At 40.1% G+C, this 545,394-nt stretch overlaps 3 protein-coding genes, 2 long non-coding RNA genes and 3 pseudogenes across 18 annotated transcripts; 4 read left to right on the forward strand and 4 right to left on the reverse strand.

Annotated features, from left to right (window-relative positions):
* The first annotated feature begins 104,880 nt into the window (after positions 1-104,880).
* Positions 104,881-416,008, forward strand: FNDC3B (fibronectin type III domain containing 3B). 6 transcript variants are annotated; one of them, XM_084874153.1, is made up of 27 exons: positions 105,938-106,048; positions 174,090-174,228; positions 194,290-194,365; positions 266,743-266,819; positions 283,117-283,357; positions 286,289-286,579; positions 320,076-320,134; positions 327,992-328,143; positions 331,198-331,257; positions 340,255-340,393; positions 343,791-343,844; positions 358,974-359,098; positions 360,283-360,457; positions 362,468-362,554; positions 363,803-363,941; positions 365,781-365,852; positions 367,995-368,113; positions 370,950-371,055; positions 371,903-372,075; positions 374,336-374,449; positions 374,776-374,925; positions 377,411-377,691; positions 387,548-387,760; positions 403,451-403,617; positions 404,087-404,214; positions 412,471-412,803; positions 415,486-416,008. In XM_084874153.1, exons 2-26 carry the CDS (start codon positions 174,118-174,120, stop codon positions 412,780-412,782), a joined length of 3,621 nt encoding a protein of 1,206 aa, XP_084730279.1. In that variant the 5' UTR covers positions 105,938-106,048; positions 174,090-174,117; the 3' UTR covers positions 412,783-412,803; positions 415,486-416,008. The 6 variants fall into 6 exon arrangements, with proteins under 6 accessions (XP_084730283.1, XP_084730279.1, XP_084730278.1 ...); XM_084874157.1 differs by lacking the exons at positions 105,938-106,048; positions 415,486-416,008 and adding an exon at positions 104,881-105,099 and having other exon boundaries at positions 412,471-414,780; XM_084874152.1 differs by lacking the exon at positions 415,486-416,008 and having other exon boundaries at positions 412,471-414,780.
* Positions 387,793-390,478, forward strand: LOC311617636. Its single transcript, XR_014794141.1, has 2 exons — positions 387,793-389,448; positions 389,492-390,478. It is a non-coding gene; the product is annotated as an uncharacterized lncRNA (long non-coding RNA).
* A 10,553-nt stretch (positions 416,009-426,561) lies between the features above and the next one.
* Positions 426,562-437,507, forward strand: LOC311617508 (DAZ-associated protein 1-like; annotated as a pseudogene). Its single transcript has 3 exons — positions 426,562-426,583; positions 436,112-437,009; positions 437,321-437,507. The product of its transcript is annotated as a DAZ-associated protein 1-like (transcript).
* Positions 437,508-446,974: 9,467 nt separating this feature from the next.
* GHSR (growth hormone secretagogue receptor) lies at positions 446,975-450,687 on the reverse strand (the record flags this gene model as incomplete). The annotated part of the gene is made up of 2 exons (XM_084871934.1): positions 449,871-450,687; positions 446,975-447,360 (listed from the first exon to the last, which is right to left on the reverse strand). Exons 1-2 carry the CDS (start codon positions 450,670-450,672, stop codon positions 446,975-446,977), a joined length of 1,188 nt encoding a protein of 395 aa, XP_084728060.1. The 5' UTR covers positions 450,673-450,687.
* A 15,574-nt stretch (positions 450,688-466,261) lies between these two features.
* Positions 466,262-478,888, reverse strand: LOC311617635. The gene is made up of 2 exons (XR_014794140.1): positions 470,635-478,888; positions 466,262-466,398 (listed from the first exon to the last, which is right to left on the reverse strand). It is a non-coding gene; the product is annotated as an uncharacterized lncRNA (long non-coding RNA).
* Positions 478,889-478,963: 75 nt separating this feature from the next.
* Positions 478,964-528,514, reverse strand: TNFSF10 (TNF superfamily member 10). 6 transcript variants are annotated; one of them, XM_084874177.1, is made up of 6 exons: positions 528,430-528,514; positions 492,911-493,087; positions 489,909-490,043; positions 487,721-487,763; positions 483,844-483,948; positions 478,964-482,188 (listed from the first exon to the last, which is right to left on the reverse strand). In XM_084874177.1, exons 2-6 carry the CDS (start codon positions 493,040-493,042, stop codon positions 481,749-481,751), a joined length of 855 nt encoding a protein of 284 aa, XP_084730303.1. In that variant the 5' UTR covers positions 493,043-493,087; positions 528,430-528,514; the 3' UTR covers positions 478,964-481,748. The 6 variants fall into 6 exon arrangements, with proteins under 6 accessions (XP_084730303.1, XP_084730302.1, XP_084730298.1 ...); XM_084874176.1 differs by lacking the exon at positions 528,430-528,514 and adding an exon at positions 497,006-497,076; XM_084874172.1 differs by lacking the exon at positions 528,430-528,514 and adding an exon at positions 496,815-497,037.
* LOC311616436 (nascent polypeptide-associated complex subunit alpha-like) lies at positions 508,219-509,092 on the reverse strand (annotated as a pseudogene). The gene has a single exon. The product of its transcript is annotated as a nascent polypeptide-associated complex subunit alpha-like (transcript).
* On the forward strand, positions 523,969-524,438 carry LOC311618296 (nuclear transport factor 2-like; annotated as a pseudogene). Its single transcript has one exon. The product of its transcript is annotated as a nuclear transport factor 2-like (transcript).
* Positions 528,515-545,394: the final 16,880 nt, after the last annotated feature.

Genomic DNA, 545,394 nt, shown 5'->3' on the forward strand with positions numbered 1-545,394 from the left:
CATGAAAATTATAAAATCTTGTTGTTCTTTTAGCCAACAAAGTGGTCTTGAAAAACATGCTATTTTCTCAACTGTTTAACTAATCAATTAACAAACAGTGATTGACCACCTACTGTAGTGAAAGCTCTGTGCTCAGTTCCCATGCAGGATACGATTTAAAAACAAAAATCCAAAAACAAAAGATAGCAGCTCTTGCTCTTAAAAGCTCTGAATCTAATTGGACAGATAAGACATATGCACGGGACAAGATAAGTGGCACCACCAGGCTGTCATAGATATGGGCCAAATGGCTAGTTCAAATAGTAAGTGAGAGACCAAGGGGCACACTGCCCTGGGCCTGGCTGCTCAGGGAAGGAAGGCCTCTAAGGACAAGTAGGCTAAGCACTGGATCTCGTTGTTTGGAGGTTGGGGGTTGGGGGGTGGGGGGAAGTTAGGGAGAACTAATTTAAAGATGACTGTGTGAAGTACAGGAAATGAAGATTAAAATAACAAGCCAATTATCCCCATTATCTTCTCCTTGCCTCTCTTCCTCCTCCCCTTCCTCCTCCCCTCTCCCCTCTGACACAGGTACGTGCACACACACACACACACACACACACAACACATGCGCACATGCACATAAAGCATAAAGGGAGAAAGTACTCAGAGGTAAGTATGCCATACTTTCTGACCTTTAAATATTTTTAAATATTTCTGTTGCCCTTGTTTTTCTTGCCCTCTTTCCTTCCTCCCTCCCCTTTGTCCCTGCCTACTTCTATCCCTTCCTTCTTTCTTAGAACGCTAATCTGTTTAGAAATCAGAGTACTGGTCATTTTGAACTGTCCTGGGGCACTGTGAAAAATGCAGAAATCCTGTGGCTGCTTCTGAGGAATTCCAAGCCTTCCAGTTCTCAGAATCACAGAATTCTATCAACAGAGAAGCTCAAAAAGGCACTTGGTTTGTGCCCCCTTAAATCAGGCCTGACACTGATCCTTACAACTAGCACTGAGTTTCTGGGCCACTCCTAACACTGTTTTGATGCTGTTAGAAGAAATACTTCTGGGGTCCTTCAATTTATTCTGTTCAGAAATTAGACTTGAGTCTTTCAGATTGTGATCCTTTTTTTTATTTTTATTTTATTTTATTTTTTGCCATTCATTGTTTGTATTAAATGAGTTATTACACATCATTAAAGTATTTTGGTAAAATGCTAATAGCACACATCTGAAGATATAATTTCTTTTAAAAATATTTTTATTGAGGAGAAAAACCAAGATGGCAGCATAGGGTAGACACCCGAATGCAGCCTACCACAACAAAGTTGAATTTAGAACTGGAAAACAGGGGAAGCATCACCCTGAAGCGCCGGACGGCTGGCTGAGAGGAGGCTCTACCATCTGGGAAGGAGAGAGAAGGCACTCTGAACCTCAGGAACTGTGAAGGTGCGGAGAACTGTGGGTGAAAAGGTGGCCGCCAGACTTCGCTGCTGGCTTGCTTGCAGAGCGCAGAGAGGGTGGGCCGAGTTCGCTGCTGGCTTACTCCCTGTGCTCGGAGCGGATGGACAGCTAATGCGTGGCGGCTAGCTTTCCTGTTCGGGAGGAAAACAGACCCACTCTTATTGCTCTGATAGACAGTCCCAGACAGGGAGAGGCCAGACTGTCAGACAGTGGGCAGAGATCTCTTGGAGGTGTGTGAAGCCAGCGACCATTACTGCGGGACTCAGAAACCAGATCCTTGTAGGTAGGGGCTGACCAAAGCTTGTCTGCACCACCCAAGACTCTGCCCCATCCAAGCGTAGCACAGAAGCCCTTCCAGTGGCTAGCTTTCTCTTTGGCCGAGAATCCAAAGCTTGCCTGCACCTATACCAAAAAGGTACACACACCTGCAACCAATCTTTCGGGATTCACCAAAGCTTGGCTGTGCCACCCCGAGACCCCGCTCCATCCAAGCTGAATATAGAAACCCTCCTAGCTGAAACACTTCTGAACTTCATAGCCAATTGGCTTGGAGATAAAAGCTTCCCAGTGATACCAACATCAAGCAAGGCTTAACAACAAGACTGCACACAAAGCCCACAAAGGGCTACACCAAGACTGTCCACCTCAGGTAACTGGGAGGCTGACCCACTTATAGGACACCTTAGCATACAAAGCCACCCTACCAACTCAGGGAAGCTATGAAAATGCCAAGACAAGGAAACAGATCACAAACAAAAGAAATGAAGGACAAGAAGCGACTGGATATAGAGTTCAAAACCACGCTTATAAGGTTTTTCAAGAATTTCCTAGAAAAGATCGATAAAATAAAAGAGACCTATGAGGATATGAAAAGGGATCAACTAGAAATAAAGAATACATTGTCTGAAATAAAAAAATATTATAGAGTCCTAAAAACAGAATGGAAGATCGCAAGAAACAAGTCAAAGATTTGGAACACAAAGACCCAGAGGACACTCCTCCACAGAAGCAAGGAGATAAGAGAATCCAGAAAGTTGAAGATAGTGTAAGAAACCTCTGGGACAATTTCAAATGAACCAACATCAGAATTATGGGGGTCCCAGAAGAAGAGAAAGAGCAAGATACTGAAAGGATACTGGAAGAAATAGTAACAGAAAACTTCCCCCACCTGGGGAGAGAAATAGACTTACAAGTTCAGGAAGCGAAGCGCACAGAACCTCAAACAAAAGGAATCCAAAGAGGACCACACCAAGACACATCATAATTAAAATTCCAAGAGCAAAAGACAAAGAGAGAATATTAAAAGCAGCAAGAGCAAAGCAGGTAGTTACCTATAAAGGAGCACCTATACGATTGTCAGCTGATTTCTCAACAGAAACCATGCAGGCCAGACAGGAATGGCAAGAAATATTCAAGGTGATGAATATCAAGAAACTACAGCCAAAAATACTCTACCCAGCGAAGCTATCACTCAGAATCGTAGGCCAGATAAAGAGCTTCACAAATAAAAAAAAGCTAAAGGAGTTCATCACTGCCAAACCAGAATTATATGAATTGCTGAAAGGGGTTCTTTAGGAAGAGGAAGAAGATATAGATAAAAATTATGATCAACAAATACATAACTATCAACAAGTGAAACTAAAAGCCAAGGGAATTAAAAAACCGGATGAACAATATTAACTGGTGAATATAATAGAATCCGAGGTATGGAAGGGGAGTGAACTGACAATTCTTGGGGAAAAGAAGAATGGGGGGTGCGGGAAGAGCCTGAACAAAAACTATGCACCTATGGATGAGGACAGTGGGGGGTGGGGAAAGGTCATAGGGTGGGGTGGGAACCTGGTGGAGGGGAGCAATGGAGGGGGAAAAAATGAGGAACATTTATAATAATATGGACAATAAAGATTTATTTAAAAATAAAAAATATATATTTTTATTGATTTCAAAGAGAAAGGGAGAGGGAGAGTTAGATAGAAACATCAATAATGAGAAAGAATCATTGATCGGCTGGCTGCCTCTTACACACCCCACACTGGGGATAGAGCCCACAACCTTGGCATGTGCCCTGACCAGGAATCAAATCGTGACCTCCATAGGTTAACACTCAACCACTGAGCCACACTAATGGGGCAAATCAGCTAACTGCATCCATTATAGTGTCTCCCCCGAGTCTGTCCAGTGGACAGCAGGGAAGAACAGGAGAGAAGGGTGAAAGGCAAGAGGAAAAACTTTTAATTTCCCGACCTAGGGTTCCTCTAGGTCCAGAAATTATAATACCCAAGAAGTAAGTTGAGGTGCCAAAGAGTCCATGGCAAAAATTTAGATCTATGGCATGTTATACTTACAAATGGCAACAGAGTACTTGCTGGGCTTCTGAATTAGGGGAGCAGTAAGACAGATTTAACTGTCTCTCAAGTTCTCAAGTTGTAATGTGCTCTTTTTATTTCAAATAAAACAAATTACTTAAACTTGATTGACCATATCAAATTTTGTCTAACCATTTCCCCTGCCCCATAAACACACACATAAGAAGAGAGAGAGAGAGAGAGAGAGAGAGAGAGAGAGAGAGAGAGAGAGAGAGAGAGAGAGGAGGTATTGAAGACCCACCACCACCACACATTATATGTATGGGAGATTCTAATTTAGAAAATGAAGAAACAGACTTATTCTTAGAATAATAGAAAACTAAAATCCACTAAACAATAGATAAGTCATTTTTTATAATCATTCTGTTATAATAATTGTATTCTTTAAAGTGAGAGTTTTTCATAAGAGATATTCTTAAGCAAGGCATTTCAATCCTCAAAGGGGATTTGTGGGTCTTTATGGCTTTAAGGACAATTTACAAACTGGCATAGCCCTGAAGAAAAGTTTGAGAAAAAACTCAGTGATGTACAGAAGCCTTTAAAATTTAATTTTAGCCATTTGGATTTAGGTCATTTGAAAAAAAACAAAACAGTCTATTAAAAGCTATAATTAAGCTAGGTCATTTCCATAACCTTCGGCAAAAACTAAGGACACTATTGTATATTATTGTTTCTAACTATTGATTTACTGGAATAAGCAGGTTTTATTTTTTTAGAAAAATTCAACACATGAAACTAAAATTAAAAATCAAGGGATTGCTGCCTTAGATCAAGCAGTACTTTTTTATTTTAAAAGCCTGGTCAAATAATTTATTTTGAAGGATTTTCATTATTATGTTACTGCTAAAGAATAAAAACAGTCAACATTTCAGTTTGGTGTCGGTCTTTCTATCAATTTGTTTATTTGCCTGAATATACTCATTATATTACTGAAAATGATTGAGATTCTCCATACATTCCACAGATTTTGTAAAATTGTCTTTTCTTTTCCTTTTTCTTTTTTTCTCACCCCCCCCCCCCCATCCCCCTCTCTGTCCTTTTCTCTCCGGGCAAATCTCCTGAAATGCCTAAAGCCAAAGGGGGTTATTGATGTCTCCCAGGACTCTAATGGTAAGTACAGCTTTATCTCCTAGGCAGACAGACACTACACAAATGTTTGGTTTACTCCGTATCGCTAGTTAACGAAGTTCTTACAGTTTCAAGGAAAACTGATTGTATAAGACTTTGGAGGACTCAGTATTCCATTGGCTTGGGGGGGGGGGGGCGGCGGGGGAGACACGGACATGGGGGTGAGGGGGGCAGGCTGAACAGATAAGTTTGAAGAGACTGGAGACTGAAACTCTCAAACAACTTCAAAGGTAAAGAATAGAGTGGGGATTTTTAGAAAGAATGAAAAGGGCAAAGGAAAGAGGTTTTGTTTTTGGATTTCCATCCTAAGAAAATGGCCTATGCATTGTAATCACCGTTCTTTCTGACCTAACAATCCAACCTTATTATTCCAAATTGTTCCCACTCTAGGAGAACCTGATGAAAATAGCTTTCTCTTCTAACTTGCGTATTTCAGGTAAATGCTAAGTATATCCTTTCAACTAAGCTTTAAAAACCTAGTTCATCTGTAAGCTGTGCAGGCTCTTTTCTGAACTCTGTCCTCCCGGGGCCACCAGCAAAAGAAGGTAATGAAGTGTCTTAACATGCTCATCAGGAGCAAACATCACGCCTGCTTTGACTTACCAACCGGCTCTGTTTGCTGAGAACTTATGGCTCTCCAGGCAAGTGAGAGCGAAAAGGGGAGATTCTGAATCTTAAAGCTGTTTAGCAGCTGCTGAGAAAGCTCTGCTTCGGGCACCACGGTCCGTACAAAATCCGAAGGTATTCTAGCCATCCCTTCTCCCTTTCTCACGTCAAGCTGCAAAGCACAAAAGCAGCACAATAGCCGATAGATTGCCAACGTAAATGGAGGCATGAGGAAGAAATTACATGTACTGCTGTGAGAAAAGGAGTCTGGAAAGACAAGTCCTTTGCTCAGATCCCACGAGTTAAATTGCTTAAAAGCAGACCTTGTGGTTATGGTTCCTTGCCATGTGCTGGCCGCTGCGTTCTCAGTGCATATCCTAAACACTTAAGCCGACAGGCTTTAGGAAGCCTTTAGAGGCCATCATTTGGAGAAAACAACTTTATCTTTGTGGGAGACGTGGGACACATACAAATGTTTGTTGGATTCCTTCTCTCTTTTTTGACAGGGAGCTTATCAACCCGTCCTCATGCAAACTGTTACGAAAGTGAGTGATTTCATGGAGAATAACGCTTGTGGTTTAGAAGTCTAAGGCTCTGGGCTTGAGTCAGGTGATGCTCGAGGTTTACAGGGAATTGCAGGCAAGTCGGAACACAGCTCATCAAAAGTCAAGAAGGGTCAGGTCACACACCTTGCATGGGACTTGCAGGGAGAGGCCCAGCCATGGCAGATGTGGGTATAGAACAACAGCAGGGAGGCAAACTTTCCAGCACGTGGGAGAGAGGTGGAGGAAAGGGGTTTTCTAGCCTTAGCCGGTTCGGCTGAGTACATAGAGTGTCAGCCTGCAGACTGAAGGGCCTCGGGTTTGATTCCTGTCAAAGGCATGTACCTCGGTTGGCCCTGGTTGGGGCATGTGCAGGAGGCAACCAATCGATGTGTTTCTATCACATTGATATTTCTCTGTCCTTCCCTCTCTCTTCTACTCTCTCTAAAAATCAATGGAAAAATATCCTCAGGTGAGGATTAAAAAAAAGGGGGGGGGAGGGGGTGTTCCCTAATCCAAGGACTATTCTTCAGATTGGAGAATTTTTTTATTCTATCAAAGGGATTACATGGGCCATAAGTACCTGAAGGGGACAGTCCAAACAGTAGAATTTCAAATGGACAGGAATGTAGAAATATTCATATACCATACATGGATCATTTCATCTCTGCTTAAAATTCTCCAGGGCTTCCCACAACTCTTCAAATGAACTCACAGCTGGCCGTCTGGTGTCTGCACGTTCTGCAGCATCGCCCCACCCCCACCCCCACCCTGGGGTCAGCGTCTCCCACCGCACCGCCCTCTACTGGCCCCAGCATCCTCTCTGCCCCCAGTGTGCGTGCTCAGCCATCCCAAAGCCTCAGGATCTCCCTCTGGTCATCAAGCTGCTTCAGCCTCAATGCTCTTTTTCACCTATCTGTTGGATTCACTGTCATTTGAAACTTTTTGTTAGCAGTTTGTTTTTGTCCACTTCCCTTACACAATAAGCATCATAAAATCCAAAACTATGGCTTTCTTGTAACACATTTTATCACCAGGGATTTAGCAGGCTACCTGGCTGATAGGCACTATGTAAAAACGAAGGAAGGCACTGATGTAATTTCCCAAAGCTCTCTCAAATTATTAATAGCAGAACTGTGCTAGTCACTCAGGCTTCCTTAGAAATTCTGGTTTCTAACAGTCGCTGGAATACTCTCAGGTAAGAGTTGGCATTGACATTTATGTAGGAGTTGTGTCCTCAGTTGACATTTACGTTTTTGGAGAGTCACTCAAGAGAAAAAGCTTTGAGGGTGAGACTTAGAGGAGGGTGAGCTGGGTGATATATTCACTTACCCTTTTTTCTTAACCACGTTCCACACCTCTCTCTTCTCTCAGTGCTACTCCTCAAATGCTGGGTTTTCTTCTCTTCTTATTTCAGACGCATGCGCTGCTCTGCACTTTGGAATGTCCTATCTTTGAACCACCGCCATTGCTTTGAGGTGGAATTTCAGCTTTCAGTTTCCAGTGCTTATTTGAGGTGGGGGTAGGGGAAGCAAGATGGAAGGAAGGGGCAGGATGGTTAAATAGCCTAGGTGGGAAGCCAGCCATTTATCAGATTTTATCTTATGCCCGAAAGAAAAAGATCTTATCTATGGTAGGAGGATGAAGATACTGCATTTATTTACTTTTTTGTTAATATTTTAAAGGAAATCTCAATCCTGATTTTGTAACTCCCCAGAGAACCTTCAGTAGCACAAAGTCTAAAGTCTCAAGAAACTAAATCACTTAAACTAATAAACATGTCACACAATACTTTGTGGGGCCTGGGGAAAGGTGATATGAAATCAAGCAGTGATCAGCTTTTAAAATTCCCCCAAGGAGGGTCATCACAGGCTAAGTGATTTGTTGGTGGTACTAATTTTCTTTAATCTCTCCTTTCCTCCCTAATCATCTTGTTTATGCTCACAGACCCTCTGACAGACAATAATACTAATAATACCTGCCATTTACTGAATTCCTATTATGCGTCAGGCACTCAACATTATCTTCAATCCTTTTAACAACCTTAACAGGTAGGTATGGTTATCAATATTTCCAATGAGAGCTGAAACCGGTTTGGCTCAGTGGATAGAGCGTCGGCCTGCAGACTGAAAGGTCCCAGGTTCGATTCCGGTCAAGGGCATGTACCTTGGTTTCAGGCAACACCCCAATAGGAAGTGTACAAGAGTCAGCTAATCGATGATTCTCTCTCATCGATGTTTCTAACTCTCTATCCCTCTCTCTTCCCCGCTGTAAAAAATCAATAAAATATATATTTTAAAAAATATTTCCAATGAGAAAATTAGCATGTTGAGAAGTTAAGTGTACTGTTCAAGATCATGGAACAAATACCCCAGGTCTGTACCTAATACAAGTGGTTGTGCCCTAGTGGGGCTGGGAGTGGGAGGTGGACTTTAATCCTGCCCCACTCAGCCAATCTCCACCAGCCCAAATACACACATAAGAGAGAAAAGTTTTGTGTTTGCTATGCAAACTTGGCTTCAGAAAAATTTGCTTGATCCCCTTCCCTTCCCTCCTGCTCCCCCATCCGCTGCCAACAAGTTTGCTACCTGTGAGGTCCATTCTATATAGAAATTCTAGAATGACAGTGCTTTGCATTATGTCATGTTATATTCAAACAGAATTAAGTGTCATGAAAAGTTGAACTTGAACCATTGGATTCAAAGTCTAGTGCTCTAGATACTGCATTATGGCCAGATAACTAAATATTTTAAAAAACACACTGAGTCTTTTTGTTACCTCCCAGCTTTCTGTGTATCCAGATTGCTTCTATTTCATGCTACCCATCTGATTGTGAACTGTATTAGAATACAGGGAACACATTTGGTCTTTCAGAAAGAATTAGGCTCTTGAGGGAGCACATAACTGTAGACCTTTGTTCAATATAAACAGGAATCAAAATCTAAATAAAACATGTCTAATTTATGTTCATATTTCTCAAGTATTATTCCTAGCATCAATAAGAAGCTGCTGAGGATCCAAAAGTCATCTTGGATACAGAGCCAACCCCAGTACAGCTCACTCAACTGCCTTACAAGCAAGAGAACACAGCAAATCCCATTCCTCATGGAATTTAAGCAATATGTTAGGTATTCAGAATTATAATTTTGAACACTGTGTAATAATATTTGGTCTGCTTATGGTCAATAAAAAAAAAAAGCAGAAAAAAATGTTATCCATGCTATTGTGTCAGGAGAGTGTTTTTGAAATATAACAATTCCCCCCAGTATTTCTTTTTCTGCCTTGACCCTGCCCCTCTGTTCAAACACCAGGCTAGACCTTCTTTGTCCCAGAAAAGGTTAGGATAGCATCAAGCAGAGAAGATTAGTCTTTTCAGATGTCCAAGTCCAGTTCCTTGGGAGAAAAGAAAGAACCTAGACTAGAAAAACACTAGGAAAGGAGAGTTGGATAAGCCCAGAGAGCAGAGATACTGTCAGGCATCAGAGAGGAGCCTACACTTCACTCCACAGGCTGAGCTCTGAAGAGGAGACAAGACCCTGGGGAAGGAATGGTGACATGGGAAATGGCTGAGAGCCCCCCAGCCCTGTCATGGTTTTAGAGATTAACAATGAGCCCTCCACACTTAAACTGGCACAGAGGGGACCCTGAAGTCAGACAGAACCACATAGATTGTTACAATGATGCTCTCTTCAGCAGCTGGCATGAAACAGGGCTCAAGGGACAATCAGGGTGACCTGCATCTCAGCCAATGCCAGTGTGGCTAGATGACATTGAGAATCCAACGTAAGCCCCTTAGGACACAGATGCAACTCAGGGAAGGGGGAGAGAGGTATGAAAGATTGAAGAAGTTTCCTCCACAACCAGGAGAATGGAATGTGAAGCAGAAATTAATATATTGAGTCAGAGAAAAGTAAAGAAAGTTAGGTATTTTGCTCTTCCGAATTTAAGGACTAAATTTCATACCTTCTAACCTGTGATTAAACTCGTAAGTGAGATCTGTGAAGTTACATTTAAAAAGTGAAGAAACTTGTCATGGATTCTCTGAACTTTTAATTCTCCTTCGAAGGGGGATGATAAAAATGCCTGTGACTTAGAACTAGTTGCATGTAAAGAAATAATTACTATTAAATGATACTAAAGTAAGTTATGTGTTGGGATGATTGGATTGTGAATCTTTCTTTTCTTTCGTTTTTATTTTCCATGTTTATGGGGTTTGATGCTTTGGTTACTATTGTTTTAAGAAATAAAGATGGCCAAAACCGGTTTGGCTCAGTGGATAAAGTGTCAGCTGGCCTGCGGCCTGAGGGTTCCAGGTTCGATTCCGGTAAATGGCATGTACCTTGGTTGTGGGCATATCCCCGGTGGGAGGTGTGCAGGAGGCAGCTGATAGATGTTTCTCTTTCATTGATGTTTCTAGCTCTCTATCCTTCTCCCTTTCTCTCTGTAAAAAAAAAAATAAAAAAATATATATATATATATATATATATATATATATATATATATATATTTTTTTTTTTTTTTTAAAGAGAAATAAAATGAAAAGATGAGAATGAGAAGAGAGAGCCAAAAGGAAGTAAAGAAAAAAGTATAAAGAAAAGAAGGACTTTTAAGTAATATGTAGCTTGAACATGGAGCCAGGTTAAAGGATGAAGTGGGAAATGAGGATAGGGAGAAATTTTAGAGGGTCTTAAACCTCAGACTAAGACAATTTAGATTGTATCCTGTAATCAGTGAAGAGCCACAAGAGGTTTAAAATATGGGAGTGACATGGTCAAATCCATTTAAAAACACCACTCTGCTGATTTGAGAGTGGGATTTCTAAGACCAGAGATAGGGATGTCAATCAGTTCCCAGGCTATCGCAGAAATGTAGGCATAAAACCATGGCGCAGTGCAGGCAGTGGTCCTAGAAATGGAGAAGCAGGGATGATGAGAGCAAGGGTGGTAACAATGTGGTGAACGGCTGGTTCTGGGACCAAAAAAAGTCATCCCTGAGAATACACTGAGATACCAAATCTCTAATCTCCTCTTAAAGGAGTGGCGCAGCATGAGTGTCCTTTTGAAACTGGGCAGAACTGAAGACTGCTATGAAATGCTGGTCACTTATTAGCAACTGCCAAGTTGCAACGTGAGACCAGAGCGACAGACGGACTCTCCTAGGGTTCGTGGCCTCCTACTCCCCCATTGCTCCAAGCTGCTTGGCAGCTGATGGGAAATGCCTGCAAACCTGAGCAAAAACAAAGCACTGAAGCCTCCAGATCCTCACTGGGGGGACAGGCTCCCTGACTGGGAAAGGAAAAGAGGAGTGGAGTGCTCCCTGCTTCATTCCTGAAAGATCCATCTTCATCTTGTGTTTCTCCTTGTGCTACATTCTAGCCCGGGGAGCATGGCTCTCCCCGAGGATGGCCACAGCAAGCAGAAACAAGGCCAGTGTGTTTGAATAAGGCTTGGGGATTCAAAAAGTAAATATATTCAGAGAACGACATGAATCCCCATATTCACAAGGTACAGGATACTCTCCAAGATCCCACAGCCCGGCTCCTCCTCATGAGTCCCCCCCAAAAGCAGGAGTCCCCTGTACCCTTCATCCTTGGCCTCAATACCTACCTCTTGGTAGATGCCATCACTAACTCCCATCACCCCAGAGTCAGGGGATCCGTATGAATGATTTGTATCCTGGATTTATTGCTTTATTCATAGCTATCATCAGTCTCCCAAAATCCTGGGGGGGGGGGGGAATTATGTCATTTTTATTATAAGTTTTTTTTAAAACACATATTTTTATTGATTTCAGAGAGGAAGGGAGCAGGAGAGAGATAGGAACATCAATGATGAGAGAGAATCATGGATCTGCTGCCTCTTGAACACTCCATAACACTCCATACTGGGGATGGAGCCCTCAACCCAGGCATGTGCCCTGACCAGAAATTGAACCATGACCTCCTGGTTCATAGGTCATTGCACAACCACTGAGCCACAAAGGCCAGACTATTATAAATTTTGAAGTAATAAAACAACCTTGAAGAAAACTTAAATTTAGGGGGGGTAGGGGAGAGGTTAAAATGCTCATACATTAAAAAACAACAACAACAACAAATAAATTAGCTATTGTTTTTATATAACTTTTAGTGTTTATATATATTTATATACAGTAGTCAAATTGTATATAAATCTACTTGCTTTTTGTTATATTTACTATACCAGAATCATGCTTTCATATTGATTTTTATACCTTTTATCTTATCTGTTTAATAATTCCTTAAGTTTCATAATTATATTATCATTTTTATAACTGGGACTATTAGGTTGCTTCCATGATAAGATTATTTGTAACTAATCTCCTTTCTGATTATATAAGTATATGAATTGCAGAAAGTTTAGAATATAAAGTAAGTATAAATCACCTTTTACATGAAATTGTGATCTATAGATATACAGATTTGATTTTAACTTTTTCTTTTACTTTAGCCTTATATGGTTGTAATGGCTTATATGGTTATAAGGATTCAACCTTAAATGGCTATTTCTCATACAAGCAATATCTTCTAAAGTTACTGTAGGTCATTTGATCCCTTTGAGGCTCTCGGCTCAGCACAAAGTCCCAGGCTCTCCTCCACTTTGAAGCCAGCTCAAATCTCAGTTTCTAGATGGTACTCCGGCCCCCAGCAGCCACTCTGTGGCTGCCCTGTCCTCCCATGGCCAGCTCTTCCAAACCACAGCTCTTTTCCCTCACCTCCCCCCCATTTATCTTTCTTTCTTTGGAAGAAACAGGTTCCTGTAGACTTCCGCCCCTCTCGTGAGACCCACACAATCTCCAAAAAATGCGTCCTCTCTGGGGCTGCATATTCTGTGTTGAGAACTTGCTTAGAAGCTCCCAGTCTGCAGCAACCATATACTCAAAGCAGAACTGTCAGATTTCTTAACAGCAACGGTCTGAAGTGTGGAGAACAGACTGATGAACAAACCTTTGTACATCACTTTTTTTTTTTTTTTTTTTTAGCATTGCTTAAGTGTTTTATAATTGCTTTACTCAGCAAGCCTGGGAAATATGTAAGCAGTCATCAGTTTTGCAGATGTGGGAATTAAGGTTCAGCAAGGTTAAATGACTTGCCTTAAATAGTCACAAAATTATATCATTAAAGAGTCAAATGAGAGCTCTCTTTATCAGAATTACACTCTTCTCAGAGTAAAGGTAAATGGTACTATAATAAAGAATGTATATGTGTTGGCCTAATGAGAGTGGGCAAGACAGCAGAGAGAACGAGGTAAATGGAGAATAAAAGAGCACAGAAAGATCCAACAAAAACAAAAGTTTGTAGGAAAAACAATTATTTTGTAGACCTAATGGCTTTAAAATGCTAATTTGTGTGTGTGTGTGTGTGTGTGTGTGTGTGTGTGTGTTTGTGTTGGGGGGAAGGGCATTGTGGTTCCTGATTTAACCTACACATTTGCCAATTGGCTCACCTCTATTCTTTTACATTGATCAGCTGCCTCCTGCATGTCCCCTTCCAGGGATTGAGCCTGAACCCAGACAAGTGCCCTGACCAGGAATCAAACTGGTAACTTTTTGGTGCATGGAATGATGCCCAACCAATGGAGCCACACCAGCAGAGCTCATCCCTATTCTTATAAAAATAGGATGGAACCTTTCCCCTGACCCTCTCTTTCAAGGGTCAGTTTTCAGTTATATTTTTGGAGACATGGAGTTTTAGCTTCACATCAGATTATTGCCAGGGCACACTGCACCCTGTGCCTCTGCTTCTTCACTAGACTTTCTTTGTTTTGTTAATCCTCACCAGAGGATATATGTTGATTTTAATTAATTAATTAATTAATTAATTAATTAATTAATTTATTTTTAGAGAGAGAGTGGAAGGGAGCAGGGTGAGGGAGGAAGGGAGAGAGAAAGAGAAACATCGTGTGAGAGAGACATATTGATTGCCTCCCACAAGGCACCAACCCAGGCTGGGGGAGTGAACCTGAAATCCAGGTACTTGCCCTTGACTGGGAATCTATTGTAACCCAAGGCCCTCTGGTAGAAGGCTGATACTCTAATTGCTGAGCAACACTGGCCAGGGTTCTTAGTGGCTCCTCCAAGTCATGCTATGGTCTTCTGCTCCATGCTATCTCAAACTCCTAGACAACTATCTATCCCAACCAAAACCCAAATTATTCTGCCACTACCAAACTGGCCTGAGAGGAGGGGATGAACTGGAAAGGCAACAATTCAAACAGCCTGTGAAGAAGCTCTCTGACATTGATGTGGCCAAAGTAAACGCCCTGGTCAGACCCGATAGAGAGAAGACATATGTTTGACTGGCTCCCAACTATGATGCTTTGGATGTTGCCAACAAAACTGGAATCATCTAAATTGAGTCCAGCTGACTAATTCTAAATATAAAAATTTTATATGGTTAAAATAAATAGTAAATAAATAAATAAGTAAATTAGTTTTTTTCAAGTTTACATAACATATCATGTAAAGAAAAAGAAAAAAATAAATAAACCCCAAACCCCAAATCATGGTCACTAGAGGCTTTCTCTTGTGTTATAAAAGACTAGAGAAAAACCAAGCAAAGCTTAGAGAAATGGAGTTACACAGCTTTATTATACTGGCAGACTCAGAGGAGGTTACCTCTCAAATTCTAAGCAAACCAATATGGTGGAAGCCCCCCTTTTATCCAGACCTTTCGCAGGCTTTGCAAAAAGCCCAGGTGTTGGGGGTCTTGAGACCATACCTAAAGGGCCTGAACTGGTACCAGCGCTAATAACCCCTCTTTGGGGACTTTGTCATGGTTTATAGTCTCTATAAAATCTGAGCATTTAGGTAACTTGTCTTGCAAGACTAGTATGTGAAGAAATGATCAATGACTTAATTATAGGTTATCAAGAATGTACACTGGGCTTGCTGGCACAGGTCCAGATTGCCAGCCTTCCCTCCCTCCTCCCCCGGCCCCCCATCCCCAGAATCAGGGTTACATTGGAACTAGCCTTTTAGCCTTCTCATTCTCCTCTCCCCCTTGTTCCATAAGCTTTTTTTAACCTTGTGGTACAACGACTATGGGATGTTACGATGAACAGAGTCAACAACAGCTCTTAGCTGCTTCCTGTTGATAAGGGGTGATGACCAAGGTGTTAGCATCCCATTTCTTTCTCTTGGAGGGGTTTGTAGGGAATTCTTCTGACTTGTAGGACCATCTGAAATTTAAAGGCATTTAGGTGAGATGAGATAAAGTGAGTTAAGAAATTTAGAAGACATGGTCTTAACATTGAGTAGCATTAAAGTGGTCCTGCCAATGGGAGAAGCCACTTCCAGACTCCTCCCCACTCCCCAACCAAAACAGCCTAGGACTCGGATAGCTCCTGTCTTCTTTTTTGTTGCTTTTTCAATTAGATCCTTCGCCTTATCCCTGACAATGCCTGATTGGTTGGCGTAAAAGCAGCACTCTCCTCTTAAGGAGAGGTAGATTCCAACTTTCTCTGCTGTTAGTAAGTCTAATCCTTTTCTATTCTGTAGTACTGCTGTGGCTAAGGAATCAACAACTTGATCCTGTAAGGCAATTAAAGTCTCAGCTACTCTCCCTATGTCCTCTGAAAATTCTTGGGTCAAGAGAAATGGAGTTACATAGCTTTATTATGCTGGTGGACTCAGAGGAGATTGCCTCTCAAATTCTGAGCAAACCAATATGGTGGAAGCTCCTCTTTTATCCCCTTTTGGTATGTTTGTTCCCCAAATATGGATTATACTTCTGGACCTTTTTTGGGCTTTGCAAAGAGCCTTAGGTGTTGGGGGGTCTTGAGACCATACCTAAGGGCCTGGCCTGGCACCAGCACTGATAACCCCCCTCCAGAGGCTGTGTTATGGTTTATGGCCTCTGTAAAGTGTGAGCATTTAGGTAACAGGTCTTGCAGGACCAGTTTGTGGGGAAAAGGGCAATGACTTAATTATAGATTATTAAGAATGTACACTGGGCTTGCTGGCACAGGTTCTGATTGCTAGCTGCCTACCCCTCTACCCCCCCACCAGTATCAGTGTTATATTGGAATTAGCCTTTTAGCTTGCTCACTAAGAACCCCATTCCACTTGCAAGATAGAGTTGGTGTCATAGAAATCCCTACCTTAAAATTCAAGGTGGCCCAAGTATAAATCTGTGAATTCAAAGTGTCAGCCATTTTAAAAAAATAATTCTTTATTGTTGAAAGTACTACATATGTCCCCCTTCTCCCCCATGGATCCCCTCCAGCCAGGCTCCCACACCCTGTGCCCCAGGCCTTCAGCATCCTATTGTCTGTGTCCATGGGCTATGCATGTATGCATACAAGGTATTTTGTTTATTACCTCCCACCCACCTACCCTCCCCCACCTTTCCTCTCAGCTATTTTTTTTTTTTCATGTTAAGGATAAAGACAGGAGTGAATGGGTCTTTGTTTGAGCAGTACTTATGATGGCAGTGTCTTTCAAACCCTTGGGCCACTGGAATTAGAAAGTTGAGGAAGAAAAAGAATGATGGAACTATTGATGGACACCTAAGTTGCTTCCATGTCTTGGCTATGGTAAATTCCGCTTCAATAAACATAGGGTTGCATATATCTTTACAAGTTAGTGTTTTCAGATTTTTTGGGTAAACGCCCAGAAGAACTGCTGGATTACACAATGTAGTTTATTCTTAATTTTTTAAGAAATCTTCTTACTGTTTTCTAAAGTGGCTGCACCAATTTATATTTCCATAAGCATTGTATGAGGGTTTTCTTTTCTCCACATTCTCTCCAACATTTATTTCTTGTCTTATTGAGAATAGCCATCTGAACAGGTGTGATGTAATATCTCATTCTGGTTTTTATTTGCATTTCCCTAATAACTATTGATGCTGAACATATTTTCATATGACTATTAGCTACCTCTATGTCTTCCTTGGGAAAAAAAAAAGTCTATTCAGGTCATCCTCTGCCCATTTTTTAAAATCAAATTGTTTTTATGCTGTTCAGTTGTATGAGTTTTTAATATATTTCAGATAATCACCCTTATAGGAAGTATTATTTGCAAATACCTCCTTCCATTTGATTGCTAGGTTTTTAATTTTGTTAATGGTTTCTTTTGCTATGAGAAGCTTTTTAGTTGGGCTCTACATAATTTTATTGAATGCCAAATATATGCAAAGCACCCATGTTATATACCATAATTTTACTTACATAACATCCATCTTTGACTCCTGACTTTCTCCTGTAGAGACTAAAAAACTAATACTCTAAATCCCAGCTTCCCTCATTGCTAGGGGTAGCTATGTATTCTGGGTAAGAAAAGTAAATGGGAGTCTGATAAGAGGAGAAGAATACAAAAGCCCTTGCTCTATCTCCCTTTTTCCAACCTGAAACAAGATTTCTGATGTTAGCCATTTTATATTCATGAGACAAAAAGCATAAGGATCAAAGCCCATATGCTAAAGATGACAGTATAAAAACTGGAAGGACTGGTTCTTTATGGCATCGTGGAGCAGCTGAACCAACACTAGCAATGCCTCCTCTGAATGTATATGAGAAGGAAGAAAACCCCTCTGGTTTCTTGGCCATTGTCAGTCAGCTTAACACATTCTTAACTGATATGGAGTTATATTAAGTAGTACAATGATACAAATAGAAATGATACCCAAAAAAATCAATCTACTCTCATGACCTTATGATGCTCACTGTGTAAGGAGATAAGTAATCTATATAAAGCACTAAGATATAAAGAAAAAAGTTCAAGTGCCAGAAGAGTTACCTTGATGGTATGGTCTGGGACTCAGAAGTAGTTCATGTCCAATTCGGAAGAACCAGGTAGTCCTTTCAAAGGATGTGGCACCTGAGCTGACTGGTTAAGCACTTGATGGAAGGGAACCAGGTTCTAGGTGAGGGAAAGGAAATGAGCAAATAAATGAAGGAAACCCGACGCCTATAGGGGACCAGCATGCCATCCTTTTGCCTGAGGTTACAGTAAGCAAAGTTGAGTAAAAATAAACTGGGAAAATAAAATTAGCACTAAAACATGTTTTTTAAAAACTAGAACAAAGGACATTTTTATTTTGAAAAGCATTTTGTGGTAACAATTTAAACAATATAGAAGTTTATGAAGTAAAAGTGACCCTTGTCCCCTATAACTTTACAGCCTAGTGTGGATATTCCCTTAAGGGTTCCTTTATCTATACAAATAAATACAAATGTGTTCACATATACAAGGCTTTGTTGAAAAATGGATAATAGATATATAAAATAAAAATTATTAATAACATGGATAAATGCTCATAGTACAATAAAAAGCTTTATAAGAAATATATAAAGTTTGATATACAGGAAAATCTTAATTACATTTCAAAAAGAACCTAGAAAAAAGGCTGAAGTAAAATACATAATACGCAAATGTGTAAATAAACGACTATTGAATCCTAATTGCTGTTATTAATAAATAAAGTTTATTATTAATGTAAATAATATTTTCTCCTAGAAGGGAAAGAGTTTTTCCACAATCCCTACAAGGTTGAAAGTAAAAAATAAAAATCTTATTATATTCCAGGGAAACTATGGGGAGGCTGAGGACACATATTTGAATCATCTGCTTCCCAGTCCCATGCAAAATGACCTAGAAAATTTAAAAATATGTAAAACCCTAAATCAGCACTGGAAGCTAGGGAAGGAAACCATACAAATGCCAGACACTTCAAAGAACTGCTTCTAAATCCTATGCTTTTGGGATCAGACTTTCAAAGGACATCCAGGTCCCATTTGCCAATCACCAAAGAAGCAGCTTGCCCTGGAGGCTGACAGCAAACCCCCATCAGTGATTCTTTTGGCTCTGGAAAACTGTGTGAGTCTGAGGTAGCAGAGGTGGCAAGTGTATCAAGCAGAAAAACCATGCATGGTGGCAACAGTTTTGTTATTGGAAAGATTCCCCAAGCTTTGGGGATCTTCACTGTCTCTGTAGAGCTGGCAATAAAGGCAAGGCCGACATGGCTCGCCCAGCAGCAGGCTGTCACTGGCAGCAGCTTCTTTTATGGTGCAGTGGGCACCTAGACCTTGGCTCAGGAGCTAGCATCAGGGCAGCTTTATCACACACACACCAGCAGCAAACTTGGGGTTCCAATGGAAACTCACCACAAAATCTGTCAAACAGCACAGCCCTTTCACCAAATACAAAGAAGGAACTTTATAAGTTGAAGTTTAGATAAAAGTTTGAACTCACCTTGTATGCATATATGCATGGCCCATGGACACAGACAATAGGGTGGTGTGGGCCTGGGGTGGGAGGAGGGGGAGGGGGAGGAGGGAAGTGGGGGCGGGGAAGAGGAACATATGTAATACTTCAGCAATAAAGTTATTTTTTAAATGTGAATAAAATAATAATAAATGGCCTCTATTGGCCTTGAAAATAAATAAATGAATGAATGAATAAATAAATAAATAAATAAATAAAAGTTTGGCCTCACTCTCCCACAATACATATGAATTAATTTAAGATAGATCATCGATATAAATGTGAAAAGTAAACCGATATGAAGCTTCTAGAGGAAAGCATAATGTCTTCAAGACCTCTGTTCGGGCAAAATTTCTTAAATAGGACACCCAAAGCATTCATTAGGCAGGAAATGAAAGATTGGAAAAAATGAACTTTATCAAAATGAAGAATTCATCTTTGTCAATAAACAATATAGGAGAATGATAAGGCAAGCCACAGACTGAGGAAAGGTGTTTGTAATAGATACAACTGGCAAAGAACAATATAAAGAGTGTCCACAGATCAACAGGAATAAAACTGAAAAACAAACTAAAATGGGTAAATTACTTAACAGTTGCTTTAGAACAGTAGGATGTTAAAAGACCAATAAGTATGAACATTATTAGTCACAGGGAAAGGCAAATAGCTAACAATACCAAGTGTTGGTAAAGATACAGAGCAATTGGCAAGCTCATAAATTAATGCTTGGAGTGTAAACTGATTTTTAAAAATCACTTTAGGGTTCCTGCTAAAATTGGACCATAAACTTGGTATGGGAATAAAAAATACAATCAGAGGCAATAGATAGCAGATTGACTGCCATAGAAAATACAATTAATGAATAAGAATATACATAAGAAATTCACACTGACATCACAAAGATAAAGTGATAAGATAACGAGGGAAATTATGAAGGAGAGGGCCAGGAAATCAAATCAACATGTCCTAAGAATCTTAAAAAGAAAAAATTAACTGGATATGTAGACGCCATATTTGAAGGGATAATTGGGGGAAATTGCTGAGTTTATAGAATTATAAACCATGCAGTAATGAAGAGACATGAGCACCTAGACATATTCTATTGAATGACTCAAGATTCAAGAAGAAAAACCCCTCTACAATCATGCAGCCAAGAAATGTCAGCTTATTTCCTAAGTAGTGGTTCTCAACCCAGCTATGCATTTAAAATTATTGGGTTAGCCTTTCAAAAATGCTAGTGTCTGGGCTTCATCTTTAGACATTGTGATTTAATTATTCTCTGATGGGCATTGACACTTTTAAAAATCCCCCCAGTGATTTAAATGTGCAGCCAGGGTTGAGAACCACGGTCCCAAGGGAAGATAAACCTCCAGAGAACCAAACAGCAGTCCTAAGTGAACACTGACTTCCAAACTGAGGAGGAAAAAACTAATGTACTCAGGCAAGAGGTCATTTGTAGGAAAGAACCGTATTCTCCAGAAACTACTGCTTTCACAGTTTATGGATAAAATCTAGCCAACCTAGGGATGGATCAAGATAAAGAATTCAAGACTGAGGACTCTATAATAAACAGAGGTGGTAGAAAGTAAATTATATATTTAAACCTTGAGTAATGTTTTTAAAGCTGTCATTAGCATGTATGATTACAGGACAAAACAAATTTCAAAAATAAGTCTCCAAAGAAAAGTTAAGATAAAATAACACTAATAATTTAGGTCTAAATTTCAGATTACATCAATCAAAATTGTGAAAAGGCTGAACATTTTCTCATTTTACCCAGGTGATTGTTAATAGGTATAGTTACGCTCTTAACCTCGATAAGCAGAGATAAAAAAACAAAACAAAAAAAAAAACTTTTAATAACTAAAAGATAATCACTAATAGAAAAAATGTAATTATACCTTTCAAATGACTCAGAAATAAGGGCTAAAAAAAAAAAAAATACTACTACGCTGCTGTAAAAAAGAAGGAATTTTTACCATTTGCAGCAGCATGGATGGAACTGAAGAACATTATGCTAAGTGAAATAAGCCAGTCAGTGAAAGAAAAATATCTCATGATCTCACTCATTTATGAATAATAAAGAACCTAATTAACTGATGAACAAAAATAGGTACAGAGGCAGAGAAGCATCAAACAGACTGTCAAACTACAGCAGGAATGCTGGGATGGTTGAGGGTGGGGGGAGGTAAGAGATCAACCAAAGGACTTGTATGCATGCATATAAGCATAACCAATGGACACAAGACACTGGGGAAGCAGGGTGAGGGCATGTGTGGAGGGTTGCGGGGGTAGAGGGAGCAGGGGGAAAGTCAGTTGAGGGTTAAAAGGAGACATATGTACTACTATTTGTAATACTTTAAACAATAAAATAAAATTTAAAATAATTGGTGAAAATATAACAGGATATAAAAACCATTATATGATATTTTAATCTTATTTTATTATATGTATATGGAATATGTATAAAAAATAGAAAAAGTGGCTGTCTCCAACAGGTTGGATTACGGTGTTTACGGGTTTTTTTCTTATTAATGTATTTCAACTTTTTCTAAATATTCTACAATTAGAACACTATTTTTTGTAATTCAAAAATTAATAAACATTAAGATTTTCAATTAATATTCACTACTGTTTTTATATTCTATGCATTTCCATGGTGCTTATTTATTACAAAGAATAAAAGTTAGGTTCCTTAATGTGCTAATTTTAGCAATTATAGGATTTTAAAAAATCCTATCACACATAATTATAAAGACTAAACACCTATGAATACTACAAAGGTGTTTCTATTAACATTTCTTACTAAGTCACTTTCTAGAAGTAACATGTTTGTGCAAAATCTTGCCAAAACTAAGAATATTAAAATGTGTTCTGCATTAAGAAGGAATCCACATCATAAAAGTTAACAGGATTTGGGAGTAAAAAAACATGAAACCAGAAGAACTCAGGAAAATGTGTTTGCAACTATAAATTCTGTAATTAATTTGCTTTACAAGTTTTTTGGAGATGCTAGGTCATCAGCTGATATCTTGGATTTGTTTTTTATTCAATCAAAACATACAAAAGCATATATTACTTGTGGTTGGGTTGTGATCTAAATATATTTTCCATCCAACTATCCAGTTTTGATATAAAGAAAAGTACACAAAATCATGTTGTTCTTTAATTTCACTTAAAAATATTTCTTATTTCTGTCCCAGTACAGAACTTGGGATTTTATTTAATTCATGCTTCTCCAGGCTTCTATAGCTTGAGAGCACTAAGGAACTCACATTAATGATCAAAACCCACATTCCATGGGCCCTTACCCCACCTTCCACGGGCACCTTTTGCAGGTGCTCCTAGAGACGCCTGCCTCTGCTGGCTGCATTTCCTGTGTGTCATCACCCACTGGGCAACCACAGCATGACACCATGGCCATGGGTCCTACGGTCTTCTGCTATAGTGGAGGCAACAAAGCCCATTTTTATCAAAGCCTTAAAGCTTCAAGTGCTGTGTTGGGAAGTAGGCAGGAATGTTTCATTACTCTCTTGCCATAGTGCAGCCAGCCAGTTCTGCTCCTGTATCAGTGCCATGTTTTTAATAAAGCTGCTATTGTTGTTGTTGTTTGTTTTTTGTTTTTTGTTTTTGTTTTTGTTTTGTTTTTCCCTGATAGCACAGCTCTCTTTCTGTGGGGCTCAGGTATAATTTCAGTAGGGTTTGGGCTTGGAGTTAAATCAGAATGACAACCAACCAGCTGAACTCAGAATGTTCCCACCCTTCCAAAGTCTAAAGTTTCTTACTGCGAAGTTCCTGCCTTCTCTTAAATTGAGGTCTCTCCCAGGATGCTTCTCAGTCCACATCCAAGTAGATTGCTGATAGGACCTTTGCACAAGTTGACCAGATGTTCCTACTTAGACTCAAGCTGGGACTCCTGTTGGACTCAAATGCCAAAGGGGATACACACTCCATACAAAGACATGTTTAATGATCTTGATGTTGGCTTAAGTTTATTTTAATGAATTTGTTATGAATAAAGAGAAATGTGGCCTTTTTAACACAGTATACCATTAAACTATTGACTCAGTCATTACCAGTCTGAAGAGGGTAAGTGGAATCGACTGAGGTGGCTGAGATCACCATAGACCTCTTTTGCATTAGAGTAATTCAGGAGAACTTCCCATTGAGAATCAAAGAGAAAAAGTTATTATTGAGGAACAAGCTTGAAAACTATCTCAGAAAGATGCACAGTGGGAACAATTATTTAAAATAAAAATCACAGAATTTGAGGGAGAAATAGGTTTCTCATAAAAAGTTTTACTTCAGAAGGAGACAAGAAAAACATTCGCTGTCAAGGAGCTAAAGGAATAAATAAGAATGAACACTCAAGACCTTGTGAGGCTGGGGATGGAAATAGGGGATACTGTGAATCTGTACAGTAGTGAGTGATGATGTCCTATTAATATCTTAATACGGAAAGATCATGGGGATTTTCATTAATTAGGAGACAAATGACAAAGAATGTGTTTAAGAGATAATAGAACCAATTTAAAAAAAAATCCACATTCTTCACAGTACTTTGGTTAAGGTATTTGAGGACCCAAATCTACCCTCTCACCCTTTCCAGTTTTTGTTTGTTTCCATGTTTTCGCAATGCAGCTATTTATACTGATAATAAAAACTACCTAACTATCAAGGTTACTAAAATGCATTTGCACCCCAATGAGACTTTATCCCCTACTATGTTGGTCTTTCAGTTCTAGACCAAGTAGCAATCTTCTTGAAAATGAAAGCCAACAGAAATTGGAGTTCACCAAAAGGAAGATAAACAACCTAATCAAAAAAATGTGCAATGAACCTAAATAGATACTTTTCAAAAGAGGACATAAAGGAAAGCAAAGAGACATATGAAAATATGTTCAAAGTCACTAACCATCTGAGAGAGGCAAATCAGAAAGACAATGTGGTACCACCTCATACCTTCCAGAATGGCTATCATCAACAAATCAACAAATGACAAGTGCTGGAGAGGATGCAGAGAAAAAGGAACTCGTGTGCACTGTTGGTGGGAATAAAGACTGGTACAGCCACAGTGGAGAACAGTATGGAGTTTCCTCAAAAAACTAAAAGTGGAACTCCCATTTGACCCAGTGATCCCACTTCTAGGAATATATCCCAATAAACTAGAAAGACCAATCTGAAAGGATATATGCACCCCTGTGTTCATAGCAGCCCAATTTACCATAGCTAAGATTTGGAAACAGCCTAAGTGCCCATCAACAGATGAGTGGATAAAAAACTGTGGTACATCTACACAATGGAATACTATGCTGCTATAAAAAGGAAGGAATTCTTACCATTTGCAACAGCATGTATGGAAGTGGAGAGCATTATGCTAAGTGAAATAAGCCAGTAAGAGAAAGATAAATATCACACAATCTCACTCATTTGTGGAATATAATGAACAATATAAACTGATGAACAAAAACAGATCCAGAGACAGAGAAGCATTGATCTGACCATCAAACCTCAGAGGGAAGGTAGGAGAAGGCAGGGGTAAGGGGGAGAGATCAACCAAAAGACTTGTATGCATGCATATAAGCCTAACCAATATACAAAAACACCAGGAAGGTGAAGGCATGAGTATGTGGGGGGGGGGGGGGGAGCAATGGGGGAATAAGGACACAAATTTAATAACTTAATCAACAAGGAAAAAAAGGAAGGTGGGGAAAGAAACTGAAATTCAGAAAAGAAACTACAAACAGCTCCCAAGAATGGTAAAGGAGTATATTGTGATAACCATAATGGGATATCACCTCATACCCAATACAATGGCTATTATAAAAAAAAACAAGAGGTAACAAATGCTGGCAAAGATGTGAATAGACGGAATCCCCAATACATTAATGACAGGAATGTAAATTGGTGCAACCACTATGAAAAACAGTATGAAGATTCCTCAAAAAATTAAAAATAGAACTTCCATATGATCCAACAATTCCACTCCTGGCTATATATCAAAAGGACAGAGAGATATCTGTACTCCCATGTTCATTGCAGCAAGATATAGAAACAACCTAAGCATCCATCAATGGATATATGGCTCAATAAAAAATATATATGAAATGAATATTATTCAGCCGATAAAAAAAAAGGAAATCCTGCTATTTGCAACAACATGAGTAGACTTTGAAGCCATTATGCTAAGTGAAATAAGTCAGATAGACTTATTTGTGATCTCACGTATGTAGAACCTAAAAAAGTCAAACTTAGAAACAGGAGTGGAATGGTGGTTGCCAGAGGCTGGAAGTTAGGGGAAATGGGGAGATACTGATCAAAGAGTACAAACTTTCAATTGTAGGATGAATAAGTTCTGAGGATCTAATGTACATTGTGGTGACTATAGTTAACAGTATTGTATTGTATACTTGAAATTTGTTAAGAGGGTAGATCTTAAATATTTTCAGAAAAACAATAATGCTAAGTATGTGGGGTGACAGATGTGTTATTTTGGTAATCATTTCACAATATATAGATATATTATAACATCACATTGTATACCTGAAATTTATACAATATTATATAGCAATTATATCTCAATCAAGTTGAAAAATAAAGAATATTTTACTATAGTTCCTAGGATAAATGCTCTCTAAGTTATAAGACCTCTTTAGTTTTCAGAGTGAAATACCAAAGAAAGTAAAATTTTTAAATTATGTTTACTCATTCAAATACTTACTAACACCTATTAATTTTATGGCATCAAGCTAGACCCTGTGGACATAGTAAAGTCTGAGATACTGCCCAAGGACTAGGGAGCTCTCAGTCTATTGGTGGTTCATGATGTAATCCAGGGAGGATGGCCTCTTTCCTTCCTCCAGCATGCCTAGCTCATTCCCACTTTGGGGACACATGATCCATCCCCAGTTCTGTGCATAGCTTTCCTCTCATCATGCTTTTGGAATCCATTCAAATACCATCCCCTCTAGAGGGTCCTTTTCTGATTCCCACCCTCTCACATACCCTCAACACTATCTAATTGATTTATTTCCTTCCAAGATTTGCACCACATTTTTACTGGAAAAGAAATTAGTTTATATATTTCTTATTTGTCTCCTTCCACAAGAATGCAAACTCCACTAGAGTAGAATTTTTTCCTGGCTTATGAAGGAAGACATGTATCTCTAGCATCAAGAAGAGTGCCTGGTAAGCACACTATAACAGCATTGAATAAGGGAATGGGTAAACAAAAGTTGGATTTAATGCAACTAGCTTATTACAATGCAATACAATTATGGTGTGGTGGAGAAAAATCTGGGTGCTTCCTTGTACCTAACAAATGGGGGAGTAGTGAGCCATCCTAGGAGACAAGGATTACTTTCTAGGGGACACAAACACATGGACTTGAGAGAAGGACCTAACCTAGAACTTCATGTTGCTGGGAATGTCTGGGAATAAAAGGAAGTGGGGAGTAAAGGGAGGAGTTGGAGAAGGAAAAAAATGGACAGAAAGCAGGAATCCGCTCTGAAAGGCTTCATGAACCCAATTAGGAAATTCAGCCTTTTTCCAGAAGGCAATAGGGAACAGATAGACCCTGAGCAATGGCAGTTGGAGAAGGGGAGGGCAGGGAATGGAAACAGATCTACCTTGAAAATGCTGGCTCCTGCTGACCTCAGAAGCACTATGGAGAATGGGATGGATGGGATGGAAGAAACCAGTAAGCATGGCAACTCAGTAATTCAGGCAAGAAATGATGAGGAATTTGAACTAAAGCCCCGGTTATGAGAACAACAGAGGGAAGGGCCTGGGGAGACGATCTGGAAGTAAAATCAGTAGCAGAAGGAGAAGTCGAGTTCAATTCTTCCAGTAGCTATAGTTCCTGAGCTGAATTCTCCTTTTTCTATAAAGTCATCCCAATGGCTGCAGCCATGTTCTTTGGAGACTAGACTGAGGTTGGGGGCACATCTTCCAGGTCATGTGGTCTAGAAGGACAGCCTGAGGGATCAACCACTCCTGTGGGAGGCAGAAAATACTGGCCAGGCCTCTTTGTTGGGGCCCATAGGTCAGCTTTAAGATTGGCCACTTATATTCTAATACATACAATAGATTGGAATATAAGATGCTTCTGCCTCCTTGCTCATCAAAATGTTTCAGATAAGGATATCTATTCATATCTATACTTATCATCACAATTATTTGGTGAAGGCTTATGATATGCTGGGTTCTGGGAACCAAGCAGTCTGTCAAACAACCTATAATTTAGTGAAAGAAAGAAACAAACAAAAAGACAATTAAAATGCACTGTGATAAACACTAGAAGTACTTACACACACACACACACACACACACACACACACACACACACACACCACAAAGCCCAGACCTCTAAGCCAAAGACCAGCTCAGGAGTACAGTTGGGGGGAGGGATCTTAGATCAGTCTGAGAGAGGAATGGTCCTCAAAAATAACAACTTTTAACTAAAGGAAGATAAATACCCATTAAAAAGTTGATGCCAGTTCAGGTATAAATAAACACAAGTGCATCAGAGAAAACATCCACAGTTAATAATAGTGATATTTATTGGATGCATGAAACGTGCAGGCCCTCTAAGTCTTATATGTTTTTTCCTCGTTTTCATCTTTATACCAACCCTAGGGGGTAGTAACAATTGTCTCATTTTACAGATAAGAGAGCTAAAGTTCAGAAAGGGTAAGGACTTGGCCCCACCCACGTCACATAATAGTAGCAGAACTGGGACTTATACCTGGACAATCTGAATGCAGTGCTTGTCCTCCACAGTGAGAGGCATGGTCTACCCATCAGTTCTCCGCAGTGTTTAGGAGCTTTGCCCCAGGTCCCACGGGGTTGGAGTGGGGAATTGAATCCAAGGGCCAGGCTCCCAAGTTTCTGCTCTTTCCACAGTCAAGCCTTCAGGCTAAATATATAGGCTCCATTGAGAAAAAGAACGAGGAAATGCACTAGTAGGAAAGTCACTTTCCCCTCATTTTCTTCTTTGTTTCGGTTCTCTAAAGGGTAAGCTGAGCCCTGCCTCCTGACCAGTGAGATCAGTAGCAGAAGGAGGAGTGGAGTTTAATTCTCAGTGCCTCAGTTCCACAGTGGACTTTGTCAGAAGTTAGAAGCCTTGGGACTGGAGAGAGTGGGCCGGTGAGGCTAACTCACCCCACACACAACTTACACAAGTGCCCAGAGTGTGTTGAGAAAGCTGGCCTCCCCGATGACCCTTCATTCTCAATGAATATTTGCCTGTAACTGCTGTATTATTTGGACAAATGAATACTATTTTTCAAAAACAATAATTGGAAATGTGTAAGTATTACATTGTTAATGAAAAACTGGAAGGTCAGCCAAAATGTATGTTGAGAGTCTTCAATATTCAGCATCCCAAGAGCCAGCTAATCATGGCATGGTTAGAAGGACCATGGGGCCATAATACCATTGACGTCACCCCTCCTGTACAATTGTAAGATCTAGGTCGTTTCCCTGCCTAAAGCTGGCACCCAGTCATACCTGTGGGAGTCTGGGGGACTCACATGCCTTCCTGCAGTTCTTTCCCTCTCAGGCTTTCAGAATTAAGAGCCACCCCTTGGCCCCCTGGTGACAGCTGCTCTCATGCCCTGCCTGCCGCTCTCCTCAAAGGCTCACGTGAACTGGTTTCCCTTTAAAGCTCCCTCTGCAAGAAGAAGGTGCCTTTCTCCACATCTCTCCTTCACACCTTCCCAGCTGGCCCTGGACTTGCAGGGATTGTGTTATGAGTCTCAAGAAGTCAGTTGTGGAAACAAGGTCTTCAACATTGGCTCCTAGCCTTTTCTCCATGGAGCTGAGGCTGAGAAGAGACCCCAGGATTCCTTCCCCAGCCTCCTCCTCCTCGCCTCCCTCCCAGTCACCTGCACTAAGGAGACTCTTTAGCCCTCGTGCCTATCAATGAGCCCAAAGAGGCCTCGCTCTAAGTGGGAACCCAGCCCATCTGCTCATACCACCCAAACTAAACACTAGCCTTGGCCCAGGGGCTACCTTCTCTAATAAACACAGCTGACTGTGTTTATTAAGGCATGTGAGTCCCCCAGACTCCCACAAGTATGACTGGGTGCCAGCTTTAGGCAGGGAAACGACCTAGATCGTACAGGAAGGGTGACGTCAAATGATTGGGGAGATAGTGCATTGTCTTCAGTAAAAATAAGGCTGTTATGCAATGAGAAAAACAAGTAAGATAATATTTAAAATATATGCAGGGTGCCCTAAAAAAATGTATGCATACTTTGATTATAAGGTCAGTGTTCATTAATAGACAGTTCATTTTCAAAATTTGAAAGAATCTACAGAAATGAATATTTTTTTATGCCTGTTTTCAAACTGATGACCTTGCTGGTCCAGGCACTGCTGCTAAAGCGAGGCAATGGAATCAAGAATCGTTTTATTCTGTATTTGTGTGCCCTCAATTTGTCGACTGTTGCCAGTTTTGTGCTATAAACTTTATCTTTTATGTATCCCCATTAAAAAAAAAAAGTCTAGGATAAATTTTCTTTGTCCGGTTTTACCCATTATTTTAAATCAGTTAAATCTGAAAAGGAGTGAAAAATTAAGTGAGTTATCAGCTGTTAAAGTGTGTAGACATTTTTGGGGGGCACACCCTACATGTAAAAATAGTAAATATTTGCAAACTTGCTTAAGAGTTGCTCTTTCTTACAGAAAATGGAGTCCAGAGAGAAACTTTCTCCTCTATCCTATTGGAGCTTCCCTGAGAAGCCTGGGTAGACTGATGTAGAGAAGATACTACAGCCCAAATGGTCGCAGAGCCTGCAGTGTTGATGGTGAGAGCCCAAGGTGTGGAACAGGGAGACATGAACCCATCCATTACCCTGCAATCTGAACAAGCCTGATATTTGGTTTTATGCTAAAATGGGGATAATCATACCATCTTAACAGGGTTGTTTGGGTTCAACATAATGCTCTGTATTTTTCATAAATGGCAAGTGCCAAAAAGTATTAGTTGTTATAATATTGCTTGCAAGAAAGAATTAGAGCAGTTCTGGGATGTGTCTGGGGTAGCGGGCCTGTGTGCCCTGCAGGGCAGGTCAGGGGAGGTGCCACAGGAAAAAGGAAGAATTCCCGGGAGACAAGAGAAGAGTGAAGGAGATGAAAGGGCCTAAGACACTCTTTGTCTAGACTTGGATTTCCTTAAGAGTCCTAGATACTCTTTTGAATGTTCTACCGCCATCTCAGGCCTCGCACATTGCAGACACCTGGGTTCAGGTCTGCCCCTCCCCACCAGCACCCCTTGCCAATCTCAAGCTGAACAGTGAACACTGACTCCGCCAGAAGTATGATTCAGTGCAGGGGGCGAGGAAGAAGACATGTGTGTATAACCGTCTCATATGTATATAGGTCTCCACCTCAAGTCTGAGCTGGGCCAATCTGACAAAGCCAGCTGAGCCAAACTGATAAAGCAAGGATTCTCCAATTCACCTCTAACTTCTGAGCTTTTTAAAGTATTCTTGGGTTAATACTAAAAAAAATTAAAATAAAAAAAAATAAAATATTTCTTAAAGGGCCATTGTGACCCTGGCAAGAGACCCAGGTTAATTATCTGAGGAGATGGCCATTAAGCCTGGTAATGAATACAAATTGTTTTGAAGAGATGGTTATAATTATGTATTGGTAGAAATGGAATATTCAAGGTAACAGGTTTAATGAATTATAATAATGTTTCTTTAAGATAATTCAATAAAGGCTTCTATTGAGGTTTCTGAGCCTCACCTCAGGAAACATTTAAGGGTATAAAGTACTTTAATTCTGTGAGTTGTAAGAAGATGCATATAAAACATGCAGAGTGATTGAACTGCTTTCAAATCCCTGGTGCAACTCTGTCCTCAACTGATAAGGCAGCAGTTGATATCTGGAAGCCCCCCCGTACAAGAAGTGATTTTACACCAAAACTGGGGAAAACCATTTTGGCAGTCTTGAATTTCAGCCCTAGGTGGAGGTCTAGGAATTCCAGGTGAGCCCACCCTCCCAGTCCGAAAGCAGACAGCACAGAGAACGAACTGTCAAACCTCCATTCTTCCCTTTCTATCTCATCTGGAGAGCAATTTACTTTGTGTTGAGTAAAAATATTTCATACCCTCTTTAAGGAAAAAAAATAGGAAGAGTGGGTAGCAGCAATCAAGAGTGTGCTGGCTTCAATGTCATCCTTTCTACTTTGAATCTTTACTTCAGGAGTTCCTGTGTGTAGGATCAGACCTCATGTTTTCATACAAAAGAGCCTTGCATGAAACTCTACAACACCTCCATCCCCTGGAGTGACTGAACGTGGTTTTCTTTATTTAAAGAAACTTCCTGGTGAGTACCATTCTGACTTAAAAGAAAGTGTTAATAATGGTTGACTTTTAGGCACCCAGACAGGCAGTCTGAGAAAGTTTGGATTTCCCCAACTCCTTTCACACCGCAGGCAACTGCCTGACGCACAGACCGGCCTCTGTGCATATGTGTCTGGTGTGCAGCGGGAAGTTTGATTTGGCTGGGGCTGGAGGGATCCATCTGTCTAGGGAGGTCTGGTCAACCAGGGAAGGCACTGCCTCCCTTGCCATCTGAGCAGCTTGAAGAGGGTGTAGCATTTTTCTCTGAGGCCAAGGTTGGCACAGAGAACTTCCTTACTGAAATTTTCTGCCAGACTGAGTTGATTTTTCTTGCATAATCCCACCCCCTACGTCAAACCAACCCCCTTAGCCTTTGGTCAAGTTTCTGGGATTTTGGCACGTGTTTGTGGGGCTGTATCTATTCCTTCCTGATGCGGTAAGTGCAGAGATTTGTTCTCTCTTGGGTGAAATTTACAAGCACGTTTTCTTCCTTGACAGGAACAAAGAGCCACAAATATTTCCTAAGAGGAGAAAAAAGTTTCCAGATGCATGACTCCAAAGGCGAGGGTTTCTTTTTCCCTTTGGCATCTTTTTAAGTTTAATAATTACACTGGACATGTTTATCCTGAAGAAGGCCCACAGTTTTCATCCTAATAGGGACTTGACTAAACTCTCCAAGTCACAAATGCATCTGCATCTCTGTTGCCCTTTTCCTGAAGCGCTCACCACGGAGATCTTGAATTTCAACGCCGTCTAGAGCCTGAAGAAGATAGGATTTCCTCTCATTTTCCTTAGCTACGGTGGCACAGCCTGCAGAATAATAAAAGGAAAAAGAAAACCACTTCCCACTCTTGAACTGTGAGCGAACTACTTTTGTTTCCAGTTAAAGGGCTACAGAGAAGCATAAATGCCAGGAAGACCTCTCAACAAGTGTCTACAACTCACAGCATATTTTATATTTTTTAAAAGTAATTAAAACATTTGAATTGGTATCATTTTCTACTTTAGAAGAGTATTTTTCAGGATTAAAAAACTTGAAGCTTACAAGACATATAATCTAAAAAATTTCCCCCATCATGATCAGAATAATTTTGGGAGGTACTTAGTTCACATGTGGAAAATCACTATTACCCACAATAAGAAAAAAAAAGTTTTGAAGAACTAAGCTACTTATATTTGATTAGAAAAATATTTCTCTTGGAAGTATTGGCAAAGAATAGAGTACATCCCAAAAAATCTTTTTTATATATATTTTTTATTGATTTCAGAGAGAAAGGTAGAGGGGAGAGAGATAGAAACATGAATGATGACAGAGAATCATTAATCAACTTCCTCCTGCACCTCCCACACTAAGGATTGAGCCCACAACCTGGGCATGTGCCCTGACCATGACCTCATGGTTCATAGGTCGACACTCAACTGCTGAGCTACATCAGCTGGCCCAAAAATATGTTTTTAAAAATAAAATAAAAATGAACAGCTGAAGGGACATCCTATATAATAAAGAGGTGATATGCAAATTAACCCTCACACCATCACAAGAATGGCTTTGCCCACAGAGGAGGTGGGGTTCCCATAAAGAGCCATTAGCAGGGACCTGAGGCTGTGCCTCCCACCCAGTGGGGCTTGACTGGGGACCTCAAGGAATGCCCCCCACCCCAGCACCGGCCTGTCCTTCACCCCAGGCTGGGGGACCTAAGGGTGCACCTGGGGACCTGAGGCTGCAGCCCCCCCCCCCCCCCCCCGCCGCTGGACATGTGCCAAAGACCTAAGGTTGCACCCCAACAGGACTTGATGAGGGCGTAAGGCTGCGCCCCTTGCCTGGCACCAAGCCAGGGGACCTGAGGCTGAGTCTCCTGCCCAGCAGGGCTTGATGGGGGCTGGGGCCAGGGCCAGCTGGGTCTGGGTCTCTTGCAATTTCGAGGCACACATGTGGGGACTTGACTCTGAGTCCCATGGCATGCCCCAGACTTCTGACAGGAAGAAGGTTTTCATATGCATTTTACTAATTTTCTTTCATCTCCGACACTTCTATTATAGAGAAAAGGCAAATAGCAATAATAAATTATTTCCTCTAATTAATTACATTTTAATGTGCACAAATTTTGTGCACTGGGTCACTAATATATAATACTTGTAACAATAAAGATTTAAAAAGTAATAAAGATAAATGAATTTTAAAAATAAAAAGAACAGCAGGTCATCCAGAGACAGCCAAGCAAAAGACATAGTCGCTGAGGTAGCCCACACTATAGGGGCCTTCTTGGTCACATCGTGAACCTAGGATGCCAACTATGATTGATAACAAGGAGAATGGAAGTGATGAGCATGTTGGTTGTGACCGTGGACAGGACTGTGGTTGTGGCAGTGGTTAATGCAGCTTTTGTGCTCAGAACTTCATCATGGGAACACAAAACTTATTTAAGTCACTTCCTACATTCCAGTTGAGGTCCTAACAAGGAGATTGGCCCTAGCTCTGCCACTTGCCAATGTCTTGTTTAACAGTCTGCCTTCATTACCCAACACTGTCCAGATTCCCTTTTTGGAGTCAAAGTGGAGAGATATCTGTCTATCGAATCCACTGGTGAGTACATCATGCTGCTCTGTAGGGAGAGAGGATCCTGGTTTCAATGATCTCTGCTTTAATGTCAAGCAGGATCTTTTTGAGCTCTTCCATTGTATTTCAGGGTGTCTCTTTGTTGACCCCAGGCCGGTGTGGCATTCTCCTGAACACTGATGAGTTTGATCTTCTCACTACAGCAGGTATAATAAAGGAATGTGTGTGCTTTCATTTACCTTGCCTTGAATTTTATACCATGGTTGATCCCTAGGAGTGACAATGAATTTATAGCCAAGAGAGATAGCACAGCGTGGAGCAGAGGGTTCCCTTAGCATAGGGGTGTCGAACTCAATCAGAGAAGGGGCCAAAATCTAAAATCCAGCCTAAATCGCGGGCCGAATGGTTTACTGAACAGTCATAAACTGACAATGTCATAAACTGACAGCGGAGTGCAGTGATGACAGCGCGGTGCGGGCCACATTGCAAGGCCTGGCGGGCTGGATTTGGCCCGCGGGCCTTGTGTTTGACACATGTGCCTTAGCAGAAGCAAGAGCAAGGAAACGGGGTTGATCCTTACAGACCGCTTCATCTCCACCTCCAGGTCTTGAGGTTATCCACACCACGGGTGGTGAGAGCAGGGCTGGGGGGGTGGGGGGGGCAGGGAATTGAGGAGCCAAATCCTGTGAGGGCAGCACAGGAGCCCCGTCCCCGTGGATCGGTGCTCTGGCAAAATCCGAATCTGAAATTGCTCCAGCTCTAGCATCTTTACTGGGTTTCTTTCCTTCATTCAGTTCTTACTCAAGGACAAAATTCAGCTGATTAAAAAGGATCACAAAATCCAGTTTTCAGCCCAGAATGCAGAAACTACTGCCACCTCCAAAGCAGCAACCTCAAAAACTCAAGATTCTGTCCCCTCCACGTTCCTCACTGAATTTATTTAATGTTAGTTATTCCAGGTTTCTCAAATATTCTGCAGTGGTTGCTTCCTAAATTCCACTAGGCATAGAGTCCATATCTCTATGCCTAAGGACAAAGAGATACTTATTTCAAATAAATAAAAGAAAAACAACAATTCTTCTTTTTCTTTATTTTTGTTTTTAGAAAAATCACAACAAGGCCAAATAGTTCATTAACACCACCCACTAAAATACTGGAAGTTTTTTTAGTATAAAGAAATTTTATGACTAGCATAAAAAACAAACAAACAAAACAAAACAAAACGTGTTACAGAATATATGAAATGCTCAAAGTCACTAATCATCCGAGAGATGCAAATCAAAATGACAATGAGGTATTATCTCACACCTGTCAGAAGGGCTATCATAAACAAATCAACAAAGGAAAAGTTATGAGGATTCAGAGAAAAAGAAACTCTCGTGCACGGCTGGTGGGAATGCAGACTGGTGCCGCCACTGTGGAGAACAGTATGGAGTTTCCTCAAAAAATTAAAAATGGAACTCCCATTTGACCCAATAATCCCACTTCTAGGACTATATCCCAAGAAATTAGAAATACCAATCAGAAAGGATATAGGCACCCCTATGTTCATAGCAGCACAATTGACCATAGCTAAGGTCTGGAAACAGCCTAAGTGCCCATCAGCAGATGAGTGGATTAAAAAATAGTAGTACATCTACACAATGGAATACCACATTGTTGTAAAAAAGAAAGAACTCTTACCATTTGTAATAGCATAGATGGACATGGAGAGCATTATGCTAAGTGAGATTAGCCAGTCAGAGAAAGGTAAATACATGATCTCACTCATTTGTGAAATATAATGAACAACATAAACTGGTGAACAAAAATAGATCCAGAGACAGAGAAGCATAGAACAGACCATCAAACTTCAGAGGGAAGGCAGGAGAGGGGGAGGAGAGGGAAGGAGTACAAAATCAACCAAAGGATTTGTATGCATGGATATAAGCATAACCAATGACACAGACAGGGGGGAGTCAGGGAGAGGTCAATGGGGGAAAAAGGAAACATGTAATACTATATGTAATCCCTTAAACAATAAAGAATTTTTTAAAAAGTAACTATGTCCGGTGATAAAAACAAACAAACATATTACACATAAAAACCTGCCTTGATAATGCAGAATTAGAAACTTTTAAAAGGTGAGAAATAAAACTCCTGGCCTTTAATTTGGATTCCCTCTGGAGCAAAAATAGATAAATCAAGTTTGAAGAAGATTACATATTTTTGTATTGGATGTTTACTTATGTTGAGGAAAATAACACTCAATTTCTAGCCACTGCCTTGTTTGTAAGAATGAATGTTCAGATGATGTTGTAATGCTATCTTGATGATGCTTTCTTTACAACTGACTTGATCAACAAACAGCACAGTGGTTTATAAATGTGAGATAAAATAGGACAATATATCTATGAATGGCTTAAGAACAGCTGCTTGGCTAAAGGTTTTATAGAATTCACTGAATTCCACTAAATGGAAAGCATTGTTTTAATTTTGTTTATCATGGCCAAACCAGTCATCTAGTGCTGCTAAGGCAGCTGCCATGGTCTGTTGGCCAGAAGTCTATCCCCTATCTGTGAAAGAGGACACTAGATTGATCATTTTCAGCTCATTGGCAGTAAGCAACTACTCAGACCAAAAAAAAAAAAAAAAAAAAAAAAAGAGGATACTTCTATATTGGTGTATTTAAACTCTGAGTTGCAAACCATTAATGATCACAGCAATCAACTGAGTGGATTACATCCAGCATTTTTTTAAAAACTAAAATAGATTTTTAAAAAAATATTAGAAATACAGTAAACCAGTTAGCATAGTTTGTGAAATTTTTACATTTTATTTATATATATATATATATATATATATATATATATATATACTCATTATATATAAAAGTAATCATGGTTACTTTTTTATTGATGAGAGAGAGAGAGAGAGAGAAATATCAATTTGTTGTTCTACTTATTTACGCACTCATTGGTTGATTCTTGTATGTGCCCCGATCAGGGATCGAACCCACCATCTTGGGGTATTAGAACAATGCTCTAAGCAACTAAGTACCCAGCCAGAGCCAAAAACCTTGGTTACTTTGAAGAATGTATTTCTTATTGTATGTCACAATCAAAATAATTTAAAAGTCATTTCTGTAATGGTAGTTGGGAAAACCATCAGATTTTCCTAATCAATGGAAAGCATTTTAAAGAAATACCAACTATTCCTTTTGTTCAGCCTCAGATTGCCTTCCCAATATGTTATTTTCTCAACAGGCCATGAAAATCACATAAGGGAACTTCCATCTGCAAAACTGTGATGCCAACATCCCCAAAAGCAACATGTCTCAACTCGTCTACCCCTAGAACACACAATAAAAATGATGTTCACTTAAATCTGAACCACACAACCCTTTGGTGGTACCTAGAATTCAGGGCTGTTGCAGAGGTAAGGCCTTAGTAATGTGAAGGTACTCTCTGTACCTTCATCTCTTTATCTCATTCAAGAGAGCACAAGGAGAGAGAAATTAGTGCCAATGGTAAGGATTATCAGCGTAAGAAACATCCAAACCAGTGGGGAAATTTTATATTTATTTTAAACAAACTGATGACCTGTGCTGGGGAGCAAGATTTCAAATGCTCCAGAGAGCAACAGTTTAGCAATTTATTTTATACATTTGAAATGAAGGAGGGAGCATTAGGAAGCTTGCATGGATGTAGGAGGAAGCAATGCAGGGATTGCATTCCAGGATAGTTAACAGGATCAACTTGAGGTATTATTTCGGGTATTTCAAAAGTGTGTTAACCTAGAAGTATAAGAATAATGACAGGGCTTGCTTAAGGCAAAGATAAACCTTTGTAAGGTAGTTATATGCCTAGGATATGACTCCCACCATGACCTGCCCAGTTAGGAAGTTATGGTCAGATCACCCTGTGAAGTAATTTTCCATAAAACCCCCTTTTTTTTCTCTCTAGAGAATAAACTTGGATCCACTCATTTGCAAGTGTCAATTTATTATAACTCTTATTAATAACAAAGATTTGAGACATACCTAACAACTATGTCATTGAGACAATGTAGTTAGAATGCTGTAGAGCACATGTGTCAAACACAAGGCCCGCGGGCCAAATCCAGCCTGCCAGGCCTTGCAATGTGGCCCGCACCGCTCTGTCATCACTGCACTCCGCTGTCAGTTTATGACATTGTCAGTTTATGACTGTTCAGTAAACCATTCGGCCCGCGATTTAGGCTGGATTTTAGATTTTGGCCCCTTCTCTGATTGAGTTCGACACCCCTACTGTAGAGAGTTGAGAATATATTCATATAACTCTCTCTCTACTTTCCGGAACTGCACACAGTTTTCCATACAAATGGCCAATTCAGTGTCCTTTGCAAAGTACAGCCAGGTGCCAAACTGAAGGCAGTGTGCCCAGTGGTACCGAAGAGATGCCAGGACAGGGAATGATCAGGATTAAAAAAAAAAAAAAAAAAAAAAAAATGCTCCTAAAATTCATCAGCGTGAATGACTTTTCCTTCTTTTGGGGATTAAGATTAGATATGAAATATGCGTGTCTCCCTGCCTGTTTTTCCCCTTCTTTATATTTATGACTTTGGATAAAGAGCACCTTTGGGGTTTGAAGGTTGGGAGGTGATAGAAATGCAAAGAGCAGATCAGGACAGCCGACAAATTCCCATATTTCAGAACTCCAACTTCATCTGTCTCTGATGCGAAGTGGAAATTCAGGGAGTTGAAGGGACTTGCCAAAAGTCACGAGGCTCACCAGTGGCAGAGGCAGAGGCAGAGGCAGCCTCCGGGCGCTGAGATTTCCCTCGCTGTAGTAGCATTTCCCCAGGGATGGATTCTGTTCCAGCCTGTGTGGCTTATTAGCAACTCTTCCCACTGAGAGTCATTATGCCTTTCAGGGTGAGGAGTGTCAACACTCCTGGCTACATTTGGGGAAGACATAACAAAAGGGAAAAATGTCGAGTCACTAAGAAAGTGCTCCTTAATTTATTCATTTGATTAAGCATCATTTAGGTTACAGGCACACGGGATACAAGGATGGGCAAGACCAATCCTGCTCTCCTAAAGTGTATACTGTAGCACAAAGATCATACATACAATGATGATACAATATTGGGAGGTTACAATGGGGGAATAAACCAGTGCCACAGTGAAGGAGAAATGGTGATTGTTTTTGCCTGGGGCTTGAGCTGGTACAGGAGTGTGGGGATATGTGTGAGTTGGGGGCTCATCCAGGAACCAAATCAGGGGTGAAGATGACCACTTATGTTAGCAATCTGTTTGAGATGAGGAAAAGAGACTTAAAATTTAAAGGGGTGGAGCCTGAGATTCTGCATTTCTAACGAGGTCCAGGTGATTCCCTTGCAACAGACCATACTGTGATGAGCAGAGGTGTAGTAAAATGAACTAGGATTTCACATCAGAGAGGTCAGTTTTACTCCAAGCTCTATCATTTGAAGCTGGTGGTCTTTGGGTAAATTATTGAGTCTCATATTATTTATCTGTAAAAATGGCCATAACGATATGTATATTTCACAGCTTGAATGAGAATGTAATCACAATGCAAAAAATAAACAGCTCAATTAAAATTAGTTTTTTTCCCCCCTATCTATTTTGAATAAATGATTTTACAAATTGCTTTAGAAATAAATTTGGCTCCAAAGAACAATATTTACTTAGGAAGCCTCTCATCTGAATCCATTCAAAGCCTCATGACCTCCTTTCAAAGTAAATATCCCTGATATGTATTTGTTTTTATAGAAAATTAAGACATTACAATTTTCCCTGAGGCAATAACAAAACAATGTCCAAGTCAGATAAGAATACAGGAAGTATTATGCCGAGCGCCATAACTTAACCACTAATTCACTTATCCTTGTCCTTAATTAAGTAATGTAATTGATGGGTGAAACATGGGAAAGTTTGGAACTTCCCAATATAACCAAGGGAAAAAGACCTGCAATAATGTGGTTTCATAAATCTGAGCTTTCGTTCATGTGCTTGGGAAAAAATAATCTAAAATAAACAGTAACCATATTTGCATGGGGTTTTACTGCTTCTTTTTCCCATACATCAAGCCTGTTGGAAGATCTGGCAGAAAGGTTGCGATATTTTTCACATGTTTTACAAATAAGGAAACTGAGGCCCGTGACTGCCTTACTCCAGTTGTTAAGTACGGAAAAGACCTGGCCAGATGGCTTGCCTCCAAGTAATCTATGAACTGTCTTGTTTTGCCAGAAGTGGAAGGTAAGGTGAGGGTGGGGAGAGAAGTAGGAGTGAGGGGCTAAAGATTGGTGGTGGGGGAAGTCAGTGGGCAGCAAGGGATCCTGAGAGTAAAAATGCTTCTTTTGCCACCCAACCAACTGTGGTTTCAAAGATTTAGTGCTTGGGTTGTCAGCAAGACTCATTGGGTTAAGTAAATCACACTGAAGGGGGAACAAATTCTCACATGAGATCTTACAATGTTTTGGCAAATTCACAAGTAGTGTTTTTTGGGATTCACCCAATTTTTTTTATTGATTTCAATAAGCCTATCTTTTGGCTTCAGTTTTCTCTCTTTTTTTTTTTTCTGATAACATTCCAATTTAAGGAACTTAACAAATTATTAAAGCACATCTCCAAATGTAGATTTCTTTTTTGTATATATTTTAATATTTATTAATATCTGGGAAGTGTACAGTTATTTTAATGAAGAATATTTAAGTAATGGCATCAACACTTTATATTTTAAGTAGAATTATTGTTTTTACACTGACAAATCATTTTGATTGGCCTATTTTTCAGATGAAATTGAAAGTGTCCTACTGAATTGGAAAGCTGAACTAAGTTGAAAAAGAATATAAATAATAATTTAGAAAACTTAATAGCATACACCACTGGAAGAAGAACTGGTTTATTTGACATCCTATTATCTTGGGACCTTTACTTATTATTTTTAAACTCCATGATCAGAGACGCTTATAATAATGACTCAAAGGTCCTCAAATTCATAACCTATTCAAAATTATTTTTAAAAGGCTCTGTACTTCAATAATTAAACCTCACTAGATCTTTTGGTATATAATTACTAAAATAAAATTATTTAAAAAGGAAAAAATTGACTGAAATGGACAAGATATATTCAACAAATATTATTTTTAAAACATACATATTTTTTTATTGATTTCAGAGAGGAAGAAAGAGGGAGAGAGGGAGATAAGAGCCAGAAACATCAATGATGAGAATCATTGATTGGCTGCCTCCTGCACGCCCCCTTTTGGAGATTGAGCCCAGAATCCAGGCATTGGGTTGTGCCCTGACCAGGAATTGAACTGTGACCTTCTGGTTCATGGGTCAATGCTCAACCACTGAGCCACCCATGGGCTCAACAAATACTTTTGATAAATATTCACTGGGCACAGTCTAAAACTTGATAAAGAAGGCCTTACTCTTAAGGAACTGACATTCCAGTTCTTTCTCAAATATTTTCTTTTCTTGGAATAGTCTGTTCATATCTTTGGAGCTGAATATTTTATTGTATTTGTTTTTTAAATTTAAATTAGCAACTGATTCTAACATGGTAAATGTCTACCTTTCACTCTGTATTAAATTTCTTGAAGGCAGAAACTAGATCTCAGCCACCATTTCATGTTTCTGTAATGACCAGCAGAATGCTTTGCTTATAATAGACATCCAATAAATATTTGTGAACTTAAATTATGGATGGAATTATTCAGAGAAATTGGTGAACTGACTGAATTAAGTAGAAGAATTTATTAAATAAACATATTTTTCATTCTAAAATCTGTTGCTTTGCAGGATGAAACATGAGACTGAAATGAATAGCCAATCCATCTCTTTGAAAGCTTATGAATAGTCCTCTCATAGCTTTAAAGAGGCAAGAAAAAAATTATTTGAAGAGGTCTTTCTTATCATAATTCTGACCCTAGTCAATAGTTCCTGAAGGTTACAAAGCAATAAAACCTGGTAAAACCCAGAAAGTGGCTCAGTTGGTTAGAGTGTCATCCTGTACACCAAAAGGTTGCAGGTTGGATTCCTGATCAGGGCACTTACCTAGGTTACAGGTTCAATCTCTGATTGGGATGTGTTTGGTTGGGATGTGTTCAGGAGGTCACAGATCAATGTTTCACTCTCACATCGGTGCAAATAGGTTATAAGTGTCATTTGGTTAAATTTACATAGATAATGACATTTTGGAATTCCCTGAAATCACAAGTATTACCTACTGGTAGAGTGAGTGCTTTAAATTTGCCTGAGTGAGTGTTTTAAATTTGCCTCTCTGAAGAGCATCAAATAGCCAGATAATGGGAGAGTTTATACTTTCTCTGATAAAAACAATTCTCCGTGGAAGTTTGTTTTCTATTTCTATTCTAAATATGAAGACTGAAACCCAATACTTGCTTCAGTTACTAGTCTATTTCTTCTAGAAACTATAAGGACCTAACAAGTAATATGATATCTTTTTTAAAAAATATATTGTTTTATTGATTTGAGAGAAGGTAGAGGGAGAGAGAGAAACATCAATGATGGAGAGAGAATCATTGATTGGCTGCCTCTTGCACACCCTATACTGGGATTCGAGCCTGCAACCTGGGAATGTACCCCGAACTTGAGACACTTCAGTCCACAGGCCAATGCTCTATCTACTGAGCCAAACCAGCTAGGGCAAGTGATATGATTTCTTAAAGCAAGTGTTGTTTGGGTCATACTGACACTATAACCTTTATGTTCTTTTCAAGTTAACATATTCCCCCATCTATTTTGCCACCACTGCCCAAATAACTTAAAAATTAAAGTGCATTAGCTGGATCCCGATAAAATATAATTAACCAAATAAACTTTGTAGCCTCACCAGTTGTCTGAGCACTCCCTGACCAGCTGTAACAATCTACACTTCTTAGCAGGGAAAGAGCCCCAGGTGGTGGCAATTGAATCTGAGACCATCCAGGATATCTAAAGAATCTGATGTAATTCGTGGTGTGCTGGTAAATGTTTAACAGCCAAATTTCTGAAAAGGAAAAAACAGCCCTGATGCATAGTGTTTGTTGATTTTATGGCATAAATATTTCCACCAAGGGCATCTGACAACAGGAAGTCACTAAAAGGAGGGTTGGGAAGAGATGCCACCGTTGGCTCTTGAGACTCAGTGGGAGATGGCTCCAGTGCACTACTCAGTATAAATGCACAAAATAGAATCGCCTTTTCACAAAATGCTAAAATATGCTTCCAGGTCTGGTCTGATGTAATGATTGACATTCAGAAGAAAGGCATTCCAAGACATGTCTAAATATATAAAGCCCCTATAGATTAATAGGGACGACATTTCACACACTGCTTTTGGGAAAATAAAAAGTTCTAGACATCAGCTTTGGTAAATGTTATCACTATTTTCCTCTTTCAAGACATTATCATCTAGTGTTGTATGATCTTGATGGATCCAACTTCACCAGAAATATAAAGAAATAAAAAGTTATTGTCAGGGAATAAGTACATTACAGAAGCAATGTTTTTTAATAGCTAAAGTTTATCCCTCTACTCAAACATACTTAAATATTGTTTTAATAATATTGAATTAAAATTGGGGGGTAAAGAAGGTGAAGGGGTTAGCTAAAGAACATAAATGCACACCCCATGGACATGAACAATAGTATGGAGAAAGCCAAGGGGTGGGTACAGATGAGCAAAGCGGGGAGTGGGGGTAGAGGGAAACCTGTAAGAATGTCGGGGGATGGGGGTAAGGGGAAGAGATCAACCAAAGGACTTGTGTGCATACATATGGGCCTAGCCAGTGGCCATGGACAAGGGGGGGGGGGGGGGAGGGTAATATCTAGGGAGGGGTTTGGGATGGGAATGGGGGAATAAGGACAATTATGTGAGACCATAATCAATTAAAAAAAAAAGAATGTCAACATTAAAATTTTTCAATTAAAAATAAAAGAAAAAAGAAAATTTGGGGGAAACTATAGCAATTCTCTGACTTCCTAGAAAATGTATAATGGATGCCATTACATTCCTGGTTCTTCTTTCAGGGCGTTAGAAAAGACTCCAGGCTGATTGATAAAACACTCCAGTGCACTCAGGAGTTATTTAAATAAATTGAGCTGCGGGGGTCCCCAGCTTACTGTTGTATGCTTGAGTATTTAGGTTGGCTTTTTATATTTCTTCCTTCGTTTCATCCTTCCTGCCTGCTGTGAGCTGTCACTTGCTGTCTGAGTGACGGCCTCTGGCAATTTCACTGCCTCCCCTCCATTTCTAATTTGCTGCTTCTAACCTGCTGAGCACTAGGAAACAGAGCAGCTAGCCCACCTTCTTTGCCTTATGAACAAAATAGACTCCGAAAGAAGGCCTGGGGGGAGTTAAAGGGCAACGATTTTAATCTATCATTTTTGACATCTAGTTTCCCTAGGAGGACTTAATCTATACATTTCCTAAAACAAGGAAAAAAGACACCACTATGGCCATCATCCTCTACAATTGAAGTTGGGGCTGAGATCTATATTGTCCACAAATTGACTAAGATATTACCATTGTCTCTCTTCTTACAACTCCTTGAAATGAGTGACTTTTCCTCCCTCAGGGCATCTCAAAGAATAGACCTGTCGGACTAATCAGAGTCGGATTCCTAACACTAAATCTGTTGCCTTTGCCTCCTATTCAGAATTCTCTACTGCTTCTAAACTGACATTTGTAGTCATACCGAGAAAGCCAATTCTATTTACAATTTGCGATTTATTTTCTAGGCTTTCTCTTCCTACCTTAGGTAAAGTTTATAGATAGAAATGCATAAATCTTGATTGTAAAATACAATGAATTTTGGTCCACGTGCATGCCTAAATATCCAGAACCCCAATCACAATATAATTGTGATAGTCACGTCATGCTCCTTCCAATTAATTCCCACCCCTCTCAGGCAATCTTGGTTCTGGTTGACTGCTCAACATACAGCTTGGGGATTTTGCCATCTTGGATCTATCAGTGGTTCATTTCTTTTTATTACTTCCGTGTATAAATGTGCCACAATTTGCACAACCATATTCTTGTTGATGGACACCTATGTGTCTCCAGTTTGAATATATTATGAATAATACTGCTGTAATTATCCTATATAATAAAAGCAAATTATCCTATATAATATATGCAAATAGACCGAACAGCAGAACAACCAATCTCTATGATGCACACTGACCAGGAGGGGACAGGTGCTCAATACAATAGCTGCCTCAGTCCACAGGCCCTGACTGGTGGTGGGAGGGGGTAGTAGGGTTGAAGAGCGGGTGGCACCGGGCCAGCCAAGGTGGGTTCCAGCAGGGGCCCCCAAAATCATCCTGCCGGTTGTCCCACAGATCAGCCCTGATCGCCAGCCAGGCCTAGGGACCCTACCCATGCATGAATTTCATGCACTGGGCCTCTAATTATTTTATAAGTCTGTGTGTGGACATATATTGCATGTGTTTTAGTTAAATACCTAGGAGTGATACTGCTGGGTCATAGGGTAGGTGTATATTTAACTTTGTGTGTGTGTTTTCTCAACATTTTTAATGAAATTTTCAAACACAGAGAAAAGAGAGTTATACAATAAACAACCTCTTTCCAAATACATACCACCTAAATTCTACAAGTAGCATTTTGCTAATTTGCTTCTATAACATACATATTCCTCTGTTTATTTATATCAATCCATCATATATATATATTTCCTCATCCAAGGATATTTTTATTGATTTTAGAGAAAGGAAGGGAGAGATAAAGAAAAGAGAGAAAGAAAAACATTGATGTGAGAAAGAGACATTGTTCAGTTGCCTTCCACATGTGTCCCAACTAGAGATTGAACCTGGAACCTAGGTATGCACCCTGACCAGAGTTGAACCTGCAACCTTTTGGTGTATGAGATGATGCTTCAACCAACTGAGCCACCCAGCCCAGACCCATCATATTTTGTAATGCATTTCAAAGTAAGTTGCAGACAGCAATACATGTGACTCCTAAACACTTCAAAATGCATACCACTAATTAGAGTTCTGTTTGTTTATAGATTTTTAGGCAACATTTATATATAGAGACATGGACAAATATTAAGTGTATTTTTGATGAATATGAGTGAATGTAACCCAAACTCCTACCAAAATATAGAACATTTCCATCATGTCAGAAAGTTCCCTCAAGTTTCTTCCCAGCCAATGCCTACTCCCTACTCACCATACATAACAACTATTATAAATTTTTTATTACCATAAATTACTTCTATCTGTTCTAGAACTCAGATTTTTCTTTTTCTTTTTTCTGACTTATCACTAAATGGAAGCATAGTATGTATTCTTTGGGGTAATGATGCTTGAGCATATTTCTTACACTGACCCATGTTGTTGCATATATAAATAGTTTATGACATTTTTGCTGAGAGGTATTTGATTAAAGGGATTGGCCACAATTGTTTAGTTATTCTCTTATTCATAAATACCTGGGCTCTTTTCAGTTTTTGGTTCTTATGAATAAGGCTGTTGTAAATATTCATATATAAATATTTTTTTCTAATTTTTTCATTGATTGATTTTAGAGACAGAAGAAGGAAAGAGAAAGAGATAAAGATATGGAGAGAGAGAGAGAGAGAGAGAGAGAGAGAGAGAGAGAGGGAGAGAGAGAGAGGGGGAAAAACATAGTTTAATGTTCAAGTTATTTATGCATCATTGGTTGTTTTTTGTATGTACCTTGACCAGGGATCAAACCCCCAATCTTGGCATATTGGGATGAAGTTCTAAGCAACCGAGGTGGACACTCTTGGTGCACCCCTTTATGGGCTGTGTGCACTGTCTTGTTGTAGTTAAGCCTTGATTGTTGTTGGTATCACTGGGAGGAATTGAACTCCAGGTCAATTGGCTGTGAGATTCAGCTGTGTCTACAATGGGAGAACTTCTGTGCTGGAGACACCCTTATGATGGAAGACTTGCTTCAGTGGGGCTTTGATGTTCACTGAGTCTTCCCTCTGAGTATGTCCCTTATGGATCTGAGGAGTTGTAATCTGGATGGTCCTAGTCTGACCACTGGGTACACTGGCTCTTGGGTCTCTAAGAAGGTGCTAATTTAGCCTCTGCCTGAGGTCACCCAGCAGGAGCTATGGAGAAATCTGCAGAATCCTCTTCTTTGTTTGGGGTTTGGAAGTGCCCAGATGAGGCCCAGCTATGAAGCAATGCAAGCTGCTGTGGGGCCTTGGGCCTTCTTTTGGATGTTCTGGGTCTCTCTGACCCAGTTGCAGTTTGTTAGGCAAAAGTCTCTGTGCACAGCTTGGTGGGACGGGCTTTCAGGGAATCAACAGGGCAAACAGCTATGGCTGATCCTCAGCCCTGTGCTAAGAGGCCCCAGGTCTCAGTGACCCACAGTAATCGCTGCAAGCACCTGTGAGAGAAAGCCACCCTCAAGTTCCACCCGATGCCAAAAAGTCCAGTTTTCTCCCCACGTGAGTCTGGGTCCCCAGAGTCTCACCCAGAACTGGAGTTCAGAGAAGGTGGGAGCTTGTGTCTCCCTCCCAACTGAATAAGACAACCACATTCTCAGTTGCCAGCCCTTTCTGCACGTGTGCCTCATTACCTCTGCACTTTACTTCCACATCTCCTCTGAGCCTTAGTGTGCTTTTCTCTTTCCTTCTAGTTGTAGAATTTCCACTCAGCCAGCCTTCCTGTGGTTCTGGATGATGTCCGTTTTGTCTTTTAGTTGTAGTTTTGAAATGGTTGTGTGAGGCAGCAATTTCATGTGCTGCCATCTTGGTTTCCTGTACATAACTTTTGCCCATTTAAAAAAATGAGTTGTATTTTTATTGTTGGATTATATGAGTTCTTTATATATTCTATGAAACATAGATAGTTACATATTTTCTTCCAGTCTATGACTTGCTTTGTCTTTTCTTAATAGTGTCTTTTGATAAGCAGACTTTTCATTTTTATAAAGTCCCAATTTATTCATTTTTTATGATTGATGCTTTCTGTTTTGTTTTATTATGAAACATTTCCAAGGTAAAAAAGATATTCCATGTTTCCTTGTGAAAGTATTATAGTTTTAACCTTTACATTTAGCACTGTGGTTTTAAAAGCATTTTCTGAAGTTCTAAAAACTCTGCTAATATATACATTGTTAATATACAAAATGAGAACCAACAGCTAACTTCTTAATTTTAAATCTTCTGTCTTGAACTATTTGTTTATATTTCTTAACTTACTCAAACTTTTGTTGTTGTAAATGATGAAAAAGAATTTGTTTCTCCTTATTCCAAACACCATGAGAAAATCCATTTTGTAGTATTGTCTATCTGTTGAATGAATGTTTACTGGCTTGTGAACTGATAGACAACAGGAGTCCTCTCCGGATTGGCCACAGAGCCCAGGGCCATGTGCAGTACACACAGAAGCAGGACTGGTTCAGACACAGGGCTATCAAAATGTATGACTGGTTTGCTTACTTTGAGTGACAGAATCTTGACTAAAATTGTACTTTAAGACTCTTGGATCAGCTGTGTACCCTTAACAATATTGCCTTAAAATTCATAACTTCATGAAGTTTTACTAACTGAGAATGATGACAGTACAGTATACTATGGAATGTGTTTAGTAAATTGTGTGTGTGTGTGTGTGTGTGTGTGTGTGTGTTCACAGTAAAATACACAAAATGTTTCCTCAGCAAGGTCTCCAGCCTTCCCGCTGACAAACCAAACTGTGAAAGACCCTGGAGGGTCTCCGCGAATTCTCTGTCTCTCTTAGGCAGAGTTTTCCTTTCCCATCACACAGCTCCTGCACTGTCTTTTGAGCCTTTTCTCAGGATCATGCAGTAGTTGGTGCAGGAACAATTGCTTCCTTGTGTTGGGTCATTTAACACCAATTGCAGAGAGGGTTCTGGCTTTTCGTGTACAGGTGCTCAAAGCTCAGGTTTTTCATTTTTTTTTTTTTTCTGACTCTTCACAAACCTCTTTCCCATCACTCTAGCTAACCTTGTACTAATCTTATAGAGCGAAAGGAGTTTCCCTGTGCCTCCAGAATGCTCCATGCAAATGCTGACAGATTGGTTTATTTATTTATTTTTAAAATATATTTTATTGATTTTTCAGAGAGGAAAGGAGAGGAAATAGAGAGCTAGAAACATCAAGGAGAGAGAAGCATCGACTAGCTGCTTCTCACACACACACACACACACACCGGGGATGTGCCCGCAACCAATGTACATGCCCTTGACCAGAATTGAACCCGGGACCCCTCAGTCTGCAGACTGATGCTCCATCCACTGAGCCAAACCAGTTTCGGCGGATTGGTTTATTTTTTGGTGTGTGTTGTGTGTGTGTGTGTGTGTGTGTGTGTGTGTGTGTGTGTGTTTTGGCCCCCAGTACAACAGGTAGGTTCTTAAGCTGTTCTGTAGCTTTCTGTTCATTGCCCTAAAGTATGGCTGAGGGAAGGGTTATGTGTCTCACTATGGCCTTTGATAGAAGGCAGTTTCTAGATATTCAGGATTAAATGTAGTTGGAGAAAGTGCCTGTGTCAATTTTAATGCCCCCTTGATTCCAGTAGCTATGCCCTTCATTGTACTCCAGTTAATTTCCTGAGTACACAACCTGTGTAGACTAGTATGATTTGCCTAAAATCAGATAAAATTTTAATTAAAAATATATTTCCATAGTTTTAGGAAACATAATTGATATGATGTAAAATAATCAGCTGAATAAGATTGTTCACTTTTTAACAGTTGTTTTGGCTTCTTACCAACACAGCCTTTGTTGAAATGCTCACCACTTCAATTTATGCAAGTTGCTAATTCTCATTCCACAACTGGTTTACTCTGGAAATACGGGCATTTAATTATGCCAAAGTTAGTAAATACAATAGATTATTTTCATGAGAATTCCTGAGGAAATCATTTGAACCATATAAAATATCATTATTTTAAAAACTAATTAGACTAAATGAGATTTGGGAAATTTCTACCCTAAAGAGAAATCGGTCATATTTTTCTTAACTTGTTCATGCATGTCACCATGGAGACAGTGAAGTCAAAACACACCGCAGTACATTGTTCAGCTTTCCACTTCCTACTATAGATTTGATTAAGTAAATCTGGCCTACTCATTTTGAGAATTTGAGAATATAGCATTGTTTCTTTAGTAAAAATATGGTCAGCATTCAGACATGATCAAAAAGGAAATAAAATAGATCTTGTCATCTTTGCTCTTTCTAATGTCATAAAATAAGAAATAAGTACATCGCTTCCTTCAGTGAGTTATTTTTGTGGTAAATGTAATGCCTCTGATTCATTCCTCAGAGCAGTGGGGCTTGATCTCATAAAAAGGCTGAAAATAAACTGTTTATTTGGTGAATGAGGCAGGTGTCCTTTCTGACTAAAGCACCAAATAAGGTGATTTGGAGGCTCATTTCCTTTGCAGATGCCTTTAATATTATTCTCCACCTTCCTGCCCTACAGAATACTGAGTCTGAACAATAGAAAATGAACCTCTTTTTCAATGAGGTGTATTTGCAGGTTTGTAATTTTAGCCTTTATAAGACCCATACATGATGTTTTCTCTCATAAGAATGTTGCTGCTATCCCCACTGGAGTTCATCTAGAAAGTCAATATGGTTATTATTTCTATATTCTGGCATGTGTGTTTGCTCTGAAGACTGACAAACAAACGAACAATTAAAACCATCCCTAAATGCTTTAATTTAATCTATTTCAAGAAGGACGAATGTCATCAGTGACTGGGAAAAGTAGATTCTGCGAATGTGAGAGTTCCTTTCCTCCCTCCCCCCCTGCACTTCAGGAGTTCATGGAAAGAGAAATGTATTAGATTTGTTTTGTTTTGCTTTTCAAAAGAATTGTCAGAATCCAGAGAATAGTCAGAGACCATTCCATTTGCCCTCTACCCATGTCCTGCCAAATAAAAGTGAGCCTTTTTAGGGAGACTCCCATTTCTTTGTACCCAAACACTCCCGTGGAATTTTGAAGCTGACCAATCTCAGCAAGTTGGCTTCCTAGCAAGGGTTTTACTCAGTATGGTCAAATCACTCAGGCAGCTGAGTAATTTCAGTTATTGTATAAAAATGTTCCTGCTGCAGCCAACAATGAAATTATTTCATTGCAAGGACAGAGAAGACTAACTCTTTAGGTTTTCCCACTTGACTCTCTATGGAAACTATTTCAATAACTGTCCATTATGTATTTATTTCCAATAATTAAACTATGGACATTTAACCATGTAATTACATTTCACCTCAGTAGAGAGATTGGGTGTATAATTTCTGCACTGATGCTTAGAGTAGAGGACATGCTTTGCAACCTCAGAGAAGCGATATCTTGCACACCACACTGCTGCCCTCGGAGGTAGACCAGCTGTCTACGGCGTACACCAAGGCCCTGATCTATAAATACCACCTTTTGAGTGTGAGCTACTGGGAAAGAAACTACCCTTTGAATCTGCCCAATAAAACGATCTGCTGGGGAGCCCAGCGCTGGAACGGGCCTGTTTTTGTTGGTTTGGAGGTGAAGGTCGGGGGACTATTTCTCTGCCTTAGGGGCAGCCCAGCCCTCCCCTCCAGAGAGAGCCGGGACAGATGGGCAGTGTATTTGACAAGGAACCCCTGCATCCTTGCTCCAACGTCCTTCTACTCTACTTTAAAAAGCAGCACTGTGTTTTTTAAGTGTTGGGGTTGGCAGCTCCCCCGGTCACTGGCGACCCTGAACAATCCCCCATTCAAACGGAGCAGCCCGAACCCAGCTTCGGTGGAAAGCAGGTCCGAAGCACACAGAGGCGGCCTCTCTGCCTTCCACCGGGCGGAGGGTGAGGTTATGTCAGGCGCCCCGAAGGTTCCAGAGGGGAGGATTCAGCAGGCTTCGTATACAGCATCCATTATACCCGTCTCACAAGGAGGATTTACGAACTGGGGGGCGAAAAAACGTTTACCTTAGTTGGCTTCCTTTTGCTGGTGCCACCAGGGGCTGAGGCTTTCCCCAAATCTCCTCCAAGCAGGAGGCCTCGGTCTCTCTCCTCCACTCGCAGGCCTCTTCGGCCACAGCCAAGTCTGTAGTACGTACTAGCATTTCTAAGTAAACATCAGGATAAAATGCTCCTTTTCAAGGAGCCAATGCCGGGCTGGAGAGAGGAGGTGAGGGAGGGCTTGTGAGTGGCCACCACAAGTCAAGAAAAGAAAGAGGAGTGAAGAGGGGAGATAAAGCTCTGGGTTAGGGTAGTAGAATAAACAGGGGTAGGCCTGCCTTCTCTAGCACCCTGAGATGTGGAGAGAGAGGCACCAGGGAGGAATGGAGCCTTCATCCCTTGAAGACTCACTGTGCGCCAGGCCTGTGCCAGGCACCTTTACAATCGTCTTGTGTCTAAAGAGCTGGCTCGCTGAAGTCCTTTACCAGTGCCCTTTCCTCAAACCCCTCTTAGGGTTTTTGCCCTGTAGGAGTCTATGGATATTCCCTAGAAAATAACATTACCTAATCCAAATTCTTAATTTAATTTTATTTTTTTAATTTTTTTTTTATTTTTAGAGAGAGAGAGTAGAAGGGAGAGGGAGAGACAGAGAGAAACACCCATGTGAGAAAGACACTTTGATTGGTTGCCTTCCACATGACCTGAACCAGGGCAGGGAGCCTGCAAGGGAGACTACAACAGAGGTATGTGCCCTTGACTGGAATCCAACCTGGGACTCTTCAGTCCCAGGCCATCCTCTGAGCCAAACCAGTGAGGGCCCAAATTCTTTAATTTTATAGATGAAGAAACTTACAGTCAGAGAGATCAACTAATGTCTCCAAAGATGCACAACTAGTCAGTATCTCAGCTACAGTCTAATTGTATGGATTCCCACTCCAGGAGGTTTTGCTTCCGTGTTGCCTTCTTATTTGACTTGACTTATTTTTGTAGAGCAAATAAATTGCACCTTAGTTAACTTCTAGCCTTTGATAAATTCCACATTAGTTAACTCAGCCTTAGGAGGAGATGAAATTCTGAGCAGAGCAGATAGGAGGGCGGACAGATCCTGCCTGGATCCCTTCCTGTGCTCCTGCCACGCCTTACTTGCCACATGACCAGAATATAGTATGTAGGTCTTACACCAAATTAACTCCGCCTTGCCTGGACCTGTGTGGAAGATGGGGATTCAGAGAGTAATTGATACAGCCCTTTCTTCAAGGAGTTAAAAGTCTCATGGAGTCTGGAGATATCAATATAAGAAATTAATCCTACTCTAATAAAATAAGCACCACAATGGTGATTTTCCCCCCCAAAACTTTGGGAGGCAGATTGGTGACTGCTGGCAGTAGAATGGTCCCCAGGCTGAGTTCCCCAGGGATTCTCTGGGACAAGGTGGTCCAGGAGGTGAGTCTGCACCATGGCATCCACTGTCCTGGAGAACAGCAGTGCTTGGTGGCAGCTACCAAGCAAGAGTCTTGTAGCAAAGGAGTCCAAGAAAGGAGAAAGGAAAGGTAGGCTGGAGCCAGTTTTTTAAGATTCTTGGGTGTTCTATTCTATAATTTAGACTTTGCCCATGGGTATTAAAGAGCCAAAGTGGGTTTTAAAGCAGGAGGATGGTGACAATCGAATTGCCTTCTGAGGAGACAGAGAGAAGTGGCTGGGACAGGGAACACTTGCAAGCACCAAGCCTCCCTTCCCTCATCAATGCCTATCATCAGCCCAGGGCCTTGAGCCAAAAGTCAAGGACATAGGACATCAGGAGACACTCCAATTCCCCACTGGGTTTCAGATGGCACCCTAGGGCAGGGGTCTTCAAACTTTTTAAAGTGGGGGCCAGATCACGGTCCCTCAGAGAGCTGGAGGGCCGGACTATATGAACTACTAATCCCTACTGTAACACCTTGGCTGCGCTCACTGCCCAAAAAACCTGGCGGGCAGGATCAGACTCCCCTGGGGGCTGCATGTGGCCCGCGGGCCGTAGTTTGAAGACCCCTGCCCTAGGGCATTCTAGAAAAGCAGCAGCACCTAGTGAGTATTGAATAGTCAATGCACCTGTGGGAAAATCCAGTACCTCAGAGAAAAGTCCCCTCCTCCCCCAAGGCAGTGTCAGCAGCAGGGAGTCCCTGACATTTCAGAAATCCCTTTCCCCTCTCTTTGTCCTTCTCAGTCTGTGTCATTAATTTCCAGGCTGTCTCCATAGCAGAGTCCAAAGAGCACCTCGGTATGTGTGTGGGAGTGTTATCTGGCGGAGCCTGTCTGTTAGAGCCATAGGTATGTTTTGAGTTTGCTACCCAAGTAAACTCTGAGTGGTCGATAAAGCCGCTTTCCCCAAAGGTTAACCGTAATAAGACTTTCTTTGTGCCTTTGTGGTCTGACTTTTCACAGGCTATTATGAAGGGGGAGAGGGGTATCCATATAATTTGCATGTCAATGTTTATTCTAAAAATATTCTCTGAGAAAGGAAAAAACACACTTTAAAATATGCTTCCAGGGAACAACATTTCAATTCTTACACGCCAAGTGCCTAGCAGTTAGGAAAAAAGACATCAGCTCATTTCAAATTAATTTTATTTATTACAGTTTTTTTATATTAATAGTTGAACTTGGAGTTTCGGTAAACATCATATTCATAAGCTTATTAAACTCAGATGAAGGAAGTTCAAGAGATGCTCTCAAAATTTTCCATTCTTCTCCTCCCCTTTTCAACAAACAAGTTCAACCATTTGCCCTGAGCCCCAGACTGTGCTAGATACTGGAGCTCCTCAACTCACAGCACCCCAACATCTTATCAGGAGCAGAAATTATGTGGGGAAAACAGAGAACTCATCTTAGGGTCAATAGCATGGGCAACCAGGATGTGGCCTCTCTCCTCTGAAACATGCTTGACAGGCTGAGCCTCTTGGGCTTTTCTGCAGGGTGGCTTGAGAGAGCTGCTGTTACCTGCTGAATCACCCTCCCACATCCTGGCCCCCCTGCCTGCTCCCTGGGGGGTGTCTGTCCTTCCAGTTATGGCCACACTTGCTCCGAGAAGGATGAGATCACCATCTGCATTCATTTCATGGATGGCCAGAGAATGGCCTCCTCAGATGAACTGGGTCCACCCTCAGGAGGTGGGGAGACCACCCTTTCCTGTGTACTTCACCTAGCCTTTTGGGCAAACCATGACTCGGAGGTTCTTCCCAGGTTTCTTCACAATTTCCATTCCCTTAATGTCTTGCAAAAAAGAGAACTTTTCATCTCTGTCTCTCTAAAACTTTGAGGGGGTGGGGAAAGCACTGTTAACACATTGAAGCATTAACAATAAAAAATACAGTGAAAGTGAAAACTAGGGGGAGACATTAGTCCGGAGCTCTGGATTCTGGGTTTAGTTTTCCCCTTTCTGTGTGATCTGAGCAGTATCAACTGAGCTCTCCCTCATGGGGATGGCTCATTAATCCACAGGGACATGTGTGGCTGATGCATGTAATGAAAGGAGAAAGGTGACTTAAACTTCTTTTTTATACCAAATACAGAAATGAACTTGGGGAAAAGCAGAGGTTGTATTCAGAAGAAGACTATAGACAATCAAAGGAACTGTCAGCATAGAACCAATGGTAGGAAGCCCGAAACGATTTTGCCTCAGCTTTAATCAAAACCATTTTCTCCTGCTGCAGAATCAAATCATGAGAAGAAAACAAAAAATATTTTGGCTAGAAATGAATTAAGAGAGAGAGAGAAAAAAAGTACAGTACCCAGCAGGATAGCTCAATAGCATCTTTTTGAAGCCATAATGATACATGCTCACTCAAATCAGTTGACTTTTCCATCTAGGCAGATTCACACTGATCCATAGTCCACACCAACCCATAGGTCCCCTTTAACTAAAGATGTTTACGTATGTTGGATTTTCATCCCAAGAAGCACCAAGAAGAGATGAGCTTACTTTTCTTCTTCCCTGTTTCAGAGAATCGTACATTGCAGTTATCTGGAGTTCTGAATGATGTGCATATGTCAAACACAACAGTGACAGATATTCAAATCAATAAATATTCATTGGGCACCTTTTAGGCATCACTCAGCAATACAGAGAAAAATATGAAACAAGGCCCTGCCTTCTTATATTTGTGATAAATGCGCAAATAAATAAATTATGACACAGCATCCTAAATGCAAAGACTCACTACAGCCAGGGCAGGAAGGAGGAGGAAGTGATTAACTCCTTCAGAGAAGGCTTCCTGGGGGTTGCAAAAGTGGGGGGAGAGGAGATTGTATTATACAGACTCTTGAATTATTTATAAAAGTGTTGTTGTTGTTGTTGTTGTTGTTGTTTAAAGGTAGGGAGGGTTTAATGAGCTCACTCATGGCAAGCGCTTAGCAGAGTACCTGACACCCACAAAGACTCAAAAATTTTACAATAGAATTACTGTACTATATTCTTCCGAAGACAGAGAGGAGAAACGAGTTTATTCTCTTTTTGGGAGGAGAAAGGAAGATGAATTCACAGAAGAAAAATATTTATGATACCCATTACGATGGCTATAATTTTTTTTAAAGAAAAGCAAGGTGTTGACAAGACTGCCGAGAAATTGGACCCCTCATATACATTACTGGGGGAAATGTAAAATGGTGTAGTCACTTTGGAAAATAGTTTGGCAGTTCCTCAGAAAGTTAAACACAGAGGTACCATATGACCCAGCAATTCCACTTTAAGGTATATACCCAAGAGAAATGAAAACATATATCTACAATAAAGCTAGCATACATTACTAGCAGTATTGTTCAGAACAGCCCCAAAGTGGAAACAACCCAAATGTCCATTAGTTGACAAAAGTACAAACAAAATGTGGTAGGTATACCCATACAATGGAGTATTATTTGACCATAAAAAGGAATAAAGAACTGATATAGGCTACAACATGGATGCACTTTGCAAACATTACATTAAAAAAGACAGTCACAAAAGGCTACATGTCATGATTCCATTAATATGAAACATCCAGAATAGAGAAATCCATAGAGACAGAAAATAGTGGTTGTCAGAGGATTGGGGCAAGGGGATATAGGAGTGACTGCTAATGGGCCTGGGGTTTCTTTTTTTTTTTCTTTCTTTCTTTTTTTTTTTTTTTTTTTTTTTTTTTTGGTGACAGGAATGTTCTAGAATTAGATAGTGGTGAAAGTTGTACAGCATTGTAGAGATATTAAAAACCACTGAATTTTATACATAAAAATGATGAACATTATGTTATGTGAATTATTCTCAGTTTTAAAAAGTTTAAGAGGGGCTTTAAAGGTAAATAGGGATAAGCCGGGCAAAGTTAAGGGAACAAAGGCACCCAGCTGAGGGAACACCTAGGGTCAAAGGTCTAAGACAGTACCAAGATTTGTTAAAAAAAAACAAAAAAACAATAAGAATCTGGTGAGGATATGGCCTATGGCTGGGCTACTCAAAGTGTGGTCTGTGGACTGTGGATTGTTTGTTCCATTCTGTGACTATATAAGGACAGGAATGGAGAGTACACTGTAGAAAGTTAGCAGCTTGATGTTGCATGGTCTTTAACCTCTTTTTCTTGGACAAGATCTAGACCAGGTGTGGTCAAGCTGGTGTGGTGGGTGGCATGTCCCCCACGCTGCACACTAGGCCTGCACAGTAGGACCACATATCTGACCTTGACACAAAGGAAATGAAAACAGCTGGTTCTTCATTTAGTATAGTTTGAGGAACACTATCATATGGGATACATTATGAGGAGTAAAAGGCTGGAGAAATTGATTGGAAACAGTGTATAAAGGGTCTTATAAGTAAAATAGTCTGGGATCACCCCTTTGTCCAAAATGGTCTCCCCATTATCGTGTCTCGTTATGCACCATTATCGTGACATTGCGACACTTCTAAGAAATGATTATCTCTTAGGAGTAGAGAAAATAGACTAATCAGGCAATTGCAGGGGAAAGAAAATCTTTAATAACAAAACAAAAACCCTTGGGAAACAAATAAGAGCATATCCATACCACCTTGGAGGCACTAAAAGAAGATAGAATAATGAAATCAGGTTAAAAGCAGCACATAGCATACTAATCAGCATGCAAAGTTTTGCTTATATTTATTGGATGAGAGAAACCAGAACAAGCCATCTGAGGAAGAGCAACTGAATTAAGAGCTAGGTTGGTGGTGGAGAGACAAATGAGGCAGGCAGGGGAGCCGTAGGAAATCTCAGAGCTCACACTCTCCCGCAAGGGGAAAGAGCAAAGCCAGCCAACTCCATGTGTAGGAAAACACTCAACCTTTCAAAAGAGGAGCTCTCTATTGATTCCAGACATTGTTATTCCTGCAAGCAGGGGGAACCAAAAAAAAAAAAAAAAAAAAAAAAAAAAAAAAAAAAAAAAAAAGAGGAAAGGAAACCAAGGTATTGACAGGAAAACCAGCTTCTACTTTCTCAAATGTCTTGGATATCACTGAAGCAACCAGGAGACTTCCCCTGTTGTCACATGTTGACTCATTCTTCCCAGAGCCAAGGCCATTTATTTAATGTCTAGCTTCACTAAGGTCGATGAGCTTTTGTTTCGGAATCCAAGGCAGCGCTAATGTAAACGCTTGTTTGTCCGGGTTGTGCAGAATGAAGGAAGTTCATGCTCTGCACAAGTAAAGCAATGTGTCATGTCATATTGCCAAAAGGTTGCATCATTTCTAAACTTTCCGGAAGACTAGATGGATGAGAGGTCATCTATGTTTATTTTGTGAAGTTTGGCCTACCAGGAAATGTGTGGGTACAAGAGATATTTTAGGCCCATGAAACTCTCACTTTAGGCGCTTAATCCAGCAGCATGTGCTATAGCTTCAGTCTCTAACTAAAGCTTTGAAAAAAGTGGCAAGTTGTGAAGTACACAAGGTTTTCTGGCTGAACTTACAGAGCCACGTATAAAATCCTCTTGCCAAACAAGACTAGAACCAGATGACAAACATTGAAAACACACGCCATGTATTGACTTTCTCTATCAAATACGCATTACAACCTAATCCAGTAATATTTCTAAGAAAATTGCCCAAGAACTCACCAATCCATACTAATTAAGGTTTTAAATTCTCCCTGAAAGACTAGTTTTAAACAGAATTTTTCATGTCAGATTTCCTTAAGAATATATTGGAATAAATTCAACAAGGAAGAAAAGATGTTTTAAGGAAGTAACTTTTAGCATACAATGGAACAGATGTGATAATTAATGACCCTTCAACAACCTCACCTAAACCTGTTCAAAGAAAAAACTGCTTTTCTCTACTTTTTTTTTTTTTATGTGGTGCTGGGGGCTGCCAAGGAAATTATCACTGACACAAAGTACAGGAGAAACCCAGAAATAGGAACTAATGATGCTAACACAGAGAGAAAAGCAATGGCAAGAGATGGAGGCAAAGGCCAACTTTATCCCTGGAATGCATAGGAATGAGTCAATATATCACCTCTATTGTTTAAGCTATGTGAGATGAGTTTCTGTTACTTGCAACCACAAGAATTCTAGTAATCTAAACACAAGATATTCATCTCCCTCGTAGACAGCACTGCTCATTACAGTATTCTGGGATTGGGAAGGGGCAGTCTGGGATAATGCAGTGGAGAATATTGTCTAGGTGACTGGAGTAGTGTCTATGTGATTGTTACCTCCTGGAGCACAACCCCATTTATATAAGCTACCAAGAGTGGTGCCCACTGGAATTGTGCAATGTAATATATGAAGGATCATAAACTCTCCTGGCTGTACCCATCAGCAGCATCAATTTCTCCATGCATCTAGCACTGCTTAAGCTTGGGTAAGCCTGCTTCTTCTAGAACTTCCTGCCTAGCAGTGTGATTCCTACCACCGCCACGCCCGATTGTAATGAATCCGGAAGGTTGCTCCACTGGGTTCTTTCCATGAACCCTCACAGTGCAGATATTACCTTCTCAACAAAGAAGCTTTTAGGCAGGTGGGGACCAAGTCTTTCTATTATACCTAATTCCAAACTCCACAATCCTTGCCTCTAAAACACTTGTATTCCCCACTTTCCCAGATGCTACTGATTCACTTCTCAAATATCAACCTCAAGTCACACATTCTTCAAACTTTTCCAATTCGCTGATGTAGTTCCTATTTTTTTTTAACCTACCCTCTCCTTCCATATCAGATTTGAAAATCCATCTTTCCTCTCTGATTTTAATGTAATAGTAACTCAGAAAATGTACTGCCTCTTTAAAAAAAATATATTTTAAGTCTTGGAAGCAATATTTATTAAAACTAGAGAGTTTCTTTACGGGTAGGAATTTGCAGCCAACCAAGCCCTTGATTCTTTCTTACTGATTACAGAAAAACCATTAATAAAATAATGCAAGGCAAATTTCATTGCCAAACCTTTGACTAAAAAATAAAGTAAAACAAAACAGCAAATAGGCAATGACAACAACAACAAAAAGATTCATTGTTAAGAGTCATTTCTTAAAGGCCCACAGCGTAAGTGCAAAAGGAGCTATAGATACGTGAGAAACCAGTCCATCTGAGTGTTAAATATTCTTCTGGGACCAAGCTGGAAACTCTTCTCGCACCATCTCAGTGCTTCTGCCTTCCACCTGTTCTGCATCAGTGGTTTGTCAAGTCTTATCAGTTCTATTTCCACACTAGCCATTCGTTCATTCAACACATGTTTATGGAGTCCCTGCCTTGTGCCAGGAACCACCGTAGGCACTAGAGGGGGGCGGGGTGCAGCAAAGAAGGGAAAACCAAGAGCTCTGCTCGTGTGGAATTTAAAATCTTATGAGGGAGAAAGAGCACAACCACGTGATCACATGAGCACAGTAATTTCAAATTGTGACAGGTGCACAAAGACAGTAAAGCAGGATCATAAGATATCTTGATCCAACCTTTTCTAAATTACCCTACTTATGACGCTCATTCCTTCTTAGCTGGCTAATTATACTAGTAATCACTTCCCACTGGTCCTCCCATTTCCTGCCTGCTGTCTGATGCATAGCCAAGTCTTATTATTTTTCTTCTCAAAAAAATCTCAAAATGTGCCACAGTGCCAGCCGCATTGTAATACCGCCTAGCAGTGCTAGGTGTGTGCTATTGAAGATGCTTATGTTGTGATCACAAACCCCATGCTAGGGCAGGGCCATATCCCACCATGCCCCTTGCACATTCAGTGTTTTAGCCTCAGACCCTTGGCAGGCTTTCCTGGCTCCCCCCCTATCCCACAAACAGTTCAGTTCTGTACAGCTCATTCAGAGGTCATCTGTGTCTTGAAGCACTTCCTGATTCTCTTCTTCCTCCCCATCCCTCCAGATGCAAATACAGCTTTTCCTTCCTTGGGTCCCCAAAACACTTTATTTGTATTTGTCTGTTGGACTTTATCATGCACTACCCTATTTCAAAGGTGTTGCCACCCTATCTGATCACTCCTGAGAGCATTCACCATGGCTTCATAATTTCTGGATTCCTATTGCCTGTCACTGTACTTGATACATAGTAACTTCTGGATAATGTTTATTGCGAAAATTATTTAGACTGAATTGAGTGACTAACAGTAACTTCTGATGATATGAATTATTCTATCATGGCTGCACCAAAGTCCCTCTGGATTGAAGTTAAGGGATGCATTTTGCTAAAAGTGAGCCTTACAACACTTATTTTTAAAAAAATATATTTTATTGATTTTTTACAGAGAGGAAGAGAGAGGGATAGAGAGTCAGAAACATTGATCAGCTGCCTCCTGCACACCCCCTATTGGGGATGTGCCTGCAACCTACGTACATGCCCTTGACTGGAATCGAACCCGGGACCTTTCAGTCGGCAGGCCGATGCTCTATCCACTGAGCCAAACCAGTTTCGGCTACAACACTTATTCTTTTTTTTTCTTTTTTTTAATTTATTTTTTACTGATTTTGTACAGAGAGGAAGGGAGAGAGATAGAGAGTTAGAAACATCGATGAGAGAGAGTCATCGATCAGCTGCCTCTTGCACACCCCCTACTGGGGATATGCCCGCAACCAAGGTACATGCCCTTGACCGGAATCGAATCCGGGACCCTTCAGTCCCCAAGCCGACGCTCTATCCATTGAGCCAAACCGGTTTCGGCAACACTTATTCTTGATGAGCCAAAATACTTTCATTTGTTTTGTAGTTCAAGCTAGGAAAAGAACAGGAACTAATATTACTGAGCAACTACTTCGTGTCAGATACTATGCCAGACACTGCATATACCCCATCTGTCATCCAAGCAAGGAGACCACCTGCTTAGCAAAAACAAGCATCTCAGTGTATACATTCATCTTTCAAAATTGAAGACAATTTCACCTAAAAAAAAAAAAAAAAACACGTACTATTTATTTGTTTATTTTTTTTATATTGTCCATCTTCCCCTTTTCTAGCTAGAACACTGTCACACTCAAAAAATATTCAATAATCAGACCTTAATTTTTTTCATATCTCTGCAAAATTCTATCCTAGCAGGTCTTGCAGTTGATCCCTGAGAACAAAATGACCCTTTTGAACATTTGCATGTGAAGATCACATTCTCCTCTGCTGTAAATAAAACTCAAGCATTTCTCCCAAGTGACCGAGCTTCACAGGTGTACATCCTGAGAACCAGAAACATCTGGGTGAAGAGGGAGGGGGGAGACATGCAGTGTTCCAACCCCACAAAATGCCTTTTAAAAGACAAAATGAGGGAAAGCCGTAGGAACAGCCAGAGCCTTTTGCAAAAAGAACTCCCTTATGGAATGATGGAAAAATTTGGAACAAAGGTTTCCCTGGGGCGGGAAGTGTTGCTGGCCTCAAGGATCATCTGGACCAACAGTACGGCTTGAGTGAATGTGGGTTCCAAGCTCAGCGCCTGCCAAATCCGGGATTTCTCCTCCCCAGTACTGAAGACAAACCAGAGGGAAATTAAATCTGTTGGAGATCTGAGGTGCAAAGGAAAGTACATGTGGCTGCAACTAAGAGGAGTCATTTCTATTTATTTTTTTAATACCAGGCTGTTCTTTAGTTAGTGTTCCTTAGATTCTTGCATAACAGTGTTTCATTTACTTATGTGTGGGTGTTGCTAGCAACTGCACAGTCTCTTCAATCAATAAGGCATGTGGGATATTGTCAGAAAATATATTGATTTGTCTTTTTTTAAAACTTTCAGGACAGACAAATAATAAGCCTGTTTATTTCAAGATACCCACCGAAAAAAAAAAAACATTAAAAATTCTAAACTGTAAATATTTCTTAAACTTTAGTCTAGGAAACTGCTGCAATTTTTTTTTTTTAGTATTTTCTCCTCTTCCATTGAGTCTGTACTTCTTTTCCACCTGAACTGTAGAAAGAAATAAAAAAAAAAATCCCACACAATTATTTCTCTCATCCTGGCCCATCCTTCACTTCTAATATCAGCTTTGAAACAGCAACACTGGGCCAGCAGTGGCTTCTCTAAGTGACAGATGCTTTCCCTTTGCCAAGGAAGATAAAGGGTGAGGATAAAGGAACATCTGGCTCTCTGGCCCCAACACATGATGCAAGGAGGAAAGTCTCTTTGATTTTTTATCCCTATAAAATTCATCTCTTATCTCCCTAATATTCCCCTCATCTAAAGTTAAAATTTAACTAATATTTATAACTGTGCATCATATGCCATCCAGGTGGTACATGTTAGTAGAAAAATATATTCCTTTAACAACCCTTTATTGAACTCCTAATATGCACCATGCACTGTCTAGACTCTAGGGTTAAAACCACAAAGAAGAAAGGTATTTTCCCCCAAGTCTAGGCTGATGGACAACTAAAACGGGATTGGCATTACGACAGAGGCAAGCACAGGGCAACATGATAAAAGAAAAAAGGAAGGAACATCTAACTGTTACAAGAAGGCCATAGAAGGCATCAAGAAAAAGGTCATGAACAGGAGTTAACCCCAACAAGGGGAAGAACATGGAAATGTCTGGCAAAAATCCAGCGGCAAAAGGCGCAGCAAGCAACCTTATAGAACTCTGCATAATTCAGTATAGCTGAAGGGTAAGTTAGAGATGGCAGTGGTAAGACAGGTCGGAGTTAATGAAGAATTTTAAGCAGGGCTGAAAAAAGGGACACAATTAAATATTCAGAAAGATCACTGTGGGTTCTTGTGTAGATTGGAAACCAAGAGACCAGTTGGGAGGCTCTGGTCTTAATTCAAAGAGACAAGGTTAACCAAGCTTAGCTAGTGTCAGTGCAAGTGGAGGTGAGCCCTGAGAACTGAGAACTATTTAGGGGAGGTAGAATGTTCAGGATCTGTCTACCAATTTGGAGGTAGAGGTCAGGGAGAGGGAAGAATCAAGGATGATGCCCAGAAGATGGAGCAGGTTTTAAAAGGGAGATGAAGAGGAGCTGAATTCTGATCTGATTGAGAGGAGGTACCTAGGACAGCCCAGTGTCAACATCCAGAATATCTTTTGCAAGTATAAGTCTGAAGCTCAGACAAACCCTCTGGGCCACTGGCATGGTTTCCAGGGTTATTAGCATGTAAATATACATTATAGCTACAACAATGGATGAGATCACTTAGAGTTGTAGCAGGTGAGGGAAGAGAACCAAGAGATCTGAAGATACATAGAGAATGGCAGAAGAAAATGTATCAAAAAGGAGACAGAGAGGGAAGTCAGAGATATAGGAGGAAAACTAGGAGAACATGGTTTAATAGGAAGAGAGAAAGAAGTAGTGGACAGTGTCAAGGCTGAGAGGTCAAGTCAGATAAGAAATGAGAATGTCTGTGAGATTTATAAATAGGGAGGTGGTTTGTGCCTTGCGTGGGAACAGTTTCTGAGGAGAAATATAGGCAGAAGCAGGCTGCAAACAATTGAAAGGAAAGGGAGATGAGGAAGCTACAGAGAACATGAACAGTTACTTCAAGAATGTGGGCTGTAAAGGGGAAGTGAGGAGTAGGGAGGGAAAAGAAGAGTTAGAAGGAGGATTTCGCTTTTAAGATAAAAGAGATTGAGGATATTTAATGAAAAGGATTCAGTGAAAATGTTGATGTTGAAATATAGAAGAGCGATAATAACTGTTGAAGGGAAGTGCCTGAGGAGGCCCAAGGTGATGAGAGCTTAGTTTCAGGTAGAAAGGTTAGTTTTGGGGGAAGGTGGACACAGGTATAGGAACAATTGAGGTAGTCCTTCAATTTCTAAAGAGAAAGGGGAAGCAGGAGGGTTTGCAGGAAATTGTGAGCATTCTCATCAATGGGTTCTGTTCTTTTGTGAAGTAACAGACAAGGTCATCTGAAGGTCAGGGTAAGGTACAAGTATCTAGGAGCAAGCTAGAAGATTTGAGGTGATAGAAGAAATGGTTTACAATAGACGCTGTGGAGGCTGAAGGAACAAAGTTGACCATGGAAGCAGGAGTTCCAGGGAAGTGTTGTTGGCCTAGGGGATATGGGAGTGAATTTGGAGAAAATCACCCATCTCGATTTTCTCCAGCAGTGCTCTTCAGCCCAGAGCACAAAGAGGTTAGGAAGCTGTCAATGGAAGAGTTTTGCCTAAAATTTTTATGGAAAGACAACTTAAGAATGCTGAAGGGAAAACACGAAGTTCATGAGTGAGCCAGGATTCCAGAAAGTAGAGGCAGTTCAGGAAGAAATGAAGGGTGGAGGTGATTACTTTCCAAAAGGATAATGGAAACACTCAGGACAAGAGGAGCAATGGGGTTCGAGTCAGGAAAAGGAAACCCAGATCAGAGGAGTGAAATGGGAGAAAATAATTTTCCTGAGAGAGTTGCACTTTGGCAGGTGATCAGGGAAGGCAATAAGGTAGAATGGTAGGCTGAGCTGACAACCAAGTGTCTCCCCAAAATAAAACCCAGCAGTCATCTTGTAGCAAGAAAAAGTTCAGGCCTCTGGGAAGGAGGAAAGCCAAGCTTGCATTGATGTTCCTGGCCCATTCCATTGGCCTCTGGTGATTAGCTTGCTCCTGTGACTCTCCAGTTGGAAACCACAGCAGCCTCTAGGGACTGGGACGGTCTAGTGTCCTCTGTGGTTCAAGGTTATCTTGTTCTCCTTATTTATTTAGCTTTCAACCTGTGAAGCAAGTATCATTGTCTCCCATTCACAGAGGAGGCTTAGAGAGTTTAATCATTTGCTCCAAGTCCTTGACTAACAAATGATAGAAGTGGGATTAAGGGTACATTTGCTTTCTCCAAGTTCAGTGTCTTTCAAACTACAGTTCTCAGTGTTACAGGACTATCAATCCCTCAGCCATATCAAACCATACAGAGAGATACAAAGTGCTGCTGGCATTTAGGGTTTCTAAATGTTCATAATGCCTGGGACAGTCCTACCCAACCAAGAACTGTCTTACCTCACATGGCAAGTATGCTCCCAGTGAGGAACACGGGCAGAACATTAGCCAGCCTCCAAGATGGCCCCCGTGGATCGCTATTTCCTGGTACTCACACCCTTGTCTTATCCCTCCCACATCGTACTAGGGTTGCTCTGATTGACAAATACAATGTGGCAGAGTGATAGTATGTCAATCCTGAGATTAGATTTCCAAAGATTGCAGCTCCTGCTTTGATCACTCTCCCACTTGGATCACTCACTATGGGGGAGGCCATGTCAATAGCAGCTCTATTGAAAAGCCCTTCGGAGAGCTGTTACCTCCTTCCAGAACCACGTGAGTAAGCTTGGGAACACCCTCCAGTTCCAATCAATTCTTCAGAGACTATAATCTGGGCCATCCAGCTTGAGTGCAACCCACCAAACTAAGCTACTTCTCAATTCCCGATTCTCAGATACTGTGTGCTAGGTGAGATTATAAACATTTGTTGTTTTAAGTTGTTAAGTTTGGTGGGGGGGTAGGGGGGTGATTTTGTTCACAGCAAGACTAGACTTGTTAGCCAGACTTGGTAGGCTCAATCCACAGAGCTCTAACATGAGCCAGGCCAAAGGTCACTCAGGATATGGCATAAAAACATTCCTGCCTACCTAAAGAGAAAGGGGAAGCAGGAGCTCTTTGGAGAGGAGATGAGAAAATAAGAAAAGGAGAAGAAAAAGAAGCATTCAGATATTTGGGTCCCAGCGTCCAGGGACACTGTAAGAAGTTGGGCAGTTTGTTCTCTGCACATGGTACCTAGCCCAAGGAGCCAAGTAGGGATGACTATCCAGGCCTTGTTCCTCTCACCAGGCTTTGCAGCCTGGCTCAAGAGTATATCTACCTGAAAGGCTTCATTTTCTAAATTCCACAAAGGATCACGTTGGGATCAAAGTAATGAAAAGTGGGGAGGTAGAGACAATTAGATGTGTTCAGAGGCTTCTCAGAGCAAGGGGCCTTTTACTAACTTTTCTGGATACACACTGTGCCAATTTCAAGCCCCTAGCAGGGGTCCTCAAACTTTTTAAAGTGGGGGCCAGATCACGGTCCCTCAGAGAGCTGGAGGGCCGGACTATATGAACTACTAATCCCTACTGTAACACCTTGGCTGCACTCACTGCCCAAAAAACCTGGCGGGCAGGATCAGACTCCCCTGGGGGCTGCATGTGGCCGCGGGCCGTAGTTTGAAGACCCCTGCCCTAGAGGAACCCAGCTTTAACATGGAACGGTCCACGCTGATTAGAAATGGCTGTGACACAAGTCCAGGTGGATAGAAGACCAGGGAAGTGCTCCCCCCAAAGATTTCTGCTTCCACGTTGGAGCAGAAAGGATTCTGAAGTTCCCAGATGACCCTTGCTGGAGGTGGCTGAGTAGAGAGCCAGGGAGCCTGCCACAAGATGGCTAAGGCATGGGGTAAGAATGAACTTTCCCAATCATTTTGGCTCTGGCTGCAACTAGAGAATCTACAACCAGAGAATCTGCAACCAGAGAATCTACAATACCAGCAACAGTCTTGGCTGAATCAAGAGATTCAGTGTCAATTTCACAATCACAGTTTCAACAGCAGACCCAGCAGGGTTTCCTATAACCAGGAGAGATAAGGGGCATCATCCTGGAGGCCTATTAAGGACCTATTTTCATCCAACAACTCCAGGATAGTTCAAGAATCAGCAGCCTCTCCCAGCCTCCCTCTCTCCCTCCCCCTCCAGATCATTAAGAAGAGACCTGGGTAGGGGGAAGATACTGAGAAACACTAAATATTTACCCCAAATTCATGATTACCCATAAAGTCTTTTAAACTGAAAGGTGTTAAAATCTGATTAACTGACAAGTTTATGTCCAATCCTAGCTGCTGCTCATCAAGTAGACTACGGAGTTACAGAAAATAGTTTATAGAGAGATTTGTTTATATGTTTGGTTTTATATTTTCCAATTTGTAATTGATTACATTTTTGCCCCCACTAAACCATTATGCAGTAAGTATAGCAATTGCCTGTTTTCCCCCCATTCCCACCCACGAAATAAAAAAAGAGACTAAATGCAAATACACCATTCATTTTCCTTTAAATCAAATCCCCAATGCATTCAGTTACTTCAAAATAGATTATCTAATGGTAAGATAGCAATATTATATATTCTAGATTTCAAATAACTTGACTAAGGTGGATCACTAGAAAAATTATTAATTAAAAAATATGGAACTGATCTCAAAGATTAATAAATGTACATAATCTGGTAGGAGTCAAGTGTCTATGTGCCTCCAAAACTGTCTTCCTTTCCATAGCAGAATGCAAAATAAGGAGGAGAAAAAGGAAAACTGGGAAGGAGAATAATCCAACTCTTAGCATTCATTATTTTAATTTTGCCTCCTCGTTCTCCATTTCTGTATTATATTCTCCCACTTTATCTTAAAGCCCAGAAATATTCTTTTTCAAGTTGAAGTCAACAGATTATTAAGACTTTCAAGTTGCTCTTGCTAACTCTTTAGAGAAGGGGAGTGGCATTGTACAACCAAAGAAAAATAAATGTATGAATGGATAGGGCCCTAGAAAGACCCTCACAAGATGAAAAGTCCATCTTCCTACTAGACCTGAAGACCCAGATGCACTCTTTACTTCCTTTTGAACCTCATAGGAGTTCTTGAAGTTCTTTGAATCTCAGCTTTCTCATCCATAAGATGAATATTAACACATTAATATTACCTGCATCACTGAGTTGCTATGAGAATTTCATGAGATGACATAGATGAGATTCACACTGGTATGTCCCAAACCAACATTGATATCACCCAAAATGTACTATAGTACTATGCAGCTCACATATGAAGCAAGAAATAATTCTTTTTGCCTCCTCCCCCACCGCCTACCTACCCAGCAAAGCAAAGCAAACTGAAACTTCAGAGAACTCAGTGGTTGAACCAGCATCCAAATGGTGCACAAATGAGCAGCCAGCAGCTGTTCCCAAGTGAACAAGTCGATATTAAGGACCCCATGCCATCAGAAACAAGTTCCTGTAGCAAACATAGACACCTCAGGACAGACCAGATAACAGGACAGAATGCAGGCCAGACCACACTAGCTGAGGCTTATCAACAGTTCCTTAATGAGATGAAACTGAAGGGTGATAGCAAAAGTTTTGTTACCAAATCCTATTAGACCCTTGCTGCTCAAAGTGTGATCCATGGACCAGCCACAGCTGCATCCCTGGGGAGCTTACTGGAAATGAAGCATCTTGAGTTCTGCCTCAAGCACATTGAACCAGAATCTGCATTTTAACAAGAACGTTGGCTGAATCTGTTGCATGGTACAGTTTGAGAAGCGCTATTTTGAAGTTCATTGAACAGAAGCCTGTAAAATAACAGATATGTAGTTCTCAACCTGTGTTCTGAGTGTCCATAAGATTTCTGATTTCAAAAACCTTCTAGACATTGTTACACACAGAAATCTCATCCAGGTGAACTCAACCTGGCAATTGCTGTCGAGATTCTGATACACAGATGAGCAAAAATGAAGAACCAGAACCCTTTGGAGATTTATGTGGTGTTTTTTTTAAAGTATATTTTTATTGATTTCAGAGAGAGAGGAGAGGGCGATAGAAACATCAATGATGAGAGGTAATCATTGATTTGCTGCCTCCCACATGCCCCACACTGGGGATCGAGCCTGCAACCCTGACATGTGCCCGACCCAGAATCCTAGTGAAATCTCCTGGTTCATTGGTGAACGCCCAACCACTGAGATTTATGTTTTAATGAATGCCTATCTGTGTCTGGAGGGTGCTGCATGCCACAGGAGCACCCATTAAGTACCCAAGTAAGACTGCAGAATATGTATATTGAGCAGTCATTCAAGTATTACTCATTAGACATGCTTGATGTGTATAGCTCTACTGGAAAAATAAAATATGCACATGAAATATACTTTCCCATAAGTTTACATGAACAACCAAGGATCAGGGAAGGAAGAAGCAGGGAGGCTGGAGGAAAGCAGATGAAGGTTCAGATGGTGGGAAAGGAACAGAAGAGAGAAGGAGAGTGAGGCAGACATGGGTGCAATTTTGTGTAGGTTGTTTGTCAAGTTAGAGCTGCTTCTGCCACACCTCATGTTTGTTTGAGTTTTTGGTAAAATTCTGTAGCATTTCAAATTTTGGCACTTTACCTGTTCTTATCAAATATTGTTGGCTCTAAAATTGAGGAACCGTAGCTGCCCTTTTGTCCTTAGAGGTACTTAAGCATCACCTCCAGTTGTAAGAGGAGGTTTAATTATCAACAAAAATAATTGGTGGAGTTCTAATATTTCTAAATATTTAGGCAATGTTTAAATATTCATAATATTTATTGTTCTCTGAAAAAAAAAATCAGCTGTAAGGACCTTGCTATCTAACTGTTAGTCAATCATTAAAACAATGATATAATTAAACTGGATCTGGCCCTGGCTGGGTGACTCAGTTGGTTTGAGCATTGTCCCGATACACCAAGATCACAGGTTCGAATATCAGTCAGGGCACATACGAGAATCAACCAAGAAAGGCATAAATAAGTGGAACAACAAATCTCTCTCTCTCTCAAATCAATAAATAAAAATTTAGGGGAAAAAAAACTGGATCTGTACCCTACAATACCAGGGCTAGTAGTCATCTATTCTTTAAAAAATAAAAAAATACCCAGGAATAGAAGTGATAACTCAGTAAATTAATATTAAATTGGCAGTTAATATACATTCATCAAAAATTTTAAATTTTCCACAAACGGTTTGACTCAGTGGATAGAATGTCAGCCTGCGGACTGAAAGGACCAGGGTTCAGTTCCAGTCAAGGGCACATCTCCCTCCCCCTCAGGGGTGGAGTGCAGGAGGCAACCAATCGATGATTCTCTTTCATCATTGATGTTTCAATATCCTTCTCCCTTCCTCTCTGAAACAATAAAAATATAATTTTAAAAAATATATATATTTCATTGATTTTTTACAGAGAGGAAGAGAGAGGGATAGAGAATTAGAAACATCAATGAGAGAGAATCATCAATCAGTTGCCTCTTGCACACCCCCCACTGGGGATGTGCCTGCAACCAAAGTACATGCCCTTGACCGGAATCAAACCTGGGACCTTTCAGTCCGCAGGCCGACACTCCATCCACTGAGCCAAACCGGTTTTGGAAAAAATATAATTTTTTTTAAATAAAAAATATATTTTTATAGAGGACCTCATCAAGCTGTCTCAAATGAAGGATAGTGGGATCCAATTGTTTCATTGCCCCATGAGCTTAAAACACTCTTGCTTTTTTTTCACGTTTGAGGTAGAAATTTTTATGAGCTAGAATCTTCTAAAGACTTGCATCTAGCATGAATATCACACAGAAGAGAGGTACATAAACTCGGTTAGACCCAGCTTACATGTCATGCATTGCAAACAGTAATGTAAAAGAAAGCAAAGAAACCAGCAAATTCATAAATATAGAGCAATTCATGATTTCCCATACAAGTTATTTTAGAAATGCCAAGTATCTTATGAACAAACCAAGAATCGACAAGTCGGTTGTCATGTTCACTACCACACAGAAAACACAGGCTGACAGTTTTTCACATTTCAAATAAACAGAGCGGGGAACGGCATTTATCTTGCTGAAGTTCCATACAGCAAAAATATTTAGTTGGTTGTGAATGGACATCAAATATGCTGTAGAAAGCAGAAAACATACTTTTAGGGAAATAGACTGCTTGTTAAAAGATGAACCTGTAATCCCACAACAATAACGTAAAAGCTGAAGTGTTACTTCCTAGTCCTCATTACATTTTTAGCTGTCACTTAAGCGAAAGTAATGGAAAAGTTACATTTGCATGTCTGAAAGGACTAAAAATTATCCACTCATTACAAAACATTTTCCCCCTTATCTATTTACTAGATACAATTATAGCCTTGCTGCCCAGCATTTTAGAAAACAGGATATTGGTTAATAAAAACCCGTTAAGTGTTCATTTGCTCTGAGTTTGTCTATCTCTTATTTTGTCCCTTATTTTTTCCTCTTAAACTGGGGAGGGGAGAAATTATGTGTTCCAGTGATCTAACTTCTTTCCAAAAATTAGCAGAAACAATAAATGACTCTCAAAGTTTCCACTGTTTTTATAGTCCTCTGACATTGTCATTCAGTAAAAAACTTTGTATGGTGGACTATCAGATGTGCTGAATCTAGATAGATTAGAAAAATACTAGATAACAGTTCGCCTGTGATAACACTTTAAAACAATGTAGTATATACATACATATTCTGTCCATGTGCATAATAGTTACTAGATTATAAACTCTGTGAGGGTAGAGAATGAGTCTAACTTGTTCGCTTCTGTATATAGAATATAACATATTAATAGTTTCTAGCATACAGTAAGCATGTGACTCATTTATTTACTCATTGACTAATCTTTATTGAGCACCTACTATGTTCTAGGCCCTGTTTCTTTTTTTAAAATATATATTTTTATTGATTTTTTACAGAGAGGAAGAGAGAGGGATAGAGAGTCAGAAACATCGATGAGAGAGAATCATTGATCAGCTGCCTCCTGCACACCTCTTACTGGGGATGTGCCAGCAACCAAGGTACATTCCCTGACCGGAATCGAACCTGGGACCTTTCAGTCCGCAGGCTGATATTCTATCCATTGAGCCAAACCGGTTTCGGCGGCCCTGTTTCTTAAAGAAGAAAGATGAGTTTCTGCTGTCATGATGTTTTATTCTAGTAGGGAATAATAAAAATACAAATAAGTAAAACACACAGGATATACTTTGAAGGGGAAAAAAGGCTGCATAAGGTTGGAAAGTGATGAGTATGAGATGCAACCAGCTATGGGGTGGTTATAGTAGAAGCTGTGTCATCCAGGTCCCCCTTCAGGATGAGGTGCTCATTCCCACCCCTGCCATGAATGTTGGCTGTTGAGGGCTCACAACCAAGTCCTCTCTAGGATCTGCTCTTGGTAGAAGGAAGCTGCCTTGTCCAATGTTAAGCCCTCTCTGGGCTCAGTCTGCATCCAATAACTGGGTCACCAGGGTGCAGATGTCTCTTACCTTAACTGGAGCAAGTCCGCCCCCACTCCAGCACTCCCTGTAGGATCAGAGACCACTTTTCCATGCTGCTTCCTATATCCTCGTCAATTACAGATGTTAGTCCAAATATTCTCCCCAGTAAATCTCATGTAAATCTCAGTCTTGGAGTGAGCAAGGGAGAGAATCACATCTGGATTGTATTCCAAGTAGAGCTATCATATGGGCCCTGATTCTGGAGCTCAGAGGAGAGTGGAGCTGGGGATAGGAATTTGGGAGTCGCCAGGGGTAATTAAAGCTTTAGGACTAGATAAAAAGTCACCCAGGGTTTAAGTGTAAATAGAGAATAAAAAAGATCCAAAGGTGGATTTTGGAGTCCTTTGACATTTAGAAATCAGGAGAAATGGAAAGAATCAGCAAATAAAATGGAAAAGAAATGTCCCTTGTGGTAGCAGAACTGTGGAATGGTATCCTGATAACTTAGGGTCAAATGTTTCAAGAAGGATTCATCAGCTGGGTCAAATACTATGAACAGCTCATGTTGATGAAACTGAATTAATGTTAAGATTTGGCAACAGAGAAGTCATTGATGACAAGAGTAGCTTCAGTAGAATGATGGGAAAAGAGTATAATTTACTGAATGTGTGAAGCATATCTTATGAGTCAAGATTTAGTAAATTCCTGTTATGTTAACGGGGTATGTCTGTATTTCTCCATATTTGAGGAGGTATGCAATGTGTTCTCAGTGCCTACAATACCTGGCAGATGGTATGTCTCTATGCATATTTTTTCAATGAATGAATTACATGGTACCATGTTTGTAAATACATAAGCATCACGGACCTAATAGTATAGAATTTTAAATTGGAAGAAATGATGATCTTCCCTTCTAATTCAGCTGCATTTCTTTTCTTTTTTTACAGTTCAGCAAACCATGACCTAGGGAGATTGTGACATGGCCAAGTTGAGACCAGATTTCAAACTTCCAAAGTTGAGTTCTATTTTACCTACTATAACATCTGGTATAACTCTGCAACCCAAACGTCAATTCAGTTCAAAGTAAAAAAAAAAAAAAAAAAAAAAAAAAAAATCAAAGATTTTTTCCATGGTGTTAAAATAGTTCTTCACCTAATCCCTCAATGAGATCTCTTAATGCTTCTAAATACATTAAATTATAAGAAATTTTCTTTTTTTAAAAAAATATATTTTATTGATTTTTGTACAGAGAGGAAGGGAGAGAGATAGAGAGTCAGAAACATCGATGAGAGAGAGTCATCGATCAGCTGCCTCTTGCACACCCCCCACTGGGGACATGCCCGCAACCAAGGCACATGCCCCTGACCGGAATCGAACCCGGGACCCCCCAGTCTCCAAGCCGACGCTCTATCCATTAAGCCAAACCGGTCTCGGCAGAAATTTTCTTTTAATTCTTTAAAGTAAATTAAAATTTTACTTTTTAAAAATACGTTTTCACTGAAAACACATTAAGGAGTCTAGATCACGGTAAGAGTTGCCATATTACTTAGAGAGCAACTCAGAACTATAATAGCATGGAATTTAGGTTCTTATTCTCCTAACCCCATGCAAAAAGTTTTCTTGATTTTTTTCAGTTAAGTTTTTATCAGAGCAATAAAACATAAGCTCTACCATTTGAGCAAACTTTAAAGCTCTTTTATGCACATGGTGATTCTCTTGACAAATGATTTTAGATGATGCAATTTGAACTGGGATAAATTTACATGGTGCTAGTCTTGTACTAAAAAGAATCTACTTTATTTTCAAAGAATCTCAGTATTTAACATCAAAAACGAGACAGTAAAAAATGTGGTATTATGAAATTTCCCAGCTTATTTTGTAGAGACAGATTTTGAATGTCATACTCAGAAAAATACAACTTGTGAGTAATACCACTCTACAAGCCTTTGGCAAAAACTTCAAAAAGCAACAGTTAACTGTAGAAAAATAGAGACTAGATTTAAAAAAACTTTAGTCTGGTAGGTTTTGCTAATCAATACTGCTGATGCAGATGCCAAATCAAAAGTATATTTTACTTGTCTCATTGGCTAATATGTTATAATTTTTTTTTCCCTGAGTCAAAGAGAGGAAATAGAATGCCGGCTGTATCCCATTTGGTCATGGAGACAATGAGCAAGCATGAAGTAAGCCCATTTATTTCAGGTCTACACAGGCCAAGTCAGAAAGAAAACCATTATGTAGATCATTCGGCCTTCAAAACCTACTGTGAAACAAAAACAGGGTTTTAAAAATGATTCGATGTACTTTAATAAAGTTTATTTTAAATAATAAAAGAAGGTTAATTTGTAACCCCCCAAAGCAATAATTCATTTAGGCGAGGCTGCAAAATCCATTACATGAAAGGTAGCTGGGGAACAGGATATTTTTGTCTGGCTTCAAGGAAGCATCTCACATAGTATTTATTAATTAAAATGAGAAATGGTACTGTTTTTAATGGAAAGATGCAGTACACACAATTTATTCACATATATGTATAAACATAATTTAAAAATTTACACACATTTCTGCAATTTACTTTTCTTTTTTATTGCTGTATAATTGACATTTAACGTTGTTAGAGTTCCTGAGAGTGATCATACTATTGCAATAAATCTACCTCATCAAATGGATTATTATTAGATATTCTTTTATTGGATTTTGATATTAAAATTCTCCTGACTTCATCAGATAAATTGGGGTGTTTTCTATTTTTTTCTAAGATCTGGAACAGTTTAGATAATCCTGCAATTATTTACTTTAAAGTTTTGCTTTAGAATTCAGATATGAAAACAATTCATTTCATGGCCTTTTTAAATGCTAGATCTTAAATCCCTAGGAAAAAAAAATTTCTATAGGTTTCAGGTGCCCAATTCTACAACACATCATCTGGACACTGCATTGTGTGATCACCACCCCAAGTCAAGTCTTTTTCCATCACCGTTTATCCCTCCTAAATCCTCCTCCATCTCCCTCCACCCCTCCCTTACCCTTTCCCACAATCACCACATTGTTGTCTGTGTCCATGAGTTTTTTTTCTTTTTTGCTCTTTCAGTGTCACCCCAATAAATTCAATAAAAAGTAAAGAAAAGAAAAAATAAAAATAAAGGAAAAATAAAAAAACTTTTCTATAGTAATTTGTTTATTCGAGTTTCCTGTCTTTATTTAGGGTATTGTTATATTGTTTAGGTTTCAAATTTATTATAGAGTTGTATATAATATTTTCTTTTTTTTCGCTTTGGTGTTTGTCTTTATGTGCCTTTTCTCATTCACAATCTTGAATATGTTTTGCTTTCCCTGTGTTCATTAATTTCAAATAAAAAAGGTTTCTCTTTTTATATGCCATTCAAATAATCTGATTTTGAATTCTTTATTCTTTCTACTACTTTTGTTTCTTCTTTCTTTCTTTTTTTCTTTCTTTCTTTCTTTCTTTCTTTCTTTCTTTCTTTCTTTCTTTCTTTCTTTCTTTCTTTCTTTCTTTTTGTTAATCCTCACCCAAGAATAATTTTTCCATTAAGTTTTAGAGAGAGTGAAAGAGAGGGGGAGAGACAGAGACAGAGAAACATCAATGTGAGAGAAACACATTAATTGGTTGCCTCCTGCAAGCACCCTAGCCAGGGCCCAGGTGGAAAGATACATACCCTTGATAGGAATCAAACCCAGGATTCTTTATTCCACAGTCCAATGCTCTATCCACTGAGCCAAACCAACCAGGGCAGACAACACTTTAGCTTGTGCTTGAGAGTCATTAAAAAAAAAAAAAAAATACCACCCAGCCAGCATGGCTCAGTGGTTGAGCATCAACCTATGAACCAGGAGGGCAGGGTTTGACTCCTGGTCAGGAGTGGGTCGTGCAGGAGGCAGCTGATCAATGATTCTCTCTCATCATTGATGTTTCAATCTCTCTCCCTTTCCATTCCTCTCTGAAATCAATAAAAATATATTTTAAAATATTTTTTAAAAAATGCCTACAAAAATGACAAATGTGAAAAATATGGCACTAGACTTAAAAAAAATGTACTTTTTTATAGTATGAGTGTTAAAAGAAGAAGGGGGAGTGTCACCTTGTTTTTTTACCGCAGCTGGAACAAAACATTAATGTGAGAGAAATGCATGGATGGTTGCCTTCCCCACACACCCCACCAGGCTGGAGACTGAGCCTAAAACCCAGGTACATGCCCTTAACCAGGAATCAAACCCATTACCATTGAGTACTCAGGGCCGACACTGAGTCACACTGGCCAGGGCAGTAACATACATTTTTCACTGTTTTACATGTCTCTGAAAGACTGCAACTGTACTACTAGTATTGATCTGGGGGTAACAATTACATTTAATTGAGTGATAACTCACAAATAAATATGGAATCCACAAATAACAAGGATGACTGTATCCATACAAAGTAAGCTTCATGATTGTATTATTTAATTTCTCTATGTTTTTGTCTATGTACCTATCTTTATTTGTCCACTAGACGTCTGGTGCACAAAATTTGTGCATTGAAGGGGGGTTGGTGTTCCTCAGCCCAGCCCTCACCCTCTCCAATCTGGGACCCTTCAGGGGATGTCCAACTGCCAGTTTAGGCCCGATCCCACAGCTGGATATTCCTATCACAGTCCGGGACTTCTGGCTCCTAACCACTCACCTGCCTGGCTGACTGATTGCCCCTACACTCTGCCTGCCATCTTGATAGCCCCCTAACTGCTGCCCTGCCAGCCTGATTGACACCTAACTGCTCCCCTTCTGGTTCAAGCACACTCCCAACAGCCCTCCCCTGCAGGCCCAGTCCCCCACCCCCAACCCCTCCCGCCAACTGCCCTCTCCTGCAGGTCTGGTCCCCGCAACTGCCCTCCCCTGCAGACCTGGTCACTCCCAATTGCCCTCCCCTGCCAGCCTGATCATCTCTAACTGCTCTCCCCTGTCAGCCTGATCTTGCCTCTAACTGACCTCCCCTGCCGGCCTAATTGTCCTTAACAACCTGCCAGCCTGATCTCCTCCCCACAACTGCCCTCCCCTGCCAGCTTGATCACCCCTAACTGCTTCTGCCTAAGTCCACCACCATGGCTTTGCCCAGAAGGAAGTCGCCATCTGGAAGATGGCTGGTTGACCTGGTCTAATTAGCATATTATCCTTTTATTAGTATAGATAGATTATATAGGATAGGATTGCTTAAGTAGGGGTGGAAAGCCTTTTTCATTAGGAGGAGATGCACTTGGCAGACAAAAATACATAATACCAATATCTGGACTGATAGCCAGCCATATGCACTATACTACCAAACCAGTTATTTAAAAAATGGTCATTACACCTTACACCAAACTGCTGTTGCCCTTAAAACCCCTCCTCAGCCCCCACCTTAAATTCTGCCTTCACAGTTCACCCAGATTAGGTCCTGATTGCTCGGTTTCTATGCCAGTCAGTGTCTCTGGGCCTATCTCCACAGCAGCTGCTAATCAGGCCTTGCCTCTCTCTCACTCCAGGCCTCACCAGCAACCGAGGTGGTTGCAGATCAGGCCTTGCCTCTCTCTCTGGGCCTCTCTCTGGGCCTGATCTGCATCCATCATGGCAGTGGCAGTGGAGAGGTCATTAGGCTTCCAGCCCAGCTTCAGGCCAGAGGCCAAAGACCTTGCCATACTTGCCTTAGCCCACCCATGCCCCCACCGCCCACGGACCACCAGCCTTGCAGTGATAGGAGCCTGTGGATCACAGGGAAAGGACTGAGTGGTGCTCCATGCACTTCCTGGTGACCTGCCATCCATCAGGTTGTTTAGTTGGTGATGGCCCGTGGCCTTTTATAATGTAGATAGTGTTACTACTTTTTTTTTCTGCTTAGAAATTTGAAATTTAAATTCAGTGTTCTGTGATGTTAACATTAACACAATTGTTTTGAGATTTTACTCTTTTTTACATTTTATAATTGTTACCTGCCCTTTCACAGCTCTCATATATAATCAAACAGATATTTCCCCTAATGTTATATGAAAAGAAGACACCAAATATCCCCCAATTGTGTTCCATTACTCCATTGTCCCTCTCTACCCATGATAAACAACTTGAAGAAGACTATTACAACTTCTCCCTTGTTCTCCTCCCAAGTGATGAAACCTTCAAAATATTTTTGCTACCTTCCTTCTCATGCCTTCCTCACCATGATTCTTCAGTTTTGTTGAAGTGGTTTAGTTTTTTTAAATTCCAGATTATTATTAGAAGTTTCCTTTTTGGTATACTTCTCTATTTGTATGATCTTCATTTAGTACTTACATTACACGTTCCCAGTCTATCACTGTCCACTTATTTTTAAATTAAGTATTACAAGGTCATTTGCTCACAATGACTTTCTCTTCTCTGCTCTATTTGTTGTTGATTTTTTTTTTCTATTTTATTAATAGTCTTTTTCTAGTGTGTTTTCCCAGGTAAATAATGAGATATGTGAGTTCTCTGAATTCTCACATATCTGCAAATATCTTTCTTGTACCATAACAGGTAAAATATATTTTTAAGTAAAAAATGTATTCCACTTTTAATTATTTTTTCAGGATATGTATAGCCATATATATTTGTATACTCACAGGAAGATAGATGATAGATAGACACATACATACATACATATATGTATGATAAAAATGAATCCTATCTAATAAAAGAGTAATATGCAAATTGACCATCATTCCAAGACACAAGATGGCCACCCCTATGTGGTCAAAGATGGCTGCCTTCATGTGGACACAAGATGACCACCACAAGATGGCCTGCAAGGTAGGGCAGTTGTAGGAAGTTAGGAGTGACCAGGCCAGCAGAGGAGGGCAGTTGGGGGTTATTAGGCCAGCAAGGGAGGGCAGTTGGGAAGGACTCAGGCCTGCAAGGGAGGGCAGTTGTGGGTGATCAAGCAAGCAGGGAGGGCAGTTAGGGGTAGCCAGGACAGCTGAGGAGGGCAGTTGGGGGCAACAAGGCAGGCAGGGGAGGGCAGTTAGGGGTGACCAGGCCAGCATGGGAGGGCAGTTAGGGGTGACTGGTCTAGTAGGGGATGGCAGTTGGGGGTGACTAGACCAGCAGGGGAGGACATTTAGGGGTGACCAGGCTGGCAGGGGAGGGCAATTAGGGGCAATCGGGCCAGCCAAGGAGCAGTTAGGCATCGATCAGGCTGGCAAGGGAGTGGTTAGGGGATGATCAGGCTGGCAGGCAGAAGTGGTTAAGGGCAATCAGGCAGAGGCAGGCAAGCAGTTGGGAGCCAGCAGTCCTAGATTGTGAGAAGGATGTCCAACCACCCATTTAGGCCCTATCCCAGTGAAATTGAGCCTAAATAGGCGGTTGGACATTCCTCAAGGGGTCCCAGATTGGAGAGGATGCAGGCTGGGCTGAGGGACACACACACACCCTGCACGAATTTTGTGCACAGGGCCTCTACCTCTAGCATCTATATAAACATATCTATCTATCCTTTCTCATCATTTCTGCCTAAAACTTTATATTCTTTCTTCATTCCAGAAAAATCTAATTTTGCTTGAATGTTTCATTGTGTTTTAGGATATATATATATATATATATATATATATATATATATATATATATATATATATTTCAGAGAGGAAAAGAGAGGGAGATAAAGAGAAACATCAATGATGAGAGAGAATCATTGATTGGCCACCTCTTACATGCCCTGCATAGGATCAAGCCCAGAACCGGACATGTGCCTTAACCAGGAATTAAACTGTGACCTCCTGGTTCATAGGTCGATGTTCTACCATTGAGCCATGCCAACTGGGTCATTCTGTTTTGTTTAAGCATGTCCTTCCCTGCCTGTGGATTATTTTCTTCTTCTGGAGCTCCACTTATTGTCATGTCAGTTTTCTTAACTCTCTCTCTCATCTCTACTCATGACTTCCTTTTTTCTTCTTCTTCTCTGAGTTTTTGAATATTTCTTGCATCCAGTATCCAAGCTACTAATTGGATTTCAACAGTAACTATTTTCTTCACTAGTGAATTTTAAATTTAAAAATAATGTTTTATTTTATCTTTTTCCTTTTTTCTTTTTTAAGTCCAGAGCATCTCTATTGTGATCTCTTGTACCTCCTTGGGTATTTCCACTTTCTTTTCTGTCCAAGTTTAAGCTATGCTCTCTGTACTGCAGCAATTTTAAATCCTAGGGAGCCTGTTCTGAAGATTCAGTTTGTTCTTCCTTTTGCTCGCTGCTTAGTCTTGAGTGATCTGCTCATCAGGGCTGAGCTCCAGCTGCTGGGATGTGTCAAGCATTGACAGGTCATGAATGGTGGCTTGCCTGGAAGTCTCTGCCCTGAGGACCCACATGGTGACATCTGGCAGCCTGTCAGTGCCCCGTTAGGACAGTGGGAGGAAGTCTGTCTGTGCCCCATCTCGTCATGCTCCCCCCCAGGAAAGGGATGACTCAGTCTACTGGTCCAGCCCCTCCTGGGGGCCAGGAAGGACAGGCACAGTCAGATGGGGTGAAGGCAATCTCTCATGCCTACCTTCATCCATTTTATTATTTTGCTCATGTGTATTTTCTTATTTTTCTAACATTTTCTTGTATATTTCTTGGAAAAAAACAACAACAACAATTTAATCTGAAATGCAATCACCCTTTTCTTTCTGCTTCTAAGCACTCTTCTTCCTTAAGAAAAGACTATCCTAGAATTGCTCAGTTACAAATTTGCACTTAGTAAAATTAAGGAGGGAAGAAAGGGTTCCTGGAAGAGGAGCAGTTTCCATTTGATATGAGTGGGTATCACTTAATAATTAAGAAATAATTCATGCAAGAAACTATTTTTAGAGGAAAACATGAAAATGGTCATTGCCATATTTACAAGTCTTATCTTTAACATGTGAATTACCTTTTTAAGTTAGCTATTGGAAAAAATAAAGCAGATCTAGATTGTTTTGCTAGATTGGGATCCTACCCATAGTTCTGTTAACATCAAGTTCCATAGCCTCTAAAAGTACTGGGCACTTATTGTGTTTTATTGTGTTGTTGTTTTTTTAACTTGAAATTTTTTTATTGAAGTGAAATTCAAATAACATAATATTATTTTAATTGAACAGTACGGTGGCATTAAGTACATTCACAGTGTTTACTTCCATCTAGTCCCAAATATTTGTATCACTGAAAATAAAACCCTTTATCCATTAAGCAATCATTCCCTGTTCTCTCCTTCCTCAGCCCTTGGCAACTACCAATCTGCTTTCTGACTCACAAATATACCACTTCTGGATACCTCACTTAAATAGAATCATACAATATGTGACTTTTGTGTCTGGTTTCTTTCACTTAACACATTTTTTAAGATTCATCTATGTTCGAGCATGTGTCAAGTACTTCATTTCTTTTCATGGCTGACTAATATCCTATTTTCTGTATAGATCACAATTTGTATATCCATTCATCCACTGCTAGACTTTAGATTATTTCCTTCTTTGGGTTTTGGAAAATAGTGCTGCTTTGAAAATTTGTGTACAAGAATTGGTTTGAGTACCTGTTTTCAATATTTTCCAGCATCTAAAAATGAGTTCTGGGTCATGTGGGAATCCTGTGTCTGACTTTTTGAGGAACTCTATTTGGTTTTAATTTTGCTTAACTACTATATGGCACTTTCTGTTAGATCTGTGAACTAACAATTAGTAGTGTAGGATTATTAGGAAAATAATTATACACATTCCTCACCAGAGTTCAGCTCTTGGAACATTTTCTCTTTCCTTACTTTCACTATAGCTGCCTATTAAAAGGACTAAAGAGCCCAAGAAACCCTGCTGTCCCAAAGTTTACATTAGAAGCCAGATCTTCCCATACAGAGAACTGAGAAACTTGCTAATAATCAACAGGGGACTGACAAACATGCAAGCTACAAATTCCAGCATTGTATTAATTATCAAATAACCTCAAGTCGGGGGAGGAGAGGGAAACAGATAGAATAAATGCAACAAGTCACATGAAATGTTAAAAATTTAACCCTTCAAGTCCAGATAGTGGTAGTTTATCTTAAATCCACATACTTGAAAATCAAAACACAAGCAGGAGAACCTTCAGGAGCACAATTTTTCAGGAGAACATACTTTTTTTTTTTTTTTTAAGTTTTTAACCCCTTTTCAATGTTTTTGAGAAGTACACACACACACACACACACACATACACACACACACACACACATACACACACACACATCCTTTGGCTATTTTTTCTATTTAAGAGAGGGCCAACAGTCATAAGACAATTTGGCTTATTTTAGAGGCATTGCTATTTTAAATTCCATTTCAATTTCCCTTTTTCTCTAACCTCTCTCTCTCTCTCTCTCTCTCTCTCTCTCTCTCTCTCTCTCTCTCTCTCTCTCTCTCCCCCAACCCTCATCCTTTTGGTTGTTTGAATGACATGGAAAAAGAAAAATCAAGAGTTGTGTAAAGAACTCAAGGGATATAACCACCTAATTATGAATTTCCTGAATGTGCAACTCGATCAGCAGCAACTGGACGTGATTAATACAGTGAGCCTCATCACCAGCTGTTCTACAAAAACAAATCAGTGAAGGATTTCCAAGGCACATTTTCCTTTGGACCAGTTTTAAGTTCTAACAAAGAAGACAGTGCAGTGTTGCACTTTTTTTTTTTTTTTTTTTTTTAAATAGGTGACAGATTGAAAAGAAACAAGAGTTTTCTATCACAAAAGAACTAACCCGTGGAGTATATACTTCTGCTTGAGGTGAATGTGTTTGAATCTGTGTAAGAACATAAAAGCTGCAAATCTGTCTCCTGATATGTGGAACCAAAGCCGGAAATGTGTGCTCTAGAGGCAACTGTAAAATCTTATTTCACTCCGGCATATGGGCCAATGAATGTGTTGTATGAGTAATGCATCTATGTAATCCATGTGGTAAGCTTCGTGGACTGAGGAAAAAAAGTCAGTGTTATTCACTGAGGCTTGGCAAGCAGGAACCATTTATTTAGAAACATTTATTTGGGCTGAAACAATGTGAAAAATGTACTGTCCAGTTCGTCAGCTTGTGAACATTGCAAAAACCACAGCACTTCCATCAGCATAAAGACTGGGGATGGGGTGGGGAATCTCTACTTGCTGTTTTCTAGTTTATACTTACAGACGAATAATTCCCCTTGTACAATAAGGGAATTAATGCTTAATGCTTACTCTCTTTTACCAAATCAAGAAGCCCAAATGGATAATTGTGGAACCAGAGATCCAAAAAATTTGGCAACATGATTCACTGATGAGAAAGTAAAAAAATCTTCATAGATTCTATTGTCATTGTGTTCAGATCAATTTTTAATAGCTTGGGACTATGGGATTTTGAGTTTCAATGTCATTAAATAGCTTTACTAAGTGCATAGTAGCATAGGTCTATAGGATGTACAGTTCTATAGAATTAAAAATGAAGACAAACAAACTTGGAGAAGCACATTAACCTTTGTGAATAGTGAAATGTTATTTACATATCACAAACTTTAAAATCCATGGGCATAAAACAAAAACAAAAACAGCACTTGAAGCTATAAAGGGCCTCAGAAGTGATTTGGAGAAGACAGGGAAGGCAGCCTGGGAACTGGTGAGTGAGAGTGGATGGTACTCAGTTTGACATCCGTCTCTAACTGTCTCACAAACTGACCTCTGTCTCATCTTTCACAGTGCTTCCCTAGTGTCTTTTCATCAGTCTTAGCTGCCATGTCAATTTAATGGCTTTACATTTTTAAAATATATTTTATTGATTTTTAACAGAGAGGAAGAGAGAGGGATAGAGAATTAGAAACATCGATGAGAGAGAAACATTGATCAGCTGCCTCCTGCATACTCTTTATTGAGGATGTTCCCATAAACATGCCCTTGACAAGAATCCAACCTGGTATCCTTCAGTCTGCAGGCCGATGCTCTATCCACTGAGCCAAACCGGTTTCGGCGGCTTTACATTTTTTGAGAGGGGAATTTCCATGTCTACCTCTGTAGGATTAACTGCCACAGGAATGCCTTTCTACCATAAACAACTAGAAAATCAGGCAAAACATGACTTGGAAATTTCCAGACATTAAGCATCAGGTAGTGTAGAACTGGATCCCTAAAAGAGTCCCTATGGTTATCCGAGATTATCCCTATGATTATCCCAGATTACTGCCTAGAGTCAAAAGTTTCCAAGGTACAGCACAGGAAAAGTGAAGCTGCATCTTAGATCCCTCAAATAATAGAAAAATAAGGAAATATTATAAACAACTTCATACCAATAAATTTGACAATTTTAGATAAATTGGGAAAATTCATAGAAAAAAACCTACCAAAATTTATTCAAGAAGAAATAGATAATCTGTAACTATTCAAGAAATTGAGTTTGTAATTCAAAACCTCCCACAAAGAAATTCCAGAATTAAATGGCCTTACTGGTGAATTCCACTAAACATGTAAAGAAGAAATAATACATATCTAATAAAATTGTTTTTATGAAGATAGTCTATGCTGCAGTTAAAACCTATTACAAGAAAAGGCTGCATATATAACAAAAATTTGGTATATCAAATCCAGCAACATAAAAATGGTAACACATCTCAGAAATTTAAAGTTGGTTTATTTTGTTTTATTATTTTTAATTGAGATTTAATTCACATACCATAAAATTCACCCATTTAAAGTATATAGTGCCATGGTGGTTACTAATTTAATATGTACACAAGATTATGTAACCATCACTAATATCTAACTCCAGAACATTTTTATCACCCTAAAAAGAAACCCTATTGGTAGTCACTAACTAATTTTCTCTCCATTGTTCCTACAAACTACTAATCTGCTTTTTGTCTCTATGAATTTGCTCATTTGGAGGATTTTATATCAATGGAATATACAGCATGTGGCCTTTTGTGACTGGCTTCTTTCAGTTACCATAATGCTTTGAAACTCATGCAGGTTGTAGCATATATCCATTCTTAAATCCTTTTTACAGCTAAATATTATTCTACTAGAGGGCCAGTGCACAAAGATTCATGCATGGAGGGTGGGTCCCTCAGCCCGACCTGCACCCTCTTCAATCTGGGAGCCCTCAGGGGAGCCTTCTCCAATTTGGGAGTTTCTGTTTGTCTTTGCAATCATATGAACAAATTGTCTGAGACCCCAACCCAATTTGGTTTGTGGCTCACAGAATAATAGAGGCTTTTTTCCCCCTTTGCTTCACTGGTGGAGATTTCCTGGAAGTTTTAGGATATCTTCTCTTTAATTTTTCCTAGACACTCTGATTTTACTTATGTTTCTCACCTTTGCTTTCCCTCCATCCCCCACTGCAACAGTAACTTGCTCCAGGCCCACTTTGCTCTAGTGTCTAGGAGATCCATCTGCCACGAGAACTATGATTCCCAGCATTCCTGGTGCTCCCTGTGCTCTGGGCTTCCACTTCTGGTCCGGGGGCTGCCACCAGAACCACTATTCCCAGAATTTCTGGTGCTCCCCACAGTCTTGGTTTTCCCTTCCTGCTCTCTCTCCATCCCATGGCCTCCCTCTCTGCCAAGTCCTCCAAACCACCAGTTCTCCCTCTCTGCTCCCCGTCTGGTGGTTTGGGGAACCAAGTTCTCAAGCCACTCCACTCTCTACTAGTTCTCCCACTCTTCTCTCTGCCTGGTGCTGGTGTATGCAAATTAGCCTACCATCTTAGTTGGGTTAATTTGCATACTCACTCCTGATTGGCTGGTGAGCATAGCAGAAGTATGGTCAATTTACATGTTTCTCTTTTATTATATAGGATTGTATAGATATACCATTTTGCTTATCTATTCACCATTAATGGACATTTACATTGTTTCAACTTCTTTTATTATTATGAATAATGGTGCTAAGAACATTCAAGTATAAGTTTTTATGTGGACATATATTTTCATTTCTTTTGAGTATATACCTAGGAGTGAAATTGATGGGTCATATGGTAACTCTATGTTTAACTTTCTTAGGAACTTCCAAAATAACCGTACCATTTTACATTTCCCTCACAATGCATGAGGGTTCCACCTTCTCCACATCCTCCCTGACACTTGTTATTGTTTGTCTTTGATTTAAAAATAATTGATAATAAGATTGGCTTAATATTTGAAAATAAATCTTATTAAAGACTTAAAAAGAAACATGTAATCATCTCAATAGATGCAGGAAATTCATTGACAAAATTCAATATCCATTCTTTACAAATTAGCAAAACTAAAACTCTCAGCAAACTACAAATAGAAACTTCTACAATTTGATAAAGAGGGTCCCTATAGCTGACATCACACTTAATGGTGAAAGACTGAATGTTTTTCCCTCAAGATTTTGGTAAAAAGCATTTCTATTCAACATTGTTCTGGGAGTCTTAGTAAAGTAAGAAAAAGAAATAAAAGGCATACAAATCATAAAAGAAGAAGTAACACTGTATTTGTTCACAGAGAACCTGATCATGTAAATAAAAGGTTAAGAAATTTCCAGAAACACTACTAGATCTAATTAAAATGAAAGGAAACAAGGTCAGTACACAAAAATCAATTGTTATACTAGCATCAAACAATTAGAAATTTGACATTTTAAAATACCATTTACAACAGCATTAAAAGCATAATGCATTTAAAGAAAACTTTAAAAAACAAAAGTGCTAGACTTGTATACTGAAAACTGCAAAAGATACTGAGAAAATGTAAAGAAGACTTCCATAATTGGAGAGATATACTATGTTCAATATTTTTCATCAATATTAAGATGTCAACCTCCACAAAATGTACCTATCGATTCTATACAATGTTGATAAAAACTCTAGATGACTTTTGATTAGACATTGACAAGCTGATTATAAATTTTATATAGAAATGCAAAAAATCTAAAATAGGAAATACAATTTTGAAAAAGAAGAACAAAGTTGGGAAGAAACACCAAATGTTTCAAGATTTATTGTAAAGCTGAATTATTTCTGATTATGATGTCGGTGTAAAAGGCATAGAGATCAATAGAACAACATAAAGAGTTAAAAGATAGACCCACATGTAAAGGATGATTTTATTTTTTTAAAAAATTTTTGTCATTAACAATATAACAGTTGTCCCCAAGGATCATTTACTGTTGCCAAAAATATACCACGGTAATTCAACAATAAAATAATTGTATTTTCAACAATTAATGGAACAATTGTATTTCCAATTATAAAAACATAAACTTTGACCCCCTATCTTACACCATTTTCAAAAATTACCTTTAAATGGATTTAGACCTAAATGTAAGAGCTAAAATAATACTTCTAAAAGAAAATCTTTGTCACCTTCAGTTAGACAAAGGTCTTGTTTGTTGTTGTTTTTTAGATAGAATGCAAACAGAGAAAGAACTTAAATTGAACTTCATCAAGATTAAAAACATTTTCTCTTAAAATAATACTGTTAAAAAAATTAAATTCAATCCATGGATTTTCATAAAATATTTGCAAAACATAATCCCAATAAAGGACTTCTATCCAGAAAATTGAATGTTACAAATAATAAATAACTCGTAAAAAATGAATAAAATATTTGAACAGACACTTCACTAAAGCAGCTATATGATCACAAATAAGCACATAAAAAAAATGCTCAACATCCAAAATCATTAGTCATTAGGGAAGTATAAATGAAAACAATGGTGATATACCTATGAGAAGACTTCCAGTTCAAAGCTTCCAATACAAAATATTGCCACGGGTGTGGAGAAACTGGAAATCTTATGGACTGCTATAGAAATATAAACTAACACAGCCATTTTGTCAAAGAGCTTGGAAATTGCTTTGAAAGTTGAATACCCACTGACCTCTTAATCTAGCAAGTTCATGCCTATACCTAAGTCTTTATAGGAGAGAAATAAAAACAGATGTTCCAACAACATTTGTATATAAATGGTCATAGTAGATTCAAGATAACAAAAAATTTGGACAAAAAGACCAAATGTCCACCAACAAATGAATGGGCAAACAAATTTAGTATATCTATTCAATAGATTACTATTGAGCAGTAAACAGAAATTAATAATTGAAACATGCTATAACAGGGATGAATCTCAAAAAGATCGTATTGAGCAAAGAAGCCAGACATAAAATGTATGATTATATTAAGTTCTAGAAAAGGCAAGTGTAATCTAGATTTCATCCCCAAAATCAGATTAGTGATGTGAGGGTGGTGGTGGATGACTGGCATGGAGAAAATGGCACTTGGTGGGGGTGATAGAAGTGCTGTATCTTGATTAAAGTAGTTACATGGGTGTCCTCATTTGTCAAAATTCATGAAAAGGCACATTTAAAATAGATGCATGTTATTGTATTTAAACTATACTTTAAGGAAGTTGATATTTTTAAAGAACAGTACAGGTGACTGGATAAAGAAGGTGGAGGGATTAGCTTAAAAACACATATGAATACCCCATGGACATGGACAATAGTTTGGTGAAGGCCAAGGGATGTAGGGATGGAGGGAGGGAGGCAAAAGGAGGGGCAGAAGGGGGACACCTGCAATAATGACAACACACACACACAAAAAAAAAAAAAATTAATAAAAAAGAAAAGACAGAAAGAAGTGCACAGAGGCAATCATTTTGGAGAAGGTGATTGGAGTTGTCCCACCCTCCCCTCTGTAACCCCTTGGCTTTATCTTTCTCCCTGGATTTCTCCTTTCCCACACCCAAGCTCAGCTTCTGCTCTTAAACCACAGCCTTCTTTCATTTGCCGCTCTTCAAATATTTGGCGAGGTCTTCATCAATGGTTTCCTTCACCCACCCATCCCCTCCACAGTCGCCTCTCCTCCGGGTTAAACATTGCCAGTTCTTCAGCCATTCCCATTTGATGTCGTTTCTACTCCTGATAAAAGAAGGGCTGGGAAAACTGTGTGTCCTGCGCAGGAAGGCAAGATCTGGAAAGGTCGTGAATTCCTCAAACATAGGGAGGGGATTCAAAGGGCTGGGCAACCAAAACAAAGCAAACAAAAATGTGAGCACTGACAGTGGAGAGCTAGCTGTACAGGGGCCCAAGGCATGCCAGGCCATGTAAGCCTCCGTCAAGATTTTGTTTCCTCCTGGGTAAGTTTTAGGAGGGAAGCGATATGATCTACTCTCCCTATATTGGGCTCAGAACATTTCTTTCCATCAGTTTCCTCCTTTGCTCACTTCAGGGTTTCCACTAACTCAGTAGCTCTATCATCCATGACACAATTTCTCTTTTCGGATGCCCTGCAATCTGTGAAGCACGGTGGCTTTAAAACGGCTTTCACATTTCATCTCCTGGGCTCCCCTCTCTTACCCAGCTGTTCCGGATGCTATTTAATGTGAGCACCTTGTTTATCTTCTCCCTTTTTTTCTCACCTGTAAAAGGAGGATAGCAATTGTAATAGTTCCAGAGTGTTGCTGGGGAGGATTAAGTATACTAATATATGTGAAATGCTTTGCATACTTCCTGGCACATAGTAAGCACTCTTTACGAATTTTCTGTTATTTACCCAAGGATAAAAGGAAAAAATCTTACAAGCTTCCAGACAGAATGAATATGTTATCTGTAAAGGTGGGTGGGGGTAAAGAAACAGGCCGGCAGTGAAATGCTACTTTGCAACGTTAGAAGGTAGAGAGTAGTGGAATGCACTTTCAAATTTAAAATCCTATGACCAGTTGCTATGAATTTCACATGCCAGAATAAAAGGCATGATTACATACATGTGAAATATACTCCCTGTCACGTAGTAAGCATTCTGCACGTGTTTTTTTGTGTGTTTTTTTGCCATTGCATAGGGGCAGGATCTGAGACGTCCAATCTCTCATCCTAGATTGTAACTATCTTCCACTTGCATTCCACACGTGCCATCCACACACTCCTTCTTTCTGGCTCATCCCCTCCTTTGTACTTGCCAACTTACATTACCATTATTCCCTCCCCAGGAAGCCAGGACCCGTCTCAGATTCTGCCTAAATGAATGGATTTTGCCAGGTTTGTGTTAAATAGCCACAGATTTCTATTTAGGAGAGCAGGAAAAAAGAATATACGTAGCTAAGTCAAAACTTAAGGGAATGTAAGAGTCCTGGAAAATTCCCAAATGAGAAAAGATTTATCTGCTTTATGAGGAAATCTCCTGGCTTCTATTTAATTTTTAGACTCCTAACAGCATCAAAAAGGATCTCATACAATTGAAGAGTTCATTATTTTGTGATTTGAATTATTTTTCTAGTAGTTCCCCGTTCATTGATTTGATTGGCATTATTCCTTCAAAAACAAAATTATCTCACTATTGCTAAATTTGAGATTATTTACAAAAACAACAACTGAAAAATTCTGAAATTTAGGCTTTTTTTTTTTTCAGAAGAGGAGAAAAGGGTCAAAAATTTATCTAAAGCACATTTATCAAGAAATTAATGTTTGAATGTTTTTTTGGTTTTTTGTTCTTACATAAGAATTTAAGGGCCACAACTGGTTTGGCTTAGTGGATAGTCAGCCTGTAGACTGAACGGTCCCAGGTTCGATTCAGGTCAAGGGCATGTACCTTGGTTATGGGCACATCCCCAGTGGGAGGTGTGCAGGAGGCATCTGATGTTTCTTTCTCATTGATGTTTCTAACTCTCTATCCCTCTCCCTTCCTCTCTGTAAAAAAATCAATAATATATATATATATATATTTTTAATATATAAGGGAAAAAGTAATTCTTATGTTTTTGATTCATTTATGCTTGAACCATTATTGCCTTTTGATGTTCCACTAGCTTTCTTTTAAATCTTTTAATGTCTCTCTTTTCCTTCATTCAAGACTTTTTGCTCTTTTTGTTGGTTTTGTCAATTGACTATATGCCTGATACTTAACCCTTATTTATCAAATTGAGCTACTGCTTGAAAAGGCCTATTCTTACCTCAGGGTCCTTGTACTAATGCTTTTCTCTGCCTGGAACACTCCTTAGATATCTTTAAGGTTTGCTTCTTTGTTTCCTTTATCTAAAAGTCACCTTTTCAATGAGGCCTAGCTGACCACCCTGTTTAAAATTAGAAAAGTGAAACTTAATCTGTGGCAATGTTACCATTGTTAAGTAGCTGGTTATGAATATTAATAATAGGAAAGGAGCAAAGGGAAGGCCAGACATTATAAGCATGATCATCTGGGCAACTTCATCAGGAAGCTGCAACTTTATATTCCCCAGGGAACCACCTGCCCATTTCCTGCAGAACATTGGGGGGGGGGGCGGTATAGGAGGAGCCCAAGAAAGGACAGGGTAGGCATATGCCCAGTGAAGTCAGGTGACATAGGGAAGGCACTTGTCTGTCAGTCTAAGCTGAAAACAAAGACCATTGGCTAGGAGGGTGGACTCCAATGCAAGCCCACAAAAATTTAGGAATACATAATCCTGAGACAAAGAAATTCTCTCTTTCTTGTTCACAATTCTAGCTTTGCTTCTGCTTCCTTGCACTTGCCCATGCTTTCTCCATATGACCCCTATGACCCTAGATTAAGGACAAATTGTTAAAAATCAGGATTGTCCCGCCAAAAGTGGGACATCTGGTCACCTTACTCTAGAAGCCACATGGCCCATGGGCCAGCTAGACCCCACATGCAATGGACTGCAGTTGGGAACACCAGCTAAGTGAGCTGACCTGTATTGTGTTTTAGCATGGAACAGAGTCTCTGGACAGTGGCTTTAATCCCAGCTCTGCTGAAGACAAAATGGGACTTTTTCTTGGTGGGATGGAGGGAGATGGGATCTTGGAAACACAAGCGTTTAATTTCACATAAATAAAACTTTCCACATTATCCCATCCTCCCAAGGGGGCATCCATAAATTCTTATTTCAGTGTCACACCAAGAAGCCCACTTCCACTGGCAACTAGTGGGGACACAGGATACCCCACCTGATAACAACAACACACACAAGTAATTGTGTAAATCAGCACAAAAGCAGCTTAGTCAAGTAAAACTTAAACTAAAATAAGAAATGTTAGAGCAAGCATGTCAAACTTGAGGCCTGCGGGCCACATGCCTCATTTATTTGACCCATGCTAGCTAGCCTTTGAGTTTGATAAGCTTATGTTCGAAGGACCTTGAAGTTCTTCTAGTTCTAATTTCTCATTTTATGGATGAAGCCGGTGAGGTTAAGTAGCTTTCCTCAGATCAGACAACCAGTTAAATTCAGAAAGAGTTGTATCTAACAGACATCTCACACTCAACAGGCCTCAAACTCCTATTGTTCCTTTAATCCTGCATTTCCCACAGCCATTTCTGTCTCACTGATGACAACATCATCCTTCCAGTTGCTCAAGCCATACACCTTGAAATCACTGTAATACCTCCCTTTCTTTTATACCTGCATACCTCACCTGTCATTAAATCCTGTTTGATCTTCAAAATGGATACAAAATCTTAGCACATTCTATCACCTCTACATCTACCACCCTAGCCCAAGCTGCAGTCATCTGTCTTCTAGGTTATTGCAATACTCTCCTAACATGTTCCCTGCTGCTGTTCTTGCCTCTTGTGGTCTATTTTCAAGCTGAGCAACCCGTTTAAACCTCAGTCAGTTCATTTTATTTTTTATGCTCTGCTCCAAAACCTGTAATAGCTTCCCATCTCACTCAGGTAGGACCTACAGAACCCTCCACTGATCTCCCAGTTCCCCCAACCTTACCTTCTACTTCTCTAACCTGTTTGCCTCACTGTAAATATAGTGATAGCCTTAGTATTCTCTGAACCAGCCAGGCATGTTCCCACGTTATGGTCTTTCACTAACTTTCTCCTCTGTCTGCAATGCTTTTTCTCTTGATAGTCTCAGGATTCACCTCACCTTTTTTATTCAAAAGAAAGTCTTCTCAATGAGACTATATCAACTTTGTTGAAAATTGCATACTGTCCTTTTCTATTCCAGTAACAACTGTGTGTGTGTGTGTGTGTGTGTGTGTGTGTGCGCGCGTGCATGTGTGTTTGTTTTACCTTGTTCTAGTTTTCTTCTTCTTTTGGAATGTATCACCTTCTAATATAGTATACTAGAGGCCCATTGCATGAAGAGACTTGTGCAATAGGCCTTCCTTCCCTTGACTTCCAGCACTGGTTTTCCACCCACACCCAGGACCCAGGCCTTCACTCATGCCAGAGTCTGCCTTCTTCATCTTTGCTGCAGACTCAGGCTGGAATCTACAGTCTTCGTCCTCCTGTAGATCCTTCCCCCTGCTCTCCCTCTCATAGCAGGCGTCCTACTCTGCCTGGCCACTCCGCACCTGAAGCACCTGGGCAGCCACCATCTTTGTCCTTCTGATTTGTGTACTCCCTCCTGATTGGCTGGTGGGCATAACGGAATGATGGTCAATTTGCATGTTTCTCTTTGATTAGTGTAGATTATTTTCTTATTCATTATGTTTATCAAGTATTGTCTGCCTTCTCCCTCTTATAATGTAAGCTCCACAAGGCAAGGATCTTTGTTTGTTATATCATCATATCCCTGGCATCTAGAATGATGCCTGGCACAAAGTAAACTTTCAATTAAGCAATAAATATTTATTGCAAAAAAGGAAGAGAGAGCGAGTCCATAGATCTGTTCTCTAGATGTATGGTTATTGAAGTACCTTATGTTGCCTACCCCGAGCAGACACAACTAACTTCACTGAAACAAATCTTAGTGAGTTGAAAACAAGGTAGACCTTAGGAAAAAGCAGGAGTTAAGTAATAATTGTTCTTTATATCCCCTTTTCTATGTCTCTTCTTAATAAGGCAAAACTCCAACTCTATATCTCTTATTCCATTTGGAATTTTTCTGGCATAGCTCTTTATTTACCTGAAATCATACAAATGTTCTTAAGTACTACACATCTGTAGGTTATTTGTGTTTTAAGAGAAAACAGTAAAAAGAGGGCAATACTTAGCCTGAAGCAGTGAGTCCTTATTGGTGAAATTCCAGGCAGGATGGTATGTGGATGATGAGAGAAGTCTCAGTTGTTCAAAATAATTGTCTATTTACTCTGGGTAAAATGAGACCATTAGTATATATTTGCCAAAATATTTTTTAAGTAGATGTAAACTAAATTGAAGAAAAATTACAGAATAATTGCAAAATGAAAATTTCTTCTGAACCCAGATATGGCAAGAATAATGATCTGGTTTAGAAGGATATACTTGGTAAAAAAGTTTGCGAAATATAATAAAATATGTTTTTAAATATACTTCTAATATGACAAAAGATAAAATTACATAAAAGAACTGGAGATGTGAATAATGAGGGAGAAGGGGTTGAAGCAAAGTATAGATATATAAAGAGACAAAAGCTAAGACCACAAAAATTAAATCAATTTTTCATATTTTTAAAGCAAAATAATATCTATTGTGTTCTTTAAAGAGGATAGTGATGCTGATTCTGTCATTTTTATCTTTACTGTTGAAAGTATTACAGATATTCCCCCTCCCCCACTCCATTAACCCCCTACATCCTGTTTCCTTCTCACCTGTACATTGTAAAACATCATGAAAGACAAGGTCAACCTAGTAATCCTATCTAATAAAGAGGAAATATGCACACTGACAGTCACACCATCACAAAGATGGTGGCACCCACACAGCAGAGGCGGGGTTTCCTAAACACAAGATGATTGCACCCACAGTGGAGGCAGAGTTCCCCTAATGAGCCTTATGGGGCAATCAGCAGGGACCTGAGGCTGTGTGGTGCTGGGCTGGGGAAGGGGACCTCAACCTGTGCCCCTCACCTAGCAGGACTTGACCGGGGACCTCAAGGTCCAGTGCTGGGCTGGGGCACCTCAAGGCATGCTCCCCCGCCCCAGTGCTGGACCACAGAACCTCCAACAGTGCCGTCTGATCTGACTCTGAGCCGAGGGACCTGAGGCAGCGCCCCCTACCCAGTAGGGCTTGACAAGGGTGGGACCAGCAGGGTCTAGATCTTGCCCAATGGGGATGGGCCCTGCTGGGTCTATTCTCGAGCAATTTTGAGGTGCCAGGGCTGGCACATCCCAGATTCTGACAGGAGAAAAATTTTCATATACATTTTACTAATTTTCTTTCATCTCTGACACTTCTGTTATAGAGAAAGGGCAAATAGAAAAATTAAAATATTTCCTCTAATTAATCCCCTCTTAGTGTGCACTAATTTTGTGCACTGGGCCAAGAGTACTTAATAATTATGAACAGTATTCCCCTTAATTATATAACTTTTAATACTGAATTTAAAATTTACATTTAAATTGAGTACAATATACACAATGTAAAATGAATAAGTGCTAACAATCCTTAGAATGGTACACAGATTCAACTCATTTTCATTTCTTTAATGACTCTAAACCAAGATGATAGAAAGGCATTTGTTTTTTGTTTACACAGGGTAGAAAAGCTGGAAAACATGTAGCGTTAGACCCCGAGGTCAAGGCAGGAGAGTTTGGAGAAGCAGGTTGTAGATGGATGCAGCAAATGTAGGGGTTTCATACCCCATAATACAGTATGAAAGTATTAATTTGTTCAATGTATATATGATATCCCACGATTTTTGCAACCTGTGTTTTTATTCGTCTTTTTTTTTTTTTTTTTTTTGTATATCCAGATCCTCGGCAGATGAAAACACTCCCACAATTATCTAGGTTTCACCATCAGATGGTACATGTCTGAGAGAAGTCTGAACTAAGTTGCATCACTCATTAGCTAGTGGGGGAATCACTGCATTAAAAGGTCCCCCATCCTGACTCTCTTTTCATCATTTGGTCATGATCTGAGCACCACTGTAAAAATAACGAACACACTGGCTTTCCTTTCACACTGCCTCTACTGAGAACTTTCATTGAAGGATGTTGCCACTTGGTGAGAAGGTTTTTAGGGGGTGACCCACTGTTCCTGCTCCCTTGTGGCTTGAACCTCTTGACCTTTGAGAGGCCTTGATTGGGAGTCAGAAACCATTTATTTCTGTGGAGTGCTGAAAGGAGTCTGATTGCAGTAAATTGAGGATGAGGAATTATTGTGATCCGAGAGACTGTGGTTCTGAAGTACATTCTTTGGTCTAAGAACAAAATATATTCTCTTTAGAAAAAGAAAAAAAAATAATCAGAAAAAACTTTAGTTTGGCTCTTTACATGGAAAATGTTTCTGTATTGTAATAATAAAAGATTTATTGCATGCCCCTTTTTTTAACATTCTCTCTATCATGCTCTCTTCACAGTTTTCCTTTGCTTATCTATTACTGGAACACTGTCCCCATCCTCTCTAGTTAACTAATGTCCATTGCTACCTACCATCCATTCCTCTGCTTCTGGGAATATTTCACCAAATGTCATCTGAGAAGCTTCCTCCTCTGTTGTTTGTCACTCGTTTGGGTGGGATTGACTTTACTCTGAGCTCTAAGGTAGACCCAGATTGGTTTCCCTTTGCCTGGGTCACCACGATTGGTTTGGGGATTGACACATTCCAAATCAGAGCCAGTGAGATGCTAGGATACATTTATTAGGATTAATATCCTAAAAAGTGTAAGAAACTCATACAACTCAATAGCAAAATACAAAAAACAAACAAACAAACAAACAAAAAACACACAAATAATTTGAAAAACGGGTACAGGAACTGAATAGATATTTTCCCAAAAAATACATACAGATAGGCAACAGGTAAATGAATAGGTGCTCAACATCACTAATCATCAGGGAAATGTAAATTAAAACCATAATGAACCCTGGCTGGTGTGGCTCCATTGGTTGGATTTGTCATCCTGTGCAATGGAAGGTTAGCAGTTCAATTCCCGCTCAGTGCACATACCTAGGTTGTGAGTTTGATCTCTGGTTGGGGTGTGTACAGGAGGCAAACAATAAAGAAATATCACCTCACACCTGTTAGAATGTTTTTTATGAGAGAGAGAGAGAGAGAGAGAGAGAGAGAGAGAGAGAGAGAGAGAGAGGAGAGAGAGAGAGAGAGAGAGAGAGAGAGAGAGAGAGAGAGAGAGAGAGAGAGAGAGAGAAGTGCTGTTGAGGATATGGAGAAAAGAGAACCCTTGGGGGGAATGTAAATTGGTAGAATCACTGTGGAAAACAGTACTGAGTTTCCTCAGAAAATTAAAAATAGAACTACCTTATGATCCAGCAATCCCACTTTTGGGTATATAGTATATCCAAAAGAAACAAAATCAAGATCTTTGCACTTCCATTTTTGCAATCACCAAAATATGGAAACAATCTAAATAAGTGGCTGTCTACAGATGAATGGATACAAAAATGTGTGACATACACACATGAAATATTATTAAGCCATGAAAAAAAAATGAAATTTGGCAATTTTTGACAATGTGGATGGACCTTTAGGGCATTATGTTATGATAAATGAAATAAGCCAAATAGGGAAAGACAAATATTGTATGACTAGAGGCCCAGTGCATGAAATTAGTGCATGGGGAGGGTCCCCTCAGCCCAGCCTGCACCCTCTCCAGTACAGAACCTCTAACCTGGCAGTCAGACATCCCTTTCACAATCCTGGACTGCTGGCTCCTAATCACTCACCTGTCTGCCTACTGGTCACCCCTAACTGCCCCCCCCCCCCCTACTTGCTGGCCTGGTTACCCCTTTCTGCTCTCCCTGAGAGCTTGGTCACCCCCAACTATTCCCCTCTTCCAGCATGGTTGCCTCTAACTGTTCCTGCTGGCCTGGTCGCTCCCAACTGTCTCCCCCCCCCGCCCCCCCCACAGCCAGCCTGCACTCCCCCCGCCAGCCTGGTCACCCCTAACTGCCCCCCTTGCTGGCCTGGTTGCCCCACACAGCCTGCTGTTCAGTCATTTGATCATTCCTCACTAACCCCCCTAACTGCCTCCCCTTTAGCCTAATTGCCCCCAATTGTTCCCCCTGCCAGCCTTGTTGCCCCCAACTGCACCCCCCTCCCCCTGCCAGCCTGGTTGCCTCTAACTGCCCCCTCCTCTGCCAGCCTTGTCACCTCTTACTGTCTCTCCTGACAGCCTGGTTGCCACCAACTGCCCCTCCTGCTGGCCAGGTCACCCCTCATGGCCCATCCACCAGCCTGGTTGCCCCACGCAGCCTGCTTGTTCAGTTGTTTGGTCATCTCTCACTAACCCCCTGCCAGCCTGGTTGTAGGCAGCCATCTTTGTGAGTGCATGGTGGTCAATTTGCATATTACCTCTTTATTATAAAGGACATCACTTGTATGTGGATCTAAAAAAACCAAATTCATAGAAACAGTGTATGATTTAAAAACCATAAGATACTGGGAGCCAAGGACCCTCTATTTGATGATCAATAGAACAGTTTGTCCAGAGAGAGGGAGAAATGAGTCTGTCCAAGGTGGTGCTGGCCTTATGAGGTGGCTGGGCTGGGCTCAGCACAGATGAAGATGCCATATTAGCTGCTCTGCCTGGGTCAAGGAGTTACTGAAGCAAGCTGAAAAAACTTGCTCCTAAACCCTAAAAATAACTGGGAAAAGTACTAGGGGAATGAAACATCATTAATGATGGCTCCTAGATTCAGAGAAATGTTAATGTGATCAAAATTTAACCCCCTGGCTACTGATACTCACAAATTACATGTGAAATACCAAAAAATATGTTTTTGGGAACTAAAAGAAATAATGTGGTAATTACACAAAAGATGAGAAACAATTTCAAGTATAACATTGAACCCTTCAGAAGCTGAATAGACCCAATTGCCTCTGTAGTAAATTTACTTTTTTTTTTTTATTTTTATTTTTTTTTTATTCATTGCTCTCTGGTCAAGTCTCAGAATCTTTTCTTGACTAAAATGGCTTATATCTGAGGTATATAGCTGGAGCTAAATACATTCTTTACTTTATTTCTCTGTGAAGAACACACACTCCCCACTTCACATACACACATATGTATGTCTTTTTATCCAGGGACAATTTTAAATTTGTTTTAGGAAGGCAATATTTTAACACATGTGCTGTGAAGAGACCCAGAAATAATACTGAGTTTGATTCATAGGAAGGAAAAATGTCCATAGGAGTTTATCAGGTATGAGAGTCAGCAAGAGTGGTAACAATGAGTATCTAGAATGTCAGACCCAACCTGCTTCCTTATAGTTGTATGGTCCAGGGAAAATCAGGTGATGAACAGATTTATAACTTTTGAAATAACTTTGCCACAAACTTTCCTTCAATTGGAGAAAGGTTACTAGTGGTAGTACTTGGCCTTGTGTTGTTTTATCAGTGACTTGGATGGCAATATGAGAAGCATGCTTATTATACTTACCAATATTACAAAACGGGAAAGGTTGTTTGATGATAGACTCAATGTCCAAAAGTTCTAGGTAGAATGAAATGTGATAATGAAACTTTAAATAAAATTTAATAAAATTAAATATTCAATCAGTAAATGTTAAAGTCAATTAAAATGAAGTCAAGTGCATTCCTAATGTTATCCCAGCATAACAACTTTTCATGGAAGAAGCATGAATTGACAGGATGAGGAGGCTGATAAAAAAACTATTAAACTGAATAGCTCAAGCCTTTTGTCCAAATTGAAGCAGGAAGGAGTATTAACTACACTGTGTGGCTGTATTCTGATCATACCTGAAATATTGTTGAATAAGTAAGCCCCAAAGGTGGTGGAAGAAAAGGATGGAAAGAGTCAAAACCGGTTTGGCTCAATGGATAGAGCATTGGTCTGCGGACTGACAGGTCTCAGGTTCGATTCCGGTCAAGGGCATGTACATTGGTTGCAGTTGATTGATGTTTCTCTTTCATGGATATCTCCAGCTCTCTATCCCTCTCTCTTTCTCTCTACAAAAAAATCAATAAAATATATTTAAAAGAAAGAAAGAAAGAAAGAAGGAAAAGGATGGAGAGAGATCTAAAAACCATGTGAGTAGATGAAGAGCTCAACATGTTAGAGACTTTTCCCAGGAAAAGAGAGACATTTTGCAGGGAAAGAGAATCTTGAGGGAGCATATGACAAGTCTGGTCAATTCATTGGAAGGGGTGTCATATAGAAGGTGACTGTTGTTCTTTTGTCTGCCTCCAGAGGGCAAAAACAGAACCAGTGGGGTTAAGATGCAAGGTGGTGCATTTCAGAGGACTTGGCTTAGAGTTGCTGAGAAGAGGTTGTCTTGGCCAGATGCTTTTAGATATTGCTGGTGGTGTTTAGGCTGGGGCTGGGTGTTTAGCAGTCAGAGACATGGGAGCAAAGGTTTTGCTTTGGGAGGGAGAGCAGGCTGAAAACCTTTAGTTCTCTACCAACCCTGTGCTTTTATTAGCCCTGACAGCCGTTCACCTCCTACCTGAATATTCTGATAAATGTGGCACAGATATTCTTGTTTAAAATGACTTAAAAATTGAGCTGCAATTTGCCGTTGTCTTGCTTTGAATGGTAGGAAAAAAAAGGTGAAACTACAGCTTTGAGTGGTTTAATTGTTCTGGAGAAATGTGTTTAACTGAAGTTGCAGTGTTGCTGTTAGATCATATTATTGACTGAGATGGCTGTCCTTTACTCTAGTTTATACTCCAGTAAATTCTGAGCACTCTTCAAAAACAGGATTAATTGGATTTTTGTCAATGTTCATTTTGAAGGCCGTATCAGATCTGGCTCAGGACTTTGGAACAAAAAGTAGATGCAAAGAGTTAATGCCCTCTATCTAAGGTTAAGATTGGGTTTCAAGATTAGAGGCAAGACTGAGCCTGCCTTTGAGAATCTAGCAACTCCAGCAATAGGCAGAGGACGGATACTGAGACTGAGAACCTAGCTGGGTCTTCTACTTATTACATAGCACTAGTCACAGTGATCTTTGAGAAAGAGGTTTAAATTGAAAATGTTTAGACTTATATAAGTATTCAGAGGTTTAATGGTTTGAGACCTTTACAATGCTACTTTAAAAATTTATGATTTCCAATGTGTTAAAGTTGCATTTTTGTTGTTGTTGTAATGCAAGTTATTTGAGATCCAGAAGTATGACTTCAAATCTTTTTTTTTAAAAAATATATATACACAATTCAGTTTACATTGTATAGGCAATGAAAGGGTTTAATATGTGTATATTTTGTTTTAGACCTTAACTTTCAAGCATCTTCATTTGGATGATAATTTGTGTATTTGAGCAAATCCTAAACTGCTTTTGAAACAAAGTATATGTTATGACTATGGATCAATAATTTGGGACTTAGGGTAACAGGTGACTTATTATCAAAACTAGATAATAATACTCATTGCCTTGGTTTGAGGCTCCTCTTCCCATTTCCAGGACAATCATTTTGGTCTAAGTCTTCTCGTTTTTTCCCATGACCCTCTGACATACTTTGTTCTACATATGGCTGCTAGAATACGTAATCAGTTTTGAAACCTATTTCAAACTCTTGATGCCTCTGTAACACCTGCCCCTTGTATCTCCCCCATTCCACCCCACGTTTTCTCACTGTATTATCTGTCCTATTACTACCCTCCAAGAAATACATCATTCATTCATTCACTCAAGAAGAAACCAATATTTATTTATTGAAAAGCAGGTGCTGGAAATTTTTAATCCTCACAACAACATTAGTAGAAAGGCAATGTCAGCATTTAATAAATAAGAACACCCAAGCTCAGAAAACGTCAATGCTTGCCCAACATCACTGGCTTTTGTCTGATTGTAATATCCAAGCTCTTTCTATTACACCATACTTCCTCTCATTTTGCCAACTTCTATATTGGGTTTTTATTCTGTGCCAAAGCTGGTGTTAGGTGGTAGGATAAAAAAGACAAATGAAAACAGTGATGTATATGAACCTTTAAAATTTAAATTTTTGAGGCATGTTGAATATATGGATTCTTAATTAGAACAAATTCAGTAGGGAAAGACATAGGCAGATATAATTTTGTTTTCTGAATTTCTCTTGCCTACTTTTATCTCCTTTGCCAAGCCTATCATTCAGCACTTGAATTCAACCTTCCATACTCTAAAGTTTGCCCATTTTATCTCGTCATTCAGATACTTCCACATACTTTACAATTAATGTATTCAACAAACATTTGTATGAGGTACTATATCCAAAGTACAATGCTAGGTTGATATAAAAATGGACAAGACCCAGTCAAATGGAAGAAATAAACAATAACTTCAGAACATGTGAGAAGAACTAAAAAGAATTATGAGGTTGTGGGGAAAAAAGCTATGAGACTGAGGGAGGAAGTTATTTTAGTTGGAGCTCAAAGATGAATAAACGATCTTAAAATAGGGTAGAGGAAAAATATGCTCTGGCAGAGTGAAACCATGTACAAAGGGATGAAGGTGTGCTTGAAAGTCACACCAATTCAGCTGGGGGGCATGGCTCAGGGGTTCGGGAACCACTGTTTTTTTTTCTTCTTCTTTCTTTCTTATGCAAGACTATGACTTAGGCTTGGAACCATGTTTTAGAAAGATGGCTTCAAGAGCCCCTTTGGGTACATTTGGAAAAAGAAGTCATTTAGGAGGGAGAGTATCATTTACCTGGATTCGTCATTATCCTCCACGTTTCAAAAAAAAAAAAAAGAAAGAATTGCAAATTCCACAAGGAAAATAACTATTTCTCCATATTCTTGTATGTTCTTGGGGCTTTAATATGGTACTATGTATTATAATTTTATCTTATAAATGGTTATTTATTTTTTTTTGGGCAATGAAAGTAATACATTGCCTCTCGTAGTGAATACTGCTTTGGAGCTTAATAGTTGAGGCTGAACGTTATGATTCAGAAAGCCTTGGAGAAGTAAGGGGCCTCTTTGGGACAAGTTTTGTCTTATTTCCTGGAAAATCTGAGGGGAGAAATGGGATGCAGTCGATTAAGCATTTTGAGACTGTACCATAGGATCCATTATGTTTGATTACATTAATATAAACGTGGTAGTTTTCTAATGAGTCCTATTGCGGCCTATGCATTATGCTACGTTTCATAATACTGAACTAAATAAAGATAGGAGTAAGGAACAGTTTCTGCCCTTGTGAGTGCAAACTGGTTCCTGGAAAGAGGAAATAAGACATGTTAGCTATGATATAATAAAATGTTTTTTTTATGCTGCTAGCCTGTGAACCAAGTGCTGTGGGAAATAGAGAAGGGAGTGACATCATAGCTCACAAAATTTTTGTCGGGATGTAAGGAAAATCAATCTACGTGTAAACATGTCATAGTCTTAGCTCCAACGAGTACTCAGCCAACACTACCTTCACATTGGCATTTGGGCGATTTTTTAAATTAAAAAAAAATTTTTTTTTTTTGCAGAACGTGCAGCCCTCACCTTTAAGGGGTTGCTAGTTCCCCTAAGCCTCAGACTTCTGTTGACTGGCTGAACCCAGGTGGGTTTTTGGATTTCCTGCAAGCCTAGGACATGTCCAAGACTTGGAGGCTCCCACAAGTCCAGCAGCGCCTGTGAGATCGCGGTGGCGGCTCTACTCGGTAGTTTACGGTCGTGGGCGGGGCCCGCCCCCCCATGTGGTCCCGACATCATTTGACATGGCGGAATCCCTCCTCAAACCCTCCTGGTAGTTATTGGAGCGGCGGCGGCGGCCGGAGCCGGAGGAGGAGGAGAGGGAGGAGGAGAGCGGCGGCGGCGGCGGGAGTGGAGAAGGGGGCGGCAGCGATCCTCGGGGCTGCCTGCTGGGAAGGCGTGGGCGGACCGGTGTCTGGCGCGCCCGGAGCCCCGCTTTTCAGCCCGAGGGAAGAAGGTAAGGCGTGCGGGCGCGGGAGGCTGGAGGGGGGACCCGCACCCCGCAACCCCCTGCCGCCGCCGCCGGTGCCCGCGCGCTGGAAAGCCCCCGCCGGACGCCCTGTCCGCCAAAGTGCATTCCTGTCGGCGAGCGCGCGGGGCGCGCCGGGCTTCCCGGCGAAAACTTGGCGCCGCGGCGCGGGGCGCCCCGCGCCCGCCCGGACGCCCAGGGAACTCGGTCGGGGTCGCGGGAGGGTCGGCCTCCGCTGGGGGCCGCGTATGGTTCATCGCCCGTCCCAGGGGCTTGGAGGGAGGAGGAAAGCAACGGGTAGATTCTTCTGGATGGAAAAAGAAGGAAAAAAAATAAAATAAATCTGGGCAGTGGCTCCGGGCGCTCCCTCCTCCTCCCCCCCCACCCCCCCCAGCCTCCCGGCAGATTTTGTCCGAGGAATCCGCTCCCCCTCCCGGAATCTCCGCGGCAGGAACGCGGCCCGGAGGGAGGGGGAGGGCGGCGGGGAGGCCGAGGAATCTTCGACGTGTCACTTTCCGAGGCTGTAGATTTCCATATGGTGGAGGGAGGGGGCCGGGGGGCGGGCGTGCGAACCGGGCTGCGCGCCGGGCGGGGCGGGCCGGGGGCGGGCCGGGCCCGGGACCCGCGGCTGCGGGCGGGGAGGGTCCCGAGCCCGCGCCGGCCGGCCCCCCGCCTCCCCCCGGCCCGGCCTCCTCCTCCTCCTCCTCCTCCGGGACACTCCCCGCCCCGCAGCTGGCCACCTCCGGGCGCGCCACGTCCTCCCTCCTGTCCTGCTCCCCCGGACTCCCCCCCGGGCTGGGGGCGGGAACCGGCGGGCGGCCGCGGCGGGACTCGGCGAGCCAGGCGGCTGCAAAGCTCGGGGCCGAGGAGCGGGGCGCGGCGGCGGCGGGAAGGCAGGAGCGGGCGACCCGGTGTGTGTGGGGCCAGCGCAGCTCCGGTCAGTCGGTCCCCCCGAGGGGCGCCTTGTTGATGGATGGGGATGGGGATGGGGATGGGGATGGGGATGGGGATGGGGATGGGGATGGGGCTGGGCGGGAGGAGTCCGCACCCCGAGGCGGCCGGGAGGGGCCGCGCGGACTGTCGGGGGGACCGGCGGCGGGGCGGGGGCCTGTCACTCGGGGGTCCTCGGCGATGGGGGTGGTGGGGGGGGGGGTCCCCGGGCCGTGTCGGCGAACTTTTGACAAAGGTCAGGTCCCGGCGTCCCGTGGGAGCCCGGGCGCCCGGACCGCTGTCCCGGGAGGGAGACGGGGCAGGGCCGCCCGCGGCGCCGTTGGCCGGGCGCCTTCCCGGGCGGGCGCGCTGCTGCCGGAGTCGGTGCTTTTGGAAACCTACAGCCCTGCCTGCCATCCCCGACGGAGGAGGCGAGCGGTGGCATTTTTTTTTATCCCCGGACTTCCTTAAAAGTTACAACTTTTTTTCTTTTTCTCTTCAGCCCAGCGTTTTCTTCTTGAAACAAAACTTGGAAGGTGGCCAGGATGGGCCGGCCCCGGGGCCCTAAACTCACACATCTATCTCTCCTCCATCCTTGTGGGTTTTTCTAGCCCTGCCTCCCCTTCTTCCACCCCGGCTCAATCATTTTTTTTTTTTTTTTGGAACGGGGAGTCGTCTTTTGTTGGGTGGGCATCCCCTGATGGCTTGTCTGTTTATTTTTTTAATGTGCGGTTCATTTGATTCCAATTTCCCCAGTTTTCCAAGCCCTGCTAGGGAAAGCAAGAGGAGAGGGAATAAGCCACTATTTGCCCTTCTCTCTCTCTCTCTCTCTCTCTCTCTCTCTCTCTCTCTCTCTCTCTCTCTTTCTCTCTCTCTCTCTCTTTTTTTTTTTTTTAAAGTATGGAGAAAGGTGGGGAGGCACGGTGGTTATGGGCAGAGAGTCAGAGGGAGCAGACAGACCCGGAAGAAAAGGAATCTGTTCTGGAATAACACTTATTTTGGAGGCCTCAAGCCTTGGGCAAAAAACACACCGCCTCTGCTCTGATGATTCCTGCTGCCAGAGATACTCTTCAACTTTTAGGCTAAGGCCAGACAACGCAGGGGGAAGAGGTCTGCAGCCATAGAGGCCTGTGACCCTGGTTTTGTGCCTTGCGCGGGTGGGTGGGTCTGTGGTTTCCCCCTCTTTGGAGGCTTGGCTTTGTGGACCTAGCATTCGGTGGATTTCCTGGCTCCCTGGGAGCAGCTGTTAGTAAGGGTAAAATCTCTGGGCATGTTTCGGTCCCTGCAAGAGGACTTCACCCATGAGGCTGTTGTAATTCTCACTTTGTTTAGAGACACTAGAAGGGTCACCCACAAGCTGGCTATGAATGAGTCATAGCTAGTTTTACAAAGTTATTAAAATTTGTGCTTCAACTTTTGTATGTGCTTTGAAAAAGTGTCTCGGTTTACATGCTCTTAAGAGAGAAAAAAAACTCATCTGTAAAGATAGTGTTCATTTAGGAGAGATGTTAAAACTGCAAGATATCATCACGGAATAGGGGGTTGTAGCTTCTAATTACAGTATATACAATTTCAGAAGGATATTCCGGTAACCTTTTAAGACAGACTTTATAAATAGCTCACATCAGACCGTGGCTATATTGCAGAGCACTGGCAATTCTGGGGTTTTGGGAAGAATGCTTGGGATCAGTTAGGAAGCTCTAGGAACCTAGGTAGTAGTTTACTCAGTAGGAGTTTTGGCCCCTTTTGCTTAACACTTCATTTTAACGTGGAGGAATTGGATAGCATCCTTAGAAGTGAACCAGAAGAACTTTCCCAAAGTTTTCAGTTTTAGGAAAACGAGGGCCAGGGAAGGGGACGTGACTTGTTCAGGGTTACCTTATTAAAGTCCAATATAGGGTTGTAATAATAGCTACTCTTTCTTGGATATCTAATGTGTATTATCAGTAAGCACTGTGTGTTGTGCTTTAGGTGCTATCTCACTAAACTTCTAATAACATTCTTTCAATTTAGATGGTGTAATGGACATTTGATAGACAAAAGCATTGAGGTTCATAGAAATTAAATAACTTGCATAAGATCAACAGAGCTACCAATGGCATAATAGAGTTTCCTCGATGATGGAAATAGTTCTATATCTGTGCTATCCAATACGACACGTGAAGCTACTGGGTATTGGAATGTGGCTAGTGGGGACTGAGGAGTAGAAATAGGAGACAATATGAAAAATCACTAATCGGGAGTTGAAAAAAAAAAATGACCCATTGTTTACTTGTTCATTTGGCATTTCTTTTCAAATGACTTCATAAGTGTCAGATAAATAATATAGCCAAGCCATCATTCAATTTTTGTTATGTAGCTGCACAATGAAAGATTAAAATCATTGTTTTACTATCAAGGTCTAAATCCAAATATAAAGCACTACAGTAGTCCACCAATTGGGAAGAATATGCTTAAGATGAAAACAGCAGGAAAGATACTTTTGGTGGCAAATGGTAAAATAGTTTTCTGATTAGAGGATTTATTTTAAATCAAATGCATTTTAGAATTCATTTGGCAAAAGAATTTTCAACAACTTCCTAATGTTGTGGTGTATTGAAAAGTGTTTGGTAAAGCCTTCCGAAATAGTGAAAATTCCAGTCACTGTTAAAGTAGGCTATTCCTTTATCTGGATTCCATCAATAAATATCCAATAACCCAATACCTTTTAATTTTTTTTTGCTGTTACTTAAAGGAAAACACAAGTGATTAATACATACATATATATATATATATATATATATATATATATATAATTTATTTATTTATTTTATTATTTTTTTTTATTTCAGAGAGGAAGAGATAGAAACATCCATGTTAAAAGAGAACCATGGATTGGCTGCTTCCTGCATGCCCCCTACTGGGGATAGAGCCTGAAACCTTGGCATGTGCTCTGACCAGGAATCAAACCTGTGACCTCCTGGTTCGCAGGTTGATGCTCAACTACTGAGTCACCCTGGCCGGGCATGATTAATATTTTTTATTAGGATTTTTAAAGCAGTAACTTTCAGGTTCACTGAATCTGCTATCCTTTACATAGTTATTGTACTGCCAAGGGATAATTGAGTTTCATAAGCCTGACCCTAGTATTATGATCCTGAGGATCTGCACTAGAAAGTCAGCTTCCAGTGTTCTGTATTTTAGTGTTATGTGAATTGTGTGGTTCCAGCTCTTTGAAATTTATAAATTCAACTATAGGTAAGAAGCCATCCACCAACGAGACTGTTCAGATAGCTGAAACAGCCTGTTCGTATCCATTGCTGACGATAGGGAGCATGGTTATTTTCGAGGAACGAGGATGGGAGAAACAAGTTATAAATAGGATTATAGTGTTCTCATGAGTGTGAGAAATATAGGAAACTTGATTTAACTCCTGATGTATTGTTCCACTTGTAGAACACAAGGTGCGAATACAAATGAGAGATAGTAAATCTTAAAAAATAAAGATGTTGAAGTGGGCAAAGATTGGAAATCATACCTCTCCTAAGGGCCACATTTGAGCATCAGTTGGAAATCAGACTGTCTAGTCTGTCAAAGCCTTTACTTTTTAGCTGTGTGTCCTTGACAAACGTCTGAACCACCCTTAGTCTGAGTTTTCTTATTTTAATGTAAGGAGAAAACATTTTGCATACAGTTTCTCTGATGGGTGTCACAATGGGTTAATGAGTCAGTGTATTGAAAAGTGTTTGGTAAAGCCTTAAACAAACTCCATGGTTCATTATACTATAAAGTTTAAAGCTGAGCTGTTCCCAGTATTACTTGGTGTTTTCAGAGACCTCCAAATTGCGGCGTTTGGACAGTTTGAAAACTCATTCCCCCCCCCCCCCCCCCGCCCCCCCCTTTGTGATGAGTAAATAAAGCTTCAAGTTTTAGATTGCTAAGTTTCATTTTCTCTGCATTCCTAATGGAATAGTTGATTTGTGACTCTCAAAAGCCGTGTTGTACGTAAATTGTCCTAGCTTCACTGTTTTGGGAATTTTTTTTCTTTAGATGTAGCTTGTAGCTGGCTAGCATTGCTGAAGTGGACAGGGCAGCCTGCTTGACTCAGGTCATGTGTGAGGTGAAGGGGGGAAAGTACAGGGTCTTAGAGGAAATGCCAGTTTTAAATGATAGAGGCATAAGCTTTAGTCCTCGTATATTAGCCTGTTATTTGAGCTTTCAATAATTATAGCTGGGAATGGGGGAAAAGAATCATTTTCAATGTAGGAAATCTTTGCAACCTACCTGTTTCCACTTTAGAAATTACAATTGTCTTTCTTCACATTAATGAGGTTAATCCATGAAATGAGAATTTTTGTGGTAAGACATTCTTTTCAAGTAAACCTTAACTCTCCTTACAGCTGCTGGGAATGTACTTAGGTGGTTGGGGAGAAGTTTTATTTTTCATTTTACTCTGAATGCTTTTGAATGTAGGAAAATATTCATAAGCATATATATATATATATATATATATATATATATATATATATATATATATATTGTCTTAAACTATAAGTAGGGTATTATGTATTTTAAAAAGGCAGAGAATGACCTGGCTGGTGTGGCTCAGTGGTTGAGCATCAACCTCTGAGCCAGAAGGTCACAGTTCAATTCCTGGCCATGGCACGTGGCTGGGTTGTGGGCATCACATCTCATCATTGATGTTTCTCTCTCCCTCTGTCTGAAGTCAATAAAAACATATTAAAGTAAAATAAATACAAAGGCAGAGAATGCTTGAATCATTGTATCTAGACAGAGGCAGGGTTTTGTAGAAGCCAAACACAGACTCATGTGGGAGGGTTGACTTAATGGTTGGTACCTGAGCTTGTTGCAAGGTACAACCAATGAGAGGTCAGTCCATAGTCATAAGCTTATCCAGATGGGAGCTGTTTATGGTGTAGGTTTAGTGTTAAGTAAGGATCAGCCTTTGGTGACCAAAGGTATGTGGTGTGGGGTGGAGACAAGCAGTGATAGGTTTTTAAACCACTAGGTATAATAAATCAGGTTAGATTGTGATTAGCCATTGCAGGTAGGGATATTTCTCAATTTAAAATTGGAAAAAGCCCTAATGAAAGCATAATATCCAAATTGACTGAATGGCAGAATGACAGGTTGCTATGAAATATACTGACCACCAGGGGGCAGACGCTCAACACAGAAGCTGGGCTCACGGCTAGCGAGAGTAGCAGTTGTGGGAGGAGCCTTTCCTGCCTTCACTGCAGGTGGGTGGTAAGGAGTGGGGGGGTCCCAGACTGCCAGAGCCCCAGACTGCCAGAGGGATGTCTGACTGCCAGCTTAGGCCCGGGACCGGTCCCGGGCCTAAACTGGCCGGTGGACATTCCCTGAGGGGTCTTGGACTACAAGAGGGTGCAGGCTAGGCTAAGGGACTCCTCCAGTGCACGAATCTTGTGTACTGGGCCTCTAGTAATAATAATATTGGATCAGTCTTTGAGTCTTTTTCTCTTGTTTGTTCCTATTGTAGTTGAGATGTGCAAGTTTAGTATTCTGTAACTCTGGGGTTATAATTCAATACCCTTGGGTGATGAGATTCCTTAGGTCAATACTCAAGTCAATTTTGGCACTAGCTTTAATATGTTTTGTCTCTATAATATTACAGTTGTTGTTAGTATTTTAAAAACTTGGAGAAGATTTTAGTCAGATGATGTTGAGCCAAAGTTAGATTTGAGATTATGTAAGTATCAGTGTTTAAAATGTCACTTGTATTAAATTATTACATTTGAGTTTAAAATGCAATTTTACTTCATTAATTTATTTATTGACTCAGGACATTTATTGAGTTTTAGACTAGTTTCTTTGTTAATGGAATATTTTATTATGTTCTGACTTTATTTTTTGACAAATGGAAGGCATTTTTGTTTACTTACAAAGGTATTTTTGCTCATATTTTTTGGAATGTTGTATAGAGAACTGTGTACGACCAACTCCTAGGCCAAGATGGTGGCAACTTTAATTCTTTGCTCTTTTCTGAAATTTGAGAAATGTTAAAATTGAAGCACCTACAGGCTATGTTAAAAAGTAAAATTTTGCCCAGCTGATGTGGCTCCTCTGAACCAGGAGGTCCATGGTTCAATTCCTGGTCTGGGCACATACATGCACAGGTTGTGGGCTCTATCCCCAGTAGAGGGCTTGCAGGAGGCAGCCAGATCGATGATTCTCTCCGGTCACTGATGTTTCTATATATCTCTTCCTCTCTCTTTCTCTTCTCTGACAACAATAAAAACCCCACTATGCTTATATTAGAAGTTAAGGCTTCTGATACATTCCTGTTTTGACTCTGGGAGATAAAGATTTTAATAAAGGCAACCAATCAGAAAAGTTTAAACTAAGTTGATATAATACTAACACAGTATTATAAAATTATAAACAGTTCTCTGTTGGAATTATTGTCTAGAAAATTGTCTTTATACACGAGCAACTGCAGAATGTTTGAGAAATAATTGAAGATTCTAAAATCCCAGGAAATAACATAATTTAATTTATTCTTAAGGGACACAGATTCTCCACAGCTGATGAAAGAGGGGTCTCTTAAAGGTAACTCCATTGTTCTGGATATAACTAATTAGGGATTTGCAATTAATCCAGGCAAGTCTAGCATAAAGTTTGGCTTCCTATTCTATATGAAAAGGTTTTACTGTACCAAAAGTTTAAATAGATCATAAGTGGGATAGTTACCTAATTAGGAGAATAAACCACTTTGGAAAAAATCAATTGACTTAAAAGCTGTGTAAAACTGCGGTATGGGTTGAAGCTAGTTCTACTGCTGGACTTTTTATAGAGATGCAGGGCCCTTGGAAGTTGTTTGACCACCATGAAGTAAATGCTGAATTACTACTCAATGTTATCACATGAACTAGGAACAGTTTACCAGCAAAAGTTCTTTATTTTTGTATGCAAAATAAATAACAACAAGCAAATATCCACCTTCTCCATTTCACCCCATCCGCACTGATAGACTTCATCTATGCTTATGGATTGTTTGGGGGTTTTTCTGTTGACATTTTTTTGACAGTTTGTTAATTTCACCTGTAAGCACTTAATGGCAAATTGGTGAGAGCAGGTGTTAAACATTTAAACACCTCTATCTCTTTTCTGCCTCAGGGTTTGGGCCAAGTTGTGGAAAGTCTGTGAGGAGTATTTAGATAAGCTCTTTAGGCTATCTCCTCCTCCACTTTTTCTAAAGGATGGCCTTCCTGGGCAGGTTAGCTCCAGGTACTGTGTGAACTGACAGAAGAGTAAATTAAAAAAAAAATATTTTAGGATATTTACATCCAGTTACTCAGACATGTGACTTTTTAGGGGTTAGATTGACCAGGTCTTACGTGCAAATTATATGGGTAGGATACTTAATATATTTTTAGGATATGCTCCCTTTTCTCTTGTATTTTAAAGTAGTTTTTTCAACATGTTCTAAATCTCTTATTGTTTACATTGTTTAAGAATAAAATACTAAAAGACCTTAGATATTGCTGTTTCTGATATTTCTGTTGTGGTTTTTCTTAGGAAAAATCACTCTGATTTAGAGTAATGGAGGTAAACAATCTGAATTAATGAATCAGAAGATGCTAAAAGTATCATGAATTGGAACCCTTGTGTATTGGTGTTGGAAATGTAAAAAGATACTGCTATAGTGAAGTTTTGCTGTTCCTCAAAATGTTAAACATAGAATTCCCTGGCAATTCCATTCCTAAGTTTACACCCAAAATAATTGAAAGCAGAGACTCAAATACTTGTACACCAGTGCTTATAGCAGCCTTATTTAGAATATCCAAGGTGGGGAAACAACTCAAGTGTCCATTCACAGATGAGTGGATAAACAAAGTGTGTTATATACATGCAATGGAATATTATTCAACTCTAAAGAGAAATAAAATGCTGACCCATGCCACAATGTGGATGATACTTGAAAATATTATCTAAGTGAAATGAGCCAACACAAAAGGATAAATATTGTAATGTTCCCACTTATCTGAGGTACTTAGAATAGGTAAATTCATAGAGGCAGAAAGTAGAACAGAGATTACCCAGGAGTATGGGGAATAGAAATTATTGCTTAATGGGTACCGTGTTTCTGTGTGGGATGATGAAAAAGTTCTGGAAATGGGTAGTAAGTGTTATTTGCACAACATTGTGAATATACTTAATGCTATTGAATTGCACACTTAAAATTGTCAAAATGTTAAATGTTTGGTTATGTATACTGTACCGTAATAAATAAATGAAAAAATATTGAAGGGGATTTATTCCACATGATTTGTTTGCCTCTGTTTGCACCGCCTTGATCTCCATGCCAATGTGCAGATAGCTCCCTCCCCCCCCCCCCCCCCCCAATCTCCTATTGCATTGTAAAGGGAGATTTCCCCCAGGCCATTTTTGGAGATCAGTTTCTTGATTTTACTGATTTAAATTTAAGAGGAGACTATTTAAAGAAGTAGGTCTCTGGAGGGGAAAAAATACATTTTAATATTTAGATGAACCATATAATTTTATCCATAGATCATATAGGCACATGCAGATAAACATAATCTATCCTGAATTTCCAGGTGTTATTTAAAAACTAGGGAGTACAATTAGAGCTGTTATATGTTCTACCCTTTAAAGATTAAATTTTGTCATTTTTAGTACTTTAGGAAAAACTTTAATTTTTACTTATGGAAGTAGTCCAAGTCATCTCAGCTAGTACTCATGTAGGAAATGCATTGTGGTAACATTCTTCTTCCTTAAAACAAATTGGAAGGGCATAGAGTGAAAGAAAGAAGCATGTGTTATTCTGTTTTATTCATCAGAACTTGTCTCTAGCATCCAATAATTTCATAGAAGTTACTGCTTTCTGAGTTTTGTTGTTTTGTTTTTGAGATATTGGTGTTGAGTTTGGGTAGATCACTTAAGAAAAGATGGGACAGGATTTTAAAGTAATTGGATATAAAGCTTAAACATCAGTTGTAAAGTGCATGTTAGGAATACTGAAAATAGACAAAAATTCAAATGAAAAAATTTAAGAATATATACAAATAACCAGTTATGGGAAAAATTACATATTGAGCACTGTGCAGTATTTGCCACCCATAATAGTTTATTAACTTCTGAATTCCTAGAAAACAGTAGGAAGTTACAAGAGTATGATGCTAATGTGTATGCCTGCTTTGCTTTCCATATGAGTATATTATCTTTGCTTTCCATATGAGTATATTATCTTTGCTGTGTATGTAAATGGCTTTCACACCGTAGTGAGCCATTTTTGTGGTCTCCTAATTACTCTGGAGGAAGAATAATTAGCAACCGACATCAAAAGCTACTGAGTCACAGTCTCTTCATCTCTAGTAGAGATATGGAGAATTATAACATGTCCACAGCAGTCTTCATTGATTTTTGGCCCACTCACAAGAAGTGTCACATTTCATTTTGCATATCCTCATTATATTCTAGAATCATCATTTAAGTAATTTATCTTTTTTTTAAAATTCCTGCACTTTATACTTTTTCAGAACACTTGTCTTTTTCAGTGTTGTCTGGTTGTCTCTTTGGCACCCTTGAATGCAGAGATGATTACTGATTTAACTTAGCATCTTTCATGGTGAATTCCTGGGGTGGATGGATGGATAGATGGGTGTGCCATTCTATTTAATGAATGTGCCATTAAACTTAGTACCTCTCACCAGGCACTTCTACTTAACTTGATCTTTTTGAAGCATTGGCCATGTTGTAGACCTTTTTGTGTTTCCATCGTTTCTCTGATTTTCTTTTTCCTTCATGGTAGGGATGTAATAAATATTAAATTAAAACAAAGGCACGAGTCACCTTCAGTGCAAGCCTAGCTTTTCATTTATTGTTCTTTTAAAGAATGTTCTGCAGAGAATACATGAGCCTTTTTCATGTCTATACCAGATTGTTAATTGGTTTTGAAAATTTGAACAAATAACTTTTATTTCTATTCCATAAGAATGTGGCCCTTGCTTTTGTATATATTTCCTTGTCTATTGGAGTCAGTCAGGAATTATAAATTAAGAAAATTATATCCCTACCATGAAGGAAAAAGAAACGATGGAAACACAAAAAGGTCTACAACATGGCCTGTGCTTCAGAAAGATCAAGTTAAGAATTATAAATTAAGAAAATTATTTTTTCGAAAAGATAACTTTTCAGAGATTTGTGGTAATTTAAAATGACCCTCTTGTAGGCAAATCCTAGAAGGGAGACATTAAGGGGCAGGGAAGAAAAACAAACAGAATGTGCCTTGCTGTGAGACCTTGGGTGCCCACTGAGAGAGCTGATCCTGATAGACTATTGGTCAGAGTCTTCAGTGCCAAACTAAGCCTTGGGGAAGGGTCAAAGAGCATGCCATGGGAACCTGAGGAGAATGGCCTCAGCTACTCGAGGTGAGTCTGAGGATGCCTGAGAAGAGAAGAATCTCTTAGAGCATTACAGGGGTGTTCAGGGCAGGTACAGAGGGCTCCCATTTATTGTCTGGGGGGAATCTGGACATTTTTACCCAGGTTTCAGGTGAATGAGATGATCAGGCAAGATAACCAGGAAACCCAGGGAAATTGGTCCTTTAACCTGACCTTTTAACTTTTGACCCAGTGGTTGGAAGGAAGTGAGGTGAAAGGAGTACTTAGGAGACCAAAAGACTCTAGTTAGGAACTAGGGAAGAATTGAAGGGCTCTTAGAAGATTTTAGAATCATCTTCTTTTGAGTAAAATGATAACCAGTTCTTGGCAGTTTTATATAGAAATGAAGACACTTGTCATTTGTACACTAAACTTCCAAACACTGACCACAGTCAGATGTAAGATGTAGTAGTGACCAGCAGTTGTCGAGTGCCAGTCTCCCTCCCTCCCTCCCTCCCCCTCCCTCCCTCCCTCCCTCTCTCTCTCTCTCTCTCTCTCTCTCTCTCTCTCTCTCTCTCTCTCTCTCGTCATTAAACTGACTCTGAAAGGTAGATATTACTTCTCTTTTCCTGTGTGTGTTTCTAGTATCTGCAGCAGAAGCTGGTGCTTATCATGTGTCCTATAAATGTTTGACTGGGATTAGAAGACATGCTCAAAAAGCTCTAAAAGGTTCCAAAGACACCGTGGACTGATTGCAGAACCTTTTCCAGCTGTATCACACTGCTTCTCAGTAGTTCACATTAAAAAATCTTATTTGTTCCCAATTAAAATATATATATTATTTGTTCCTCCAGACTTGGAACAGTGTCTTTGTGTTTCCAGGTAGCTGAATGTTAAGTGTCAGCTGAGTGCCTTTCATGTATTCCACCTGTCAATTGCCCAGAAACCCAAACTTTATCTTTGAAATAATAATAATATTCCTGACATCTCCCAGGAGGGAGGTTTCTCTAGATTGTTTTCTGTAATAGCAATTTAACTTTCGAATGAGAGAAACCAGAGAATAAAAGTATACTTCATAGAAAGTCATATATAAGAAGTTCACTATAGTGAGTGGGAAAAAGCTAGAGCATTTGGTTAAGAACTGGTAGTAGTGTCTTTTTTCAGACATCTGAAAACCTATGAAAGAAAGTCCTTTTCATTCAGTGGCAACAGTTTTGCCCATCTTGTGTCCCTCCCCTCAGTGCCTTTCACTGAAGTTGATTTATATGATGATCGTGTACTTATGATTTGCACCTGGACAAGCAAGTCCTCCTGTTGCTCATGCTGACACTTTCTCTTCTGTGAGGTTCACAGTTTGTGGCTTTTGGGTAGCACCAAAGGCAGCCTCAGGGATGGGCAGCACAGAACCAACTAGATCTGCCTCGTTTCTGTGAGCTCAAAGCACAGCCCGTGTGGTTAATAAAAGGTGACCTCAGGATTCAGAGGAGCCCTGTGCTTTCCCAGATGGCCCAGGCTAAACCTGGGGAGCTGGCAACCCTAAATGCTTCCTTTGTTAGAAATCATGTAGCTCTCGACTCCATCTTTAGAAAGTGAGTTCACCGGAGGTGAGTTAAGGACAAGGCTCTGAAGTGGGACCTGACTTGCTTTCTTTGCTTGTGTTTGTGTGGGTCGTGCGGGTGAAGAGACCAATGAAGATGCAGCCCTGAGGCTGTGTTACCGAAAAACCATTTGTGCTGCCTCGCAGAAATGCTTCTCATGGTCCAGACGGAGCTCTCCGTGCTTCTCTGGGGAATGGCGAGGACTGTTAGAACCACCTTCTCTTGTTTCTCCAAACTTCTGTTCAGGAGAGAGGCTTTAAATGCTAACACTCCGCAAGAGAGGGCGGCACCCCAGAAAAGTGATCCTCAGTGCTGGGCTGACCATGTCCCAGAGGCCTCTGCCTTATCTCCCTTTCAGGGCTTAATTTTTAAACATCTATTTTATACCCAAAGATGTAAAGGAAGCAGTTTTAAACATCTATAAACAAAGGAATATGTTTTAATTTTAGGATTAGGGCATATAATTGCTTATATTTTAAATTGCTTTGACCCTCTTCTGTGTAACCCTTCATAGCCTTTTACCACTTTTGGCTAAAAGGGGAGCTTTACTTGTAATTTTGGATAAGGGGCACTAAAACTCTCCCATGTGTGTGTATTTATATTCCAGGATGTTATAAAATCAGCAGCTTTGAGCTTCTTAGGAAGGAAGTCCAATTTTAAAAATGCTGTCTTTTTTTTTTAAAAAGAGAGCTACTGGAGGAGGGAAAAGGAATGGATAACACTTTTTAAAAAAATTAGTGACACTATAACAGTTGCCCCTATTTCCCCCATTTGCCTCCCTTACCTAGCCCTCGCCCCCAGCCCAACTCCTGGCCTTCGCCACATTATTATCTGTGTCCATGGACCATGCATATATGTACACATGTTCTTTGCTAATCTCCTCCACACTCCTCCTCTCTGAGCTCTGCCAGTCTGTTCCTTGTGTCCATGTCTCTGCTCCTATTTTGTTTGTCAGTTTTTTTGTTCATTAGATTTCACATATAGATGAGATCATATGGTATTTGTCTTTATCTGACTGGCTTATTTCACTTAGAATAATAATCTCTAGGTGCCCCTATACTGTCAAAACTGGTAAGATTTTCTTCTTTTTGCAAAGGGTAGGACTCCCCTCCCCCCCCTTTTTTTTAATAGCTGAGTAGTACTCCATTGTGTAAATGTACCACAGCTTTCTTATCCATTCATCTACTGATGGGCACTTGGACAGTTTCCAGATCTTGGCTATAGTATAACACTGCTTAGAACATAGGGGTGCATATATTCTTTCCGGTTGGTATTTCAGGGTGGCTTTAATTAACAACAGATAACTTAATTGACCTTTAAATCTCTTTATTAATGAAGAAGTGTAGTTATTTCTAGGTTTATTTGATTGAGATATTTTAATCCTGCTATGTGATTTCTGTGCTGTAGTATTAACTGCATCTTAATGATACCTCTGACAATCTGAATTATTTTGAAATGTAGCCTTTTAGATTTTTGCCATTTACTGGTTATATTAAATTCAAACATGGAAACAGTGTTACTTCCTATTTATGTTTCACTTTCCGATTCTCTTAAATTATTTCGGTGTTCTCAGGAGTTTGTTCAAACCTACCAGGGCATAGCAACTGGCTAAAAAGAAAAAGGATTGAGGATTCAAATAAGTTTCTCTACCTAATGCTTCAATTCACTTGGGGTATGTTTGGCTCCCAAGTGTCTGCCATTAACTTTTGAGTTTTGCAAGTTTTCCTCCCTTTCTTTTGTGATGGCAGGGACTGTAGAAGTGAGTAGAGGAGGCTGGGGCAGGCCTGGAAAGGATGTAGCAGCCATGAAGGTGAGCGAGTTTGTTCCTATTTTGTTTCTCGTGGGATAAGTTTTCCAAATTCTAGTTTCCACTGAGTCATCGGTGAGTTCAGTAGAGGGACAATTGTATTCTGCCATCAGATGTTCTGCTTGGCAGATTAATGAAGAGCCAGCCTTTAAAAAAAAAACCAAAGCGTTAAAAAAACACTTTAAATACAGATCCCTGTGTTTGTATATCTTCAGTAACTTTTAATTTTAGCCAATAAATAACTTCCATAACATTTTTTTTCATTAAAAAGCATAGAATGATTTTCTAGAAAGTTGAATTCTTAGATTAGAGAAACCATTCTTCTTGGGAATTCTTTAGTTCTTGTCTCTATATAATAGCAGCTTTTCACATATGGCAAGGGAAGCTACTCACTTAACTTGGAATTAATATTTTTGGTAAGAAGGTAAATCCTTAATCATCATTTATAATGGGATGACTAAGCCCATGGGCTCTGGAACTGAGACCTGAATTTGAGACCCCACTGGGCAGATTTCTAACTCTGACTTTGGTTAAGTTTTTCAATCTCAGTGGCTTTGTCTGTTGAAAGGAGTTGTTGTTAGGACTATTGGGCTCGGCAAGTGCTTTGAACAAACTACTATCTTATTCTTTTGTCCACTGACTATAGACAGATTGAGTTGTTGGACATACTTCTTAATGGGATAATGGTGATTTAAAACTATTTCCCAGTTACTTTAAAAGTGTATAGGAATGCTAGCATTTATTTGTTTTGTTTTGCCAAGACTCCCTGAGTGTTCCTGGTTCAAGTGACAGTTTTGTGACTCATTGCTAAAGTCTTAATTGAGCTGTTTACCTCAGTAATATAAGGTAGTGTGGGCATAAAATGAAAGAATATGTGTAGGCAGCACTTTTTTGGGGGCGGGGGGAAGCATGTCTGAAAAGTAAGTGATGCTTCTACCAATATTTTTCTTCTTCCCTGCCCCCTCAAGAGAGGTGGTCCCTCTTTAAGTAGATATATGACAACTCTGCTTCCTCTCCTAAGTCTAGGATCAAAGGAAAGTTGTAATAAAGGAGAGTCACTCCCTCCCATTCCCTTGCCCCTTTTTTTGTGGATGTTGTTCTAACTGTGTTTAAGAGAGATCAGGCCTTGACATTAGTGGGTGAAACCACGGGGCTCCCAAGAGACCTGCCTTTCATCTCTGGGTCACCACCTCGGACTGTGTTCTTCAGCTCTATAATGGCATAAAGATGGCACTGCCGGGGACAGTGCACTGCAGGTTAAGACCTGGCAGTATTTCTAGAATCTGTAGCCACTTTTGCTGTTTATTATTCGGATGCTCATTTCTTTAGAATGACATCGAATGTTCTGCAGAGGTGTCAATGACTAAAATAGTTTGCTTTGGCAGTGCCCAGATCTCACCAACTTCTTGTAAATTAGAAGCCCAACTCCAAAAGAGTAAGAGAAGAAAAATAAAACTGAATTTTAGCTGGTTGTTTACTGGCAGGGTTGTTCCAGACATAAACACAGTTGAATGGAAAGGATAATAGGAATTGGAGCCTGTCTTGCTCTGAGAGTGAATGAGGCAGTGTTAGACCTTAATGCTGGAGAGGGGAAAAATAACATTCACCTTTTAAAAAAACAAAACAAAACAAAAAGCCGGCAGTCAGTGCAGTCTTACTGATGAAAATGAAAGGTCAATTTCTTCAGTGCCCCACCTCAGTGCATGCCTTGGGCCACGTTAATAATGACAATCCTATTATTTTCTTGCAGTAGGCAGGAAATGCTGTCTACACCCATTAGACTTGTTTGAGTGGCCCCTGGCTGGAAATGAAGAAAATTTAATTTTCTAACTTGCAGGAGGGAGAGAAAGAATCATACAGTGCTGCACAGAGGTTGGTTCTTGGGCTGGATGGAATAAAACCAGTGTCATTTAAAAATACTTGATGCTCTTAATCACAGAGACTTTTGGCCCTTATCCACACTGAAATCATGAATGGACGTAAATGTAAATTGGATGTGTAGTAAACCTGTCTGGATATTGTCAGAACTGGCTCAGTTCTGGACTTTTTACCACCTTTGCAAACTGCCCAGGTTTCTCACATGGCCTACCTTTGGCTGGATACATGCTTGAAGGAAGGCTTTGTCACAGTTTTGTCTCAGAAGATAAATTTGCTTTTCAAAAGCAACATTCATGTTGAAAAGTCTCCTTATTCATTAGGCCAATCAATTACTTTGTGGTTTCAGTAACAAGAAAAAAGTTGGTATTAGTTAATGTTACAGAGAAAATATATGAGCTTGTTCTTATATACCGTCATCAGTATCTTTCAGAGTTACATTCCCTAATCTCACGGCTCACTTGGATTCCACTACTTTTGTGTCCTTTGTTTAAGAATGAGATCTTAAAAAAAAAATTTTTTTTAAAAGAGTTTGGTATCCCTCCTGTATCTTATCTCTACATTTTCTAATAAGGCAAAGATTTATTTTTTTAAAGTAACATATTTTGCTTAATAGCTTTTATTTTATTTTATTTTTATATATCTTTATTGATTTCAGAGAGGAAGGGAGAGGGAGAGATAGAAACATCAATGATGAGAGACAATTATTGATTGTCTGCCTTCTGATGCCTCCCTACTGGGGATTAAGCCTGCAACCTGGGCATGTGCCCTTGTTTGGAATCTAACTTGGGACCCTTCAGTCTGCAGCCAAACCAACTAGGGCAAAGCAAAGATTTTTATTGCTATTTTGAGATTTGATTTATTGGTTTGTTCTATTACAGATTTTCAGTTGGCATATAATTCATTCTTCTAAAAACACTCAGTACCTATCAGATAACACTCAGTACCCATCAGATCTTAAGTTGAAGGGACTTGCTGGGAATTATAGGAACAGCCAGAACTAAAAGAAGCAGGTTTTTCAGTCTTTATGTTCAGCGGAGGTAAAAGACGAAATCATCCTATTTTAATGGACCTGTAGTTGACATCGTATAGAAACATATGGTGTTAGCACCATAACTACAGGTCATTGTATTCATTTTGCATTGGCTAACCATGTAGAGATTTCTTTTTTTCTTTTTAAAATTTTTTTCTTTATTGATTAAGGTATTACATATGTGTCCTTATCACCCCAGTGACCCCTCCCTACCCCCCCCCCCCCCCCCCCGACACACACACACACACTCATGCCCTCACCCCCCTGGTGTCTGTGTCCCATTGGTTAGGCTTATATGCATGCATGCAAGTCTTGGTTGATCAAGGTTTCTCTTCTTGAAATGATATATTGGAAAGGAGTTTCTAACAGCTTCATAGGGAAGAAGAGTAAACCAAAGGAGTTTTTATGAACACAGTCTTTTATTTTAGTCTTAATTCCTAAAATTGTTGGCAGTTTACCTTAAGTGGTGACCATTTTTTCCTGACATCTTGCTTCTGGTTGCCATTAATATGAACAGAATTCAAAATGTTTATTCTCCTCATTTATTTGTCACTATAGTACTTACCAAAAAAAAAAAAAAAAAAAGCAAAGTAAAGCATGAGATTCTTGACTGTTTCAGTATCTATAGTATTATGAACATATATGCATAGTACGCATCTGGGAGGATATTTTAAAATCCAAACTTATATTTTCATTTTAAAAAGAAATGAGGCTTTCTGGTAGCCTTTTCCATAGTAAGCATCCCAGTGGTTGTATTTTTGTTGACACCTTTGAGATTAGTTCTTCTCAAGGACTCGTGACACTATTTGCACCCCATTGCGTGGGAAGTTTCTAACTTATGTATAAAAAGAGTTAAAAGACTTTGAAACATTTTACTTCATATTAGAGTGTTTGGGAGTCAGATGTTTTGATTTGACAAAATTATTGGAAATAATCGATTGGAAATTTAGATTTGTAATGGTTGTATGGATTATTAACCTAGCTGAAATCTGTTATAGATTGTCTAACCTATTTACTTGAAATATATGTGGTGTATTTAAATTTGGCAAGAAATCAGATCAAAGATACAAGTTAGGTGTCATTATTTATCTTTCTAAGTCCTAACGCAATTCATGTTTTGCCATGGAAAAGAAATCATTGACGGCATTACACCGAGAGTCTATATAAACTTTCTTAACCTTTAGCATAATGATATTTTTTTTTCCAGGATGCTGACTGGATGATTGTGTACAAGGAAGTTCATCTAGAGTCCACTGAATTGACGCTTGTAGACAAATAGAGGGTTTGTGTGCCATTTATTCCTAGCGCTGCTCTTTTGAATGATTTGGTTAGTGAGAGCCTTCACTTTGAAATGTTTCAAACCAACTGGGCATCTTTTGACCTAAATGTTTCAGCTTTAGGGAATATATATTTGGATTTGCAAGAATGTGAAGATTTAGCCAGGTAGTCAGTTTATATTAGTTGTAATAGGCCTTAAACCTTAACTGACTGATGCTTATTAAATACCTGTTTTTTACAAAAAGTGTTTCCATCATGAAGAGAAGAGTCACATAGTGAACAGTGAACCTTTATATTGAACCAGTTGGCACTCTGTTATGTTCTCTCTCAGTATTTCCAGGACTCAGTCTTGTAGTGAACCTCTGAATAGGTACAGGTAATGAAATGAAAGATGGTGGATTTTAATTTGAAGTAGCAGATTCTTCTTTTAGATTTCAGTCATTCCCATTGCTCTGGGGTGGGTGGTGTTAGTGGTATGATCACAGTTGTAGATGGTTTTCAGAAGAGAATGGTGAAGGACAGCCTGAAGATAAGGCACATTTTTTATATTTTTAATATGGTTTTTATTGATTTTTAGAGAGAGAGAAAGGGAGAGGATAAAGAGAGAGAAATGTTGATAAGAGAGAAACATCATTGATTGGCTGCCCCCTATTAGGGATTGAGCCAGCAACCGAGCATGTGCCCTGACTGGGACTTGAACCCTGACTTCTTGGTTCCTGGATCTACTAAGGTCAACCAGTGAGCCACACCAGCTGGGCAAGGCACATTTATGAATTGGGTTCATACTCAGGCTTTTTCCTGTGTTTCTCAGTCATGAGGCTGATTACTCACTCTGATGATAGAAAACCCTAGTGGTATACTCCACACTTTTTATTTCCCCTTTAAATGTAGAAGATTGTGGGAACCAGTGCGCTATATGAGCCATCCATTACCTAATGCTTAGGGAGGCTGAGCTTAATCGGAATTAGTATGTGTTGATTCTGACTATAAAGATGTAGCAAGGAAAGGAACAAGGGGATTGCTAACTGTTCTATGTCTCTTCCACTAAAATAGAAATTTCTTTAACACAGGGACCATGTCTTTCCTTTTCCTTTTTTATACAGTGCCTGGCAAACTATGTACTCAGTAAATTTTTAACTTAAGTAATTGACTTAATTAATAAATTACTTAATGATGGAGCAAGGCATAATGTTTTGACATTGAGATATCGCGTGTTTGAACCAGGAGAAAACTTGTTTGATTTTAATTTTAAAGTTATGTTCTAATTCCAATTCTTGAAAGTGTTTGAAAATTTTAATTTAAAATAATTGAAATACCTGAAAATGTGAAGATTCAAAAGATTTTTGGTGTTCAGTAATAGTGAAGAATTATTTGCCTTGCAAATAACAGAGACCTTCTCAACGTAGGTTAAGTTATGTTGGATTCTTTGGACAGAAAGCTAGGGCAGTGTCCCTGGACCTCGTGAGGGTTTGGAGCCTTGGGAAGTCATTGGTAGCCAAAGTTGCTTTTTTCCTCTTTCCTTTTCTCCTTCCTTTTTTCTTTGACAGTTACTTCATATTAATGTTGGATACTTCTACTAAACTCATAAAATTTTATCATTTTTTATTTTTCACATGTTACTTTTAGTAATGAATTGAAGGTATGGATTTTAGATATATTTTCTTAGAGGCATTTGGAAAAAATACTTCCAAAGTTATGTAAAGGAAGAATGATTGCTGTTCAACAAAGTAACAATAATCTATACTTTCTTGTCTGTTTCTTTAAGATGAATGGCAGTGAGGCATGGTCAGGTTGATGTCTTCCCTTAAATCATTTCAAATTGCCCAGTCCATTAATTGCTTTGTTCAGTGGGCAGGAAATGGTTATGTTTGTACAAGTTACACAATCTTCACTAAGTCAGAGCAAGGAACCCATGAAGTCTCAGATCTTTTTCCCCCATATTAACCATTTGGTTCCACAAACTTATGCACGATGCATGAACCAGATTACTGGGGGACACGTACCAAAAGTCATAGTTTATTTTACTTATCAGAATGTTTAGGGATACCGAGGAAAGTGGTGCATGAGATGATCATACTGGTACTGAAGTTAAGTTTGAGCAGTTTTACTTCCTTAAGTTTCTTACGCATGTGGTGAAGGATGGCAATACCATGAAGCATCAATCCCCACTTGCTTCCTCCTCCACCTTCCTTACAGGCCGTTTATAAATATATTCTTTTCTGAGGTTGGCAAGTTGTCTTCTTCTCCCCACCCCCCACTCCTATGCCTGTTACGTATCTCTAGAACCCCAATCATCTACTTTTCTCCTTCCTAAAAGTGGAATTTTTCTGTTGACCACTATTTGACAATTCAGTCATTTGACAATTTCTTTAACACAGGGACCATGTCAATTCAGTCATTTGACAATTTCAGTCATTCCCATTGCTCTGGGGTGGGTGGTGTTAGTGGTATGATCACAGTTGTAGATGGTTTAAAAAATTTTTAAAAATATATATATTATTGATTTGTTACAGAAAGGAAGGGAGAAGAATAGAGAGTTAGAAACATCGATCAGCTGCCTCCAACACACTCCCTACTGGGTATGTGCCCGCAACCAAGGTACATGCCCTTGACTGGAATCGAATATGGGACCCTTCAGCCCGCAGGTGGATGCTCTATCCACTGAGCCAAACTGGTTAGGGTTATTTGATGATTCTTTAAGGATTGTGATGGGCATTTTGCAATTTGAGCAGAGCTGATTTTATATATAGTATTTCTCAGTACTTTTTTGACTCTGCCTAATTGTTCATTCATGCATTCATCCTCTTATTTTGACTTCTATTATTTCCTGAAACCCCTGGATCACTGAAAGAAAATATAATCTTAAGTAAATAATGAACAGAGGTCACAATGATAAAATATGAATGAAAAAAATGAAGTGAATTTAGTGGAGTCAGAAAATAGTGTTCCTCTTTAAAACATTAGCTATCTGTGACTCCTTTGAAAGGTGGAATTGCTATGAGCTACTGCCCCAAAATCATGTTTATTAAGATTTCTTTTGAATTATCCATTGCTATTCCTTCCTTGTATATTTTGCTTCTTTTATAACTTGTTAAATATTTACAAAACAAGTCTTGATTTTTATATATTTCCCCAGTTTTCTTCAACTGTTCCATAGTTCCTTAAAATTACATAGCATTCTTGGCCTTTTCTTACAGTCTATTTTTTTTTTTTTTGCCATTTACCAGATCATCCCCTTCACCTCAAAACATCTCCACCAAGTCCTGCTTTTCCTTATATGTCTTACTTCCTCGGAATTTTACAGTTGTTGGTGCCCTCTCCTCCTACTCCATTCTTCCCTGCACTTTCCTTTGATGGTGATACTTGCCTTGGAATTTCCACTAGAGCCTGTTAAACCCTTTGGGAGAGGCAATTCTGTCAGCATTCAGTTCTCTTTGTCTTCCATTCCTAAAGATGAAGGACAAAGAATCCTCCCGGTGCATTCCTGTGCCAGGAATCTGCTCTAAGGTTTCTGCTCTCATTTTCTTACCAGGCTCTGAATTCTCCGCAGATGATGCCTGATAAGATTGCCCAGCTCTTCCCAGTTCTCAGAGTAGAACACAAGGGTTCCATTTCTGTAATGATTACAGGATGCTTTGAAGGCAAGCAAGCAAGCAAGCAAACAAACAAAATAGCTTCTCTAAGAGGTGAGCTGGGGTAAATCAGGGTCAGATGATCTCTAATGACTTCCAGCTCTCTTATTCTGAATCTGTTAATTTATCTTCAAGGAAGAGTTTGTTCATCAGAAGGGGAAACCCTTTCTTGCCTAGTTTATATTTTTAAAATTTGTAATCTATCTTCAGTTAAATTTTGCAATCAGTGGTTAGCTTCTTTTTACTCGTCTGTAAAATTCCTTACAACTCATCTTTGTAAGAAACAGTCTGCTACCAGATAAAATTTCAGATTGTTCCGTTTTAAAGTGTTTTACTAGAAAAGATAAGATAATAGAAAGTGTGCCTTCAGAGATAGCTTTCATGTCTTTGAAATCTGGACCAAAAAATTCTTGCAAGAAGTCTATAGCCAATGCTGGCTCACATTTTTCTACTCAGTATGCTGAGGGGAAGATTATCAAATTTAAGCCTCTGAGCTTTCTAGTTGCTCTTATTATCAGTGACATATTACATGAAATTGTCTTTGAACTTTTCAGATTTACATTTTTAGCAGAGCTGTTGAAAACTTTGATTTTCATTCACCATCACTGTATGTAGCTGGTTCATAGTAGGTTCTCTTGGTTTATTGGATGAAGAAGTTGGTCCTGTTGGTCAGTGGGGTTTAGAAAGAAATCTTATCCAACTTCAGAGATCACCATTGATCACCTCTTTTTTCCTGTATATTATATGATTCCATGTTTATTGCAACCTAAATGTATAAGGTTGCAATAAACATGGAGTCACATATATGCTTCATTCTAGTTTAGATATGACTCCTTTTAGTGAAACTTGACAGAAGGTCCTACTTTCTCCCTGTGAAATAGGGTAATAGGATCACACCTGAAAAAATCCTGCCTTGTCAGAAGTGACATGATCTCTATTCAGTTTGAGTATTGAGAAATGGGCAGATTTATTTGGAGGCACTTTGCTTATACTACATGTATCAAACTCCAGGGAGCACTGAATAGGATACGAGGTGCTCCTTTTGGCTATGCATTAGCAACGTGGCAGTTACTGATCTGTCATTTACTTTGAAAAGGAATTACAAAGTTTTGGCCTTATGCCTACAGTAGCTCCAGATGGTCAGAAGAGATTTTTGTACTAAAGTCAAAGAGTTTATTGCAGTGATAGAATTGGGCATGGCATGTTTATACTAGTATTAGCACATTGACTTCCCACTTTATTCCTCTGCAACATTTTTCTTTTCGTTCCTTTTTCCCCTGAAGGAGTGGAGTAAGGGGTAGAAAATGTCCCTTTAGAGTTATGGAATCTAATATTTGGCATTACCTTTGTTCCTGGTGGTAATGATGAAGAGGTATGATGTGTGGTCCATAGAGTTCCTTTGTACCTCTGATATTAACTATTTACAAAGGATTCATGAAGAATTGCCAAGATCATTCTAGCTGATTTGGAAATGGGGGTTACATGTGTTTATCTGATAAATTGACTGTTAGCCCACAACTGTTAGTGGCTTTCCTTAGTTATTTGGCCCATCTCTAATGGAGCTAGGTGCTACTGCAACTCTCGTGTTTCCCTATGATTCTGTGGTCAGTAGGTTAGTGATGAAGTATAGGTGTCCTGTGTAGGTGGGAGGTGGGACCTGGGGAAACGAGCAGTGAGGAGGTCATGGTATTTGCCAACATTGCCAGCCTTTGCTTTTCTGGGCACCACAGTTTAAGTTCCACACATGACCGTATGAACGTTCATGTCAATCTGGAAGGGGAATGATGTGATTCCTATTTTTCTAGATCAGAAAACAGATTCAGAATAACAGTAATCTGCCCGAGATAATAACTAGGTAATTCTTGCTGTCTGTTCACATACAATTTTGGAGGAATGTATTACAAGTTTCCTGCCCCCTCAGGTTAGAGGTATCTTCAGCTTCAGGAAATAAAGCTTTATTTTCCTCTGGGAAATTTGGGGCTTGCCTGCGGATTTTGTAATCAAAGAAAACACGATAATTTCAAGAGAAACACCGAAAGTGCTTTATTCAAAGTATTGTCCATCACTAGCTACACACTTCCCCCATCTTTCAGGTAATTTGTGGAGGCCTTTTAGTAAAGCTCGGTCACAAGGTAAAGATTAAGGGTCTAACACTACCAGCTGCGCCTCCCACACTGCTTTCAGTTACTCTTGTGGTTATTGAGTAACTTGGTGAGTTTGAAGAACATTAACAGCCTTTATGTCTTCGAAGAAAATGCTGCACAAGAGGAAGTGACATTAAGTTGTATACCACAAAAAAGAATTTTTTATCTATTTTCAGATTTTGGCATATAAATGAAAAACAATGAAAAGATACATGATTTTGATTATTGTATTCTTGATGGATGGCCAGGTATTTGACACAATAGCTTTTGAAGCACTTTCAGTGAAAAGCGTAGATTGATGTCCTTCAGTAAGCACACATCCAGTAAGTATTCCTTTACGGTGGGCTTCAGGGTGTGTGCCAGCATGCCCTTTCTCAGACTGTAGCTCCTCCGGAGTCCCTGCTTTGGATGGGAAAGTTTCTAAATGGTTGCTTCCCTGTGCAGACCTAAGACTTGCTCACCAGTCTCTTGCCCCAACTATGTCTCTTAAGAGCTACCAGAATCATCCCTAGGCTGTTATTCTACTTCCTAGTTTTTGTTTTAGATCTACTGTTTAGATATTGTTCAGACAGCATTATTTTTCTATATATGGCATAGCACTGTAATTAGTGCAAGAGTTCTTTGGGATTGTGTCCTAAACTGCGGGAACACCATGTGCTGGTTGACGTGGTTTTTGAAGTTATGCTGCCTTTTGATGAAGAGGATCAAAGTGGAGTGGAGGTGAGTTATGGGGCTAATGTAAATCTTGATCTCTGAGGCTTTTCCACATTTACAAAGGCACCAGATTGGGTCTCTGCTTTTTGTTGTTGTTACTTTATTACAGTTATGAACGAAACATTAATGCTATTATTTTATAAAGATCATAAAATAAAGGTACATTTTCTTAGTTTTCACATGTTAAAATAAAAAAAACAACCACCGTGAACCATGAAGCTACAATTACCTCCAGAGACTCTTATATGAAAGAGTCTCTTATATGAAAGAGTAGGCTTTTGGTGTAGTCTTTGCCACCTGTAACAGGAGAGTGAAATGTCATCACGGTGGAAAAATATAACTTAAGGGTCTTATTATGAGACAGTGAAGTTTGTATCTTGTTAGGGACTTGTTCAGGAGTAGTTAGAATTATAGAACAGGGTCTTTCAAAGACCTTGGAATATCAGTAATTTTCCCTGCTATTTACCCTCATGACTTATTTAACACAATTTAGAGGTTTCCCTCTCCTGTTTCTGTTGAAGAGACTTCCTCTGGGAGTTCATGGTAGAACACGCATTTAAAGGGACCCCTCATACAGAGGGTGGGGTGTTGTCACTGTGTCCAGTTGCCCACTGTGGCATTGCCCAAAGGCTCCTGAGAGCAGAGAATGTTCGAGGCAGTGTCTCCCACTGCCGCTGCTCAGGCAATGTGCCTACTTCTGTTCCTATTGCCCGGCGCTACCCACTCTTCCTCTGCCCCTTAGTCATAGGGCAACTGCCTTAAATTTAATTCTACATCCCCGGCACTCAGGCTCTTTCTAGTGGAACTCATCTTACCATAGGCCTTTCCAGGTGCTGCTGTTTTGTCTTTATACTCGTGTCATTAGCTATCTGTCTGTTGTCCCACCAGGCTCAGATGCTGGACTCTACTGGAGGGATTGTAGGTTCACCTTTGATATTTGCAGTATCAGCTGATGCTGTACCAACTGAGTGAGGAAGCACATGGAATAGGAAAATAATAAACTAGTGATGTGCTGGCCACAACATGGCTTCCACACTCTCACTATGCATTCCTTCTGTGTCCTTAAACATTTTACTTGAATTAGTATGTGCTTCTCTCCTTCCGAACCACTGATCCAATATTTGGGTCACAATGTTTTTTGAGGAGGACTCACTTATTATGGCAAGACTAAAAATGTAAGGAAATTTAGCAATAATAATAATAATAATAATAATAATAATGATAATAGTAATAATAAAAAATTGAGAACTTGCTTGTGCCAGACACTGTTTTTAGTGCTTTATGTGCATTTTTCATTTACTCCTCACAGCTTTATGAGGTCAGTATTTTATCATCTCCATTTTGTAATTGAACAAACTGAGGTATTTACTAGGTGTACTGCTTAATAATGGCTGATTTTGTAATCAAAGAAAACACGATAATTTCAAGAGAAACATCAAAAGTGCTTTATTCAAAGTATTGTCCATCACTCGCTACACACTTCCCCCATCTTTCAGGTAATTTGTGGATACCGTCCCAATAGAACTTTTCTTGTTTTGAGGCAAACCATTCAGAGACCCAATTTTTCACTTCTTTGTATGTTTTGAAGTGCTGCTCAGAAAGTGCATGTGCCATTGATCTGAACAAGTGGTAATCTGAAGGAGCAAGGTCTGGTGAATACAACGGGTGGGTTAATAGTTCCCAGGCAGGATCTTTTAATGTGTCTTTCACTGGTTTTGAAGTATGTGATGGTGCGTCATCATGAAGCAAAATTACTTTGCTGTGTCTTCTGGCACATTCTGGTCACTTCATGATCAAAGTGTGGTTCAAATAGATTATTTGTTGTCGGTAGTGATCAGTATTAATAGTTTCACTTGGTTTTAGCTCATAATACACCATACCTTCCTGATCCCACTAAACACAGAGCATTGTCTTCTTTCCAAAGCAATTTGGCCTTCAAGTCGATATTGGTGGTTGACCTGGATCAACCCATGATTTTGTGCATTTGGAATTCTCAGAATCTACTTTTCATCGCCAGTCACAATTTGATGCCAAAAAGATTTTCTTTTGTGCCATTGAAGCAGCATTTTATTGATGACTTTTGGGTTTTCCATTTGTCTTTCATTCAGTTGATGTAGCACCCATTTTTCTTCCTTTAAAATATTTTCCATTGCTTGTAAGTGATCAGAAATTGTTTGCTGAGCAATGTTTAATCTTTCTGCAAGTTGTTTTTGAGATTAATACGCATCTTCATGGAATAATGCTTGTAATTGTTGGTCTTCAAACTTTTTCAGTTGACCTGGAGGTCCTTTGTCTTTCACATTGAAATCATCACTTTTAAAGCCTTTAAACCAGCGTTCACAAGTATCTTGAGATGGAGCACGTTCAGCATAAGCTTCCCAAAGTATATGATAATTTTTTCTTCAAAATAATTAAAACTTCCCGCAAATGCTCCTTTTTTGACACAAAATTCGACATTTTTAAGCGTAAAAATACCTATTATCTTAACACCTTCAGCAAATTTGACATGAAGTTTTGAAGCTTGCTGTCAATACAACAGAATTGCATACATATCAAATCGCATATATATCAACATATGTGTAATCACCTATTGAAAAAAATCCATGTTATTAACCCGTACACCTAGTAGAGGGCAAGCAACTTGCTTGAGGTTAAAAGTTAGTAAGTTGTTGAGTCAAGATTTGAACCCAGGCAGTTGTGGTCTTGAGGTAAATTGTGTAGGATAGGAGAGGGCAAAATAATAACATCTCCATGAAACTGCATGTTGCTCTGTAAATCTTTTCTGTGTTACACATTATATTGTCCTCGTATAGTTTTTTGCGTCAACCTCTTGTGCTTTTGTTGAGTAATGTCTCTGTCAACTTCCTTGACCTGGTAACTAGCTGCCTTTTGAGATTTGTCATATGGGAGGGTAGCAACATTTAAGCAACACATGTCAGGAGATGGCCTTGCTGTTGGCTGCTCCTTCCATGGGAAGAAGACAATTTTGTATATCTGAGTGACATCAAGTCAGAGTTTCCTTGGTATGTATTTATTCAGTTTACTTTGCTAAATAAATGTTTTATAAAATTTTTGCTGGCTTTTGTATGGCTAGACTCGCAAATATAGGGTTAACACTTCAAATAACCATTAGTGACTTAATAAGTCATTGTACAATATATATACACTGAGTGGCCAGATTATTATGATCTCTGAACGTATAATAATCTGGCCACTCAGTGTGTGTGTGTGTGTGTGTGTGTGTGTGTGTGTGTGTGTGTATTTGAGGCCTAGTGCATGAATTCGTGGATGGGTGGGATCCGGCAGCCTGGCCAGGGGGAGCGGACATGGGCAGTTGGCTAGCCTGCCTGCTGGTTGAACTCCTGGTCGAGAGGACAATTTACATATTAATCTTTTATTATACAGGATATACACTGAGGGGCCAGATTATTAGGCATTCAGAGATTATAATAATCTGGTCACTCAGTGTATATATCTTTGATCTGATGGACCTGCCTTTGTTTCTGAAATCTTCAGAATCACTTTTTAGATTACCTTGGAGGCCTAACCCAGTTGTGCCTCCATGGCTCAGAGAATGGTGTGGAATCTGGCTGATAACTCCATTTAGTCCTCTTCATTGATTCTTTCTCCCTTTCCTATTCTAAGTGGGGGAATAGCCTGAAACCATTTTTAGAGGGGCTACTAAAGCAGTTTACCAGCTGATGCTTTTTAAAAAAGTTAACACATTCTTTTCCAAGCAGTTTTCTGTATATTGTCTATTGCAACATTTTCACAGAACTCATGGAAATAAAGTATTTATTATCCTAGTCTACAAATAAGAAAACCTAACCTGAGTGTGCCTTTTCTCAGCAAATAAAAAGGTAAAAATCAGGCAACAATTCCAATTCCAATCTTCTGATTCCAAATCCTCTTTTCCCTTTTCTTTCTATTGCACTAAGTTGTCTCAAAATTGGCTAACAGCTACAGAAACTGTGCAGGTGAATATCTCCTGTACTTTCAGTGATATGAACATAAAAATATTTTCATCATGCTAACAATTCCCAGACTGTTATTAAATTATTTTGACATTCATTTTTATAAATGGACAATTGAGTTCAAAATCACTCAAGTTACCATAATTGTGTAATTATAGATGTTCTAGTACTAAACTGGGATCCATCAACATAATGCATCCTCTTGATAGCCTAAAAAAAGAAGGCACATCTTGGAGTCGAGAATTATGACATTAAAAAAAGACCTTTGGCAATTTTCTGGAGGGTGTTAGCTAATCTACTTTGTGGTTTTCTTTCTGTGGAATTGGTGAAGAAAGAGACAAACAAAATCCAAAACCAAGTCACATGAGAGAATTAACGCTGAGCATACAGTTGTTTGGGATAATCATGAATTCTGCCTCTAGTGGTTGGTGGGAGAGGCGTGACTAGCAGAATGGTAGCACTTTTGACTTTGCCTGGTGACTATGAAACTATGCACATTGTTATGACGCTTACCTTTTACTTTAAGCAAAAATCAAAAGCAAACTAAAAACCCCACAAACCTTATATTTTTCTTAGGTTAGATTTTTCTTTAATTTGCAACTATGAAAAATTTTAAACATACCCAAAAGTAGAGAATAGTAAGTAGGTCCCCATGTTCTTGCTAACTAGGCCCAACAACCATCTAATCTTGGTGAGTCTCCTTTCACTTTACTCCAGACCAGGGGTCTTCAAACTACGGCCCGCGGGCCACATGCGGCCTGCAGAGGAGTCTGATCCGGCCCGCCAGGTTTTTTGGGCAGTGAGCGCAGCCGAGGTGTTACAGTAGGAATTAGTAGTTCATATAGTCCGGCCCTCCAGCTCTCTGAGGGACCGTGATCTGGCCCCCACTTTAAAAAGTTTGAGGACCCCTGCTCCAGACCATCCTCACTTGCTGCTGTAATATTGAAAGCAAATCCTCTACCTCTTATCATTTAATCTCTAAATGTTTCAGTAGTTTTTCAAGTCAGGTCTTTCAGAAGTGTATTTTCTAATTTCAAAAGATTTTCCAAATGAAATAGTGGGTTGTTTCTTTTGTTATATAAATAACAAAAGAAATTATGCAGAGTCTAACTAATAAGCACTTTTCAAGTTGAATTTTGTTTTAGCTGACAAACTTTTTTTTTTTTTTTTTCCTGAAATGGGATGGGATGGGGAGGTGGGGGGCAGTTATCCGCAGTTAATAAACAAATGGTGTATTTTGGTAATGCTAAAAATTTGCTTATTTTTCAGAATTAATTTTTTTCAGTAAAAATAAAAAAGATGTTTCACAAACTTTTCAACTGTTGTGTACGACCATAGTGTTCTTCAGCTTTGTTTTAATGTTTTTAATCTTTACATTTTCCAGCTACTTCAAATAGGTTAAACAAGAGTGTACCTTAAGTTTAGGCAGTCATTAATATAGACTCCACTGATTTGGGATTTTCAGTAAGTTGGATATAACTTTAATAGCATGTTTTCATTCAAGAAATGTATTTGCTATAATTGTCCATGGTTATTTGAATTCTCAAAGTTTTATAGAATTAGAAAATGGATTTATGTGCTCTATTTATTTATATGCATACAGTTAAAATATATTTATATCTCTGACTTGGAAGACTAACCTACTTTATATATTTAATTAATTGATTCATTAAGACTTAAATTTTATTATAATCAGAGTTAATCTTTATTCTGTCAGGGTGAAGAGACTACCTTGTGAAAGATGGTGACATTTATTTATTTATTTTTTAATATTTTATTGATTTTTACAGAGAGGAAGGGAGAGGACAGAGAGCTAGAAACGTCGATGAGAGAGAAACATCGACCAGCTGCCTCTTGCACAGCCCCTACTGGGGATGTGCCCGCAACCAACGTACATGCCCCTGACCAGAATCGAACCCGGGACCTTTCAGTCCGCAGACCGACGCTCTACCACTGAGCCAAACCGGTTTCGGCAGATGGTGACATTTAAAAGGCAGCTTTTGGCTAGAATCTTACCTTTTCTCTTAAATGTCCCAAGATAACATGGAGACTGGTTGTTACAGGCAGTCACACATACTAAAAGAAATAAAATACTCATTAACTATATAAGACTGTGAGCATTTTTAAGGCTCTGAAGCATACTATAGGGCTTAATAATAATAACAGCAAATATTTATTTAGTGCTTGATGTTCTGAGCACTTAACTCATTTAATTCTTACCACAGTCCTGTGAGGATAGGTGCTGTAATTACGCTTGTTTTACAGATAGGAAACTGAAGCACATAGACTCTTAGTAACTGGTCCCATCCCCAGCGCCAGTAAGGGGGTGGTTACAGTTCAGCAGTTGGGCTTCAGGGTGCCTGGCTCCTAACAACTCTGCTAGAGAGCTTCACTTGGTTTGTGAGGTAAAATATATGCTCAAAAATCGTCCCTTGCATTTTCATCAGTGAGAATATGGTATTTTAGAGCAGTGCTTTGTCCAATAGAATTTTCTGAATTGATGGAAATATTCTATCTGCATTATCCAATAGGATAACCTCTAATCACATTGGGTGCTTGAAATGTGGCTTCTGTGCCTGATGAACAAAATTTTAAATTTTATTTAATTTTCATTAACTTATATAGCCATATGTTTTTTATAGTGGCTTTAAGTATCAGACATTGAAATTTAAGAGACCTGGGAAAATATACAGTTTGCATTTTCCTGGGTAATGACAACATCTTGACATTTTATGACTGTCAGTATCTAATCTCCCACGGGTAGTCAGTGGTTAATCATTAAATAGTAATGACTTTAATGAGTGAAAATGTTTTTACCAATCAGATAATTTAATGCTTAGAACCATAATGCCTAACAGCAAAATCCTGTTTGATTGCCGACACAAGAGATAGCCTCCACATCTGAAGGCATCCCCTTGTTAATTCCTCTGTAGCCGAGGAAAAGTTGCTTTAACAATCCCTTAAGCTTTTCAGCCTTGGAGAGGAGTTCTTGCTTTGTGAAGAGTCCAGTTCCTTGATTGGTCAAGCTTAACATCAAGGGATGATGACAATATAGCAAAATGGACTTTGTGGGCCAAAAGTAGCCCTTAAGAAGCAAGCAGTTAGCTTTTGATCTTCCTCATACAGCCTGCCTCAGTAGAATTGTGTTGACAGAGCTCCCATCTACGAAAATACAGCAAGAAAACTCGGTGCTAATGAAGCCAGGTTTCACTTCAGATGAGACCACATAAACTGTAGTATTGATGCCTCCTATAATGTGCTTTCATCTAAGCCTTTATAAGGCACTTAAACTTAATTATTTTAATCTTTTCTTTATGTTAATGAAAAAGGCCAGAGTGGCTCTTTCCATCCACCACAGTCGGGATCTGAAATGCAGGCAAGCAAAGCCTCCAGATGGTGGCGGGGTTTGGACCTTAGCCACTCAGCAGATATAATTAAATATGTCTGCATCCCACATTTAGCTGTTCTAAAACAGACATTCTCTTTGTTTACGTGATTGAACTGTTATCATCAGCGTTTGAGCTAAGGGCTAGAAGTACTATAGCCAGGTGCTATAATTCAGCTACTGTGTTCAGTGCAGGGTCTGGAACTCTGCTTTAAAAAGTTAGTGTGAAGAGAAGTTTTTGTCAAAACATTGAGACTTAGCATAGCTTTGGTGTGTTTTCAACAGGTCCTGTTTGCTCAGTCCCTATTAGTAATTCTCAAATGTAGCCACATTAGAATGTAGAGAGCCTGGACTGGATGTGAAAGTGGGTTGGGATTTTAAGGCAAAAAGTATTGAATAGTAGATGAAACATACCCTATTCCTGGCCCCAGTATCAGCTTTTAAATAACTGTTTAAAGGTGGACAAATCATTTAGTTATTGTGGACTTTGACTTTTCCTCTTGGTTAAACTTCTTTTGGGATGGGAAACCACCTATCACTGGAAAGTGATTTGACTTCTTAAAGAGAGTGATGGTAGTATAGCTATGACGAGTGAGTCTCTATGTCTATACTGACTGCTTCATTGTCAGTCAACTCTTCATTTATACTTAAAAATTTTTTATTGATTTTTAGAGAGAACATAAGGGAGAGGGAGAGGGAAACATCCATGTGAGAGCAGAACATCAATAGGCTGCCTATTGCACACCCCCTATTGGGGATGGAGACCACAACCCAAGCATGTGCCCTAACCACGAATCTAACTGGTAATCTTTGGATGCATGAGATTACACCCTACCAACTGAGCCACACAGGCCAGTGCTCTATTTACACTTTTAATGATGATTTAATTTAGCAGGTGACCATTATTTAAAGGCATTGGTGATGAAATTTTCTCATGAAGTCACTATAGAGTATGTTCTGTAGTTACCTTTTCACTGAGTTAGCTTTGTGATGGATCAGTAGCTTATGTAAGACATGTTTTATGTCTTCCTCTTCATGAGAAACTGTCATTATTTTAGCCAGAGAAAGAAATCACCACCCTGGCTGGTTTCCTTACCACATGGCCCTTAAGAACTGTTCTCTTTTTGAAAACCAGCCTTCCATCATGAGTTTAGGACAGTGTTGTGCTGCATCTTCAAGCAAGGGTTGTATCACAGGACGATAATTCTGGAGGAGCACTTTATCTAGTTACTAGAGGCCCGGTGCACCAAGATTCGTGCAAGAATGGGCCTTTCTTCTCCTGGCTGCTGGCATTGCCTTTGAGCCAGCCCAGAGCTGCCTTTCCACCTTCCCACGCTTCTGAGGCCTGGAGGGGCGGGGACAGAGCAGAACACCTGCGTCTTGACGCCTGTGTATGCAAATTAACCTGCCATCTTCGTTGTGTTAAGGACTGGAAAAATAAGGCAATTTAAGTCTGTTTTGAAATACACAGAAAGGAAGTTATTTTGTGACTATTGGGCACGTGAAACTTGGCAGGACCCATATCCATTAGTGGCCACAGTTACATGATTGATTACCAGTTGGGGAGCTTATTCCAGACTTAACATCTGACATAATTGATGTTGTCATCAGTGTCAAACTACTCACCCTGTCCTGCCAGCTTCCTTCCAATAACAAAAATTTCTTGTCTTGCATGTGTGAATGTTTGACTGTATGTATGTGTAGGAATTAGAGTTTTAACCATGATCCAGTCACAACTCTTTGAACTTATTGGTTTTAATGAAACATTAGAAAAATGGAAGATTCCATCACTTATCCACTGTCTCTATTTGAGAAACCTGTAGGTTTCTTCTCACCAAATTTAGAGGCAGAGCGAGAGAATTGTCCTAAACCCGTGGTCGGCAAACTGCGGCTTACAAGCCACAATGCGGCTCTTTGGCCCCTTGAGTGTGGCTCTTCCACAAAATACCATGGCCTGGGAGAGTCTATTTTGAAGAAATGGCATTAGAAGAAGTTTAAGTTTAAAAAATTTGGCTCTCAAAAGAAATTTCAATCGTTGTACTATTGATATTTGGCTCTGTTGACCACTTCACTTCCTTAAACCATGTAATCTTGTGCTTAGGGCCTAAAAGAAACATAGAGATAGACAGGCCCCCAAAACTGGGACAGTGACTTAAAAACCTCAAGTAATATAACTCTTAAAATTTTGCCTCTGATTCTTCATGGAAGTTCATGTTTTCCTGAGGAGTCATTTTCTCTTATGAAAGGAGGTTGAGGGTCATGAAAATGTGGGTGGGACTGGACTGGTAGGCAATGGTGTGAGCAGGTCTTATTAATGCTTCCTTTCTACTTTGCTACAGATACTTACGGATTAGGTGTTAACTTCTCTTTATGGGGGGAAACATGCAAGAGGTGTTCCTATTTCAAAGACTTAAGTTCTGCCTACTATCCCAAGGTGGACTTTCTTCCTCTTAGTTAGGGTTTTATGTCAAAAGGATGTTATTCGTTATCTTTATGTCTTACAAAACTTTGAATGATGAGGTCTTTATTTTAGTTTTCCTTAATGGCTTTTATCATGTTCAAGATCCTGAGCTCTATAAATAATGACCTATATGTAAATGAAATCCCTATTATCTTTTTTATCCTGAAAATTTATAAATCTGATCATCAAAAGACAAGTACAATACTTTGTCATAGTTTCGCATCAAATAATTTTAATCTATAGACATCAGAGAGGCCATTGTACTTAGTGCCAAGACTCCCTCTATGACATCTTGACATGGTCACCAGCCTGTGCTAGAGTCACTGTGACCCTCTGACAACTAGTTGGACTGGTTGTCGAAACCAGCTTCCAGTCCTGGTTCTGCCCCTAATTACCAGTTTGGTTTTAGATATATTCACCCTTATGATTAATGAAATGAAGGAAGTAAGTCAGGTGGTAACTAAGATTTCTTTCAGTTCTTAGTCTGTATTAATATCCACTGGCAAAGGACTTCAACGTTAAGAAGTAATCAGCCCTGGCTGGTGTAGCATAATTGGTTGAGTGTTGTTCTATGCACCAAAAAGTCACTGGTTTGATTGCAGAAGGCAACCAATTGATGTTTCTCTCATATTTGATATTTCTCTCTCTCCCTCACCCTTCCTCTCCCATTCTTCCTCTCTTAAAAAAAAAAAAAAAAAAAAAAGCTGCACTAGGAATCTGTCACAAGTTGACCAGCTTTATCCAGTACCATATGGAAAAGGCTAGCCCAATTTGTCTAGCTTAACTATTAAAAAATAGAAAGTAATGAGTTAATCTTTTTGACATCTCTAATTTTTATATTTAGCTCAAATTGCCATGGTTAAAGATAGACTTTCTATAGCACTGCTATTTCATGTGTTTTGACTGGGACACACATTGAGACATGTTTCACCTTGCATCCCAGTAAACACACATGCACAAAAATATTGTATTTATATACATAAAACTGAATCAAAAGTTTTATCAATCAATACTTACCTTTATTCTTTGTGATACAATTCTATTCTATTTAAAAGAATGCCAGTCACTGACCCACTAAATTGATTATGTGACCCAAGAATGGGTATTGACCTGTAGTTCAAAAAACACTACTCCATAGCAACCTAGAGCAAGTTTGCTTCTTCCTTCACATGTCAGCTCCTTAAATTCAACTAGCTAGCATGTTTGCCTTTATACCTTCTGTTCTATAGTCTTAAGATCCCCCAGTTTTAAAGCTTTTCCTGTAGGATTTGATAATTTGACTCACCATCATTCTGGTCAACTGTCCCTGGATACTTAAAGTTTGTGTCCCTCTTAAAGTAATTGTGGCTAGGAGAAATATAATCTTAAAATAAATTCAACTAGTGCCAGGCCTTTATTCCACCAACTTTCCTACGAATGTCTACTATGTGTTGTATATTTTTTCTACAAATATTTATTCCACACATATTAACTCAGCACTGCTCTGTGTTAGGACTGTTCTTGGTGTTTGGGAATATAGCAGTGAACAAAGTAAAAAAATCTCTGCTTTTAGAGTGTGTTGTAGAGGATTATGCTAGCTGCTAAGGGTATGATGATGAATCATGACCAGGCCCTTGCCCATAGGGCTCTCGTTCAGCGCTGACTTGCACATGGTCTTTTATGGCTCAGTGTTGTACGCTTGTTAGGCATTTCCCCTCTTGAATTGTGAGTTCTTCCTGCCTTTCCACTTGAGTGCATGCCTCAGCAAAGATGCAATGTCAACATCTAGGAAGAGTGTGTGTACGTTTTCTTTTAATTCTTTAAAAATATTGAGTGGGAATTAGAGTTAAAATTATCAAAGTACAAACATACTAAGTTATTTTTCCTGAGTTTTAGAGTGGTTAAGAGAAGGTGGGAAGTTTCCATTACATGCGATGAAAGCCTGTGAATTCTGTTTAGGTCACAAGGGCATCAAGAGGGATCTTTGAGTATTTGGGACAGTGAAGTAAACTTACAAAATTAAATAATTTCTAGAGTGATTTTGGCATGGGTAATGTTAATAGTGTGAGAGATCAAATTAACTTTTAAAAAAATCTGTTGTATATAAAGTAATATATAGGGGGGAAGAGGTTTGAGGGAACAAAATAAATAAAGATGTGATCCCTGTCTTCAAAGTTTGCATTCAAATTAGAAAATAAAATCTACCTATATGAAATTACATTGACCAGAGATCAAGCCACATAGTACAACTTGAATATGATTATAGAAAGTAGAATTAATCAAGAAAGAACCACTGGAAACCTAGCATTTGAAGTATAGATGGAATGGGCTGGTGAGAAAGATCATATCTGTTCTAAAATGGAGTGTAATTTAAGAAATCTGAAGCATTTAAGCATTGGTGAGGTTGCAATTTATTTGCCTTTTAAAAAAATAGCCAGAATTCCTTCTTTCTATTGGAAAAATTAGCAAATTAGGAATTTTCCTAGAAGATGTAAATATTTCTAACACGAGAAACTAATGTTTAGAATGAAAAAGCATGGGAAGCAAGCCTTAAACATGACATTATTCAGTAAGAATGGGATTGTATTGATCCAGGGGTGTGAAAATCTTTATGGGGTGGCATTTTCACACAGGCCTCTTCTTTTCCTTTATTCTGAACTACATAAACATCAATTAAAGTTTTTTAGTACAAGTTAACAGATGGTGATTTATGCTGGACTTATAAACAAAGCCCTAAAACATTACTACACTTAATTGATGAATGCTCTCGTCCTTCCCTGAACAAAGATTTTGGCCTTCAGTGTGGTTGCCTGAGAGAGAATTAATGAATTCTTTTCTGTGATCTCATGTAGAAAAGCTCCCACTATAGAAATATTTGATTTTTTTTTCTTCCCCTAGAAAAAAACTTGAATACTTTTAAGTTGCCTAGTAATTTAAGTTCACAAAGGTAGACTGGAAAAGTACTTGGGCAAATAGTATTAAAGTAACCTTAAAAAAAAAAAAAAAGTCAAATTTTGTCTTCATACTAGAATGATACCTCAAAAACAAAAATAGTAACCGAATAAAATGCACATAAAGGAGAACATGCCTAGTTATATGATATCAGACAAATATCCGATTTAGATATCATATTTTAAATTCTTTCTGTGAGCTTCCACTTGCCATTCTTTGAAGTGAGATGACACTTTATACTGATTCTTAAAAATTCACCCCCATTTAAAAATATATGAAAATAGCTATTTCCTAATATTGTCATGTAAATTAAATCTTAGAGTTTGGGAGGGCGAGCACAGGTGTCCACGTCCAAAGGAATGCCATTTGACCAATAGGACAATGTATGTAGAAAGCATTCATTTTCATTTGTTTGGAAATGGTAAATTTCAGATTGTAAAGAAGTATACCTTGTCTTTGTGTCCTAGCTTCTTTGAAATGAGCAATAAATGTTTGAACATACTGAAACATTTAGATCATGGAAGATGAAAACACTGACCTCTTTGGTTGAGGGCAGTCTGTACAAAATGCTTTTGACTTTGAGGAGAGCTTTTTGCCTGTTCCCAGGCCAGGTGTCTTTTGTGTGCTTATTGGCTTGAGGGGCATTTCCTTAATGTAAGGGAGACAAATCAGATACGTTTTGGACGTTTCCTGCCCAAGGCAGCCTTTCACAGGAAATTCTGGTGATTAGTGTCACATGATTGCCATGGGAATGTGTTTACTTGACTCTCAGTTGCTATTTGGTACAGGACATGGCCCACTGACCTCTTTTTTTTTTTTTTTTTTTTTTTTTAACTAAGGTGTGACATAGGTATTTTAGCTACCCTTGAGATAATAGAACTCACACCATACAGAAATTGTGAGTTGTAGGGCCTTGACAGGGATTGACATCTGTATACATCAGCATCTTCCCAGATATAGGAAGACATGACATTATACTAAGTACTATAAATGTCAAACCGTTAAACTATACAGTTAGTGTAGACACTGAGATGAGGCCTCAGTGCCCTTTCATCCTGTGCTAATTGGGGTAAATGTATAAATCTGTGTTGAGTTGCAGGCATCTTGTGCCTGTTAAATCCAGAGTGAGTCTCTGCCTTCCTGCAAAGCAGCTGTTTGCCTTTGGTGGGATTTTGTCCTGGGAGTTATAAACAACTCCAAGTGCTAGATCAATAGGAGGAGAGACCAGCAAGAACAAACTGGCAAATGCATTGGGCAGATATTGACATGAAAGATAATGGAAAGAAATTTTGTAGTCAGAACATTTTTATCACCAAAGCAGAGGTATTTTGGGATTATTCCTTTGCTACTATTGTTGAGCTCTTACTTTAGCACTCAGTTCTGTACACATTGAAATTTGTGGAGATGACAAATAGTACCTCAATAACTACAAACTTGGACATTGTCAATATCCTTTAAGATGATGAGATTCAATTTCTATAAGGGAAGATAGGACATAGTTATTTAAAGTGAGGTGTTGGGTGAGATGAGGGAGCCAAGGGTGAGTTGTTTTTTGGGCCTCTGCTTGCCAGAGAGAAGTTATTGTTCCTGGAAATGAAAAGCATGGAAGCAGAAAATTTGTTTTTTGGTTCTTTGTTTTTCTTTTAAGACAGAGTGGGTGGGTGGATTTGTGTGCTGCTGGACTTGCTGTTGATTTGCGGACTTGGTAACTAAAATAAATCCTGCCTATGTGGCTATGCAAAATTTCAAATGATAGGTTTCAAATTTGAAACCTCAGATTTGAAAAGAATGACTTTAAATAATAGAGGGGAGAGAGAAAGAAAGATTGATAAGAAAGACCAGTTGTTATTGTTTTTTAAATACGAATTAAGGGTTTATTTAAACTCCTAAATTCAGAAAACAAATATGGAAAAACTCAGAACAGAAAAATAAGTTTTATCTTATAAAAAAGTTCATACTTCACTCTTAGGCCCTTGCTAATGACATTCAATTACCTGAAAGAATTATAAAAAGGGGGGAGGGCACACTTATTTCACTTATTGCCTAACACCCAGGGCTTTGGAAGGTGATTGGCATATATTGATTATTGAAGTGGAGTGTGGTCCAGCTCATGCCTTATTCTGAGAGTTCTCACCCTCCAGGTTGAAGACATTGTTTTGAATCTTAGAATTTTTGACAGTACCCTTGAAGGGATGGAACCTGCCATTTGCCGGTTCACTTTGGTATAAAGCCAGAAGGCCCCACTCTCACTTGTAATTTGATGGTGGTGGTCACTGATATGCCCATCAGGAGTTCATAGTTGACATTTACTTAGGAAAAGCCTTACCCCGAGTCTCCCGTTGATTGTATTTATTAAGGACAGCCTATGATTGCACATAGAATGTATGTATCTGTCCATTTGATTCTCTAAATCTGTTAAGTTTTTTGAACTGCTAACTTATTTTCTATGTAATAACTTCCTTAGGAATGAGAATCAATTAAGAACTTCAGTTGCATAAATTTGTTTACCAGTGTTTGGAAATAGTTGGTTAATGCTCTTTTAAACATTCATTAACTGATCAACAGGGTGTCATTTTAGTTTAAAATTTTATATATAAACATTGAAAATTGTGATTTATTAACTCTTTTTCTAAAGATTCATCTATTAAGTCAGCTTTGTAATCACCTGTATTCCTTTCATAATTGGTTCAAAAACACTGATTGTTACTTGGAGTTTTCAATAAGTATTAGGAAATGTGATCAGATTGCCTTGTGGATTCTTCTATTCAGAACCATGGAAATTTGCTTCTGTCTTGACCTCTTCAGTCATCGCTCTTTCCTCCATCAATCAGAAATGTAATCCTGGTTTCTGTGGTACTTCTTTTGTTTCTGTGGCTCTCTGATCTTTGTTCACATTGTTTTTTCTTTACACGGCATAAACAGTACTGACTTGAGTCTGGAATTTTGAGATAAGGGTAAACATGCTAATGGGTATTGTGATTTTCCATATTTGTGTTTTATATGTAAAGTGACTATTTTAAGTTTTACATTTTAAGTTTCACATTTTAATCTTAGGATCTTATTCCATGCATACATTTCAATCTAAGGGCATTGACTTGATGTAGTAATTATTTTCTTTCTCTCTCCGAAGTTTATACTATATTGAATACATTTTTTAAGACTTTATGTTTTATTAGATCAGTTTTAGGTTCACAACAAAATTGAGGGGAAGGTATAGAGATTTCCCGTATACCCATCTGCCTCCATAACATGTACAGCCTCTTCCATTATCAACATTCCCCAGCAGAGTGGTAATTTTTTTTTATAATTGCACCTCATTATCACTCAGAGTCTGACTACATTTTTAAATGTGTAAAATGAAATTGTGGACAGTATTGTAAATGAGAAGATTGAGTGGCTGTATTGGTAATGTTAGTAATAGGTGACAGATTTTGTATTCATACCTGTTTGCCATTAGTCACGCCTTTTGTCAGTTATTCCTTAGAGCAGTTAGATTAGCACATTAAGGTTTTGGGTTTAAGAAATGTTCTTCAAAGTGTAAGGTAGTTAATACTTACCTAATTGGCTAAGAAGAGCTTTTCTTTTTAGGAAAATAATTTCCTCTTGTTTCATATTATCCAACACTGGTTGAGTGAAATTAATTGTTAACTTGAAACACATTTATTTTCTATGGAGGTGAATATTCCCAGAGTACATTTGACACCTTAATACTTAATTGTGGATTAGGTTCATGGTTCTATGTTGACATGCAAGTCAGGGGAGCCTGTTACATTTACGAAAGTTCAATAACAATAAACTCATCATTAACTAGGATGGCAGGAAATAAGGAAATGGTGTTTTGGAATTTGAGGTGTTTTATGTGTGGGAATCTTTTTCTGTATCAGTCTTGTAAATTAGTATGGAAGTTTGACATATATATATATATATATATGGAAGTTTGACATATATATATATATATATATATATATATATATATATATGTATGTATTTTCTTTATAAACATTTCTCCAAAATGATTTAAGTAAAGTCAGCTTTATTCCTGTCTGCTGTAGTCATTTACTTTATATGGATAAATAGTATTCCTTGTTATTTGCAAGGTTGATGTAACAACATAGCTGTTATATGCTTGGCATTTCTGCTTCTGGTGTAATGCTCTTTGCGCAGATTTATCTGATCCAGATGTGTGACCAGCAAGCTATATTTCTAATTATAAGGCTAGCCAAATTCCATTATAAGCACAATCATGGGATTATAGGGCCATGAGGCATCTTGAGAGAACATCTATTTCATCCTCCAACTTTTCAGCAGGACTACATTTCATAAACCACTCCAACGCTGAACAAAGCATCAAGGAATGTCCCACCCATGTATAGGCTGAATGTAGAGTCATCAGAATTATAATTGGAAAAAAATATGCGTCCCTCCACTCCAGCCCGCTAGCTTTATGGGTAAACAAGTTCAGGCTCACAGAAGTTTGACTAATCTGGATTTTTAGGATTCTGCTTAAAACTTTCTCTGCTTTCTTCTTAAGTGGCCCGTGCTGAGGGACAGAGGTGGAAGACTTGATTGAAAATGCTGGGTTCAGAGCCTGACATAGCACTCTAGTTTCTTCATTTAGAAGTAAGAGGTAATGAATTAGTGACAGCTGGATTCCATTGGAATTTATTAACTATTTCTGAGACCTATACAGAATGAGATATTCTATGATAGTATGTGTTTATGTTTGTGTGGGTATGTTAATAATCAAATTGAATATGAGATATTCCATGATAGTATGTGTTTATGTTTGTGTGGGTAGGCTAGTGATCAAGTTGAATATGGGGTTTGATTCCACCCTAAGCTAATAGTTAGTTACCTGTTATTTTATGAAAAAGGAAATTGAGGCATACGGAAGTTAATTTGCATTGTTATTTTTGCCATGGTAGGCTTTTTAACTACTTAGAAAAGATTTTGGCCCCAAATAAAACTTTGCAAGACATAAGACTAAGTATGTAGTAGTATTCTTAATTCCACTTCTCTTCTTTGTTTTTTAACATGAAGTGCACACTGCATAGCTTGATTATTACTCTGTTCATTGTTTGTTTTCCCTTACTAGAATGTAAACTCCAGGAGAATACTAAGGGTTTTTGTATTTTTCCCTTGTACATCAGTCAATTCCCAATGTCTGAAACAACATCTAACCCTTAGTAGCTACTCAGTAAATTTAATGATTAAATGAATTCATAATACATGGTGTTATAAATTGATGAGAGTCAGTTTCTTGATTATGTTTCCAGCTTTGGCCAAATGATGAGACATCTTTAGGCTCATGATTTGATGAAATTGAATTTGTTAGGTGGGCTAGAGATGTGGCCTACAGATTTTGTTTTCTGCTTTGCATAGTGTTTTTTTAAATTGGAAGCAACATTGAAAAAAATAAAGGATTTCACATAAAAAGAGATGTCTGGTTTTCCTTGAAGTCTTGCAGCATGGCCTTACATTCTGTATGGGAGTGAAAGTCTTGAGCTCACTGAGTTTTATATGTATACTAGAGTCCCAGTGCACAGATTTGTGCACATTGAAAGGAAATTAATTAGAAGGTGGCTGGCAGGACGGGACTGGGCAAGATGAGTTGGACAGCCAGCTACACCTGGGGTGGTGTTGGGGCTTGCAGGGTGTCAGTGGAATGAGCAGGGTCCCTCTGGCAGATGGGATCTCTTTCCCTGGCCTATGGGGATTGAGCCAAAACCGGGAGTCCAACATCCCCTAAAGTGTCCTGGAGTGCGAGAAGGTACTCTGCAAAGTTGCTGTCGATTGGCAGCTCTTGTGTTGAGTATCTGCCTCCTGGTGGTCATTGCACCTCATAACTACCGGTTGGATGGTTGAATGGAGGATGGTCGCTTAGGCTTTTATATATATATAGATAGATAGATAGATAGATAGATAGATAGATATGTTATACATATGTATTTTATTGATTCAGAGAGAGGAAGGAAGAGGGGGAGAAAGAAACACCAGTAATTAGAGAGAATGATCAATCAACTGCCTCCTGCACAACCCCTACTGGGGATCAAGCCCACAACCCTTGACCTCCTGGTTCATGGGTCAATGCTCAAACTCTGAGCCACACTGGCCAGGCAAGCTCACTGAGTTTAGAAGGGGCATATGCTGTCCAGTTAGCAGTAGTCCCTGCTGGTCTCTGTTGACTCCATCCTACTGAAATTATCAGTTGTTTTTTGCCCCTTGTGCATTCTTTAAATTTTAAACGTGAAGAAATCTTTCTCTGTAGCCGTCTTTTCCAAAAGAGGAAAAGAGAAAAGGCAGACCATGTCACTTGTCCACATTACAGTATGTCCTTGGCTCTTGTAGGCATTTGAACATGATGTGATGATTATCTAAGACCTCTATGTGTTTTAGGTCTGTAGTTTTTATAATTGTAGTTACAGGAATGAACTTCAGTGCTTTGACAGGAAGTGGTAACTTGGAAGTGGAGTTTGGGAAAAAATGTTTTCTTTGTTAAATTATCCTAATATATAAAACCCATGGTCCATAACAACTGAAGGCTTGACGGAACACTGTAAGTCAGTCCTGCAGTCAGTGCTGGCTTGCCGTGGTGACACTGCACCAACTGTCGCTGCTGCAGGTGTGGTGACCCAGCACTGACTACTGAGGGGCCTGTGGATCAGGCCCGGAGAGAGGCTCAGAGAGAGAGAGGCAGGGTCTGACCCACAGCCTCCGTGGCAGTTGTTGATCAGCCCTTGCTTCTCTCTTTCTCTCCGGGCTTTGCCAGCGGCCTCTCCTCTCTCTCTGGGCCTCCCTGGGGGCTGCTGATCAGCCCCACCTCTCTGATCTGGTTCAGAGATAGGCCTAGAGATGTTGACTGGCATAGAAATTGACCAATCATAACCAAATCTGAGTGAACTGCGAGGAGCCAATGGCTGCCTAGGAGGTGGAACTTTTGATGCTGACTGGCATAGAAATCGACTAATCAGAACCTAATCTGGGTGAACTGCAAAGGCAGAAGCTAAGGTGGGAGCTGAGGAGGGGTTTTAAGGGAAACAGCTGTTTGGTGTAAGTTATAAGCAGTTGGTTTAATTTTTTAAAGACCAGTTTGGCAGTATAGTGCATATGGCTGGCTATCAGTCCAGATATAGGGATTATGTTTTTTTGTCTGCCAAGAGCATGGCCTCCTACTGAAAAAGGTCCCCCCTCAACCAATTAAGCAATCCTATCTTATATAATCTATCCATACTTATAAAAGGGTAATATGCTAATTAGTCCTGGTCGACCAGCCATCTTCCAGATCTCTGACTTCCTTCCGGACAAAGCCATTATGGTGGGGGCAGAGGCAGTTAGGGGCAACCAGGCTGGCAGGGAGGCCATTGGAGGCAAGATCAGGCCAGCAGGGGAGGGCAGTTGGGGGCAACCAGGATGGCAGGGGAGGACAGTTGGGGGCAAGATCAGGCTGGCAGGGGAGGGCATTTAGGGGTGAGATCAGGCCAGCAGGGAGGGCCATTGGGGACGAGATCAGGTTGGCAGGGGAGGGCAATTGTGGGTGAGATCAGGCTGGCAGGGGTAAGCAGTTGGGGGTGAGATCTGGCCAGCAGGGGAGAACTGTTTGGGGCAAGATCAGGCTGGCAAGGGGAGGGCAATTAGAGGCGATCAGGCAGGCAGGCAGAATAGGTTAGGGACAATAAGGCAGACAGGCAGAGGGATTAGGGGCAATAAGGCAGGCAGGCAGGCAGAGGCAGTTAGGAATGATCAGGTAGGCATGCACATGAGTTAGAACCAGTGGTCCAGATTGCGAGAGGGATGTCTGACTGCTGGTTTAGGTCGATCCCAGGGATGGGGCCTGAACCGGTAGTTGGACATCCCCCAAGAGGTCCCCAATTGTAGAGGGTGCAGCCTGGGCTGAGGGAAGCCCCCCCCCCCCCCCCCCCCCAGCACAGATTTTGTGCACCAGGCCACTAGTGAATATATAATTGGTTTAGATGTTGAAAGTGTGTGTCCTCATTGCCTAGTGGTCAGGTACAACATTAGAAGGGATAGGTATATATTCTCTATTTGTACTACCCTGTTTCCCCGAAAATAAGACAGTGTCTTATATTAATTTTTTCTCCCAAAGCTGCACTAGGTCTTATTTTCAGGGGATGTCTTATCTTTCCATGTGCTAGGTCTTATTTTCGAAGGATGTCTTATTTTCGGGGAAACACGGTATTTGTCTACTTGAGAGATTTATTTATTTTTTTCTATTTGAAATGATGGCAGGAAATGCAAAAGATTAAGAAAACATTTCATTGTTTGGAAAAAGTGATGCTCTGTACTTTATCCAGAAAAAGTGAATGTTTTTGATTTGTTGTTGCCTTAAAGACTTGAAAAATTAAGCTTTGGATCCCCTTTTACAGAAAGAACAAATGGCATACTATTCCTTGGGGAAATTTGAATAACTTGACAATTTCAGGCCATGTTTAATGTGGAAATGTTTCTTATATTTTGTTGTTATATGGGTGGATAAGATTGTGCAATCAGTCCTTTAGAGCCATGAATTACTTATTTGATTATGGAGTGAATCAGTAGAACCTATTTTCTTTGACTCTTTACCTAAAATGGCCTAAGTTCTTATGTGAAAAAACTGAGCGAAGTGCTAATAACATTTTATACCATTAGATAATCTCTAGGAAATAAAGATTTCACATAATTTTATTGGGAGAGTTGAAAATAATTAAGTAGCTAGAGCATTATTTGGTAAACACTAGCTCTTGAGAAAAGATTGTGTGTTTAAACACAGTTGATTCTGGAGAGATTCTCAGTGGATTTTTAGTTTTTTAAGTCCAGCATTAAAGAACCTCTACTGTTCAACCCAACGTTTTTAAGCTTGATAGTAGAATTTCTTTTTTCACATAAGACTTATTAGCATGAAACAGAATATTTGTTCTGTGGCATATACTTTGAAAATTCTCACCTGGATAGATTTAGAAAAAAACAAGCATACCACATATACTCATTTCCTATTTCCCTATGGGTTTATCTGTTTTCCTCAACTTATTTACTTGGGTTTGCAGTTACATTTCTTCCAGGACACTCTTAGGGATATCAGGCAGTGGTTAAAATTTAGTGTAGCATCTAGATGGAATGTAAAGGATAATTTTGTGCCTTTTTTTTTTTTCTTTCTAATTTCACCCAAAGTTATGTTTTTATTGATTTTAGAGTGAGAGTGAGAGGAAGAATGAGAGAGGGAGAAAAATATCAATGAGTGAGAGAAACATCCATCCATTGCCTCCCACCTGTGATTACATAGATAATGCTTGTTTTCTCTGAGAGCCTCAGTAGTTGCCAGGTTTGGGACTTTGCAGATAGAAGCTGGTGGACTGGGGAAAAGGCAGTGGGATAATTAGCATTCAGGAAATTGATAAGAATGGGTGTATGTGTTTGGGTGTTATAAAGTGCTTACAATCTGGTTAGGTTTTCTTTATGAATTTAGGTAGAAAATACATTCAGAAATCAGAAGTCTGAGGCAAGAGACCGTTAACCTTCCGGTAATCAGTGATATGAACCCTCAAAAGTAGGAATGTATTAGATAACCTTCAAAGTGCTTCTTGTTTAAGAAAAAAAGAATACTTAAAATAATTCTGTTGCAAATTTTAAATGCTGAAGTTCTATTTTTGAAATTAATGTAGGTTGTAACATGCAGGAAGGGAATTCAAACCCTCATGATGGAAAAGTTAATGCTGAGATGAAAATACGAGTTGGAATCTTTTGAATTTGCCAGGGGCTACAAGAATTCAGTGGTTTTTCATTTGTGATCTTATACTACATGGTGGCTTGGAGGGGAATTTGACAGCCCTATAGGTTTTCCTCATTCAGAAATCCTTAGGACACAGTCCACATTAGCAAGAAATGATAGTGCAGTATGTACTGCCTTTGTCTTTGGATCTTGAAGTTTTTACCATTCATCACCTTAGACATTCACATTTCAAAGTAATGAAAAGGTTAGAACCAGAGAAGTGCTTGCCACATCTTGTTCCTGGAAAAGCTGGCAGCCTCGAAATGCTTATCATTCAAGGTGTGACTTGAATGGGTGTTGTATAGCCATTGTAATTTTTCTTTAAGGATCTGTGGCTAATACCTTGTTTAGGTATTAACTTTCTAGGGAAAATTTCTTCAAACTTGACCTTTATTTATGATTCTGATCAGAAGGGAATTTGTAGGTAATGCAGTCCAACCAGTTTATGTTGCAGATAAATATAGACTCTGAGAAACCTAAGTCACACAGCTGGTATATATAATGGAATTTAAATTAAACCCAAATCTCCGATTGCCACTGAGATCCTCTTTCCTCTTATCATATAGATTTCAGGCATGTGTCCAGTGCTAGAATTCCTTGTAAAATATTTTTTAAAATTGAAATATTATTTGCATACAGCAAACCACACATTTTTCCATCTTCATAAATATATCTTAAGATATAATTTCTTATAAATGTTTTTAAACTAAATTCTACAAAAGGTAGCTACTCTGAGAGTTGAATCTCATTATTTGTGTTAATAGCATTCTCATAAAAATACGTGATACATAAAATGATTAGCCTGTATAGAAGCCATTTAAAAAAACAATGGTATTTTTACTTATCCAGCAGTAGACTTTTAAGATGTATAGACAATGGCCAAATAATATTCAGGGTTCTGCTTCAAGTGATAGGGAAATTAGCCTTCTTAGGGACATAAATGGCATTGAGAGAGAACTGACTTGTCATGGTGTCACATTTCACAGAATTAACTTTGAATAAATAGGATTTTCAACATGCTATGAGCTTTTAAAACTCACAGTGAGTAACACCTATAGGACTTTGCAAAGTAAACATTAGTTCACAACAATTTTTTTTTATTAGTAAGATTTTACTAACTATAAGAATTAAGAACCTACGGAAACTCTTTTAGAATGTGTGTTGTAGGAGTACAATACAAAATTAGAGGCAATTGAGGATTTTCTTAAACCCTGGAATAAGACAGTAAGAATTCATTAGTGGTGAGGAAATTTCCTTAGTGACTGTAGGAAACAGGATGTGATGTGGCACAGCTCTCTGCAGAGGTTTAGAGGATTTCCCTGAGACAGCCAGTACTGAGTCATCAGTTGATTGAAGGTAAAGGGTAGGTGGCCACATATACCACACACAAGTTGAATGTCAGATTTATTAAGCCCTCAGCAGAATGATGATTTTATGTCATAATTTCATTCATAGAAATATATTATTATCTTTGAGGGAACGATCTTGGAGCATTAAAAAAATAATAAAAAAGATTACAATAAGGTTGTTTTGTAAAGATTAATGACATGGAAGTTTGAAAATCTCCCTCTCCATTCAGTATTTAAAGGTCTTTTGAAATCTTAGCTCAATTATTTCAAAGTTAGCTGAATATGCAAAACTGGATTTCCAGTGTCTGCACAGTGCAGGCACATAAGGTACCCAGTTAATGGTTGAATAACGGATGGAATAAATGTTCAATTTAACTTTTCGTCACTTCAATCACATATGATTTCTACATGTATTATTCATTTGTAGTAGTGCTGTGGTTGTTATATCTGTCAGATGTGATGTTTGTTTAATGACTTGAGTAGGCGTGCTTAATCCTTATACTTGGTTAAATTTGTTTAATATCTTTTTTCATTAGTTAATTTTGAATTCTCTGATATTAATATTGTCTATGAAATGCTGAATTAGAGGTGCAGGCTTTGTCCCTACCATCTGTCCAGCATGAAATGTACCTCCTCTTTTCTGCTACTACAGATCTTGATTGACTGAGAATCCTTAAGTGAGAGGATCCTTGGTGCTCTTTCTAACCAGTAGATTGTAAATACGTGACATGGATCTACTTGCTCCTGAATCTCATGACCCCAGCAGTCATTTCTAATTATCAGTGAACAAGGGCAGTGAATCTTTCTCAACACTGCACTCTAGGTAGGCACTGAATTGATTGGAGCCGGCATGTGAGGAAAAAACATAAGGTCAGTAAAATGCCAGACCACTCCAGGTAATCATACTGGAAGCAACACAGTTTAGAAAATTGTTCTTCAGTGACTACACTTGTCAAGATTAATAATACAAATTCCACATGAAAATGTGTGTTAAAAGGTATTTCCACATCTCTTATGAGTACTTCTCTGGGCTCTGCTTGAAGGATCACTTGTTAGTGAAGGAATGAGTAGTGGCTTAACGGAAGTGACATTCCAGAAATGGCCTGAATGTGCAGGTTACCATGGACAGAAGTGAGAGGGCAGGCAGGGTATGTTGGTTTCAGATGTTTCCAGAATCTAGAAGTGATTTGAATTAATTCCTTAACTAAGGTGCTGCTGCTGGTGACAGTAATGGAAAGGAAGGGTCAGAGTTAACAGATTTTATGAAAGGAAGAATCCTTTCAATAGCGGTGTTTTAAAAATATTCAACAATTTGTAATTTTCACTGACTCAGACACAGTTATGTCTAATTCTGACCATATTTATTCATACCATCCTGTTATTCTAAATAAATGTATTTTTACTGACAGAGGATATCCTGAGATAACTATCTGAAGGATATAGTATAATAAAATAAAATGCTGGGTTATGATATTTTGAAGCCTTTCGCATATTAGGGATGTTTAGATATTGTACAAGTCTGAGTCATAACTGAATTTTTCAAGGTTCCTTTTTAGATTTCGGATCCTATGATGTTACTTTGAAACTGAAATAGCTTCTAGGTGGTAGAGGTTCATAGTCTTCACCATCCCTGCTAGTGAGTCCAGCTGTGTAGCATGAAGGGAAACCACACCTGTGAGCTGTTGCAGAGAGGTGGGGTTGTCACAATCAGGGAGCCATATCAGGAAGTCATAAAGGTGTTCTATATAATAGAATTGTCATTGGCCAGATGTCTATTATTTGTTTCTCATTTTTCCATTAGATTATTTGACAACTATCATGGTTGCCCTTAATATGCTCTGTGTTCTATATACCCTTTTCCCCTCAAAGAAAAGCATCATAAGAAAAATTAGAATGTGTTGATAAAAAATTCTTCATTTTACCTTCCTCATCATAATCAGTTACTGTGAATTGTGTCTGTTCTGATTTGTTCTACGTGAAAAATAAACATATTGTTAGTTTTGCACAAATAAGACCACAGTGCAGACCTGTTATTCCCTCCTCTACCCCCCCCCCATTGTTATTTCCCAGTTTATAGATTAAACAGATTGCTAGCAGATTGATTTCTACAGCATTTAAAATGGGCTGCATAGTCTTCCATGGAATGGATGAGATAGCTGCCAACTCTTCACTATTTTTTTCTGTGATGTATGTCTTCATACATCATACTAAGACATTTTAAGTCACATCATACACTTTGCCAGCCTGATTGTCTGTTAATCGTTTTACTGGCAACAATAAACCTATATGCTCAGGGTTAAGTTTTTCATGACAAAGAGCCATGATTTTGGTATATATGTTCTGTTGAGAGAATAGGGTATGTTTACAGTTGTGAAGAAAGTGTGAAGACTAGTTAACATATCTTATAGCTCTTAGGAAGTAGGGAATAAAACTTTACTTTTTAAGAATGTATAAACAAATATTTGAATTAACAATAATTTGTAGGGACCATCCTATCTAATAAAGAGGGAATATGCTAATTGAGTTCCCTGCCCTCAAAGATGGCAGCACCCACAGCCAATAAGGAGGGAATATACTAATTGACTGCCATGCCCTCAAAGATGGTGGCACCCACAGCCACAAGATGGCAGCGCCCAGTCCCCTCAGCCCCCCCGGGGCGGCAGGTGCATGGAAGCCCGGCCCTTCTGTACGCCTGCCATAGTCTTCTAGTCCCCTCAGCTCCCCAGCCGCCCAGCACTGTCCCAAGGTGCAGGCAAGCTTCGGATGGCGGCTGCCTCGCTGCCCAAGGCTGCCTGAGGCTCAGGTAACCAGGGCCGGCTGAGGCTGGTGCTGCTGGCAGTGGCAGCAGCAGAGGTGTGATGGGGCATCGCCTTCCTCTGATTTTCGGGTTGCCTCCTGCCCCTGAGGGCTCCCAGACTGTGAGAAGGGGCAGGCTGGGCTGAGGGGACACTCTCCCTCCCCCTCCCCAACCTCCAGTGCATTAATTTTTAGGCACTGGGCCTTTAGTAAAAAAAAAAAAAAAAAAAAAAGACAGAAATCTGTACTGTGTGAACTGCAATCCTCTAACTTTATAGATGTCATGTGGGTAGAAAAAAAATGAAATGAAACACGTCACTATTTTAAGTGGATGCTTTTGGGTGATGTGATTGTGAATAATTGAACCTTTCTTCCTGCTTTTTTGTATTTCCAGATTCCTAGAGTGGACGTGTATTGTACGCTATAATATATGGGGGTGTGGAATTAAAACATGGGACAGATATTTTTAGAAGGCTTTGGTAGAGGGAGAGTGGGGTAGAGAGACCCTGGAAGATAAGTGCCTAGTAACTTTTCTGGTGAGAATGTGGCCTGCCAACCCTGAGGGAACTTGATGACCCCACCCTGTTCTTTTCATAGCTCCCTCATAGCTAGCGTTTTGTTTTTTTTTGAGGGCCTTTGTGCTAGTTAGGGACTCGCCTAGTTAGCACAGCTAAGTAAGTATGTAACAGATTTCTATTATTAGTTTATCTTTACTGAGTCTCGTTTGATTGACAGGGAATTCTCCACCCCGAAGGTTTGATTTATTTTGGCAGTTGGAAGAGGATTTTTTGGAGTGCTTGTTATCTAAAAAAAGTAAGACTGGGGAACCTGCTTTTCCCCTCCTTCCTTTTAAAAAAACTGTTTGGGTTGGTCTGTGTGAGTGTGCCTAATCTGGGGATGACTCAGCTAGCATGACCTGAGGGCTGGTTTTCTTAATGTTACTCAGTCCATTACCTAACCACAGATGTTCTTCCTTTGTTGTGTCCCCGAGGCAGGGCTGAATGGTGGAGACTAGTTCTGAGAGCTGAATAAACCCATATTCCCTGGGTCTTTCCATTGTACAGTGGTTTGAAAGTATTTCATCCTCAAAATTTAAACAATTATATGGTGCACAGTAAATCGAATTATATGGTTTTTTTTAAAAGCTAACTTTTATCGTTAAAAATTATAGATGCTCATTGTAGGATACTTTAAAAGTATACTAAGTACAGAGGAAAGCTATAACTTGCTCATCATTTCATAATCCATAGGTTAACCATTGTTAATGTGCTGGCTCTATTTCATTTTAGTCTTTTAAACAATTATATACAAAATACGGTATGCATATATACTCTGAATACATTTCACTAAACACTGTGTTGTGAGCCTTTCCTTTTTGGTTAAACTTTTCTCTAGTGCAGAAGTGACTTCCTAAAGCCAGTAAGTGGTATTATTTATGGTTGGAATGGCTACAGATACCTTTTATTTTATGGTAGCTGCCTTAAGTATTAGACTTCCAATAAACCCTCAAGATGTATGTGTTAATTGTGATATTCTTTGTTGCTATACCCAAATAGATTATTAGAGCTGGCAGCGACTTTTATCATGGAGTCCAGTTCTTTAATTAGAGAAATGAAAAAGAATAAGTCAGAGAAGTTACCCTTTGCCTAATATCATTACATTATTTAATGGCCTAAAAATATTACTGTAGGAAGCAGCTGTGACCTCTCTTTTTTGGGGTTGAGAACTAAATCACATTTTTGAAAGAACCAGGTTGTGCATTTCTAACAGGCTCAGGTAGCCGGGAGGGAAAATCAAACCAGTTGTTTGGTACTGAATTGACAAGATCAATTTATTTTATTGCATTTTTCAACCACTAGTTGATTGATTTGATGGCCTGTGTAAGTGGTCCCCATTATCTTTATTTCCTCAGATATTTGTGCAGAAGTCATTATTGATATATGCTGATGATGCCCCCTTTTTACTTGCAGAATTAAAGGAATTATTTTTCTTTGCTTTGCAGTTAAACAAAATGGTCAATATTTAAGGGACCAGAGTTTCCAGTGGAGATAATGAAGTGATCTTTGAAGTTTTGATTTTTTTAAATTGCATATTCAATATTAATACCATTTATTTGGCTTGAAAGCAATAGCTTATTCAGAGTATTTTTAATTTCTTTCAGTAAACAATGTCATACATGACTGTAATTTTTTTTTTTTTTTTTTTAACAAATTGATGCCCTGAGAGATTAGCTAGGAAAATGAAATGACATGCTGACAGTTTCCCTTTCACCTTGGGAAGCACTTGGGGGGATGGTTGAGGACAACAGCAGCTTTGTTGACTCTGAAGTGCAGGCAGTTATGGCTTGTGAACGAGGCTTTACAGAGGTTCACCAGCCCGCTGCCTTGGAAAGTTCTCTCTGGAGCAGCCAGAGGTGCTGAGTCTCAGCAAGGCCTGCTTCCTGTGTGAGTACCTATTGTGGAGCCCTGCACTGAATGGGAGGTTTGTGAGAAGTGGTTTCCCACCAGCACACAATGCTGCCTCTTGGCAATGTAAATACACATTCCACTCAGGGTCAGGCTAACAGTGACTGGCCAGAACGCCCTTGCAAAGAAAGGGGTTTTTGGAGTTCCATTTATTTATAGTGGCCAGTGGAAAATTAATATGCCTGTTAAATCTATTTTTAAAATGAAAGGAAAGTCTCTAATCCAACAGTGTTTGCTGAATGTAAATCAATTAGTTGTGGCATATTTTGATTTTGCTAATTCGTTGCTATAGGAAATGAATTTCAACCATCATACTAATTATTCTGTCTATATTTGATACTTGCGGTTCTCACTTGAAGAGCTCTCCTTATGCCTCAGAAAACTCTTTGGGTTTTTTAATGAAAGACTAATAGGCTGAGGCAAAAAAAAAATAAATTAGTGACCCTAGAAAATACTGGATCAAGTCTTTTGCGGACTTAGAATGGGCTCATTGAACAGTAAATGAAGGTCTGGAGATCAGAGCAGATAAGATTCTTACTTGGGAATGGCAATACAAAATTATTTGTTTTTATTTCTTTGGTTGATCATTTGCTTTGAATCCAGGGGGTAAGTCTGATTACAGGTGAGACTGACCATCTGATGGGCCTGGATTTATTGGGGTCAGGTCCCTCCCTGTCCTGGAGTTCTCTGACAGTCCCAGCAAGGGAGTGCTTGGCCCTCTAGCCTGCTGCTTATTTCCCCCAAGATTTTACCAAATGAATATGTTTCACCAAAGTGCTTCATAGAGTGTAACAAAATCCTAGCGAGAGAAATCCATGCTAGAATTTGGATACCTCTTCATTTGGATCAATTTGTTCTTCATTCAAAGACTGTCAGGTGAATTGCGATGTACAGAGCTTAAGGGAGAGACAACAATCTTTGTATACAGAGAGTGAATTTAAAATGTTCTGTTTTTACATTTAAGCTGTTTGGTGTGTGGTGCTGTGATTCTCAAAGTGTGGTGTGGGGGGCCCTTGGATATTTCTGAGACACTTTTTGTGGGGTTTGTGAGTTCATAACTATTAATAACCCTAATTTAATCCTCATGTTTCTGAGTTCTTCATTAACAGTAACTGAAGTATATGTTTTGTGTCTTTTGTGCTTTCACATAAGAAGAAATGGGAAAATTGAATTGGAGAACATGTATTTTGTAGCAGTTGCAATTTGAAATTGTTTTTTTTTTTTTGAAAGATTCTAAAGCCTGTTAATAGAATTCTTAAATTTAGAACTTGTATGATTTTAGCACAAAAGAGTGTGTTTTGCACAGAGCAGAACCTAAATAAGTATTATTTAAATAAATGAAGGCAGTCCCCTTACATTTTCTTAACTTATATTAGTGTCATTAATGATGTCATCAATACTCATAGGGAATGTTTAGAATATAGGCAAGCACCATATTTTCAAGCATTAGATTCATTCATTTACTTATAAACCATGAATACACCAATTATCATTTTCATCTAAGACTGATTTTTTTTTTCCTTGAAAGAAAAAAATTTTTTTTCCTAAAGAATTTTACAGTTTTGTGTTTTTATGAATGTCTGAATTAGTAATGTGGGTGCATACATATCTCATATTAAAATGTTATTGTAATGGGCTCATATGAAACAGTAAATAGATGTGCCCTTACATGATGTGCCTTTGCACCTGCTAATTTGTTTCTTTATGAGTGTTGTCATCTCCTGTGAATTTTCTGTTTCAGTGCCTTTGAAGCTCTAAGGAACACCTGGTATTTACTTTGTGTTCAGTCACAGTAAATGAAATACAGAGCTGCTTATGAGAATGTCATCAGTTGTCATGATTCTTCAAGAAATAACTTGTTATAAAAAACATGCTTATAAACTGAAATTCGGTGTGTCATATACTATTTCCATTTATCCTTCCCCAATAGAGATGTAGGAAAGAATCAGATATTTTGTTTTGAAAAATATTTGAGTCAACATCCAAAATTAGTAACTACATGTCCGAAGTCTTTGAAATACATATTTTAATGTACATTGGATAAAACATCAGTGATGTTTAATGATACAGATTGTTTCCTTACGAGTGTTTTATAATGCCTAGTCAATGAAACAAAACCCAGTTTATAAAATATATGATTGAATTTTATAGGAGCTGATTAAAGAAACAATTCTAGTATCCTACTGGCTCATCAGAAATAAAGATTGAGGCAGGGGTATGTTTGGAAGACAAATTTATCTTCTGGGACACTTAAGCTAGAAAAGAGGCCACAGCTGGGAACCCAAATTTAGACATTGGGGCTTATCTCAGATGAAGGGTTTCATAGAACATGGAGTCTGTTGACTTTGTGTGGTTTTGTCAGAAGTGTCCAGCGTGGATTCTGTTTTAGTTGTTGAGTGTAGTATTTTACTGTAGTGTTGCCTAACCCCATGCCTTTATTTCTGAAATCTTAGAATGCTAGTACAGTGTCTGGCACATAGTGGATGCTTGATAAATATTGGTTAAAAACAATGCATGATTATCTTTGCTCAGGTCTTTGTTTGATACTATTTTAGTTAAGTGCTTTCAGCTAAGTCCTTTTTTGAGATATCAAAAAATATTAGAATCTTGAAACCCTTTGTATCCAGAGAGACCTTGTTATAATAGTCTTCTCATCAATAACTTGCTAAGCTGCCCTCCTTTGTGGAGCAATTTTGATTTTGTGTTTAAGCATGACACACCTCATTAAAAAATCACCATGGGGGGATAGGACTGTAGTTATTTATAATTTGTATTTTTGCTGTTTTTTTTTCTCTCACTTGACTTTAAAAAATATATATTTTATTGATTTTTTACAGAGAGGAAGGAGAGAAATAGAGAGTTAGAAACATCGATGAGAGAGAAAATTGAGCAGCTGCCTCCTACACACCCTGTTGGGGATGTGCCCGCAACCAAGGTACATGCCCTTGACGGGAATTGAACCTGTGGCCCTTCAGTCTGCAGTCCAATGCTCTATACACTGAGGCAAACCGGTTAGCGCTCTCTCACTAACTTTTAACCATCTGGACTACATGATAATATGTGATAACCTTCTTTAAACTACTTTAAAAAATGTTTTAGAAATCATTAATTCTGTATATTGGTAAGGATACGTCCAAAACTCACAGCTGTTGCTTTTGTATGAGAGAACTGGAGACTGGATAGTAGGGAGAATTTACTTTCATTGATTGTCCAGGTGCTTCACACAGTGCCTTTGCTGAAGGAAAGGCTTCGGAGCTCTTCCTCCACACCTTTCCCGGGAAGCAGAAAGTTGTTTGATGCTTGCAACACACTTTTTCTCCAAAAAGGGTGTTGTGTGTGGCTGTTAGGTACCCAAGTGGTTGCACATAGAGGGATTTAATTCATAACCTGTCTCTAAAAGCAGAGTAATAAAAATACATTTCAGGTTTTATTGAAGAGGAACCTAGAAGTCATGTTAAAGCATCCTATTACAGCAGCAGAAACTAAGACAGGGATACCTTGAACCACATCCCTGACACGCAGTGGGACCTTCTGTTCTGTGGGCTCCAGGCAGGTGGAGTGCCAGCGGAAGGCGAGCATGTCTCCTGACTTCCCATCTCACCTCTTTCTACCTCCCCATGCAGCTTGGAGGTAGATTGGTAGGAAGGTGGGAAGTCCCAGACCTGGAGGGGGCTTAGAAGAGACTATTTCAGACTACAGCTTTCAAGACATTTTTTTTTTTTTAACATGGTATAGAAAAAGATATAAAGAAACAGCCGAACAATTCCACAGTTCATTGAAAATACAGATTTTCAGTTATTGTCATCCTTAGATAAAGTATGTGGCAAAGTTAGCCTGGGTATGTTTGAAAATAAAGGCTCATAGCTTTGGAATGTTTTCTTGTAGATGCTAGACTTTCATCATTGGGCGTCAGTGAGATTTATTGTGCTGAGTATACCTGGAGTCTAGTCGTAAAAAAAAAAAAAATCTAATCACGTCTGCAAACTTCTTAAACATCATTTTAAAACAGTGAACAAAGCAAATGAACTTTGGTAAACTTCTTTTGTAGTTGGACCCCCCTTTTCCTTGTAGTTAATAATATTTGCAAAATGGAGCTATTATGTGTGGGTGTAGATCTGAAGTCTAAAGATTGTGAATAGTATAGTGATGTCATTTTTTCCTTTTAGTTTTATGTTTCCTTAAAAATTTGGGGGATGTTATGGGGCCATGGAAGCAAACTGTATATTTATGGAGAATTATGAATGTAACTGTAGATTACATATATTATTTACATGTAACTCTTAGATATGTAGATTTGCCCCATCCCTCAGAAAATAGTGCCTTCCTAATATAGTAATTTTGAGCTCAAACATTACATGCTTTACCATTTAAGGAAAGTCAAATTGCAGCATAGGGAATAGAGTCACTAATATTGTAATAACTATGTAGGGTGCCAGATGGGTACTAGACTTAACAGGGTGATCACTTCGTAGGGTATATAACTGTCTAATCACTGTGTTGTACACCTGAAACTAATATAATAGTGTATGTCAGCTGTGATTGAATAAAAAAGCATTATGGATTCTTGAAGGCAGGGCCGTATACATTAGATCATGGCATTCTTCTCTGCTCTCTGGAGCACAGCCAACAACTCTGTTTTTATTTGTTGCTTTACCGTTGCTTGTTATTTATGTTACTCTAGAGTGGTGTGGGTGTGTTTTTAATCTAAAAATCTCGATTTTACAGTATTTATCTGGATTTAAATGTTGCCACTTTAAGTCTCCTGTGTTTGTAATTGGGTGCAAAAAGCAAGAATGCTTTTAAGGTCAAGAAATTTTGCAGACAACTGTGATTTAACTTCACTAAAGAACCCATATCAGACAGGAAGACGAATTCCAGACTATTTGTGCCTCAACCAACCAGCTGGGTGCATACCTCCAGGTACTGCTCATGTCTCAAGAGGTTTTTCTGCACGAACAGCTATCACCACTCTGTCTTTCATTCAAGTGGCAAGCCATGGCAAGAGTCTTCCAGCTGTATAGAACTCAGCTGTAAAATTAGATTTCATTGGCATGAAAACACGGTGATTACCGGCACTATTTGCTCAATATCTTCTTTTTTCAACGTTTTACTTACATCCTCCCTCTCTGATGCTGAAGACTCAGGTTATATTCATATAAGTAAGAGAAAGTAACAAATAGGTTTTAGAATTTGCATAAACCTCTTTAAAAAGAGTTTAAGTTTTAGTTTAATTTGTGTTAAGTAGCATAATAGGCAGTGCTGTTTGAAACAGTCTAATAATAACAGATAGGAACCTTAAAGGCCAATCTATAATTTTGTGATTTTATAAAAGAAGAAATTAATAGCTCAAGTTTAGAGCTAATTATTGGCAGATCTCCAATTAAAGCTCAGATTTTCCAAACTCAGTCTTGGGGTCTCTCTACTTGTGCTTTAAAACAAACAAACAAACAGACAAACAAACCATAACACATTGGTCCTTTTGAGCTGTTTTTTAGCAGAGGGGCTGTGAAAAATTCTAATTAAAATCCTACTCCCACTCCATATCCTTTTTTTTTTTTTTTTTTTTTTTGTATACTTATTTTCAAAAAAGCAAAGGCTGGTGTTTGTACTAAGCACCTTTCCTCATGGTTACCCAAAGTGTATGGAGACGGATGAGTAGAGGGAAAACATGGAAACCATCCCAGCTTTCTCCTGCCCAGTGGCAGTGCCCCGCATTGGGTTCAGGCTAATTCCACATGGTCAGAGCCAGGGTCAGGGCCACAGGCACTGGCTTAGTGTTACAGGGAAGGGAAATAAAAACTACTTCCACAGAAGCAGGAGGTGACAGAACAGTCAGGAGTGTGTTGATGAATGAGCAGGTTTTTCTCCATTTCAGAGATAAAGATGATGCACGGTGTTTCTATTTTGTCTTAATTTCTTTTTCTATTGATATGGTTGTTGTTTCCACAGTTATTATGGGAAAGCTGTTTATAGTTTGCTCAGAAGGCTGGATGACAATAGTTGAGTTTCTAGATCTTGAACTATTAATCAAGTTGTTTACTTTTCAAAACCAACATGAAACAGTAGATAATCTGATGAGGACAATAAAACAGTAAATGATACTTTGACCTCCTCTTAGTTGTAGGAATGTGTACAACTTTTTTCTTGTTGTTCTCTCTCCTCCCCTCTCTTTATGTCTCTCTCTTTCCCTTCCTCTTTATCTTTTTGAATGTTGCGTAATAGAGCTTAGAAATGAAGAAAACACATTGGGAAGTTCTCAGTCCTGTGACTCATGACATAAATACAAAGGCCACGTGTATGAGGGGAGATTCATGAAAGCAGGTTCTCTTTCATTTCTCATGCTATATGAGTCTCTGTCAAATTTTGACTTTTCTACATTCCTCTCTCTCTCTCTCTCTCTCTCTCTCTCTCTCTCAAAAAAAAAGTGTAAATCAGTTTCACAATGTTTGTCATAATAAATTCAGTTTTATTAGGCTTAGGTTTTGTATTGGAAGCCATTTAGAAACTTGTATCACTCATAAAGCATTAGTTATCTGGCAGTTAAAAAAGGAATGTAGTAATTTCTTAGTAACCTCTCAAACTTTGTCTTAAACACAACACAGCAAAACAAACCTGTTTTCAGTGTTTCAATATGTTTGTTAGATTGTAATTTTGACTGCTGGTGAGGATTTTCTTGCCTTATTGAATCAGGAAAAAAGTTTTCTTATTGTATACAAATGTCAAGAACTTTTCTCTGGTATGTTTGTAACACTTTTCTGAAACCTGGCCCACAATAGATCTTCACTATTAGAAGTCCATTGGTATTTTTAATAGAGAAATATATTTTCTTGAGGTATGAATCAAGCTATGATTTTGCTAATGTGCTCATGACAATATTTTTTTTCTCAGGCTACAGAACTAACATATAGCAAGCAAAAATTTTAGATGCTGTTTAGATTAAGTGAAGGTGATTGGTTAATCTATATTTTATTGTAAAAGATACAAGCCTCATGGAACTACAGTTAACTTTAGTGTTATAAATTCTGAAGATGATTTATTTATTAATATTTATTAGGTTTTTAAATTTAGTTAATTGTTAGTAGGTCTCCGTAGTTGATGGTTTTCCATCCATTTCTCATACATAAAGGAAACAAACCCCTTTGTTTTTTGCAAATGCATTTGGAATTACAGAATGGAAGCAGAAGTTCAAACTGATCATATGCATTCTTCTGATTGGTTCCCTTACCACATTTACCTTTTAAACATTCCATGTAGTTTGGAAGTCAGTAAAAGCCACATAAGGATGTAGGTGAAGCAGCGAGCTTGGGAGCCTGTGCCTCAGTGCTGACCTGAGATTTAGTTCAGGGAGTCATCCTCTCCTGTGCATCCTGCTGGGTCAGCTCCTTTAGTTCTCATGGTTGTACTTTGTTCCTTGTAGCGTTGTTAAGTTTCTGTTTCTTTTTCTCTTGTCATCTGAAACTAATTTGTGTGCTGTACTTCTAGCCCACATCTCCAGTTAAGGTAAGGAAATTTGGGTCATCGGCCCATGGAGTGAGGACCAGGACATTTTGTTACTAATTTGAAGGCCAGGTTCACAGACTTAAAACCCTCCCAGCAGTGATTAGGCCTTTGGTGTGTTTTTTCAAGTTAGAAATTCTTCCTAGTATATAATTGCTTTTTCTGGCCTTTGGAAATGGATCTGCAGTTCTCTCCTGAGAATCAGGTTTTTCATGAAGTTGGCCAGTTGTTTCTTAGTGTAGGCTGGGGCCAAAATACCATGGAAAACCTTTTCAGAATTGGAGTGGGGGGAAGGAAAGTAAGAGGAAAAAGTAATAAGCCACTTGCCTAGAGTAATGTAAAAACTGAAGACCCTTTGTAATATTCTCTTAAAGTAAGGCGTTCTTTAAAAGCTTTGGGGGCATATTTGGATGAAATTGAATGTCTTACACTGAGGATCTGTTCGTTTTGGGTTTCAGAGTGCCCCGCCCCCACCCTGCCATTAGTGCAGGGGTTCATTTAGTAATGCTGGGTCTTGCTCACAGGTAATGAAGATAACAACTTGCTCTCTTAGGAAGGAGGGAAGTTAACCACAGCACTCATGTGGCATCCTTCCCCTGTCAATCAAAAGAACAGAGCTGGCCAGGCATGAAGCAGTTGTGGTTTTAGTGTTGGGATGTGTGGTTAGAGGGAAAGGTGGTGAGGGCCTGTGGTTGTTTCAGATTCTTTGAAATGGCAGTATGGGTAAGAACAAAATAAAGAATAGGAATGAAATCTTTGAACTTTGGGTGATAAAAGAAAAAAAAAAAGAGGAATAGGAAAAGGCATTGTATATTTGTTCTGATTGGTTTCATAGCACATTTATTCTTTATTTGTGAAGTGCAGTGGTTTAAAGAATGGATTCATTCATTATAAGAACTCTATTGTGTGTGAGGAGGACAGTTGTGGATGTGGTATATAGCCTGAATAAAATGCATGAGTTCTGGGTAGGTTTGGCCAGATGTATATCTGGATATATCTGTCCAGGGCAGAAGGAACCCAGACCAGGAAAATGAGTCTTTTGTCAGGCTGGTTTTTCCTGAGACTTTCTTACTGAAATGAGAAACGGTTTCAGCTCAGAGATCACACTTCCCCACTCAGTTTCCCTCAGAGCTGATAATCAGCAGGGGGTCCAGGGCAGTGGTGTAAGGCACAGGGAGAATTTCAGAGACCCCAGAGAGACGGATCCTCTCTGTGTGTGCACAGAATTAACAAACTGGCTTCCGAGCCCAGTGAATATGTAAAACAGCAAATTTAGGATATGGCCCTCAGATATGAGGGGGGTATGGATTGTGATGCTGCCTAATGAGGAAGAGAGAATAAAACATACAAATTAAACATAACTCAAATTAGGGATGAATTTCTCTGGACATGTTAGGTCAAAATGCTTCAAAACCCCTCTAGTACCACATCCTGGGGCTGAAACGCACTATTGTAAACAATGATCCTCCATCCCTGAGAAAACACAATGAAGTAGGAAATTCATGATTTCCATCCATAATCATTACAGACCAAGTTAGTTTGGTTCTTAGAGTTAAGTATTTGGATAGTAGACCTTCCACATTTGTAACTTTACCTTTAAATTTCATTTTGAAAGCTTTGTTAGCTTTTTCAGGCATGTACCATTCTCTAAGCATTGGGGCTGAGGCACACCTGTTGCAGTTGAGTACACCTGTAGTTTTTGTCTGGATTACCGGTCAAAACAGAGCAGACTCACTTTTTGGGGAGCTTTCATTGAGTGATTGATGCATGGTAAGCCTCCCCAAGTCTCCTGGCTCAACCTAACCTTTTATTGTTAACCTGTTAACCGGGGAGTTCCCTTTTTAATGATGCATCCTGTAATGGGCGCGTACTCTTTCACTAGGACGTGTCAGTACATCACGCCCGGAGGACGTAATTTCATATTTTTTAAATTTATACTTAATGAAAAGAGATGAAATATATATATTTTCATTTATTTATATATGTAAAGCACAAAGGAAAATACAAAATTACAAAAAAAATAGAAAAGAATACCAACAAAAAAAAATGGACACGTCAAATTAAAAAATTATAAATTTTACAAACAATGATAAAGATTACAAAAAATAGCCGAAACCAATTTGGCTCAGTGGATAGAGCGTCGGCCTTCGGACCTAAAGGTCCTGGGTTCGATTCCTGTCAAGGGCATGTACCTTGGTTGCGGGCACATCCCCAGTGGGGGGTGTGCAAGAGGCAGCTGATCGATGTTTCTCTCTCATCTCATCGGTATTTCTCTCTATCCCTCCCCTTTCCTTCCTCTCTGTAAAAAATCAATAAAATATTTAAAAAAAAAAGATTACAAAAAATATATACCGTCCCTCTCGGGGCGCAACATATATTTCAAGGACGTATTCATACGTCCTACCCGTTCCTGATATTGTTTACGTTTGACGTATTTATAGGTCCCGCTCGGTTAACATTAATGTGAAGGACAGGTGGTTTTCCCAATTTACAACTTGAAGTTTGACTTTCGGTTTTTATTTGGAAAATCAATTACTTTTTCTCCATCATTAAGGAATAACTAAAAAGATACTACTGTGTATCTTAAGTTTTATATTTTGTATCTTTTATAATCCTTCCTGCCTTTCCCCTTGTCCTTTCTATAGTCCATGGCACTACATCGTTTCTGTTCCATGATAATTTAAGGACAGGTGGGCAGGCAGTATCTTGTTAATAGCTGGGCATTATCTTGCCTAGAGATAATTTATTGCTTTTTCTATTTGCGTTCCAGGCAAATGAAAGTTTCCTCTGCATGTGCATGGAGTGCAGAAATGGGCATTTAAACATTGTTGACTGTGTAAACTACCCCTTCTATATGAACCTCTTATAACTGTATTCCTGTCAGGATAGTCTGGTTTCCCTTTGGTGGAACTCTTAGGGCTTAGAAAACAGGCCCTGTATTCTAGCAAGCTGGTAGCCTAGGGAAAATCGGATCAACAAATTTGGTTATAAGAAGTGAAACTCATGCAGGGTTCACAGTGGCTTACATTAACTTAATTCACTTTTTCATTTTTCTCCTTAAAGGTGTAGTCATTGGGTGTCTGAGTTGAGGCATTAAAAGTTCCCACTGTAAACTAAGGAGTGATTGTGCATGCAATGATTGTGATTTTAAAAAAAATAAAATAAAGTATAGTTCTCCCTGTCTTCTCCTCCCCTGGTCCAATAATCTGTAATAATCTGTGTACATTTATGAGGTAGACCTTGGGGGGGGGGGGGGGGGCGTAGGATCCAGGCATTATTTATTTATTTATTTATTTATTTATTTTTTATTTTTTATTTTTATGGCACAGCTGTATTACCTAAAGTTGCCTATATAGCTTTCAAAAGCAAATACAATTTTCTATTTGTGCCAGTGGACTTGATTTCTTTGTGTTTTTTGTTTTTTTTCAGCTTTGTGTGGGTCCCCATACTCTTCCATCCCATATATATATATATACTAGATGCCCAGTGCATGGGGTTTATGCACTGTGAGGGGCATAGCTTGTAGGGATTGGCCCACTGTGGACCCGCCCTCTAAGCAGCCACTCATTCCAGTCAGCTGAGTGGTGCTCCCACTGTGGGAGTGCACTGACCACCAGGGCTCAGCTCCTGTGTTGAGCATCGTCTGGATGGGCTTTTATTACATAGGTTGAGACATTGGTGGGTCTAGTGGCCTATACCCTATGCTACCTTGCACAACCTGGAATTTAACTTCCCAACTTGAACTTGATACCTGTGCTTAAGAGTGCCACCTACAGGGGTTAGATGGTACAGCTTGTTAATAGCAAGTCCCATTGTTTTAACAGGATGCCAACTAGAAGGTTTCTTAAATTGAAATTGTCGGTGTGAGACATAATGTTGGTGTTGAGACATTCTTTGATATTAGGGGCAGGGGACCAGGAATGCCTGGATTTTACATCAGATCAAAATTATCTCTTCCTACCCAGTTCCTGTGGTCCCTGCCCAAGAAACAATGAGTAATAGGAACAAAATAGCATTGTTAATTTAATTTGAATCTCAATCCCTAATATTGAAAACTTCAGTTAGCTAGGTTGGACCAATTGGAGCATAAGTAGCTTCATCTCAAAGCAGATTCTGATTAAGGACTTCCATTCCACCTGCCCAACCCTAAACTTGCATCATTATTTCCTGTCCTCTGGCCCTAATGTAAGGACCTAGGGGCTGAAAGGACCTAGGGGAAGCCCCTGAAGTCACTTTACTCCTGCTTCTTTATTGGGTGCAAAAAGAGAGAGCAGGTTTCACCATTATGCTTCTCTGTGAGATGACCAGGACTGTCTCAAGTGGATGAGGGCTTTGGCCTGTAACAGAGAAAGGAGAGAAGACAGAGCCATAATCTAATCAGCAAATGCCTAAGGGCTCTTCCTTGGGGAGAAGTGAGGAAAAGGTAAAAGTGATCATGAAGAACTTCTTCACCCCTACATGCTTTATCCTCAGACCACTAATTTAAATTACTGCCCTGCTTATCCAACCTGCAGTTTTGAAGAACGTTAATTAAAACATTACACTTAAGAAATAGGCCTGTGTACTATCATCAATCTGAAGAAAAGCAGCCATTCTTTCTTTATGCACTAGTAGTGTAAGATATGTTAGAAAAGAAATTGAAATGGACCTCAATACTCTATCATTTGACCTATTCAAAATCAAGCAATGATGTCATAATAGTGTCAATGGAATTGTCTTAGTTAATTTTATTGTGGAAGGATCTGTTTCCTACATCAGCTTTTGTAATTTTATTTGCTTAGGAACTGAATAATTGCCTCATAAAACAGCATGATGGTACTATTAACACTGGATTATAAGACCTGTTATTATAGAATGTGCTTCTCTGGTTGGGACAAGACTTCACTGTTTGGTACTTAAAGTAATTAGTTTCTCTAAATGGGGTTATAATGAATAGTGTAAAATTTTACCTATTTAAAATAAAAAGTTTACAATCGGGTGGCTTTTATGCATCATTTGATATTTTCAGGGAAGGAGTTTCTTTTCAGTGGGATTTGGGGCAGGATATTTAATGTTTAGAATGGAGGTTGTTCAAAATGAGGAGAAATATTTTATTTCTATCACATCTGTCTAAGACAAATGTGAGGCTGCTATTAAAGGATTTGCCTCACTGCTGTGCCTGATTTGAATATCGAGTATTAATGGACCATGGAATTTGAAATTTTGGGGGACTTTATTATGAATGATAAAAAATATCTAACTGAACAATATGACAGTGTGTTTTTTATTTTATTTTATTTTATTTTATTTTTTTAAAAATATATTTTATTGATTTTTCACAGAGAGGAGGAGAGAGGGATAGAGAGCTAGAAACGTCGATGAGAGAGAAACATCGACCAGCTGCCTCTTGCATACTCCCTACCGGGGATGTGCCTGCAACCAGTGTACATGCCCTTGACCGGAATCGAACCTGGGACCTTTCAGTCTGCAGACTGACGCTCTACCACTGAGCCAAACCAGTTTTGGCAGACAGTGTGTTTTTTAATTAACTTAAAATAGTACACATGTGTTTATTCATTTATTGTTTTTTGTCAGTGCTGTTAAACATTTTTGGGCCGCCATAACTTTTAGCCATAAGTGAAGAATATGTAAATACTTTTGAAAGAATAATAATAATTATTTAAATATTTTATAATTCAAAATAAGGATTTATTATTTTCCTACTATTGTATTGAACAGCTAAATATTGGTGGCAAGTACCATTATGAAATAAAAGTGGGACTTGTATTGTTTTCGATACTTGTGTGAAAATTGTTTATTCTGTTGAAACAATGGAATCTTCCTTTCAGCTCCATTCTGCACAAGGTGCCGTGGGTAATCTGAGATACAGGAAAGTTCAAGATGTACACAAGTGATAAAGATGTAAATATACAACAGGCTAAATTCAATGTAAGGAAATGATGGGAGAGAGATAATTAGGAGAATGATTAATTACCAAATTAATGGCAAGGTCAGAAATTTAATAATTGCATTTTAGGTGGTTAACCTTTGTTACTTCGCTTGAATTAACGGATTATGTTCAGTATTTTGATCTAAATAAAAAGGAAAAACTGCCCTTACAGGTCAGTTGACCTTTTTTTTCTATGATTACCTTACATCTAATGATACCATCACTTTTTGTTAGACACTTGCCTTTTGAAAACATCCTCTCATTCTATCCTGGGAAAGATCCCTGGAGTAGGGTAGTTACTATTCTTCATATATTTTTAAAATGTATAAATAAATGACAATGTTGAGGCATAGAAGGCTGCATTCACATGGCTGCTTGGAGACTCATCTGTGGTCTCTTAGTTCAGACTCTTCCATGTACTTTAACCCTCCTTGGGCCTGACAGAAATATAATCCTATCTAATAAAGAGGGATATGCTAATTGACTGTCACACCCTCAAAGATGGTGCCGCCTTCAGCCAAAAAATGGCAATGTCCAGTCCCCTCAGCCCGGCTGGGGCGGCAGGCACACGGCAAGGCCGGGCCCGCCCCATGCGCCTGCCTCCAGAGCTCCCCAGTCCTCCCCTCAGCCTCCCAGCCGCCCAGGGCTGGCCCAAGGCACAGGCAAGACTCGGATGGCGACTGTCCAGTTGCCCAGGGCTGGCCCGAGGTGCAGGTAAGCCTTAGATGGCGGCTGCCTAGCTGCCCAGGGCCAGCCAAGGCTTGCGCTGTGGGCAGTGGCAACAGCAGAGGTGTGATGGGGTGTCTCCTTCCCCTGATCGCCGGGTTGCCTCCCACCTCGAGGGCTCCCCAACTTTGAGAGGGGGCAGGCCAAGCTGAGGGACTCCCCTCCCCTCCCCGCCAGTGCATGAATTTTCATGCACCGGGCCTCTAGTACTCTATGATAGAATAATCTGAGTTTTGCTGACATCAAGACAGAACACTTAAATTGTTGTTACAGGTGACTTTTTGTGGTCCTGAGTCCGTTTTTAAAAAAATGGTGTTTCTTTTGCAGGGAGCCAGCTGAGTGAAGTTCTCCATGAATGTACGTCACAATGATGATGACCGACCAAATCCCTCTGGAATTGCCACCATTGCTGAACGGAGAGGTAGCCATGATGCCTCACTTGGTGAATGGAGATGCAGCTCAGCAGGTTAGTGTAATAAGAGGGACATTTAAGACAAGTTATCTTAGGAGAAAACATTAGCCCAGTAATTGTTTTGAGATGGGAAAATCTATGATTTTGAACATGAGTAGTTTTAGAAGTGTTTTTGTTTAGAATTATTATGTGATTTTTTAAAACATGAGAAACTGTTGTTTTTGAGAACAGCAAATCTTACCTCATCCAGTTAATATTCTCGAATATAAAAAAGTCTCATTTTTGAAATGAATCATTTTGAAAATATGCACACGTCTTTGGAATGAAATGTTACTCATGTCATATATTGTGCTCTTGACTGGTTTGCCTGGTTGGCCAGAGCAGGCCACTGAGAGTGTGGGTCAGCTTTTGACCTTACACAGGGGGTGACTGGCCTTGACAAGATGCAGAGGTTCCTGTGAATCCACCGTGGCTCCCAGAGCAGGCCTTCCAAGTATAGAGCTTGTTACTCAGCATTACAGAATAGACACATTATTTTTGAACTCATCCATGTAGCATTGGGGGAAAATTTAAACAGAAAGTAAAACTTTTGTAAATGATTAGAGACTGGACTATTCTGATAACACTCATTTTTTCTTATTGGTTACAAAAACTGGGTTTGCTTAGTCTTATACTAATTAAATATCATTTTGTCTTTGTGCAGGTCTTTTAGAATCATGAAAATAAAAGTCTTTGTTCTATGAAAAGTAGAATTGGAAACAATTGCTTAAAAATATTTACCTAAATATATTAATAATTCAAATAAGTTAATCAATTATTTTTGACATCAGTATGTGCCCCTCACCCCATCTATCATAGCAGAATAACACCCTTTATACATTAATACTTTGTGTGTGTGTGTATATATATATATATATATATATATATATATATACTTGGTATATTTCTCTATTAGATCTCATTTTGCTGCTTAATAATATGTATTTTTTTCTGCATTAGCCTGTGAACCTCTTAAGAACAAGGAACATCTAATAGGTGCTTCATGAACATCTCTCCGTTGAATACATTTCATCCCTTCTTACTAGTGATGCAGACATTTCCCTTTTGAATCTTCACTTTCCCTTTCTCTCTCTCTCTGCTGGATCATTTTCATCAACATATTATAATATCTTTTATCTTAAACACATGAACCACTACACCTCTCCCCACCCACAACACAACCCCCCCCACCCCCCCCAATTCCACATCACCTTATCACCTTACATCTCTACTCCTCTTACAACAGAACCTCTGTTTCCTCATATCCACTGTCTTTCAACTCAAGAGTCCATACCTGGGTCTTCTCACCTTTGCCTACCAGTCTATTGGCTTTATCTCAGGATCATTTCTGAAACCATACCTTGCCATGTCTACCTTATTTCCATCACCACTGCTGGACTCTAGGTCAACATCTCCCACCAGGTTAGGACAGTCCTTCTCATGAGACTCTCTGGTTTTATTTTCCTTTTGCTCCACTGGAAAGTATTTGCCACATAGCAGTCTTTAGAGTGATCTAAAATCATACATTGTGTCATGTCTCTCCTGGTACACCAGGAGTAAAATCCAAGAGTGTACCCTGGCCTGCCAGCCTTACATGTTTAGTCTTTGCAACCCCCCCCCCCTCCCCTATTTATTTCAATAGACTGCCTCCTACATGCGCCCTAACTAGCAGTCGAACCTGCAATTTGGGTATGTGCCTTGACCAGGAATCGAACCAACCACCCTTTGGTGTGCAGGACAATGCTCCAACCGACTGAGCCACACTGGCCAGGGCCCTTTCCTTTCTCTTCATCCTTCTTCCACTGCTGTGTCCAGCCACTTATGGTACTCAAAAGTACCATGAATGGTTTCAACATGCAATATTTGGTCTCCCGTCTTTTCACCAATTAAAAGAATAAAAAAAGACTTAAAAAGTATTTTTTGTCTCCCAGATGTAGTCACCTGATTCCTGTTTGCATATGTACCTAGGCACCTGAGGCCCCCTATCCATGTTATTGTGTAGCATTTTAGCATTCTGATTATTTCTTCCTCATTTCTGTAATTCAGTTTGCACAGAACAGCCTTTTATAGATTATGAGCCAGCATACAGAACCCTTAGTTACAGAATTATTCAAATCAGTAATCTCCTTTGCACCTAGAAATGACCAATGATGGATTTCCTCAGAAGGCCTTGTGGCATTCCCCTACTCTGTGTATCTACCTAATTAGAAGCTGCTTAATAACTTTGGTTTATAAAATCACATTTTTTAATTCATCTGGGTCTTTTTCCATAAAGATAAGAAAGGGAAAATCTATCTATTCTATAAACAGTCAAATACCAAGCTTTCTCAAACAGGGGCTACACTTATTCTAAAAAAATCTCACCAGGAGGAAGTGTTTCAGTCTTTCTAATTAGTAAATATGTTTGTGCTAGAAGTATCAAAATGTATAGGTTATGTGGACCAAGCTATGTGGGCATTAATCCTAAATTTCTCATAATAGGTCATAATTGTTAAGTGGGCAGAGTGTGTTTGGAACATCTCTCAGCAGGACCAACCTAAGGGTTATCACAGGTTGAGGTTGCCTCTGTTGCCACTATGGCTCAGCTTGGGCAGTGGGCATGTGCCTGACAGTTTTCTTCCTCTTTCTGACCCAGAGTCCCCACCCTGTATCTCCCTTATTTCCTCAAGCCTCCTAACATTGACCTTTGGCCTAGTTAAGTGTGGCCAAGTCCTCTGGGCCTGTGTGTGAAGGCACAGGGGAAAACTGACCCAAGGAGCAAGCAAAATCAATGATGGAGAAATGCCAGACAGGAGGGAAAGAAAGAAGAAAGGGATAGCGGTCACCAAAGGGCAAGGGCCAAAGGTGAGGACCCAAGGATCCAAGAGTCTTGGACTGTGTGGGTTCTGAGTGCTGGCCTGGGGTATCTGTGGGTCTTTGCTGCCTGCTCCTAGGAGCCTGCGTGGTGTGCTGCTCAGGGCCTCTGTGCTCAGGATCAGGGCACAGGACACATCAGAGAGAATGACCTGTTCTCATGTTTTCAGAGGCTTTTACTGTGCTGTGCCTCTGAGGCAACACCTTTTCATCTTAACAAGGACCTCTGGAGGCGCAGGGTATGGCTTCAGTGAAGGACGTTGCAGGCATTGTCCAACAGATCCTTGGGGGAGGGGTGACATTTTAAGGAAGGCAGCACTTGAGCCACCTCTCAAAGTAGATTGTTATAAAGAGCCACCCACTGGCTGTGGGGCTCTGCCTCTGCATTTCTGTTAGGTTAGGAGTCTGTATGGTGAAGCTTACCTTGTCTGTGTTTACAGCATTTTTTTTTTAAATATATATTTTATTGATTTTGTACAGAGAGGAGGGGAGAGAGATAGAGAGTTAGAAACATCGATGAGAGAGAGTCATCGATCAGCTGCCTCTTGCACACCGCCTACTGGAGATATGCCCGCAACCAAGGTACATGCCCTTGACAGGAATCGAACCCGGGACCTTTCAGTCCCCAAGCCGATGCTCTATCCATTGAGCCAAACTGGTTTCGGCTGTTTACAGCATTCTTAATACTTTGCAGCTGTGCAGAGGACATTCTAGTTTCTGTGTATGCAAAAGAACCACCACAGTTATGAGAAAGCTCTTCCGTCCCCACAGCCACCCTCCTGATCTCTGCCCTGTTGGTTAGAATTTAATTAGTATGAGTTCTTGGCAGGCTTCTCTGCTCTGTTCTGGCTCTCTAAATAAGAGACTGGTAATTTTCATTGATCCAAGTCATGTGAAGTTTGAATCCTTGGTTTGTCATTTTGTATAGGTATCAGGAAAAGGAGGGTTCTTCTCTTAAAATGAAAAGCCATCCTTGTTATGAATGAAGATTTAAAAAATATATATTACCAACTAAATAATGAGCAACAGCAGCAATAACAAGCATAATATGGACATAGAGCAATTTAACAGCTTTACTTACTTAATGGCTTTATGGAGATGTATCCGCATGCTATGTAATTCACTTATGTAAAGTATACAATTCAGTGGAATTTACTCTGTTCACATAATTGTGCAACCACAACTACAATTAATTTTAGAACATTTTAATCAAACTAAAAAGAAATCCTGTAGCAGTCTCCATTTCCTTCTCTTCCCAATTCCTACACAACCACTAATGTTCTCTGTCTCTGTAGATAATTTGCCTACTCTGGACAGTTTATATAAACGAAATCATTCCATGAAATAAGATTGTAGCATGTATGAGTAGTTCAGACTTTATTTTTGCCAAAAAACATTCCATTGGATAGATATACCACACACGTTTTATTTATCCACTTATCAATTGATGGACATTTGGGGTGTCTCACTCTTCGGCTATTAATGCTGCTGTGAGCTTTGTATGCATGTTTTCATTTCTCTTGGATAGGTACCTAGGAGAGAAATTGAAATTTTGATCTGTTGTTTTCTAAATAAAACACTTCTGCTTCTCAATATAATTTCTTCTACTTTGAATAGATAACAGCTAAATAAAATTTGTTTCTCTTACTATGCTAACTATATTATTCTTGAATTATGAAAAAAATCAGGTTTTGACCAGAGTGTGGCAATATAAATATAGTGCATGCCCTTTGGTAATTAGAATATCAGAGCCTATGTTGACATTTTCAGAACCTAATAGTATATTAATTAAACTGTCTTTGACTTTTAGCACATCTTGGAGATTTAAAAATGTAGCAGCTAATTTTGAGCATTAAAGAGTAGACATCAGTCCAATTTTCAACTTTTTTATTGGTTTTAGTAATCTCTGAGGAATAATTATAGCAGCCACTAGTTAAATAAGGAAATTATTAGGTTCAGAACAGAAGTGTTAACATAGCGTTTCCTGATTTGCTAATTTAATCTGTGACATTTATAACCTTCAGGAGGGTGGTATGCGACTTTATATTAGTTTTCTTTCTTTTCTTCTTTTTTTGTTAACCTGCACCGAGGATATTTTTTTTCATTGATATTTAGAGAGTGGGAGGGGAGAGGGAGAGACAGAGAGAAACATTGATGTGAGAGAAATGCATCGATTGGTTGCCTCCCACACTGGCTCTGACCAGGGGTGGGGATCAAACCCAAGCCTGGAATGGAGGTAGGTGCTCTTGACCAGAATCGAACCTGAGACCCTTCAGTTGATGGCCTAACGCTCTAACCACTGAGCAAAACCTGCTAGGGCAATATTCTTATATTCTTAGTGATTCTTCTCATGCATGTATTGATTAGGGGCTAAGGAATGGGGATAGAATTAGATGCCTCTTGATCCTGACTAGCTAGCATTTAGGACATCTTAGAGGGCACGTAGCACTTGTTTTGTTTGTCATACTTAAGTCTTTTTTTTCCCTTTTAAACGTGCAGAATATTGATTGCTAATGAGTGTTCCTTATGCTTCTTCAGGAAGTAACTCTCCTTAAATATAAACAGAAAGCTTGTCTCTTTTGCCATCTCAGGATGGCATGTTAACAAGCTTGCCCTGGAAGACAGGAGGTTAAAGTTGCCTCAGCCATGTGCAATTCTCTTGACTTTGCCTATTCCTGTTGCTCAGCACTTAGCATGTCATTTTATTGAGAGTGAGGTCCTCACCCCCTTTTTTTGTTTCTTCTTTTTGAAAGTCTTTGTTTCCCCTGGACAGAATACAACCAGACTTTTCCTGGAGTATTCTTTGGACTACGCATTTCCAGACAGCATATTAAACATATTAAAACTTTCCACGTTCCGATGGTGTTCGTCATTGGCGTGTCTTTTACATCAACTGTACTTCTCCTACTAATCCAGTGACCTTTTCTGTTCTGGTTGATATCTTCTTAATAACTCTTCCCCTGACAGCTTCCTTCTTGCATTCAGTAGTTCAGATCATCTCACCACACAGGTTTACTCTTTAAACACACTGATAGCCACTTTGTCAGAAGGACCCAGAAAGAGGTTTAGCTCTCAGTATGGTGTAGAAAAATGAATAAACACTTATTGGAAAGTTTGCCCAGGAAAAAGAAGGATATTCAAATGAGAATGGGACTGGCAGTTAAAAAAGAGGCTGTAGCTTTTGCTGAATAACATAGAACAGCTCCTTTAATGACAGAATCCTATGTAGAAGCTGGTGCGTGGCTTGAAAGTAGAAAGAGGCTCGTCAAATGTTGGGTTTGGAAAACCAAGTATGGGGAAGCTCAGTCTTGGGTCAGGCTCTTCGTCATCAAGATGTAGAGAAATGTGTAACTTGTGCAAATGTTGAAAGAAAATTATTATTGCAAACTACTTTCCACATTCTCCACCACTCAAATTTATAAAGACCTCTGGTGTCAAGATATTATCAGTCTCTTTTATTTGAGATTTGGGGTAGAGAGGAGGAGTGAGGGGGTAGGATTTATGACTGAATTAAGGAGTGACTGAATAATAGATTTGTTCATTTTAATAAGCATTTATCAAATATCTTGTATGCAGGCATTGTATTAGGTGTTGGTGACACAAAGATGAATAAGACACTGTTCTTGCCATAAATGAATGAGCAATCTAATTGGAGAGCAAAATGTCATGTGATACCCAAGGGGCTTGAATTGGGGAATGTAATAGTGTCCTGGGACCACAGAGGAGGGATGGAGCAGGGTGTGGGATAGGCAGGCAGGAGAACAGACCAGGCTAGGGAAAGTGAATGTGGGGAGGGTGAGTGTGGACAGAGGTGAACTTGAAGTGAAGTCCAGGACTATTATTAAAGCTTTGCATGTAGTAATGCAATCAGTTTCTGTTTTATGAAATGAGAACAGTCTGTAGGGATAGCATATTTCAGTGGAGAGCTAATATTACTGGTACCCTGACCAGACTATATTTGAACATTCTATGATCTCTTTTCTGTAATCTTTCCTATTCAGTATTCTTAAAAAAATATATATATATTTATAAAAAATATATATATTTTATATATATGTTATTGATTTTATATATATATAATCAATTATATATATATATATATATATATATATATATATATATTATTGATTTTTTACAGAGAGGAAGAGAGAGGGATAGAGAGTTAGAAACATCGATGAGAGAGAATCATCTATCAAGCTGCCTCTTGCACACAACCCCCCAGGATGTGCCCGCAACCAAGGTACATGCTCTTGACTGGAAACGAACCTGGAACCTTTCAGTCCGCAGGCCGACACTCTATCCACTGAGACAAACCGGTTTCGGCTCTATTCAGTATTTTTGTTAGTGAATCTGTCTATCCTCTGGTACATCCAGCCTGGGGGTCCACCCTTGGCCTCTTGATGTCTGTTCCTCAGAATTACTGAGTCAGTAGAAGTTCAGACTGTGAGCATCCCTCAACCGGAGTCCCAGTCCAGCAGCACAGCACCACCCCTGCCTCGAAGGGCCTCTTGTTAACTGTAAAAAGGGTGTGAGCTTATCCTGGTCTGTAGTCTCATTTTACAATCCTCTCTGCCTTGCGTTTGCCAAAATTCTGTTCACTACAAAGGCTGCCGAAAAGGCATAGTCTATGCATAATCTCAGTCTCAAAAAGGAAAATGTTGATGCCATATTATCAGAGGGTGTTGTTAAATTTGGCACCCATAATAATTATGACACATGCCATATAATTATGACAGCTCTGAGTTGTCTGGGTTGAGAGATACTTCAGAATTTAATTAGCCAAAGGCAATAATAATAAGATACAAGATGTAGTCAGTAACCTTCAAATGGTAGAAATTGAGCTGCCTTCAAAAAGAAGAGGATTAAGGAAAAACACTGCCATGGCAAGGTTGCACTGTAAAATAATGGCAATTTTAAACTCCCCAGTGGTTTTAACTTTATGATTGTTTTCATCGTGGTGCACTCTTTGTCTAGTTACACTGTAAACTCTGGGAGAACAGGGACTGTGTCTCTTATTCACACTTTGCCTGGCGTCTGAGGTAGCATTCAGTAAATCCTTCAGAAGAGATGAAGGATGAATGAAATGAACAAATTCAATTCATCTGGATCGGGGCTTGAAGACTGTCTACGTGGTGCATTTGTCACACAGGCTTTAAAAAAACTTTTATAGATAACGACCAAAAAATAAGTGCCAATATTTAAAAATTGGAAGATTTACATACAATGCTAGGTCTCTCTGTTTATCTGGAAAACCCAGAAGACCTGATAACACGAGGTTAGTCTGTACACTTAACAATTGACTAGCAAAAAGTAGCAGCTGCTGCTTTAGTTGGGGAATGTTGTCCTCAGTCTCCACTCTGTGCTCTCCATGCTCATCTGAGTTTGGAACTGGGAAATTGTTAACTTTTTTACCTTTGAAATTGCATCTTGTGTTCACGCATGTTGTGATTTACATGTAACAAAAATACTTTTTTTTTTTTTTTTGCTGCACACTCATGTATCACACTGATGCAGTGATTTTAAGCCTCCTAGTTTTCTACCTTCTTTCTAACTTGTAAAATGAACTAGTGTGGGCTTTGGTCCACATGGTTTGGTACCAGGGTGTCAGTTATGTCTTACAAGTTAGGGCCCAGGTGTTGTTTTTTTTGGCCGCAGCTCTTCAGTGAACAGTACTCGAGCCCCTAAACAGTGCCACATTGAGCCCTCGCCACAGCATAGGAAGGGCAGAAGAAACGACTGGCGCCTTGGTTTTAGTGTTTACAGACTAGTTAGGGGACATTAAACACAGATGCGAGGTATCAGCGTTCCAAGGGCAGAGATGCAAAGTACTTGTGTTTATAATCTTTTTTACAGTTTCCACGAATCAAGTCTTCTAAGTACTTATTGAAATAGAATTTTTTAAAAGTAATCTTTTCCTGGCATTACCTAGAGGAGGCATCATTTATTTAAATCACTTCTATATTAACTTTCTCCATGAATAAAATTAAATTTGGTAGACTCCAAACCTCTGATGTCTGTTATTTTTTTTTTTGAAAAAGTGTATTGGTCACATTGAATACAATGTGACAGCCATTGATGTGTCTCATAGTGCAGTAAAAATATACACACCCACACAGAGGAAGAAAAGATGGGGCGGTTCTTCATCCAGAATGTGTTAAGACATATGTTTGCACATAATTGTTTTCATGTAGGCAGACTCTGCTTTTTTTTGTCTAAAAATATGACTACATATAAGTTATATATGTTACACTCCAAATGTGACAATAATACACACACACACACACATACACACAAATTCCTAGTGTCTACATAAATTTTTGGCATTCTCCTCAAACTCAAATGTTACTTTGTAAGCTTGCTTTCAACTTTTAGTTGAGTGGTTATTTGTGGGCAGTAAGTTAAATTATAGGAAAGAATGGCTTCTGTTTGATATTTTGATTTCTTTGTTCCATCTATGGTGGAGGGAAGTAACTATTTGAAGGCCTGAGGTGCTAGGAATGGTGGTAAGCACTTCTGTACATCATTTCATCCAGTAATCATAACCCTACAAGGTGATGATCATTTTTACAGACAGAACCAGAGGGCAGAAAGGTTAAGTACTTACAGCTGGCAAATCACAGCCCTGGGATTTGAATCCACTTATGTCCTACCTTTCAGGAAGGGTGGGGTTGCTGGGTTAGGCATGTCTCTGTTGTCCTGTGCAGGTAGACAGTCTGGAGAGACATGGAACTGGGTTCTGCCCAGTAGTAAGTAGTCGAGTTCACAAAGAAGAGTACTCCTGCTTGTTATGTGACCTTCATATTAGCTCTGGAAGGTGGCAGAGATTCTGACTCCGGAGCTTCTGCGAAGTGCAGTCTGAGCAGTCCTGGTAGTGTCTGAGGCCTGGAGGCAGCAGTTGAGTTTGTAGGAGTTGGGAGAGAAGTCATCTGAGGCCCAGCTCATGGAGCTGCTCCCTTTCTTTCCTTGGGGAGTGGTTGTCTCCCTGAGATTAGCCACAGGGGAGTGGTCCCCTTTGGGGTCAGCAGCTGCTGAGCTGGTGGTGAGCAGACTGGGTGGCAGGCATTCCTCTCCTGGGGAGACTCACCCGGGGAGCTAGGAGGGGCCCTTTTTGTCTGCCTTCTTTCCCTCCCAGATCCTGCATTTCATTTTCATTCAAGAATTACATCACCCCAGAGGCATAGTTTTTGTGTCTTAAAAGAAATCTAAAAACTTGTTGTAAGACTTGAACCTATAAAGTTGTTTGTTTTTCTTTTGAATTTGTAATTATTTCTCTGAAGTAATGCCAGAATAATAATAGTAAAAAAAAAATCCAAGTTGGTCCTGAAAGGGGGGGGAAAGGCCACTTTGCTGTATGAGCATTTCTTAAATCTCTCACCTCTGGGTATTCCTGTTCTCCAGGGCACAGAATTGTGTCACCCAGTATTTGTAACATGAGCCGTGATACCACACCCTTTTGCTAGCCATTCCTTTCCTTTTCTTTTTTTTTTGAGATTGATGAAGGGCTTCTTGGACTTTGACTTTCCTCAAGATGTTAATTATATATTTCAAAATCAAGGGTTCTGTAAAAAATCACTTACGAATTGCTTTGGAAAGAGAACCAGAGACAGGGAGTTGCTTCAGGGGTGCAGAATATTGTTTTGGAGGCCTCGGGAAATCAATCTTAAGACTTAGTTCATTTACCACCAGGACATATTTAGTCAGTGTATATAAACAAAAGAAGTCACAGTGTGCCTGGACATTATGTGTCCCAGATGGAGTTTAAACTTGGCTCCTTCTACTGTGCTGATGTCATGGTGCATAAACTGGCCCTGAATTAGAGCGGTGCACAGAATCGGCTGTGTGCCTGTGTGTGCTGAGGGCGTGTGCAGAGGGGAGGGACTGGCTGGAAAATCTTTGTCACGTTTTTCCTGCGTCGTCTGCAGAGACTAGTGTCAGCCCTGCATTTGCACTTGGTGCAGAATGAAGGAAGAATTGGAATAATATGTTCACTTGTACAAATCAGCATGTGTGTGCACTCAGGGGTGTCATTCTTGTAAGACTAAGTATAAATGCACCGAACTTTCCAACGGTTGCTTACAAAGCTCTAGGACTAAAATGTAGAAAGGAAAATCTTCAGTTGTTACATTTTTAAAGAGTGTTTTCAGTCTTTTTGCTTTGAAACCCCAAATCTGGATTTTTTTCTTTAAACTTTGTAATGGTCTTAAGCATCCAGCTGTATAATTCTGTTCTGAATTGTATGGTGCATAACCTCTCAACTTAGTTGCTCAAGTGTTTGTAAAGGCAAATGCCTGGTGCCCCTGGCCAAGTTTAATTCTTCCTGTGTGCTTTGAGAAGGCAGCTTATGGGTCAGAAAAGGGTCCTCTCCTGCAGTTCTGAGCACTTAATAGAAAATTTCCACACACTGTGGTGTTATTTTATTACTTTTTATTGCTGGCTTTCATTATGATAATCTTAATTAGAAGCGTTTCCAAGTAATTCAAACCATTTTGTAGATGTAAAGAAAGGGCTTAGATTTCAGAACTTCTGTGAATGGATTCCAAAGTCACTGTTGTTGCTGGGATCCACGGAAGCTGCACAGCCCCTGGAATGTGAATCGTTGGGAGGTGAGAGCCAGAATGTTTCCCAAACAGAAAATTTGGTCAGAGGTGAGAATTGGGTGGTTTTAGATCTTACTGAGAATATGAAATATGCAGATTCAGTAAAATTTTTTTCTTTATATATACTCTGTTAGGAGAGGCCACGTTTTTAACTAAGATTTGCCACTGGTAGAACTTTAAAGAAAAATAAATATGAATAGAATTTATTGAGCACATATTATGAGTAAGGCTTTGTACTAGGACTGTACTAGGGTTGCTCTGTTTCTTAAGCACACATATGGGGTAAGTATTATTTTTTTCAGTTGAGAAAATACCTGGTTAGATAGATTAAGTGTCTTATCTACCAGAGCTGGGACTCAACTATAGCCTTTCTTTTTTGTTTTACTTTTTTAAAATATATTTTTATTGCCGAAACTGGTTTGGCTCAGTGGATAGAGCGTTGGTCTGCGGACTGAAAGGCCCCAGGTTTGATTCTGGTCAAAGGCATGTACATTGGTTGCGGGCACATCCCCGGTAGGGGGTTTGCAGGAGGAAGCTGGTCAATGTTTCTCTCTCATCAATGTTTCTAGATCTCTATCCCTGTCCCTGCCTTTCTGGGGGGGGAAAAAAATCAATAAAATATATTTTAAATAAAATAAAATAAATTTTTATTGATTTCAGAGAGGGAGAGGAAGAGAGAAATAGAAACATCAGTGATGAGAGGGAATCATTGCTTGGCTGCCTCCTGTACATTGGACCGAGCCTGCAAGCCAGGCATGTGTTCTTGACCGGAATCGAACCCTTTGGTCCGCAGGCCAACTCTCTATCCATTGAGCCAAACCAGCCAGGGCTTGTTTTATTTTTTAAAATTAAATTTATTAGGGTGTGATCTTTCTGATTTACTCCTCTCACTGTGTATCTCGGGCATCTTAGTTGACTTTTAAATTATTAGTTTAGAAGTGAAACTGAAATGAGATTAAATTGAAATTCTAGCACATCTGAATTCTGATCACATTATACCATTAAGCCTCCATGTGTTTGCTTGTGTAATTGTTCTTTTGCTTATTTAATTGAAGTCTCCCAGTCCCATTTAAAATCTTACTCCCAACTATAACTTTTCCTGATTTCTTCATGGTTTCTTCAGTTTCCATAGCACTTACTAGCAAATAATCACATTTTATTAAAGTTAATTGTATTTTCTACTGTTCAACCAACACACAACTGGGTAGGATTTCATCTTTCTCATCTTAGAATTACCAATGCTTAATAAAGTGCCTGGTACGTAATAACTACTCAGCAAATCTTCATTGAATAATTAAGGGTTCAATAATTGTACTAAGTATTGATTTAATTAAGCTTAATAATCAATGCAAAATCATGGCCAGAATCAGTGATAATATACTCTGCAATGGCATGAAGTGGGAACTATTTCTCTTCTGCAAAATCCTTCTAAATTCCTAGAATATTACATAATTGTATTTACTTCTGGTTTGACATTACTGGGCACAAAATAACAGACAATATTAGTATTTTAACTAATTAATATAAAATATAATAATTAGAATTAATTCTAGAATATTTAATGACAAAGTATTGGCAATTGATTTTTTTTATGAGGATGAGAACATTCTTCATGGCACATTATTGTTTGATTATGTCTTAAGTGGTAGAACAGTGTTAAATGAATAAGATTAACAGTAGTACAGTATTAAATGGATAAGGTGTCCAACACTGAAATGGATCTTAAAAATAGAAAAATATTCGGATATAGGCAGTTAAATATGTTCTTCACTGGCCTTGAGATTCTGACAGAGCTATTTGCTTAGGTTCAGTGCACAGCTTTCCAGAGTTGTGTGGCATTAATTAAGCACATCAGCATGGATTGTGTTGCTCTGTCTCAGCCAGTCAAAACCAGACCTGAGGTAGCTGTGTGTAAATAGAAGAGACATTCTAGATTCAGTGTGCAAAGCACATCCAGGGGAGGGCTGATTAGGTAAAACATAGCCCAAGCTGTTGATTTCTTATAAGTGAGGCCAGAGCCAAGTTTCGGAACATGGGCACATGGATGGAATTGAGGGTTAGAAAGGGCTTGTACCTCACTTGATGGACAGTTTTTACAAGAATTCACCCCGAAATGGTGATGACAGGAACCAAAATTTGTTCTCAGGGAACATAATTTTTTGCTGTTGTTAATCTTCACCCTACGATATTTTTTTCCATTGATTTTGTTTTTTGTGTTTTTTTAAGAGAGAGTGGAAAGGAGGAAGGGAAGAGAGAGAAACAAAGCAGGAAGAGGGGAAAAACATCGATGTGAGACAAGCACATCAATTGGTTGCTTCCAAAATTCTGGATGGACCTGCAACCCAGGTACTCACCCTTGATTGTGAATCAAACCTTCAACACCTCGATCTGCAGGCCTATGCTCTACCAGGGGTCCTCAAACTTTTTAAAGTGGGGGCCAGATCACGGTCCCTCAGAGAGCTGGAGGGCCAGACTATATGAACTACTAATTCCTACTGTAACACCTCGGCTGCGCTCACTGCCCAAAAAACCTGGCGGGCCGGATCAGACTCCTCGGCCCGCGGGCCATAGTTTGAAGACCCCTGCACCACTGAGCAATGCCGACTAGGGTGTGAACATAGTTTTTAAAGGAAGACGAATTACATTTTTTGGTATTCAACAAATGTGAATAATGTATTTAATAAAATAAAATAAAAATACTTAATCATAATGGTGCTTCAAATGTATAAGAATATTTGGTAGCTGTTAGCCAGGGGAAAACTATACTTAGGCTTACATGGAATTTTGGTCTTTTATATTCTTGGTTTTATCTTGAAAGTCCTGCAGTTGAAACTTTAAACTCTGGCATTTGTGGTTCCCTTAAAAGAGGCTTTTAACCTAGTTTTGGTCATCTATATTACATTTTGCATTTTTTCCATTTAAGTTAATGCTGTATGTTTATTCTTAGCAAACAGCAGCTCTTTTTGTAATGTAATCTCTTTATTCTAGGCAGTATACAATTAAAGGGAGTAGAATTGAACAATTTTTACAAGATGCCATTGTATTTTCTTTATGGCCCTTACTACTATCTGTAAATGTTTTATTTTTATTTAAATGATCCCCCACCCTTATCCCATGCAAGTTCCACTTCTTAGCTTGAGTTGGGCAGAACTTTTGTGTTTTCTAAGGTTCTATTCTCAATGCTTAGAGGAATTCTAGACCCATTCTGGCACTCATTAATATTTGCTCAATTAAGAGCATAATGTAGTAACTCTTCTAAGCCGCTTATTTCATGACATGTAGTTATTGAACTCTTGAGTGTATATATTTTCAACAGGCAGTGGTGTAATTTCAGTATATAAAAATGTCCTCTTTGGTTCATCTGATTTCTTTGTCTTTGGTTTACCTACTACTGCATTCCTGCATTTTTGGTTACTGACAGGTGACTTTTGGGAGGCATAGAAAATACAGATTCAGTCTTCTGTGGAATCATCTCTTACTTTCTTTTGCCTCCTATTGGGTCATGAGAAATGGCATCTAGTGATTGTGATAATCAAATGGTTGGCTCATTGCTTCTTTTGGGATTCTGTGGAAATTCAAGGACTTCAAGGACTGAAAAGACTATGAGAATAAATCCTGCCCAATATAAAAACAACTGTTTATTGTTGTGGGATTTCTTACCACTTAACTGCCATAGTGGGAGTGTGGGACTCTGGCTCAGGGAGTGAGCCTGGATTTCCTAGAAGAGAATGTCCTCAGACTTTGGTGACATGCCTCTGATCCAGTTGCATGCTTGCTGTCCTTCTAGCTGTTTATTGAAGTATCTTCATAGAGAATGGATTCTGAAGCCTGCTTCCATCAGAGGGGGAAGCTGTGTGTAGAAGAGCATGAATTTTGGACAGACAGAGCTGGAGTCCAGGGCAGCTAGTCATTTTGTAGTTTTGTGACTTTAGACAAGTTACTTATCCTTTTCAAGTCTCAGTTTCCCCATCTGTAAAATCTGGTTAGTAATACTTTCCTGGAAGATCATACAGGTTCATAATTAATAGCTATTTATATAATCATTGTAGGAAAAACACCTGCTAGTAGTTGACAGTAGGCTGCATCATGCTGACTTAATTTGAGAGGTGATACGATCTTTTGAGGGGATAACTTTTGCACCTTCCATCCTTTGAGGAAATCAGAGTATTAGAAATTTTGGAGCACTGAAGCATTCTTGCTCCTTGCTTTAAACAGAATGAGTCCTAAAGCCCAGGAAGAAACAAAACAACACCATTTATCCTGTGAGTGGTGTTGACCAAGGAAGGTTGTTACATGCCATCCATTTCCTTGTGCCTTGGCCCAATGTGTAAGTACCTTTGGAGGCTTCCTGGTCTTGTGTGTTGTTTTTCTGCCAGCTGTGGATTCAGGCTTCAAGTAGGACAAGTGAGCAGATGAGGCAACCAGTGTTTTCCCATCATCTTCCATTACTTTTCTATTTTACCTGTTGACATCTTAACTCTTGGGTCATTTTCTTTGTATCATATTATTACCACAAAGATAAGTGCTGGTCATCTGAAGCTTTTTTTTCCTGATTTGGGAGAAAACAAATGATGTATCTCTTGAGGCCAGTGTGGTCTGTGACATAGAGGCCAGGGACTAGGGTCTCAAAGGTGTGTATTGTTAGGTGGTTTGGGTCCCTTAGGGCCTGGGTCGAGCTCTCCAGGATTTCTCTGGAGTTCCAGAATTGGGAGGGGAGGAGGGGGGCGCAAAAAGGTGCTACTATTCCTCTCATCTAGTCAAAGATCACTGCTTAAAAGTTATTGGATGTTCCTTCCTCAAGTGGAATTCTGCAGTTTTTAGGATGTATCACTTTTTTCCACTAAAGGTATCTGTTGGGTGATCTTAAATGCTTCCTCCAAGTGAGAAGTATTCATTTATTCATGAAACGGTTGAGAGTAAAACGCCTCACAGAGTTTGGCAGGTTGCAAAAAGCTCCAAAAGTGAAATGCTATCTCCTCTCCTATCATAGTTTATATCTCAGTTATGTGGATATTGGGTCTAACTTTCAGAATGCTAAAAATGTAACATTTCATCTTCAGTCAGTCAGTACTCTTGTCTCAGCAGAAGGTTTTGTGATGCCACATACATGACAGTGCTTATTTAGTCAGGTGGCTGGTAATTTTTATTTGAGGCATAATTGATCTTCTGTTTAATAAACTGCTCTAAATTTAAATTGCAAAAGTAGTTTTCCTTTTCCTCTTCTATTAAGAAACAGATTTAGAACAACTAAAAAAAAAATCTGCACTTGAGAATAGACTGAGTGGCCAGATTATTATGAACTCTGATGCATAATAATCTGGCCACTCAGTGTGTGTGTGAGTGTGTGTGTGTGTATTAGAGGCCTGGTTCATTAATTTGTGCATGGGTGGGGTCCAGCCAGCCTGTCCAGGGGGAGGGGACATGGGCAGTTGGCCAGCTTGCCTGCTAGTCGAGGGGACAATTTGCATATTAGCCTTTTATTATATAGGATATACACTGAGTGGCCAAATTAATATGCGTTCAGAGATCATAATAATCTGGCCACTCAGTGTGTGTGTGTGTGTGTGTGTGTGTGTGTGAGAGAGAGAGAGAGAGAGAGAGAGAGAGAGAGAGGGAGAGAGAAAGAGAAAGAGAAAGAGATGAAGGAAGGAAAGAAGGAAGGAAGGAAGAAAGGAAGGAAGGGAGGGAGGAAGGAAGGGAGGAAGGAAGGAAAGAAGAAAAAAACATCGATGTGCAACTGACTGGGTCCAAACCACAACCTAGGTATGCGCCCTAACCTGGAACTGAAACCGAAACCTTTAGGTGTACGGGATGACATCTAACCAACTGAGCCTCCTGGCCAGGGCCGATTCAGGCTTCCTTTTAAGAAAAGATGTGTTATACCAGTTTCAGGTGTCTTGCTGGTTAAAGCTTTTCCAGGATGCTGTGTTTGGCCTTTTGCTCAATTATATTAATCCTCCCTCTTATTTTGTAGTTTCTTTAGACTTTGGAAAAGTGGTCACTTATTTTTCATTAAGCCCCAATAAACTGCCTTTGGTTATTTTGGGCTGCTTGGTTCATGTAGCACTAAGAGATTTGAAACAGAACCAATGAAGCAATAGTGACCTGAAATATGCTCTTAATTTGATTAACATGATTCTATTTTAACATCTATGGGGCAAAAATCTATCAGTGGTTAAAATCTGTCTTTTTTTTTTTTTCTTTTCCCCTCTGACAAGACACAGAACACAGCATGAATTGTTTTAATGCTGATGTTGGAAAAACAGAAAATGCTTAGTGAGTGGACAAAAAATGATGAGGTTTGGACAGTGATGTTATGCTTCACATTCCGTATTTAAAAGAACTTGTAACAGTTATGTCTGCTTTGTGGTGAGAAAGAAGGAGGGAGGGAGGAAGAAAAAGCGGGGAGACAGAGACAGAGAAACACAGAGAGAGACTGGCTTGTATGATGTAGAGGTTAAGTACCAGGGAGCCTGCCAGGGTGTGACTCATGCTCCTCAAGGCTTGGTGATGCAAGGCTTTCTGCCGCCTTCTCATTCATGTCTGTTTTCAGGGACAGATCATTGGGCTGGTGTGTGTCAAATTTTTATTTTTCTCTCTCCTTTATTGACAGTGAAAACAGCAAGGAGGTCAGTCCGTCACGGTAAAGCAAAATGCTTTCATTTAAAATATCTTGGTGCCAAATGAATATGGTTTATTCAAATAATGATTTTGGCTCTTACTAAGAAAAATTGATATTGGGACACAGGAGATTTGCCTGGTTTCTGAGGTAACTTGGTAGATTATAATCTGGTTGCCATAGCAACCCAGTAGCTGGGAAAATTACAGGAACTAAACATTTGAAAGGAGGTATTTTATTTAGTAGCATGCTTAAAAGCCCTTTACCTATCATCTTTCTCTCTGAAGAAGTGGGATGGGGGGTCTTGAATTGGCCTTAACAGAAGCAAGAGGTGAAGACATAAATGACTTTCGGTGGCTGGATGCATCTTTGAATGTGGTCTGGTGTCAGCAACCGCTATCGAACCATTATAGACACTCTTTTTATGCAATATGGTAAACACATGATGTGACAGAATCTGGAACCTCATACCCCAATTCAGCAATCCCTTTTTGTGCCTGGGACTTTTGATAATACTGGTAAATTGTATTTTTAGAACCAGCATTCAGGACTAGTCTGACATAGTCTTAATGTCCAGTGATTTCCCCCCCCCCCCCCCCCCATATATTATAGGCATCTTCCTAAAGGTATAAACATCAAGCAGGTGGTTTCTGCTCTATTACAGTGATGTTAGAATTTCCCTGTGGACTTGAAAAGGCATGAAAATTTTCTTTATTGGAGTATTGTTTCATTCCATTGTAGTTAAGTTATGTTCAATGTTTATATAAAGATAAGTTAAATCACAACTGTTTTCATGTTAAGAATGACTAAAAAGCTCACTTTCAGGGAATTCTTACTTGTGAGCCTAAGAAATGGCATTTGACTCTAAGGGAAAGTCAGGGCCCCAAAAATATGTTTAAAAAAAAAAACACAAAAAAACCCTCCACTTTTCCTTCCTGCAAATTTATAATTGCAATTACTTAATTAAGCAATTATGTTAGTGTCTATCTTTCCTTCTTTAATCTTGTGTAGGTGTTAGTTGGGGAAAGAGTAAGATGTGTACTGGGCAAAGATTAAGGAGTACAGGAAGAGCATTACAAGCAGTGGGAACAGTAACTTGATGATTTCAAGGCAGAGATCAAGGCTTGCTCCAAGGACTAAGATGAATGACACTTACATCTTTCCAATTTTTAAAAATATATAGTAATTATTTTATTAGTGTCAACCTTGCACATAATTTTTAACCACAGTTTTTAAGCATGGGTTATGTTCTTTATTTTGTATTTACATATAAATTAGTGACCTTTTCTCTTTTTATCTAAAGAGGAACTACATTAGATTAGAACTAAAACTCTGAGGCTCTTGAAAACATGCATGGTGTCCAGTCTTTTGGAAATTGTCTTCTAATATTAAATATTTATGTTCATATGACCAAAACACTGACATTTAGGTAATGGATTTAAAAATCTGAGTGTTTGGTAGGAACTACTTGTAATATTTACTTATTTATCTTGTTCTGTTCATTATTATTTCCAGATCCTATACACAGATGCTTTTTCCAAACTTTTTTTTTAGTAAATTGCTTTCTATTGTTACAAAATAAAAATCATATACCCCATGGCAGTAAAAGACGCATGGGAATATTATGCAATAGTTTTAGGTCAGAACCTAATTTCTCTGTGCAATTTTCCTTTATAAGTATGGTTTCTGGTCTTTTAATTTTTTAATTGCTGTCTGAATTAGTGAAACAATAAGAGGAATTGTGTGAGAGGAAACCATATCTTAAAATTGAGATTTGAGTCACATAGCATCATAAGCAACACTGGAGAATTCACTTAGCTAAATTCAAATGCATATACTTAGTCCCCTCACATTTGAACCAGGTCTGAGACATATCCTAAATTTTGTGTTGATTCAAGATTCTGTGCCACATACTTCCTGTCTAGAACATAAATTTAGGTAATAAAACTGTTAGAGAAATCCCAGATGTTCTAGTATTAAATTGAAATTAATGTGTTATTTTGGCAGGTTATTCTTGTTCAAGTTAATCCAGGTGAGACTTTTACAATAAGAGCGGAGGATGGAACACTTCAGTGCATTCAAGGTAAGAGATTTTTTTTTGGAAGGCTTCTAATCAAATGAGTTTTTCTTTATTATTTTAACAAAGTAGAGTGTTTTTCCGTGTCTATCTATGATTTTTCTAGAAATAAAATTTATCTTGGAATTAAAATTTTTTTTCTTTTTCTTTCTGTCAAATAGGGACTCCTTTATGCTGATGTAGACGCTGATATAAAAGAGACATAGTTAAATACTTCTAGTATTCTATTGACCCTTAAGTGCATTAATTTAACTTGGGAAAGCTTGCAGGGTTTTATAGATTATGGAATTTGGTAGACCTAAAAATTCCAATTGAGAATTGAAAGTACTTTTTTAAATTAGATAAAAGATTTATACTTATATTGTGTGATGTTATCCAAATGATGATTTTATAGGTAATATCTTTATTAACGACCTGTCATTTATTATCAGATCGATATTAACAGAGTACTCCCAGGTTTGGTGGCTTAAAACAACATTTATTGTCTTATAGTTTCTGTGGGTCAGGAATTTGGGCACAGTTTAGCTGTGTTCTATGGCTCTGGCCTTTCAAAATGTTAAAATTCAGGTATGGCCTAGAGCTGCAGTCATTTTGAAGCATGTGTGAGGGTCAGCCTTTTTTCAGGCTTGCTCAAGTGGTTATTGGCAGGATTTAGTTTTTTGCCGGGTATTGGCAGGAGGCGTCCCTCAGTGTTTTGCTAAGTGGCTCTCCATGGGGACACTTACATTCTTGGCTTCATCTCAGCAGCAGGTAGAGGGCAAAAGGCAATACTAAGTTCAGCCCACTCAAGAAAGGGATTTAGACAGGGTTGTCTACCAGCCAGCAGGAATATTTGTGGTCCATTTAAGCTGCCTACCCACCTTCTATACTCCACCTCCAATAATTCATGTCCCTCCCATATACAAAATACCCCCTCCCAGGATTTCCAAAGTCTCATTCCAATATAGCATCAACTAGAGGCTCCTTGGGTGTAGTTCTTTAACTGGGTACAGCTCATTGGGCATTTCATTTAATTTCTAGTTTGTGTAATACCAGTGTCTCTTCCCTGTAGTTCACTTTGGAAAGAATACTTAGATACTCTGATCCATAATGAATTCTGTTGTAGGAAGATCAATCTAGATCTGCATTAACCTGTAAACACTTGTGATGGAGACCACTGTTCGGGATGGCTGTTTTGGGCAGTGATTGGACCTATGGCAAATTGACATATAATTGAGTTCACTATTAGGTTATTAATTGGACTGGAGTCTGATCATAGGGTTGATTTTTATTTGTTAAAATATTTTATTTTTTTATTTTTTTATTAAGGTATTATATGTGTACACATTGATTTTTAGAGAGATGGGAAGGGAAAGGGAGAGAGAGAAACTCATGTGAGAGCAAAACATCAGTTGGCTGCCTCCTGCCTGCCTCTCGGCATGTGTCCTAACTGGGAATTGAACTGGCAACCTTTCGGTGCACTGGACAGTGTCCAACCCACTGATCCTAGGGCTTGTTTTTAATACCTGGACTTGCTTATCATTATATTAACAAATGAGGGGAAATGCCCTTTGTTTGGTTTTCTATAATGAGTTAAATGGAAAAGGTTGATTTTTATATTGTTTTCCATAATGGAGCATGCTGCTTTGTAAGTTCACTACTTGTTTTTGTACCTATATGAACACAAATTCAGGATTTTTTTTTTTTTTTTTTTTTGAGAAGTGAGTGTTGGCTCACTTTTTTATTTATTTATTTATTTATTTTTAAAGATTTAAGCCTAATGAGTTTTAATTGCAGTTAATTTGAAGTGACTTAACCATTCTCTTAGTAATTTTTACTAATTGCATTTCTCTGGCCATTATGTCCCTGAAATTCATCTGTGGTGTTCTAAACTAATGGTCGCCAACCTTTCGGATCTCATGGACCACCAGTGGTCTGTGGACCACTAGTTGGAGACCGCTGTTCTAAACCATTTCAAACCAAACCTAGTTTTTATTGACAAAAGCTTCAGGTCAAAGAAGAGAGGAAATCAATATTTTAAAATAGTGTGGGATATAGAATCTTCTATCTCCATATAGTACTACTTTAAAAGATGGATATTATCAACAAATGAAACTTAGAATTCAATCTATATGTTTAAAAAAGTCACACCAGATGAAAAGTCACTTCACCTGTTAGAATAAAGCTGATGTTTACAGTTCAGTGAGAAAGCAGTTGAGCCTCTGGGCATGGTATTGGAGCCTCCTGAATTGGCAGGTAAACCGTGTCCCTCTACAACTGAGTATGTATAACAATCTATAAAAGCAAATTGCTGAGTAGTTCAACATCTATAAAATCCACACTTCCATGCCACCTGCTTTTACTTCTTGATGTCTGAGGAGTGTGTGTGTGTGTGTGTGTGTGTGTGTGTGTGTTTATTCGTCTACTTAGCCTCTCCCCCACTTTTTGTGTGAGTCCATGTCAGTAACTGGTATATTCTGTAGGGAATGTTGCAAGTATGTTGCTCCGTTCACAATGGGAGCTTTGTATTTATTCATGATGATACTCGGAGATAAGTGACACTAACACGCCTTCCAGTGATTTCAAAAATGCCTTTGACTAAAGCCATTTAGCTTTGGCTTCCCCAGCCTTCCTATTCTTTGTTCTCTTCTGAAAACCCCATGTTATGGTTATCTTTATTTTGGGCATGGTGGTACCTGGGCCAATTAATTGAAATGACACAGGACAAGATGAGAGGGACTAGGACCTGGAATCACATGGTTTGTCAGGCTCGGGAAGCACTGGGGGAACAGGATGAACGGTAGAATCTGGAACTTTGAGTCCAGTTCCATTGATTGCCTCTAATGTGTAACTGGTGATCACTCAGCACCCCTACTCCTGAAAGCCTTAATTTAAATAACTCCGCTGTGAGTGAGTGAACCCTTGACTCCAGGAGAGTAGGGCATAACAACGCAGAATTTGGGAATAGACAGTATATTTTCAAATTCTAACACAACTTAGATGTAACATCCCTAACATGGTTATTATTTATTCAGCTTTTACGCTGTGCTATGTATTTAGTCATATTTAATGGATTGATAGGTACACATGAGGCCTGTGACGGTTAATTCACACAGCTTAAGTCACAAATAGCTGGAAAGAGGCAGTGTGGAGCTTTCATCTCTGGTCTGTCTGACTATCGAGTTTGAGATCTTTATTGCTCAGTACATGGAAGCATGAACTCAAATAGTAGGTCTCCTTGGGCATATGGCAAGAGCAAGGTGGGTTCCTATTCCTGGAATAAGAGGATTCTGGGCAGGATACCAGGATGGGTACTGATCGCCAGGATGAGATAGAGATGGTTTGCAGAGCAAAGGTGGATGCTGAAGACTGGGTGTTTATCAGAGTCACAGCAGGTGCTGTGATACTGGGAGTATTGATTTAGAACTCCTTAAATTACTTCTGCCCCAAGTCAGGATTGGGCCCAGAGCGTTCAGGTGCGGCTTCCAGCTGCTGGAAGAGAAGGGGTACAATGAAGAGGACTAGGACAGTGGGAGGCAGTCTTTTCTGGCCTGCCTTTAAAAAAACCCCATTAGGAAAAGATTGGAAATACAGTCATATTGTATTGGAAACTCCTGAAAGAAGCATTTACATTTTACTAGAGATTGAAGTTAAGAAAACAAGCTCTATTGATGCTCTTTCCACACCATCCAGCAGGCAGAGAAGTGGTTTTGGTGGTGGTGGTGGTGGTGGTGGTGGTGGTGGGGCAATGTTTGGTGGTGGTCTTCCTGGAAATGTTGAAGTCATACCTGTTGTTTACGCCATGGTTGGAACTGTCAGCTGGAGAAGTTTGCTATTTCAGCACTAGTCAGCAGGTTTGGGATTGATGGTGGGGAGATAGGGTTAGGGAGTGAACTGGGTTGGGGGCCTTCCTGGAAACTTTGAAATTACATGTATAATGTTAACCCCTTTTGCTTGTAGTTGAATTTGTTTTCCTAGTAATATTTTCTATTGGACATTTATGGCATCACAAGAAAGACCTAAGAAGCTCGTTGTGATGTCATGGAAAAGCAGTCTGGAAATTCAAAGCAAATCAATATTAAAAAATGGTTACTCTGGGGGAAAAAACAAGATTTTGTTTTTATGGGAATGTCCTTGGTGATAATGAAGGAAGAAAAACACAGGAAACATACGATATGCTGTGAAAGCAGATTCATTCTAATGGACTATTTCTCAATATTTTCCATGAAACATGAATCATAGGTCTTGAAGGGGCCACAAAAGGTCATAGTGTATTCTCACTGGGAGGCTGCATTCTACCTATGGCATCCTAGACAAAGAGCTGATTGTTAGGGGAAAAAGAATCTTAGCAATCAATATGAATTCTTGCCTTTGCTTAAAGTCAGGCATTAATAGTGGGCAGCTGCAGGTCTCTCCCATTATTTTCATATCCTTGTCTGGGCTGCGGTGCTGGCAGTGCAGCTTTCCTTCCTGCCCACACATGCCATCTTTTTATCTGGGCCATTCCTCTGCTCTCTGTAAAATCTCTCAGCCAAAACAAATACAATACTTCCTTTAAGGCTCTAGTCTGTCTCCTCCAGGAGCCCTCCCGTACCGCTGCGTTTCATCCTGACCTTTCTCTGCATTTTTGGGGGAGCAGGCAGAGGTTGCTCTGCATAAAACAGTCTGGCTGTATGTGCAGACCTTTCCTTACCCTTGAATTAGACTATGAACTCCTTTGTGACAGGAAACTGTACCCCCCACTTTATCTCCCAGCTCGCAACCTGATTGATAATTACTGACTAGACCCTTGACTGGCCCTGGCATCACCTCAAGTGTGATGATTTTTCTCTTACATTTTATTATTGTCCTGAAGCTTAAAGATGTCCAGTTAGGTGCTTTTGGCAGTCCCGAAGAATTCTATAGGAGAATTTTCTAATTCAAATACATTGTTAATTGAAACTAATCTGTTTTCTAACATGCTTAGAGTCTGAAGAACTTTCGTATTGATCCTAAAATAATACTATATTTTCAGACTGTTGCATACAAATTGTGAGCCTGAAGAAAATAGGTGAATGTCATGATGACTCTGTAAAACAGATCAAAGTAAGATGTTTGGGAATTACCACTTTTCTAATAAAGAATAATATTTAAAGATAATTACTAATGTTTTTGCCCACAATAATTATGCATCGTTTACAAAGACCATTTACTCTGCTGACTTGTGTATAGTGAGCTGAGACTTCAAAATGACGGGAGAATGTATGGTGGGGGAAACTCAAGAAGACCCTTTCTCTGAGATGGCTGTAGCTTAGAAGCCATTAGAACGTGAAACTTTTTCTCTCTTTTGCTTATTCTCCTTAAGCCTCCTTCACTCTGCATCTCATTCTCCCCCTGGCCCAGGGTGTGTGGGAACCATATCACTGATGAACACCATGCTCTGCTCGGGGCTCTGTGAATGACCCCATTGAGAGCAGTTCCACATTTCTGAATCTCCTTGTTTGTATCCCACCTCCCTCCTTGTATGATTCAGCATCCAGACTGCCACAGGGACCTTAATGTTGCTTTTTTCCTCTCTCATTTTGTACTTTAAGGCACATTAATACACTGACCTGTCATTCTTTCTAATAATTTCATGACAGGACCTAGGGAATGCTCCCTGTCTCTTGCTTCTTGTTTATTGAGAAACTAGAGGCCTGATGCACGAAATTCGTCTGGAAGGTCATCCAGAAGGTCTGGCTGCCCAGCCTAATTAGCACATTACTTAAGCTTTTATTATTATGGATGACATGAGTGGTATCATAGCTAGGGGTTTCAAGCAAAGCAAAGCTTCTATATGGTCTATTCCTTTAAAGCAGACTCTGCACATTAATGAGAAAATTTCTGTTTTATTGGCTTAAAACCAAGGGAAGAGGACCTATTGCGAATGAAGTCTGTCTTCCAAGGTTGATTGAACCCTTGCCTTGGCTAAACTTGCAATTTTTACATCAACAATATTTGGGTGGTTTTAAAGTGAAATTACTGTAGTATAACTGTGTTAAGTCCTCAATCTTTGCAAACTTTTATTACATTGAACATGTAATTGATATTTGACTAATTATTTGCAGAAATATTAGTGGAAATATTTTTCCTATTACAAGGTTAAGATTTTGAGAGCTTCTTTTTTATGTAAGAAACTGCTTTGAAAAATCCATTTCTTTTGCATTTGGAGGGAGTTTGTGAGGGATTGCTAATTTGAAATGTTATTGTGAACAGTTTGGCCTTACTTGAAAAATCACTTAGAATTGAAAATACAAGTCTTTCTCTCAGGCTATCTCCAGTATCCTGCTCATCTTTTTCTGATAGATTCAAAGCTGTACTTGGTGAGAGTTAGTGAAGCTCTAACAGAGAGAGTCTGAGTTTCTAGGAGCATCTGAACTTGCCAGCTCATTTTATAACTCCTACATGTTAGTTAGCTTTAAGGTAAATTAGTCTGTGTGTGTGTGTGTGTGTGTGTGTGTGTGTGTGTGTGTTATTAATGAAAAATAATTTTCAGCGTTTTGGAGTTTATCTGACCTTTGAAATGTTTGGGGGCTCTATTTTGGCCACTGTGTTTTGGCTTTCCTTTCATACATGACATGCACAGCCATTTGTTGCAAATAGACATTCTGCATGCTAACCTGAAAGATCCCCTTTTAAACACATCTTGCTGCTGTGTAACTGGAATTTTATCAGCAGGCTGGTCACATTGCCCTCAGAAAAGGGGAGAAGTTATTCATGAGAGGCAGTTAGGGGTAGTGAATGACTTCATAGTAATGTGGAAAACAGGATTGTACATACTATTATTTTTTCCTCCTATGAACAGGGCACCATTGTAGAAATTTAGAAATTTGTGCCCTGTTTTAAAAATCAATTACAAGGGTCAAATTGTGAATTCCAGACCAATTATTAGTAATTAAAGTTACAGCTTTTGAGGAATTTTCTCATGTTCTCTAGACTCTAGACTAGATGATTTTGTTCTGTGAGTTTTCATTGATCATTTTAATACTCATTGCACCTGTCATGCTGGTATCAGCAATTAACATTCTTTAGAGGTGAATAGAATGTCAGCCTCCACTCAGATGAAACTCAAGAACAACAGGTGCATTCTACCTGTTTCTTGGCTATCACCAGAGTAGTCAGAAGGCAAGTAATTAACCACAAAACAGACTTTTGAGAAAATGAGATTCTTTAGAATTTGAGTCATAGTGCTGAAAAGTAGCTCTGGATAACATACTTAGGAGACATAGGAAATGGCTCAACATAATGTGTGTAAAAGGCTTGCTAATCTGACTTCTTTAAATTTATTTCAAGCCTGTTTCCCTTTGTCAATACAAATTTTAACTGTACACCTCCCACAGGCCCTCTGTTTTGTGCAGTTTTTTTTTTTTTTTTTTTTAAATTGACTTAGGTTCACATCACAGGTCTTTGGACTTGAACTTGTACAATAAAAATCAGTTGGTTATGTTGTTAATTTCCCTGTTCCCTTTTGAAGGAAGAAACCTGACCAAACTTAATGGCTTCAATTAGAAGGAGAGCATCTCCTGACAGTGGTTTAACTTCCTTTCCATTTAATCTGGCCTCATTGACCAGGGCCCACTTTCCTCACCTCAGAATCAGAGGATTGAACCAGATCATTTCTAAAATTCTTTGTCTCTCAGTTTCTTTTTTCTCTTGCACTTTAATTCATGAAAATACCAGAATTTTACTTGAATAGACTCAAGTGAGGGCAGATTTCAAGAGCTTAATTAGCTAGGTTGTTTATTTGAAACTGGGATGTTAAATTATCATTTAGGACTCTTTAGATACTTCATTAATTTCTCTAAAATTTTATTAGCATGATTTAATCTTGAATAGTAACAAAAAAGGGAAAGAAAATTACCAGTACGCATTTTTTTTTCTTGTTTTAATAGTTTTTTTGATGTGTCTGTGCAAGCCAGGTGCTTTACATTGCTTGTCAACCTTGGCTGCACAGCTGAGTCACCTGGGATTTGAAAAAACAACAACAATGCTTGGGTCCCTACTTCCAGAGATTTAGATGTAATTGGTACCTGGTGTATTTTTAAAGATAGACTTGGCATATTTAGTTTACATTGCATTCAGTAAAATATTTGATGGGCTTTATTTTTATGGCATCCAATATTTAGGATACCTAATTATTTTTGAATGGAAAGAAATCCTAAAATCATGAAAAGTAATACTCGCTTATCCCACGTGTACCGCCTGAGCTGACTGTCCCCACGTCCACCTCTTATCCGTGAACAGGATGAGATTGCCTTGTTGCTTGTCTTGCCTATAAAACAGCACACATACTTGTCTGTTTGCACTGCTTTCATAGGATCATTTGCTATCATTCTATTGAATCTAGAATGCCATTGATTTTTTTTTTTTTAAGTCATTCTTTTCTACAAAAGAGAAAACACTATCAATTGAACTGACTTGCCCTGCACTGTAAGATGCTTTCCTTTTTAGGAGATGTTAAAATAAGGCAAAAAAAATTACATGGAATCAATGAAATACACTAATTCAGTTTTCAGTTTCTCTTTCAGATTTAATTAGGTCTTGAAAATTACAAATCAATTTGGGTTTTCTTAATTTGTGTTTGCATAATCATTTTTTTTTGTGTGTGCATGTTTGGAATAGCTTATTCTCTATACTTCTCAGTTTTAAAAATAGGACTAATTTGCTAAAACATCCCTTCTAAATATGCCCTGGAGGATTTATATGCAAGTCATAATCTTGTAATGCTTTTGTTAATTTTAGCTCCTCACCAAATGTCTGTCTCATTATGCCAAAAGGCCCATTTTTCTATATGTGTACATATGCATACATATACACGCATACACTCATTGTGTTTGCCAATGTTGCCACTTGTGTCTATTCTGTTTTGTCTAACTCAAAAACAACCCACTATATTTTGGGTTTAAAAATTTTCAAGGCTCTTCTGTTAATTCATCTGTGTGTTGGCTGTTGTAGTATTATCCTATTAAAAACAACATAACCCAACTCAGCAAAATTTATCATGTGCTTCTAACACTTATATGGAAAATATTTAGTTTCCTTCTTCTCTTTCACTTTTTTTCTTTGTACCTACAGTGTTAACCAAGAAATATATTACCTTTGGATCTAGACCATCTGCCTCTAAATACTTCCCTTACATAATTACTAATTTAAATTTATTCCAGATGTACACTCAGTATATGAGATTTGGTAGTTTTAATTTTTTGAGATGTTTTCAGAGATTTATTTTAATTTATCAGGGCATCAGGGTATTTTTTTAAATGGATTTTTGTAAAGTCTATGGTAGGCAATTAAACTTGGTTTTCATTAAATTAACAGGTAGATGAATCTAATATTTTCTTTCTCCACCATAAGGAGATTCTGTTGAGAATCCACTTAAAGATTCTCAGTCCCTGTCTGAAGACCAGGTTTGATAAAGTGACTACTGGATCAGTTGTGTACTGTTAGTGTTCATTTATACGAATGGTGGAAAATGAAAAGGATTACCTTTACATCACTAAATATCTAAGTACCTTGATTTTGTCTTGGCCTTTAGTTCCTCCTCATGGAAAAGTTCATGTTACAGCTACATGTCACCTCCCACCCTGTGTGCTTTTCTTCCTTCTCTGGTTTGCTCCGATTGCCTCATTGGAAGGTACACGGTCCAGTTTGCTCTTGGGTTTGTGTGTGCTTGGGGGTAATTAACACCTTCTACCTACCTGGTAGCTCAGTGCCTCCCAGAACTGTAAGGAGCAGACTGCCTTTGCTGTGTCTGCAGTGTTGGTGTGTTATTCTGTTCTCCATCCTGGGCCTGTCTCTCACTCGGACACCCTCCTTCATGTATGAGCCACTCTCTCTGTCTTCATCTCCTTTCTCTCCCATTCCTCTTATGCATACCCTCCACAGGAAGGGATGTTTTCTTTAGGAAACTTGGCATTTTGGGAGAGAAAGAGTTGATTTTTGGGTTGTCTACTTTTAAGATTGGAGGGGAAAGTTGTCGAGTTAAAAGGTTCCGGAAAAAATCACATTTATTCTTAACAAGTCCTTGGTCTACACTTGCAGCTACTTAAGAAACGCTGCGATATCCCCATGCATAGGAGCTCTACTATGTTATTGTAGCCTGTTAATCTTAATCATCTGGGTTTACTTGAGCAGGATTTACTTTGGAACTTACCAAGCCAGCTTCATTAAATATGGTATTGCCATTTTCTGCGTATATCTCTGTGTGTGGGGGTGATTCTTGACATGAATCCATCCTGTGAGGCATTATGATGATATCTGGCATGCCTTGTTTGTTTACTGTTTTTACTGTGTGTGTTTATAAGAGAAAAGACCTGTAGCGACGCCTTTGTGTGTCTGCCCCTTAGGTCAGGTTTTCTGTCCTTACTCAGTGCGGGTCCGGCTGAGATTGGTTGGTTGGATGTGCAGAATTTCTTCTGTCGGCCTCAGGAGCCAGAGAGCCACGATGAAGTTTGAGTTGGCTTGTGGCAACCTTTTCCAAATATGAATTTGGATGCAGTACAGAAAGCCCTCTAAGAAAAGAAGGAGAAGGGAGACCAGTAAGTCTCTAGCTGGAAATATTTGGGAACATTTGGAAATGGGGAAAACTAACCCATGGTGTTTGGAGTCTTCCCTAGGCTTGGGCCGTGTGGCTGTGGTGCTCAGAGGCCGGCCTTTGTTTCCAGGCCGAGCACTCCCTCCACTCGGGAGAAGCCATAGAGCAGCCTCTGTCCTGCGGGTGCTGCACGCTGACTTGCTCCAGACAGTATTGAATGTGACCTGGCAGCTAGTGCCGTTTCCTGCTGACGTGGCCTCCCACAACTAAGCAGAACAGAGCCGCCTCAGTATGCTGAGGAAGGAGCGGGAGGGCATGAATCACCAGCGGGATAATGAACAAATTAAGAGGGGAAAGCGCCTCGCTGTTCAGGTTTCCTTCTAGATAGACTTAAAAGACACCTTTTTTCATAGGAAGGGAGGAGGAGGAAGGAAAGCAGGAGTGCAGAATGCCACAAGACTCAAACAGTGATTTGCTTGGCCATAGGAAGAGTTTCTTATCAGCAGGAGTTACTTCTGGGGTGAGAACCAGTCTGCGCAGACATCTGAGAGGATGCTTTTGGAAGCCAGACTGGGCTGCACGGGCCACACTCCAGAGGTTGGTAGGGGGACGAGGTCCCAGTTATCTCCTGCAGGCAGGCATTAAAAAACAAAACAAAATGGAACTGGAGTGTGTACCTTGATGGAACAAATTCTCTCAGCCTGGTAGGAACTGGAGCAAGAACTGGGAGAAACTGTTCAGAAGCAAATCTTGGTGCCTGGTTCTCTCACCAGTGGCGTCAGCATTTAAATTGATGCTCAGTGTTGGCTTATGTTTCAATCACTGCTTGGTACTTGGAATTTGCTTATTTGAAAAGGTCCAAGTACAGATCCTTGGTACCTCTGATAGGGCCAAAAAAGTCAAGCTATCATGGAATTTTAGAGTGAGCTGGGACTTCAATGACTTTATCTATCTTTAAAAGTGATTGTAGCCAAAACCAGTTTGGCTCAGTGGTAGAGCGTCAGTCTGCGGACTGAAAGGTCCCAGGTTCGATTCAGGTCAGGGGCATGTACGTTGGTTGCGGGCACATCCCCTGTAGGGGGTGTGCAAGAGGTAGCTGGTCGATGTTTCTCTCTCATCGACGTTTCTAGCTCTCTATCTCTCTTTTTTCCTCTCTGTAAAAAAATCAATAAGATATATAAAATAAAATAAAATAAAATAAAGTAAAAGTGATTGTAGACCCTTTTTTTTCAGTCAGTCTTACATGGAAGCCCACTCTACCAAGCAGATGTAGGTAGAGCTGACTGAGGCCTGAGGCATACCTGCTCCTATTTCTCTTAGTACTGGCCCTTCAAACTTTCTCCCTGGCCACCTTATACCCCTTGCATACGTATGTTTTAAAACCACTGATCTAATCCACCACTCATATGTGAAGAAGTTTTGCCTTCCAGGTAGGTCAGTTTGTTAAGTAAATATTATAATATTATATGTGCCTCAGCATAAAAGTTCTTTTATCTGTCTTTTGCTTTTGAGCCTTCATAATTTCTATTAGCTATTAAAAAAAAAGCCTTCCTGGTCTCTCTGTCATCAAATAAATTCAAGTGAATTATATAAATAAATGATACACCAGGAATACTGGTTACACCATATGCCAGAAGCCACCCAGCAGTCACTTGGGAATGCTGCAGCAGTAAAGAGAATGAGGGTCAAACTGCTCAGCTAACTCCAAATCAGAATCCTGAATGAGGCCGCTCATAGGACCTGAAAGGACCAAAAAACTGAGAAAGTTTTTCTAGTCTCTGGGGCAGTGGACCTCCGCATTCTCTCTGTTGCCTTGGCTGGGTATTGGAGGATCTTCTTTGACTGAGTTCTCTGGGTAATTTTTCATACCCAGTTTCCATAATTTAAACCAAACCTAAAAATAACCATGCTTAAAAAGTACTAATGGGTTTTCCTTTCAAATGTGTGTCCTAGATTATGGAATAAAACTGAGGCAGGCCTAGCTATAGGACCTCATTCCTGGTTCGGTGTTGGCTTTTCTGCATAGCTCGCAGGTCTTGTTTGTAGGTGGACTTGGACTCACAGGTTTACATTGGCCACATTTCCAGTGTTTCGCCTTCCCTGCAAGCCACTTTCTCCTGTTGCTCCCCAAATTACTACCCTCAGCTCAGTAAATAGAAGTCTTTGCTTAACATGAATTCTCAGGGAAAAGCAAGTAAGATATAAATGGAATGGAGAAGAGGGGCTATTAAATGTGTAATAGGTCTACTTATATTTTCAGTGAAGTCATCTGATTTCCTTTAAAGAGGTTTTGATTTTTATAGGCTATGCATGGGTGGCATTAGGAAGCTACTCAAATCATTTATGGTGTTTTGTTGCTGCTGTTGTAGGCTGGGTTTACACTTTGTGAAGGATTAGAAGGGGAGAGCTTTTTATCTCTTCATCCTGTTTCATTGCAGAGGTGCTGTGTATGTGATGATATGCCTTTCCCTCCTCACCTCATACTGGGGGGAAAAATAATGAGAGACTCCTTTTTTTGCAAAGGAATAAAACTATTTCTTAGTAAAACTTTTCTTCAAATACAACTGTGAGTAGAAGCCAAGGCAGTGGGAGGGATCATTCTTTTGTGTGATAGTAATGAGATAATTTCTGCATTACAAAATTTCAGGACACTCTTTGTTTAAATGAAACTTCAGAGTCCTTGCAAAGCCACATTACCAAGTCTTTTTGCTTCATTTCAAAAAGCCTTTATTAATTTCATATGTTCTGCTGCCGTCAGTTGCATAAACTAATACGATTGTTTTTGAATAAAAGAACTTAGGCCATCATTTGTTTGGTGTCTTGACTTTTCTTCTTTTCTTCCCCAAATATAATTTAACCCAATCTGGTTAAGAGTTGCTTTTGTTCCCACCATTAGCCACCCACTCCCAAGTGGCACCTGCCAAGTGTAGTTCAACCTGGTGTTGGAGGAAGGTAAGAGGAAGTGTTAGGGTTGAGTGCAGAATCATTGCCTGAAGACTTGGGAGGCTTATAGCAGGCAGGCCTTACTGGGGTTGCCAGCACAGATGGGCTCAGGAATTTCCGTTATAATGCAAGAGGGGATGAGGAGGCCTGAGGGTGTCACACTGCCAGCCAAGATCTTGAAGGCTTCTTTGTATTGTTTGCTGATCGAACCTGGAATGCCTTACCCTGGAAGGGAGCTGTAGTGAAAAACATGGCTGGTGCTGACTTTTGAAATTTTTTTTTCTCTCATTCTCCAAAGCAACAGGAATTTATTTGGTTAAAAAGCAACTAATTAATCTGTTTGATCTCGATGTGGAAATGAACCACATCAAATTCCAGGTCAAATCGCTTTTCCTTGTAGAATGTTTGCTTAACCTTTTGAGGTGTGTTTCATTAGATTCTGGACTATAGAAAGTTTATTTGTCCTCAGTATTCTAATCTACATGGTGGCATGGCTATTGTTCTAAAATGCTCTTATATGTGAACCTAATTTTGTCTACAAAAAAGAAAAGTCACATTTACAAATTGATTATAAAATGTTGTAGATATAGTGTGTAACTTAATCATATACGCAGTACCATATATGGCATCATTCTTGAAAAATACTTTGCCATCTGGTCCCATTTATCTAAAATGAAATACCCCTCTTTTTAACACATATTAAACTGGCAGCTAATATTATTATCCTTATTTAAAACATGAGGAAACAGCCGAAACCGGTTTGGCTCAGTGGTAGAGCGTCGGTCTGCAGACTGAAAGGTCCCGGGTTCGATTCCGGTCAAGGCATGTACCTTGGTTGTGGGTACATCCCTGGTAGGGGGTGTGCAAGAGGCAACTGGTTGATGTTTCTCTCTCATTGACGTTTCTACCTCTCTATCCCTCTCCCTTCCTCTCTGTAAAAAATAAATAAAATATATTTTTTAAAAAAAACATTAAAAACAAACAAACATGAGGAAACAAAAGTTTAGAATGGCCAAATAACTTATGCACAATAGTAAGTAGCAAAACCAGAATTTGAACTTCAAAGCTCCTGGTATTAAACTTAAAAAAATAATAATTGTAAATTCACAGGAAGTTGGAAAAAATGTACAGGGAGATCCTAATGCATCGTTAGCCCAGTTTTACTTAATGGTAACATCTTGCATAACTATAGTACAATATCAAAACCAGGAATTTACATTGCTGCAATCCACAAAGCTTATTCATCTTTCCTGTGCTTTACACGCATTCATTATGTAGTCACTACCACAACCAAGAGCTGTTCTATCACCAAAAGGTGATATCTCCCACCATTCCTAACCTTTAGCAACCGCTAAACTGTTGTCCTTCTCTATGATTTTGTTACTTAAGGAATATCATATAGCCGAAACTGGTTTGGCTCAGTGGATAGAGCATTGGCCTGCAGACTGAAAGGAATATCATATAAATGAAATCTTAGAGTATATAATTTTTTGAGATCCAGCCAAATTATATGTACTAATAGTTCCTTTTTATTACTGAGTGGTATTCCATGACATGGATAGTCAGAGTTCACCTGTTAAGGACATCTGGTTCTAGTTTTTTGCAATTACAAATAAAACTGCTATGAACGTATGTGTACAGGTTTTTGTGTACACATTTCTCTGGGACAAATGCCCAGGATTACAATGCTATGTTGTATTAAAATTGTATTATTTAATTTTATAAGTAACAGTCAAACTTTTCCAAAGTGGCTGGACCATTTTATATTCCTACCATCAATGTGTTAGTGATCCAGATTATCCTCATCCTTATTAGCATTTGTTCTTATCACTAAGCAGCAACAACACCTCCTCCTATTTCTCTTCCTCCTCCTCTTTTTCTTTTATGCCTATCAATGCCTAATTGCTCCAGTACCATTTGTTGAAAAAACTGTTGTTGTTTTTTTTCCATTATCTTGCTTTTGCACCTTTTGTTAAACATTTAGGTAGAGTTTTGTGTGTCTGTTTCTAAGTCCTCAGTTTCTATTCTGTTGATCTGTGGGCAGCATTGGGTATAATTGCTAGACAGTACTACACACTACACAAAAGTATGCCCCTGCCCAGCTACTTTGAATGGGGCCCTCTGTTCATAGTCCTGTGCCTGAAGTTAGACTGAAGTGTGGCTGTGCTCCCTGGGCCTTGTCTTGTCTATTCTGGATTTGGCTTTCCAGTGCCTGGGAGGATCTGTCCCTGTCTCCCCCCACTCCCCATCCCTAGGGCTTGGCTATGCATTTCCATAGGTCTCTTCTCCATGGCTGTGTTCTTCTTTGTGGTCACCAGCCTATACTTGTTGTTGGTTTATGTTAGCATCTTTTAAGGTGTAGACCCCAACTCTAAGAAGTCATATGAAATCTTATGCAAAGCTGCTAAAAATTAAATACACTAAAAACTGCCTTCTGAATAATATCAGTCACTCCTTTCAGAGTTGTCATAGAACAGAGAAATGAAAAGCCTGGCTATAAATCAGAAATGTTCCTTTGATGAACTGGGGAGTCATGATCCAATAGTGTAGCAAGATTAACAGAGAAATCTATATAATTCTGTATTTTAGATTATGCTCATTGTTTATAAAGATGAATATAAAACTTTTTTAATGTTGACTCTTTTTTTTTTTTTTTAAGTGAGATTTCTAAAATAAAACCAATACGAGTAAACTTACTAAACATTTATTTTGGCTCTATTATATATCCAGAACAATGAAAGACATTCCTATTTTCATCTTTGGCTTTTGGTGTTCATCCCAACTTACTGTTGAAAGGATTACTGGCAACTTACAAATATGCATACCATATATTGATATACATTTAAAAGAAGTGAAAATAAGGTCACTAAAATAAGAGGGAGCCAGGATTGATTTTGGTTTTTACCTTTAAAAAGTTCTTCAAATAAGTCTCATCCTCGTTTTTTGTCACTATAATTGTGTTCATTTTTAACTTACGTGGAACTCTCATTAGAATTAGTATCAGAAGACATTGGCAGTGTTTTACTTTCACGTCCACATTTGGGCAGCCTCTTGGATGTTGGTGGGGTGGAATGTGAACCAACTGATCGCTTTTCCAATCCTGTTATTTTCCAGTGTGGTTTGGAAAAAAATCTGCCTATGAAGTCAAGAAAGCACTAGGAAGCTTTCTGGTTAACGAATTTAGTGAGTTTCAGATTTTCCTCTCATGGAGAGTCCTAGAAAATGACTGCACAAAAGAGGTTATGGGTCACTTAGAGAAGAAACTGCTTTGCATATACACTGAGTGGCCAGATTATTATGATCTCTGAACATATAATAACCTGGCCACTCATGGTATATCCTATATAATAAAAGGCTAATATGCAAATTGTCCCCTCAACCAGGAGTTCGACCAGCAGGCAGGCTGGCCAACCACCCATTCCCCCCCCCCCCCCCCCCGTCAGGCTGACTAGACCCCAACCATGCACAAATTCATGCACAGGGCCTCTGTTTTTAACACACACACACACACACACACACACACACACACTGAGTAGCCAGCTTATTATTATACGTTATGAAATCATAATAATCTGGCCACTCAGTGTATACAGGACTTTGTACATTCTGCAGGCTACCAAGGCTTCTTGCCCAATAACTGATGGTAAACATTAAAACCTGTTAATTACAAATATACCAAGAATTGGAAACAAAGTCATTTGTGCAGCATTTAGGGTTCTGACTGGTCAGATTTCTCACAGGCTTGGAGCTGAAGTTCACTTGATATATGCACGTGTTTACCAAAGCCTCGGGATTCCAGAGGACTGTTGTATGTTATTTATGGCAGGGATCACCTGTAATGCATTTTTTTGTAATAGTTTTATTGAGGTGTAATTCACAAACCTTCAGTTCACCTATTTAAAGTGCAACTGTGACCCCAACCAGATTGGAAACATTGTCATCACTTGAGAAAACTCTTCACCCATTAACAGTCTCCCTTGAACCCCTCACATCCCCATCCCCAGGGAACCACTAATCTATTTTCCAGTACTGTGGAGTTGCTTATTCCATTTCCTAAAAATGAATCATGTAGTAAGTTTATGGTCTTTTGTGATTGGCTTTTTCACTTATAATTTTTAAGGTTTGTTTATTTTGTAGCATGAATCAGTAGTTTATATTTATTGCCAGAGAATATTCTATTGTATCAATACCACATTTTAAAAATGCATTCATGGACTGGTGGACAATTGAGTTGTTTCCACTTTTTAACTATTTTTAATAATGTAGCTAGGAGCATCTATGTACAAATTATTATATAGACATACATTTTTATTCCCCTTGAGAATATATCTAGGAGTGGAATTGCTGTGTCATATGGCAACTCTGTAACTTTTTGAGGAACTTTCTAAAGTGGTCACACCATTTTACATTCCCATTGACAGCGTGCGAGCTTTTTTAATTTCTTCATGTCCTTACCAGAGCTTGTTATTATCTGTGTTTTTGTGGGGAAGAGGGGCTGTGGGGGAGTGTCTATAATGCCGTTTTATGTGTGTGTTTTTCCTTTGCTTTCATTGTTAGCATTTGTTCCTTCAGGGGATTGATATTATACATTAAAGGAAGTAGGATGTGGTTAGGTATGGTATGGCTGTGAGCCATAATGAAGCTCTGTGCTAGAACCAACATGCTTCTTGTTTTTTGACCTTGACCCCCAAATCACATCATTGAGCAAACCACAGAAAAGGCTACAAGAAAAGCTTACCCAGAAGTGAATCCCGTGTTTCAGTTAATTTTGTGGGGGAGGAGAAGGGTTTCGAGGGAAAGTGAAGCCAGCAGTTTCTTTCATTGATACTGGAAATCTAAGTAGGACTATTGAATTGCTTTATTATTTTTTTTGTTTGTTTCATAATTGAACATGTTTTAGATTGCAGTCTGTTTCTCTACATACACAATTGCAATATCTTATAAACTTACATTAGATTGAATTTTCATGCTGTGTACTATGTGGAATGGAAATGAGCCTTTGTTTTTTAGTACACTAAACTTCAGTTCCAAAGTTATATAAACTTTTATTGTTTCCTACAAGTAAAATCTCATTTTCTAAATTGTCTCAAAGATGTCCACATTATAAAACAATGTTTGTAAATGATGGTGGTAGGTACAGAAGTTTTTTACTTATATGACATGGATGTTAACGGTCCTGAATTTTGCTATAATCTCTGTGAATCATATTAGGTTAAGAAATCCATGAATATTCCAACATATAGATGTGATAGAAAGTACCATGGTTACCAGGAGAGACAGTTCTGTTCTTTCTAGACATGCTTTTTATTCTTTGGAGAGTATTTCTGTTCTTTCTAGACATGCTTTTTATTCTTTGGAGAGTATTTCAGATGAATGATGAATGATGGAGTACTGTGAAAGTTTGAGACTGGGTCCAGAAGAAGTCTTCTTTTCTACACAAAGGGCCTAGAGTGCTCTGATTTATAGTAATATATTGACACTTTAGGAAACTTTTTAATTCATTTCAGCAAACTAAGATATATTGCACCTTGCCAGGGACAAGGGATATACTAGGCACATTTCATAATGTTCAAGTTGAAAACAGAGATTAAGTTGAATGGAATCAAGGGACTTAAAATATGTATATTTCAGACTGAGCATCTCTATGAAGTGTATTTCAGATTTTTCATCCTTGATTTATTAATCTAGATCAGAGTGTGTGTCTGCATTAACTTTGGGGGATAAAGGTCAGCATTTCAAAGCTACCCATTTTATTCTGAATCAGGGGTATTATAATCTTATAGCTGAGCTTGTGAATCTTTGCCTTTTTCCAGTATGTTTTGGACTTTTTTGATCACTGCTATATTTCTAATGGTTCAACTAATAACTTGTCACAGAGCAGGCCATCTAAATTTTTGTTGAATGACTTCATGAAATGAGTGAATGAATGAGTGAAATTATTAGCTGTTCTTCCATTGTTTAAGAGCATTTATGGTATGTTTAATTGTTTGATCTCTCCCCATTGAAATGGTTCATATAATTACTGTCAGAAGTAATTCACTTGAAGAATGCATATGTTCTTGTCAGGGTCTGCTTGTTCCAGATTTCTGGAATCCAGATCCATCGATCTATGTTCATTTTAAGAATAATTATAACTGTCTAAGGTAATGGCAAAAGAATCAGAATCTATAAGAACTCTTTCTTGGACATCCCAAAGGTTCTTTCTTTATGTACCCATTCATATGGTGTAGAATTAGAGGTCCATTTATCTCTGTTCCTCTTCAGATCTTTCCCAGAGAATATAATAAAACTTAAAGACATTGGTGTCATTTATTTTTTACCAAATGAGCACATTTATATAGTGATGGAAAGGGGAGTGTCCTTTGTGCCATGTTTGCATTGTCTCATTTTATCCTAGTATCCCTGCAAGTTTGGAATAGTGATTAGCTCATTTTATAGATCAGGAAACCCTGCTCTCAAATGTTACATTATTTGCACCTAGACGATACATTCCATGAAGGCTGCAGTTGTGTCTGTCTTGTTCACCATCATGTTTTCATTATGTAGTCTAGTGCCTGGCATGTGATGAGTAAATACTGATTGGCTTTACTTTTGCCTGCGATCACATGACTAGTTAGTGGAAGCACCTGAGATTGCATATAGTTTTCACTTATTCCACAGCCTATGAGCTCTTTTCATTGCAGTCCTTCTAAGTTTTCTAAGAGATCACTTTGACTGCACTTTTCAGAAAAAGACATCATATTCTGGCATGCCTGTCTTAAATTTCTCAACATGGACAGGATTTTGGCCTACTACCTGTGCTAATGCTATGGCATAAGTATTTTCTCACAAACTGTATTTATTGGCTTCTCATAGTGTGTTTACTCAAATATTAAGTAATGCACTATTTAACCTTATTTTCAAATTACATAGTCACTGAAAATAACTAGAAAAAATATAACTGCCTAGTGGTCATTATCAAACACTAGAGGCCCGGTCCCTGCAGTGGCAGGGTCCTTCAGCCTGGCCTGCACCCTCTCACAATCCAGAACCCCTCTGGAGATGTCGGACTGTGAGAAACTGGCAGTCTGACATCCCCCAAAGGATGTAGTAGTGAGCAAAGAGGCAGGTGGCCAGGAGGTGCCCAAGCCCGAGCCCAGGCCGGGCACTGTGCCTCTCCTTATTCTGGCCCCACTGCACCTCTGCCACTGCCGCTGCTCAATAGGGCTGGTGTGGAGGCAGGCGAGGCTTACACCACCACAGCTGCACTCACCATCTGTGAACCCAGTGCCTGCATATGCATATTAACTCGCTATCTTTGTTGGGCTAATTTGCATACTCACCCCTAATTGGTTGGTCAGTGTTGCAAAGGTACAGCCAATTTCCATCTTTCTCTTTTATTAGTGTAAATATTGCCACATCCTAGCATGATTTGCTCCTGTGAGCCCCGTAGGTTCATACTGTAGTCTGACCCTCCTACTCTCCTACTGATTTTATAAAAGGACTCTCCCAGATTAGCTTTTTTTTTTTTTTTAACCCTTTAATTCATGCTATTTTGAAATTGTGGGAACCATGGGAGGTGTTGATGTTTCCCTACCATTCTGCTGCACCTTTGCCCAGTGCAGTGAATGGAACTGAGAAGGACCATGCCAATGGGATGCTGGAGATGACTTGTACCATCTTGCAAGAGCTAATTGTCAAATTTTCAGACATTTTTGTGAGCTGGTTGTTAAATACAGCCATTTATAAATATTAAATATACAGACTTGCAATTTAAATTACATTTAATGACAAAGTTAATAAATACTTGAAACTCCTCACTTCCTGGTTATTCTATTACGTGTTGTTATTTATGCTCTTGAGGTTTTTTAGGTCTGTTGTATCTGTGGTGGAAACGTTGTATAGCAATTAGTTGCTGCGCATGTCTTTTCAAGTCCATGTTCAGCGATGTCATGTTGAGTTGATATTGGCCAACTAAGGAACTTGGCAAACACTGTAATCCAGGACATACCTACCCCCTTTTTCCCTGGAGAACCATTTGTTGTTAAATATTTATAACCACACACTCAGTGGGATGCCTAGATACTAGGAAGAGATTGAGACTGCCATCTTTTCTGTTATGCGTTTGGTTATATTTATAATATTTAGTCACAGAGAGGGAAAAACATAGTTACGATATAGGGAGACAACAGCTAGATTGTTCAAGGTTGTTTTCTCCCTCTTGTACCTTGATGAACAAGTTTTTGCTTATGCCAGTTATGTTGGGTTGTTTTTTTTTAATGACTTCCCAGAATTCATCATTGACTTTGAGTTTCTTCAGTAGCCAGCCCATGTCAGCACTCAGACATTTCTGTTCCAGGCATTGAACACTTGTAGAACATGGGAAGTGGCATCGATGCTGCCAGAGGTGCATAGCAGTGACTCAAGGGGTTGCTCTGACAGGATTATGGTGTGTTGTGCAGCCTCTGCTGAGTGGACATTACTGAGAGGGAGGCCTGTCTGTATAACCAAGCTAATTGGTGCATTTAGGGGTGGAGGGGTGGGACCTGCTGCTTGTACGTGCTTCTAGAGCAGTGAGTGAATAGTTAAATAGCTGTAGGAAATGTTTTGCTTCCAAAAGGGATATTGTTGTGTTTTGTTTTGTTTTTTTGTATTTAAGCAGGACAGTTTTGTTTACCACAGGGATTGGGTGCCTTTGTTGGAAAAGAACACTGAAGAACAGCAGATTTGAGTCACACATTTTCTGGATACTTAGCCATTATCAAATAATTAAAAGCCATTTCATGGGTAGGACCATGCAGCCAGAAGAAACCTTCTAGGGGACTTGCCTTTGTGATGCCCATTTTTTGAAAAGAGCAGGCTGGTGAATTTCACTGGCTCTTACTAGGAAGTGTGCCATGTAACACTGAGTGATGAGAGCAGTGTGCCTGCCAAGCAGATTGCTCCGGTCCATCACTTCTGGACCAGTTAACTTGACCCCCATTCTATAAACTTACTGTCACTGTTCCCATTTAAATAGCACTTTATTAAAATTCTCTTTACGTTTGATGCTTACCACAAAGAACAGTGACAGTAAGCTTATTTAATGATTTCAAAACATTAGCCTAGTTCTTTTCTCCTGCCCTTACTGATTTTTATTAAAAATAGAAATACAATTCTAGTGGGTTCAATTTGTTCCTAATTCTATAGATTCCTGCAGCATTTCCATTCCAAGGAGCTGTCATTACCTTCTCTGTCACTTTTGAGTAAGTATAGAGTATTTAGGATTGTGGACAGATCACATATTTGCCATCCCATCCTTCCACATTTTTCCCCCTTTCCCTCCCAGCGAACCCACCAGTGCCAAGAGAGTAAGAGGCCTTCGGTGAGACAGGGCATATGCCAAGCTCACCTTCATTGTGGCAATGGTTGAGGTTGGGGAGGTGAGCAAGGTTATGCGTCATGGCTTACAAACGAACCATTTTCTGCCTACCTGTTTTTGTCCCCCGTCTCCATTGTAATATGACTCGCAGAGCTGTTGAGGGCAGAGGAAAAAAGGACATGATGATTTGTTCCCCTTCTTCTTGCTTGTTGGAGCTCATGAAGGAGGCAGCGACAGGTGGATGGAGACTGTTAGGAATGTTGCACAGAAACAGGGCTGCTGTAGTTTCTCCTCCTTTCACTTGGTCTGGACCTCCAAGCTTCCCAGATAAACCAGCAGAAGAGCTCAGGTGAAACACATTTTGTGAATGTAACTGTCAGGTAATGAAAACATGCCCTTCCCATTATTGACCTTAAAGAAAAAAGTTAGTGTTGAGTTCAAACCAAGACAAGAGAATTTAATTATGCAAATATTTGAGACACTTTTCTAGGATCACTGCCTTAGTATTGGTCTGATGTTAAAAGTCTTCTCTGTTTACTGTAAGGTAAAACCTTTGTGTTTGGTTGGAAAAAGAAAGGGGCTCCTAGGAGAGCTCTGCCAGTAGCTGCATGAAGATATGTGACTGAGACGTATACACAAAGGCCCTCTGTGCGGGGTCTGTGTGGGCCCACAAAGGTGGTAAGCCAAGCTGACAGGGGAAGTCCACAGAAACACAATGTTGTGGCTCCTGTGTCCATTATTTCAAAACGAAGTCGCTCCTTTTAGAAAACAGAGTGATACACCAGACAGGTACATAAACTTTTCATGTGATCATGTTAAGACAGATAATGAGTGTACTTTAAAAACATGTGGTTCAAAAGCACATAGTCATCTTCTCTGAAATGGTTAACTGCCATTTTATGACTCTGATCTAGCACTCACAGTTCTCATTTAGTGGGAAAACTCGACTTGATTTACGCCTTTTCCTTATATGTGTCACATATTGCTATTAGAAAATGGAATGCCCAGCATTCCCTCCTCTAGTCTTCTTATTAAAGAATGGGATATCTTTTTTAAGACTCTCTTCAAATAGTAGCATGAACAGGGAACGTAATACTAGTGGAGATGGCCTTGGGGGAGGTGTAGAGGGAGGAATTGCATTCTTTTGGCATTCCTCAGAGGAATGTAAAATTCCAGCTCTTTACAGCCAAGTGCAAGCAGCTTGGCATAGCGATGCCTGGAGTCGGTGTGCATGTGTGTTATAGTTCTGATTATTAGCCAACAGAAAGCAGCTGTATACATCATAGTGAAAATACTTTGAAAATAAAATATCCAATTGTGGGGTTTCCCCATATAAACACCAGATGTGTACAGTGGTTTTAACGTGTGTCTGCCCAGTGCCTTAGCACCATTGCTCAGGGATATAAATGGAAGCCAGCATTAGAGAGGTGGACATGTGGTGAAAGTAGATATGTTTGTAGCAGAATAGGTATGTTTTGGTTGACTAGAAACATTCTAATGTTTATTATTTTAGGAGAGCCATTGCTGGCTGCATGGCTAATCATTCCATGCCTCCTCTTTTGCCTCTTATAAAAAGAATACATTGTGTGCCTGCAAACATGTGCTGTACTATTAAGATTCAAACACCCAGTGGTCTAAAAGCATTTAGTAGCTTTCAGTGCTGTTCTAGGTAAATGGTGGATTAAGGGATTTACAGTTTGATATGTTTCCTACAGTATCTCTGGAAATGGACATTTTGTTACCTGTGGGAATTTCTTCCAGTATATTTAACTCATGATAAAAAATTACTTAGATCTCAATTTCTGGATTTAAAAAAATAAATAGTGACCAAGCAAGGAATAGCTAAATTTAGCAGTAGGGATATTAGGAATCACCTAGATCTCAGTTTCTTGCCATTTTGTGTGTGACAAGGAGGAATGTTTAATATTACAAATATGAGGGGAAATTCAAAGATCCTATCATTTTTGTTGTTGTTCCAAAGCCTGCTCCATGGGGGAAGGAACATCACTGACTGGACCTGGGGAAGAAATGAAGTAGAACTGGTATTGAAGAGGTATATCTCCATGGGAACACAGCAAAAACACATTTCCAAAAACTTGCCTGGGGAATTCCCAGATTCTTTTAAACCTTACATGTCAAATAGCTTAATATAAATACAGGTTTAGACATATTGGTTTGATGTTTCAATATCTATTTTTATATGCCTTTATATCGCCCAGGTCTTCTGTTTTCCACTTGTTCTATCAAGTCATACTTTTAAAAACGATCATGATTTAAATATAAGAAGCCGGTTGCTTTCTTTAATGTTTAAAATTCTTCAATGAAAGATGAAAGGAAAGCCTAGGAGTGGGTTGCAAAGGGTTTCTTCTATTCTGAGTGATGTCAGTTTTACTACAGCTGTATTTAATCTTATATTTTAATGCCTCTCATACATAAAATGTGGGCATTGAAATGGTTCTTTAATTTGTTGTGAGAAAATTCCAGTAAAATCATTTATAGAAAACTTTTAAAGTTAAATTAATAACTTTTCCTAAGGGTTTCCCTAAGGGAATTTTCCTTTCCCCTTTTCATAAGTCAGAGAAAAAGAAACTGGAATAGTGTATAGAGATAGAAATATAGTAAGACAAAGTAGGAATATTATGAGATTTGCCAGGAGACAATGACAAAGGACTCTGTAGAATTCCCTTTACTGCCTATCATAAGGTTATCTGTTTCTTCTTCTGGATATCTCCCTGGTGGTGGTTCCTAGTTTGTATCACAGATTCTTTTATCTCAAGAGTCTTAAATTTGATGGTAACTATTTTAAATGAAAGTCCATGGGTTACCAAACACCCTAACACAGATTTCTTTATTCATGAATTACTTAGCACCTTAGTACAGATTACTCTAGTTAAGGTACTGGAGGTGAATAATTCTGATAGCTTCCCCAATCATGATGGGTTCTTTGAACTCATTACTTCTAGAGGAAGATGTGTGACTTTTGAGCTACTGTGTGAATCATGTTGAAGATGTTTGAAGCCTCACCATGTCTTAGGAAGAGAAGGCTATTGCTGTGGCAGGAGTGCTGAAAAGGGAGTAGTTAGGAGCTGCCAGTGAGACCCATTCAGTGTTGATATAGCATGACTCAGGAATGTGTTATTTACAGGGAAAACTCCAGTCCACCAGCGAACTGAGAATCCATTCATGGGTGCAGCAAAAGATGCCCATTGGGGGAATGTGGGCACCTCCTCAGACTGGAGGAATGTGGGCTGCTCTTAGTGGGGGCTGTGAAAACTGTGCCACTTTCACACCTCTAGATGCAGAATGACTCCTATTTTCCCTGTCAAAGGGTGAATTCATCATTCAACTTGTTATGACCCAAAGCATTTGAGCATATTTGGGGAAAACTACCCTTTTTTTCTAGTGGGAAAATTCTTAAAGATCAGAAGTTTCCAAATACTCAACCTTATTCCATAAGTAGAACTGTTTCTGACTGCTTTGTTTTGTACTGCATGGGGAGATCCCTACGTAGTTTAGTCTTATGAATTAAAGCCTGTTATACATCATGAAGTCTAGTGCACAATTATTTTTTTAGCCTAAAAATCAGGAAAATCATCTATTTTAAATGTCCAAATCTGACTGTCTGTCTCATCTTAATTTCTTCTAGTATGTTTAAGCCAATGGAAGAGAAAATATAAATAATTTGTTAATTGCAGTAGCTAGTCCCTGAGTATCTTTATGTTAATGTTTTGAATTGTTGGCTTTGAAGGATTTTTAGAAAAAGTGTCAGGATTAATGTAGTGCTATTCAAACCTTAGTCTTGAAAAGTGGAATCTGCCTCTTCAAAATAAACAGAATCCTTACACAGATTGAGAGGTGCCTGCAAAGACATGATGAAATTCCTGTAAAATCGTAGAGGAGAATGAAGACTTGGTCTCAGTTAGGTTGGGGTGAACAGCCTCCTACTGGATTTAATATGGCATTTATCTAGCTGCTGTGGTAAATGAGGTGAAGTCTTTTGCGCTAATTCCCAATTATTCATACATGCTTTGGCCAAATTGCTGATTATCTATAGACTTTGGATATCTTTCCTCTTTCTTCCTCCACCCTATTTGTTGTTCATCTGGTCCCATGGTCTAGTTTCCTCTCTCGCCATGCTTTCTCAGAGGGGTTCCCAGCTGCTCCCCTCATTTTCATTTTTGTTTCCTTATCAGGTCCCTGCTGCTTTGTTTTCTTTGCTATGTTCTCTCAATTTACCTGACACTCCAAGGTTCCTGTCCCATACCGCTTTGGTTTCTCATTTATCTCAGATTAGTGATGAAGAAACTAGTTAGTGGTCAGGGGAAAACCCTGTAGAAGATAATGTCTGCTGTTCCTTGCATCTCTTCCTGTCATCTCTGAGCCTTTGTTGAATGGAGTGGACACTGAATGGAGAAAGAGCTTTCCTTAAAACACTTCCAAGGTGTTCTTTTAAATAATTTCTTCTGGATTTTACAGTCCTATGTGGGATGTAATATAGGTAAGTGCTTCAGTGGTCTTCTCATCCTTTGTTTTCTACTTGGATGTTTCTCCTTCCCATTGCTGAAAGAAAATAGAAAGGGGCCATTTAGAGTCTGTGTATCTGAGGAAAGTTCAGCCTTAGGATAGAGTTGCAGCGTCAGTGTTAAGAACAACCTTGAATGCTTCTTCATTTAGCAAATATCTACTTTATTTAGTTCTTTTTATACTTTAATAGTGTGGAAGATATAAAATAAATTTTAGGTAGATTCTTTTTTAAAAGAGGTTTAAATAATCCTGGAGAGGAATCTACACAGAAATCCATAAATCTAAAGCCAGTTACATACACACGTGATTACCATGATATGTGAGAAACTTGTAGAATGTATGAAGAGTGTCAGGGCTCTCCCAGGAGGTCTCTGTTTCTCCTGGGGAGAGGCAGAGCTAGGGACTTGTAAACTTCTACCCTGAAGTTCCTTGTCTGCACAGAGGGGATGGAAATGAAAACTCTCTTGTACCAAATATGTACTTATATTTATACAGTATTTTTAAACCTGTTTTTTGTTCCTTTTTTGAATATTAAATGTCTGTATAAAATTTCCCCATCAATTGAGAGTTTAATATAGGTATTCAGTCCCAATTTGGCTGAAATCTGGTTCACAGAACACAATCCTGTGTTCAATTCCCAAACCAATGCCAAGCCAGGCAATTGGTTGAAAAAGGCCTTTGACTAACCAATCATTTCAGACAAATCAACACTAGGACACATGTGGTTTGGATTCATGGAAGAGCCCTTCATTGCCTCACTAGTGCTGGGTGTTGTGTAGTTTACTTGTGGTTTCACTGAAACTTTTGGTTTTCAGGAAAAACTGGGATTTAAAATCAGCAAAATTTAAGGAAGAGGAGCTAGCAGAGAGGTTTAGGCACAAGACTGAGGAATTACAAGTAGTGGACACAAGAATTCCAAGGATATGGTGGTCTTTAGTGAGATTTCTATTTGAAGTTTTGGTGCTTTAAGAGGCTTAGCCTTCCATAGAATAACTCAACTCATTTTTGTATTCAAGAGCTTTTTTTTTTTTTTTTTTAATTTGGGTTAGAAAACCCAGTTCTTGCTGTAACTGCCAATTTCACAAAGAGGATGAGGGAGGAGCAAGTGATTAGAGATTATTTTGGAGCATCCCTTTAGAGTTCTGCCTCTGGATGATGATGATGGTCGAGTGAGATCAATTGAGAGTGCTTTGCATTCAGAAAGGGCTGTAGGAACCACAAGCTTATTATGTGCCATACTTAATTTAGTTTTATGATACAATCTTGAACTCTGATCTGAACTAGGTCTGAAGCCCTAGCTCTCAGCATCTGTCCATTCTGGCTTGCTAACTGTGGATGGTCATAGCCATTAGGGACTGGGTTGCATGAAGGAGGCAGGCAGAAGCTAAGGCAATGGGCTGGAATAGCCAGAATGCTGACCCAGGAAAACCAGACAGACCAAAACTCCAGGTATGATATACCGCTGTGTGAATGCAAGACCTAGGAGACATTTGTGGGAAGCTGACTGCATTGTTACCTGAAAGCTGACAAATTGACTTTCTAAAGCCAAGTGGGGCGAGAAAATCACACGTTTTACTTAAACTGCCTACTTTGCAAATCAGTGTTCATATGGTTTTTCCATAGTAAGGCACAGACTGGTAAGGGTCATTGGGCTTGTCTTAAGTGTTGCAGGGGCCAAGACTGTAGCTGTGGGCACAACAGGAAAATGGGAGGGAAAGAAAAGCCAAAGTTTGATGTGTGAAGATTCCGTAATGTGGGCCACCCTGCAATCCCACATTCTTGTTGATTATGTCTTGGAACCAAAGATATCTGGAGGGGGTGATGGTAAAAGGAAGAAAAAATACAAGTTATAATAGAAGTTCACAGGTAAAAGGAAGTTAGAAGAAGCCTAAGGTAGTTAGTGCCTGTGCCACACTCTGAAGATCTCAGGGTCTTGCACTTCCACATTGCTCCATTCAGTTCCTCTCCTTCACACACCCAATGGGTCAGCTCTAGTTTTGATTTTCATATTTCTGCCTTGTGATTAAGTAATAATACCATAAATTTTAGTGTTTGACCAGAAAACTGGTTTGTCTTTGGAATGTATGGTTTTGAAATGGTTTGTTCTATATTTTGCTATTTGGTAGGTTCCAGTGGACCATGGAGTCTCAGAAAAATAATGATTGTAATCAAGATAAATATAGGATTAAAGTCCAGAAATTATTTTGAGGTAGTTAAAACATCTATATTAATACAAAGCATTAATATGTACAGGGAGATAGTATGAACTGGGATACATGGGTTTTGTGCCATTCCCTCTTCGGTAGCAACATACATATATTCCCCAACTGTAAGTTTAGACAGGTAATTTTATCTCCTGTGCCTTAGTTTCCTCATCTGTCTGACGAGCAGAGTGACTGAAGGCCCTCTTGGGTTTAACATTCCATAATTGCCAGCTGTGGTTTTGTGGTGACCCTAACTGGCTCAGTTCTGACCTAGTGACTCGTGGAAACACTTCTCTTCTTCCTCTCCTCTCCACGTGGGCATAGCTGGATTATACTTGTTCCTTGGGCTTCTCTGAAACACATGAAAGTGGGTGTGGACAGGTAGTGTTGTCTCTTGGCTCTTGTGCTTCTGATGCCTATCCAGTTAGATCGCTCTTTCCAAATGTGTGTCTCCTGTGTGTTTGGTAAAAAATTAGAATCTTAACCCCTTCAGACCCATTGAGGAGGAATCTCTGGAAGTAAGGCTCTGAATCTGTATTTTAAATAGCCTCCAAGATGATCTTTGGGCTAACCACACTTTAAGAGCCTGAATGATTCATCTCTAAGTATGCATTGTGGTCCTTAGGTACAACACACAGTTCCTTGAAGGCAGGGGCCATGGTGTGTGTGTGTGTGTGTGTAAATAAAACTCAGAATAGGATAGGTTGTAATCATCTAGTTTATTCATTTATGTAACAAATATTTACATGCCTTCTGTATACAAAGCCCTGTGTTAGTTGCTGTGGGAATGGAGGCAGAACAGACAGATCTCAGCAACTAACTAATGGATATGAGGGTGTGGGAGAGGTCAAAGCAGGTTTATAGTTGATGTGGGAATCTGGTTGTGCTATTAAGAGAAGTAGCCACACAGGCAGAACAAGCAACAACTTCGGGAAAGAATTTGCCTGTATAAATAGGAACCTATAGAGTCATGGTTAAATAGGCCTGCATTTTTTGAACTAGCTATATAGCTGTACAACTTACAGATTCATTGTATCTTAAAATGTCAGTAATCTCAGAAGCAAGAAAAACTGGGATAATTTGAAGGTTATGGTTTAGGTTGGGGAGAAGAAATATAAGAAAATCCATTATGTATAAAGATGACACTGGTTTTCTCAATAAAGATAATCTCTAATTGATTTTGAATTTCTACCAGAATAAGCACTAAAAATAAGATTGAAATGATATAGGCATTATAAGCAGATCTGTTTATTTGATGTTTAAAGATATGCCTTTAGAATGCACTCTTCGGTGGTCAAGTGGAGTGTAAGAATGCATTCTTTAAGGATAGCCACTCAATACCCCTCCTTCCTTAGGCTGAAGAAGAGGAGAGTATTGAGGCCTCCAAGGGGGGAATAGATTGCTGCTCACCCATTGAGTGTCTTTCCTTGCATAGCCTCATAGTGTTTTCCTAGTCTGCTTAGTCATTAAAGGTTGTATATTTTTGCCTTTTCCTAACTTTGGCCTGAGAGTGATGCAGGGTCTTCGAGAGATCTTGGGATTCTACACCAACAGTTATTTTAATTGTGTGTTCCCTTCTCAACAGCAGTGACTTTATCTTTGAGTCATTTTTTGCATTTGTGGCAGTGACTTCCTTTTGTCTGATTGGGATCAGCAAGGTAGGTTGGGTGAAAACCTTTGCCAACAGTACCGGAAGCAGCAAGTGAAGTCTGGGCTGAGTGGAGGAGAACAATTCAAGGAGCTGGTGTGGTCACAGGAAGGTGAGAGTCAGGAAGTATGATTCAGGCTGGAAGCTGGCTGGCTGTCCATGGTCTTTTTACACCCACAGCTGGCGAGCTGGGGCTGAAGGTTGATTCAGAGTCACCCGACCAGAGGTCTGGGCAACACAGTGGATGTATGTGCCAGAGACACCGAGACACTTCCTTAGACTTAGAGCTTCCTGGCTCTTCCTGTTATGGGTGAAGCCAATGATCAACACCTTGTGGGTTGTGGCCCACCCCCCATTCAGTGTAGAGTCCAGGCAGAGCCCTACAGCTGTGTTGGATACAGTCATGCCCAAGGTGATTGGTCACTGTCAGTGTGTAATTTGCTTTTGCATCAGTGCTCACCAGCTGCAGCCATATGCAAACCCTAAGAACCTTTTAAGAGCATGGCATTCCAACAGGAAATCTTGAGAGAGTTTCTGTACTCTCAGAATGTCATCTATGTTTTTAATGCCAGTGGAGGGGAAAATGTAATGATATTAGGAGTAAAATTTAAGTGCCCTTATATTAGGATATTTAATTTACTGACAGGACTTAACAAACTTTAGGTCTGTGAAGGAGAAATAGAGATGAAGTATTTTATTAGTTTAAAAAAGGGTTAAATAAGGAACTCTGAGTATTACACTAAGTTTTCTGCTCCAAATCCCCACCCTTTTGCCACACTAACGGCTGAGAAATTACAGAAAGCTGTTGTGTTGTCTAGTTGGCAAGTCAAAGCAAGATATAGCAAGCTAAAAGATGAATATTCTAGATTGCTTTCAGTTTTTGTGACATGAAGATTCTAAGTATAAGAAATAAGAAGCCCCAGGCGGTTGCTGTTTCAAATTTGTGTGGACAGATCCAGGTCATCCTTGTACTTCTTGTGCTTTTTAAGAAGTGAGACTTTTTGATTAGTGAGGCAGAATTTCTGTCTGCTAGCTTTTACATTTGATTATTTTAAAACACATTTTGTTATACAAAATTTAAATTTCTGATAAAATAGGAAATGAAAACTGCCATCTTGCTCTTTGTTTCATTTACAGTGGTTTATAATTAACATGCACTAAAACCTAGAATTTCTCCTCTACTTTACAAATACATTAAAAGACTGATTTTTATTTCTCTTTTGCTCTGGGTCATTAAAGCAGTTTGCTTAATTATATGTCCTGCATGGATCTTAGAGAAAGAGAGAGAGCTTTGTTAGAATGTGTATCATTTTAACCCATTCATGGCTGTTGTTGGAAATACAGTTTAGTTGCTTACTGGTCTCATTGCCTGTTTGCTTTATAAGAAAATGAAATCTATGTCTTGTCTTTGGACAACGTTACATTTCCTTTAGTCTCCCAAAACATTTCATGTTCTTGTTTATTCAGGTTTTGCTACTCTTTGTAGTTTATTTGCCTGGTCTATTTTATTCTTCTTGACTAATAGCCCTTTGAAGTATTACTGAATTCAGATACATTATACAATTATTAAAAACTGTTGGAGAAATGTATTATTTTCCCTCTTCACTCATCTTCCCTTCCACTTTGGAAATACAAGGCTGGAAGTCCCGCTGCCTGATAGGTCTGATAACTTTTTAGTGTTTCATCCAATCACATTGAGACTAGGGTTGTCTTCCTGTTGTTCCCAGCCTCCCCAAAGTTTTGGCATAGTGATTTGCATAAGTATTACTAGCTAATTTTTATTCATTCTTACTGTATGCTGGGTACATGGTTAGATGTATAACCACCTGATCCCCATAATCAATGTATGCAATAGATGCTTTTATTTAAAATACAGATGAAGAAATAGTAGTATAGAAAATATAAGCAATTCATCCAAAATCAAATAACTTTTAATGGATGAAATGGCAATTTGAACCCAGGTCAATTCACCTTAAAGCCCTAACTTTCCTCTCTGCTGCCTCTTACATTGTTCTTTTACTTTTTTATCTACCTCATAGTAATGAGCACCGATGAGGCCACATGTGTTAAGAAGATAGCAGCAAATGGGGCAAACAGAGTTAGAGGAAATAAGCAATAAAGAATTAAGCAAATAAGCATATAATATCACAGAGGTGGCAATATCTATGAAGAAAATACTAGCCAAAAGGGCTATAGGGAAAATGCTTTCTAGCAAAACTTTTCAAAATGTGAGGTAATTTTCTAGTTATGGTTCTATTTAATAGTTTAGAACAGTATGAAACAAAGGCAAGAAAAAATAATAATAAATGATTATTGTCACAAATATTGACCTAGCCAGAAGTCCATCTGAGCGCCTTTGTCCACTTGGGTTGGTTCTCTTCTAGTAGATTCTGTCAAGTTTACAACGTCTTGCAAATGACTTGGAGCCTTTTCATTTATAAAAGGTGGAGAAAGGATTTCCCATTTTTCCCTACCAGGTAGACTTAAAAAATATTCTGGCCTCTTTATGACTTCGTGTCTTCTTTCTCTCACCATACCCATTAATTGTCCAGATGGCCTAGAAATTGATTAGAGACAAGCAATCCAGATAGACATGGAAGATACTTAATCTTTTGGAAAGCCTCACCTCTGAAAAGATTGTTGGTGTAATAAACCAGAGCATTTTTGCTTTAGTTACTTGCATTCTTATTTTAGAAAAACCATAGGCATTAAGTGCTACAGAACCTACTTACCCTATTTTCAACTGTTTAATATTGTGTTAGTTCTTTCACAGAAATCTATTTATTGCGATTTTAGAGGAAATGTTTTGATTTTAGAACCTAATGAACAAAGCTCAATTCCCCTCTGTTTGCAATATGTCATGTTATCATGTATCATTTTACTTAGAATATAAATGACTATTTTCATAGTTACAGGAAATTTTAACCACTGTTGCCAGAAAAACAGGCCAATGGATTCTGCAAAATTGGTAATTTAGTTCCTTATAAGGAACATAATTTGTCTAAAGTATTCACTGTGTTTTTTAATTATAAGGAAATATTTTTCCTGTACCAATCTAAGTAGATTGTGTACCTTTTTTTTTTTTTTTTTTTTTTTTTGCCTTTTTCTCAACTGTTCAGTATAGTAAATATGTATTTAAGTCTTAGTGAATTGTTAGTTCTTGGGCACTACCACTCCTTTTGGAGACTAAGATCAAAAAGACTATACAATAAAATGGAGAGCAAATATAATTGACAAAAAGATGGTTGAGAATGTTACTTCTCAAGTGAGAGGCCAGAAGAGGAAGACTACAATGAAAGCTGAGGTTAGATTTTCAAAAGTTGGGAAATGTAAAGAGTTTCCATGAATTAAGTCTTATTAGAATTGCTTTCATCTCCACTGCACTGGGATCTGCTAGAACAGTTCTCTTGTGAGTCCAGCCTTCTCTGAAGGCAATGACCTTTATAAGGGGGCTTTATGAGATGTGTGGCCCAAGGAGTACTGCAGTGAGCAGAATGAAAGGCGATGAGCATGAGGCAATGAGCATAGCAAGTCAGAAACATCTTGGACTTCAGATATGAGGTGTCCTGTTACTGACTTTCGAGATTATACAGTTTCAAATTTAACCTTCTTAGTAAAGGCTACAGAGGGCTCAGAAGCTATGGGAGTTATCAAAGGGTGGGGTGGAAATGCTTATTGTCCATTGAAATGGTAGGACTCTGATTGCAGCATCTGTTTCACACAGCATTTTTCATGAAATTCCTTTCTGTAGTTTGTAACTTTTATCCCTGTAAATTGTAATAGGTTTTAATGGACAGATTAATTAAACCATAATGGATAAATTTACTTAGTGTAACATCTGGAGCAGGGAATTGATGATTAAATATTAAAAGATAATTTGATTGGTTTAATAACCATCCTGTCTCTTGTTTAATGATAAAACATTGACCTTGAAGCTATCTTTCCATATAACCTCATTTTACTTATAAGATCATATAGTTTTAAAAGTAAATGAGACCGTAGAATACAACCAATCCTTTTTTTCCAGATGAAGAGACTGAGGCTCGGAGAAGCCATGTAAAGTGCCCAGGGTCATATAGCTGCTGATGATTGGAGCCTGGGTCCTTTCAGTCTCATCTCACTGAATTTTCTTCTGTGCTGTTGTGTGTGCAGTTACTGTTTTTAATTAGTCCTTGTGCTTGCTCTTAAACTCACAAAGTCACTCACTTTGTGTCAGTATTTGGTGTATGTACTATCGTTGATCTCAACCAGTATATATTTGTGGGGCAGTTCTAAGAAGAACTTTATTTATTTATTTATATATATATATATATATATATATATATATATATATATATATATATATATATATAAAACATTAGCTTTATGCTGGGTAAACTTTACTCTTAATCTCAATCGTCAACATTCATGTCACAAGAACTGATACTGTTGTTGGCATTGTTTTTATCATCAACCTCATTCTAGACATTGGATGGCCTGAATTTTTCAGTTTTAGCAAACTATTCAAGTAGCGGATCTAGGTTTTAAATTCTTGTCTAACTTTCAAGTACTGGCTATTTTGCAGCAAGGAAAGTGAGGTTTCAACTCCTGCCACCAATCAGTTGTGGCTGATTAGAGTGCCCTGTGAAGGATCCAGAAATAGCCTCTGGACTCAGTGGGAAAGGTGTGCTGTTTGAGGATGTCTGCCATGGCCTTGGAATAGGGTCAGAAGTGGTTCCATGTGCCATCTCTGTTTCCAGATTTGCTGTTTCACCTAAAAAACAGTCTGATTCTTAGTTTCCAGGATCCAAAACTGAATTTTAAGTTTATATGGAAAGATGGAGGCAGGGTTGGTGATGAGGCTGAGAGGCTGTTTACTATGTACTAGTAACACTTTAGTAATTTGCCTTTCTATGTTGGGTATATATTCCTGTATTATTTAGGAAAGATGAATTCTATAGATAACTTATCTCCTATATTATTTTGACTTATTATGATCTCCATTTATAGGGCATGATAATTTCTGACCTGGTCTTAATTTTGGTGACTTTCCTTATGAAGAGCATGTAGCCTTTAGTGTACTTACTTTAGTAATAAGGATTTGATTACAGAGCTCTGGAATAATAAATTATTATCCATCACAGTTAGCTGTACCAAATGCAATTTATTTCAGATCAGAAATGTCTTCAAAACTTAAGCTCACATAATTATCTGAGTTTATTATCTAGAGTCTCAGTATCAAGAAGAATGTAGTTTATCTGCAAATAAGTGAATGTTTTAAAATGTGTGCTTGTGCTGGTTTATTCCTCATGTCCGTCCATTTAGGCCTCAGTCTCTCTTCTGTTTGTCATCTCCCTTTATTTATTTATTTATTTATTTATTTATTTATTTAATATATTTTTATTGATTTTTTTACAGAGAGGAAGGGAGAGAACTAGAGAGCTAGAAACGTCGATGAGAGAGAAACACCAACCAGCTGCCTCCTGCACCCCCCCTACCGGGGATGTGCCCGCAACCAATGTACATGCCCCTGACCGGAATCGAACCTGGGACCCTTCAGTCCGCAGACCGATGCTCTACCACTAAGCCAAACCGGTTTTGGCCATCTCCCTTTAAAAAAAAAAAAAAAAAAAAATCTCTTTTTCACTCATACTATCATTTCCCCTCCCACACCTCTTCTCCTCCCCCCCCCCCCCCCCCCCCCACACACACACACGATATTTGGGTTGTAAGTGTCAAATATATCAAAAGTACTGTAGAATACTTTCCAAATGCAAGTGCATCATATTAGTTGATTTTCAGTAGACCGATTATTTTGAATGGCTTTTTATTTTGGCTTGTAGCTTAGTGTTCATTTTTGCTACTCATAATGTTGTGCTTGGTGTTATTCCTGCTCCACATGCTCCGTAGCACTTGATTGCTGGCTGGTGGAACCTCTGCTGTCCTCCACACTGCTGGATGTTTTCTGGGATTTGGGACACCTAGATTTTGTCAGGATTTGCTTGGCCTAGTGTCTCCTTTCTTCTCATGCTGGCACTCTGTGTTGGAAAGGAACACGTTTTTGATGTCTAGAAATGTGCCTTTGTGAGGAAACTGTAATAACTCAATGTATCGCCACCAAAGGAAGATCAATAATGTTTTTCAAAAATTGCATCATCTTTATGATAACTGAAGTGCTCACACTGAAAAGTGAATGGGAAATATGTTAGTAATGGGTGAGCAAACAAAGTTTATAAGGTCGTATTAACAGTTACGCTGCTGTTGTAGAGTAGTACTGAATCACGTATTTATTCAATCAGCCACCATTAGTGAGGTTCTGCTGTTGCCCAGGTACCCCAGCAGATACTCTGAGAGATAGTCTATGCCTAGCTAGATCTTGTCTTAGATAAGCTTACCCGTTATGTGAAATAAGCCATGAACAGGATCTATAGTACATGATTATGAATGAGATTATATGTTGCTATTATAGGTAGATAATGGTCACACATTATCAGACTTATGTTTCTTTTGGAATATTCTTTTAGTGGGTGGGATGAGACTGAGAATTTTCTAACGTGAAAGCATAGTATTTGTGAAAAATATAATACTGGGTTTGTATTATAAAATTGAATAACTTATATAACTCTTGATTATAATTTTAAATACATTTTTCCCAGCATAAACATTGTCTACTGTAGATTTTGAAAAGTGGTATACATGTAAATTCCGAATTTGTTACTTTCTATATACAGAACATTTATTGACATCTGTAATATGTGAGCAAATAAACATTTGACTTTAGAATCAAATTATCACTCATTTCATATATATATATATATATATATATATATATATGTATATGTATATATATTTAATATATTTTATTGATTTTTCACAGAGAGGAAGAGAGAGGGATAGAGAGTTAGAAACATGGATGAGAGAGAATCATCGATCAGCTGCCTCTTGCACACCCCCTACTGGGGATGCGCCCGCAACCAAGGTACATGCCCTTGACCGGAATCGAACCTGGGACCTTTCAGTCCCCAGGCTGATGCTCTATCCACTGAGCCAAACCGGTCCCGGCTCATTTCATATATTTTTTAAATGAATTAGAAATCATTTATTTTTGTCATTTGTTTGTTAAATAGAATTGAGAGTGTTTTCATACATACTCCAAAGTTTTTTTTTTTGTATTTGAATTATAACTTACTGCTTCTGTAAAATCATCTTCTCATCACAATTTTACATGATACTGTTAAGTCTGTTGGTAAAAATACTTTATTGAAAAGAACCTAATTATGGCACAAGTCATATGCCTAGCTTCAAATTTCTTAAAGTATTAAGCGCATTAAGGATTGATTTAGAATTAGGAATATGTTTCTATAAATATCTACTCATTTAGTTTAGCACAGAAGAGTCACATAAGAATTTAATTTCATAGGAGAGTCACAAGTGACTTTAACAAAATTTTTGCTTTTCTTGTTTTTTTTTTGGGCCTATAGATTTAATGAATTTAAATTATTCCTTTGGCCTCAACCCACAGGGGTAACCTAATTCTAATTCCAGGGTGAATGGTTACTGTGACTACCTGTTGCTAAGAAACTTGTTATGTTATCAAGTTGCCTTGGTGAAGTGGTGGCTCTCAGGCCTTCTTAGGTGGTTAATCAGAGCTTCGAAGGGCCTTTACAGAATTTGTTTCCCAGGTTATAATTAATTTTTCTTCAGAAAGGGAAACCTGAACCTGTAAAAACAGACATAAAAGAAAGTACAATTTATTTTAAATTAAATCATGACCTCTAGTTGTTGTTTTTTTTTTAATTTAAGTCCAAGATATAGAGTTATTTTTTTAAAAATTAGTATCAAGTTAAACCAATTTCTGTCTTGAGTGGTATGTATTTCCTACTTAATTTTACATTTTGTTTTTGTTTTCTTTGAATGTTTCTAAGCAATGCATTTACAATGTATAGAACAAGTGTTAGAATGCAGATTGTGAGAGAAAAAGTGAAATTAGTCATTTGATATAAATTGCTCTTGCTCTGAAATTATTCAATATTGTATAAAAACTCCCCCACAAACAAATGCTACTAGACTATGTAGCATTGTTTTTAATGCAGCAAGACTTGTTATTAGAATAAGGCCTTTTGCTATCTTTGTTCCCTGGTAAAAGTTCTGTCTTGATAAGTTTGATATTGTTGCAGATTCCTGGAGCTCCACAGTGCTTGTTCATATATTAAAGGAACTGAGAAGTTGTGCTATAAACTTTTTATCAGTTTTGGTAAACTTAGGTTTTTTGCCTATTATTTTTTTCTAATAGCCACATTTTGAAGTGCTTGTTTTTAGCAAATCGTTTTTGAGAAACCCTGCTCTAGACTGTTAGTCCAGATGGAGAATGCAAAAGGGTTCATTCCCAGTTGATACCAGTCCTTATAGAGTAGTTTCAGTAAGGTCAGTCTGGCCTGCAGAACGGGGTGAGCAAGCAGTTCAAGCACCCAGGCATGGCCCAAGCAGTTAAGAGCGGAAGCTTTGGAAGCAGACTGTTTGGGTTCATTGTTGGGTCTTCTGCAGTGTAACTCTCTGACCTTCAGTGAGTTACATAATGACTCTAATCCTTAATTTCCTCAACAGTAAAAGAGGGATGATAGCAGTTTCTACCTCAAAGAGTTGTGAGTATTAAATGAGATTATGTGAAATGCTTAGCATGATTTCAGGCACTAATTGTGAGCCTGTATGAATGTACAATGTTAATTATTATTATAGAGGACTGGGGGCTGGGAATTGTTTCCTCAAATCTCAAAGGTTTAGGTAGTAGGCATTTGGCAGGTCCTCCCACAAGAAATACTTTAATTGCTGGGGAGTTTTCAGTTTTAAAGTTTTATTTTATGTTTATAGTTTGTCATTTTGTTTTCTTTTCTCTTGAGTTTAAAGTTGGGCATTCTGGGTGTTGGCTCTAACTCTGGTCTCTGGGACCTCAGTTTTCCCATTTGTACAATAGAGGGAAGTGGAGGTGAGATTTGCCAGGTAGTTCTGTGATCTGTACTCTGGGAGTGTATGGTGAGTTTCATTCTGCACAGAAGAAGGGGGCTAGAGTTTGAGGACGATCCAAAGTCTGATAAAATCAGAATGGGCCACACAAATAATAAGCCTCTCACTTTTCAGCAGCAGGAGCTCTCAGAGGCAGTAAATGGATAGTCTTTATATGTTTGGATTATATATATGCTTTAAAACCATCACTTTCCTTTCTAAAGACAAATCTATAAATTTTAGAACAACCTCAAACTTACAAAATTGTTGCAAATACAGTACAAAATGCAGCACTTGTGGGCTAAGAACCTACTTGGGGGGAGTAATTTAACTAGTAACAAAGAACTTTGTATTTGAATAGTACAAAGAACCTCTGGAGAATAAATTAGTCTCCTGATGCCCATCAACCCAGAACACTTTAGTTGTATTTCCTTACAAATAAGGACATTTTTCTGCATATCACAATACAGCCATCAAAATTAGGTTATTTTTCTGTATATATTGCTACCATCTAAGTTCCAGACCCCATTCAGGTTTTACCAGTGGTCCCCATAAAGATTTTATTGCAGAGGATTCAGTTCAGAATTATGTGTGGCCTTTATTTGGTACATCTGTTTAATTTTGAGACTGGACAGTTACACAGTCTTTCTCAGAGTTCTGTGACTTTGATACTTTTGAATATTACAGGCCAGTTACTTTGTATGGTGTCCTTCTATTTGGGTTTGTTGATCTATCCTCATAATTAGATTGTTACCCATCTTTAGCAGAAGCATCAGAGAAGTGATGGTGTATTCTATGTCCTATCAGATAGTCATGGTTTTGATTTGCCCCATTAATGAGGATGATTACTTTTTGATCAGCTGATTAAGGCGGCCTCTGCCAGTCTTCTCCATTGTAGACTTTCTCATTTCCCCTTTGTAATTAATAAGTCTTTTGTAGGAAGATACATAAATGATATAACTAAGCCAGTACCAAAATGTCAGTATATTTATTTTTTCATACTGTAGTATAGACTCATGGTTTCATTTTAATTCAGTGGGTTATAAACCGTTACATTATCTATTTTTATCCTTAAGCATAATATCTTGTCAAGCCATCTCACCTGTCATTTTAACATGTCCCCATCATTCTTTGAGCATTTCCTTTGTGATACAAAAAGATGTTCCAGGCTCATCTTGAAATTTTCCTGCCCTTGTCCTGAATTAACCATTCCTTAGGATTCCTGGTTTCCCTGAGCAGAGAATGATTTTCAGAAGACAAGATCTGTGTTTGTTCTGTTGGCTTGGTACCTCTCCAGGACTCCCAGTAGACAGAGCTGGAGAATATTTAAGTGTATGTACATACTTTCACACTCATGTAGATATACACATGCAAACGCACAGACATCTTTTATACTTATTTCTACATATATATATATATATATATATATATATATATTTTTTTTTTTTTTTTTTTTTTTTTTTTGAGTTTACACTGATACTTTCAGTTCCACTCCAAGCCTCTAAAGAGTTTGTTCTAATTCTCTTTTCCACATAAAACTGCCTTCGATGACAGTGAGAGATTTGGCTCCCTGTCTGTGGAACCAGCCTTCCAGTGCAGCCCCTTCCTCACGCCTTGGGCTCTCATACCACATGCCAGACTGCCTCTTTGCATAGATGCCCTCCTTGCCCTGCTCAGGCTTTGAAAGCCATTGCCAGGTATCACCAGGAGCGATGTCTTCTTCAACTTGTGTGGTCTCTAGATCCCCGTGGTAGGCCCTGCCCTTTTAGGTAGCCACTCTACAGGTCTACATCCTCATCCCACTCCAGCTATCTCTCCTATATCAGGATGACTCCCTAACCCTGGAATGCCTGTTTTAAGAGTAGAGAACAGGGAGAAGAAGACGTATTTGAAGAGCTATTTTCTTGTTTTTAACATGGCAGATGTAGGGGTTGTAGCTGTTAGGAATATTTTATTTTCATTACAATTGTACTGATCTTTCTAAGGAAAAGGTTACATATATAATTTTTTGGTCACTTGAGTTGGACTTTAGAGAAATAAATGCAGTAGTATATGTGCTTTCAGTTCATTGGCTTATTTTGAAACTGTACCTGGAAACTGGGGGAAATGATCTTGTAATATGGGGGAGAGGTGAGGGAAGCATTTGAAGAAGTGAATGTTTTTTCAAACGTGCACCTAAGTACCTTTGTCTTCATTCACTTTTTAATGGAAGAGCTAACTTCGTAGCAGTTGTTGCTAGTGTAATTGCTGCCATGTGCATATGTGGGCAGAAAGTTAGACTTTGAACAGCACTTGTTAGCTAAAACCTTCAGAATTTTTATTCTTATGATCTTATCCCTGTGTGCATATGCAGGCTAGCCATGTTTTCCGAGCTCCTGGTTCCAGCCAGGCTCTCTAAGGGCTCCTATCATGAAGTTCTGTTAGTGCTTCTATTGGAATCCTATGGTAGGGGCTGGATTCTGGCACAGTTCCCCTCTTAAGAAAGCCCAGCCCCAGAGGAGAGAGTACAGGGTGTAGTTTTTCCACCCAGAGTCTGGCTGCTCTCCAGGCCCTTTAGAGTCTGTGAGAATTCTTCTCTTTTCTTTTTCTCCTTAAAGAATACTGTGACGCCCGGCTGGTGTGGCTCAGTAGTTGATCATTGACCTATGAACCAGGAGGTCAGAGCACATACCCGGGTTGTGGGTTTGATTCCCAATAGAAGGTATGCAGGAGGCAGCCAATCAGTGATTCACTCTCATCATTGATGTTTCTCTCTCTACCTCTCCCTTTCTCTCTGAAATAATATATATATATATATATATATATATATATATATATATATATATATTTTTTTTTTTTTTTTTTTTTTTTTTTTTTTTTAAAGCACTACTATGACTTGGACTTGAGAGGGATGTGGGCAGTGAATGTGGGGTGAAAAGGAGGAGTGAGGCCTTGCAGTTAGCTCCTTAGCAGTGCTCTTCTGTCCCGGGGTCTCAGGAGTGTGATCTCCTGAGAAGCGGCAGTAGTACTGTGAGGTAAGTCCGTACTCACTTCTGGAGGATTTCCCTGTCATGGGTGTTTCTTTCCTGTGGTTGTCTAAGTAAGGTAAGGGGAATCTCCTGCTGGGTCTTTAACCACTTTTCTGGAGTATTCTTGGCACAAATTGCTGACGAATTGAGAGTCTTAAGTCATCCTTACCAGTTTCTCACCCTCTGGCCCATGGAGTATTACAACATGGCAGCTTTGAGACAGCTCAGGATGCTCTTAGTGTCTGCATGATAGGATTGCAAGATTTAGCAAGTAAAAATACAGGATGCTCAGTTAAAGTTGAATTTCAGATATACCGCAGTATTTTTTTAGTGTAAGCATATCCCATGCAGTATTTGGAACATTCATGAAAAATTATTGTGTTTCTCAAATTCAAATTTAACTGGGTATATTATATATCTATCTGGCAACCCTACTTCATGAGTTTTTGCATGCTATAGTAAGTTGGATACATGTTGTACTTTGAATAGTGTGTGTGCATGATCAGTTTCTAAAAAATTGGCAGACTTCACAAATAAACCCTTGAGTGGATAAAAATTTGAGGCTTGATCTTAACCCTCCTTAAAAGGAACTGAACTGCCGTTGAGCTGGCAAATCACGTTTGCTGGGTTCCCAGACTAAGCTAAGTAGGTGAGCTTGAGGTAGGAACTTAAAGTCACAGTATTGGGATTTCTAATTACTCCTTTTCTCCATCCTCTTATGAATGACTCTTCAGCTTATAGGTTAGAAATTTGGGTTCTCTAAGAATTCCCTTTGTTAAAAGCCTTTTTTCTCTTATTTTTTTCTTATTTATTGAAAAAGATGGTTATCTGAGGTTATATATGTGCATGTAGGGGAAAAAACAAGTTTTATAGGGCCTTCTGCTTGCTTTGCCTTTTATTTGGTATTTCCTTTGACATTCTGCAAGAAGACCACATGATCCAAGTTGAGATCTTTTCTACCCTCTATATTTTCTTCCTATTTTTTGACTCACTTGATTCAATTAATACCTTCTTATAAGGGCAAGTGGTTATTATTTCTAATTTTGTAAGTGAAGGAATCTTCCCAAAGGGAAGAGTTTGTCTTTTTTGTTGTTGTTTGTTTAAATATATTTTTACTAGAAGCCTGGTGCACAAAATTTGTGCATGGGGGGGGGGGGGGTGTCCCTCAGCCCAGCCTGCACCCTTTCCAATCTGGGACCCCTTGAGGGATATCTGACCATTCATTTAGGCCCAATCAGGGTTCGGACATCCCTCTCACAATCCAGGACTACTGGATCCCAACTGCCTTCCCCTGCAGGCCTAGTTTCCCCCAACTTCTCTCCCCTGCAGGCCTAGTTTCCCCCAACTGCCCTCTCCTACAGGCTTGGGTCCCCCACAACTGCCCTCCTATGCCGGCCTGGTCACCCCCAACTCCCTTCCTCTGCTGACCTGGCCACCCCTAACGGTCCCCTCCTCCCCCTGCAGGGTTGATTGCCTTCAACTGCTCTCCCTTGCAGGCCTGGTCCCTCCCAACTGCCCTCCCCTGCTGACCATCTTGTGGTGGCCAAATTGTGTCCTCATGTGGGCAGCCATCTTTGATCACATGGGGGCGGCCATCTTGTGTCTTGGTGTAATGGTTAATTTGCATATTATTCTTTTATTAGATAGGAGGATTTATTTCAGAGAGAAAGGGAGAAGGAGAGAGAGGTAGAAAGATTGATGATGAGAGAGAATCATCGATTGTCTGCCTCCTGCATGCCCCCCACCAGGGATGGAACCTGCAACCCAGACAAGTGCCCTGACTGGGAATTGAGCTGTGACTTCCTGGCTTATAGGTTGACACTCAACCACTGAGCCATACTGGCTGGGCAAGAGTTTGTCTTATTATATTAGTTTGTCTTAGAATTGTCTGATTAGCCTTTTTTTGTTGAATGAGTATTGTCCTGGTGGGGACACTTCTGTCCTAGGCTCTGTTTTACTCTTCTTCCCCATAATCTCTTGCCCTTTCACCCCTGGAAGAGATTATTTGAGAACACACTCATATGTTGGCTTCACATTTATGTGTTGGCTTAAATAGAATCAGGAGTTATTATTTGAGGCTCTTTAATGGTTTATTGCAGGGTTGACAAACTTTCTGTAAAGGGCAAGATAATAGATATCTTAAAATGATCTCTGATGCATATTATTTTTTATTTCTCTTATAACCTTTAAAAATGTGAAAACCATTTTTAGCTCCTGGTCTGTACAGAACCATGCCAAGGGGCTGGCTGTAGTTTTACTAAATAAGCATAATTTTCCTAAGGAAGAGTGTTTGCCCTTTGAAATACATTTCTCTGGGTTCTGTGACTTTCCCTTCATTTTTGACATATGGCCCTATAAAACTATAGGCCCTATAAAACTTCTCTGGGTTCTGTGACTTTCCCTTCATTTTTGACATATGTGGAAGTGATAATGGTGGGGAGTTAAGGCAACAATTAATACTTAGTAATAAGAATATGTTGGTGTTATAAGGTGTATAATACCCTGAGAGACATTGCACTCTTCTCCCTTTGATCTTCCCGTATGACATATTTTAATTTCATACTCATTTTTGTTTGATTTCATAATTATACTAAGCAAATTCCATTCTGGCATATTAGGAACCAGGTGGTCATCCAGCAATTTCATATGCGAAGTGGGAAAAAGCAAGAAAGGCCACGAGTTACGAGTTTGTCTTCTTGCTCGCTCTTTTTTTTTTTTTTTTTTTAACTCATGACATGGAGAGCTTGGTGAAAGTTTGGATATCTAATGGGTATTTCTGTTCTTTCAAAACTGACAATTCTTAAACTGCATCATATTATTTTGAAACCTTCTGAGGAAGGCCATCACATTCATAAACACTCCACAGGATGTTTGCTGTTTTATTTGGGCCACCTTTTCTCTGACTTCCTCCGGAAGGTTATACTTGGTGTTCTTCTAGATTGCAGTGGTAACAATATCTGTGCTCCTCCCCAAAGCTCCTTAAGGGGGGAGACAACCCCTTACATTCACTGTCCGCTCAATACTTTTCCTGCTGCCATCTTGCTGATTGGTAAAAAAAAAAACATTCGGTCACTTCCTTGTCTATTATTACAAATGAAAATTGGGGATTTCCCATTACATTTTCCTCCAGACCTTTACAGATGAATGTTGAGCCTGAATGAAATTGTGAATAGACAGACGTAGCTCCTAGGAAAGCTGTGGGGACCCACTGAATTGTGACCGCTGGACAAAGGCATTCTGTGTAGAAAGCTCGTTCCAAAGTAGTGCTGGAGTCTGGAAGCAGGGCCACCAGTGTCTGGTTCTTTCTGTTGTGAACTAAGAGGAAAGCTGGTGTTTGCTGAGTAGATGACTGTGCTCACTGTCCAAACAGATCTCTGTTTGCCAACTGTGAACATATTGCTGCCTCTGTGAGGCACTCTATCATGCCTTGAATGGATCCTCTTGTGTTCGGAATTTTCTGACTCACAGAGAAGGAAAGAGAAATATTTCTTTCAGTCTTGAGCATTCACCGTAGTATCCATAGTGTCATCAGACCTTTAGAAACCAAGCATGCACCAGGGGTGCTTCTTAAGGAGAATGAGAAAGGGTTAGAGAGAAAGGAAGAAAGTAAAAGACAGCTCCATTGAAATGCTTTTATTCTGGCCACTTGTGGCCAAGTTTTCATAAGTAAACCGGGCGCCTTGGTAAATAGATGTGAGAATAAAACTTTCAGCACTGATCTTCCAACTTCTGCTTCATTTCTGTTCACTTTTATACACACACCTCCCAAAGCATATAATGCATTCATAATAAGTTATGAAACGGATAATAAGAGTTTTATTCCACCTAACTAATTTTTAAAAGATAGATATAAAGGTTTTGATTACTTTATAAACACTTAATTTTAGAGCTCTAAACTTATTCCATATTAAAGGGCGAAAGTAAAATGGAGTTTTTTGGGTTATCATTTTAGGTCTGCTTAGTCATTTTTTATACTAACGCCTACTTTTTGGCAAGATCTAGTGTCAGATGCATGGATTTAGAGACGCAGATCACAGGACAAGGTTAGGCATTCCTGCAGTTACCTGTTGTTCTGTTTTAAGGTTTAGAAACCTTGGATGGGGAGGAGCAACAGCATCACTGTCAATGCAATTAAATGAGCACGTGGCATGTGGAGGACACACCATTTTGGCCAGAATTGTTTATCACGTACCTGTTAAGCACCTGGCAAACTTTGCCTGACATGAGGGAAATGAAGATTTCTTATAGTTGATGGCAAGGGAAGGACAGATGCTTTTATGAATGGAAAAGTAGATTCCCACATAACAATAAATTATATTGTTTTCCCTTAGTCAATGAGAAACCAATGTTGATTGGCTTAGCTCGACTAAATAGTTATTTGGCTTACCCTGATTAAAAAGCTTAAAAACCAGAATCACCACTCCATCTCAAGCTATGTTATTAATCATTTTTGTTGCCTGGATACTTTTATTTGTGACTATGCGTGTTCACGGAAAAATCTGGGTCTTAAACCCTATCCATTAAAACTGGAATATACCAGGAATAGTAGGGATAGTTGGGGCAGGAGAAGTAATGGCAGTTGCAGCTGTGGGGTAATAGTGATGACCTCAGCTAACCCCTCTGGTGATCTAAAGAGACATCCTTTGAAGCCATTTGCATCTACTAACTCACTCTTCCTCAGACAGTCTTGTGAGATTGGCACCATTACTTTCTTCATTTGAAAACTGAGTCAGGCCTAAGATCACACAACTAGTAGCTGGTGGAGCTTGGCTTTGAATCTCGAAGAGTATGGCCTCAGAGTTGAGGTAATAGCTACTTCACTCTGGTGGGCTTGTAAAGAAACCTGCATTCTCTTTGCAGTTTTTTTTTTTTTTTTAAATATTTTTTTCTTTTTCTTTTCTTAAATTCTCACAGTATATTTGGAGAAGTGTTTAAAGCTATTCAAAATCCAAGTACTAGGAATCTGAGATCACTTCAGAAAGATGATGTATTAGATAGGTAAAGGAATTTGCCTCTTCTAATTTTTTTTTTCTTTTTCTTTTTTATCACAGACAGGATTTCCCTATTTATTCCTTAGTAGTTACTATTATACTACATTGATTGAATTACATTGTGGTTTAGTAGGTAGGGTTGGATAATATATTTTGTTCAGTGCTTAACTGACATTTTAATTATAAACTTGATGTCAATGAATCATTAAGAGTTATCTTAATATATAAAAAGCCAGGGGCCCTCATGACCTAAATGAACAGAAGGACAACCAAACAACTGAATAGCAGGCTGCGTGGGGCAACCAGGCCAGCAGGGAGGTTAGTGAGGGATGACCAAACAACTAAACAGCAGGCTGCATAGGGCAACCAGGTTGGGGGGGCGAGGGGGGGGCGGCGGGGGGGGGGCAGTTGGGAGCAACCAGGCTGGCAGGGGAGGCAGTTTGGGGTGACCAGGCCGGCAGGGGGCAGTTGGGGGTGTCCAGGCCAGTGGGGGGGAGGGGAGGGAGAGGGAAGGCAGTTCGGGGAGGGCAGGCAGGTGAGCAGTTAGGAGCCAGCAGTCCTGGATTGTGAGAGGGATGTCTATTACTGCTGGTTTAGACCTGATCCTGGCAATCGGACATCCCACCCCTGTGCACAGATTTTGTGCATTGGGCCTCTAGTGTTAGTATAAAATCAGGATATTTGTATGTACTTGTATGCTGTATATGAAAAATGAAAAGTACATATATAAATTATTCAACCACATACTTATTTGTGATGTAATGAGAGGGAGTACAAGGGATTATAAAGGTAAAAAGCAGTAATTTTAGACTGCTTTTTACTACTGTAAGGTAATATGACTTATCGGCATCATAATTTTTCTCAAGGGACAGTAGGGTTGATTAATGATTTTTTAGGAGTTAATATTTATTGCAGCCCATTAATGCTATGTTTAGTAGTTACTGGTCATCTGAGGAGGAAAGGAGTTCATAGGGCTCCTAAGTGAGAGTCAAAGTAGTTTTGCAAAATAACATAAGGCATGTTTTGTCATTTATTTCTAGAAGCTTATCATGAAAGAAAGTTTGTTCAGAGGTATATTTTAGAGACTGTGGTTCAGAAAATTAGTTATAAAAATGGATCACACTATATTGTGATATTTTATGTAGTCTATAAACACTAGAGGCTAAATTACATTCTTTTTTTTTTTTTTTTTTTTTGCAAATGTGTTGAGCACATGAAACCTATACAGAAGTTTCTGTATTAAGTTAGCTCTAAAACAAAAGTTTGTTCATTGTTTTTCTTTTTTTGAGAGAAATTATGACAGAAGAGAATAGCTCAGCTTTGTGCCTTTCCTGATCATTTATAGGAATCTTTTGTTTTGGCCTTCATTGCCTTTGTTTGTTAGCTTTGTTTATTTTATTTCTCTTGGGTATGTTTTGCCTATTTTCATCCTTCTTTTGAGGAACTCCCAAACTGCCTCACCAAAGAACTTGATGGAAGAGTAGTGATTTCACACTGAGAGAATCCCAGCCCAGCCTCCTAAATGGCACCTGCTATCACTACCCTACTATTCTCACAATTACCAGCCAGTAGATTTAGCAGTCCTTTCTGCTTGGTTTAGGATTAGCTGTAAATTGCAGCTAAGATGTTAATTTGTGTGAAAACCTGGAGAAACTGGAACACTTGTTTGGTGTTATTTTTCTTGATATCTACTCAGAAGTAGAAGTAGAAATAACATAACATAATTAGTGCTTGCTTCCCAATCATTAAGAATGAATCATTGAGAGACAAATATCAAATAAATAATAGAATTTACAGAGGGGGAAAAAGTGATCAAAGCCTTCTGTGGACCAGATTTGACCACTTTTTGCTCCTATTTACATATGCTTCAGACTGCTTGATAAGTTTTGATTAGACTTATCTGGCTGTATTAAATTATGTTGTGAGCAATATAGTTAGTAAAATTAGGACATTAAAAGATAACTAAATAAAACTTTAGCATTGACAGTGATTCTTCTTAAAGTCTTTAGAGAGAAGATTTCTTATTTTAACTTCCTGGTAGATCGCATCCTGTACAGCCCAGGTTTAGGACCACACATTGGACCTTAATATCTGAATTTTTATTTTTTCCTTTTCTATGGTTGAAATAAGTAATTAAGAACATTGTGATCACTTGGGAGCAAGAAAAACAGAAAGTGATGAAGCACACAGTAAAGGAATCTGAATTTTTCCAAACCATTGGAGAACAATGGTAATTAAGAGTTTAGTGACACCAGCTATAGCAGTCATATAGATTAGGCTAACATACTGCCCACTGTCAGAAAGGCTTTTTCAAAACATGAATAATCTATATATATATATAAAAGCCTAAGTGACCAGAATGATGGAACAACGGGTCCCTGTGATGTACACTGCAGGGTCAGCCAGGTTGATTAGGGCTCTGATTGGTCCTCCCAACATCCCGTGGCCCCTCCCCATGGCCGGCCCTGCCTCCGATTGCCTCCCACCCACCCAGATCAAGGGCGGAGTCAGCTGGCCAACCTCCCGAAGCCCCTCCCCCCTGTTGGCCCAGCCCCAATTGGCCCCCATCAGGCTGGCTAGCCAGACCCCACCCATGCATGAATTCATGCACTGGGCCTCTAATAATACATAATAAGCCCCAACCAATATAGCTTTCTTTTTGACAAGGGGGTGGGAGTTCTGGTAGGTAGCAAGCAAATGGAGAAGACAGTATAATTTTATTTTTGTAGCAGAAAGTGTTCACTGGTTATTACATTCCAATAATTATGAGACAAAGGAATGTAGAACTCTTTAAAACATTAGATAAAGCTATATTTTTTCATCATGTTGAGATTGAGTTTTAGAGAATATATTTACATTTTAATGTAAATAGAAGTATTGCCAAGTTCATGGGATGACCAAACTTTCCCAGCACAATGTATACTCAGTCTGTCCAGCGATAACAAACTTTTGAAAGTACATTTTTTTTTTTTTTACTTTGTTAAACAATTGTCCTAAGAGCTCTGAACCAGTATTGTATGCTTTTCAGAATATGAGGAAGCTGGATTCATGGCTGATCTCAGAAATTATCTTCAGTTTAGATTTAATGCACAGTGAGGCTGCCAGTTTCTTCAAGGTGACAGTGACCTGTCTTTTAGTAAATTTTGGATATTTAAAAAAAATGTAAAAACTGCTTTGTATTTAACTTAACTGAAGTAAAACAAATGAGATGGTTATCGGAATACTGAATCCAACTGAAGTTCATTGGATTTGAATTTGAAGTTAGAGAAAATGGGTTAGGGCATGCTCATTTAAATGAGCTACTCTGTAATTATATCTTGGAAATTTTGTGCTAAAAATGTATTTTGGTAGTTTCTGGGGTATTTGATTTAAAGCTGGATCTTAAGATAGACCCATATTGGGCTGTTAATGGGAATTTTGTAATTGTGTCCACAAAGCTTTAGGTTCCCACTGGGCCATTGGACAGCTCCACAAGTTGAGATTATGAACTTTGTGATTTCTTTCAATTTTTGTCTCAAACTACATTGTATTTTATGTGTCTTATGAAATACATTTCCACTCTTATTTTCACATATTTTAAATTGGCATGCATCTTACAATTGACTGAACGTCAATTGAATACAATAAGGCAACGTTATTTTTTTAATAGCATATAAAATTATGTCTCATCTTATTGAGGATATCTTAGACTTGGTGAAATATGATATTTATAAAACATGCCTCTATACTACACATAAAAAGATGATTTCCCCCCCTATCTTAGTCTGTTGGTCTATAGTATGGAGTCAAGACTTTGAGCTGCTAATACACATAGATGAATTTTATATTATTATTTTTGAATAGGTAATGTCACTGGGAATCTCATTAGTTGAGAGTTCTATAAGTTGCTATAAACTTAGGGCAATGTAATTATGTCATGAATGATCCTCATGAAAAACCAGCATTGGAAATCAATAAAATATATTTTAAAAAAAAAGAAAAAGAAAAAGAAAAACCAGCATTGGGGTAAAGTGAAGAAAGTAAGTTCACAAAAGGAAATAACAAATAATAATAAAGTAAAATAGAAGCATCTCAGAGTAAAACCATTCCAGAATATTTTACAAATGATATTGGCATTTTGCAGAACTTAATGAAAGTTAAGTATGGTAGAAGTAGTTATAAACCTTGTTGCTAGGTTATATATTGTCTTTTTCTTGAAGAGGGGAAACTGGGTAGAGAGTGGTACAATAAAGGTCATCAAAGTTATTGATGTGTTTCAGTAAAATCAGTCAGCACTAGATTGTTTTAGGTTTTAAGAAGACCTAAGTGCTAATTTTTCTTAAGATTCTGTATTTCTGTAATGCTTAAAAAAACTTCTAGCAAAAATTGAAAGATTTGCCTCTGAATAATCCAAAGGGTGTGAATGTTGAGAAGAGTAAACAAATGTTTTAGGGATGAAAACATTCCTTTTTCCTGGCTCAGTGAAAGAAATGTCAAATAGAAGTTATTTGCCTTTTAGATGTTACCCATATGTAGAATCATTAAGTCATTAATTTCATAAAAATGGTTAGAGTTGAAATTTTACCACTGACACACTTGCAAAAGTTGGTGCTAAAAACGATTTTGGTTAAGTCAGACTTATTTAATGCCTGACTATTCTGTTAAAAGACACCTTTGGGTTAAAGTTCATATGACAGGAACTTTATGCTATGGTTTCATATGACAATATACATACACACCTAAAAATATAGCTCTACTATCTAAATGATTTCATATAATATACATAAAAATTACTCATAGCATATACATGTGAAAATATAAATATTTAAATAGTGACTGCAGTGCTGATTCAAATACCAGTGATCTCAATAATCTAGTACATTTCAGAATAAAAAAAAACCCCACAGACATACACACACTGAAATTATAATCTTTAGCTTTGAAGATGGCAGATCCTATTGTTCAGGCTATGCCTAATTGCAGTGGGATGGATTCCCAAATGCAAAGGTCCATGGGTCACCAGAGGCCTGGAAAATTCAGTGATTCATCCTCATTGGTCATTTGGCCATGGTGTGGGGGAGAGGCCTATTTCTGCCTGAACTTGACTGTGAGTAGACCAGGGCAATGATGATTCGCAACACTTTGTGTGTACAAAGTGATGATGTAATATTTTTAAAACCTAGTTTTATAAAAGGCCATAGACATGGTAGGTTGTTAGAATGATTATGGGGATGTGGTTGTAAGCCATGTCAATGGAAGGAAAGGATGAGGAAATCCCAAAGGGGAGTATTTGTAGAAGAGGGAATTTAACTCTCCAAGTATCTGAAGGATTGGTTTATGGTAGGGGTGTCGAACTCAGTCAGAGAAGGGGCCAAAATCTAAAATCCAGCCTAAATCGCGGGCCGAATGGTTTACTGAACAGTCATAAACTGACAATGTCATAAACTGACAGCGGAGTGCAGTGATGACAGTGCGGTGCGGGCCACATTGCAAGGCCTGGCGGGCTTGATTTGGCCCGCGGGCCTTGTGTTTGACACATGTGGTTTATGGGATGGAGGGTAAACTTACTCTATATGGCTCTTAGGAACAGAATTTATATTTCTCGTTTTTAAAAGGGAAAGCACTCTATCAATTAAGATTGCTAAAAAATGGAACATGCTGCTTTTTGAGAAAGTGAACTATATGTTACTTGAAGTATCTGGCCACTTGCTAGAGATTTTGTTCAGCAGTTCAAGACGTAAATGGGGAATTGAACAGGATGGCCTTTAAATCCTTCTTACCCTCAAGAGAATTCTGATTCTGTGGTCCTGGGTGTCAACTAAAAACGTTTATGAAGATTTTATCAACTGCTCTGTTTCGCTATTCTATTCTTAGATGCATAGTGTTTCATATTATGCATCTATCACTGGTGGCCAGGAATCATATAAATAAGTGCAATAACTTCATAGACTCTTTTTTAATTGGGTGCTTATTAATCTGTATTGCATAAAATCATTTTATTGTTGCCATGGAAATATAATACTTGCTTTATTATGATTAAAGCTGGAGAACAAGTTTTGAGCCAAATTATAGTCATCTTTGTTAGTTGAAATTTAATTAAATACCCATTAACAGGATAAAATTTATAGAACTTGGCTATCTTTTTCCCTCTTCACTTTTAAATATTGTCCTGCCTTTAAGATTCAGCTAATTTGGCTAAAAGGAAGTACACAGGAGAAATGCTTCAAGGATCTTAAATGTGCTTCCTTTTTTCTCTCTTTTATTTATTTGTGTTATTTCTAGGTCGTCATTTTTCTCACTGCTCCATAGAATACCTTCATCAAATCAGTGGGGAGCAAGGGAGGGATGGTTTGACTCTGGGACAAGGAAGGGAGAAATGGCCATCCTATGAAAAAAAAAAAGCAAATTCCAGAAGCTTAAAAATTTACATTTTCAAAGACCTTTTAGTGTGACTCACTTTGGAGGCTCACAGCTGGGAAGGATTTTAGGGATTGGCACTAAAAGCTGTTTTCTAGAATCTGTAAGAATAGACCTAAGTACACCGGAGCTCTAAAGCAGTGATTTTCAACCCATTCCATCACATGGCACAGGTAAACGAGTTACTAAGATTTTGCCAATCTGACAAAAATGGTATACTTTTTATTCATTCACACTGGCCGGCTATTATTGTGTTGGCTGTTGTCATTTTCTTAATTTGACAATTTAAGGGAAAAGAGGTCAGTGTTCCTGACTAAATAATCAGTAATTGCATGTTTTAAAAATTCTTAAGACACACAGGTTGAAAATTGCTGCTCTAGAAGGAAGCGTAGGCATCAATAGATTCCTTTTTTTTTAATTTTTTTTTTAATTTTATTGATTTTCCACAGAGAGGAAGGGAGAGGAGAGGGATAGCGAGCTAGAAATGTCGATGAGAGAGAAACATTGACAAGCTGCCTCCTGCACACCCCCTACTGGGGATGTGCCCTCAACCAATGTACATGCCCTTGACCGGAATCAAACCTGAGACCTTTAGTCCACAGACCGTCGCTCTATCCACTAAGTCAAACCTGTTTCGGCATTAGATTCCTTTTTATTTTGCATTTGAAACAGTTAGCAGAGACAGTGTCTCCATTTGGTTTTGATGGGGGTGAGTTGAAGAGAAAAGCTTTAAAAAATACCATTTCAAAGCTGAATTAGAACAGTGACTAGTCCTTAGATTCCTATGATGTTTTTAGTTGCCATTTTCAATATTGTGTATGCAGTCATCAGATACCTTTCAATGCATCATGTTTAATTGGAAAACAAAGGCTTTCCCTCCCCTAGTGCCCCCCCCCAACCTTGGAAAACAGTTGCAATTCAAAGATTAATTAGAACCATATATTTTTTGTGTGTGTGGTTTTTCAGCCTTTCCCCTCCAACCCACCAGGTTATTTCCTCCTTCTGTTTTTTATTTTGTTTTTGTTCTCCTTCTTCCATATTAGTCTATTTAGTTCCTCTCCTCTTTTCAAAAAAGTCAACTTTAACTTTCTGCCCTAAACCCTTCTTTCTCCTTATTATCTGCTCTTTGCTTTGTTCTGCAAACACGTTGCCTAACAGACCTCACCTTTCATATCTGTGGCCAGGAAATTTTAAATCAAATATTCTGACATCATCTTACTCATCTGAAAGTGAAGGTGATCAGTTGGTAAGTATGAGGCTGAAGGTGTCTTATTGGACCTCGGAATATGTATATTTGTTCACAGGGGGAATGTTTTATACGTGAAATCGGGGCGGGGGGGGGAGTCATAAAACACTCAAAAGCAGTGATGGAAATAAAGAGATGAAAAAGACAGACAAAATTCAGATTTTTTCATGCTCACAGTTTAATCTAGGTGGGATGATTTGAAAAGGCAGGGTATAAACGGAATGTTTTGCCTTGAAGGGCTTTATGAGTTATTCATATTTGTATATTGTATATGTCTGTTTATGGCTATGCTCCCATGTAATCATTGATAGAACTATATATGAAATTTTAGTTTGGTATGTTTTTGTTGTTTTTATTGAACACCTTGATAATTTTGCCTTCTCCCCTTATTACCTGTCTAAATATGGCCTAGTCTTGGCCACTCCTGATTAGCAAACTGAGGGCTGGTTGTTGTCTGGATAAGGCATCTTCAGACTTGATCCATTCTGTTGAAAAGCTTGCTATTTTTTTAGTTCAAGAAAAACAGTAGTGAATTGACTAGATCTTCCTGGTAACCTGTTTCCCAAGTGTACACCCTCCATTTTCATTTGTCTCAGGCCCCCTTAGTAAATGGAGGGTTAACACTTGAAAGTGAAATTGTAGCCTGTTTATTAGTAAAACAGCTTCCTGGTCCAGGACTATGGAGCATCTATGCCGTAAGGCTGTCTGCTGCCCTTAAACAGTAACCTTGTCAGCTTATTTTTATAGCTGAGAAAATAGCTGGCCAGGGTGACCCAACCTTCCTGCTGTTACTCAGAGGTGTTTAAGTGCTGCCTTTGATCAGACTACAAATGGGAGAGTCTAACCTATTTGAGGTTGTTGTTTACTGTCAGTTCCCAGCCTGCCTTGTGTGTGTGTGTGTGTGTGTGTGTGTGTGTGTGTGTTTGCTTTTTTTTTTTGGTGGTGGTGTTTTGTCTTTTTTTTTCATACAAACAAAAATATAAAGGCAACAGGCTATGCCAGCATGGCTGGTCTATAGGAAATCTTACCTTCCTAGCCTCTGTGTGGTTTAGGTAAGACTGACTAGAACTATAAATTAAACTAGTCATCTCAAAGCCCATTATTAGGTCCTAGACACTGGATAATTTAGAGAATTTTTATTAGCAATCACAGTTTTATAAAATTAAGTTATTTCAGAAGATTGCTGGCCTTTGGTTGAAAAAACTTTCAGTCTGATATTGGGTGATTGTGAGTGAATGAGTAGCCTACCAGATTGGAAAGAAAATGGCATCAGATATATAAACTGTGGTTTATTTTATGGAATTTCCCCCCCCCCCCCCCATTTCTATAGTAACTATTGGTTTTCTTTAGTAGCTTTATTTCATGGATCCCAGACATTTCTCTCTTGCCTTTGAATTTGAGGCACATGAGTTAGAGAACTAAGCCAGCAAATTGTGTTGGGTGTGTTGTCAATAAAATGCCTTTAGGATGTTGTCAAAGGCTTTGCTTTAGAGCACCTCTCTTACAGGGACCTGCTCTTTGTTTTGAACCAACCCTGAGAGTAATTAAAAGGGATCCTCTAGTTTGCTTTGTAAAGCCTCATTAGAGCAATGGGCAATTGAACTCCTCTCAACATATTGAATGCTTAAAGCTATACATTGTTATTATTATTAGTAGTAGTAGTAGTAATAATAGTAGTATTATTTGTAATTCAGCTTTCAGGTGGGTGATGTTCTTTCATTTGTAACAGATGAATAAAATAAAACAAATCTTGTGAGGAATATAATCATACTAATAGCCCTGCCCAGGAATCTGTGTGCCAGTAGCTCTCTGCCACCCTCCTATAGCTCTCTGCCTGCTGCCCCGCCCTCCTGTAGCTCCTCCCACCCCACTCCCCCCCTTCTTCCCACCCCCCTCAGAGCTTGCTGCTCTGTCCCCTCCTGTAGCTTTTGCAACCCACTTGTAGTTCGCTGCTCCACCCTCCTGCAGATCCGTGATCTGGTCGTTAAGCTATTGGTTGTTATCCCTCAAGGCACAACGGATAATTAGCATATTCCTCTCTTATTATATATGATGATTGTTGTGTGGTTAATGATTTCAGTACTATTTTCAAACTTGCCCTTCTAGAACATGACATTGAAATTGTAAAGTGGAGCACAAATAATATAGGAAGTGCACATTTGCCTCAGAGTTTTTCATGCAGCTGTTATGAAAATATCTACTTGCTGTCTTGTCTTGCTTACTGTTCTGTCCCTCCTGGGAGAAGTAGGCCTTGTGGTCAGCCAAATGGGTATGGGAGTAAGAGTGGACAAGATTTTATTCATCCCCGTTTCCTTCCATAACCCTTTCTGAGAGCAGAGAAAGCTGGTGAGAGAATGAAGACAACCCTTTCTGAATACTCAGGGCCATAGTGAACAATTCTGCTCCATTCTTGTTCTCCCTGCCATAGGCTTAACACACACACACACACACACACACACACACACACACACACACGAGGCCCAATGCATGAAATTCGTGCAAGAGTAGGCCTTCCCCCAGCTGCCAGCACTGGCTTCCCTCTGGCACCTGGGACCCAGGCTTCCCTGGCAGCCCCAGCTTTGTTTTTGTCTGGAAGGTCATCTGGAAGCACTTGCAGTCTAATTAACATATTATGCCATATATGTTCATGAAAGTATTACATGTTTCTTTTTTCTTCCATTGCCCTCTCTACCCCACCCCCTTTTTTAAAATACATTTTTATTGATTTTAGAGAAGAAGGGATAGGGATAGAGAGCTAGAAACATCAATAATGAGAAAGAATCATTGATCAGCTGCCTCTTGCATATTCCCTACTGAGGATCCAGCTCACAACCCAGGCATGTGGCTGGACTTTAATTAAACCTAGACTTCCTGGTTCATAGGTTGACACTCAACCACTGAGCCATGCCAGCCAGGCCCTGCCATATGCTTCTAATGAATAATCTTTAGTTTTGATTCTTTATCCTGCAAATTTAAAAATCTTTAATATATTTCTTTGAAAACATCAGTTTGTCTTTTATCTTGGGACATTTAAAATGAAATTTAGAATAATTCTGTTCTACTAAGTTTTTATCCTCAACCAGGCTATCTGAAGGGTTCCCCTGAAATTATGCTCACCTATTTCAATCTTCTGGTAACTCTCTCTTGAATTTATTAGCTGGAATGCCAACTGTTTCTCAAATTGGTTTTCATTCTGTATGTGAAAGTGTGGGCACAAGAGAAAACATGCTGCAAAAGCTTTAATTTTAAAGGCTTTGAAATGAAGTGCTTAATGCTTTTGGTGCCTTTATTTTAATTTTGCTGCTAATAATTGCAGGGACTGACTTTGTAAAATATCAGAAGCTCTTTCTCAGTATTATTGAGTTATATTTAGTTATATTTGTATCATTCCTCAGAGCTTTGAAGTTTTTAAGGACTGGTTTAGGTATAAATAACCAGATCCATTGATTATCTCCTTTAAAACCTGACATTAAAATTAAAAAAAAAAAAAAAAAAAGACAGACTGAGTCTTAATATTCATTTAAATGAGTTTAACTGGTCGGGTGATCCTGAGTGTTTTTCATTGTTAGGTTCTAAATGTGGATAGGGTGATATAGATTACCTTGAAGAGTAGGGAGACCTTGGGAGGCCCAGCTGCAGTACCTGGGGGGTCTACGAACCCACTCTTTGTTTGCTTTTGTTTTTTCCCCTTCTTACCTCCCCAAGACCAACTTCTTGAATCATTTCTCATAAGCCTTCTACCTAATTCTTGAATCATTTCTTTCAGTAAATGCCCATGCTGCTTGAGATGTGTGTGTGATGTGCCTGGCTCCATGCTGAGAGGCACAGTGTGTTACGGAAACCTCAGGTCAAAACCAGGACCCAAAGCTGAATCGTTCCCTCACCCTGACGCACTTCTGTGCACCTGTACATTACTCATTCTGCATGCCGTCCTCTCATAATTAAGAACAAAATTGCTTGTTCTCTTCCATGTCATTGTGTCCTTGGCACCAGCACAAGGTCTGACAACTAGAACGGGTTCAGCAAAACCACAACCAAGAGTTCTAAACTCAGGAGTTGGAGGCTATATTACTGGCCTCTGTCATAGTGCCTAATATCTTTAACAATCTTAGAGCTTGTATTCCTGAAGCCCTGAATTTAAATCAAGCTCTTTTTAAAACTATGCTAGGCCACCGTACCTGTTGGGACTGGATTCAACAACTTCCACTGCCATTCATTTTCAGTCACTTGTGAGTTTTAAGTCTGCTCCTCTACCCACCCCGTGGGTAATTTTTTATTACCCAGCTTTAGAGCTCTTGGCCTCTAATAAAACAATGCTGCTTATTTATGTAGTAGTTTGTTAGTAACATATCTATTGTAAAATCATCTATGTGGCTTTAAACTCCTTGCAGCATCTTACACAATAGTGTTTATTTAGTTGAATTCAATAAAATATTAGCTCATATAAATAAAACACTTTATAATTACACAATAGTTAAATGGATTTCATTAACATTTAAGCCATAAACCCACTCAATAAAGTAGATTGGGTAGATAATCTCAATTTTATTGAAATTGAGGAAAATCAGATTCATGAAGTTTAGTTTTATGTGAAAATTAAACCCTTCTCTATCTGCTCTTGTTGCCCTTATAACAGCTAAGTAGCAAAACAAGTTCAAACAAATATTTGGAAAGAAAAGACTTATACTTCAACTTGGCAAAACAGATTTAATAACTAATGTAGCTCCTTTCTCCTTGTGTTTTAAAATAGTTAAGTTATAAAATGGTGGTGAGCCATTCTTTGAAATGGTATCTGTGACTCAGTTTTGGTTCTTGATAGTGGTGTACCTCAGATCTCTGTAGGAATTGTTTGGTCATTGGGCAATTTGTTGTTCTGGCCACTTGCTACTTTTAAAGACAATGGCTGACCCAGACTAGAAATTCTTATAAGAAAGCCAATGTCAAAGAAGAAGAAGATTCGACTTTCAGAAAACAAGGACTGATCCTTTGATTCAGAGCTGTCTCAGGACAGTTAGGCACACCCAGCTTTCTAAGATTTCCTAGAAGTTAGGGAAGACCAGCAAGTAATTTGGGGAGAGAGCTAGGATCAGGGGAAAGAAAGTAGACAACTCTGAGAAAGTAACCAGCCTTTGCTCTTTTTAAAATTGATTTTTATTTTTTAATAACCATAAGTCGTATATCTTTACAGTTTTTTAAAGGAGGCTATTTTTTTCCAAGCTACATGAGGGGAACATGTTTTTAGAAGAAAATATGTGAGGAAGCAAACAACAAACTTGCTCATTTGAGAAACTCTGCAATTCTTCATTTGTGTCTGTGCTAAATGATTACTTTCTATTAACCTCTTTGTTCATACAGCACTTTCCTTCTTGGAGCACAATGTTAAAGTTATTTTTTTAAATACCATTATTTGACAAGGCAGTGTTCTGGGTACTTTATATGTATTACACCTCCCAGTCTCCAGAACAACCCTTGGAAGCAGCTCTTTTTGTAGGTCAGAAAAATATTGATCTGTCAGAGAGATTTTAAGTAATTTGCCCAAGGTCGTGCTAGAAACCACATTCAATCCCAGGCTCACGAGCTCCAGGCCTGTTTTTCTCAATGCTCAGATTCTTCTCTCCGGCCTGTTTTTCTCTGTCAGGATGCCTTTGGGAAGAAGTAGTAGTTACAGGTGGGCAAGACCATATATCTGAGCCAGCGAAATGTATTATCTACCTGGTTCTGTGTGAAAACTGCACCTTCAGAGAAAATTACTTGGCAGCGGCATTTTAAGAAACAACACATCTTACTCCAGGGAAAAAGTAAAATGAGAAACATTGAGCTAAAAACCAGGAGAACTGACTACTAGACCAGCGTTTTTCAACCGCTGTTCCGTGGCACACTAGTGTGCCGCGAGATGTTGCCTGGTGTGCCATAGGTGCAGACAAGACAAGAATTTTATAACTTTTCACTATTTTGTTTACTTAATATTTCATAATAAAGTAATTATAAAATACTTTCTTTGTGTTTATTTGATTCCTATTCAAGAGAATTACTTTATATATAGTCAATATAGGCACAGATGTTAAATTTTTTAACATTTTCTAATGGTGGTGTGCCTCGTGATTTTTTTCATGAAACAAGTGTGCCTTTGCCCAAAAAAGGTTGAAAAACACTGTACTAGACTTTGTTATTCTATCACCTGGCTGCTGGTCAGTTTGCTTCTGGTCCTCAGTTTCTTTATTTGTAAAGCAGTGAGGCTACTGTCAAATCTTTAGGACCTTTTACCTGCTCATTTCTATAATTACTGATGGGTTCACAGGATGATAATCTTTTTAAATTTTGCTAAATTTAGACAGTGCCTGCATGTATCTATTTGTTTTCCATGTCTGTATCTCCATAATTACACTACCAGTCCTTTGAGGATAGAGAATGCATCTTACTGGTCTTTGCATAACACACTCTAGAAATAGCATCTTCTCAAATATGAATGTATACGGAATGAAGATGTGCTCTGGGAGATTTGTACTCTGTTGCTTTTTGGTAGTTTGTTAGCAACCCCAGTTTTATTATCTTACATTTCTTCGGTTATGTGTTCATCATTTTAAAAAATATATATTTTTATTGATATGCAATGCACACAACATTCTAAGACATTTTTCATCACCCTAACAGGAAACCTTGCACCCTGTAGGCACTTGCTCCCCAAATTCCCTCCTACCCCCCTGCCCTTGGAAACCACATGAGTCTCTATTGATTTATTTATTCTGGATATTTCATATAACTGGAATTACAAAATATGTGACCTTTTGTGTCTGGCTTCTTTTACTTGGCATAATGTTTTCAAGTTTTATCCACATAGTAGCATATATCAGTATTTTCTTTTTATGTCCATTGTTTGTATTATATCACATTTTATTTATCTATTCATCCCCTAATGGACATTTTGGCTTTTTCTACCTTTTAGCTATTGTGAACTGTACTGCTGTGCACATGTGTGTGCATGTGTTTGAGTTCCAGTATTTGATTCTCATGGGTGTGTATACCTAGGAGTGGTATTGATGGGTCATATGGTAAATTTATGTTCAACTTTTTGAAAAAACGCCAAATTATTTTCCACTGCAGCTGTGCCATTTTATATTCCTACCAGCAATTGTACAAGAGTTCCAATTTTTCCACATCTTTATCAACAGTTATTTTTTATTTTCTTGAAAATAGCCACTATAGGCAAGTGTGAAGTGGTACCTCATTGTGGTTTTGATTTGCATTTCCCTAATGATTAGTGATATTGAGCATCTTTTTATGTGATGTTGGCTATTTATTGTATATATCTTCTTTTGTGAAATACCTATTCAAGCCCTTGCCTATTTTTAAGTTGGATGGTTGTTTTTTGTTTGTTTATTTGTGTGTTGTTGTTTTTTGTTTGTTTGTTTTGCTGATTTGTGAGAATTCTTTATATATTTGAGGTAAAGTTCCCTTATCAGATAAAAGATTTGAAAATATTTTTTTCACAATCTGTAGCTTGTCTATTCACTTAATTAATAATGTCTTTTGATGCACAAAAGTTTTTAACTTTTATGAAGTTGTTTATTTTTTTCTTTTGTTGCTTCTATTTTGGTGTCATATCTAAGAAACCATTGTCCAGCGCAACACTGAAAATATACCCATGTTTTCTTCTGAGTTTTATGGTTTTCCTGTTATGCAGGATATCTCCCAAATGTATACTATACACGTTTAACAGCTGATAGCTCAATTGCTTTTTCTTTCTTTTCATGTTTAACCCAGAAAAATTAATAATTATTCAAAGTGTGTATACACTTTTTGGGGGACACCCTGTATGGAGGTCTATGGTTCATTTTGAGTTAATTTTTATATAGGATGCCAGATAGGATGCCAGGTTCATTCTTTTTTTCTGTTTGGGCCTTTTGCAATTCCATATGATTTGTAGATTAGCTTTTCTGTTTCTGTCAAAATAGCTATTGGGATTTTGATAGAAATTACATTGACTATATCGCTTTGAGTAATACTGCCATCTTAGCAATATTAAGTCTTGCATTCATTCCATGTCTTTATTTAGTTGTTTATTTCCATTTATTTAGATTTTTTATTTGCTTTTTTTTAAAAAAAATCTACTTCCAAGAATATGTTTATTAATTTTAGAGAGGGAGAAGGGAGAGATTCAGAAAGACAGATATGGATGTGAGAGAGAAACATACATTGGTTGCCTCCCGTATCGTCCTGACCTAGGGATCGAACCTAGGTATGTGCCTTGACGGGAAATTGAACTTGCAACCATCTGGTGTATGGGACAAAACTCAACTACCTGGCCAGGGCTACAATGTTTTATAGTTTGTGTGAAAGTCTTTTCACCTTCTTGGTTAAACTTAATCTTAGGTGTTTTTTTTTTCTTTTGGGTATTGTTGTAATTCAAATTGTTTTCTTATAATAATTTCCTTTTTAGATTGTTCATTGTGGTATATAGAAACACAATTGACGTATGTTGCTATTGTATCCTGTAAATGTACCAAATTTGTTTATAAGCACTAGTAGGTTTTGTGTGTTTTTTTTTTGTGTGTGTGTGTCTGTCCGTGTGTGTGTGTGTGTGTGTGGTATCGTTGGTATTTTCTTTATATAAGACCGGAGGCCTGATGTAGGAAATTCATGAAAGAGTATGCCTTTGCTGCCACAGCCTCTGCCTGGATCCCTTCCTTGCAGCCTCAGCTACCTGATTCCTTGGCTGCAGCTCCAGCTTCATCCAGAGGGTCGCCCTTCTGGTCTAATTAGCATATCATGCTTTTATTGTTATAGATTGTTATCTCCAAATAGTTTTACCCCTTTCTTTCCAATTTGTATGTCTTTTTCCTCCTCTCTTCTCCACTCCCTTCCTCCTACCACCCCTGCTTCCCTTATCGTTCTGGCTAGAATTTTCAGTATAGCATTGAACAGTGGCGGGGAAAGCTGTCATCCTTGTCTTGTTCCTGATATTAGGGGAAATATTTAAGTCTCTCTCTGTGTGTGTATGATGCATTCTTTTTATCTCTTTATTGATTAAAGTATTACATATGTGTCCTTATCTCCCCATTGTCCCCCCGCCCCCTGCTCATGCTCTTACCCCCCCTAGTGTCTGTGTCCATTGGTTATGCTAAGCATACTTGACCTTTAGTTGATCTCTTCCCCTTCCCCCAATCCTCCCCTGCCTTCCCTCTGAGGTTTGAAGGTCTGATTGATACTTCCCTGTCTCTGAATCTGTTTCTGTTCATCAATTTATGTTGTTCATTATATTTCACATATAAGTGAGATAATGTGATGTTTACCTTTCTCTGACTGACTTGTTTCACTAGTTCTTTTTTTTTTTTTTTTTACAGTGATATAGTATTCCATTGTGTAGATGCACCACTGTTTTTTAATCCACTCATCTGCTGATGAGCACTTAGGCTGTTTCCAAATCTTAGCTATGGAAAATTGTGCTGTTATGAACATAGGAGTGCATATATCCTTTCTGATTGATGCTTCTGATTTCTTGGGATATATCCCTAGAAGTGGGATCGCTGGGTCAAATGGGAGTTCCATTTTCAGTTTTTTGAGGAAACTCCATACTTTTGTCCACAGTGGCTGCACCAGTCTGCATTTCCACTGGCAGTACATGAGGGTTCTTTTTTCTCCTCATTTTCACCAGCACTTGTTATTTGTTTTATCTGTTGATTTGTTGGTGATAGCCATTCTAACAGGTGTGAGATGGTACCTCCTTGTTGCTTTGATTTGCATCTCTCGTGACTTCGAGCATGTTTACATATGTCTCTTGCCCTTCTGTATGTCCTCCTTTGAAAAGTATCTATTTAGATCCTCTGTCCATTTTTTTTTATTGGATTGTTTACCTTCCTTATGTTAAGTTGTATGAGTTCCCTGTAAATGTTGGAGATTAAACCCTTGTTGGAGATAACAGAGGCAAATATGCTCTCTTTTTCTTTTGTTAATGATTTCTTTTGCTGTGCAGAAGCTTTTAATTTGATGTAGTCCCATTTGTTTATTTTCTCTTTAGTTTCCATTGCCCTAGGAGCTGTATCATAGAATATATTGCTTTAGCATATGTCTGAGATTTTGCTGCCTGTGGATTCCTCTTAAGATTTTTATGGTTTCCTGTCTTATGTTTAAGTCCTTTATCCATTATGAGTTTATTTTTGTGTATGGTGTAAGTTGGTGGTCTAGTTTAATTTTTTTTTTTTTGTATGTATCTGTCCAATTTTCCCAATGCCATTTATTGAAGAGACTGTCCTGACTCTATTGTATGTTCTTGCCTCCTTTGTCAAATATTAATTGAGCGTAGTGGTTTGGGTCGATTTCTGGGTTCTCTATTCTATTCCATTGGTCTATATGTCTGTTCTGTTCTTGTGCCAGTACCAGGCACTTTTGAGAACAGTGGCTTTGTAATATAGCTTAATATCTGGTATTGAGATCCCTGCTACTTTGTTGTTCTTTCTCAGGATTGCTGAAGCTATTTGGGGTCTTTTTTTATTCCAGATAAATTTTTGAAGTGTTGGTTCTAGGTCTGTGAGATATGCCATTGGTATTTTAATGGGGAGTGCATTGCATCTATAGATGGCTTTGGGTAGTATGGACATTTTAATGATGCTGATTCTACCAATCCACGAACATGGTATGTTCTTCCATCTGTTTATGTATTTGTTTATCACTTTTTTCAGTGACCTGTAGTTTTCTGAGTACAGGTCTTTTACTTCCTTAGTTAAGTTTATTAGGTATTTAAAAATTTTTTTTGTATGCAATGGTAAATAGGATTGTTTTTTTAAATTTCTCTTTCTGTAAGTTCACTATTGCTATATAAAAATGCCATAATTTTGTATCTTGCTACATTGCTGAATTCATATATTAAGTCTAATAATTTTTGATGGAGTTTTTAACCATTGAGTAGGATGTTAATTGTGTTAGCTTATTATCTTTTATCATCTAAGGCAGATTTTCAATTGGTGTGCCACAAGGATTTTTAAAAAATGCAACACCTGACTCTTTAGTCAGGGGTATGAACTTTTTCTCCCCTTAGATTGTCAAAAAACAAAAACAAAAACAAAACAAAACAGAAAACAATAAACAACAATGATAACAGCCCTGGCTGAAGTGACTGGGTTGAAGCATCGTCCCATATCCCAAAAGGTGGGTTTTATTACAGGTCAGAGCACATACCTAGGTTTTGGATTCACTCCCTGGTCAGGGTACATACAGGAGGCAACTGATCAATGTTTCTCTCTCACGTCTCTCCCTCCCCCTTTTCCCTCCCTCTCTTCTTCCCTCCCTTCCTCCTACCCTTCCTCTCTCCTTCTTTCCCTTTCCCCTTTTTCCTTTCCTTCTCTCTCTCCCTCTCTGTTCCTACTCCCCTCTGCCCCCCCCCCATCAACTCCCTCTGCCTCTCATTCTCTCAAAAGGAAAATGAATTATAAAAACTTTTAAAATGCCAATAACCAACACAACAATAGCTGTTCAGTATGAATGAATCAAAATTATACCTATGTTTTTTGTCAGATTGGCAAAAAATATATATTTTGGTGTGTTGCAGAATTTTAGTAATTAGTTTATGTGTGCCATGAGATGACAAAGTTTGAAAATCACTACCTAAGGGGCTATCAGAAATGTGTCCCCTGAAGAGCAGCAGCTATATCACCTGAGAACTTCTTAGAAATGCTAACTCTGGGGACTCATCCCAGGCCCTCTGGTCCTAGAACTGTGGGAAGGGGAACGCAGCAATCTGGATTTTAAGAAATCCTCTGGCTAAAGCTGATGCACTGTGAAGTTTAAGAACCACTGCAGTAGGAGTTTAAGATTCTTGGAGGTCAGGACCTGTTCTTTATTACTTTGTATTCCTTTTACTTCTTTTGTGGGATTAGTTAGTATTAAATAATTTTAAAAGTCAGTGTTTCCCAAAGTGCTTACATCATCTTTTGGCTTAGCTGTGTGTCTTGAGTCACCATAATTGGAGATTCATTATTAGACAGTCACGGGATTGATCAGAAGACCTTACTTTTATATTCAGACTTAGACCATTGGCAAACAGCACAAGTGCACTTTTATTCAGATCTTTTGTCCTGATAATTACTTTTGCCATAATTATTTACTTACCTACTAGCCGTGGCCTTACCTTATGACTACTGCCACCAAGAATCTAACTTCTTTGGCTATTTAGACAGACTTGAGGGTCACTTTTATAGGGTTTATTGGATTTTTATCACATCATTATTTTGCCCATTAATGCTCTCAGTTCCTTTATGTCCTTTGTGAACATGGTATTTAAATTAATAGGATAAAATAGGATAAGAATGTGACCTCTTGCTACCAAGGGCTGTTGTTGAGAATAATATTGAACACACAAGTACCAGTTTATACACAGGTACAGAAATACATTTCTATTAATTCATGACTTGTTCACCTATTGGTGAATACTTACCTTATAAAAATGCCATTTAAACATGTCTGAAATTGTGGTATAATTAATTATTTATAGCTATTTCTGAGGCTAGTTTAGGTGATAATTTATACCCTGATTTCTCAATTATCACCACTTTCAGATTTCTAAACCTCATTTGTACATTCACCTCCAGTCAATCTAGTTACCCCTGGTGAATATTCTGAATATAGCATCAAAGCAAGGGCTATATAAATGTGTGAACTCTGGGGGAATTCCTGGCAGCAGGGAAGAAGCACAGAAGGAAGAAGAGTGGCCTCACAGTCTTGACAGGGTCTCGGGGACTCTTCATGTGCATGTGTGGTCCTAAAATACCATTTGCTGGACTGACCTTCAGTCTCTTTGATGTGGAAAGTAGTCACATGATAATTGCATGAATTACTGTTGATTGAATGATTATGCTATAAGTGATATCAATTCATTAACAAATTCTAGCAGACTTTTAAGATGTTATACCATGTGTATCACAGTTAAATTTTTAATGACTATAATCCAATCGTAGTGCTTGTCTGTGTCTAACATCTTGTTCAGTGCAAAAAGAATTCTTATCTGTTGAAGTCACAGCCTAAAACATGAAATTGATCAAAATTCCCAAGGCTTTTTTTTTTTTTTTTCCCATGGAGTTACTTGGCTCTTAGCAAAACACTTTAGTTTCAGTTCTAGAAACTGTGATTGTGATATTTTTCATCTGTCTATGGAAGAGTTCATGTAGTCTCTAGCTGAACATCTGAATTAGCTTCTAAAAAAATATCACACAGTATTTTGGAAGTGTATGTTTGCTTACTTTCATTTTCAAATTATTTAATGTATATGTACATACCTGCCTGTATATAACGAGAGTGTTTAATTAAAGGAGGTTCCAGATACCTGAAGAGATTTAAAAATTATTTTTAAAAAGTTTAATAGTTCAGTGATTTCCCAGTATAGTCAGAAGAAGTTGATTTGTTTGAAAATATTGTGTGATGACACCCCTTCCCCCCCAAGTTATCCCTCGTCCCAAATATAGCCAGTGTTGGTGGGGTTGAATAAAGAGAGAACCGTTTTCACCATATTCTAAGGGCTATATGATTTTAAGTCCTATGTGTAATGAGGGTATCAATTTAAAAAATGTGGATTGATAATTCTCAGGGGAAAAGGGGGGTCCGTATGGGGGTTATGGGAAGATACTGGACAAAATCGTACACTTATGGATGAGGACAGTGTGGGGAGGTAAGGGCAGAGGATGGGGTGGGAACCTGGTGGAGCAGAGCTATGGGGGGAGAAGGGGGAGAGAGAAACAATTGTAATAATCTGAACAATAAAGATTTATTATTTGTAAAAAATAATAATAATAATAAAAAATTAAAAGGAACTTAGTATTCCTAGAAGTTAAGGGAAAGGAGTTTGTGTTTTAATTAGGTAAGGATTAAATAATACCAGAAGTTCTTAGACACAGAATTGCAGAGGCAGTAACTCACCGATTGATGAGAAACAAGTGTTAAGAGAGACAATAACTTTTCGTATACCATTGTCATTCATTCATTCATTCATTCATTCATTCATTCATTCATTCATTGCTAGCTTTTAGACTCCAGAATGCCTGTGAATGCAATGGTTTACTTTATTTCAGAACAAAAAACAACCTTGGGGTTCCAAGGCACAGCTGAGTTTCGGAAGTCATTACTGTATGTTTTGCAGTGCCCTTTGTAAGGGTTTGATGACAGTGACAAGAGAAAGGGGGTGGGCAAGCATGTTAAAGTCATTTGGCTACTTTGGAAATCAAGACTGGGAAGAAAACATTTTATGGCTGTAAATCACTCACTTGTCCTGCATTCTTTAAAGTATTTTACACAAACGACTTTAACAGTTTTAGGGGTCATGTCTTGGGTTAAGAGACTGTGCCTGGTATACATTTTAGTGATTAAAAAAACAATACTGAGGTGGTAGCATTTCTGTTCACATCTGTGCTGTGAAGTATTTGATATTTGTCTGATGAAGATTAGCCTCTTAAGGCAATATTGTACAAAGTGTATAGTTGTTGATTTTATGTGTTTACAAGGACAATTAAAATAAATCAGTACTTATAATGTTAACAAACAAATAAAACTGAGCAATAAAAACTTACAAATAAAAAATTTAAACATGTTGTAAAGATTGCTAACATTTTGATGAGTGATTTTTGTGCTATGTACTACTAAGTGTTTTTGCACACATTATTGAGTTTAATCGTTAAACCCAACCGTATCAGGTAGGAGTTGTTCTTCTCATTTATACCTGTTGAACAGTGAGGCTCCAAAAGTGAATTGTTCAAGGTCACATAACCAGTGTGACTAGTGAGCTGGGAATGTAACCAGGCAGAGACCCTTGGATTTCATAGATACTGCTCAGGCTAAGGCTGTAATAGTTGTCTGTGATTCTTAAGTGAGACAATCCAAATAAAAATATTTAGTAGATACCGAAATGTCTTGATGATTATGGCAGAAATGCTAAAGCTGATGAGAAAGATAGACTTGGAAAGTACCTACAGTGATTAGTATATGTATTAATTGAAATTATACTTTAAGATAGAATAGGCTCATACATTTATGACATTGTCTTTTGTTTTAAGTGATCATCAATTTGTTAACCTGGTTTTATATGTGTTGAGAGATTATCACATAGTTTAGTGCTTTGGTGTGTTGTCCATGGAGTTGCTGTGTGAACTTTGGTCAGATGGTATGTTACATGAATATCAGCATCTTTTCTGCCCTACTCCTATGTTTCCCCCCCTCTACTTGTAGAACTATGGATGGGTACCCCAACATCCCTACCCTTCTATATCCCCATTTGGTCCTCTCCTGTGAAGTAGTTAGAATATTGAGTTGTACTGTGCAGTGAGGGGTGCATTATTGCTTACATGTAAATGCAGCATTGGGTGGCAGGATCTATTTTCTTTTGCCAAGAAAAGTGTTGTATTTTTCTTGGTTTTTGTTACAGTTCAGCAATTTTCATTGCCAGCAGCACAACACTCATTGGGAGAGAGAAAATAAACAATACAGGGCACTTGGAGCCAGGAAGTCGCATCTCAGACTATAAACATGTGGGAGAGAGGTGGGGGAGGGAAAGTAAACATGGTGATAGAAGATGATTTGGGTGGTGGGCACACAATGCAGCATATAGATCATGTATCGTGGAAATGTACACTTGTAAGTAATTGTATTAACCAATGTCACCCAAGTAAATTTAATTTTTAAAGCCCTACAGTTTGGATTGGGATTTGGGCGGTGGGTGTTAAATAAAGGAGCCAGCTACCAACATGAAAACCTTGCACATCTAGGGGAACCGTGTAATCACAGGACCTTTGGTAGGGTGTCAGAAGTTGATTTTGATGTTATGACAAATGTTATGGTTTCTTTGTAATTAAATATTAATTCAAATTGTATTTTAGGTGAGTCTTACCTTGCTGATCATTGTTTGTAGTAGACCTGTAATTAACTTTTGATAAATTTGAAACTAACCTCTTGTTATTTGAATGTTTTGCTTTGAAACAACCATAAATAAATTTGTCATGAGTATTTCTAATAGTGCCTAGTTTTAAAATGTGATATTTTTCCCCTCTCTGCCTTATAACATAAAAGGCATATCAAACTCAGTGACCTTGAACTGTTTTTGGTTTCTTCTCTTTGAAAATTAATGTCATGTTACAATAACTTATTGAAAATAATAATTTGAAATAAAAATTATGAACCTACATCCATTGGGGCTTTTTAAATCAGAAGCGATAAACTCATTTAAAATTTATTTGTTTAATACAAATGAATTTTGTATTTTGGATGTTATTGATACATTCTTTTAAAGACAATAAAAAGGAACTTTTTGCCCCGCTTTGTTAAACTACTCTTAACTAAGCAGCGTTGAGGATTGGGGAATCATTAAATATTTATAAAAGATGCTCATAGTTTTGCTTCCCCTCCCCCTTGACTTATACACCTGGAGAATTCCTTTTCATCCATAATTTCATGTCTAAGGCACAGTGTACCAATCATTGAAGAGAAAATAGCAAAGTGATTAATTCTCTTTAGTTTTGATGATATTTTTAAAATACCGATGATTATTTTGAGTACTATTATGTTTCTTCAACTGTTAATATCTTGCTCTTGCTTCTTTTAGGACCTGCTGAAGTTCCGATGATGTCACCCAATGGATCCATTCCTCCTATCCATGTGCCTCCAGGTTATATCTCACAGGTAACCAGTTGATGGACTTCTCCACTCACTGTGGGCGCTGTCATTGTGCCAAGAGAATACATGTGGAGTTTTGAAAACGTGTTCCAAGATTAATTCAGTTAGAATGATGCCAGAGTTGTCATTTTTGTGGTACCAGGCAGCCCTTCCAGAGTCTCGCTGCTTAACAGGCCAGAGTTAGAGGGAGGAAAACACAGCTGGGCTGCTAGGCTGCCCTTGGCCAAGATGGGTTTCACACTTGACCATTGATTGTGATTTCTTCATAGGGTCTGTTGAATTAGAGACTAATCAGTAAAAATATCAAAGAAAACATTGTTAGTATAGTCTCATTTCTCCACAGTGTGGCACATCCTGGGCTTGGTGAATTGCTGAGGGTGATGTGAGAACTTGGCTGTTTGTACTTACATTTCTCTAAAATTTTGTTTTTCTTTTAAATAAAATAGCCAATAGCAATTTAAAAAGCAAAAGGTATATTGAAAGGTTAAAATATTGTTAAAGGAAAAAGTTATAATCCTGTACCAAGATAAGGTTTTAAAAATTTAACTGCAATACACATGTGTGCGCTTGGAATGTGGATATCTATATATACTTTAACTTTGGTCCTAGGCTCAGCGTAATATGAATGTCTCCCTTTGTCCCTGCACATCTTCCTTTCCAAATTCCTAACCAACTGTTTTTCTCCTTTGCCTCTTTTGTTCTTTTTTTTTTTTTCCCCTTCTTGTAAGAACATTTTATACTCATTGAAAAAAAAATCAGAAAAGAATAAAAAATATTTGTAATTTTACTACCCACAGAAGATAATAATCATTGTGTTAGCATTTTTTGGATTATATTCCTCCAAATTTTTTTCTTTCTATTCATTCTGTTTTTACGGTGTTTTTAAAAAATCTGTCATTTTAAGTTTTTAATGATTTGCTAGGATAAAAAATGGCAGCTAGAATAGGAAAATTGTGCAAGCAGGGATCAAAGCAATTTTACCCTTCTCTGATATAAAACTTACCCATTTCTTTACCATCTAAGTCATAGTGCAGCCACTAAAATATCATTTTTTCCATCCTTACTTTCACGTGAGCCAATTTGGCATCTTTCTTTGTTTTGTTTTGTTTTGAGTCACCAGAATGTTGGCTAGTCCTTCCCCTGTTTTAAATAAATGGCTTGTTTTATACAAGTCTTTGTAAATAAGTCACTGGAGGGAGAAAAGGATGCAGAGCAGCTCCTTCCAGCAGGACATATGATGATGGATCACATCCACGTTGCCAGTCAATTAACAGAAAAGAACAAGGAATGCAGGATGCCATTATGGCTCCTCATTTATTTTGAGGAAGTGTTTCGTTCCATTGCACATAGTACAGTTCTCACTATTGAGATGGCAGAAAAACACCTCCTTTTATGTTAAAGGCCCATTTATGGAATACTAGTTAAAAGTTAAACATTCTGGTAGAGAGAAGCCACAGTGTATTTTTTCTTGACAGTGGTGTTACTGTGATTTACATATAAGGAAGCTGAGGCTCAGAGTGGAACCAGAATTGCAAACCACACATTTCTGATTTTACCAACCTATTTCCCACTCTGATGTGATCTTGAAGTCAGCAGCAGAGCCTACCTTGATGGATGTATTTGCTTTCGGTTACATTACTTTCTGACAGTGTGAGTGTGGGTGTGTGGTGTGTGCCTACTCATGAATCTTTCTCCAGGACTAATACCAGCCTCTCATGTATAAGATCGTCCATTATTATTAGAGAACGAGAGGCCCAGTGTACAAAATTTGTGCACTGATAGGGTCTCTAGTGGCTCCCAGCTGCTAGCCGGGTACTCCCTCCCTTTCCCGGCCACCTCCCCCTCACCCCCCAGCTACTCTGCTGCCACTGGTCGCTACCTGCAGGCCCAATCAATCTGCCTATCACTCTGCCACCTCCTGACTCCCAGGTGCTGACAGAGGAGGGCAGCAGCCCCATCCCCACTGCAGCTGCTGGTCACCTTGCGATTGGATCCGTGGGGCATTGGGCCCCTGCCCAGCTTTCTCAGCGCCCAGGAACCTGGCAGCAGAGGGGTGATCAGATCAGCAGGGCCATCAGCCCCCACCTGGTGATCAGTGGCTTGCACTTGCCTTGGCCTGGTACCGCCCACTTACCTGCTCCACCATCCTGCCTTGGTCCCGCTCTCATAGGGGCCCATCAGGGCCTGCAGTGCCTTCACTGCGGGGCAAATGCCTACCATTTTCTGTGCCACCCCCTGGTGGTCAGTGCACATCAGAGCAAATGGTCACACTCCCAGCAGAGCTGCTGGTTGGGGGGACAGTTTGCATATTAGGCATTTTTTATATAGGGTTGAAGAGAGAGGCAAGTGATGATTAAAAATGTTACATTAGTAACATTGACTCTGAACTGTGAGTCAATGGGGGGAAAAATCAATGCGTTACATAATTAACTAGCTGAAACGGCTTTCAAAATAAATTCATAAATTTGATCAAATAAATTTGACAAAAGACAAATGTCAGTAATGTGCAGAGTTTATCTTACAGTAAGAGAAACACCAGGAGTTGAGGAGACAGACAGCTGTGGTCTGCTTTGAGGTGCCGTTAACATAATCTTTGTTTTCTTAGGTTGAGAAGGACTAAACCCATGGACCTGAAAGATAGTGTGGACCTAGGGTAGGAGAATAGTGGAATCTTGTCATTTCAACTCAGCAGTCTGATATAGTAGGCTTTTATGTATTTAGTGTAAGTGTGTTTTGTGCTTTTTGGTGGAATGCTGGGAAAGGTTTGAGGGGAAAAAACAACCTGATCTTTCCAGCTTAAGAGAAAATATAGGATACATTTTCTTTTAACTATGAGAAAGTGGATTTAAGGAAGAAAGCAGTTAGTCTTGTCACACTCATCACCATTTCCAGATGTACAAACATTTGTGAGTGTGATTAGGGTTGAAACTATGGGAGAAAACAGGGTTATTACTATAGTTGGGAAGAACATGAACATTAACTGAAGAGGTCTGCTTTCAAATTCCACCGAAGTTACTTCCATGTAACTGATAAAAATTCTTTCACTGCATACGTGGAATACCTACCTGATCTGGTAGAGGTGAGAATTAAGAGAAAATGTAGTCCACACCTCACATAACAGAGGGCATTCAATAAGTAGTAGCTATTATAGTGAAGAAGACTGTTAGAACAATTTCAATGAAACTGGCAGTTTGCCTTTCTAAATACATACTGACATCATTCAGTATGAAGCAACTTTTTCCTTTCATTGCATACTGGTCCTTCTCAATTTTTAACCTCATTATTAACACTGAATAATTTATATATAAAAATTTCTTAAGCAGATGCCTTGAGTTTTATTTTCCATCTTTCCATAATAATTTATGAGACATTTTTCAAATGTTACAGGAAAAACTTCATGTAGACCCAAAGATTAAGAAAGCATATGAAAAGAAAAAGTGAAATATCTAAGTTAATGTGCTATCATTTGGGAAACCTTTCTCTTTAAAAAAAAAAAAAATCTAGATTAATTGATGTAAACTAGAAACTGAAGAGTAGTTGAAATAAGTATTTTTGTTGTCATAGCAGAGTATGTAACTTAACCTCATTCCTTTGTTTTGGGGATTAGCAAATGGGTAAACACCTGTTGCAGTTATATATATTCAAGTAGAGGCCTGGTGCATGAAATTAGTGCATTGGGGGTGCGTCCCCTCAGCCCAACCTGCACCCTCTTCAATCCGGGACCACTCAGATGTCTGATTGCCTTTTTAGGCCCAATCCCAGGGCTGGCTCCTAACTGCTTATCTGCCTGCCTAATTGCCCCTAACTCTCCCCCCGCCCCCCTGCCAGCCTGGTTGCCCCTAACTGCCCCTCCTGCCCACCAGCCTGGTTGCCCCCAATAACTCCCCCCACCCCCTGACCTGGTCATCCCCAACTGCCCCCCTCCTGGCCTGGTCGCCCCATGCAGCCTGCTGTTCAGTCATTTGGTCATCCCTCACTAACTCCCCTGCTGGCCTGGTCTCCCCACACAGCCTTCTGTTCAGTTGTTTGGTCACCCCTCACTAACCCCCCTATCAGCCTTGTCACCCCAGGAAGTTTGCTGTTTGGTTGTTACTGTGATGGCATTCTGGACAATTTGCATATTTCTCTATTATTAGTATAGACTTCCCTTGACCTGGGAGAGACATGAAGTCTATTTAAAAATGTATTTAAATTTTGATATGGTTGGTCATTCTCCATTGAAGATATTTTAAAGACTTGCCCAAAAATCAGAGACCCAATGGGGAACGGAGCCTTACATATTAGCCTCAGCTCCTCCCTTGTAGTAATTATAACCTGTGGTTAAAGCAATGCTGTGTTTCTTCTTTAATGTTGAACAGAAGGGAGCATGGGGGGAATACCTGTGCCCTGATAGACCCATTCAGCATCCAACAATAAAGAGAATTGCTTGTCCCTTGGAGGAATTGATTTTTCTGTAGGAAGTTGGGAAAATGTTCCAGAATGAACAGAGTATATGCATGGAATTGGGAGCTGTGGAAAGAGCAGAGGATTTATGTGTCTATTCTGTTCTAGTTTCCATTATCATCAGATTTTCAGCTACTTTTAGTTTTCAATAGACGGCTTATTTTACCCAAGCAATAATTACAGACAGGATAGGCATTGCTAAATTAAAGAATGTACCCAGCAACTACCTCCCCTCAAGGCATTGTACACCTTTCCTCTTTGTGAGCCTTCTCTCTGTTCTGCATTTTCTCTTGGGTTTCTTTTCTTTGTTTCTGAGATCTTGGCATTGTGATTTAATAGGACACAAGATTAGCGTGAGGAAACATGAGCCCAGGTAGGTCTCTGCATCCAACTCCTGTGTGATTTTTAGGAATATTGTTAAGTTATTTACTTGGGTGGTGTTTCACTTGTTTGTTTACTTGATCATTGTTGGTCTTCTTCCCTTTTAGCATTTAAGTTCCATAAGGTCAGGGACCCTATGTGTTTTGTTCACTGGATCTCCAGTTTCTTGAAAAGTGCTCAGCGCATAATAGGCAATTATCAAAATGTTCCTGGCCAGCTGGATTCATTGTTATCTTGTGGTGGGAGAAGCAGATTGGAAAGGAAAGGGTTGGAGGATGTCTGATCTAATCTAAAATTAGATAATTCTCTTCTACTGTTCCTTAAAAAGGAGACCAAGTGAGAATGTTAAGTTTCCATAAGCAACCATTACCAAAACAGTGGAGCACAACACATTCCTTTGGTATTTGGCATTCTATGGAAAAGTGATAGTTGACTTTCAAAATAACATTGAGACAGTATTGCATCTAGAAGTGACTTCTGAATCATTAGTTAGGATTAAATTGTGCCCATAACATTAATTTTATTGTACAATTAGTATAGTCTGCCTTTTTGAATTAGTAACATACTTGTCCTATGAAATAATTTTTCATAGAAAAACACCTTTGCCAAACCCAGTGGTCAGCAAACTCATTAGTCAACAGAACCAAATATCAACAGTACAACGACTAAAATTTCTTTTGAGGACCAAATTTTTTAAATTTAAACTTCTTCTAATGCCACTTCTTCAAAATAGATTCGCCCAGGCCATGGTATTTTGTGGAAGAGCCACATTCAAGAGGCCAAAGAGCCACATGTGGCTTGCAAGCTGTAGTTTGACTACCACGGGCCTAACCTATTGGGTACAAAACTGTATATAAAGGTTAAGTGGATTTTATATTTCTACACATTCTTTAGAACCTATCACTTACTTTACTCTGCAATAAATATGATCTGAGTATCATCAGCATGAGTTCTTGATCTTTTCTTTGGCAGTGGAACCCATTGGAAGACTGGTGAAACATTTTTAAATGTAAAATATAAAATTCATACATACTATGAAGCACAATCTATCTGTGTTTCCATGTGAGTGTGCTTGAGAAGCTGGACTGAAATCACCTTCAATTGGCCATCTCTTCTGTGTTGATGCATGTTGAGGTGCTGAGTACTCACAGGTTCCTCCTAATGATAGCTTTATCAATATATTCATAAAGTAAACCTTCAGATCTTGACTTACTGTTTGTTTTCTGACAGTATATTCTTTAAGACAGCATTTCCATTTGGTCAGTAATAATTGGCGCATTTTATTGCCTTAAACTCTGTGGATGTAACTTCTCACCTGTCTGGTATTCTTATGTGCCACACAGTAATGAGGAATGTTAGATTTGATTTTCAATCTTCAAATGTGCTGCTTCTTTTAAAAAACAAAAAATTAAAATATATCTTTATTGATTTCAGAGAAGAAGAGAGAGAGAGAAACATCAATGATGAGAGAGAATCTCTGATTGGCTTCCTCCTGCATGCCCCCCATTGGGGATTGAGCCTGCAACCAAGGCATGTGCCCTAACTGGGAATTGAACCATGACTTTAAGTTGATGCTCAACCACTGAGCAACACCGGCTGGGCCAAATGGGTTTGTTTTTTTTTGTTTGTTTGTTTTTTTACTTAGGTTGGTGAGATACAATCAAATAATGATATTTAGCTGACCTTAGATTATTAATTTACTCAATTGATCCTAAAATTCATCTAGAATTTAGGACTATGATGTTACCCATGTTAGAAGATTTGAGCATTATGAATTAAGTTCTGTGCCAAGCATTTTATAAACTATTACGTGATATACCAACCACAGGAGTTGTTATTGTTATGGCTTTAATTGTTATACCAAATTTACTAGTTTACCATTCGTCTTCAGCCTCTGCCCAGTGCTGTATTTCTGCTTGGAAAAGGAGCTACTGGACTCTCAGCAGTGACATAAGGAGCTCAGTTCTGTTTAGAACTGGGGTCTTTCCCTTCCCATGGGATCCTAAAATTGGGGTAGCTGGGGTGTGGTAGGACAGAGCTGGAGCAGCCGATGACTCAACCTTGGTTCTGCAGTTTGTAAGTTGTGTCTCTTAACCTTGCCTGGCTTCTTTCTTGGTTTGGAAGGTTTTAATAAATTGCTGCCACTGTCCCCTCAGCTATAGCATCATCTGCTTTACTGAAGTAGTTGGATTAAAGAGATACCACAGAGGATATACTTGTTTCCATCATCCTTTCTAAACCTCAGTGGGTTTAGTTTTAAATAATTGGGTAGTCATCTGGAAAAAGCCAAATGTGTCCAGCAATGTACTAAAAGATTTTTAATTTATATATGCCCTAGTTGCTCTCCTTTTTCCAGATTATAGATTCCTGTAAGTGTAAGTAGCTTAGCTTGTTTCTGTGTATAAAAGTGTTGGCACATATAAAGCAAACAGAAGGGGCATTGCCATTTATGGGGATATCCCCGTAAACCGTCTCCTTCCAAGCAAGCTTATCAGTAAGTGCCTTCAGCTTGTGATCCCTGTACAGCAACCTGGCTTGGATTTGTTATCTGGATCTAACCATCCCTCCTCAGTTTATTCTTTAGCCATTGCCTGGAATTGGCATGAGAGTTAAAAAATTAAGCACCAATAGAAAATTTAAGATTTTTAGATATAAATGAATGTGTAGGTAAAATGTTTGGGGAATTTTTGTTTAGTCACAAATTACCTTATTATTTAAAACCATAGAAGATGACTTGGTTGATTACTTAACTATTGGCAAGAATTGTTTGAGAAAAGGAATTCAAAATTTTTTTAAAAATCTTAATTTAAAAATAAAATTTAAAAAATTGATATGTGTTATCAATCTGCAACTGTTCTGCAGACTATTTCTTTATATTATGTAAAGGACTTTTAGAAATCTAGAAACATCAGCAAAACAACCATTTGGCTACAAAAATACCATGCTGTGTGGCAAAAGGAACTGGTCTTAAGTCTAAAGGTTTATTGTCTCAGGACATTAATGATAATAAAACATTGGAATATTATTTCATCAGTGTTAGCTATTACAGCTATGAAGAGAAAATGCCTTTGAGATATATGTTTGGTATTTTCACCCACAGATGTAAGCATGCAATTTGAAAGGACAGAAAAGTCATATTTGGAAAGACATCATATTTTTCCACCATTTTTAAATATATATATATTTTTTATTGATTTTTTACAGAGAGGAGGAGAGAGGGATAGAGAGCTAGAAATGTCAATGAGAGAGAAACATCGACCAGGTGCCTCTTGCACACCCCCTACCGGGGATGTGCCCGCAACCAATGTACATGCCCTTGACCAGAATCGAACCTGGGACCTTTCAGTCCGCAGACCGACGCTCTAACACTAAGCCAAACCGGTTTTGGCTTTTCCACCATTTTTAAGTCAATTAACTTCGTCAGTAAAATAGAAAGAACACTTGCTTCTATCTAACTCTGGTTGCTCTTTGAATGCTCTTTTTATTCCAATTTTGCTTTCTCCTAATGGTACTTAGGTGATGGTGGTGGGAGTGTTTTCCATAGTAGCAAAAGGGGGGTGGGCTAAGGAAGATAACAGCCTCATGTTTCAAATTTCTACTCTCCATGAACAATTAATTTGCTTTCCTCTATTGTTCACTATTCAGGGTGAGGCAAAAGTGAGTTTACAGTTGTATGTGAAACAGTTTATTATTTATAATTTATTAATTGTATTATTTTCCATATGAATAACTATAAACCTACTTTTGCCCCACTGTGGATTAGAAAATGCAGAATGAGGGGTTAGTACAAAGAGAGGAAAAGTGAAAGCTAACAACTTTGTACTCCTGGTTTTCAGTGTCTTCTTTTTTCAGTGTCTTTCTTGTGAAATAAAATATTAAAATAATTTAAATAGTACTATTAAATGATATTTAATATTTAAAACATTTAAAATATGAGTCAGACATGATGCATCTGCAGTTAACTAGGTTTAGATTATCTGAAATTTTGAAGAAGAATGTCAGATGTTTATCTGGGGGGAAATTTTGATAATGAATGTGTTAAATAACTCTTGGTAGACATCTAATCTAAGAAGATAAATTTATTTGTTGTGGTTTGCTTTTTCATTCATTTGTTCACTTACCCAACCTTTCTTGAAGCGCCTGTGTGCACAGGTGCCCTTGAGGGACTTGCATTTGGGTGGGAGAGACAGATCTATCATTCACACTGCAGGACCCAGATGCTGCTGGAGGGGTGAGCACCACTGTGGCTGGGAGAAGCCTGGACTCTACCTGCCCAGCAGTCCATGCAGCCGTTTGCATTGCCTAGCCTTTTGTTTGTGTGCTCCTTTTCAGCTGATATTTTTTCCTTCCCTGAGTGGTCTAGGAGCCCACTTCATTTATGTTCGCAGCAGTTAGAAATTGAGCTTGAGCCTGACTTTCACACTTATTTGATCCCAGTTTTCAGTGTGCAGGTGGCTCACTCAGTGTTCCTTGCCTCCTCTGCAAGCCGGCTGCCAGGCCCTGCATACAGAGGCATGTGTGTCCCCAGGCTGCTCTACCCACTGCCTGGCTCATCTCTGGCCCTCTGGGGCAGCCTTTAAAATTTTTTCTGTTGCATCCTGCCTTTCAAGCTCTTCTTTTGATTCTTGTCATTTGCAGCCCAGAAGTAGAAGACAGAGCTTTAGGAACTGAGGGGTTTATTAAAATTCCTGTGGAGTATTTCAGTTCAGTAAGGGGAACTAGCTTCCTCCTCTGTCAGCTATGAGAAAAGACACTCAGACTGTAAGTGTTGTTAAGAGATGCATTTTAATTCTTGGACTCGAAATCGTCCTTTTTATCCCCTGGTAGCTCTCTGACCTTAGGTGAGTTAGCCTAACTTCCCTGGACTTTATTCCTCTTACCTGGGGATAGCTGTGTATGCCCCCCAGGATTGCTGGGAGGATTTAATGAGGTACTAATATTAATAGGAGTAATTACTAGGTAAGATTTTTCTGTTATGTATCAGTCATTGGACCTAAGCACACGTTAATATGTTGCCTTTTTTTCATTAGATGGTATTTAAGCAAATCGGCAGGCACTTAGTAAATATTAAATTCTTCACATCTCTTAATAGCCCAGCTATTCTATATCTCACAGCTCATTGTTTACATATTTATTTCTTAGCATATCTATCTTGTGTATAATTCTCCACATAATAAGAGCTTTGAAGTACAGACCGGAAAGAAAATCTGGTTCTGCTGCTGAACTAGTACATTTTAACCATGTTGTGACTTGGTCGCCTTCCTGTCCAATAGGGATGCTAATATCTAATTCTCCAGTAGATCAATGAGTAACCCATGCCCAACAGCTGGCAGACAACAGGCATTGACTGAGTTTCTTTCTCATCTGTCTCTCCATGCTGCCCCCTTTGCTGTTGCTTGCAAGTTTTTTTTCATTTTGTTTTAATGGTTCTCTTGATTATACTTCTAAAAACATCCATGCAAGTAAGTTCAACATTCTCCTCATTTAACTCTTTGTGCCTTATTCTCTAGCCTCTCATCTGTGGCTAGGCCACTGTGTAACAGGAAGACTAATAAGCACATAGAAGTTACTCAGTAAATACTAATGGAGCAGAATCCAAAGACATGATAAAGGACCAAACTAACTTCCATCAGGCGGACTTTCTTCCTTAGTCTGAGGAAGGTGGATGGGCATTTGTTCGCAGCAGATAAATGCATTACTTTTTGTAGAGGGGGTTTTTAAGCAGGCAAGGCTGGTGGTAGGGACTTAGAGGACAGTTGGGAGGCCCTGGTAGGAGGTATATTAGTTTGTAGGGCTACCATAATGAGGTGCCCACAGACTGGGTGGGTTAAACAACAGAAATTATTTCCTCACAATTCTGGAGACTACAATTTTGGTTTCTTCTAAGACCTCTCTTCTTGGCTTGTAGATGGTCATCTTCCTTTACTATATTTATGTAGTCTTCTTCATGCGTATCTGTAGCCTAATTTACACATCTTTTACAGACATCATATTGGTTTAAGGCCCACCCATATGAACTCATTTTATCATAATTACATTATTTTAAAGGTCCTATTTCCAAATATAGGCACATGCCGAGGTACAGAGGGTTGGGATTTCAATACATAAATTAGTTGGGGGAAGGGAAGACATAATTTAGCCCATAACAGGTGGTATCCTGAGAACCTAGCACAGCGATCTTTTTCAAGGATCTCGAGAAGATATATGAGTGGCCATTCTGTTGAGTCACAGTGCTAGGAAAATAGTCTAGGTGAAGAATACATCCTTTTTAATTTCTGAAAAGAAAGGACTTTGTTTTGATTTCTGACAACACTTCAGACTTAGTATAATTATTCTTTTTATATTATTCTTAGGCTATATAAATAAATCTTACTGTTTAATACCTATTGTTTTCCCCTCACTTAAATATCTAGTGTTTAACTTATGGTATGTGTGAGGAAACAGTTGTTGAATTGAATGCAGGTGATTTATCTGCCTCTGGACATTGTCACAATTTCATTCATCCCAAGAGAAAATTAATCTGTCTTTTCCATGATTATTTGTGAAGACTGAAGGCACATCTTATTGTCTGAAGATTTTTGAACTGAAATTCTGATTTCTAAATTCTGCTACAGTGATATATTTCTTTATGAACTTAAAAAAAAATAATAACAAAGAACGCTATTGCCACTATTTATTGAGTATTATTTTGTGCATTATTATTGCTCCTCAGACTTCTTTATTCTTTGGGGAACATAGGCATAATTTTCTTAGACATAGATCAAAGTTGAATTTGGTAATTAAATATGTTGTAATTTGCATTATGGAAGAACAATAAGTAAAATAATTAGCGCATATTTTGGGGTTTTGTTTCTGATTATTTCAGAATTAATATTTCATTTTCTTAAAAATACTTTTAGTGATAAAGCTGGCCTTGATTAGTAAGGATGAAAGTGTTGGATTATACATGTAAATAGATGTCTTTCACAAATACCATAAAATAATTTAAAATAATAAAAAAATGGGGCTGTAAACCATCTTAATATATAAAAACCCAGGGTCCTTAACATCCAAAATGACTGAAGACTCGACTGAACACCAGGCTGCGTGAGAAGCAGGCTCCAGTGCGCCGGGACTGGGGAGCAGGCTGCTGACCTCTCAGGGAGAGAGAAAAAGGTGGGGCTGATCAGCGACTACTGTGGCTGCAGGCCAGACCCAGCTTCTTTCTCCCTCTGGGCCTTTCCAACAGCCGCGCCTCTCTTTCTCTGAGAGATCAGAAGTTCAGACCACTCTCCAGCAGCCTGGGGTGGCTGTTGATCAGCCCTGACTCTGATCAGGCCTGGAGATAGGCCTGGATACACTGACCAATGATAGGCATAGAAACTGACCAATCAGAACCAAATCTGGGGGAAGTGTGAGGAGCCAATGGCTGCATAGGAGGTGGAGCTTTTGATGCTCACTGGCATAGAAATCGACCAATCAGAACCAAATCTTGCTATGCTGTGAGGAGCCAAAGGCTATATAGGAGGCGGACCTTTTGATGCTGACTGGCATAGAAACTGACCAGTCAGAACCTAATCTGAGTGAACTGCGAAGGCAGAACCTATGGTGGGGGGCTGAGGAGGGGTTTTAAGGGCAATAGCTGTATAGTGTAAGCTGTAAGAAAGCAGTTCAATTTTTTTAATGCTCGGTTTGGCAGTATAGTACATATGCTAGCTATCAATCCAGATATAGGGATTATGCATTTTTGGTCTTGGAGTAGTTTTCTGAAAATATACAAACATATTCTCAACCAAAAGTTAATAAAGGGCCGAAACCGGTTTGGCTCAGCGGTAGAGCGTCGGTCTGCGGACTGAAAGGTCCCAGGTTCGATTCCGGTCAAGGGCATTTACGTTGGTTGCAGGCACATCCCCAGTAGGGGGTTTGCAAGAGGCAGCTGGTCGATGTTTCTCTCTCATCAACATTTCTAGCTCTCTATCTCTCTCCCTTCCTCTCTGTAAAAAATCAATAAAATATATTTTTTTTAAAAAGTTAATAAAGGAATCTTTTCTATAAAATTGACCTGAGATCCTTTTTATTTTTGCCCAAACGATTTTCTTTTGGCTTGTTTTGACATCATGTGTGATTTTCATGGGTGTCTTGCTGTTAGCATTGCAAATGAAAATTAATTTTCTACAGTAAAAATTTTCTAGATATAATTTACTTACAGGATATTTTTCCTTACATGATATTACCCTACTATCCCTTCTTTTTTTTTCTTTTTTCTTTTTTTTTTTCCCTGCCAAGAGCACCTCCTCTTGCTGAAAGAGCCCCCCCCCCACACCTATTTAAGCAATCCTATATAATACATGTATACTATCGATAATAAAAGGGTAATATGCTAATTAGACCAGGTTGACCAGCCATTTTCCAGACCTCCGATTTCCTTCCAGACAAAGCCATGGTGGTGGGGGCCGAGGCAGAGGCAGTTAGAGGCCATCAGGCTGGCAGAGGGTTAGAGGAAATCAGGCTGGTAGGGGAGGGCAGTTGGGCGCAAGATCAGGCTGGCATGGGATGGCAGTTGGCAGCAACCAGGCCAGCAGGGGAGTGCAATTGGGGGTGAGATCAGGCTGGCAGGGGAGAGCAGTTAGGGGTGATCAGGCAGGCAGCAGAGAGGTTAGGGGTGATCAGGCAGACAGGCAGGTGAGCAATTAGGAGCCAGCTGTCCCAGATTGCGAGAGGGATGTCCAACTGCTGGTTTAGGCCTGATTCCTGTGTGATCAGGCCTAAACTGGTGGTCAGACATTCCCCAAAGGATTCCTAATTGGAGAGGGTGCAGGCTGTGCTGAGGGAAACCCCCCCACTCCTGTGCATGAATTTTGTGCACCAGGCCACTAGTTTTCATATATGCAAGCAATTTTTAGTTTAAGAAAATGACAATTTTTTAACTGGAAACCTTTTTTTTTTGTGTGTGTGTGTGTGTGTGTGTGTGTGAAAGATAATTTATACTTTAGACCTATTAATATTTGTAGGTAGTGGAAATATTTATTCTTAAGAAATATTAAAGTGAAAAAATGTTTCAGTTCTTTATCTCTTATTTTTATTCCTTTCCTTTAACTAATATTTTTATCTCTGTTGGTGTTTTTTGCCCAACTTTTAATTTTTTATTTTTATTGATTTCAGAGAGGAAAGGAGAGGGAGAGAGAATCAGAAACATCAGTGATGAGAGAAAATCATTGATTGGCTGCCTCCTGGATGCTCCCTACTGGGGATCAAGCCCGCAACCCTGGCATGTGCCCTTGACTGGAATTGAACTCAGAACCCTTCAGTCCACAGGCTGATGCTCTATCCACTGAGCAAACCAGCGATGGCTACCCAACTTTTTAAAAAATGCTTTATTTTAATGCCAAAAATTATATGATAACATGATTAAAATACTTTCTTTTCATAACTGTCTTTGTTTATAAACTCAAAGCGTTCTTCATATTTAGTAAGAGCTCTGTTCTTGTTTTACTACATTGCTCAAGTCCATGTGACATTTACCCATTGACATTTTGCAAAGTCTGAAACGATGAAGATTGTGTCTAAAAAACAAGTATTTTGCTTCTGTGGACCTCCCGCTGTCTACCACAGGATTTTTCCATGAAAGAGAACTATCTGGAATATTCCTTTTCTCTTAATAGCCAGACAGAGGGGGAAACAGAAGACACTATAGGATATGCATGTTTATATTAGATGGTTAGAAAAATCCATATTAATACTAAGTTGTACAAAGTGTACTACTAAAACTATTCATAGAAGATGTGCTTTGATGATAGCTACTAGCACATGCATTTGAATTTCCAATATCATGGTTTAAGCATGATTTTGCATGCATCCACCTGTAAATTGGCAGTCACACATTCATAAATGAGGTTAATGTGGTTAGCTTGTCAAAGTCCAGAAAAGTTAAATTTATTAATGAATACATACATTTTGAGGTTTTGTAGGAATATGACTCAGAATATTAATTTAAAGGAGTTAATATTGCTCTGTTAAGGAACTTTTGACATAGTAGTTAATTCTGATATTGTTATGTTAATTGATTCATTAATAAACATAAAGATTGTTGTTTTCTTAATATAAAGATTAATTGCTATTAATCCAAACTAAACCTATTTTGTACAGTGAATTATAGACTAAAAGGGATAAACTTGCCATTTTAAATTAGGCGATGTTTTTAAAAACAAAGCTTAGTATAAATTTTATCAGAATGTTTTGGATAACCATTATGTCGTTTTATTTTGCCTATATTCAGCCTCCTGAGGTGCAATGAGATATGTATTTCAATTACAAGTTTAATTTTCAGTGTTGGGGTCTATTTTGTTCTTTTTAAATACTTCTTACCCTGTGAGTGCCTGAATGTCTTAAGTACTTTATTAGACCAGCTGGTCTCTTTGGCAGCCCGGTCCTGGCTTCCAAGTTTACTCTTATGCCCTCATTGCCCCCTTCCACTGCCCTGATTCAGGGCCATAGTCTGAGGGACCATTGTCCAGCTGTCCCAGCCCTATCAGTTCTTTGAGGCTAGTGAACCCCTTCTGGTTCTGTCATTCAGTGCTCTTCTCTCTATTTCACAGCTTTCCCTTTTGATTATGGTATCTGTTATGTTAGTTGTTTCTTGTTTCTCAACAAAATTGTTTGCTCTTAGAGCAGGTAGCATGAAGTTGGCCACAGAGGCAATAAATATTGCATTGTTCTGCTTTAGTTAATTACCTTCCTTGGGTAAATTTAAAAGCATCTGAAGAAAGTATGGATCTAATGTTGATTGGCACTCACTCTCCTCATGGCAGGTCCCACCTCGTTGTGTCTTCCTTCATAACACTCATTACATCACTGGGATGGAAGCAGAGGTGTCCAATTTGATTAGGGATTGGTCAGGGTTTTCATTGGTTAGAATCCGTCATTTCATTTACATCCTTGGTCCCAGATTAAATTAATTTTTGGCACTGTTATGCTTTCTGAAGTTATGTTCCCTTTTTTCCTACTAAAGCCTCTATGGTGATGGAACTGTGCATGCTCAAGGAGGAATGGGGCCAAGTGTTCTCAGAAAGCTCAGCCCTGTAAAGCATACTGTATGCCTCAGAAAGTCTCTTCTTTCTGGAAAAATCACTGACCTGATAGTTATATTTAAAGTCATTTATAAAATTAACTTAAGTACATATTAAATTTACTTGTCTTGGATGAAGTCTTGTTTATGAGACAAACAAGATTGATCATTAAGCTCTTGATCATTCCATAAAAGTCTTCTGTAATCAGAATGAGGGGTTGATGAAATTTTTATAACTTGTAATGGTTAAATGTTATTACTTCTAAAACTCATTTAACTGGTTGGATTATAGAACCAGAATTTAATAGGTACTAATTTTTCCTCTTATGGAGGGTAAAAAGTTAAAATTAAGGGGGAAGTACTAACTACGTGTATGTTTACAAAGATATTAGCTAACGATACATACTAGCTCTTTCTTTTTGCTGTTTTCTTTAGGTGATTGAAGACAATACTGGAGTCCGCCGGGTAGTGGTCACACCCCAGTCTCCTGAGTGTTACCCCCCAAGTTACCCCTCAGCCATCTCTCCAACCCATCACCTACCCCCCTACTTGACTCACCACCCACATTTTATTCATAACTCCCACACGGCTTACTACCCACCTGTTACCGGACCTGGAGATATGCCGCCTCAGTTTTTTCCTCAGCATCCTCTTCCCCATACATTATATGAGCAAGGTGAGTAGGTTATTGCTGGCACTGACAGCTGTTGAAACTGATTGCAACACGTAAGTAGCTTAGGAGAGCCAGAGAGGCCTTTGTTTCTCCCGTCATAAGTATGGCAGAAGAGGGACCATCTGATGTGTAAACGCATGGGGAATTCCTAGCTTCCTTTGTCCTGAATTGTTTTTGCAAAAATTATTTTATGGCTTGCAGCTCTTTCTTTCTTTATATTTTCTAAATTCTGCCTCACTATCCCACCCCACAAGGAACAGGGACTGGGATAGCCAGTTGCTGTTTTAGAAAAAAGGCAGTGATGTGTCATATATTACGGTGCCCTGTTAACATATTTTTATGTGCCAGTAGCCTGAGGCCACCACAACACATTAGTTCCTAGACATCATATAGTCTAGCAATAGCAGGGAAGTTTATGAGGGTTTTGCGTCCCATTTCCAATGTGAGAAGACTGTAGGTCTCAGTCGCCTTTGAGTTTCCTGGATGCTCTCTGTTGCAACGTTGGCAGAACTCGGAATCTCCTCGCTGTTGATGGGGTACTCCTGAGTCCTGTTTTAGTTTCAGAATAGCCATTAGGGCAGCCACAGTTTCACTGGTTCTTAGGCGAATACTTATCTTGAAATGAAAAGGAGTCTCAGAGATACCAACATTATGTCTTTTTAATTTTAGCTTTGGTATTAGTTTAGACTAAAGCTCTTTTCTACCACAGTGTATACTAAGAATCTAGGTTAAGTGAGGGTAAAAATTAGACTTAGTGACAGAGCACCCCAAAATATCAGATGAGTGGGCATATTCCATGAAAATATTTGGATAAAAACTGAAAAAGATTCAGTTTCTTAAACTCTTCAGTGCTTTGACATACTGTACATAAAGTATTTGAGTGTTAGTCGCGTTTTCTGGTTAGGTCTGCACTTAATGACATTGTGAAAAGCCTTGGCTATGGACCCATAGCTTGATGAGTAGTCTGTTATTATATTGTAAGCTATTTACTTTGCAATTTTAGACAACAGAATTTAAATCATTAGAATTAAGCGATATAAATATTGTGTGTTAATTTTATAGGGTATTTTTGTTTAATTTCATTAAAATAGCACAGAGTAATAACGTGCAAATAACAGTGCCTTTATTGATTTTAAATTAAAGAAAACAGTAAAACACAATCCCTTTGCATTAATTTAAAAAATCCATATGTATATATTCTTAGTTCTCAATATTTATACCTAAAACAAATTTAAACATTCAATTTCACAATACTTATATTGTGACATATTTTAAAAGATTAATATATTAGTGCCCAAGTTAAAGCATTGTGATATTTAAAATATTTATTATCCTTTTTGTATATTTGAACATAGTTATTTAGGAACTTGCTCTTTTAATAGTGTTGTATTTGTTTTTTCACATTAGAGAGAGAGAGGAGAAAGAATTGAGAGAGACACATCAAACCTGAAACCCAGGTATATACATTTGACTGGGAATCAAACTTTCCACCCTGTGGTGTGCAGGCCCATGCTCTTAACTACTTAGCAACATGGACCAGGACATGAATGTTTGCTTTTTGAAGGTCTTCCTTAAGTTTTGTGAACAGAAAGAAAGTAAAAGTGGAGCTTTACCATTGAACAATTAAAACATTAGTTAACTTACCTAGGGTGACCATACAGTACTGATATGCCTAGAACAGTATTGGTTTAGGTCTCTTATTCAGAGAAATGGTTTGGAGTGCCCTCTTTTCATTTTCAGAAGGATTCAGGTTTGGTTGGTAATTTATGTGGTCACCTTATGCATGTAGGTCCCTTTTTTCATATAAACATATAAGGACCTAATCTATACTATGTATTGCATTTTTATAATATCTGAATATTACTTTTAATTTCTTTACATTTAATATATCCCACTTCCTCTCCAATCAAGAGATTATTTTGCAGGCTCCTATTTTCTTTTGAGCCACTTAAAAATATGCATAGTTAAGCCAGGTTGACCTTCTACTAGTCAGTTTGTCTTGCCTCCTGATTATTCCAACATAGGAGTTTGAGACCACAACATATTTTGTTTGACACCAAGTTGAAGGGTGGCTTATGTTTACCTCTACAATATCTCCTTGAATATTTTCCCTGATTCTGTGAACTTTGATTCTTTTTAATAGAAATTTCTCATCATTTTAGTAGGTTTTATTCAAATGTTGGCTACTTTAGATGCCACAAGTAACTCCTTTTATTCTCGTTGCCATATGCTTTCCAATAGAAATGCTATTCTGTCTACAAAGGTAACTATATTTTTAAGTATCTTGATTCTAAGAACACATTTAAGGGGTATTTTATTTGTTCTAACTTTTTATATATTGCAACAGCTGAAAAAATATTTTGACAGTCAAAATCAAACTTATAAGTTCAATCAGAATAGGAACTCTTTTTTTTTTTTTTTTTTTTGCGGGGGGGGACACTAATTTTGTCTTCTTTAGTATAAAAGTGTCTGGAACATTCCTGAACACCCAGAGTGTAGTTATTAAATATTAATTATTCCTAGCCTGGCTGGTGAGGCTCAGTGGTTGAGCATTGACCTATGAACCAGGAAATCATGGTTTGATTCCTAGTCAGGACACATGCCTGGGTTGTGGGCTCGATCCCCAGTGTGGGGCATGTAGGAGGCAGCTGATCAATGATTCTCTCTCATCATTGATGTTTCCTCTCTCCTTCTCCCTTCCTCTCTAAAGTCAATAAAAATATTTTTTTTAAAGATTAATTATTCCTTGATTGATCAGAAACAAATGGGAATATTTTAAGCATGTATAACATGTATATTATTTTCTTAAAAATATTTTTATACTATATTTAGTAATTTTAAAAAAATTTGTTACAGTCAGGTTATTTAACCATTTAATAATTTATTATTGAAAACATAGACTGAGCTGGTGTTTGTCATAATCATCCATTTTAGAAATTATACCACTCTACGGAATGTCAAGCTACATCACCCGGGAAGACCAGTACAGCAAGCCTCCGCACAAAAAACTGAAAGACCGCCAGATCGACCGCCAGAATCGCCTCAACAGCCCACCCTCTTCTATCTACAAAAGCAATTGCACAACCGTGTACAATGGCTATGGGAAAGGCCACAGTGGTGGAGGCGGTGGAGGTGGAGGTGGTGGCAGTGGTGGCGGGCCAGGAATTAAGAAAACTGAGCGTCGAGCAAGAAGCAGTCCAAAGTCGAATGATTCAGACTTGCAAGGTAATGTGCAAAAATGTTTTCCCCGAGGAATGAATTCTTGAAATGGGGTCATGCTAAAAGAAACATCTTTAAATAAGAACATTATTATATCATGGTGGTTGGTCTTTCTACTAGGAATCTTTGGGTAGACTTCTGATCTTTCTTTTTTTTTAGGACAGAATATAGTGTCATCTATCTTTTATTAACACTTCATGGCAAAAATATTATTTTTTGGTTATATGTGCCAAGTACTACATAATCTCAGTAACAAGTATCTGAAAGTGTCTTTACATTAGCCTTTTTCAGTTGTGTCACTCAAAGTAGATAGATGTGGAAGAGATCCAAAGTAAAACAATATTTCTAAGACAAAGAATGCTAGTTTAACTCTCAAAATAATTATATATCATGAAACCAGGTGTAATTCTGTACTGTACTGAAATTTATCATTGTGTAAGAGGAATATATTCTGCTTAGTTTCAGATATGAGTTATTGTTTAATGCTACCTTTGGCATCCCAAGTGAACTATTCATAGACTAAGAATGAGATGCAAGAATTAGGGTCACCACATATTATAGAGAGACATCCACTCAAAGGGCCATTTTTTTTTTTTTTTTTTGCATATTAATCTTGTGGTTATAGATCAGTTAATTTTGGGAAAGAACATATATATGTTTTTAAATGCAATTTTTAGGCAAGATTTAGAGAAAACTTATTTTAATGCCAGGGGAGTTAAAAACAGGCTTTTTGAAGAAGGTAACTTTTTTAAAATCTTCATCCGAGGATATGTTTATTGATTTGAGAGAGAGAAAGAAAGAGAAACATTGATGTGAGAGAGAAACATCAATCAATTGCCTCCCGTATGCTATCTGGCCAGCACTTGAAACTGCAACCTTAGGTATGTGCCCTGATCTGGATTTGAACCTGCAATCTTTTTGGTTTATGAGATGATGCTCAAACCAGCTGAGCCACCTGGCTAGGCAAGAAGGTAACATTTTGATAAGCGAGGTGAGTTTACAGATAAAAATAAAGGCATGAATAACTGTAAAAGCCTGGATATGAACTGATTATTATATTCATTAAATATGCCCCTTCCTTATTGGAGCATAACCAGGGGGAAACTGGACTGTGTATGTGAGAATCTATGTGTGAATGAAAAAGATGGAGGTTATGTATGTTTGTGTGTGGAAAACTGGGCTCTGTCAGAGCAGAGGAAAACGGTAAAACCAGACTTTGGCATCAACATTTGCCCCCATATTGTTTGTATGAGTGAATTGTAGCATAAAAAAGAGGAATAGTAAGATGACAGTGAAATGTGAACAGTAATTTCTCTGAGTGAAATGTATTATAGATTCTTTTAATTTTCTTTATTTTTAATTCTCCAAGTTTTATGAATTATAATTATTATCAAGCATTTCCCCCCAAGCATTATTCTTACGTTTATTAAACAAAACACAAATAAGTATATAAAAGAGACCAAATATTCAAGAGGCCTATAAATAGCTCTTAAGGCAAAGCCCTGTGTTTGTCAAATAGAATAATTCTCATGAAGTAATACTGTCATTTCTAAGTTTGAAAGTATATTACTACCTTTGACATAGAGTAAAATTCACACACAAAAAATTAGAAATTTTTTCCTAAGGAGAATTTCAGTCCATAGGAAAGAAAGAAAGAATGTATAAGCTATCTTCAGAAAGCTTATGAGGTTTGAACTACCTTGATTAATTGATTTATTCTATAATAACTTTTGCTCTGCCTTACACCAAAAGAGATTTAAGGAAGATGACATAGATACATATAGAGGCTCATTTCAGTAAGGACCTGATGGGTTTACATATTGGATAAAAAATAAGTATCCAATTACCCAAATGCATTGAAAACTTATGTCCTGACAGAAATCTGCACACAAATGTTTATAGCAACTTTATTCATAATTGCTAAAACTTGGAACCAACCAAGATGTCCTTCAGCAAGTGAATGGATAAGTAAGATGTAATTCATCCAGACAATGGAGTATTACTTGGAGCTAAAAAGAAATGAACTGTCAAACCCTGAAAAGACATGGAGGCATCTTAAATGCATATTACTAAGTAAAAGAAGCCAAATTGAGAAGTCTGCGTACTGTATGATTCCAACTAGATGATAGGAAAATGCAAAACTTTGGAGACAGTTTTTTAGATTCTACATATAAGTGAAATATGATATTTGTTTTTCTCTGTCTGGCTTATTTTCACTTAGCATAATACCCTCTAGGTCCATTTAAGTGGTAAGGTTTCATTCTTTCTAATGGCTGAGTAATATTCCATTATGTGAACGTACCAAATCTTCTTTATCCATTCATCTATGGATCTTTGGTTGCTTCTGTATCGATCAAAATAGTCACAGGGATGTAAAGTACAGGATAGGGAATATAGTCAATAATATTGTAATTACCATGTATGGTGTTAGATGGGTACTCAACTTATTGGGGTGATTATTTCATAAATTATATAAATGTCTAATCACTATTTTATACACCTAAAACTAATATTATATATCAATTACAATTGAGAATAATATTTAAAAAACTATGAAGACAGTAAATAGATTCATATTTTCTAGGAGTTAGGAAGAAAGGAGGAATGACAAGGTGGAGCATTGAGGATTTTTAGGGCAGCAAAAGTACTCTGTATACTATAATGGTCGATGCATGCCATTTTACATTTGTCAAAACCCATAGAATGTGTAACACCAAGAGCTCCATATACCCTAATGTAAACTATGGACTTTGGGTGATGGTGATGTAGATTCATCATTTGTAACAAGTGTATCACTTTGTGTGGGATTTTGATAGGTGGCACAGGCTAAGTGTATGTGGGGACAAGGCATATCTGGATGGGCACACCTAAAACTGTTCTAAAAGACAGTCTATTAAATAAGTATCTGAGGAAACCGAGGACAAATGAGATAAGGAATTAGTAAGTTTGTACATAAAGAATCCTGTAGAATTCCTTTCGTAGGCCATGTATGAGGCTCTGAGCCTCCTGGTTGTCAAAGCAAAGAGAGAAACATGCATCAGGTGGAGAAGGTGAACAAAAGCACTTCTTAGCCCAAACCGGTTTGGCTCAGTGGTAGAGCGTTGGTCTGCGGACTGAAAGGTCCCGGGTTCGATTCCGGTCAAGGGCATGTACATTGGTTGCAGGCGCATCCCCGGTAGGGGGTGTGCAAGAGGCAGCTGGTCGATGTTTCTCTCTCATCGACGTTTCTAGCTCTCTATCCCTCTCCTCCTCTCTGTAAAAAATCAATAAAATATATTAAAAAAAAAAAAAAAAAAAAAAAAGCACCTCTTAACCAATATGTAGTCCATTATGTTGCTCATGTTTCGGTCTGTTTCAGAATGTAGTAGTAGCCGTAATAATCCCCAAAGACTTTTTCTGCTTTCTTATAATTGGGAACATTCTATCCCAGAGTGTCTTTGTGCTTGAATTTATTTCAGCTGACTACTATACCCAGGAAACAAGTCTTTTACATAATTCTGAAGTGTATGACACCATCTGATTAATATTAAACTGCAGTTAATACTAGAGTGATTGATCTGTTTCCATTCATAAATAGGATATACACTTATTTACCATGATATGTGGCCTATGGTATTTTCTTAATTCTACATGGGTTAAAATGTCCATATTTCCAGAGGAGGACAACATTTTTACTTCAGAATTCCCTAGCTTTTGAGGAAATCTAAATGTGTTATACCCTCTTACCACTTACAAAAAAACAACAAATGTTAACAAAAAAGGGACAAATTTTAAATTTGTACTTGGTCCTGTGATAAAACTAAGTACACGTAGTACACTATCTCTCTTCTTCTCCCTCCCTCTCTGAAATCAATAAGATATATTTTTAAAAATATAGATTCCTAAATCTCATTTCAGACCTCCCAGAATCAGAATATCTTTGCCTAATCTGGCTTCATGTTTTTGTTTTTGTTTTACTCAAATTTCCTCTGGGAATGATGGTCAGCCAAGAGAACTATGTGTGATATGTTTTTAAAATATATTTTTATTGATTTTAGAGAAGAAAGGAGAGGAAGAGAGAGAGAGAAACATCAATGATGAGAGGAAATCCTTGATTGGCTGCCTCCTGCAACCCAGGCATATGTCCTTGACTGGAATCAAACCTGGAACCCTTTGGTCCGCAGGCCAATGTTCTATCCACTGAGCCAAACCGCTAAAGCGAACTATGTCTGATATTAAAGATGGTTACAGAGGCGTGATTCATGATGTTGTTCCCGATATAATAATATAGGAACCTAGCTTAACTAACCGTTCTCTACCTATTTCCTGGGACTATGCCTGGTGGATGGCAAGTACTCAGTAAATATTTATGGAATGAATCCTTTATCTTAATTGCTTTGTTTTCCACGTAATTATTGTACCATTTCCTCTTCTAGAACAAATTGCTGAAGGATAGAGTTCTGCAGCCACCCCCTCCTTTCATTTACAATTACCTTCAGAAAAACAGCATGGGCAGGACAAACTCCCACAGTGGCCCCAGAACTACCTGGAGTTAATGGTCTGATGTGGGTGGAGAACAGTTGGGGCTTTGGTATCAGACATCGGCTTTGTCACATGCTATTATTTGCTTTTAGTATTCCCTTCACCTGTAAAATGGGTATTTTAATTTCTGTTATTAAGTATTAAAAATAGCCTCTCTTAGTTCTTAACACTTCAGTATAATAATGGTCACGCTTGTTACTTGAACATTCTTATCATCTTCCTCCTGTAATCTAAGGGTCCACTCTCATCCCAGCGATCCCCTTCTCAAAGCAGGTATCTCTCTACCCTCCCTCTGCTCTTCCCCTGCAACTCCTTCCCTTATAAATCAGATGTGGCCTCCTCCTGTTTGCAGCCATCTTACATTTTGAAAGCCAAACCTGGACCACTCCTTCAGAAAGCCTCATTCAGGCTCTCTGGGAGGGGCTCCTACTGGGCAGAAATCTGGCACCTCAGGCCCAGTGCCACGTTATGGGACACTGACAACTCCAAGTGAGAGAGCACTCTGGATACCCTCGGCATGGACCTTGCTTCTCATACATTTCTTATAAGCTCAAGCTATGATTGCCTTTGCTCACTGTGATCCTTAATTGACTTTATCTTTTAAGATGTATGAGTATTTATTTTGCTCCTGATCCCATCCTATTATGAATGGCCACAGCTACATTAGATGTGAATATGCCAATCCCCTTCTTAATGGGGTAGTCCCATTGTCTGGGGAATAAACTCTAAACTGCTTACTGTGGCACACACTAGCCTCCTAAAGTACAGCAGGTCCTCCTTCCCCCTCCTGCACCCGATGCCCAAAGTTTTGTCCCATTGCATGAATATGCCTCACTCTCTCATCTTGGCCTGCCCTTTCTGTCCCTCTGCCTAGCAAACTCAGTTTTCCAAGGACCAGCTCAGAGAGCACCTCCTCTGTGAAGCCTGCCTGTCTTCCCGGGGCATAATAATGCAGACTAGTTAGGGGAAAATACTTCAAGAATTTTTTCCTTTCCCAGCATTTGATTTTGGATCAGAGATCGGGCACCAAGTCCATGGGTGTTCAGGACAGGAATGGAAAATGTTGTCCTTGTGCAGATTGTTGTGCAAGAGCTGGGCCTTGCCTGTTCTGTGGCCAAAACCCAGTTAAAATTGTCCTATTGCCTTTCATCACAGAGGCTAAAGAAGTTCTTGTTGTCCTTATTGAGAGGGAAGTCTTATTCCTTCCATTTTATCCTTGGTAAAAACCAAAGCATTTATTATTAAGGAAGTTACCGAGTAGGATGTGGGTTTGTAACTGAAATTCCCCTATTTTCAACCAGAGTTGTAGCCCCTTTGCCATGTACCCCCAGAAAGGAGAGGAAAGTTTTCTACTAGAAATGATTATGTAAAGTCAGAGGGAAAAATCAAAACTTTATGAACATCCACTGGTGGGGAGAGAGCCCCTTTTTAGTTGCCAGCATATAGATAGCAGCTTATGCGAAGACCTTTAGAACTCACATGGATGTGTGGGAAAAATTGAGACAAAATGGTAAGAATTCCAAATATAGAAGAAATGAGGATACAGCATACTTTGGCATCTGACCTTTGGAATTGTTGAGAATCCAAAGATTCAGTTACACTTCAGATGAAATTCCACCACATAGAGTCATAATTTCTGATTGTAACACTGAAAGCCGGTGACAAAAGCATTACTCTTTTACTTTTCTTCTTCAGAGATCACAAATTGCCTTCTGACCGGAGCTGTATTTTTTATTTCTATCAGATTTTTGTATTCCAATCCCTTCCCAGAAGGTCCTGACAATTTTTTCCTGTTTCTGTATTTTTCTACCATTTTTCAGAAACCAGAATGTGCCCCCCAGTAGCTGTTTGCTGAGAATGAGCAGGAACGTTTATGCATTCTGCTGATAAGAGTGACTGTAGTAAGGTCTGAGATTGTGGACAGACCTTGGAGCCTGCCCTCTTTGGACGTGCGGGCTCTGGGCGGGGGTGGCTGCATCCACCTGTGCAGGGCTGACAGTGTTTCCTTTGTTCGCAAGGACGAGCCTCCTGTTAATAAGGTCTGGAATGTTGGGAGTCCAGGCAGATTTTGTTTTGGAATCCCTTTCGGTGCTGGCTGTCTGTAAGAGAGAACACTGGTGCTTTTCTGCTTAAAGTAAGTTCCTCAGCGAGGCTTTCACACCATAGAAGGGCCCTCTCCTTTCATGTGCACCCTTTCCAGCGCAGGTGCACATCCCCCCTGCAGGCTCCGCCAGGGCTTTGGGAAGAGAGGGTGTGGATGGGGCAGGGTTCTGTTTCCTCCTCCAGTGTGTGCTTGCTCACCACTCATTTGAAAATGTACAGTTTTTCTGTAGATTTTAATGAGCGCTTCATGTCCCAGGTCTTTGGTGATGATAAATCCTGTGTGTTTTCACCTGCCTGCAGCTGCAGAGGTCTCCTAAGCATGGCAAACCTATCAAGAAAACATGAAAAAACTTAGAAGTGAGCTCAAGTCCGTGGAATTCACTCCTCTTTCTGCCAAGTACAGTCCGAAAAGTGAAAATAGTCCAAACAAGCCCAAATAACTTTTCCTTTTTAAAAAAAGATAATGTAGGCCCCAGGAGCCAAATGCAAGAAACATTCTTTTTGGTAAGAATCTGCGCATTTAACATCCTCACTTCTATTTTATTTATTTATTTCTAAATATATTTTACTGAGTTTTTTTACAGAGAGGAAGAGAGAGGGATAGAGAGTTAGAAACATCGATGAGAGGGAAACATCCATCAGCTGCCTCTTGCACACCCCCCACTGGGGGGATGTGCCCGCAACCAAGGTACATGCCCTGGACCGGAATTGAACCTGGGACCTTTCAGTCCGCAGGCCGATGCTCTGTCCACTGAGCCAAACCTGTTTTGGCCTCACTTCTGTTTTAAATGTAAGCTGCCAGACCCATGGTTCCCCAGTCGTGGAGGCCTCTGTGTGGCTTCAGGCCCTGGAGTAGCTGCCCACCTGTGGGATGGGAAAGGACAGGCTTGGAGACAGAAGCTGTTTCTGGAAGGTGCATGCTGCTCTTCGACATGCGCCTTCTGACCTGAGCATCCCCCTCAGGGCCCGAGCCAGAGACGTTAAACTGTAATAACTCTTGTTCTGTAAGACCCCAGTGTGAGAGAGGTGTTGACTTTAATAGTGCGCAAGAAAATCTTTGGCTCAACAAAGAGGAAACTGTAGTTACATCACTTACCCTATCTTTTTGCTCATTCCCTTATATTTATGTTGCAGTCTGGAAAGTTTTAAAGATGTTACTATATTATATTTTCAAGATGAGACGTTTTTGTCATGTCAATTTAAGAAGACTTAATTCATTAAATCATACTTGAAGCTTAATATTTTTCATTTATATGTTAAAGGGCAAACGACATGTGAAAAAATTCTTTGCATTTCCTTTCGAAATGAATGTTCACCAGAAGACTGAGGGCAGAGTTTTGATTAGTTTCTACCATATGTAGTACTTAACTCTGTGAACCCATATTATTTTCTCTGCCTTTTTACTTTCTTGGGAACTGATCACAGAGTCATTTAGATGACATCAGAACCCATGTTGGTAAAATACATATCATTCCAAAGAATCCTTTAAACATCAGATGTAAGTGATGATATGGTTTGTTTCTGGTACATATATAACCTTCAATTTTGTTGAATTGAAACTTTTGTATGTCTTTCTCTCATTTAGCTAAGTGGACTTCTGAATTTAACTGGGCCAGAGGTCAGCATCACAAATGTGCCCTGCTTAGAAGCAAAATAGCTTACTAGTGGGAACCTTGCATTTAGTTCCAGCTCTGCCACTTGTGAGCTGTGTGCCTTTGGGAAGATAGTCAGTCTCCCAAAGCTTCAGTTTCTTCACGTACATATAAAATAGAGGTAATTAATAGCCTATATTTCAGAGGGCTATCGTGAGCTCTTAATACTGTTTCAGACTCTTACTAAGACTAAGTACTTTAAAAATGTCAGAGTGTGGTGAAGAAAGGCCATAACATTTTTCTACTTATGAGAACTGCCTCCTGGGATCATGTTAACAGTACACACAGCCTCTGAGCACACCCCAGAGTGCTGAGAGGCAAGACATCCTGCAGTCTGGGTCATGCTGAGTAACCTTGAGTGCCAAGGACTTGAGATATGAAGGGATTACAAGGGGCGTCTAGACCAAAAAAAATTCTCTTGGCTATGGCTACTACCCACAAACAATCTGATGAATTCTCAGCAAGGATAAAATTCAGCCCTCTTTCCTCATCATTTCTCTGTCTCCTCTCTGGGCTGGGTTCTCTTGTGAGGCTGAGGAGGGGAACCTGATTCTGTTTTTTAATCTGCTCAACACATTGACTGCTTTAAATTACTTTGCTCAATATTAGAAGTATTGGGGAAAGGTGAGTGGGAGCTGGTTAGCTGGAAATGACTTAGATCAGTGGTGAGCATACTCATTAGTCAACAGAGCCAAGTACCAACAGTACAACAATTGAAATTTCTTTTGAGAGCCGAAAACTAACCTCTGTGCCTGGGCCACGAAGTTTCAGTTGCACTGTACATGCGCACCCGCATGTCGTATTTTGTGGAAGAGCCATGCTCAAGAGGCCAAAAAGCCGCATGTGGCTTGAGAGCTGCAGTTTGCCGACCAATGACTTAGGTGAATTGTAGCCTTTTGCTAATACTCATATTACTTGTATGGACAGTTAGTTAATCCAGGTGCATACACTAAGTAGGAAGCACACTGAATTGCAAAGATTAACACTTGCATCTCGGAAATCATACTTTATCACTTCCATATCCTATTGGTCATATTGCATTAGTCACAGAACATGTCTGCTGTGTCTGTTGACACATTGTGGGAGGTGTCTACACAGAAGTGTGACTATCAGGAGAGGATGTTCAAAGGGTGGGGTGGGTGGGGAAGAGAAGATGGCATCACAGAAGCTGGCTACCATGGTGTGTAGAATCGGAAACATTTCTGTGAACTAGTCTGAACTAGTCTCAGCATTTGTGCTGTAAATTTGGTTACTTTCTCCCTATTATGTCAACATTGACTTGTCACTGGATCTCCTTCTGTGGAATGATCCTTTAGGATCCCTACATAGAACTGGTGTATGTAGAGGCAGGGAGTTGAATCTTGTATTTTGTAGGATTAGTGTATTGTAATGTGACAATTATAGTCAGTATTACAGATGTGCTAATTACATGTCATCCTTCCTGCCATGACTAGCCTTGGCTTTATTTTAAATTTAATTTGCCCAACTGAACACACCACAGTGTAGCAGACTATATTACCTGTTTCAACTTTAGGTGCTGTAATAAGACTGAAATTATATTAATTGAGCAGAGAACACAGGTATGAAATGGGAAAGGTCCTTGGAAATAGGAGAAATGCTAGCTCATTACTTATTATTTACTCTTTACAAACAAAGAGCGTAAATGCCCTTGTAGTTGACTATAAAATTTCCTCTTTTTTCTCTGGTGTTGAATTTACATTTTGAAAAAATGTTAAGATCATAACTACTCCTTGCCAACTGCATGAGAAGAATGGGTCTTTCCGTGTAGGTGTTGTGCCAGAAAGGGGCAGGAAGGACTCGGTGATAGTGGTGGGATGGTTTGCTCCAAGCACAGAAGGGAATTGTGATGGTTCAGGAAGACTGGAAAATAAGGAGGCAGGAGAAAAATGAGTAGGGCTCCAGAGGAATGGCACATTGAAATAAAAGGAAGTGGCGAAATGGGAAAACAACTAGAATGAAAGGAACAGACACAGTGGGCAGGGACGATAAGATGGACTGTAGAATAAAGATAATTTGGGAAAAAACAAGAGGCAGAAAAAAAGAGAGGTTTCATGTTCTATTTTTATGTATTCCATTCCTCCCACTAGGCTAACATTTTCTGAGAAGTGGGGTGCAGAGAAGGAAAGCCTTTTGCCCTATTGTAGTCCATGAGTCCTTTTGATAGCTGCTCCACTATGAGCAAATTTCCATGTGAATAAACTCTCACTCTTCCTACTTGGACTTTCCCAACACTATGTCTTCCTCCTGGGCTGGTAGAGCTTCCACTGCCATGAACAATGACTTGATAAGCAAATTAAAAATGCAGTCTTAAAAAAAAGTGACCTATTTCACTTCAGTGTTTCTCACTGGAGACTAAGATATATAAAAGTTAAAGGATGGTATCATTCTGGATAGATCTATGCAAAGAAATCTGTATAAATATATAAACATATATATGTATGTACATAACATATACTGAATGGCCAGATTATTATGATCTCTGAACGCATAATAATCTGGCCACTCAGTGTATATCCTATATAATAAAAGGTGAATATGCAAATTGTCCCCTCAACCAGGATTTCGACCAGCAGGCAGGCCGATCAACCACCCATGTCCCCTCCTTCTGGCCTGTCTGGCTGGACTCCACCCATGCACAAATTCATGCAGCAGGCCTCTATATATTTTTTTATAATGTATACACACACACACACACACACACACACACACACACACACAGTGGCCAGATTATTATGCGTTCAAAGATCATATATATTAAATTTTACAAAACAATATAAATTATGATAAATATATTTCAGATGTATGCATTTTACATAAATCTAATGTTAAAATTCTATAAACATTTTATTATAGCCTTTGCTCTGCCATTTCCAGAAAAATAGAATTTTTTAAATGTCCAAAAATAATGCAGTCTTATGAAGAACTTTGAAATGAGTTAGCAGCATACGATATTGAGATACTGGGTTTTTGAATAGTGATCAAATGATGTTTTAGAGTTTTGATAATCTTAAAAGCTGAAATTTAGAAATCTTTCCTAATTTTTAATTTTAGCTTAAAAATTAAGAACAAGTAAAGGGTTTACCTTTACCCCTGATCATTGTGCCTTTGTTAATGGCAGCCTGCTTTAATTGAAGATGCCATGATTATTTTTAGGTCCTCTTACAATCTGAAGCTGCTTTAAAATGCAGTCCTTTCTGAAGAGACAAAAGGAAGTTCACTTTTACTTTACCTTCTCATATAATAGAGGAATATTAATGGCATTTCAATTATGTGCCAAGCCTTGCTTTGTGTACTGACTAGAACTAGCTCATCAGAACAGCATGAGGAAGTGAGAGGAAGAACTAGCACTACCAACAATTTTGTTTTAGAATCACAAGTGCATTTATTACTGCTATTCTTAAGTCACACGGTAAACTTAGATTGACCTCTTTTTCCCTATTATTTGAAAAGACACATTATTTTATGGAACGGTAAGATCCTTAAAACCAAGAGGAATGAAGAAACTGCCATATTTTTAGTTCACTGAGTTCCTCAAAACTATTTCAGTATCTTGCCAAGCACATTAAAAAAATAATATTTAGTCTTTCAGGAAGATTTATCTATTGGTGGAATGTTGCTTCAAGGAACTCCATAAGATATCAGCACTCTTGAAAACTGGTTAAATCATGTGTTGCTCAAGTGAAAAAATGGTTATTGGTGTCATAATTCTTCAGCTACCAGGTTTTCTCTTTTTAACCTTTTAAAACACAGTGATACCATTAATATTACTACTCACATTATCATCTATGGGATAGAGGATGGCTTGAATTGCATTGTAGGCAGTTTTTTATTTGAAACTGTATTTTGATGTCACTGAAGATTTCCATTTTATAGACTACTAGAGGCCCGATGCACAAAATTCGTGCACTGGGGGAAGGAGGGTGTGGGGAGGGAAGGTTCTTCAGCCCAGCCTGCACCCACTTCAATCTGGGATCCCTCTCATAATCCGGGACTGCTGGCTCCCAATCGCTCACTTGCCTGCCAGCCTGATTGCCCCTAACCACTCCTCTGCCAGCCTGGTTGACACCTAACTGCTCCCTGCCAGCCAGATTGACCACAACTGCCCTCCCCTGCAGGCCTGGTCACCCTCAACTGCCCTCCCCTGCAGGCCTGGTCCCCTTCAACTGCCTTCGCCTGCTAGTCTTGTCACCCCTAACTGCTCTCCCCTGCAGGCCTGGTTGCCCTCAACTTCCTTCCCCTGGAGGCCTGATTGCCATAACTACCCTCCCCTGTCTGCCATCTTTGACCACATGGGGGTGGGTCAATTTGCATATTACCTTTTTATTTTATAGGATTATTCTTCATGGATTTCACTATCTGGATGTAGTAGTCTCAGAATCATCTAGAATGCCATCCATAAGGGCAAAACTATATTAAGTTTGAGAGGCACTACTGCATTAGTATTTTATACCAGAAAGTCTGTCTTTTAGGTATTGTAGATACATACATTGTAGAATCAGTAAAATTTCCTAATGATGTACCTGATTCTACAGTGTGATACATACCTATTTTCTGTATCATTTCTTTGAAATAATTTCAGGGCAGTTGGATACTATTCTGTGGTCATGCCACCCATAGTTGGAATAGAAAATACAGTGATCTTTCAAATATTAGCCTTTGTACTTAAGCTTTCAGAACTTTTGCTTTTTGAACTTGGTAATCTGTGGGATGTTTTGTACCAGAAATTAGAATTCTCACCCATTGCCCTTTTTCTCCTATTTTATACTTTTTTCCTTGCATTTTTAAATTATGTTATTTCTCTTCTGCACCCCTTATAACTGGCTAATACTATGAATGGATTTTTAAAATCAAGAACTTTTTATTTACTCATTCATTTTTCATTTACTACTGGGATATTTTTATTTTTGTTTTGATTTTTGGCCTGGGAAAGGGAGTAGGAAATGATAGATGAGAGGATGTTTTTAGAACTAGGTTCTTACATTGCTTTCGAACCACTTACTTTTGAAGGAGAAAGGTTCAAGACTTGCTTCTACTTTAAAACAATGTTGCAAGGTCATTGAGTGCCTCTGAGGAAAAAGGTAGCACTTAGATAAGTTCATGGTCTTTCTGTAAAGGAGTATAATCCACTTGGTAGATCACCTGTGTCTTCTTATTTCCATTTCCTTCCTTCTCATCCATTTTGCCATGTTAATTATCTTCAGTAATCTCACTAGCAGGTAGCCAGCCCTGGATTAGAGCCTAAGGGAGAATGTGTTCATAGTACTGCTGTTAATAGCTCTGGTAAAGATTTGGTGTATAAGGACCTTAAAATTAAATTGATGCTTAGAAATTATCTATAGGGTTGATTCATAATATTGAGTAGGTTTATAGGAAACTGCTGGCCTTTTTTACATTAAAAAACAGTTGAATATTAGAAATTTTATATGATCCAACCTAGTATTCCAGATCCCCAAAGTGACTGATAATTGAAAAGTGTCTATATCACGTATATGTCTGTTCTGTTTTTTACCTGTTGACTCCCCGCACCCACCCTCAAATCTCCTTTCAATGTCACGAAAGAGTAAGATAAAGCAGTGAACATCAGGGAATGCTATGATTCATCCGTTGATAGGTTATTTTTGTAGGCTGCATATCAAAGGTGATATTTTGTGGGAGCAGGGGATCAGTCATATGTGTAAGGCAGGATATACTGGATTTTTATAAAATTACCAAGGAATAAAATGAAGGTTACATTGTCCAAGATGTTTACTTGAAATGGTGGCTAGAGTCATATTGATTAATGCTGGTGAATGAGACACAAGATGGAAAATAAACCATTCCCAGACAAGTGGTATTCATAGGTGACAATTATGTTCATTATACTTTATTTAGGTGGTGGTTTTTCTTCCTGGAAAATTACTTTTTTTAAGAGAATTTGAGGCATTTGAGAATTAGATATTTTGTGGAAACTTGTGTGTAATTTTTCAGTTTTATCCAGTTTCATAAGTCTTCAGGGAATATTTTCAGGCCTAGATTTATGGACAGTGTAGCTAATTTCTGTTCCCAAAAGAACATTCTCTTATTAGGCTCATTGGAAAGCATATTATCTGTCTTTTTGCTACCCTGTGTGAGCAGATGTTCCCTCAGTATTTTGAACCATTTTAATGCACAAGATGAGAAAAACAGAACATCAAAAGAAAAGATTGGCATTAATTTCTGTGACTAGAAAACTACATTTGAACAGGGGTAAATGTCCACATTCTCAATCTTGGTTATCCCTCTGCTAAATCTGGGACAAGGCAATGTGGTGACCTAGTCACTGTCAGACCCCAAAAATTCAGTAGCAAATTTCAGATCTGTATTAGTAGAAGAATGGATTAAAAATAAAAGTTTATGATAAACTCTAGCATGGGCCTGGCACACAGTAGGAACTCAGTTCATTTACTTTGGTTTGACTTCCTTTGCTCTCTATTCATACTGAAATTACTGCTGTCCATGATAAGCTGTGTATTAGTATCCCGTGACCCACAAATGACCACACAGTCAGTGATTTAAACAACAAAAGTTGTTCTTTAATTAGTTTTCATAGTTCTGGAGAGAATCTGGAGAATACAGTTTGGAAGCCAAAACTTCAAAATCCTTGTCTCTGGGCTGAAATCAAGGTGTCCGCAGGGTCAGGCTCCCTCCACAAGCCCCAGGGAAGACTGTTCTCACCTCTTCCCGCCTCTGTTGTGGCTGCATCATCTCTGTCTTCAAGACCAGCATCTTCAGATCCCTGAGGCTCCATCTTCACATTGCTTTCTCCTCTGAGTGTGTCCGATCTGCTTCCTTGGAAGAATTCCTGTGATTTCATGTAAGGCAACTGGGATCATCCTGGATAATTTGCCCATGTCATTCTTAATCATTCTTAATGTCCATAGACTTGCGTGTTAGGTCACATTCACAGGTTCCGGGGCTTGGGGTAATTTTCAGCCTACTACAGCTCTTCAGTATTCCCAATCTAGCCAGAACCTGTCCACTCTTCTACATAATGTTTAGGTCTGATTGCTGCATTACCTCACCTTCAGTGTCCACCACAGGCTTTTCTGTGAGTTAGTTAATAAAAAATACAATAGCAGCACTGAATATCTGTCCCTAATAGTAACATTGGCCAAGAATCAGTAAGCACAACTACCTCCTCTATAGTAGCAGTTTGCATCTGGGAAATCTTGGCACAGTCAATGAAGCTAATTGAGGCAAGCCAGTTGACTCCTGTGACAGTTCACTTTCACTCTGGAAATGTGTCGTGGACTTGTGTGTGTACACACATGTAAATATGTAGGATATATTTAGTGGAAGTTAAATATCAGGCTCTGTGTAATTCCTTCTAAGAAATGAATAGTGAAGTTAATGGTATTTCCTAAAAAGAAGTGAAAGGAGCCTAATTTGCCACATATTATCTTCAAAGAGGAAACTAAGAGAGCTTTTACCTAGCATGCGATAAGACTCACAAAGCTTTTCAATTTTGAAAATTGAAAGTAATTCATTCTTAATGAATCTAGTGATCCTATAATAATTAATGGTTAATTGTTCTAGAATTACTCCAAGAAAATTCCCTAAGAGCTGATGCTATTAGCCATTGCCTGGATAGCCAGTGCTGTAGATTGATTACACATATCCTTTCCTTGATAGCTGTCAACCAAGTGAGGTCTAATAATTGGTTAAATTTTGGAGATGAGTTTTATGGACACTAAGGTGTCATAAACGTGATAAATTCTAAAGCCCTGTTATCTGCTTTGCTATGTTTTTAATAATTATTGCCTGATGTAATGAAATTGTGTCCCATAGATTTCCTTTATTTTTACCCTTGGATAAGTTTTTGGACTAAAGTACAAAGACAGAAGATTTCAACTGTATACGTGATAGTATTTGAAATCAGTTAAGATTCTTTACTCCTCCAGAATTCTATGATTCTATGAAATTGGTAGGAAATTTATATCAAAGTTAAGTATGTAACTTTATAGTTTAAATTTCAGCAAATCATTGAACATAATAGTCAGAACTCTGTACCTGCTGAGAGTTTCAAAACTTTCCTTGGACTATAGTTACAAGGAGTCCTGAAACAAAAGGTTGATGAGAGTAATGAAGTTGAGGTACAAAGCCCAGAGTGTGTACATGAAGAAATAAGAAAATTAAAGGAGAAAAAAACGTTGGCCAAACCTGACAACTCAACTGGATTATATAGTATCAACCAAGATGATATAGGTTATCCATGACAGTGCCATGGCAGTCTGTAAATGGGAATTTAAGAAATGGAGGATGACATTCCACTCCAGTAACACGAGTCTTCCTTGGAGCCGGGTTCAAGCTCTATCAGATGTCCTAGCTGTGGTATTGCTAGGACCTTCATAAGGGGCAAGAGAGGCTGAGGGGACCAAGTCACATTACCGCTCTGGAATAGCTTCTCCAATCTTATTTTCAATAAATTTGAAACATGACGTCTGTCTATTTAGGCCTTTGAACATTGTGCATAGTTATAAGTCTTTAGTTTTAGCTCCTTACATGCTTTTTCCATAAGAGTATCAATCACTCACAGCATATACTATGTCCTGCCAGTACCTTTTGGAACCAATTTAAATGAGAAAAATAAAGGAGTTTGGGAAAAACTTATTTAAGTATGTCTGGTAAATTGTTTTACTATTTGAGGACAGCTCTGGAGACTGAAATACGTTTTCCACTTAGTAGAATTTGGCTTTTTTGTATCAACATTCATGGAAATATGTTGAAATCTTAAATGTAGAGCATATGACTTACCGCTTTTGGTATTACTTGCTGTCTAGAGTGATGTTACTCTCTACACTGCAATATATCTCTGATCAGCAGCATTCAAAATAAGGATGACTTCAGACTACAGTGATGCCTGCATATCATGATTCACAACTTTCTCTCTGTTCTGGATTCTTCAGACTGTAGAGCACGTAGGCTATAAACCCTTGCTTTCGTATAGGTCTAGAAAATCACTTTGATTATTGCAAAGTAAGTAGTAATAGCTGTATATCTAAAACACATTTTGTTAAATGTGACTTTCTAAATTTCCAGTATTGTAGTGCTGCTTTTTCTTTTTTTGAAGTTCTGTGGGTTTTTTAGAGCAATTTTAGGTTCACAGCAAAATTGAGAAGGTACAAAGCTTTTCTTTATACTTTGTTTTTAATCTGTGTGCGTGCACGTGCACTGGCATAGGGATTTTTTTCCTTGAGCTAGTCTGTCTTCTTTAACTTTGGTTCCTTTACAATTCATTTTTCCACATAGTAGCCGCGGGATCTTGTTAAAACCCTATGTGTTTTCCTTTTGAACTTAGCATAAAGTACAGACTCTTGAGCCCGCTTTCAGCATTCTGCATCAACTGACTGCTATGCTACCCCACCCCAGCTTCTTCAGCCCTGCTCCAGTTCTCCGGGCTGCAGACACAGAGCTTCCTTTCTAGTATTCTAGCATGCCAGGTCCTTCCTGTCCCATGGCCTTTGCTCATTCTGCTTCTGCTGCCTTGAAAGTTCTCTTGCTCCTCATTCTTCTTGGAGTGGCCCAAATGCTTCAGAGTCAGAAAGGCCTTCCCTGACTACTCCATCACATCACCCTTGAAAACATATTCTTCATGGCACCCCCCACTAGCTGACCTCAGCATGTTTGTTTCATGTGTGTGTATATTGTCTCTATTCTCCCACTAGAGTTCACCCCTTGAATGTATAGGAAACAGATTGGAGTCAGAAGTTCAAGTGCAGAGCTCAAAGGGACTTCCAAACATCTTTGATAGATAATAAGAAATGCTGAATTTTGTTTTTTATTTAAAATTTTTCATTTTATAAGACTTGGGTTAAAATACAGAATTCCAATTACAGTTGGAACGAGTTACCAGATTGTTTATTATGCGGTTCATGTGCCAGAAATTGCACAGCATGAAGCACAAAATGCTTTTTTGAGGAACTGCATAGCCAGGTAAGAATTTTATGCTAAGCCTATTTCATCCCCACAGAGGAAGGCCTTTCCCTATAAATGAAGTCTTATATTTCCTTTCTGCCAAATAAATGTAATAAACTGTCATCACTGCTCCCCCACTTTAGTTCAGTGAGAATGAGCCTCTTCTGCTGGTTGCAGTCACTGTGGCAATCCATTCTTCTTTCTACTACCATTAGCTCTTACCTTCGCTGGAAGTGTGCTGTGTGTTTTCCCTATCCAGTTTACATTGAGTTTCACATAATTCACAGGGATTAAAACTTCACTCGGATGCTCTAGACTGCATGGCCATCAAAACATTTTGGAATATTAAAACATACTTTAATATGGAAACTGATTCAACCATTTGTTTTAAGCTATTGATTTCTTCCATCGTTTGGGATGTTTTTCAGGCATCAACTCTTAGTGGTCTGATTCTCTTAGCACTTTTATTAAAGCATCTTTTAAATATGATATAATAACATTTATATTACTCAGCACCTTTGGCACTCAGAATGGTTTTGCATGTTCTTCTTCTGTTGAATTGATTGTAGGAAAACATCATGGAACTTGACTGTCTGGCCATTTGCTCCCACATGGGTCTTCCAGACAGGGCCACCTCCACTGGTCACTAGTTCTTAGGAGGTAGTTCTTAAGGAAACTTCAAGTCTGCACCAGGAAAAAAAAAAAAAAAAAAAAAAAAAAAAAAAAAGGTGGGGATCCATCACCTTCCAAATATTAATAAAATGAGAGACAGAATAACAGGTTCTACTTTGAGAATCACTGATGGTGATTCCATCTACAGGTGAAAACATTCCCTCCTAGATAGTAGTTTCCTGACATTTTGAAACGAGGGTGACTCTGCCATCTTAGTTCAGAGAGCTCTCTGATAATAGTCTTCTGGGAAAGGGAGCCTCTGTGACATGTAGCCCAGGAGGCAAGCCTGCTCTGGTAGAAGACATCTGAGTAGGAAGCCACACCTAGCCCTTAGGATATTGACCCTAGGGTTCAGATCACCAATGGGTTTAAACAAAGACCTTCAGTTCCAGCTTTTTCCAAAAAAAAATTCTTCAGTTTGAACTAAGATACTGTAAACACATAATACAGGAGGTATTACAAGCCTGCGTTTGCCTGGAAACCAGGTTGTCGCCAGGCTCCAAAGTCATAAAGAAATCATTCCTTCTCTTCTGCTCTACAATGACTGTATGAGGATGGGATGTAGATAGCTAGAAACTGCTTTAACTCCCTTAAGGAAAAGGCAGCTGAGCTTTGTGACTGTGGGGAATAGCTCCTAGCGCCAGGTCCTTGTCTCTTGTTGGCGACCAAAAGGCAAAAGGACTGGCTGCTACAGAATTCACAACTTCATTCTAAACACAACTGGGCATACATTTTTTTTAGATGTTGCCTTTTACAAGTTTTAGGGAATATTTTATTTTACATTCCATGCACGTACTCTTATTTTGAGCATTTGGCCTTTGCTGGAGAGTGTAGAACCCTAAACACTCAATGTGATGATCTCGGAACCTTCTTCATTTCTTTCTTCCCTTTCTTAGTCTCTCTTCCCACTTCCTTTCACTCTTCTGAAAATTAACACCTGCCAGCGAAATCAACTTTATGCTGCTTTCACTGGAGACTGGTGTCTAAAAATCAATCCTGGCAGCTAATGTAAAGTGAAATTTGGAAGACGCCTGGATTCTCATGGAGTCGTGCAGGCTGAAGTTATTAAAGAGGATTAGGGACCACAGCTGGTGAGCAGATGGAATGCTTATAATTTCACAATCTTAGGTGGCTATGAACCCAAATCTGCACAAAGCCTATTTGCTTTTTCTCTAGCTCATTTCACTTCATCCTGCTGGAATATAACGCTGCTCAAATGTGATACTTTAATTATTGTACCTGATGAGTGGTCAGTCACTTAGATGGCATCATTTATAATTCTGATCATGTAGTTTCTTACTCGTTTGCATTTTAGTAACCACTATTTATAACGTACTTAAGAGAAGCTTAGTAGACAGGAAAGAGAAAATAAGACTTTTACATTTCATTCAAAATGTAGAAATGAGACTAGTTGATGACAGTACTAACAATGCAGTGTAATTATGGAGAGGACTAGTTCACAGTAATTACAGTTCAGCAGTTAACCTTTCTGCTGTTTAGAGAAACTCTTGAATTGTTTCCTCAGCTCCTTTTCTGTGTGTCAATTCCTTCAGAAAATTTTTGTCATGCATGTAGTCAGACAAGTCATCTGGACCAGCTGCCTTCATCTGCTTTGCTGTCTAATCACAGACCCCTCAACCCCCCACTTCCAATGTTCTCTTCTTTGTTTGTTCTGGCTTATTATATTGATAAAAATAGGGGGCCTTACATGTGCATAGAGCAATTGTTAGCCTCCGCAGAAGCACAGGCCTGGGCCACACTCTTTGGTCGATTGGTGTTTCTTCCACAAAACAAAATGTTTGTGAGACTTTTGCTCACTGGTTATAACAGAAGGTCAAATTAGGAACTTCATTCTACTACATACAAAGATATTAATCTAGACTTCAGTAGTCATTACTTTATCTAAGGGCAGAATTGGTGTCCACTAGACAGCTTAGCACTTCTTTATCCTTGGTGAAAGACTTCAGAAAAATGGCTGCTCTACTTTGGAGCTAATGCTGAGTGTCTGGAGATAAGGGAAAATAGTGGGAGCTGTAAGTTTAGTCTGGAGACTCTGTACTAGCGGATAGGAAAGAAAACAACACACAGATATTTCAGGGGGTGGCACACAGCAAACAGCTGTAGTTTACGGTCATACGTAGTCTCTGTTCTTTTGGAACCAGTGTGTGCTGCTTCTCTAAAGCCACAGTCAGCTGCAAAAATATTGTAACATGTGTTTTGGAAGCAATTACTGCATAATAGTGTTCTAGCCTCAAAACATCCTGAATGATATATGCCTATACAGAGGAGGGGGTGCTTGCTGTGTTGCTGATGTGTTGGCATGAAATAGTCTGTAGAATTATCATGGTCTTTTTTTGGATCGGCTTTTCAAATGATTTTCAGTAGCTTCTTTTTGGCCTTCTAAATCGGCCCTCTGTAATTGGATATAACCTCTTATGGAAGCAGTAGTATAAACACATTTTAACTTCCAGTGTAATTATTTTGTACTGAACCAAGTGGTCTAGTTATGCCTTCAAGCTGGTAGATGTGTTTATCTTGCTTAAGTAAAATTGTTCTCCCCAGCCTTCTCATGTTCCTCTTGGATATAGGGGATGGCAGCATGAGAGGATGTTTTCGAAGTCCTCTAAGAAGAAATAGACTGGGAATCAGAAGACCTAGAGTTAGTGTGTTCTTTTAGTTTTGCCTATGTGATCTTGACCAAATTCTTAAAATCTATAGTTTCTAGGAACCATATCTAGCAAATGGAAAAAATAATACCAAATATACGTTTGCGTATGAATGATACATATTTGGATTATGAGGGCTGCCATAACAAAGTACCACAAACTGGATGGCTTAAACAGATATTTATTGTCTCAGATCTGGGGACTAGAAGTCTCAGATCAAAGTGTCTGTGCATTTGGCTTCTTCTGAGGGCTGTGAGGGAGGGATCTGTTCCCAGTTCCTCTCCTTAGCTTGTAGATGGCCACCTTGTCTCTGTATCTTCATATCATCTTCCCTCTGTATTTATTTGTCCAAATTTCCTCCTTTTACAAAATACATTAGTCATATTGGGTTAGGTCCCACCCTAATGACCTCATTTTAACTTAATTACCTCTGAAAGACACTATCTCAAAGACAGTCACATGCTGAGTTACTAGCACTTCAGTACTTGGATTTTTAGAGGAAAACTAGCCAATAACAAGGCCTTACAGAGGGCTATCTAATTATAAATGATTTTATTATATCATAGTTTATGAGCCTTTGAATAACTCTGAGTATTCAAACAATTTAATAAAATTTTATACCAATGGACAGATTGATAGGGGAGAAAAATCGCCCTTCTTTTTTAAAACCAAAACTTAAGATTTACCTGTGTTTTTCATTCCTTATGGTAAATTTGCAAGTGAAAAGATAATATATTTTACTCTACAGAAATGAGATGAAGTTTTAGTAGGAATGGATAAGTTAAATTGTTAATTACCAGCAGGAGTAAAGAAATCTAAATTAATCTTTTGTTCAAGGATCAGTAGACTTGCTTGGAAGTTAAAGTTTGAGCAAATAGCAATCTTTACTCAAAAGTGTCAACTGCTAGGTGCTTGCTACAGGTGGTAAGCCACAGACTGAGTCTGCCATAGAGCCAAGTCGGACTTTGTGGGCCTGAGATAGATAGCAATGCAAAGAATGAGATCCCTCAATGGAAAATGCTGAGCTTTTCATTCACTGGGATTGCAATTGGAGGACTGTTAATTATGGGAAGAAAAGCAACCAGAGGGTCACATACTCCTAAGCAGAAAGGAAAGAGGGTAGTCAGGGCAGTTGGAAGCATGCATTAAGACTGCAAAAAAGGGAGACTTGCAAATACTTTTGCAGGTCAAACTTTTCTATTTGGCTGAGTAACTAATTGCTAAATAGGCATAATAGAGTCATCTCAAATGGTTCTTTAGAAACGCATGATTTGTGCACACAAAAAAACTATTGTAGAACAGGAAAGCTGGAAAACAACTAACTTGGCTAAACAGAACTAAGGCCTTTAAAAACAACTTTGTGCGTTTCGATTTAATTTTCTGCAATAAAATTAGTGTTTGGCAGATAAAATAAAATTAGTGCTAACTAATAGATAAAATGCTCTATTCTTCTCCAGGATACTGTCCAGAGAGAAATCCAAGAATTTTCTGTTGCTTAATTAGTAATGTGCTTAGTTGCAGTTTTATCTTCACAGCAATGGTAATGGCTTTATTGAGAGTTTTAGCTAGGCAGACTGTTATCTTTAGCTGTAGAAATACTCCTGATTCATACCAAATTCAGGGTTCTTCTGAATTTACTTACTAGGTGCACACTAGTTTCCTATGCAAAAATATAGACCTACAGATTTTGGACACAGTTTTGTCATAATGTATTTTTTAATGTAATATTGTGATCTATAAAGATGTCTTCTTTTACAACTTTCTTGTATGATGTATATTTCTTGTTTCTAAATATTTAGAGACTGAAAGAATAGTATGTGCATTTGTGGGCAGTGTTTCTCAGCATTTATTCAGTCAGACCCTCAACAGAAGTTTCTGGGCCAAGCTTTGAACTAGGCTCTGGGGAATCAATGGCACCCAGCACAGACATGATTCCTGTGCTCACAAAGCTTACCTTTGCCCTTTGAACTGGAACATGCCATGGGATGTATACAACCCTTTGTACTCCGCTGTCCCCTCTCAGGGGACATCGGAATTCTAGCATATCACTCGGATGTCCCCTCTCAGGAGGGACATTGCAGTTTATTAGTGATTACGGGGAATTGAGTTAATTCAACGCACGTTTCCGCCGCAAAGTAGCGTCGAGTAGCTGGTAGCCAATGTCCAGAATGGTTTGGAGTGCAAAGGGTTAAATATGGAGAGAAGGTTTGTGTGTTAGGGAGAAACAGGCTTTCCGCAGAGGCATGAAGGGTGAGAAATCAGCCGGACCAGGAGGGGCGGATAGATATGTGCATATTCTGTACTATCTTCTACCCTTGGATCACTTAAGGTTTGTCACAAATTAACCTCTTACATTATGGTGTTTTATAATAGAAAATTTATTATAATCAGCAAATTAAAATCGATTACCTAGATGAGAAATTGCCAATTTTAATGTAATTGTGAGAGCCATATTTTGAATCTTTTTGTCTCTATCACTCATTCCTTTTTCATGCCACCCCCTCCAACACTAGGGGGACATCTCTTCTGTTTTTTGTTTGTTTGTTTGTTTTTCATTTACTATCTTTTATATTTTTCTCTTGGGCATTTTTATTTATTGTCCAGTTTGGTCCATGACTCAAATAGCTGATTCTGCTTATGGGTCCCCCTGTGGGCATGATGAGCTGTGTTTCAGAGGTTGTAAACCTCAGCTGTTAGGAGATGGAGACCAGGTTAGAATGATTTGTCATTTGCAGACTTTGAAATAGCTGGTATAACAGTTACTTATAGAGCTGGTTTGGGGTATAAATGTAATATTTTAGTTCTTAGACCATTTAACTGCATTTTTAAAATATATGTGCAAAAGATATTCTTCAGGCCTGTGACTATCATGTTTTGAACAAGAAAGGCATCCCATTTAGACAATGGAGATGCCAGCTGTGTGGCTCAGAAAAGTCCTTTATTTTATACAGAAAACAAAATAATTTAAATTCCAAACAATTTAACTTTATCAAAGAGTTAGAATGAGGCAGCAAGATCAATACATATGCAAAATTTGATGTAATTTGATGTAATTTCCTTGGAAATAAGTCATGACTTCTTTCACATTGACCTTGGATTTGTGGGCTATCTGGTCCTCAAACAGGGGTCCTAATTTGGGAGAAAAATTCTGTCATCAATAGCACCCTCCATATAGGCATTCCCTGCTTGGTGGCCCAGACTAACTTTTCATTTTCGTTTATTTCTCATTTTGATGCATTTAGCACCCAGTCCATTTTCTTTTTTGGATTGGAGCAGATGGTGCTGTCTCTTTTGATTATCTGTTTTTTAAAGGGAAATGTTGATTAGGAGGGATAAGAAATGAAACATGGCCAGATTAAATTGAGAGCAGAAATTACACAATCCCCAAGAAGAGCCGAATGTGTTTTATGCTTTTCTACTTAAAGTTTGCCAGGGTTCATTTCTAAGTTTATAGAGTTCAATTTTGCTATATATTAAAGTGTCATTTAAGATGGTTCTTGGTTTATTGGTTTGCTTTTTTTTTTAACTTTAATTTCTGAAAGATAGAGAAATCAGAAATATTTAGATTTATTTTTCCTTCTAGACACATTTAAGTAAAATATTTGGGTAGTTTAGGCTAAATTCTTCTTCATGCATCTAAAGGACTACACATTTTCTTATTGTTGGCCAAGTTGACCTTAAGCCAAAATATTTAGCAGGTGTTCAAAGCAAAAGTCTCAAGGAAGTGTACAAAGAAGCATAGAAAACAGCTTAAAGGGCTTCCCACTAGCTACATTTGGGACAATTTTAACATATAAAAGAATAATGGCACTGGAGTATTACAAATTTCATTGAACTTAAAAGAAGAATCAGTGAGTTAATAAAGTGGGAGAGAGAACTGAAAAACATAGAAGGAATGATAAAATTAGCAACATTACCAACTATTAATACAGCATCTTCAGGCAAAGATCAGCAGTGTCTACTATAATCATCGTGCGAAAGAGGGATATGCTATGCAACACTGCAGCCAAGTGATTAGATCAAAGTGCTGAGCATCACCAGAAGGTTCAAACTGGCACTGTGTGCTACCTCATGTGATGGGATGGGAAGTGCATCTATAAGGAATTTTTGCCAAAAAATTTTATCCTGAATTTAATTATGAGGAAATAGACACATAATCCATATAGTGGTGTTGGCCATAAGGAAACTGGTCTAGACTCTTCAAAAATATCAGCCTTAGGAAGATAATAAATACAAGGGATTTCTGTTTTAGATTAAAGGAGACTAATGAAGCCAGATAAGTAATGCAACGTGTTCCTTAATTAGACCCTGGATGTGGGGAGAGGGGGCATTAAAAGTATTAGAGGAAACAGTAGAACAGGTGAGGAAATTGTAATATGTAATGTGAATTAGGTTGTATTCTATCAATGTTAGATCTCTCTCTCTCCCCCCCTCTTCCCTCCCTTCCACTCTATCTAGAAATTATTGGAAGGAAATATCCCCAGGTGTGGATAAAAAACAACAACAACAACAACAACAAACTTTCTGTATAGGTGGTATAAATATTAAAATTCTCTTCCATATTTAATATGTTACAAAATTATGCTTTCTGAATTCTGACTGTCAGTTGACACAGTCTTGGAAAAGTATTGAATATGCTACTTGAAAAGTTTCATTGTGACATGCCAAGCCTTAATGAAAAAACATTTTGCGGAAATGTTTATAGATGCCAGTGCAGAAAGTAGTGTATAAACTTTAATTACCTTTGGAAGTCATTCTATCCTGTATTTAAGCAATTGCCTTCCTGTTACACACCCAGGGAGGGTACCAGCTTTTGCCGGATAATCATGGAGTTGAGCCTTCCCCCAAAATAAAAGAGCTATATCTGGCACAGGTTAGGGCGAGCCAGCCAGTAAGATGGCTCAAGCATGCAGAAAGAAGGAAAGGGAAGAACGGGTGCTGGAGTTGAGCTTGCCAGGCAAACACATCTACCTGGTACTTTATTCATTTCTTGTGCAGTTTTCATCCCCATTTAATTGGATGTTCTTAAAAATGCTAGCTGCTTTATGTCCAGTTACATGCATATCTATGATTTTTGCCTTGTGAAGTAAACACAAGAATTTTTCTTAGAGAATTTGACAGAAATGAATATAGAATCTTCTAGTATTTCAAGTAGAATCCAGTTTAGTTGATATCACAGAAGGCAGCTAAGAAATAAACTTTTGGTTGACCTGGGAATCAACAAGGGTATCATATCTGGTGCTCACCCTTCTTATTATGGACACAGGCCTAGCACTTAGGGATTAAAACATTTATACCTCAAGCGTAAGACACTTTTGCGTGAAGGGACCCATTGTGCCTACAAGTTGATTAATGTGAATGTTACCAAATCTTGGGCCGGAGAAGAAAATAATTCTTTCTACTGAGTTCCAGAAATAACAACAAAAGCTCAGAGGAAATTATTCCCCTTGTCCCATTTACATTCTCTGGCCATCCTCCTGTCCAGCCATGCACTCCACCTGCAAAAAGAATCTATCTCTCCTTTCTTTAAGGTTCCAGAATCTGTTTGCAACCCAAGTTACTCTTGAAAATATTTTTCTAAACTAGAAGGCAACTTCCCACCACATATATGTACCTGCCTGCTGCATTCTTTTTAGTGTTTAGAGTCTGGTATTCTCTCTGCTATCTTTCAGAATTTCAAATAGAGTAACCACTTAACCAGCTAAATGGCTGGAGATGCTCATCTTGGCATTTTTAGCATCAGGATGATTGACATCTGAAGATATTTCTGGACTAGGCACCTTGGGGATAACTGCATTGCCCTTATATTTTACAAATTTATCCCTTGTGATTTTCCACATTTTTAATATTTGTATTTAACACCATGAAATGTGGATCATAATCACTAAAACAATTCAATGAGTATTTTTAATCTGTCTTCCTTCATCCCCATTTATTCTCTTCAGCATTTGTAGGTATTAATTGGATATTCAGCTTATTATCCAGTCATTCTTTTTTTCTTCTTCTTCTAAAAGTGGTTATGTCTGTTTGCTTAGTTTTTATGTTGAGTGTTTGCTATTTATTTTAAACCTCTTATCCCCAAATGGGCATGACCAAAAGTTGCATGTTTTCCACACCCCTACTTTATTACACATAATTTGTTAAAGAGATTAGCTAAATCAGCTCCTTGGCAAAATCTGAGAAAGTATATTCTGGGCATATCTGTAATGAGCCTTGTAGATGAGAGCTAGACAGAATGTTATACAGGCAAGTAATGCTGATGTCATCCCACTGGAATGAAGGGGCCAGTCCAACCCTAAATACATTCTATAGCAAGCAGCTAAGTGTCTAGCTGTAGTTCTTTTCTAAGAAGGAAAAAATGTGAGACAAACCAAAGAACTAAATTGTGTATATAAAAAGGGATATTTTAATTAGTTTAGACCTCACGGTTATTCAAACAGTCTGAACTTACTGTTTGAATAACATAAAAGAGCAAACATAAAAACCATTATTTGTGGAAAGTTTAAATTTCACATGACATATATTCTCTCTGTGTGTGGGTTTTTGTTGTTGTTGTTGTTGTTGTTGTTTTCCTTTATTTCTTTTAAATATATTTTCCTTCCTTGTGTATTTTAACTTTCCCTTTGCTATAAATGTTTTATTTCTTAGAAGGAGATTTGCTTTTAAGGGGAAGAAAGACTTAAGTCACTGAGCTGAATTCCCCCTTACCCCCTTTTTTTTTTTTTTTAATATTTCTTAATAGGGTGATTCTCAACCCAGTGGGGCTTGTTTGAACTGGAGACTTCCATCTTACCTCCTTTCCAGGAAATTACCTACCCCCACATGTGTTTATATCTGCCAAACAAAATGCCTTCGCTGCTCGGGGCTCAGAGAGTTCCCTGTATCCCATTTTCACTGACTAGCACCATCTTCACTGTGAGGAACAGGCTTTCAAATAGCAACGAGAGCGATGTAAAGGGCGGGTTGTCATGTCCATCCACTTCTGCTGGGGTCACAAACCCAACTAAAATAGATGGAAAATGGTTTTTAATCTGTTTGAACTTCATGGCAGCTTGAATGCCAGGAGAAAGAAATACAAAGTTGGCCTGTAAGATTTCCCTCTGGGATTAATATATTTGTAGCAAACCAAAGAGAAGAAGACAAGCCTGATAATGAAGAAAGAGAACCTTGCACCTGAACCATGCATTTCTGCCTCTTCTAGGACAATATTTTATTAATTTGCCACATAGAAGTTTTTTAAGGGGAAGGAAAACAAAAACAAACAGTTCTTGATAAAAAGATATCCACAAGACAAATGATCAGAAATATTGTTTTGGTTTTTCTAAGGGGATTAACTATTATTTTTCTCCTCTCTCACAGTATGGAGGGAGGGAGGAAAGGAAGGAAGAAGGGAGGGAAGGAGGGAGGGAGGGAAGGAGGGAGGGAGGTAAGGGAGAGAGGGAAGAAGGGAGGGAGGAAGGGAGGGAGGGAGGGAAGGAGGGAGGGAAAGTGTCAGAGACACAGAAACAGAAAAAGAAAGCATGTGAGCAAGCAGAAACATACTCTGAAATATGCTCCGTGCAGTTGGGCTCTGAAATTGTTTTATGAAAAGGGTGATAATAATTCAAAGATGACTCCTGGCACAGCTAAATATTGCATAGGGAGAGCTAGGCTGAGGTCTGAGTTAACTCAGTTATTTAGGAAAGCTAGGCTGAGGTTTGAGTTAACCTAGCAGAGTTGTGAATTTTGGCATTTTCACACCAGAGTGTTAGCTTTCATACAAGAGTTTATTTTATATGTGGTAACTGTTGCTTTAGCTCAGTTAAACAGGTTTTATTTTCACTCTTGTCTGTGCAAATTGTGTGCCCGGCATTTATTTACTTTTTTCTCTTAAGTCTGTGGCAGCACAAATGGAAAAGTATTAAATACGTGTGGTGGGAATGCATTTTTCTCTTCTCTCTCCACATTCACCATTTAGAACCTTAAGGAACCAATCCAGTCTGGCTTTGATGTGGCATTTCTGCTGAGATAATTGAGTAGTGATTCTCCTGTCACTACCTTTCCTCCCCCACCTGCTCTTTTTACTTTTTATCTTCTCAGAATCCTTTCTTTTCTCTTCATTCAAGGCCCAATTTTCTTATTCTTCCTTTTTTCACATAACTTCTCCCCAGGTCCAAGGTCCTTTGCTTTATTAATTTAACAGCTTTTTCAGACTTTAAAAACAGCCAACAGCACAACTGTCTCATGGAACTTAGAGGGTCTTTGCTGCTACCTCTGTTTCTCCAGTTCACCTCCATCAAACACTCTACTGGTCTTAACCCATGTCCTCTGCCTCATGACTCCCAGGACTCTCCTACTTTGCCATGATTCAGTCAAAGGTTTCATTTGCTTGGGACCTTATACTATGCTTGTGGTTCTTGGGAAAACACATCTGCTTCTTGAGCCTCAGTTTCCTCATTAGTTGCTCATCCTCATTCCCCAGTCAACAAAGACACCTTCAGCTATTGTGTTCAGTGCTGGAGATGTGCAGAGTAGACTTCAGTCCTGCCTGCTGCTGTCAAATGGGGCAGAGAATGTCCGTCTTGCAAAAAGGATGTAAAAATGAGCAGGATGATGGTGCATGGACAAGCTCATACCTAGGTGCTCAGCAGTGTCAGCTTTCATTATTATAGTAAGACAGACAAGAAAGGTCATGACCTCATTCTGGGGGTTGTTTTTATCTCAGTCAGGACTTTTTGCTTGTATTCCTGGCTCTTGTCTGAAACCCATTCTTTTCGGTATTGTACAGATTTTTTTCCTCTTCTAATCCAACCTCTGTTCCATGTTTCTTTTTCTGTCCAAAGCATAACTATTTCTTCTGACATCTTTGTTTGAAAGCTGGCTCTGGGGAAGGATCTCTGATTTTTATCTCTCTCCTTTCCTTTCTTCCTTCATGCCCTATATCTAGTACATGGGCCTGAGAATTCTTCTTTTGCAGAGCTCTATAATTCTTCCCTTCTTTCTTGAATAGCTGATCATCTCTGTCCTAGGCTTAATCTTTGTTTCTCAAGGCTAGTGTCTGGCTTCTTGTTCTTCTAGGACACTTTCACTGTCAGTCGCACAGAACCAGCCAGTGACCTCCTTCAGCTAGCTGTTTGGGTATATCTAGCAATGTGTGGGTTTGAAGCCCTGGGACTTTCAAGTTCTAGAATAACTGGTGATTGAGAAAGTTTTGTTTTTAACTGAAGCGGTTCTTTATTATAACTCTGCTTCCCCCCACCCCAACAGTTAACTTCTAAGATACGTAAGATTTATGGTTTCCTTGGTAGGAGTTTCCAGAAAATGTGATGGTATAAACTCCTTTGACTTTTTGGTATGATCCATTATTATCTATACCTTAACATAATACAGGATTACAAATGAGTTTCTGACATTTGGTCTTTTGAATGTGAGTTTTCTTTTGTAATTTTAAAAAATATCGTAGTGCTACTAGGTCATTTATTTCTCTCACCAAAACAATGGTAATCATGTTCTCAACAGAATGTCATGAGGGGAAAAATGAAGACCTGATCTTTTTGCAGTTTAGGGTAGTATCAACTAGATGTTCTTATTTCCTTTATGTAGGCTTGGTTTACTGATTTAGCCAACAAGTATCTATTGAGCTCTGATCCTTCAGGGATTGTGCTTGGTGCTGTGGGCTAAATGGTGAGCATGTCCTACAGTAGGTGTCAGAAAACTGCAGCCTGTCCTGTAGCATGATCTTGTGAACTTTTCACAAAATGGCTATTACATTTTAAATGTCCATAGAAACAAAGAAGAATTTGGCAGGCCTTTATGTGGCCCACAAAGTTTAAAATATTTACTATCTGGGAAAAAAAGGTAAAGGGGATTATGAGGTATAAATTTTGAGTTATAAAATAAGTAAGCCATGGGATGATGTAATGCACAGTACAGGGAATATAGTCAAACTTCGTACAATGACAGATATGGTTACTAGACTTACGATCACTTCTTAAAGTGAATACAATGTCAAATCACTCTATTATACATCTGAAACTAGTATATGATATGTCAACTATACTTTAATAAAAATTTAGTTAAAATATTTACTATTTGGTTATTTTTAGAAAAAAAAATTTTGTCTACTCTGGTCTTACTAGTAGAGTATCTGCCTTCCAGAAGCTTGTATTTTGGCTGGAAAGACAAGTAATAAACAAGGGAGCAAATAAACAAGAGAATTAATTTTCAGGTTTTGATAACTGATAGGAAGGCATAAGCAGGATGTGAGAATGACTGCAGTGAGGCTGGGACAAGCAGTGGGAGTTGAGGTAGGATTCTTTGAAAAGGTGGCCTTGAGGTTAGACTTGAACAATGAGGAAGAATAGTCCTGTGAAGAGCTAGGCTTACTGACTTCTCACTTCATAGTTCAGCTTCCCCCATCACCTCCAAATGCCTCCTTGCCCACAGAGCTCAGCTAGATGTTGGTTCCTAGGCTGCTTATAGAATCTCTTTTGGATTGTCATCGCCATAGCACCTTCGCATTATAATTGCCTATTTGCTTTTATTCTCCCACCCAACCCTCCGACCCCACTAGACTTGAAATATCTTGAAGTTAAGGCCATATGTCTTGGTAATTATATATCTCTAGTATTTAGCTTATAAATTAGCTTTAAAGTTAAATAAATCTATAAACTCAAAATTAGATTCCATCAAGCAGATTTTGGAAATCGGACGGTTCCTCTAGCAAAACAGATTCTTAAGTTTAAATTCTATCATTTACCTTTTTTTAAATACAGTCTTCCTATTTCTTACTCCTAGCACTTTCCCTATTTCATTTCTAAAACAATTCCTGCCCCTCCCCCAAACTTGCCCATTTCCTCATCTTATTAAAAGACTAGAGGCCCATTGCAGGAAGATTCCTGCACAAATAGGGCTTCCTACGGCCCTTCTTTGCTGCCTTGCTCCCTTCTCCACTGCCTCGCTCCCTCCTGTCTCCACTGCCTTTCTCCCTCCCTCTCCATTGCTTCGCTTCTTTCTCCACTGCTTCATTCCCTTTTGCAAAGCTTGGCTTCCTTCTACGCTGTCTTCAGTCTCTGCTCCGAGCCTGCATTTGCAAATTGACCACCATCCTTTTTCGGGTTAATTTGCATACCACTCTTGATTGGTTGGTGGGCATGGTGGAGGGATGGTAGATCTGCATGTTTCTCTTTTATTAATGTAGATATCATCTTTCCTCTAGTTGATTAATCCAAAAACTAGGGATTATTCTTTATCCCTGATTCTTCTTATTCTCTCACACTTGCCTATCATATCCAATCCTTCGGCACCTAAACCTCTAAAATCAGTCCTGTTCTCATTATTTTTACTATCATCCCTATCCCAGACCAGCCCTATCCTTCACCTGAAGCAGTGTGACAATGTTCTGCTTGGTCTTTCTGCTTACACCTTCCCTTCACATGTCCATTACCCATGCAGAAGCCAAGCAGAGCTTTTTACACTTAAAATAAGATCATGGCAGTCCCTCTACCTAACCACTCCATCACACTTAGAATAAAAATTGAACTCAAAAGCCTGAACTCACAGCCCTACATGAACTGGCACCCATATCTTCAAACTCACCTCTTCCTTGCCCTCAGCTTCTAGCTATGCTGGTCTCCTCCTCCTCCTTCTTGGGCCTTTCTATTCCCTGTTGCCTCTTGAATTCTTAGGTGGAACTCAGTATTAACCAAGTCATCTTTGTGAATGTGTAAGGCAATATATTGATAGTAGCTAATTAGCACAACCACAGTGAACTCCCTACCCTAAAGAATCCCTGTTTTTGATTTTCATTATCATGTTTATGGAACCAAAAGTTCATGGTAGCAGGCAAGTGACTGAATGATAACCCTTGGTAAAGGCTTTGGGGAAGGAACTTGACCACCTTATTGACTTTTAATGGTATTAACTGTTTTTCTTTCCCCCTCTTTTTCCATGCAGAGTATGAGTTGGAAGTAAAGAGGGTGCAAGACATTCTTTCAGGAATAGAGAAACCACAGGTATGTCTTCTGGACTTCTCAGCATAAATGACACTTTCTTAAGTATTTCAAGTGTGCTTTTCTTTTACCACATAGTAGGTAAGCAAAAGGGTCCCTTTCCATTGCAGATTATTCATAAACTATGAAATAGTGTTGCTATTAATGGAGCATGAAAATATAGAACAGAGGTCTTCTGTGTAGTCGTAATCCACTGAAATGTTCTCTGTATTTAGGTACTCTGAATGCAACTAGGTATTCTTCAGAACTTCTAAGGATACATCTCTACCCTACTTCCCCCCCCCCCCCCAACCCTAAGGTCTACAGAACTGTTTTCTTTTAGTAGTTTCCTTTTATCTGTGTAAATGAAATAATAATTTTTGAAAACCTCAGTAATTCTAAGTATTTTTCCAGGTAAATTTCAAAAAGATACTTAAATATTAGCTGAGAAAAATAAGTCCAAAATATTGAGTGTAATGCCAAGAAAAAAAATTGGTGAAAGTGGTGATATTATGAAGTTTTAAGCTTGATTTGCCAGCTCCTTTGAAATGGAAGTGAAAAACTCAAAATGTTGATTCATCCTTTCATCTGAGGTTAGAGAGCCAAGTTCTTGGGTGTGTTTTCTAGCTGAATGGGAAAACCTCGATTCTTCATAAGTTTGAAATACTAAGGCTTTTTAACAGAGGAGTCCAAACATGCCTCGAGCTATGCAAATGAGTTTAACTAAACCTAAAAGCATGAGGTATGTTGGATGAGGGTCACATTGGGGTACTTGTAGAGGAAAGGGGTGTTGATGTTGGGTTGGGGAGTCTGTACTGAATCTGGCAAGGAGCAGATAGCCATTTAGAGTTTTGAGCAAAGAAGTATGCAATCAGGAAAAGCTTACATTTATAGTATGGCAGAAAGAAGAAAACTCCATGAGGAAAACAGAATTCTGGATGATCAAACAGTTAGTTTTGGAGGAGAGAAGGATGGACCCAGAGAGCCATGTCAGGAATCTGTCACCTAGTGGTGGTGAGAAGTTGTGTGAGGGTGAGGCATTAGCCCTGGCAAGGAGAGGTGGATACTAGAGCTGTTCTAAAGAGAAATCAAGAAGGTGGTATAACTTATTAGAAATCTGGTTTTATGATAACTGAGCTTTCTGGCTTAGATGCCTTGATTGCTGTCTTGTCCGGCAGAGGGACACTCTACACAGGACTCAGTTCTGCCCAGCCTCATTGTACTTGGTATGCATTTAATACATCATACTCCATTTACTGTGTCTGTGTCTTTCCCAGCAATCTGTGTCCTCTTTGTGTCTCCATTGCCATTCTCAGACACTTGGAGTTTGCTTTACTAGCAGGGCATCCAGGAGGATAAACACAGTGGGCAGTTGCAGGTATCTGGTAGGTCCATGCTGTGGGGAGAGGGGAGAATGATCAAGCCATAGGAGTGGACGAGAGCTTTGGGGGAGGATAGAGGCAGGAGTACAGAAAAGGCTTGAGGGTGGCAGAATCGTAGGAAAAGCTTACATTTATAGTATGGCAGAAAGAAGAAAACTCCATGAGGAAAACAGAATTCATAGAGAGAAGGCAGAGCAGCAATAGGTTAGTTGACTGTCCCAGATATAGTCACAGACCTCATAGCCCTGTCTCTGTCATGTGTATACACACACACACACACACTCACACACACACACACACACAGTGTTTTTCTTAGTTCCTTTTTTTTACTGCAGAAGGGACAGAGTCGATGTTTCTGAGGACCATGTGTCTAGTAGGGTAAAAGTAATATTGAAATGCATTGGTATTTTCCTTGATGCAACATTTATTAAGCACTTACTCTCTGTAGTTTTTAGACCAAAATAGGCAGACAGGCTTCTTTGTATGTAGTCATGATGTTAGGCAAATATGGCAGGATTGTCATCTAAGAGGTCAAAGGGTCTTACTAGGCTAAAATCATTTCTTACCGGAGGCTCTGGGTCAAACTGACTTCCTGCTTTTTCAGCTTCTCCTAGAAGCTGCCTGCATTCTTTGGCTCTTGGTCCCTTTCATCCTCATATTTCTTTCTGTGACTCTGACTCTCCTGTATCCCTATTTTACTTATAAAATTGGGCTCACCAAGATAATCCAGGTTGGTCTTTGCTTCACGGATAGTGAATTTAATGCAAACTCCCATTTACCTTGCAGGGTAGTATATTCACAGTTCCAGGGGTTACGATGTGTGCATCTTTGGTTGGGGGACCGGATCATTCTGCCTACCATACCATTCCCTGGTACGCACATAAAGCTTTTGGGCCTGGAGCCAGTCCATTCCTCCTTCGCAGCCCAGTTAGTTGTTTACACAACTTTTCTCCCTTCTTTTCTCTTCTTCCCTCTCTTTACCTTTCTGTCTGAAGTTTTTATTCATGATTGTATCTTATTTATCTTTGTGTCCCTCACACCTAGCACTGTTCTTGGCACATTGTAAACCCTTAACAAATATTTGCTAAGTAAATGTATGGCAGACGGCAGTGGCTGCAGCTGGGTTCTGGCAGGTGAGAAAAATGCCTGAAGACTGGCCAGCATCAGAGGAGGCTCAGCCAGCATGCTGGAATGTGGGGGCAGCCCATTGCCAAAGCAAGAGGCCTCAGCCTGGAGGGGACAGACCAGTACCTTGCAATCTGGTTCTGTGGTTTGGGATCCAGCATGGCCATTACTATCTATTGAGACCTTGGCTAATTTAGCCTCCTTGAGCCTAGGTTTACTCGTCTTTTAAAGGTAGGATAATAAATACCACATAGGATTGAGAAGTGAATTATGTACTATCTACAGAGTACTTGGAATGGAGTTTGGGGCATTTCTCTGCACTTTAGAGCATATCATTAGGCAAAAGCGAAGCTCCCTGCTACACTCTGGAATGTGAAGGAGGGTGTCTGACCACCGCGCAGGGGAAGGAGCAGAGCTGCGGAAAGTTCGGCACACAGTTGCATGAAGGATTTTAGTTCTTAACTTTTTTCAGCCACATTTGGCAACACCTCTAAATAAAAGGTAGTATATATTTTTCTTTGAGATTTTGCAGATAATTTGTTTAATGTTAGAAATACTCTTGAGGACTTGTGGATTTCAGTCATCTTTCTAGAATTTTGGGCATCCTGAATTAAGCAAGTCATTTACTGTTTAGAAACCCAGATATCGTAAAGACCCAAATATTTAGTAACTGAGTAAAACAGGGTACAAATACACCAGGTGTTTGTCCTGAGACTCTAACAAGCCTTGGGGACTATACTCACAGCCACCGCTATTCCAGAGAAATAAGCTTGACATTATCCAAAGTGGTATGGGAATTAACCTCTATTAGTACTAGCCACCTCCATCCTAGCATGGTTTAATCCATTTAATGGTGTTGCTAGATGAAATCTTCCACATACTGCTGGGCTCTTTGTTTCCGGGATGTAAATCATTGTAACCTGAAATTGTTGTTTCTAGATTGTTTCCATCTGCTAATATTTAGCTTATAGAAACAATTGCCTTGTTGGCTGCAGAATGAGGAAACTGACCTAGAGGAACAACTGTCCCTGAAGCACTTCCTTGAGAGAGAAGAGAGTTGAGGTTCTTAGCACTTAAGGAATTATAGAAACAGATGACTGTGAAACCCCTAGATTTGAGTATCCTTTTTCCCTTTGAATAATGATCTCTTTGACCCTTTCCTTTTAATTTTCCTTTGTGTTATTATTTGTCATGATGGTACTTTAGAAGTGAAGCCAATATTTTTATGGTAATATTTCCTTAACATACTTCCTGATTGGATCAGCAGACCACCCACATAGTAAAATCCAAAGGCCAGACCAAATTTAGAAGTTACTAACTCACATAGAAATATTTTTAAATCTGACAGTGACAGTTTATTAACTTTATGAGAGAAAATGCATTTTTGATCCAAATAATATTATTTACATATCAGATGGCCTGGGATAATCAGAAGAGAAGGGGACAAGGAGAGAGTTAAGGATGCAGTCCTGTCATTTCGGAATGTGTGTATACAGATGCTTTTAACGAACAACTTTCTCGATAATAAATACCCAGATAAGAATGATTTCTAAGAATGACTTGCATTTAGAAGTAGATGGTGGTTTTATGAGTCCTTCAAGATACCTTAAAGCAGTTTAATTTAAATAACTTTTATGCAAATTTACACTAGCGACTCATACCACGGACCCTTTTCTGTCACTAGGGCCAAGACAAATGTCACATTGGGTCTTGTCCAGTAATTTTATAATTAGAAATCACCACTTTAATCACCATTACAGAGAGTGACTTCTGTTTGTGGTGGAATAATTAAACATGGGAAGGTCATTCAGTTTTGTGGCTTCTGAACTTCTCTTTTTGGCTAACAGCCATGACAGTCATTGTGGTGATCAGATTATTCATGCCCCAGTTCAGCCCAGTGGTCACTGCTCTGAGAAAGTTTCCCCACCAGGAGAGAAGTTTGTGAGCGCACTGCTGCTCAAACAGAGGCGTGGCCCAGCTGGAATTCCTCGAGTCCTGAATCTCATTAAGGTTAGCTCCCTGCACACTTGGAGGAAATGCAGATCTAATGCGGAGGATGCCCTTTTACATGATATTCTCCTGAAAGGCACCATGTAATTTCCTGGCATCAGCCTTGAATTAGAAGCCAGTTCCTCGCTCTAGTAGAGACAAAGCCCTCTTTCTCTCGGCTTCCACGGCCTGAAGAAAGGAAACCTGAGGCCCAGGAGTCGGTGAAAGGGAGGCAGCAAGGGCGCACAGGAGGGGTTTGGCCCCATAAACGTGGAAGTAATCAAGGTGGCAGGCTGGCTGCTTAGCTCGAGGAAAAAATTCCAGAAGCCACTGTCCTTTGAAAACGATGCTGAGTTCTCAAAGGGCATTTCTGATTGACTGTCCTTTGGGAAGACTGCATTTGCACAGGGGTCTGTGTTCAGGTGAGAGTTTCCTCTTTAAGGTTCACTCAGAATCCAGGGAAAAGGTGAATAGTATTAGTTGATGCTTCCAGTGTTGTACATCACTGGAAGAAAGGAGAAAGTTAATTTAACCAAGTCAGAAAGGAGAAAGAAAAAAAACCTTCTTAAGAGCTGATGGAAAAGATAGGCCAAAGGGCTGTGAATTGATGGGTACTTTTTCAGCATCTGAAGTGCTTGCTTTTGACAGCTGTGACGTGAACTTACTTCACACCATCATTCATGGAATGAATCAGTGTTACTACTCGTTGTGCTCCTGTCATAGCAGAGCAACACAATTGAAAGTTTCCCAGTACCTAAGCAGCCACCTTTAAATCATAAATTGAACTTTTCATAGCAAAATATCTCTTTTTAAGTTAAAAATCAAATATAACACTTAGTGCCTCAAGATTACTCATTGATGGTGTGCGAAGGAATTCAGAAAATACTCTGGTGCAAGTGGTAGAAATGCTGCCTTAAATGTAGTCAGGAGAACAACACACAAATAATCAAGCAAAGCACAAATACAGTGCAAAAAGTGTCCAATACAGGTCCCAGCAAAATGTAGCCAGAGCTCAAAGGAAACAGTGGTTAGTTCTGAGCAGAGGGCCAGGCAGGACAATGCAGAAACCTTTCCTGAATCTGTCTCAAGCATGTGGGTCCCTATGCACTCTGTGTCTCTGCTCCGTGTTCCCTCACTTGTTTCTCTCAACCAAATCGGTGCTCCTTGAGGTAGAGGGCATAATCTTAATCCCCTTTATGCCCACAGCCCCGCACAGATAGGATAGCAAGTGAGGTAGGGTTTAAAGAATAAGCAAGGGCAGCATCTGTGCTAGATCTAAAAGAAGTTTGCTAAAGCCAAGAAAGCAAGGAAGTCAAAAGCTACTAGTAAGTCACAGGGTTTTGCAAGAGGACGGCATTCTGAAGGGGTGTCACCACTGCATGGGGCAGAAGGGGTATGGGGGGGTGGGGGACAGAGATTGCTAATCTGGAGACTCCAGTTTCATTCTGTAACAGTGTCTCAGATTTTTTAAAAAGGTGTGTAATGCTAGTACAAGCCCCTGTCAGAAACTCAGACTATCTTATTCCCTTTGATCTTTATTTTTCAACCAACATTTCTAAGCACCACTGCTCACAGTAGAATATGGCCAGGCCCTGTCTTTAGGATGTCCCACAGTCCAGTGGGGAAAGGAGACAAATGCCATCAACATGATCAGCAATAGTAGAGTTATCAACAAGGTTCTGTAGAAAAGAGGAACGATGATGGGTTATATACTTTTGGAAAGGCTACTTGGGGATAGCGAGGCCTGGCTGGGCTTTTGAAGGGTGAGTAGAGGTTTAATTAAACCATTGGTTAAATATATTATGATGCTATATCTGTACAGATCAGGAATAATATGGAAAAAATCTCCGCTAAAAATGGAAGGAGTAACAGATGAAAATAGAGACTCAATGTTTATTTCCATTTTTACTATTCATACTTTAAAATAATTTTATGTTACATTTTAATACTCTAGACCACATATGTCAAACACAAGGCCCGCGGGCCAAATCCAGCCAGCCAGGCCTTGCAATGTGGCCCGCACCGCGCTGTCATCACTGCACTCCGCTGTCAGTTTATGACATTGTCAGTTTATGACTGTTCAGTAAACCATTCGGCCCGCGATTTAGGCTGGATTTTAGATTTTGGCCCCTTCTCTGATTGAGTTCGACACCCCTACTCTAGACAGATCAGATAGAGAAATGGAAGACAAAAAGAGGGAGATTGTATTGTTCTCTTCTATCTACAGCCTAATACTCTACAGCTATAAAATATGAACATGAAGTTTTAGCATCTGTTTGAACTCATAGTTGGTTTATAATATGTTATCCAGAGAGCAACAAAATATCCTTTATAAAATTAGAACATTAAAGTTCTGTTCATAGAGTTATTTTATAGAATTAGACCATGCATTAGGTTGGGTTTCTCCAGAAACATACTCTGAAACAAAGATTCAAGAGCAAGTAGTGTGTGTAGGGAGGTGCACCAGGAAGCACCATCAGAGGGAGGAAGGGAAGGAAGCCAGTTCAGGATCTGTAAGTGATCAGGCTACAGCGGTTGGCAGCTGGGCTCAGTTCTGCTGAAGATGCTGGCAGATACCGTAGTCTAAGACAGTGATGGGAGTAGACTGAGGTTTTTAGAGTCTCAGACCGTTGTGTTTAAATGAAGTTTTAAGCAGAGGTTAAACCAGAAGGATTAAAGCAGAACTTGAAGAGGTGAACTGTTCACCTCCACACAGGTTTCTACCCCATCATCCTGGACCTTGGTTCCACTTTCGTATCCCTGGGTTCCGGGGAGCCTGCAGCACTTAAAAGGAACATGATTTGTAAGGCACAGGGGGTCCTCAAATAGCTTCTCATCGTTCCTATGTCATGTTGCTGAGATGACATAGAAACTTAATTCTTGTTTATATCAATTAGCCTATGGTAAGTTTGGTTTTATTGTACATCGTTTCACTTAAAGCTGTAGAACCAATTGACAATGTTAAGTGAGGACTTACTATCTTAGCTTTGCAGGATAACTCTAAACCAAGCAAGGCTTTGTGACTCCTTCCACATAATGAGATGGGCTTCCTGATCATGGAAATCTTACATTTAGCTTTTTATCTTTAAAAAATTACCAAGCTTTTTACTGTCTGGAGAACTGGGTATGAATTACATAGGACTTGGATGAAAGTTTGCGTTATGAGGAAGGATGTTGTAGGAGCTATATTTTGGCCATTAGGTCTTGACAAGAGAGCGCCATATAGGAAGCTTCTGTTTTCTGTCAATAAAACAAAATTATTTACCTTCCATTAAATCTGAGCAAGTCTGATGCCACTACTAATAATCACAAAAATGTTACTGGAAGAAGTGTTTGGTTTATGTGAAATGGATTTGAATACTTTTGTTCATGTTTTTCTTCTCAGGTTTCTAATATTCAGGCAAGAGCGGTTGTGTTGTCCTGGGCCCCCCCTGTTGGACTTTCATGTGGACCCCACGGTGCCCTCTCCTTCCCCTACAGTTATGAGGTTGCCTTATCAGAAAAAGGACGAGATGGAAAATACAAGATAATTTACAGGTAGTGTGCATTTTCTCATGTTTCTCTGCTGCTAAATAGTGAAGCTGACTTCACTGAGGAAAATTAAAAACAAAGGAAACTTTAAAGGCTTTGCAAACTTTCCTTTAAAGTGTTCATTTTAAGAACTAGTGATAATTAATGTCAAGAGTTCATTTTGTCCACAGTAATTAATCAGAAATTACCATTCTAGCGCTATTTGGTGTTGGTAAAATATATCGTTTCATTTTGTTAGCTTGTCAAAATAGAATCAATGAAAACTTCCCATTAATGTCTATTAGAAAAGCATGAGCATGACATTTAGTTTTTATATACTTTATGCACTCAGACCTTTCCGTAGTCTTTTTTTTTTTTTTTTAATTCTACAATATAGTTTCATGGTTATATGAAATAACAATTTCACCATAATTCTTATTCTCAATAGTTTTCCAGCCTGTAGAAAAAAAAATGCTTTATAGCATTTCATGCCAAGACTTTCTTAAATTCTTAAACATTTAGCACACAGAATAAGGAATTATCTCCTTCTGCTTATGGACTCCCAGGTATTAGCCATTCAGATGGTTAATAGCCATGTTCTAAGTGCGATAAAAATCTTTTTTTAGTGTCGTTTTTTCTTCTTTATAATTATGGGGACTGGCTCATTTGGAGAGCAGGAAATCAGAGTCCATTTTGCTCTGACTACTTGTGCGAGCACCTCTGGAACAACTGGCCACACAATCCCCACTTGCTGGGGTCTCTCTCGTTCCGTTGCTGTGTCAGTGTGCAGACTTTGTGTCTGTCTGGCCTGTTCCTCATTGTTAACTTGCTTCAGAGGCATGTCTTCTGGACCAAGGAAAGGGGAGGAAATAGGGAGGGAAGGCCTATAGCCACTCACTCCTCTGGCTGCCCAGAGTCCTTCTGTTGTCTCTTCCTGAGATGCCTACAGGAATGTCCTCAGGGTCTCCAACATCCACTCTTGCTCCCTACAGTCCGGCCTCCATACTGCAGCATCTGTCAGACAGTAGCGTTGCCCTGTCTGAATGAGTCCCCCGCAGTACTGAAAATTAAATCGTACCTCCTTCCTCTGACTCACAACCATTTGGTTCTGTTTTGAAAACTCAGACTCGGTAGAGACCTTAAAGAAATACAGAGCACCATTTCCCCCAGCCCCACCAAGAACTGAATAGATTGATTCATCAGTGTCAGATAACCATTGCTGGCAGGAGCCAGAGTCTCAAGTGCTGAGAAGGGCTAGGCAGGTAACATAAGTGAGGAAAGCAGAGGTTGGGAATGAGGTGAACAGGAGAGTTCCTGTCTCCATCTAAAATAAGTTGTTGCTAGAAGGGACTGTAGGCCTAGATTTGCTAATTCTTTGGGTGTTTTGTTGTTTGTTTGTTGTTTTATTTTTTCAAGAAATGCTGAAAATCTGAATTGTTATATAAACTTTCCTAATCTTAAACTATTTCAGCAAATTAAAATTCTTTAAAAATACTGTGCAGTTCAAACAATAGTGCTTCAGGCAAAGTGTGGAGATTGGCCTCCAGTTTATAGCATTAAAAAGTGATTTTTATTTGAAATAATTTTAAACTTATAAGACTTAGCAAAAATAAAGAGATCAAGAAATATGCGTGCATCCTTTACCCAGATCCACCTGCTATTAAGTAACCACAGTGCAGTTATCAACTTCATAAATTTACCCTGATACAATAATCCATTGATCATCCATTTCTAGTTTTGTCAGTTGATCAAAGTGAGGTCTGTAGCTGCATTTCCTTCCCCTGGAGGATAGGATCCTGTCTAGGGTCTGATACTGTGTTTAGTTGTCATGTGTCGATAGCCTTCTTTATTTTGGAACACATCTACAGTATTTCTTGGTTTTATGGCAGACTTCCTTCAAGAATACAGTCATGCCCTTGCACATCCACCTCACCTTTAAAAAGTGTTAATGTTAATGAACTCTCCTTTATTTTATGCTGATGCCTCATGATTAAGTTGAGTGTCCGTTGCAATTTCTGATAATACAGGGTGTCCCCAAAATGCATATACACACTTACTGCTAATAGCTTAATTGATTTTTCTTTTTTTTCAGACAGACTAAACTTTTAACAAAGAAAATTCATTCTAAAAATACTACTGGAAGTTTGAAAATGCAGTTGAATTACAAATACTGCCTTTATAATTATTCAAAATGTGTATATATTTTTGAGAGCACACACATTAATAGCTGATAACTCACTTAATTTTCATTCTGTTTCAGGTTTAATTGATTTGAAATAATGAGTAAAGCAAGACTAAGCTTTGAACAAAGAAAAATTATCCACTATATTTTTTTATGGGGATACATAAGAGATAAAGTTTATGGTACAAACTGGCAACAGTTGATGAATTGAGGGCTCACAAATACCAAACGAAATGATTATTGATGCTTGTGATATTGCTTTCTCTTGAGTTATCAGCAGTGCCTGGACCAGAATGGTCATCAGTTTGAAAAGAGGCATTAATAAAAATATTACTCACTTAAAATTTGACAGTGAACTGTATGTTATTAAATACTGACTTTATAATCATTCAAAGTGTGCATACATTTTTGGGGACACTATATAAATGGTTTTGTTTTATATAAGAGCTACTTATTGGTATTTATACGTAAGGGAAACAGATTGAGACTTTATCAGGATAGTTGAGAAGCTGAGGTAGTTGGGGTTCCTGCCATGGTGAGTCTGGGAGCTGCCTTCAGTGGACAGCTGACACCGTTATTTATATTCATCTTGTCATCTTAATTTGCTTGCTTATTTATTTACTTATTATGTATTTACTTTGAAGAAGTGATAAGTGGACCTTTAATAGTAAGTTTAATTAGCCATTTTCCATATTTTGGATGGCATAATTAAAAGGAATCTAATTTTCTAGTTCAGAAAGATAATACTATCAAGTGGGAAAGTTTATTTCTGGTTTAAGGTAGAATCAGACATAATAGTTTTTGAATCATTGTTTGTACATGACAGTAAGACTCAAATCCAAAACCTGTTTTACTTTTGAAACTAATATCCTTGATTAATGAGTAATTTTTCTTTACAGTGGAGAAGAATTAGAATGTAACCTGAAAGATCTTAGACCAGCAACTGATTACCATGTGAGGTAAGTTAGGATCTGAGAATTGAACAGTATTGGAGAATTCAGATTGCTAAAATCAATCATGTGCCCCTTTAAAAGTGTTAAATTAATGGACCTCACCTAACTCTAAGTTGCAACACCTTGGCTCAGTGTCATCCATTCATTCTTGAGTGCTCTTCTGTTCTGCCCTCGAGCATCATGGTCGGGAGTACACAGAAGTGCTTTTGGCAACAAAAAGGTAGGTGATAGATTCAACACATTTTTCAAAATTATTTTTAAAGGTAATTTTTATTTGATATAGTCTTCTAAAATTCATTGGACTGTTAGTTTAATATATAATATTTTCTTTCTAACAAACGGATATTTTGCCATTGTAGGCCATAAATATAACCATATGTTTAACCCATATGACCAAATACCTTACCAGATTTCAAGAACACCTTTAGACCTTTGTTTTTGAAATAAGACAAATAAAAATTAACCCAAATCAGCAAAACATTGAACCTGAATATGTAATCTTGAACTCTTACTGTGATTTTTCTAGAATCTCTACTGTGACGACTCTGGAAGAAGACCTAGCTAATCTTAGGCCTGTGAAGTAGAAATATAATCTATACTTTTACAGAGCTCATTAGATTATTTAAAGATGCATCCATACATCCATTTGCAAATAAGCAGCTTTTGGAATGTGATTCATAACATTAAATTTTTTAAAATTTCAATTCAAAAGTTTATTTTGCTTAAGTTAATTAATTACTATTTGGTCTAGCTCTCTACCTGCCAGAGAGAGAAAGTTCGTGATCTCTTTTCGTATTTAAAAAATTATCTCCAGAAATTGTAATTTTATTTAATAGGACACACAACATTTTCTCTTTTTTCTTTAGTTATATATGTGTATATAATAGTTGTATAATAAAATTGCAAGCATTAAACACACATCCTTTATTACACTTTCCAAAGGTTAATTCATACCACATGTTTTTTTGTGGTGGGTGGAGACAGGAGAGCCTAACAGGAAGTACATATTAATTATCAGGACTCTTGAGTTCTGGTGTGGTTCTGCCATGAATTGACTGTTTTAACTTTGGTCAACCACAGAATCCCTGTCACAATTTTCTCAGAAAGGTACAGTAGTAGGGCTGAGCTCAGGTTATAATACCGTATTAGCTGCACAAGTGTTTAAAACTAAGTTTATATTAACACGTAAAGAGCAAGGTGTTTTATATTCAGTCATAAAGTGTACATCTGCTTAGCTGTTGTAGTGTTTAGATGAACTCTTTTGCAACCATCTCTTCCTGTTTAAATCAAAACTTTTTGGGTTTTGAATCAATTAGCTTTAGCCCAAACACATTGAACTTTTCACATAGTCTGTTCAAACAAAAAGATCTGTGTAATTTGTGAAGCTGGGATGATAATAGAAATAGTTTAATCATCCTGTCAAATGGTCGATTTAACAATGAACCAGAAAATGAAACACCGTATTGGGAGCCATGGAAATGTTCTTCATTAGTCATTGTTAACATATGTTTCCTTTTTTCTCCATCTTTTAACAGTTTATTGTTATTGCTTTACTAAAGGTTTACTTTATTAATTTCCTGCTCATTCATGAGCTGATAGTATCGTTTTAAACAAATTTAATTGTCATAAAGAGTTGGGTCTGTATTTACCATCCTGTCTGTTGTTCCCCTTCATTTCTTTTTAACCACTTTTACTAAGGCTTACATCTTGAATAATTGCTCATCAGTTATTTTTTGTTTTTTGTTTTTACTGCCATATATTTTGAATACCTTAAACTTCTGGGCAGATAAAAGGAATACTTAATGGATTTACCAAACAGAATAGATGCATGAGGTGGTTACCATCTAGAGGCCTTAGACCCGGATTCTCTCCTGTCACATCTGGACCCCCGACACTGTGACATATATGACACACACCTGCTACTACACATGCATTCTGAGGCACCACCCACTATTATTTGATCTAGCTCTCTGCCTGCCAGAGAGAAAAATTATGGTCTCTTTTCATATTTAAAAAAAATTACCTTCTAAGAAAAATGTCTACAGCCCAGATTTGTTCTTGCCTTACCTAGTGTATAGTCCATCTAGCTCATTCATTCTCCTTCCTTAAACAGTCTTTCATTTTTCAAGCAAGAGAAGAGTCTTAAAACTTACAATCATACTTAGATTTAGCTTCCTCTGCCTTGAATTGCTTTGGCAAGGCAGCAGGATGTAGAATGGAAAGAGTTTGGAATTTGGAGTTAATGGCTTGGTCACTTAGTAAAGGTGTATTCTTAGCAACCCATTTAAACATCTGTGGCCTTGTTCTCATTCATAAAATGAAGATAATAATGATACCAGCCTCAGAAAGATGGTACACTTATAAGGTGTATAAATGTGCTTTTTGTTGTGTTTTTCCAAGGTCATTGCAGGTTTCCAACACTAAAAAGAAAAGGGACTTCAAGATGCAGGTTTTTTGAACCTCTGTATCATTTGACTACATATTATTCACTATTCTTTTGAGGTAAAAAGATATACCATACATGGCACTGGCAAAAAGAAGCAAAATCTTTTTCCTATGGTGTAGTTCAATTAACATTCTCAAAGTTTTAATTCCAGAGATGTAACCTTGGATCAAGATAGTAGCTTCAGCCGAAACCGGTTTGGCTCCATGGTAGAGCATCGGTCTGCGGACTGAAAGGTCCCAGGTTCGAATCCGGTCAAGGACATGTACCTTGGTTGTGAGCACATCCCCAGTAGGGGGTGTGCAAGAGGCAGCTGGTCGATGTTCTTTCTCATCGACGTTTCTAGCTCTCTATCTTTCTCCCTTCCTCTCGGTAAAAAATCAATAAAATATATTAAAAAAAAAAAAAGACAGTAGTTTTAAATTTAATAGTCACATATAAGGCTTCAAAAGTCTGTGTGGAAATAACAATCTAAAAAGAATTCTATTACAGCTGCAAAATGACCAATTATATTCATTGTCATTTTTGTTTATATATTACTAATTTATTTATTTTTTAAATATGTTTTTATTAATTTCAGAGAGAGGAAGGAAAAGGGAGAGAAGGCTAGAAATATCAATGATGAAAATCATTGATCTGCTGCCTCCTACATGCCCCTTACTGGGGATCGAGCCTGCAACTTGGGCATATGTCCTGACTGGGAATCAAACTGACCTTCTTGTTCATGTGGCAGTGCTCAACTACTGAACCACATTGGATGGACTATATACATTACCAATTTAGAAAGTGTTGCCCTGGTGGACATCTGTGAAGCCAATGATGAAAAGGGACACATTTATTTTAGCACTGCCAAACCTCTTTCATTTCCCTTCCAGTTTTTAATTTTGCATGTTTTGTTTAAGGCTTGCAGAAGTCTTTATTCAAGTCAGTCTTCTGTAGAGTGAAAGGTTTCTTTCTCAAATTATCTACTGAAGTCTCACGTAAGGCTTCTGTCCTTTTTTTTTTTTATATAATATATATATTTTATTGATTTCAGAGAGGGAGATCGAGAATGGGGAGATAGAAACATCAGTGATGAGAGAAAATCATTGAGTGGCTGCCTCCTACACACCCCCTACTAGGGATTGAGCCTGCAACCCAGGCAGGTGCCCTGACCTGGAATCTAACCATATCCTCCTGGTTCATAAGTCAATGCTCAACCACTGAGCCATGCCAGCCAGGCCTAGGGCCTCTATCCTTGTTTCTTTTGGTTTGGCTATTCTGATTTCATTCTCTTTACACTGATTCCTCAATATCTTTACATATTGCTTTTCCTGATTTTCAGCTTTTCCTCCCTCTTGTTAGTATGTCTTGAGTTTACCAATCACTTATGTGAACTTGTGAAGCAGCAGTCTCTCAGTCATGGCCTTCTGTCACTGAACTACCTAGTGAGTTTCTAGGCAAGAACAGCTCTTCACTTCTTGCCATCTCACTGTTATTACAAATCATTTTTAAGAGACCAGTGATATCCTTGAGACAATGCTGCAAGTCATGTGGCTATGGCTATTTAAATTGGCACTTGCCATGCCATTTAGGCTACATTCTACATGGAAAATTATATCCTGAGACATTTCAGGTTTTAAAGTTTTTTTTCTTTCTCACTTTTTGTTATGTAGTTTTGTGTTTCATTGTTTACATGCCTATTCAACTGTTATTCTTTCTTTCCCCCTGGTGATTGAGCAAATTAACACTCCTCTCTTACGTTGATTTTCAAAATTTTAGATATTGGATCTTGGGTTAGATTTTTCTTAAAGTCATTACTTTTATATTTGTTACCCAGTTCTTATACAGATCTTTTTGGTTTACTATTGTTGAACGTTAAAAAGGAATCAATTTGTAATTGTCCAAGTGTATTTATGCAGTGCTTTCATATAGGGCATTGTATCATGTATTATATAAAACCACCAATACAAAAATCTCGTGTGAGTGCATGAGAGGGTGTGTGTGTGTGTTGAGAAGGAGGAATGAGAAAAATCCAATGAGTATATACATCTATATGTACATAAGTAAATTATTTTTTATAATACTTATACAGAAGTATGTAAGTTTCTATACATAAACATTTATATGTTTACTTACGCAAATAAATATTTATACGTATACAAGGAAAAGCATATTTACCTTTTAATTGGTAGTTTTATAGTCAATACTGCTATTGAAATAATCATTTAATTGTGGGAATCAAGAATTTATATTTTTATCAATGATAGGATAATCAGGAATTGGAGTGATGGAATGGATAGCAATTTTATGATGAAATTTGAAGCAGTTTTCCAGTTGTTGGCATAAACAACTTGGCAAAGAAGTTGCCCAGAGATGATATCATGTCATAACATTTCCCAGAAAAATTATGTGATGAAACGTTTTAAAAAATATGGTTGACCAGCTCAGTGCAGAGTTATGAAATACATGTTATTGACCAGCAACTGTGGCTCCTAGTATGTTACAGATGTTTTGGAAGAAGCTGGAAGCAAATTTCTGAAATTCTTGGAGCACCTGTTTCATAAATATTTAGCCAGTATTTAAACTGAAACAAATGTGAAAACCAAACACCAGGCTAATTATATTGTTAGGAAAAGGTATTTTTGTATGCTAGATAAATGCAAATGGAACTGAACTGTTTGCTGACTTATTTAGCCTAGGAAACTAATTGTGTTTCACAAACCTTCCTATCACATGATGCTACTTGGAGAAAACACATCACCATCATGTGAAAACATGATTGCAATATTCTTGGAAATAGTAGCATAATTTCCAGAGAATTCCCTTTTATGTAAAAGTTATTGGTAAAAGTCAGTAGTTGCTATCTGTTTATTGAACAGTTTTTAAAAACATGATTAAGATGTAATCATGATACTTAAATATTATGTCAGATTTTAGGTACTGTATATTTTTATTGCCATGTAAAATGGATCCTGTTTCCTTTGTGGACAAACACTGACTCCTAAATTAAATAAACTATAACATGCTTAGAGTTTAAAGACGAGGAAAATAACTCCATGTGGCCCATAGGACTGTTCATCTTCAACCACCTCAGATTTTTTGTTGTTGTTATTAATCTTCACCCGAGGATATTTTTCCATTGATTTTTAGAGACAGTGAAAGGGGGAGGGACAGACAGAGAGAAGCATCGATGTGAGAGAGACACATCATTTGGTTGCCTCCTACATGCACCCCGACCAGGGAGAGGGAACCTGCAACCTTAGGTATGTGTCTTTGACCAAGACCCTGACCCTTCAGTCTGAGGGCTGACACTGTCCACTGAGCCAAATCGGCTAGGGCCCACTACCTCAAATTTTTACTTCTCCCATCAGATTCTTTTATCTTGATTGTCATCCTCCCAACCTGGCTGCCATGAGCTCCCATCACTCACTTTTCTCTGGCCTAATAAGTATGGATTTCTGACTCCAAGAATCTCATTAAAAAGAAAGAACAAACTTGACTGAGTTCAGATCTCCCCAGATAACTAATTGCAGTCTGATAGTACTTTGCAGGCTCTTTCCCTGCCTCCTTTTCCTCTGCTCACTTATCTGGATGGATCTTTAGTGCCAACCGTTTATTGTGAACATTTAGGAGCTGTCCTACAATAGTATCATTCCCAAGTGCCTAGTGATTGCAAACTGAGATGCCTCCAGGGAACCTAAGTGAGTAAAGTGGGTTGTGTAAAAGGCATGTGAGTTCTCTGAGCTGGACAGCATCTGCCCATCTGAAGGGGGTGGGGCTCTCAGCTCTATCTAATTACTGCCTTGCTTGCCGAAACTGGTTTGGCTCAGTGGATAGAGCATCGGCCTGCGTACTGAAAGGTCCCAGGTTCGATTCCGGTCAAGGGCACGTACCATGGTTACGGGCACATCCCCAGTGGGGAGGTGCAAGAGGCAGCTGGTCGATGTTTCTCTTTCATCGACGTTTCTAACTCTCTATCCCTTTCAATTCCTCTCTGTGTAAAATCAATAAAATATATTTTTAAAAAATAAAAATAAAAATAAAAATAATTACTGCCTTGCTGGAGTGCAGCTCAATGTTGCTAGTTTTTAAGAGGAACCAGAGGTTCCTTTTCTAAAATGAGAGGTCTCTGAGATTTTCCTCCCTGTTGGCTCAATATTTAATTTTTTATTTCAGAAATAGTAAAAAATGACAGTGTTTTAATAAACTGTCATATACCCATCACCCAAATATTCATTTTCTTGGTGTCCTCATTTCCCCCTTCTAGCCCATGCAGTTAGTTTGAAATAAAGTTTAGACATCGTGTTATTTCACCTATAAACCACATTACTTTTTTCACACACCCATTCAAAACAAACAAAAATGATAAACTTCTTAATGTCTTTAAAATCCAGAAACTGCTCTCATTTCCTCATCTGTCCTAAAATTGAGGGTTTTGTTTTTCTCAGTTTGTTGTAATTGGAATTTAAACATGGAGTAAACTTCTCTTTGGCTGATTTCTTACAAATTTCTTTTAAAATATAGGTTTTCCCTCCTCTCTTTTTTTCTCTCCTTTTGCAGTTTGTTTGTTGGGATAAAGTTTTTGGTCCTGCAGAGTTTTATGCAGCGTAAAGCAGGCTGGCTGCATCCCGGCAGGGCTGCTGAGTGTGTTCCTATTGGTGGAGAAGAGGCTTCATCAGATATAGGCTGCACTTTTCTGGCAAGGATATCGTGGACAGTGGCTCGGTCTTTCATTAGAAATGCACATGTCTGCTTTTCTGCTTTGTGATGATCACTGCCTCTATTCTTTAATTCATAGGTGGCTCTAATATTTAAAAACACTATTTTGCATTGCCCGCCCCTATATCTTGGAGGAGCTGCAACCTATAAGCCATTCTGATCTACTAAAGTTAAGGATGAAACCCTTCCCTTGTCTGGAACTTTCTATGATTCATTGTAAGTTACTCCCAGTTAGGCTGACCTGGTACATGAAAATGATCTTGCCCAGTCTATCATTCAGTTTTACATTATCCTGTGTCTACTCACAGTGAGGGCAAAAAAAAAAAAAAAAAAAAAAAAAAAAAAAGAGCATCTCTTTTATCACGTCAGGTGGAGAGCATCCTAATGATAAAGCATTCTTTGGATCAATGTCATGATGTCTGTCCTCCATAAGGCAAGTCAGCCAAATATCTAGTGAATATGTATTTAACCTTTTAGAATTTTATTACTATGGGATAGGGCACAAGTAGGTTTACAGTTGTTCGTACAGAAAATAATACAATAATAAATAAATAATAATACAAGTATAAACTCTGTGTCTTAAATACTCCATTTTTCCATAAATTTCTCTAGTTGTTTTTCATGTTGTAGAATGAGGGGAACTGGGCTGGGGCGTTTAGAGAAACATTGATTGCAGGATGAGAGAGCACAGCAGGCAATCCAGTGTACCAGCTAGACTTCCACAGTTGAGTCCAGCCGATCTAACTTCCTAGCTGTGTAGCATTGGGACATTTACTTCATCTTTCTAGACTTAGTTTTCTTGTCTTTAGTGGGAACTCACAAAAGGTCGTTATAAGAATTAGGGCTTGTCCTGGCTGGTTTGGTTTGGTTCAGTGCATAGATCATCGGCCCTCAGAATGAAAGGACCCAGGTTCAATTCTGGTCGGGGCACATACCTAGGTTTCTGGTTCGATCTCCAGTTGGGGCACGTACAAAGGACAACCAATTATGTTTCTCTCCAATTGATGTTTCCCTCCCCATTCCTCTCATTCTAAAAATCAATGAAAACATATCCTCAGGTGAGGATTTTTTAAAAAGGGGGAACAGTGGAAAGGAAGATGGTAAAAATCAACATAATCTAGTTTTTGTTCTTTGAAAGGCAAATGGTTTTGTAACAGCACAATATAAGTTTTTTTCTGGAGATACCAGCATGCATGTTCAGTGTTGAGCCAGGTGTTTTAATGTGCAGAGTGTACGTGTTTAATGCTGGTACCAGGTGCAAGAGTTAACTCCTCATTGGTAAGCTGTACCTATACATTGTGGTTTTTTTCAAATTAGAGATGCAATGAGCAGTGGGAACTGGTTTCTGTGTGTGAAACATATGTATTTCTACCTAAATATTTGCAATGTTATTCAAAGATGCCCCTGTTGTTTGTACTTTTTTGCTGCCTCTCCAACCTTTACTCTCATCACTGCTTCTTGTCTCTTTTCACCAACTATTTACTTTTAGCCTTTTTCCAGACGAAATTAACTGAAGAGAGACTTGTTGGTTTTCAGAATGTATATTTGGAGACCTTTCTGGGAATAAGGATATTTTCTTATTTAGCATAGATTTTTTTCAGTCAGTAGACCTTGCCTATTTTAAATGGGGCTCGTTGGTTCTAACCATTAGCAGCAGGAGAGAGGCATGTTCCCTCCTGGGGTGATTATCCCCTGGGAATGCTGACCGTAGTGAGAGGAGGACAAGGCCACCAGCGAAGAACATGAGCCGTGGAATGTACTACATAAATTCCGTTTCTCTGTGGAAAACTCAGCTAACAGCCCTGGTCTTCTGTGATGGGCCGGGGCCCACTGACTGTACTTATCTGCTTTGTTTCCAGGGTATATGCCATGTACAATTCCGTGAAGGGATCCTGCTCTGAGCCAGTGAGCTTCACCACCCACAGCTGTGCACCTGAGTGCCCCTTGCCACCGAAGCTGGCGCACAGGAGCAAAAGCTCACTGACCTTGCAGTGGAAGGTGGGTGGCTCAGTGTCAGGAACAGGCTGAGGTCTGCAGCCATTTGAGACATTTATGTAGCACTGTTCCAGTTTGGTGATGGTGTTTGGTTTTCTCCGTAGTAACTATCTGAAATAAATTACTATGCTATCAGAAGTTGCCAACTCTCTGAAAGGAGGTGAGAGAGAGGACTGCAAAACCAAGCCTTAGCTTTGTTTTCAAGGGAATCTGGAAAATTTCTTAGGATTGTAAGCGATACACTATAAGTGATATAAATACTGAAAATAACTAAAATTCATCACTTTTGAATGGTTTTCATCACTTTCTAATTCACCTCAACAAATATTTGAGGATTTCAGTAAAAAGTTTTTGTGAAGATTTATAGATAACGTAGGTTCACAGCGCTGTTGGCTTCTTTTAGTGGCGATTCTGAAATGTTTAATACTTAAAACTGCCTAGGATGATTTGAATTTTAAATGACATTCATCAAGATTTTACTAATTTTTACTTATTAGATCTTATCAGTCAGGATTGCTAATTATTGTTAAAAGTCCAAATCTTATAATGGTTCTCATGAAATACCATTTACTGGCCACAAATGATTCTTGCCAAAGAGAGGCCCTTCACAGATTTAATGAGCTTATTAGTCAGTCATACTTTTGTGTTTGCAAGCAGATAATAGGTTGTTATTAATCTCTATAGCAATTATTTCTATATATGAATATTTTAAAATACAGTTTAAATGTAAAATTTATAAAAGGAGAGAGAATACGAATGTATGGTATTTGGGGAGAACATTAACATGTGCAAGGAATGAGATGGTTAGTGATAGTTGTTATTGGTAAAGAAATGTTTTATCTTCTTGTTCCTATACCAGAGGGTCAGGTTTATCTAGGAGGCGGGAAAAGCAGTTGAGAGCAGTGGTCAGCACAGAGCCTGGCCTCCTCTAGACCCCTCTCCCGTGGGCAGCTGCGTTCTCACTGCCAGCGGCCCACACCGAGTGTGTTATGTGGACAAGGGCAAAGTTTAAACTGGCTCAGAATCTGAACTATTTTATTTTCCTTTCTGGCTTCCAGGGATAATCCAGGTCAGTGATTCCCCACCTTTTCAGAGTTTGAACACCCAATCGGTCATTGTTATTTAACTTCTTGGAGTATACACATCCATTTTTAAATGTGTTCTATATTTACACATATATGCATATGTAAATATATCTTTAAGTAAAGAATTAAAATTCATTTTCTTGGAAAATATAAGAATCCTTCCTAAGAATATCAGAGGGACCCGGGGTCTCACCTAAAGTTGGGGATCACTGATATGTGCTCTGCTGAAAACCTAGCTGCAGTACAGGTTTCAGGCAGACTAGCTAGCAGCTTAAGGGAAAAGTTTTCTCTTGAGGAAAGTGTTGCAAATGTTTTTTCTCCCTTTAATTGTGAATCAGAGACCGCCTCCTGTTCCTTTCAGCCATGTGCAAACTTGAAAGTTCTGAATTTAGTTCAGTTTTTATTCTAATGTTCTTAAAACAGATTTCCTGATCTCAGTCTTTGGCTGCGGGAACAAGGACAGGGGACCATGCTCCGGCTGCCCACCTATCCTGGAATCCACAGACACTGAGAGGGCTCAGCAATGGCAGACAGGGGGGAACCAAACCAAGTTGGTGTTCCCACCTTCAAGGATTCAGTGGCTCCGATGGAGCGAAGAAACAATTTCTCTACAGGCTTATGAGCCGTTATAAATGCAGTTCTCTAAAACTTGACCCCTATCCATTAATTTAGAGCATTAACCCTGTCCACAAAAGCCTAAAAAATTGCAGTGCAGTAGAACATATAGCACTCACCTGAAATCTGGGTCTGGGGACTCAGAGATTATATGACTCAGCAAGAGGAAGGAAGGAAAGGAGGAGAAGAGTTTCGGTATTAATTTACCTAATATTTACTGAGTCCCAGATGATGTTTTATTAACAATAATAAAGCAACGGCTGCTGTTTACTGAGTGCTTCCTATGAGATGAGGTAGTTTAGTAGTTGATTTACATATATTCTCCCAGTTACTTATCATACACATTCATTCTTGGAACAAGAAATTAAACATTGATATTAAGCAGCTAACATCAGATCACACGTGACAAACAGCCGAGCTGGGCTTCAGATCAGCTCTGGTGACCAAGCTGCCTTCTGCTAGAGGCAGGACACTGCATTGTGGGAGCTCCTGTTCTTTCCTGGGGAGGAGCCAGGCCCAGGTACTTTCTCTCTCTCTCTCTCTCTCTCTCTCTCTCTCTCTCTCTCTCTCTCTCTCATCTCTCCCTTCCTCCTTCATATATATATATATATATATATATATATATATATATATATATATATCCCTCCCTCCATATTTATCTCGCTCTCTCCGTCTATCTCTATCTCTATCTCTCTCCCCACTCTACTACCCTGGTGCCGTGAAGAACCCCAGTGCTGCACTGCCCTCTGGCAGGTCTAATTCTGCAAAACACTATTCTCCGAAGTTCTCTGCTCCTCTGCCCATTGTCCAAGGCCTGTTTTCTCAGTGAAGCAGACCTTTTTCTAAGAAAAAAGCAAATGATCAGACTTCTTTTTGCTAACTTGTAAGGTCTAACAGTCTCTGGTAATCTAGTCAGAGGATCCCATTTTTCCTCATTTCTGTTTAAAAGGGGAGCAAACTTTAATACTATAGAAGGCATTCTGATCTTAAGCACTTAAAACAAAACAAAACAAAAAACACCTGTATGGGAGAAGTTAGGAAAATATAGATTCCAACTCTGAGCCCAACTGGGTCAGCTCTATCCTCCCAGACGCTAAGCAGGGCCTTTGTTTCTTAGCTGCTTTATTTCTCCTCTGCTCTTGAACTTAAAGTTGCCTCTTAAAATTGTATTCCCTAGCCCTAGCCAGTTTGGTTCAATGGATAGAGCATCGGTATGCGGACTGAAGGGTTCCAAGTTCGATTTTAGCCAAGGGCACAGTCCTGGGTTGTGGGCTCAGTCCCCAGTAGGGGGCATGGAGGAAGCAGCCGATCAATAATTCTCTCTCATCATTGATGCTTCTCTCTCTCTCTCTCTCTCTCTCTCTCTCTCTCTCTCTCCCCCCCCCCTCTCTCTTCCTCTCTGAAATCAATAAAAGTATATATTTTTTTAAAAAGTTGTATCCCCAGAGGAAATATGGCACCATGTGGGTGTAAAGGTAAAGATGGTAGAGAGGCAGCTTTGGCTATCCGTGGAAATTATTTCTTAATAGTGGGGGGACTTTCTGTACAGTTGACTTGTATTAAAATTGGTTTGTGATAATGAGTGACCAAAGAGATGCAGGAGCTTTCCAGGGTTATAGGATAACACTAGCATCGACATTGTATTTGAACCTTATATCTGTGAACAACTTTCTCCAACCTCTTATATTGTTATTTTTTAGGCACCAATCGACAATGGTTCAAAAATCACCAACTACCTTTTGGAATGGGATGAGGTAAGCTTGTTTTTACATTCATCTAAAATGCTATTTCAAAAATAAAATTTCTGAACAACTACCATTTTATTTCTTTATTCTTTTGTAATATTTGCTAAACACAGAAAAAAGAATGTAAACAGAGAAAATTTAAGCCAATAGTTATTGACTGAAAAATGAAGATGGATGGAAGTAGCATAAAGAATTGTGTGTTAAAACATATTTACTTCGCTTATTTGCAAAAAAAAAAAAAAAAAAAAAAATGCTACTGAAAGAAAAGACAGGATCTTCATTATTTTGGGGTTCCCAGTGTCTAGCCATTCATTAATTAGTATGAAAAATTGATTGTTCGGTCATCTTGACTGTATCTGAATGTCCTGTGTGCACTTTGGTATTGTATAGCTGGGTACTTTCTGTGGGAGAGTGGAGAGCACCTGGAGGTCTTACTCTGCCCACGTGTGTTACCCTGTCGGGTAGAGCATCCTACAACAGGTGCGCCGCTTTGCTGTTTCTGTTGCCAGAGGCCCTTGAAATGGTATTTGTGGTGGAATCTCCTCATCTTGAGGCCACTCTGTGCTGAATGGAGACCCAAATTCATTTCTGGTCTTGCTGAGCTACTAACAGGATCTCAGGCAGGAAACAATGTAGAGGACTCTCCTCTCTGAAAAGCAGCTGTGCTTTTTGTACCCGGAGACATTAATTCTATTCATTCATTTACCCTTGCTTTAGTCTATTTTTCTGTGACTGAGCAAACAGACTAGGATTTTCAGACTAGAAATCAAATTGCCTAGTCTTTGCAACTTAAATTCAGGGGACTTTAAAGTTTAGAACACAGGCTTAGGCTTATGCAAAAAGTAACTTGTCAGGTAGGGAAAAAATATTTTAACCAAATATAAAATGAAAATCAGATGAAGTTCTCATGATGAAATTTTGATGTGAAAGGGGGCGTCCTTCATCATTCCCTGGAGAAGCGTATTTTCCCATCTGGGTTGCATCTGAACAGCTAGAGTTGCAAGTTACCAAAGACAATGGTCTTTTGTTCTGAGGATCCTCGTGAATAGTTCCTGTGCACAGATTGGTGAAATCCCAGGTGTAACTGTTACATTTTACAGATCAGGTGGATTTCATGTTAAGGTGGTTTGATTGGAACGTGAAACCACCCCTGTGGCCCTTGTGGAAGGAGATTTTTATAGGCAGTCAGGAAAGGAACTATCTTCCCCCACTCTTCCTCCCTAAGGGTGAGTGGAGGTGGAATGCAAGTCTGTTCTAAGGGTGTTGCTTTGCTGCACAGACCTGATGGGGGTTTTTTCTCATAATTTAAGGTTTTATGCTAAGATAGAGTTTACCAGTAAAGAGGAAGCTTTTGTTCATTTCAGGAATCTTCTCAGGGCAGTGTGTTTTGCTCTTCTCTGACTCATAAGTAGTGTCAGAGGAGTTGAGTGCTTGAAATGGTAATGATTGGCTTCCTCCCTTTTGAATCTGGGTTGGGTAGTGTCCTGGCCTGATGCTGGGAGGAGATGTGCCGCAGCCTCAGATGAAGTGGAGAAACTATTTTTGATGACATCTGTAATCAATAGGACCTCCTATGGACTAGTGAACATGGAATATTAAATGGTTTATTTTTGGCCTTCTGTCTTAACCCTACTTGCTCTCCTTCCATCTTTTCCTTATTTTCACCTTAATTCTTCTGTCTTTCCCTTTCCTTTTTTCTCTCCCACCTTATAATTCCTGCAGATAAGCTTTATTGGAGATTCAGGTTCACTGATCCTCACCTACCATAGGCCTTTGCCAACACAGAAACCCTTTTTTCTATGGAATAATATTCACCTTCTAGAAAAACTCTGTAAAGTCTCCCTTGATAACAGGATAACTGAAAAAACACCATAATGAGGAGATGGTGGATTCCATTCCAAGCTTTCAAACAGGTCACTTAACTTCTGTGGTCCTCAGTTAGCCCTTCCATTTATGTATACTTTAAAAAAAAAATACATTTTTATTGATTTCAGAGAGAAAGGGAGAGGGAGAGAAAGATAGAAACATCAATGATGAGAGAGACTCATTGATCAGTTGCCTCCTGCATGCCTCACTCTGGGAACCAAGCCTGCAACCTGGGAACATGCCCTAACTGGGAATTGAATCGTGACCTCTTGGTTCATAGGTAGATGCTCAATCACTGAGCCACACCAGCTGGGCAGTTTATGTACACTTATACTATTTAGTCTTTCTCAAATCTGGTTAGTAGGATTGCACCTTCTGACAAGAGAATATTTTGGGATCCTTTTCACTGCTGTTGGTCTGTTTATTGATCATTTCAGCATTTATGGAGCATAGCTCTCAGTTCATATACATGGCATGTGAATACTGTTCACTGTTGTATTGGAGATCTATGACATTAAAAAGATAGTGTCCTTATTTGGATAGCTGAAAAAGCTAATGTAATGCTATCCTTCTATACTTTTGAATAGATACAGAGAAACAGACTTAGGAACATGCTTCTCAAATTGTTCCATCCATTAGCTTCTTTGTTTTATATCTCTTTCCCTGTCTCCCTAAAAAGATTAAAAAATGGTATCATTGGGTTTCCTGGCAATGAGGAGAGTACAAGCAATAGTAACCAGTTCATTCCTGCCCATCCTATCATTTCATAAGTCAAGTTTCTGATAGTCTGTGTTTCTAAAATTCTCAGCTAAGTTGGTGACCAGCAGGTCTGAAGGCAGGTGTGGCTCTCAGGAGGAACAGAAACAGAACCATTATAGCACAGGAGAACACTGTGCACCACCTCTCCTAAACCCATTGCCATTAATGGCAAACCACTGTTCTGTGGAAGTCACTTGGAAGTCACTCTCTGGGTTCTTCAATTAATAAGAACTGCTTTTGTCTATTAATAATTATAACTAGGCAATCCCTTAGTTTTTAAACCAATGTGGGCAGTCATTGTGACTATGAGATGGTAATGAGCAACTAAAAATGAATGCACAGGTGTCCTTCGCTTTTCTGCATTGGCCATCAATTTCAGTTTCCCCCTGAAACAGAACAGTTTTCATAACTTGGGAATGTGTGGCCTTTGCTTGCCATGTCCCTGTGCCGTGCTGATTCGGATGAGTTGTAGTGTGTAGAGCCTTGGAGCCTGTCATCTGGCCTTAAAATTTTGTAGATCTTCAGCCCCTGTTTGTTGCTCCCAGAGACCCCGTTGTGAGCAACAAAGCAGGAGACCATTTTCAAGGCCATTTTCTCCATGGCTGTTGACAGTCATTGCCTTTCAGTTTCTTTCTGCTGACAAGGTGCCCCTGCCCCTTGTTTAATCTAGTGCATGTCATTGTTATTCTGAAGGCTGGCAGAAAGCAGGTCTGAAACCTTGTGATGGTTTCTTTCTTCTGCTAGATTGGATTATTGCACCTGGTGCTAATTTAAAAACAAACAACAAAAACACTTTTATGAATTGAGTTTTAGTTTAATCCAGAATTATGAATAGCGTAAGAGTTTCTTACCATTTTAACAGCAAAACAATGCTTAGATGCTAGATTTCTCATAGAGATAGCGCTTTCAGCTTACTCTCCCATGGACCTCCCTGAGCTGATTCCTGTAACCTGCCATCCCCTCCAGCCACTCAAACTCGGACCTCTGTAGCCTCTTTCCTGGATGACATGTAGAGGCGGGAGTTTTTCTCCAGAAGGAGCTAAAGGGGAGGCTCAAGGACATAGAGGCCTCTAGGGTAAGGATGGGCTTTTATGAACAAGAATCATGAACCTCTGCATAGATTTACACATAAAGCCTGCCCAGTCTGGTTTAAGGGATGGTGATCTGGCCTTTTCCTTGAAAACTTGAGTAAAATGGCAAATTTCACAGTCAAATAGGAACTTTTCCATTTTAGAAAACATAAATTCCATAAAGTATTTATGGAAACTTAATTTGTTGTGAGTTCTACTCCTAAGACATTGTTTTAAATTGTGCCCTGCAGAATCCTAACTGCAGCTACCGTGTTTCCCCGAAAATAAGACATCCTCCGAAAATAAGACCTACTTACAGGTTTCCTTCTGAGTGAAATATAAGGCCCCCCCCTAGGCTAAACTTGAGAGATTTGGTCCACTGATTCTGAAAGAAATGGAGTCACAAGAAATTCACAGGGAAATTCAGGAATTGGATTGTTATGATGATGTTCCAGAAGATGATGACATGATTGTCATTGAATAAATGAGTAAATTCTTGATACTGTAGGATTCACAGTTTGTCTGGTTTGTGTTGACAACTACCGTACTACCATACCGTATACTGGTAATAAATTTCCTTTATTTTCATTTAACAGTAAATGTGTACCGTATTCTTCTTCATGGAAAAATAAGACATCCCCTGAAAATAAGACCTAGCACATCCTTGGGAGCAAAAATTAATATAAGACACTGTTTTATTTTCGGGGAAACAGGGTAGTTACTCAGCAAATTCTGGTCTTGCTGTTAATCTGTGGCACGGATTCATAGCAATGAGATGTAACAGTGGCATGGCATACGCCTAAAGAGATATGGATTTGTAGTCTCCGTTATATCTCTAACTAGTCAAGCAAGTAATTTAACCCCCAAGCCTCAGCATCTCCACCTGTCATTTGTCACATAGGAGGGTAAAGATGAATGAGAGTCAGTGTAATGATTATTTCATGTCACCTAAGCACAAGTTGAGACCTGGGGTAGGGAAAAAATTCAACAATTAGAAGGGACTGAATGAAAGGAATGGGACATTCTTCTGTTGGGAACTTGAACAGGAACCCTGAGATTAGTGTGGATGGTTTGCACTAACCAAAAACGGACGTCAGCGCTATATATAGATGTTCATTGTCACTAGCTTAGTTTCTGGACGTGACTGGAAGGGAATATACGAAAGAACCAGTAAAACTGCTTCATGGGAATGTACTAGTGGAATTCCCAAGAAGCTTCCTCATGTGTGACTCAGCTAGCCCAGAAAGGCATTTCACACATGGCTTTCCTGGTTACTAATGAGCCGACACAGCTGTAAAACAGTGGACTGAGAATAAATAAATACTATAGAAATTGAGAGGTGTATAATTTGAAATAGAAAGAGCAGAGAAGGCCAGCAGCAGGTAGAGCCCGTGGTGCCCAGTGATCCTGCTGCAGAAACCTCTGTGGCTGCCACTTCCTGGACATCTAGTTCAGGAGGAGCCTCCTTAGCTCATTTAAAAAATTGAGCTAGCCCCGTGGTCAGCAAATTGCAGCTCACAAGCCACATGCAGCTCTTTGGCCCCTTGAGTGTTTTGAAGAAATGGCGTTAGAAGTTTTAAGTTTAAAAAATTTGGCTCTCAAAAGAAATTTCAGTCGTTGTACTGTTGACTAATGAGTTTGCCGACCACTGAGCTAGCCCATAGGAGGTACGGAGTAACCAGTTTATTAATCAGATACCTTTAATTTAGGAATTAACTAATTAGTATGGATCATCTTTCAGAACTATTATTCACTTCATCCAAATGAATTTGCAATGGCTTTTTAGGTTAGACAGCAGCCATCCCTGGGAGAGCCTGGAGCCTCCCTGAGGACCACACAGCTGATGCTCTGGCTGAGGTGCCATGTGGCCTTACATGGCATATGGTGAATAGTATGCCAGTCCCGTGGAGAAAACCAGGAAGGCCCATTCCCATTCCCCAACCCATCGCCAGTGCCTGGGGTTGTTCTCAAATTTCTTTTGAGAGCCATAGGCCATCAGACACCATCTTTCACACAGTGCCTTAAACCGAACCAGTACCTGGCAGAGGGATGTGTTTGGTCACATCACAAACCTTCACTGTCATGGCTGAGAGTGCTTCCAGAGAACCAGGGGAATAGCTTCCCTGTGTAGCTCCTGCTGAAGGAAGCTAGACCAGGAAGGACTGATAATTCTGGGAGGTCCATAGGTACCAAAGGCAGCACTGAGTTCAAAGGAGCCATCTCTCTCAGGGACTTCAGCCCAGTCATCAGTACACCTGAAGCATTTCTCTACCTGCTTTTTATTGCTCATCACATGAGCGGGCAGTTATGTGTTTGGGCAGCAGAATGTGTGGGGAGCTTCGGGTTGAGGCTAAGTTACCATCTTGGTCATGTTGGTTGGCTGCCAGGTGGAAGGCAGCAGCCTTGGCTTGGCTAGATGATGGGCAGAGCCCAGCCGGCTCTCGGTTCACTTGTGACTAGTCCAGGCTTCCTGTTCCAACCTCACCACCTTGCTCCTCCTTTCCCTTCACTGGGACAGTCAACACATTGATCTTATCAAAGCAGTGACATCTGATGCACCCCATATATGCAGAGATAAAGGAAAGGGCCTGGTCATCCTTGCCTGTTTCAGGTAGCTAAGCATCTCTCACTAATAGGAAAGACTGGCATGCTAGGGGATAAAATGAATGCAGCATTTACATAGGAGCCTGTGACCACAGACTATCCCACCCCCTTTTCTTACCTTTGAAAGCTCCTCTGTGCCAGAGTGCTCAGCAAAATGAAAGAGGCAACACAGAAGAGAGTGAGGTTTGGCACAGGGAACCTTCGAATCCCCCCAGATGTAGAGTGTCTCCGCCTCCCTGTTATGAACCCTTCTTCTATATGGTTATGCTGCACATACATGCTCTTTTATTTCTCAAGCCAACATTTATCTTTGATGTTGCCTAGGGTCAGCCAGTGCTGGAACAACTTCTAAATATAGACGTCCTAGCAGACTAAATCTTCGAGCCTGGCAGTAGTTCAGTTGGCCAGTAAACCTTATTTTTTATTTGATTTATCTTTGCCGTTTCTGACAGGTTGAACTATGCCTGTTACAAAGAGTGCCCAGCCCAGAATCACTCAGCCCCTGTCTGGATCCAACAGCCATAGGCCACACAGCACATGACAACTGATAATCAAATTCCTGTAACTTATTTAGCAGACAGTTATCAAACCTGGTAAGAGCAGATGGAGAAGACAACAGGCATGGCTGTGAAAAAACCTGTAAGAGAAGGAGGTCAGTGGGGAGAAAACAGCAGGAGAAGTAGAAGTGGCAAAAGGAGCCTGTTCACCATCAGTTCTGGTGCCCTGGTGTTGGCCATACTCGTGTTCTTGTGCCAGAAAGAGGAACAGGAAGGATCATTTCCAGTCTGTTAATTTGAAGTAAATTGAAAATATCAGCCAACCTCATCTATCAGTGCCAGTTTGGGCAATGTCAGCTTCCAGAGCCAAAGTGCCAGGGTAATTGGAAATGTTAGCCAGAGCAGCCACATTCCCTGCAGTCTAGAGAATTACTCCTGGCAGGAAAAAACTGTAGCCTAAATTAATTGGAGTGTGTGTGAGTTACATGTTAGAATTGGCTATGGATGCATTAATTCCTTAACAGGAAAGCAACCCATTTAGTTGATTCATCTCCCAAAGTACTGAGGACAGCTTTGTAAAGATAGGTAAGTTAATAAAAAAGAAAATATACTTGAAAAAAATTGTTTTCATTCTTTCAGTTACTTGGCTCTACCAATTAGCAGTTACTTTTAAACATTTTAAACTAAAGATGAATCAATGGTCATTTTTTTTTATCTTCTACCAAAGTAATTTTTGGGATCTCTTCAGAGAGGCCTTATGTTGTAGGATGGTTTTGAGGCAAAAGGCCTGTGCTAAGTGCATGTGGAAAACAGAAGCCTTTATTTGGGCACGCTGTAAACATTTGTGTACTGGCTTGCGAGCACACTTCCGCTCCCTCACCTCCTGGTTATTTGTAATGCAGGAGGAATTTTAAAAGTTTACTGGGAATTTCATACTATAAACATATATAGTCATCAAAATAAAAGAGTGTAATATTGCAAAACAAATTACCCCAAAACTAATGACTTGGTGCAGCCACTTCCTTATGCTCCGGGATTAGGGGAGGGAATTTGGACAGGACACTCAGGTGGGGGGATGGCCTTTCTGGGTTCCACAGTCGCTGGAGTGTCAGCTGGGGGGGCTCACTGGAGATTCGGATCTTCTGGTTGGGTCTTCACTCACAAGTCTAGCGGTCACTGGTGGCGTTGGTAGGACCTCCTCTGGAGCTTCCTCAGAGCATGGCAGCCAGGAAGGAGTCAGAATTGCTAAAGTTAATGTTTCAGGGAAAAGACAGAAGCTTCATCTTTCAGACCCAGCCTTGGAAGTCACACAGCTGCATGTTCTCTCAGTCACAAGTGAGTCACAGCACACCCACATTAAGGGAAAGGCTCGTAGGTTTGGCTCCTCAATGGTCGGGTATCAAAGAATTTGTGGACATGTCTAAAATCACCACCATGTGGCAGAAGGCTTCTCTTAACTCTCTTAGTCATGAGAAACCGTTAATAAATATTTTTCCTTTATCTTTACATAGCACATATGGTGTGTTTGAGTAACTATGAAGTCATGAACTTTGAAAGTACAACATAACTCTTTTCCAGCTTCTGTTTCTTTTCTGAGTGTTCTGGCAGAGGGAGAAGGAAGATGTGTACCCAGAAATGCATGGGTAGATGGGACTCAGACCCTGTACCCAGTGTGGCTCAACCTCAGGGGCACTGCTCTGCCCAGTTAACAGATGGAGCAGTCACTACCTGCTCCCTCAGCGGTAAGGAGACGGAGCCCAGGAGGCAAACTGGACTCATGTCAGTTAGTGCCTCCACCTCCGTTGTTGCACTGGGAAGTAGGGGATGTGTCCTACTCCTTTGGGTGAGCCACAGGACTTCAGCAAAGTATTTAAATTTTTGGAGGAGGGGCAGAGAAAATAAGAAATGTGCTATAATTTTATTTAATAGCAATTTTGAATTAAACTATAGATTAGAAAGTAATGGACAGTATTCAAGTAGATCATTAAAGGGTAGAAGATAAAATAGAAAAATAGAATATATGTCCCTCAAAATATTTAAACCCTTTTATATTTATAACTTAATTCCAAATATCATTTTAAACAATGAAGTAATGTTTACAAGGTTAATAATCTTTGTCCCCGTGGTTATTAACACATCTTGAAAAATGTTTCCAAGAGTGAGTCATTCTCGGCTGTGCAGCCACGTAAGTATATTTCACATACTCCTCCAGCTTCCTTCCATCACCCCTGCCTTTCCAAGACTGACAAAGTTGGAGCTGGTAGACATTCTTCAGAATTTAGCAGGAACTTTGTTGGATCCAGAAGAACATCTGGATTCATTGTTATTAGACTTGTAACCAAATTCATGGCCTTTCCCGGAAGGGAGTGAAGATAAGGATGGAGCAGCGGAGAGGCAGGTGCTTCTATAATTTTTTAAGTGTTACCAGACTGAGCTTCCTCACAAAGATGGTGAATCTAGAACTGAAAGGGAGGCCTTGCTCAGCGAGGATCAGGTCAATGAGATGTCCAACCTAGGCCAGGTAACATGAGGGATATAGTGCAATTCATAGGCACCGAACTGCCCAGCACATACTAGTGGGAATGGAGAATCATCCGGTCCAGTGGGATCTAGAATGGAGATGACATACGAGGTGTTTTTGTTCAATAGTAAGAAAGAGGGGATGGAGGCAAAACTGGGGAGTTCTGGACTGGGGAAGGACTGGTCTGGTATATTGTGTGCACACTAGCCAGCTTGCTGGCATACCCAGTGCTTTCCTGGAAAGCAGTTCCATTTGTCTCAAGGCCCAGGAGCTGAATCGGTGCTCTCAAGCCCACTCTGGGTGTGGGATGACAGTAGGTTAGCGAGAACCATAAATTCAGTCTCGTGAGAAGAGGAACACTTACCTGAAGAAAGTCACGCCTCACCTCACCCTAAATTGAGTGCTGTGAAGTTTATCGACACACGGTTGATTTGTATGTTAAGATTTCTTTACACTCTAGTAAAGATTAGCTTTGTCCTGGGATGAACTTAATGTGTGCTTGGGTAAGCCCAACATTTGAAATGGAAACAAGCCAGGGAACCCTGACAGTCTGCCTTTTTTTTTTTTTTTTTTTTGGCTGTGGACACTGGCAGGAGAAAGTGGGTCCAGAGCAAGGCTAGGCATCCTATGGCTCATGTCAGATATAGCCCGGTGGCTAGGTCCACTCCAGAATGCTCAATGGTGTGGGCTCGAAGCCTCCGTTCCCCTATTCTCAATCGGGATAAAGTTTTCTTTCCTTTCCCAGGAGAGCAGGAACTCAGGTGCTCATCTGAAACAGGTCTGACCCTGATTGCAATCCCATGGTGCAAATCTCATCTCACAGTGTGCCAAGAACCAGGGTGCTGCTGAAACCGGTTTGGCTCAGTGGTATAGCGTCGGTCTGCGGACTGAAAGGTCCCAGGTTCGATTCTGATCAAGGGCATGTACCTTGGTTGAGGGCACATCCCTGGTAGGGGGTGTGCAAGAGGCAACTGGTCGATGTTTCTCTCTCATCGACTTTTCTAACTCTCTATCTCTCTCCCTTCCTCTCTGTAAAAAATCAATAAAATATATTATAAATAAATAAAAAATAAAAGAACCAGGGTGCTGCTGGGCAGGCAGGCTCCGGCTCTTCCCTGTGGACCAGCCAACTCCTGGGCCTTTTGAGACCCCATCCTTCACTCTCGTTTGTGGGTGGGACACACCACAAGTGGTCTATCAGCAGTGGTTGACCAGGACAAGGCTTGGGCCACAGATAAAACTGCTTCCAGTGTTTCAAAGTTCATGACTTCCAGTTCCAGACTATTGATAACAGCAAGCCTAAAAACTGTTTCTTCTCTTTTTTTCAAATATATTTTTACTAGAGGCCTGGTGCACAAAATTCATGTACTGAGGGATGGGTCCCTCAGCCCAGCCTGGCCCCTTTCACAGTCTGGCAGCCCTCTGGGGATATCCTACTGATGGCTTAGGCCCACTCTCCCTGGCGAGCTGGCCTAAGCCACAGTCTGCAGGAAGCAACTGGGATGATCAGGGGAAGGCGCCACCCCCACCACTCCACTGCTGCTGCCACTGGCAGCCAACACAGCCAGTCCCTTCACCACAAAAAAATGACAACTTTCTTTAGGCATTTTCAAGATGTCTCTTTCATAGGATATGATCTACCTTTCTTTCTTTCTTTCTTTCTTTCTTTCTTTCTTTCTTTCTTTCTTTCTTTTTTTCTCTTTCTTTCTTTCTTTCTTTCTTTCTTTCTTTCTTTCTTTCTTTCTTTCATCTTCATCTGAGGACATTTTTCCATTGATTTTTAGAGAACATGGAAGAGAGAGAGAAAAACAGAGAAAAACAAAGTGAGAAGTACACTTCTATTGGTTGCCTCCTGCATGAGCTCTGACCTGGACCCCGGTCAGGGAGAAGCCTGCAACCTAGGTACATGCCCTTGATCAGAATCGAACCTGGATCCTGGGATCCGCAGGCCGAGGCTCTATCCACTGAGCCAAACCGGCTAGGGCAGGATATGACATTTCTTAGCCCCTCCAGCAGCAAACATTCATTTTTTTCCTCCAGGAGTATGGTGGAAAAACCCTAGATCACCTTCTTGGATTATTATCCAAGTTACCAAGAGCACTGCGAGTGGTGTACAGGGAGCTTAGCCAATGAAAGGTCAGAAAAGCTGTTTCCTTTGTAGCTAGCACACAGAGGCGGGACTGCTGGTGCACTGTCTCCCAGTAAGGGCTGGCCCGCCTGTGTGTTGTGTGTCTGCTCCAGGCCCAGCCCTGGCCTGGAGCAGACACACAACACATAGGAGCAGGCTCACCTATGTGTTGCGTCTTCGCTCCGGGCCATCTGCGCATGTAGCCTCCTCCTGAGCCAGTCGTGATTGTTATGGCATCCTGGTATTATTTATATATATTTCAGAGAGGGAGGGAGAGAGATAGAAACATCAATGATGAGAATCATTGATCGGCTGCCTCCTGCACACCCCCTACTGGGAACCAAGCCCACAATTTGGGCATTTGCCCTGATTGGGAATCTAACCGTGACCTCCCAAGTTCGTAAGTCAGTGCTCAACTACTGAGCAACACTGACTGGGCTGATTATCCATTTCTCTCTCGCTTTTTTAATATATTTTTATTGAGCTCTTGCTGGTTTGGCTCAGTGGATAGAGCATTGATCTGCGGAGTGAAAGGTTCCGGGTTTCATTCTGGTCAAGGGTACATGCTGGGGTTGGGGGCTCCATCCTCAATAGGAGATACACACACACACACACACACACACACACACACACACACACAGTAATTGATCTCAGAGAGGAAGGGAGAGGGAGAGAGAGATAGAAACATCAATGATGAGAGAGAATCATTGATCGGTTGCATCCTGCATGCCCCCTACTGGGGATGGAGCCCGTAATCCCTGACCAGAATCGAACCTTTCACTCCACAGGCCAATGCTCTATCCACTGAGCCAAACCACGAGGGCTGGTTACCCATTTCTATTAGGATCATGTTTTCGTGGGAAATTTTGCACAAGGATGATGTTAAATTATTTAAAAAATAAGTTTTCTTTCCAAGTAAAGCTAGTATATCTCAGTAATCCTATGTAGCTTAAATTAGATTTTATTAGATCAGGGATCATGGCATAGTTTATAATCTCTCAGAATCATCAGGAAGTTATTATTTGCCATTTATAAAACTTTGCTGACGTTAACAGCATGAACATTTTCCATTTTGATAAAGTGACTAAGCATTTATGTTATTATTCCTATCAGTTTGAATCTTTCAATCTTCTAAGGCATCATCTTTTAAAAAAAAAATCCTATTTCTTAGGATTTACTTTATAAATTCTGTTCACAACCTGGGCTGCTTCTTGGTTTATAAGCAGATTCTCAACTTCACCTGTACCTTGAACTTGTACTTCAGTGCATAGCCCCAGAGCTGTTCATGGGAGACCCCGCCATCATGCGTAAGCCATCAGCTCGCTGGAACCCAGGGCTTTCTCCGTCCTCATTTGCTTACTTCTCAGCTGTTGATTACTTTGTCCTGCACTCACTTTTATGATGGTTATTTTTTTCTTTCCAGGTAGCCCTTTTAAAGTAATCTCCATGGCATACATGAATATTTTACTCAAAAGCTTCTTTCATGTCTGAAATATTTTAATCTGCTTTCCATTGTGTTTGCTTTATTCTCAGTGACTTCTAAAAATTCACCAATAGGCCTTACTTCTTTAACTCCGTGACCTATTTGCTTCTAAAACCTGATTCCAAGAGTTCTGCCAATCTGGGTCTTTCCTCATGTTCTTAGGGACTGTGCATCTTGGAAGGTAGTAAGATGGAAAATTTGGCATGCTTTGTCTAAACAAGTTGGAGTTTATTTAGCAGTTGTTCCTGATACTGAAGTGGTGGGGGTGGCGCCTTCCCCTGATCATTTTTAAAAATAAAAATGTTGGAAACATAGGAAATGTCTTAAAGGTCAAATGCCTCCCCCATCCCCGTTCTTTGGTGAGCTCCTTTAAAAGAAGGCTAGTTCCCATCAGCGCTGCCTCCCCACTCTTTTTCTCATTTAAATCACAGACAGTCTGGTTTTCACCAAATTAAAGCAAATCAACCTAGTAAGGCACAGACTGACTTTTATTTACTGGCTGTAGTTCTAAGGACCAGAAATGGGCAAAGGAGCCCAAACAAAGAAATAGGAAAAATGAGGCATTGAAGGGGAGCCAGCTTTGGGTTTGGAAAGGATGAGGCTTCCGTGGCGGCAGGATGTGCCTTTCTTGCTCTGTTTACTCTGAGCTCAGAAATAGAGGAGAAAGAAGGTAGATCACGCTACAGCCTGAAAGGGATACAAAACATACCAGGGCATAGAGTGTAATCAGACACTGGATGTAGTTATGCAAATGTATGTGGAATAAATCGTCTGCTGCAGCCTTAATACTCAAGGTTAAAGTAAGCGGAATGGCACAGGGACTTCACTCCAGCAGCAGTGGAAAAATGCTATGCTTTACTCTTTGCACCCAAATGTATGTTGAACCTCATCAAATGAGCTTTGAATCTTAAAGACTATTAGGACTTCTCTTCCTTCCTGGGGTGGCACCACCTTGCTCTGGGTGGGGAGGGAGAGGAAGTGTTAGTTTGAGGATGAAGATGGCATGGTTGTTTTTAGTCTCTTCACCCTAGTGATACTGCAGGCTAGTTGTGTGTTTATTTTATTTTTAATTAAACTTTACCTGGGATGTGTTTTAATGGTAAGAATTTGCAGGCCTGGTTTTAAAGGAAGGAACTGCTTGAATTTGCTTAGGAGGAAAATGTGCTTTCTGCTTTCTTTATAGAATAAATTGAGAATTTCAAACATATTTCTGAGGGCCCTGGGCACAACCATCTGATTAGAATGCTAAGATACAGTCAGCGTTAGCAGGTGGTTTTCTTTGCAAGAACATAGATAAAATACTGTGGATTGTGGCTATGAAATATTTGTACTAGCAAACCGCTGATGTGAGTATTTCATGCCTTGGAGCATGGCACAGCACAGCTAAGGTTTTTTTCTTATTCACTGGTCTATTAAGAGAACCCACTGGAGTGTTTTCTTTTCACTTCAAGGAATTTGAAGCATCATGTAAGGCTAGGAAGGCATTAAAAACATATTACCAGCCTCATAAGACACTTAAGAGTAGCTGTATTACATATAAATGATTCAGCCAGTGTCTCAAGTACTTATCAGACATTCATTTTACCTCTGCAAGCATTGATTGAGCTCCCAGATTGTCCAAAGCACTGTTATGAGAAAAGCAGATGTGGACGAGATGGTGCAGAGGCACGTGACCAATATTTAGAAATGGGTGAGCAAATAGCTCACCATCGCTGGAATGTGCGTGGTGGAGATGGTGGCTGCTGCGAGGCTGGAGAGGAGAGGGAGGCTGGGAAGACTTTCTGTGGCCGCCGAGCTACATAGCCTGATCCTCGGGTGCAGGCAGCCCCTGCGAAGGACTGGGTTTCGGAGCCCTCAGGCTGCAGACCCACCTCAGTTGGTCAGATTGGGCAGTCTGGCCAACCTGAGTGAGGAAGATCTAGAAACTGCCTTTCGTGTGCCTGAGAGGACCTTCTTATGTTATTAACCAAAAGCCACTTTCTGAGTCCGGTGCGTTGTTCATCCCAGTGACATTTTCAGCAGTGCCTTTATGTTAAGGAATGGCATTTCATTGTAGGCACTTTGATGTGCAACCCAGACACTTCCCCTTCCTTCTCTGGGTTCTGTGCATCCAAGCTAGGAAGGTAAACGGTTTGCAAAATGTTCCTTTGTTTTCTTACGGTTGTTTACTTTTTTAAAAACTTCGGTGCCTTGTTTCGCTTTTCTCTTAGGGCAAAAGAAACAGTGGTTTCAGACAGTGCTTCTTCGGGAGCCAGAAGCACTGCAAGCTGACGAAGCTTTGCCCAGCGATGGGGTACACGTTCAGGCTGGCTGCTCGGAACGACATCGGCACCAGGTATGACGTTTTTCGTCCTCGTCTGCGTGGCGGTTCTGAGTCTCCCCGTCACGCCCTGGAAGGCACAGGAGCGCCCGCTGCCTCCACACGGAACCAGTTTGAGCCTTTTCAAGAGGGAATGTTAATCAGAGAGTACAAGGCCCCTTCTGAGGAGATCATGCCGCTGTGTGGCCTCTTTGCAGTCTTGCAAGCTGTAATGCAAAGGCCCCCGCGAGGGGCACTGTGAACCCAGGTGGAGGTAATAGTGCAGATATTGAAAGGAATCCCTCTTGGGGTGTTTTTATTTTTGAGGTAATGTGCCTTTTTTTTTTTTTTTTTACCACTTTAGCAAGCTCCTCTTCTGTTGCCTTTTTCAATTATATGTGAGTATTCCCTGATACAAGGAAAGAGGTGCTGGGCCAGCATTGTTGTCAAGCTGAGGGCAGATACCAGATTGGAGAAAATCTGACTGCCTGGACGCAAGCTCAGAGGCGGCAGAAGAAAGACAAGGGCAGGTGGAGAGTGAGGCCTCAGTGGGTCCAAGATGCTTTGAAAAGATCGTATTTTAGTTGCACTTCCTGGGCAACTTGATTAAGGGAAAAGTCTTTTCTTCCGTCACTGCTTGTGGGAAAGCCTAAAGGTTCAGCACATCATTGGCCGCAGCCTCTTTTCCAGCCTAAAATCTTAGCATCGCGAGGTTTCACAGCCTGCCCTGCCCACCCATGCTCGCCACTGGCTGGTTAAAAAAGTCATAGCAATCAAGGCTTCCATGGTTCAAGAGTTTGTAAATGATTGGAAGCACCCACAAGCTTCTGAAACATAGCACTGGATATGTTTGTAAAACATTTATCTCACCGACGGACGTCATTTGTGCTCACACTGATTCCAGGTTCCTGGTAGCTGTGGCTCACAGCGTGGTAAACATTGCACGACCTGGTGCTTTGGGGGAAAACAAATCCTTACCTCCATTGTCCTGTAACGTGGTGTGCTTTTTTAGCATCAGGCTAGGGGGGAGGAGGGGGGAGGTAGGGTGACGCATTGGCAAATCAAAGTTGTGGTAGGAAATATCTCACAATGCCTTTCTTTACTTGCTAAACCTGTCAGACCCAGGCTTTGCAACCCAAGCAGCTTGGGCAGAGGGAAGCTTACCGTCCTCGCGTGGAATCGCTCCTCAGCTGTGTGTCCCTGGGCTTGTTTCTCTGCAGTGGTTATAGCCAGGAGGTGGTGTGCTACACGTTAGGAAACATTCCTCAGATGCCCTCTGCGCCGAGGCTCGTTCGAGCCGGGGTCACATGGGTCACGTTGCAGTGGAACAAACCAGAAGGCTGTTCACCGGAGGAAGTGGTCACCTACACCTTGGAAATCCAGGAGGATGAAAATGTAAGCTTTGGCGATTTCATACACTTGCCAGTGTTCTGTGGGAGTCGGTATTATCATAACCACAGGGCACCATGAAATTAGATGAGCTACATAAATTCAAAAACAAACCCTTAATTTCTACCCCTACGACCACCACCACCACCAGCCTGTCTTTTCCCATCTCTCTGAATGGCATCTCCCCTTTCACTTGGGGAACTCAAAACCCTTGCAAACGTTCTTGACTCTGTATATTAAAAGTTAACATCCTTTTAAAGCCTCCTTCAGTGATTATTCTTAAAGCTCACTATTTCTCTATCTCTCCCCAGCTATTATTACTCTTTTACAAGCCACCATCATTCACCCCTGCATTACTGTGATGGCTTCTGTAGTATTTTACCTGCCTTCCCTGACTATACCAGCCTCTGTCCTCCCCAGGAAGCAGAGTGATCCTCTTAGATAAGAGGAGGTGATGTCAGTGCTGTGCTCAGATCCCTTCCCACCATGGTACTGTCCTGTGTCTTCAGAGTAAAAGCCTAAGCACTCACAGTGCCCACACGCCCCATGCTACGGAGCCTTTGTCCCTGCCACTGTCCTCTCAGAGAGCACACCAGGTGTGCCCTGGCCCCAGGGCCTTTGCACCTCCTAAGCCTGGCAGCTAGCGCCTGGTAGCGCTGACTCACTTCCTCGTTTCCATGAAGTCTCTTCTCACACGTCACCTCTTTCAGGAGCCCCTTCCTGGAACAGTGATGTCTGATCCAACTTTCCATGATGATAAAAATGTCCTATAGTTTGTGCTGCCCAATACGGTAGTGCCTAATCCCATTATTGAACATTTTAAATTTGGCTGTGGGCCCAAGGAACTGAATTTTTACTTGTATTTAATTTAAATTTAAAGAGCCACATGGTGGCCCAGCTGGGTCAGCTCAGTGGTTGAGCATTGACCTACGAACCAGGAGGTCACAGTTCAATTCCCATCAGGGCACATGCCTGGGTATCCAGCTCAATCTCCAGTGTGAGGCATGTAGAGGCAGATAATCAATGATTGTCATCATTGGTGTTTCTATCACTCTCTCCCTCTCCCTTCCTCTTTGAAATTAATAATTTTTTTTTTTTTTAAAGAGCTACATTGTGGCTGTCATATTGAACCTGCACTGCTATGGAAAGCACCTTGCTAGGTTCACCATTCCATCCCTTTACCCAGCTTAATGTTTTTGTCATAACACTTAACACTATATGGCAAACTTCATTTTATGTTTAGTTTTGTTTGTGTGTTTGTTTTCTTGGTCACTTTCTCCAACTGTCATGTAAGCTTCTATGGGCAGGGCTTTGTTCGTGGGCAGTGTTGACCCCATAGAGAGAGCCTGATGCATAGACGTGCTCAGTGATATGGATGGATGGATGGATGGATGGATGGATGGATGGATGGACGGACGGACGGACGGACGAGAATACTGTGGAATGAATCCTCTTAAAGGATCACGCCTTCCCCATCCAAGCTGTCCTTTCGCCCTTGGCCAGGAGAGGACACTGTGGTCTGAAATCTCAGGCACGGCTCACATGGCTCATTGCAGCTCCACCGTGCAGACCTCAACACAAGAGGCTTTTTCCATGACAGCATTGTGAAATAACTTTTTAAGTACCTGCTGCTTTGTAACAAGTACCATTTGGTGGTTATGTTTTTTTGTTTAAAATGCTTATTGAGTAACCAGGAAAATTTGTTCTGAAGGAAAGCATTTGGTGACACTGCTCCAAAGCAAATTTACACTCCCTCAGAGAGCATTGTTCTCATTTAAGTTAGTGTCAGCCTCACGATAAAGTGGAACAGATCCAGGAGGAAGTACAGGGGGATAGTGTTACGTTTTACCTAAAGCTGGAATGCTGGCCACAGCACCAAGGGCTCCTAACCCTTGTTTGCAAGTAGCTGCCCGACCTCTGGCCTGCCAGTGATGCAGAGAGAGGCGACATAAAAATCCTACATTTAGTGCCCAGGTTTGATGGTACTGATGTTTTTTTCTGGCTTTGCCTTTTCAGGATAACCTTTTCCACCCAAAATACACTGGAGAGGATTTAACCTGTACTGTGAAAAATCTCAAAAGAAGCACACAGTATAAATTCAGGGTGAGTCAGTCATTTTGGTACCTGAACTGCTTTAAAAAGAAGCTGTTTTATGTTTTACCCACTTATGTTTCAAATTGACTCTCTAGGTTAAAAAAAAATGTTTTACGTTTGAAGCATATACATTTTTGAAGTAACACTTACAGAATGCACACCAGATTTCCATTTTAAAAATCTACTTTTGAGAGGGGGACAGTGGGTGCTGTAGTAAGTTGTATCACAGCATGGCCAGGTGGCCTCACCCAGGAAGGCCCACACTCGGCGCACCTGTCTCTCACCTGCACGGCACACCCTTCTCTTTGCTGTTTCTCCTCTTCACTGGATTTCTCTTTTATTCTCCACTTCCCTTCGCTCTTCTGCCCTTTATTTTTTCTCAGCCGTTTCTATTTTTCTTTACCCACTCCCTCCTCTCTTGGGCTCTTGCATTGGTTAATAGCCAGCATTAATGTCACTGTAGGACTTTGTGTCGTTGCCACTAACGCTGCTTTGCCATCGTTGAGAGAGGAAACCGGGTGCTGCAGCACTGCTTGTTGACCCTGTGCGCAGCCTGTTTTCTGTTAGGACAGTGCCCTTTGGAGAGAGGAGTTTCCCTCGCCCCTTCTCTAATTGGGGGTCAGATGGTGTTACCTGGCATGTAGTAGTCACTCAGTAAGCAGCTGTCAGAGTATCAGTTGAAGGTTGTGACTCAGTTTGAGGAAAAGGGTAGTTTTTTATTATTTTAAGGAACCCTTGCTTTTGGTATTTGATGCTGGCTGTGAGAACATGGCTGCACTACTAACATTTCTCCACAAGGTGGCACTGTCCTACTCTTAAACAACTGAGGTTATTTTTATCTGCTTGCTGCCCATCAGTGTTTTCCTTACACAAAACAATGCCAGTAAGGTGGTGATATACTACTGGCTTTGTTTTGTGTCTTCTTGAAAGGGTAAAAATGTCCTTAGCTAAAACCCGCCTTGTTTTATTTTAAATTGTTAATAGCCAACTATACAGAAAATAAGTACTTCATAGAGAAACACAAATCAGTAGATTGAGATAGAGAAAATGTGTGTGTGTGTGTGTGTGTGTGTGTGTGTGTGTGTGTGTGTGTGTGTGTGTGAGAGAGAGAGAGAGAGAAAGAGAAAGAGAGAGAGAGAGAGAGAGAGAGAAGGGGGGGAGTGATTATGGATACCTTGATCTTGTCATGTTAAAAATCACCATTGCTTTAATGGCTGATGTCTAAAGCATGTTAATGTTATCTCGGTTGTGGTACAGCTCACTGCCTCTAACATGGAAGGGAAAAGCTGTCCGAGCGAAGTTCTGGTGTGTACGACAAGTCCCGACAGGCCTGGGCCGCCGACGCGACCCCTCGTTAAAGGGCCAGTGACGTCGCATGGCTTCAGTGTCAAGTGGGGTATGTTTTGCTGCTATTGCTTCTTCTTGGACAGATCTTTTAAATGTATTCATTTCAGTAGTGACAAACCAAAATAAAAAACAAAAAGGCAGTATTACTTGCAGGAGTTTTACACATTTGGAATGAGCATGTGAGAAATATCCAGAGAACTTCACAAATTGGTAAACGGACAATTTAACAGCATCTCACTTTCTGATTTTCTTGTGTTACATGGTTTTCCTTCTATATCTTTAACGTGTTATTGATTTGAATGTAGTAATCTCTGAATATGTATTTTATTCTTCAATAGCTTGCCCTTAAGAAAGTCATAGTTAATGTTAAAAAATTGTTTTGTAAAATTGATATTGAAGATAAATTTCAAAATTTAGGTATGTTGTCATGAGTAAATTTTGACATACAAAATGTTCAAGTTAATATGAATTAGGAAAACTTCAGGGTTTTTTGTGTGTATGTGTGTTTTTGTCATTTGTATGCAATCAGAGGCTGTGAATTTCAGGAATTTTTCATATTGAAGTTCACTATATAGTCTTTGGGAACATCAGGTGGAAAGAGATTGTGGCTCACCTCTGTTTCTATTATGTCAGTGAAATGAGTGCTATTAGAATGTTGAAAAACATTTGCAATTATATGTAAAACAGTTATGAGATATATATAAGTATCATTAATGTCATAATAATATTAGCTACCTAAAAGGAAAAAAAAAAAGCAATCAACAACAGTAGAAATTTAAGATTTTACCTGGCAGCCAAGTAATGTAAAGGGAATTTAAAATCTTATTAAGTCATTATTTGAGACCAACCACTGAGACATATAACTGTTTCAAGTTACCTAGTAATTTTGAGACATAATTATTAAGGTATGTATTTCCCTGAAAGATTGATATCTTTAAGAGAAACTATAAAAATCTAGATGTGCTTTTTGCCAGACTATAAACCTTTTTTCTCAGAAAATCCTAGAAAGTTTTGTTCACACCAATATTTACTTTTATTAGCCATATGCTATAATGTTTAACTTTATAATTATTGTTTTAAATATCTATTACTGGAATCTGTATTTATTAATGGAAATAGCAGGTGAAGAGAGAGAGGCAAAGTTCCTAAATCTATATGTCAGTAATCTGAAGGTCCATCTAAAATACAGATAGTAGAGGTAAGTTCTGCGTAGACTTGCAAAATTACAATGCAAGAAATGTTTCTGCTCAGAAAAAAAAATTCTTGCAGGCAGTTGGGAGTGGACTAAATACCCACAATGCCACAGGGCTCTGGGAGTAAGCCAGGGCCTCTTCCTCAAACCCCCTCTTTAGTGCACAACCTCATTGATCCACAACTGTGGCTTCACATCAGTTTCAGTTGGGATATAAAGTTTGCTCAGTAGCAAATTGTGGTGGAACAGATAGATTTATTATATCCTGACATTTTATTTATTTTGTCAATGAATTTTGCACTTCTCTTTCCTTCATCCTCCATCTCTCAGAAGAATCTGGTCAGTGATAATATCAGTGAAATAAAAATATATATATATATATATATAAATATTTCAACTTATATAGAAATCACTAGATTATTAAAAAGCAAGTTTCAGCATTCTTGAAGTAAATGTGTTAACATAACTTAGAAAAATTAGTTCATATTTTGAATTTTGCTCATGTTTCACTAAATGAACGCTCATTGCCATTTCTAGCTCTAAAGAAGTTTGAATAATCTAATAGTATTTAAGGTTCTTTGGTTTTTAGGTTCTTTTTTTTATGACAGGAGTTGTGGGAAATAATATTAACTGTTTAAATGCAGAATTGAGGTAGTGTAATTCGTGATTTTACATGTTCGTTTGCTTACTTTCCAGATCCTCCAAAGGACAATGGTGGTTCAGAAATACTCAAGTACTTGCTGGAGATTACTGACGGCAATTCTGAAGGTCAAGTTTTGGGAAGTGGTTTATTCAAATCCAATAGCAACCCTATTTGCTAATATGATAAACATCTGTATACAGGAATAGTGGGGTGGCATTAATTCTAATGATAGAGCTATTAATATAAAGAAACCTTAATCACATATCGATAGTTTTTCTCCTTCAAACACAGCATTTTTATCATGCTTTAAAATTCTCTGTTATTTCTTTAACCCAGAGTTCCTAACTAAGAGACTACTTCAAACTTAGTTTTTCTTCCCTTCTCGGGGCACACTTTCTCTGGAAATTCTTATAAGCAGAGTCAGAAGCAATCAGCAGGAAGGGGAAAGTGGAGGTAGCTGAAGAGTGTGGCAATCTACAGATTCCCACGTACAATGATGACAGACAAGATAAGAGCATTGCTGTAGCAAGTGTAGAAAATGTTCTTTCCATATTTGTTGTGATTTCTGAGTCAGATTATTTATACATGTCATAATATGTGGATTAAAGTTGGACAATGTTGGATATTGAATTTCTTAAATAATGTCACTTTTTTTGTAATTTTTAAAAATTTTTAGCTTTTTCTAATAAAATTCATTAGGCTTTAATAGAAAAAAGCATAGTCATCAGAATTAAAAATGATTTCTCTCAATAATCCTTGTACTCATTATCTTAATAAAAATCTGTCTGTACATGTGGCCAAAAAAAAGAGTTAACAGTAACTTTTACGAACAAATACATCCAGGTGTGTGGCTTGCCCTTTATTCTGCACCACAACAACCACCTGGAGTGCTTTGGTTTTTCACATGAACAAGGTCCTATTTTAAGCTAAAAAAAAAACTCCTGAAAATGCTTTGAGATGGGCACAGCTGTTGTTAGCATAAACTCACCTGTTTACATTAGAAACCCTCTAGAACAGTGGTCGGCAAACTGCGGCTCTGTTGACTAATGAGTTTGCCAACCAATGCCTTACGCCGTGGTCGGCAAACTCATTAGTCAGCAGAGCGGCAAACTTCGGCTCTCGAGCCACATCTGCAGTTTGCCGACCACTGCTCTAGGAGATGAGGCCTCTGTGTGTCTGCAGTGGCTCATGGTGAAAACCTAAGTACATTTTGAATTTTCTCGGCTCTCTTGACCACTGATGACAAATCAAAAGTAGATGCCAGTCTCTCCTTCAAGCCCTCAACTTTGGTGCATACAGTGATGATTAACGAATCTTGGTAGTGGTCCTTGTTCCTGGTTACCTTTTTAGTACAGGTTTTATAATCAGCAATGTCAGGATAATTAATTTAATATTCTCCCTTTTCCGGGGGCCCTAGTGCATGTAACTTAATTGTAAATCTAACTGGATAAGCAACTGTGGGAATTTGTGGACGTTTCTTTAGTAAATATTGCAGAACAGGGTAAGACATTTCCCCAACTTCATGGAGTAAAACAGTCAACTGGAAATGTAGCGTTAGTGAGAGCAGAACAGAAGGAAAAACCATCCCAGCAGCCCAACATGGGGAGGCCAGCAGTCGGTGGAAGCAGCCAGACTCCTCCGTGGCCCTGCTCGCTCTTTAATCCCAAGAAGTGGTCAGGGAACTGCATCGCCTACTGAGTGTTTCCTCTTTAGTTTGTTACACTCTCGGGCATTTTTGTCTTTTAAGTGGAGCTCCATGAAGATAGCAGGCCTTTACCCAGAGGACTCAGTGTGCAATGGGAGGGCTTCCCTCCTGCAACCTCCAGGCAGATAAGAGCAGGAGGCTTCACTGACCAACCAGAACCTCCAGGCTGAGCAGCCTTCCCCTGCCCAGTGGCCCCAAGGTCTCACCAGAAACATCTCACTGCTTCCCTGCCACTGTTCTGCTCCTTCACCACTCCTCCTCCCCCAGCCAACCTCAGAGGTTGTGTGGTTTCAGCGTCTAACCGCTCAGTCAGAAAATGTAATAATGTGATATTAAGTTGTCTAGCCAGCAGTACTAAGTATTAAAAATGACTCCGTGATACTTTAATATTTAACTTCATAAAGGAAATGGAAAGAGAGCCCTTTAGCTCATAAAAAAGAGAATAGGAGACACTAGTGTTTATGAAAACCACTTAAAGTGTTTTGTGTTTTTTCAGTTAGTGGTTATTACTACTTACCTTTTTACCAAGGACATAAACTCACACAGGAGTCTTGTTTTACAGCAGGTCAGTGGGAAGTGGCATACAGTGGATCGGCTACAGAATACACGTTCAGCCACTTGAAACCAGGCACTTTGTACAGACTCCGAGCATGCTGCATCAGCACTGGTGGACACAGCCAGGTTGGTTTTGTTATGGTATACATTTCAGTCAACATCTTTGGTCAGCCTCAGACAACCTGTCAATAACAACAGAATAAAATTGCTATTGAAAAATGTATCTTGGTAGTGTCATCTGCTATGGCATCCCAGGAAGAAATGCAAAACTAGGGTTTTTTTAATTGTGTTTTAGAAGACATAAAAGATAGGCCCATCAATGTCATGAATCCTCAGAGAGATGCAAATTAAAACCACAGTGAGATATCACCTCATTCCTGGCAGAATGACTGTTATCAACACAATAAGTGCTGGCAAGGATTAGGAGAAAAGGGAACGCTAGTATACCACAGGTGAGAATGCAGACTGTGCAGCCACTGTGGAAAGCAGTATGGAGTTACCTCAAAAATTAAAAATGGAACTGCCTTTTGACCCAGGGATTCCGCTTCTGGGAATATATTCAAAGAAACCCAAAACATTGATTTGAAAAAATACATGCACCCCTGTGTTCATTGCAGAGTTATTGACAATAGCCAAGATTGGGAAGCAGCCAAGTGGCCATCAGTAGATGAGCAGTTAAGAAAGCTATGGTACATTTATACAATGGAATACTACTCGGTCATAAAAAGGATGTCTTTGTGACAGCATGGAAGGACCTGGGGAACATACGCTAAGTGAAATAAGCCGTCCGAGAAAGTCAAGCGCGATATGACTTCACTTACATGTGGAATCTAGTGAGCAAAATAAACTAACAAAATAGAAACAGGCTCATTGATAACAGGGAACAGACTGACAACTATCAGAGGGGAGAGGGGTTGCAGGGCTGGGTGGAAAAGGTGAAAGGATTAAGCAAAAATCAAATAAAAACTCAGGGACACAGACAACACTGTGGTGATTACCAAAGGGAAAGAAGGATGGGGGAGGTAGAAGAGGGTAAAAGAGAGATAAAAGGTAGAAGAGGGTAAAAGAGAGATAAAAGGAGATTTGATTTGGGGTGGTGAACATACAATATAGTATAGAAATGATGTGTTATAGAATTGTACACCTGAAACCTGTGTCAGTTAACTAATGTCACCCTAATAAACTCAATTTTATAAAGAAAAGAATAAAAGAGAGGCCCAGATAATTCTCAACTGAATTTTGATATTTTCACATTTGTCAATTATTCTTACAATTTCACATGTGTCCGTTTTAGCTAAATAAGGGAAACTTCTGTTATTGCAATGACAGAAAAAGATAGAATTTAGAATAAAAAGGAGAGACTTCTTGCACAGTTCCCTGGCAATTTTGTGAGAATGAGACACACCTTCTTGAAGGAACTTTACTGCCATCTGCTGGAGAGTTCCTGCAAAAACCATATACACCTGTAATAATTAAATTGAAGGGCACCTCCTGCAGTTGTGCGCCGCCCAACTTACACATCAGTAGGCAGCAGCTGGTTTCTTGTTTTCTATTTATATGACTTCACACCAGCCAGTTCATGGGTTGAAAGCCTTGGTTTCAACCACAGTGTTCTCAGAGGCTCAAAATAACCTAATAGATACACAAGAAGTGCTCTGGAAGTGAGATAACTGTTGTCTAAATGGCTTTAACTCACATTCAAAAAGTGAGGGACAAGATGGTAATGACATTTTTGTTGTTGAGAAACTGAATATTATAATTTAAAACCATTACTATTGAGAGAGAGGGAGGATATTGAGAGATGGTGACTTGTAGTCCTGTGCTGGGTTGACTTTTCAAGAGAACGCCTGTCATTTGGGTACTTAATTTTACCCATCAGTCCATCTCCAGTATTGTATTGTTTTTCTCTCCCCAAAGAGCAGCAGTGTAATGTGCAGATGGACAGACCCCTGGGGAAAAGGAATCCAGTTAGACAATGCTTATGCAGAGCTCTCTGAAGTGTCTCCCAGGGTGGGGTAGGTCACACATAGCCACTGAATATCAGCAGGCACCTTCTGGGGCGGTGGGGGGCCTTTGTACGCGGCTCATGAGGCAGAGGTACCTCTCTGCACTGCTTCTCAGGAAGGAGCTTGGTCAAGCGACATGGTTCTGCCTTGTTCTCTCCTGTCTCGGAAAGGGGTTCAGCTTCTACACCACCAGCCTTCGCAACCAGTTCCTGTAGAAAGATGGCCTACTTATTTTAGCATTAATAGAACCTGCTGGCTAATGTCACACTCAGCTGATTAATAATGAGTCTATTTGCTTTTCTGCACTGGATGTGGATGGTTGGCCATTTATGGCACCATTTAAAATTTTCATCCACCTGTTGTTTTGTGTCCTCTTCTGTCCTCATGAAGGGTCTCTCTAGTTTTGGTTTAAGGAAAATAGCTGCGTGCTCAGGATATAAAACACTTCTTTCTGTAAATCTGACTTCAGAAATATTCATTTTTTAAAGTACTTTTTTTACCGATTTCAGAGAGGAAGGGAGAGGGAGAGAGTGATAGAAGCATCAGTGATGGGAGAGAATCGTTAATTGGCTACCTCCTCACGCTCCCTACTGAGGATTGAACCTGAAATCCAGGCATGTGTCCTTGAGCAGGATCGAACCCAGGACCTTTCAGTCCGCAGGCCAAAGCTCTATCCACTGAGCCAAACTGGGTAGGGCTAGAAATAATTGTTTTTGATCAGTGCTATATGCAGTATATGTCCACACTTTAAACACACACACACACACACACACACACACACACACACACACAGATATACACACACACGATCTCATTGCATAGAAATGCATGTGTGCACATGCAATGTGTAACCTCCTTTTGGTAGCATGTACAGGGTTGGGTGGAATTTGCCTGGGATGTGGAGGGGTAATGAATTCTCAGTAACTAAGAGTGTTCTCTCTGGTGTTTCTCTGCAGTGTTCTGAAAGCCTCCCTGTTCGCACACTAAGCATCGCACCAGGTCAGTGCCGACCACCAAGGGTTCTGGGTAGACCAAAGCACAAAGAAGTCCACTTAGAGTGGGGTGAGTGAGCGATTCTTCACAGCGGCATGGACGGTTGGAGATGCTTTGTCATTAAGTTGGAAGTCTTTCTTCTGAAAGCCGTCTGTATTTTTTTCTGTTGAAAATGTCTATATTTCTTTTTGATGTATGCTGGCTTGGGTTTGTGTTCTCCTGCTCACTGTTGCTCATCCTCCTGGTCCGGATGGCGCCACACACGCTGTCCATCCTCCACCTTCAGAGGGTACTTTTCTAGAAAACATTTCAGGACAGCCAGACTTTTTCAGGAATTTTTCAACTTCATTCATAAAAGAAAAGTTGTGTTCAATGTAGAGAATGAGGTAACAGCTAATTTCTCCTCATCCTGGCTGCTTTGTCCTATGTGGGTCCTGTTTGGATTTGAGCCCTATTAGCCTTCGTGTACCAGCAGTTTATAGCACGTAAAATTGCCACTATTAACCTGCAGAGCCTTAACAGACACCTTTCCCACCACTTATGTCTAAAATATAATAAAATAGCATGCCAACTTTGGGCCAGCTATTTTGATTTAATGTGGCCTTTGGTTTGAGGTTAAAAGAGAAGATTTTCTTCTCTGTTTCTTCCCTTCTTAGAATGTAAAGAAATTTACCTAATGGTTCTGTTTTTAAATTACTGTATTAAGTAATTAAATGTACTTGCTTTGGAAAGTATCCATAACATCATTCAGAAACTTTTTGTTTCTCTTTTCTTTGGGGAGGCGGGTTTTGGGTTTTTGGGGTAAGAAAGATACTGGGGGACTGAGAGGCACCTGCATGCTGTTTTGCAAACCTTATGGAAACTCAGATGTGGAAAAGCACAGAAATGATACGATGTGAACCATCTTCCCTCCTAGATGTCCCTGCCTCTGACAGCGGCTGTGAGGTGTCCGAGTACAGCGTGGAGATGACGGAGCCGGAGGACGTGGCCTCGGAGGTGTACCACGGCCCAGAGCTCGAATGCACCGTGGGCAACCTGCTTCCCGGGACCGTGTACCGTTTCAGAGTGAGGGCTCTGAACGATGGCGGGGTGAGTAGAAGGTTCTCACACTCCGCTTTCTCCCCTCCTGAAACTCCTCGCCCACCGTTAAAGAAGTACATATAAAATGTTTCTTCTGACTTGATATATTGTGATTGCATACTCCCAGCATTGGAAATGTTGCTTCTATATCCTCATATCATTCTGTTAAGGTAGAGTTTAAGATTAATAGGAACATCACCCTTTATATGCATTCGTTAGCTGTAAAAACAATTTCCTATTTGCTCATTGATTCTAGTAATCAGTTACCGTATTTTCCAGCGTATAAGACAACTTTTGAAACGAAAAAAAGTCAACCGAAAATCGGGGTCATCTTATACGCCGAGTATAACCAGAAAAACGTCTCGATATGCCGCTTAACGAATTTTCCAAGTCGATCCCAAAAATCGTCTGGATATCCCACTAAACGAATTTTCCAACTCGATCCCGCACCAATCACTGCAAGGCTGCTCGGACCGCCTCTCTAACTCAGCCAATCCAAGCAGGCTTTTTATGCATACAAATTATACATGTTCTGTACCCAAAGCTACACTGTGTTCTAGTAAAAAGCCTGCTCAGATTGGCCAGAGTCAGAGAGGCGGTCTATTAAAAAAAGAACTGGTGTTGCCTCGGAAGTGGGGGGTAGTCTTATACAGCGAATATAGGCCTAAACCTATGTAAAATTAGGGGGTCGTCTTATACACCGGAAAATACGGTATGAGAAATTAGAAGTGCTATGTGAGACTCTTTTCCCATGTTGTCTAGATCATCCAGCAAGGTCTCGTGTCAGTTTTACACTGAAGTTGGGGAGAGGCTAGGGAAGCCAGCACAGGGTTGTTTTGTTCAAGTGCCTTCTTCTTTTTCTTTTTTTTCTTCTTTTTTTTTAAAAATATATTTTATTGATTTTTACAGATAGGAAGAGAGAAGGAGAGTTAGAAACATTGATGAGAGAGAAACAGATCAGCTGCCTCCTGCACACCCTCTACTGGGAATGTGCCCGCAAGCAAGGTACATGCCCTTGACCAGAATTGGGATCTTTCAGTCCGCAGGCCGACGCTCTATCCACTGAGCCAAACCAGTTAGGACATCAAGTGCCTTCTTTTGCTCCCTTTGGAGTTCTCAGGTGGGCTGTCAGATTGAAAGTATATGCCTACATTATATCCACAGTAGTGTTTTTTTCCTTTTTTAAAATAAAATTACAGAGTGGTATGGATTTTGAAGAGGTGACCCAGAGACAGTAGGGCTTTTTGGTGTGTCAAAATGGGCAGAAACGTAGAGGGCAGGAGGATATCGGTAGAGCAGACTGCCAGTAACATCCCCCAAAAGTGCTGGTGATTTGTACAGATGAGCTCCATGCCAGTTAATACATGTCATTAATTGATGAAAAATTTTAAAATAAGAAAGCCCAACTAACAGCAACACGAAGTCAATGGTGAGTTTTTCTTGCTCTCGGTAGTGCTGTTCAAACCGGTTAGAAGCTAAGTGTGTTTTAGCCATTTCATGTTTGCCACATTGACTAAAGCATTTGGTCAGAAGTTGGATCTCAGACTTTTCACAGGAGCTGGAGTTCTTCTAATTCCCCATTAGGAAAGCATTGAAGACACAGCACAACTATTTAATTTAAAAAACACATGAAACTGAACAATAAAAATGTATTGATGAGAGGATACAAGAGCCTGTGCACCCAAACTTGTATATGTAAAAAGAGAATCACAGCTGCTGCAAAAACCTTATTGTACTTTTGTTTCTGCCCTTTTCCCATTAACTTTTGGAGGGATTACTGCCATAGCAAAGATAAATGTGCAACTGTACTGATTTGCATTTTACTTGCTCTTGCCTTTAATTAATGTAAGGTATGAAAACTGCCTTCAGTCATGGTTTTCTCCTGTTGTTGGAAGTTAACCGTGTGTTTGACTTCAGTCATCTGCTGAGGTCCGTTTCAGAGAACTTCTTTCCCATGTTTCTGTTTCTGATGTCACAAGAAAAGGAGAGGGATGTTTGGTAACCAACTTCCTAAACCCCTTGAATAAAAGGAATATACTTATGTAATAGACATCTACCACTCAGGGAATGTATGTAGGGGAAAACGTATACACACATTCCATTGAAAGTGAAAAATCTCCTTAGGAAATTTTTTTAGTCAGATATATTGGCCAAGGTTTTAGCATAACCGTTATTTGGTTATAAACTTGTATATGCACACATAGGCATGAACACATACATGTGTGTGCACGCACATACATGCAAGCATGTGGGTGTCCTTCTCTTTCAGTACGGCCCCTATTCTGACGCCTCAGAGATTACCACTGCTGCAGGGCCCCCCGGACAGTGCAGAGCGCCATGTGTTTCCTTTACACCTGATGGGTGTGTCCTCGTGAGCTGGGAGGTAAGTCAGACACGTGCTCTGCATTATTTTCTGTTTCTTTGACTTTATCTGTCCCGAATGCACATTAGGAGGAAACTTTTCAAAGCCCAAATTCACTATAGGTGACTTGTACACGTTAGTCTCCCTTGGCACTTGCTTATATCATTCAGAGTTGTGGAAATTTTACCACTGGGCAGAATTAGGCGGGGGAGTGCCTCTTTCGGGCCTTTCTTCTGCATGTATTTGAAATATCCTGGGGTATGTCACCCTGTCAGTTTGGTTGGTTGAACACACTATAGATTTTTTTCCTCAATGAAATTAAATTCCTTCAATGTCCTGCTTTCCAGAGTCCTGAAAGCTCTGGTGCTGACATCTCAGAGTACAGGTTGGAATGGGGAGAGGATGAAGAATCCTTGGAGCTCATTTATCATGGGACAGACCCCGGCTTTGCAATAAGGGACCTGCTGCCTGCCGCGCAGTATTGCTGTAGACTACAGGTGAGTCTTACCTATAGACACTGGTGTTCCGTGGAAGGCTCTTTGGGAAACTTACTCAGAGGCTGTAAGGGAGGCTACCCGGAGGGATAGTGTGGGAAAAGAGTCCTTTTAAATAAAAATGAATGTTACAATTAATGTCTGGTACTTGAGGAGGTCCTGAAATGTAAGAACAAAACCAGCCGAAACCGGTTTGGCTCAATGGATAGAACGTTGGCCTGCGGACTGAAAGGTCCCAGGTTTGATTCCGGTCAAGTGCATGTACCTTGGTTGTGGGCATATCCCCAATAGGGGGTGTGCAAGAGGCAGCTGATCGATGATCCTCTCTCATCGATGTTTCTAACTCTCTATCCCTCTCTCTTCCTCTCTGTAAAAAAATCAATAAAAAATATATATTAAAAAAAAAGAACAAAATCAGATTCTTCTCTGCTTCTCACCACCCTTGCATCTTGCTTGTGTATCGATTCCCTGAATAAATGAGTGAGTCCAAGACAGAGGTGTCACAGCTCCTTACAAAAGATTCCTTCTGTCTGAATTTCTCCGAGATGCACATTTCAGTGGGAAAGCACTGAGAAATGGCAAAAGATGGTGATTGTATATGTCAGCTGTTAAATGGAGCCAAAAACAAGCATTAGAGTAGTTTGGACTAGCCTTCATTACATACAGGGCACATCTCCCCCTCCTCAGAGACCAGAAACAAGGCTGGTTATCTGTACACTTCCACTTGGGGGTCCACATAGAATAATCAAGAACAGTTGGCTCCTAGCCTAACCCCTAGGAGTAACAGTAGTCATGGGTTTACTTTTACTTTATTGACTTGTATAAATGATTTTTTTCCCCCTGTTTGTATTGTCCTGAGAAAACATGGTTTTTTGTGGTTTTTTTTATCCATTTGTTCAGTAACATTTCTTGAGCACTACTTGTGCCAAAGACAAAGGATGGTCAGGATGATCAAGAGGAGAGATACAAAGATGATCAGGTGTAGTTCTTGACCTTGAAGCATTCTGTCGTCACACACATTTAGATTTAACTGGATAAAGAAGCTAAGATGTCATATTTAGGTTTCCACCCAATTTAAGTCATAGATCAAGTTGCTTATTGCAGACCCATAAGCAATAAGCTTATGGTCTCTCTGGAGAAAACATCCCCTTCACACGTTAATTTTCCATATCAATTGAGGCTTTTCTGTTAAGTTCTGAATCCTATTTTTATCAGAAACATTTCAGAATAAACTTTCCTTCTCATGTGGAGCAACTGGGGCATAATGCACCCTCTGTCAATGAGTCAAGGTCACAGCACATTATCTGATCTTTATAATAGTGATGCTGAGTCATTGGGAAAAGGTTAGGTAAGGCCACAGTACTGTTTTAGGAGCCAGGCAGGATATTGATAAAGAACTCTCTGTCACCATAGGAAAGAACTCCACTATGCTTTTCGAGTTTTTGTCTCCCTTTAAAACGCTTTTCTATTTCCTTTTCTCCTTTTAGGGTATATGTTGTCACTTAGCATTGACTTCCCCACACTGCATTTTAAAAGATACATTGGGTAGGAGTCTGAGAAGAAGAAAGGTGTCCAGGGGTGACTTGAGAGATGATTGGACAGCTGAAGGGTAGGGACAGCTGCGGGAGTTGCAGTGGGCGGAGATGAGGAGCTTTGAGGCTGAGATGACAATGGAGTGGAGACACCCGAAAGGTAGTTGGATACATTAAGCTGGCATTTAAGACAGAGGTCCAAACTACCCAAGTAATTTTGGAAGGTAGGATATCAATACCATCTGTCCCATAGCCCTCCAAGAGTTTGAGCGGAGATAGAAAAGAAGAGGTGTCAAGGCTTGAAGCCTGGTGCCCTCCAGTGTTGAGAAATCTGGGCGATGCAGAGCAACCGCATAGGTGGCTGAGAAGCAGCAGTAGTTAATCAAAAAATGAGTATAGGGTCTGGAGATCAAGTAAAAGAGCGGTGAGTGAGGAAGGAGTCAGCTATTGCTCTCAGGTAAAGTCAGAAAGGGCTGAGAATTGACTTCAGATACTGAGTTTTTATCTTTCATGTGGGAAAACATAGGAGACCTTTTCTAAAATTCCTATTGCTCTTCCAGGACAGCACTGGGGTTGAAAGTCAGATGACTGAATTCCAGTCCCAGCTTTGCCTTAAATCTATGAAAGGCAAATAAGGATACTTGCAATGCACTCTGTGCCTCAGATGGTTATGGTGAAGGTTGTATAAGACAGTATGTAACCTGCAGTGGGCCATACAAATAGAAAGGATTGTTTTAAAATTATTTTTCTTGAAAGGTGACGATGGCAATGTTATTACCTTTTGCTTACTAGAAAAGATGTGATTGGCTTTTTTTGGAAAGTGAACATTTTCTAGGATTTATTTCTACCTACATTTCTGGAAGTAAATTGTATACTGTTTATTTAGCAGCACCTAACACGGAGGCCTTCGAGTGTCCAATGGTGTAATATGGGCTTTTCTTGCTGTTGTCTTTTAGGCTGTCAATCAAGCTGGAGCAGGGCCGTACAGCGAGCTTGTCCTTTGCCAGACACCAGCATCTGCCCCTGACCCTGTCTCCACAATCTGTGTCCTGGAGGAGGAGCCCCCCAACGCCTACCCCGATTCACCTTCTGTGTGCCTTGTACTGAACTGGGAGGAGCCGTGCAATAATGGATCTGAAATCCTTGCTTACAACATTGATCTGGGAGACACTAGCATCACCGTGGGCAATACCACCACCCACATCCTGAAAGATCTTCTTCCAGAAACAACGTACCGGTGAGTGCAGGGAGGGAGAAATAGGGCTGTGTGGAGCCATCATTACTGGGGCTCCATACCCTTCAGGTTCTAAAGGCCAGATGAGTGAATGCTGGCCATTCTTAATTAAAATATATGAGTACTAAGTGCATATATAGCTCTAAAAGTTGTATTGCTTTATACTTTGAGTCGGTTACAAATTTACCCAGTTTCACCCATTGCTTTAGATCAGTTGCTCCCTCTCGGTCTCTTGAAAGCCACTTTTATTTGTATTTTTACTGTGACTCACATTCATCTGTGGACACCCTCTGTCCTCACCATGTACTTGCCCACCTCTGAAGCAGGGCTCCACTCCACTTTGATTCCTCCCCAAAAGCAGACATAGTTTTAAAAAAATATGTGATGTGGCTTTTACTCAGGATTTCCCAAGGGGCCAGAAAAAGATATATCACACAACACAAGTAAACCCGATGAACAGCTGCATGCTTTCCTTCCCCCAGTCTTCCAATCCAGAGCCAGCCATCTGCCTTCCTCTCCTCACACACCTTCTTCCGTCACATGGCCTCTTAAAATTTCAAATCATTAAGCCCTCTCTCCACGTTGCCATAACTCATTCAACACAAGTTTAGCGCTAGAGGATTTGCAGGGACCAGCTGTGGTTGTACATGTGTGCTACCAAGGCATCCTTCTGTCAAAAGAAATGGTTTCTCAGGGAGAACCTCCCTTGGGCCTCAGTTTCTTTTTCCATGAAGGAGGACAAAATTGCTAACCTCATAAGCATGTTGTAAGGAGTAAATAAATTAATATTGAGCTTGAGGCCCGATGCACGAAGATTCATGCAAGAATGGGCCTTCCTTCCCCTGACTGCTGGCACCGCCTTTGCTCTGGTCCCTTTCTGCTCTGACTGGGAGCCGCCATTCTACCTTCCCACGCTGCCCAGAGGCTTAGAGAAGCTGGGGTGGTGCTGACCGCCTGTATCATTGCCATGGTGACGATGATGCCTGTGTATGCAAATGGACCCGCCATCTTTGCTGGGTTAATTTGCATACTCTTAATTGGTTGGTGGGTATCGTGAAGGTGTGGTCAATTAGCATATTACTCTTTTATTAGGTAGATACTTCTACACAGCCCAGCAGTATATAGCAAGTACACAGTAAACATGCATTGTAATTTTCGTCATCATTAAGATCACCATCAAACAAGACTGATTCTTCCTGGGGTAGGGAAGGGCAATGAATGGCAGGCAAATAAACTTGCTGCTAGAAAAGGACTTATCCTTTTTGACAGTGTTTTCTAGTCCAATAGTCTGGTACACTACCTTTTCTATTTCTAAAAACTGAAGAAAGAATCGGCTAATCGGTTGTAAGTGACACAAGTTCCATCCTGCGATATCATATTATCTCTACTCTTTTTTTCTCTCTTACCAAATTTTTTTGTGACTGATTCATATAAATATATTTTTTGCTTTTTAAAACAATGACAGGGTGTTTGTGGGGGGGTTTCCCTACTCTTTTATTTTTTTATAAAGTCTCTTTTGTGCACAGCACTCTACACTATGAGTCTGTCTGTGAAACAGTGATAAACAATATTCTTGCCTGCAGAGCACTCAGAGTTGGGGGACACTTAAACAGCAACCGAAAATGGTAGGTTATTGTGACATCACAGGCTGCAAATAACACTGTGACACCATCCTGTTGCCATTTCAGAGAGCAAGTCCCAGGTTCAGAATGGCCAGGAAGGTTCACAGCGGGATTTGAAATAGGAACAGAATGAAGGGGAATATGACTTACATAGGTGAAGAGGCAGCCAAGGGCAGTATAACCTTTTAAGTCAATCTCAGAAAAGCAGTCTTCACCCTTGCATGCTAATCAAATATAACTGCTGCTCTGTGCAGAGTAGTCCAGTCAGGTGCTGAGGAAATGATTAAACCTTGACTTCAGGGAATTTCCCCGATGATAATGCTGACCCTGAGGTATATTTCTGGGGGGCAATGACCACATCACTGTCATCCTCCAGCTGGTTTTAAGAGACCAGGTGCTTGACCTTGATCCCTCAGGCTATGAGGAGGCCACACTGGTGTAGGGACTCACTGGAAGGTTCTGTGATCAGTCTGCTTCACAGCCATGTCTACCCTGGAATGAACATAAATCCCCAGGCCAGGGCTCTGAGCCTTCGGACCAGAAATCATAAAAAGGGCTCTTAGAGTAAGTGCTAGCCTAGGAATTCCACCTCTTCCTTGACATTGTACCTGCTGTAAAGGTGGCATACATGATTATAAACTTTAAGATTTATAGAAGGGTGATATTGGAGGAATGTTGACTTTTATTAGTCAACATACAGTCAAATGACTTTAGAAAGATATCCGGAATTCAAATGAAGGAACTGATGCAGGGAATCATTGCCTCACGATGAAATGCCAATTATGGTGGAAATTTTAAAAAATCCTCCACGTGTTAAAAAGTTTCTTGGGATAATTCTATTATGGAGAAGATGAAATGGTTCAGTCGTGTAGGGACTATGGGAGAATGAACTTAATTTAGATAATACCTCAAGTCTCTAATTTTAGAGTACTTATTGGATGGAGCTAAATAATTTAATTCAGTATTAATATGCAAAGCATATTGAGCTGAATTGGGAAGTCACATTAGGAGAATGTCACCTTTCAACCTTAGGGATAGCTTGAAAGATACCATTTTAGATAGACTGCATGAAAATGGAAAGGCAGGTCTTTGGCTTTTGTCAAGTTGTTTGATTTTTTTCCCCCCTACCCTACCCCTAAGAAAAAGATTTAGCCTTAGTCTTCACTGGTCAATCAATAAATAAATAGAGTATTTCATACTTAAGATACTAAAATTAATATTCAAGTTCAAGATAATCTTTATACAACTTTATACTAGTTTCTATAGTACACAAATGGGTACTCTATAGTAGGACTGCAGTTAATTATGCTCTTGTTCTTTTGTTTCAAGGGCAAAATTGCCACAATTATAGTGAAATACAAAATGAGTATTTCAAGGAACAAAGGATGTAATTTTGGTCCAATCAACTTTTGCCTCACCTTTTTCTGACCCATAAATTTTTTAAAATATAAATGAACAGATCATGATGTTCTAGATAAAAATGTGGAATGAAGCATTGTAAGCAGGCCATGGGGCTTTGGTAAAGGACTTGTTTCTTTGGTTTGATTTTTTTTTGTAGTTACAGATTGTTCTCATTCTGAATTTTTTTTTTTCTCCATCTTGCATCTTGAGAGAACAGGAACGTGCACCTCTCTAGCAAACCTACTGATGCAAAGGGTATATTTGATTGATACATTGCTTCTCCATTGGTTCTTGCAAAAATACCCATTGGCTTACTAACACGCTGTTTGGAATTGCAATGCTGTTTTTAAAGACCTTACTTTTAAGCTTAGAACTGAGTTTGAAATTGAAGTTGTTTTGGTTTGAGGGGAAAAAAACTTTTTTTTGAAACAGAGATGTAGCTTTCTTTTGCATGCCACAGACATAGTCTTTGCCAGCTGATTGAGACAAGATCACATGGTGTCACCCATTCCCAGTCTGGACAGTGGTTCCGGCTGCTAATCACCAGGCAGTCCCTGCCACTTGTGAATAACTATTTCATTAAAGCCTCTCTCCATCTGAAATCTGCACAATTGATCTTGGGACCTCCTCTAGAGTAGTGATTCTTAAACTGTGGTTTCTAAACCAGCAATATCAGCATCACCTAGAAACTTGTTGAAATGCAAATTATCAGACCCTACAATAAACCCGTGTTCGGCAAACTGCGGCTGGTGAGCCACATGCGACTCTTTGGCCCCTTGAGTATGGCTCTTCCACAAAATACCATGGCCTGGGTATATTTTAAAGAAGTGGTGTTAGAAGAAGTTTAAGTTTAAAAAATTTGGCTCTCAAGAGAAATTTCAATCGTTGTACTGTTGATATTTGGCTCTATTGACTAATGAGTTTTCCGACCACTGCTCTAGACCTGCATCAGGTGTGGTCAGACACTCTGCTTAAATAGCCCTGCAGGAGATTTTGGTGCATGTTAAAGTTTGAGAACCTCTGCCCTTGCTTTGGTTCTTGAATGTTAATTATATAAAAATCACTGGTAGTACTTTCGCATCCTGTGTAGACTGTGCTTGGTGATCCCAGCACACTTAGTCATCATTATCTTAACAACATCAACTGTCTTCTATTTCACCATCCTCACTTCATTCACTTTCGTCTAGACTGGTGTGGGTTTTCTGTAACCTCCTCCATCCTCTTAATTGGCGAGACTCATTTCTTGATGGTCCCTTTAATGTGCCCAGACCTCCAGGAATGGGGCTGGCTGGCTGGCTGGCTGGCTCAGAGGAGAGAAAGACTGTCACCTTACTTGTTTTCCAAATGGAACAGTTAGTAAGGTTGCCTAACGTTACTTTTTTTGGCCACCTCATTATATGTCTGACTCATACTGAGCTGGCAAACAAGGCAAGGTAGAGTTGTTTGTTATGCTCATTTATGCTCTTTTTGCTAGGGAAAAATGGGTGGAGGGGGAGATCACACTTATTGAGTCTTTACTCTATGTCAGGCACTACATTAGCCTGTCAAGAAGTGAATCACAAGTCATTTCATCCTAACAAGAAAAGATGGGCTTTATTAGGAGACAGATTCTGAATAGTTCAGAAGTAGCAGCCTGGAGTCAGACAGACAGCCTTGACTTCAGTCCTGTGTCTCTGACTATTGTCTCTGTGATCTCTGGCAAGTCATTAAACTCTGTGCCCCAGTTTTCTGCTCTGTAAAACAGGATACAAACTTTAACTATCTAATAGGGTGTTGTGTGTTTTAGATAAGATTTCAGGCATTTCCTATGGGACTTGGCACATGGTAAGTAAACACTCAATACATTATGTCACTGATGCTTGGGAGGGAAGACGCTTGGGAGGGAAGACGTGACCAGGTTACAGGTAGAATGTCTGGAAACCTGGCATTTTCCTTTAAGCAATGGGAGATATTTAAGGTCCCTGTGCCCCCTCAAGGCAGGGCAGGAGACAAAAGCAAATCAAAGTGCCCGGAGACAGAAAGGTGGCCCTGCATCCATGGGGCTGTCAGGAGAAGAACCAGCTCAGGTTACCCTTCCAGGAAGCCTTCTCCGAATAGCTGAGCTGTAAACACACCTTCCCCCAAGAGATTTCTGATGTTAATGCTCCTATTTTATTTTTTTAGAAGTTACCTGATGATGATTCTCCTGTCATATTTTTCTCTCCTTTAATTAGATGATCGGATGTTAGATTGGGTATGGGGATAGTGGGGAGTGTAAAAAGCTCATGTTTTGCTTATTAAACCTCTCCTACCTCATCCCTTGATGGGAGAAGGGGGCTGTCCTCCCTGCCTCCATCTCTATACTCCAGACATCCTGAGTACCAGGATGGCTGATGGTGGCCAAGAAGTCATCTTCCCCAGGTGGAAGGTTTTGTTCTGAAAGTCATTCTTCTTTTAATACAGATGGTGTCAGATTTTGTGTGTGTGTGTAGAGTGCCTTATGGAAGGCTATGATTAGAAGCAGTTAGACAGTAGATATTTTAATAGATTTTTTTATAAAAATTTATTTTTAAAAATATTCCTTTTTTAAGATTTTTAAATTGATTTTTAGAGGAGAGAGAGAGAAACATTGATATTAGAGCAAAATTTTGATCATCTTTCTCCTGCACACCCCCCACTGGGGATTGAGCCCACCAGCCAGATATGAGCTTGGATTGGGAATCAAACTGGTAACTTATTGGTACACTGGATGACACCCAACCAGCTGAGCCACACCAGCCAGGATAACAGTGTTCTTAATTTGATTTATTTAATCAGTATTATCAGTGTATTGATGGATATTGCAGGCTTCTGGCATTTGAACAGATTTTTCACATCAGTCTAGCCAAGATAGAGTTTCTCAGCATTACATCACCTTCCTAAATTGGAAAGCAAAATTCCATTTCCCTTAGACTTAGTTTGCAGAGCTTAAGATTTCAAAAACTGATATGCAGTGCATGTTTAAAAAAAAAAGAAAGAAAAAAAAAATGCCCTGCGGAGCCTATCTGAATTTCAGAATTAACATGTTACTTCAGCTAAGAGAAAACGTCTCAAATTTGGGTTTGGATAGACTTTAATTTAATAAAATTTGAAAATAAGTTTTGAATTCTTGGACTTGTTCCTCAAGGTATTTTCTTCTTAGCCCCAAGTGAGCTCTCTCTGGCATTAGGAGATTATTTTTACTTATTGCATTTTTTTTCTTCAAAAACAAAATGGCCAAAACCGGTTTGGCTTAGTGGTAGAGCATCGATCTGCGGACTGAAAGGTCCCAGGTTCGATTCTGGTCAGGGGCATGTACGTTGGTTGTGGGCACATCCCCGGTAGGGAGTGTGCAAGAGGCAGCTGGTCGGTGTTTCTCTCTCATCGATGTTTCTAGCTCTCTATCTCTCTCCCTTCCTCTCTGTAAAAAATCAATAAAAATATATTTAAAAAAATATATATGAACAGTCACTACCTTAGTCTTTGTTCCATTCTTTCAGCATTCTGGGTCCAGTTTCATGTGCTCACCAGCATGTAAGAAGACCTGGCCTCCTTTCACTGTATTGGTTCCTCAGTTCCGCTTCAGTTGGGGTGTGACTTTATCATTAGAACTAATTACCGTTCAGTGCATCCACGACATGAAAAAATGTTTCCCATGCATTTTTACTGAAACAAAATGTGTTTTTGTAAAAATGGAAGAAAGTGGAAGTATTTTAAAATCTTGGTAGTTGATTTCAAGGCAAAAAGTTATTTAGTAAATAATGTGGGAATACATTTGTTGGCTGTTTTGTCTGTTGCATTAGCAAAAGGCAGTTGTTGAACTGAAAGTGGGGGTTGAATTAAAATTGTCTTTTGATTGGATTAGAAGCCTTGTGTGGCCCAGGTTGTTAGGCGAGTATTGCATGCCAGAATGCACAAAGACTTGGAGGCTAAGAAGACCCTGTTCTCACCCAGATTGGGCCCGTGTCCACCGTGTAGATCAGGGCAAATGACTGAACTTAGCCGCTGCAGTTCATTCACTGGTAAGATAGACAAGTAACTAATTCCTTCTTACCTCTTGGGGTGAGTAGAAATTAGAGAAATGTACATATTAAATTTAGAATTCAGCACCTAGTATCCATGGGGTCATTAGGTTGAGTCATTTAAATTCTCTGAGTTTAACTGCAGCTATCGCATCTCTGAAGGAAAGAGAAAGGGCTGCTGGTTCCTACTCACAGCACAGCTCCTTGGGCAGAGCAAGTGTTCATGTTGTTTGTTGTGATGGTCGTTGGTGGTTACTGTTAATATTTTCGGCTGTTCCCAAGCTCTTTGTCTCACCCTCACCTTCTGAGGATGATTTAAAAAACCAGTCCTGCCGAAGCCGGTTTGGCTCAGTGGTAGAGCGTCGGTCTGTGGACTGAAAGGTCCCAGGTTCGATTCCGGTCAAGGGCATGTACATTGGTTGCGGGCACATCCCCGGTAGGGGGTGTGCAGGAGGCAGCTGGTCGATGTTTCTCTCTCATTGACGTTTCTAGCTCTCTATCTCTCTCCGTTCCTCTCTGTAAAAAATCAATAAAATATATTTTTAAAAAGCCAGTCCTTAGCTGGGTCCTTGGCCATAATTTAGAGGAAGAAAGAACATCAGCAAATTGTTCAAGTTATACTGTGAGGCAGTGTAATAATGCAACTAAAATGAAGACCAGAGTAGTGCCACTCCGCACAGGTGCTCAACACGCTTTCTTCACTTTTAGAGAGGAGTGGTGGTCTCAAAAGGAGTCATAGAATAACAACTGAACAACTCCATAAATTGCCCTTTAAAGTTCACCAAAGTGCTTTTGAGTTCTTTTCCGGTTGCATGGTGTAATAAAAAGTATTTTTAAAAACATAAAGTGCTTTCCACATCCCTTATCTTAAGCAGCACTGTTTATACTGTAAATGCAGCAAAGCTATCCCTAAGCCCATTTCATACTTAAGAAAACTGTGACTTAAAGGTCTTAGATAATTTCCCCAAGGTCACCAAAGTGAGGAGCAGGATTCCCATTGCTAAAGAGACCTAAAATGCTACTGTGATACTCTTATTATTGCTATTTTATATGAAACTCGGAAACTCAAACTGAAACGCATGATTTTTCTCTGAGTGGAATGCAAAGGTGGTTTCTTTCTCAGGTTTATTTCAAAGGTGGTTTTCTTTCCATATACCACCTTTTGCCCGGTGAAGAATGAAGCCACGGGCAAAAGGTGGTATATGGAAAGGTGGAAATTTATTGGAAACAAGTACATTTATTGGAAACACATACAGACTCCCTCATGGGGAGGGGGTCCCAAAGGGGTAACCCACTAAGCACCTTTTTCTTAATGTTTATAAAGTCTACAGTTCTTTGTCTTTTGAAAATCCCTTCTTATTGGTAGTTTCAAAGCTACTGGACTGCAAGAGGGTGCAGGCTGGGCTGAGGGACCCTCTCCCCACCCCCCACACAGGGCATGAATCTCATGCACTCTAGTATTATTATAATGACTTGCTAAATTATGTGAACTTTACATTTGAAGAATTAGCCCTTTTGAGGTCACAGACTTCATTTAGCTATAGTCATACTTAAGTGATATTTCCTATTATCATTATATATATTTAATATGTATAATATATAAGCAATAATTGTTGTAAATGAGAAGTGCATAAATCTATATTATAGGAATATTTTAAACTAATCTGTTTGCTAAGAATTTATCTCTTTGACTATATTTTTTATTATCATGTGCTTTAAAACACTTTCAAATTCAACTCAAGTTTCAATGTGACATCACACTGCCCAGTACCTAGCTAGCAGGCATTTTGGTGGAGGTCCCACTGGAGGCCCTGTCAGGGGCGTGAGGAGGAGGAGGAGATGCAGACCTGGAGTGGTCGTGAAGAAGGTGAAGCTGTGGAGGTATCTGAGGCTAACAAGAGAAATGCCCATATTGTACAGGAGAAGGGAGGGAGAGCAGATGGAGGGAGGGCTGTGCGTGAGCACTTTGGTCTGAGTAGAGGAGAATGCCTCCAAATGTCAGGAGGAAACAAGCTTCAAGAACATTCTGTCACTGCAGGAAGAGGGTCAAGGATGAGGATGGAGCAGTGCCGTCAGTGTTTTGTATGATGACCTCACAGAACCGTTTCAACCAACTAGGAAAGAAATAAAGGAACAAGAACAATAGAAATAATAAGACATTAATTTATAGATGCACTGTAACTCTATTTGGTTGTAAATTCCTAGACCATGAGGGCAGGGTTAATGTCTTCATTACCCATAACCGGCCCAGGGTAAACATCCAGTTGAGATTTTGCACATCTGTACATCACCCTGTAGCCAGCACTGTTAGCATTTGGCTCTGGGGAAGGATAGCAGAGATGCTGGGTGAGCTGGAGAAGGGAGGGGAAATGCCCTGTGGAAGAGCTGTTTTCTTTTGTTTTGAACTGAAGGAGACTCATTTGTTCTCTATTCCATTTATTCTTTATAGCCCAGTTACTTCCCAAACTGACTGCGAAGCAGCTAAAGGATGGCTGAGCAAAATACAAAAGCATATCTTTACAATGTCTTTCCTCAGACCACAGCCTTTTTCTTTTCTTTTGAATTAAAGAACTAAGGGATTATCTTGCTGATGTGCTCCATTTTTTAAATTTTTTGCTCTTTTTTTTTTTTTAACAGAGTATAATCTATCCCCTTTGCTGCCCAGTTCTCTATTTGTCCTGAATTACTTTAATTTGTTTTTCTAATTCCATGATATTGTGTTAGCGGCGAGTAATGAATGCTCCACAGAATGTTTATTTCACATGAGGAATTGCTGCTTCTTAAACCTGTAATATTTTTATCTATTTCTTTTTCCAGGATCAGGATTCAGGCCATAAATGAAATTGGAGCTGGACCCTTTAGTCAGTTCGTTAAAGCGAAAACTCGGCCGTTACCACCCTTGCCTCCTAGGCTCGAGTGTGCTGCGGCCGGGCCTCAGAGTCTGAAGCTGAAGTGGGGAGACAGCAATGCCAAGACGCACGCTGCCGAGGACACGGTGTACACCCTGCAGCTGGAGGACAGGAACAAGAGGTAGGGCGGGCGGGGCGGCCGCGCGGGAAAGGCTGTAGCTCTGGCTTTGGGAGGAAGCCCTCTGGTTTATCTGTACTCCTTTGTGGAAAGATTGCCTGTGTCTTTAGGTCCTGCATTTTTTTTACTCAAAGTTATACCTTCTAGTCCTCGCTTGGAATTTCTAAAACAACATCCTAAAGATCCTGATTGCCCTACATGTGATAAGATATGTGTTTGTTTCTCCTTTCATAACGTCAAATGATGGAGAGAAATTATCTAAGAAGAAAATTGTCAAATTCATGTCTACACTATGTAATAGCATTAAATTAGTCACAAGTGGGAAATAAGACCCAGAAAGAGACGTTATGTCTTTAAATATTCAGTAACCATCAGGACAAACATGTTTACCAATCTGAAATAGCTGCGGTGATTTACAGATGGGGATTATACTCGTAACTGTGGGCAATGCAATATCAAATTAACCAGAGCAAATAGGAGATTCTTCATAAGACTCCAACCCCGGGAAACACTCTTAGCCACAGAAATCATATCCAGCCCTTCACATAGTATTTATTTAACCTGACTTCATTTCCTCTGAAAATGGCCGGTCATACGATGGGCGGCTGACCTGTATTTAAGAATAATTCAGATGCAGAACAAACGTTAATGACAGAATGTTCTATTACCAAAAGTCCAAGTCAGAGAAATCAGGGGAAGAGGTGGACCAGACACAGGTTGCTGCTTCTCTACAGAGCACCTGCTGAAGCACAGAGCCAGTGTCAGGGTGGGGTATTTCTGTCATTTCCCCTACATGCGTTATAGTGTCCCATTCCTTTATGTGGAGAGCTGGTTTTAGGGGGCACAGAGCCCTTGTCCAGCCGCCCCCTCCACTCTATTCGAGAGCTTTGGTTCCTTTCAGTGCAAGGGGATTCTGCAGTATGGAGGGCGCTGTTTGAGGTGGGTCTTCCGTGGGTCAAGAAAAAAATCGAAGCCCTGCTTCCAGGAGCATAATATCAACCCACAAATGGTCATAGAACTTTTTTTTTTTTCAATTTGTCATTGTAATAAAAGAGTTCTGGGGAATGGAGGAGGCAGATATAGGAGATAAGTGCTCTGGGAGTTTGAAGGAAGCAGAAGACCATCTGGTTGCAAAGATCAGCCGGTGACATTTGAACTTGACTCTGAAGACCTGTCAAACCCAGTAGTTTGATTACAAAAGAACAAGAAATGATGGTCCTACTGGAAACTAGTCCTGATGAAGCCAGCCCAGAGAAGTGGGGCTTCTTTTGATAGGCTCATTAGAGATTAAGGCATACTCACTCAAAGACCAGATCATCCATCTGACTGGGCTGTGTGCCGAGGATGCGTTTTCCGGGCTCGTTATTTTACTGACAGGGGACTCCTCAAACTAGAGAGAACTCCCAATAATAGGAATTCTGGATTAACAGAACACATGATAATAAGTAAAGCTAGCATTTGAGAGAATTTATAAAAAAAAATGAGCCTTTGTGTTTTTTCCTGGACTTTTGGCTTACTTTGGTGGTAGAGAGAACCTTCCATAGAGAACGCCGTTAGTTGTAGTAGAGTGAGCAGCCACCTCCATCCGGCTGCGGTCCTGTCTGTGCGGGCAGCCACCTGTGGTGCCGTGTGCAGAGAGCTGTGCAGATGCTCGGAACAAAAGCTCTAGGAGCGCTGGTCCAAACGAGCATGTTGTCATAAGACATTAAACATGCCAGAAAGAAAATAGTGCAGAATGTAGTAATCAATACACGCTCTTTCCTCCCCCGCAAAAGCACTCAAGACTGGACTTTTAAACAAATAAATGACTCGCCTAAATTTAAATGGTGATTTAAGAAAACTTACCATTAGGAACAGTATTTTTCTTAATTTTATGAGCTAAAATCCAGATTTATCTTTTTAAAATTAGATTTGTCAGGGCTCTCAGAAAGTTATTAAAGTGATGGGAATATAAATTCTCATTCTATTTGTGGAGTAATATTCCTGGGATTTAATAGGATGAAATTTGGTCTAATTTGAGATTAAAGATGACCCTCCTTAGTTTCTCGAAACTGACTCTTGCAGTGAATGACACCTTGAATCCAAGCTTTTATTGACTTTGGACCTTGACTCACGAGGATCAGGGAGGAACCATCTGAGTTGGATACAGCAGAGTGCTTATTTGCACCGTTTTTGTCAGTGCTGGTTCTCTCCGGGTTCTTTAGGACTTGCACCTGGCCTGCTCAGTTGAAAGGAACAATGTCTTCTTCCACAGTGGCAGTTGTCTTTTTCATTGAACTTATTGCTAAAGGGGTTTCTATTATAGTTATAGGTTTTAGAGCAAGTGTACACATCTTTAGCATCTGTGTTGATTTCATTAATTTCACTAGTAAGTCTGCTTATGGATGTAGCACAAATATTTGTCCTGCTTATGGCCAAGGTGAGAACCAGAGATTGACCTGTCATTTTAATTGACTACTCACCAGCCACTGGGCATTTGCACATACAGCAGCTATACCTGAGTTGTATTGCTATCCTAGACAGCTATGCAAGTAATCTTAGTCTTAAGACCTATTTTGCAATAGAAGCCCAATAAAAATTAATAATTCTATGCTTGGTATTTGTCAAACTAAGAGGTGAGCTGATTTTGGCTGCTAAACTATTGGTCTTAACTTTTCCCTCATCCATAAAATAGAAGTTGATGTTGTAGATCATTTGTGAGCTAAATCTCCCCTCCCACCCCCCCCCCCCAAAAAAAATGTCTCTTGTTAAAAATGGTGTGTTACCTGCCCAGCCTGTGTGGGTCAGTGATTGAGCATCAACCTGTGAACAAACCAGAAGGTTGAGGTTCATTGTGGGGTTGGGGTGTATGCTGGGTTGTGGGCTTAGTCCCCAGTGGGGGAGGGGAGGTGGAAGGCAACCAATCAATGATTCTCTCTCATCGTTGATGTTTCTCTCTCTCTCTGCCTCCTTCCTTCTCTCTCTCTCTCTCTTTTTCTCTCCCTCCCTCCCTCTCTCCCTTTCTCTCTCTTTCTCTCACCCTCTCCCTCCCTCTGAAATCAATAAAAATATATTTTTAAATGGCATGTTACCTCTTTTTTCTTCATATTTTAGCTTCTGCTTTAGACAAGTAAGAAAATAATAAGATACTAACTTTCCTTAAGAGTCCAAAACTTTCTGAAATGACCCAGAAAGTTCTAAATATAATGTTGGGCCAAAAATTTATTTTCAGACTTTCTATTTATTGAGAATCTGCCAAGAGCCAGGCATTGAGGTTTTTGTCCATATTATCTGGTTCTTGAATAAGAAGTGAAAATTTTTCATGGTGAGAGAATATCTACTAAAGCCTTCCACTGTCTAGGTGAAAAAAACATATTGTTTTTAATAGATTGACTGGATTTCAACTTATGATTATTAGGAGTTTTATACACACAAAGGAAGAAAATGTGCTTGTGAATTGCCTAGACAAGGGTGCCCAAGGTGGACCCCTCCCTTAAGGAGCTCGCCCGGTGAGGGATAAGTAGAAGGGACGGGCACATTCAGGCAACTCATGATGTAGAGAGCTGAAAGACTGACAGCATGCACAGCATTGGGGGAGGGAGAATAACAACATCTATTATACCCTTAAAATCAGATGAACAGAGGAGGCTTTTTAGAGAAGGTGCCAGATTACTTGAGTCTTAAAAAGGTCCAAAATCTTACAATCTCCTGCAAGAAAGCCGTAGGAAGGATGGGAACTAAAGATAAGCACTCAGGACTGGATAGAAACCAAGGGTATATATAGACTCCAAAGCGCAGAAATGGGCCCTGGGTCTTTCTCAAGTAAATGATGTCTCTCCATTCTGCTACTTGATGCATTGCTCTGTTTAAAGGTGAGCAATTTCATGTCAATAGTAAGAAACACCAAAGGGCATCTTTTCCAAATCCCTGCCTCAAACTAAATCAACCGAGAATCCATCCAGATCCCCAATAGTTGCTGTGTTGAGTGTGCTTCCCCCTTGAAACGGACATTTGTTTCCCATGTAATGAGGCTTTTGATCCACAGGTTCCCAGCCTAAGGTCACTGGCTATGTATTATGTGTTAGCCTCAAAGCTGTGCTTTATTTGTACAGGACTATGTTTAGCCCTAGGAGTTAGATTATCATCACACCATCGTACATTTTTTTTTCTTGAATTACTACGGTGTGCTAGGTCTTCTGAGGTATGTGGCTTATCTTTAAGGAGTTTATCTTTTGAGAAAATAAATTAATGTGAAGTAATGAACAGACAACATAAGAGAATTTAATTCCAAAGAAAAAATAAAATTATATTAATTTGTTTAGAGAGTGATTAAGTGCATTATTCTTAGCAGATTGAGCACAGAAGGTCGGGATGTCTTTGATTCCTGTGTATGCGAGAAAAATAAAACCCAAAGTAAACATTTTCATAATTCTGTGCTAACCTAATACAGGGATTAGAATAACAAGGTCAGCTCGTGCATTTTAAGGTTGTAACACTGTACTGATGGTTTTGAAGATGCATTTGTCTGTGTTACTGAAATGAAATGTTACACTGGCCTCACAGAATTTGACTTGATGCTGATTCTTGTCCTGACCCTCCTGGGTCCATGTTCCTGGTAATTGTACACAGCACTGCGGCAAGGGGAAGTTAAATTCCAGGAATGCATTTATGGCTCATCTGTTGTTCAGCTTTAGTCAAACAGCTAGTGCATTTTAAAATAAGGCTCCAGCAAAATAGGGCTGGGCAGAGGGCTCTAATTGAGTGGATAATTACCACTTGCTCCGATGAACTCAGCCCTTGAGCTCCTGACACTTTTCCCTTCAGCAGCAGAATCAGAGGGGCTTTGTAATGTCTCTCTGTTGGTAAGGGACAGAAGGCAATCTGCATAAATTAACCCTGAGAAATACACACCGGCAACTAGTAAAAGTGGGCAGGTTGCATGACCACTGTGGGAGGAAGGAACTTGCTTAAGCATGCCTATTACTGAACAAGCTCCTGCTTCTATTTCTCAGAGCATATTGCTGAATTAAATGAAATAGATGTCAGGCAACTAGCTCGGGGCCCACAAGACAGCCTCAGGATTAGTTGCCCTTGTTCTTTCTCTGGAATTGTCCCTGATTCACATGATCATCCTGGTTGGGTATGTGACATTTTTACCTCACCTTCATTACCGGAAGGCAGTTGAGTTCCCAGCCACGGTGGTAAGTCTCTGCTGTAATCCCAGACCGGTTATTGAGTATCTAGATGCCTAGAGGGATGTCCCTGAACTTCTTTTCTGTCTTAGTGTCTCTCTCTACAAAACAGAGCTAATGATGCCTGCCTCCAATCCCTGATGAATGGGAGGAAAGCATTTCTATTTCTTAGAAAGGGACTACAAAAATGCAACCTACACTATAAAGGGTACTGCCAGCTTAGTCAGCCTCAGGATAACATGTTCAGACATGGGCCGAGGTGAGGGATGGTAAATGAACTATTTGATACCTTAAGCCAGAAGTAGAATTCAGAGTACAATACTTCAATTTGAAAAAAGACTTTCTTTCTTAAAATAAATAACCAAACAGAATTGGGTAGCATTTTCCTCACCATTTTTTCTCAATCAGATCAGACTGAGTCAAGGCCACTAAAATATTATAGAGGCGGGAAAACAGAAATTTGGAAGCCTGGGAAGAGCTTGAAGAGGAGACTCACTGTCTAGACTTGAAAGCAAAGCAGAAGAATGGGAAGTCTCAAGGTCCTCAGGTGGTCTCTGGAGACTCCAGTCATCCTTCCTTTGAATATAAATAAATTTCTTTAACATATTAACAACAAAATTCAGTTTGAACAAAAAATTGAAAATAGGAAATTTTTATTCTTTATGCTACGTAAATAGTTTTTATCAGTAGCCAGGGTGACATTTTATTTCCTAGAAAAGAACCCTAACCGTAAAGTACTGCAGCCTGATCCATCACAAGTCGGAGGTCCGAATGCAGCTAGGGACAGGGCAGGGATTTCACTCCTTTCCTCATTGGTGTTTTGGAAATGGCTCTTGGCACTTTCCATGCTCAGCCTGCATATGGGGATGGCTCATTAACATGCAAACCAGTGCAGGGAACACACCTTCCCTGCCTCAGGTGTCCCCACACCATGCCATCTGCTTCAGCTGCTTCTGCATAGACATGACAGGACTCGGTGTTCTTGGTGGCGTGAGGGCACATGCTATCCATTCCTGTTATTGAGCATCCTCTATTCCCAAACGTCACTTCAGTAATGTAAGGTATTCACGCACACCATAAAACCCAGGGAAAACAGAGAAAAAATAAAGGCAGTGGCATGTCACTGTTAAGGAATATAGCTGTACCGAGCTTCCTAGCATCTATTGATGTGTAACAGTGTGAAACATGTTTTGAAATGTGCCATTTGTAGCCCTTATTAAATTGCAGGCCATTTTAGGTCAGCAGATTGAATCATTTTGACGAGTTGATATTAATGGGCTGCTGTTAGCCTGTAATGGCCTAGAAATTACAAGATAGCAACAAAGGAGTGAACACAAAAACCTTAGCATTCTCTCTCATGTTCTCCTGCAAATTGAAGTTATAAGCCTGGGGTAGGGAACATCTGGCCATGGGCCATAGAAGAACCATGAAATCATTTGGTTGGGCCCTGCCAAGGCCTTAGGTGTGAGTTAATTCAATGTTTGACCAAGTACATCAGACTAATTTTTTCAGTTGATAATTTTATATGCCCCATGAATAATGGTATAAATATCCAAATGACCCTTGGCAGGAAAAAGGTTCCCCACCCCTGTTAAGCTATCCAAGAGCTTTCTTGGATATATCTTTTGGAACAAAACTGTTTTTAAAGAAGCACATTTTAAAGTTAAATTCTTCATATATCATTTTCCTCTAAAATTATTTAACACTAGAGGCCCGGTGCACGGATTCCTGCACACTGAAAGGAAATTAATTAGAAGGTGGCCAGTGGGACAGGACTGAGCCAGATGGGCCAGACACACCCGGGAGCCAACCTCCCACAGTCCCTTCCCGGCTGGCTGCACCTGGGGCAGCGCTGGGATCAAGGGGCATCTGCGAGTGAGTGGGGTCTCTCTGGCAAGTGGGGTCCCTTGGCCTGGCCTGTGGGGATCTGGCCGAAACTGGCAGTCCGACATCCCCCGAGGGATCCTGGAATGCAAGAGGGCACTCTGCAAAGTTGCTGTTGCTCAGTAACTCCTGTGTTGAACATCTGCCCCTGGTGGTCAGTGTGTGTCATACCTGTCAGCCAGTCGGCTAGTTGCTTAGCCTTTTATATATATAGATAAAGAAAAGTTAAAAAATGTAGCATGTCTGGGTTTTTTCAGTTGCACTTTGGTGCAAAGAGTCATCTTTCGGAGTGTTAAAGCTTAAAATACTGAGGTTAAAAGTATAACCACCCCCTAGAATTTCTTAAAAATGTCAAGAATATCTTATTTTGTCTTCCTAGTACGGTATGTATTTAATATGGATCATAGAATTTATTTGGTCCTTTGATTTGGATCGCGTAAAAATTACTGCCAGATAAACAAGACATTATTATTACAAATGTCTGGAAACTGAGTCTTGGGAGTTATCAGCTTGTTCAAGTTCACAGTGAAGGTAACAGACTCTGCATTGTGGCCAAGGTCTTTGTTCCACCCTCCCCCCTCCTCCCCTCATGGAGTGCTCTGACAGGCCCACAGAAGGCGCAGAATCATTTTGTATTCGCAGATAACTTAGAGCATGTTTTTAATCACTGATAAATTGCCAACATTAAAACCCATATGTGCTTGTTACTCTCCAAGTGTTTACTCTCAAGAAGGCATTCAGTCACACTGAAGCAAGTCGGAGGCAGAGCCATGAAAGAATTAATTTAGACTGGACTTTCAGTGACCCACCCAACTTCTGCCTTGTTTATGTCTTTTCTCACAAGTAAATATTTTTTGTACCAAGAGAGCATTTCTCTCCATTTTCCCTTTCCCTAATCAAAAAGGCCCACATTCCCATTAATAGGCAGCTCTCATGTAGGACCCCCTGCTCCCATCACCATCTGTTTTCTGCAGCAGTTCTTGGCCGCCTTGGCCTGGGTTTGCTAGACTGGGCGGATGGTATTCACTTGCCCAGCTTTCTCTCCAGCTCAGGAAAGCCTGTGGGAAGATAAGAGGGAAGCATTCTGGGGCCAGCCTTCAGGCTTCTGCAGCATTGAGAAAGGAGGTAAATCGCTCAGAGCCTTGGTGCTTCGTTATCAATAACAAGTGCTGGGCATTTTGTAATGGGCTCTCCCTGCACCATCCCATTATATTCTCACAACAGCCCCCTGAGGGGTCAGCACTATTATCATACCTGTTTACAGAGACCGAAACACCTGAACGGCACTAGAGCCCACGGTCAAGTCTGCTGCCTGGAAGAGTGTTTTACCCACTCTACCTTCAGTCCCGTGCCAATGGGGCAGCACTGCAGTGGAGCCCCACAGGTGTTCCCACACCTTTCCTCTTCTCACTGGGTGTTCACAGGAGCCCTGCCTCCTGGGGCTGGTGCCTCCAAAGGTACATACATGGCCATGGGCAGCGGGGACTGAGGATGAGGTAGAAGCTATGATACCATTGGGATCCCCGGGGCTACATATGCCTCAGCCTGAACTGACACTAAATTGCTCAGTGACTTTTGTGCATTTAATGTGGTCCCGGAACCATGTCACCTGCTGCACACATATTATTGCATTGTGTTTATAGCCCAGGAGCATTCATGTAACAAAAGTAACTGAACATTTCATTTTTACTCTGGTCACCAAGTTAGATTAAGTTATCTTGGGGAGAGCTATGTGTCTGTCTAGCACAGGCTACATCCCCATTATCTTGGGGAGAGCTATGTGTCTGTCTAGCACAGAACATCACAAGTTGTGATGGGCCTGCTCCTGCTGGGATTGAGCTGGCGATGGGCCCCAATAACCTGGGGAGAGGGCTGCATGCCAGGGGTGAGGACACAGCTGTTTTCAGGGCACACTAGCCTGTCTGGATCCCTGGGAGGTGGGAGGTGGGACAGGCAATGTGACAGCTCATGCTAGAGTCACCACACAGAGTAGGCCTCACTGATCCTAAATATCATTCTGTATAAGCTGATGCCTGAGGTGGATACCATGTATTGAACTCTTTTGGGGCTTTTTACCAATATTCCAACATTTGACTCTTAAAACAGCCTGGGAGATGGAGACTGTCCCTGTTTTGCAGATGGGAGAAACTGATGCTTAGCAGGGGCTAGTGATTGGGCGGTAAGAGGCAGAGCTGAGATTTGCATCCAGTCTTCCTGGGTCAAAGCCCCTGCACTCCACCACTTCCCTCCAACAGTGTTTGGAGTGGGGAAGGAAAAGGGACGCATGGTCCAGGGAGTGGCCAGGGGAAGCAGGCCTTTCCCCACACAGGGTGTCCCTTGTTCCTGGGCCACACCCACCCTCAGAAATCAAGGGTTTGAGGTGTCAGAGAGAGTTCTTTTAACCATCTTTTGTGGTTAGTCACCCCTGTTGTTTCTATGTCTCCCCGTATTCCGAGTTGATTTCTCGCCATTCTGGGATCTTCTTCCTTCTCCAGACTTGGGCAGTGCATGCCAAGGTAGTACAGTTCAGGCCTTCACGCCAACCAGACTCCTCTCCACCTCTGCTATGCCTCATGTTCCAGGACATGTGGTGCATGAGCATGTGTGGGGTCCAAGCACTGACCCTGTGCATTCTAAATGGAGCGGGAGAGGGAGGAGTCTACCCAGAATAATTTAATCTAATTTGGTGAGCAGAGTAAAAATGAAATGTTCACTGTTACTTTTGTATGTGAATGCTCCTGTGCTACTGCGCTCCTTATGGCTAAGCTGTGCACTGAGCTCAGTCCTTGGTTGCATTTTAAGTGTGAATTCTCCCATCATGTGTCTTAGGAAGTATAGCGTGTTTAATTCTACCACCAAAGGCTTCTCGCTTACTATTAGTGAATTTTAAAATGAGGTTGGTCTTTAAAAAATAAAAAAGATTTAGGAGGGGGAAAAATTAAGTTGATCTTTGAAAGACAAATATTTGATGAATATTGTTAATCTCTCACTGAGTGGTGCTAGCCACAGGGTATGTTAACTACGGAGCCTCCTAAAGAGGCCACTGTGCAACAGGCATAGATCTCGGGCTTTGCCTCTTAGAATGATAGAAAATAATTACAGAATGAAGATACAAGAGGAATTGTGTTCTTTTTGTGTTGTCTTGCCTGCTTTTTGTTTTGGTTGGCTTGTTTTATTTTAAACAGAAGACTTAAACAGACTGTCAGCTTATACAGAATGGAATTTAGGATCAGTGAGGCCTACTCTGTGAGGTGACTTTAGCATGAGTTGTCACATTGCCTCCCACCAAGGTCTGCTGAGGGAGGTGCCTGCACATCACTGGTGGGTGATGGGTCCTAGTGTGAGAAGACCAGCAACCTTAAACATGCATGTGGATGGAGTCCTACAACTGATGCCTGAGGTCAGGGGTCTGGTCTGCAGGGCAGCCTTGCTCACCATGCAGCTAACTTCCTACCCAGGAGAAAAGACAGTGATGCAAATGGTCTCCCAGAGGGAGAGTGTCATCTCTTTGTTAAAATCCTGTCTTGCCTTGCCCTGTCCAGTTTGCTAAGTGGGTAGAGCATTGACCCAAGGACTGAAGGGTAGCAGGTTCAGTTCCTGGTCAAGGCCATGTACCTTGGTTGCAGGGTAATCCCCAGGCTTCAGGAGACAATCATTCAATGTTTCTCTCTCCCCTTCCCCCTTTCACTCTCTCTAAAAGTCAATGGAAATAAAATATCCTTGGGTGAGGATTCAAATAAAAGAGTAATATGTAAATTGACCATCACTCAAATACACAAGATGGCAGCCCTCATGTGGTCAAAGTTGACTTCCCACCTGTGGACACAAGATGGCCACCACAAGATGGCATGCAAGGGAGAACAGTTGTGGGTGATCAGGCCTGCAGGGGAGGGGAGTTGGGAAGGACCCAGGCATGCAGGGGAGGGAAGTTAGGAGGGACCAGGCCTGCAGGGGAGGGCAGTTGGGGGCAACCAGTCCAGCAGGGGAGGGCAGTTGGAGGTGACCAGTCCAGCAGGGGAGAGCAGTTTGGGGCAGCCAGTTCAGGGGAGGGCAGTTAGGGGCAACCAGGCCTGCAGGGGAGAGCAGTTGGGGGGGTCCAGGCCTGCAGGGGAGGGCAGTTGAGGGGGGGGGGGTGAGACACCAGCCTGCAGGGGAGGACCAGTTAGGGCAGCAGGGAGGGCAGTTAGGGGTGACTGGGCTGGCAGAAGAGGGCAATTAGGGGCAACCAGGCCTGCTGTGGAGGGCAGTTGGAGGGGACCAGGCCTGCAGGGCAGTTGCAGGAGGAACCAGGCCTGCAGAGGAGGGCAGTTGGGGAGGACCAGGACTGCAGGGGAGAGCAGTTGGGGGTGCCAGGCCTGCGTGAGGGGGCATTTGGGAGTGACCATATTGGTAGGGGAGGGGCAATTAGCTGCGACCAGACTGGCAAGGGAGGGCAGTTAGGGGTGACCAGGTTGGCAGGGGAGGGCAGTTAGGGGTGACCAGGCCATCAGGGGAGGGCAATTAGGGGCAATCAGGCAGGCAGGCAGGTGAGCAGTTGGGAGCCAGCAGACCTGGATTGTGAAAGGGATGTCCCAGATTGGAGAGGGTGCAGGCTGGGCTGAGGGACACATATACTCCCTCCCCTCCCCTGTGCACAAATTTCATGCACCGGGCCTCTAGTAATTAAAGCCCTATATTCTCAGCATTGTAAAATAATTACAGCTAACATATAATAAGTGGTTATTACATGTCAGAGGTGTTCTGAGCACTCTTATTTTATTAACCCACTTAACCCTCACAACAGCTCTCTGAGGCTGGTCCTATGATTGCACAGTGGATAATGTGGAGGCATGAAGAGGATGGAGTCGCTGATGTTTCAGTCTGCAATGCCAGTCCTGGTCGCAGAACCTGCACTTAGAGAGAGCATATCAGTTACCAAGATGGGCGTAGAAAGCTTACAACCAGTGTTACCCATTAAAAGTTTTCAAAACTAAAACCCTTAGGATTAGACTGAAAGTGCCAAACAGTCTTTTATATGAAGATATTTTCTGAAACCTAAAATTAAAGCTGAGATTTTTTGAAGGATTTTATTTCCTGACTAGAGGCCTGGTGCATAAAATTCATGCACTGAGGCTTTTTTTTGGGGGGGGGGGGGGGGCGGGGGGGCCTGTCCCTCAGCCCAGCCTGCACCCTCTCCAATCTGGGACATCCCTCTCACAATCCAAGACTGCTGGCTCCCAACCTCTCCCCTGCCTCCCAGCCTGATCACCCCCTAACCACTCCTCTGCCAGCCTAATAGATGCCTGACTGCTCCCCTGCTGGCCTAATTGCCCCCAACTGCCCTCCCCTGCCAGCCTGGTCAAACCCAACTGCTCTCTTCTACAGGCCTGGTTGCCCCCAACTGCCCTCCCCTGCTGGCTTGATCACCCACAACTACCCTCCCCTGCCAGCCATCTTGTTGCGGCCATCTTTGACCACATGGGGGAGGCCATCTTGTGTGAGGGCATGAAGGTCAATTTGCATATTTCCTCTTTATTATACAGGATTGTTAAACTGAACTAGACTCTGCCTATTTGTACATTTTATAAATTTCTTTGTTAAAACAGTAAAATAATATATAATAAGAAGTAACTATGGTAAATGACTTCCATATTTCATATTCCATACCAGATTTCTCATCACTTTCACCCCACAATCTGATTCTTCAGTTCTCTTAGCTATTCATTTCCTTAGCTATTTCCTTACCTATCTCTGCTCTTAGCTATCCATTTTCTTAAGGAAAAAAGGATAGAGGAGATTTCTAAAGTGAGAAAAATTTGAGCTCTTAAACAGTGTGCAGACATGGTGCCTGTCTGAAACAGCCCCCTGTGGGCTGAGGTGACTGGGGGAGGTCCTCAGGAAGCAGAGGGTGCAACCCCCTTGGCTTCATTGCCCAGCTCCTCTGACCGTGGGCACTTGAGTGTCCATTAGGACACAGGCCCATGGGGATAGGGTGCATCTATTTCTCTGGGTGGGCAGTTAACGTGGGGTTGACACTATTGATGCTTGGCTCTCTTGGAGTTGTAACCCCAAAACTCTTAGGATCTCCAGTGTCTCCCCTCCCCACCTCCTTGCCCCTTGCACTCAGGAGAGAGTCTGTCATGCCCTCCACTGTCTTTCCTCCTACTGAGGGCTCTGCACCTGGTTAACTAGCCACCATCTGTGTTAGCTATTTCCATATGCATTTTGAGAACCAAGTAAGAAAACCCCCTCCCCTCATCCATGCCTTTTCTGAGGGGAGGGAAGGGAGGCAACACAGTGATGGCTTTCATCGGAGCAGCAAACAGGTCATGCTCTATTAGCAGCGGAGCAGACAGGTGGCTGCATTAAAGGGGCGGTCAGAGACATGCTGCTGCCTCCATGGTCATACTGGACTTCTTTTCAAAAGGAAATGCTCACCTTCAAGCAGGGCAGGACAGGGAGCCACTGCTGGGGGTATATCCCCCCAACTCCTTTAAAATCCAGGCTTTGTTGTAAGTTTGTAGTGGAGATGTCACACATCATTTCCATTTTGTGGTATAATTAAGGGCAATTACTCAGGTTAGAGATTCTGGCCCAGGTGAGGCTGAGTTAATAAATAGCTGTCTGCCTCTGGCATTAGCAAGAGTATCTTCATTAAGGTGGTTATGCATCAAGAGCACTGAATAGGTTGCCATGGTATTTGCGGGCTTCAGCCTGGACTCTGGCTTTCCCTGGCATTAACATGTTCAGCTTTCAGTTAAAGGTGCTTCCTTACAGAGCAGAGCAGAGCAGAGGGCCATGTAATAGGTAGAAGGACTGTGGCTCAGGAACTCAACCGCAAAGGCTGATGAATGCATGGATATTTTAAAATAAGTGTTGATTCTGACAGTTTTTATTTAGAAAATTGTTTTACCTCTATCCATTCATCTACCCAGAGGGACTGTTCCCTAGCACGTGGAAAAGCTGCTGCTCTCCCTCAGAAAACCCTGCCCAGACCCAGGACCAACTCACTGACAGGGATTAGGTCTTATTCGGCTTTGAACGCACAAAGCCTGGTGCACAGCAGATGTTCGAATGTTTGCCAAATGAATGCATGAATTTTGCTCACCCCTTAGGCCAAATGGACCTAAGAGTCACATTTTGAATTATGATTCTCTCACTGACCAACTTCCTGCAGCATCTGGACACAGCGCTTGTCCTCAGGTGCTGTGAGGAGGAAGCACTGGAGACTGCAGATCCACGTTGTCTCTCGCAGCAAAGCAGTTGTGTGGTTGGATTAGCTCCGACAGTGTTCTCCAAGTGTCCCTGGACCAACAGGATCCAGATCCCGAATCTCCTAAAGATCCTGGATAATTTATGGGACGTCTATGTTACTTCCAAAATTTTATAGTTACTAGTAGCTGTAAAAAGACAAATGATGGGAGCTTGTTTGTGACTAAAGATGTTAACCATTTCTCATTCATTGCAAATGAAATACCATGTTTTTTGTTACTGTTTTACTTTGGTGTTTTACTTTTCGGTTGTATTAAACTTGTGTATTAAATATAATCATATTTTTGGTGGGGTGTGTTTTTTTTTGTTTTGTTTTTTAAAAAGACAAATGATGACCATGTGATGTCGTTCTCAGTAATGCAGTTTCATTGTGAAAATAGCAATTTTTCAAGGCCCTGAGGGACAAGAGTTGACATGTAAGGCCTTATTTTTTTTTTAAATATTTTTTTTATTTATTTCAGAGAGGAAAGGGAGAGGGAGAGAGGGAGGGTAACATCCAGGTGAGAGAGAATCATTGACCCGTTGCCTCCTGCACGCCCTGTACCGGGGATTGACCACACAACCTAGGCATGTGCCCTGACCCGGAATTGAATTGTGACCTGGTTCATAGGTGGATGCTCAGCCAGTGAACCATGCTGGCTGGGTAAGGATTTATTTTTTAATCTCATGCCCTCTATGCTTATGTTTCATGGAAATATTAATTAACAGCGAAGTATGAATATTGTGTCCTGGTGCAGATGGGAGAAGGATTCAGAAGCTGTCAGTCTAAACTGGTTAGCCTACCTGTGCTGTTTTTCTGTTATTTTGATTAACTGTGATAGATGATTCTGAGCAAAGCATTTTGTTTCTTTTACATATTTTCTCCCAAGAGTTATAATCCTAAATGTCTTCTTATTAGATTGGGAATGGGGCTTTGAGAGCTCTTGGGGAGGTAGAGGGTACATGTTTAAGTATTTTCTAGCTAAACCTCAGTTTTGGAAAATTCAGGGAAATGGGACATTGTATTTCTTAGGTGGCCAATTAACATTAACTTCATTGCCTGGTACATAGTAGAAGGTAGATTGACAGTATCAGATTATATAGATACTACCATTATGAAAAACTTGAAATTTTATTAATAAAAGCACTCTAGAAACATATCTATAGCATAATTAAAGAGATTTCATTCTAAGCTTTATATGTACTTAAATGCGTGTTTTTCTTTTATATAAAGATATATGAGACCCTAAACTTAATTATAACTAGCAACTGAGTGATTATTATAATTCAGACTGTATGAAAAGCATTTACCAACTTGGTCTAATCTGCTCCACTAGTTTGTGTCGCAGTTCATTTCTTCTCAGTAGCAAAAGTTCATGTGGCTGATTGATTCTGCTCCTCCTCCTAGGTTTATTTCAATCTACAGAGGACCCAGCCACACCTACAAGGTCCAGAGATTGACAGAATTCACGTGCTACTCCTTCCGAATTCAGGCAGCGAGCGAAGCTGGGGAAGGGCCCTTCTCGGAAACCTACACCTTCAGCACAACTAAGAGTGTCCCCCCGACCCTCAAAGGTTTGTAGACCCTGTATTCTGGCCTGCTCTTTTGTGAGAGGAAGGAAATGGAAATTAGAGTAGAAGGTACAAGTCTGACTTGAAGTATACTCTTGTATTATAGGGTGTCCCAAAAAATCTATACACACTAAGTTATAAAGGCAGTATGTATTAAAATACATTCATTTCAAAATTGCGCTATCAGCTATTAAAGTGTGTACACATTTTTGGAGATACCCTGTATTTCCAACATCAGCAAGATATAACTTTCTAAAAGGAAAGCTAGGGAAATGGGTTGGGTGGGTGGGGGGCGGGGGGCGGGGAATGAGAGACTTTAAAGGAGATGGCCTACCAAAAGACAATTGCACTCTCATGCTCTCTCTCTTTCTCTCTCTCTGTCTCTCTCTCTCTCTCTCTCTCATTACTAAAATTGTCACTGTTAATGTGATGCTTTTAATTCTAATCTTGAATGTGTTAATTTGTATTTCAGCACCTCGAGTAACACAGTTAGAAGGAAACTCATGTGAAATTTTATGGGAGACGGTACCACCAATGAAAGGTGACCCTGTCAACTACGTTCTGCAGGTATTGGTCGGAAGAGAATCTGAGTACAAACAGGTGAGAACCACTATGCACAGCAGGTGTGCAGCTCTGAGTCAGGCTGGCCCTTGCCTTCCCCTGTCTCCGTGGGTGATTCAGTGACCAGTGAGCTTCATTTTTTTTTTTTTTAGTCAATTGTGGAAACTCCCTACGCATACCCATTACCTAATTCTTTAGAGTTTGTAAGCCCTAGTTTACATTTTATTTGCATGTGGTGGTATTCATCTCAAACAACACTGATGGTCAGTTCTCAAACATAATCTTATCTGTAAAGAGTACTGTATTTATATTTGATATTGGCTGTGGTGTTTGCAAACATCAAAGTCTTGTCTGTAATTAAAAGCTAAAGTGCCAGAGGTTTTACTGTAGAGAGCAGGTAATCTTTACTGAACTACTGAAGCCTGTGTCCCGTCTGCTTTGAATAGAAGTTACAGCAGCAGAATAAGGAATAGGACCTACCGACTCTTGCGGCCTGTGATTGAGGAGCTAGGTCACCCTGCAATGTGCATGGGAACCTGTTAAAATGCAAACTCTGGTTCAGTGGGTCTCGGGTGAGGGTTCAAGCTCCCACGTGATGCTGATGTTGCTGGGCCATCACCTGAGCAGCAAGGCTGTGCAGATCATGATAAACCTACACAAGAGAAAATGTCATTGGAATCTAGCAAGAAAGAGAATTTAGTTTTATGATTTTCACACCCCTTCTTGATCCCTGATTCTTCCAAACCCACACATTCTAAAACAGTGGCAAGTAAAAATTCAGATACTCTGTTGGTTTCTATAATGTTCCCAGGAACTTAATGACTATTTGTTTATGTGAAATCAGGACATCATACCGTTACTACATTAGGAAAGCTAAGGCCCATTTCTTATCAGCACTTTAGTCATGCATTTATATCAAACTCAGAAAATTGAAGACACATTGCCACCTGTCTTCTGAAATTAGCATAATTAGTGAAGAATTCTTTATCCAGCTCTTGAAGCTACAGATACACAAAGCAAGTTGAAAATAATCTGATTCAGTTTTTGTTTAATTGCTGGTCTATGTTTCTTATATTGTAACTAGGCCTAATGCACAGATTCATGCACATTGAAATTAATTAGAAGAAAGATTCATGCGGTAATTTCATTACTGAAAAAAACTACATGTCAAAATAGTATATATAATATAGTATTATAAAATTAAAACACACGTGTGATTGGCACCAGCGAGAGCTTTATATGTATCTCACATGCACAAGTCAACGTTTATTTTTATTTATTTATTTTTTAATATATTTTATTGATTTTTTACAGAGAGGAAGAGAAAGGGATAGAGAGTTAGAAACATCGATGAGAGAGAATCATTAATCAGCTGCCTCTTGCACACCCCCTACTGGGGATGTGCCCGCAACCAAGGTACATGCCCTTGACCGGAATTGAACCCGGGACCTTTCAGTCCGCAGGCTGATGCTCTGTCCACTGAGCCAAACCAGTTTCGGCTCAACGTTTATTTTTAAATTGCCAGTGCATGTCATATATATCTGCCACTCAGTTGGACGGATGTACTGTCAGTCACTTAGCCTTTTATATATATATATATATATATATATATATATATATATAGAGAGAGAGAGAGAGAGAGAGAGAGAGAGAGAGAGAGAGAGAGAGAGAGATAATACTTGCAAATAAAAATGTATAAAATGAATCAAAGAAATTTTGGTACATTTCACTGTACTTTATTAATATGGGGTGTCAGATAAAAGAATGAATTGCTTTCAGCACATTTTGTAAAAACTGTATTTTAACTATGACATCCACTAGTATTGAGTAACATCAATGGATGATGTCACCAAAGTTTCCACTATTCCTCTTAAATAAAAGCAAAAACACTACTGTTTCCTTTCACTTTCCAATCTCATCCTACACAATATGTCCGGTTTCAAAGTAAATAATTTTACGTGTGTAATTGTTTCAGCTTGCCAGAAAGATGTGATTGGTTCCAGGGTCTCAGCTCAGGTAGAGATCAGAGGATTTTCCTGCTAGATTTAGTCATCTTTAACACCAGTAGCATTTTCCTGTTCAGTGGCAATCCAAACATGGTTAGAGATGAAATGTTACAAATTTCACAACATATTACTTGACACTTAACAATTCATTTCCCAACAGTACATTCATCGCATATCCGTCATTGAATTTTCCTTTTATCCCATGTCTCATACTTTTACACATATTTTTGGAAACAAATGTTCTTAAAGCACAGTGGTTACTGTTTTACCTTTAAAAGGCAGTATCTAGCCCCTGCTGGATGGCTCAGTGGTTGAGCGTTGACCTGTGAACCAGAAGGTCACGGTTTGATTCCCTGTCAGGGCACATGTCCAGGTTGCTGGCTCAGTAGGGTGCATTCAGAAGGCAGCTGATCAGTGATTCTCTCTCATCATTGATGTTTCCATCTCTCTCTCCCTCTTCCTTCCTCTCTAAAATAAATAAAAATATATTTAAAAAAAATAAAAAGCAGTATCTATACATGTCAGTCATTGCCAAAAATATAGGTAAATCCACTCAGTAATCTAGATTTTATTGACATATTGGTTGTTTTGAATCTGCTATTTGTTTAATGGCATATGCTTAGACCCATGGACATATAAATACTAATATAATACACAATCCCACATATGCCTCAGAATATATTTCTTATTATAAACAGTTACAAACAGGAGTTTATTGTTAAAAATAGGTAAAAACACAGTAGTACAGGCCAGGCTCAGTAGGTAGGGGTTAGCATTCTCCACATAACCATGTCTTCCCTACATTTACCAAGAAATGATTAAGGTCAGTATTGGTACATGAAAAGCTTCAGTTGAGTCAGGGACAATTTGTACTGAGTTTTCTGCTTCTCCCTATTCAATCAGCGTTAAGTTAAACATCATGTTTTGAGTACTTCATTCACTTGTTCTGGACACAAGATAGGGAATGAAAGCTATTTATATTATGTGTGCAGAGTAATGGTTAAAATAATTATAGTCCGGAGATAACAGGCTTTGAATTCATGGAGGCAAAGCAACAGAAAATGAGCGGTAATCACTGCTGAGCACAGCCCTGCAGGTTGCAGGCTCCGAGGGAGCACTGTGTATACCTTGATCACCACACTAACCATTCAGGATCCACTGGTGTGTGGGCTCTTTCCCCTTTTTATTTTCCCAGGACTGGCACATAGCTAGGCACTCAGTACATGTTTCTTATAAGCGCAGAAAAGGCAGTTTCCAAGGAACAGAGTTATTTACACTTACAGCTTCAGCATCGGGTGGGTGTAGCAGGGATGTTGTAACTTAGGAAGAAACCACCCTTAAGAGGAGGCTATCCTTCTGCTCCCCACGCTTATTGTCACAGCCACGTACGGCAAAGACCAAGACTTTTCTGATGTTATGCTTGCAGCAGTGACTTGACTTTGCTTTGGTTCTAGTTGATTAGCTTTCTTTTGTTCAGCTGGATTTAATTATTAATTAAAAGTATTAAATCTCATCTAAAATTTTCCTGAGTATTAGGATGTCTGCTAATTTTGACTTGGCTTCATAAACATTCTAAGCACATGGTTTTCTCAAGAAGCTTAAAACTTCTTTTCAATCAATATTAATTGTAAAGTATTCTTGAAATGAATGAAAATCGCATGCATATTTAGGCATGCATTTGCACAAAATATGGCAAATAGTTTAAGGCATACATAAGAATGTATGTTCATATTCACATCCCTGTTCAGAAAGCAATATTTTTTATAAAAAAATATTTAAATATAAACATTGAAGATGAGAAAAAAGTAGTAAATTGTAAGACATCATTACCTATTAGGAGTCAGAATTTGCGACAAGTTATTAATATTCTTGGTTCTCCTGTTTGTTGCATTAAGATGACCTTTGAAGCATCTGGAAATTTCTAGAGCTCCATATTTAATTTAATGGCATCTCTGTATCAGTGTATTTCTATTTAGTGTCATTTTAGAATGTAGTACTGGACATGTGTTGAGTCTTCATGGTATCACATAAGATACTGTAAGACCTTCTTTTGACAAAACTTAGTCTTGGAGCCTACATATTTTTTAGTTTTTTTTGTTTTATTTGAGTAATTTTTATTAAATTTGTTGGGGTGGAATATTAATAGAATTACATTTTTAATGGCTTTCAATTCAATTCCCTAACAGAAATTAAACCGTAAGGCTATGACTGTCTCATGTACAGTGTTTTATTTTTCCACGATTAAAGTGCCAAATCCAAAGCCAAATAAGAATAGATCAAGAGGGATATAGTTTAAAACCATCATTTATTTTACTGATTCTTAGGTTCTTGTGGGTTTTAGGTTTAAGGTTTAAGCATCTGACAAAGTCATGACCCCCTCACACCCAAAAAAAAATCCTCATGCATACATTTATTTAAAATTTCATATGAAATAAATTTATATTCAATTTCCTGGAGACCGGGTATAGATCTTGGGGTTCTGGAGAAACTGTGAGGTGCTTTGTTTGCACTGTGGGTGCTTGGTGTGTAACAGAACAGCATGGACCTGTTCTCAGTGGAAACCACACCCACCACCCCCACCCCTAATCCCCAAGAAGCAGTTCATGAACTGCCCTGACTGTCCTCTTTGACTCACACACACAGTGCTGCCCAGCCTGGTACCCTCTACAGAGGAGGTGAGGTGTCAGTCAGCCTCTCGTAATCACGTGATCCTGGAGGAATTAATCCACCTTGCTGAGCGCCATCTTGTAAAAGTGAGGACGCTGATTTCTGACTCAGGGTTCCTGTGCACCTCAGATCCTCACAGCCTTGAGAAGTGCTATGTGAGGGACAGTGCTCTGCAGCTGTGTCCCCCCCTTCCAGTTCTTGGGAGAGGGCTGACGTCAGGGAGATGCCAGCTCTGGTCCAGGTACAGGCTCCAGGGCTCTGCCCTGAAAGGCTGTTTGAGGGATTTTGGCTGCACAGCATGTTATTCTGAATTAAGGGTCACAAATTCTTCATTTTGTTTTTCTGCGAATTACTTTAAACCCTCTCATTGGGAATCAACATGTCATCATTAATTTAAAATATATTGTACATCAAATCAGGAACAGAATCGTCTCTGTAAAAATAATATTGCCTATATACTTATTGTGGTATTTTGACTGGTTACTTCAATAAAGAGCGTCTTAAATGGATGGAGGCCGGGCCGCTGCCCTGCCATGGACAGCTGCACATCCATAAGCCGTTGCCTGGCCGGAGGCACAGCTGTGCTGCGGGCCTGGTGACCTTGTGGTTTTGTGATCTCATGGCTGTGATTATTTACACAAAAACAAATCTATTAACTCAAACCGTAGGAATCAGAAGCCTCAGGAAATGGGGCTTGGAGATTGTTTTAATTTTTCCTTAGCTCAGAATTAATCTGAAAAGCTTAATAGGCATTGTTGACTATTTCTAAAGTAGATTATAAACCCCATGTTTTCTATCAATACATTGAAAACAACCCCATCGTTGTTAATGACTCCATTTTTTACATTGGGCTGCGCTGGTACTGAGTTCTTGCTGCTGCCTCTGTGGTTTGTGTGTATCTTCTAATAACTGTTCCTCTTTTCAGACAGTGGATAAGGATGTCTACTACTGCATATTTTGAGGGTTCCAATTAGAGAACATTCACTGAGTGTCCACTTTGTTCAAGCCATTGTGCTGGTTGCTGTGGAGATAATAGATACAGCTCTTTGCACAATATAGTTATCAAAAATATTTCTTTTTTTGTTTTTTCAAGATAGTGTTACCATTGTATTGCCAATAGTTGTGGAAAGGGGGAGCTATTCTGATTAAAACAAGAAAAATGGTTTAAAAAAAAAGCACTTACAAATTAAAGCCTAACTTTTGATTAGACTTGTCATTAAGGAAGTTCCCTTCAATTACATATTCATTTTCCTTCACTAAGCTTTTTGGCTAATTGTGCAAGAAAAGTACTTTGCTTTCAAAATACATTTGCAGAGAACTTCACTCTAAGAAGTTAAGAGTTGAGAAGTGCAATCAAAATTATTAAATACATTAAATGTACTTCTGAGCCAACTTTCTTAAAGGGATCAAGTCATGCAAATTATGGAAATCATAGAAATCATTTCAATAGATATTAAATAAAAAAGATGAATCCACTTTGCAAAACTCTCTAAAACATCAGTGGGAGAGGTTAGTAAGTGGTTTTCTGCAGTGAGGTCATTGTTTGGCAGCAGATACTAAGAAGCCACCTCACAGCAGCACTTCCCAAGTTCTTTGCTTGACACCGACTGGGTGGGAGGACTGTTGCTGTGCATCGTGGAAACGGTGCTTTCTTCGGGGCATCAGAATCCAGGGGGTTATCAGGACACACCAGGAAGATGGTGGGGCCCAGTGAACTGGAGCCAGTGTCACACCAGTAATTAGGTGAGGCCATGCTTAGTCTTTAAAGAACCAGGGTAACTCACCAGGTTGAATGTGCTTAAAATCTTACAAAGAAAACAGCAAATGAAATGATGAATCTGGAAAAATATGAGAAACAAATCGTTGTTTTTCTGGAGCTTAGTTACTAGAAAAAAAGTACAATAAACGAGATACTTAAAATGAAGGAGCAAAGATCTTAAGAAAAAAGACTACATATCAAGAAAGCATTAAAAGTCTGGTCCCTTTTTTAAGCTTTGAGGTTCTCTTGCTGTCTTGTCAAAGTGCCCAACTCTAGACATGTGGCCAGTGTCCTTGTGTTCACTGGTGGGATGTCCTCCTTCTTGGGAAAAGATGACAAGCAGGCTTTAGAAACACTAAACATTTGTGGTTTCTCACTAACTCTGTAGCTGGTGAGTATTTCAGACAAAGTTGAGGTTGTTGGAATTACCCTTCTTATCTTCTATGGGGTTTGTATTAATGGGCAAAATTCACAACTTTACTAAGCTGGCCTGTTGAAAATACCCATACCTATCACTTTGAATTGTTGTATTGTAAGAATATATTTGGAGTTGTCCTTGAGTTTTAAATAGTAATCTATGTATATAAAAGCCTAAGCGAACATTACAACAGAATGGCCAGGATGACCAAAATGACTAGTCGCTGTGCTGCACACTGACCACCAGGGGGAAGATGTTCAACACAGGAGTTGCCCCTGGTGGTCAGTGTACTCCCACAGCCAACTTCCCTGGCCAGCCAACATCCCGTGGTCCTTATCCCCCAGCTGACAGGCTCCACTCACCCAATTGGGGCCAGGCCCCTGGCTGGGACAGTGAACCAGGGGTGGTGGTGACAGATGTCGCCCCTTTCCCAGGGGGCCAAGGGCTGGCTCTCTGCTCGGTGCTGGTGGCCGACCTCCTGTGGTCCCTCCCTCCAGCCCAACAGACCCCAGTGGCAGTGAGGGAAGGAGGAGGGTGGGAGGGTGGGGTGCTGACAACAGGCATCAGAATCCAGCATCTGTTTCTTCTGTGCCTGGCCCGGCAACCATCACCGCCTCTCCCCACCCCTCCGGGGCCTTTGGGCCCGAGGCTGGGACAGGGAGCCAGGAGTGGGTGGCAGCTGACATAGCCCCTTTCCCAGGGGAGCCAAAGGCCAGCTCCCTCCTCAGGGATGGCAGCCAACCTCCCATGCCCTATCCCTCCTCCTGGCCGGCAGGCCCCGATCAATAGCCACAATGGCGGCACAGCGGTGAGGGAAGAAGGAAGAGGGAGGCAGGGAACTGAGACAGTGGCTCCAGCGTCTGTTCCTTCCACACCTGCCCAGTGACCATCATCTCCTCTCCTGATCCCATCGGGGCGGGCCTTCAGGACCCAGGATGGGATGGGGAACCTGTGGTGGGTGGCCGCAGATGTGGCCCCAATCAGCCTGGCCCTTGATTGGCCCTGATTGCCAGCCAGGCCTAGGGACCCCACCCATGCATGAAATTCGTGCACTGGGCCTCTAGTAATAATAGCTCACTGTCCCCACTCTCCTGCTGATCTGCGATCCGGTTGTTACACTGTCGGTCATTAGGCTTCACGGCATAATGACCATTTGCATATTACATCTTTATTGTATAGGATGTCAGCTCTACTTCTAGTCAGGGCCTTATCTCCTATCAGTGTCACAGTCACTGGATTTTGTATTGTTTTATGTAGAGTGGGTGGAGTACCTCTTTTAAGGATGAATTACAGATCGGAAGAAAAGCCTTTCTATGTAATTCTTGATGTTACAGAGTTCGTTTACACCAAGCCAGGTCCCCAAGTCTCCTGACTTCATGCGATTATTACTTTAGAGACCACAGTATTACTACGTGAACTGACCAGGACTTTTCCTTTTCTTGAAGGTGTACAAGGGAGAAGAAGCCACATTCCAAATCTCAGGCCTCCAGACCAACACAGACTACAGGTTCCGCGTGTGTGCGTGCCGGCGCTGTTTAGACACCTCTCAGGAGCTCTGCGGGGCTTTCAGCCCCTCTGCAGCCTTCGTATTGCAACGAAGTGAGGTCATGCTTACAGGGGACATGGGGAGCTTAGATGACCCCAAAATGAAGAGCATGATGCCTACTGACGAACAGTTTGCAGCCCTCATTGTGGTTGGCTTTGCAACTTTGTCCATTTTATTTGCCTTTATATTACAGTACTTCTTAATGAAGTAAACAAACCCAACAAAACTAGAGGTATGAATTTAATTAATGCTACACATTTTAATACACACATTTATTCAGATAATCCCCTTTTTTAAACCCTTTTGTTCTTTGATTTATATACTTCTCTTGTTTTACAGATTTAGCTAGGGAAAAAAATATCAGTGTTTTGGTGCACCTTTTTGAAATGCAAAACTAGGAAGAGACTAAACTGGATTTTTTTTGTTTTGTTTTAAAGAAGAAAAGCAAACCAGATACCAAAAGCTAGCTTTCTTATCTTTCTTTTACATTTTCAGATCTGCCTTTATTCCGTGTTCACCCGTATCTTTTGCAAGCCTGTGATTTTTTTCCCCCCTTGTTGCAGTTTAGTAATTTATATTCATCAGTCACTTCAGTGTCTTGACCATCTAGCTGTCAACGTGAATCACAGTGTGTGTAGTTACCGGGCTAGGATTTCAGTGTTGTTCAGAGTATTACCACACAGCAAAGCATACAGAAGATGTGTTCACTCAGATAAGGCTGCCCTAAACAACCATATTGTCACTCAGTTATTTAACTGTGTTTAGCTCATTTAAATCAAAATGTGTACTTTAATCTAAAGTGTTTTAATAGCCTGTATCTTTATGATTTTAACACTATGAGCTGCCTGTCTAAGAAATCAAGTAACCAAAATGCACCTACAAATGATGGAGCATTGTAGATTTTACCACGTCGATTCATAGCAGTAACTTTGAGAGGGCATTGTGCAATAGTTAGTTGTTTCCTTGTTCAGCTATTTTAAAAGCTGCTTTAACTTGTTTGTTTGTCTTTGTATATAACTACTTCTAATCTAATCACTAGAGTTATTATATTCTGTTACGTTTGACCAGATTTATATGACGAGAACTGGTGACAGTTTAGTGCCTCTGCCCATTGTCCATGATTTACACTAATTGTGAGCAATCTTCTTATATGTCAGCTCATTACTTTTGAAAGATTTGCCTTTAGGCTGTTCTTTGAGATATCAATGAAGTGATTGAATTTCAATACCTTAACTCAGTGCACATATACTAAGTTAACAGCAAATGAGAATTGGTAAAACCCAGAAGAGAGTCATCTGAATTAGTCGTTCTTCTTTTTGTGGGGTTGACCTGCTCGTGTGTGGAGAGAGAATGGTATTTGGTGGTAAGCACAGGGTGTTGGGGGGGTCAAGGAGCCTAGATTCTTTCCCTGGATCTGTCACTAACTTGCTGCATGACCTGGACACGTCACTTTACCTCTCTGTGCCTCAGTTTTCCCATGCATTAAAAATAAAATAAACAAAATGGGGATTCTAATGTTTGTAAGTGTTTTGAGATCTTTGATTAACAGGTGCTATTGGAGTGCAAAGTGTTACTCTTGCATGTTTATTTTGAGTCATGAGATAATCAATTTTAACCCAAAGTCATTGGATTATTTATATGAAGTCCATAATGTTCGCGTACCTCAGGGACATTTAAGAGTTGGAGGTGCAAATATATTCCAAAAGGGTGCAACAGACACAGTGTATCCCCCTGCCTTCTGTTTTTGTATATTTTTGCTACTTGGTTTTTCTTGATCATAGCTATTTTGTGCTTGGTCTATGTTGTCTTAAAATGCAGTATCCTGTACTAGCTTATAATATTCCCATACCAAAGTCATGGGGAAACCAACATTATTTTGTTTTTGGTTTATTTATACTATATTCTGCATACAGTACTTTAAATGCCAATTACAGTGCAATCTTTATTTATTGTAAAAAATTTTAAATGTACTTATGTACTAATTTTCCCTTGTAGCATGTTATTTTTTTGTGTGTTTTATACTTTTGTAATTTTAGGTCAGTCTTGTTCCTTGGCAACATCTGTAGTATTATCAATCTTCTGACGTTTTCTTGTTTTTAAAGATAAGAGCATCTAGTGCATTAAATGCCAAAAAAAAAAAAAAAGGAAAAAAAAAAAAAGAATCCATTATCAGTGATTGAAAAGTTTACATGTACCCAGAAAACCATAATCATCTCTTAAAGAAAGTGCTAAGATTAACTAATTATTCTGTGTGCCTATATTGATGTAGTAACTACTAGAGAGTTCTGTATTTTGTTATTGACTATAATAATTAGTTTAATTAGCCTTGCAAACTGATGATATCAAGGTAAATATATTTTTGCCAAAGTTCTGGCCTTCCAATGCATCTCTCTATTTAAATGTGTGTCAGACCCACTGTCACGTTTCATCTGCAGTTTCTGAGACAATTCCATGCAGGTGTTTTGGGGAGAAGGCATTTTTTAAGCAACAAAGATTCAACTGAGTACAAAAACCTTGTTTGCAGGAGGGAAAAAAAAAGTCCCTTTTTGGACACACTTTAGAACTGCTGCTATAAAGAACAACTGCTCTCTGAATCAGTTGAGATTTTTAAAATGAAATAATACTTTAGGCCAAAATCTCTATGATGGATCTTTTTGAGATGTTCATAACTACCAGATTTAACCACCAGAAAGCAGAAGTGTGTGAAACACTAGCTGACAGCACTTTATTTTATTGCTCTTCTTTATTTGGTATTCATTATAAGCCCTTCAGTCAACAAATTATTACTCTATCTGGCACTGTTTTCTATCACAAATATGTATATCTGATATTGATATATAACTATATATATTGCCATACACATGAACAATAAAATAAAGTGTTATATTAACCTTGTCTCTTTGCCCTTTTGCAGTATGTAGGAATGAGTGAGTGGCTTTCGGATGCTCTGTATGTCAAACTCAGCCCTGGCACAAGAAATTCCAGTCATGTGAAGCAAACTGCCCTTTGTCCTCAAAGAAATTGTTTAAAAAGAAAACTTTTGTAAAAGATTTGTTTTCATATTACCTGCCTTGTTGTTATCAACATTTTCTAACTGTGTTTTGTTGGCTACAGTAATTCAGTATTCCTGTCTAAATTGAAAAGTGCCCTAACTGAATGTGTTTGAATGTTATCCTTGCACAATTCTTTAAATTTAAAGACAAAATGTTTTACCTCACTGTTGGACATACATTCCAAGCTTTCAACTTTAGGAGGAAAAAAAAATCATATGTTTTCCTGTATTGTAAATTTTAGACTATTTCATATACATTGTATTAAAACTGCCATATCAATTTTAATGTATAGATTTTGCAAATACTATGCTATATGTAATACCTAACTATATCTGTAGTGTATATGTAATATATTTATGCCCAATAAATGTTTTAATTCTTTCTGACTTAAGTAGGGTTCTTCCGCCGTGAAAAGGATTGCTTTTGTTGTTGTTACTTTTAAAAAACTTAAACCACATCCCAGAAATTGCAAATTCACGTACTTTTAGAGGCCGAGCACGTGCCACAGTACATGATGGTTGCTGTACCATCTACAAGGGCAGCTGCAACCAGCTCCTGCTGGTTGAGGTCCTGCAATCACTTTCAAAAAAAGAAAAATTGAAATTTCCCTATAAGGACCACCAAAATGTGATTGTAGACCATACAGGGCCCTAGCCTGCCAGTTTGTTTGGGGGTTTTGGGTCAGTCTATGTGGATAAGGTTTGTCTGTGCCTAATATTTTATCTGTATGTCCACGCTGAGAAGCCAGCTCTAGGTCTGGTCACCCAGCCCCTGGCTGCTCCTTTCCGGCCAAACTCCTTCCCTCCTCCCAATCTCATTCAACAACAACAACAGCAATAAAGCATAGTGACTTCACCCTGACCATGATTTCATTGTTATGTTTGGATTGTTTGGCTCAGAATCACTGCTATCTTCACTTTTTTTTTTTATTTCTGGGCGGAGGGGTGGGTAGGTTGGGAAATTGACTTTGTAACTCGGAGTTCACTTTCTTATATGAAGAATTATAGCCATTCTTATATGTAAGAATGACAAATTGAAGATACCAAATTTTACATGCTCTTGACATGCCACTGAAAATATTATAAATAATTTTTTTAAGTCACAATTCCCCTCAACTCTGGGAAGAACGGGGGAGAAGTTTGGGAACCTAACCAGAGAAAGCCGAAATCTAATTTATTAGGAGGAAATGAACACCAATGTAATTTATATGCAGAATGCCCTGAAGGCTCCAAATGGACAAAGTATGTCCAGAAGTGATGGCTAAAGGGGAGAGGAGCCTAAAATTATGTCAGTTTAAAATGCCATTCGATCCATAAAATCCCTCCCCATTTTTTTTTAACTGGACAACTGCTCCTTTACCCCTGCAGAAGTGACCTACATGGTTATCCTTCGGAGGTAAAATAGAAAATCTCTGTACTGGGATACTATCCACAGTTGAAAGTTCAAATACCATATCAAAAATGGAATTAAGTGAACAGAGATCCAGGAGAGAATATTAGACATAGCCTCTCCTGAAGTGCCTCCTGGGCCAAAAAGAAAGATCTAGTAAAGAACTGGTTCGGGCAGAACACCCAGATGGTACTGCTCAGCCTTGGCTGCACAGTAATACCACCTTGGGAGCTTTCCAGAATTGCTATACCTGGATCATACCCTTCACCATTAAAAGGAGTGTTTCTGGAGCATCAGTGGTTTATTTTTTTAATTGAATTCATTGGGGTGAGACTGGTTAACAAAAGTATACAGGTTTCAGGTGTACAATTCTACATCACAAAATCTGTACACAGTATTGTGTGTTCACTACCCCAACATCGGTGTTTTTTTAAGTCCCTCCAGGTGATTCCATTGTACAGCCCAAAATTGAGAACCACGACCCAAGCATCCATCAGCTCTTTAATCCTCCCGCTTCACCCAGGGCAACCTGACATCGGATGAAAGCTGCTCACACGGATGACAAGCCCAAAGCCCAACACTTGAGAGAAGCAGAGGCTAAGAGAGAAGACGCTTCATAAAACTTCCGTATCTCCAGAGAGGCGAGGGAAGAGAAGTGTTCGGTAGGCTAAGACCAGAACACTATGACAAGGAAACACTTGAAAAATACTGAAACGTTCTTGGACATTACAAAACCAGTAGAAGAGTTGGAAGCTGAAGTTAAGAGCATAGCCAACAGAGCAAAGCTAAAAAGATAAGATAGATGATGAGGTTCAGACCAGGACATTCAGTATCCAAATAATAAGATCACCAGAGGGTACAATGTAGGGCACAAGGGTGCTCAACACAATGAATGAAAATACAACCTCTACTGAGGCACAACATCTAGAAACTTCAAAACACTGGTACAGAAGCTCCCGAGAGCAGAGAAAAGCTGCTCAGATGGAAAATTAGAAATCAGAGTAGCTTTCTACTTGTTAGTAACAACACTGGGAGCTAGAAATCAGTGAAGCAAGTACATCAAGATTTTGAAAGAAAAAGAATTCCCAACTGCTTGCTGCCTGTTGAGTGCAAAGTATCCCGAAGATGTGTTTAGAAATGCAGGATCTCCCCAATTCGCCTCCCATGCACCCTCATTGAGGAAGCCACCAGAGGCCGTACTGGCCCATGCGAGTGAATAAACCAGTAAAAGCTTCCACGGGATTCTGCCTTCAGTGCTTTTTGTGCCGGTCAGAGGTTGGCTCTCTGTCCCTGAAGGATTTGTACACCTTTCACTTTATCCCTTCCCTACCCCTAGTCACCGTGTGTTCATAAACACACACACACACAATTACTCCTCCAAACAGATGACTGCAACATGATCCTTTCAAACACCTCACAGGATGTCTTGCCTTGCGGTAATTAAAACTAACAAATCTGTATGGTACCCTTTATTTAGGTGGTGATTAAAAAAAGTTTCCACCTCCAGTGCTGGACTCTTAACTGCCTCAAAAGCCAGAGGAGAGGGGGCAGGGGGGGTGTATGCCCAGGCAGCAAGTCTCATTCAACTTGACAGCCAGCATATAGCACATCATCAGGGACATGGTAAATAGAAGCTAAGGAAAAGTTTGTCACGTTGAACTCAGTTGACTCATTGGATAAGAAAAGTTCGCATAGCAGTGATGCGATTACTCCATAAAACTTGCGGCTCCAAACCATGGTATTTTGTCATGGTGTTACTTTTGGTGTTTTGATTTTTTTTTTTAATTAAGTAATCATTAATTTAAAATGTGGAAATTTCACACAAAATCCCGGGGTCCCGTGACAAAGAAGCATGAAGGAGACTGTCAAACTTCAGGGGGAAGGCAGGAAAGGGTTGGCGGGTGTGGAGGGGGGATAAGAGATCACCCAAAGGACTTGTATGCATGCATATATACGCATAACCAATGGACACAGACACTAGGGGAATGAGAGCTTGAGCTGGGGAAGGTGGGGGAGGCTAGAAGGGGCTCAGTGGGGGCAAAAGGAGATATATGTACTACTATTTGTAATACTTTAAACAATAACAATAATAATAAATCCTGGGATCCCAGCTTCTACTGAGATTGGAAAGATCCAAAAACTAGGTCTTGTTCTGGAATGGTGGTCTTCAATGGGTGTGAATAGCAGCTGTCCTTGTTGGGGCATTTGCTCCGCCAACATTTCCCACCAAATCCTTTCATGGATGTGGATGATGTCCTTTCTAACAAGAACATCTCCTTGTACTCATTTCCATCCAAAGTGAGCAAACAGAGGATAGGAATGATGGAATGAGGACTTCTGTTAATCTGATTTTTTTGCCAATAATACCAGCAAAAAGTTAGGGAAACTTCTTCAGAACTCTAGAAGTTAACCAAGGGTTTGCACCAATTGAACCCTGATAAGAACAGAAGGTTTTGCAGTATTTTATCTCAATCTGCCCCTCTCCCCAGTTCCCTAGTAGCCCTGCAGCCCTGTAATCAGTGGAGGGAGCATACTGGGTTCAGAGCACCTCAGGCTGCCTTATCCCCAGAGCATCACCACGGTTTAACCTGTCTAACTCCCTGGCAAATCCCCATCGGCAGGGCATTGTTATTTAACCTGCCTCAGAGCCTTATACTCAGGGCTTTTGTTGCAAAATAATCAGTGCAGGAGGCTGTGGTATACCAGTTGGTGCAAATGAGAGCCTGGCTACAAACATCAAGATGTGGGAAATGAGATGTCTATAGGGAACTTATAAAAGTTAATAACATAGTTCTCAGGATCTAGAAGGCCACATACATATGCTGGGCAATGCGCATGCTCAGGAAAGTCCTGTGTCTCGCTTCTGACTGATCTTAAGGTCTTGTGAAGCAGGGGATACTGTAAACTCCCTGTGCATTGAAGGTGTGCTCCAGCCCACAGAGCCCCTTGGCAAAGAGTGGGGGACATGTGGGTTCAGGCATCTAAGGAACTCTCTGACCCAGTCATTAAGTGACCATTAAACAGAACAGAGACTCCAGTGGCCACAAGCAAAGAAAGAAGTCAGGAAGGATGCGATAACTTAGATTTATCCTAATAGGTAATGGGAGGTGACAATCAAAGAGGATTTTAGACTTAAATGTAATATTTTACTCTTTTAGATGAAAAATGCATTTATGGCCAAGACCAGTTTGGCTCAATGGATAGAGCATTGGCTTGGGAACTGAAGGGTCCCAGGTTCGATTCTGGTCAAGGGCATGTACCTTGGTTGCGGGCATATCCCCAGTAGGGGGTGTGCAAGAGGCAGCTGATCGATGACTCTCTCTCATCAATGTTTCTAACTCTCTATCTCTCTCTCTTCCTCTCTGTACAAAATCAATAAAAATATATTTTTTAAAAAAAGAAAAAAAAAAGAAAAATGCATTTATGTATTGTGTGATTAAAAATTAGTTTTATGGTAAGCAAAACCATATCCTTTATAATAAAGAGCTAATATGCTAATTAGACTGAACAGCAGAACAGCCATCCAGATGACCTTCCTGATGAAGCTGGGGCTTTGAGGGCCAAGCCCCTTGCACAAATTTCGTGCACTGGGCCTCTAGTCACAGAAATAAGATTTAATACCCATTTCTGAGCCACAGGATAGATAAATAAGGGATGCTTCTTATTTATTCCCCTAAAGATACAGACCTTCTATTTTCTATACAAACACATCATAAAAGAAATGTGACCAATTCAGATAAACAAATTTTTTTGCAAATAGGAGCCATGAGATGTTTATTATTTTTCCACAGTAGTATTCCCCAAAGTGAGGAGGTATACAAGATAACTGGAAGTGGTTAAAGTCAAGATATTTTAAATTAGGTTGTTTTTGTCATCTGTGCTAGGGAAAATTGGAACTGGCATATCAAACAAAGACAGATAAGATAAAAGTGGGTATTTAAGTTTACATCAGAAATAGAACTAGTAAAGAATAGGATACCACTCAGATATGGCAGATAGGACTGATAAGCAAATAGACTGAAGTTTGAGAGCAATGCACCATGCTATGCTGCCTACTAAGATACAAATCAACCTATGCAATGCAACATGCAACACATTTTACGTTAGCAACTGCAAATACAGTCTGTTTTTCTTCATGTGAAAAGAGGTTTGTTTTAGAGGAAGAGGAATGGGAATAAAACTCAAGATCCACACAGAACTGGAATTGAACTGCAATAGCAAGTTTGTATAGCTGATCCCCACCAGCCTCCATAACCTGCTTATACCTTCCTGTCTTACTGTGCAGATTTTCACGCTCGGTACTTAGGAATATTCACTGGAGTGAGAACTGGCTTTGCTAAAGTTACGGTGCTTTTACAGGATTTCTGAAGGTGATATAACATTATTGTTGCCGAACTTGAGATAAGACAAATGTTGGTCTTGCCCTAGGCGTGGAGGGAGAATATGAAAGAGTAATGAACCTCTATTCCTCTGGGCAGTGAGCTGCGGGACAACCTCTCCCACCTCCAGCTCCACCCACTGGGCTCTTCTCAAGTTGCTGTGTTCCTCCAGGGCCACTTGCCAGGATTTAAATACGTTGCTTTAGAGAAGATTGTATAACAATTTGGGGTCAAGCCTCAAGTTAGTCTTGCTCTAAAGTCTGGAAAATTTGGGGCAGCTGGTATTTTCAGTGTTGAGAAAGCCAGTGGTCAGTGAGAGAAAACAATGAAGCTGGTAGAAAAAGAAGCGAAAAGGCGGCAAAGATACTATAGAAGGTCCCCAGTTGAGGCCCAGCTTATCTTCTGTCCGTAAGTACTCTGAGACCCCTCCCTGGTTTCCTTATGCCTCTTTGTGCTTAAACTATCAATAGTTGCCCTTGGGTTTCTGACATCAGTGACCAGCAGGTTCCCAAGTGGGACCAAAAGCACTCAAGACCTATTTTATGTTGCAAAGGGGACTTAATCAAAGTAGGATGTACACTGTGCAGAATGCACAATTTCAAAGGTTTTTGTGATGCGAATTCATTCAGATTTGACTTGCTTCTTTGTTTTGTTTTTTACTTTCCAGGCATATACACTGAGCTTAGGAAAGCTCTAGTTTATTATTATTATTATTATTATTATTATTATTATTATTATTAAAATGGTGCTAAATTACTTATTAGTGAGTCCTTGAAGTATGTCAAACACTTGACATGCATTATGTCATTTATGGCTCCTAACCACCCTTTGAGCTGAGTGTAGCTACCCCTTTGAAGTGCAGGGTGCTTAATTAACTTGGGCCAGGCATATAAGTAAGGAAGTATAAAATCCAGGCATTTAACAGAATTTGAAACCTTGAGCAAGTCAGGTGGCCACTCCAGGCCTCAGCTTCCTCCTGTGAAAAATTAGTTGAACTGGACGTTCACAATGATGTAGACTTGTGGAAAGAGAGTTCAGACCTCCCAACCACGGTCATGCCAGGAAGCAAGTAAGAAACACCTGGGGTAAGAAAAAGAGCTTCCCAAGGGATGAATTCTCCTTTAAAGTCCGGCCTCCCCTCCCTCCCACTCTTCTCTCTATCCATAATACTCCTTAATGTGAGTCAGGTGTTAAAAAAAAAAAAAAAAAAAAAAAAAAAAGCAACAGCAAAAGTTGTAAATATTCTCTGTGCCTCCTTCACTTGAAAGCTGAAGCCCTCCCAGCAATGCGTTCATTAGCCTGACTCTCCACTGCGTGCTGACAGGGAAAGACAGTGGTCACATGGGGCAAGATCCCAGCTCTGCCACTGTATTAGTCAGCTATTGCTGTGTAACGAGCCATGGCAGAACTCAGTGGCTTAAAACAATCAGGAGGCCCCCCGGAAGCCTTCACAAGAACAGGTTCTAAAATGACTGAGCAGGAGACAGATTACAGGGAGTGAAGAATGAACGGTGACGAGGACTTGGGAGGTCTACGATGAAGGGAAGGGGAGAGAGTACAGTAGCGTGACAGGGAAGCAAGACAAAGAAAGGCTGTGGTTGGCAGGGTGATTTTGATTTAGTAACGAACAGGCTCTGGCACTTGCTAGACTCAAGGTAAGGTGCTAATCTCGAGGGAGCAATCGAAGGTACGAGAGAAGTTATAATCAGTGCAGTGTCCACGGGAGATGGAAAGAATGAGAATTGAGGGCACCACTAAAGGACTTGAACTTAGAAACCAGAAGAGAAGGGTCTTTATTTTGAAACATAATGCGAGAAGAAAGTGCAGGAGGGGCTGAGGGTGGGAAAGGAACGCTTACATCACCTGTTATGATTGAGAGAATCATGAATTAAATAGAGTTGAGAGTTTAAAGTTGTCCAGAGCCTAGATCTTAAACTCTGTAGTGCTTTCTTCTTTTCAGTATTCCCACTTGTTTATTTTTGAATCATCTGTCCATCCTGAAAACACTTATCAGTGGGCAGCTAACGTCCTAGGCATGCTTCATGCAGCAACTAAATGTCAAGCAGAAAAAAAACCCGAGTCCACTCGCCCTGTGTTTCATTAGCACCGTCCGGTGAAGTCACAAATCCTGACCGAATTGAAATCTAAGCCACACCACCATCATGGGGTCTGTGCTTGCAGCTGTTTTCCTCTTGGATTCTGAAGGGCTGAGTTGTTACTACGAACTAAGAGGCAGTCAGCTCCTCCTCTCCACATTTCCAAATCTACTGTTTGTCTCTTTTCTTCTTCCCCAACGTGTACCCTGTTTTCCGGTGCCTCCTAAAATAACAGCAGATTAGCAACCCGGCTGGTAGAATAGTGAGGTATCGTGAAACAGCAAACATACATCGCTTAATAATCATAAGCAGAGTTGATCTTAGGGAACAGTAGCCACACACCATTGCAAGCTCACATTTCATTGTTTGGTGTGTGTTACTTCACCAGCTGAAGATCTGGGGACAAGAAATCACAAATAATGTGAATTCTGGAGGTGAGTTCTGGCTTATCTATTTTATTTGTGATAAAGTCAGTCTGGTTTTGCTTCCATTTCTGGGAAGAAGTCCTTGGGCCCTAGATGCCAGGTTTTCTAGCTCGAGAATTTTAGGTTTTGTGTAGAATAGGATGTTGGCGAAGAGCCGGGATCTGGAATCGGACTACAGAGGTTTGAATCCTACTCTGCCATCGCTTGGCTGTTATTTGGGCAAATTCCTTAAGGCAGATAAATGTTTATCTACCCCCATTCTTCTTCAATAAAATGGAGGTACCACAAGGGAACAAGCTTGGTGATTTCACCTCTGTAGCCCTAGAACATTGCCTGGGAAATAGCGAGCACTTGGTAAATCTTTACTGAATAAGTAGACTTAATCTGAATGTGTGAATACTGCTTGCCACATGAATTGTTTTTGTTCAGAGAATCACCCGCAGTGGCAGAGAATGACCCCTCCACTTTTTGTTTCCCACAGCACCTAACTCAGGCTCTTGGACTGAGGTACTCATCAACCGGTATACATTGGGCTGCTATTGACTGAGACACAGCGCCCCCTAATTGAAGCATCCTTCTGTTCCTTCCTGGTGGACAGCAGAGGGGTTTGCTGGGGATCGAGAGAAAATGATGACACGGCTGAAGGTCATCAACCCTCTCTCCTTGCCTCTGGCTCTTTTCTCCTTGGATTTTCCTCCTGTGGGGTGGTATTAGACATATTTTTCTTTAGGACCCTCCTTACCTCCCCAAGTCAATAAAACTGTTTCCTAGGTGATGAGACTCTTTCATAGCAATCAGGCACTAACTTCAGATTCTAATCCTGATTCCTCTGTAGGCAGCCTGTGTAACCCTCAGCAAGTCACGTCACCTGCAAAAGCAGGGCCAGCTGCACTCGCATTGTAAGGAGGACTCATTGAGGGACAGACAAGAGGGGAAGTGTGAAGGAACTTTTATTGATTTTATTTTACAGAGAGTAAGGTAAAGGGATAAAGAGTTAGAAACATCGATCAGCTGCCTCCTGCACACCCCCTGCACACCCTCCTGCAACCAAGGTACATGACCTTGACTGGAATCAAACTTGGGACCTTTCAGTCCGCAGGCCGATGCTCTATTCATTGAGCCAAACCTGTTAGGGCGAGACTCATATCTTTATGAGATTTAGACTATAAGACCCTTGATGTGCCATTAAAATCAGTCTATCTTTTGTAAGAGTGTGGCACACACGCCTCTCAGAGAAACATGGCTATCGCTATTACACAATGTAAAACTCGTGGTTCCTTTAGTATATGTTCCCTCCATCATTCCACAAATATATATATATATATATATATATATATATATATATATATATACACACATATATACACACATACACATACACACACATACACACACACACACACACACACACACACACACATATATATATGAAGCCCTTTCATTATATCAAGCACTGTTTTAAGTTCAGATAAAAGGTTAGGGAGGAAAACCAACTATGTGGGTTTAGATTCTACTGGTGGAGCCAGACATATAAAAAGATCATGATTTCTGTGTGGGAAATGCAATGAGAGGGGAATGATCAGGATATTTGTACTGTAAGAGCCTAGAGAAAGGACCCCTTTCTGGAGGTGGTCCATGCAAGAGTGGGGCCCCTTTCTCTGGAAAGAGTCTGTGAGTCAGGTGCCTGCTCTGGAGTCTCCCAGAGGTGGTGACCACTGGGAGGTTGCACTGGAGGTATTTTATCTCTGGTGTTTGGAGGGGATGGAGCCAAAGGGTGAAGGCAGGAATTTATGGACATAGAGATGGGTTCTGTCACTATAGGGGTGGATGATGCTGTCGTGGCTCTTGGTCTGTTCCAGGAAGGCTAGGAAACACAGAAGATCGACCTCCTTGTCCTTAGCACACATGAAAAGTGCCCAAGGAAGAAAACAGTGGCTCTGCTGAGATCTGCTGGGCACCCGCTGAGTTCTCACAATACAAAGAGAGCCCAAGAGCACAAATCGCCTTGTAAGCATTGAGTCTGGATTTGCACCAACTCAACCCCTTACCAGGTGCTTGAGGCCAATTATTTAACATCTTTGAGCTCCAGTTTCTTCCACGATACCTCTCTTGGTTTTACACTCCACTCCTAAGACTGACAATGCCAAGTTAGCAAAGACTCTTGTACGTTGTTCATGAGGATATAAAATATTGCAACAACTTTAGAAAATAGCTTGGCCATTACATGAAAAGATAAGCATACACCTACCATACAACCCAGTCATTCACTCCTAGATATTTACCCAAGAGAAATGAAAATGTATGTTCATACAAGGACTTGTAAATGAATTCTCACAACAGCTTTATTTGAAATAACACCAAACTGCAAATAACCCAAACATCCATAAACAGATGAATGGATAAATAAGTTGAACTATATACATTCAATGGAACACTACACAGCAATAAAAAAGAACTATATATACAACAAAGCAGATGAATCTCAAATATACTGACTGAAATGAGGCAGAACAAAAGGTAAAGACTGTATGACTCAATCTATAGAAAATTCAAATTTTTATAAATCCTCTGTATAGAATATTCTGGAAAATTCAAAGAATTCAATAGTGACAAAAAGTAGATCAATGGTTACCTAGGGCTGGCTAGGCATGGGAGAAAAGGAGGAAGCAGGTAACAAAGGGCCATGATGAAACTTTTTGGAATAGCACTTATGTTCATTGTTTTTGTGATGAGGTTTGATGGGCATATGCCTATTTCAATACTTATCAAACTTGAAATATATGCACTTTATTGTGTACCATTCCTCAAAAACTCTGTTTAAAAAACAAATTCATGTAGGATGCTCAGGTAAGAGATCTCAGCTACTGGTGATGTTTGTGATCTATCTGGAGCTTAATGGTCCTCAATCCTGACTGCATATTAGAATCACTAAGGAGTGTTAAACATATTTACTAGTATACTGGGCCCAGCCGGTATGGCTCAGTGATTGAGCATTGACCCATGAACCAAGAAGTTATGGTTTGATTTCCGGTCAGGGCACATGCCCTGCTTGAGGGCTCAACCCCCCAGTTGGGAGTGTCTAGGAGGCAGCCAATTAATGTTTCTATCACTCCATTTCTCTCTCAAAAAAAAAAAAAATTATGCATGGCCACTTTCTATAGAGGAAGCTTTTATTTCATTGGTTTGGTATGTGACCTTGGCATCAATGTTCTTTACAATCTCCCAGGTTATTCAAATGTGAACCCAGGGCTGAGATTCATAACTATTGTAGAGGGCCAAATGGGAAGACACCTGGACATTTTGTAGATTGTTGCTGACTGGGCCCGGGATATTGACAGAATTATGTCAGTTGCACTCCCATCCTGGGAGTGTTGAGATGTTCTTAGTTCCTGGCTTGTGTTTGTTCAGGAGGAAGGAGTGGGTGGAACCTGGGTTCTTCCAGGCTCCTTGTTTTCCTGTGAAACCCCTTGTTGGATTGGAGTATAAATAGATGTGCTTCGTGGCTCAGGAGGTCGTCAGTCTGTCTCTCCAGCAGAGGAGGTCAGCGGCCCTCCCAGCTCCCAGCTTGAAATCTATCTCTGTGTCTTCTCTCTTTATTTCTATTATTTCTCAATCCCTCGGCACCTCCACTTAGAACCAGTTCGTTCATCTCTCTTTCCATGCCGGACATGGAGAAGGGAAATCCTCGCAGCTTCTGGCCCCGGCAGACTATAGGTTAAGATATTGTATATACTGTTGTCAGTGAGCACATTTGGGGAGGACAAAGAGGGGCAACACCCTGATCCAGGGGGAGAAGCCCAGAGAACCACTTTAATGGGGAGAGAGCAGGCTTGGGAATAGAACAGGTGAAGCTGTCCAAGAAGCAATGGAGAAGGTAGAGAGAAAGAAGGAAAGTAGAGTGTGGTGCCACATGTGTGAGAGGTTGATCTTGGCTCTGGGGAGGCAAAGACAATAAAAATGGAAAGGAATTTTTATTGGTAGAATTCTGATGATAGAACAAATAATTGGCCCAGGGCAGGCAATGCTATTGTGGTTTGGGGTATCTTTCTAACACTTTAGCCATCTAGGAACTTAGATACTTGCTGCTCCCAAAGTGACCCATGGCCAGACAGACTTGGCAGCACCTGGGGGCTTGTTATAAATGCAGCATCTCTGGCCTGACCCCAGGCCCACTGGACGAGAGTTTGTATTTTAACAAGGTCCCCAATCCATTCAGATGCACATTAAAGTTCGATAAGCACTGTCTAGATTTTAATAGAAAGACAGCAACATATTCATTAATGGAGATACATTTTCTCCTTTTAATAAGAGGATGTGCTACAGCAGAAGAAACCCTGGACTAAGAATCAGAGCTTGATTCTCTTGTCTCAGATCCTCCACAACCAGCTCTGTGGTCTTTCACATTCTCCTTAGTATTTGTCCAGCCTGAAGTGGCCTTTCATTCATTCATAGAGAGGCACATGACTTGAACCTTCAATTCCTTCAGGTCTGTGACTTGAAGGGAAATAAATCAGAGTAAGGAGGAAAGGTGTTATTCTGCGTAGGCTGCTCAGAGAAGATTTTCTGATATTTGAGCAGATGGCTGAAGCAGCTGAGTGTTCCAGTCATGAATATCTGTTAATGAATGTAAATGAATATCTGTTAATGAATAAAAGGGAACTTCAGGCTGGAAAACTAAAGGGAGTGAGAAAATAACATAAAGGTCATTCAAAGGGTGGAGTTATAGTCAAAACATTTAATAGAATACTATGCAGACATTAAGAAAGGTGATATCTATTAGTACTCTATAGCAGGGGAAAATTTCCTTAACAATTTCTTAAGTTCAAAACAATCAAGGGTATAATTTCTTTTATTGATATAAAAGTGCTTGCCTGAATGGGGGTGGGAGAGTGCAATGTATATAGAGAGAAATGTCTAGAAAATTAGTCTTAAAATGTCCATAGTAATATTTTTTCAAATGGTTCAATTTGCAGTGAATTTTACATTTTTTCTCAGACATACACAAAAATAAAGATGATCAAATGGCATTTATTACCTGTCTCACCATAATGTAAATTCTATGAAAGTAGAAACTTTGCTTTGTTCATTACTTTATCCCTATCATCTGGGTACATACTGGGTGTTTAATAAATGTTTGTTGAATGAAAGAATGAACAACAAAAAAAAAGAGAGAGAGAAAATGCAGGGCCTATACAGGGACCAAATAATAGTTTATAAGCATGCAGGGGAGCAATGAAGATAGTGTAGACATCTGAGCAGAGACTTGAATCACAGCATCAAACTTTGACTTTATTTTTCAGGAAATGAGTAGCACCTGCTCACTGAGATGAAGTGGTGGTGGATGGATATTGTGTGATTTATCAACCATAACCTAAAGAATGTCTTTCTCCATTTCTTGCTGGAAGCAAGGAAGGGAGGGAGGGAAGGAGGGAGGAAGGAAGGAAGGAAGGAAGGAAGGAAGGAAGGAAGGAAGGAAGGAAGGAAGGAAGGAAGGAAGAAAGGAAGGAAGGAAAGGAGGAAGGAAGGAATGGGAAGGAGGGAGGAAGGACAGAAAGGAGAAAGGAATAAAAGAAAAGAAAAAAGTAAAAGAAATAGTCTCCATGAATAAACAAAATACTCAGATGTCTCTTTGGGACTGCTAATTGATGGAGAATTTGGAGCCAGCTAAGGCTCCAGGGCTTGACAGTCACTTGCTGGTTGACAGAGGCCGTGAAAACGTTTTCATTTCCCTGTTCCAATCTGCAAGCCACCATCTGCTGTGCTGATTTCCAGGGAGGCTGCCATGGGGGAAAGGAATATAAATGGTCCAAGAAGCCAGAAACTCACTCATGTCTACACGAGATAGACTCCCAGCCAAGAGGAATCTTCCTTCTGACAGTCTGTCTTCAGGACTTGGCACTTTTTATACCAAGCCTTATGTAGTCAAGGCCTTGTGTGGGCAAGCACAGGTCACTGAGTTGAGTCCATTGACCAACACTTTGACCTCAACGTGTGTGAAAAAAATACTGAGCGCTGTCTCAGAAAGAAGTTCTCTGAGAAGTGCTTAATGATTGCTGAAGATAACTTTCCTGATATTCACTCCATCTCCTTCGCTCCAACTCCACCAGCAGACGAGTGGTTTTCTTTAAATGCAAGTGCTACCCCATTGCCCTTCCACTGCAAACCCGTTACTGGCTCTCTATTGCCCTCAAGATAGTGTTCAAAGTCCCTGGCTTGGCTTTTGAGGTCCTGCCTGTCTCCCAGGCATATCCACCTTGGGCCACTCTTTCCCTCACCCACTATGTGCCAGCCCTTGACCTTCCTTCACCTCAAAGATATCCTCCTCCTTCCTAACTCAGACCTTTTCTACACAAGTCTTTGGCCTGGGGATTGTACTCCCCTCTTCAGTAACCCGGTCGGCTCCCACACATCCTTCATATGATTGTATAAAATGGGACACCATCATCAGTCTCATGCCCCAGAGCAGGCTGGGGAAATGTATGGGGTTCTCACAGGATCCACTTGGTACTTCTTTACCAGATCACAGTTACTTAGTGAACATTTGTTTTCCCCATTGGACAGAGCAAGTTGGCTCCAGCGCCCTGCTGGCCTGCGACCTTACTTAAACTTTCTTTTTCAGCTCTATTGTCATCCTATGACATCAGTGGATTGTAAATGAGTTGAATGAGAGAAAGCTGAGATTGCTAGGGCGCTAGCTGGAGGGCACAGTGAGATTGTTAGTCAGTTCATACTGCCATACAAAACATTAGACTGGGTGACTTAAACCACAGAAAGTTATTTCTCATAGTTCTGGAAACTGGAAGTTTGAGATCGCGGTGCCAGGAGGGTTGATTTCTGGTGAGAGCACTCTCCCGGCCTTGTGGAGGGTTGCCTTCTCTCTGAGTTCCCACATGGTGGGTGGGAGCCCAGGCTGAGAGCAGGAGTGCTTATAGAGGTCACTTTATACTCTTAAGGGCGCTAAGCTCTTAATACCACCTCCAAATACCATCACATTGAGGTTAGAAATTCAACGTAGAAATTTGGGGGAACACCAGCCAGATCACAGCAGGGAGTTAAGCAAAGACTTTTTATGGTGGAAAGTCCTGAGCAGGCTTGATGCTGATGCCAGCAGAAAAGAAAGGGATGAAGCTTCAGGAGAGTGGGCATAGAAGGTGGAGGAAAGACACAGAGCATAGATGGAGACAGGGCCTTGGTTTAGGAGGCAAACCGCTCTCACTCTGACCCACGTAAAAGAGCAGGGGCCTGTGCAGCACCACGTGGCCTTTTCTGTAAGGAGCAAGGAGCTAAGACAGCTCTCAGCCAATGGTTTTTTACCATTTACATCGGAGCGATATGCAAGGGCATCAGTGGTGGGGCTTGCATGGTTTGAGGACAAGGCAAAGGTCTGTGGCGAATGGAGAGCTGAGTCAGGACACACTGCCCAACGTACGACCGATCGACCGATCGGGAGAGTGTGTTCACCTTGAACGTTTGCAGTCCCCGGGTGCCTGGCTCTATCAGATGTTTCTCCATCATCCTTCAGCACCTGCAGTGGGAAGCAGATAGGGAGGACAGCGGTCTTGACCCAGAGCTGGGGACATGGTGGAAAGCAGGCAGAGAGCTGAGAACATTCACTAGAAAGTGCTGATGGGAGGGACATGTATCGGATTAGGGTCCCAGAGATGGGAAGGCACTGGTTGACGGTGAGAAAGTAAAGAAGGAGAACTTCTGTGTGAAGGGAGAGCAGGCCAAGCAGGGTAAGCAGCCTCCCTTGCAAAATCCCCTCTTCACAGGCAGGTGCCTCAGAGCTGATTCCCTAAGTAGCCTCTCCCCTCTCTCCCTTCTCTTCTTACCTGTCAGCGCTTCACATCCTGAAGCTCTTTGGGACTGATACAGAGACCGAGAAGATAGAGTGAGCAAGAAGCTGATAAAGAGGGGGTCGCACAAGCCATTTCAATCACGGAATTCGGGAGACATTGACATTTATCTGATGTGCAGCTTCTGCTCCTGGCTTCTTAGATTGACTGAAAATATTTGCCCTCTAACAACCGTGTTGTGGGAGACCTTTGGAAAACTCCTCTTTTAGGGTCTTCTTTAGGGCCAGCACCACCACATAAGCACTTTCTCTTTTTACTGGAAAGGTTGGGATTCATAGTTATGATAACTATTATTCTCCAGCAAGAATTGCCAAGGTTAGAAAATGCCCCAAGACAGTCTTACACTCACGCAGACATCACTAATAAATCACCGCACTTTTGATTGCAGATGCCAGGGAGAATTCATTGTCCAAACTGGGACACTTTGGGGAGCAGAAGGGAATAGTAAAAATAATTAAATGTAAAATTACTGAATTTTTTTATTTATTGACTATTGGATTTATCTTATCGGTGGTACTATAAAATAGTTCTATTCTCAAACTATTTTCAAAGTGAGTTCTTTCTAAAAGTGAAGTTTGTGTAGATTGAATCAACATAGAATATATACTGATTTTCTGAATGTTTTAAAAAATAAATAGGAAAATTATTCTTGGTATATATTTAATTGGTTTTTTTAGGCCATATCTATCTTTAATAGTATACTGCTGATATTTTTATTAAAAAATACATTTTTGAAATGTAACCTAGTCTTCATTTTAAGTAGAATGATCCACAGTCTCCTTGTGTGTTGCATTTGTGGTTAATAAATTTGCAATTTTTGACATTTTTTTTTTATTGTTCCTTCTAGTGAAGTCAGAACAGATTCTGAGAAAAGGGAGGGTTTTATTCTGTTACATTTTTTCTTATTGAAATGTTTAACTCCAGCCCAAATATTTTTACAGATTCTGTTGCTTTGTTCATATTCTTTGACAAACATTTTTATGACAAAAATTGTGAAACTAGTTAACCCTCTGATTCTTTTGAATGCTTTACCTTATCTAGATCTTGGAAAATAGTAGACCTTAATTTTATTCCATCAAAAGACTCAACCCAAACTTTGAGATATCCTAAATATAAATTATAGAACTTCAAAATTAAATCTACACATGTTTTATCTCTCCTTATGTACCTTGTTCAGTTTCTCCCTCTGGTTTTCTAGGGATATGTTGTATTTTCCCATCACAAGCTTTGTTTTCAGGGGGTTTGCACAACACTTCAAGAGCTGTTTGGTTCTTAGGGGCTTTCATATTCCATTGGCTGACTACTCTGATGAAAGATGGCAACTGATTTTAAGCAAAAGGCAATCAAATATGGATGGTTTGCTTATAATCCCATTTGACATTTTAGAACACTAGAGTGATTTACACAGTAATTCTTCAAAAGTGCAAGCATTTCTGAAATCCAGTTGATGATGGGCAGCAAAGAGAGAAAGTGAATATTACTTTTTTTTTAAATATATTTTATTGATTTTTTACAGAGAGGAAGGGAGAGAGATAGAGAGCTAGAAACGTCGATGAGAGAGAAACATCGACCAGCTGCCTCTTGCACACCCCCCACCGGGGATGTGCCCGCAACCAATGTACATGCCCTTGGCCGGAATCGAACCCGGGACCTTTCAGTCTGCAGACCGACGCTCTACCACTGAGCCAATCCGGCTTTGGCGAATATTACCTTTTTGAGACATTTTATTTATGTCTCTGTTATTCAGTGTGTGTGTGTCTGTGTTGTGTGTGTGTGTGTGTGTGTGTGTGTGTGTGTGATGTAAAATTTGGCAATATATCCTCTGCTTTAATTGACAGACTATCACAACTTCTTTGGATGAATTTTCCAAAATCAATATATATGAAAATCAAATCTAAATTCTATTCCATAGGATTCATAATTTAGCAAGAACATTGTTTTTATCATGACTCTTGGCTTCACCAAAATTATGCTTGTATTAACACTCCAAAATGAATACCTTTAACTTAATGGGGAACATTTTAACAAAAAGGACAATTACTCATTATCAATAATGTAAGATGTTTCACTTCAACAAAATGAATTATAAAAGCTTTATTTTAATTCTATCCATTGAATGAAAACACCGGAGCCTATTAGTGAGATTAACCTTAACATTTCTTAAAAGTATCTAATAGCACTGATATAAAATTGGCCTCATTCTTCTGTATGCCAAGATTTTCTTCTGACAGTGAAGCTGACACAGAAACAGCTTTCATGAATTTTCTGTGCATGTGCAAGAAACCACAGAATCCAAAATGAGTAAAATTAATGCAGGAGAACAATTATCTTATTTAATTGAAAATCGTGCTTCACAAGCTGAAATGTAACTGCACCTTCTGCAGTGTTATGCACTGTCAGCGTGGGCACAGTCTTCTTAAAATAATTACCAGCCTGAGTAGATTTAGAGAGGAATTAAAAGCTCCTGACCATTGTAACAAGTGTTCACATTATGCTCTCGGGAGGGAAGCTCAGCCTCTCTTTCCTGCACTTATTGCAAGTGTTCTTAATCGATCATTTTCCCCATTTCCCACGACTGGCTCCTGGCAGCCTGGTGGCTTCATGTAACTTGAAGACTGGTGAGAGCCATGGCACAACTGGGGGGGCGGGGGGAGAGGAGGGGACTTCGTTGTTTTCCCCACCAAATATTTTTCCCACCTGAGACAGGAAGGAACTGGCTTTTCCTAACAGCACATGTCAGAGCCCACTATATATTTTTTTTTTTCTAATCCAAACGCACTTCTCTTTATTCAACCCAGGATCAAACTGGTCAGTGGGGATGCCCTGAAGCCACATGTGCGGAAGTAGGCTGACAAGACCTCCTGGTCTTAATGCAGTTGGACAGGGGGTGGGGGGGTGGGGGATAGGGGTGGTTGCCAGTCGAGCCAGGCAGGTGCAGCCCCCATGGTGCACTTGTAGACACTGCCAGGCAGATCAATCTACAAAAGCAAGGAATAAACAAAAACAAAACACACTCAGTAGATTGCTTTTTTTAAGCTCCAGAGTTTCTGGACCAGCAAGTCCCAACCCTCAAAGCCAGGAGTACGGGGACCAAAAATGCCCCTCACTTCCACCAGTGCTGACAGAAACCCTGTTTTAAATCCTATCTATTATAGTAAAAGAGTAATATGCAAATTAACCATCACTCTAATACACAAGATGGCTGCCCCATGTGGACACAAGATGGCCCCCACAAGATGGCCAGCAAGGGATGGCAATTGGGAGGGACCAGGTCTGAAGGGGAGGGCAGTTGTAGGTGATCAGGCCAACAGGAGAGGGCAGTTGGGAGGGACCAGGCCTGCAAAGGAAGGCAGTTGGGGCAATCAAGCCTGCAGGGGAGGGAAGTTAGGGTTGACCAGGCCAACAAAGGAGGGAAGTTGGGGACAACCGTGCCTACAGGGAAGGGCAGTTGGGAGTGGGGGGGCACTAGGCTGGCAGGGGAGCAGTTAGGCATCAATCAGGCTGTCAGGGGAGTGATTAGGGGGTGATCAGGCTGGCAGGCAGAAGTGCTTAGGGGCAATCAGGAAGGCAAGCAAACAAGCAGTTGGGAACCAGCAGTCCTGGATTGTGAGAGGGATCTCTGACTGCCTGTTTAGACCCGATCAGAGGTCCGATCAGCCCTAAACAGGCAGTTGGACATCCCTTGAGGGGTCCCAGATTGGAGAGGGTGCAGGATGGGCTGAGGGACATACACCCCCATGCACGAATTTTGTGCACTGGGCCTCTAGTTAAAAAATAAGCCAGTAAACATTGTAGAAAATTTCTCTTAAAAATCTCACAATTTGTAAATGTACATTTTTTTCTTTAACATAAAAGTTTACAATATATGGTAAAACAAAAGACTCAGGAAAATAATTTCAAAAAAAATAAAAGGAAGAAAAAGAAACCTGAAGTTTTGAATTAAAGCTGCAGACTTTTTAAAACCCTGTTGTTGAACCAGTGACTTTTTTTTTTTTTTTATTGTGCTGATGGGTTAGAGTAGGGGTGTCGAACTCAATCAGAGAAGGGGCCAAAATCTAAAATCCAGCCTAAATCACGGGCCGAATGGTTTACTGAACAGTCATAAACTGACAATGTCATAAACTGACAGCGGAGTGCAGTGATGACAGCGCGGTGCGGGCCACATTGCAAGGCCTGGCGGGCTGGATTTGGCCCGCGGGCCTTGTGTTTGACACATGTGGGTTAGAGAAAGAAATATATTTTAAAACTTTAGACACCCACAGCTGCCTCCAAAAGCCTCACATCTGCCCCTCCCCTCAAGGTTGAATCGCGATTTTCCTGCCAAGTTTGTGACTGCCCGGAGTTCACAAGTTGCAGGCCAGCAGACCACACACACTGGATGGTTGAAATACAGACCCAAAGCCACGTGCCCCTTGGGGAATGCAGCCAGAGAGGACAGGGCCAAAAGAAGGCTGTCAGAAAGGACCCAGGGACGACAACAGTGAACCAAATAAGATATTTGTTAGTGGAATTCCTCACAATCGTGGTGAGACAGAGGGCAGGGGATACTTCAGAAAATTCGGATTGTCACAGAAGTGGTCATGATCTACGATGCAGAAAAGAAGAGGCCTCGAGATTTTGGATTTATTACTTTCAAGGACGAACAATCAGTGGACTAGGCTGTCAACATGCATTTTCATGACATAATGGGCAAAATGGGGGAGGTTAAACGGGCTGAGCCTCGCTACAGTGAAAGTCAAGTGCCTGGCCAGCCAGGGGTCAGCCAGTGGGGCAGCCGTGACATGCCCAGTGCCCGCCAATGGCTGGCAGGCAGGCCCCTACCTATGTGGCACCAAGGCTAGGGCCCACAGGAATGGGGTGTCAGCAGGACAGGCAAATTGGTGGCTGCGGACAGCCCCCTGCAGGGAGAGGAGTTCCCCCCCCACCACCGCCATTCACCTCTTACACTGTGTTCACCCCTTCTGGAGGGTTCCCTCCTCCACAGGGCTTCCCACAGGGCTACGGCGCCCAGCCCCCTCCCCCCCCCTAATTCAGTTTTGCTTCTGAGCCTCCACCTCCACCGCCAGATCAGTTTGCAGCCACCAGGGGTCCCCCTCCACCTGCCACTCCTGGGGCAGCACCTCTGACCTTCCCTCAGCCTCCCTCTCAGGCTGCCCTGGATATGAGCAAGCCCCCAGGGATATGAACAAGCCCTAAGGGCACAGCCAGACTTCCCCTACAGTCAGTATGGCCTAGGCACCCATTCTCAAGACCCGGCGGCTCCGGGCCCATACTTTGTGGACACTCTAATGGTCAGGCTGAGCAGTGATATGGCCTAGGACCTAGGTGGTTGGCAAACTCATTAGTCAACAGAGCCAAATATCAACAGTACAATGATTGAAATTTCTTTTGAGAGCCAATTTTTTTTAAACTTAAACTTCTTCTAATGCCCCTTCTTCAAAATAGACTCGCCTAGGCCATGGTATTTTGTGGAAGAGCCACACTCAAAGGGCCAAAGAGCCGCATGTGGCTCGTGAGCCAGTTTGCTGACCACAAGGTGGGTTATGGACAGGACTTGACCAGCTTTGGACAAGGTTTCTCAGACCCCAGCCAGCAGCCCCCGTCCTATGGGGGCCCCTCAGTGCCAGGCTCGGCGGGGGAGGGGGAGCCCTCCTGGTGGAAGTGGGTTCGGACGAGGTCAGAACCACAATGTTCCACCCCTACCACCACTAGCTAGCTGGTGCCATGCAGGAAGCTAGATGGCAGAGCCCACTTTTTTGTTGTCTCTGTGTATGTTCTTTCCCCAGCAAGTGCTTTGCATGCTTTGTTGGGAATAGAGACGGGTTATAGCTGGTCATCTGTCAGTTTTGCCACGTGTTAAAAAGAGAACTCTGCTCGCTGAACATACATCGCACGTGCTACTAGACAAGACCCTGGCAGAAAAGCTGTAAGTGCCAAGTGCAGGTCTGACAGCTGCACCCCAGTTTCCTTTAACACAACCGTTAAATGTCACATTCCTACAGGATAAAATACCCAGGACAAGTGCAAAAACAGCAGGAGGAACCAGTGCTGTGGCAGGCAAAGGGGACACGTTATCACCCCCATGACCTTTCTCAGCCACATCTTACTGGAAGCTGGCGTCACATGATTGTAGCTGAGCCACAGGATGCAACTCCCTGGCTTCCTGGGACTCTAGACTGCCTCTGAGTGTCATCATCTTGGTCCTGTTCTGTTCACAGGGAGCCAACAAGTTTCTATTGATATATTCTCAGTGTTTTTACATCAGGATTAGAAATGTTCTTTATTATTATTATTATTCTCATCTGAAGATATGTTCATTGATTTTAGAGAGAGAGGATAGGGGGCGAAAAGAAAGAGAGAGAGCAAAACATTGAATGGTTGTTTCTTATACATGCTGAGGATCCAACCCACAGCCTAGGTATGTGCCCTGACCTGGAACCAAACCTGAAATCCTTTGTGGTATGGGAAGATGCCCCCACCAACTGAGCCACCAGCCAGCAATGGAGGTGTTTCTAATTAGATTGTGGGGGTTCAATGCTCTCCATTCCCTCTCCATGCCAGGCACTCTCTGCACTTCTGCTCCACTAACTGAGTCATATGCTCCCAAATCTGTCTCTGCCAAATTGCACTTGTTATTGTAACTACTTAAAAGTCACACAAGTTGATGAAATGTGATTGCAAAAAGAGAATCACTATTTCTTAGAAAACTACAGTGAATTCTTTGGAAAGACTGAAAAGCTCATTAACTTAGATAAGGGTAAAACCACTGTCAAAATTGGAGAAAGAAATTTGCCCAAAGCCACACAGTTCCAGCTGCAGACCCAGAATACAAGCCCAAGAACCTCATCAGTGCAGGAATAAACCTAAACTAACATCTAGTTTTAATCATTAAGTCTGCCAGTGTAAAACAAACTGTCAACCAGTTGTTTATCTTTTATGGTGAGTTGCCTGAAGAGCAATTGGTAGTGTGGTAGGAATGTTTGCAGTGAGAATGCTTACAGCAAAGATGTTTATGAAAAGACTAGAGGCCCGGTGCATGAAATTTGTGCATGGGGTGGGGGGGAGGGGGAATCGCCTCAGCCCAGCCTGCACCCTCTTCAATCCGGGATGCCTCAGGAGATGTCCAACTGCTGGTTTAGGCGACATCCCTGGCAGTTGGACATCCTCTCACAATCCTGTACTGCTGGCTGCTAAGTGCTCACCTGCCTTCCTGCCTGGTCGCCCCTAACTGCCCTCTCCTGCCAGCCTGGTCACCCCCAACTGCACCCTCCTGCCAGCCTGGTCACACCTAACTGCCCCTTCCACCAGCCTGGTTGCCTCTTACTACCTCCCCCGCCCCCGACAGCCCGATCGCCCTCAACTGCCCCCCTCTGCCAGCCTGGTCATCCGTAACTGCTCCTCTTGCTGGCCTGGTCGCCCCCCAACACCCCCCACCACCACCACCAGCTTGATAGCCCCATGCAGCCTGCTGTTCAGTCATTTGGTTGTCGCTCACTAACCCCCCTGCCAGCCTGGTCTCCACACACAGCCTACTTGTTCAGTCATTGGGTCATCCCTCACTAACTCTGCTTCTGGCCTGGTTGTAGACAGCCATCTTGTGATGGTGTGACCTTCAATTTGCATATTACATCTTTATTATATAGGATAGCCTGGCTGGCGTGGCTCGGTGGTTGAACCAAAAGGTCACAATTTGATTCCCAGTTGGGTTACATGCCCTGATTTGGGGCTTGATCCCTGGTGTGGGGTGTGCAGGAGGCAATCAATCAATGAATCTCTTTCATCATTGAAGTTAATTATGCTCAAGGTGAAAATACTTAGAACTAAAATGAGGAACTGATGTTGAGTTATGAGCCAGGAAACAAAGAGCAACAAGCATTTTTACACTGACCTCAGAATGAGAGACCTACCAAGTCCCAGGCAGACCTACTGGCCTTTCCTCTTCTGACCTTAGACCAGACCCACAGTCTGCCACAGGGTGGGCCTGAAAGAATGTGATGGGCACTGGATTGAAGGGAAGACATCAGAAGACATTGGAAAGGGCTCAGCAGATCATTAAAAGTGAACCTCATGATTTGTTCCTTTGGATCACCTCAGGATTTACTAATTATTATCAAGTTCACAATGGTAATATCTCATGTTACCAGCATACATCTATGATTTTGTGGTGTATAGGCTATGTTGAATTTTCATACTGTGAGGATCCTTTAGTCTGAGATTATGTCTTTTCTACTTTTTTTTTTTTAATTTAATGTTCTTTTTAAGTTGAGATGGTTGATATGGTGTTTTGAAGGCTTTTAATTGGCTAATAAAAGTTGGCCACCTTTGGTGATCCTCCAATTTTAGCTTTAATTTGATTGGCCCTGGAGTCCAGATGTCTGGTAACACATAATCCAGGTTTTAAACTTTCTTTTGTTCCACTGACATGCAGTGAGTGGCTGCAAAGTGCAAGGTGAAAGAAACCTTTTCTTTGACTCAGAGAGCTTGTGGTCTTTGAATCACACCTTAGTGTAACACCATGGAGACTGCAACACCATAGACTCAGAGGGTAAAGGAGCAGTAAAAGACAGAGAGGTGGACAGAGCATGGGGTTCACAGTCCACCACAGGGTCGCTGGCTCTTCTTGGTGCTTACAGTAATAGCCTAATTCATCATTAAATGTTGTAGCCCATGGGAAAATAAAATTCACTACAGCAAACACCCCATTATTCAAAATACAGATGTCAGAAAGTAAAAAGGCAAAATAGAACTGAGTTTAGAACAGCAGTAGACCAGCCGGAGTGGCTCAGTGGTTGAGTGTTGACTTATGAACCAGGAAGTCACGGTTCAATTCCTGGTCAGGGCACATGCCCAGATTATGGGCTCGATCCCCCATGGGAGGCTTGCAGGAGGCAGCAAATCAATGATTCTCTCTTATCACTGATGTTTCTATCCCTCTCTTCCTTCCTCTCTGAATATATATATATATATATATATATATATATATATATATATATATATATATATATATATAAAACTGATGCCTGATTTCATAAGACAGGTACATGAGAGTTATAGTAAACACTTTCATCAAGACCTTAAAAAAGAATCACAAATCAAAATATTATTAGTGTCATTTATGATACATTGTAACAGCACAAACTGAGCAAGCAGTACATTATATACAGACATATTAGGTGTACTGGTTAATAGTGAGGATTTTTTTCAATAGACAGAGTTACACATATGTTTATATATATGTGATTTTATATGTATGCTACTTTGTTCTATTGTCAACAAGCTTCAGAAATTCATATGTCAAATTTGCTGAAGGTGTTAACATCATAGATATTTTTACACTAAAAAATGTTGACTTTTGTGCCAAAAAGAGAACATCTGTGAGAAGTTTTAATTCATTACTTTATTTTGAAGAAAAGTGCTGCTGAAAACTTCGGGAAGCTTATAGTGAACATGCTCCATCTCAAGATACTTGTGAACGCTGGTTTAAACCCTTTAAAAGTGATGATTTTGATGTGAAAGACAAAGAACATCCAGGTCAACCGAAAACGTGTGAAGACCGACAATTACAAGCATTATTGGATGAAGATGCGTGTCAAACTCAAAAACAACTTGCAGAAAGATTAAACATTGCTCAGCAAACAATTTCTGATCATTGACAACCAAAGGAAAAGATTTTAAAGGAAGGAAATTGGGTGCCACATCAACTGAACAGAAGACAAATGGAAAGCTGAAAAGTCATCAGTAAACTGTTGCTTTCACAGCACAAAAGAAAGTCTTTTTTTGCATCAACTTGTGACTGGCAATGAAAAGTGGATTTATTTTGAGAATCCCATATGCACAAAATCATGGGTTGATCCGGGTCAACCATCAACATTGATTGCAAGGCCAAATCTCTCAGAAAGAAGTCAATGCTCTGTGTTTGGTGGGATCAGGAAGTTGTGGTGTATTATGAGCTTCTAAAACAGGTAAAATGGTTAAATATTGATAGCTACAGACAAAAAAATAATCTATTTGAATCACGCTTTGATCACGAAATGACCAAAATGGGCCAGAAGACACTGCAAAGTAATTTTGCTTCATGATGATACACCATTACACACTTCAAAACCAGTTAAAGACACGTTAAAAGATCTTGCCTGGGAAGTATGGCCCCATCTTCTGTATTCACCAGACCTTGCTCCTTCAGATAACCACTTGTTCAGATCAATGGCACTTGCACTTTATGAGAAGCACTTCAAAACGTACAAAGAAGTGAAAAATTGGGTCCCTGAAATGGTTTGTCTCAAAACAAGAAAAGTTCTATTGGGACAGTATCTACAAATTACCTGAGAGATGGGGAAAATGTGTAGCTAGTGATGGACATTACTTTGAATAAAGCACTTTTGATGCTTCTCTTGAAATGATTGTGTTTTCTTTGATGACAAAATCCGCATTATTAACTGGTACACCTGGTAGAATACAGGGGGTACCAGTGAAAAAGGAGATTTTGATATATTTATATGAGCAAATGCTCTCTAGTATACTAAACCTATAGTGCTAAAAGTGAAAAATGTAAGTGGTTTTGTTGATAGAGCTAGAGAAATGTTTGGATCTAATATGTTAAAATCACAAAAAGTCTTCCCAACTATTCTTCCCAATACTTCTCTGGGGCTGGATAGGAGTCGGGAAGAGGAGTTTTTCTGGAACTGACATTTGTAAACATTTTGGCACATTGACATGAGGCATGCTTTTTGAGGTCTTTAATGGTTTGCTAGTTTTGAGAATAGTAGACAGTCCCTTGAGCAAAGGATACATTGTGTCACAGCATAAAATGCTCACTGGAATTCCAGCAGATACCCAGGCAATTGAGATGGACATCAACACCACACTTTAAAAAAAAAAAAATGGCTAGCCTCCAACACCGTGCAAGAATTTGCGTTCAAAAGGAAAAACATAAAGCAAGCCTCATCCAAACTCTCTCCCTCACCTGCTTCCAACTGAGAATATTGCCAAGAATTAACATGACTGAGTTTATGTAATGTGAATTAAGAAACGTGCGCTTAAAGCAGTTAGTGTTTGCCACCAGCACATTGTTTTCTGCTGATTTTGACTTGCAATTCATTCTCTGGATTTAAAAAAACAAACAAACAAACAAACAAACAAACAAAAAAACTTGTGCTTTCAACTCACTGAATTAATACCAGTCACTATTCATTTGGCTAAGTTAGAGTTGTATATATCCTGGCTAGTATTACAATTTTAATTGCAAAGAAATCATAGAAGGATCATTAGACAATGAACCGTGAGTTACATTATCTTTATCTTTTAATGACATTACTTATATTAGATACGGTATTTTTGATGGAAGAAAGTTCTATTCTATTCACACAGACACTGTGATAAGAAATTTTGATATATGTAAATATGTATGGCACATTTCAAAGATGTGCATGCTATTTTTAAAAAGGCAAGAAAGTATTTTACTATCTTGTAAAAAGGTACCACTATTGCAAAAAGTTTAATGGTATGTCTTGTTAATGTTATATTTAATATGTGAATAAATTAAAAACAAGATAATATGGTTAAAATTTTCAATGTTGAGCCCTGTCCTGTGTTTCTCAGTGGTTAGAGCATTGGCCTACACACCAAAGGGTCTGGAGTTTGATTTCTGGTCAAGGGCATGTACCTGGGTTGAACCCTTCCTGGTGGGGCAAGTATAGAGGCAACTAATTGATGTTTCTCTCTCTCTCTCTCTCTCTCTCTCTCTCTCTCTCTCTCTCTCTCTCTCTCTCTCTCTCTCTCTTTTTCCCCTCTCCTCCCTTTCACTGTCTCTAAAAATCAATGGAAAATATCCTCAGGTGAAGATTTTAAAAAATTAAATTGTCAACGTTGAACTAATTTTAAATTGTTTGTAATGATTTCTGATTCTTATCAAAAGCTTGAATTTCAAGTCAAATCTCATCACAACTTTTATTGCAATAAAAAAGATGACTGTAAAGAAATAGTTTCCAGTTCTAAATGCCATGCCACAAAACTTCCAGTTTTAAATATTCATGGCAATGAATGTCTTCCTTAAAGCAATTACTAAAAAGATTCTTACTCATATAATAGTCTCTTCCTATAAATGATACAAGCCTTGATTTTGTGACACGGTGTAAGATGTGGTGACAGAAGCCTCATTGCTTGGTGACCAAGAAAATGGAAACACAGATTAAAAATGAAATCAGCCCTAACCGGTTTGGCTCAGTGTACAGAGAGTTCACCTGCGGACTGAAGGGACCCAGGTTCAATTCCAGTCAAAGGTATGTATCTTGGTTGCGGGCACATCTCCAGTAGGGGGTGTGCAGGAGGCAGCTGATTGATGTTTCTAGCTCTCTATCCCTCTCCCTTCCTCTCTATTAAAAAAAATCAATAATATATACATATATATATATATATATATATATATATATATATATATATAAATGAAATCAGTTCTTTACTTTCCATACGTTAGTGAAGAATGCTGTGGGTGTAATTACCACTAGTAGACACAGTAGCTGCATCTATATATTTGACTGGTTTGTGTAGAAAGAGCCCATTTTAAATTTATTTTGAGCCAAATACACAACAATCCAGGAACATGAACAACCCCTTGAAATACTGGAGAACAATTTGATTCAGTGTCAACAGGAGATTTTTACTTCCAAACTTAATATATTTATCTCTTATCTCCTGTAACATAACTCACAAGTGGATAGCTCCTTAAGGATAAAATCCTTGGTGTTTTAATCTCTAGAGCTTAACACATACCATGTACATACTGTCTGTGAAATGATGGATTTTCAGAAACAATTTTCCTCAGTGTAAATTTTTCTTTTCCCTGAGTCTTAAGCAACTTATGGAGTATGATGATACAAAGACGTTACAAACAATAAAAATGCAATGATATGAAAGCACAAATTAAAAATCCCTTTTCCAAAACATATCCTGTGAGTCCCCGATGAGCATCAGTGAAGGACATCAGTGGTCCTTGCTATATAAACTATTCCCTGTGAACCACAAGAAAAGGGGGATCATTGAAGAGGCAAACAACTAATTAACAGTTAGGTGTGTGTGTGTGTGTGTGTGTGTGTGTGTGTGTGTGTGTGTGTGTCCAAGGCAATCAACTGTGTGATAGAAGTCAAGCCTTTTTTGCTTATTTTCTCTCAAGTATAATGTATTTGTAGACAAAAACTTTAGGGTTTCAGGAGGCTATATTACCTCTGGAATTTAGTGGGCTCTATTTAAGAGAATACTGCCGAATGTCCTAATTAGTGTCCTATGGGCTTGAATAAATCAGTATAGTTTTAAAAAAATATTGATGCACTCCCAAGAAGTAACTGAATAATTAATTTGTTAAAGTCCTGCATTTAGAGTAAAGTAAGCATTTTCAGTGTCAGAATAGATTTTGGAACTATTTCTCTAGAGGAGACATTCTAATTATGACTATGTTTTCATGTTCTAAAATAAGGTCAATCAACTAGCCCAGCCAGGGTGGCTCACTCAGTTTCAACCCATAAGACCGGGTTTCTGGCTTGATTTCCAGTAGGGGTCATGCAGGAGGCAGCTGATAGATGTTTCTATCTCTCAATACCTCTCCTTTCCCCTCACTCTAAAATCAATTAAAAATATTTTTAAAATAAATAAAATGAAATAAAGTTAATCAATTACTTCAGCATAATAATCTTCATTTTTATGGGGCGAAGGGAATCAATCATGGCAGTAATTTCCCTAAATGGTTCAATCAGTTTCATAGTTGAACCAATACTTTCATATAGGGAATTGCTGATATGACTTAGTACTGCACAGGACCATGAAGAAGTCATTTTTGGAATAATACATTTAATATGCAAAGAGTTGAGTATACATTTATAACTAAAACATACAATATCCAGTTGAAGGAATGCAATAATTCATCATTATGATTGAGAACCTGGAAGTCCAAGTAAACATATCTATCAGATAAGCAGTAGGATGTAAACAGCAAGACTAATTTGAAGACAGAACATGGCATAGGCATTTTGAAAGGAATAGCTGTAAGATTAAAGAATGAAATAACTAACTTGAATATCACTAAGAAATAGCATTTAAGGGATTCTGAATTTTTCATCATTTGGAAATTTTCTATGTTCATTTAGTTCCTGTAAAGCTTTCCAGAATCTGTTATAAATTATTCCTTTATTCACAAATCAAAGCCTTATGGTTGACTTAAGTATTTTGTTAAGTCAAATAAGGCAGTTTGTGATTTTTCTATATTTTTTATAAAGTTTCAATTCCTGAATATTATCACATATAAGTCACCTAATTTTAAAGTGCATATTATATTACTTTTTTTGCATCTTATATTTCCTACCCATTTCCTTCCAAGCATGAATAGAGCATTCAGGTGTGGTTTAGGGGATTCATCATGCTAAAACTCTGCAATGCTTATTTTGCAATAAAAACATTTCAGGAAATGAGTATTAATTGTTAAACATTTTATAATGTTAACAAGAATTTTACATGTACTCTAGAGCTGAACTATCCAATATAGTAACTACTAGCCACATTTGGTCACTGAATACTTGAATTTTTTATTTTAATTCATTTTAAAACTTGTAATAGTTTTAGTAATTGGAAAAAATTTACATGTGTTTGAACAACTTAGGTTTATAAATCTACTTTCTCATCTGCAAATTTTATGAAATCTAAATATAGCAAGTATTACTGATGAAAACTTAATGTCCAAATTAAAGTACACTATAAATGTAAAAACCAGATTTCAAAGACTGCATTTAAAAAATAATGTAAAATTATTCTGAATAATTTTATATTGATTGCTTCAGTATCTTGCATTATATTTCTCTTGGACAGCACTGATCTAGAGCGATATGAAAATTGCTAGTTTTAAAAAGACATGTTTTAAATTTTAATTTCATTCTTTTAATCAAATTTTTATCATTATGAAAAAGTAAATCAGATTTAGTATTTATCCAGTAAGAAGTACCCTAATTGCCCTCTCTGCACCTTCTCTTTTCTCCAAATTGCAAAGCCCTTGCTAGCACCAACAGCAAAATGCAAAATCACAGGTAGTGAATATGCAGAAATCGTGTATGAGAGCACTGATGAGTGTGCAATCAAATTAAACCTCTCACACACTACAAACTCTATCTTCTTTCCCCTTCCGACTGTTTCCAGACCTATCTCTTTCCAATTCCAAAGTCAACTTTCAACTACCTCCCAAGTTCTGCTGTGCTATAGTTTCCAGTGCAGAATAGTAAGCGATGACTCTGCTCAGCGATGTGTTTGGTCTTGTATGAATACTAGATTCTGTCCAGGCCCGAGAACTTTCATCCTTCAGGGTGGACAGCTTTCTCTGGGAGAAAGGTTCAAATCCCAAAAGTTTGAACACTGCTACCCGGTACTTCTTGGACATGATGTTGTACAGAATGGGGTTGATGGCAGCGCTGAGGTAGAAGAGGACAAAGGACACAAGGTTGCAGTATTGGCTGATCTGAGCAATCTCCAGGGAGCCAGGCTCGAAAGACTTGGAAAATAAGTATCGTCCTACATGGAAGGGCAGCCAGCAGAGGATGAAAGCAAACACCACAACAGCTGAAAGAACAACGGGAGAGTGAGCATCAGTTCACGAAATGTCACAGAACATCACATTTTACTTGGAAGACAGCTTTGTTTTGATTATATATGGTGTGACCATTGACTTCAGAGAACTATTATGTTCTTCCCTTTCTAATTGCTACATTTTCACCAAGATTGCATCTGTCTGGATCAATAGTTCAATCATTTTTACTGAGCTTCACAGTCCTTTCTATATAACAACTTTTTGAGTGATTTTGTGATTGGATGTATATCTTGACTCAACTGACTTGACTATTTATTCACAGGAATCCACCATTTTACATGTGTCTGACAAAACTAAACACATGTGAGTAAAGGTGTTGAACTCAACAATAACTGTCTGTCAGGGTTCCCTAAGAATGGATTCCTCTGATGTGATATAGATTCATTAAATTAAAATCTCTAGTGAGGAGACCAGAACACCTGTGTTGTTGAGGGTTTTTTTTGTTTTGTTTTGTTTTTCTTGTCTTTTTTTTTTTCTGTTCTTTCTAAAGTTTCACAGAGAACAGAATATGCAGTCTGGATTGAGAACCACTGAGATGGATGATTCCTTGTCACCTACAATAGCCAAAAATGTGGCCCATAAAACTAACTAACAATTATCAGCCAACCAAGTCTTCATGTTGCCCATTTTTTCAAGACCACTGAATTTCTAGATTAAGTTTTTAAAATCCTGAAATCAGAGGAAAATTAACAAGATCTTTTAGCCCTTGTAGTACTTTAGTGATGCCCTCTAAATTGTCAAGGCAAAAGAAAATTAACATTGGTGTTGGTTCACTAATGAGGATAATTATTGGCTTAAAGATAAAATTGGAGAAAATGATTAAAGTTATTCTCAAAACTAAGTTGCGTAGTAGCAACTGACTGCCACAGTAGCCATGGGAATCTGAGAGGCCCCTGGAGGGCACTAGTAGGTTTACAATATGTTAGTCATATTGGGAGAATCACTGGCCTAGACAATGACAATTTGGGGCATTCTTTGAGTAAACAATCACTTTCATATACAGGATTCCAAGAATTGTAACATTACAAATACAAGTCATCTTGGAATGGCTTGTAAGCATATTAAATATGCAAATGCAGGAGTGGGCAAAATTAGATTACAGTTGTGAGTATGCGAAATAGTTTATTCTTGTATAGTTACTAATTATTGTATTATTTCCATGCAAGAATAAACTGTTTTGCATACTCACAAGTGTAAACTCCGTATTGACTGTAATGTCCAAATAATAAAGGGTGCAGACTCTAGTTCTAGAAAAGCAAGTAGAATTAATATTTTGCTTGGATGTGAAGACATTCTGTATTACTTCACTTGTACCAAATACATAGAAAGAGTTGAATTCATACAGCACATACTCGCAGACTCTAGTTGGGACACTAACTACAAACATTCCCTGAGGGACCATTTGGGGAGGAACCATAAGGCCTGCCGGCTTCCAAACAGTCTCCTTTCTCATCCTGGAAGCCTGCCTATCCTAGGCTCTCCTTGGTTATGACAGGCTTTCCTACCTGCAAAGACAGGAATTATAGAAAGAAATGGAGACACCAGCATTGATTTGTCATGACTTCCTCACAACGCTGTACAAACAGCAGCAGGGTACTCAGAACTGATTCGATTATTTGATTTGAAAAAAAATGCTGGGCATAAAGCAAATCCCAACATTGAAAGAAAAATGAATCGTCTCTGCCAGAATCATCCAAATTGACCAGATCTTTGGTTAAATTTACCACTGAATACTTCCTCGATTTTCTGCCTGCTTTTCTTAGTGTAACTGGGATAGCCACAAATTCGATTGGAAGCAGGAAGCTTAACCTCACCTTTAAGACCCAAGGCCACAGTAGATTTTTATAAAGCATCTCAGTTTTGAAGCAAAGTTTCTGGGCTGATAGAAACTCATTTTAGGAAAATACATGAGCACTGCATGTTTCCATGAAAGAGAGAGGAAAGCCGGGAAGAGAGGCACAAAGAGATAGAGACCTAAAAAGAGTCAAGACTGTGACAAAGTTGGGGGTGGAGGGAGAGAGAGAGAGAGAGAGAGAGAGAGAGAGAGAGAGAGAGAGAGAGAGAGAGAGAGGGAGAGAGGAGGAGGGGGAGGGAGAAACAGATATATAAAAACAAGAGCAAAAAAAGTTTTTTAAAAAATCCGAGAGACAGAGAAAGGGACATGCACATACCACAGAAAATGTAGGAGCCCAAAGGGAGAGCTCAAAGCAGAAACAGGAGAGAAAGAATAACAGAGATTCACGGGATGACAGAGCCAGAGAAAATTTAGAGAAAGGTAGAGAACCAGGAGAGAGAGGTAGAGAGAGACAGGAGAGAGAGAGACAGGAGAGAGAGGTAGAGAGACAGGAGAGAGAGAACTGGATAGAGAGGTAGAGAGACAGGAGAGAGAGACAGGGGAGAGAGGTAGATACTTGGGGAGAAGGGAGAAAGGCTGGGGAAAGGAGGGACCAGGAAGAGGGCTGGAGGATGCGCTGAGACCCACCCAGCATTTTCACTGTCTGCTTGTGGTTCTGATCCCTGAGCGAGTTGGCCACGGCCTCGCCGCGCCGCCGGCGCCACAGCTTCCTGCCTATGAGGCTGTAGAGCACGGTGAGGCAGAAGACGGGCAGGAAGAAGAAGACGCTGGACACCCACACCATGACGGTGAGCAGCCCCGAGCTCACGGCGAACTCGGTGGCGCGGCACTCGTTGGTGTCCCGCGGGTCGGTGCCGTTCTCGTGCTCCACGCCCACCAGCACGAAGATGGGCCCGGCGCTGCAGAAGGCCACGGCCCAGATGACCAGGATGACCAGCTTCACGCGGCCCTTGGTCACCACCACCTTGGCCCGCAGCGGGAAGCAGATGGCGAAGTAGCGCTCGACGCTCAGCGCGGTGATGGTGAGCACCGTGGCGTAGGTGCAGCTCTCGCTGACGAACTGGAAGAGTTTGCAGAGCAGGTCGCCCAGGTTCCAGGGCCGGTACTGCCAGAGGCGCACGAGGTCCAGGGGCATGCAGAGGAAGATGAGCAGGTCGGAGAAGGCCATGCTGGACAGGTAGAGGTTGGTGGTGGTGCGCAGCTCGCGGAAGCGCGACACCACCAGCATGGTGAGCAGGTTGCCCGCGATGCCCACCACGAAGAGCGCCACGCAGGTGGCCGTGACGCCCGCCAGCAGCGGCGCCGGGAACAGCGGCAGCAGCAGCTCCTCCGCCAGCGAGTCGTTGTTGTTGGGGGGGGCGTCCCAGCCCAGGTCCGCCGGCAGCGTGAGGTTGGGGCCGGGCTCCTCCATCAGCGTCGCGTTCCACATGCCGGCTCCCCTCCACTGGCTCCGGAAGGGACGCTGCGCAGAGCTGGACCCGCTGGTCCAGGAGAAGAAGGTCCGCCTTGGGCGCGAGAGGAGAGAGTGCGAGGGAGGAGCGGGCGCGCGCAGGGAGGACGCTTGGGGAGGAAAGAGAGAAAAAGTGAGAAGAAGCAGGAGCCGGCCGGGGGAGAAGGTGACATTGAGAGCTTGGGGCGGGGAGGAGTGGGGAAAGGGAGGCTGGGACACACACACACACACACACACACACACACACACACACCGCTCTTTCTGGAGTCTCTCCCCTTTCCTCCATCCTCTGCCCCAAAGTCACTCTCCCAGCCCAGCACCGGCCAGACCTCCTCCACACACGTACCTGTCACCAGGGCAGCGCCGTCAGCCCTGCTGTGCCTTCCAGTTCCCGCTCCAGCTGCATCTCGCACTTCCCCAAGCGTCCGGGTGGGGGGCCTTCGGAGGAGCGCGAGGGGCAATCTCCCCCACACGGGGCGCTGCCTGGCTAACGTGGCCCCAGAGGGCTAGTCATAGAGGGCTGGCCGAGGTAGGGGCGGGGATGATGGGATGATGGGGATGGAGGGGGCGGCGGGGACAATGCCTTCAGTAGCTGAGACCTGAGTTCTCCTTCAACAAGGGGTAGAATTGGCTCTGGACCTGGTGGGGAGAAGCGAGCGCGCCCAAGTGAACTTGGAGAATGGGTGGAGGGAGTAAAAAAAAAAAAAAAAGAAAAGAAAAGAGGAACCTAGTGTTCGTATTTCGACCGGAGAGGAGACCAGTGCGCCCCTGAGAAGAGCATCACTTAGTCCCAGAGGCAGAACAGGCTCAGAGACACGTGGCCACCTGTTCAAGGTCACACAGCGCCTTAGGCCCTCTGAGACTAGACTTGGATGGAGTGCCAAGGGGCAAGGTGCGTGCCTATCACTGTTCTGAATCCCAGTCCTTGGTCCTCCAGCTCGGCTGTGGTAGGGGAAAGGCTGTGTGGATTACTTTTGCCTGATGCAGACCTGAGGAGAGGAGGAGGGGCAAACGGAAAGGAGCGGGGTGGGAGGAGGGTGAAGCCAGCGAATGGGGAGGAGCGGAGGCTGGACGGCTGACCCATCAATACGCAGTAAACATTTTTTGAGGCATGATTGAGGGAGATCAGCCATTGGGGAGCTGTGCTCACTTGGACAAGGTTATCAGCCTTTTTAAGTTTTTAGGATGTTAGGATGCTAAATCTAAGCTGAGTTGATGTTATTAGGGTTGCTGTTGAAGGGCAGGAGCTGCGCCCTGAGGGAATGGGTCGGAGGCCTCTCCATACTCGCAAGGTGACTCCCCTAAATGCAGCTTGTGGCACCCTGCCCAGAACCAGTAGTCAACCATTCAAGACTTGTGGTTGACAGATGAAGGGCGAACTTACCAACCCACCGAGGCTCTTCCGGAGGGCCAACCTGGGGGCGTCCCGGGAGAGTGTTCAGCACCGCGGCCAGCGACCAGCTGCCGCCAGGCATAGCTCTAGGGAGCCCGAGTTCTTGGTTCTCTTCTTTGGAGCTTCAGCCCCTGGAGTTTTGTTGTAGGAGGAGGCTCCTGGGGTTCCTCCTGAGCACAGACCCAAGCGTTAAGCGGCTTCGCTGACCTCACCGAGACATCCTCACCTGTCCCCGCCTAATGAGAATCCATTCACTGCGTATGACCGGAGGCATTACACATGCCTATGACAGATGGTGTCCATAATCTCTACCACCTGAATTGTTAATGCTTAAAAGTCCACAAAGACCTAAGGCTGGAAGTGCGACACTACAAGAGAGAGTTTTTGCTTTTGTTTTTGTGGTGTGTGTGTGTGTGTGTGTGTGTGTGTGTGTGTGTGTGTTTATTGATTTCAGAGAAGGAGGGAGAGAAACATCAATGATGAGAGAATCCTTAATCAGCTGCTTCCTGCACTTCACGTACTGGGAATTGAGCCCACAACCTTACTGGGAATTGTGCCTCAAATTGTGCCTTGACCCAGAATATAACTGTGACCTCCTGATTCTTAGGAGGACACTCAACCACTGAGCCAGGATGGCTGGGGTTTGATACAAGCATCCTACTGGAAAACATGCTATACATAACCCTGGTGAGTTACAGATACTGGACCAAATTGACTTTAAAAAAAATTTATTTCAAATTGCTATTTTAAAAGATGATTACAACTAAGTCAAGGCACCAGTTACTAACAATTTTAAAAAATCAATACTTGGATTTCAACATTTCCCACCCCACATTAGCAATAGATGTATGTATACATGCAGACAGATCTTTAGGGGGAGAAAACAAATTGAGATAAAGAAAATTACTGTAAGAAGCTATTGTTTAAGAGTAAGAAAAAGTTGGTGGGGTAAACTTGCAGTCTACTCACAGCCAAAACAATTGCTGATAGATAAGGGAAAACTATTTTTAAAATATATTGTGATAAAAATGTGTTATTGTCCAAAATAGCCAGCTATTTAAATGCATTCAATAATTGTCTAAAATATAGACAAATCTGGCCCAGCCATCATGGCTTAGCGGTTGAATATTGGCTTATGAACCAGGAGGTCACAGTCAGGGCACATGCCTGGGTTGGGGGCTCAATCCTGAGTATGGGATGTGCAGAAGGCAGTCAATCAATGATTTTCATGATTGATTTTTCTATCTCTCCCTTTTTCTCTGAAATCAATAAAATACATTTTTAAAATAAAATAAAATATAGACAAATCTGTATTGTGTGATGGAGAAGAAACAGGATACTATTGAAATTTCTCTATTCATTCACAACTCAATAGTATCCAGTATATAAAACTATCCATAAGCATGTGTTATGTACTTGAAATAACAAAATAAATAAAACCCAGAAATGTCCTATATTTATAAACTTACAGTCCATTGGAAAAAATACAGTTAAATAAACAATTCCAGTACAGTATGAGGCAAGCACAATGAGTGCTGTTGAAATATGGAACAACAGTGAACTACATAGAAGTTTTAGGGAAGGCTTAGGGTAAATGTCATCTGAGCATTGAGTTCTGTGTGATGAAGCAAACATGCCAACTGTTCAGACACGGTGCACATAAAAGCACATTGGAGTAAAAGAGCCCATCATGTCCTGTTCTTTGAATGGCGTAGTGACTATTATTATGGATTCATGGGTTTTTAATATAGCCAATGCATACCAATCAATTATGGTTATTTTTTATTTTTGATGCTCAAATTGTGTTATCTTTGGCCAACGGGATCTCCTTCAAGCTGGATCCAGAAACTTTTGACATGACTCACTTAGATTTTTGAGAATTACTTGCTATGTGTCACAATAAGGTGGCGCTAGCTCACCTTGTAAATTCTCTGTTCTAGTCAGAAATCATTTCTCTAAGAATCGTTAGTATTTTGCAGTGGGGAATGGCATTCAGAAACCTAAATTTGGGCAATAAGGGTACCTAATTGTCCCTGGAGCATGATGGGCTATATCCTGTGGACAAAGCTAGAATATATATTCTATTTTAAATCATAAGATGATGTTGATACAATAGGTGGATCAAACATACCTTTAGTGTAATCAAAATTAACATCACCAATATGACCCTCTGAGAAGGACACAATGTCACTTCTGTACTATTCCAGATAGGAATGTACAACCTCAATGTAATCACAAGAAAATATCAAACTCATAATAAGGAATATTATATTTTGAAATTTTTTTGAAAAATGTCAATGTTATATAAGACAAAGTATGCTTGAGAACATGTTCCAGACTAAATGAGAACAGAGACATATCAGCTAACTTTAATTCCTGATCCTAGACTGGATCTGAACCTGGAGGGGAAATCTTCTATAAAGGACTTCTATTGGGTTAATTGACAAACTTAGAATATGGATAGTAGATTAAATAGTAGTGTTGAATCAACGTTATGTTTATTGAAGTTGATAACTGTGAAAGACAATATTCTTAAAAATACATACTCAACCATGATTTATGCACTTGTTCAGAAAAATAATTTTTCTGAAAAAATTTTTCTCTCTGTGTGTGGAGATAAATCGAACAAATGGGTAGAGGTAGATGGCATTCCAGGCAGAGGCAAGAGCAAGGTGCAAAAGTTTTGAGGGAAGTATGGTAGCATTGTACTGTGTCAACATGGGTAAGCCAATTTCAAACATCTTCCATTGTGTTCCTTGACTAGGGTTGGCCACAAGAGAAAACTGCCTAAGAATGCTAAGTTGGAAATTAAGCAGCAGTTAGTTTTATGCTGAGAAAGTTGGTCTAAGATCAAGTGCTGTTGGCTCAACTTTGTTGACATGGGGCAACAACCGGGGCCACAGCTTTTCCAACCCCTGCTGAATGTCTTCCTTCAATTTCTCCAACTCCTAGGCCAGGTGGCATGGCTCAGGTGGTTGAGTGTCAACCTATGAATCAGGTGGTCATGGTTCCATTCCTGGTCAGGAAGGCACATACCTGAGTTGCAAGCTCCATCTCCAGTAGGGAGCGTGCAGGAGGCAGCCAATCAATGATTCTCTCTCATCATTGATGATTCTATCTCTCTCTCTGCTTCTCCCTTCCTCTCTGAAATCAATATATATTTTTTAAAAAGAAAGAAAGAAAGAAGGGAAAAAAGAAAGATAGAAAGAAAGAAAGAAAGAAAGAAAGAAAGAAAGAAAGAAAGAAAGAAAGAAAGAAAGAAAGGAAGGAAGGAAGGAAGGAAGGAAGGAGGAAGGAAGGAAGGAAGGAAGGAAGGAAGGAAGGAAGGAAGGAAGGAAGGAAGGAAGAAAGAGCATAACTTCTGAGCAGGTCACTTATAGTATTACAGCTGGAGTGTAGAGGTAGTGAGAAACAGCTCAAGCTCTGTTCATCATCAATTCTAGATCATCCTCAAGGGTCCCATATTATAATTAGTCTTCCTTACTTTATGTCTGTCTTTTCTCTCTTTCTGCCTTTGCTGACTTCAGAATTAGCAACAGAAGCAACAGTTAATTGTAATTGTATCCAGGGACCTCAATTGCATAAGGTAGAATTCCTAAAACAAATCTCGTATTCTAGTGAGTCTGCATTGTGGGGGCGTAATGCTGCGGGGATCTCCCTTTTCCGCGTCCCGCACAGAAAGAGAGATAAATGAACCAGTTCTAAGTGGAGGTGTCCAGGGATTGAGAAATAATAGAAATAAAGTGAGAAGACACAGAGATAGATTTTAAGCTGGGAGCTGGGAGAGCCGCCATCCTGTCTGCTGGAAAGGCTGGAAGAAGTGCATTTATTTTATAACCCCAATACCAGGAAGTAACACCAACTTATTTGCATTCTTAAGTAGGCCCTAGCATGCCTGAATTTACATATCTAGTCCTGCCCCTGCCCACACCTGGGCTGAAATGAAGGCCAAGCTGACAACATGTCACCCATCTTGAGGAAACATGTTCCCAAGGTGTGGCTCTACCTACACCCTGAGTTCAGCTGACGATAATTAAAGAAAATTTCCCATCTGCCTTCCCAGGTGGCCCTCTACACTGCATCTTTGATTAAACCCTTACTCATGAAGCAGAATAGTGCCTTGTCTGTTGGAAGGACAGCAAGGAGGCCAGTGTGGCTGGAGGATTGCTTGAGTGGGAGAAAGTAGGAGGCGAGTTAAGAGAGAAAGAGACTCAATTATGAAGGGTCTTGAAGATCACAGTTATGATTTTGCTCTGAATGAGATGGAAAGTAACTGGAGGATTTGGAGAAGAAGAGTGACATGATCTGATTTTAATTGTAATATTATCATTTTGACTGCTATTTAGAGATAGACTGAAGGGAGACAAGGACAGAGGCAGAGGCTATTTAGGAAGCTATTTTAATAATCTAAGCAAGAGATTACGGCAACAAGAGTTATTGGTGACTTGGACTGACCAGAGTGATGGCATGGAAGTGGTGAGCTATAACTGAATCTGGATCTCTGGGAGATATAGCCTCTAGATTATGTTTATGTACTAGGTGAACATGTCTTGTCCTATGCAAGTGAAAAGTATGGATTTGCCATTAACAGATATAGGAAATATCAGAAGCAGAACACTTTTGACAGGAAGAGTAAGAGCATAATTTTAGATGTGTTAAATTAGAGAAACTAATTAGAAATTCAGGCAGATAACTGAAGAAAGGACTTGGATAGACTGATACGGAGTTTGGGGCCGGAGATACATATTTGGAAGTGGTAAGCAATAGTCAGGATGCCAGTTGAAATAACCAAGGAAATAAGTATACCTAAAAAAGAAAAGAGATCCAAGGTCCTTGAGATTTGAAGCCCTCCAACATTTAGAGATCGGAGTCATGAGAAAAAAAATACTCATAAGTGGTCAGTAAGTAGAATTACACCAGAAGAGGGTGATATTCTAAAGGACAAGTAACAAAAATATATACCAAAGAAGAAGAATGAGCAGTTGTATTAGATATTTCCATGGGACATATAAGATGAGATTCAACCATTGTATTTAGCAACTTGGAGTCAATTGTAAATTAATGATCCTGGTGGCATGTTGAGGGTGAATCTGTTTGGTTCAAGTGAGCATGGGAAAACATAATTTGGAGACAGTGGGTACAGAAAAATTTTTCAAAGAGTTTTATTATAACAAAAAGAAGACCACTGTGGTGGTAGCTAGAAGAGGGTGTGGGATCCAGAGATTTTCTTTTTAAATGTGTGAGAAATAGCAGCAGGTTGTGCGCAGTTGGGAATATTACAGCCTAACAGGAGAACTTGAAAGTGTGGTAGAGAATGGAGAATGACTGGAACATTCTGAGAGGGTTTGGATCTAGTGCTCAAGCAGAAGGCATGGTCTTAGGGGGAGCTTGGCTAGTTCATCCCCAGGTACAGGAGACAATGCAGAACATGTGAGCATAGATGCAGGATGGTGGGTTGGTGTGGAGGATCAGGCATGGGGAACTTCTTTCACTTTACACAGCCATATAGAAAGCAAGGGCAACAGCTGAGAATGGGTGGGGGAGGAGGTGTTGGAGGATGGAGGACAGAGATATGCCAGAATGAAGTAGTTGTCTAGGAAAGCGGGAAGGTGAATGCATGAAGGTAATATCATCTGATTGCTTGGCAGCAGTAAGAACCCACTTGAGGTTAATGATCATGAATATAAAATGACACCAGTGAGCATGACTGTTTGTTTTCCCATTTTTATTTTCAGCTGCACTGCTGCAGAAATGGAGTGGAAGGAAAATTTAATTTAACCAAGGTTATTATTTTGCTCAGAACATATGAGAATGCATAAGAGGGAATAAGGTGAGGAGGTTCTATCCAAGGAATTAATTAGAATCATTGACCCATGAGTTTAAGCTGAGAGAAGAGAGGACACAATGAAGGTAAGGGACTGAGAAAAAGATGGTCAGACCAATGGATCTCCTTGTTTCCAGTATATCAAAATTTCCCAAGATGTGCATTGGTGGGGATCTTCCTTTCTGCACTTCATGATCTTTTTTGACTTTTTAATTTATATGTAGAAATCTTACTGATTTACTTCTTTGTTGTTTAGCTCCTTCTTTACTTTCTCTATTCTTCTCTTTGAAAATCCTGTAATTCATATATTGGACTCCTAACAGAGCCTTTTTTTTTCTTTCTGGTTCCCATTCTTATTTCATGAAAGAATGTCATCTCATAGTGATTTGAATATATCTTATATAATAAAAGCTTAATATGCAACGTGATGGAACTGCAGAATGACCAGTGGAACGACTGGTGATTATGATACACACTGACCACCAGGGGGCAGATGCTCAATGCAGGAGCTGCTCCCAGACCACAGTCCCCAAGCCAGCCACAGCAGGTGCGGGGGGGGGGGGGGGGGGGGGGGGGGGGGGGGGGGGGGGCGGCAGAGAGGGGGAAACAATCGCCCCATTGGTCACCCCACAAATTGGCCCTGATCACTGGCCAGGCCTAGGGACCCTACCCATGTACGAATTTCATGCACTGGGCCTCTAGTTAACTATAATTTCTTTGGAAATTTTCTTTTGCTCCTTCTACTGTCTCTGTTTTTTCTAACTTCTTATCCAATGTAATGAAATCCTATGCATTCATCTTCCAGCTTCAACTGTTATCAATATTTTGCCAATTTTGTTTCACCTATTCCATCAACTTTTATATATGTATCTTTTAATACATCATTTTAGATTTCAATTTCAATTCCTATATTAAATTTTGACATACATGTTTCTCTAACTTTTGAGGGTTAATTTGGTATTTCTCCTACATTGACCTCTTTCTTCTAATCTACCATGCTTTTTCATTTTTCTGCTTTTGCAGCTTAAATTTTATGCTTTATTATGTTAGCTTAGGAAATCAGGCATCTTCAGAGTTGTCTGGCCTAACATACATGCTGGTGTTGGCTACACTTTATTATTTTAATAGCACATCAATATCTTCAACTCCCTGGTCCTTTATCTTTTCTTTTCATCCAAATGCCAACCCTGAATGAACTTAGAAACCCCTCTTCTTTGCTGACATACAGGCAGCCTAGAGTTCTTAGAGAACCCCCAACTGAGAATAGATTGGTTCCTCCCTAAATTTATAATCATTAATTTCAAGTGTGCCTTCAACATTGTTTAAAATCTTATTACAGCCAAGCTGGTGTTGCTCAGTAGTTGAGCATCGATCTATGAACCAGGAAGTCACAGTTCAATTCCTAGTCAAGGCACATGCCTGAAATACCAGCTCAATCTCGAATGGAGGCAGCTGATCAATGATTCTCTATCATCATTGATGTTTCCATCTCTCTCGCCCTCTCTGAAATCAATACAAATGTATAAAAATGATTTAAAATGTTATTACATTTCCCTGGTCAATGTCCTCTCTGTCAACCACTTTTAATGAATTTCTCAGCAACCACTTTTAATGAATTTCTCATTTTTCAAACGTCTAACCATAATTACTGCCTTCCTCTTCATAATCAACACAAAACTTAGCCTGTTACTTTTGGAAAATAGAAGCTAAAAGAACAAATTCTCTCAGCTTCCCAATCGCAAACTCGTTACCCTCTGTGGTCTCCTATGCTGTCCTCTCTTTCTTTCACTGCACTGGAAGTGTCCCATTGCCTTTCTGAGGCCAAGTGTTTTCCCTTTGCTAGGAACCAACCCATTCTCTCTTACTTTTCAGAACACTCACATTATCTAATATGCCTGCTCTTTCACACCTGAAGTCTCTCTCAACTGGATCCTTCCCATCTGCTTGTAAGTATACTCACGCCTCTTCAATTAGAAAATGAACAAAAAATTATGCTCCCTTGTAAAATCTACACCCTTTTCCTTTCTTTGTCTCTTTCCTCTTATTGCAAATCTACTGAAATTTCAACCCATTCTAATCTTACGTCTCCAACCCTTGACCTACAGAACTCTTGTTCAAGTTACCCATGACTCTCATGTTGCTAAATTCTTTTCAGAGTTCATCTCTCTTCACTTCTCAGCAATATTGAACACTGTGATCTCTGACTTCTTTTCTGAAATGCTCTTTCTTCTCTTAACTTTTGTGACACAGCACTGTTCTGTGTGGTTTTTTAAAATTTCCTATTTCTCTTATTAATCCTTCTCTTTTGCTAGTAAAAGCTTTTCTTTTTTTCTCTATCCAGCCTTTAGTTGTTAGAGTTCCTTAAAACAGTGCCAAGTTCTCTTTTCTTCACCCTATAATTTCTCATTAGGGGATTTCATTTATGTTTTGAAATATTTTTAAAACTTTCCTTTATGATTTTAAGTACATTTATGGAGGTGGCATTGGTTAATGGGATCACATTGGTTTCAAGTGTACTTTTCTACAATACATGATCTATATATTGCATTGTATGACCAGTACCCAAAGTCAAATCCTCTTCTGTCATCATATATTCCGCCTCCTTTACCCTTTACTACCCTCAATCTCCTTCCCTCTGGTAATCTCCATACTATTGTCTATGTCTATCAGTTTCAGTTTTATATCCCACATACAAGTGAAATCATATGGTTCTTGGCTTTCTTTGACTGACTTAGTTTGCTTAGCATAATGTCCCAATTCTTTTACTACCCCTCCCCAGATAAGCCTAAACATGATATCTCCTCTGAGCCCTAAAGTGAAATAAAAACTATGTACCGTCCAAAGGCACCTAAAAATGAACTTATCTCAAACTGAGTTTGTGAATCACAAAAACACCACATTCCAAGCTATCTTATGTTCCCTATGTCGGTAATGACCCCCAACATTCACCATGCCGTGCAAGCTAAAAACCAAGGTGTTATCTTTTCTATCTCCCTCTCCTTTTCTACCACCCATATGAAGTGTATCACCTGTACCTTCTAACTGGTACCCTTTCCACTCTGAACCCCCAAATCTATTATCTCCCTATTGCAGGCAGAGTGGTTCCTGCATCAAGCAAATGTCATCATGCCACTCCCAGTGCACCCACCCTAGACATTAAAACCATTCAGTGGTTCTCCCTGTTTTTAGAGAGGGGGAAAAAACAACAACTCCAAAATTTAAGATGACCTAGAAAAGATGACCTAAAAGGCCACTGACTTGGCCCTGCTTATATTTTTTGCTTCATCACACTGCATGCTCTCCATTTAGTTCCTTGAAAGTATCCTGTTTCTCTTGTTCTTGGCCCTGGACCCAAAGTGTTTCTTCTCTCTGGAAAGTCCTACTATCCCCCCATTTTTCTGCCATGTTAACCCCTCTGTATCCCTCAGCTCTTAACCTTAGTCCCACTTCCTCAAGAAAGTCTTCTCTGATTATTTGAGTGTATTGCCCCAAGTATGGATTTTCCATGCCACCATTTTGTGTTGAAGACAGGGAAACCTTTTTTTCTCTTGTTCCACTCTAGAAAGGTGACCAGGGATCTTGTCCATGGCTCTTTCTAATCCTCTGGTGTGGCTATCTAATAGAAATTATTTATATTTCTGTCTCTAATAATGAATCACTCTCATAGAGTGATTTCAGCTACCCTTCTGACCTGGTATACAGACAGGAAAGAACAAAGGGCTGAAGAAGAACTCAAGAGTCCTTGACCAGCCACACATATGTGTGTTTTGTCTTCCATACATATGTATATACTTGAGGCCCGGTGCACGGGGATTCGTGGACTGGTGGGGGCGTGGCCTGAGGGGATCACCTGAGATGAGAGTGCTGCTCATCCCTATCTATTGAGTAACTGCTCCCTGGTCTGGCATCTTCCGTGGAGCCAGAGCACTCACGGGCCCAGGGACAATAGTACTGAGAGGCGGCAGAGTAGGAACCTGCCTCCCAGCCTCTGGGATCAGCTCTGCAAGCCCAGTGGGCAGCAGCGCTGCATGGCCTGAGAGTGTCCACGTGTCTGGATGAGGCTGCAGGGAGCTAGGAGGAGGAGCCTGGGGTGAGGAGGCGATGATCACAGCCCAGGTTCCTGCCCATCGGCCAGAGGTTCCCAGCAGGAGCATCTGTTCATCCTGGTCAGCCAAGTGGCACTCCCACTGTGGTAATGCACTGACCACCAGAGGGCAGTCCGCTGCTGCTTTGTCTGGAAGGATGTCCAGTCTAATTAGCATATTATGCTTTTACCAGAGGCCCAGTGCATGATAATTCGTGCACTAGTGGGGCAGAGGGTGTCCCTCAGCCAGGCCTGCCCCCCTCACAGTCTAAGAGCCCTTATGGGATGTCCTATTGACATCCTGTGAGGAGTGGGCCTAAGCCGCAGTCTGGCCTCCCTCTGTGGGAAACAACCAGCTGATCTGGCACATAGAACTTTCTGGAGGCAGCACAGACTCCATTCTTATTTCTTTCCTCTGTGGTTGGAGAACAGGGGACTAAAAGGTGGACACAGCCGAAACCGGTTTGGCTCAGTGGATAGAGTGTCAGCCTGCGGACTGGAAAGTCCCGGGTTCAATTCAGGTCAAGGGCATGTTCCTGGGTTGTGGATACATCCCCAGTAGGAGGTGTGCAGGAGGCAGCTGATCGATGATTCTCTCTCGTTGATGTTTCTAACTCTCTATCCCTCTCTCTTCCTCTCTGTGGAAAAAATCAATAAAATATATTTTAAAAAAATAAAAAATAAAAAAGGTGGACACAGAACTGTGGCCGGCCCGGGACTTTTGTAGGCAGCGGAAAGAGGAAGATGGCTGGGGAAAGTCCATACACATTTCCTCCCATTGTCCTTCCTTCCTCTGGGCCCCTCTCAGGGTGAACTCTTGGGCCGTGGACTGACATGAACCCAGCGATAGTGAGGTTCAGCCCCCTCACTTCTCAGCTGAATGTACAGCCGCCTCATATTCTAAACAGGGCTGTTTGCAAGTGGCTAAAGTGCTGGGAAGCCACAGCTCCCGGCCTCTCCCCTCTCGGTTTCCTCCTTGGGTCAGTTGCAAAGTTCACCGAGACACCGAAGCAGCTCTGCCCTGGCAGTTCTGCACAGGCCCCAGCCCAGGCCACCACAGGGCACTCCTCCTGGAGTCTCTGGGCCCACAGTCTGCACTCGGGGAGGTCGCCCGGGGCCCATTACCCTGGGGCAGGTGGGGCAGGGGGTTGGCTTGGAGAGTGGGAGGAACACGGCAGAGTAACAGTAGGTAGGAACCAGTGCCTGCTCAGCCAGACTTCCTAAGCCCCCCACAGGACCCAGGCCGGGCCCCTTCCCCACGTGAGGTCCCGTCCCTGCACCCAGTACCTCCTCCCTGTTCCACCACTGGGGTGGAAGCAGCTCGCCCTGCGACACTCTGGACCCTGCCAGCCCTGCAGGCGGCAGGCGGTGTCGCTGACCTTCGCCCCCTCCCTGAAGGGTGGAGCGGGGTGGCAGCAGCTCGCCGCTGAGCCACAGTCCAGCCCAGGACCTGTGGAGCCGGGGTGACCTCGTGCTGGCCCCACCTTGGCTGGCTGCCCCACCGCCCTAGGGGTGTGCCTGCCCTGTGGGCCGGCCTCGTCACCCTCATGAATCTCCGTGGGCCAACTGGCCGTCCCATCCCAGGATGTGGCCATCTGATTGGTCACTCCCCGATGCAGTTAGGCCTGCCTGGCAAGCATGTAGGCAGGAGCCAAGCCTCTGAGGGGAGGGAGGAGGGATGCATGGACAGGGTGGAGGCCGAAACTTGGCGGTGTCAACACAGCCACACACACACACACACACACACACACACACACACACACACACACACCCCGTGCTGGCCCCTAGCGCTGCGTTCCCAGACCCTCAGGTGCCTCTGCCTCTCTGGCCTGGGGTGGGGTGAGGGACCTGGTGCTGTAGCCTGCAGGCAGCCCTGCTGGCTTGGAGTCACAGTGGTCAGTCAGGGAGGGATGTGGGGTGCCATGAGGCAGCCTCACACAAATCCCCACCGCTGCAAATCCCTCTCTCTCTCTCTCTCTCTCTCTCTCTCTCTCTCTCTCTCTCTCTCTCTCTCCTCCCTCCCTCCCTCCCTCCCTCCCTCCCTCCCTCCCTCCCTCCCTCCCTCCCTCCCTCCCTCCCTCCCTCTCTCTCTCTCTCTCTCTCTCTCTCTCTCTCTCTCTCTCTCTCTCTCTCTCGTCAGCAGTTCAACCTGCTCAGCATGCTGCTTGCTCAGCCTGGTGTCAGGTGGAGCCTTAGGTCATTATGGATCTTACGGACCCTGGATTTTTATATATTAGGATTATCATAGATTTCAGTATCATTTTAAATCAAGCTTTACAGTCTATGTTATTAAGCACTAAACAATAGCATGAGTGGTTGCTTAATACTTCTTTGTAAGTTGAAACATAATTTATTTACTATTTCCCCTATTGTTATTTAATTTTTGTTTGTTTATATACTATCTAATCTGCCTTCCATATTTGGGAACTTCCACCCTATAATAATCTTGATTGGAAGGAAAGCTCTGATGAGGTGGATTTACAGAGTGATGCATATTTCAGCTAATTTGGATCAAGTTTAGGCCATTAATTAGTCCTTCCAGCTATCTGACTTCTCCTCTGGGTCCCTTTGAATATTTTTTTATTGTAGTAAAATATAACCATTTTTGAGTGTCCAGTGCAGTGGCATTAAGTACATTCTGACTGTTGTGCAAGCATCATAATCATCCATCTCCAGAACTTTTTTTCAACTTCCTAAACTAAAATTGTATACCCGTTAAATAATAATTCTCATTTCCACCTCTCCAGCTCCTGGCAACCACTATCTATTTTCTGTCTTATGAATCTGACTATTCCAGGTAACACATACATATCAGTGTAATAATACATGCAGATTTGTTCTTTAATGACTAGGTTATTTCATTTAGCATAACCTCAAGGTTCATCTATGTTTAAGCATGTACCAGAATTCCCTTCCTTTTTAAGGCTGAACAGCATTCCATTGTATGTATGTGTGTGTGTATATATATATATATATATATATATATATATATATATATATATATATTTCATTTTGCTTATTTGTTCATCTATCAATGAACATTTGAATTACTTTCACCTTTTTGACAATTGTGAATAATGATGCCATGAACATCAGCATACAAATATCTATTGGTGTCCCTGCTTTCAATTCTTTTAGGTATACACCCAGAAGTGGAATTGCTCAATCATATCATTATTCTATTTTTAATTTGTTGAGGAATTGCCATATGGTTTTCCATAGCAGCTGCACTATTTTACATTCCCACCAAGCTTTCCAATTTCTCTACATCCTTGCCAACACTTACTCTCTTTTTTTTTGGTTGCTTGTTTTTCTGTTTTATAATAGCCATCCTAATAGGTGTGAAGTAGTATATCACTGTGGTTTTGATTTGCACTTCCCTAAAAAATAATGTGCTCAACAGCTTTTCATGTGCTTATTGATTAGTTGTATATCTTCTTTGTTTAAACCAGGTTGTTTTGTTGTTATTGTTGTTCTTGTTATCCCTTCAACTCTTGAGATTTTTTTTTCTTGCCAATTCATCTTTTAATGATTCTGAAAGTATTGAACAATAAATGGGAAAAAGAAAAGCTAGTGAAAAGTAGTATTCCATTTTAATGGATATGATCATTACCTCCCATTCTCCATAAGCAAGTTTCAAAGCTTCAACAGGTGGTGTACAGCAATTGTACTTTCCTGATAGAGTTACAACAAATTCCATTAAGTTAAAAACCCCACTTGCAGATGCCTTTCCACAGTTGCAGTCTTCTCTGTAGCTAATCTCTATAACAAAGACTTCATTTTTGTGTTTTGTTTTTCTGTGTTTGTCACTTGAGGTGTGTTTGCATCATTGAAATTTGAAATTTTCTACAAAATGTTATATTGATATTTTGGTATTAGTTTATTTCAGGAGAGTTGATGGGTAGAATGATGGAGGAACCAACAATACTTTTATCTCATTAATGTTTCTAAAATCAATAAAACATTTAAAAAAAAAAAAGAGTATTTTTATCTCTGACAAAAAAAAAAAAAAAAAAACCATAATGGCGGCAGGGCGGTAGGTCATTAATAAAGTAGGAAAGATTTGTAAATGAGATGTGAGTGTATGAATTTCTCTATATCCTGATATTATTTGATGTAGCATACAATATATATGAATTTTAATTGAAGCTAAATACTTTAAATTATTTTTATTTTACCAAGCTCACTAAAATAGAATTCTACTTATTATTCAAATTTCCTAGAAATCAGTAATTATGAATTAAAACTAGTAAAGAATACAAACAAATTTGATTGGGCAATTCAATTTTATTATGTCAAAATATTACTTACCCATGAAGTTAAAATAATGTATCAAAGTACATCATTCTTCTTTAGAAAACAGAATTCTCCTTTGTACAAATCATGAACATGCCTTTGGGGACACTAATGAAGAAAGACAAGATGGGATAGTAAGCAATGCAGAGGAACACAAATAATAAAACCATCCAGTCTATGAATAAAACCATCCAGTCTATCTTACCTTTAAACATTTATTATTAAAAAAAATCATCATCATTTCAAGCTCATCATCTAAAGAAAATGCATCATCTCCAACCTGTTGGATGTTCCTAATATTAATTCCTTGTCCTCATTACTAATTGCCACCAAGTCCTGTCCCCGCTCAACAACCCCACAGGCAGTGAGTTCTTCTTATGTGTAATGAACCACAAAAGTTTGTTAAAATTAAAGTTTGTTAAACCTTGCTTTCATCTGTATCCTTCTGATGTAAAACATTTTTAATGGCTCATTCTTTAATCTCATATCAAGTCTTTCAAACTCTGTCTTGTTAAGTTCTCATAATTTGACCTCATCCTACATATCCAATGAGATTTCTTCTTCCCTTCCCTTTCCTCCCACCCTCCCCGCTCCCCCAATGTGCTATTTCTGCTGTGTAGGGCCCCTCCTTTATGGTTTCACCTTTTGCTACCTCTTGCCCCTGGCCTCTTTGTCCAAATCCGAAGTGTTGGAGTTCTGACCCATGTCTTGCTCTCAAATGTCCCTCAGAATTGGAACTATTGAGACACAAAATTAACACCACACGTTCCTTCCCAGAATATCATCTTACTTCCTAGTTTTACACTGTTTCTGTGATTTTATACATATGAGTTGCCTCTTCAATTACATTATAAGCTTCTTAAAGGAAGTTTAAGTGTTTTATGGGAAACCAGTCAGTTCAGATGTGGTTCTAGCCAGTTCTTATCATTTTTTCTGCTAATACCTGGTCCAAGCTCCCATGCTCCCCCATCAGAACTTCTGCAATAGTCAAAGGACTTGTCTCCTATTGTCTATTCTTCCTATTTCACAATCTATATGTAGGCTGTAGCCAGTTGATCTTTGGAAAAATGCAAATCTAACCTGACACTTCCATGTTTAAAACTCTTCAAAAGTGGCTGGAATACTGTATAAACAGCCCAAATCTGCTGGGAAAGTAAGAGATTTGAATTTATGTATATATCTTATATAAATTAGGCTTCTTCAATTTGAAAAAAATCACAAGGGAAATGGGTAAAATATATCTAATCATACAACTATTGATAAGATGTACATAGGTTTCACTTTATAATAGGGTTCTACAAAGAACCAATAGGAACACACACACACACACACACACACACACACACACAAGAATCAGGGGAGCCAATGATAAACCATAGTCTGTGGAAAAGAGAAGATGATGAGATGTCCCAGTTGCTACCTCTGGCCTCTTTCCTCTACCTTTTGTTCTATTCAGGCACTGAATGAATGAATTGGATGATGCCACTTACACTAGGGAGGGCAATCTACTTCACTGAGTCTACCAATGCAAATGTTAATCTCGTCTGGAAAACCCCCACAGACACACATGGACATAGTGTTTAATCTGGGCACTCTGTGGCCAGTCAAGTTGAGACACAAAATTAACCACCACACGTTCCTTCCCAGAATAAAGTTGCCATTTGCAGAAGGTAGTTTAAAGCAAATAAAAGGAAATCTTGCATAACATAGTAGGCAAATATTTTCTGTAAAGAATCAATTAGAAAATACCTTAGGCTTTGCACATCAGAAGGTCTCTGTCACAACTACTTAAATCTGTCATTGTAACATGCAAGCAGCCACTAACAATGCATAAACAAACGGAAGGGGCTGTGTTCCAATAAAATGTTATTTACAAAAACATGTGGTGGGCCAGATTAGTTTGCTGACCTCTGCTCTAGATTAAGCAGAGTTGTAGAGGTTGGGGATGGTGATTATTTCAAGTACAATGAAAGCAAACTTGAGATTTGTTTTGATCTCACAACCTGGATGTTTATTAAGCCAACCCTCCAAGCAGTGATGGGCGTGGGAATGGACATAGAACTGAACTCTGGCCAGTGAAACAGAAGAGGAAACATGCTGAGAGGCCAACATTGAAAAAGTCAGGTCCAAAAGATGGAAAAGAACCAAATCAATCAACGCTGGTGCCTGCCTCCCTTTGGACTTCTTGAGATGAAAGAGGAATTTTCCTGTTGTGGAAGCTGCTACAGATAGGGCTTCTGTAAAGTGAGCTGAAAGTATCCTAATGGACTCAATTATGTTTCCCCCAAATTTTCCTTTGTTTACAAATGTAATACTGGCTCCTCCATGTAGGGAATTTCTTATCTCTTTAAAGGGACATAATCACAGAATTTTACCTTTCCCTGAAGAGGGGTTGAGACTGCCATACCAAATCAGAGAAAAAAAGAATAGGATTGCCCAGTTATTTTGTAACCTTTATTCTCCTGCCACAAGACAGATATCCTGGAAGCACCAGGCCAGCTTTGGGGGCTGATTCCTTTCAGGCTCTTCCTCTGACTCAACAGAGCAGACACTGTTGACCATTCAGTGTCTGCTATTTCATCCACTCATCTCTCTGTGATCAACACCTTGATTTTGTTCAGCCATCTGGAGGCTGTGTACTTTGGAAAAGGCTGGATTTCCCCCAACCTTAGGGAGGGTAATCTTAATTAATCTAACCTAATCATAGACATTCCACTTTCCTTGCCAGTACAGGAATGGGCACATCTGTAATTCTGAACAGTGAATGTGGGAGAATTTTTCTCAGTCTTAAAAAAGGAGATGAGGGAGCCTTGAGTGTTGCCCTACACTTGAAGCTGTTACATCCATCCTGCAAGCCCGAGGTAAAAAACAACAACAACAACAACAACAAACCCAACATCTGAGCAAAGAGAAGCAGCAGAATGAAGAGAGCCTGTGTCCTCAGTGATGGCAATAAGCCACTTACTTAAACCAAGTCTGGAATTGCCCTACCTCAGGCTTTTATGTTATTGGTGCCAGTTGAGCTTGTATTCTGTTAAGTGCCAACTGGAAGGCTCACTAGTAAGCTGCCTTGGGAAGATTGCATTTGGGATTCTCCACTTGTCTAAACTGGTTAAGAAGAAGCAGCATGATGTCTCTACTGCATTGATCTCTCTCAGAGATGGTTTATATACAATGCATGGGTAAACATTATGGAATCTGTGAAGACTGTATGGTTACAGACTTCTTTTTAAATATTAGACAAGCCTAATGAATCAGCCAGGATGTTTCATACATCTAGGACGAATTTTTGTAGACTTTAGATTAGAGGCTGTTAAATCAATCTCTTTAAAATTGGAGACAAAGATTGTATGAAAACTAGAGGCCCAATGCACGAAATTGGTTAATTTGCATATTACTCTTTTATTATGTAGGAAAATCAAGTATCTTAATAAACTTAGAAAAGTTATTATGAGAAAATTTGAGTTTTGTCATTGTTTCCCTTAAATTTTTAGGCAATTTGTTGTTATTTAATTCAGCACTCTTCAATTATCAAAGCAAAACATGGTAGTCAGTTTTAGATAAAGAAGTTTGACACTTACTGCTCCCTACCACCAGAAAAAATATCTTGTTTGTTTAAAAACTGTTTATCTAATGCTGTGTGGGAAATTCTCATTTTTGTTCTTTTTTGCCTGAATACATTTTAGAGTCTCCAAAATGTGGTGATTATGACTTTATATTGCATTGTCACCATGAGTAATAAAAATAATTATCCCATTAGTATAAAGAATACAGAAAATCATTATGCTGTATAATACCCCAAGAAATGATAAAGTGCCTACATTCTTTTAGTGGTACTTCCTGGCAAAATAAAGAGACTACAAGCATGTTCTTTTACTTATTTGATTTAATTCTTTAGTGGAACATTATGCAGAATGGAACAAATATAATCATATACTTTTAAAGTTGAATAGAATAATTCATTATTACCAAGAAGATATAAATGTACCACCTCTCTTGCCCTGTGTTTTTGGCTTTAAAGAAAACTTCCTTCTTCTAGAAAAGATCAGCATAACGACGAGAGGGAGGACTTAGTTACCATATTTCTAATCAAGTCAACATCCATCCTTAAGTACAAATAATACCTATACTAATTTTTCCTTTGAAGTTTGTTGTCAATGCAACATGGGAGAGAAAAATGAACTCACAGTGACTTTTGATCCTTCTACTTCTCCACATCCCTTTAAAAATTAATATTCTTTAGTCCACAGTGTTGGAAAAAATCATATCAGATTTTGAATAGGTAAGGAAAGAAGGAAGTAGAAAGGCTTTTTCTAATATTCTAGTAATGAATATGCGACTCACCTCAAAGTCTGCCGGCTGAAAATAGTGCAAAATTGCCATAATGAGCTAATTAACTTCTTTTATTCTTTTCAACTTCTTTGTCCATTCAAACCTCTAGAGGAAAAAATATTTTACAATAATACATAGTAAACATTTATGTAACACAGTTTTGAATAGCGTTTCATATGTATTATCTCTTTTGCCTCTACTAATAATCCTGTGAAGAACATAAAACAAATTTAAAATTTCTAGTAATAGATATGACGGCAAGAAGCACAGGCTATTAGACCCTCCCTTCTGACTCAATAACTATGCCAATATTGGTGTTGACAGATTGATGGATATCGGCCTTGTTCAGAAATCAACATAAAAACTCTTACAGTTACTGATGAACAAAAATAGATCCAGAGACATAGGAACATCGAACAGATCGTCAAACCTCAGAGGGAAGGCCAGAGAGGGTGGGAGTGGAGGGAATAAGAGATCAACCAAAAGACTTGTATGCGTGCATGTAAGCATAACCAATGGACACAGACAATAGGGGTTGAGGGCATGTGCTGGGGAGTGAGCAGCCAGGGAGAGGTCAAAGGGGGAAAAAGGAGATTTATATAATACTTTCAACAATAAAGAATTTAAATTAAAGAGAGACAGACATTAATCATTAGTAAAAACAAACAAACAAACAAAAAACTCTCTCAGTGAGAGGAGGTTGTTGGGCCTTAGGTAGGGGGACAGCATTAGGGAATATGCTCTGAAGCAGGAGAGAGCCAAGGATCACAGATAAGAGTCAGATTGGAAGACAGTTTCCCACAGGCCCATTTTCTTTCACCCTCAATTGCAGGGCAAGAAATTAGCAGTGCTGCCTGGCTGGCTCAGTTGTTGAGCATCGACCTATGAACCTGGAGACCATGGTTTGTTTCCTGGTCAGGGCACCTGCCTGGGTTGCTGGCTTGAACCCCAGTAGGTGTGTGTGCAAGAGGCAGACAATGATTCTCTCTCATCACTGATGTTTCTATCTCTCTCTCCCACTTCCTTCCTCTGTGAGATCAATTAATACATATTAAAAATGAAATAAAATTTTAAAAAAGAAAAAGAAATCAGCAGTGTTAACCCAAGGCAGCAGTGTAAGATCAGGGCAGGAATTTGGCTGCAGAAATCCATTGCTCAGGCTGACAGGATAAATAATTTATTAAAATTACCAAAGTCTGATACAAATTTCTCATCACTATGTTGTACACCTAAAACTAATATAATATTGTATGTCAATGGTAATTTAAAAATAAACTTAAACATTTTAAAGACTATAAAAGTAATGGCCCAACAACAAAATCAAAGTATAATCTAGTTCTAAAATTCCAGATGGTATCAACATCAATATGGAGATGGTGCAATGGAAAATAAGAAACTCTTGCTAAAATTCTTAACCTATAGGGGATGGGTGGGTAAGATTTACAAATTAATAACATCTAAACTTAGATTGAGCAATAAACACAATTATTGGTCTTATAAGTTAGACCTAATTATCAGATATAAAGAAAAACAGAATTTATAGCTCTAATACTATTAGAAAATAATTTTAATATCCAATGGAAGTTAGAAGAATAAAAAAAAGGAACACAACAAAACATGGTAAAAGGAAATCAAGAATTAAATATACCTAAATGTCTCAATATTACAGTGGTTACAATAAATATAAATGGGTTAAACTAAATAAAAGCAGAGATTCTCAGACTGACAGAAAAACAAATTTCAGCAATATACAATTTATAAGAAACATATTAAAAATAAGTATATAAAGAAAAGTTGAAAATAAGGAAATAAAACAATGAAACAGGGATATGAAAAAAAAGATATCTGAGGCATCAAACTTACCAAACTAAAAAAGCATAAAAGGGACAAGCAGGTTCTTATATACTGGTTAAACTAAGGAATAAAAAATCAAGATAGCATAATAAATGCAAAAGCCTTCTAAAAACTAAGGTGAAATTCATATAAATATTCTCTTCATTTTTGAACATTCACAAAATCTAATTCTATACCATTCCACAAAATATGAAATAATCAAAGTCACAGGGAATATGCTATTGTCATTCAATTAAATCAATTTGCAAATTAATAGAAAAAATTTATTTAAAAATTTTATGTATCTCATAAATAAAAATAAAGCACCTCTGAGATAAACAATAATTTTAAGAGTAAATCCTTGGGCAAGTTATATAAAATTTAGGACTCATTGATAAAAAAATTATTTTGTGTCAAAATGTATAATATGTAATAATAATACTTAGAGGAATGTTACAGAATCGACCTCATCTTCCTAAGAAGTAATGCTGAAAGCAAATGAGCTAACTATTCAACTTAAGAAGATGGAAAAGATAGAAAATATATTCATTAGGGAAGAAACAATGAAATATAGAATTAAAATAAAAGCAACTGGATCAAATGGGAATTGCATTTTTAGTTTTAGGAATATATCCCAAGAAACTAGAAACACCAATCAGAAAGGATATATGCACTCCTATGTTCATAAGAGCACAATTTTACCATAGCTAATATTTGGAAACAGCCTAAGTGTCCATCAGTAGATGAGTGGATTAAAAACCTGTGGTACAGATGGAATTGGAGAACATCATGCTGAGTGAAATAAGCCAGTCAATGAAAGAGAAACACCACATGACCTCACTCATTTATAGATAATAAAGAACATTATAAACTTATGAACCAAAAGATAGATACAGAGACAGTAAAGCAACAAGCAGACTGTCAAATTACAGCAGGGAGAGTAGGGAGATCTGGGGGAGATAAGAGATCAACCGAAGGACTTGTATATTTGCATATAAGTACAACCAATGGACACAAAACTCTGGGGAGGGAGGGCATGTATGGGAGGAGGAGGCCAATGGTAAGATATGTGCACAGATAATAATTTAATAAAAAATAAAAATAAAAAATAAAATAAAATAAATACAATTTTTTTTAAAAAAAATTTTTAAATAAAAACCTGTCGTACATCTACACAATGCAATACTATGGTAAAAAAGAAGGAATTCTTACCATTTGCAACAACATAGATGAACCTGGAGAACATTATGCTAGACAAAATTAGCCAGTTGGAGAAAGATAAATATCACATGATCTCATTCATTTGTGGAATATAATGAGCAACATAAACTGATGGACAAAAACAGATCTAGAGACAGAGAAGCATCGATCAGACCATCAAACCTCAGAGGGAAAGTAGGGGAGAGTGAGGGTAAGGGGGAGACACCAACCAAAAGACTTGTATGCATGCATATAAGCCTAACCAATGGACACAGACACCAGGGGGTGAGGGCATGTATGGGAGGGAGGCAATAAGGACACATATGTAATACCTTAGTCAATAAAGAGGGAAAAAGAGAAAAACAATTGGAATGCTTAATAGAACCAAAATTTTGTTCTTTAAAATGACTAGTTAATAGAAAAACCTATGACAAAAAAGAAACAAAGCAAAATGAGAGAAGATGCAAGTAAAGCAAAATTCTCTGAATTGCAAATGTTAAGTCTTAAGATTTTATGGTGCAGTTATGTGCTTAGTGAGGAAAATAAGTTTCATACCTAAGGGGTTTTCACCAAGGCCCTCTATATCTAGCTATGGTCTGAATATTTGTGCTACCCCCACCCCCAACCCCCAAATTCATACGGTAAAATCCTAATCTCCAAAGATGATGGCATTAGGAGGTGGGGCTTTTGGGAGGTGCTTAAATCATGAGGGCAGAGCCTTTATAACAGGCTAAGTGCCTTCAAGTCCTCCAGAAGATCCCTGGCCCTACCACCATGTGAGGACACGAAGAGAGGGCACCAAATGAACCAGAAAGAGGGTCCTCACAAGAAATTGGCTATGTTGTCTCTTGGATCTTGGACTTTTCAACTTGCAGAACTGTGAGCTATAAGTTTTTCTGCTGTTTATACACTACACAGTCTGTGCTGTTTTGTCATAGCAACCAAAATGAACTTTTGTATAAAAAAAATCCATAATTTATAAGTCAAGAGGAACATGAAAGCCAACTCTTGGTGGGCATAAGCAATTACTACAGGCACACAGTGCCTGAAGGCTGAGGATGCTAAACATCTTGCAATAAGTTGGGCAGCTCTGCATGACCTAGAATTATTTGCCCAATACACCAGTGGGCTGAGGACAAATTGCTAACTTGCCCAGAAGTCCCTCTGTTTGGTTTATAGTCCAATCTTTTTTTTTTCTTTCTTTTTTTTCTGCATCACCTTTGTCACGAAGGAATATAATTTTGTAGAAAATAACTCCTAACAGAATCTTAAGGAAAACAAACTTGTATAGGTATCTTGTTGAGAAAAGAGTACCCAAAATTTACAAATCGGTGATATAAGAGAAAATAAAAGAATTATTTGCATGCTTGCTCTTATATCAGGTAATGTGCAAATACCTGCCATATGCATGACACTTATTTTAAAACTAGAGGCCCAGTGCATGGAATGATTGAAGAGGGTCCCCTCAGCCTGGCCTACACCCTCTTCAATCAGGGACCCCTCAGAGGATGTCCAACTGCTGGTTTAGGCCTGATCCTACAGGGACATCCCTCTCGAAATCTGGGACTGCCGGCTCCTAACCGCTTGCCTGCCTGCTGGTCTGGTTGATTTTTCTCAAAATAGGAAGTTCTTGCACCCTGTTTTCTACTTATATCTCCATTTTAACCAGTCATTTCCAGTTTTGACATGACTGTGACTTTGTAGGGGATTTTGAGAATAAATAGGAATTGGAAGTGCAAAGTGGGTATGTAGAATCACAGAAACTACAACATAACTACTAAAATTATCTCTGCCTCCTACACCCCAGCCTCTGTGGCAGAGCTCCTAAGAACTCAGTGAGGACACATATTTGATCCAAGGCCTTCTGTCTGAAGCCCTGGTTACTTATGGTCAACTCCCCTTCACTTTTGCTTTATCCAAACAGAGAATTTGGATAGAAAATGGCTTTGAGGAAAACAAGGGAACCTCACCACCTGGTGCAAGCTCAAGGTATGTGTAAGGATTGCCTTCCATGATGCTACTCAAGCCTGCCAAGGCACCTCTGAAACTGCTGAGCTAGCCTCTTCCCAAGGGTCATTGTCTTAAAAAAAAAAAAACAAAAAACAAAAAAAAAAAAAACCCTCCTTATTCTGCCCAGATACATCCTAATAAAACTGAACTAGCAGTTTTTTCCTCTATTCTTCAAGCGAGGTGGTTTCATGGGGCAGAGTCCAATAACAATGGCCAGAATGCCTCAGATCTTATTTAATTTTCAAAGATATCCAATATTTAATACTCATGCCCTTTAGGAAATAATTAACAGTTGGCCATAAAATTGTCATTCATAGTTGCCTCCTGCATCTTGAGCTTCATCTCTAAAGCCGAGAAAGGAGCACATAGGCATCCCTATTTTTAAACAAATTATGCAGTTGAAATGTTACATGTGCATTGTATTTTTGAATTTCTAACCATAATGATGACCTGATACATTGTTTTCTCAGGGTCTTAATTTACAAATCACAGTTTTTGAAATTTATTTTTTCAACTCTAGAGGCTTTATTCATGATTTTCAATTGCCTGCCGGTGGATATGTCCCCAGCTAGCTGTAACTGAATCACTTGGGGAAATTACAACACAAACACAAAAGGAATCCTGGGCCCCTCTCCAAAGATTCTGATGGTGAAGCCCAGGCATCAGAATCTTTTTTTAATTTTATTGAGAGATTCAAGATGGCGGCTTAGATAAACACATCTAAACTGCTGCTGTGCACAACAATTTCAAAACTACAACTAACAGACAAAACATCTATCACCAAGAACCATGGGAAAGCTGGCTGAGAGGAAGCTCTACAACTAGACTGAGAGAGAAAGGAGCATTCAAGGCACAAGCGCTGAAAATCTGAGGTATGGGGGCGAGTGTGCAATAAGGGCTGGTGGTGGATCCTGGCCGGAGGAGGGCATTGATTTCTTCAACCCAGAGAGATAAGCTCCCAATCTCTCTAAAATCCAGTTTCTGGAAAGAAAGGTGGACTGTCTGCCATTGGGTCATAAAGAGAGGGTGGTTTGCTTGCACAGCTGTGAGCAAGAATAATTGTTTGCTGTGCTGGGGCGTGAGACGCGGGGACGTGGTTAGAAAGGCGGAGACAGCTGACTGGCAGCCATTGCTGTTTGCCATGCCCTAGCCTAGTGACACCCTGAGACTCCACCCCACACAATCTACAAACATAACCAAGCTCTAAGCAGCGGCTTTTGCATATGAATGGCCTTCTCTATTGCAGTTTAATCTAGCAAACTTGCAACCTGGTACAGACAGCACCAAAGCCTCCAAGCTCCAAGAAGGGAGGAGAGGACTATGGTTCTCACTGTAGCTCCTGCAGGGTAACCTCAGACAGTAGCTGAACTGCACCCCATTGGAGATCCAGAAGACAGTGTATCTAATAGTTGGTGTGAGACACCAGATTTTCAACTCCTCACATCCATAAGTGACACATTTGATCCCCCACCCCAAAAAAACAAACAAACAAACAAAAAACACACACAAACCCAGCTGAAACCAGTTTGGCTCAGTGGATAGTCAGTGGATAGAGCTTTGGCCTGTGGACTGTAAGGTCCCAGGTTCTATTCTGGTCAAGGGCATGTACCATGGTTGCAGGCACATCCCCAGTAGGAGTTGTGCAAGAGGCAGCTAATCGATGTTTCTCTCTCATTGATGTTTCTAACTCTCTATCCCTCTTTCTTCCTCTCTGTAAAAAATCAATTAAAAATATATTTTAAAATAATAAAAAAATAACAACAATATAAGTCACACATTTGGGAGACAGACTCAGTGAGCACCAAAGCCCCACTGAAACAAGGCCTGCATCATAAGCGTGTCTCCAGCACAATAGTTCTTCCATTATAGAGACAGTGGGTCCTCACAGCCAGTTAGCTTGGAGGTCAATTCCTCCCAGTGCACCAACAGCAATCAAGGCTTAACAACACCAAGACTTTGCACTCATCCCACAAATGGGTTTTCCAAGAACAACCACCTCAGGTGATTGGGGAAGCTGAGCTACTGGCCCCTATAGGTCACTTACCACACAAAGCCACTCCATCAACACAGGAAGGCAACCAAAATGCGGAGACGCAGAAGTATGTCACAAATGGGAGAGATAGAGGAAAGTAAACTACTGGATGACACAGAGTTCAGAATCACATTTATAAGGTTACTCAAGAGTCTTCTAAAAACCACTGAGAAACTTGAAGAGACCTTCAAGGACCTTAATGAGAATACAAAAAAAAAAAAAAAAAAAAAAATGGGAAAGGACCAGTCAGAAATTAAACATACACTGTCTGAAATAAAAAATATATAGAAATTCAATTGTAGATCAACATACCCCAAGAGTCAAACCAAAGATCTGGAATATGAGGAAACAAAAAAACACAACCAGAGAGGCAAAAAGAAAGAAGAATCCAAAAGTGTATGGATAGTGTAAGGAGCTTCTGGGACAGCTTTAAGAGTACCAACATCTGGATTTTTGGTACTCTTCCAAAAGAAGAGAGAGAACAGGATATCGAAGACCTATTGAAAGAAATAATGACAGAAAACTTTCCCTACCTGGTGAAAGAAATAGACTTACAAGTCGAGGAAACACACAGAACCCCAAACAAAAGGAATACAAAGAGGACCACTCCAAGACACATCATAATCAAAATGCCAAGGGCAAAAGACAAAGAGAATCTTGAAAGCAGCAAGAGAAAAACAGTTGGTTACCTACAAGGGAGTACCCATACGACTGTTAGCTGATTTCTCAACAGAAATTATGCAGACCAGAAGGGAGTGGCATGAAATATTCAAAGTGATGAACAGCAAGAATCTACAACCAAGATTACTCTACCCAGCAAAGCTATCATTCAGAATTGAAGGTCAGATAAAGAGCTTCACAGACAAGAAAAAGCTAAAGGAGTTCATCACCACCAAACTAGGATTACACGAAATACTGAAGGATATTCTTTAAGAAGAAGAAGAAAAAGGTAAATGTAAAAACTATGAACAACAAAAAGACATCAAATACATACCTACCAACAAGTGAATCTAAAAATCAAGTGAATAAAAAAATCTGAAGAACAGAATGGACTGGTGAATATAATAGAATCAGGGACATAGAAATGGAGTGGACTGACAATTCTTAGGGGGAAGGAGGTCTGAGGGGTATGAAAAGAGACTGAACAAAAATCTTACATCTATCGATGAAGACAGTGATGCGGGGTAAGGGAATGGGGTGGGGTAGGGAATAAGGTGGAGGGGAGCTACAGGGGGGAGGGGGTGTAAAAAAGAGGAACACCTGTAATAATCTGTATAAAGATTTATTATATAAAATTTTAAAAATTTAAAAATATTTATTGTTGAAAGTTTTACATATTATATTTTTCCCCATTGACATATCCCCACACATTCCTGCCTGCCCCCCACTCATCACCCTACTCCCATCACTTATTGTCTGTGTCCATTGTTTAGGCTCAGACATTGAAAGAGCATCTGGTGTTACTCCAGTTGCAATGAGGTAGATTCTCAATGGGTAGGGGTGAGTGATGTTCACCAGAATGATATTCTGTGCCAGGGTCTAGCTACCACCTGTTGAGTGCTCACAAACCTTTGTGGCCGGGTAGGATTTCAGAGAGTCATCAGGGTGAGTTCAGCAGAGTTCTTTGGGCCCAAACAGAACAAGATTTGGCTGTGTGAAGGCTTCTGTACTATTCAGGCATGAGAGAGAAAAATGTTCCTTGTCCGAGAGCCACACAACTTAGTCTGTCCCAGATGCCACCTGGAGTCAGATCTCAGCAGAGTGGGGTCAACATTCAGGGCTCCATAAAATTATGGAAAACATAATTTAGCTGATGAACCTATTCAGGTTAGTATAGATAGGATGCTCAATCTCAAGGTTTCTATGACGGATGCCATAGATGGCCTCATTGTCAACCATTAAGGCACAATCAGAGCCCCAGATAGTGTGGGTGGTGAGGATGGAGTTTTAGGGCTCAACTATAGCTGTGGAAACCTGTGGAGCTGGTTAGATGGAGAACTCTAGCTTGGATTTCTTGCCATAATTGACAGAGAAATGTTCCATCAGCAGGGAGATGAACCCAAGGTGTGGAAAGCCAGTAAGCCATGAAGACCTGTGCACTGGTTAGTTTCTGAATTCAGTCCAAGATGAGTTTGATGATTTCCTTGCCAATAGTGTAGCATCCATTGGCATAAGTATTGGCAGCATCTTCCTCACCTGTGATGAGCTGCTCAGATTGGAAAACCAGTGCAAACTTCATCAATGACTGTAGGTTCTAAGTCTACAAACACTGAAGTAGGCACATGATTGCCAGCCCCTCTCACTAAAGAAGTTGTTGAAGAATTATCTCCCATCCCATGCCCCAGTGGTCATGTCGCTTGGCATCTGGTCATCAGGCTGGATGTTATGATCCAGGTGGTAGAGCTCCCAGAAGGCATTGCTGATCTGGACACTAGCCTGGTCAACGTGGATGGAAATACACTCACGCAGGGTTGCGACTTTGCAGCTCCCTCGGTTGTGGGTTCAATTCCTGGCCTGGATAGGGTGCATGTGAAAGGTAACCAATCCATGTGTCTCTCTCACATTGATGTTTTTCTCTCTCTGTGTCTTCCCCCTTCATACTCTCTCTAAAAAAAAAATCCTCAGGTTAGGATAATGTGTTTCCCTGGCTGAATGGCTTGGTTGGTTAGAGCATCTTCTGGCTTATCAAAAAGGTTGCAGATTCAATTCCCAGTCAGGGAATATACTAGATTTGGGTTTGATCCCTGGTTTGGGTGTGTAAGGAAGCAATATATACAATATATACAATATATACAATATATACAATATATACAATATGTACACTAAGTGGCCATGATATTTGAATGCATAATAATCTGGCCACTCAACACACACACACACACACACACACACACACACACACACACACTATATATATATATATATATATATATATATATATATATATATACACCGTATTTTCCGGCGTATAAGACGACTTTTGAAACAAAAAAAAGTCAACCAAAAATCGGGGGCAAAAGACCAAAATTGCACAAAAATTACCTGCAGATCTTGACGGCAAAGTAAGTCTTTTCTTTGAAGTGGGGGGTAGTCTTATATAGCGAATATAGGCCTAAACCTATGCTTTAACTGTAAAATTAGGGGGGTCGTCTTATATGCCGGAAAATACTAGGTGAGTGTGTGTGAGTATATATATATATATATATATATATATATATATTATGACCACCCCATCAGTACTTCGTTGGGCCACCTTTTGCCTTCAATACTGTGGCGATTCTTCTTGGCATTGATTCCATGAGATGTTGAGAGGTGATGCGAGGAATCTGACACCATGCCTGATGAAGAGCACTGTCCAGTTCTGTGAGATTTGATGGTTGTGGAACCAGCTGCCTGATGGCTCTTTTAATTTCATCCCACAAGTGCTCAATTGGATTGAGATCTGGTGATTGTGGGGGCCACCTAAGCAAGGTAAAGTCTCTCATGTTCTTGAAACCACTCCTGCACAATACAAGCACCATGGCATGGTGCATTGTCTTGTTGGAAGAAGCCATCCCCTTTGGGATACGCCATCAACATGATAGGATGAACTTGATCAGCAACGATACTTAGGTATGTTGTGCTATTCAGACGTTGTTCCACACGAATTAAAGGGCTCAAATCATGGGGCAGGAAAACATGCCCCAAACCATAACACTGCCCCCACCAGCTTGAAGGGTTGTACTCATGCATGTGGGATGTATATTTTCATGCTGTTTCCATGAAATTCTCACTCTGCCATCTGCATGATGCAACTGGAAACATGATTCATCAGACCACATGACTTTTTTCCAATGCTCCACTGTCCAATCCTTGTGTTCCTGTGTGTATTGGAGACATTTTATCTTGGTAACTGCAGACAGCAAAGGTGTTCGAACAGGCCTTCAGCTTCCATATCCTATACGATGCAGTGTACGGTTAATTTGCCTACAAACGTCAGGTGGTCATAATAATCTGGCCACTCAGTGTGTGTACAAATGATATATATGGTGTGTGTGCCAATTAAATTAATCTAGCCAATTAAAAAGGCCCCAAAATAACTGGCTGGTTCGTCCATGTCAACCAATTGCACATTCGTTACAGACACAAAAATTCTGTCATTTTCTTGAAGCTCATATATTCCACCTTGATAGATGGAATAGAGTCCATATTGTGAATCTTTAGACCAACAACTATTCCTAGCACTTTTCATCAGCAGTATAGGTTCAGCATAGCTTGTGAACTTGTAAATATACTGTACCATTTGTTTGTTTTTCTTTTTGTTCCCTGCTGTTGAATCATCCGCAGTTTCCAGAAATCGAAAGTATGTTTGGGCATAGATATAATAAAAACCCGTTTGTTGGACAATTAACTCTCCTTTCCTCAGGTGAAAATTACTCAAGAATGAATGTCCTCTTCTTGATGACTCCCAGGAGGTTATTTTATGGCCTAAAATGTTTTCATCCATTGAGTCTGGAGGAAGGTGAGAGAGAAAGAAAGTTTACAAAAAAGGAGTTTGTAGCAAAGGAAGGTGTTTCCAACAGCTGTTGCTAGCCTATTTTTGGTTGGTATTGCAAAGGGTTTCAATCAAACATAAAATTTCTTGCTCCTCTAATCTTACAAGGATTCCAAATTCTAGTCATAGTGAAATCTTAAGGCTTCTGTATTATTGAGGCCTGTTAGGAGTGCCTTATTTTTCTGTACCTCGTCTGCCACTCATACCACATCTGCAACACTTATCTCTGAATAGTAGCACAGGGGATGATTCACTTAGACGGCAATCTTTACTCCTGGGCAGAACTTCTGTCTTGGGCCCCTACCTCCTGTGCTGGTGAGCTCAAATGAACAGTATATAGGAAACCAAAAGAAACGTATCTACTTTTTTAAGCCCGGAGCTCAGAACTTCTTGCTATTCCTTTGGATCACTTTGGATTCCCTCCTTGGCTTTTTTTTAGCAGTCAAAGGCACCATCCAAACTGAAGGCATCTCTAGTCTACAATTAGACAGAGCACAGGTTTGGCAAAGAGATCCCAGATTTAAAGAGCTTTGGACTTTTAAGTACTAGAGACTGAATGAAAAAGGGTCCTGCAAAATATGATATTCCTTTAAACTTTTGGGCTCATCTCCATGAATGATATAAAATTTAGGTATTTCAAGAGTTTAAAATAACTATCACATTGGTTGATGAGCAGTGAACACTAATGTTGGAATAATGATCTCACTCGTATGCAAAACATGTTAATTATTTATAAAACACAAGTCCAGGAATATGATAGGAAGGCAACTACCTAGAAAAAAACAGAACAATAAACAAACCTCTCAAAACACTCCAATAATGCTTTCATCCATTAACTGCCTGAAATTTCTTAAACTTGGGACAAAACCTTTCCCAATAATAAAAGGGACTTCTTAATGAGTACTTACAATACACCAGGCATTTTGCATGTGTTACTATTTTATGAGGGAAAGATTATCTCTACTTTGTTTAAAGATTGTTTATATTTTATATATGCACCTGAAGCTTAGTTTGGTTAAATAATTGGTTCAAAACATGTCTGGGTAAGGAGGGCTGGGATTTCAAAGTGGGTATTTAGACTCCAAGACCAGTGCACTTAACTACAGCACTCTGTGGACATCTGCTCTGACAGTTAAAAATTAGGTTTAACGTATTTGGTTAAACTATGTGAAACTGACATTTTTGTAAGTAAAAAAAAAAATAGTCAAATATTGGCAACTTCCCACGGTTCAACCAAATATAATGTCACAAGTATGCCCAGTGACTCAGGGTGAAAGCAAATGACGAATTTAGAACTTTGAAGAGAAAAAATTGGTCAAAGTGAGAAAGAGAAGTGACTTTAAGAAGAAAAAAAGCAAAAAATGGGGATGGGAGAATCAAATATGACATTTTCCAACGCTATCGTTTCCCTAAGGCCAGTTATGTCAGGGCAGTAATTGAGCTATTTGTCTGATCATCTTGCTTCTGAAAAGAGTCAGCCTGAGATCTGATTCCTGCTGAGCACTTTGTAGATAGCTATATACACATTTTAGGTACAAGTTAAAGGAATACATTATTTGGGACATAGTCTCCCATTGCCTTCCTTTGAACATATATTTGTTATTTTTCTTACTTGAAAGTGGGAGTGCGGCCATGCTCTGAATTTTCCCTGTTAGGTGAGCTGCTACTCTCTGAAGTCCTTTTCTAGTTATTAATGCAGGAACATCTTGTTGCTTCTCTAAAAGAGAAATGACAACGTATCGTTAGCACTTGTCCAACTACCTCTCATATTGCAGCTCACAGCTGTTGTCAATCAGGCCCTGTGAGCACACTGGGCTTCCAAAGTTGATCATATGGCTTTTCATAAAAATAGCCTACCGTTCACTGTGATGATCAGTTTACTTCAACTTAGGTTTAACTTGCAAAGTACTTTAGACAGGAAGAATAAGCAGTAACATGGGTTATAATTTATCAGTGTTTCAGAAGTCAATACGGTGAATATAACAAAGGAAAGGTTATGGCCCTTTCCAAAAATACCCAAACAAACAAACAAACAAAAAACTGTGGACCTGCAATAATCATGTTGAGTCATTTAAAGTGCACAAATAACCAGGTATTGGCAAGTTTCCATTTTGAGTTATATATGAATGATACCAATTTCATCATCTCTAATTTTTCTTATTTGCTAGCTATTAGTGATTCTTAAAGGAGTAGCAGTGGTAACCATTGTCCATAGATACTATAAACTGGCATCTAACAGTCATTCCCCTCCCCTCCCCTGACTTTCCCAAAGGAACACGGATTGACATACCGATCACAATATCAATACCTGAGCATCTAAATCACGAATTCACTACATCTTAACAAACAAATAACTTATTGACCAGCGACCAAGTACTTAAAAATTACAGACTGAACAAAAAACTCTTAAAAAATCAGTCCGAACTTCCCAAGTGTGCGAACATTGGTTTTTAAAACACAAGGCAGTGCACTGGGTCCCTCAGAGGCAGCAAAGATTAATCACTGATGACACTGACTGAGTCCTTAAGGGACTTAAACAGTCTTTGGGGAAAGATATGAATTAGAAAGTAAAAATTTATCTGTGAGAAGGGGATATAAAGGGTGATGGCTCTTCAGAGGGAAAGATTTCCTACTTATTGGGAAGCTGAGGCCCCTTCCATTCACTTAAACAAACCAAAGTGCCCCTCATGTCTATGACAGGCACTCTTCCAGGGACAAGAAAAAAGGAATTATAAGCAAACAGGCCCAACAAAGTGCAAGGATAATGATCTAAACAGGGTGAAGATGGGCTGGTTTGGGGTCCAATAGAATGGAAAGAGGCTCAACGCAGGGTGCACACAGCATTCCTGGGACAAAGGCATGAGGGGAATTCAATTTCAGGTTTGAATGAGCCAAAGTATAGAGGATTTGAGTGTCAGACTAAGAGATTTGGATTTTATAGGGTGCAGGAAAACTCTAAAATGTTTTGGTCAGGAAAGTGAAGAGATATGTTTTGTGCTTTAGGCTAATCTGTCTCTCAGAGTAAGGTTGGCTGGATAGAAGATGAGAGGGCTGGAAACTGGCAAGTTAATCAGACTATTATTACTGTGAGAATAGTAAGCTTTAATCTAGGCCAGTAGAAGAGGAAACTAAGAGGTGATAAAATCCCATAGGGGGAAATGAATGGGACATAGAAATCTTCCCTCATTTCTTCTAATTTCGTATTAATTGTTACTTATTCAGGATGGGTGGGCATCTATACGGCACTGAAGACCAAGCATGACATGGAGATGCATAGTCATTTATATTTTATTCTCAGGATTCTCAGCTTTCAAGGTTGATGTGTCCATTTACTTATAACCTCCCTTGTTAAATAATTCATAATGCTTTGCCTGTCCTAGACCTCACCACTTTGTTTTTAAGTATTCAATAACAAAATCCAATTATAAATATCTTGCATTTGAAGTCATTGAAAGAATATGGGAAAGCCAAGCTTTGAAAGCAAATTCTAAAGAGAAGAAATTTCCAACTGGCTATAGCAAACACATCCCAGGAAAGGAAACTTGCAGATATGCATAGTTGAGTGTCATGGATATGTCTGGGTATACTGAGAAGGACCTGATTTCTATCCCTTATTGGGATGAGTAAAATATATTTTTCTTCCAATGCTGAACATAGCACATGTATGTACTGTAGACGATGGATCTGCTGTGCCTCATCAGAAGAGTTGAGTGAGGTGCTCAACACCAACTTTTGCCTTTGGGGAAATGATCAGATGCTTGGACCCTAGGACAAGCCCTAGGGTCTTGCCCTCTCTGCCAGCTGATGTGCTCCAGTATATGTACTCAGGCCTGTGTGGCGATTAATATGGAAAAATGGGGCTATAGGGAACCAGGCGCAAAAAAGTAATCAATTTACACTAGTAATTTTTTCTGCATATTTATTCAATCAAAATTCAATCAAAATATATGTATGGAGAACCTTCTATGTAGAGAGAGGTGGTATTGATACAACATTGTGCATGTACTAACTACCACTGAATTGTGCTCTTTATTTTATTTATTTATTTATTTATTTATTTATTTATTTATAATATATTTTCATTGATTTCAGAGAGGAAGGAAGAGGAGGAGAGAGATAGAAACAATAACATTGAGAGAGAATCATTGATCTGCTGCCTCCTGCATGCCCCACACTGGGGATCAAGCCTGAAACCCAGGCATGTGTTCTGACCAGGAATCAAACCATGGCCCCCTCGTTCATAGGTCGATGCTCAACCACTGAGCCACCTGGTTGAGCTGAATTCTGCTCTGTAAATTGTTGTTTGCTATGTGAATTTCATCTCAATCAAAACACACACACAAACACACACACAGAACTTATATGCATATATGCAAAGCCCATGGACACAGACAACAATGAGGTGAAGGCCTGAGTTGGGGTGGGAGCTGAGTGGAGGTGGGCAAAGGGGAGAAATGGAGGACAACTGTAATACTTTCAACAACAAAAGTATATTTTTTAAAAGAACCTTCTATATAGAAAGAGATGGTGTTGGCACAACATTATAAATGCACTCACTACCACTGAATTGTACTCATTAATGGTTAATTGTTATGTGAATTTTGTGTCAATAAAAATACACACACACACACACACACACACACTGAAGATGGTACAGACAAGGGCAGGGACCTACTAGGTTTGAGGCACAGGGTTAGGTGCTGGGTATAGAGAGGTTGGGGAAACAGACACATGTTCTGTCTTTGTGAATCTCTGATCTAGTAAGGAATCAGACACAGAGATAATATATATAAATGAACAAGGTAAGTGTGATAGAGATAACAGGGTGCAGGGAACTTACTAAAAAGGTGACCAGGGAAGGTCTGGCAATTAGGTGATGGGAATGGAGAATGAGAAGGAACCCGTTATTTTATTTATTTAGAGACAAAAGAAGCCAGCCTGGGCTGCAGCACTGAAGAGAGTGTGGGTCGAGAGAAGGCTGCTGATCATGAACAGGAAGAGAGATTGCTGTGGCACGGGGTCCATAAGATGAGATTTGTGGGCGGGTAGGAGGATTGTTGGGAAAGGGATGAGGGAATGAGGCGTTTCTGTATAAGGAGCTCTCTTTATGCCATAGAGCCTGTGGTGGTCAGAAGCAGAGGGGATGGGTAATGTGGGGTCCTTATTTATCTTACTTTCAGCCAGTTCTAGAAAGGATTTAGATGGCTTATTTACAACACATTAGAAGGTTAAAAAATAAAACAATTAAAGAAATTGAGGGGAAAGGAAAATCCAATAAGATTCAACTGAAAAAAAAAGTTATGGCCATAGGTGGGCCACAGGATTGGTTCTGAGCTTTCTAGCTCTCAATGCAAAAAGGGAAATAAAATCAAGTAGCTTGAAATGCTGAGCAGCTGAGCAGATGTGTGCATGGAGCAGAAAGGAAGGGGATGGAGAGGCTGTCACCCTGCCATGAAGTGGACAGTAGAAAGTTAAAATAAAAATACTACCTGGAACTGCAGAAATGGCTTCCCGATAGGTTTTCAAACTTATCTGCAAATAATATTGAATAAAGGTTATTAATTTCCCTAAAAATTTAAAACTGACTCTAGAATGTCTATGGCTCTTTTCACTGATGTCTAACAGGGCATTTCTATGGATGGTGACAACGTAGGAATCAGAGTGAATATTGAAGCAGCCATCCCCATGTGGTGATCAAAGAATAGTCCTCTGTGTTGGAAACTTCTGTTTCTGGATAAAGTTTTTGAAAGTCCACATCTGGAGCAGCACAGGAAGAAGGAGCCACCTGCCGAGTTAGGTTAGCTGAGTCCCACGCGGACCCCTTTGTGGCTGGCGGATGTAGTGGACATGTCACCTCATTTCCTCTATGGTGTGTGTGTGTGTGTGTGTGTGTGTGTGTGTGTGTGTGTGTGTGAAGGGCTCTGTGTAATGGAGTCCAGGGGCTTTAAGTGATTGGACAGCCCCAAGCCTCTCTCTCTGGGTGCCCACAGACAACCACAGCTCATCAAGATGTGACCTGACCACACCATATCCTGCTCTCATTTCTGAGAATGTGCTGAGGCATTAACATGAAGGTATTTTACCAACTTTCCATACCTTTACCAAAACTCTAGCATCACCCTCTTTGTACTTACCAGTGGGGAAAAAAAACTGTAAGAAAGAGCAAGCACTGAGCCTTTCTGTGAATTAAACAGGTCTTGTCTTGGCTCAACCACAGCTTCTAAATTCCCCTCCATTGGATTCTGTCACCAGGGGATTTTGCCCATCACTGCCCTCCTTTCCCGTCACTGTAGTTAATTGGGCAACTACCAGAAACTCCCTTCCCCTGTACTCCCATCCCAAGTCAGAAGCTCTCTGCTTCTGCATCTGCCTCAAGCTCTGACTCCCGGTGATCAGGGGACTGCCTGTAGTCCAATGGACACTGGTACAGGCAGGGAAAGCAAGAGGTGGCTTCAGCAATACTCTCTCTCTCTCTCTCTCTCTCTCTCTCTCTCTCTCTCTCTCTCTGTCATTCTGGAACAGAAGGGAAGGAAGAAAGAGGATCAGCAGGAAAGAGAGAGGGTAATTCCTACAGTGTGGGAGGCAAAAAACAATAATAATTACAGTATGTTCAGGTGGCCTGGATTCAAACCTGTCAATTGTTAGCTCTGGGAAATTTTCTCAAGTCACTTAACTGATATAAACTTTAACTCCTTCATCTGTTTTTTGTTTTGTTTTGTTTTGCTTTGTTTTTAAAGGAAGAGGATAACGATTTCTATCTCATAAAGCTATTGAGCACCACGTCCTGGACTCCCAATCATGCCAGTAAAACACTTCCTCCTTCTGTGCTGAGAATGTCCCCAGGATTTTTTAAACAATCCTGGTGCTTACTTCTTGTCAGAGTATTTACATACCTGTGTCCTCCTCTGACTTTTCTGAGAAGTTGAAAGTAAATTATTAATAAATGCTTTCTTGCCGAGAAGGAAGAGCCCAACCACAATTATGTAACTTTTGGGCTTCCTTCCCCTAGTTTCACTCCCAGCCACCTGGGAGCCAGCAAGTTCCTGCAGGCAGCCTCCCTGGAGCCAGCAAGTCCTGGCTCAGTTTGCTCTCTCCACCGCCCTCCTTCCCTGCATATCAGGTTTCACCCTGTGCCTGTTAGTTACATACTAGTTCTGGCTAGAGATCCTGTTTTAGCAACTTCCATAGACAGAAAATACTATAATTTGTTATTTGCTAACTGCAAATTGAGATGTCAACTTCAATTTCTCAAAGTATCTCTCTTCCCTGACCCTTTCCTCTCTGAGATCAACATGTGGGAAGAATATAAAACACCATTAATTGGCCTCTTTCATATTCTGAATAAAAGAACACACACACCCTTCATTGTTTTCTGACTTTGAACACATTGCTCTGCCTGTGCCTCCATTTCCACAACATAGGATACAAAGATTAGACGGGATGGGGAGATTGTCTAGAGTAGAGGCATGAACTATAGACCGGAAGTTGACTAAGGCCCACTGTTTGGTGCTGTTCTGCCTTTCTGCAGTTCTATGAATTTAGGGAAAACCGCTTAAGCACTCTGGGCCTCAGTTTCCCCTTTTGCAAAACGAACAGTCTAGACGAGACAATCTTAAATATCCCCTCTCCTCCGACCTTCCATGAAAAGCTGGTGAAGTCACCCGAGAGTCCACCTACCTTTCTAACAAACTGTCGTAGCTGCCACTTTGCTTGCCAGCAGGGATTGTTCATATTCTCATCACTGTAGTCCCAAGAGGTGTCATCTTCCTTTAAGAAGCAAGCAATGGTCGATTTGAAGGACTTGTCCTGCATCTAGGTCAAGATGGAATATGACACAACATTATTAATTAAGAAATTATATATGTGTCCTCATCCCTCCATTAACCCCCCTAACCCCCCCCTCCCCACTCATGCCGTCACCCCCCCTGGAGTTCATGTCCATTGGTTAGGCTTATATTCATGCATACAAGACTTTTGGTTGACCTCTCCTCCTTTTGCCCACCCTCCCCTACCTTCCCTCTGAGGTCTGGCAGTATGGTCGATGCTTCTCTGCCTCTGGATCTGCCCCTGTTCATCAGTTTGTGTTGTTCATTATATTTATCAACAAAGTCCTTGCTTGATGTTAAACTCAGATGCCCTTACACGCTTGCACACAAGCATATATTCACAAATTCCTAACCTTTCAGAGCACTTGAGGCTGATACTGATCTTACAAAAACAGGAAACTCACACAAGGTTGCAAGGTTTGAGGGTGGTTTGTGTGTGTGTGTGTGTGTGTGTGTGTGTGTGTGTGTGTGTGTTTTGTGTGTGGTTTTTTGTTTTGTTTTGGTTTTTTTTTTTTTTTTGGTGTCTTATTGCCTGGTTTTATTTTTAACTATTGAAGTTAAAAATATGATATTTTGCAGTACAATGGCCTTTTTGTTTTTTCCTGCTACTTGTACTTAGGAATATTCCAAAGCATGAAGGAAGGATCACACTTAAGGATAACCCTCTTATTACAAATCGAAATGACTTAACTGTCTGAGAGAGGTTCCAGCCAGAGTCATTTGACCAAGGTCCCTCAAGTGCAAAAGCATAAACCTGAATTAATTCACTCCTCCACCCACTGTGGCATTGGCATTCATTTGCTTTTAAATGTTTATTTTCTTTCTTCCTTCATTTAATTACAAGAGGAAAACAGTCTTCTGGTCAATGTCGTGGAGGTGACCACTGGGGCCCCCTGAGCTGACAATGGAATTAGATGCTACTTTGCCCCTGCTCACCCTGCACTTTTCTATAGACATCTACACTGAGTGGCCAGATTATTATGATCTCTGAACTCATAATTATCTGGCCACTCAGTATATAGTAGAGGCCCGGTGCATGAATTCACCAGGTCCAGCCAGCCTGGCCAAGGGGAAAGGACATGGGCGGTTGGCTCACCTGCCTGCTGGTCAAACTCCTGGGTTGAAAAGACAATTTGCATATTAGCCTTTTATTATATAGGATATACACTGAGTGGCCAGATTATTATGCATTTAGAGATCATAATATTCTGTCCACCCAGTGTATTTGCACCTGCAACTTAAGTGGAGGCTGAAAAGTCTTTCCAAAGAAGAAATTCAATCACATGTGGTTTATAAATATAAGAACTTGGCCAGGCACTGCCCTGATGAAATTAAAAACAAAACAAACAAACAACAACAAAAAACAGGCTCACAAACTTCTGTTAACTTGTTGGGATAAAAGATGTATGTGACACAGGAGGGAGGGAGCAATTTTTTAAATATATTTTATTAATTTTTTACAGAGAGGAAGGGAGAGAGATAGAGAGCCAGAAATGTCGATGAGAGAGAAACATCAACCAGCTGCCTCTTGCACACCTGCTACCGAGACGTGCCTGAAACCAATGTAAGTACATGCCCTTGACAGGAATCAAACCTGGGATCTTTCAGTCCACAGACCGAAGCTCTACCACTGAGCCAAACCGGTTTCGGCGGGAGGGAGCAATTTTAACTCTTGCTTCCTAGCAGTTGGAAGCTGCAGAGCATGGGGCAGGAACAGGGCAAGGCTGAGCTGAGAGCATGTAGGAGCAAGAAGTGTTATCTCTACAAGGAAGTGGAGTTGGAGGGGGTTGAATACCGAGCAGGGGCCAGAAGCAGAGTTCAACTGCTGACTAGTGCCTCTGGACAGCCTCTTGAAATTTTTCAGAAAAGTTTTGTTTGGGAGGGAAAATGGAGGAAGGCCCTAGGCATCCATGGCAGGGAGGTTGACAAGCTAATGTGGTGCTATTGTTACCTCAAATTCAATGAGGCCCAGAGACAAGGAGGACACACAGGCAACCTAGAGACTATAGAGAAGTAAGAAACACTTTTCTACAAGCAAAGCAGAACAAAACAAAAGCCCCACCCAAACCATCTAATCCCACCTCCTAGTTAAGTAATATCTCTTTTGTTTACAGGGTTGAGATCAGCCTGTGTAGGGGCAGTTTTGTGTATGGTTGTTTTCTCTGAAGACTCTGTAAAACTGTCAAGTTCTTTAAGTCTGTGTGAAAGTGAATGTATGGATAGCATAGATATTTTTATGACACTCACTGTAGAAAATTTATAAAAGGTAAAAAAATAAAAAGGTAAAAAGCACCCTACCACAATCTATAAAATATGGGTGTTTAAATTTCCTTCCAACTCACAGGTTTTGACAATATACAATTAGTCAAACAAAGATATGAGGCTAAAAAGTTGAGTTGGTTTATTTTTATCAATTTTGCATTTATAGTTCCAAATGTTTTATATAGTTGAGAAATACACAAATTAAAATGGCACTGTTTTGTTTTGTTTTGTTCTCTCTCTCTCTCTCTCTCTCTCTCTCTCTCTCTCTCTCTCTCTCTCTCTCTCTCTGTCAAATGCACCTGCATTTGTCCCTGAACCATCTACAGGCATAGAATGGCAATTTTATTTTCAGTTATTTTAGGATGAGCAGTAGAATATGAGCTATGGCCAACGAATAGGTAGAATACCTATTTTTAGTCTCACTATTATCAACACACAAATGCAACAGATCTAAAACCAAAATACCTCTCAGGCAGGGAAAGGAAACGTTCACTGTAAAGTTTTCAAAGAGGAGCAAGGAGAGAGGCAAAGGAGAGGCCGTTAACACAAGGGTGCTGACAGCTGCTATGAACCCATATGCATTGTACTGACCTGCTGCATCTCACTGGTGAAGTACAAGTAAGACATGGCCACGCAGGCACACTGCAGGAACACTGTGAAGGTCAGGATCAGGCATAAGCTCTGACAGAAACTGGACTTCTCTGGGGCCATTATTGCAGTCATGGTCTGACAGGAACAAACGACAGGCAGTTCTTTCTCAGGGCTGCACTGCAAATATTAGGAAACAAGAGCAGGGTGGAGCTCGTTTTATTGGCTGTGAGAAGACACGAAACTGAAAGTGAGAAGCAAAAACACGCTGGGGCAGCCGGGAGATATGCTTTAAAATATACTAAATAAAGGGAATTAAAAAACAAACAAACTGATGAACAATATTAACTGATGGATATAATAGAATCAGAGGTATGGAAGGGGAGTGAACTGACAATTCTCGGGGAAAAGAGGAGTGTGGGGTGTGGGAAGAGACTGAACATAAACTGTGCACCTATGGATGAGGACAATGGGGGGTGGGGAAAGGGCAGAGGGTGGGGTGGGAACCTGATGGAGGGGGGGGAAAAATGAGGAACATTTGTAATAATATGAACAATAAAGATTTATTTTTTTAAAAATTAAAAAAATAAAAGTTTGCTGAGGCAAAAAAATTAATAGATAAAATAAAATAAACTGATAGGAAGAAAAAATAAAATAAATAAAATAAAATATACTAAATAATAATCAAGAACAGACCCAGAGACAAGGAGGCGTGCATCAGACTGTTGGACCTCAGAGGGAGGGTTGGGGAGGGTGGAGATAAAGGGGAGAAATCAACCAAAGAAATTTATTGATTAAGGCATCACATATTTGTCCTTATCCCCCATTCCCATCCCAAACTCCTCCCCACGTATGCCCCCACCCCCCTGCTGTCCTTGACCACTGGTTAGGCTCATGTGTATGCACACATATCCCCCGCTGCTCCAGCATGTTGTTTCCTCTCACAGCCCTTTCAGTGTCATATATATATATACACACACACACATACACACACACACACATACACACACACACACATACACACTGTGGGTGAGAAGGGCCACATGCTAAGCTCAGAGGAGGCTGCATGGCAGCCTTGCAAACTCAAGAGACCTAAAATAACCACAAAGGATGGTCTGGAAATTAAATATTGAACCTCAAACAGGTTATAGTGAGTAGTCATGTCCCAGGTCAGTATTTTTCCTGACAAAGATCAGCTTAGATCTTTATTAAACCCGTTTGTCTTTTTGCCTCTAAGATAACATATCAGTGAAATGCATGGGTAACTTGTAACTTCCCTTTTCTCAGGACCCTTCAAAGCACAAAAATGGCACCAGGACTTATTGTCATCAAGTTAATTGTCAAGTGTTAATTATGTTAAACTATTTTGTATTCATCTCTGTAAAAGAAGCATATGTCCATCATTTCTCTTTTCACTCTATCCTAGAGGTTTCCCCACTTTGCTTTATCCCATCTCCTTAATATATCACCAATGGATTTCATGTAACCCACCTATATCCCTTCCTTTGATTACAATATATAAATACAGATGTAACCCGCCATTCTCCGGAGCATTATCCCAGCATATGTTGATAGTTTGGCTCAAATAAACTCACAAAAATTCTTTACAGGTTTCAATGATTTTTTAGGTTAACAATACGTTTAAAGTCTTTTCAAGTGTGTTTACGTCCTGGGTACATGCTTTGGCTTAGAATTAGAGCTTCTTTTTTGAAAATTTATTTTTATTGATTTCAGAAAGGAAGAGAGAGGGGGAGAAATAGAAACATCAATGATGAGAGAAAATCATTGATTGGCTGCCTCCTGCATGTCCCCTACTAGGGATCGAGCCCACAATCGGGCATGTGCCCAGGACCAGAACTGAACCTGGGACAGTTCAGTCTGCAGGCCAACGCTCTATCCACTGAGCCAAACTGGCTAGAGCAATATTAAACAATTCTGATTCCTGATGTCCGGGCCTCCAAGATTCTGATGTCTGGGCCTCCAAGATTCTGATGTCTGGACCTGACAGGTTTTTAATCTCCCCAGATGATTCCAATCTTGAGAACAAACTGACCTCTAAAAGGTTTTAGATGCTAAGACTCTCACCTTGTGTGAAAGGTCCACTGAAGGCAGAAGTGACTGAGTTTCATTGGCCGGATTCTATTATCCTTTCAGTTTGTAACCAGACTCTTTTTCATTCACATAGAACTGATAGATGCTCCCTTCCCCAAATTGGTGGGTGGAGTATGATGTAACCTTCGGCCTGGACACACCTCAGTACCTAGCCAGGCACCTCACATGGACTATATATTGAACCACCAATCACCCCCTAATCCTGATCACAGCACTAATCCTGATAGCACTAATCCCTGAAGCAGTGGGCCCCCACTGCTGATTTCTCAATAGAAACACTTCAGAACAAAAGAGAGTGGCATAAAGTATACCAAGGAATAAAACCCAAGGGACTGAGTCCAAGACTACTCTACCCAGCCAGACTATCATTCAAAACTGAAGGTGAAATGAAAACTCCGCATACAAATAAAGGCTAAAAGAGTTTATTACCACCAATCAGCACTGCTAGAAATGCTAAAGGGGCTGTTGTAAGAATACAAAATAGAGAGATAGAGAGGAACACAGTCATAAAGAATGAAAATGGCAACAAATAATACCTATTAATAATAACCTTAAATGTAAATACTTCAATCAAAAGACATAAGGTAGCTAAATGGATAAGAAAACATGACCTCAACATACAGAAGGCCAAGAGACACATGAAAACGTGCTCAAAGTCACTAATCATCTGAGAGATGCAAATCAAAACAACACTGAGGTACCACCTCACACTTGTCAGAATGGCTTCCATCAACAAATCAACAAAAGGCAGGTGTGGATAAGGATGTGGAAAAAAGGGAACCCAACTACACAGCTGGTGGGAATGTAAACTGGTGCAACCATTATAGAAAACAGTATGAATTTTTTCAAAAAACATAAACATGGAACTGCCATTTGACCCAATAATTCCACTTCCAGGAATATATTCTAGGAAACCCAAAACATCAATCAGAATAAATATATGCACTCCTATGTTCATAACAGCACAATAAACAAGATCTGGAAACAGCCCGAATGTCCACCAGTAGATGAGTGGATAAAAAAGCTATGGTACATTTACACCATGGAATATTTTGCAGCTGTAGAAAAGAAGGATCTCGCCCTTTACGACGGCATGGAGGGACCTGGAGATTATTATGCAGAGCAAAATAAACTAGTCAGAGAAAGACAAGTATCACACAATCTCACTCATATGTGGAATCTAATGAACAAAATAAACTGATGAACAAAATAGATCCAGAGACATAGAAACATGGAACAGACTGACGAATCTCAGAGGGAAGGCATGGGTTGGGGGCTGTGGTGGAGAGATTAACTCTGGGGACTTTTATGCATATATGCATAACCAATGAACACAAACAATAGTGTGGTGAAGGCCTGGGAGCTGGGGGGGAAAGGGGGCAAATGTGTGGTGGAGGGGCTCAATAGAAAAAAGGGGAAACATCTATAATACTTTCAACAATAAAGATAAAATTAAATATAAATAAATAAAATGTAAGCTCCTTTTGGACACAGGTGATTTGTACAGAAGAAAGTAGAAGGATTATACATCCAATTTTATACGGAGATGACATCAAACATTCTACCTGAGGTCCTTTATGAATGTGAAGTCCAAGGCAAACAGCTCTCAGAACCCCCGGAGTTCTCACATAGGCCTAGGAAGAAGGAATCCCTTCTCCCTGTGCTAGGAAGACCTTGTCAAGCCCTGAAGTTTATGTGAATAATATTACAGCCCTCCACTGCTTAAAACTCATAAAAACCTTCTCTTTGTCCACAACAAAATTTCAGTCCTTTACTATGGTCTATAAAGTCTTACCTGCCTACCTGGGCTGGCAATCAGGGCCAATCTTCAGGGCAACCAGCAGGACAATTGTGAGGGCCCCCACTGACACACGCCTTGGCCAGTCTGGTGCCACCCACTTGCCAGCCCCAGATGAAACAAAAGAAACACGCTGATTGGACACTAGAAATGAAGGGAGTGGTTATACGGTTAAGCCTCGGACTGACCTGCTAGCAAAGCCTCAAACAAGTCCCAGCTTAGAGGGCACAGCCCTCTTAGCATAATTAAGCTTTACCTTAGGACACTCCCTAAATCCTTTCCCAGTAACTAATGGACTATGGGAAGTGCAGCAAGTGCTGCTAAAACAAGTGAAACTCCCATGAACTTTGTAACTATGATGACCACTACCTTGTTTACCAGCTTGCCCTCTGATCTTTTCTGTGGTCTCAGCCAGGCATAGAAGATCCACCTAGACCAGTTTATTCTCTGTCTGTCTTTTCTTCATCCTTCGATGGCCCCCCTCAGTCTTGTTGAACCCTTAGTTGCACTGGCACAGGACAGAGAGGCACATGAAATTGTTCACACTCATGGGACACATAAGAACATCTATGTAGGTAATGGATGGGCATAGAGATCTATGTAGACATGGAAGGGCCACATAGGAATGTCTCCATGAGTCACTGAAAGGTAATATGTATCCACAAAGGGCTCTAAGGGAGCACATGGTTTCTTGTGGGACACTCAGGGAGAAGGGCTTGGCAGCCAAGGGGCTGAAAAAATGCCCCCATGGCACTCCTTAACTAGAACTGAGGGCACCAAGAAGAAAAAGGAAGGTCGGGGAGAGCCACCTGAGATAATTCTTGCTCATATGTCACTGTACAAACTACAGATAAGGTTCCTGTGTTTGTGAGCTCCTACAAATGAAGGTTCTTGTTTTATGTATCATTGTAGCCTTGGGATCTATCACAGAGCTGGCCCACAGTGTGTACTCAATGCAGAGAGTAACCCGACAGTGTATTGATGTTTATTTATGATTTATTGATGTTTATTTGCTTTTCTGCCATTTTCTAGGAAGAAAACATTTGCATTTTGTTACTTTAGTTTTCTTATTAACCAAGCAATAGGATTTACTAAGAGGTCTTTAAGATCCCTAGCAACTCAATCATTTTATGATTCTACTAGAGGCCAGGTGTTGCTTTTGGTAGTCATAGAGAGAGCCATTAATAACTACAAACACCTGAAGATACCACCAACCAGTATCTCGTGTAGGAAGAGAAACCCCCAAGATGACTAAGTTGGGCATTGAGGGCAGAAAATTCAGCAGTAAATTGGTTTGTGTGACTTTTGATGAAAACAGCATTACAGGGGAGAGCTGGAGCTCTCCCAGATGAGTGGGTGCATCTGATATGCAAATGCACCCACTCACCTGGTGGGTGCACTTGCATATCAGACATTGTGGGTGTTTTCAATAAGATTTGCTTCCTTGTCATGTTTGGGTGGGGTGTGATAGACAGGGGGCAGAGGCTGACACAACCCGCATACCAGCTCTTGGGGCTGCTGTGAATCCAGCAGAAGTTGAAATGAGCTCAGAAAGGAGAGGGAATCAGGGAGCAGGAGGCACTATGAATCCAGAAGTGGCGTCTTCACACTAATTTTTAAAAAAATGTGTTAAACAGCAATATGTATCTTTAGAAATAAAAACAGAAGCAGAAGCTGAAACTGGTTTGGCTCAGTGGATAGAGTGTCGGTCTGTGGACTGAAAGGTCTCAGTTTCGATTCCCGTCAAGGGCATGTACCTTGGTTGCCGGCACATCCCCAGTAGGGGGTGTGCAAGAGGCAGCTGATTGATGTTTCTCTCTCATCGATGTTTCTAACTCTCTAACCCCCTCTCTTCCTCTCTGTAAAAAAAAACAAACAAAAAAAAAACACAAAACAACAACAACAACAACAAAAACAGAAGCAGAAGCAGTGACAATGAAGCTATTAGACTTTATGAGGAAGTAGTTCTGAGCTGGGCCTTCCCCACCCAGCAGCTGGTGCAGGCCCACCCAGCCCTGGACCCCATGCTGGCACTCCTATGGGAAAGCTGAAGACAGTGCATGCCCCTGCTGCACTGTCTGCAGCCCCCTTGTCTCACCATCTAAGAGATGGTTTCTTGTACAGCAGAAAAGCCACGGACTATGAGAGTAGGAAGACATCAAGTGGCCCTGTACCATTGTGTAAGCATGGTCATGTTTATCATGCATGATAAACAAGTTTGGTCATGCATCTCAGAAAGAGATCTTATGAGCTGTGAGCTCTTGGGCAGGCCAATTAACATGTCTGACCCAGGCTTGTCTTCTGTAAAGTTGGGGTTCTAACTATGTGGCCTTTGGAGTGGAACTGAGGAGGCAAATGAGATGTGAGTGAATTTTCCTCCCACTCCTCCAGTCCTTTGCCATTAGACCTTTAGTCCAGAACCCTGAGAGAATTATATAAACAAGGACCAGGAAGTTTATTTGATGGGAGGAGAAAGAAAGCAATTCAAGTGAAAGACTGTTCTATCATTTTCCCTATACTTGTAGCATAACACCTCCTTTCTCTTACCCTTTGTACCTTTTGCCCTTTGTTTTCAGGGAAACTGTGATACTGCATTTTATTATAGGCTGGACTTTCCAATAGGACTACTCCCTAACTAGGCTGATTGCTTATTATTTCCTTGTGCTGTGAGTTCCTGAAACTTAGTAAGCAGTACATGCTTGGAAAAGAAGGGGGAGGGAGGAGAGAGAGAGACTGGCAGAAGTTCCATGACATGGCATTGGTGTGGAAAGGAAATGAGCATAAGTGGATGCCTGGAGGGCTTCCTGGAAGAGGCAGTGCCTCATCGGCAGACCCCAGCACTGAAGGACAGGCCTGAAATATTTTAGTCAGAAATTGGAATAGTACTTGAGAAGGTGTCATAACTTACCCCTATGACAATTCAGCCTACCCAGGTCCTGGATTCCATTACTGGTCAGTGTTCCAGACACATCTGGGGAAGAACCCTAGGTCAGAAAGTTCATTTTTAAGCTGCTGATATCCCTATCAGTGTAGAAAGTCTGGGGGCTAGCCTGGCTTCTCAGTACGTTAGCCCCTGTCCCTATCCTGTGCTATGAGGATTAAGCCTTGAGCACCTGCCACACAGGCTGTGAGATGTTTGAGGGCAGATACCTTCTGAATTTATCTCAGTAACTCAGCATCTTGGTGTTAAGCTGGCACTTATGAAATGTTTATAAAATTTGTCAAATTCACCAATGCTCTTCCTACGTTTCAGTGGGTTTTGCTCCTTTCTTGCTCCTTTCTTCAAGAAAGAACACGTTGTTTTCCTGTGAGAGCTACCTCATCCATGCTCCCACACAAGTAGAATTTTAACTAAAAAATAAATACGAACTAAGAAAGTAACCAAAATGTAAGTCCTGTGCCACTCACAAAGCTACAGAGTAAAAATGCAAAGTTCAGAGTCCCACCCACAATGACTTCTGTCTTGATTTTAAAGGGATTATTGTCTAAAAGGGAAACTCCCACCCCAAATGCTAGACTTACTTTTCCTTTCTAATCTAAACTGCAGCTACACAATCTCCACTTGTCTCCAAAACATCATTCGCCTCACACCTGCCAGAATGATTATCAACAATAAGTCAGCAAACAAGTGCTAGTGGAATGTGAAGAGAAGGGAGCCTTTGTGTGCTATTGGTGGGAATGCAGACTGGTGCAGCCACTGTGGAAAACAGTATGAAATTTCCTCAGAAAATTAAAAATGGAACTGCTATTTCACTCAGCAATTCCACCTCTGGAAACTTATCCTAAGAATCTCCAAGCACCAATCAGAATGAATATATGCACCCCTATGTTCACAGCAGCATTATTTACAACTAGAGGCCTGGTGCACGAATTCGTGCATGGGTAGGGTTCCTTGGCCTGGCCAGCGATCGGGGCCAATCGGGGCCATTTCACCCAGTCCCAATTGGGGCTAATCAGGGCTGGCCGGCCAGAGGGTGGGACCATAGGAGATTGGCCTGCCATGGGAGGTTGGCTGTGGAAGTGCACTAACCACCAGGGGACAGCTCCTGCATTGAGCATTTGCCCCTGGTGGTCAGTGCACATAATAGTGACCAGTCAACAGGTCGTTTGGTCAACTGGTCATAACGATCACTTAGGCTTTTATATATATAGACTAGAGACCTGGTGCACAGAGGGTAGTGTGTCCCTCAGCCCAGCCTGTACTTTCTCTAATCTGGGACCCCTTGAGGGATGTCCAACTTCCCATTAGGCCTGATCCTACCCTTAAGGGGATCTGGCCCAAATGGACAGTCAGACATCCCTCTCACAATCTAGGACTGCTGACTCCTAACTGCTTGCCTGCCTGCCTTCCTGATTGCCCCTAACCACTTCAGCCTGCCAGCCTGATCACCCCCTAACCACTCCCATGCCAGTCTGATTGATGCCTAACTGCTCCCCTGCCAGCCTGATTGCCCCTAACTGCCCTCCCTTACAGGCCTGGTCACACCTAACTGCCCTCCCCTACAGGCCTGGTCTCCCCCGCCAACTGATCTCCCCTGCAGGCCTGGGTTCCCCCAAACTGCCTTTCCCTGCATCCCTGGTTGGTCCCAACTTCCCTCCTCTGCTGGCCTGGTCACCCCTAACTGCCCTCCCCTTCAGGCTTGATCGCCCCCAACTGCCCTCCCTTGCAGACCTGGTCCCTCCCAACTGCATTGCACTGCCAGACATCTTGTGGTGGCCATCTTGTGTCCACATGGGAGAAGCCATCTTTGACCACATGGGGGCGGCCATCTTGTGTGTTTAAGTGATGGTCAATTTGCATATTACTCTTTTCTTAGATAGTCTAGAGGCCTGATGCATGGGCAGGGTCCTGCTGGTTTGCCCTGAAGGGGTGTCTCAGATCAGGGCTAGGGTTCCCTTGGGGTATGGGACAGCCTGGGCAAGGGGCCTGTGGTGTTTTGTAGGCCGGCCATGCCGCACCCCCCTCCCCTCCATACTCCAAGCAGAGGCCCTGGTATCTGGGATTTATTTATCTTCTATAATTGAAATTTTATAGCCTTGAGCGAAAGCCAGGGCAGGAAGGCTATGGGTGGGAAGCTTGGCTTCCTCCAATCCAAGCCTCCCGCTCTCTCTCCAGCTCTGTGGCTGCCGCCATTTTTGTTGGGATTTATTTATCTTCTATAATTAAAATTTTGTAGCCTTGAGCAGAGGCCAGGGCTAGTCAGGGTGGGTAACCCAGGGTAACCCAAGCCCCCTGCTCTCTCAATGGCCACAGTCATCTTGGTTGGTTGATCTGCATACTCACTCTTGATTGGCTGATGGATGTGGCTTGTTGGTATTATGGAGGTACGGTCAATTTGCATGCTTCTTTTTTATTAGTCTAGATAGCCAAGATCTGGAAACAGCCCAAGTGCCCATCAGTATTAGATGAGTGGTACATTGACACAGTGGAATATTATTCATCCATAAAACAGAAGGAAATCTTACCTTTTGTGACAGCTTGGATGGACCTGGAGATTATTATGCTAAGTGAATTAAGGCAGTCAGAGAAAGACAAATACTATATGATCTCACCTATATGTGGAATCTAAATAACAAAATAGAACTAAAGGGATAGATACGTCAAACAGATTGACACATTTCAGAAGGGATGGAGAAAAAAGGGACTGGATGAAAGGTGAAGGGATTAGCCAGAAAACATATATGCATAACCCATAGCCACAGATAACAGTTTGGTGATGTCCAGAGGGAAGGGGGAGCACTGGGTGGAAGTGGGCAAAGGGGGAGGAAATGGGGACATCTGTTACAGTGTCAACAATAAAAATAAAGTTAAAAAACACACACACACCAGTATCCTGGGCTAAAGGATATTTTTACCACAAAGAAATGTGAGAACATCAGAATTTTTATATGGTCATTGTATCTCGACACCTTGTTGACTAGTACCTTAAAAGCTTTTAGATCATTTCTTTTGAACACAGAGAAAAAATGGGGCTATGTAATTGGTCAGTTAATAAAGGCACATGATCAGTTTGCATCTCCATTATCTAACTAATGGAGTATACAATGTCTGATTGGAACTAAACTAAGATTAATTGGTCTGACAAGATATATTCATTGGAAGCTCCAAAAAGTTGTTTCGCTTATCCCCTTGACTGAATTGGATCATTGTCCCTTTCTTTTGGGTTTTGGAAGCTGGAAGTTGTTTCATTAATTCCCAGTAGGTTTCTTGCATTTTCTTTTCCTGGACCTCACTCTGACAAGGCTTTTCTACTGCTCTTCTGGGTCAGTTGCTTTTGCTCACTAAAATCACTCAGTAAGGAATGATGCAGAGGTGGGAGAAGGGAGATGGGAAGGGAAGTGCCTGGAATATAATGACCACACAATGACAATGCAAATGTCTTCATTCTCCAAAGTGAACTTAATTAAAAGTTTTTAGGCTCAGTTTTCTCATCTGTAAAGTGGGAATAGCACTCATATTTATGTCACATCCTATCTAATAAAAGAGTATTATGTAAATTAACCATCACTCCACTACACCACAAACCACTCCCACAAGCCAATCAGGATCAAGTGTGCAAATAAACCCAACCAAGATGGCTGCAGCCACAGAGAGAGCAGGAAGGAGGCTTGGGTTTCCCTGGCAATGGAGGAAGCCAAGCTTTCCACACCAGGCCTCCATTTAAGGCTACAAAGTTTCAATTATAGAAGATAAATAAATCCCAACAGAAATGGCGGTAGCCACAGAGCTAGAGAGAGCAGGAGGATAGGTTTGTTCTGGCGATGGAGGAAGCCAAGTTTTTGCAGCTCTGGTCTGCCTTGGCCTCCACTTAAGGCTACAAAGTTTCAATTATAGAAGATAAATAAATTCCAACAGAAATAGTTGCCACCACGAAGCTAGCAGAAAGCTAGGCTCCACTCTAGGCTATAAAATTTCAATTGTAGAAGGTAAATAAATCCCAGATACCAGGGCCTCCTCTTGGGTCGCCAGAGGTGTGGCCAGCCTGCAAACCACCACAGGCCCCTCACCCAGGCTGCCCTATGCCCCAAGGGAAGGCCAGGACACCCTGATCCAGGACACCCTTCAGGGCAAACCAACTGGCCCCACCCATGTACCAGGCCTCTATCCTATCTAATAAAAGAGTAGTATGCAAATTGACCATCACTCCATCACACAAGATGGCTGACCCTATGTGGTCAAAGATCCTGCCCCCATGTGGACACAAAGTGGCCACCACAAGATGGCCAGCAGAGGAAGACAATTAGGAGGGACCAGGTCTGCAAGGGAGGGCAATTGGAGACAATCAAGCCTGCAGGGAGGGCAATTAGGGGTGATCAGTTCAGCAGAGGAGGAAATTTGGGGGCAAACAGGCGGGCAGGGAGCAGTTAGACATCAATCAGCCTGGCAGGGGAGTAGTTAGGGGGTGATCAAGGCTGGCAGGCAGAAGCAGTTAAGGGCCAGCAGTTCTGGATTGTGAGAGGGATGTCTGACTGCCCGTTTAGGCCAGATCCCTGTAAGGGTAGGATCGGGCCTAAACAGGCAGTTGAGGGGTCCCAGATTAGAGAGGGTGCAGGCTGAGCTGAAGGACACCCTTTCCCCATGCACAAATTTCGTGCACTGGGTCTCCAGTTTATTTATAAGATGCTAACATTTTTAAGATTTAAAAATTTCAGCAACTTTAGATTTTATTTATTTCTCAAAGAAGGCTTCGGTTATGTGAATAGTGAGGTCGATTGTCCTTGAATCACATCCAATATCTACATCCCCAACAGTCCATCTGTGCTTTGTTATCATAGGGTTAATAATTAGTGAAAAAGCCTACGTTGAGTTTCAAAGCTCAGTCTAAAAGTCTGTTTGACCTCTCACTATTGGTGTAGCCTTGTACCTTAATCCTTCTGCGTTAGCAACCTCTTGAGCTTTCAACTTTTTGAAGGCAATCTGGTCTGTTTGTGAAAGAAGGTCAAAGATTTTGAATCACAAGGGCCTGGATGTGCCCTAACTGGGAATCTAACCAGTGACCACCTGATTCATAAGTCAACTTGCAACCACTGAGCAAGTGGGTCGGGCAAACTGTAGTTCATCTTTCAATGAAAGCAAGTTGGAGTAAGTTTCTATAACATCTGAGTATGACTTTTATTGCTTTTCAGCTATCCCCTTCCAAATCAGATAAATGAGTCTCTTTTAAAAGAATTATGTTGATTGTCAATACTATTGGAATTTGATGAGCATATCATCCATTCACATAATACAGTTACTGTAAAATCAAATAGTTCCTATGTTTAGTAGTGAAATAGCTCTAGGCATGGGGGGGGGGGGAAACATTTCTTTCAACAATACCAAGACTAACCCATTACTGAATAGTGTGTTTTCTGAAAAGACAGAAATGATCAATTTACCAGTTCAGTGGGGAAAAAATAAAATTCTATATGAATAGTACTGAGGAGTAAAACCTGCCAAGTTATTACTGTATTTTGTTTCATTAATGAAAAAATAAACACTAATTTCTGTTTCTAAATCAAAGTTCCATATTTTGTTCACAGTATTTTTAGAATTGATCATGTCCACTTTGACACGTTTGCATTTCAATTAAAATTGGATGTCATAAGACTACCTGTTTGCCCTAGCTGGTTTGGCTCAGTGGATAGAGCGTCAATCTAAACTTAGATTCTAAAGGGTCCCGCGTTTGATTCTGGCCAAGGACACATGCCCAGGTTGCAGGCTTGATGGGGCATGCAGGAAGCAGCCAATCAATGATTCCCTCTCATCATTGATGTTTCTATCTCTCTCTCCCTCTCCCTTCTTCTCTGAAATCAATAAAAATACATTACAAAAAAAAAAAACTTAAAAAAATAAAAATGATTTTTTTAAAATACTACCTGTTTTATGACACAAAAACAATTCTTATTAAACAAGCAATGGGGACACACATTTGTTTTCACTGGAAGATGTATTTACAATAAAGCTAATCAGCTTGTTTCTCTACTGACTGAAGACAAGGGTTATTTGTGGTGGTAAGATCCTTCCTAAATTTACTGAATATAATCCCCTAGGTTGACTAAATGAAAAAAGGAAGAAAGTAAAGGAAAGGAATGAACAAAGACCACACCATAGCTTTAACCTTGGTTACTAGAGGGAGACAGCAATATTGAGAAAGGGTTAGGAAGAGAAGAAATTGTTGATATGTTTTCCAGCGCTGGCCTATGTGGTTCAGTTGGTTGGAGGATCCTCTAGTGCAGTGTTTCCCAAAGTGTGGTACGGATATCCCCAGGGGTACGGGAAGAGTTTGGTGGGGGTACACGTTGCACCGGAGTTTGGTAGGGATATGCACTGCACCGTGCTTAGCTGGGCCTAATTCTACGTTCTCATGAGTACGAGGGGTACTCAGCATTACAAAAATTATAGAAGGGGTACACATATATCAAAAGTTTGGGAAACACTGCTAGTGCACCGAAGAGTCTCAGGTTTGATTCCCATCAGGGCACATACCCAGATTGCAGGTTCAATCCTGGGAGTATAGGAGGCAACTGATGGATGTTTCTCACATCAATGTTTCTCTCTCTCTCTCTCTCTTTCTCTCTCTCTGTCTCTCCCTCTCTCCCTCTACCTCTACCTTACCCTCTCTCTCTCCCTCTCCCTCTCCCTCTCTCACTATTTTTTAAAAAATTCTTGGGTGAGGATTTAAATAAATAAATAAATAAAATTTTCCATTTTCATTTCTCCCAGAAAACTTATAGTTAACTAGAGGCTCAGAGCATGAATTTGTCTCCTGGTCGAACTCCCTGTCAAACTCCTGATCGAGGGGACAATTTGTAGCTTTTTATTATGTAGGATGATTTCATGTAAAGTGACATTTTAACTTCAGAATGGTTCTATTAAAAAACGTATGTGTCGAGCGGTTTGGCTCAGTGGTAGAGCGTTGGTCTGCGGACTGAAAGGTCCCAGGTTCAACTCCAGTCAAAGGCATGTACATTGATTGTGGGCACATCCCTGGTAGGGGATGTGCAAGAGGCAGCTGGTCGATGTTTTGCTCTCATCGATGTTTCTAGCTCTCTATCCCTCTCCCTTCCTCTCTGTAAAAAATCAATAAAATATTAAACACACACACACACACACACACACACACACACAAAACAAAACAAAACAAAACTGTATGTGTCAATTTGGAATTTAAGCACTTGGATGGATTCCCAGCCTTAGATGTTTTCCCAGAAAAGTAGGTCTCCTCCCACATAGGAGATCATAGGGAGATGATTATTTATGCATATTAAGAAACATGAGATGACAAGACCTGGCAGGACACGCGAGTTGCATATAAGGAGTCAGAATGTCAGAGTTCCTCAAATTTTTCTAATGTTTGTGCTGAAGGCTCTCTGGTATAATTTATTATTATAGCTCCTGTTAGTATAAGTAAACTTCTCATTATTAACTAAAAAGAATTAATATTATTAAATGCTTACTAAGTGCCAGGCCCTTGCTAAACCCTGCATAGATCATTGTAACTTCAAACATCATGACAACCCTATGAGCTAAATCTTATCACTCCCATTTTACAGCTGAAAAAAAAATGTCATTGTCCCATGACACAGAATTATGAAATGATGGCATTGGGGTTCTGGGCAGTGTGGCTCCAGAAGCCGTGAGCCTCGGAGTGGGTCTGTGGATCAGTAACCTCACACCTATTATAAGTGCAGTTTCTCAGTCTCCCAGACCTCATATATCAGCATCTGCATTTTAATAAGATCTCAGAAGATTCATGTGCACAGTAAAGTTTAAGAAACTCTAGTATACCATCTTTTGCTATTATCAACTTGGGCAGGGCATTTAACTTCTCTGAACTTTAGGTTTCTTCCCAGTGAGACAGGTATAATGATTCAGACTTCATAGATGTGTTATGATTACAAGAAACAATGTGGTGAAGGATCTGATATTTAGAAGGTGCTGGATGCCTAGACAATGTAATGGCGTTAGAGCATTCCCAGACTTCTAAAGTATTCAGTGACGTTATCCAAAGAACTTTAAAACACTATCTGCTCCTTCACTTCCCCTTGCTCTAAATACCCTTTTGACTCTTAAAAAATGGAGTGGCTGAAAGTTTACAAAAAACCTTTTTTGTTTTACATTTGAATTTATAGTAGTATCTTGGCTTCGAGTCTAGCCCCCTCTCCACTATATAGAGTTGCTTGCCTTTTTTCCTTTTAAAATGATTTTTGTGATGTAAAATATACAGATAGACATACTATATATGTGCAAAACATAAGCAATCATCATAAAACTAGAAGCCATAAAATTATAAACCAAGTTATCAAAAAGAACCGTAATTACCATAAGACTTTGATCCAGAACAAGGTCTACCATCTCTTCCAGTAACTTGGACACTCCCTGTGCGCTATCATAGCTATCTTGACTTTTATAATATTTATATTTTTGCTTTTTTTTTTTTTTCATCCCACAAGAAGCCATAACTTTATTGATAGAAACAGTACAAATTTCAAACCAAGCTGTAGTAACTCTTTTGAAACACACACAAAAAGTATCTTCCTTTTTAGACGGTTACATTGTTAATTCCATAGTAGCATTGACAATATCATTACTGTTGTTCTTCAGAGCTCGGACTGCTTTTGCTCTCGGACTGCATTTGCTTGTGACATGACCAATTCTATGTCCTTCACTTCCACACCCGTTTCATCAACCTCTTCCTCTTCACTCTCCTCTTGTACAGTTGGAGTCTGTGTGTTTTCTTGAATGTTTGAGGCAGCTTCACCTTGAACTTTGAATTTCTCAGCAGCTGCTAGCTGTGCTTGCTGAGATAAATCCTCAATCTTGGCTTCCCCAAAAACTATGTAGGTCTCTTGTAGACATCTGGTTTTGTGATGACAAAGAGGATATCCTTAGAGTTCCGTATAGTGACCCTAGTAACCCCTGTAACCTGCCGAAGACCAGTTTGGACATAGCCTTCCGTGCCTTCTTTTCACTCCGGCTCCGTTTTGCTTTACTGACTGTTCTTCATCAATTTCAGCCGCAGCAGCTGGGCTTGTTGTGTGGTTGCCTGTGTGGAATCTTGTTCTTCGAGCTCTGGTACTGATTCATCACTGTCAGATTCTGTTCCACATCCTGTCTCAGCCTGGGGCTGTGGCAACTCTTGCTCTGTAGCAGGGACGGTTTCTGCGGCTTCACCAGGCATTTTGTGCGGGGAACGCGGAACCAAGACGGCGGCAGAAAGAGAGCGAGCGGCAGCGTGACCCATGCCTGTTGCAGGAGGAGGCCTATATTTTTGCTTTTTAAAAAATAGTTTTACTACCCGAATTCTATGTACATGGAATCATTCGGTAAATATTCTTTTGTGACTTTCTCCTTTCACTCAGCCTTATTATTTTTAAGATTCATTCATGTTGATCTAAGAAACTATAGTTTGCTAAAATGTTCATTGCTTTTTAATATTCCATTGTACAATTATTCTACAATGTATCCACTCAATTGTTAAAAGACTTTTGGGTGGTTTCTAATTTTTTGCAGGATTATGCTGCCATGACCATTCTTATGGCCCCTAAGGCACATGCCCATTTGCATGAGTTGTAGGGTACATTCATTTCACTTTATAGGGGAAGTTTCCAAACGCTAACACCCACTGATAATCCCACTTGCAGTAAAACAGCTCCCATCACACTATTTACTCACCAACATGTGGTATTGTAGGGGTTTTTACCACTTGCACAGTGCACAATGGGAAACTACTATGGTTTTAATTTGCATTTTCTTCTCTCTTGATATGTTATTGTTCACTTAGGGTTCCATCTTCTGTATGCTAATGTCAAATTTTTTTAATGTTCTTTTTCTATTGGATTGCTTTATTCTCATTGATTCAAGAAAAATATTCATATATTCTAATGTGTTCTTTGTTATTTACATATGTTGTATGTTTGTGATTTTTTTTGCCCTCTCTTAATGATGTGTTTTTAATAGAGTCAGCTTTATTAATCTACTCCTTTTGTTTGTGCTTTTTATGTCTTGCTGAGAAAATTCTTTCCTATTTCAAGTCATGAATATGATATAAAACTTCCTTTTAGATCTAAACATTAGTGCTTTCCATCTATCTGCTCACGTGAAGGGCGTCAAAACACAGATAATCTGCAAGATGGTTCATCCAAGACAAATAACTTGGGAGAAACACTCTCTTTTAAAGAGCCATTTCAGTAGGAATGGTAGGGATAAAAACCCACATAGTCTGTGCCAATTTAAATAAGTAAATAAATAAATAAATAAATAAATCTTTTGTGTTTCTTTTTTCCTCTGCTGAAATCAGAGAATTTCTGTTGTAAAAGTTCCATGTTTCTATTAACTTATCTTTTTTTAGGTCATAAGCCTGGACTCTTCCCTGTACCCTTCACTACTTAGTCTGCCATGGGATGTGAGATATGGTGACCAAGAATTACATGAGAACAGTGAGGCCCAATGATCTTCCACACCTTCTCAGTAAGAAAGATTTCAAGAATAAAACTGTGGCCGAGGCCGGTTTGGCTCAATGGATAGAGTGTCGGCTTGGGGACTGAAAGGTCCCGGGTTCGATTCCAGTCAAGGGCATGTACCTTGGTTGCGGGCATATCCCCAGTAGGGGGTGTGCAAGAGGCAGCTGATCGGTGATTCTCTCTCATCAATGTTTCTAACTCTCTCTCTCCCTTCCTCTCTGTAAAAAATCAATAAAATATATTAAAAAAAAAAAAAAAAAAGAAAGAAAGAAAGAAAAAAAGAAAAAAACTGTGTCCTCAAGTGAATGCTGAGGGTAAATCTGTCTTGCCCTAAGTAGATGAGATAACTTTTGTAAGATTATCCAGCTCGAAGGGTAAAACCTGATTTCCAGGCTTCGAGTTAGCTCTTCCTCCATGTCTATCAACAAGTGAATCTAAAAATCAAGTGAATTAAAAATCCGAGGAACAGAATAAACTGGTGAATATAATAGAATAGAATCAGGGGCATAGAATGGGAGTAGATTGATAATTCTCAGGGGGAAAAGGGTGTGGGGGGTATTGGAAGAGACTGGACAAAAATCTTACACCTATGGATGAAGACAGTGGGGGGGAAGTAAAGGCAGAGGGTGGGGTGGGAACCGGGTGGAGGGGAGCTATGGGGGGAAAGAGGAGGAACAATTGTAATAACCCAAACAATAAAGATTTATTAAATTTTTAAAAAATCATATATTGAAACCCAACTTCCAGTACCTTAGAATGGGTCTATTTTTGGAGAGAGACCTTTCATGAGTCCATTGATGTTAAATGAGGTTGTAAGGACAAGGCTCTACTGCAGTTGGGCTGATGTCTGTATAAGAAAAGAAAGGGCACCAGGTCTGGGTACACAGAGAGAAAACGCCTTGCGAGGACACATCTCCAAGCCAAGGAGAAAGGCCTCAGGGGAAACCGAACCTGCAAACACTTTGATGTGGGACTTCTAGCATCTAAAACCGTGAGGAAATCCATTTCTGTTGTGTAAGCCCCCTAGTGTGTGGTTCTGTATGGCTGCTCTAACAAATTAATACAATATCTATCGAGTCTCCTTTTCTGAGAAACCCCTATTGTTCTTTTGGATGTATTATTGTCTTAATTCTGTAAAAATATTCTGTCTGAAGCCTGTTGTCCCTAGAAAACAAAGCACATTCTCCTTGGCCTGGCTGTTTTTTGTCTCTGGCTACTGCTCCCCCTGAGGCTGACTCGGGCAGAGACCCTCTTCTCTAGTCCCCATGTGCCCTCTGGGATCTTCTCATGAGTGCAGGGATGCTGTAAAAGTAGTGTCACCCAGTCCTGAGATGCAGCAAGATAGCAGTTGTTAAAGTCAGCACGTTATTAAGTAAATATTAAAAATGTCAAGAATATTTTGGCCAGAATATCGTGTAGCCATGGTAGAAACTGATGTTGGTTTGGAAAATATGAGCAAAGATGCTAACTTTTTAGTATTAAAATAATGACTGCATTTCTTTTTAAGGCAGAGACTTCTGGATTGTCATTAGGGATATTTGCCTGAGGTTATGTGTATTATTATTATTATTATTATTATTATTGATTTGAGAGAGAGGGAAAGAGGGGGGAGAGAGAGAGAGGAAAGGGGAGAAAGAGAGACATCTATTTATTGTTCCACTTATTTAGGCATTCATTGGTTGATTCTTGCGTGTGCATGCCCTGACCAGGGATGAAATCCACAACCTTGGTGTTTGGGGACAATGTCCTAACCAACTGAGCTACCCCGCCAGGATCATAGAGATTTTCTTGTTTAATGTTTTAACCAGTTCAAATTCTTACTTAATATTCTCCACTTGGCAATGAGTAAACGTGGTTCCATTTCACGTCAGCATTTTGTAAAATGCAACTCATGGTTTTTCCCTGGATCATGGGTAAAAGGAAAAAGGGATCTGTTGCAAGAAAATTACAGTCATCTGCCCGTCCCCTGCAACCTAAGGCACTTATTTCTATGTATTTACTTGTTACGGGTTATTGCAGATTGCCACATGCCTGGTACTGTGCTCAGTGCTTTTTAACCCTTGCATTGTACTTATGAGATATGGGATAATCAATTTTACACACATATAAGAAATTTAGGATTAGAAAAGTTAAGTCATGATGTAACTAGTGAGTACTGGCTAAGCTAGGATTTGAGCACAGATCTGTCAGGGGAATTTAACTACCCTGTTTCCCCGAAAATAAGACAGTGTCTTATATTAATTTTTTCTCCCAAAGTTGCGTTAGGTCTTATTTTCGGAGGATGTCTTTATTTTCGGGGAAACACGGTACTAGGCACTGCTACCTCAGTCTTTCATGGCTTTCTTTGCACAGTAAGTCATGCAGGGTTCTCAAGACATTTAAAAAAATCTTTTACCATGTTTTTTTGTGTGTTTTTTTGTTTGTTTTTGTTTTGTTTTGTTTTGTTTTTTTTCCTTTTGGAGTGCTGAAGTAACTTGATAAACTTGTTTCCCCATAAAGCACACTCTGGAAAAATTTGAAAACTGGGGGGAGAAAAAATGACTCAACTATATCAGTTTTAATTGGTGAAAAGAACCTTTTTACAGATGTAAAACCCTAATTCTAACACTAACCCAAATTCTACACCTAAACTTTTTTTCTTTTCTCTTCACCTTTCCTTCTTTTCTTAAAACAATTTTTTTATTGATTTTACATTTTTATTTCTTCTTTTTTTAATATATTTTATTGATATTTTACAAAGAGGAGGAAGGGAGAGAGATAGAGAGCTAGAAACGTCGATGAGAGAGAAACATCGACCAGCTGCATCTTGCACACCCCCTACCGGGGATGTGCCCACAACCAATGTACATGACCTTAACCGGAATCGAACCTGGGACCCTTCAGTCCACAGACCGACGCTCTATCCACTGAGCCAAACCGGTTTCGGCCTGATTTTACATTTTTATTTCAAAATAAACATTAATATTTCAAGAATAAAAGGATTTTAAGTATAATAATATTACCAAAACTGTACTAACATAGTATGATATCACAAAAGTTGTAGGAAATATTAAAAATCTGCAAATAGCAGGATTACTTCTTTTAAAAATATATATATATTTTATTGATTTTTACAGAGAGGAAGGGAGAGGGACAGAGAGTTAGAAACATCTATGAGAAACATTGATCAGTTGCCTCTGGCACACCTGCTACTGGGAATGTGCAGGCAACCAAGGTACATGCCCTTGACCAGAATGGAACCTAGGACATTTCAGTCCGCAGGCGAATGCTCTATCCGCTGAGCCTGATCATTTAGAGTAAGATTACTTTTATTACATTAGAGAATATTTTTTCCTTCTGGCTCTATTTTTATTCATCAGTTCATGTTGTTCATTGTATTTCACAAATGAGTGAGATCATATGATATTTATCTTTCTCCAACTTGCTTATTTTGCTTAGCATGATACATTTAAAGTCTATTTTGTCAGATATAAGTATTGCTACTTCAGCTTTTTTTTTTTTCTCCTTTCCATTTGCATGAAAATTTTTTTCCATCCCTTCACTTTCATCCTGTGTGTGTCTTTTGTTTTGAGGTGGGTCTCTTAGACAGCATAGAGTTGGGTCATGTTTTTGTATTCATTCATCTACCCTACACCTTTTGATTAGAGCATTTAATCCATTTATATCAGTTATTATTATTGAGATGAACTTATTTATAGCCATTTTAATTCTGTATGGCTAGGTTTCTCTCTGTTTCTTCTTCTCAGCAATCCTTTTAGCATTTCTTGTAATGCTGACTTTGGTGGTGATGAACTCCTTTAGCCTTTTTTTTTTTTCTTTTTTTCTTTTTTTTTTTTTTTTTGTCTGGGAAGCTCTTTATTTGACTATCTATTTTGAGTTATAGCCTTGCTGGATATAATAATCTTGGTCTCAGATCCTCGCTTTCCATTACCTTGAGTATTGCATGTCATTCCCTTCTGGCCTATAGAGTTTCTGATGAGAAATCAGATATTAGCCTTATGGGATCTCCTTTGTAGGTAACAGTTTTCTTTTCAACTGCTGCCTTTAAGACTCTCTCATTGTCTTTAATTTTAGGCATTTTAATTATGATGTGTCTGGGCATGGGTCTGTTCGGGTTCATTTTGTCTTGTTTAGGATCCTCTGTGCCTCCTGAACTTGTGTGACTTTTTCCTTTACCAAGTTAGGGAAGTTTTCTTCCATTATTTCTTCAAACACCTTCTCTATTCCTTTCTCCCTTTCTGCCTCTTCTGACACACCTACTATTCTAATGTTGTTACATTTCACATTGTCCCACAGCACCCTTTAGCTGTCCTCCTGTTTTTTAATTGTCTTTTCTTTTTGGTTCTCTGATTGAGTGATATCTTCTAATTCACTGATTTGATCCTCATCTTTCCCTAATCTGCTGTGTATTCCTTCCAATGTATTCTTCATTTGTCTTATGTCATTCTTTATCTCATACTGTTCTTTTTTCATAGTTACTATATCTTTTTTCATACTGTTAAGGATTTTTAACATCATTACTCAAAACTCTGTTTCAGATAAAGTTCTTATCTCTGCTTCACTTATCTCTTTTTTGGGGGGAATTTACTAATTCTTTTATTTGGGGGTTATTTCTTTGTTTCCTCATTTTGGTAGTCTGTTTGGATTTGTAACTATGGTTTATTAGGTAGATCCTCTATACCTCTCAATCTCTAGTGCAGGGCAGTGTTAAAGGCTGTTTCTGACTAATTGTTCCAGGCCTAAGACTCAAAGCCTCCAGAGATAGCCTCTGCCTACAAACTAATAGTTAGGGGCAATGAGGCAGGCAGGCAGAGGTGGTTAGGGGTGATCAGGCAGGCAAGCAGCAGAGGGGTTAGGGCCAATCAGGCAGGTAGTCATGTGAGTGGTTAGGAGCCAGCATCCTGGATTGGGAGAGGCAGTCGGACATCCCCTGAGGGGTTCCAGATTGGAGACAGTGCAGGCCGGGGTGAGAAACCCTCCCCCTATGCATGAATTTCATGCACTGGGCCTCTAGTACAATAATAAAAACCTAAGAGTGGGAAAGTGAGAATTTAAAAAATCCAATCAGACATTTAAAATAGAGAAATGGAACATTAGCATAATTTTAGTAACTTAGTAACTTGCCTGTAAGATAGGCAAAGCCTTCAAGAGATATTCATAATCCAATGTGATGTTATATAAAAATCTGGAGGTGTTGTGACCTATCCAGACAGGAATAGCATGAAAATAATCGAGGAAGAAATCCAGGCATGAACAGGTTAGTGAAATTAACTTCAATCAGCTGGTGAAGCAATGTGTGTGTGTAAGATCATATGGGTGGCAGATTTAGATCTGCCTCCTTTACAACAAAACTCCTCAAAAGAATTGTCTATTCTTACTGACTCTGCTTATTCTCCAAACATCCAGTGTTGCATTGAAACCATTCTTGCCAAAGTCACCAACTGCTTGTAATTACCAATTTGAGTAGATGATTTTTAGACTTTGAGTTAGTTTGGTATGTCCTTTATTTTCAAAAGTCATCTCTTCCATCTAAATTTCCACATTTATTGTCATAAAACATTTCACAGTGTCCTCCTATTATCTTTTGAACTCTAAAGCAATTCCAAATTAACTGTTGACCTCTACCTATGTCACTTTGAACACTTTTTTAGGAGCTTTTAAGCCCCTCAAAATTTGCATTTTAATATTCTCAATGATGCTTTTCCATTGATTCTTTGCAGCATTTTCAACACTATTACTCTACAACTTTAGTTAGCCATTTCACGTTTCAAAATACCAAATAAATTGCAGAAGAAAAAGGTACATTGGAGAAAGCAAAGAGTTCAGGATAACATATCAGAGTACTCATTGCCTAATAGTCTGGTTCAAATAAACAACCGCATCTGAACACAGAGATAGCAAAAACTCTCTGACTCCCCACTCCTATCCCACATGATAGAGATCCACTGATTTATGTTCTTATCTTCTTGTTTTTCTATTACTCTTTTGTCAACTAGAGCAGGTCTGCAGTGACACTAAACTCTTCTTTCTTCAGCTCCCACTGCCCTGCCCATGAACCCCTTTGTGGGCTGGCTCCATGCCCTCCCCCAAACTACTGAGAAGGTTACCCAAGAAAGGAGGCTACCCTTGTGAAAGCTTTTCCTCCATTAATGTTACTTCAGCCTGTTTGGGAAGAGGCACATCTTCTCTCTCTGAATTAACTGTCTAAACCACATGTGTCAAACACAAGGCCCGCGGGCCAAATCCAGCCCGCCAGGCCTTGCAATGTGGCCCGCACCATGCTGTCATCACTGCACTCCGCTGTCAGTTTATGACATTGTCAGTTTATGACTGTTCAGTAAACCATTCAGCCCGCGATTTAGGCTGGATTTTAGATTTTGGCCCCTTCTCTGATTGAGTTCGACACCCCTAGAAACCAAACTTGATTTAAGGGTAGACAATAACAATCTGTTTGACATCCATGATGATCTGTCCACTTGCGAACAAAAATGGTCCCATGTCAAGAGTTGTGAAAAGCTGTGAGGGGAAGCAAAGGGTCTTCTCTGCAGAGCTAAGTAGTGTAGGAATATATTCCCATCTATTTTTCACTGTGTGTGTGTGCATGTGTATGTATGCATGTGTATAGTATTTAGTGTATTTTTATGATTGCAAAAGTTATATATAATGACCATACTATTTGGAAAACCAACAAAGACAAGAAATAAGTGCCTTAGGTTGCAGGGGACGGGCAGATGACTGTGTAATTTTCTTGCCAGCAGAACCCTTTTTCCTTTTACCTAAGCAAAGAGGCTCATGTTCCCTAGGCTCGTGGTTGGCAAACTGTTGATTGCAAGCCACATGTGGTACTTTGGCCCCTTGAGTGTGGCTCTTCCACAAAATACCATGGCCTGGATGAGTCTATTTTGAAGAAGTGGCATTAGAAGAAGTTTAAGTTTAAAAAATTTGGCTCTCAAAAGAGATTTCAATCGTTGTACTGTTGATATTTGGCTCTGTTGACTAATGAGTTTGAGGACCACTGCCCTAAGCCATTGAGTTCAATAATGTCTGATTCCCCTTCCTATTGACCAATAACTGGCTACCTACAGTAACACTGGGTGGCTGAGAATTCTGTGCTCAGGAATCAGGACCGCCCCCTGCCTTCCACCCTCACTGCGACCTCCTGACCACCATACTCATCCACCTCAGCCTGGTCTGCTCCAACTGTCCTCCTACCTGCAGTACCTTTCTGCCCATATTCTTTGTGTTTTTTTTAAAGCATGAAAGAGACAAAACTGCCCAAATTTTTCTTTTTCCCTCCCTGCATTTTTGCCCTCACATTCCTCAAATGTTTGCTCTATCTCAGTGGTCCCTGCGTAGTCCATCTCCATGACACTGTTTACATTTATGCAACTGGAGACTTTTAGAAGAATTGATAAGAATGAAACCTGGGGAGGAAAAAGCATCTTAATTCGCCAATGGAAATAGCACCAGACATATTTTCCCAGAAACTCTTCCACACGGTCATCTACCATTTTTCTTTCGTTATCATTCACTCAACATCATCGATGTTATAATCTTTTATACCATAGTCATGGGTAATGTACCCCCATGGGCAGGGCTGGGTTGTATGGTTTTATCAGAGATAGAGTTTGTTCATTTTTGCTCTTGTCTTTCTCGTTCTGTTCATGAGAATTGAAAGAACAAGATTAACGGCAATTTTCTAGCAGGAGAGACTCTGGAGCAGTGAACAACATTTCCCCTGAGTGGTATCTGGCAGAGGTGCAGACATGAGCCAGTCCCCTAGAAGGGCAGAGGAACATTCCTGCCAGCTGGACCTAGGAGTCCCCAGAGCACAGGAAGTCTTCCCCTCAGAGTGCTCCCTCTGTAGGGCGGGCTCCTTAGCCACGACAGGTATTGTCAGAGGCCAGGGCAGGTCTGATATTGATCATCTGCTACCACCTCTCCATGACCCATGGTAATGACAGCAGCTAATGCTTATTCCAGTATTCCTGAGTTTAGGATCAAAGAACTGGCAAGAAATAGTCTCCTGATCCATCCGAAAAGGCGCCATTAGCTGTCCACAACTCATCCTCATACTCTCCAACCTCTCTGATCCCCCAAAAGGTGAAGGTCCTCCACAGTGCTGACTTCCTGGACTCCAGCAATCACAGGGTAACTGCCTCAAACCATCCAGCCTGCCTCCTCCCCACTTTGTGGGCTCCTTTGCTGTGAGGACAGACCTCACACCCCAGAAGCGATCCCCTAGAAAACAAGCTCAGGAAACTGAGGTTCCCTTTTCAAATTCCACAGAAACCAGAGGTGGTAATCTAACATCCCCTTTCCCATAAGCAGTTGTCATGCTTTTAGTGTGTGTTTTTTAAATTGATTGGAGCGGCATTGGTCAGCATGAACATATACTTGTAACATAGAAATCTGCCCTCTCTTTTGCCCAAGCACAATAGTCCTCAGGCCTTTGAACTTCTTACAAAGTCCTTCCCTCCCCTGGCTGCCTGCTGCAGCCTGCCCCTTATCCTCGGTTCCTTTCTGGTCTAATTTTAAGGTGTTTATAATGGATCCTTTTTGCTGCTCCTTACTCACCCCTCTTTGAAGTGAAATCTCAGTCTAGGAAGACATTCTGCTGCTTCAAACACCAACAGCTCTTGTATAATGCCTGAGGGTGAACTCCAGAATTTTAACTAGAAGAAATACATATACTAGTATTGTTCTTCATTTTGGGGTAAAACACCACAACATACAACACACAATACACACACACACACACACACACACACACACACATGCCAGCAGCAGCAGGCGGGAGAACCCGGGATGAGCATACGGGTGTGAGACAAGCTATGACAGGAAGCTGAACTACAGGATTCTCAGTAATATTTTCTTTGGGGAGAGGTGAGAAGTTAGGGAAAATGTTATACGGTTATTGATTAATTGAATTGTATCCCCCACATATTTTATGGTGGAGTCCTCACTCCCAGTACCTGAGAATATGACCTTATTTAGAGATAGGGATAATTACTTTAACACAAAGTCATTAGAGTTGACCTCAATCCAATATGACTGATATTGAGGAAATTGAGTCACAGACATGCACAAAGAAGAATACCACATGAATTTTAAGGCAGGCCCTAGCAGGTTTGGCTCAGTGGATAGAGCATCAGTCTGCAAACTGAAGGGTCCCAGATTCCATTCCAGAATGTCTGACTGCCAGCTAAGGCCCAATCTTCATGAGGAGTGGGCCTAAGCTTTCAATTGGACATCACCCAAGGGCTCCCGGGCTGCAAGAGGGCACAGACCAAGCTGAAGTACCCTCTTCCCCCACCCAAATGCACAAATTTTGTGCACCAGGTCTCTAGTTTAATTATAATATTTGGATTACCACTTTATTGCTCTGTCTTTTACATTATGGCCATAACCTTGTGTTTTCTGCTTGAAAACATCATTTTACATTTATATGTATATACAGTTTTTACTTAATTTTTTTATAGATTTCACTCAGATCAAAAGTGATTATGTCCTAGTGTGTATCTTATTTATCTTATCTGGAGCTCTCTTCGTTTCCTAGAACTGGAATGATCTTGTCAGTACTTCCAACAAAAATAAAAATTACACAACCCAAAAAGATAGAATCAATAGGGTCAAATGGAAAACATTTTTGAGAGGGGGAAAAAATGAAACAAATCATTACCCATTTTACAATTTGGCCACAGACTAGCCATGGTGATGAAAACCAAGACACTATGATTCAATCTAGAATTCAATTAATAGCAGTCCTGTGTCACTAAAGAAAAGAAAAATAAGTACAGTATTATCTGCATTTACACATCAAGGAAGAACTAAGAGGTTTTCTTCTAAAGGTTATTTTTGATTTGTGAGCATCCAGGCTTCGCTTTTAAAATGAAAAAAAAAAAAATTTAAGTTAAAAGATTAATGTTAAATTTTTTCCACAATAAAAAAAAAAAAAAAAAAACCCTCAGGAAAAAGAAATGAGAAAGAGAGAGAGAGGGAAGGAGGGAGAGTATAGAGTTTGGAGGGTAGTATTGGATGGATTTGCTACCTTGCTCCTGGGTCCCCTAAAGCAGGAAAAGTTCCAAGAACAGACATTGCCTTGGGAGCCTTCTACTAGCATTCTTTCCTACTACCTGTGCCCTTTTCAAATTATTAGGCAATTTAGTTGTTTAACTATTTAGCAATGTTCTGATTCCCTTTGGTTTCTGGACTATATAACAGCTAACCAAAGAAAATGGCCAACCGAAGGAAATGAATACATCTTTCTTCACATTATGGCAAGGTGTATTCATTAAGTTAAACATTTGAGACTGAGAAACCATTTGATAAATGTGAAGCTGCAACTAGAAAACTGAATGCCCCAGGAAGACTCACTGATCTCCGACAGATTTTCCAAAATGATACGTTTTCAGCAGAATGAACCTGGTCAAAGGAAGGTTGCTGTGGATAAAATAAATGTTGCTTTGCTTCTGCCATTATGATCGGTGAGCACGCCACTGAATTCAGACTGGAGAGATGTTTACTACTGGTGCCTGCAACACGGATATGTGGCTCTGCTTTGCAGTCACACTCAGGTCATCTTTCATGCTATTGGGAACTTTGTTTTCCACACGAGGAAGAAAGAACAAAATTACTTAATTGATACTAAATACAGGCCGTTATCTTTGGCATAATCACTTTTGATCTGAGTGAAATCTATAAAAAATTTAAGTAAAAACTGTATATGCATATAAATGTAAAATGATTGTTTTCAAGCAGAAAACACAAGGTTATGGCCATAACGTAGAAGACAGAGCAATAAAGTGGTAACCCAAAAGTAGGCACCAACTCCATATCTGGCTTGATTTATAGGGTTTTGGAGAAAATGACCAAATCTAAACTAGAGACAATAACAAATATGTATCCTACCTCCCCTACAGGGACTACTGATGGAGGCTATTTTCACAATAATTGGTCTTTTTCACATTTACTTTGCCAAGTATTATGCATTATGCTAAGTGCATTGTATTTTATATCTGTTCTTCCCAACTATTCAGGAATCCTGAGTTCTTCTTTTATCTGTCTCCTTCCTTCCCCACTCCCTCCCCATAAAAAAAATACATTAAAACTCAGTAATTTATCTAAAGTATGTGCGAATGACTTGAAATCAGAAGATTTTAAGAAAATAAAAGTTATTCTTCATCAGGAGTTCTAGGGCAGTGGTCAGCAAACCGCAGCTTGCGAGCCACATGTGGCTCTTTGACCCCTTGAGTATGGCTCTTCCACAAAATACCACGTGCGGGCACGCACGTACAATGCGATTGAAACTTCGTGGCCCATGTGCAGAAGTCAGTTTTCGGCCTAGGCGAGTCTATTTTGAAGAAGTGGCATTAGAACACTCAAGGGGCCAGAGAGTAGCATGTGGTTTGCTGATCACTGTCCTAGGGCATTTGACTTTGGGTTGATGCTTCTTTCATGTGATGGTTTTACCTGACAACATCCAATGAAAAAGCTGAGAGGCTCACCTTTTCACATATTAAATAACTTTTTCCTGAGAAATGTTCAGAGTAGAATCATTGCTAAAATGTATAGTAATCCTTTATCTTGATTTGGGCACTTTTCCAGTTTATATAATACTTTCTCATATGTACTCTCTGCTGGAAGATTTTCTAGTATTTTCCACTTTTAGTTTATAACAAATATCTATTAGTTGTCTCCTTTGTAAGCCCTAATGAAGTAAGCTGAAATGTAAAGAAGAAATATATAGAAATGAATCTCTACCACACCCCTCTAGCCTACTGGCCAAGATAACATCATCAGTACAGGAACAAGTCAATATCTTGTGCCTCATGATGCACTGAAAACACAGCAACACTTTAGTGATTTTCCTGCCAAAGGCGAACAATCTGAATCTAATGGTGAGACAACATCAGACAAACCCAAATTGAGGGACATTCTGTTACAGAACAGAAAGAGTTCATCCACTCAGGGCTAATAGAACCAAACACTAGACACCAAGAATTGCCTGGAGAAACATTGGCTATTTTATTCATGAATGGTGTTGTCCAGGAGACCAGAAAGCTAATGCTCAAAAGCCCAAACCCCCCAATGGTGTGTAGGCTACAGATTATATAGGGGGAAAATAATAAGACTCTCGGTTAGGGCTTCCGGGTCATTCTGGGAGTTGATTGTCAGAGATGAGGAGAGGATAGAGTCATTTCTTCAGATCCTGAGGACAGTTCTGAGGTCTGTTCCAACACTCCTCTGTCTAGTCATAGGACAGTAGATAGGGAGTTGTTTCCCTTGAAGGCCTGGAAACAGAAACATAACCTAAATCAAGATGTTACCTTTAGCCTTCCATAGGTCCTGACCATGTGACCATTAGTCAGGTTCAGGATACTGTCTTCTGCTGCCTCAGGGGCTGCTGATGTTCCGGGGGAAAGGCTAGAAGGTCAGGAGGAGGGAGAATGAACTTAAAAGAAGAGATGAGAGAAGAGGGGAGAGGCAGAAAGGAAAGGGAGGGGAGGAGAGAGGAGGGGAGGAGAAAAGAGTAGAGGGGAGGGGAGAGTAGAGAGGATTCCTTAGAACTAGGATTTAAAGATAAATTTAATCAAAGTCCTAGGATCCTTGGTTTTAATTCTACAAAATAACTGGTCAGTACTCTTCAAAATGTTGATGTCATAAAACACAAAAAATCTAAGGAACAGTTCCACGGTATCAGAGACTTAAAGGTATGTCTAACATCTGAATGGCACCTGCTAGGGTTGTGCAGTTACAACCTGACCATACGCTGGCTTCTGAGACATGGTTTTCTTGTAACTAGGGGAGCCTGTTTGCAGAAATCTTTTGACACAGGAAAGCTCTAGATAGAGGTGTCAAAGATGCGACAGGAAGTCTGCGGACACTTCTGGGGCAGGATGAGTGACCGAAGTGCCACTCAATGAAAAGCAAGCACAGAAGAGGCCGATTAAAATGGAGAAATAGCCTAAACTGGTTTGGTTCAGTGGATAGAGCATTGGTCTGCGGACTGAAGGGTCCCAGTTCGATTCCGGCCAAGGGCATGTACCTTGGTTGCGGGAACATCCCCGGTGGGGGGTGTGCAGGAGGCAGTTGGTCGATGATTCTCTCTCATCAATGTTTCTAGCTATTTATCCCTCTCACTTCCTCTCTGTGAAAAATCAATAAAATGAATATATTTTTTAAAATGGAGAAATAATAAATTCAGTTTTGGATATATAGAGACACCTGCAGGAGGTCCAGCCAAGATGACTCTTTGGCAATTAGAGATCTCAGACTAGAACCCAGGAGAGAGGCCTGGGCTGGCGATGTTTAGAGCATGAAGGAAAGAGGATTAGGAGCAAGGCTTGCAGTCACGAGAGAGGCAGAAGAAGAGGAAGAGCACTTGGTATACACAGAGAAAATTGAGATCTGAGAGGAGAGTTGGGGCTGGATTTGAAAGTAGGTTGGGAGAGAGTGCAGCGGGAATGGTGAGAGAAGGTAGGGGGGAAGGGACAGTCGGTTACTGACCGCGCTGTTTGCCGCCACCGTTGCCACTATCGTGCCAGCCACTCGGCTTTCAACGAGTGGCTGGCACGAGTGTTTCAATACCTCTTGATACAATAAAACCACAAAAATTTTCTTAACAGTTTAAAAAAAAAAAAAAAGAAAGTAGGTTGGAATTATACTTCTTGTTGCAGTATAGCCAGCTCTCAGTGAAGGCTCCAGAATGCAAGACAAGCCAATTTGGGAGCAGATTGGATCCAGCTTCATTCAACATTACTACCAGTTATTTGATAACAATAGAACCCAACTAGGCGCAGTTTACATTGACACATCATGATGGGAAGGTCAGCAATTCCAGGGGGAAGCTGCCATTGGTGAAAAAGTTATCTAGCCTTCTGTTCCAGAAAATCCAGCACAGCATCATGGCACAGGACCACCAGCCCACTCCAGAGAGCTGCATCCTCAGCATGGCTGTGGGCCAGCTTAAGGCTGATGAAGACCCCATCATGGGGTTCCACCAGATGTTCCTATTGAAGAACATCAATGATGATTGGGTTTGCACCAATGACACGTTCAGGCTTGCCCTGCAAAACTTCAGCTGACCTCCTCCAAACCAGGCACACATGCTGTTTCCTCCTCCCTCCTCTTCCAGATACTAGTCACACTCCTCCAGGTGTTCCAAATATCACACACAAACGAGCAGGAATGAGGTGGGGACGGGCGCACGTAGGTATTGTGAATGATGTTTGGACGCTAGACTAGTTACCTCTGACAGGAGACATTTGTGTTGTACCAGCGCATGCCTTGGAAAGACTTAATGCAAAAGGTTGTCTTTTTTTTTAAATCTACTGACAAGTTGCTCTAGTAACCCAAAGAAGTGAAGGAGAAAGCAGCTGCCCCACCGTCCAGACATTGATTTGTTCAGATGTTTCGATGCCTCATGACAAAATAAAACCACAAAAATTTTCTTAACAGTTTAAAAAAAAGAAAAGAAAAAGAAAGTAGGTTGGGAATTATACTTCTCGTTGCAGTTCCCAAACCAGCTCTCAGTGAAGGGGCAATCTATACTAATAAAAGAGAAACATGCAAATTAGCCATCACTCTGCTATGCCAAGCCACACCCATCAGCCAATCAGAGTGAGTATGCAAATTAACCCATCAAAGCTGGCAGGTAAATTTGCATATGCAGGCGAGGCAGGCAGTGCCATGGCCCACCCCTGGGGTCCAGGTCTATCTGTGGGGGAGGCCTGGCGGGCAGTGCCAGACACCACTGGCAAGGTACCAGTCAAATTGGGGCCCTGAGAGACAGGGTGGGCAGCACCAGCCACCACCCCCATGGTCCGGGTCCATCACAGGCCCTGGGAAGGGCAACGGCCTGCCTAGCCACTCCTGCAGGAGTGGAACATCACCGCCCCCAAGAGGAGTGGCTGGGCCTGCTTAGCCACTTCTTTGGGGCTCCAGGAACATCTCAGCTCAGGGGAGGAGCGGCTGGGCCTGCTTAGCCATTCTTGTGGGGCCCCAGGAACATCGTAGGCATGGAGTTGTTGAGACCCAGACAGTGCCTCTGGCCATAGATTCACAGCTTTGTGGAGACGGACTCTATCAGGCATCTGGGTGGCCATGTGGCTGGGCCACAGGGTGCCCATTCAAGATGTGACACAGAGAGGATGTGGGAGGAAATCCAGAGAATGGGATGTGGGAGTTCAAGATTGGAAAGGGTGCAGGCTGAGCTGAGGGACACCCTCCCCAGTGCATGAATTTCGTGCCCTGGGCCTCTAGTAAAGAATAAAAATAAAAGTGTCAGAAAAGTCATTGTTGTGCATGCAGATTTTCAGTCCCTACTTAGCCATATAAGAATGGCCCTTGAACTATAGCCAGTTGCTCAGTGGTTAGAGCATTAACGCTCAGACCAAAGGGTCAGGAGTTCTATTCCTGGTCAAGGGCATATACCATGGCTGCAGGTTCCCTAGTCCCAGTACAGATGTGTGCTGAAGGCAACCAATTGATGTATCTTACTCAGGTTAATGTCTCTTTCTCTCTCTTTTTCTCTCTCTCCTTTCTCTCTTTCTTTCTCTCTCCTTTCTGCCCCCCCCCTTCCACTATCTCTAAAAATCAATGAAAAAAATATTCTCAGGTAAAGATTTTTTTAAATGGGCCTTGTGTCTGGAGCACTTCCTAGATCATGAATTTTTTTTTTGAATAGTCTGAGGAGGGTAGATTTTAGTTCTTCTTTGAATGTTTGATAGAACTCCCCTGTAAAGCTGTCCAGATCAGAGCTTTGTTTGCTGGAAGATTTTTGATCACTACTTCAATTTCTTCAGTAGTTATCAGCCTATTCAGGTGTTTTGATTCTTCCTGGTTGAGTTTGGGAGCTTGTATTTTTCTAAGAATATGTCCATTTCATCCAGGTTGTCCATTTTGTTAGAAATGAGTTGTTCATAGTATTTTTTCATAGTCCTTTGTATTTCTTTGGGATAGGCTGTTACTTTCATTTCTCATTTTGTTGGATTACTTCTCTTAATGAAACCACAGAGAAACAAATAGTAAGCATTTAAAGGAAATGAAAAAAATTCTTCCTGGAATAGAATTTGAACTAAACTTTAAAAGTAATTAAACTTTGGAGAAAGCTTGCTTTTTCTTGGAAATTGAACTGCATAAGAACAAATCAGAAGGATCAAGAATAGTTACATAATTTTGGTGGACCAGAAGCATAGCTATAGATGAGCCAGTCATGTAATTAATTTTACTTTATACTAAAACTAGAGGTCCAGTGCATGACATTTGTGCACTTGGGGGAGGGGCAGTGTCCCTCAGCCCAGCCTGCACCTTTTAGCAGTCTGGGAACCCTCAAGAGATGTCCTACTGATGGCTTAGGCCTGCTCCCACCACCTCCACTGCACTTGCCAGCCATCAGCCTGGCATGTGGCTGAGCGGTGCTCCCCTCACCCACAGTGCGAGTGCACTGACCATCAGGGGGCAGCTCCTGCATTGAGCGTCTGTCCCCTGGTGGTCAGTGTGCATCATAGTGACTGGTCATTCCACTGTTTGGTCGATTTGCATATTACCCTTTTATTATATAGGATAACACTGTTTCTTCTCAGTGGGATAAAGATTTTCAACACTACACTCAAGGGCTTATACAGGATATCTCAGTCATTCAAACTCCTCTTGTTGCTACAAAATAAGACTGAGTTGGTTTCACATTCCACAAGAGTAAATCATTCATTTATCAATGCAATATGGAAAGCAAAACCCGAATGCCATTTGTATTATTTGACTTCATTTCAAAAGTTGCCTTATGAGAAATTACCTGAAATGGACTTTTCCAGAATTCTTGGGGGACTTAAATTACCTCAAACATTTCCCCTCATTATACAATAGGGACTAGATTTCTCTGCAATTCAGATGACCAAAGGTTTGACACATTGGCATATATGCCTGAGCATCATAACCTAAAATTCATTCTAGTCATGTGAAGGGGAATTTTTCCTCTCTTTCTCTTTCAGCCTCATCCGAATAAATAAGAAATGTTGGTGCCCTAGTCATTTTATTTTCTTTATTGATTTCAGAGAGGAAGGAAAAGGCAGAGAGAAATAAAAACATCATCAATGATGAGAGAGAATCATTGATTGGCTGCCTTCTGCATCCCCCTACTGGGTATCAAGCCCACAAGCCAGGCATATGGCCTTGTCCAGAATTGAACCTGGGACCCTTCAGTTTGCAGGCCGATTCTGCAGGCCCTATTCACTGAGTCAAACCAGCTAAGGCGATGCCCTAGTTATTTTTAATACACATGAAAATTCACACAAATCTGAAAATTCAAATAAATGTTTGGTTACTACCCAAAATTAGCATGTGGAGCACCAGTGACACAAATAAACTTTTAGAAACAAATGTTATATGGACAACCGTTGTTTTATGGGCTAGTGGCTACATCTACCAAGTGAGACAGCAGCTTGAATTTTTCTGAGAAAGGAGTATTCTTTCTTCTAATTATGGCTTACTCAGATGAGCCTAGAAGTAGGTAGGTAGGTAGGTAGGTAGGTAGGTAGGTAGGTAGAGATCTAACTGCATCTTTTTTTTTTTTCCAGAGAGAGAAAGGAAGAGGGAGAAAGAGATAGAAACTTCAATGATGAGAGAGAATCATTGATCGTCTGCCTCGTGTACACCCCCTACTTGGGATTAAACTTTAAACCCAGACCAAACCGTGATCCCCTGGTTCATGAGTCAATACTCAACCACTGACCACACCAGCCAAGCCTAACTGCATCTTTTAAGTATTTGGGTTTAGTCATATCTGAACCTAGTCTCATTCTTACACTTTTCAGTTATTTTGGCAGGAGATTCTCATTTTTTTTTATTATTAAGCCTGGGTTTATAATGGGTTTCGGAATGACTCAAAAGATTCTAGCTGCTCTAGAAGTTAGTGTGTGCAAATGAGGTTTCACATAAGACAGACCCTAAGTCAGGGGTCCTCAAACTTTTAAAAGTGGGGGCCAGATCACGGTCCCTCAGAGAGCTGGAGGGCCGGACTATATGAACTACTAATTCCTACTGTAACACCTCGGCTGCGCTCACTGCCCAAAAAACCTGGCGGGCCGGATCAGACTCCTCTGCGGACCGCATGTGGCCCGCGGGCCGTAGTTTGAAGACCCCTGCTAAGTTATGGATTGCGAGACAGTACCTGTCAGGAGGCAGTGAAACTCTCCAGCCTGGCTGAGATGTGCTGATTCCTCATAGGTTCTAGCACAGCAACTGGCTAAACTGTGCCCTTTAAAAAAGAAAAAAAATTAAAGCAGTTTTAGGTTCACAACAAAATTGAGCAGAAAATAGTGAGTTCCCATATAGACCCTCCCACTCCCTATATGCACAATGCCCTCCACTACTAATAGCCCCTCCCATAGAGAGGCTTTGTTAGAACTGTTACTGCATTGCTATATCCTTATCACCCCAAGTCTGTAGTTTACATCAGGATTCACTCTTGCTGTGTCCACTCTATGGGTTTTGGCAAACAGTATCATACAGAATAGTTTCACTGCCTCAAAAATCCTCTGTTCTGCCTATTCATTCCTCCCACCCCACCTTCTCTAATCCACTGTTGTCTTTATTGTTTCCATAGATTTAATAAAGTGTTGTATTATTTGAATCATACAGGAAGTGGCCCTTTCACACTGGCTTCTTTCACTTAGTAATATGCATTTAAGTTTCCGATATGTCCTTCTGTGGCTGGATAGCCCATTTCTTTTTAGAGCTGAATAACATCCACTGTGTGAATGCACCACAGTTTACTTATCCATTCACCTACTGAAGGGCATCTTGGTTACTTCCAGATTTTGAAAATTAGAAATAAAACTGCTATAAACATCCATGTGCAGGAGTCTGGGTGGATATAAGTTTTTAATTCATTTGGGTACATATTATACCAAGGAGCATGACGGTTATGATACGAGTGTTTCCTTTGTAAGAAACTGCAAAGCTGACCACCACAGATACTTTACCCCTTTGCCTTTCCACTGTCAGTGAGTGAGAGTTCCTGTTGTTCCTTAGCCACAGCCTCCCAATATTTGGTGCTTTCGGTGTTTTGGATTTAGATCAGTGGTTCTCGGCCTTCCTAATTCCACAACCCTTAAATACAGTTCCTCATGTTGTAGTGGCCCCCAACCATAAAATTATTTTCATTTCTACTTCATAACTGTAATTTTGCTACTGTTATGAATCGTAATGTAAATGTCTGATATGCAGGATGTCTTGGGCAACCCCTGTGAAAGGGTCGTTCGACCACCCAAGGGGTCGCGACCCATAGGTTGAGAACTGCTGATTTAAATCATTCTAATAGGTATGCAGTGGTACTTCGCTGTTATTTTAATTTGCAATCCCCTAATAACATGTAACAATTTTTCATATGTTTATTTACTGTGTGTCTTCTTTGGTGAGGTGTCTATTCCGGTCTTTTGCCAATTTTCTAAGCAGGTTGTTTGTTTTTCTTATGTTGAGTTTTAAGAACTCTAAATTTTGGATAACAATCCTTTATCAGATATACCTTATACAAATACTTGAGGCCCGGTGCATGAAATACATGCATGGGGGGAGGGTGTCCCTTAGTTCTGCATGCACTCTCTCCAATCTGGGACCCCTCAAAGGATGTCTGACTAGTTGGACACTCCTCTCACAATCCAGGACTGCTGGCTCTCTCAACTGCTCGCCTGCCTGCCTGCCTGATTGCCCCTAATTGCTTCTGCCTGCGAGCCTGATCACCCCCTAATCACTCCCCTGCCAGCCTAATTGATGCTTAACTGCCCTACCTTGCTGACCTGGTCACCCCTAACTGTCCTCCCTTGTAGGCCTGTTTGCCCTCAACTGTCCTCTCCTATTAGCCCAGTCACCCCTAACTTCCCGCCTTTGCTAGCCTGGTCACCCTTAATTGTCATCCCCTACCAGCCTGGTCACCCCTAACTGCCCTTTCCTGCAGGTCTGGTCACCCCTAACTGCCCACTCTTGCAGGCCTGGTCCCCCCCAACTGTCCTTCCTGCTGGCCTGGTCTCCCCTAAATGCCCTCCCCTGCAGGCCTGATTGCCCCCAACTGCCCTCCCCTGCAGGCCTTGTCCTTGCAACTGCCCTCTCCTGCAAACTTGAGTTCCCCAAACTGTCTTTCCATGCTGGCCCGATCACCCCTAATTGCCTTCTCCTGGTAGCCTGATCGCCCATAACTGCTCTCCCCTGCTGGCCATCTGGCCATCTTGTGGTGGCCATCTTGTGTCCACATGGGGCAGCCATCCTTGACCACAATGGGGCAGCCATCTTGTGTGTTGGATATTACTATAATTTTCATATTACTCTTTTATTAGATAGTATCTTCTTCTTTTTTTTTTTTAATCTCCCCACCTGTTTTAAAAATAAAACCAGAGCACAACTTAGTACCAAGCCTTGATGGTGTTGGTTCTGTGGGGAAATATAAGGATATTAGGGTGTGTTGTCTACTTCCTACAAACTTCAGTGTAGCCACAGAGCCTTCCTGAAAGTTCAGCTTTTGTAAGAAAGATATATTTTGTCTATGGCCATAAATCCAATATGGTTGAATTGCAGATGGGCTTAAGCTTTGCAGAGTGAAAAAGCTAAATTCTCTGCCTCAAGCTAATGTTAGCAGAAGCAAAGGCTATGAAATGTGGTTGAATATAAGATTGAGTGATTCTTCAGCCCCTACCACATCCTTTTGAGCTCTTTTTTTCACTGAAGATGACAATTACCCTCAATGTCGCAACCATTCTATGAAATGTAACATGGGGCAAGGAGGTGAACTGTCTCCAGCCCAGGGTATGGCCAAGTTGGGTGTTGAAGACTTACAAGTGGATGAAGCACTAGAACCTGTTGTCATTTGACAGAATTCCTCAGATTTAGCTCTTGATCCAAGAACTACAACTAGCTCTAGCTGGTGTGGCTCAGTGATTGGAGCGTTGGCCTATGGACTGAGGGTTAGATTCCGGTCAAGGGCATATATTGGGTCGGCAACTAAGTAATTGCGGGTTTCACACATATATGGCTTCAGTTGAATTTTTAGGTTTGCAGACGTAGTACAAATGTAAAACACATTTTGTTATTTGATAGTTGGCTATTCAGCTGTTAATCAGTAAAAAAAGTTTTTTGATCTGTTTTGTAGTTTTCGTTTGGCGTTCGTTGAAAAATGGAAAATCAAAAGGAACATTTTCGTCATATTTTGCTTTTTTATTTCCGCAAAGGGAAAAATGCATCGCAAGCTCATAAAAAGTTATGTGCTGTTTATGGTGACGAAGCCTTAAAAGAACGGCAGTGTCAAAATTGGTTTGCCAAATTTCGTTCTGGTGATTTTTCACTCAAAGATGAAAAACGCTCTGGTCGTCCAGTTGAAGTTGATGACGCCCTAATCAAAGCAATAATCAATTCGGACTGTCACAGTACAACACGTGAGATTGCAGAGAAGCTTCATGTATCACATACATGCATTGAAAATCACTTAAAACAACTTGGCTATGTTCAAAAACTCGATACATGGGTTCCTCACGAACTGAAAGAATCACAGTTAACGCAACGCATTAGCAGCTGCGATTTGCTAAAGAAACGTAATGAAAATGATCCATTTTTAAAACGACTGATAACTGGCGATGAAAAATGGGTTGTTTACAACAATATCAAGCAGAAAAGATCGTGGAGCAGGCCAGGTGCACCAACTCAAACAACATCAAAAGCTGATATTCATCAAAAGAAGGTTTTGTTATCAGTTTGGTGGGATTACAAAGGAATTGTCTACTTTGAACTCTTACCACCCAACCGAACGATCAATTCTGATGTCTACATTGAACAACTAACGAAATTAAACAATGCAGTTGAAGAAAAGTGGCCCGAATTGACAAATCGAAAAGGTGTTGTATTCCATCATGACAATGCAAGGCCACACACATCTTTGGTCACTCGGCAAAAATTAATGGAGCTTGGTTGGGATGTTTTGCCAAATCCACCATATAGTCCTGACCTTGCACCATCTGATTACTTTTTGTTTCGATCTTTACAAAACTCCTTGAATGGTAAAAATTTCAATAATGATGATGATGTCAAATCGTACCTGATTCAGTTTTTTGCTAATAAAAACCAGAAGTTTTTTGAACGTGGGATTATGATGCTGCCTGAAAGATGGCAAAAGGTCATTGATCAAAATGGGCAATACATTACAGAATAAAGTTATTTAGTTCCATGAAAAAATTGTCTTTGATTTTCTTTAAAAAATCAGCAATTACTTAGTTGCCGACCCAATATGTTCCTCAGTTGCAGGCTTGATCCCTGACCCTAGTTGGAGGCAACCAATATGCAGGAGGCAACCAATCTATGTGTCTCTCACATCGATGTTTCTCTTTATGTCTCTCCCCCTCCCTTCCACTCTGTCTAGAAATCAATGGAAAAATGTCCTTGGGTGAGAATTAACAACAACAACCAAGAACAACAACAACACACAACTAGTCAAGGTCTGTGGGGTTGAACAAGTGTAACTAGACAAAGGCTAAGAAGAGGTCATTTGGACTGAGGTAAAATGAGAATGACTGTTAAGTAAACGAAACTTAAGTTCTTTTCAACTGGCAATTTACAAGAAACCAGACACCCAGCACTTGGCAGGGAAACCCGGAAGGAATGTGCAATTAAAACACACCCAGTCACTCTTTCGTTACAGGGAAAGCGAAAGCATCTCAGGGATACCCTTGTTTTACTTCAATCCTTTTCAGAATAAACACAATATTGAAGGCAAATTTTGCCAGCTAATTTAGGCATGCTTGGGCTGTTTGTCTCCCCACAAAACAGGATAAGCTAAATCTTGACAAGATATGCAAAGCATTAAATTAAAAGAAGACAATCTTCCTACTCCCCTCCCTTGTTAGGCTAGAATGAGAGAGGAGTTCGTCAATACTAGTCCAGGGTTCAACTGCCTGTCTCTCATGCCCTCTGGATAAGAAAGGAACTTAAGGCAGTTGAGGTCCATGTGTATGAACTTTGTATGTTTCCGACAAGATTAACATCTTACAGAAGCAGCTTTTTCTGTTCAAGTTAGACCACATTCAACAGTGACCTCAAACGCAGTTTAGATTTCTCCCTCCCTTCCAAAAACAGGAAACTAATAGATGAAATCTATGGGATATAAAACTGAAACTCGTGAGCACAAACAGCAGTGTGGTGTTTGCCAAAGGGAAGGGGGTGAGGGAAGAAGGGAGTCCTAACATATGATGACAGGAGATTTTATTTTGGGTGGTGGGCACATGGTACAATATACAGATCTTATAACATAGAAACCCATACCTGAAACCTATATGATCATATTGACCAATGTCACCCCAATAAATTGAATTTTTATAAGTTTTAAAGTAGAATGAATTAAAATTCTAAGCAAGGTTACAGGCAGAACTTCCTTTTTTTAATTAAAGAGCCAGCCCTATGTGAACTTCCTTTTTTTTATTAAAGAGCCAGCTCTATGTGCACTTGATGCTGGCCTTGAAAAACAATGCTGTTCTATCCAATTAAAAAAAAAAATGCACCTGGCATGGTATTGAGATTGTGGGCATATCTGGTTTCTGGCCTGTAAGGTCAGACAGCTAAGTTTTTCTTCATCATTCTTCAACCTGGGCTACAGCAAACTAGAAAGCAACATTTTATCTAGGAAGAACAGCAGAAAATTCCAAACAACAGTTTGTTGCAGAATGGGGGTTTTCCTTCTCAGAACCTTTAAAAATAACTAGCTGCCCCTAAAGCAGCGCAGTCGTGTAGGGTCCGCCTGCGTGTGGTACTCTTGCAGCTCTCCTGGCCAGTTCAATAAATTCTTGTTTGCTTTTTAAAATAAATTATCAGCCTCTGGTGATCTTATTTTGAACCCAGGGTTCGACCCCACAACAAAAGTAAATTTTGTTTAAAACTTTTTAACTAAATAAATATATGGTTTTTACTTATATGTGGAATCTAATGAACAACATAAACAAACAAAATTGAAACCAGATACTAAGAACAGACTGGTGGTTACAAGAGGGGAAAGGGGTTGGGAAATTGGGTGAAAAAGGTGAAGGGATGAAGAGGTACAAGTTGGTAGTTATGAAATAGTCACAGGGATATAAACTATATCATAGAGAACATGGTCAATAATCTATAATAATAAAAGCATAATATGCTGATTAGACCGGACTTCCTTCCAGATGTCCTTCCGAACGACCTTTCAGATGAAGCCAAGGCTGCGAGTGCCAGAGGGAAGCTCAGGTCCCGGGTACTAGAGGGAGGCCAGTGCTGGCACCCGGGGGGGAAGGAAGGCCTACTCATGCACGAATTTCATGCACGGGGCCTCTAGTATTCTAATAACTACGTACAGTGCCAGGTGGGTACTGGGAATAGCAGGGGAATCTCTATTAAAAATATTTGTTTGTCTAAGCACTATGATGTACACCTGAAACTAATACAAAATAATACTGAGGGTAAACTGTATTGCAAAATAAAATAAGAATTGTGGAGGGAAGGCGGGGGAGGGTAGGTGGGTGGGTGGGTGGGAGGTAATCAACCAAGGACTTTGTATGCATATATGCATGGCCCATGGACACAGACATTGGGGCTGTGAGGACCTGGGGGTAAGGCATGCTGGACAGGGGGGAAAGGACGGGGGGCGGGGGGGAGACATATGTAATACTTTCAACAATAAAGAATTTTTATTTTATTTTATTGATTTTTTACAGAGAGGAAGGGAGAGGGATAGAGAGCTAGAAACATCAGTGAGAGAGAATCATCGATCAGCTGCCTCCTACACACCTCCCACCGGGGATGTGCCCGCAACCAATGTACATGCCCTTGACCGGAATCGAACCTGGGACCTTTCAGTCTGCAGACCAACGCTCTACCACTGAGCCAAGCCGGTTTCAGCAAAGAATTATTTTTTTAAAAAAAGAAAGAAAATAAAATAAATAATACACCCTCACAGACATACTCAGAATAATATTTGACTAATTAATTATATGTACACCCCCATGACCCAGTCAAGTTGACACATAAAATTAATTAACACAAGTTGTTTTAATAGGATCTCCCCCAAGATCCAAAATAATAGATGCAGCTCTTACAGTTGAAGCCTAGTCTATAAAACTTACCTTCTTTGGGGAGCAGTGAAGGGGCACATTATGAGATTTTGGAGTTAAATTGATCTGGATTAAAATGCCCCATCTCAGACACTTTCTAGCTATTCGAACTTGGATAAGCAAATTAACTTCTTAATTTCCTTAACCACAAAGCACAATTTGTCACAGTTTGTCAGGGAAACATATTTGTGATGTGCTCGTCACATATATAAGCATTTGATACATCATATCTATTATCATTAGTAATTCCCTCAGGATTTACATACACAGCATTGTTCCAAAAAATAATTATTTTGCACTTAGTACTTTAGTTAACAAAGAAAATTGTCTGTAGATGGAAGGTGAAGCAGAATTGCTTGAATGTAGTGTTTTTAAGGTATGTTCAGTGTTCTTTTAAAATCACCAAAGTGTATCTGCAATTTTAAATACAGTATATGCCCCATGTCCCTCTGTGATGCGCTTTGATTTTGAGAGACGCTGAGTCTACACCGGGTGTCGGGAGGATCAAACTTGGCAAAACAAGGACACAGGGGACGTCTTCACTGAGGGACAACAAATTGTTCCCTCTTGATTACAAAGTGTTCCCTATTAGGTCATGCCAATTTGGAGACTGACAAAAACGTGGTGTTGGGACTACTTGCAGGGCGTTTTAATTTGGCTGCATAGAACTTGATGTGCCTGTTTGGGGCATACATTCATTATGGCCCCAGTGAAAAGAACAAAAAATGCTGACCAGAGGGCAGATAGAACATTGTTTATCACATTATCCTGGCACCCCCTTCCATCTCAGCAGAGCTGGACCAAATGATCCCAGCTTAATTATAATGGGCATGGCTGTAAACCCAACCCTAGAAATGCATCGGGGCGGGGGGGGGGGGGGTAATAGTCTCGGAAATGGGGTCGCAGCAGAGCTAGGCCTAAGTGAAGTTATGTGGCAGTGTTCGTTGCCTGTTGGCGATCTTTATTTCCTCTTCTTATACTGTTTTCTTTTTTTTTTTTTTTCAGATCAACTTCCATTATATAAATCTTCCTTTTCTGCGTCCTGTCTGTAAAATCAGGAAAATAAAAATTACTTCCCAAGCTGAGTAAGGATTAAATAAGGTACCATCTATAGTGAACCAGTATTACCAACACTTTTAGCTGTTTCATAATGAGATCAATACCATTAACTTTTCCATTTCTTTCATAAGATTGTTAGCTTCTGAGGGCTGGGAGGTGCCTTGTGATTGGCACTGTGGCAGGCACTGAGGAGGATGGACGGATGGATGGATGGATGGATGGGTGGATGGATGGGTGGTAGACCATGGGAGAAGTGGAGAAGTAGATATTTTGAGACCCACCATTTTGCTGAATGTGTCATCCTTTACCCATTCTCTACTTGGATAATCCTTATGACCATAGGTGAGAAGCACAATTTTCTTTCTTGACTGACCAACAAATGGACAGTTTAGGTGAAGTTTTCATCTCGTTACTGTGGGAAAGAGAGTTTGCAAACCCCCACCCCCTTTTTTTGGCCTACCATAAACCAAAGTTAGTGCTCCGAAGCAGGAAGTATGCAGGAAAAAAATCATTTGAACCTAAAATTCACCTTTAAAAGGAAAGGCTAGGAGTGTATTTTTAGTTAACTATTGTGCTTATAAATTCTGAGTCAAAACCACTAGGGCTCATTGTTGTAATAGAGCCACACCTATTATCTCTGCTGAGTGCCATCCTAAATTAAATGTCACCTCTATTATTTTTTAAGTCTAATTACTGCAGAGAGCATAAAGAGCTAAAATGTGCCTGTGTGCACATGAAAACATCTACCTTCCTTTATTAACTGTGTTGCTAAACCCCAAGCTACAAAAGCACTCAATGTGGGGCGCTGCCTACAGACCCAGGAGCTGAGTGTCTTCTGCTTCTAGATCTATCTAGTCACCACCCATCACCCTTCCATCTTGCTGTGGGCCCATAGTGTCTAACCAATATGGACTGCATGATGGCCTCCCTCACTTCCAGTTCGGAACATGGAAAGGACCGGCAGGAGAATGGATGGCAGAAGGTGGATGAAGTCTAGGGAATTGATTCCCTTGGTTCATTCTCTGATGGCCCACCTAAGGACGGTGGATGCCATGCTTTCTTCACAAAGCCACCCATCCCTGGAATGGAGGATCACTTTCTCCCTCCATATGACCAGGTCTAGAGAAAGAAACAGCTGTTTCCCTAGCCAGTTTGGCTCAGAGGATAGAGTGTCGGTTCTGGGTTCGATGCCAGTCAAGAGCACATGCTTGGGTTGCAGGCTCATTCCCCAGTAGGGACCGTGCAGGAGGCAGCTGATCAATGATTCCCTCTCATCATTGATGTTTCTATCTTCTCTTGCTCTCACTTCCTCTCTGAAATCAATGAAATAAATGGAAAGAAGGAAGGAAGGAAGGAAGGAAGGAAGGAAAGAAAGAAGGAAGGAAGGAAGGAAGGAAGGAAGGAAGGAAGGAAGGAAGGAAGGAAGGAAGGAAGGAGAGATTTGCTCAGTGCTTTAATGAACCATTGTATGTGTGCAAACTCTTTCCTGCCAAGACCCGGACTGATAGACCTGTCGCGTAAGATCTGAATGGAAACCGTCTTCTATTCATTTCTCTGAGTAATTCACTGACTACTATGGGACATTTTTATAGTTCTGATTATTTCATAAACATTTACATGTATTTTTTTCACCAGTCATATTTCTGAGGTAGGTGATCGACAGTAGTAGCATCTCAGAACACAAGGACCTTCACAACATGTTCAGCTTTAGCAGCAGCTGTGTCACCTGCAACCTTATAAATTATAAATTATAAACCTTATAAAAATATAAATTATTACCTGGCCAGGGTGACTCAGTGGTTAAGCATCGACCTCTGAACCAGGAGATCACGGGTCAATCTCCTGTCAGAGCACATGCCTGGGTTGTCGGCTTGATCCCCACCCTGAAGAATTGGCAGGTAGGAAGCAGCCAATTGGTGATGCCCTCTCATCATTGATGTTTCTATCTCTCCCTCTCCCTTCTTCTCAAATCAATAAAATGTATTTTTTTTTAATTTTAAAACATATCTATATAAATTATTGGGCCCCATCCCAGACCTACTGAATCAAAAATCTGGGGAGTAGGGCCAGCAATCTGCACAGCCATCTGTGTTTTTATCAAACCCTCCAATGATCTAATACATGCTCAAATGTGAAAGCCACTAATGTGACATACTATGGTTACATACGTGTTTTAATCTAAAGAACCCCGTTCTCCACTCTCCCAACCCCCACTCCACTGCAAAGGACTTTCCCCACAGGCTAGTAGTTCTCAGACAGGAGTACATTGACGCATCAGAATGATACATGAAGCTTGCTCAAAATCCCAATGCCCAGTCCCTATATTGGATTCACTCAACCCTCTCTTTTCTTGTCAGTATGTCAGGTCGTTGAGGTAACTATCTTCTTCAGAGCTCACAGCCCCCACAGGATGGACGCTCTTCCTTTGGGTTTCTTGTCTATTCGGTGTGGTTTCTGACCATTCGGAGCTGAGCGGTTTCTAAACTTGAATTTCTGGGAGGATCCAAGATGGCTGCTCAGGTAGACACCTAACCGCAGCAGCACACAACAATTTCAATGGAATACAACTAAAATGTAGAGTGGATATTGCCCAGAGCAACAGGTAGTCGACTGACTGAAAATTCTACAACAAGAAGGAAAGAGAAAACCAGAAGGAAAATCAGAGGAGCTGAAAAAAAGCCTAAGGTACGGAGACACGCACGCGCGCGCAGAGAGGTCGCAGCCGGAGAGGAGGAGAGGGCTGGGTGCTGCCTGGCGTTCCCTAGCAGGAAGGAAATAAAACCCCCAGCCTGGGCTGAACCCCGGAACCGGCAGCGCTGAGCACCAGTTATGGGCCAGACCCTGGGGACCCAGGCTCCGGCAGGGGGAGACGGGGCTGTGAGGCAGAATCCCAGGCGAGCAGTGAAAAGCAGAGCCCCCGAAGTCGCGCGCACATTGCGAGCAGAGGACTGAATGTTGACTCTGATGCTGGATTACCCTAGCCGGAAGAAACAAAGCCTCCGGCGGCGCTGAGCCTCAGTCCGGACTGCTCTGAACCCCAGTTCTAGGCCAATCCCTGGGGACCCAAGCTCAAGCAGAGGGAGACAGGGCTGTGAGGTGGAGTCCTGGGAGCGCAGCGAAAGGCCGAGCCACCCGAGTCGCGCACATTGCTAGCAAGGGAAGGAATGTTGACTCTGATGCGGGATTGCCCTGGAGGGAAGGAAACAGGAGCCCCGGCCGTGTTGGGCCCCAGTTTCGACTGCTCTGAACCCCAGTCCTAGGCCAGACCCTGGGGACCCAGGCTCAGGCAGGGGGAGACGGGGCTGTGAGGCAGAATCCCAGGGGAGCGGCGAAAAGCGGAGCCCCCAGAGTCGCGCACACTGCGTGCAGACGCACACAATGCATGCAGAGGACAGAATGTTGACTCTGATGCTGTATTGCCCTGACGGGAAGAAACAAAATCTCTGGCGGTGCTGAGCCCCACTCCCGACCGCCCTGAACTTCAGTTCTAGGCCAATCCCTGGGGACCCAGGCTCAAGCAGAGGGAGACGGGGCTGTGAGGTGGAGTCCTGGGGGAGCTGCGAAAAGCGGAGCCCCCGGAGTCGCGCACACTGCGCACAGAGGACAGTCTGTTGACTCTGATCCTAGACTCCCCTAGTGGGAAGGAGAAAAAAAAGCTCCAGACTGAAGGAACGCGACGAGGAGCAGGAGCCCCTGCAGGACACCGGCCAGCCGGGCACCAGCAAGGAGCCGGGCGAAGGGGCCCCCAGGGGGGGGGGGTGCCCCTGAGCCTTCGACCGCTGAGCACAGGCAACGGAGCCAAGGCCAGGGGCTGCTTCCTGGGCGACGCCGACCCCGGCAACAGGCTGAAGCAGCGCAGGAGCCCGCAGAGAACAAAGGGATGCCACAGGCCAACCTGCTGAGCTCCCAGGACAAGGAGGAAGAAACCAAAGAAGTTCTCAATGTGAAGAAATCAAGTGAGAGCAAAAGATAGTAAAATTACTTAAGAAAGAATACAAAGATCATCTTGAAAAATCAAAGACTAAGTCAGAACTTAACTCACCAGCCAACATTGCAACATAAATGCGTTTTTTTAAAAAAAACACAGAATGTTGGAACAGCGGTGGCCAGGCCTAGAGTGGCCAGGCACAAGGCAGTGGCAGCCAGGCCTGGAGCAGCAATGGCCAGGACCCAGAGCAGCAGTAGCCAGAACCAGAGCATCAACAGCCAGCACTGGAGCAGCCAGACCTGGGGCAGTGGCAGCCAGGCCTGAGACGGAGGCGGCCAAGCCCAGGGTGGCCAGTCTAGGAACACCCAGACCCGGAGTGGCCGGGCCCAGAGAAGCCGGGCCCAGAGCAGCCGGGTTGGGAGCAGCCAGTCCCAGAACAGCAGTAGCCAAGCCCGGAGCATCCAGGCTGGGAACGGCCAGGCTCGGAGCAGCCGGGCCCAGAGCAGCCGGGCCCAGAGCAGCCGGGTCGGGTGCAGCCAGGCCCAGAGCAGCAGCTGCCAGGCTGGGAGCGGCCAGGCCCGGAGCAGCCGGGTCTTGTGCAGCCAGGCCCGGAGCAGCAGCTGTCAAGCTGGGAGCGTCCAGGCCCGGAGCAGCAGCTGCCAGGCTGGGAGCGGCCAGGCCTGAAGCAGCGGCTGCCAGGCTGGGAGCGGCCAGACCCGGAGCAGCCGGGTCTGGTGCGGCCAGGCCCGGAGCAGTGTTTGCCAGGCTGGGAGCGGCCAGGCCCGGAGAAGCGGCTGCCAGGCTGGGAGCGGCCAGGCCCGGAGCAGCCGGGTCTGGTGCGGCCAAACCCGGAGCAGCAGCTGCCAGGCTGGGAGCGGCCAGGCCCGGAGCAGCCGGGTCTGGTGTGGCCAAACCCGGAGCAGCAGCTGCCAGGCTGGGAGCGGCCGGGCCCAGAGCAGCTGGGCCCAGAGCAGCCGGGTCGGTGCGGCCAGGCCTGGAGCAGCAGCAGCCAAGTCCAGAGCAACTAGGTCGGGAGCAGCAGTGACCAGACCCGGAGCAGCTGGTTGTGGAACGAACCAGAGCAACAGAGGCCAGGCCCGGAGCAGCCAGGCCTGGAACAGCTCGCTCCTCACCTGCCCCTGCCCCACGGCTGCCTCTCAGACATGGCTGGAAATTTTTGCGGGAACTTGAGGGTCTGCTGAATCAAGTGATGAAGGCTTAGATCTGGATGTGTTGAGTTAGTATAGCGCTGGGGTGTTGATCTGTGAGTACCTTGGGTGGGGCCTGGATGAGGCTGGTTGACTTACTTGGAAATGTCTTTTGTGTGAAGTGTATCATTGGGCATGTGGAGGTATTATTGATATGAGTAAATGCTAAGTAACTGATTTACTATCTGAAAAGGGATTTACTATCGGGGAAAGGGAGGGAGGAAGAGACTGAACATAAACTGTGCACCTATGGATGAGGACAATGGAGGATGGGGAGGGGGCGGAGGGTGGGGTGGGAACCTGGTGGAGGGGGGAAGAAATGAGGAACCTTTGTAATAATATGAACAATAAAGATTGATTTAAAAAAAATATAAATAAATAAATAAATAAAAATAAACTTGAATTTCTGGTTTATCGCAATAACTTTGTGCAGTGACAGATGATTACTAGATATATTATGGTGATTACACTGTAAAGTATATAAATGTAGAATCACTATATTGCACACATGAATTATATTATTGTATGCGAACCATACTTTAATTTTTTTAAAGGAAATCACCACCAAAAAAAAAACAAAAAACAAACAAAAAAAAACCAAAAAAAAACAACAACACATATATTCTTCCTGTTAAGACCAAGTAAAGGTAAAATATAATATCAAAGAAAATAAAAGTAAACTAAGGCTTTGCTACTGACTCAGTGTGGTCAGCAAACCAGCAGCACCTGGAAATCCCCAAATCCACTGGAGCCTACTGAATTAGAATTTCTAACAAAACCCCCAGGTGATTCATATGCTGGTTAACATTTGAGAAGCCCTGGTTTCAGAGATGGTGAGTCATAGAAAGTCAGTAATGAAAACTTTAACCTTACTCAGAATTGAGTTTTTGGAGGTAAGAAGCAAGCCAAAAAATGCCTATCTGCTGAGAAAAGATGGGTATTTGGGAAGATAAGAAGAAATTGGGCACACAGGGAAAGAGCAAGTAGCCTGCATTCTTGAATGTTCTGTACCAAGATCCACCAGCCAGGGCCTATTTTCATTCTGCACCGCCCCCTGGTGGTCATTGCACATCATAGCAAGTGATCTAACTCCAGGTTGCTTAAACTCCTGAGGGGACACTTTGCATATTAGGCTTTTATATATAGAGATAATCCTTGGAGGCACAGAGTAGGGCAAACATCACCACTTTCATTGATTTGACATGTGTTTTGTGTGTGTGTGTGTGTGTGTGTGTGTGTTTATTTCAGAGAGGAAGGGAGAGAGAGAGAAACATCAGTGATGAAAAAGAACCATTGATTGGCTGCCTCCTGCACACCCCCTACTTGGAATTGAGCCTGCAACCTGAGCATATGCCCTTGGCCAGAATGGTACCTTTCAGTCTGCGGGTTGACAATATGTTCCACTGAGCCAAACCAGTCAAAATTAGGGCTGATTTGATATACAGATACACTGAGGTTTAAACTCCTGTCCTCAATTTTCATTGAGGTACACCAAATAAGTAGTTGTGTGAGAGTTCTTGCTGTATTTGCTTTAAATAGTTGATGACATTTGCCTTTAAGTCTCATGTAGGGGTTTTCTTTTAGATTCAATGCTAGAAACAGATCATCACCCCTGAAAAACTCAAATGCCTCTTAATGACTGAATCACCGTTCACATTTTTAACTTTTTCCTTGACTCCCAGGATGCTGTGAATGAGAAAGGGGCTCTGTAATAAGGCTGACACGCTATCACAGTGCCACATGGTGACTCAGAGTAACCACACAGGATGGTCTGATCACAAATCCCTAACAGGGCAGGCCATGCTGGGTAGTCATGTCCAAGGCTTATAGCTTCCTTAGCCAAAGCCTAAGTGAACCCTGCCCACTGTTTTTATGCATCTAGGAGAACATGCCTTTGCAATGTCAGAGTAATTTTCTTTTCTAGGGACCTCCATAGGCACTGGAGCACAAAATCACCAGAACATGCAATCAAAGATCCCCTCATTGTTATGTGGTTCCCTGCATACTATTTTGATGTGTTGTAAATGTTTATTATAACTATCCTCTACCCACCAGTGTAAAAGAATTATGTGTCTATCATTTCATATTTTATCCAGTCCCAGAGGTTACCTTACTTGATTTCTCCCACTTCCTTAATCTTCCACCAATGGATCTCATGTAACCCTCCTTATGTCTTCTCCTTTAATTCTAATATATAAAATAAACTGCAAAACTGTCCATCCCCAGAGCATTTTTTCAATCCATTGAGGTTTGGTTCAGGGCATGTCCTCAAAATTTTGGCTCAAATGAACTCTTATAAAAACATTTCTAAGAAAAAAGAAAGAAAAAACAACAACAAAAGAAACAAAATAAAATAAAATCTATATATTTAAAAGGCTAAGCAACCATCGCATCTGAAATGACCAGACAACTGAACAGGCTATGTAGGGTGACCAGGCCAGCAGGGGGGTTAGTGAAGGGTAACCAAATGACTGAGCAGCAGGCTGCGTGGGGTGACCAGGCCAGCAGGGGAGGCAGTTGGGGGCAACCAGACTGGCAACGGGGGCAGTAAGGGATGACCAGACCAGCAGAGGGAGGCAGTAAGGGGTGAGCAGTTAGGTAAGATTAGGCAGGCAGGCAGGTGAGCAGTTAGGAGCCAGTGGTACCGAATTGTGATTGAGCCTAAACTGGCAGTCGGACATCCCCCAAGGGGTCCCAGATTGGATAGGGTGTAGGCTGGGCTGAGGGGATGCCCCCCGTGCACGAATTTCATGCACCAGGCCTCTAGTAAAAACAGTAAAAAAAAAAATATGCAAAACATTTCTATAGGCTGTATGTTCTTTTGTGGACAGTGCTTAGAGTCAAACCAGAAGTCACCGCAACTGGTTCTTCTTGTTGGCATAATATTGTTATTTTCCTTGACTGTGAGCTCCTATTTCCATGTTACCATTTCATTGTATTTTTTTGTTCAATAATAAGCTGCTCCGAGTATTTTTGTGGAGTACAGATAAATGTAACATTTAGATAAATGTAACATTTAAATTGAGGAAATGAAGGCATCAATGAAAACTTACGTAAATTTACTGAGATATTAGCTGGCGGAGCTAGAACTAAAATTGTAGTTTCCTAAATTCTAGTTCATGTGATTTCCTCTGTTCCACATGAGCTGAATGTCAAGTTTTTTCCCCTTAACCATGGAACATATTATATTTGTTTTTAAAAGCATGGTAATCCTGCAGATGTCGCTGCCCATGTTGTTCGAATTGAAAATGTGCTTTAGCTTTTGAAGGCCACTGACTCTGCCTTTACTTGTTTTCAAAGCAAGTTTCTTCGCAAAAGGATACACCCAGTGTTGAGTGCCTGTAAAATGCCAGCAAATACGAAGAAAGATGAAGGTCCTATAGTTTTTGCTGCACTAAGTGTTTTGTTTTTTTTTTTTAATGCAGGACATCATTTTTTTTTTTTTTTCTGTCAGCCTTTTCCCAAATGGATAGCAAATATCTACCATGAATAAAAACATATAAAAGAGAAAAAATGAGCAAAGCACTTTGGTGGGCAGACAAATGAGTCATGCTTTAAAAAAAGACCAGCGTGAATCCTGTTTTGTTTTGTTTTGTTTTGTTTTGTTTTGTTTTGTTTTGTTTTGTGAATGTAGATCTTTCTCTTAGGTACTTACATGAGGATTTTAAAGTCTATTTTTTAAAAAAAAAAAATACCTAATTTAATTTATCCTGTGATGAAAATGCTTTTTATTGATCTTTCATAGAAATAAACTGGATGCTAATGGGAAACCTGTTTATTCCAGATGGAGTACAACAGTGGGTAGAGTGGCTAAATGCCATTTGCTATCAGGA

The sequence above is a fragment of the Pipistrellus hanaki genome (assembly GCF_964339955.1).
Source record: "Pipistrellus hanaki genome assembly, chromosome: 2".
NCBI classification, from domain to species: domain Eukaryota; kingdom Metazoa; phylum Chordata; class Mammalia; order Chiroptera; family Vespertilionidae; genus Pipistrellus; species Pipistrellus hanaki.

Bases quoted from the DNA above. Each gene is read 5' to 3' on its own strand.
- TNFSF10 (XM_084874177.1), bottom strand. From the start codon at position 493,042: ATGACTGCAATAATGGCCCCAGAGAAGTCCAGTTTCTGTCAGAGCTTA. The intron at 490,044-492,910 runs GTCAGTACAATG...ATCTTGACCTAG, and splicing joins TCACCAGTGAGATGCAGCAG to ATGCAGGACAAGTCCTTCAA. The intron at 482,189-483,843 runs GTAAGAAAAATA...ACCTTCCTCCAG, and splicing joins GGCCGCACTCCCACTTTCAA to ACTCAATGGATGAAAACATT.
- FNDC3B (XM_084874157.1), top strand. From the start codon at position 174,118: ATGTACGTCACAATGATGATGACCGACCAAATCCCTCTGGAATTGCCA. The intron at 286,580-320,075 runs GTAATGTGCAAA...TTTTCCATGCAG, and splicing joins GAATGATTCAGACTTGCAAG to AGTATGAGTTGGAAGTAAAG. The intron at 403,618-404,086 runs GTTTGTAGACCC...TTTGTATTTCAG, and splicing joins TGTCCCCCCGACCCTCAAAG to CACCTCGAGTAACACAGTTA.